At 44.6% G+C, this 546,189-nt stretch overlaps 1 protein-coding gene and 1 non-coding gene across 3 annotated transcripts; one reads left to right on the top strand and one right to left on the bottom strand.

Annotated features, from left to right (window-relative positions):
* Positions 1 to 120,222: 120,222 nt before the first annotated feature.
* LOC126213142 (neprilysin-2-like) lies at positions 120,223 to 440,001 on the top strand. 2 transcript variants are annotated; one of them, XM_049940759.1, is made up of 15 exons: positions 120,223 to 120,531; positions 231,740 to 231,873; positions 271,421 to 271,555; positions 291,874 to 292,122; positions 320,203 to 320,417; positions 324,865 to 325,041; positions 340,557 to 340,774; positions 353,340 to 353,498; positions 355,173 to 355,316; positions 360,994 to 361,090; positions 375,224 to 375,392; positions 382,431 to 382,549; positions 390,158 to 390,289; positions 398,307 to 398,488; positions 438,427 to 440,001. In XM_049940759.1, the coding sequence occupies exons 1-15, from the start codon at positions 120,500 to 120,502 to the stop codon at positions 438,587 to 438,589; spliced, it is 2,325 nt and encodes a 774-aa protein (XP_049796716.1). In that variant the 5' UTR covers positions 120,223 to 120,499; the 3' UTR covers positions 438,590 to 440,001. The 2 variants fall into 2 exon arrangements, with proteins under 2 accessions (XP_049796716.1, XP_049796717.1); XM_049940760.1 differs by lacking the exon at positions 271,421 to 271,555.
* Trnaa-cgc (transfer RNA alanine (anticodon CGC)) lies at positions 194,857 to 194,929 on the bottom strand. Its single transcript has one exon. It is a non-coding gene; the product is annotated as a tRNA-Ala (tRNA).
* Positions 440,002 to 546,189: the final 106,188 nt, after the last annotated feature.

Raw genomic sequence — 546,189 nt, 5'->3', positions numbered from 1 at the left:
TTTGTCTATGTTAAGGGTCAGTTGCCACTCCCTGCACCAAGTGCCTATCCGCTGCAGATCTTCCTGCATTTCGCTACAATATTCTAATGCTGCAACTTCTCTGTATACTACAGCATCATCCGCGAAAAGCCGCATGGAACTTCCGACACTATCTACTAGGTCATTTATATATATTGTGAAAAGCAATGGTCTCATAACACTCCCCTGTGGCACGCCAGAGGTTACTTTAACGTCTGTAGACGTCTCTCCATTGATAACAACATGCTGTGTTCTGTTTGCTAAAAACTCTTCAATCCAGCCACACAGTTGGTCTGATATTCCGTAGGCTCTTACTTTGTTTATCAGGCGACAGTGCGGAACTGTATCGAACGCCTTCCGGAAGTCAAGGAAAATAGCATCTACCTGGGAGCCTGTATCTAATATTTTCTGGGTCTCATGAACAAATAAAGCGAGCTGGGTCTCACACGATCGCTGTTTCCGGAATCCATGTTGATTCCTACAGAGTAGATTCTGGGTTTCCAAAAACGACATGATACTCGAGCCAAAAACATGTTCTAAAATTCTACAACAGATCGACGTCAGAGATATAGGTCTATAGTTCTGCGCATCTGCTCGACGACCCTTCTTGAAGACTGGGACTACCTGTGCTCTTTTCCAATCATTTGGAACCTTTCGTTCCTCTAGAGACTTGCGGTACACGGCTGTTAGAAGGGGGGCAAGTTCTTTCGCGTACTCTGTGTAGAAACGAAATGGTATCCCGTCAGGTCCAGTGGACTTTCCTCTGTTGAGTTATTCCAGTTGCTTTTCTATTCCTTGGACACTTATTTCGATGTCAGCCATTTTTTCGTTTGTGCGAGGATTTAGAGAAGGAACTGCAGTGCGGTCTTCCTCTGTGAAACAGCTTTGGAAAAAGGTGTTTAGTATTTCAGCTTTACGCGTGTCATCCTCTGTTTCAATGCCATCATCATCCCGGAGTGTCTGGATATGCTGTTTCGAGCCACTTACTGATTTAACGTAAGACCAGGACTTCCTAGGATTTTCTGTCAAGTCGGTACATAGAATTTTACTTTCGAATTCACTGAACGCTTCACGCATAGCCCTCCTTACGCTAACTTTGACATCGTTTAGGTTCTGTTTGTCTGAGAGGTTTTCGCTGCGTTTAAACTTGGAGTGAAGCTCTCTTTGCTTTCGCAGTAGCTTCCTAACTTTGTTGTTGAACCACGGTGGGTTTTTCCCGTCCCTCACAGTTTTACTCGGCACGTACCTGTCTAAAACGCATTTTACGATTGCCTTAAACTTTTTCCATAAACACTCAACATTGTCAGTGTCGGAACAGAAATTTTCGTTTTGATCTGTTAGGTAGTCTGAAATCTGCCTCCTATTACTCTTGCTAAACAGATAAACCTTCCTCCCTTTTTTTATATTCCTATTAACTTCCATATTCAGGGATGCTGCAACGGCCTTATGATCACTGATTCCCTGTTCTGCACTTACAGAGTCGAAAAGTTCGGGTCTGTTTGTTATCAGTAGGTCCAAGATGTTATCTCCACGAGTCGGTTCTCAGTTTAATTGCTCGAGGTAATTTACGGATAGTGCACTCAGTATAATGTCACTCGATGCTCTGTCCCTACCACCCGTCTTAAACATCTGAGTGTCCCAGTCTATGTCTGGTAAATTGAAATATCCACCTAAGACTATAATATGCTGAGAAAATTTAAGTGCAATGTATTCCAAATTTTCTCTCAGTTGTTCTGCCACTAATGCTGCTGAGTCGGGAGGTCGGTAAAAGGAGCCAATTATGAACCTAGCTCGGTTGTTGAGTGTAACCTCCACCCATAATAATTCACAGGAACTATCCACTTCTACTTCACTACAGGATAAACTACTACCAACAGCGACGAACACTCCACCACCGGTTGCATGCAATCTATCCTTTCTAAACACCGTCTGTGCCTTTGTAAAAATTTCGGCTGAATTTATCTCTGGCTTCAGCCAGCTTTCTGTTTCTATAACGATTTCAGCTTCGGTGCTTTCTATCAGCGTTTGAAGTTCCGGTACTTTACCAATGCAGCTTCGACGGTTTACAATTACAATACCGATTGCTGCTTGGTCCCCGCATGTCCTGACTTTGCCCCGCACCCTTTGAGGCTGTTGCCCTTTCTGTACTTGCCTGAGGCCATCTAAAAAACCGCCCAGTCCACGCCACACAACCCCTGCTACCCGTGTAGCCGCTTGATGCGTGTAGTGGACTCCTGACCTATCCAGCGGAACCCGAAACCCGACCACCCTATGGCACAAGTCGAGGAATCTGCAGCCCACACGGTCGCAGAACCGTCTCAGCCTCTGATTGAGACCCTCCACTCGGCAGACGTTACAAGAGAGGCGTTGTGCATCACGGACAGATTTACTATTGAAATTTCGGGACAGCACTTTTCAGGAGCAGTCGGACAACTTGTTACTTGCCCCACCTCCCCCCTCCTGACAACCATTCTTCCCACGCACTATTCACGAGTTGGACGGGTTTGGAGGGATCAGACAGTGGTACCGAAAGTACCCTCCACCAGACACCATTACGTGGCTTGCGGTGTGTGATGTAGATGTAGATATCTACGCATTACCGGCCATTAAAATTGCAATATGAAGAAAGATTAAAAATAACAACATTTGATTTGTTACTTACATATACACAATTAAAACTGTAGGTGATATGAGGGTATGTAGGGTGTGGGATGTGGCACGCAGAGTTGCCACCTCAGTGAGAGTCAACAGCTCTGACACGTCTGCGTGTCAAGTCGAAATAAGCTCGGCTGACGGACAGAGGTGTGGCTTCAACACCACGTGCGTGTTCATCAGCCACAGAGGACGCGCAGCAGTCGCTACAACAGTCTCTCGCCGACCTGTGAGGTCTGGGGAATGCGCTGACGAGGGCAACAGTCGAATAATTCCTACATCGACGTAGGTGAGGACTGCAGGAGCAACATGTGGTCTTGTGTTACTGTGTTGAAAGATTACAAAATGGAGAGCTCAAAGTTTCAGCGTTAACATGTCCTAAATGTAATACCTGCTGTCCAGATTACCTCCTACACTTGTGATCAAAAGTATCCGGACACCGCCAAAAACATACCTTTTTCATATTAGATGCACGATGTTGCCACCTACTGCCAGGTATTCCATATCAGCGACGTCAGTAGTCATTACAAATAGTGAGAGGGGAGAATGGGACGCTGCGAGGAACTCACGGACTTCGAACGTGGTCAAGTAGATGCGAGTCACTTGTGCCATACGTCTGTACGCAAGATTTCCACACTCCTAAACAGCCCTAGTCCACGGTTTCCGATGTGATAGTGAAGTGGAAACGCGTAGGAACACGTACAGCACAAAAGCGTACAGGCCGACCTCGTCTGTTGACTGACAGAGACCGCCAACGGTTGAAGATGGTCGTAATGTGTAATAGGCAGACATCTGTCCAGACCATCACACAGGAATTCCAAACTGCATCAGGATCCACTGCAAGTACTATGACAGTTAGGCGGGAGGTGAGAAAACTTGGATTTCATGGTCGAGTGGCTGCTCATAAGCCAGACATCAGGCCAGTAAATGACAAACGACACCTCTTCTAGTCTAAGGAGCGTAAACATTCGACAATTGAACAGTGTAAAAACGTTGTGTGGAGTGATGAATCACAGTACTCTATGTGGAGATCCGATGGCAGGGTGTGGGTATGGCGAATGCTCGGTGAAGGTAATCTGCCAGCATGTGTAGTGCCAACAGTAAAATTCGGAGGCGGTGATGTTACGGTGTGGTCGTGTTTATCATGGAGGGGGCTTGCACGCGTTGTTGTTTCACGTGGCACCTAAATTAATGTTTTAAGCAGCTTCTTGCTTCCCACTGTTGGAATCTTTCAACACGATCGAGCACCTGTTCACAATGCACGGCCTGTGGCGGACTGGTTACACGAGAATAAGATTGCTGCAATGCACAGAGTCCTGACCAGAATCCTACAGAACACCTTTGGGATGTTTTGGAACGCCGAGTTCGCACCAGGCCTCACCGACTGACATCGATACCTCTCCTCAGTGTGGCACTCCGTGATGAATGGGCTGCCATACCCTAAGAAACCTTCCAGTACCTTATTGAACATATGCCTGCGAGAGTGGAAGCTGTCATGAAGGATGTGGGCCAACACCATATGGATTTCCAGCGTTACCGATGGAGGGCGCCACGAACTTGTAAGTCATTTTCAGCCAAGCGTCCAGATACTTTTGATCACGTAGTGTATGTGAACCACATAACATCCTACGTGAACCGCATACCATCAGATCAGGTGTCGCGTCTGTATGATCACGGCAATCCGTCTGTTCTCGTTGATGTGTCCAAACGGGTAAATATCCATCGCGACACTGCGCACACATGTCGGACGCCTCTGAAGATAGCACCTTCGTGCGACTCCCGTGTGCAGAGATGACGTTGTCTGCAGCGCTGCTGGTGAGTCTTCCCCAGCTGCCGTGCCTGGGGTGGCTGACAGCCTGTGCTGCTACAGACGCCGACGCACTGTCCACGTCTGGCTATGGATACACGTGACAGGTCTGTACGATGCTGCACGGCCACGTGAACAGCACCTCCGTCCTCTCGGGCGCTAGTTGCGTAGGACTGTCGAGATCCTGAGATCTTGCGTGGCCACGACTCTGCCCGTGAGCTGCAGTCTGGTCGGGACACGACTTCCCTGCACTGTGGGACGTGGCGGCAGGCGTTGCTCATTCTTACACAAAGCACGTCACTATCAGCCACCACTGAAATACGAGCTACGAATCAAGAACGTGGTACACAAACTGTCCCTACGTAGAGAGTGTGGACTGCGTCACTTGCAATTACTTTGTGTGGTAGCGATGGAACGCCTAACCACCTGTACGTCCAGCGGTGTTGTACAAAAAATGGTTCAAATGGCTCTGAGCACTATGGGACTTAATTTCTAAGGTCATCAGTCCCCTAGAACTTAGAACTACTTGAACCTAACTAACCTAAGGACATCACAGACATCCATGCCCGAGGCAGGATTCGAACCTGCGACCGTAGCGGTCGCGCGGCTCCAGACTGAAGCGCCTGGAATCGCTTGGCGACTTTGGCCGGCAGGTGGTGTACACTTCACACGCGTGGGCTGAGATGTCAGCGGCGTGCTGCCACACTGGACGAGACTGAGGTGTGTGTCGCAGATGCCCCGCCACCTACAGGAGCCACACGGCGCCATCTGCGACGTTCTGTTACTCTGGGTACCACACAGATATAAGCCGGATATAAGAGCGATAGCGCACTAGTGCGGCCAGGGCCACAGCCAAACTTGCGGCTGGTCGGATGCGGCCACAGCTGGTCCCGGCGGAGGTTCGAGTCCTCCCTCGGGCATGGGTGTGTGTGTTAGGATAATTTAGTTTCAGTAGTGTGTAAGATTAGGGACTGATGACCTCAGCAGTTAAGTCCCATAAGATTTCACACACATTTGAACATTTTTTTTTTTTTCGGATGCGGCCAGTTTTACATGGGAGTGCACCGGGCAACGTGCACGTCGCGGACTGCGACCAGCCTCTGGCCAGAAACGATACAGGAATTGGGCTGGAAATCATTAAAAGAAAGGCGTTTTTCGTTGCGACGGTATCTTCTCACGAAATTCCAATCACCAACTTTCTCCTCCGAATGCGGAAATACACTCCTGGAAATGGAAAAAAGAACACATCGACACCGGTGTGTCAGACCCACCATACTTGCTCCGGACACTGCGAGAGGGCTGTACAAGCAATGATCACACGCACGGCACAGCGGACACACCAGGAACCGCAGTGTTGGCCGTCGAATGGCGCTAGCTGCGCAGCATTTGTGCACCGCCGCCGTCAGTGTCAGCCAGTTTGCCGTGGCATACGGAGCTCCATCGCAGTCTTTAACACTGGTAGCATGCCGCGACAGCGTGGACGTGAACCGTATGTGCAGTTGACGGACTTTGAGCGAGGGCGTATAGTGGGCATGCGGGAGGCCGGGTGGACGTACCGCCGAATTGCTCAACACGTGGGGCGTGAGGTCTCCACAGTACATCGATGTTGTCGCGTGGTCGACGGAAGGTGCACGTGCCCGTCGACCTGGGACCGGACCGCAGCGACGCACGGATGCACGCCAAGACCGTAGGATCCTACGCAGTGCCGTAGGGGACCGCACCGCCACTTCCCAGCAAATTAGGGACACTGTTGCTCCTGGGGTATCGGCGAGGACCATTCGCAACCGTCTCCATGAAGCTGGGCTACGGTCCCGCACACCGTTAGGCCGTCTTCCGCTCACGCCCCAACATCGTGCAGCCCGCCTCCAGTGGTGTCGCGACAGGCGTGAATGGAGGGACGAATGCAGACGTGTCGTCTTCAGCGATGAGAGTCGCTTCTGCCTTGGTGCCAATGATGGTCGTATGCGTGTTTGGCGCCGTGCAGGTGAGCGCCACAATCAGGATTGCATACGACCGAGGCACACAGGACCAACACCCGGCATCATGGTGTGGGGAGCGATCTCCTACACTGGCCGTACACCACTGGTGATCGTCGAGGGGACACTGAATAGTGCACGGTACATCCAAACCGTCATCGAACCCATCGTTCTACCATTCCTAGACCGGCAAGGGAACTTGCTGTTCCAACAGGACAATGCACGTCCGCATGTATCCCGTGCCACCCAACATGCTCTAGAAGGTGTAAGTCAACTACCCTGGCCAGCAAGATCTCCGGATCTGTCCCCCATTGAGCATGTTTGGGACTGGATGAAGCGTCGTCTCACGCGGTCTGCACGTCCAGCACGAACGCTGGTCCAACTGAGGCGCCAGGTGGAAATGGCATGGCAAACCGTTCCACAGGACTACATCCAGCATCTCTACGATCGTCTCCATGGGAGAATAGCAGCCTGCATTGCTGCGAAAGGTGGATATACACTGTACTAGTGGCGACATTGTGCATGCTCTGTTGCCTGTGTCTATGTGCCTGTGGTTCTGTCAGTGTGATCATGTGATGTATCTGACCCCAGGAATGTGTCAATAAAGTTTCCCCTTCCTGGGACAATGAATTCACGGTGTTCTTATTTCAATTTCCAGGAGTGCGGTTTGTTGGCACCGACCTACATAGGGAGGAACGATCACCACGATAAAATAAGGGAAATCAGAGCTCGATATAGGTGTTCGTTCTTGGAATAATAGAGAAATGTGAAGGTGGTTCGATGAACCCTCTGCCAGGCACCTGAATGTGATTTGCAGGCTGTCCACGTAGATGTAGATGTAGATGTCGTGTTCTCAGAATCGTTACGTTGCAATCTCTTTATAGCGATACTGCGAAACGGTGAATGCCTGGTCGAGAGAGCATTGTACCGAAATAATACACTTCTTGGTCTGTTTCAATCAGCTGTGGTGGAGCTAGGGGGAAGCAACAGGGTGTAGCTAGTGTGGGTCCCTGGCCACTCAGGGATCTGTGGCAATGAACAAGCCGATAGATTGGCTAGGATGGGGGCAAAAACTCCATTTATGGGACCGGAACCTGTCTTGACAATCAACGAGGCTACGATCAGATTAGAACTACGGAACTGGCTTAGGAAACAGCACGTAGGATATTGGACCGAGGTCCATAAACAAAAACATGGTAAGGTAATGGTGCCCAAGCCATGTTTTAAAAGAAGCTCTGTAATGCTGGGATTGAACAGGAAAGAGATCAAACTCATGACTGTAGTGATGACCGGCCTTGGGAACTTCGAAAAACACCTACACACAATGGGTATAATGGAAGAGGATCCTAAATGTAGGATCTGTGATGAGGGTGAAGAAACTGCATCACACCTAATCTTTGAATGCACGGCATTGGAGAGTAAAAGATACAGAATCTTCGGGACAACTAGACCTGAAGAAATTGTGTCTAACAAAAAACTGGTAGAGGGACTCCTTGCGCCATTTAAGGGCACTGGTTGGCTTTACTAGATATACAGGGAGCGATACCGCTCAATAAACCTAGTTTCGGTGCGGGCAGTGACGGGTCAGACCTAAGCTGTTTTAGCTCTCCTCTTAAAATCAATCAATCAATCTGTTTCATACAAACGGAAAGGAAAAAAGAAAACTGTCCGTGCGGCACGACACGTATCGTAGTCACTGTCGCCTTGATGCTGGTGTGAGAGACGCACGCTCAGCATAGCAGAATCGTTCCGCAGTCCTCAGCTTGTGCTAAGCCAATAAATGCTACAAACAAGGTTTAGCGAGAAAGGCACCGCCTTTCTTCCAAACGTTCCCACTTAAATGCACAAAAAAATTGCGATGCACTTTCGCACACGCGTTTCAAGCACTAACATTGTACGTCCAAAAATGGCCAAACTGATTTACGATGTTCGCCAGAACTGTTACTTCATTACTTATCACCTGAATAAACATCGTAGCTCTAGTTCCGCAACCCAGGAAGCAATAGCAACCTTCAGAATGTCACAAGTCATCTAAGGAATTCATTCACCGATGAAACGAATCGCAAGTTCTGTTACGACGTGTTTCGTTGGAGAATGGCAGCACAATCAGAATCGTAATGCTAGTTACGATGTTTATACAGGGAAAGTTTACTGTTTACTGGTGCGCGGAGTTCGGGTTATAATAGGTACCTGCTATAATAGGTACCTGGAATTAATTTTTTTTACTAATTACGTAATGAAGTCTAACATTTAAAATGCGGAACCTAATTCAAAATGCTCCTCACGTGTCACTGTTAGAGCGATGCTGCTCCAGTAATAAAACGAAGACCCATGGAAGGAAAAGGAATCCAACCTCATGTACAGTAAATAGACCACAGGAACATGTCCACAGAAGTTTGGCACACAATGACCGAAAGAGTGCTGAAATCTAAGCTAGATTAATGAAGCATGGATGCGATCCCAGCTTGTGCAGACTGAAATGTCATAAAAATGTAACCTATGGAAACAGACAGGATATTTTTGAGAACTTTCGGCAATTGGAAGATCGTAGAAGGCAGCGAGAATTCAGCTGTCGACATGTGAAACTGTAACAGAAAACAGATCCGAAATGTGACAGGCACAAGAAGAAAAATTTCAAGACTGTATTCAGCTGACGGGTGTAACATTAAGGTGTGTCAGAAAATGTTCCTTCATTAGCGTTCTTTTACAGATATGTGAGTGAGGACTACCGTGAAAAAACTGGGATATGTTCAAATTTTGTTACCTGGTATGAGAGGAAATCATTCGGGAAAGGGCAATATAACACAGCGTCGAATAAAGCATTCAGTGCGATAGCATGTAAATAGTTTTCCTTGTGTGCAATCAAATGACACAGGGAAAGAACCAAGCAGAGAATAGCCCGAAGCCGCACTCAGCATTGCAAAGATGCATAGATTGTACCGAGAATGAATCAACGAAGGTAAATATGTCTCCTTGAATCCGTGCCACATTAAACCAATACACGGATAAATTCAAACAAGAATAAAATTTCTGATTGTGTCAGTTCAAAAATGGTGAGTGTGAAGGACACAAAACAAGTTATTGTGGAGAAGAAAAACCAAAGTTTGCGGACAAATACGTCCCTCATTGTCATCGAACAAAGAAAAAGACAAACCTGTACCGCAAGACATGGGCAAGATGGGTCCCAAAGGAGTTGACGCGGCTACACAAGGAAACAAGGTTGACAGTGTGCACAGAACTAAAGGAACGTTATAGAATAGAAGGTGAGCATTCCGTCAACAAAAATTTAACTTGTGATGAAATTTGGGTTGACTATTATGATCCAGAATCAAAAAGACAAACATGGGGAGGAAGCACACCAAGTCACAAGTTAAGAAAAAATTCAAAACCCAAACATCAGCAGGGAAAGTCATGTTGACGGCTTTTTGGGATGGGGAAGGCCCAGTTTTTTGTGATTATCTCGAAGACCAGAGTACAATGAACAGTCAATATTACTCGGATTTGCTTTTTAAACAAGGTGAAGCCAGCCATGAGACAGAGACGTCTTGGATCTCAGAGGAAAGGTGTGATTCTCCAGCAAGACAACACACATCCTCATAGTGCTCAACTAACCCGTGAAACCATCGACAAAATGGGCTGGGAGGTAGTGCCTCATCTCCCTCACAGTCCTGATTTAGCATCCAGTGATTTCCACTTGCTTGGTGCACTGAAGTAGGTTGCTGTTGTTGTTGTGGTCTTCAGTCCTGAGACTGGTTTGATGCAGCTCTCCATGCTACTCTATCCTCTGCAAGCTTCTTCATCTCCCAGTACCTACTGAAACCTACATCCTTCTGAATCTGCTTGGTGTATTCATCTCTTGGTCTCCCTCTACGATTTTTACCCTCCACGCTGCCCTCCAGTACTAAATTGGTGATCCCTTGATGCCTCAGAACATGTCCTATCAACCGATCCCTTCTTCTAGTCAAGTTGTGCTACAAACTCCCCTTCTCCCCAATTCTATTCAATACCTCCTCAGCATTCTTCTGTAGCACCACACTTCGAAAGCTTCTATTCTCTTCTTGTCTAAACTATATATTGTCCACGTTTCACTTCCATACATGGCTACACTCCATACAAATACTTTCAGAAACGACTTCCTGACGCTTAAGTCTATACTCGATGTTAACAAACTTCTCTTTTTCAGAAACGTTTTCCTTGCCACTGCCAGTCTACATTTCATATCCTCTCTACTTCGACAATCATCAGTTATTTTGCTCCCCAAATAGCAAAACTCCTTTACTACTTTAAGTGTCTCATTTCCTAATCTAATTCCCTCAGCATCACCCGACTTAATTAGACTACATTCCATTATCCTCGTTTTGCTTTTGTTGATGTTCATCTTATATCCTCCTTTCAAGACACTGTCCATTCCGTTCAACTGCTCTTCCAAGTCCTTTGCTGTCTCTGACGGAATTACAATGTCATCGGCGAACCTCAAAGTTTTTATTTCTTCTCCATGGATTTTAATACCTACTCCGAACTGTTCTTTTGTTTCCTTTACTGCTTGCTCAATATACAGATTGAATAGCATCGGGGAGAGGCTACAACCCTGTCTCACTCCCTTCCCTACCACTGTTTCCCTTTCATGTCACCTCGACTCTTATAACTTCCATCTGCTTTCTGTACAAATTGTAAATAGCCTTTCGCTCCCTGTATTTTACCCCTGCCACCTCAGAATTTGATAGAGAGTATTCCAGTCAACGTTGTCAAAAGCTTTCTCTAAGTCTACAAATTCTAGAAACGTAGGTTTGCCTTTCCTTAATCTTTCTTGTAAGAGAAGTCGTAGGGTTAGTATTGCCTCACGTGTTCCAACATTTCTATGGAATCAAACTGATCTTCCCCGAGGTCGGCTTCCAGTTTTTCCATTCGTCTGTAAAGAATTAGCGTTAGTATTTTGCAGCTGTGACTTATTAAACTGATAGTTCGGCAATTTTCACATCTGTCAACACCTGCTTCCTTTGGGATTGGAATTATTATATTCTTCTAGAAGTCTGAGGGTATTCCGCCTGTCTCGTACATCTCGCTCACCAGATGGTAGAGTTTTGTCAGGACTGGCTCTCCCAAGGCTGTCAGTATTTCTAATGGAATGTTGTCTACTCCCGGGGCCGTGTTTCGACTGAGGTCTTTCAGTGAAGTAGGTATAACGTGGTAAAATGTTTCAGGGCAACGAGTATGTGAAAAGGTTTGTGGGAAATTGGTTCATACATCAAGATAAAGAGTTCTTTGTAGCCGGAACAAAGACGCCTTTAGCCTCTTGGAACAAGTGCATAAATGTTCAAGGGGATAATGTTGAAAAGTAGAAAAAGTATTTTTTTTGTTAAAATAAACGCTTTTTTCCTCCAGACCAACTTGTCTCTTTAATTATTGAATGACCCTCGTATGTCTTCGAAGATGCAGTGAAACTGAGATAAATTTGTACTGTTTATTTAATCTTGTTTTTCTGCTCCTGTAAAGCTGATAAAATGGCGCTACGATGGTAATACTTGGAGCCGTCGATATGACGTATACTGACCCGTTATGGTCGTAGCTGCGCGTTCCTCAACTCCGTCGCGTCCTGTTGTCAGTCAAGTTTGGTACGGACTCCAAACACTGGACCACTGCTCTAAAACAGGTCACACCTCGTTTCCTTCCTAAACTAATGCACTAAAATCTCCTAGACGCACCCGACCTATACAAGTCTCCCATTTAACTCACCTCCTGGCAGTTTCACGCCTTCCTGCATTTCACAGTGATATGTAGTATAGCCACCAGGTGTTTATACAACGTGGGTAGCTACAGAAGTTTGCCCCAAATTTAGCAGTCGAATAGTATCAAACTCTTTCTCTTACTTGCAGTCACTATTAGCTTGGTGCGTAAGTTCTTGGCGTTTTTGTTGTGTATGTCGATATTCCGGGTTCTATGGGTTTGTTTCTCGATTATTATTTTTTGTTTGTAGTTGAGTGTGGCTATTTGAGTTTACATAATTATCATTTTCTCATTTGGAGATAGTGAGTGAAGCTCTGAACGCTAGAAATGGAGTGCCAAGTGCAGAAATCGGAGCATATCTGAGCAGCAGAGACAGGTAGAAACATTTGCACCGTGTGTGGGGACAATGCTATTGGACAGAGCACTGCAAGAAAATGGCTTTCTCGATTTTGAGGAGGATCGTTTCGACGTTAATGACTCTTCACGTTCAAGAACACCTTCGGAGTTTCATGAAGATCGTTTAAATGCCTTAATACGCAATGATCAATGTCATTGCAAATGAGAGCTGGCAAATGTGGTGAACTGTGATTATTTCACCGTAGTGCGACAGTTGGGGAGCATTTAAAATCGAGTGTGTCGTTTAGAGCATGCTCTAAGCCAAAGGAACGAAAACTAGCGGGTGGGTCACATGTGTATCAAAATGGTTCAAATGGCTCTGAGCACTATGGGACTTAACATATGAGGTCATCAGTCCCCTAGAACTTAGAACTACTTAAACCTAACTAACCTAAGGACATCACACACATCCATGCCCGAGGCAGGATTCGAACCTGCGACCGTAGCGGTAGCGTAGGTCTAGACTGAAGCGCCTAGAACCGCTCGCCCACAGCGGCCGGCCATATGTTCACCTGTGCTTGCTCGTCATCAACTGATTCGTGAACAACTCCGACCATTCCTATCCTGTGTCGTTACTGGTGACGAGAAGTGGTGTCTTTATGCTAACATAAGGAAAAGAACGGAATAACTGAGCCCGAACAAAGCAGCAACTCCCCGTACAGAAACCTGCGCATCCACAAAAGGTAATGTTATCCCTCTGGTGGAACAGCAGCGGTGTGGTGTAGTTCATAGAGTAGAAATATCTCTGGAGTGAGCATTCAGAAGCGCAGAATTGATTTTGTGTTGTCAACATACGTTGCCACAATGGTCACGTGATCTCGGAACGCCGTAGATTTGTCCGACATTTGTCCTATAAATTTTGAATGTTGTCATATCGTTAGTAGAGACAGATTCCCTTCGTAAGTGCTGTGGATTTAGTATAGACGTTTGCAGGCACCATAGCAGTTTACGTCTGATATTTGAAATAAATTGGGCTCTTAGCTTTGAAGAGCAAAATGAACGAGCATGACGTCACAGAAACTTCACGTCAGCATGTATTTACAATGTCTTTCATGTCACATCTCAAGTCGCTTAACACAGTACTGAACGGCGAAATTGGGGTTTTGAGTCACCATCCCTAATATGCATAAAATGTTAACATATAGTATCAGAACTGTGCAGCTAACAGCGACAAAATTTGTCAATGGCCGAAGCAAACTTTATAACCTATGTTCTTGATCAATTATGTTTGGTAAATTACTGAGAAGTGAGACAACGTTTCAAAACATCGACAATTATTTGCTAGGGAAAATATGTACATTCATACACATCAAAGAAAGCTTCAAACGAATTAATAAAGCCTGTTATACTTATCCATTATGTTTTTTCTTACGTAATTAATAACGTCATAAACAACTGTATTTTACTCCTTCATTAAAACTGACTTTCTTGCTTAAAATGTCATATGGTGCAATTTGTTTCGTCTACTTATGTTCTTATACATATACATTGTGGGCGTCAGCGCCGTTGTGTTATGGTAAAACCTAAATAACTTTTCGCCTTCAGATATACGACCTCGGTTGTGTAAGAAAATGGAAAAAATATCCCATTCGTCATCGAACACCTCCAATTTGTCACTAAAACAAAGCGCTAATATAAAATAAACATTATGAAGATACAACAGTACAAAATCCACTATTATAAAGAGAATGAGCGCGGTGAAAATAGGTTAACTTAAGATGTTAACAGACTGGTACCGTCAAAATTTTCTTCCCGAGAAACCTTGACGTACCGTGAAATGACGTGACGTTCCGTTGACGACCTGTGCGAATGCCTCCATTCGAAAGGTATTGTAGAATGTTTTGGTGTTATGTGACGAGACGTGACGTTACCTGATGGCGGACCCGAATTGACGCTAAACATTCGACGTCGTCCCTAGATCACGTGACAATTGCAGTTTAATGTTGACAACATGCGCAGGACGCAATGCTCACTCCAGAGATATTTCTACTCTATGGTGTAGTTCGAATTGCTTCCTCAATGTTAACCATGCCGACATTTATTGCCCATGTAGTGTCCCTTTTGCAATATTCACCATTATCGAGGTGAAACAAATAAAAATGACTGTATGTGACTCAAAATGAACTGCAAACATCGATTTATCAGCGAAAGGTAATAACACTAAATGTAAAAATATGGATCGATAGATGCAGAGAAGATATTATTTTTATTGTATGAGATTATAATGTGTAAGTAATTAAAAAAAGTATTATTACCTTTGTAAGAGTATAAAACACAATGCAATGCTCATTCTTCTGTCTAGTCTGTTTTGTTCTGTTCGTTCTGGTGTTAGCTGGAATAAGGTACGCAAGCTATTGTGCTGCGCTAGCATTTGTTTCTGTCGTAACGTAATTGCAAATATTTAATGGTGTAAACCGTGTCCTAGTAAGAATATATTAGTATAAATTGATCTCCGTGTGTTATTTCAAGAACCTACGCCACACTTATCTTATGAAAAGAATATTTAGTGAAAATTATTTAGAATGTTTCCAGCTGCTGCGGAGCGAGTAACTGTGATCTCTGACTCTTAACAATTAGCCGCCATTATGCGGTACATTTAAAAAAATTTTTCACGGCAAAATGTCTGATAGCCGGAGCGGAAGAAATTATGTGAAAATATTCAGTGAGATTAATTGAAGGAATCCAGTGTAATAATTTTATTAAAACTTGTCTATTTTCTGTGATAGTAATAATTTCAGATCAGGGAACTGGAGCTGAGTAATACTACGCTATAGCATTTACAGTAATTTGTAGGGAGCCTGGCGCTCGATAAAACCAGATATAATACGTAATTGGCAATCTACGAAATTCATTATTTTGCTTACTATATCTCTTTTGTATTTTTTGAAAGCTAAACGTAAAAACTAACAAATTGAGTAGGTGAGTGTTTCCTCTAAATAAATAGTTACATTATTTTTTAAAGAGACATAATAAATGGGTGACGAGAAATGGTGTCTTTATGCTAACATGAGGAAAAGAACGGAATAACTCAGCCCGAACAAAGCAGCAACTTCCCGTACAGAAACCTGCGCATCCGCAAAAGATAATGTTATCCCTCTGGTGGAACGGCAGCGGTGTGGTGTAGTTCGAATTGCTTCCTCAATGTTAACCATCACTGCCGACATTTATTGCCCACTGAGACGTCTTGCACATGCGGTCCCAGGATATCTACCGCGAAGACTGCTTGAAAAAAAAGCTAAAATGTGTGTGAAATCTTATGGGACTTAGCTGCTAAGGTCATCAGTCCCTAAGCTTACACACTACTTAACCTAAATTATCCTAAGGACAAACACACACACCCATGCCCGAGGGAGGACTCGAACCTCCGCCGGGACCATTTCTGCTAGACTGACAGAAAAACTATACCGGAGTTGGTTTGCGAATCATTCCGCATCCACCTTGTTCTACTGATCTTGCGTCCTCAGATTTTCACCTCTTACGCTCTCTATCGAACAGCCTTCAAGGAACTTCTTTTTCGGATGAAAATCCGCTCCGAACATGGTTCGACGAATTACTCGCCTGAAAACCACGTGATTTCTACAGTCGCGAATCGGACAGCTACCCCAGCGTTGGCAGACTGTTGTGCCTAATAAAATAGAATATACACTGGAGAAACTTCATGGCAGATTAAAACTGTGTGCCAGACCGAGACTCGAACTCGGGACCTTTGCCTTTCGCGGGCAAGTGCTCGAACATTTTTTTTTTTTTTTTTAAATCTCATTTTGTTCGCTTTTGTTCGTTGCATCTGCTCCGGGCGGACGTCGTAAGACAGCCGTTTAGGTTCGTTGTTGACCGATTAGTTTTTTATTACAGAGGGCTGCTAACCTTCTGACCGAACACGCTGAGCTACCGTGCCGGCGTCCATCTGAGCTACCGAAGTACGACTCACGCCCGGTACTCACAGCTTTACTTCTGCCAGTATCTCGTCTCCTACCTTCCAAACTTTACAGAAGCTCATATCAGCGCACACTCCGCTGCAGAGTGAAAATCTCATTCTGGAAACATCCCCCAGGCTGTGGCTAAGCCATGTCCCCGCAGTATCCTTTCTTTCAGGAGTGCTAGTTCTGCAGGTTCGCAGGAGAGCTTCTGTAAAGTTTGGAAGGTAGGAGACGAGATACCGGCAGAAGTAAAGTTGTGAGTACCGGGCGTGAGTCGTGCTTCGGTAGCTCAGATGATAGAGCACTTGCCTGCGAAAGGCAAAGGTCCCGAGTTCGAGTCTCGGTCGGGCACGCAGTTTTAATCTGCCAGGAAGTTTCATATCAGCGCACACTCCGCTGCAGAGTGAAAATCTCATTCTGGATACACTGGAGAGCCAAAGAAACTGGTACACCTGCCTAATATCGTCTAGGGCCTCCTGGAGCATGCACAAGCGCCGCAACACTACGTGGCATGGACTCGACTAATGTCCGAAGCAGTGTTGGAGAGAACTGACACCATGAATCGTGCAGGACTGTCCATAAATACGTAAGAGTACGAGGGAGTGGAGATTTCTGAACAGCAGGTCGCAAGCCATCTCAGATATGCTCAATAATGTTCATGTCTGGGGAGTCTGGTGGGCAGCGGAAGTGTTTAAACAGAAGGGTGTGCATGGAGCCACTCTGACGTGTCACGTGTCGCATTGTCCTGCTGGAATTGCCCAAGTCCGTCGGAGTGCGCAATGGACACAAACGGGTCGTCAGGACATATCACATGGTCCCATATTACTCCAACTGCACACTCCCGACATCATTACAAAGCCTCCACCAGCTACAAAGGTCGCCTGCTGATATGCAGGGTCTTAGATTCTTGAAGTTGTCTCTATACCCGTACATGTCCATCCACCCTATGCAATTTGAAACGAGACTCGTTCGACCAGGCAACATGTTTCCAGTCATCAACAGTCTAATGACGGTGTTTACACGACCAGGCGAGGCGTAAACCTTTGTGTCGTGCAGTCATCAAGCGTAGACGAGTAGACCTTGTGCTCCGGAAGCCCATATCGATAATGCTGAATGGGTCGCACGCTGACACTTGTTGATGGCCCAGCATTGAAATCTGCAGCATTTTGGGAGATGTTACACTTCTGTCACGATGAACGATTCTCTTCAGTCGTCGTTGTTCCCGTTCTTGCAGGACCTTTTTCTGGCTGCAAACGTACACACCAGTCCCAGAGCTTACCCCACTGTCAGATGTTTTCTGGAAGTCCTGTCCTTTAGGGTGTTTATCTCCACCACCGATGCTTCTTGAATCCTCTCTAGAGTGTCGAACCGACGGCCTTTCAACTTAAGTTTCAGGTTTGGGAATAGCGCGAAGTTGTAAGGTGCCAAATCTGGCGAGTACGGTGGGTGGGGTACAACCACTGTGTTGTTTTTTGCCAAAAAGGTCCTGGCGAGCAAGGACGTGTGACAGGATGCGTTGTCGTGACACAGCAGCCAGTTGCCTTGATGCCAAAGTTCGGGCCGTCGTCGCCGAGCGTTTTCACGGAGCCGTCGCAAAACGTCACACTAGTATGCAGAATTCACTGTTTGGTTGGGTGGGACGAATTCTTTGCGCACAATTCGTTTGGTATCAAAGAAAACGATGATAACGCTCTTCACTTTGCTCTTCACCTGTCTCGCTTTTTTGGGTCTTGGAGAGCGCTGGCCAGTGTGGACGAACGGTTCTAGGCGCTTCAGTCCGGAACCGCGCGGCTGCTACGGTCGCAGGTTCGAATCCTTCCTCGGGCACGGATGTGTGTGATGTCCTTAGGTTAGGTTTAAGTAGTTCTAAGCTCTAGGGGAATGATGACCTCAGATGTTAAATCCCATAGTGCTCAGAGCCATTTGAACCAACTCGGAGAGCCCGGGCTTTTGCATTGGGACGATTGTTGCTTTATCTCTGGGTCATAACCATAAACCCAGCTCTCATCGCTGGTGATAACCCATGACATGAAGATCGAATCATCAGAGGCAGTCTGATGAAGGTCCGTGCCAACACACTATGCCTTCCAATCGGCAATCAAGATCCGTGGCACAAATTTTGCAGGGACACGATGAATACCCAATTGATCAGTCAACATTCGTTGACATATCCCATAACAAATGCCCACTTCATCCGCAAGGTCTCAAATGGTTCGACGTCGATCTGCAGGAACGAACTGTTGAAGTTTCAAAAAATGGCTCAAATGGCTCTGAGCACTATGGGACATCTGAGGTCATCAGTCCCCTAGAACTTAGAACTACTTAAACCTAACTAACCTAAGGACATCACACACATCCGTGCCCGAGGCAGGATTCGAACCTGCGTCTGAAGCGGTCGCGCGGTTCCAGACTGAAGCGCCTAGAACCGCTCGGCCACAACGGCCGACTGTTGAAGTTTGGCAACAGTGTCTGGCGTTGTGCGGCTAACGGGCCTTCCAGAGTGAGCATCATCTTCGTCGTCTGTACGATGGGACCTGAACCGGGCATGCCACTCAAACACACGCGTACGGATCACGCTCTGTCCCCCTAACACTTGTTGAATCATTGCAAGGATCTCCATAGCACTTTTCCCGAGATTCGCACAGAATTTGATACACATGCGCTGTTCTGTTCGCGGATCCATCGTAAAATCGCCACACACCAAACACAGAGTATTACGGAAATCACTGTGGACATTCAACACGTCCTCCCAGCCGAATGCCACTCTGCACACTGACTCATCAGATACGCAGCTGTCGCCACCTAGCGGTGCAAAGATCTACTACTCCTACTTTCCAGATGGCAGCACCAGTCCCGAAAATTTTGGATGCCACCTGGTAATGTAGGCATTTTACAAGTATGTCGTGGGAACATAAGAGAATGGTGCATCACCCGAATGGAATTCGTGAACAAAATCTCTGACAGGTGTTTCCTTTTGTTGAGGAGTTGGTTTACATTCTAATTTAGGATTTAGCTGTTCGATTTTCTGCTGAATATCTCGTCTGCCTGCCCCCTGCTCGTTTCCCCCCCCCCTCCACCTGCAACATGTGGTCGTGCATTATCCTGCTGAAATGCAGGGTTTCACAGGGATCGAATGAAGCGTAGAGCCACGGGTCGTAACACATCTGAAATGTAACGTCCACTGTTCAAAGTGCCGTCAATGCGAACATGAGGTGACCGGGACGTGTAACCAATGGCACCCCATACCATCACACCGGGTGATACGCCAGTATGGCGATGACGACGAATACACGCTTCCAATGTGCGTTCACCGTGACGTCGCCAAACACGGATGCGACCATCGTGATGCTGTAAACAGAAGCTGAATTCATCCGAAAAACAACACGTAACCGCAGCCCCGGTCTCCCAGCTGATAGTCCGTGCTGCTGCAAACGGCGTCGAACTGTTCGTGCAGATGGTTGTTGTCTTGCAAACGTCCCCATCTGTTGACTCAGGGATCGAGACGTGGCTGCACGATCCGTTACAGCCGTGCGGATAAGATGCCTGTCATGTCGACTGCTAGTGATATGAGGCCGTTGGGATCCAGCACGGCGTTCCGTATTACCCTCCTGAACCCACCGATTCCATATTCTGCTAACAGTCACTGGATCTTGACCAACGCGAGCAACAATGTCGCGATACGATAAACCGCAATCGCGATAGGCTACAATTCGACTTTTATCAAAGTCGGAAACATGATGGTACGCATTTCTCCTCCTTACACGAGGCATCACAACAACGTTTCACCAGGCAACTCCGGTCAACTGCTGTTTGTGTTTGAGAAATCGGTTGGAAACTTTCCTCATGTCACCACGTTGTAGGTGTCGCCACCGGTGCCAACCTTGTGTGAATGCTCTGAAAAGCTAATCATTTGTATGTCACAGCATCTTCTTCCTGTCGGTTAAATTTCGCGTCTGTAGCACGTCCACTTCGTGGTGTAGCAATTTTAATGGCCAGTAGTGCAATCTTGACCCGTGGTCTAGGGGTAGCGTCTTTGATTCATAAATTTTGATAAATAATCAGCATTGGCGGCCGAAGACTTCCGGCATAAGAAGTCAGCCTCATTCTGCCAACGGCCTTGTCAAAGAGGGCGGAGGAGCGGATAGAGGTTCAGGGCACTCTCTTGTCCTAGGGGTGGGAAATTGCCCCTAAAGGGGGAAGAATCAGCAATGATCAACGACATGAGGATGCAGAAGGCAATGGAAACCACTGCATTAAAGACACGTAAGGTGTATCCACAGGACATGTGGCCTGTAATTGAAGAAGTGTCATGATGATCTCTCCATTGGCAAAAGATTCCGGAATAGTCCCCCATTCGGATCTCCGGGAAGGGACTGCCAAGTGGAAGATTACCATGAGAAAAAGATTGAATAAACAATGAAAGGATAACGTTCTACGAGTCGGGGCGTGGAATGTCAGAAGCTTGAACGTGGTAGGGAAACTAGAAAATCTGAAAAGGGAAATGCAAAGGCTCAATCTAGATATAGTAGGGGTCAGTGAAGTGAAGTGGAGGAAGACAAGGATTTCTGGTCAGATGAGTATCGGGTAATATCAACAGCAGCAGAAAATGGTATAACAGGTGTAGGATTCGTTATGAATAGGAAGTTAGGGCAGAGGGTGTGTTACTGTGAACAGTTCAGTGACCGGGTTGTTCTAATCAGAATCGACAGCAGACCAACACCGACAACGATAGTTCAGATATACATGCCGACGTCGCAAGCTGAAGATGAACAGATAGAGAAAATGTATGAGGATATTGAAAGGGTAATGCAGTATGTAAAGGGTGACGAAAATCTAATAGTCATGGGCGACTGGAATGCAGTTGTAGGGGAAGGAGTAGAAGAAAAGGTTATGGAGAATATGGGCTTGGGACAATGAATGATAGAGGAGAAAGACTAATTGAGTTCTGTAACAAGTTTCAGCTAGTAATAGCGAATACCCTGTTCAAGAATCACAAGAGGAGGAGGTATACTTGGAAAAGGCCGGGGGATACGGGAAGATTTCAATTAGATTACATCATGGTCCGACAGAGATTCCGAAATCAGATACTGGATTGTGAGGCGTACCCAGGAGCAGATATAGACTCAGATCACAATATAGTAGTGATGAAGAGTAGGCTGAAGTTCAAGACATTAGTCAGGAAGAATCAATACGCAAAGAAGTGGGATACGGAAGTACTAAGGAATGACGAGATACGTTTGAAGTTCTCTAACGCTATAGATACAGCAATAAGGAATACCGCAGTAGGCAGTACAGTTGAAGAGGAACGGACGTCTCTAAAAAGGGCCATCACAGAAGTTGGGAAGGAAAACATAGGTACAAAGAAGGTAGCTGCGAAGAAACCATGGGTAACAGAAGCAATACTTCAGTTGATTGATGAAAGGAGGAAGTACAAACATGTTCCGGGAAAATCAGGAATACAGAAATACAAGTCGCTGAGGAATGAAATGAATAGGAAGTGCAGGGAAGCTAAGACGAAATGGCTGCAGGAAAAATGTGAAGACATCGAAAAAGATATGATTGTCGGAAGGACAGACTCAGCATACAGGAAAGTCAAAACAACCTTTGGTGACATTAAAAGTAACGGAAGTAACATTAAGAGTGCAACGGGAATTCCACTGTTAAATGCAGAGGAGAGAGCAGATAGGTGGAAAGAATACATTGAATGCCTCTATGAGGGTGAAGATTTGTCTGATGTGATAGACGAAGAAACAGGGGTCGATTTAGAAGAGATAGGGGATCCAGTATTAGAATCGGAATTTAAAAGAGCTTTGGAGGACTTACGGTCAAATAAGGCAGAAGGGATAGATAATATTCCATCAGAATTTCTAAAATCATTGGGGGAAGTGGCAACAAAACGACTATTCACGTTGGTGTGTAGAATATATGAGTCTGGCGACATACCATCTGACTTTCGGAAAAGCATCATCCACACAATTCCGAAGACGGCAAAAGCTGACAAGTGCGAGAATTATCGCACAATCATCTTAACAGCTCATGCAACGAAGCTGCTTACAAGAATAATATACAGAAGAATGGAAAAGAAAATTGAGAATGCGCTAGGTGACGATCAATTTGGCTTTAGGAAAAGTAAAGGGACGAGAGAGGCAATTCTGACGTTACGGCTAATAATGGAAGCAAGGCTAAAGAAAAATAAAGACACTTTCATAGGATTTGTCGACCTGGAAAAAGCGTTCGACAATATAAAATGGTGCAAGCTGTTCGAGATTCTGAAAAAAGTAGGAGTAAGCTATAGGGAGAGACGGGTCAAAATACAATATGTACAACAACCAAGAGGGAATAATAAGAGTGGACGGTCAAGAACGAAGTGCTCGTATTAAGAAGGGTGTAAGACAAGGCTGTAGCCTTTCGCCCCTACTCTTCAATCTGTACATCGAGGAAGCAATGATGGAAATAAAAGAAAGGTTCAGGAGTGGAGTTAAAATACAAGGTGAAAGGATATCAATGATACGACTCGCTGATGACATTGCTATCCTGAGTGAAAGTGAAGAAGAATTAAATGATCTGCTGAACGGAATGAACAGTCTAATGAGTACACAGTATGGTTTGAGAGTAAATCGGAGAAAGACGAAGGTAATGAGAAGTAGTAGAAATAAGAACAGCGAGAAACTTAACATCAGGATTGATGGTCACGAAGTCAATGAAGTTAAGGAATTCTGCTACCTAGGCAGTAAAATAACCAATGACGGACGGAGCAAGGAGGACATCAAAAGCAGACTCGCTATGGCAAAAAAGGCATTTCTGGCCAAGAGAAGTCTACTAATATCAAATACCGGCCTTAATTTGAGGAAGAAATTTCTGAGGATGTACGCCTGGAGTACAGCATTGTATGGTAGTGAAACATGGACTGTGGGAAAACCGGAACAGAAGAGAATCGAAGCATTTGAGGTGTGGTGCTATAGACGAATGTTGAAAATTAGGTGGACTGATAAGGTAAGGAATGAGGAGGTTCTACGCAGAATCGGAGAAGAAAGGAATATGTGGAAAACTCTGATAAGGAGAAGGGACAGGATGATAGGACATGTGCTAAGACATGAGGGAATGACTTCCATGGTACTAGAGGGAGCTGTAGAGGGCAAAAACTGTAGAGGAAGACAGAGATTGTAATACGTCAAGCAAATAATTGAGGACGTAGGTTGCAAGTGCTACTCTGAGATGAAGAAGTTAGCACAGGAAAGGACTTCGTGGCGGGCCGCATCAAACCAGTCAGTAGACTGATGACCAAAAAAAAAAAAAAAAAAAAAAAGTGTAATTTACTGTGTTTACCGTTAAGGTCGATGTTATAAAGCAATTCCAAGTTCTAACTGTCTATCCATCAGTCAGAGCCGACGGACACCTTTAATTTTCAGGAATGCGAAATGTCGGAATGCCTTCAGTATCCCTTTGCAGCTTGGCGCTTTGTGAGTGAACACTCGAAGCGTCGCTGAATGTGAACGCCAGTCACCAGAATGAAACCTGGTAGGTAGGTGATGAGGCACCGGTGCACGTAAAGCTGCGGGAACGAGTCGTGCGACGTGCTTGAATACCTAGGTTGAAAGAGCGGTTTCCCGCGAAAGGCAAAGTCCTAGATTTGAACCCCAGTCCGGGGCACACTTTTAATGCGGTACGAAGTTTCGAGCTCAGTTATTCAGTTCTGACGGCGTCTGTACAACCGGTCTCATTGGAATCCGAAAGTCAAGACGAATTCGGCTTGACATTTGACGGAAAACATAGAACAGGCGATACATTTTCAGTAAACAACGTAACAATCTTCTACGTTAAATTCAATTTTTTCATAATTTATAGATGGACTGTTGGAGCGTTACGCTTTAAACTTTATTTTTAATGTCTACGTTCGTATTTGAGATGTAACACTTTTAAGTTTGCGTCTCCAAAAGCCTTTGAGGCGAGTATTCCGAACATCAAATTCCAGAACCTGTAATGTTTCCGCATGTTTGTGGGTTTTGTTTCAAAATCAGAGACACCCGTTAATCTGTATCAGAGTCCAAGTCATTACAAACAGTACACAAGCCACACTTCTTCACAGACTGATTGTCACAGCCTTCGTGAAACCAGTTCTGGCAACTTACACACTGGTACCACTCCACTTGCCTTGCTCTTGGATCGTAGTAATCTTCTCCACAGTCTTTGCAGGTAGAAGATGGGCACATTTACGTTTGTTGGGATTCACTGTTACTCCACTGCACTCAGGCTGCAGCTCCTTGTTTTTGCTGTGTCTTCTTATTCTTCGAACAGGTTCCGACGTACTTGCTTGTTCATTCCTACTGCTGTCTGTGTTCATTGTGGAATTATTTCCGTCTTCGTTGGAACAGATGAGCTTCCGAGTGCTCAAAACTGCCGACGAATTCATCGGTTGTCCTTTTCCTCTGGCTATTAGGAGTTGACACCAGGTCATGAAAAGAAACATTGTGAATGTCGTTGCTCTCCAGGTCATTTTGAGATGTGCTTGCAGAACCTTGTTCGAGAGGAACTGGATTATCTGAGACAGTGTTTGGTGCAAAATCTTCCTTTGGTATGGCTTCCGGATTAAAAGGATGAATTCCGGTTGCCTTATAACCGGAAATAGCGTTGATTGGGACAGCCGTCTTCAACCAAGCCTCTGTCAATATTGTAGGAAGAATAGATCTTCGACACAGGGCGTCCAGGGTATCGCCGTCTAATGTTTTCTACAGTTTTGTTGCAATAAACTTTGAGTACTCGGAATAAAGTTTTATCCAGGGGTTGCAGCTCATGAGAGCAATGAGCAGGCAGACAGAGAATTTCGACGTTGGATCTTTCCGCTATATTAAAGACTATGGCTTTTGCGTCCATCCAGAATGAGCAGTGCTTTTCCTGGCACTCTGTGGCGCTTATAATGTTCCATGAATCTGCAGAATAAATCGACAGTGATGTAGCCTTTAGGTGTCATTTCAAATATCGAGCCTGGTGGCAACCCATCACCCCAAATATTCTTTCTGTTCTTTCACTTGTATAGAATCATGGGCGGGGGGGGGGGGGATGAACTTTGTTCCAGTGGCATTGACACAGGCCAAGACTGTCGCAGTTTCTCCCTTTTCCCCGTGTGTTGCCACGTGCACACTCTTTGAACCTTTGAAAGCTAAAATTTTCTCCTGTGGATTAAGAGTGAGTTGCAATCCTGTTTCATCCACATTGTAAATCAGCAGTGGTGTAGATGAAACATTCATGGCATCATAAACTTTTCCCAGAAGATCATAAAACTTGGATACTCTTTCAGCGTTAAAACGCATCAATGTTCCATAATTCAAACTTCCTCCATTTCAGGGTGGCGTGCACGAAATCCTTGAAACTAAAATTTCCGTGCACGGTCATTTCTAAACATGTTTGGGATATTTCTCTTCGCACGATATTGAAATACCATCGCCTGTAGTTTTTCTTTTGTAATCCCAAATCCCACAGACTGGAGTCTGATGCTGTGGGTAACAAGTTCATTTTCTGGATCCACTGAAAGAGTTGGGGGCTTGCCGAACATCTTACTTGGTGATCTGCTACCAGCACGTTTTACGTTGTCTTCAAGAGTTTTCCTCGGAATCCCATCGAATTTAGCGGCAGCATACGCAGATTGTCCATTGCGAACAGCTGTAGCAGCACTTTTTAAACCCTCTTCCTTCCATTTACCGTATAGACCCTTCGATTGTCTAACCATATTACCTGGGAAGTCAATAGAGAACGCCAATTTATCTATTCTTAAACAGGGTAACAGAATATGAAATGTGCATCAACTTCTAATTTCCCACAAAATTATTGTCAACATTAAAATTGATGAATATTAATAATTAATTAAGTGGTCAATTAAAGGAAAAATTCGCAAAATATAACGTAAGGTAGCTCTTCTACAATAGTCTCTTTTATTGTTCACGAGTCTAGTCTAATAAATGTTGATGAAATGCGTCAGACGAGAACGGGAGGGAAATTCGCCACACTAATAGAGAAATTCCCTCCAGAAGCATGCTTTATTACACAATAGTATATCACAGCATTGTTAAGCAATTTAAAATTAATTCTTTGTCGTTTCACTCGCAGCACGTATTTATACACTTTACCAGTCAACATAATAATTTATTTATACATCTCAAATGGTGGAGATGGAAAAAATGTCCCCTGTCTCAGTATTAGTCTTCTCAGGAAATGTGTTCCACTACTAATTGTGAGGACAATACGTAATTTTCCGTGCTACCACCAGATGGCAACATAGAATGGGCATGTTTAGAGAGCCTGTATATATACACTCCTGGAAATGGAAAAAAGAACACATTGACACTGGTGTGTCAGACCCACCATACTTGCTCCGGACACTGCGAGAGGGCTCTACAAGCAATGATCACACGCACGGCACAGCGGACACACCAGGAACCGCGGTGTTGGCCGTCGAATGGCGCTAGCTGCGCAGCATTTGTGCACCGCCGCCGTCAGTGTCAGCCAGTTTGCCGTGGCATACGGAGCTCCATCGCAGTCTTTAACACTGGTAGCATGCCGCGACAGCGTGGACGTGAACCGTATGTGCAGTTGACGGACTTTGAGCGAGGGCGTATAGTGGGCATGCGGGAGGCCGGGTGGACGTACCGCCGAATTGCTCAACACGTGGGGCGTGAGGTCTCCACAGTACTTCGATGTTGTCGCCAGTGGTCGGCGGAAGGTGCACGTGCCCGTCGACCTGGGACCGGACCGCAGCCACGCACGGATGCACGCCAAGACCGTAGGATCCTACGCAGTGCCGTAGGGGACCGCACCGCCACTTCCCAGCAAATTAGGGACACTGTTGCTCCTGGGGTATCGGCGAGGACCATTCGCAACCGTCTCCATGAAGCTGGGCTACGGTCCCGCACACCGTTAGGCCGTCTTCCGCTCACGCCCCAACATCGTGCAGCCCGCCTCCAGTGGTGTCGCGACAGGCGTGAATGGAGGGACGAATGGAGACGTGTCGTCTTCAGCGATGAGAGTCGCTTCTGCCTTGGTGCCAATGATGGTCGTATGCGTGTTTGGCGCCGTGCAGGTGAGCGCCACAATCAGGACTGCATACGACCGAGGCACACAGGGCCAACACCCGGCATCATGGTGTGGGGAACGATCTCCTACACTGGCCGTACACCACTGGTGATCGTCGAGGGGACACTGAATAGTGCACGGTACATCCAAACCGTCATCGAACCCATCGTTGTACCATTCCTATACCGGCAAGGGAACTTGCTGTTCCAACAGGACAATGCACGTCCGCATGTATCCCGTGCCACCCAACGTGCTCTAGAAGGTGTAAGTCAACTACCCTGGCCAGCAAGATCTCCGGATCTGTCCCCCATTGAGCATGTTTGGGACTGGATGAAGCGTCGTCTCACGCGGTCTGCACGTCCAGCACGAACGCTGGTCCAACTGAGGTGCCAGGTGGAAATGGCATGGCAAGCCGTTCCACAGGACTACATCCAGCATCTCTACGATCGTCTCCATGGGAGAATAGCAGCCTGCATTGCTGCGAAAGGTGGATATACACTGTACTAGTGCCTACATTGTGCATGCTCTGTTGCCTAGGTCTATGTGCCTGTGGTTCTGTCAGTGTGATCATGTGATGTATCTGACCCCAGGAATGTGTCAATAAAGTTTCCCCTTCCTGGGACAATGAATTCACGGTGTTCTTATTTCAATTTCGAGGAATATATATATATATATATATATATATATATATATATATAGAGAGAGAGAGAGAGAGAGAGAGAGAGAGAGAGAGAGAGAATGGCCATAGGTGAAGTTGCCTGTGATTGGTTGATTAGCTTTGGCGCCATTTTTCTGCAAAACGTCTCTCGCGCTTCCTATGTTCGCCGTGCTTTTCAGTTGAATTGAGGACTTTTCGAAACGATAAAAAGGTATTTGAATTATTGAGAGACTTGTTATGCGTTGTGCATGCATGTTCGATTTAGTTGTATAACGTTTTTAGTACGTAACTAGCATTTGCGATCTTAAATGCGAGTTGAAATAATCAAGTGTTTTGTGATGAAGTCGGTAGGCCTACATGTTTGAAGTAAACACGTTAGTAAATGTACAGTATTGTTTTTGACATCTGTAATTCGTTCTGTAGACGTTCGTAAACGATACCAGGTTGTGCTGCATTTGGTTGTTCCAATAGAGGCGAAGATGGATTTCGCATGTTAGGCATTTTTGGTTTCAGTATCATTGCCTGACTGTTGACGCAGGCAAGTTGTGAACACGTTTTCCGCAATTGTCGTGGTTGCTGAAACATTATTCGTAGTAAATAATTGTAGGTACTCTTGAAGACAGTTTTTAATGGGCCTACTTACTGTGGGGTAGAAGGTATATGGTAGTTTTCTTGTTATATTTGTTCGTTATTACAGTAGCCTACATTTAACATTACCTGATTTTTGTAATCATTTTCGTTTGTTATCTACGAGAGGTATTCAGTATATATATACAAGAAAGACGTAAGCAGTTGTTTACTTGTGGCATGCAAAAAGTTTGAAGACGTGCCAAGAAGTACTTCTCACACTTTTTGCATGTCACAAGTAAACAACTGCTTACGACTTTCATTCATCTGACGTAATACAGGTACGTTAAATCTTTAGCGTTATGCACTTCCGATACAAAACAAATGCTATACACTATATTTTTTTATTTACGTTACTTTTATTGCAATATGTCTAGTAAGCGAACTTTAAAGGAGATAAATGCAAGTAACGAATAATTTTTACAGCCACTCTATCAGATTTTCCTGTGCTGTACGTAGTAGGCTACTGTGAGTGTATTATAGCTGTAAAGAAAGGCATTTAACGAATGATTTTGCCATATTGTCTTGTGCTTTTGATTCGGTGTGTACCCCACTACTGGCCATTCAAAAGTCCCGCCCGCATTTTGGCAGAAAAATGACTGCCTTATCGTCAGGTTGGCCACTCTCTCCCTATACACGCCCTCTAGGCATGTTTTGAATCAGTTTTTGTCATGATCGTCAAGAGATGGCAGTGAGTGCTAACAGATCTGTCGCAATAGAAAGGCAAATACGGAGAACTTGCCTCCCTGGCGAACATTCCTCCTTTTATGTCCGCCTTGCTTCGACCATCAAGTGTTATTTTGCTTCCAAGGTAGCAGAATACCTTCACTTCGTCTTCTTCTTGGTCTCCTATTACGATGTTACAAATGGTTCAAATGGCTCTGAGCACTATGGGACTTAACATCTGAGGTCATCAGTCCCCTATAACTTAGAACTACTTAAACCTAACTAACCTAAGGACGTCACACACATCCATGCCCGAGGCAGGATTCGAACCTGCGACCGTAGCGGTCGCGCGGTTCCAGACTTACGATGCTACATTTACCATTCATTTCATTTCTGTTATTCTCGTTACTTTCGTCTTTCTTTGGTTTACTCTCAGTCAGTAGTGTCGGATCACTAGCCAAGTTATTGTATTCACCAGTTCCTTTACATTGCCCGAAGCTAGTGACGTCATCAGCGAAATTTATGATCGACTTCCTTACATTAAGTCCAGAATCTTTCTTTTATTTCCACCACTGTCTCTTCGGTGTATAGATTTAGCAGTAGAGGCGGAAGACTACATCTCTGCCTCATACCATTTCTGATCCGAGCACTTCATTCTTAGTATTCCGTTCGTATTGTTCCCTCTTTTTTATTTGCCATACTATATACTGAAGCGCCAAAGAAACTAGTATAGGCATGCGTATTCAAATAGAGAGATACGTAAAAAGGCAGACTACGGCACTGCGGTCGGGAAAGCCTATGTTGTTGTTGTTGTGGTCTTCAGTCCTGAGACTGGTTTGATGCATCTCTCCATGCTACTCTATCCTGTGCAAGCTTCTTCATCTCCCAGTACCTACTGCAACCTACATCCTTCTGAATCTGCTTAGTGTATGCATCTCTTGGTCTCCCCCTACGATTTTTACCCTCCACGCTGCCCTCCAATACTAAATTGGTGATCCCTTGATGCCTCAGAAGGCCTATATGAGACAACAAGTGTCTGGCGCAGTTGTTAGATCGGTTACAGCTGCTACTATGGCACGTTAACAAGATTTAAGTGACTTTCAACGTGGTCTTATAAACGAATTTTTCCGTACGATAGTTTCATCACCGCACCGTAAATATCAGGAATCCGATAAAACATCGAATCTCCGACACCGCTGCGGCTAGAAAAAGATACTGCAAGAACGGGACCAACGACGACTGAAGAGAATCGTTCAGCGTGACAGAAATGCAACCTTTCCACAAATAGCTGGAGATTTCAATAAGTGTCAGAGTGGGAATCATTCGACGAAACATCATGGATGTGGGCTTTCGGAGCCGAAGGCGCACTCATGTACTCTTGACGACTGCACGACACAAAGCTTTACGCCTCGAGTGGGGCCGTCAACACTGACATTGGACAGTTGATGACTGGTAACATGTTGCCTGGTCGGACGAGTCTCATTTCAAATTGTATCGAGCGGATGGACTTTTACGGGTATGGAGACAGCCTCACGAATCCATGGACCCTGCATGTCAGCAGGGACTGTTAAAGCTGGTAGAGACTCTGTAATGGTGTGGGGCATGTGCTGTTGGAGTGATATATGTAAGTAGGCTGTTTAGGTTTTTTTATTGGTAACGCCACCTCTGTATGAAAATCACTGGCTGTGCTGTGTGCAGTCTGTGGCTGCTTTGCATTGTTGTAATACTCGCCATTGTAGTGTTAGGCAGCTGGCTGTGAACAGCGCGTAGCGTTGCGCAGTTGGAGGTCAGCCGCCAGCAGTGGTGGATGTGGGGAGAGAGATGGCGGAGTTTTGAAATTTGTCATGAACTGCTATATATATTATGACTATTAAGGTAAATACAGTGTTTGTTCTCTATTAAAATCTTTCATTTGCTAACTATGCCTATCAGTAGTTAGTGCCTTCAGTAGTTTGAATCTTTTATTTAGCTGGCAGTAGTGGCGCTAGCTGTATTGCAGTAGCTTGAGTAGCGAAGATTTTTGTGAGGTAAGTGATTTGTGAAAGGTATAGTTTAATGTTAGTCAGGGCCATTCTTCTGTAGGGTTATTGAAAGTCAGATTGCGTTGCGCTAAAAAAAATACTGTGTGTCAGTATAAGCACAGTCTTGTATAATTGTTTAAAGGGGACGTTTCATATGTCGACCCTTAGCCGAGGATACCTCACTGGAATCTTCTGATTTTTTTTCTTGTAGTTTGTGTAATTAGTGTAGCTTTTGTTTATTGCTAGCGCATAATTGTAGAGAAAATCTCCTTTGTAGTTGCAGTATTTCATTGTTGTACAGTAAAACAGTTGTGGCATGCATGTAGATTTGCACCAAGTATTTCGCAGCTGCAATTAACTAGATATTATTTTCAGTGTTATGTTAATGTGTTCTCTTATTTTTGCTCTTCAAATTGTGTTTTTCTGTGTTGTCGTGTGAAATACTGTGACAATAATGGCGTGTGAAAAACGTAATACTAGGCTCCAAAGTAAACTGAGAAATGACAGTGAAAACGAAAGCAGTGTGTTAGCGCCACCGAGTAATGAATTAACTGATGTTCAAAGTAGTAATTTGGTAATTGTGCATAGGGAAATGGAGCGGGCGGCAAACAATGGCGTGGACAGTGAAACAATTAGTGAAGAGGGAAGCATTATCGATCGATCGGTCGGCAACAGCTCGCCTCAGGAATCAGGAATGACAGGACACAATTTTGCAAATATTGTAGACTCAGGTTTTGGGTTCTCACCGTTTTCTCAAATGAGTCAAGACACATTTTCCACTTGTCAAAATGTGAATGTTGCCGGTGCAAATTCACTGCCGAAAAGCACTGAGGAACATGTTCCAGACACCAGTGCATTGTTATTACAATTAATGCAACAAATGGGACAAAAGCTTGAAAAATTAGACACAATGGAACAAAATCAGAGACAAACACAGCAAAAGCTTCAAAAATTAGAAACAATGGAATAAAATCAGAGACAAACACAGCAAAAGCTTCAAAAGTTAGACACAATGGAAGAAAATCTTCAAAAGTTAGACACAATGGAACAACACCAGCGACAAACGCAGCTACAGTTAGACGCAATGGAACAAAAGCTTCAAAAGTTAGACTCAGTGGAAAATAAGCTTGAACAAACACATGAAGATTTAACTACCGAGTTACATAACATTGAATCGAAATGTCAAAAAGTCTGTAATGATGTAAAAACACAAATTTGTGAGCATTTTTAACCATTTTTTCGCGGCATGAAAATGCATTACAGAATCACGAAGCAGCCATAAAAGAACTGCAAATTATTGTTCATGAAAATCAGGAGACCTTGCAAGCTAAAATTGACTCAGTTGCATCTACCGATTCGGTTATGCAACTTGCAAAAAGTCAGGAAAACTTAAAGGACACAGTAGATACTCTGAAAATTGGTTCAGAAAGACACATGGAGGAAATTAGTTCATTATCAGAGAAAGTAGTTGAACTTTCGGATCAGCTAAATAATTTATCTACGAAGGTAGATGATAATCTGAACGACACAAAACCGGTAGTCTTTAATGACACAGAAGAGTATGAACAAATTAAGAAATTCAAGCAAAATCAGAATCAAATTAACACGCAACACAAAAGAGAAATCCGGGAAGTACAAGATCAGCTGACACAGATAATACAAGAATTACGTATTTCAGAGGACACTCGCGCCCCAATACGGGAAGAGGGACATAGAAATACGGAACAGCCACAAAATAATAACACAGGGCATTTCGGAAGTTATGAAAGAAATTGGCAATGTGCACCGAATTTTGAGATGGAACCGCCGACACGACGTAACAATGACCGATATGCTACTCGCCGACACGATGATTTTGACTATAAGCTGTTCATTACTACACGTAAATTCAAAACGTTTAAGAATTCTGCCAACGACATTCATCCACAAGCATGGCTCCATCAATTCTCTCATTGTTTTCCTCCCAACTGGTCATTAGAGCACAGATTAGAATTTATGTGTGGCTACTTAGAGAATGAACCAGCTGTAAGAATGCGATCGGTCATTCACGATTGCCACAGTGAAGGAGAATTTTACCATGCCTTCCTCTCAGCATATTGGTCTCAAGCCACACAAGACCGAGTAAAACATGGCATCATAATGATGAAACATTTCGAACAATCTGAATTCTCCAGTCTTGTGAAATATTTTGAAGACATGTTGCACAAGAATCAGTACCTGTCAAACCCATACAGCCCCTCAGAACTCATCCGCATTTGCTTAATCAAATTACCTGAACATTTACGACATATTATTTTAGCAGGACGTTGCAAAGAAGACATTGAGGCTTTTCAGGGACTGTTACAAGACCTGGAAATTGACACTGACAGTCGCGGAACGCGAAAACAGGAGCACAACAATTACAGGTCACATCCGTCACATTTCCGAGATGAAAGAAATAATAATTGGACGCGACAAGGCTATTCTCACAACACAAATCGTGACCAAAACAGACACCACCCGTATGACAACCGTTGGCAGAGTAGTAATAATTACAGGGAAAGATCACCTCTCTGCGGTAGTGACTATCACAGAGACAATCAGAGAAACAGACAATTTGGGAACCAAAATAATTATTATCAAGGGAGACAGAATAACTTTAGACGCAACGGTCCAGCGTGCAGTTACGATTCAGGGAGAAATTCTCCACCACTTAACCGACAAGAAAGAAACTACAGGAACTACCGACATGACGACAGACGATGTGATCGTAACGACAGACCTGAATTGCATCAGAACTGGCGGGATTTAAACAGGGCAGGGCCCTCTCGTCACGGTGAATTTGTAGAAGTTAGGTCTCCAAACCCCAATAGCGACGCGCACCAACAAAGAGACAATAGGCAATGACTCATACTGCTGGCAGCCACAAAACGTACGTATGAAACTAACGACGCAGCTGCCGTAGCTAGTAATTACGTAAAAATGGAACACGACGTAAAACATAACAACATTGCATATCCTGTGATTCACATTACAGTAAATGACGTAAAATTTACGGCAGTACTTGACTCTGGCAGTCCCATTTCAGTAATTAGTGAAACAGCCTTTATCAAATGCAACAAATCGAACGATTGCCCCACACTTCCGTTAGATAAGATTAAATTACAAGGTGCAATCTTTGGAAAAAGTGTAGATGTACGCCAACAAACCAACTTAGAATTCTTTTGTCAAAGCCACAGCTTCTCTATGAACTTTCTTATTGTTCCATTATTGTCGACGGAAATTATATTGGGAGCAGACTTTTTGAATGAATACAAAGCAATCTTAAACTTTCACGATGCTAAAATAAGTTTAGAGAAGTAAGGTAAGTCAATAGCTTTGAAATTTGAAGATTGGCTCTCAAACCATGACGAAGAAATTAATCGGCTTGACCTTCTGTTGGACAACAGTTCGGAATTTTCTACGGAACTAGACACTAACAATCACTCTGCAAGTACTGACAGGGATGATATCGACGGCATATTTGATACTAATGAGTTAATTCAGAATAAAATTCAAACAATTGAGAACTGTAATGACACTGATAGGCAGGACCTTTTTGAGATTTTACAAGAACACTCCACTGTTTTTACTCACAAAACAGGAACAATCAAGGGATTTCAATACCAATTTCGTGTTCGTGAGCATACTAAATTTTGTGTTAGACCATACGTAATTCCAGCACATTATAGGGACCGTGTTAGAACAGAAATACAATCTATGCTTAATGAGGGCATTATTGAGCCTGCAGTAAGCTCATACAATAATCCATTACATGTTGTTGAGAAAAAAAATGGATCGATCAGGCTTGTCTTAGATTCGAGACAAATCAATACTATCATCATTCCTGAAACAGACAGGCCGCAAACGTTGGAAGAACTACTTCAAAATTTTAATGGTGTAAAAGTGTTGTCTTCTATTGATCTCAGATCCAGCTTTTAACAGATCGAACTTCATCCAGAATGTAGAAAATACACAGCTTTCCTTTGTTTCGGCGTTTGTTATCAGTTTCGGAAACTTCCTTTTGGTTTGAACATTTCTTCGGCAGCATTTATTCGCGGGCTAAATTCCATATTACCTGAGTTCTTAAAAAGTCACATCACCTTATATGTGGACGATATTCTGATAGCAGAAGCCTCATGGGAACAACATAATCGCATCCTCAACAATTTGTTACGTATTTTTGCAGAATCTGGAATTACTGTTAACTTGGAAAAGTCTGAATTTGGTAGGACAAAGGTGAGGTTTTTGGGACATATTATTTCTTCTGAAGGCATTCAGCCAGATCCTGAAAAGTTAGAAGCAATCAGAGCCATTCCAGTTCCATCAAAAAAAAAAAAAAAACAAGTCCGCAGTTTTCTAGGTCTCGTAAATTTTTACCGTCGTTTTCTGAATATGCAAATTCTTGTTACACCAAAACTTTGTGCTCTCACTGGAAAAAATACTATTTGGAACTGGGACGAACAAGCACAGTTGGAATTCAATTCTTTGAAAGAATCGCTACTTAACGTGCCAATACTAGCTCATCCAGATCTGTCACAAGATTTCTGCCTTAGCACGGATTCTTCTAAAGTCGGTCTTGGTGCCCATTTATTTCAAGAAGCCATAGAAAATGACTCTACCGTTCAGAAAACCATTGCTTTTGCCAGCCGAGTGCTAACAAAATCTGAAAAAAATTATTCCGTTACTGAATTAGAAGCTTTAGCTATCGTTTGGGCATTTAACAAATTCCGTTTCTTTCTTTCTGGTAAGCACGTAAAAGTATACAGTGATCATCGTGCATTACAATTTCTTATGTCTTCAAAATTAAATCATGACAGGTTAAAACGTTGGGCATTGTTTCTGCAAGAATTCCGCTTCACAATAGTCTACATTCCGGGCAAGGAGAACATTGTTGCGGACGCACTGTCACGCGCACCGGCTGGGCTTGAGAAAAGTAACACAGAAGGCAACTTCAAAAAAAAAAAAAAAAATTCAGTATTCTTTACATTCAGAAAGCCGCCTTTGAAAACTTCATCACCACATCTTTAAAGGACAATGCTCATGAACAAGATAAAGATCCGATTTGGAAAGACATCAAGAGCAAATGGCATGAAAAGACACACACACAGATTCGGCATTATTACCTGGTTAGAAACAACATACTCTTCAAACGCTGCACTGTTGATGACAAGCTATGGGTACTTTGCATTCCAGACGATTTTGTTAATAAGCTCATTTGGTACATTCATTTCAGCTATGCACATTTTGGTCAACGAAAATGTTATCATATTCTTCGAACGACTTGTTATTTTAACAATATGGAAAAGAGAATTCGAAGAGTCTTGCTATTTGTAAACTTTGTCAAAAGGCGAAACCATCTACTGTCTCACATCGTGCTCCGTTGTTTCCTATTATTTCTTCTAAATTAAAAGAATTTGCTGCTGTTGATCTCTTGGGACCGCTTGTCAGAACATCTAATGGATTTTCGTACGTTCTAGTCGCTGTTGAACTTACTTCAAAATTTGTTTCTTTCACTCCGTTACGTAAAGCCACTGGACGGTCTGTATCCAACGCCTTTGTTAAAAATTTCTTACGTGAAGTTGGACACGTTAGTAAAGTCATTTCAGACAACGGACCGCAATTCAGATCTGCTGTTTGGTCACGCATACTTCGCAACCATAAAATCAAACCTGTTTTTATTTCATTGTACTCACCACATTGTAACCCCTCCGAACGGATTATGAAAGAAATCAATAAGCTTTGCAGACTTTATTGTCACAGAAAGCATCAGCATTGGGACAGATATTTACACTTATTTCAAAACGTGCTGAATGAAATGCCTCATGACTCCACTGCTTTACCACCTACTCTTGTACTGAAGAATGAAAAACCACCGAACAGAATCAGAGAGCTTGTACCTTTCCCGAATACACGTAAACTTCGACACAAAGACATAATTGATTTGGCTATTAAAAATATAAAATCTGCAGCAGACAAAAGGAGAAAACTACACGGTAAAGCAAATGTAAAGAAATTATATATTGGTCAGAAAGTTCTCATTAAAGCTCATTCATTGTCGCATAAGAAGAAACACTTGAGTCACAAATTCTTTCTAGTTTACAATGGACCTTACAGAATCCGACGTATACCACATGATAATTGCGTTGAAGTTGAAACTCTGCGTACTAGGAAGAGTAAAGGTTTACACCACATTTCACATGTAAAACCGTTTATTGAAAGATAATCTGCTTTTTAACTTTGTCTTTGCCATAAAACTTTTCACTTCACATTTCTAGTATGCTTTGTCAGACTTAAGAAACTGTTAACATGCAACAATGTTTGAAGTTAAATATCCAGTCTAGAACCTAGGGAACATTTTTAAACAGAAATTACGAATGCATTGTTATAGTGAACAGAAGACACAGTGTTGTATTTGTACATTCTTGCTTGTTAGTTGCACGATTACGTAACGACTATCAGGATTACATACTTAGGACACATACTGGTACTGCTAATGAGATTTTAATGCAACATTTTGGTTTACTTGAAAATACATTCTGGGTTTAAAGTACTTTCTGTGAGATACCAGACGACACAGTGGTTAGTTTATGTGACAACTACACGGTTTTATCACGACGCTACTAATGAGTGACAATTTACAATGTTGCTTTTGCGGTGTATCTGTTTTATATCTGCACAGTTTTTCTGAATTCTTCTGGAAAGTAAAACAGGTTTTAGTAGTAACTTTTGTAGTATAGCTACAATGAGACAGGGTTTTCCGTAGCACAACAATACGTTACAGTACAGTACTTTCTTCATCACAACAATAAGCGTAATAACTACGATATCTATATACAAAGCATTTCACTTTTGTTTATCATGAGGTAAGTACATTGACTTCTGCAGAACTTAGCTTTCGGAGGACGATAACTACGACACTTCCACAGAGATTATGTTGCAACAAGACGCACATTTAGCGCTACAGGACACGTATTTGAGTGATTGATTATGTACTTAAAATATTTATTTTTAAAGATATTTGGAGTACAATGATACAAAGGCTTTCCGTGATACATTTCATTCCATTGCTGTAATCTGTAACACCTGAGGGTATAATTACATTAATCCTCAGGGGGGTACATGCCTACTTTGTGCACCATGTGTTTGGCAAGCACAAGGAGCCCTTGCTAATATGGTATTTGCTTATACAACTTTACACATCGGTACCATATTTCTCTAACACAGAATTACACAGCTATCTGATTATTTGACAGAGAAACAAACATTCTTTTTACTACGTCAGTGACAGATGTTTACGCAATTACACAGTTGGATAACTTCACACTTATGAAACTGTATTTTGTCTGTACTTTGTAAACTGTTCATATTTTTTCGGAACCATTGTGATACTATGTGAGCTTTGAATGATGTATTTGGTATGGGATCATGATTTTTGAAGTACGTTTGAGGTAGATAACACTTTTGAAATGAGCAGAGAATTTTTTTTTTAGGTTTTAAAATATTCAGGAAGCTACGACGATTTTGAGATTTGGCTGAGGTTTTATGATGTTATGATGACGATGTGTATTACGCTGTTGCGGTATATTTATGATAAATAAGCTGATGCTATATGAGGAATTTGATTATGCTACCTATCTGTTATGATGAAATATTGTAGAAGTGTCGACGATATGTATATGTATAATAAGGTAAGGAATAATGAGTAGTGGTTAGGCACTCTGATTTGTGGAAAATGTTGTTGGAAACCAAGATCGTACTTTAAGAGTTATGAAATGTATGTAAATGCGTGCGTGTATTACAATGCCGACAAAAAAATTTTTTGGACACTGTTATATTCATAAGATATTGTTTCTACACATTTGTAACCAAATTCTCGACCTCTGCAATTTTTTTATATGAGACTGCCACTGTAGCGGAAACTGCTGTTGTAAATATTTCCGTACGAAAGTTAAGTGACCACCTGCACGTAATGCGTCGTGGGCACCCAGCTGTGGCAGACGCCTGGAGAAAAAGCCATTAGTGTGTGCCAGAGGCACAGGTAGAAAAAAAAAGGGAGGCCATTATCCTCACTATTGACGTTCCTTTGTAGAAAGCATCGCAAAAACGACACGGTCGAACTTGAAAACATATGATTACACTGTGGAGCTCTTAATTTATGATATTTACTGAAATGAAATGATGAGAAACATTTCACATCTATTGTCTTTCTAGTTGAAAGATTGTTTACTGCACTATGAAATGCCATATGGCTAGTGAGAGACGTTTCACGCCTTGCTTTGCCTATTTTGTTTAATATCTAGTTTCTAGCTGCACTGCAGCATTGGTTAAAATAAAATTTTGTAGATGTACTAATATAAATATTTTCTGTCTATAGATCGAGTAAATAATAATTTTTTCAAAAAAAATGAGGGAGCACAAAAAGACATTTACCTTCACAGGAACTGCAATCATAGTTTTCTTTTCAAGTACTTGGTAATTTCTTTTGTAGAATAAATTGTGATGCATCACTCTAGTGTTAAGATGTGACATAGGTATTAGACATGGCCATTTTTAGTGTAATACTTTTTCTGCTTGAACTTTGTCATATCATAGTTTTCTTTTCAAGTACTTGGTAATTTCTTTTGTAGAATAAATTGTGATGCATCACTCTAGTGTTAAGATGTGACATAGGTATTAGACATGGCCATTTTTAGTGTAATACTTTTTCTGCTTGAACTTTGTCATGTTTAGGTATAAGTTATGCTGTTTGCCAGGCATAGTGCTACTGAATTTTAATTTGTGTTACTCTTCTAAGCCAGTTTTACTACTGATTTATTTTTCTTGTTTGCTGCACATTGCCTTATATTAGTTGTAATATTGCAATTGCTTTGCTAATTTCTAAAATGCTGCTTCCTTTGCAAATCTGCACTTTTTTGTCATTGATGTTTGTGTTAATTGTTTTGTGCTGCTGCATTGCCTCGTTCCTTAGTTTAGCATCTGAGCTCAGTAGATTTAAGTTAGATAAGAGGGGGTAGACTATATAAGAGACTGCATTGCGATGAATTGGAAGAAATGCACTGAGAAGTTATACAAAAAAAGTACAGAAAGCAGGTATAGATAGGACTTTTTGGAAATAATGAAGAACGAAGGGAGATCTCTGAGAAGTAAAGAAAGTTTTGTTTGCAAAATACTGCAGTAAAACAAACCCTGTCCTTTCCTTGTGTTATCCCACTATGTGTTTGTGTACCCTTGGGTAGTTGTGTTTTTCCTGTCTTAATGTGTTAAGCTAATAGGAGCTATGTTGTAGAATTTTTCTGATAATGTGTTATTTTGTTTGTAAAGATGTTTAGACATTATTTGTTCTGTTTTGTTTTAATCCTCATGTGTAAAGTTGATGTTTCAAAAGTTATTCTGATCTTTTATGTATTTACTTATGTCATAATTCCTGTAACATTGATGTATATGTTTATTTCTATTCTGTTGTAAAACCTGTACTGCAAATGTTATCTGTATTGTTATGTTCTTTAATGATGTATTCTCATGTTATAATATTGTAATTGACACTAGTTCTTCAAATTAAGTATCATTTCACTGCACACGTTTCTGTTGGTCATTGTATATGGACAATATGTGAGAAGTAGGGACTGTTAGTGTTTGCACGTGTGTTAATAATTCAGCAAGGGACTGGATAACAGCATTGCTGGTTCTAAGGACAATTCCAAAAACTTTGTGAGTGCACAAGTGGTGGTTATGGACTTGCTATATTATCCGCAAGACTCTTCAATGGTGATTGTGCACCTGCACAGTCACAACAGATGGCTGCTGGCCATCTCTACAAGGACTGCAGTGGGTCTGCACTTCTGGTGGCCCACCAGTACCGTAATCTCTACAAGGACTACAGTGGGTCTGCATCTTTGATGACTCACCAGTACCATTATCTCTACGAGGACTACAGTGGGTCTGCGTCTTTGCTGACTCACCAGTACCATTATTTCTACAAGGACTGCAGTGGGTCTGCGCCTCTGGTGGCCCACCAATACCGTAATCTCTACCAGGACTACAGTGGGTCTGCTCTGTGATGACCTACCAAACGATATTCTTCAAAACTTCGATTGACTCCGCTGTGGGTTTGCTCTGTTGTGGCCCATTACCTGTCAGCATGTCAAGAGTCAGCACCGTCTTTCCGTTGGAAGGACAACACTACTTCTTCAAGACTGCATGGAAATCCACTACTTCTGTGTGTAATTTCTTTTACTAATGAGACTTTGTGGGAAAAAAAACTGTAATTACTATTATGATGAATGATCAGGACTATCTTTATGGACTGTGAGAAAATTTTAGCTTTTGACCAACATTGTATCAATAAGTGTGTGCAATTGATATCTTTGTTATTGTAATTATAAAATTTTTTTATCAAATCATTATTGGCCACTGTCCAAAACAATTTGTAAAATTTTTTGTGGGGAGCATGGGGGCTATGTAAGTAGGCTGTTTAGGTTTTTTTATTGGTAACGCCACCTCTGTATGAAAATCACTGGCTGTGCTGTGTGCAGTCTGTGGCTGCTTTGCATTGTTGTAATACTCGCCATTGTAGTGTTAGGCAGCTGGCTGTGAACAGCACGTAGCGTTGCGCAGTTGGAGGTGAGCCGCCAGCAGTGGTGGATGTGGGGAGAGAGATGGCGGAGTTTTGAAATTTGTCATGAACTGCTATATACAGGGTGATTCAAAAAGAATACCACAACTTTAAAAATGTGTATTTAATGAAAGAAACATAATATAACCTTCTGTTGTACATCATGACAAAGAGTATTTAAAAAGGTTTTTTTTCACTCAAAACCAAGTTCAGAGATGTTCAATATGGCCCCCTCCAGACACTCGAGCAATATCAACCCGATACTCCAACTCGTTCCACACTCTCTGTAGCATATCAGACGTAACAGTTTGGATAGCTGCTGTTATTTCTCGTTTCAAATCATCAATGGTGGCTGGGAGAGGTGGCCGAAACACCATATCCTTAACATACCCCCATAAGAAAAAATCGCAGGGGGTAAGATCAGGGCTTCTTGGAGGCCAGTGATGAAGTGCTCTGTCACGGGCTGCCTGGCGGCCGATCCATTGCCTCGGGTAGTTGACGTTCAGGTAGTTACGGACAGATAAGTTCCAATATGGTGGCGCTCCATCCTGCTGAAATATGAATTGTTGTGCTTCTTGTTCGAGCTGAGGGAACAGCCAATTCTCTAACATCTCCAGATACTGTAGTCCAGTTACTGCTTGCTGGATGCGTGCTACATTTTCATCACTCTTTCTCGGCCGTCCAGAACTTTTCCCTTTGCACAAACACCCATTCTCTGTAAACTGTTTATACCAACGTTTAATACACCACCTATCAGAAGGTTTAACACCATACTTAGAAATGCACGCTGAACAACTGTCGTCGATTCACTTCTGCCGTACTCAATAACACAAAAAGCTTTCTGTTGAGCGGTCGCCATCTTAGCATCAACTGACGCTGACGCCTAGTCAACAGCGCCTCAAGCGAACAAATGTACAACTAAATGAAACTTTATAGCTCCCTTAATTCGCCGACAGATAGTGCTTAGCTCTGCCTTTTGTCGTTGCAGAGTTTTAAATTCCTAAAGTTGTGGTATTCTTTTTGAATCACCCTGTATATTATGACTATTGAGGTAAATACATTGTTTGTTCTCTATTAAAATCTTTCATTTGCTAACTATGCCTATCAGTAGTTAGTGCCTTCAGTAGTTTGAATCTTTTATTTAGCTGGCAGTAGTGGCGCTAGCTGTATTGCAGTGGCTTGAGTAGCGAAGATTTTTGTGAGGTAAGTGATTTGTGAAAGGTATAGTCTAATGTTAGTCAGGGCCATTCTTCTGTAGGGTTATTGAAAGTCAGATTGCGTTGCGCTAAAAAAAATACTGTGTGTCAGTATAAGCACAGTCTTGTATAATTGTTTAAAGGGCACGTTTCACATGTTGCCTGGTCGGACGAGTCTCATTTCAAATTGTTAAAGCTGGTAGGGACTCTGTAATGGTGTGGGGCGTGTGCAGTTGGAGTGATATGGGACCCCTGATGCGTCTAGATACGACTCTGACAGGTCACACTTACGTAAGCATCCTGTCTGATCACCTGCATCCATTCAAGTCCACTGTGCATTCCGACGGACTCGGGCAATTCCAGCAGGACAATGCAATACTGCAAACGTCCAGAATTGCTGCAGAGTACTCCGCTGGCCACCAAAGTCCCCACACATGAACATTATAGAGCATATCTGGGATGCCTTGCAACGTGGTGTTCAGGAGAGAACTCCACCCCCTCATACTCTTTCGGATTTATGGACAGCCCTGCAGGATTCATGGTGTCAGTTCTCTCCAGCACTACTTCAAACATTATTCGAGTCCGTACCACGTCTTTTTGAGGCACTTCTGCATGCTTGCGGGGGCTCTACATGATACTAGGCAGGTGTACAGTTTCTTTGGCTGTTCAGTGTAAATAAATAAGCTTATTACTGCCAGAAATAAAAGTGGTTAGTTGGCAACATTTATTAAATATGATCACTTTTCCCTGTATCGATCCCCCCCCCCTCTCTCTCCCTCTGTGTGTGTGTGTATTTCTCTCTCTCTCTTTCTCTCTTTCTCTCTCTTCAGTGACTTAATTCATTTTCTTATTTCCTTAGTTGAACGGTTCCTGCGTTTCGTTTGAATTTTATTTTCTTTAAAACTGCGCCTCGTTTAGCGCTTTCAAACGCCTTTATTACACGTAAAAACATAGACCAACCGCCGTCTGAAATGCAAAGAATTTGTAGCGTCCACAAGGCGCAGGTAATGATTTCCATCTATGTTTATTTCTCTCTTTCTAGAAGGAAAAGATTGTAACTCGTCCGTACTTCAGATATTTGCTGTGTGAATCGATAACGGTAATGTGAACCACTTGACTTTTGACTTGTTTATACAGACTTGTTTATACAGTGGGACTCTACAAACCGCTTCAAAACACTTAACCGATAAGAAACCTAACTACGCAGTTCTTTTGCAGTCTTTCAGGCACTAAGAGATTTCAAATGATCCGGACGCTGGCGGACATAATTTTATGGCCTTCCACTTCTCTCTGGCAATTCCAACGGAATGGCAGAGCCACTTCTGCCTCAATACAGCAGAATTTCGTTTCCGTGCTGTGATATTCGCTATTTTTTGACTTCATTAAAACAGCAAATACGAGTAGTTAATACTTTCAGCCAGAAGGCAAATATTTGTTTATAAATAAGGATTAATGTATAATGAGGCGTCGTATGGCGACGGTGGAATGTTCTAAATAATGTAATTCGTCGTCTTTGGGCGGCAATATAAACAGAAAAATACGGATAGATATGCGATCCTTCACTATTTTGTTCGCTGGAGAACAAATGAAGCCTTGAGCGCTAAAGACTTGTACTGTTTTTCTCAAGTGAGACGGACGCAGATTTGTGGCAGTCTGATCTAATTTTTACTAAATGTATAAAAACGTGTTATGTCTAAGTTTGAGGGAAGTGTATAAAGAAGAACTGTTATAACTTATCGTGACGACGCACGAGCGACTCAAGAGGACAATGGCTATATAAAAGAGCGCTCAATGGACATGATACGGACATAAAAATCTACCGTCATTGTAGTACTAAGCTTAAGGTACGATATATGTTTTAGTTATAATAAATATTTGTTCTGGGAATACTGAATCATTTAGCAGTGTTCATTCCTATTATCTCCTCAGTATTAGTTTCATTTTAATTACGCATTTTGCTAATATTACAGACACCAAGATCAGCAGTCCAATGTGCGTGTTACATTGATAAAAAGAAAACTGTTTTATCGTCTTCTTGCATCAGTTTTAATATTGAATTTCCCTTTTGCGTGATGTTACAGTTGTTTTTGCGCCCTTAAGAACTTTCTGGTCCCTTAGGAAATTGTTTTGTCATCACAATAACTTCACAACCGGGTATGATCGTATCTACGATCATGAAGTAATTAGAAAGACGATAACGCAATTTCTTAATCAATAGCACGCTAGTTGTGACTGCCTCAAGCCACGCGAAACTGCAAGTAAAAAACTATTCACATCTCATAATGCAATATTTTATGACAATGGTCAATCCATGATTCTTACGCCAATTGTGATTGATAAAACAGTAAGCTAAATCTCAATTTCCAACTTTCCATTGAATAACAACATCACTTTTATTTTGTAACATCACAGTGCCTGTTACTAAGAAGGGCGTTGTGCTTTTCATCAAAGTGCCTCTTATTTTACTTATAATTCAGTACTCTTGCACTATTGCAGGTCTGTATGTGCTTCAGCCATGGTACTCGGCTGTATGAGTACTGGTAATATATGGGCGGATCTGTTCATTGACTACAATAACGATTTCCGCATGAAGGAAAAAGGAAACGAAAATTACAAAAAACGGCGCACGATGTGTTTTCGTAGACGGACTGTCGTGCATTCACGTAACATTGATGTTCTAATTATTCGTACCGACTGCGTTCACTGACCGCATATGTTCGTAATAAATACTCGTAGAACTACGTACAATAACTGTCTTCCAATATTTAACACCTGTTTGCACTCGCCTGACAATGAACTCTAAATTTTCCTTTCAGTCTCGGATGAAGCTTCAATGCAGAAACGTAAAGGCTACTGAAAAACGTTTGCAGAAGATACACCATGTGATCAAAAGTATCCGGACACTCCAAAAACAATGCGTTTTTTCATGTTAGGTGCATTGTGCTGCCGCCTGCTGCCAGGTTCTCCGTATCAGGGACCTCAGTAGTCATTAGACATCGTGAGGGAGCAGAATGGGGCGCTCTGCCGAACTCACGGTCTTCGAAAGTGGTCAGGTGATTGGGTGCCACTTGTCATACGTCTGTACGCGAGATTTCCACGCTCCTAAACATCTCTAGATCCACTATTTCCCATGTGGTAGTGAAGTGTAAATGTGAAGGGACACGCAAAGCACAAAAGCGTACAGGCCGACCTCTTCTGCTGACTGACAGAGACCGCCAACGGTTGAAGAGGATCGTAATGTGTAGTAGGCAGACATCTATCCAGACCATCACACAGGAATTCCAAACTGCATCAGGGTCCACTGCAAGTACTATGACAGTTAGACGGGGGGTGAGACCACTTGGATTTCATTGTCGAGCGGCTGCTCGTAAGCCACACATCACGCCTATAAATGACAAACGACACCTCTTCTAGTCTAAGGAGCGTAAACATTATACGATTGAACGGTGGAAAAACATTGTGTGGAGTGACGAATCACGGTACACAATGTGGCGATCCGATGGCAGGGTGTGCGTATGGCGAATGCCGGGTGAACGTCATCTGCCAGCGTGTGTAGTGCGAACAATAAAATTCGTAGCCGGTGGTGTTACGATGTGGTCGTGTTTTTCATGCAGGGGCCTTGCACCCCTTGTTGTTTTGCGTGGCACTATCAGAGCACAGGCTTACACTGATGTTTTGAGCACCTTCTTGTTTCCCACGCAATTCGGGGAAGGCGATTGCATCTTTGAACACGATCGAGAACATGTTCTTAATGCATGGTCTGTGGCGGAGTGGTTGCACGATAATAACATCCTTGTAATGGACTGGCCTGCACAGAGTCCTGGCCTGAATCCTATAGAACACCTTTGCGATGTCTTGGACGCCAACTTTTTTGCCAAGCCTCACCGGCCGACATCGACACTTCTGGTAAGTGCTGCACCCCGTGAAGAATGGGCTGCCAGTCCCCACGAAACCTTCCAGCACCAGACTGAACGTATACCTGCGTGAGTGGAAGCTGTCATCAAGGCTGAGGGGTGGGCCAACACCATGAACTCCAGCATTACCGATGGAGGGCGGCACGAACTTGTAATTCATTTTCAACCAAGTGTCCGGATACTTTTGATCACATAGCGTATTTCGTTGTTAAGTGCACTTGTGACGATAAAGCGATCTTTTTAGAGGGGAGACAAGCACGGCCGTTAGTGTAGGTCTTACGCTGCGCTAAAGACGAGGGGTCTCACTGGATAAGTGCAAGGGTGTGAATGCAAGGGTCTGCAGTTCCGTCCCGAGTCGGTCGTAACATCTTTTCTCTCTCGCTTGTCATTCCTTTCACCTCTTCAGTGTTTTGTTAATGTGGGGAAGACAGGTTGCTCCTCTGTGCTCAGCACACGTTGTCCTGTAGACGCGACCCTCCGCCTGTAGCTGTATATCTGGGAGAGTGGGGGCAGAAGGCGAGGCTGGCGCCCCGTAGTAGGGCCGTGCCCAGCAGGCGGAAGTTCCGCAGGGCTCAGAAGGGAACCTCCCCATCGCACCCCCCTCAGATTTAGTTTTAAGTTGGCACAGTGGATAGGCCTTGAAAAATTGAACACAGATCAGTCGAGAAAACAGGAAGAAGTTGTGTGGAACTAACAAAAAAATAAGCAAAATATACAAACTGAGTAGTCCATGCGCAAGATATGCAACATCAAGGACACTGTGAGCTCAGGAGCGCCGTGGTCCCGTGGTTAGCGTGAGCATCTGCGGAGCAAGAGGTCCTTGTTTCAAGACTTCCCTCGAGTGAAAAGTTTACTTTCTATATTTTCGCGAAGTTATGATCTGTCCGTTAGTTCATTGACGTCTCTGTTCACTGTAATAAGTTTAGTGTCTGTGTTTTGCGACCGCACCGCAAAACCGTGCGATTACTAGACGAAAGGACGTGCCTCTCCAATGGGAACGGAAATCATTTGATCGCAAGGTTATAGGTCAACCGATTCCTCCACAGGAAAACACGTCTGACATATTTTATACGACACTGGTGACGGCATGTGCGTCACATGACAGGAATATGTTGTCGACCCACCTGACTTGTACACTTGGCGAATGGGTAAAGACGTTCTTCTACCTTGCCCGATTTAGGTTTCCTTGTGGATGTGATAATCACTCCCAAAAAATGATGAAAACATAAGAGTTTGTCACATAAAGTGCAACAAATGAATGCAACAGTTTCACAGTTTTCCCTGTGCTCTGTCAAAACATATGTTTTTTAACGTTTTCAAATTTTTCCGTGTGTAGACCGTCAAATCCTGCATAAGTCCAAGCAAATCTGAACATGTCCTGGACATTTTGGAGAGCGAAGTTGATTATGTGTGAGTCCCTCAACTTTGATAACACTGGTCAACACTCATTTTCTTGCCAAGGATATTTGAGTGGCTTTAGGATGGGTTAGTGGTGCTGAGGACGAATATAGCAACCATTTATGCAGTCTGGCTCTAGGTTTTGAGATAATGCATGATTCATTTAAAAAATTAGAAAAAATTGCTAATACTGAACTCGAGCGCTACAAACTACAATGAAAAAATAATCTTTATAAATAGCTTCTATGAAAACCTGATAGGCATTTGTCCACGTATAAAACATAATTGAAAAGTTTCTCTATAAGTATATCATTTTCCGTCTATGACGAACCGCTTCCTGCACGCTTTCCTTTTATAGGTCTCTTCAGAACAGTCACGTTGCAGATTCCAGCAATAATCTGCCATCATATGCCTGTCCCATCTTCCTTTATATCTTTCCTCTATTCCTTTCATATCTTGATGGAACCGCTCTCCTTGTTCCTCACTGAAATCACCTAGATTACGAGAAATCGATCCAAGTGGCTGTGAAGAAAGTGCAATTTTATGCTCATGTTAGCTCCTAAGTTTTGAAAGTTAGTGAGCATGTTTTTGACCAGTTCCTCGTAATTGGGAGCTTTATGATTGCCCGAAAAACATTTTACAACAGCGACAAAACTGTTCCAGGCCGATGCTTCAGTGACAGTCATGACACTTGTAAAATTGGTATCGTTGATGAGCCTGCGAATTTGAGGACCATCAAATATTCCTGCCTTAAGTTTTTCACTACTGAGTCCAGGGATTACCTCGGCCAACAAATGAATGTCGAGTACCGCCGAATTCAAATCTGCACAACCCTCAATATCTTCAACACACGCACCGCACAACAGGACTGAACACATGCTGACAGTGTGATGTTTGCATGATGTAATCCTCAACCACACAGATGCACTCCCTGAGCACAATTGTTTAATAAAGATAGTACAATATCACTAATTAAAAAACAGGTAGCAAATACATTACACCATATATGGACCCTGCAGTCGATATTATCCACATGAAACTCTCATTTCCACAAATAACCTATATCTCAAAAACCAGAGCCAATTTGGAAATAGTACAAATATACTCGGAATGAGTATCATAACAATATCCCATTTTCGTTCAAACTTCCCTGGCAACGAAAAAAAAAATTTATTTTGTAGAGCTGTGTAATTGTCTGAAAATAAAAAATTTAACTTTTCACTCGAGGGAAGACTTGAACCAAGGACCTCTCGTTCTGCAGCTGCTCACGCTAACCACGGGACCACGGCGCTCCTGAGCTTACATTCTCCTTGATGTTGCCTATCTTGCGCATTGTCTACTCAGTTTGTATATTTTGCTTATTTTTTCATAGTTCCACACAACTTCTTCCTGTTTTCTCGACTGATCTGTGTTCAGTTTTTCAAGGCCTATCCACTGTGCCAACTTATAACTAAATCTGAGGGGGGTGCGATGGGGAGGTTCCCTTGTCAGAAGGGCTTTACGGCTGCTCACACTCACCGGTCTGTCAGCGAGGCCTTACAGCGGAGGCGTGTCCGGTTGGGTGCTCCTCCTGGAGAACCACTTACACGCTGGACGACGCGTCATTCTCCTATTTCCAGTGTTGCACTTTTCAGCTATCACGCATGTCTCTCAGTTCCCTTTGTGTGACATACAGAATGTAAAAGTGATACCATGCAGTAAAGAACAGAAATCTCAAATAACCTTTGGTGTTTACCAGTAGAACATTTAGGTGCACAAATCCTATTTTGCTTTTATTAAGAGATCGGCGTTACGTGATCTTCCACCGCTACACTGCCTAATTGTCTACTTAACTCTTCTTGGTCACCACGTAAGGTTCCCACCTCTATAGCTATGAATGTCAGTACCATCTTTGTGTACCATGCTGTAGCGTACAGTAACCTAAAATTATCTGTTTTTTTATGCTTGAAGAACATTGAAATATACAGGTTGTATCAAAAAGGATCATCCGATTTGGCACGTCTATACAGGGTGTTACAAAAAGGTACGGCCAAACTTTGAGGAAACATTCCTCACACACAAAGAAAGAAAATATGTTTTGTGGACATGTGTCCGGAAACGCTTACTTTCCATGTTAGAGCTCATTTTATTACTTCTCTTCAAATCACATTAATCATGGAATGGAAACACACAGCAACAGAACGTAGCAGTGTGAGTTCAAACACTTTGTTACAGGAAATGTTCAAAATGTCCTCCGTTAGCGAGGATACATGCATCCACCCTCCGTCGCACGGAATCCCTGATGCGCTGATGCAGCCCTGGAGAATGGCGTATTGTATCACAGCCGTCCACAATACAGGCACGAAGAGTCTCTACATTTGGTACCGGGGTTGCGTAGACAAGAGCTTTCAAATGGCCCCATAAATGAAAGTCAAGGGGGTTGAGGTCAGGAGAGCGTGGAGGCCATGGAATTGGTCCGCCTCTACCAATCCGTCGGTCACCGAATCTGTTGTTGAGAAGCGTACGAACACTTCGACTGAAATGTGCAGGAGCTCCATCGTGCACGAACCACATGTTGTGTCGTACTTGTAAAGGCACATGTTCTAGCAGCACAGGTAGAGTATCCCGTATGAAATGATGATAACGTGCTCCATTGAGCGTAGGTGGAAGAACGAAACTAATATGAGCTCTAACATGGAAATTATGCGTTTCCGGACACATGTCCACATAACATCTTTTCTTTATTTTTGTGGGGGGAATGTTTCCTGTAAGTTTGGCCGTACCTTTTTGTAACACCCTGTATTTCTGAAACTAATAAACATATGCACTGAATTTTGTTTTTTCATGAACGGGAAACTCAAAAAAGATTTTTTTTCACACCTTTTATAGGTGTTCACTACTCCCCCCTTGAGATACAAGGTGTATGTAAAGGGGGTACTGAAATTGCTTCCACACTGCAGCGAGCAAGTCTTGATTTACAGCTTCCACAGCTGCATTTTTGCGATGTCTCAGTTCATTCGTTGTTGTTGGTAAAGGAGGAACATAAACAGAGTCTTTCAGAAACGCCCACAAGAAATAATCACAGACAGTCAGGTCTGGTGACCTTGGAGGCCAGTAATGCGAGGCTGAATCATTTGGTCCAGTGCGATAGCTCCATCGTCCAGCAATCCTTTGATTTCAAAATTCCTGCACATTCAGATGCCAGTGTGGCGGTGCCCCATCCTGTTGTTGTATGAAGTCGTTCGAATCAGTCTCCAACTGTGGGAACGGAAAGTTCTCAAGCATATCGAGATATGTGCTTCCTGTAACAGTGTTCTCGGCAAAGAAAATAGATCACACACACCTTTCCTCGTGAAATTGCGCAACACACATTAAATTACGGAGAGTCCCTCTGATGTTGTAGGAGTGTGTGGTTGTTCTGTACCCCATATTCTCACTTTATGACGGTTCACCTTTCCATTTAAATGGAATGTTGCCTCGTCACTAAAGACTAAGCGTGGAAGAAAACTATCAGACTCCATCTCGCCAAGAACGAAATAATAGAACTCCACACGTTGTTGGTCACCTTCACGAAGAGCTTGCAGTAGCTGAATGTTGTACGGTTTCGTGTGTGAAGGTCGGCGCAACACACGCCAGACGGACATCGGGGTCATGTTGAGCTGTCGAGCTGCACGGCGAACGGGTTTCTGCGGACTCCTTGTGTAGACGCATTAGACGTCTGTTTCAGACACTCGGGGACGGCCCGACGATTTGACTTCACTGAAGCTAAAATCTTCTGGGTTATTAGGCCGCGTCATGTTTCTTCTAAAATGATCGACGTTTCGACCCTTCTGCTGGAATCTTCCTCAGGATCTTCTGGTGTCCACTACTGCAAGAACAGACAGAGACGAATGTCGAGTCCTCTTATAAAGGGGGAGTTTTCACGCGTTCGTGTTGGAGAAGTGATGGTATTGGTTGAAATTCATATGGCTACCTGTGGTGTGCGTACTGTAAGACCTTCGGTACACACACCATCAGATTATTTGACTTGTTGCTCTAACGAAGTAGGCGAGTGTCAGCTATGTGTCTCGTGGTCTTATCGTGGCGTTAGGTCAGACGATAGAAATGCCACTTGCATGCTTAAAGTAGCAGACCAACTTTACAGAACTTGATTAATTTTCACACACATTTATTAAAATAATAATAATCATAAACCTTACTTAACTTGATTCTGGATGCTATTTACAACTGACAATCTGAAGTTCCTTTGGTCTTGGCACGTTAATCTTATTCTCACATATCTCTGATACTTGACAAAGCGTCTATACATTTCTCTTCATTGCTATGTATAGGAATATGGTAATCTTATTAGGCGCAGACTGAAACTTGACTATAGACTGGTACAGACTAATGTAGACTAATGCAGACTAACGCAGACTGATGCAGACTGACTAATCGGTGGTCTGTACACTCGTTATAAAACCTCGAGCGTTCAGGTATCACTGCGCGAGTGTGATCCGCGAGGAGAAAAGGTTCTACATTAGCAGCAATCTCATTGGCTGCGTTACATATTAATACGCGGATCGACGGAAGCAGAATTTGGTCCGTCTCTAAGGCAGCGCCATCTCGTAGTGCGGAGACGGACGAGCGCTGCGCCTGCGCTGTTGTGCTTAGCGGGGCGCGCTCTAGTGGGAAAGTTGTGTACGCGCTGACTACGCAGAACTATGTACACAACACTACCATTGGTGGACCATAGTCATTGGACAGAAAGGCACTATTCCACACTTATGCCGGAGAAGGGTTATTGGTTGGAATGCCTGCTACCGCTATTGGTTGGTCGTCATCAGTGGCTAGATTCGAAACGCACAGAGCAAGAGAGGGGGGATGTTTACCCAAAATATTATTGTCAGCCGAGTTGACTTGCAGCGCGTTGTTTACACCGCGGCCACGTGTTTACTTCCTTGATGGCGGGGAGCCACGATGCCGGAAGCCTGTAGCCGTCCTCTCTATTGAAAGTAGATGCATTTCTAGAAATTTCAAGCGCTTCTTGGACCTTTCTTCTATAAACGTTTTTTCTTTTCTTTTTTTAGCCAGTACACATACGTTTTTAAAGTCGATGTCAGAGCCACAATTCTCATCTCTCTTGACTTCACACAAGCAACCCGTGCCGGCCGGTGTGGCCATGCGGTTCTAGGCGCTTCAGTCTGGAACCGCGTGACCGCTACAGTCGCAGGTTCGAATCCTGCCTCGGGCATGGATGTGTGTGATGTCCTTAGGTTAGTTACGTTTAATTAGTTCTAAGTTCTAGGCGACTGATGACCTCAGAAGTTAAGTCGCATAGTGCTCAGAGCCATTTGAACCAAGCAACCCGTTTCATGGAATTGTTCACGCCATCGCCTAATGCTCTGTGCTGTAGGAGGGTCCACACCGTGCCTAGTACGAAACTCATGCTGAACAGTTATTACTGACCCGCACTGCCTTCTGCTGTCCCGACACCATTTTTACTAGAACTGACGTGGGCACACAATGCCGCTACTTAGAGGGAACCATGTAAAACTCGAGAGTTTGATCTTTCCACAGTACGTTGTTCACGCACATATCTCAAATAACGAAACAGTTACGACTTTTTAAAAATTGGATGATTATTTTCCATACACCCTTTAAAATAAGGTCTATTTTGCTTCACTTTCCAGAATATCAGCGACACATGATCTTTCGATCAGACAAAAGCCCAACGTCACTGGCAATACTAGACATATCAACGCTGGACACGTTCCTTAGATGCAATGCTCTGTTATTGTGTGATCTAATTTGGCAGTTCGTGTACCCATCTGGGACTCATGTACAAGTTCAAACTTTCCGTTCCCTGAATACATATTATTTTCTTCTAAACAGGATTGGCTTCTCCAGAAGAAATCGCGACATTAAGGGGAGTTTTACTATCTTTTGGTTCAAAAAATACATTAATTGCATTTTTGGATCCATAAAAGTGTTTAGAATCCACTCCTGAAACGGTTTTTTTTCGAGTACGGAACGGAAATGTTTGTTATTCGCGGTTGAACAAACAAATGCACCTGCCTGAAATCGGCCTTTTTCACGCACCAGTTTTTTTTCTTTCGGAGGACGAGTTACTGTACCGGTCCTTGGGAGGAAACACGCAAAATACAAATGAAACTTTCAACGCGTGTGTTTGGAAGTTAGCACCCAAGCATTTACATTCTGGTGCGAAGACTGTGGAGATTGCGACTTTCCTGGCAGTGAGCAGCTTCGGCGAAGGGTATTCAGCAATTCTGAAGACCGTGACAGCGATGGACGTCACCCTGGGACGCAGATCGCCAAGCATTCGGACGACCACCGGATTCGAGCGGCCGAGAACCGCTTGTCACCGGCCGTACGAGCGGCTCTGGAGCAGCGCAGGATGGCCCTGATCGAGCAGAACGCCCTCTGTGAGGAAGAGGAACGACTAGTTTATGGACCCGGAATAGCAGATTGAACGTACGTTGCGTAATATTGCATTTATATGCAGTCAAAACTTCAAACGCATTTTTCTCGAAATGACTTTTTTTTTATCGCGCGGTATGGTAACTTCAAATCTACTGAACCGACTGGCATGATTCTTTGTTTTCGACGAAGCTAACTAGATTGTCTAGGGGTTGTACCACTTTTATTCTGATCCACCAACTATAAATATGTGTTAACTGTACACACTTTAGTTTATTAATGTCTTATATACCTATTATGTTTTACAATAGTTTAAATCTGAAGACGACGCTCGTAGTAGCGTCGAAACCTGGTCAATTTTGACTTAATATTTGTGACCCAGGGCTTATTTGTTCTAATATAGTTTGGGTGGATTTGGGACGTAACATTTCGTTGGAATGGTATTCCATTTTAGCAGTCTTCTCCCATCAGCTCTCCTTAACTCCAACTGTGAATCCTCGAAGTGGAACTTTAAAAAAAATCGTAAAAATATAAATTATATAGAAAACATACGCTATTTCAGCTGTAATTCTTTTAACCGATAATTTAGTTACCTCACACAACTTGGAATGTGTTGTTGGCTTCCATTTTATCTCTCCTACAGTTCTGTAACCATTTAGCTCTCTGTCTGTGGGAAATGTGAATAATCTGATCCCTTTAGACGAATTGCTGCTACAATTCGGTGCAGCATAGCAACCCATTTCTAAATACACACCCTCTCTGGCGACAAACGCTATACCCAGTACGAAAACAGTCCGCTGCAGTCGGGTAAAAGGCTAGACCCAAAATGGCCGCAATTGCAAAGGATCATGGTAGGGTGGCCACAGCTGTCCTATATAGACAATGTGACAGAGAAGGCAATGAGCGCACGTCACTGGCCAACTGTCTGATGTCAAGAGTAGCTGTTGTGGTTATCACACTGTCAACAGCATTCTTACGGTGTTGCTATCGAAGGGACTGAAGTGGACGGAATGTCTACAAAGACGATCCCCGTCAAACCAGTAAGGGGACACACTTTGTAGCAGTGTAGCGCATGCTCTTTAAAATATCTTCATTTGTTATTGTCATTTTCTGAGTCACCTACAGAAGCCATAGAATAAATATTGTGAGTTCTGGAAACGAAAGTCGAAAAATAAGGACATTTCATCTTGTGGCTATTAAGACTATCAAGGAAGAAGATAACATTTTCGCATTAGCTTTATTCATGAATATTAATATTTCTATACATACCTATGGTGTGCGTACTGTAAGACCTTTGGTACACACACCACCAGATTATTTGACTTGTGGCTCTAACGAAGTAGGCGAGTGTCAGCAATATGTCTCGTGGTCTTATCGTGGCGTGTTTATCTTCTGCCGTTAGGTCAGACGATAGAAATGCCACTTGCACGCTTAGAGTAGCAGATTGACGGTGACCAATTTTAAGCAGAACTTGATTAATTTTCACACACATTTATTAAAATAATAAAAAGGCATAGATATTACGTAACTTGATTCTGGATGCTGTTTACAATGGACAATCTGAAGTTCCTTTGGTCTTGGTACGCTAATCTTATTCTCACATATCTCTGATACTTGACTAAGTATCTGTTCATTTATCTTCATGGCTATGTACAGGAATATGATAATCTTATTAGGCGCAGACTGAAACTTGACTACAGACAATTGCAGACTAATGCAGACTGGTACAGACTGGTGCAGACTGACTCATCGAAGGTCTGTACACTCGTTATAATACCTCGAGCGTTCAGGTATCTACATCTACATCTACATGATTACTCTGCAATTCACATTTAAGTGCTTGGCAGAGGGTTCGTCGAACCACAATCATACTATCTCCCTACCATTCCATTCCCGAACAGCGCGCGGGAAAAACGAACACCTAAACCTTTCTTTTCGAGCTCTGATTTCTCTTATTTTATTTTGATGATCATTCCTACCTATGTAGGTTGGGCTCAACAAAATATTTTCGCATTCGGAAGAGAAAGTCGGTGACTGAAATTTCGTAAATAGATCTCGCCGCGACGAAAAACGTCTTTGCTTTAATGACTTCCATCACAACCCGCGTATCATATCTGCCACACTCTCTCCCCTACTACGCGATAATACAAAACGAGCTGCCCTTTTTTGCACCCTTTCGATGTCCTCGGTCAATCCCACCTGGTAAGGATCCCACACCGCGCAGCAATATTCTAACAGAGGATAAACGAGTGTAGTGTAAGCCGTCTCTTTAGTGGACTTGTTGCATCTTCTAAGTGTCCTGCCAATGAAACGCAACCTTTGGCTCGCCTTCCCCACAATATTATCTATGTGGTCTTCCCAACTGAAGTTGTTTCGTAATTTTTACACCCAGGTACTTAGTTGAATTGACAGCCTTGAGAATTGTACTATTTATCGAGTAGTCGAATTCCAACGGATTTCTTTTGGAACTCGTGTGGATCACCTCATACTTATCGTTATTTAGCGTCAACTGCCACCTGCCACACCATACATCGATCTTTTCTAAATCGCTTTGCAACTGATACTGGTCTTCGGATGACCTTACTAGACGGTAAATTACAGCATCATCTGCGAACAACCTAAGAGAACTGCTCAGATTGTCACCCAGGTCATTTATATAGATCAGGAACAGCAGAGGTCCCAGGACGCTTCCCTGGGGAGCACCTGATATCACTTCAGTTTTACTCGATGATTTGCCGTCTATTACTACGAACTGCGACCTTCCTGACAGGAAATCACGAATCCAGGCGCACAACTGAGACGATACCCCATAGGCCCGCAGCTTGATTAGAAGTCGCTTGTGAGGAACGGTGTCAAAAGCTTTCCGGAAATCTAGAAATACGGAATCAACTTGAGATCCCCTGTCGATAGCGGCCATTACTTCGTGCAAACAAAGAGCGAGCTGCGTTGCACAAGAACGATGTTTCCTGAAACCATGCTGATTACGTATCAATAGATCGTTCCCCTCGAGGTGATTCATTATGTTTGAATACAGTATATGCTCCAAAACCCTATTGCAAACCGACGTCAATGATATAGGTCTGTAGTTCGATGGATTACTCCTACTACCCTTCTTAAACACTGGTGCGATCTGCGCAATTTTCCAATCTGCAGGTACGGATCTATCGGTGAGCGAGCGGTTGTATATGATTGCTAAGTAGGGAGCTATTGTATCAGCGTAATCTGAAAGAAACCTAATCGGTATACAATCTGGACCTGAAGACTTGCCCGTATCAAGCGATTTGAGTTGCTTCGCAACCCCTAAGGTATCTACTTCTAAGAAACTCGTGCTAGCAGCTGTTCGTGTTTCAAATTCTGGAATATTCCATTCGTCTTCCCTGGTGAAGGAATTTCGGAAAACTGCGTTCAATAACTCCGCTTTAGCGGCACAATCGTCGGTAACAGTACCATCGGCACTGCGCAGCGAAGGTATTGACTGCGTCTTGCCGCTTGTGTACTTTACATACGACCAGAATTTCCTCGGATTTTCTACCAAATTTCGAGACAATGTTTCGTTGTGGAACCTATTAAAGGCATCTCGCATTGAAGTCCGTGCCAAATTTCGTGCGTCTGTAAATTTTAGCCAATCTTCGGGATTTCGCGTTCTTCTGAACTTCGCATGCTTTTTCCGTTGCCTCTGCAACAGCGTTCGGACCTGTTTTGTGTACCATGGGGGATCAGTTCCATCTCTTACCAATTTATGAGGTATGAATATCTCAATTGCTGTTGCTACTATACCTTTGAATTTGAGCCACATCTCGTCTACATTTGCATAGTCAATTCGGAAGGAATGGACATTGTCTCTTAGGAAGGCTTCAAGTGACACTTTATCCGCTTTTTTAAATAAAATTATTTTGCGTTTGTTTCTGGTGGATTTGGAAGAAACGGTATTGAGCCTAGCTATAACGACCTTGTATCAGTCATGATGCCCTCTATTAGCTTTGGATTGTTTGTGGCTAAGAGGTCAAGTGTGTTTTCGCAACTATTTACAATTCGCGTGGGTTCGTGGACTAACTGCTCGAAATAATTTTCGGAGAAAGCATTTAGGACAATCTCGGAAGATCTTTTCTGCCTACCACCGGTTTTGAACAAGTATTTTTGCCAACATATCGAGGGTAGGTTGAAGTCCCCACCAACTATAACCGTATGAGTGGGGTATTTATTTGTTACGAGACTCAAATTTTCTCTGAACTGTTCAGCAACTATATCATCGGAGTCTGGGGGTCGGTAGAAGGAGCCAATTATTAACTTAGTTCGGCTGTTAAGTATAACCTCCACCCATACCAATTCGCACGGAGTATCTGCTTCGACTTCACTACAAGATAAACCACTACTGACAGACACAAACACTTCACCACCAATTCTGCCTAATCTATCTTTCCTGAACACCGTCTGAGACTTCGTAAAAATTTCTGCAGAACTTATTTCAGGCTTTAGCCAGCTTTCTGTACCTATAACGATTTCTATTAGCGCTTGAAGCTCAGGGACTTTCCCAACACAACTACAACAATTTACAACTACAATTCCGACTGTTCCTTGATCCAAGCACGTCCTGTATTTGCCATGCACCCTTTGAGATTGCAGCCCACCCCGTACTTTCCCGAGGCCTTCTAACCTAAAAAACCGCCCAGTCCACGCCACACAGCCTCCGCTACCCGTGTAGCCGTCAGCTGAGTGTAGTGAACTCCTGACCTATTCAGCGGAACCCGAAACCCCACCACCCTATGGCGCAAGTCAAGGAATCTGCGGCCAACACGGTCGCAAAACCGTCTGAGCCTCTGATTCAGACCACCCGGCTCTGCACCAAAGGTCCGCAGTCGGTTCTGTCAACGATGCTGCAGATGGTGAGCTCTGCCTTCATTTCGTAAGCAAGACCGGCAGCCTTCACCAAATCAGATAGCCGCTGGAATCCAGAGAGAATTTCCTCAGATCCAAAGCGACACACGTCATTAGTGCCGACATGTGCCACCACCTGCAGCTGGCTGCACCCTGTGCTCTTCATGGCATCCGGAAGGACCCTTTCCACATCTGGAATGACTCCACCCGGAATGCACATGGAGTGCACACTGGATTTCTTCCACTCCTTAGCCGCCATATCCCTAACGGGCCCCATTACGTGCTTTACATTGGAGCTCCCAACTACCAATAAGCCCACCCTCTGCGATTGCCCGGACCTTTAAGGCTGAGAATCATCCTCTGAAACAGGGCAGGCAGCTGCATCTGGCTCAGCCAGAGACAGTACCTGAAACCTGTTTGTCAGACGCACCGGGGAGGCTTTCTGATCAGCCTCCGGGGACGTCTTTCGCTGCCTGCCACGCCTTTGAATGACCTCCCAATCAACCACAGGTGAGGGCTCAGCCCCACTGCGGACAGCAACCCGGGCAACCACAGCGGGAGACCGATCTGGGGACAGACGGGACGAGGTTGACTTCCCCATGATACCCAAGTCCAGCTCCCCACAGTGGTGCCCATTAGCAACAGCCTCAAGCTGCGCGACCGAAGTCAGCGCCGCCTGCAACTGTGAGCGAAGGGATGCCAACTCAGCCCTCATCCGAACACAGCAATCACAGTCCCTGTCCATTCTAATCGGTGTTGAACAAGTTACTGAAACACGAGTCCGTGCCTAGATAAGTGCGTGAGTGTGATCCGCGAGGAGAAAAGGTTCTACATTAGCAGCAATCTCTTTGGCTGCGTTACATATTAATACGCGGATTGGCAGAAGCAGAATTTGGTCCGTCTCTAAGACAGCGCCATCTCATAGTGCGGAGACGGACGAGCGCTGCGCCTGCGCTGTTGTGCTTAGCGGGGCGTGCTCTATTGGGAAAGTTGTGTACGCGCTGACTACGCGGAACTATGTACACAACAATACCCTACGACGGTTCACATAGAACAGGAGTGAGCCGTGCGTGGCTCTTGTTCCCGCCATCATATATTTTACACCCTGTTTTTACGTACTTGCACCTCACTACGTTAATTTAAATTACTACTGTCACTGAGTTGCTGCTTTGCCTGACGTGTGCAGCGCTAGCAGTGCGTATCGATGTATCCCCTGCCGTAGTGTCTTTGCTCGACTGCTATTACTTCCCGGTCGTTGTCGGTCGTAGGCCAGTTCGGATAGGGAGTTCGAGTCGTGAGTTCGGGTCTGCCAGTCAGTTGGAACTCGTCTGGAGCGGACCTGCCAGTCAGGGAGTTGCAGTGCGCCACTGGTGCAGTCGGGTTGGAGCAGCTGTAAGGTCTGCGTCGACAGGGCTCGCCCGACCATTGCCGGGCCACGGTCTTGGTGGATCGTCGGTCGGTCGTCCAACCGGACGACGGGTTTCGGCTCGCCGATCGTTCATGAGTCGGCTGTGTGTGTGTGTGTGTGCATCGACTCCCGATTTGTCTTCGTGCGTGCTTAGTTGCTGTTGTATCGTTGCGGTCTTCGTGCCAGACATGCCACAGATCACCATCCACCCTACTTTACAGAACGGACGAGCCTTCCTAGCCCACGGTCTGCGCCTAGTGGTACTCACTGTCCTTCCATAGATGCTCACGACAGTAGCACGTGAGCATTCGACCAGCTTCCCCGTATTCGAGATACTCGTTCACAGGCTGCGTAATAATAACCTGCTCTTTGGCAAAGGCGCTTATCTCAATGGATTTCCCCATTAGCAAGCCATATCTTCGCTGGGGCAATCTCCTTTCCGTGCCTGCTCCACTTACGTACATTTGTTAAGCGTCATGCGCCCACAACGCCATCAGGCGCCGTCCAACTTCGCCGTGGGCGGTTGTCATAATGCTTTGCCTTATCAGTGTATTGATAAATGTTGAGTATGCCTACATGGTACTTGTGAACGAGTTTTGCAACGGAAACGCTGCTTCTTCCTGTAAAGAATACAGTAGACGATTTAGCGTGTTCAGAGTACCAGATTTAAGTGTGTGTAGTCGCGTTTCCACTAAACTGCGCGACGTGACTTTTGCAGTGCCGAGCTGTGACATCTCACCCTAATGTGCAAATGAAGAATGTGTACACGAAACACACGACGTTGTTGAGCTGGTCCGCTGCAGTCTTTCAGCAAACACACGCGGAATTTCTACACTCCTCAATGTTGCACGTGCTCGATGATGGCTGATGCTGCGTATGCTCAGTCTCTGTGCTGATAATTTACAGCTGATTCAACTCCATCGAGAAGCAGATGGAGGCAGACGTTTGATTTTTGTGGTTGGAAATCGCAGTACAATGACTTTAATGCAATCTGCTTACGAAAGGACTTTCACTTCGGACTAATCAGTTAACACTCGTAACCCACATACGTGGTCCGACTAAAATCCTCGTGTCTTTGTGGAGAAACACTATTGAGCCGTGGTAAAAATTTGCTGTTTTGAAGAGCGCACCGCATCGCGTAGTGTGTAGCAGTCGCCCTCCGTTGCTGGCGGTGGCGCCGCTGTGGCAATCGCAGCTGTGGTGTCTCCCTCTGGTGGGAAAGGGGAAACGTTGCCTGTTCACCTGCATTTAAGGGGCGCTATGAGTGTAGCCATATATGGAAGTGAAACATGGACGATAACTAGTTTGGACAAGAAGAGAATAGAACCTTTCGAAATGTGGTGCTACAGAAGAATGCTGAAGATAAGGTGGGTAGATCACGTAACTAATGAAGAGGTACTGAATAGGATTGGGGAGAAGAGAAGTTTGTGGCACAACTTGACCAGAAGAAGGGATCGGTTGGTAGAACATGATTTGAGGCATCAAGGGATCACAAATTTAGCATTGGAGGGTAAAAATCGTAGAGGGAGACCAAGAGATGAATACACTAAGCAGATTCAGAACGATGTAGGTTGCAGTAGGTACTGGGAGATGAAGAAGCTTGCACAGGATAGAGTAGCATGGAGAGCTGCATCGAACCAGTCTCAGAACTGAAGACCACAACAACAACATGAGCTCGCTAGGCTCTCCAGATCATTGAGCGTCATGCACTCCGCCTCGCCATCCGTATACGCCTCCCGTCCCCCATGCGGATCCTCTATGATCTCATTCCTTTCCCCCATATGTTCCTCTTCCTCAAACATATCCGCATCCTCTACACCTCCCGCCGCCTTGATCCCCCTCACCCCCCGGGTTGCTCCTCTCCTCTCCCATCCCCGCCCCCTGCCACGTCTTCACTGTTGTGTCCCCCCTACCCTCCATCTCTACACCCTACATCTCCTTTCCCAAGGTGGCTTCCATCAACTCCCCCTCCCGGATGGTGCCCTCTCTCCCTCTATTTATCCCTCCTATCAACTCTGATCCTCACCCCCCTCCTTTCCTCCGTCCTTTCCCTGGGCTCCCTCTTCCTCCCCCCTTCCATCCTGTGTTTTCTCCCCACCTAACCTCTCCCTATCTCCTTTCTCCCCCTCCCCCCGAGTCCTTTAGTATTTCCCTCCTCTGCCTTCCCCACTCCCTGGCACGTCTACTCAGCACCCCCCTACCCCTCTTATGGATCCTCAGCTTCCATTGGCTCCTTTCCCCCCTCTCCCCCTTCACTTTTCCTCTCCTTCCCCACCTTTTATTTCCCCATCATCTGTCCTGTTTCCCCCCACCTGCTCTCGGCTGTGGTATGTCATATTTGTGCCAACTTTTTAGTGCAGTGTTTAAGTGAGTGTTCAATGTTGTGCGTCTTTCCACAATGTTGCGAACAGAAATCATGCTGTCGCTGGGTGTGCATTTTATATCTCTTGCGAACAGAAACCAGACTGTCGCCGTGTTTTTTAATTGTCTATTATTTTTCTGCTTCCTGTGTATTTTATTAGCATCATCAACCCTGTGTTTTATGATTTTAGTTCCAGAATTTTCTGCCATTTTACCTTTAAGTCACCGATTTTATCGCCAACTGTTATTTTTTATTATCTTCATCTTTTTAAAACAAATTCGGTTGGCTGAAGGGCGGCGTAATAAGCTGCGGAATCGAAACTCAATAAAGAAAAAAAAAAAACTCGCTAGGCGGCGAGTGCGGTCAGTTGGCCAGCCGGGTCAGTGTCGCGCAGTCAGTGTCTGTCTGTCGTCCGGAGTGCTGGTATATGTTAGGCCGCCAGTCTGCTCCAGTTGCTCAGGCAATGGTCATTGGCGGTTGGATCGATCGGCTGGTCGGTCGCGCACTGAGACACGAGATGACTTGTCCGTCTTGAGCGTCGGCGCATGTGAGGTCGCCACGTGAGTCCAGCAGGCCGCGCCGTATAGCGAGGGGTAGTTGCTTCGCGGCCGAGACGAGAGCAACAGGAGGCAACCAACGACATCGGTCTGGCCGGTGCGAGCTGCGACGCCGTGAGACGGGAGATCGGCGCGCCTTCCTGCGTACGTTGAAGCGGCTGGCAGCGGACGGTTCGGGAGAGCGTTTTGGGGGTGCTGCGCCAGGTCTTTTCGAGAAATCGCAGTTTATTAGAAGTTCAGTGATTCGTGACATGTTGTTTCATTTACTTGTTAAATTCTACTTGTTTTCATGGTCAGTCTCTCGTCCCCAGCTTGCTCGTCTGTCTCTCGTTCGCATTTGTTAGGCAGTTAGTGTCTGTCTGTCTGTCTGTCGGTCTGCCGTGCGTTAATAGCTGCCTCTGTCATGTTTGTCGGATTCGGTGTTAACGGATTTATTGCTTGAAGTGTAACCGCTGAATTCCTGAAATGTGTTTTGATCTTGCCTACTATCGTGAGACGCGGTATATGTGTAATGTAGAGCATGTTTATATATTTTATGTAAGACTGCATTTCATGGGTTTTTTATTTAAATGGTCATTTTAGTAAATAAATTTGTCACCTTCCCACCGTAAGAGCTTTTTTTTTTTAAAAAAAATCAAGTTGCACCTTCGATGGCAAGTTAATTTTCTTAATGTTAGTGTTTTGTAGCATTTCCATCCCTCCTACGGGGTGCACAGTTTATGTACCTGTGTGAGTTGTTGCCCGCATCTCGTGGTCGTGCGGTAGCGTTCTCGCTTCCCACGCCCGGGTTCCCGGGTTCGATTCCCGGCGGGGTCAGGGATTTTCTCTGCCTCGTGATGGCTGGGTGTTGTGTGCTGTCCTTAGGTTAGTTAGGTTTAAGTAGTTCTAAGTTCTAGGGGACTGATGACCATAGATGTTAAGTCCCATAGTGCTCAGAACCATTTTGTGTGAGTTGTTAAAATTTTTAGTTTAAAGTAATCTGGTGTGTTGCAGATTTGGACCAGGGTAGTCTTTCAGAGGTTGTTGTGAGCGGTCGTGACTACGGCCGTATCAAAAGGGAGCGGCAACGTTCACTGCCCGAAAGCTCATACTGTCAATATTTGTTCTTTCTGCCCCTGAATAAATTGTAACTTGATATTTGGATGGTGCTTTCTGGTTATAATTTTAAATCTGTTTAAAGAAAGGGCTTTTAGGAATAAAATTTCCTTTTGCTGAAATAAATTTAATTTGTTTTCATCAGTGACCCACTGGCAACTACATCCACGCTCACATTGTGTGATTAAATGCGTTAATGTTGTTGATAAATCGCTAGTAAATAAAGTAAATTCTTAAGAAAAGGTTTTGAAAGTAAAATCACGGTTCAACTATCAAGAAAGCTTTTGTGCACGTCTGTGGTGAGGTGAGGCAGTCGACCAGTTTAGTGGCCCAGCTCTGTTACCGCATCGTGTGACAGGCGCGCCGTTATCTGGACTTTCTTTAAAAGAGCTTCCAGCTTTACTGCAAGAGGTTCCTTTGGCTACGAGGATAGGTATTCTCTTCCAATGTGACGGAGGAGCCCTTGCACTTTCAGTGTATCAGGTAACACATCCTCTAAATGTGACATTACTCGGAAGGTGGATCGGCGGAAATGCTTACGTTTGTTCGACATCGTGACCTTGAAGACCGTACCTATGTACATTTCTGCCCCTGGGGGTGGTTGAAACACTAAAACAGAAGAGTGAACACAAGAGTCATCCTGGTCGTCTGGGTTATGAAATGTGCTGTCCCACATAAAAGAATGCCTAGAGGAGCTCAAAAGAGCTACACTCGCTAAATTGCGCTGAAGTCGGAGGTGGAATTTATGAACGTCGTCAGCCTTGACTAATACCTTCTGTGACAATTTGTTTGGGTTAGATTCTAATAACTGAACCTCTTTAACCAACAAAAATTGGACACGTGTCGTATGTAACCATTTATTCCAAAAAAAATCTATGATGCCACCTCCTAAGGATCTTGCTGTTCCTGCTGGAACACGCTTTACATATTACACGTAAAGTCGATGCGACTGTTCATTAGAAATACTGACGAGGAAATGAGCATTTTGGGGACGACATTCTGGGTGATACAGTTCATTCGCTCAGCTACGTTAATGTCTGCAGCTGTGTTTCGGCCCACACGGTGCAGTCAGAGGTCTAGAACCGTGACGCCACCGCCGGCTGTGGCTGTGGATCCGCTCAGGGTCTCTAAATATGGCAGCCGAGACTCTGATGTCGGAAAGTTAGCGCTACGTCGCTTGTGACCTCGACCTGACCCAGAGAAATAGAAAGGCATTTGTTGAGCAAACTGAGCCGTAGTAAAAATTGCTGTTTTGAAAAGCGCGCCGCAGCATGTGTTGCAGAGCAGTCGCCCTCCGTTTCTGGCGGTAGCGCCGCTGTGGCAATCGCACCTTTGGTGTCTCCCTCTGGTGGGAAAGGGGAAAGGTTGCCTGTTCACCTGCATTTAAGGGACGCTATGAGCTCGCTAGCCGGCGAGTGCGGTCAGTTAGCCAGCCGGGTCAATGTGGGGCAGTCAGTGTCTGTCGTCCGGAGTGCTAGTATGTGTTAGGCCGCCCGTCTGCTCGAGTTTGCTCAGGCAGTGGTCATTGGCGGTTGGATCGATCGGTTGGTCGGTCGCGCACTGGGACACGAGATGACTTGTCCGCCTTGAGCGTCGGCGCATGTGAGGTCGCCACGTGAGTCCAGTGGGCCGCGCCGTATAGCGAGGGGTAGTGGCTTCGCGGCCGACACGAGAGCAACAGGAGTCAAACCACGACATCGGTCTGGCCGGTGCGAGCTGCGACGCCGTGAGACGGGAGATCGGCGCGCCTTCCTGCGTCCGTTGAAGCGGCTGGCGGCGGACGGTTCGGGCGAGCGATTTGAGGGTGTTGCGCCAGGTCTTCTCGAGAAATCGCTGTTTATTAAAAGTTATCTGATTGGAGATAAGTTGTTTCACTTATTTGTTAAATTCTACTTGTTTTCTTGGTCAGCCTCTCGTCCCCAGCTTGCTCGCCTGTCTCTCGTCCGCATTTGTTAGGCTGTTAGTGTCTGTCTGTCTGTCTGCCGTACGTCAATAGCTGCCTCTGACATGTTTGTCGGATTCGGTGTTAACGAATTTATAGAATTAAGGTAAAGGCCGAATTCCTGAAATATGTTTTTATCTTGCCTGTCATCTCGCGAGGCGGTATAAGTGTAATGTGGAGCATGTTGTGCATTGTATGTAAGTCTGCATTTCATGGGTTTTATTTAAATAGTCATTTTTATAAAGTTGCCACCCTTCCACCGTAAGAGCCCTTTTAAAAACAAATTGCACTTTGGTGGAAAATAAGTTTTTAGTGTGAGTGTTTGTACCATTTCCATCCCTCTTACGGGGTGCATAGTTAATGTGTTTGTGTGAGTTGTAAATTATTTTAAAAGTATTCTGGTGTGTTGCAGATTTGCACCAGTGTAGTTTTTCAGAGGTCGTTGTGAGCGGTCGTGACTACGGCCATGTTGAAAGGGAGCGGAAGCTTCTGAGCCCGAAGGCTCCTACTGTAAAAAAAAAAAAAAAAAAAATATTCTTATTCTGCCTCTGAGTAATTGTAACTTGTTATTTCGAGGGTGGCTTTCTGCTTATAATTTTAAATGTTTTGAAAAGGCTTTTAGGTATAAAAGCCACATTTTTTAAATTGTAACTTGATATTTCCAGGGTGCTTTTCTGCTCATAAATTTTAAATCTGTTTCTGAAAAGGCTTTCATAAGTAAAATTTCTATGGGTTGAAATTTAATTTGTTAAAGGTGATTTTAATTTGTTTCCATCAGTTACTCCTTGGCAACTACTTCCACGCTCACATAGTGTGTTAATGTTCTTGATGAATCGCTAGTAAATAAAGTAAATTCCTGAAGAAGAAGTTTTGAAAAGTTAAATTCACGGTTCACGCGCATTTCACATAATACCTCAACGCGGGAATAAAAGTATTTCAGTGCACATTAAACGATTCAAACGTTGTCATACAGCAGCTAGCGAACCTGGCTGTGTTTCACAATTACTAAATATGTGTGGGAATAGAATATGTACTGTAATCTCCTTACCTGCCTTCTCTCTGTCCATCCCCTCCTTCCTCTCTGTGACCATCTCTTCCTGCTCCCCCCCCCCCCCCCCTCCCTCTCTCTCTCTGTCCGGCATCTTCTCTCCACCTGTATGTCGATATCCTCCACAAACACTGAACCTCCAAAGAAACTGGTATAGGCACGCGTATTCAGATGCAGGAAATGGTTCAAATGGCTCTGAGCCCTATGGGACTTAACATCAGAGGTCATCAGTGCCCTAGAACTTAGAACTAGTTAAACCTAAGTAACCTAAGGACATCACACACATCCATGCCCGAGGCAGGAGTCGAACCTGCGACCGTAGCAGTTGCGCGGTTCCAGACTGAAGCGCCTAGAACAGCTCGGCCACTCCGGCAGGCCGTTACATACTACACGTCGTAAACACGTTCCACTGTGTACAAGTACAAAAATGGTTCAAATGGCTCTGAGCACTATGGGACTCGACTGCTGAGGTCATTAGTCCCCTAGAACTTAGAACTAGTTAAACCTAACTAACCTAAGGACATCACAAACATCCATGCCCGAGGCAGGATTCGAACCTGCGACCGTAGCGGTCTTGCGGTTCCAGACTGCAGCGCCGTTAACCGCACGGCCACTTCGGCCGGCGTACAAGTACATAGAAAGCTAAACAGGAACAATGGATGTGCGACTAAAAGCTTGGGTAGTTTAATTTAATTGTTGTCAACGCGTACGTATGAAACCAGTGGGGATTAACCGGGGGGGAGGGGGGCGCAGGAGCATTGACTCTGTCAGCCTCTTCCTGTTCCTCTTCGGTAACGATTTGGGGAGGCAGCGGCCTCTCGGTTAGCGTATGGACGCAGTTCTAGGTCGCGGTGAATCTGTCAAGCAAAACTAGATCGAGCTAGAGACCGCCCGTCTAAATTTTTAAAATATTGTAAACACAGAGCGAAAATAGGCATCGTCACTAGCTTTTAGTTTAAATATGCAATAACCGGTGAAAAGGAGATGGCTCAAATGGCTCTGAGCACTATGGGACTTAACATCTTAGGTCATCAGTGCCCTAGAACTTAGAACTACTTAAACGTAACTAACCTAAGGACATCACACACATCCATGCCCGGGGCAGGATTCGAACCTGCGACCGTAGCAGTCGCGCGGTTCCGGACTGCGCGCCTAGGTGAAAAGGAGAAATATATGCAAATGCATATAATGTGGTCTCTAGTCATGGCAATAGTTCAGCAACTGACCAATGTTTTGGTTATAGCAGTGAGCTGTAATGAGTAACGTCACCACACTCAAAACCGAACATTACTGTTGTTAGTTGTGTGCACTGTACGTAAAGAGGTGGAGCTTGAGAATCCCGGGTACTTCTGGAGACTGTGAAGCTCTAATCCCCATCGCTGGCGGCAGGTGCATCTCAACAGCCGTGACCTGTTATTAGTGTGCCGATAGACCAGTCAGCACCTGCTACCTTCAGAACTGGAATTATTACATTCTTCCCCATGTCTGAGGGTTTCCCCCCATCTCATATATCTTGTTCACGGCACCGAAGTGCCTAGAACCGCTTGGCCACAACGGCCGGCCTCAGATGCAGAGATATATAAACAGGCAGAACACGGCACTGCGGCCGGCAACGCCTACGGAGGACAACAGGTGTCTGGCGCAGTTGTTAGATCAGTTACTGCTGATAGAATGGCAGGCTATCAAGATTTATGTGAGTTTGAACGTGCTGTTATAGTCGCCGCACGAGCGATGGGTTACAGCATCTCTGAGGTAGCAATGAAGGGGGGATTTTCCCGTAGGACTAGTTCACAGTGTACCGTGAATATCAGGAATCCGGTAAAACATCGAATCTCCGACATCGCTGCTGCCGCAAAAACATCCTGCAATAATGAGACCGACGGCGACTGAAGAGAACCGTGCAGCACGACAGAAGTGTAACCATTTCGCAAATTGGTGCAGATTTCTATGCTGGGTCATCAACAAGTGTCAGCGAGAGAACCATTCAACGAAGCATGGTCTTTCGGAGCCGAAGGCCCACTCGTGTACCCTTGATGACTGCACGACCCAAAGCTTTATGCCTCGCCTGGGCCTGTCAACACCGACATTGTACTGTTGATGACTGGAAACATATTGCGTGGTCGTTTCAAATTGTATCGAGCGGATGGAGGTGTAAGGGGATGGAGACAACCTCACGAATCCATGGATCCTTTACGTCAGCAGTGCACTGTTCAAGCTGATGGAGGCCGTGTAATGGTGGGGGGCATCTGGAACTGGAGTGATACGTCTAGATCCGACTCTGACAGGTGACACGTACGTAAGCCTCCTGTCTGATCACCTGAATCCGTTCACGTCCATTGTGCATTCCGATGGTCTGTTGTTGAGTGAGAGCACGTTCTGCCAAGGAAAAATGTAAACACTACGCAACAGAGACACCTCATGGACAAGTAAAGCAAACAAAAGCTGCATAATGACTTCCTAATAATCAGGCTCGTCCTCTTTATTTCCTGGCAGGAAATACAGACTGTACATACGAATAAACAGCACAGTAGGCGTAAACGTGTAGGCATGTTAGTTGTAAATAAGCTTGAAAACAGTATTGCTAGACGAACACATAGACAAGTTTACTTCCACATCTCATTACGCTAGGTTCTCCGACTCCCGATTCTCTACCTCAATTTGTTCAGTGGAGCATTCTCTATGTCCTATTACTTTTGCGCGCTGTTAGGGTAATACCGTTATTTATTCATATAGTATAACTAGCAGACCCGACAGACGTTGTCCTGCACTATATTTCAAGCGATTAGAATACCTGAAATATCAAAAGACACCGTATAAAAAAAGTAAAATGTCAAACTAACGAAACACACATAATATAATACACTCAAATTAAAATGTCGAAAAATAAACGAAATCCTATGCACGTAACTTATATCTGAATATAATACGCGCAATATTGCACGCAAAAATGCAACGCCACCTACCGTGCTGATTCAAGAATGTAAATTTTCCACGTCCCCACTTGAATGCATACACAAAAATTCATTCAACTCGATCCAGCCGTTTAGTTGCAATATAGATAAATAACCTAGATACCGACTGCAGTGCCATCTGCCGGGCTGATTTGTGAATCTACACTTCTGGAAATTGAAATAAGAACACCGTGAATTCATTGTCCCAGGAAGGGGAAACTTTATTGACACATTCCTGGGGTCAGATAAATCACATGATCACACTGACAGAACCACAGGCACATAGACACAGGCAACAGAGCATGCACAATGTCGGCACTAGTACAGTGTATATCCACCTTTCGCAGCAATGCAGGCTGCTATTCTCCCATGGAGACGATCGTAGAGATGCTGGATGTAGTCCTGTGGAACGGCTTGCCATGCCATTTCCACCTGGCGCCTCAGTTGGACCAGCGTTCGTGCCGGACATCCAGACCGCGTGAGACGACGCTTCATCCAGTCCCAAACATGCTCAATGGGGGACAGATCCGGAGATCTTGCTGGCCAGGGTAGTTGACTTACACCTTCTAGAGCACGTTGGGTGGCACGGGATACATGCGGACGTGCATCGTCCTGTTGGAACAGCAAGTTCCCTTGCCGGTCTAGGAATGGTAGAACGATGGGTTCGATGACGGTTTGGATGTACCGTGCACTATTCAGTGTCCCCTCGACGATCACCAGTGGTGTACGGCCAGTGTAGGAGATCGCTCCCCACACCATGATGCCGGGTGTTGGCCCTGTGTGCCTCGGTCGTATGCAGTCCTGATTGTGGCGCTCACCTGCACGGCGCCAAACACGCATACGACCATCATTGGCACCGAGGCAGAAGCGACTCTCATCGCTGAAGACGACACGTCTCCATTCGTCCCTCCATTCACGCCTGTCGCGACACCACTGTAGGCGGGCTGCACGATGTTGGGGCGTGAGCGGAAGACGGCCTAACGGTGTGCGGGACCGTAGCCCAGCTTCATGGAGACGGTTGCGAATGGTCCTCGCCGATACCCCAGGAGCAACAGTGTCCCTAATTTGCTGGGAAGTGGCGGTGCGGTCCCCTACGGCACTGCGTAGGATCCTACGGTCTCGGCGTGCATCCGTGCGTCGCTGCGGTCCGGTCCCAGGTCGACGGGCACGTGCACCTTCCGCCGACCACTGGCGACAACATCGATGTACTGTGGAGACCTCACGCCCCACGTGTTGAGCAATTCGGCGGTACGTCCACCCGGCCTCCCGCATGCCCACTATACGCCCTCGCTCAAAGTCCGTCAACTGCACATACGGTTCACGTCCACGCTGTCGCGGCATGCTACCAGTGTTAAAGACTGCGATGGAGCTCCGTATGCCACGGCAAACTGGCTGACACTGACGGCGGCGGTGCACAAATGCTGCGCAGCTAGCGCCATTCGACGGCCAACACCGCGGTTCCTGGTGTGTCCGCTGTGCCGTGCGTGTGATCATTGCTTGTACAGCCCTCTCGCAGTGTCCGGAGCAAGTATGGTGGGTCTGACACACCGGTGTCAATGTGTTCTTTTTTCCATTTCCAGGAGTGTAAACCATCCAGGGCGCCACCCAAATGCATACAAAAAAAATTCATTCAAATCGGTCCAGCCGTTTAGGAGGAATTCAGTGACATACACACGTACAGTAGAATTATACACATAAAGATATTAAAAATATGTACCCCATAGCCGTATGACCGTTCAGTAGAGTACTCTGAAAATTTCAGCACGGATGCGCAACAGGAATCAGGAGCTGCAGAGTGGGGGCTTCATGGGTGAGTGACGCTACCTCAGTAGTGTGTGGCAGGCTGCGAGTTTGGGCCGGATGGGAGGTGCGTTCAGATGGCTGAGGCGGATTAAGGCTGCCGCAAGCGCTAAGCAGGAGGTCGGGGTTCGAGTCCCGGTCTGGTGCAAGTTTCCACCTGTCACCACTGATTCATTTCAGGGTCCAAATGCGGCTAACGTCATTGAGACCTGAGAACATTGCGTCTACGTAGTAGTATGGATTACGTCTGTCATCGCCCGGTCGGGAAGCAAAGCGGTGGTGAAGCCTCAATTCCTCGATGTCTCTCTACCAGGGCAGTGCTGACAGCGGCTGATGTTATCGCTGGAGGTTTCAGATAGCGAGACAACACCTGCGTCAACTAGCTGGCTGTGTCTTTTTTGTCGAGACTCAGTGAAATCCCACTGTAAAGATAGAATTGCAGACCGTTATCTAATCTTCGGTCCGAAAGTAGAGTGCTTCATCACAGGGTTTCTCGCGGTTGCGCGATGCCGTGAGCCTTTCAGTCGTCCCCGCCTGTCGGGTGACTCCTTGAGCCTGTCAGCGCGGTAGCTGGGGTCCGAGTTTTTGTCAGCGAATTAAAAAGCGGACAACTTGAACCACAGCTGCAGCAGGAATGAAGCTGTCTGCTGCAACGTTGCTTTCTTTGGGCGCAAAATTGAAAATATAAAACAATACCCGAAAACCAATAAAAGTCCCAAAATCCAAGATACAAATTTCAAGTTCCACTGGAATAGCATCACTCGAATAGTAGCAAGTACACTACTGGCCATTAAAATTGTTACACCACGAAGGTGACGTGCTACAGACGCGAAATTTCACCGACAGGAAGAAGATGCTGTGATATGCATATGATTAGTTTTTCAGAGCATTCACACAAGGTTGGCGCCGGTGGCGACACCTACAACGTGCTGACATGAAAGTTTCCAAACCATTTCTCATACGCAAACAGCAGTTGACCGGCGTTACCTGGTGAAACGTCATTGTGATGCCTCGTGTAAGGAGGAGAAATGCGCACCATCACGTTTCCGACTTTGATAAAGGAGGTAGACAAAATACATTAAACAAAACTGTGGACTTTCAAAAACATTACAACTTGAATTTACCGTCTATCAGTGAAATGCTCTGAGCTATGTCAAATATAATTTTTTTGTGTGGCACACACAAACAGCATTTATTTGCTAAAACACTGATCAGCGGACACAAACGTTGAATATTGTGTTACCGAAGCACAAAACTACGAAAAGTGACTTGGCAGTGGAGGAGACAAAATATTGTCCACTGAAGATGCTTCAAAAGAGAGAAACGCATCTGGTCTAAATAAGTCGCTTATTACAGTTGCAGAAGAGGAATATATTTCAATACCATTCGTAAAACTGCGACTGTGGAACAAAACCAAGAAAGAGAACATGAGTACCTTTGTGTATGTGCCATACCTTTCATTGATTGAAGTGCTTTAAAATAAAGCCAAACGCGTCCGGTGTAAATAAAACTTTTATTACAGTCGCGAAAGACGCAATATTTCTCAATATTACATACGACACCTATGTCGTACTTAAATTAAACGAGATATTGTTATACAGTAAATTTTATATGAAATTTAGGTATCTTGTCCACATTTCATTCTCAACATTGTGGCAACTAAAATCGACCATACGGGAAGTATACACTATGGACTTAGAACTCTGAAAACTCTTCAAAATTTTGTGCAATGGTCTACTACATTTAATGCTGCATAATAACTGCGTTGAACATCGAAACAAAATTAAGTCATTTATGGGGGGAAGGTATCAGTCAAGAAGACGTGTAAAAATCAAATTTTTGGGCCAAATAGTTTTTGTGAAATCGAATGATAAGTGTGTCAAAGCAGTGGGAACACCATGTGTCTGCACAGGCGAGCAGTGCAGTGATGACAAAATCGCGCACAGCGCGGAATGCGGGGAGCACGTCTCTGTAGCAGCGAAAGGGTTAATGAAGAGACAATGCACTAGAAATTTCAAATAATTGCATTCATACGAATAAAATTCGTGAAGTAAGACACTTCGATATTGTTTTTAAATAAAGAAGATATTAAGCACCACAGAAGGTTTGAACTCTCTCACATTTCGCTTGCTAACCCAACGCCTTAGCTGTTACGCTAATTCAACTCGTCCTAGAATGCAACTCCATGAGGACTCTAACAACACGTCACGCAAAATACTGACAAACACTGTTGGTATGACTATAAATTACTCACACTTCGTCGAAGTACAATAGGAAATAAGCAATTACCGCTGTTCTTTATTGCGAAAAAGCGGTTCGTGAGAGTGATACAAATACCTTTCCTTGCTATCGCCTGAATTAGGAGTCTTATTGCTTGTTTGGTTTAATTAATTAATAGAATATGAAGCAACTGGTACAAAGAATGCTTTTTCCAAACTTTCTATAAAAGAAAGTCTGCTATCAAGACATTGCTTTTGTTCTATTACTTTATTTATAACTGAATGTTTCTAAAACTGAAGACACTCGTCCATGCTCTGCACTGCAGTCGAGATGTGGCAACGTCGTTCTCTGTTAATTGGCTGACTGTGTTTTGTGACGTCAGATGCGGAAAACGAACCTAAACTCGGCCGCCAACATAAATGACGCGCACTTTAGTATCTATGATTGTTTTAAAGGTATTAAAGTCTTAAGTTGTAAAGGTAATTTATGGAGACCCAGTATTTATTTGCAACACTAGATGTCTAACCTGGAGCCGGCCGAAGTGGCCGTGCGGTTAAAGGCGCTGCAGTCTAGAACCGCAAGACCGCTACGGTCGCAGGTTCGAATCCTGCCTCGGGCATGGATGTTTGTGATGTCCTTAGGTTAGTTAGGTTTAACTAGTTCTAAGTTCTAGGGGACTAATGACCTCCGCAGTTGAGTCCCATAGTGCTCAGAGCCATTTGAACCATTTTTTGTCTAACCTGGTCGATTTGATAACCCATTTGTCCACTGCTTCCGCTTCGTTTGGCTATGAAAATCGCACAAATATCCATTGTGTAACTGATAGGAAGTTATGTTTTCGTTTCACTCAAACATCTGATAACAAAAAAACTTGGTTTTTCCTCACTTTCCCTCTTTTCTACATCCACCGCTTATAATAACGAGTAACTGATTGCCTCCTCTGACTTTGTACCGTCAGCCAATATGACCTTGCTGTGATGGTACTACGAACAGCTGAAATCAAGGAGAAACGGCAGCCGTTACTTTTCACGACGGCATGCAGCTCTGCAGTATGGTTAAACGGCGATAGCATCTTCTTGGGTAAAATATTCCCAGGTAAAACAGTTTCAAATTCCGATCTCCGGGCAGGGACTACTCAGGAGGACGTTGCCATCAGGAAAAACCGATCTCAGAATCTATGTGTCTAGAATTATAGATCACTTAAGCGAGCAAGAGGGTTAGAAAATGTAAAATGTGGAGTGGGGAGTTTGAGGTAAGATATACGAGGGATTGGTGAAGCTCTATGGCAGGATGAACAGCACTTCTCGCCAGGTGAGTACAGGGTTATAAATAGACAATGATACCAGTATAGAGGCAATCCAGAATTAGGTCTAATAATGAAAATGAAAATAAAATATATAGGTAAACTACTACGAACAGCATAGTGAACGCATTATTGCAGCCAAGTTCGGAATAAAGCCAACACTTATCACTCCACCACAAGTTTAGTTTATATGCCAACTAGCTCCGCAGATGACGAAGAAACTGAAAAGATAAGAGAAGGAAAAATTTGTGATGGGGGACTGGAATTCATTTGTAGGAAAGGAAATGAAGGGAATGTAGTAGAGGAATGTGGACTGAGGGAAAGGAATGAAAGAGGAAGCCGCGTGGTAGAAATTTGCTCAGAGCAAAATTTACTCACTGCTGACCAGTTTTTGAAGAATTATGAAAGAAGGTTGTATACGTGGAAGAGACCTTGAGATACCGGAAGGTTTTGGATTCATTATGTAATGGTCAGACAGAGATTTCGCAACATGTTAAGCTGTAAGATACTTCCAAGGTCAGAGCTGGACTATGACCACAATTTATTGTTTATGAATAAAACAGATGGCATAGCAAAAAGGCAGAAAATTAAGGAGATAAGTTGAAATAATCATAAGTTGAGGCTGTCAGAGGGAGCATTAGGCAACGATTGATTGAAACAGGGGAAAGGAATACGGTAGAAGACAAATAGGTAGCTTTGAGAGCTGAACTAGTGAAGGCAGTAAGGAGCAGATCGGTAAAATGACCAGTACAAATCCTGGGCTATGACAGGAGATATTGAATTTAATTGATGAAAGGAGAAAATATAAAAACCAACAAATGATGTAGGCGAGATTGAAATAAAATGGCAATGGCCAAGCAGGGAAGGTTAGAGGACAAATGTAAGAATATGGAAGCATCTATAACCCTAGATGAGAGGTTGATACGCGTGCAAGAAAACTGAAGAGACCTATAGAGAAAAGAGAAGGAGCTGTATAAATACCGAGAGCTCAGACAGAAAACCAGTACTGAGCAAAGAATGGAAAGCTACAAGGCGCCTAGAACGTATAGAGGGTCTATACATGCATAATGAACATAAAGGCAATATTATATAAAGGGAAAAGGGAGTGGACGAAAATGAGGTGGGCGATTTCATACTACGAGATGAATTTGACTCAGCAATGAAAGACGTAAATCGAAATTAGGCTCCTGGAGTAGACGATGTTCCAACATTACTACAGATGTTCCATCTGGTGTGCAAGATGTGTGAGACATTGTTGAAGAAGAATATAATAATTCCAATTAGGGGCTGACAGGTGTCAATATTACCGAGCTGTCGGTTTAATAAGTGGTGTTCGCGAACTACTAAAACGAATCGGTTACACAAGAATTGAAAAACTAGTAGAACCTGACTTTGGGGAATATAATTGATATTTTTAAAAATATCGGGGATACGATATACCGATATTTAAAACGAACGAATATATCGGTCTTCGATTTATCAAAGAAGTGTATCGATATATCAACGGAAAAAATAACGACGCACCGGTCTATTAAAATATCGCCTTCACATTGTAAATATGTTACCGGTTAAGTATTGATTTATTACTAAAAGTTCTGTACATCAACGACCCAGCAGCCTGCCCGCTTCCACACGATGCCTTTTTTGTCTTCAAGGTTGCGCATGCGCATCAGTTAACGATAGCGCAAGTACGCATGCGGGTTGCTATCGGCCTTCGGTGGGAACCTTTGCGCTTTTTGGGAGACGACGGGTAGCCGTTGCCCATATGTATTTGCTTGTGTAGTGTGTTGAGGTTATGCTGTAGAGCCATTTATCCGCAGTAATGCTTGCTGACTCCAAAGGAAGCATGCTTAAGTTTGTAGATGATTACAGACAAAAATGTCGTGTGGAATGCCGCTTCGGAAGATTATTTGAATAAAAAATTGAAATGAGTTGCTCTGAGCGTCACGTGTTACATAAAAAGTCCCAATCATAGTACTGTAAGAATAAGATACTGTAAATTTCGAAGTAGGATAACTGAGAAGAATAAGCCAAAAAAACAAAAATGAAAAGTGTGTATGAAAACTGTGGACCAATATTCATGCTACGGCGACTTAAAAGCACAACAACTGAGGAGCCTGATAGGCCTATCTGAACAAAATAAGTGTTGCGGTATGTGTAGCACCTCAGCAAACCACTAAAAATAGAAATGAAGCACACTGATGTGGCAAAAAATACGAAATTGAAAAACACAACTTCCATTCAGGTCGACTTCCCAGTTTCTTTCATTTCTTCAGACGCCAGCGAACTGGCAGTCGAAGAGTCGAAACTGTGTGGCGGAGTTAAACGTTGCAGTTTTTGCCGATTACATCAGCATTTCCTCATACACGTCTCTGTCCACCGCAACGACCAGTCTTGTCTTTTAGATTTTTGGTCACAATTATCAGCAGCTGTGTATAAAGAATGCCGATATGAAGAAACAGCGTATTAGTTGCGTTATAAATGGTCTTTTAACGCAACTATGTTATTGTTTAATCCCAGAAATCTTATTACTCTCTTTTCAATCGCCCCCCCCCCCGCCTCCCTCATCCCCCCCCCTTTCTGTGCCACATATGCTTGCTTCACACCGTCAGAGAGAAAGCCTGGAGTGATGGAAGCTCAGAAACTAGTAAGACAGAGGGAGAGTAAACATACATTTTACTACAATTTTTAAAGAACAAATATTTATTGAAAATTGCGAAAAATATCGGCACCCGATATTCCATTTCGACATCGATATATCGTGGAATAAAATATTGCTGATTGTACGGAGTGTGTCAGAACTCTCCATTACACTGATTAAATATTGCGTTGAGTATCGAAAATAATACAGCCAACTTGAGGCTATTCTTTGCATTGTGTAAGATTCTGCGATTCTCTGTGGAAATAAATAAGCACTCAGATATCGATAGTAACAATCTCACGGCGAAACATGGGAGCGCGATTCTAAGCATTGTTGTGAGACGAGGTCTGTCTGCGAGAGTAAAATTTCAGTAGTGTTGGTCGAGAGCTCGGAGACAAAGGACGTGTCACGCTGCCCTCACGTCGGTGATGGAAGATTTTACCACACTCAAGGCCTGATTTCATTTATATGGCCAGGAGAGATTTAGATGGCTTAGCTACGCTTGAAAATGGAGTTCAAGGTAAAAGTCGCAAGCATAGCGCAAAGGGAATTGCAGGGTTAGGCTCGTGATTGCTAGTCCGCAACAACCCCATGTTTTGCTTGTCAGTTAAAGAGGCCTCCTTATCCTTCAAATAATAATAATCATTCTCTACATCTAATTCGGCAACGTCCTCGCCGCAGTGGATCCACCGGTTCCCGTGGGATCACCGAAGTTAAGCGCTGTCGGGCGTGGTCACCACTTGGATGGGTGACCATCCTGGCCGCCATGCGCCGTTGCCATTTTTCGGGGTGCACTCAACCTCGTGATGCCAATTGAGGATCTACTCGACCGAATACTAGCGGCTTCTGTCAAGAATACCATCTTACGACCGGGAGAGCGGTGTGCTGACCTCACGCCCCTCCTATCCACATCCTCCACTGAGGATGACACGGCGGTCGGATGGTCCCGGTAGGCCACTCGTGGCCTGAAGACGGAGTGAGTGCTACATCTAATTCATAAATATGCTGTGGTTACTAAATGTTAATGTAACTTCGAAATTGAAATACACTCCTGGAAATTGAAATAAGAACACCGTGAATTCATTGTCCCAGGAAGGGGAAACTTTATTGACACATTCCTGGGGTCAGATACATCACATGATCACACTGACAGAACCACAGGCACATAGACACAGGCAACAGAGCATGCACAATGTCGGCACTAGTACAGTGTATATCCACCTTTCGCAGCAATGCAGGCTGCTATTCTCCCATGGAGACGATCGTAGAAATGCTGGATGTAGTCCTGTGGAACGGCTTGCCATGCCATTTCCACCTGGCGCCTCAGTTGGACCAGCGTTCGTGCTGGACGTGCAGACCGCGTGAGACGACGCTTCATCCAGTCCCAAACATGCTCAATGGGGGACAGATCCGGAGATCTTGCTGGCCAGGGTAGTTGACTTACACCTTCTAGAGCACGTTGGGTGGCACGGGATACATGCGGATGTGCATTGTCCTGTTGGAACAGCAAGTTCCCTTGCCGGTCTAGGAATGGTAGAACGATGGGTTCGATGACGGTTTGGATGTACCGTGCACTATTCAGTGTCCCCTCGACGATCACCAGTGGTGTACGGCCAGTGTAGGAGATCGCTCCCCACACCATGATGCCGGGTTTTGGCCCTGTGTGCCTCGGTCGTATGCAGTCCTGATTGTGGCGCTCACCTGCACGGCGCCAAACACGCATACGACCATCATTGGCACCGAGGCAGAAGCGACTCTCATCGCTGAAGACGACACGTCTCCATTCGTCCCTCCATTCACGCCTGTCGCGACACCACTGGAGGCGGGCTGCACGATGTTGGGGCGTGAGCGGAAGACGGCCTAACGGTGTGCGGGACCGTAGCCCAGCTTCACGGAGACGGTTGCGAATGGTCCTCGCCGATACCCCAGGAGCAACAGTGTCCCTAATTTGCTGGGAAGTGGCGGTGCGGTCCCCTACGGCACTGCGTAGGATCCTACGGTCTTGGCGTGCATCCGTGCGTCGCTGCGGTCCGGTCCCAGGTCGACGGGCACGTGCACCTTCCGCCGACCACTGGCGACAACATCGATGTACTGTGGAGACCTCACGCCCCACGTGTTGAGCAATTCGGCGGTACGTCCACCCGGCCTCCCGCATGCCCACTATACGCCCTCGCTCAAAGTCCGTCAACTGCACATACGGTTCACGTCCACGCTGTCGCGGCATGCTACCAGTGTTAAAGACAGCGATGGAGCTCCGTATGCCACGGCAAACTGGCTCACACTGACGGCGGCGGTGCACAAATGCTGCGCAGCTAGCGCCATTCGACGGCCAACACCGCGGTTCCTGGTGTGTCCGCTGTGCCGTGCGTGTGATCATTGCTTGTACAGCCCTCTCGCAGTGTCCGGAGCAAGTGTGGTGGGTCTGACACACCGGTGTCAATGTGTTCTTTTTTCCATTTCCAGGAGTGTAATTTGTTAATCTGGCACTCAGCCATTATTGATACTTATAAGGTGACTGTCAGACATTTCATTACTAATACTTGTTAAACTAGTATTGGTCATGAAGATTTCTGAAGCTTTTAAGTAGACTTAATTTATGAAATCCATTCTTACAAGTTATTTAGTAGTTGACAAAACCAAAGCAAACTCCTTTTTATTAGATTCATTCTTAATAACAATGAGCTTTAACCGCTGCTGCTGCGAATTTCTGTAAACCACTTGGAAAAATGCAGTCATCTAACGAGGTGAGTGCAAAACTCAAGGCCAAATCAGAGACACTGACACACCACAACACGTTACGTACTCTAGTCCAGTAAATTCCGTTCCACAAGGGAGAGTCTGTACTAGTTGCATATTCAAATATGCAGTCACATAGCTTATTCAAATGTTAGTTTTAAGTTTGTCATGTAACGATATGTTGAAGGCTTAAATGACAGTGAAACTGACACTCATACTACATCCACACAGTGCTATTCAGGTTAGATTCCGATTGCTGATACCTCCAAATGCTTATCGAGTCTATTTTCACAGACGAACACACCCTTTATTTGTTGCAGGTACGTTACACGATATACATCTATATTTCTGGGAAGAATATCAACATATCGAAATATCGATATTTTATCAACAGTCCTACTTTGGGGCATTGTATTTGTATTGGAGGGAAGTAGAAGGTGGGGGGGGGGAGGCTAAGAACTGTAGACGGATACTAACAAGGGAACCTCCCCATCGCACCCCCCTCAGATTTAGTTATAAGTTGGCACAGTGGATAGGCCTTGAAAAACTCAACACATATCAATTGCGAAAACAGGAAGAAGTTGTGTGGAACTGTGGAAAAATAAGCAAAATATACAAACTGAGTAGTTCAATGGAAGATATGCAACATTAAGGACAGTGGGAACGCAGGAGTGCCGTGGTCTCGTGGTAACGTGAGCAGTTGTGAAACGGAAGGTCCTTGGTTCAAATCTTGCTTCAAGTGAAAATTTTAATTTGTTATTTTCAGTTTATGTGACAAACTCTTGTGTTTTCATCACTTTTTTGGGAGTGATTATCACATCCACAAGAAAACCTAAATCGGGCAAGGTAGAAGAATCTTTTTAGCCATTCGCCAAGTGTACGAGTCAGGCGGGTCCACAACATATTCCTGTCATGTGACGCACATGCCGTCACCAGTGTCGTAAAGAATATATCAGACGTGTTTTCCTGTGGAGGAATCGGTTGACCTATGACCTTGCGATCAAATGTTTTCTGTTCCCATTGGAGAGGCACGTCCTTTCGTCTACTAATCGCACGGTTTTGCGGTGCGGTCGCAAAACACAGACACTGAACTTATTACAGTGAACAGAGATGTCAATGAACGAACGGACAGATAATAACTATACAAAAATAAACAAAGTAAAATTTTCACTCGAGGGAAGACTTGAACCAAGGACCTTTCGTTCTGCAGCTGCTCACGCTACCACGGGACCACGGCGCTCCTAAGCTAACATTATCCATTATGATGCTTATGTAGCCCATGGACTACTCAGTTTGTATATTTTGCTTATTTTTTCACAGTTCCCCACAACTTCTTCCTGTTTTCTCAATTGATCTGTGTTTAGTTTATCAAGGCCTATCCACTGTGCCAACTTACAACTAAATCTGAGGGGGTTGCGATGGGGAGGTTCCCTTGTAAGGGCTGAACACTGTAAGCAGGTTCAAAAGGGTGTAGGTTGGAGTAGTTATCTGCAAACGAGGAAGCCGGTACAGGACAGAGTAGTGTAGGGAGCTGCATGAACCAGTCCTCTTACCGAAAACTACAACAACCCGCAGCAACAGTGGGGGCACTGGCCACCGCTCGGTGGTGGAAGAAATACGCAGAGACTTACCGAAGACGCCTCGCTCCGCTCCGCGCCGTAGCAGGCAGTACAGTGGCGGTCGCGAATGCTGCCTTTCCTCCTTACCGTGTCACCTCTGCTCCACGCCAGCAACGATAGCCTCTGCACACATCTGGCGTCCAAAGTATCATCGCGCAGCGCCTCACGCCACAGGCCAGTGATAACTGAGCTACTGCTCATTCTCAGCTCGCCGCGTCTGCCCGTCAGATTCCGTGGCGGCCTCGTATTGGCCCACCGCGAGTGCCCTTTCTGTCCCTTCCCTTGAGATACACTAAAACTAAACTCCTCCCGAACGGGCCACGAAGGCCCAAGGGTACCGACCGGCCGCCATGTCATCCTCAGCCCACAGGCGAATATGGAGGGGCGTGTGGTCAGCACACCGCTCTCCCGGCCGTACGTCAGAGACCGGAGCCGCTACTTCTAAATCGAGTAGCTCCTCAGTTTGCCTCTCAACGGCTGAGTGCACCCCGCTTGCCCACAGCTCTCGGCAGACCGGATGGTCACCCATCCGAGCGCTAGCCCAGCCCGACAGCGCTTAAGGGGCTCCGGAACGCCCTATACTTGCAATGTTAAAATAACGCTTATAAATTACATCTTTGCTCACAAAGTATTTGATGCAGGAAGTTGAACTTTTTACAGATTATTTATTGGAATATGGGCTACAACTTAACACAGGGATTTTACAAAATTTTACTTCAGTTATTAAAGATGATTTTTTTTCAATTGTAATGAAAATTCACAACATTTTTTGCCATTTTTTATTTATATATGCAAAAATATACAGTTTTTTTGGAAAAAGGCTGTGTTAAATTATGCAGAAGGTACTGTGTAACATTTACTGAAAGTTTGAAACAAATATGTTTGGAAGATCCTTAGAAAACATGTAATTAGTATGAGAAAATAAAAGTTTTGGGAATCGAGCGACAAAGATTGGATTAACTTTTTAGTGCATTCCAGGTCCATAGGATGGAATATCTTCATCCTCTGCAAACTCCTCCTCCAGCTTCCTCTTGTTCCTGCTCCTGTTTACTCTTGCTTGTATTTCTAGACTCTTTACAGCCCTGTCTGCAGCCCGAAGGCGTTCCTTGTCTAAAGCAAGCATCGCTCGTTGTTGTGTTCGTAGATTTTGCTACCATTTTCTTCAGTTGCAGTTACTGCAACACTGTTCCAAAAGGTGGTCATGTATGAACACTTATCACATTTCAGTTGTATTTCACTAGCAAGTCCTACATGCTTTATTATGGAGAGTTCCAGACCATCTTCACTGCAATGAATACATCTTACACAGTTTGAAAAAATTCCTTTGAGAACCGACATATTAAATATTGAACCAAGCTTCTTCTGTGAAGTATTTTCTTTCTCACTTTGACTGCTATGGGCAGGTGTACTTGAGAGGTTAGGTTCACTCACTTGGTTATCGTCCTTATTGTTTACAGTAATGACACATACCTTTGGCTTTCCAACATTTCTCCTTTTCTTAAAAGCCTTCAGAGCATTTCTAAGAACTTTACTTTTACTCATTATTATACTTCAACAAAACAGAGACTCAAGAACCAGAATTAATTACGAATATTTTCGAGATAACGACAGAGTAAATAAACATGAAACAATCGACAATCACACCAGCGATATATATTGAACCATCACAGGTTAGCCACAACACATACTTTATCTCACATCACTAAAATGTACCTGATGAACACGGACGTTAATAATAACACCATTTGACAGCAGTTTAACAGCGCCACAGTGGGTCACGCCCATGTAGAACACATTTCAAAAAAAAAAAAAATTAAAAATCGTTGTAGTCTTCGGAATTGAATAAATTATATATCTATTAAAAGGTAATAGTCTGCAGATTCAGAAAACGAAAAAAGTAAAAATTGAACTTTTCATGATTTGGAGCCTTTCCGGAGCCCCTTAACTGATCTGACAGGGAACCGCTGTTGCCACTGCGGCAAGACCATTGGCCCCTCAGATTCACACCCAGATAAAGAAAAGGAAGTTCACATGTTGCTTCAGGTATGCCATATAAGTGATGATCAGATATGAGGAGCTGCCAAACTGCGAGAATCGTGATATTACTTTGCACACACAGTTTCAAATGGTGTCAGATAATTTTTTATCAAATTAAGATCGATTGATTTAGAGGATCTGTCGAGGTGCGTTTGGCTGTCTGAGTGTTCGAAAACCCAGGAACGTGTCGGTGCAGTCCTGCGAAAGGGGTGTTACCATTTTTGCAGTGTCCACACCATGTTCATCGTGAAGGTTCAAAAGAAAGGGCAGCAGTTGGACGACGAGGATATTCAGTTAAATATCGATGTTCATGTTCTGGTAACCTGAATGAATGGGCTCAGGTGACGTTACGAGAAACACCGCTTGAACATCAGAGAACCCCTGCAGTCAGAAGTACGCCCTCCACACATAGCGGGCTGAAGGGCTCACTCCGCCGTCCGTGCACTCGACACTCCTCCCTCGACAAGAGGCACAGCCGTGACACGTGGGAGCGTATTACACGCCTCCAGCCACCCACAGGGCAGTTTCTGAGTTGTTTGGCTCACTGAAGGGTGCAGTATTGTCTGCTGCTGCGAGAAGTTCCCTTTCTCGAAGTACACGATTCCACATGCCCATTGCATGCATACCCTTCACTATATTCGCCCAGAAACTTCTTGATATGTCTGTGTATTCACTCACCCTTTCCCCCCCTGTTCTGCAGTATTGCTGAGCAGTGTGGGATCCGCATCAGGTGGGACTGGCGGATGATATCGAAAAAGTTCAAAGAAGAGCAACTCGTTTTGTATTATCGCGAAATAGGGGAGATAGTGCCACAGACATGATACGTGAATTGGAGTGGCCATCATTAAAACAAAGACGTTTTTCGTTGCGACTGGATCTTGTCACGAAATTTCATTCACCAGTTTTCTTCTCCGATTGCGAAAACATTTTGTTGGCACCCACCTACACAGAGAGAAATGATCATCACGATAAAATAACAGAAATCACGGTTCGCACAGGAGACAGTTCCAATGGGGTTCATTGCACCCTCTGCCAGGCACTTTATTGTGAATAGCAGAGTAATCACGTAGATGTAGATGTAGATGTTCCTGTAGGGTTTGAAATCAGACTGTCGCTGACGAGGTCTGTCACTCATCTTCGTTCCCTCTCAGTCAGGACGTTTTGACGGCCACAGCTCTTACGTCACATTACGCGGTTGCGATTGCTACGCCATTCCTTGTAGACGTGTGGACAGTCCACATTGCTACAACTACACTGGCGTCCAAAATGAAGGAAACAAACAGAAATTTTGCAAAGTTCCGTCTTTTTTTGGCACAAAGCAGCATAAACCGATGGTAGTAAAGTAGAAACAATGTAAGGAAATCAGAACGTAATGAACTGCAGCTTGCATGACGGTAGAAAAAAAAGTTGTTCGTTTTTTCCAACTTAGCGTGCTCAGTATGGGCTGAGACCACCTATGGTAACTGTACAGGCCCGACAACGATGGGACACGCTGTAAATGTCGTCACCAATCTCATGTTGAGACAATAATGACCATTCTCGCTGCAGAGCTGCTCGCAAGTTTCGGAGAGTGGTTGGTGGATACAGACGTGATGCAACCCACCTCCCTATCACATCCCAGACATGCTCTGTCGGGCTCCAATCGGAAGAGTGGGCAGACCACGCCATCAGTGCAAATTCTTCCATTTCCAAGGAAATATCAACCAGCCATGCTCTGAAAGGTCGAGTATTATCCTCCATCAGTACCAAGTCTCGGCCCAGAGCACCTTGCAGCAACCCCACACGAGATCCCAACATCTCTTCACAATACCTGGAAACTGTCGAACCCTGCCTATTGAACTGTACAAGTTGATGAGGAGGTGTTCAAGTAGTCAACATAGTCCCTGCTCACACAATTAGGAATCGTCCTCGATATTAGTCTTTTTCTGTAATGTTTCGATCCAGAAATGGTGCCCCACGTTCCCGCCAGATGCGAATCCGTCGAGAATCACTCTCCAGATCAAATCACGACTCAACTGTGAAAAGAACATTGGCTCACTGTTCGACCGTCCAGGTGACATGTTGACGACTCCACTCTACACATTCCCTTCTGTGGTCAGAGATACACGTACAAAGGTCTCTGACAATGAAGGCCACTCTGCAGAAGCGTTCTGTACACCGTTTTCCTCGATACAGCACGTCTAGAGGACGCTACGAGCTCAGATTCCACTTGCCGTGCGTTACTAAGGCAGTACCGTGGTGCCCTTACAGCCAAATAGCGGTTCTCTCTCGGTCGGCCCTGCTCTGGTCTTCAGGATACAGTCTCTATAAACTGTCGCCTCATCAGAAACAACAAAACGATTCACATTAAGCCATTCGACCACAACAGCTTGCAACTGTTCTGCTTCCATTCTTCTTCCTACGTCCCTCCACTGGAGAGAGTCTGGAAGCCTTCTTCATTGTGCCATACAGCGCAGTCTATGACTGTGTACACACTCGATTTTGGATTTGAGACAACCCTACCATCATTGCTGGCGCGGCTGTCTGTTGATCGGAATGCCATGTTCCGTGCAGAACACGATTATATGGAGATCTGTTGACAGTTTGTATGAGGATTGTACCGTGAATTAGACACAGGACGGGGAAATAGCGATTTGTTGCTTTAATTTCTGACACCAGCGTAGACATCTTCATTCACAGTGGGGTCAGAGGCACTGCCAACTTATCACGACTCCACATCCACCTGACCTACATTACTATGCCGGTTGGACACAAACGCCTGGCACCCACACACCTCGTCACTGCCATTGCTGACGTCGACGCCGGTGGCTGTCATGGCCACCTGCTGTATCAGTTAGGGAAGACCTGAGGACCCGAAAACGCGCTGTAACACCCAAGAGACCACCGCGTTACCGTTTCAATCTTCTCTTATATCTTAGAGTCCTCACAGACTTTCCTATGATTGCTGTGGTTGAGGTCTACAGTCTCAATACTGGTCTGATGCAGCTTTCTGCACTAGCCTAGACTGTCCAGGTCTCATATAACAACTGCCGACTCCATCCATTTGAAGCTGCTTGCTTTTTTCAAGCCTCTTCTTCCTCTACAGTTTTCTCCACCTCTCCTCCCACCCTGCCCCTCACATTTCCTTCCAGTATCACGTTGACTATTCCTCGATGCCTCAGGATGTGTCTTATCAAGCAATCCTCTGTTTGAGCCAAGTCGTGCCATGAGTTCTTTTTTAACCAGTTTTCTTTACTACTTACTGATTTCTTCTTCTTCTTCCGAATGGGTAAGCTAAGGACCACGATATTCATCTTTTCAGCCTGGAGAGGGACTTGATGTTTGCCCAGTAATCCCGCATTCTCTGGCTATGCTTCTCCTTTCTCTCCTTTGTCCAAAGGGCGTCGATGTTTTTACGGTGTGATCTCTCCTGAAACCTCTTTTCTTTTACTATCCTTCCTAGAAGTGTTCGGTTTCCAATGTCCCTTTCAGATCAGTTCTTGGATGTCTTTCTTGACTTCTATCAGCCATGGTGTCACGGTCTTTCTGCTCTTTCAGTTGTGGAGAAGTCGGTTAGTTAGTATTGTTTGGTCCCATCCTTGTGATATGTCCGTAGAAAGCGAGACGTGTCTTCCTGGCTACATCTGTGATTTTCTCAGTATGACTGTATAGCTCCTGGTTTGATTGTCTTCTACCCTCACCATTTGTTTTGACTGGCCCAGAATTTTTCTCAGAATCTTCCTCTCCTGAACCTCTAGTTTATCTGTCAAGCCTTTCCTGTTCAGATTCAAGCATCCTGAGGCATATAGGGCTCTAGAGCGGATAACTGTTTGGCATTGTTTTAGTTTCGAATTGCGAGATAGGCATTTCTTATTATAGATGTTCTTGGTTAATCCATATGCTAATTGTAACTTATTAATCCGAGTTATTCCTTCTGATAGATTAGGTTCGAACCATTCTCCTAGATACTTGAATCTGTCAACTTTCTCAATTTGACCTTGGTCCAGCTGTAGTTCACTGGGAGTATCACAGATGTTGGGGAGATATTTTGTCTTTTCTAGTAACAATTGGAGTCCTACCTTGGCAGCCTGGAGTTTGAGCATATTGAGCTGTTTTGCTGCTACTTCCACTGAGCTTGATATAAGTGCCAGATCTCTGCGAAAGTTAAAGTACCTTCCGTTTGTGTCCCAGATAAACACCGCTCAGTATATTTCGTATTTACATTTCTTTTCCCCACTCTCTGATCACCTTGTCCAGTGCACAGTTGAAGAGAAGAGGTGAAAGTCCGTCTCCCTGTCCAACTCCTGCCTTTATCTCAAAACTTCCTCATTTGTTATACAATCTAGCCATACGATCTTCAGCATTATATTATACCCTTTTAGGAAAATTGTGTTACTCGTGGTCAGCGAACGACATTGCATGAATCGGTATCGCATGTCTATTGAAATTTCAGTTGAAATTTGAGTTGTGTGCGAATTCTTGGAATGTTTTTGGCTGAAACCGTTCTAGCTGTACCCAAAAGACCTTTGCCCAGTGAATGTGCGTTGCCTCGAACTTATCTTTCGGCCATTTGATTGTACTTCACCAGATGTCTACTTTTCTAAAGGAGCATGACTTGCTGCCTGCTGTAGCTACAGACTGAGACATGATCTTCTTCCTGGTTTTTCGCACATTTAAACGTGCAGTCGATTTCAATCCCATATACAGGGTGGTCCATTGACAGTGACCGGGCCAGATATCTCACGAAATAGGCATCAAACGAAAAAACTACAAAGAACGAAACTCGTCTAGCTTGAAGGGGGAAACCAGATGGCGCTATGATCAGCCCGGTAGATGGCGCTTGTAATGGTACTTTGACTACCGCGCCTCCGCCAATACAAAGATATGATTTACGATCGCGCATGCGGAAGGGCGCTGCGCCAGCGACCGATTTTTATAAATAATTGTGATCTTTTTTTTTTTACTTTTGCGTAGGTGTTTGTTTTTAACAACTAATTGATTACTCTGTCTCTTGTCTTCATACGAAAGACGTGTATTTTTCGGCGCTGTGTTAAATATGCTTTTGGGTGGAAATTAAAATTATATTACGAAACGAAATTGTTTCAATAGTGATTCGAAATGGTTATCGCCGAATTTGTAAATTCATCCAGACAGTGACAACTTGAAGAAGTTTTCAACAGACGGAGAAAAGTGAAAGACGGGTCGTCCTAAAAATGGCTCTGAGCACTATGGGACTCAACTTCTTTGGTCATCAGTCCCCTAGAACTTAGAACTACTTAAACCTAACTAACCTAAGGACATCACACACATCCATGCCCGAGGCAGGATTCGAACCTGCGACCGTAGTGGCCTCGCGGTTCCAGACTGTAGCGCCTAGAAACGCACGGCCACTCCGGCCGGCACGGGTCGTCCTACAAGAGAATTAGGACAGCCATGAAGACTATATTGTAATTAGTACTGCGTTTCTAACAAGATTATAAGATAAATTTCAACTAGTTTCTGATGCTATTTCCGTACAGTCGCTTTTTGTAGTGTTGCCGACCCGGTCTGCCATGCACGGTGAAATTACAGCACGATCTCAATCAGTAATACGAAGTCCGCCTTATCCGTAACTTATTCCATCAAAATTCAAAACCCAATCAGATTTTCTATTTTATATTTTCACGGCAGACCCCGAGAAATTAGGAAACACTACACGCTGCCATAGTTCAAACGGATATCAACTGCAGACAAACTGCGCGAGAATCGGGAATCTCAAAAACGTCGGTGTTGAGAATGCTACATCAACATCGATTGCATCCGTACCATGTTTCTGTGCACCAGGAATTGCACGACGACGACTTTGAACGTCGTGTACAGTTCTGCCACTGGGCACAAGAGAAATTACGGGGCGTTGACAGACTTTTTCACGCGTTCTATTTAGCGTCATTCACCAACAGCGGTAACGTAAACCGGCATCATATGCACTATTGGGCAACGGAAAATCCACGATGGCTGCGCAAGTGGAACACCAGCGACCTTGGCGGATTAATGTATGGTGAGGCACTATGGGAGGAAGGATAATTGGCCCCCATTTTATCGATGGCAATCTAAATGGTGCAAATATGCTGATTTCCCATGTAATGTTGTACCGATGTTACTACAAGATGTTTCACTGCATGACAGAATGGCGATGTACTCCCAACATGATGGATGTCCAGCACATAGCTTGACATGGACAAGTGGAAAGGAGAGGAGGAGATGGATACAGAAAGGAAAGAGGGGGAGATATACAGGGAGAGGAGATGGGGATAGAGGAGGATGCAGAGGAATAGGAGGAGGAGAAAGAAGAGACAGGCACAGAGAGGTGGAGGATGTGAGAGACTCAGAGGGGTGGAAAGGAGATATAGGGGGTGAAGAAGATGGACAAAGTGGGGAGGTTAAGGAGACATGGTCAGTGAGTTGGGGAGGAGGAGATGGAGGAGGAAATTCACAGACAAAAAGAAGAAGAAATGGGGAGATAGAAGAGGAGATAGAGAGAAAGTCATGTATAGAGAGTGGAGGGAGCAGGTGAAAAACCGTCAGAGGGAGTGATGGTCGAGGACAGGGGGAACATGAGATAGACAAAGTCAGGGTGAAGGAGGAGCCAGACAGACAGAGGGGAAGGAGGAGAAGGGTAGAGAAAAGAAAGATGAGATAAGAGAGATGTGTAGATGAACATCCAGAAGGGGAGGAGAACAAGGACAGAGAGAGGGCCAGGAAGAGGTATACTGTGAGTGGGGAGTGGAGTAGGTAGACAGAGAAAGGAGATGTAGGAGATGGCCAGGGGGGTGGAAGGAGAAGATGGACAGAGAAGGAGGAGGAGGAGATGGATTAATGCAACATTGGAATCGACACATAGCCAGGCAGTGCTGGGTAGTTAGTTGGGTCACAAATAATATTGAAAAAATATATGCTTTTCTCAATGATCTAGCTAATAAATTATAATGATAAAGAATAGCATCTGGTATGTATGTATTTTTCCAATGTCTTTTTCTCTGCTATTTTACATGTCTCGTTTGGGTCTGCAAGGCAATGAAGGATGCCTACAATGATACAAGACACCAGACCACATCGAATGGTGGCTGTAGGGGAGGGGTCCGATGACATGTAGAACAGCTGAGTACACTGTCTGGCACTGTAACACACTCTTGTGTAACGTGGGAGAGTGGTGGCTGGCACACTAGCTCACTAAAGGCCCAGGTGTCTTTCATTTCACCTCCCATTTCTGTAATAATAGGTACACAAACGTCTGAAACATTTTAAAATGCTAAACGAACGTCTTGCAACGTTACCACACATATTTATGAACCATGAACAAAGTCATGCGCTGATGTAAATAGAAAGTTTCTAGTTCATGTCTGACATTAGTGATGGTTGAACCATTGTTTTGAAATACAAAACAGGTAGGATATCCTTCAATTTAACACACTGGATGCCCAGCAGTGCGATTTTCTTAATGTAATGTACACTCCTGGAAATTGAAATAAGGACACCGTGAATTCATTGTCCCAGGAAGGGAAAACTTTATTGACACATTCCTGGGGTCGGATACATCACATGATCACACTGACAGAACCACAGGCACATAGACACAGGCAACAGAGCATGCACAATGTCGGCACTAGTACAGTGTATATCCACCTTTCGCAGCAATGCAGGCTGCTATTCTCCCATGGAGACGATCGTAGAGATGCTGGATGTAGTCTTGTGGAACGGCTTGCCATGCCATTTCCACCTGGCGCCTCAGTTGGACCAGCGTTCGTGCTGGACGTGCAGACCGCGTGAGACGACGCTTCATCCAGTCCCAAACATGCTCAATGGGGGACAGATCCGGAGATCTTGCTGGCCAGGGTAGTTGACTTACACCTTCTAGAGCACGTTGGGTGGCACGGGATACATGCGGACGTGCATTGTCCTGTTGGAACAGCAAGTTCCCTTGCCGGTCTAGGAATGGTAGAACGATGGGTTCGATGACGGTTTGGATGTACCGTGCACTATTCAGTGTCCCCTCGACGATCACCAGTGGTGTACGGCCAGTGTAGGAGATCGCTCCCCACACCATGATGCCGGGTGTTGGCCCTGTGTGCCTCGGTCGTATGCAGTCCTGACTGTGGCGCTCACCTGCACGGCGCCAAACACGCATACGACCATCATTGGCACCGAGGCAGAATCGACTCTCATCGCTGAAGACGACACGTCTCCATTCGTCCCTCCATTCACGCCTGTCGCGACACCACTGGAGGCGGGCTGCACGATGTTGGGGCGTGAGCGGAAGACGGCCTAACGGTGTGCGGGACCGTAGCCCAGCTTCATGGAGACGGTTGCGAATGGTCCTCGCCGATACCCCAGGAGCAACAGTGTCCCTAATTTGCTGGGAAGTGGCGGTGCGGTCCCCTACGGCACTGCGTAGGATCCTACGGTCTTGGCGTGCATCCGTGTGTCGCTGCGGTCCGCCCCAGGTCGACGGGCACGTGCACCTTCCGCCGACCACTGGCGACAACATCGATGTACTGTGGAGACCTCACGCCCCACGTGTTGAGCAATTCGGCGGTACGTCCACCCGGCCTCCCGCATGCCCACTATACGCCCTCGCTCAAAGTCCGTCAACTGCACATACGGTTCACGTCCACGCTGTCGCGGCATGCTACCAGTGTTAAAGACTGCGATGGAGCTCCGTATGCCACGGCAAACTGGCTGACACTGCCGGCGGCGGTGCACAAATGCTGCGCAGCTAGCGCCATTCGACGGCCAACACCGCGGTTCCTGGTGTGTCCGCTGTGCCGTGCGTGTGATCATTGCTTGTACAGCCCTCTCGCAGTGTCCGGAGCAAGTATGGTGGGTCTGACACACCGGTGTCAATGTGTTCTTTTTTCCATTTCCAGGAGTGTATATATGAGTCAGAAATGACAGCTTTTTAATTTCCTGCCGTTTTTACACTGAAATGTCATAGTGATAGACTCAAATTACAATTCACAACATCTTACTGGCGCTGTGACCTTCCTCCATCTTGGATCTACCTTGTTTCATTATGACATTACGATGTCATGGTGTTGGCCACCTTGGATAAATCTGGCAATCATGAAGGCTGTCCTGCTATGCCCTAGCTTGTAGGATAACGCTCTAGTCCACATTTTTGTAATTCCTTGCCATATCTACTTCACCAAAGTGACAGAGATTGTCTGGTAGGTGAGAAAGGGTACGGTATAGGTGACCTTACAGGTAACAAGCAGCGGATCAGTCATAAATCATTGTCCCAGAACATACATTGCTCCAGTACTCACATTGTGCTATATATAAATTCCATTGCATGGAACCTCTCTTTTATTTTCTTTGTCAGTGTCCTGGTTCATGCATCATATAACTGTGCTTCATGCAAAACCGTCTTACAATAGTTTCTTTTTTAACTTTGCGTAGACTGTCACTTCCTACCTTTCAAATTTTCGCCTTGATTGTCAGCATTATGAAAACATTGTGAGTTTGCAACCTTGCGCCATGCCGTTCATTACCTAGATCTTTAGCATATAGTCAGCATCAGACACAAAATTGTTCGGATAAACCTTTGAAAATGCAGTGGCTCTGTGCAGTAATTCACAAGCAACAGACTACTGTAACCTATTCTATTACACTGCTACAATGTTTGCAATCTTAGTAACGTAGGTGTGATGGCAGACTGTAAATGATTTTTAAGGAACAGTGCAACGATTTTAGCAGGTCATTATTTCGTAGAGGAAATTATAAAGGATGTTTCGAATAAAACCAACTTTTCTGTAAAAACCTATTGACTAAATCCAGAAAACGGACACTGAGAGTCTAATCAGCCACACTTTCGTTGAATGTTTCGTTTACCTTGAGAATAATGAGAGGAACGTTATTCCACGTAGGAGACAAAACAGGGAATATTTTTCCCTAGTATATTTCTGAAATTAATGAATCAGTGTTGACATGGAGTACCCTCTGCCATTTAGTGTTCATTGCTCAGATGGGTTTCTCAACACTTCTGCGTCAATATTGATGCTCTGCAGAAGACAGAAGTACATGGCACTGTATACTCTCCATAGTCCCACACACTAAACTCTCTTCCTGTTCCATTTGTGTTCAAAGTAAGGAAAGACTGACTGCATAATTGCCTCTGCACACATTATAATTAGTCTAATCTTGCATTTTCATTCCCTTACACAGGTGCTTGTGGCCAGTGTGGCCGTGCGGTTCTAGGCGCTTCAGTCTGGAACCGCGTGATCGCTACGGTCGCAGGTTCGAATCCTGTCTGGGGCATGGATGTGTGTGACGTCCTTAGGTTAGTTAGGTTTAAGTAGTTCTAAGTTCTAGGGGACAGATGTTAAGTCCCATAGTGTTCAGAGCCATTTGAACCATTTTGAACAGGTGCTTGTAATGTATTCCTCCAGTAATACTAGTCTTGGAAGCCTTTTCGTGTACCTTCCCAGGACAGTTGGAATCTGACTTCGGGCATCTGCCTCTTCAGGTTTTTCAGCATTTCTGTTAACCTCTGTCGTGGGTCAAACAAATATGGGTGCATTTGTGCTGCCCTTCTTTCTATACATTTAATATGTTTAATGTACAAAATAGTATCTTCCCAGTATCCTGCCAGTGCTTGGAATTCTGCCACCTACTTTACTTCCAAATGAGCCTCTGTGATATTTTATTTCATATCGCACAAGCTGTTAAACTCAGATAATAGCACAAGTCCACTGCTTATAGTTGTGACTCACTAATATATAGAAATCATACGCTACTGTGTTTTAGTGTTTTGTGAATCTTACAGTATTATATTTCTGGAGATTAAAACAAGCATAAATCTTTTGCATTACTTTTAGGTCTTGTTGAAATATGAATATCTGAGCAGCTTTTTTAGCAGATAGCACTTCATTACAGATAACTGTCGTCTAAAAAATCTCTGCCATTACTGATATTGTGTATCAGGTCACTATTATACAACACACGTGCCCTCCCAGCTAGCCGCGCGGTCTAGCGCGCTGCTTCCCGAGTGGGTAGGCGTGCCGGTCCCCGGCACGAATAGGTCCGGTGAGCCGCCCAGTCTGTGGATGGTTTTTAGGCGGTTTTCCATCTGCCTCGGCAAATGCGGGCTTGTTCCCCTTGTTCCGCCTCAACTACACTGTGCCAGCGATTGCTGCGCAAACACTGTCTCCACGTACGTGTACACCGTCATTACCCTACCACGCAAACATTTGGGGTTACACTCGTCTGGTATGAGACGTTCCCGGGAGGGTCAACTGGGGGCCGAACCGCACAATAACCCTGGGTTCCTTGTGGGGCGGCGGTGGGGTGAGTGGACTGCTGTGGCCTGTTGTGGGGTTGTGAACCACTGAGGGCTACAGCGGGGCGAAGCTTCCCCTTAATACATACATACACAACACATATGGTAAGGGTACCAAAACACTTTAAGGAGGTACACCTGAAGTTACTGCTACTTCTGCCGATGACGCTCCATCCCAGATGAGATGCTGCTTCCTCTGTACTGATCGAATCACAAATCTCATTACGTATACCGTATGATCATGGCAACGAGTGGCAATGAGTCTAGTCTTTCTTGAAAGTCAAGAACTGCTGCATCCATGCGACTGCCTTTATGCATGACTTCCACTTGCCATGAGAAAAGTGCAAGTTTGATTTCACATGACATATATTTTCAAAATTCGTGCCAGTTGGCATAGAGGAGGCTATTATTCCGAGACACTTAGTCAGTGACTATACGAGGTGCATTCAAGTTCTAAGGCCTCCGATTTCTTTTCTCCAGACTGGAAAGAGATAGAAACGTGTGCATTGTTTTAAAATGAGGCCGCGTTCATTGTCAATACGTCCCACAGATGGCAGCACCGTACGGCAGATGGAATTTTACCGCCAGCGGTGAGAATGAGAACTGTTTTAAATACTTAAAATGGCGACGTTTTCCTTACTTGAACAGCGTGCAATCATTCGTTTTCTGAATTTGCGTGGTGTGAAACCAATTGAAATTCATCAACAGTTGAAGGAGACATGTGGTGATGGAGTTATGGATGTTTCGAAAGTGCGTTCGTGGGTGCGACAGTTTAATGAAGGCAGAACATCGTGTGACAACAAACCAAAACAACCTTGGGCTCGCACAAGCTGGTCTGACGACATGATCGAGAAAGTGGAGAGAATTGTTTTGGGGGATCGCCGAATGACTGTTGAACAGATCGCCTCCAGAGTTGGCATTTCTGTGGGTTCTGTGCACACAATCCTGCATGACGACCTGAAAATGCGGAAAGTGTCATCCAGGTGGGTGCCACGAATGCTGACGGACGACCACACGGCTGCCCGTGTGGCACGTTCCCGAGCAATGTTGACGCGCAACGACAGCACGAATGGGACTTTCTTTTCGTCGGTTGTGACAATGGATGAGACGTGGATGCCATTTTTCAATCCAGAAACAAAGCGCCAGTCAGCTCAATGGAAGCACACAGATTCACCGCCACCAAAAAAATTTCGGGTAACCGCTAGTGCTGAAAAAATGATAGTGTCCGTGTTCTGGGACAGCGAGGGCGTAATCCTTACCCATTGCGTTCCAAAGGGCACTACGGTAACAGGTGCATCCTACGAAAATGCTTTGAAGAACAAATTCCTTCCTGCACTGCAACAAAAACGTCCGGGAAGGGCTGCGCGTGTGCTGTTTCACCGAGACAACGCACCCGCACATCGAGCTAACGTTACGCAACAGTTTCTTCGTGATAACAACTTTGAAGTGATTCCCCATGCTCCCTACTCACCTGACCTGGCTCCTAGTGACTTTTGGCTTTTTCCAACAATGGAAGACACTCTCCGTGGCCGCACATTCACCAGCCGTGCTGCTGTTGCCTCAGCGATTTTCCAGTGGTCAAAACAGACTCGCCGGCCGCGGTGGTCTCGCAGTTCTAAGCGCGCAGTCCGGAACCGTGCGACTGCTACGGTCGCAGGTTCGAATCCTGCCTCGGGCATGGATGTGTGTGAAGTCCTTAGGTTACTTAGGTTTAAGTAGTTCTAAGTTCTAGGGGACTGATGACCACAGCAGTTGAGTCCCATAGTGCTCAGATCCATTTGAACCAAAACAGACTCCTAAAGAAGCCTTCGCCGCTGCCATGGAATCATGGCGTCAGCGTTGTGAAAAATGTGTACGTCTGCAGGGCGATTACGTCGAGAAGTAACGCCAGTTTCATCGATTTCGGGTGAGTAGTTAATTAGAAAAAAAATCGGAGGACTTAGAACTTGAATGCACCTCGTAAGAAAGCATTTCAAAATTATGTTTGCTGTCCTGGTTTCTTTGCTGGTTGGACCTTTGGTACACAAAGCAGTGGAGGTAAGAAGTGCCCAGTGCTGTACCAACTGTACATTTCACATACAAAATCAGAGTCACCTGCACCGAAACAACCTTGTAGTATCTTTTAAATGAAATCTTATCATCCAGGGTTCGTGTTCTGGCTGATGACTAAAACCGTGAAGGAATTCGTGATACAGTTTAATCAAGGTACTGAAGTACTCTATGTGATCAAAAGTATCCCGACACCTGGCTCAAAATGACTTACAAGTTCGTTTCGCCTTACATCGGTAATACTGGAACTCAGTATGGTGTGGTGCCCTCCCCCCCCCCCCCGGGCCTTGATGACAGCTTCTACTCTCGCAGACATCCAGTCAGGTGCTGGAAGGTTTCTTGGGGAATGGCAGCCCATTCTTCACGGAGTGCTGCACTGAGGAGAGGTATCGACGTCAGTCGCTGAGGCCTGGCACGAAGTCGGCATTCCAAAAAATTCCAAAGGTATTCTATAGGATTCAGGTCAGGACTCTGTGCAGGCCAGTCCATTACAGGGATGAACAGGTGCTCGATCATGTTGGAAGACACAATCGCCACCCGCGAATTGCTCTACAACAGTGGGAAGCAAGAAGATGCATAAAACATCAATGTAGTCCTGTGCTGTGGTAGTGCCACGCAAAACAACAAGTGGTGCAAGTCCCCTCCATGAAAAACAGGACCACGCCATAACACCACCTGGAATTCGCCATACCCACACCTGGCCATCGGACCGCCACATTGTGGGCCGTGATTCGTCACTCGACACAACGTTTTTCACTGTTCAATGGTCCAATGTTTACGCTCCTTATACGAAGCGTGGCGTCGTTTGGCATTTACCGGCGTGATGTGTGGCTTATGAGCGGCCGCAAGACCGTGAAATCTAAGTTTTCTCATCTCCCGCCTAACTGCCATAGTACTTGTAGTGAATCCTGATGCAGTTTGGAATTCCTGTGTGATGGTTTGGATAGATGTCTGCCTATTGCACATTACTACCCTCTTCAACAGTCGGCGGTCTCTGTCAGTCAACAGACGAGGTCGGCCTGAACACTTTTGTCCTGTACGTGTCCCTTCACGTTTCCACTCCACTATCACGTCGGAAACAGTGGACCTTGGGATGTTTAGGACTGTGGAAATCTCGCGTACAGACGTATGACACAAGTGACACCCAATCACCTGACCACGTTCGAAGTAGGTGCGTTCTGTGGAGCGCCCCATTCCGCTCTCTCACGATGTCTAATGACTACTGAGTGGTTCTGGGCGCTGCAGTCTGGAGCCGAGCGACCGCTACGGTCGTAGGTTCGAATCCTGCCTCGGGCATGAATGTCTGTGATGTCATTAGGTTAGTTAGGTTTAATTAGTTCTAAGTTATAGGCGACTGATGACCTCAGAGGTTAAGTCGCGTAGTGCTCAGAGCCAATAAATCTAATGACTACTGAGGTCGCTGATGTGGAGTACCTGGCAGTAGGTGGCAGCACAATGCACCTAATACGAAAAACGTATGTTTTTGTGGGTGTCCGGATACTTTTTATCACGTAGTGTATGAAAGATCCAGCACTCGCAGCAGTGTTTGGTTGCAAAAGGATGCGATAGCTTACGTTTCACAAAAAAAAGATTAGAAAAATTTTCCCGTTAACATTCAATGATAATCAGAGGAACTATAATTTCTGTGGATAAATATACGTGTATTATAACTAATTAACCTAACAATAAGCCACTTGTTAGCCTTTACTGTCAATTACAATTATTTACTTGATATTTTCTCGAAGCGAAGAATTTTATTTCTTGTACTACTATAATTTTCATTACTACCTCCCCTGTACGATCCTACATGATTTGTGTCCCATTCCTTGTGCAACTTTGTGAAATATTTGTTCTTTCGTACAATGCTATGTATTTATTTATTTAAAATAGCCGCGTTACCGGTTTCGGACATTAAAACTCTTCTTCAGGTGCCTAAATCACGTTACGGTAAATTTTACATTAGCTTTCACTTTTTGTTTACCCAAATAATGAAATTTCCTTGGGGTGATGGCGCCTATAACCAAAACAAGATATCAGACAACGTCTTCGTAACTGCAATTGAGCCTCACTACGATTTTAAAAGGTTTAAACAAACTATTAAAGTGAAGATCTTTTGGTTACATTATTTGGACAATTGTACTTTGTGACAAAGAGAATACGCATGATAATATTATGAAGAAATAAATTTTATTTTTTGCACGTACAGGGTTATGGTACCTTCTCCTTATATCATAGCTTGTGAATTAGGATGTGATTAATACTTGGTAGTCAGCAGTAATCCCCCAATTGACAGTTGAGACTGCTGAAAGAATTATTTTCTTATCTATTTTAGCAAACTGTGAAGTTGTTTCTGTCCATATGGTAATTTTATAACATATTATGAGCACCGTTGGTTCTTGTTCATAAGGACTGCTGTAGCATTAACATCTTGTGGGATGTATTTCATTTTGCTACGTGACTGTCCGTACAAATTCGTAACATTACCCAACAGATGTCCAGTTCCTGCAAGTCTTAGTTGGTCAGACTGCCAGCTGGGGCGAAGACCGCCATGTTGGCAGCAGCTTCTGTCAGGCCGGAGTTGCTGTGTGACGAGGTGTAGGGCGGTCCCTGCAGACGCTCTGACGCCATGCCACTGGGGCGAGGGAAACGTGCTGAAGGTCGTGGGAAATGTGAAAAATGGGGAAGAGTGGGAAAGGATCGATTTGAGGTTGCTGTTCAGTTCTATTTGATTATAATAAAATGATAATACCATTCCGTACGGTAGCACAGTGGTATGACTCAAATGTTCGAAGTAATGTCACATTGTAATTACTTAAACAAACCGATGCACCAGTGATCATAAGGCCGTTGCAGCATCCCTGATTATGGAAGTTAATAAGAATATAAAAAAGGGATGAAGGTTTATCTGTTTAGCAAGAGTAATAGAAGGCAGATTCCAGACCACCTAACAGACCAAAACGAAAATTTCTGTTCCGAAACTGACAATGTTGAGTGTTTATGGAATAAGTTCAAGACAATCGTAAAATGCGTTTTAGACAGGTACGTGCCGAGTAAAACTGTGAGGGACGGGAAAAACCCACCGTAGTTCAACAACAAAGTTAGGAAACCACTGCGAAAGCAAAGAGAGCTTCACTCCAAGTTTAAACGCAGCCAAAACCTCTCAGTCAAACAGGAGCTAAACAATGTCAGAGTTAGCGTAAGGAGGGCTATGCGTGAAGTGTTCAGTGAATTCGAAAGTAAAATTCTATGTACCGACTTGACAGAAAATCCTAGGAAGTTCTGGTCTTACGTTAAATCAGTAAGTGGCTCGAAACAGCATATCCAGACATTCCGGGATGATGATGGCATTGAAACAGAGGATGACACGCGTAAAGCTGAAATACTAAACACCTTTTTCCAAAGCTGTTTCACAGAGGAACACCGCACTGCAGTTCCTTCTCTAAATCCTCGCACAAACGAAAAAATGGCTGACATCGAAATAAGTGTCCAAGGAATAGAAAAGCACCTGGAATCACTCAACAGAGGAAAGTCCACTGGACCTGACGGGATACCAATTCGTTTCTACACAGAGTACGCGAAAGAACTTGCCCCCCTTCTAACAGCCGTGTACCGCAAGTCTCTAAAGGAACGGAGGGTTCCAAATGATTGGAAAAGAGCATAGGTAGTCCCAGTCTTCAAGAAGGGTCGTCGAGCAGATGCGCAAAACTATAGACCTATATCTCTGACGTCGATCTGTTGTAGAATTTTAGAACATGTTTTTCCTAGAGTATCATGTCATTTTTGGAAACCCAGAATCTACTCTGTAGGAATCAACATGGATTCCAGAAACAGCGATCGTGTGAGACCCAACTCGCTTTATTTGTTCATGAGTCCCAGAAAATATTAGATACAGGCTCCCAGGTAGATGCTATTTTCCTTGACTTCCGGAAGGCGTTCGATACAGTTCCGCACTGTCGCCTGATAAACAAAGTAAGAGCCTACGGAATATCAGACCAGCTGTGTGGCTGGATTGAAGAGTTTTTAGCAAACAGAACACAGCATGTTGTTATCAATGGAGAGACGTCTACAGACGTTAAAGTAACCTCTGGCGTGCCACAGGGGAGTGTTATGGGACCATTGCTTTTCACAATATATATAAATGACCTAGTAGATAGTGTCGGAAGTTCCATGCGGCTTTTCGTCGATGATGCTGTAGTATACAGAGAAGTTACAGCATTAGAAAATTGTAGCGAAATGCAGGAAGATCTGCAGCGGATAGGCACTTGGTGCGGGGAGTGGCAACTGACCCTTAACATAGACAAATGTAATGTATTGCGAATACATAGAAAGAAGGATCCTTTATTGTATGATTATATGATAGCGGAACAAACACTGGTAGCAGTTACTTCTGTAAAATATCTGGGAGTATGCATGCGGAACGATTTGAAGAGGAATGATCATACGAGGGTTGTTTTTTAAGTAAGGGCCGTTTTTATTTTTAAAAAAGGCACAAATACTTTTGTTAAAAAGCTTTTATTTTCTGATTCTACACACTTTTACCTATTTCTCTACATAGTTGTCTTGTTTATTTAAGCTCTTGTCATACCGTACAACTAAGTTTTTAATTCCCTGTTCAAAGAATTCCGCCGCCTGCTCCGACAGCCAAGAGTTCACGGCCGCTTTCACTTCATCGTCGTCATTGAAGCGCTGCCCGCCAAGATGGTGTTTCAAGTACCGCAAAAGGTGAAAATCGCTAGGAGCAAGGTCGGGGCTGTATGAGTGCACGGTCCAAAACTTCCCAGCCAGAAGAATCAATCAAATCCCGAGTCTTTTGAGAGGTGTGAGGCCTAGCGTTATCGTGCAGGAGTAAAACTCCTTTCGTCAACATGCCGCGCCTTTTGTTTTGAAATGCTCTGCGCAGCTTCTTTAGAGTTGCACAGTAGGCATCTGAGTTGATTGTCGTTCCTCGTGGCATAAAGTCAACTAGCAAAAACCGCGCCGGTCCCAGAACACACTTACCATAATCTTGCGCTTTGACAGCGTCTGTTTGGCTTTGACCTTGACGGGTGAGGTTGTGTGTCGCCATTCCATCGATTGTCGCATGCTTTCGGGAGTGATATGGGATACCCATGTTTCATCTCCAGTGACAATTCGACTCAATATGTCATCCCCTTCTTCCTCGTAACAAATCAAAAAGTCCAATGAAGTGGCAAATCCCTTTGTGGTCCTCTGTGAGGAGTCTGGGTACCCACCGAGAACACAGTTTCTTCAAGTTTAGGTTTTCAGACACAATTTTGTACAAAAACGATCTCGAAACTTGTGGAAATTCCAAAGAAAGAGTGGAAATTGTGAATCTTCTGTCCTCACGAATCTTTGTTTCGACTGCAGCCACGAAATCATCAGTGATCACAGAGGGCCGGCCTGAGCGTTCTTCGTCACGGACGTTTTGACGGCCATTTTTAAACTCTCTAACCCATTGACGCACTTTACCTTCACTCATTGCATTCGAGCCATAAACTTCTGTTAACTGGCGATGAATTTCTGCAGCTGATAGGCTTCTCGCGGTCAAAAAACGTATAACTGACCATATCTCACACGCGGCGGGCGATTCAATAATCGGAAACATTATAAAGTAGCACAGCCGTGCGTACACGTCAGCTACAGAGCTGCAACTTATCGTCTGTCTCACACGTTCACATCGGGCAGGTTGCATCCGAACAGTCAAAGGCAGCATAAACACGCTGCTCCAGTGTCTCCATATCTGGAATGAGCTCCGCATACACGATACTTTTGAGATGGCCCCATGACCAGGAATCGCAAGGGCTGGGATCCGGTGAACGAGCAGGCCACGCAACTGGACTCCCTCGACCGATTCATCGACCAGGGAAGACACGACTGAGATGCGTCCGAACCTTCGACCATAAATATAATAGACTGGCCCTGACGTCATTTTCGTGGCTCCAACATCTCTGGGCTGAAGTCACGTGAATGTTGGCAAAAGATGGTTGTTTCGTGTTGCGCTTATGGCTGTACTCAGAGTTTTGTCGGGGGAAATGGCATTACATTTCACGTGTGTTTCTATGATAGTGCAGATGCGTTTATTGAAATCTCCTGAAGTGACTTTTATATGTTTTTTTTTTACACTTGAAATAGTGAATCACGTAAATTAAAGTGCTGAAAGTGATGCCTGTAAAGTCAGACCCATATTACATTTTGGAAAGTATCTGTGATAATTCGGTTATAGAAGTAAGTGTAACTGTTTCTCGTTCCTACTCATAGGTTCCCTAAGGATGAAAACCGAAGCCAGCTTTGGATACAGGCCCTGAAACGGAAAAACTTTAAGCCATCTGCACATACGTGCCTTTTTGTATATACAAGTGAGATTATAATAAGGTAAGAGCACCTATAGTCGACACATGAAGAGAATTGTTTTCTACCTTCTAATACTATTAAATAAATGTAGGCTCCAAAATTATTTTCTGAAACTTCAAAGTGTCACATTTCATCTAAAATATCATTTTTTTTAAACTGATAGTTTAAACTTTCGTAAAAATAGTAGGAACTGAACCTTTCAAGTGCACCTAAAATTGATACTCTAAAATGGACCTGCTCCTAAAGTCGACAATTTTGGCACCTATAGTTGACATAATTCCCATATCCCATTTTCTTTTATAAGTGACTAGAGCTCAAAACGCGGCGAATCCAATATTTAAAGTTTTGACACGAGCGCACTCTTACTGTTTAAAAGAATTTTAACGACATTTTACTTTAATTGATAGTTTATAGTAATGTCGTCCCGCTACCAACCAGAGGGGCGTTCGATGTATTTGTTAGATTTTATAAATGGTACTGTGAACAAATCCAGGTCAATGTAGTTCTGACATAATTTTTCGCAAATAAAAAAGTAATTTTTGTTGGAAGCGTATGGCAGTCAATTGAGAAATGTGGGTAAAATACGATACAAACATAGGATGGCAGACCGCTGATTTGAAATCCCGCCACGTTTTGCCAACAGTCACGTGGTTTATGTTGGAGCCACACCAGCCCTATAGCTTCTGCACAGCAAGGCCAGTCTACTAGTATCTATGGTCGAAGGTCCGAACGTTAACGCCGAAATGGGCTGGAGCACCAGTGTGTAGCAGCGACATAACACTTCGAATCATCAATGGCACTTCTTCCAACAGAGTAAGTAAAGTCACCTGCAAGAAACGCCGAAAGTTCCGGCCCGTTAGGCGATGTTAAAGGAAGACTGGTCCCAAAATACGGTCGCCAATTATCCCGGCCCACACATTCCGGCTGCACCGATGCTGATGATTCGCTGTCAACATACCGTGCGAGTCCTGCATACTAACCCACAGATGGCTACTATGAAAGTTGAAGATACCACTCCGCGTAAAGACGGCCTCGCCTGTGAATAGGATGGATGACACAAATCCCGGAATCGTGTTTGCCTGGTAAAGAAACCAGTGCAAACTCTGTCGCTGGTTAAGTCCTGCACGCTCTGTGAGCGATGAGGAGAGAGAATGTTCCACACAGACGTCTGGCTTCCATTGTACTGGCAAAGCCAACTGCCCGGTACTGATTCGGCTGTCGCTTTCGACAGTGGTAATCACATTTTCCTTCAGGTCTGGTGTCCGAACATTTCGGGTATGTCCTTCGTGAGTTCCTGCTTCCTGAAACGACCCTGTCTCACAAGGGAACCTCCCCATCGCACCCCTCTCAGATTTAGTTATAAGTTGGCACAGTGGATAGGTCTTGAAAAACTGAACACAGATCAATCGAGAAAACAGGAAGAAGTTGTGTGGAACTATGAAAAAAATAAGCAAAATATACAAACTGAATAGTCGATCTGCAGGATAAGCAACATCAACGACACCCTGCGCTCAGGAGCGCCGTGGTCTTGTGGTTAGCGTGACCAGCTGCCGAGCGAGAGGTCCTTGGTTCAAGTCTTTCCTGGAGTGAAAATCTTACTTTGTTTATTTTCGCAAAGTAATGATCTGTCCGTTCGTTCATTTACCTCTCTGTTCACTGTAATAAGTTTAGTGTCTGTGTTTTGCGATCGCATCGCAAAACCGCGCGATTACTAGACGGAAGAACGTGCCTATCCAATGGGAACAGAAAACATTTGATCGTAACGTCATAGGTCAACCGATTCCTCCACAGGAAAACACGTCTGATATATTCTATACGACACGGCTGACGGCATGTGCGTCACATGACAGGAATATGTTGTCGACCCACCTAACTTGTACACTTGGCGAATGGGTAAAAAGATTCTTCTACCTTGCCCGATTTAGGTTTTCTTGTGGATGTGATAATCACTCCCAAAAAAATGATGAAAACATAAGAGTTTGTCACATAAACTGCAACAAATGAATGCAACAGTTTCACAGTCGCACAGTTTTCCCTGTATTCTGTCAAAACATCTTTTTAACGTTTTCAAATTTTTCCGTGTGTAGACCGCCAAATCCTGCATAAGTCCAAGCGAATCTGAACAGCTACTGGAATTTTGGAGTGCGAAGTTGATTTTGTGTGAGTCCCTGAACTTTGATAACTGTCTGAAAATAAAAAATTAAAATTTTAACTTCAGGGTAGACTTGAACCAAGGACCTCTACTTCCGCAGTTGCTCACGCTAACTACGGGACCACGGCGCTCCTAAGCGCTGAATCTCCTTGATGTTGCCTATCTTGCGCATGGACTACTCAGTTTGTATATTTTCCTTATTTTTTTCATAGTTCCTCACAACTCCTTCCTGTTTTCTCCATTGGTCTCTGTTCAGTTCTTCAAGGCCTATCCACTGTGCCAGCTTATAACTGAATGTGAGGGGGGTACGATGGGGAGGTTCCCTTGTCAGGAAAAAGGCGAAACACTGTTTGCATACATTGAATGCTGGAGTTGCTGTCGGCTGGGATAAGTCTCCTGGTATTACCTTGTTGCCCGCCGCTCGTTGCCATTTCCCTTCCAAATGGTTCAAATGGCTCTGACAAGGGAACCTCCCCATCGCACCCACCTCAGATTTAGTTATAAGTTGGTACAGTGGACAGGCCTTGAAAAACTGAACACAGGTCATTCGAGAAAACAGGAAGAAGTTGTGTGGAACTTTGGAAAAAATAAGCACAATATACAAACTGAGTAGTCCATGTACCAGATAGGCAACATCAAGGACAACTCGAGCTCACGAGCGCCGTGGTCCCACGGTTAGCGTGAGCGGTTGCGGAACGAGAGGTCGTTGGTTCAAGTCTTCCCTCGAGTGCAAAATTTAATTTTTTATTTTGAGACAATTATTATCTGTCCGTCCGTACGCTCGATGCGAGGTAACTGCGCCGTAGTATGGGGACGCTACACCGAAACAAACATCGAAACACACTTGTTTGGAAGTGATTATCACATCCACAAGAAAACCTAAATCGGGCAAGGTAGAAGAACCTTTTTACCCATTCGCCACGTGTACAAGTTAAGTGGGCCAGCCGACACGGCAGCTCAGCGTGTTCGGTCAGAGGGTTAGGTGCCCTCTGTAATAAAAAATACTGAGTTAATCGATCAACAACGAACCTCAATAAACGTCTTACGGCGTCCGCCCCGAGCAGATGAAAAAGAAAAATTCCGATCAAATGTTTTTGGTTCCCATTGGAGAGGCACGTCCTTTCGTCTACTAATCGCACGGTTTTGCGGTGTGGCCGCAAAACACAGACACTTTACTTGTTACAGTGAACAGAGACGTCAATGAACGAACGAACATATCATAACTTTGCGAAAATAAATAAACTCTTCGCTCAAGGGAAGACTTGAACCAAGGACCTCTCGTTCCACAGCTGCTCACCCTAACCACGGGACCACGGCGTTCCTGAGATCACACTCTCCTTGATGTTGCCTATATCGCGCATGGACTACACAGTTTGTATATTTTGCTTATTTTTTCATAGTTCCACACAACTTCTTCCTGTTTTCTCGATTGATCTGTGTTCAGTTTTTCAAGGCCTATCCACTGCGCCAACTTATAACTAAATCTGAGGGGGTTGCGATGGGGAGGTTCCCTTGTGAGCACTATGGGACTTAACATCTGAGGTCATCAGTCCCTTAGAACTTACAACTACTTAAACCTGACTAACCTAAGGACATCACACACAACCACGCTCGAGGCAGGATTCGAGCATGCGACCGTAGCAGCAGCGCGGTTGCGGACTGAAGCGCCTAGAACCGCTCCACCACAGCGGCCGGCCATTTGCCTTTCCGTAAGTAAACATCGTGTCGGCAAGCCCTCGATTTGTATATGATACCATTGTGTACAACGCTGTACCACATCCACTACAAGGTGAGTCAGCAAAAGGAGCGAATCGGACACAACATTACCAATTACTATGCCAGAGAGGGTGCTAGGGTATGCCGCATGGGGAACGGTACGACCCTCTAGGAGGAAACCATCCATACTGTAACAGTGACTGCACCGTACAGCAGTTCTAACATTCTGTGTGGTATCTGTTTGTTCTATGTCGTGTCTCCCTACCACATTCTCGCAACGACGCTCTGAGCGTGTTTTTTTAGGGAATTGACTAGTTTGAACCTGGGACCTGTTGCTGGTAAGTAGACGCCAGACCACACATGACATGTAGAGTTCAGAAGAGTTCAGTGAGACTAGCGATGATATAATCAAATACTTAATGATTTCAGCGTCAGCTCCACTGCACTCCCTGTAAAAGAATCTTAATACTAACTAAATTTAGTGGAAGGGGTTCAAGGCTTTCCTATTTTTAGTTAGCTGGTAAAATAACGTCGAAAAAGCAGTTAAGTTTACCATTGGAAATTTTATTCTACTCACAAAACATTGTATATAAACTGCACTATTGATAAAAGGAAATGTTTTAATACAGGATGGTAAAAACCAACTACGTTCAACAAAAATGTGAACGAATATTCCCTGAGTGGGTTTCCAAGTTCTACAATGGATCGAAGGAAGACCTATACCATATCACATCTACACTCCTGGAAATTGAAATAAGAACACCGTGAATTCATTGTCCCAGGAAGGGGAAACTTTATTGACACATTCCTGGGGTCAGATACATCACATGATCACACTGACAGAACCACAGGCACATAGACACAGGCAACAGAGCATGCACAATGTCGGCACTAGTACAGTGTATATCCACCTTTCGCAGCAATGCAGGCTGCTATTCTCCCATGGAGACGATCGTAGAGATGCTGGATGTAGTCCTGTGGAACGGCTTGCCATGCCATTTCCACCTGGCGCCTCAGTTGGACCAGCGTTCGTGCTGGACGTGCAGACCGCGTGAGACGACGCTTCATCCAGTCCCATACATGCTCAATGGGGGACAGATCCGAAGATCTTGCTGGCCAGGGTAGCTGACTTACACCTTCTAGAGCACGTTGGGTGGCACGGGATACATGCGGACGTGCATTGTCCTGTTGGAACAGCAAGTTCCCTTGCCGGTCTAAGAACTTACCACAAATTTCCAATTTACGACAGTGCTTTAAATTTTTAAGTTTGGTCAATAACTACACTAGAAACAAAATTTTTTGCCCCTGAAAGCTGTCAGATAGGCAACCTGCACTTCAGATTTGCGCTCGTGCCTCCGTTTTAGTGATTAGTAACTTACATTACATGTTTTTTTCCCCTTGATTAGACATAATACATTAGATGTAATCTATCTACATAAATGATCTTTTGGATAGGGTGGATAGCAATGTGCGGCTGTTTGCTGATGATACTCTGGTGTACAGGAAGGTGTCGTCGTTGAGTGACTGTAGGAGGATACAAGATGACTTGGACAGGATTTCTGATTGGTGTAAAGCATGGCAGTTAACTCTAAATATAGATAAATGTAAATTAATGCAGATGAGCAGGAAAAAGAATCCCGAAATGTTTGAATACTCCATTAGTAGTGTAGCGCTTGACACAGTCACGTCGATTAAATATTTGGGCGTAACATTGCAGAGCGATATGGAGTGGGACAAGCATGTAATGACAGTTGTGGGGAAGGCGGATAGTCGTCTTCGGTTCATTGGTAGAATTTTGGGAAGATGTGGTTCATCTGTAAAGGAGACCGCTTATTAAACACTAATACGACCTATTCTCGAGTACTGCTCGAGCGTTTGGGATCCCTATCAGGTCGGATTGAGGGCATAGAAGCAATTCAGAGGCGGGCTGCTAGATTTGTTACTGGTAGGTTTGATCATCACGCGAGTGTTACGGAAATGCTTCAGGAACTCGGGTGGGAGTCTCTAGAGGAAAGGGGGCGTTCTTTTCGTGAATCGCTACTGAGGAAATTTAGAGAACCAGCATTTGAGGCTGACTGCAGTACAATTTTACTGCCGCCAACTTACATTTCGCGGAAAGACCAGAAAGATAAGATAAGAGAGATTAGGGCTCGTACAGAGGCATATAGGCGGTCATTTTTCCCTCGTTCTGTTTGGGACTTGTAGCGTTGCTCTTGGGGGACGAAAAGAAAAAGAATTGTTATTTTATTTTATTATCTTTTTTTTTTTTTTTTTTTGAAAAATGTCGAAAAAGTGAATATTTTGGTGGGCCACTTGGCAACAGAATCAGGGATTGATTACACTATTATAATAGCATACGTTGACCATTAAATACCTGAATAAGAGCAGCATATTGATATATATATATATATTTGAGATTGCTCGGAAGAAACATTATCATTTCTGTGCATTTTTATAGTCGCGATGTAGTCATACCCGGATCAACACTAAGGGACCAGAAGATTTATAGACTTTAAAAGAAATGCAACACTACACAATTAAAAAAGAGTTGGTTCAGAAATAATAGGAAAACGATAATGTTCCTTCTGCCTCATGCTGCGTTCGGCCCATCAGCGTGATCGTAATTTCTGGTGATGAAGTAACACAAAATGATTAATATTCAACTTAATAAGGAGATGGAATTATCAAGGTTAATTTACGAAAATAAGCACACTTATCTTTAACACACGTTTTTTAATGCTACGTACCTTTTCATATTAAATTACAATAGATGACCATTGTGGTTAAATACTTTATACATAACAGTTAAAATGTCCTCTTGATGCTGTCTGTTCGTAATCAGTTACAAGAAACTACATGTTTTCTGATTGAAAAAAATAATGACAATTAGCATATTCACTCGATATTTTCACATAGAATATAAAATACAGTTGCGGAACGCAGCAAGTCCGCGTCCGCCTCTCATGGAATACAAACAGTAAAAGGTAAAAGGTGCCAAAAAACCTCATTTGTCTTGAAACAACAGAATTGTTTTTTATACCATTAATCGATACATGTACATAGATTTACTGGCACCGCGAAAGAACGGCAAAGATAAAGAATAATAGATTGTGTCGCTGCTATGCGATGGTTCATTTCTTTTACTTTACAATTGTTCAATAACTTTAGGCCATCAGGCGTTTACTATTGAGCGTATAATAATGTTTGTGAGGCGAAAATTACTAATATTACACTGCCTGCCATGAGGAGGGAAGGAATACCGAAGGTATTACTTTCATCCTCATGCCCATTGGAATATTTGTAATTTTCGGGTGTAACATACAGGTTATTTAAAAGCCTCATTTCATATTCATTCTATAATAAAATAATTAACGTTTCAATTTGTAATTACTGACGGTGGATCATTGTGAATTTGTTCTGTTTTTCTGTCAGTGTTTGCATGGATTCAGTCTTTTTTTTTTTTGATGATTCTTAAAATTAAGGCTATAAGTACACATATTTACAAAATTTATAAGGAAATAGAGTCACACTTCATTTTTCATCGTTGCAAAAGTAATTTGACTATCACAACTGGTACACAACTTTCTGTTTTGACTGTATTCATTATATTGTCATCGTCTTGTCGATTGATTGCCTTGTCCGTTGTCGCACTTAATTATACATTTATTTTCGTCGCACATACACTATTTATGATAGACTTGGATTGCAGAGCGGCCACTGGTGATGGCTTCGACAAGGAAGTCCATATCTTTCACTTTCAGGGCTCGAGTGTGGCTCTCCGAATTATTTCACATATGAAACAGATAAAATATCTTATATTAGAATAGCTTACAAAACTAATTTTATATACTTGTGGGATGGGATTTAGGAAGGATCGGATCCTTTGACGTATTTTCGTGTGCTTATTTTCATTCGTATCGTGACCTCTCGTTAAAGTTTACATTTCAACATTGTTTAGAGGTGACCTTGTGACTTGTCTCTGTGTACAATCAGTCTTTATACTAATTACGTTAACTTCTCTTTCTTAGAGTCTCTCGGAAGGTTTATGATACATACAAAATGTTTTTCAGTACTGGGTGTGAATGTTTTTGCTACAGAATGTAGCGCACAGCAACCGTGTTGGCGGTTGAACGTTTACATTATTTCGTCACGTGGTGGCTGTCCGCCTCCACTGTTGCGAGCAATCTTGAAATTCAGTCTGTGCGCGCGCATGTGACCGGAGCTTTCTTGCAGAGCGTTGATTTCGCGCTTGAGGTGCCGTGCGTCGCTTTTGTTCGGCGGATCGTGGCTTTGTGGTTTTTTAGATTGCTGGAGGGAGCTTCTGCCACCGAAACTGCCTCACATCACTTCCTGTCCACTATCCAGTTACGGATTCACAGGTAAGTGGTAGCTACCGCTGCAGCTGCATGTGTGGAATGACACTGATTATTACACACTGCACACATCAATGAATTTTTCACACATATGGTGCAGTAGAATACTGCCACTGAAAATCGTCGAACTTTAAAACTTCACTTGCACTGTGGTGAGCGTCTGCGTGAACGATGTATTAAAAGAAATTCTCGCTTCATAACATCACACGGTGTTTACAATTTGATTTACATACTAATATTTACAAGAGTTCATTTAAATCGAGAAATAATCTAATTGACCACTTTGAGTAAAAACAATTGTTTCTTAATTAGTCTTTTTTTTATTTATGCCTACGGTCACAGGTAGGCTATTATAAGCCCTTTTTCTTTGACCAAATTCATTCCAATCTCCTTTAGAAATTAATTTAATTCATAGTAATCTTTATCACGCTTGCTTATTCATTTTGTAGGCCCAATAAATTAGTGCTCATCTTATTTAGTGACTTGTGAGGGGAGCTTCATTTATGTCAAAGTTTTTTCTCGTATGTGCTTGTCTTTAAAGAAAGTTCGAGGACAGATTTGAGAATAGCAATTCCGCCTCGGGATTTCGTGTAGGAATACAAACAGTCGAAAAAGAAAAATGGGCAAAGCGGGCCTACTCGCGGATCGTCGACAGAATTTAAATTACTCCTCAACCAGGTCGAAAATTTAATTTACATTGCGCATTACAAAAGCAATATGCGCGTCGCGAACCTAATCATTTTTATATGTGGCGCCTCACTTCCTAAGCACACGTGCATCTTTACAAGTTGATCCTGAGGAGTGTATAGGATCAAGGATCTTAAAGGATTTGCACTTAGGAAAGGGATTCAATAATCACATAATCACAGAGAAAACAATAAATATTGCAATGCGCACTTGTTGTTTGCTGCTGTCGCGACCTGTGAAGCTTGGGCGAGATCCTTATTCTATTTGCTGCTAGCTTGTGAATTTGCAGTATCGCTAATGCTCAATAGTACCGTGAAGTTGGCATAATAAACCATGCTACTCATATGTTCTTTTACTCAGCTTGTTTATAGTCTGGACTCATCTTACTTTGCGTTATATAATAAACTTCCTTTTTAGTCCATCACGCTTTTACTTAAGGTTAACGTCAGGCCTTTTTTAGAACAATTGCACTGCGTTATCAATTTGTTCATGCTTAATCCTAGGTATTTGTTTACTTCAAAGAGATGTTATTTCATCGCTGGCACAGCACTGTGCCGGAAGTTACAAGTTAAATCTACCGACTGTTTTGCGCTAACAGGTGGTGCCTTATTTACGTCACATTTGAAAATAGGGAATAACCTCATGGAATCGAATCTTTTCTCACAACTTTCCTCTTTTGTCTGGACGTTTAAGTATTCCCTTTTAAAACAGGTCATTAACTTGTCCTCGATTAAATTTCACTTACTAATACTAAGCACATATAATCATCATTTTCATATTACTATTTAGTGAGAGAAGTGCATTATTCGCTCCTTCCTGCTCATTCTCAAATTACTGTTTAGCGAGAGAAGTGCATTATTCGCTCCTTCCTCTTTCCTCATTTTAGTACCTCGGGGCTAATTAATACCTCTCGAGTACATAATTTTTCTTACATACTAACTTATAACTAAAATTGAAAATCGCCTCTAGGACATGTCCTCCTGTTTGCATAAAGATTATTCATGTAAATACTTGTCTACAACTTATTCTGTATTTTATTTTCCAGACGCGTTGTTTTAATACATAGGTTCCCTTTTAGCACCGGTTAACGTCAGTAGTCAGTTCAGTTCCGTTCTTGTTACTCATTGGTTAATCCTGATCTCCAATACCTTAGAATTTTCTTACAGCTTAAATTAACTCAATTCCTGGCGTTATAAAATTTTCTTAAATCATGATGGTGGAACAATCCTTTGATTTTATTCGTGGCAGGGTCAGATAACAAATAGCTACCAATGTGTGGTTTCCTCATTATCACAAAGGGACCTTCATAAATGTGTTGCCACTTACGATTCTTCTTTAACAACAGGGATGGTTTAAAGTGAGTCCTGACTAATACCTTTTCTCCTTCTTTGAAATCTATAACTCTGTTTACCTTCTTATCAAATGCCTTTTTTCGGAGGTTAGCATACGTTGTCAATGATATGAGAGCTTACCTGATTTTTGCGTTTAGGTCCAATTCGTTGTCTTGTAACTTTGGAAGGGGGTCTATGCATTCAAACCTGCAGCATCCTCTAGGAGGCTCAAAGGTGCTGCTTTTAATTTTCCGCTCGACGCTTACTTTCCTGCTGATTTATATTTCTTATTCTTCCGTCTGGAACTGGTGTTGGTTTTGTGGTAGGAACTCGGTTGGGATTAGATCTTGTTGTCCTGGCGAATTTGCTTGCGCATAATAAATTTGCGTATTATGCGGGCGTTTAGGCTTCAGACTTCCCGAAGGTCCGTTCGCTTGTTGCGTGAAGTGTATATTTTGTGGCTGAAAGGTATTTTGCTGTGGCTTGTGTTGATTGTAACCGTTACTGAAAGGTGTACATTGGTCTCCACCTTGCTTATGCCATTTATTTCTTTTCCACTGACGATTTGAATCGTAAGACTGATCGTTTTGATAATTACCGTTGATCGGTTGCGTGTTTCCATATTGCGGGGGCTGTGTGTTATAATGTGACGAATTATGTATTGGATTGTATCTCTGGCCGTTATTGCACTTATTTTTGTATTTGCTGTTGGAGTACGTAGTGTGTTTATTTTTGAAACCGTTGTGGGGTTGGTACTGGCTGTCGCTGTGACGCGCTTTCGCTCGGCCACCATTGTTGCCTGCGTATTCTGTATTGTGCTGGCCGCCTGCACTGAAGTGAGCGTTGCCAACATCAACTCTAGCGTCCTCGTAAATCAGATCTAACGAGTCTAACACAGATAGGAAAGTGTCCGTATCGTCCTCAGACACGTTTACTAACTTTTCTCTGATCGCAATCGGTAGCTTAGTTTTTAGAATCATAATAACGTCTTTGGCGGTGATCGGCGAATCCCAGAACTTGATTTTCGCTAAATACTTTTCAAAATATCTTCTCAAACTACCGCGCTTACTGTTAAACACTTCGGCGTTGTAAACCACTTTTCTCAGGCGCTGCTGCACACCAGAACTCCAGAATTTAGCTAAAAACATCTGTTCAAACTCTTTGTAACTTTTACAAGAGTCGACCATTTCGGTTCCCCATAAGGCAGCATCGCCTACGATAAATCCACTAACGAATTGAATTCGCTGGCGGTCGCTCCAGCTATTCGGGAAAATTCCTGAAAAATTTCGGAGGAACACTATAGGATGAATTTCTCTTTTCTGTGGGTGAAAGGTCGGGAAAATACGATGTTTGATCACGCTTTCCTCCTGCATCAAACTGACAAAAGTGGGTGGGCTGGTACTCTGGTTAAATTGTGCTTCTATAGAACTATGAGTTTGAGCGTTATCAAATGGTGAACGGTAATGTACCTGCTGTTGTTCATTACTTCGTGGTGAATTATTCCAGTCTCCTGACACGGGAGGTGGGGAATTTTCAACTTGACATTTTAGTGTACGAACTTCATCAACTATCTGTTGACGCCATTCAGGTAAATCTTGAGCTAACGTTCGTCTTATCTGGCCTAATTCTGACATGACCGTGTCTCCTGTTTTTCCAGGGGCTGCCAATATTTCAAAGGTCACGTTTTTGACCGTTTCCCTGAGTTCGCTCTTGACCTTGTTTTCTATGAATCCGTCTTTGTTTTTAATCCACTCTTGGTAGTGGTCGGACAATGCTTCAGCATGTGCCTTAACAGTATTCTTTATTTGATCCTCTACATTAAGAGTCTCAATCTGTTTGGAAAGATCATCAACAACATTCTCGATCGTGTCACCTGCGGTTTTAACTCCTTTGACCTCATCAGAGATTGCAGTATAATCTTCTTTTAAGGTCGCAGCTTGTTTTTGATATTCCATCACTTTTGAATTTATTTCTCCTTTGGCTGCTTCGATTTTTTCATCTAACCGTTTTGAAATATCCTCTATTTTTGACTCTACTTGTGTGTCAATTTCTAGCCTCATGGTCGTGATCTGACTACTGATTTGGCTTTGGACATTACCCAACAGGGTATTTAAATCAGCTGTTATGTCTGCCTTTAGTTCGGCCTTTACCGAATTTAACCGTGTATTAAGGTCATTTATCTACGTTTGCAGATCTGTTTTTACTGAATTTATTTTTGTTTTTAGTGAATTTATGTCTGCTTTTACTGAGTTGCACAGATTTGTAAGGACCTGATTTTTATTATGCCGTCTTTCGACCTTCTCTTTTTCTTCGCGGGCCTTTTCATCTAATTTTTCCTGCTTTTCACGTTCCTGTCTTTGCGCTTCTCTCTGTCTTTGACTTTCGAACTTGCGTTCCATTATTGCTTCGATCATTGCGGCCAAGTCATTTTTTTTCAAAAGCGGGAATAGTTTGTACACTAGGACCGGCTTCTAAAACTTCGGTCGAGGCTGTTTCTGCCTCCGCTCGTGTACCTATCGCGCGTGATCGTAATGGATAGTGAGGTCCATTCGCATCACCGCTGTCGTCTGGTTTTGTTTGTGTCCGCTGTTTACCGTCAGCCATGTTCATGAATTATTTGTCAAACGTCAAAATGCTACAGATATTGTTTGTCACTGCCGTCAGTCGTTTGTCTGTGACGTAGTGCTATGGCTTACTGGGACCTAAGATGAAATTTTAACTCTGGGTAACAAGTGACGTTCATGTACGCCAAGAAGACAAGATGGTTCCTACTAATTACAAACAAATGAAATATCACACGTTTTACCAGTTTTGAGCGTAGTTATCCGCCATATCGTAATTTTTTTATGCACTGACAACAATGTTACACTTTCACTCAATTTAACTACATAAGAATGGACTATGGACAAATTGAAATAAAGCTGTTTCAAGGCAAGGAAAGACAGGTTTACGTTCTGATCAACTCGAAAGATGCTACGTCACTACGAAAGCTTGGCTACTGCGTATAAAAATTTGACTTACTATGGCTGTCTTGATGATGATATGGCTGGATACTCGCGTTTTTTGGTAATTTCATCAATCGTTCTTCTGAATTAATTAAAAGGTTTTCCCACTTCATTTCTCGGTTGAATTGCATCCACATGAAAAAATGAAACAATTATTAAAACAAGCACTGAAAAATTTTTTAAACACATACATGAAATGATTTTTGATCAAGTCCCTGTTCGGGCGCCAAGTGTAGCGTTGCTCTTGGGGGACGAAAAGAAAAAGAATTGTTATTTTATTTTATTATTATTAATTTTTTTTTGAAAAATGTCGAAAAAGTGAATATTTTGGTGGGCCACTTGGCAACAGAATCAGGGATTGATTACACTATTATAATAGCATACGTTGACCATTAAATACCTGAATAAGAGCAGCATATTGATATATATATATATATTTGAGATCGCTCGGAAGAAACATTATCATTTCTGTGCATTTTTATAGTCGCGATGTAGTCATACCCGGATCAACACTAAGGGACCAGAAGATTTATAGACTTTAAAAGAAATGCAACACTACACAATTAAAAAAGAGTTGGTTCAGAAATAATAGGAAAACGATAATGTTCCTTCTGCCTCATGCTGCGTTCGGCCCATCAGCGTGATCGTAATTTCTGGTGATGAAGTAACACAAAATGATTAATATTCAACTTAATAAGGAGATGGAATTATCAAGGTTAATTTACGAAAATAAGCACACTTATCTTTAACACACGTTTTTTAATGCTACGTACCTTTTCCTATTAAATTACAATAGATGACCATTGTGGTTAAATACTTTATACATAACAGTTAAAATGTCCTCTTGATGCTGTCTGTTCGTAATCAGTTACAAGAAACTACATGTTTTCTGATTGAAAAAAATAATGACAATTAGCATATTCACTCGATATTTTCACATAGAATATAAAATACAGTTGCGGAACGCAGCAAGTCCGCGTCCGCCTCTCATGGAATACAAACAGTAAAAGGTAAAAGGTGCCAAAAACCCTCATTTGTCTTGAAACAACAGAATTCTTTTTTATACCATTAATCGATACATGTACATAGATTTACTGGCACCGCGAAAGAACGGCAAAGATAAAGAATAATAGATTGTGTCGCTGCTATGCGATGGTTCATTTCTTTTACTTTACAATTGTTCAATAACTTTAGGCCATCAGGCGTTTACTATTGAGCGTATATTAATGTTTGTGAGGCGAAAATTACTAATATTACAGACTGGAACAGGGAGAGAAGATGCTAGTTGTGGTACGAGGTACCCTCCGCCACGCACCGTATGGTGGATTGCGGAGTATGTATGTAGATGTAGATGTAATTTAGATACAGATAGAAATGTTAATATTACGGAAGGAATTAGCCACGAGAAACGAATAAGCTATAAGTCCAGCCTGCAGGGATGAATTATTTTCCACCGCAAACACGGCGGTGAATTATGCCGAGAAAGACGCTAAACCGGCAGCACTTCCCCTCCGGCCCCCTCTCTTTGCCGCGCCGCTGCTGGTTGTCGGCTTCCGTCCCGAGAACTGCCTGGCGGCGCCTTTTCGTCTCAGTGTTGGACAGTCGCCGGCTGAAGCAACAGGCGGCGGGCGTTGTATATCGTCTTTGTTGACGCGTAGGCACGTCCCTGGCACTCGTATCGAAGAGCTTTGACGGTGACAATACGAATCGTTTGTTGCTGCTTCGCGCGTTCTGTAACTGACTTTCGAGCTTGTGAACCCGGAACTCGTCGGAAATATACTCTACGCTGACGAACTGAAATAATACACGGAAAGTGGAACATTTCCGTGATTATAATTACTCGGAGCTCGGAGGAGCTTCGATCTTTATTTCTCCAACGGCGATGTCTAACAACAGGATGCAGACCGTTGTAAAGTGAGTACTCTTCCGTTCCCTGTGATTTCTCTACTTCATCTACATCTATAGACATACTCTGTAAACCAATGCGAAGTGCATGGCAGAGGGTATATCCCACTGTAGCAGTGTATCTTTCTCCCTCTCCATTCACCTACGTATGCCGCGAAGAATAAATGCTTAAACGCCTCTGTGAGTGTTGTAATTAGTTTTTCTTCGCTACCCTGTAGGAGCGATAAGAAAAGAGCTGTAATCTCTATATATAAAAGGCAGTGTCCCGACTCATTTTTGCCCAGCCCAAACCAATAAGGATAGAAACTTAAAATTAGCAGATGGAGTTGATAATGTGGGCGTCGTTTGAGAAATGATTTTTCGAAACTCCACCCCCAAGGGGGTTGAAACAGAATATGAAAAACTTCCTGAAAACAAATCGCCATAGAGGCAACTTTGAAGTTAAACCTACGAAAATGTGGTTTCTTGGTCAGAAATCAAGCAATGCGTGTTTCAGAATTTTCATAAATTTAATCACTGCGAGGGTGAAATAGTGGGTGAAAGTTTAAAAAAATCACTATGAAAGTATTTTTAAAGCTAGATTTATAAAAAACTGATATTTGACTTCTTGGTAAGGAATTAAGAAATGTGTATTTTAGTGTTTTTCGAAACTCAATCCCTAAGTGGGTGTTTTATGAAATATTCTATAATGAAAGCATTTCCATGGGCTTCTTCGTTAGAAATAAAAGAAATGCTTCTTTCAATATTTTTGGAAATGAACCCGTAGGGGGGTGAAGTAGCGCATGAAAGCCATTATTAAAATTTTTCATTGAGCAAGCATTTTCGAAGATAAATCTATGAAATTGTGTATTTGCTTGCATTTTAGAAACGAAAAATACGCATCAATACCTTTTGTTGTTGTGGTCTTTAGTCCAGACCCGTTACACGCAGCTCTCCATGCTACCCTATCCTGCGCGAGCGTCTTCATCTCCGAGTAATTGCTGCAAGTTCCATCCCTCTGAATCTCCTTACTGTATTCATCTCTTGTTCTCCCTCTGTGGTTTTGACCGTCCAAGCTTGTCTCCAGTTCTAAATTGGTGATCCCTTGACGTTTAGCCGGCTGGGGTGGCCGAGCGGTTCTAGACGCTACAGTCTGGAACCGCGCGACCGCTACGGTCGCAGGTTCGAATCCTGCCTCGGGCATGGATGTGTGTGATGTCCTTAAGTTAGTTAGGTTTAAGTAGTTCTATGTTCTAGGGGAGAGATGACCTCAGAAGTTCCATAGTGCTCAGAGCCATTTGAACCATTTTTGAACCTTGACGTTTCGTAATGTCGCTTTGTCTAGTCACGTTATACCACAAATTTCTCTTCTCGTCAATTCTGTTCAGTACCTCCTCATTAGTTATGTGATCTACACATCTAATTTCAGCATTCTTCTGCAGCACCACATTTCGAAAGCTTTTATTCTCTTCTTGTCTAAACTATTTATCGTCCATGTTTCAGTTCTATACATGGCTACTCCATAAAAATACTTTCAAAAAGGACTTCCTGACACTTAATCTATACTCGATGTTAACAAATTTATCTTCTTCATAAACGCTTTCCTTGCCATTGCCTGTCTACATTTTGTATCCTCTCTACTTCGACCATCATCAGTTATTTTGCTTCTCAAATAGCAAAACTCAACCCCTAAGTCAGCGAAAAAAGGAAGGTGAAATGTTTTATGAACATTTTTCATTGTGAGAGCATTTTTAAAGCTATAGCTATGGCACAACTGGTGTTTCGCTTGTCAGTTAGAAATTTAAAAAATTATGTTTCACTGTTTTTGGAAATTCAAGCATGCGTCACTCGTGCCAATCAGCTGCTATGGCATAGATTTGGATATAAAAGTCTACAATGAATCGTGAATGCTCTTTACGGTGATGAACATCTTCAAATGTGGTACTTATTTTTAGCAAGAAAGATTATTGTACAACAGCACATTGAATAGAAGAAACATGACATTAAAAACATTTCACATTTAGCAATTATATACAAACGCTCGCTCACAGAAAGATCCGTACCTAAAGACTGGAAAATTGCTCAAGTCACACCAATACCCAAAAAGGGAAGTAGGAGTAATCCGCTGAATTACAGGCCCATGTCACTAACATCGATTTGCAGTGAGTTTTTGGAACATATACCGTATTCGATCATGATGAAGTGCCTCGAAAAAAACGATTTATTGACACATAGCACGGATTCAGAAAACATCGTTCTTGCGAAACACAACTGGCTCTTTATAGTCACGAAGTAATGAGTGCTATTGAAAGGGATGTCAGATTGATTCAATAGTTTTAGGTTTCCAGAAGGCTTTCGACACCGTTCTTCACAAGCGTCTTCTAATCAAACTGGGTGCCTATGGAATATCCCCTCAGTTGTGCGACTGGATTCGTGATTTCCTGTCAGAAAGGCCACAGTCCGTAGTAATAGACGGAAAGTCATCGAGTTAGACCGAAGTAATATCCCGCGTGTTATAAGCCCTCTATTGTGCCTGGTCTATATTAATGACATAGGAGACAATCTGAGTAGCCGTCTTAGATTGTTTTCAGAGGATGCTGTCATTTACCTGTCTTGTAAAGTCGTAAGATGACCAAAACGAATTAAAAAATGATTTAGATAAGATATCTGCATGGCGCGAAAAATGGCAACTGATCCTGAATAAAGAAAAGTGTGAAGTTATTCACATGAGTACTAAAAGAAATACGCTAAATTTCGATTATGCGATAAGTCACACAAACCTGAAAGCTATAAATTCAACTAAATACTTAGGGACTACAATTACCAATAACCTAAACTGGAGCGATCACATAGATAATGTTGTGGGTAGAGCAAATCAAACACTGCGATTTATAGGCGGAACACTTAGAAGGTGCGACAGGTCTACTAAAGAGACTGCTTACACCACGCTTGTCCGCCCTATTTTGGAGTATTGCTGTGCGGTGTGGGATCCGCACCAGGTGGGACTGACGGATGACATCGAAAAAGTCGGCGCGCGGGAAGAACGAGCACTTACATTTTTTTTGTGCGTGCCCTGATTTCTCTAATTTTAGCGGATGATCATTTCTCCCTATGTAGGTAGGTGCTAACAGAATGTTTTCGGGCCGGCCGAAGTGGCCGTGCGGTTAAAGGCGCTGCAGTCTGAAACCGCAAGACCGCTACGGTCGCAGGTTCGAATCCTGCCTCGGGCATGGATGTTTGTGATGTCCTTAGGTTAGTTAGGTTTAACTAGTTCTAAGTTCTAGGGGACTAATGACCTCAGCAGTTGAGTCCCATAGTGCTCAGAGCCATTTGAACCATTTGAATGTTTTCGCAATCGGAGGACAAAATTTGTGATTGAAATTTCATGGCAAGATCCCGTCGCAACGAAAAACGCCTTTGTTTTAATTATTGCCTCTCCAGTTCACGTATCATGCCTGTGGCACTATCTACCCTATTTCGCGACAATACTAAACCTGCTACCCTTCTTTGAACTTTCTCGATGTACTCCGTTAATCCTATCTGATGAGGATCCTAGACCGCGAAACAAGCGTAATGTAGGCAGTCTCTTTAATAGATCTGTTACATTTTATGCCAATAAAACGCACTCTTTGGTTCGCCTGCCTCATTAAATTTTCTACGTGTTCTTTTCAAAAATGGTTCAAATGGCTCTGAGCACTATGGGACTTAACATCTGAGGTCATCAGCCCCCTAGAACTTAGAACTACTTAAACCTAACTAACCTAAGGACATCACACACATCCATGCCCGAGGCAGGATTCGAACCTGCGACCGTAGCAGTCACGTGGTTCCAGACTGAAGCGCCTAGAACCGCTCGGTCACCGAGGCCGGCTGTTCTTTTCAATTCAAGTTGTTTGCAACTGTTATTCCTAGATATTTAGTCGAATTTATGACCTTTACATTTGACTGATCTATCGTGTAATCGAAGTTTAACGGAGTCCTTGTAGCGCTCATGTTTAGGATATCACACTTTTCATTTATTGTCAGTTGCCAATTTTAGCACCATACAGATATTTTTTCTAAATCGTTTTACAATTTGTTTTGATGTTCTGGTGATTTTACTAGACTATGAAGGACAGCATCACCTGCTAACAACCTAAGACGGCTGCTCAGATTGACTCCTAAATCGTTTATATAGATAAGGAGCAGCAGAGAGCTTATAACAGAACCTTGGGGAAAGCGAAAATCACTTCTGTTTTACTCGATGAAGTTCCGCCAATTACTACGAACTGTGACCTCTATGACATGAAATTACAAATCCAGTCACGTAACTGAGACGATATTCCATAAGCACGCAATTTCACTACGAGGCTCTGGTGTGCTACAGTGTCAAAAGCTTTCTGGCAATCTAGAAAAACGCCATCAATTTGAAATTCCTTATCGATAGCACTCAGGAGTTCTTGTGTGTTAAGAGCTAGTTGTGTTTCACAAGAATGGTGTTTTCTAAATTCGTGTTGACTGTGTGTCAATAGACGGTTCTCCTCGAGGTAATTCATGATGTTCGAACACAGTATATTTTCCAAAATCCTGCTACATACGAGGTGTGGCTAGAAAAAAACCGGACTAGTACTGGTGAAACAATAAAACGAATGCAATAAGGCTGAAAGTCGCGTGGCCTGTCACGTGACTCTCGCTCCGCCTACTGCTCGAGTTTCATCTGCCTCCTGCACTCAGTCTGCCCGTGGCGTCTGTTTTAAGTAGTTGACGTTTTGTCTGTGCGTCGGAAAATGTTGAGTGTACAGAAAGAACAGCGTGTTAACATCAAATTTTGTTTCAAACTAGGAAAATCTGCAAGTGAAACGTTTCTAATGTTACAACAATTGTACGGCAATGATTGTTTATCGCGAACACAAGTGTTTGAATGGTTTAAACGATTTAAAGATGGCCGCGAAGACACCAGTGATGACACTCGCACTGGCAGACCATTGTCAGCAAAAACTGATGCAAAGATTGAAAAAATCGATAAACTTGTTCGACAAGATCGCCGTTTAACAATCAGAGCAGTGTCTGAGTTAACAGGAGTTGACAAGGAAAGTGTTAGGCATATTCTTCATGAAAGTTTCAACATGAACAAAGTGTGTTCAAAAATGGTTCCAAAGTGTCTCACAATCAAACAGAAGGAACGCCAAAGAATGATTTGTTCTGACATCCTGGAAAACATTGAAAGTGATCCCACCTTTTTACAAAATGTTATTACTTGGCGATGAATCGTGGTTTTTTACTTACGATCCCGAAACTAAACGCCCATCGATGCATTGGAAAACTCCTGGTTCTCCACGACAAAAAAAAAAAGCACGAATGTCAAAATCGAAATTCAAGGCAATGATGATTGTTTTTTTTTTGACATCAAAGGGATTGTGCACATTGATTGGCTACCAGAGGGACAAACAGTGAATCAGCATTACTACATTAGCGTCCTGGCTACCCTACGTGAGCGAGTACGGAGAAAACGGAACGATTTGTGGAGAAAAAAGTCATGGATCCTTCACCAAGACAATGCCCCAGCTCACAGTGCGTTGTCAGTGAAGACGTTTTTGGCAAAACACAACTTTCCCATCTTAGATCATCCAACCTACTCACCTGATTTGGCCCCCTGTGACTTTTTCCTTTTCCCTAAAGTCAAGTCAGCTTTGAAAGGAACTAGATTTGAGACTGTTGAAGCAGTAAAAGAAAAAGCGACGGAAGTAATGTATGGACTTACCGAAAATGATCAGCAGCATTGCTATGAACAGTGGAAAATTCTTATGGAGCGGTGTGGAGACCGAGGAGGAGAGTACATTGAAGGAGATAACATGAAATTGTAAATAATTGTAAATAAATGTTTTTTCCAGCATCAGTCCGGTTTTTTTCTAGCCGCACCTCGTATCGACGTTAATGATATGCGCCTATGATTTAGTGCCTTATTCCTACTACCTTTCTTCAATATTGGTGTGATCCATGCAACTTTCCAGTCTTTGAATATGGATCCTTCATCGAGCGAGCGGTTGTATGTGACGTAAGTATGGAGCTATTGCATCAGCATACTCTGAAAGAAAGGCGGTATACAGTCTGGACCGGAAGACTTGCATTTATAAAGTGATTTAAGTTGCTTCACTACTCCGAGGATATCTACTTCTAACTTACTCATGTTGTCAGCTGTTCTTGATTCCAGTTCTGGAATATTTACTTCGTCCTCTTTGGTGACGGAATTTCGGAAGGCTATGTTTAGTAACTCTGCTTTGGCAGCTCTGTCGTCGATACTGTTTCCATTGCTATCGCGCAGAGAAGGCATCGATCGTGTCTTGCCGCTAGCATACTTTTCGTACAACAAGAATCTCTCTGAATATTCTGCCAGGTTCCGCGACAAAGCTTCGTTTTGCCGCGTGCCGCAATCGTGTCGTTGTAATTTCGACAACTGGTTAGGGAGCCATCAAACCGTTGCAACAAGATTGCGACTGTTGCGAAACATCGCAAGCGGCAGAGTTGAGAGAGTGAGAGATAAAAAAAAGAAATTAATGAAGAAATAAGAAAGGTACGGTCTACGTTTGTTTGCCGGTCACAGCTGCTAAGTTTCCTCCTAGCTGCGGTTCATTATGGCGCTGCGAAAAGTGAAGTCAAGTAAGTTGTTATTACCGACGGTTCCGCTCATTTTGTTAAACGGACAAGCCATTTGCCGTAAATGATGCTCCGTAATCGCCGAGAGACACTACGAAAAATTAAACAGGCGAAGCTGTTACTATGGACGGCTGTGCTCGTTTTCTTAAATATGCAAAAGCCATCAGCATAAATGAGCTTCGAAGTCGAGCAAAAAACAGCAAAGAAAAAAAGGTTGGATTGACATCATTTCTCGTGTAACGCGAGGAAAATCACAAGTGCTGAATGTCAGGTGGCGTCTTGGCAGGCGGTTTGGAAGGTCAGCGGTCACACGGCCTTCAGGAGACCCCGTGTACTGAAGCATCGCGGCTCTACTACAGTGTTCGCATTCGTAGCTTCAAAAATGGTTCAAATGGCTCTGAGCAGTATGGGACTTCTGAGGTCATCAGTCCCCTAGAACTTAGAACTACTTAAACCTAACCTAAGGACATCACACACATCCATGCCCGAGGCAGGATTCGAACCTGCGACCGTAGTGGTCGCGCGGTTCCCGACTGTAGCGCCTAGAACCGCTCGGCCAATCCGACCGGCTCGTAGCTTCTCAAACACAGGATACACCCAATGCGGTCGTTTGTCATCCCATTCACGTATTCGCCAACGATACTATTTTTTATTTGTTTTTATTTTTTACTCTTTTTTCTTTTTCTTTTTTTCTCTTTTTTGTTTTTTTTACATTTTTATTTTTCTTTTCTTTTTTATTTTTAACTTTTCTTTTTCTTTTCTTTTTTTTCTTTTTTTTTTTTTTTGGCCTCCTCATCGAGTGGGGGAAAATTACTGCGCCAGTCGATTTTGCTACGTTTTGTGCCTCCATTTCGTTTCGCTGCAAGCTTCGAGGCCCCCAGTGGCCGCGACACTCCGTTTCGCTTTTGTTAACCCCAGCGACAGCAGTGCCCCAAGCGGCCAGCGAGCTACACTTCTGAATACGATATCTGACGAATGCAGTTACTAACGTTTGTATTGATTTGTTCAAAAAATGTTCAAATTTGTGTGAAATCTTAAGGGACTTGACTGCTAAGGTCATCAGTCCCTAAGCTTACACACTACTTAACCTAAATTATCCTAAGGACAAACACACACACCCATGTCCGAGGGAGGACTCGAACCTCCGCCGGGATCAGCCGCACAGTACATGACTGTAGCGCCTTAGACCACTCGGCTAATCCCGCGTGGCTATTGATTTGTAATATACACTCCTGGAAATGGAAAAAAGAACACATTGACACCGGTGTGTCAGACCCACCATACTTGCTCCGGACACTGCGAGAGGGCTGTACAAGCAATGATCACACGCACGGCACAGCGGACACACCAGGAACCGCGGTGTTGGCCGTCGAATGGCGCTAGCTGCGCAGCATTTGTGCACCGCCGCCGTCAGTGTCAGCCAGTTTGCCGTGGCATACGGAGCTCCATCGCCGTCTTTAACACTGGTAGCATGCCGCGACAGCGTGGACGTGAACCGTATGTGCAGTTGACGGACTTTGAGCGAGGGCGTATAGTGGGCATGCGGGAGGCCGGGTGGACGTACCGCCGAATTGCTCAACACGTGGGGCGTGAGGTCTCCACAGTACATCGATGTTGTCGCCAGTGGTCGGCGGAAGGTGCACGTGCCCGTCGACCTGGGACCGGACCGCAGCGACGCACGGATGCACGCCAAGACCGTAGGATCCTACGCAGTGCCGTAGGGGACCGCACCGCCACTTCCCAGCAAATTAGGGACACTGTTGCTCCTGGGGTATCGGCGAGGACCATTCGCAACCGTCTCCATGAAGCTGGGCTACGGTCCCGCACACCGTTAGGCCGTCTTCCGCTCACGCCCCAACATCGTGCAGCCCGCCTCCAGTGGTGTCGCGACAGGCGTGAATGGAGGGACGAATGGAGACGTGTCGTCTTCAGCGATGAGAGTCGCTTCTGCCTCGGTGCCAATGATGGTCGTATGCGTGTTTGGCGCCGTGCAGGTGAGCGCCACAATCAGGACTGCATACGACCGAGGCACACAGGGCCAACACCCGGCATCATGGTGTGGGGAGCGATCTCCTACACTGGCCGTACACCACTGGTGATCGTCGAGGGGACACTGAATAGTGCACGGTACATCCAAACCGTCATCGAACCCATCGTTCTACCATTCCTAGACCGGCAAGGGAACTTGCTGTTCCAACAGGACAATGCACGTCCGCATGTATCCCGTGCCACCCAACGTGCTCTAGAAGGTGTAAGTCAACTACCCTGGCCAGCAAGATCTCCGGATCGGTCCCCCATTGAGCATGTTTGGGACTGGATGAAGCGTCGTCTCACGCGGTCTGCACGTCCAGCACGAACGCTGGTCCAACTGAGGCGCCAGGTGGAAATGGCATGGCAAGTCGTTCCACAGGACTACATCCAGCATCTCTACGATCGTCTCCATGGGAGAATAGCAGCCTGCATTGCTGCGAAAGGTGGATATACGCTGTACTAGTGCCGACATTGTGCATGCTCTGTTGCCTGTGTCTATGTGCCTGTGGTTCTGTCAGTGTGATCATGTGATGTATCTGACCCCAGGAATGTGTCAATAAAGTTTCCCCTTCCTGGGACAATGAATTCACGGTGTTCTTATTTCAATTTCGAGGATTGTAGTTTTTACGATAGGGAGTGTATGTAGTGCCATAAAATCGACATATTGTGGTTGTTAAGTTCCCTAAGGACCCAGGGACATACGATACACTTTGTGATCAAAAGTATGCGGACACCTGGCTGCAAATGACTTACAAGCTCGTGGCGCCCCCCGTCGGTAATGCTGGAGTCAGTATTGTGCTGGCCCACCCTTAGCCTTGATGACAGCTTCCACTCTCCTAGACATCCGTTCAATCTGGTGCTGGAAGGTTTCTTGGGGAATGGCAGCCCATTCTTCACGGAGTGCTGCAATGAGGAGAGGTACCGATGTCGGTCGGTGAGGCCTGGCACGAAGGCGGCGTTCCAAAACATCCCAAAGGTGTGTTGTAGGATTCAGGTCAGGACTCTATGCGGGCCAGTCTATTGAAGGAATGTTATTGTCGTGTAACCACTCCGCCACTGGCTGTGCATTATGAACAGGCGCTCGGTCGTGTTGAAAGGTGCAGTCGTCATCCCCGAATTGCTCTTCGACAGTGGGAAACCAGAAGGTGCTTAAAACATCAATGTAGGCCAGTGCTGTGACAGTGCCACGCAAAACAACAAGGGGTGCCAGCCCCCTCCATGAAAAACACGACCACACCGTAACACCACCGCCTCCGAATTCTACTGTTGGCACTACACACGCTGGCAGATGACGTTCACCAGGCATTCGCCATACCCACACCCCGCCATCTGATCGCCACATCGTGTACCGTGATTTGTCACTCCACACAACGTTTTTCCACTGTTCAATCGTCCAGTGTTTATGCACTTACCCCAAGCCAGGCGACGTTTGGCATTTACCGGCGTGATGTGTGGCTTATAAGCAGTCGCCCGACCATGAAATCCAAGTTTTCTCACCTCCCGCTTAACTGTCATAGTATTTGCAGTATATCCTGATGCAGTTTGGAATTTCTGTGTGATGGTCTGGATAGATGTCTGTCTATTACATATTACGACCCTCTTCAACTGTCGGTAGTCTCTGTCAGTAAACAGACGAGGTCTGCCTGTACGCTTTTCCACTTCACTATCACCTCGGAAACAGTGGACCTAGGGATGTATAGTGGTGTGGAAATCTCGCGTACTGACGTATGGCACAAGGGACACCCAATCACCTGATCACTTTCCAAGTCCGTGTGTTCTGCAGAGCGCCCCATTCTGCTCTCTCACGATGTCTAATGACTACTGAGGTCGCTGATATGGAGTACCTGGCAGTAGGTGGCAGCACAATGCACCTAATATAAAAAAAACGTATGTTTTTTGGGGGTATCGGAATACTTTTGATCACATAGTGTATATTACAGAACACTGTATTTACTATATTCTTGTAACGTACAGACATTTACTCAATAGTGCCGTTTTCTTTTACTAATAAAAAGTTGCTAGTAAACACCAGAAGACCTTACCTTTTACAAAAAGACGCCTTATATCTATCCAACAATGCCGAGTTTTTTTCGCTACACTTTCAGCCAAATCAGTGAATGCTGAACGCTGGAAACCTATACGGAATGTAATGTCTACATTATTTAACGTATCAAATAAGCCACCACAATTGTAGCCTAAAGGAAAACCTTACTGACGTGGTAATAAATCGGCAAAAGCAATAAAACTGTTTACCAACACAGGAGGAAACAATTCCACAATTGTTGCTAAATCTGAGCCAAAAGCGGCAAGAATATTCGACACATTCTCTTTTGAAGCAAAAGTAATTACATTTAGAAAAATATTCGTGTATTAGAAAGTCGAGCGAAGTATAAGAAAGGGTGAATCTTCGGAGTCGATAAAAAAATTGTATGTGTCAAGGAAAGTGTCTATGATAGTAATACCAGACAACAGAAACATTTGCGTCTTATGCACGAAGTGTGTTTGTATTCTATTGCTTTCAGCAGAATAAAGTGACATTTTCAAAAGTAGTGTGATTCGTCTGTTTCTACATATTTCACGATCAATATTGTATATTGGTAACTTACTAACGCATGGGACGGAAAAATATAACAAGTTTAATTCTGACCGTTATTTTACGCGAATAAAAATAAAACTTCAACCTCAAAAACTCTTCAAAACAAAAATGTTATCCCAAAATTTGACACTGCTAAAAAAAACCCTACTCTAACAAGCGAACTTGACAAAAAACAATCCAACAAGTGGCAAATCTTAAAAGAAAAGTTCATCGAAACAGCACAAATTTAACCCCGCTTCGAAAGTAACAAAAACACCCTGGGTGGAAAGCGGATTGTGAAACAGCAGTTAAGTCTAGGCGTGAGGCATTCAAACATTGGAATTGTAACAAAACTGGAAATACGTACAACACCGTTCTAAATATAAGAAAAGAAACATCTAAATTAATCCGACAGATTAAAAGAAACTACGAAAATACCCAAGTTTTACAAATTGAGAAAGATTTCCAAAATAACAATTCAAGAAACTTTTATAAAACATCAAAACAAAACCAACCGGTTACCAACATCAAAGTCTTTGCTTCAAAAATGAAAATGGCAGTTTGACTCTTAACAACCAGGAAAATTGTAAGGTACTTGCTAATTATTTTGAAAAACTGTTAACTGTCCTGAACGAGTGAATAAATTGCCACCACAGGAAACTGATAACACGAACCCTAACTCTACACAACCTGACGAAATAACTAGACAAATGAAGAGACATAAAAACAATAAAGCATCCGGAGAAGAGGGTATAATTGCAGAACTAATAAAATCAGCTTGCCCTAACAATATAAAAGAGATCACTCAACTAACAGGACATATCTGGAAAAATGAGAAAATACTTGAAGACTGGAAAATTTCCTTAATTCATCCATTCATTGCATGAAAAAGAGGATAGAACTGATGTCAATATCTGCTGAGGAATCTCTCTTCTCCCCCTCACATACAAAATTATCTTGAAATGTTTACGTGACCGAGCCCAAGAACAGTAAGTATCTAAAATTGGTGGATACCAAGTAGACTTTAGACCAAATAGATCCTGACCAGAACAAGTTCTTAATTTAAGCTTAATCCTCAGGCACCAAAGGATTTCTAGTAACGACATTGAGTATATATTTGCGGATTTTAAAAAGGTGTACGGCTCAGTTGATCGTGAATCTCTTTTCCAGATTTTAAAGGAACAAGGGCTAGATAACAGAACTCAAACACTGATTAAGGAAATGTTAACCGACATTAGCTCTGAAGTTTCATGGGAGAAATTTCTGAACCATTTTATATAAAGAGTGGTGTTAGACAAGGAGATGAACTGTCCCCATTACTGTTTAACTGTGTTTTGGAAAAGGTAGTTACAGAATACCGAAAGCAAAAGTCGATTGAAAATATAGATCAATCAATCAAGTAAGATAGAAGTAATATTAGAGTAGATTGCCTCACATTTGCAGCTCATCTAGAAATTTTAACTAGGGATATTACCACAGCTCAAAAATAAATTGAAATTCTCAAAGAAGTTGCGGAAAAAGTATTACCACTAATATCATTCGAAAAGAAGGAATATATACTATGCAACAAATGGAAAGCAAAGTTTTTGAACACAAAATATGGAAAAATAAAAAGGGTTTCTCCGTTTAGATACTTGGGAGGAATCATACAAGAAAACGGTCTGGAAAAAGCTACAAACGAATTTCGCTATCAAAAAATGGCAACTGCATTCCTATTAACACAAAATATTTATAATGAAAACTCACTTTGTTAACTTAGGCATTAAAGTACCATAATCCAATCTGAATGTCTTTATGGAGCAAAAATTTTAATTTTAAAGAGAAAGAAGGATATTGAAGAAATTCAGAAGAAATATTCGGCCCAAAAATTACCGATGGAGAAACTTATAAGCTGAGAAGTAATAAGGAAATAGAAGAATACGCGGCCATACATGGTTACACGAGTAAACGAAGACTTAAATTTTATGCGCATTAAAAGAATAAATTTTATGCGCGCATTAAAAGAATGGCACCCACTGGGTTGAGAAAACAAATATTAGAATTTACGAAAACAGAAGTAGGGACAAAACTGAGCCAATTAAATGGATCGCTGCGATTATGGAGGATCTTAAAGTAACCAGTGTAACTCAGACAGACGTTACAGACAGAAGAACATGCAGAAAAAAGATATTTGATTGGAAAGTTGGTCAGAGGGAAATTAGAAAAAGGACTGGAACACCGTAGTCTGATGAAAGAAGAGATTTCATTCTGAAAGGATGAAAAAATTTTGGGCACAAAGGAAGGCCAACCATCAAAGGCGACATTGAGTAATTGTACCTCGCGTGATTCTGATGGGCTCATACGATAATAATAATAATAACAACTATTTCGTTAATTAAGTAGAAAATAATCAAAAACAAACGTTATCCCTACAACGTTAGAGAGAAGCAAAAGTAAAAAAAGAAAAAAAAAATAGTTGGAGAAGGTGGGGTCAAGGGAAACGAATGAAAGAGGAAGGCGCCTGGCAGAACATTGCATAGAGTGTAATACGTGGCTGAAGGCACAGGAAGGTTTCAAATGGCTCTGAGCACTATGGGACTCAACTGCTGTGGTCCTAAGTCCCCTAGAACTTAGAACTACTTAAACCTAACTAACCTAAGGACATCACACACATCCATGCCCGAGGCAGGATTCGAACCTGCGACCGTAGCGGTCGTGCGGTTCCAGACTGTAGCGCCTTTAACCGCTCGGTCACTCCGGCCGGCACAGGACGGTTTCAAATTGATTGTGTAAAGGAAAGACAGACGTTTATTAAGCAAGGTTTTAAACTGTAAAACATTTCCAGGACAGAAGACGACAGTCTTCTTAATTTATTGGCTTCTGTCAGATTAAAACTAAAAAAATGTCACTAACAAGGGAACCTCCCCATCGCACCCCCCTCAGATTTAGTTATAAGTTGGCACAGTGGATAGGCCTTGAAAAACTGAACACAGATCAATCGAGAAAACAGGAAGAAGTTATGTGTAACTATGAAAAATAATCAAAATATACAAACTGAGTAGTCCATGTGCGAGATAAGCAGCTTTTAGAATAATGTGGGCTCAAGAGCGCCTTGGTCCCGTGGTTAGCGTGAGCAGCTGCGGAACGAGAGGTCCTTGGTTCATGTCTCCCATCGAGTGAAAATTTTTATTTTCAGACAATTATCAGAGTTCAGGCACTCAAACATAATCAACTTCGCTCTCCAAAATTCCAGGACATGTTCAGATTTCCTTGGACATAAACAGGATTTGACGGTCTACACACGGAAAAATTTGAAAACGTTAAAAACATATGTTTTGAGAGAGCACAGAGGAAACTGTGCGACTGTAAAACTGTTGCATTCATTTGTTGCAGTTTATGTGACACACTCTTATGTTTTCATCACGTTTTTTGGAGTGATTGTCACATCCACAAGAAAACCTAAATCGGGCAACGTAGAAGAATCTTTTTACCCATTCGCCAAGTGTGCAAGTTAGGTGGGTCGACAACATATTCCTGTCATGTGACGCACATGCCGTCACCAGTGTCGTATGGAATATATAAGACGTGTTATACTGGATCAAATGCTTTCGGTTCCCATTCGAGAGGCACGTCCATTCGTCTACCAATCGCACGGTTTTGCGGTGCGGTCGCAAAACACAGACACTAAACTTGTTACAGTGAACAGAGACGTCAATGAACGAACGGACAGATCATAACTTTGAAAAAATAAAGAAAGTAAACTTTTCGGTCGAGGGAAGACTTGAACCAAGGACCTCTCGCTCCGCAGCTGCTCACGCTGACCACGGGACCACGGCGCTCGTGTGGTTACAGCCTCCTTTATATTGCCTATGTTGCTGATGAACTACTCAGTTTGTATATTTTGTTTATTTTTTCATAGTTCCACACAACTTCTTCCTGTTTTCTCGATTGATCTGCGTTCAGTTTTTCAAGGCCTATCCACTGTGCCAAATTATAACTAAATCTGAGGGGGGTGCGATGGGGAGGTTCCCTTGTACGACACAAAATCAATGTGATGGGACATGGACACACTGAAGAGGTCAGAGGGTGTTGAGAGTTGCAGAGGGAGCATTAGGCAATGTTTCAATGAAACAAGGGAGAGTGATATAATAGAAGACGAAGGGTTAACTATGAGGCACGAAATAGGGAAGGCAGCAGACGAACAAAAAAGTAAAAAAGACAAAGTCCAACAGAAACTTTTGGATATCATAGGATGCATCCAGTTTGACTGACGAAAGGAGAAAAAATAAAAATTAACCAGAAGAAGCAGGCGAAAAAGAGGACAAAACATGAGATTGGCTAAGTGGGACTGGTTAGAGGACGAATGCAAATTTAGAGAAGCATGTACAACTACAAGAAAGATAGGTACCGCCTTTAGGAAACTGAGACAGACCTTCGGAGGGAAGAAAAGCAGCTGTGTGGATACTAAAAACTCAGATGCCAAACCAGTAGGCCACTGACGAACGAAGGGAAAACTTAAAAGTGGGAGGAATATATAAGTGTGTGCAAAAGAAAAAGAATTGAAGGCAGGGTAAGTACATGAAGATAATACAGGGGATATGATACAGGGGTAAAAATGTGAGTGAGCATTGACAGGCATAAGTCGAAACAAGGCACCTGCAGTACAGGGTTATTACAAATGATTGAAGCGATTTCACAGCTCTACAATAACTTTATTGTTTGAGATATTTTCACAATGCTTTGCACACACATACAAAAACTCAAAAAGTTTTTTTAGGCATTCACAAATGTTCGATATGTGCCCCTTTAGTGATTCGGCAGACATCAAACCGATAATCAAGTTCCTTCCACACTCGGCGCAGCATGTCCCCATCAATGAGTTCGAAACGGTAAGGCTTCTGCTTTAGCCTTTTCCGTAAGATTTTCCAAACCGTCGGCTGTGGTACGTTTAGCTCCCTGGTTTCCTTATTCGTCGACTTCGCGGGCTACGCGTGAAACTTGCCCGCACGCGTTCAACCGTTTCATCGCTCACTGCAGGCCGACCCGTTGATTTCCCCTTACAGAGGCATCCAGAAGCTTTAAACTGCGCATACCATCGCCGAATGGAGTTAGCAGTTGGTGGATCTTTGTTGAGCTTCGTCCTGAAGTGTCGTTGCACTGTTATGACTGACTGATGTGAGTGCATTTCAAGCACGACATACGCTTTCTCGTCTCCTGTCGCCATTTTGTCTCACTGCGCTCTCGAGCGCTTTGGCGGCAGAAACCTGAAGTGCGGCTTCAGCCGAACAATACTTTATGAGTTTTTCTACGTATCTGTAGTGTGTCGTGACCATATGTCAATGAATGGAGCTACAGTGAATTTATGAAATCGCTTCAATCATTTGTAATAGCCCTGTATATGACGTTCACTCAGAATTACTGTGGCCCTTGGGAGACCCATCCGCGACAAAATTTCTCCACATTGTCTGCGAGATACTAGTATATGAGACAGGCGAAATACCCTCAAACGCCAAGAAGAGCTTAAGAATTTCAATTTGAAATTAGGCAGGTGTGAAACGTACTGAACTGTAAAACGGTGACATGAATTATTTGGAGAAGATGGGGAAAACAGGCAGAAGCCGACTCAGGGGAGATCAGTTTTGGTCACAGAGAATACTGACCCTACGACATATTTTAGAAGATTGGTTAAATAATGGTAAACCAACGACTATACACTGCTGGCCATTAAAATTGCTACACCAAGAAGAAATACAGATGATAAACAGGTATTCATTGGTGAAATATATTATACTAGAACTGACATGTGATTACATTTTCACGCAATTTGGGTGCATAGATCCTGAGAAATCAGTACCCAGAACAACCACCTCTGGCCGTAATAACGGCCTTGATACGCCTGGGCATTGAGTCAAACAGAGCTTGGATGGCGTGTACAGGTACAGCTGCCCATGCAGCTTCAACACAATACCACCGTTCATCAAGAGTAGTGACTGGCGTATTCTGACGAGCCAGTTGCTTGGCCACCATTGACGAGACATTTTCGATTGGTGAGGGATCTGGAGAATGTGCTAGCCAGGGCAGCAGTAGAACATTTTATGTATCCAGAAAGGCCCGTACAGGACCTGCAACGTGCGGTCGTGCATTATCCTGCTGAAATGTAGGGTTTCGCAGGGATCGAATGTAACACATCTGAAATGTAACGTCTACTGTTCAAAGTGCAGTCAATGCGAAAAAGAGGTGACCAAGACGCGTAACGAATGGCACCTCATACCATCACGCCGGGTGATACGCCAGTATGGCGATGACGAATACACGCTTCCAATGTGCGTTCACCGCGATGTCGCCACACACGGATGCGACCATCGTGATGCTGTAAACAGAACCTGGATTCATCCGAAAAAATGACGTTTTGTCATTCGTGTACCCACGTTCGTCGTCGAGTACACCATCGCAGGCGCTCCTGTCTGTGATGCAGCTTCGAGAGTAACTGCAGCCACGGTCTCCGAGCTGTTTGTCCGTGATGCTGCAAACGTCGTCCAACTTTTCGTGCAGATGGTTGTCGTCTTGCAAACGTCCCCATCTGTTGACTCATGGATCGAGACGTGGCTGCACGATCCGCTACAGCTATGGGGATAAGATGCCTGTCGTCTCGACTGCTAGCGATACGAGGTCGTTGGGGTCCAGCACCGCGTTCCGTATTACCCTCCTGAACCCACCGATTCCATATTCTGCTACCAGTCATTGGATCTCGACCAACGCGAGCAGCAAAGTCGCGATACGAGAAACCGCAATCGCGACAGGCTACAATCTGATCTTTCTCAAAGTCGGAAACGTGATGGTACGCATTTCTCCTCCTTACACGAGGCATCACAGCAACGTTTTACCAGGCAAGGCCGGCAAACTGCTGTTTGTGTATGAGAAATCCCTTGGAAACTTTGCTCATGTCAGCACGTTGTAGGTGTCGCCACCGGCGCCAACCTTGTTTGAGTGCTCTGAAAAGCTAATCATTTGCATATCACACCATCTTCTTCCTGTCGGTTAAATTTCGCGTCTGTAGCACGTCATCTTCGTGGTGTAGAAATTTTAATGGCCAGTAGTGTAGCTTTCTGTAAATTTGTAGAACGATTGTTATGATGTAGACCGGAATGCACTCTTGGAAATTTTCTGCTGCGGTCACAGGTTCGAATCCCGCCTCGGGCATAGATGTGTGTGACGTCCTTAGGTGGCTTAGGTTACTTAGGTTTAAGTAGTTCAAAGTCTAGGGGACTGATGATCTCAGATGTTAAGTCCCATAGCTCTTAGAGCCATTTGAACCATTTTCTTGGAAATTTTAAAGACAACAGGGATAAAACAGAGGGAGCGAAAGGTTATCTGCAGTTTGTACAGAAAGCAGACTGGAGTTACGAGTCCAAGGAGATGAAATGCAACCTGTATTTGGGATTGGAGCGAGACCGAAACAAATCTCCCCCGAGGTCGACTTATACAAGTTTTTCCATTCCTCTCTGAATAATTCGTGACATAATTCTTGTTTTGGTTAAGCTCGAAGGCTGTATTGTGTGGAAATCCAAATCGTAAGTGCGTCGCAGGAGACGAAAAACATCAACTCCAGCAGGTGTGCGGATCCGGCGTGACGAATCAAATATATAGAAGGGAAAGGAGGAGGAGGGGGAGAAGTGAGGCGGCGGCTGCCGGCGTCCGGGGTTCAAGGCCTGTGGCTGACCTTTGCAGCAGCGGCGAAAACAGCGGCGCATTCCACCTCTGAAAGGGAATCATACAGCAGTAGTAGGCTTCTAAGGGACTCGAAGCACCCGTGCCGATCTCACTCGATTCCTCCAGATGCTAGTCTTGTGCTGCCTCTTGCCAGTTATTTATTCCCAATCTTTCGCATGTTGTTGTTGTTGTGGTCTTCAGTCCTGAGACTGGTTTGATGCAGCTCTCCATGCTACTCTATCCTGTGCAAGCTCCCTCATCTCCCAGTACTTACTGCAACCTACATCCTTCTGAATCTGCTTATTCATCTCTTGGTCTCCCTCTACGATTTTTACCCTCCACGCTGCCCTCCAATGCTAAATTTGTGTACCCTTGATGCCTCAGGACATGTCCTACCAACCGATCCCTTCTTCTAGTCAAGTTGTGCCACAAATTTCTCTTCTCGCCAATCCTATTCAATACTTCCTCATTAGTTACGTGATCTACCCACCTAATCTTCAACATTCTTCTGTAGCACCACATTTCGAAAGCTTCTATTCTCTTCTTGTCCAAACTATTTATCGTCCCTGTTTCACTTCCATACATGGCTACCCTCCATACAAATACTTTCAGAAACGACTTCCTGATACTTAAATCTATACTCGATGTTAACAAATTCCTCTTCTTCAGAAACGCTTTCCTTGCCATTACCAGTCTACATTTGATATCCTCTCTACTTCGACCATCATCATTTATTTTTCTCCCCAAATAGCAAAACTCCTTTACTACTTTAAGCGTCTCATTTCCTAATCTAATTCCCTCAGCATCACCCGACTTAATTCCACTACATTCCATTATCCTCGTTTTGATTTTGTTGATGTTCATCTTATACCCTCCTTTCAAGACACTGTCCATTCCGTTCAACTGCTCTTCCAAGTCCTTTGCTGTCTCTGACAGAATCTTTCGCATATGCAATCAATTTCATTGCCGCAAGTGCTCCCGGGTGTCCCCTCGGTCTTTTGCCATATGCCTTCTCCCTGAATATTCTTATTACAATTTGCTGGGCGCTGTGGCCGAGCGGTTCTAGCGCTTCAGTCCGGAACCGTGCTGCTGCTATGGTCGCAGGTTCGAATCCTGCCTAGGGCATGGATGTGTGTGATGTCCTGAGGTTAGTTAGCTTTAAGTAGTTCTAAGTCTAGGGGAATGATGACCTCAGATGTTAAGCCCCAAAGTGCTTAGAGCCATTTGGACCATTCTCAACACAATTTGGTCTTTTTTCATTCTCATCAAATGTCCAGGCCATTGCAGTCACCTAGCATTTATTGTGTTTACTATTGTTGGCTGCAGTGATAGCTAGTGTATTTCTGTGTTGTGTCTTCTCGTCCAGCATTGTGTTTCATTGTCATAATATCGACCAAAGATTTTTCTATAGACTTTATTCTCAAACACTTGTAAATGGTGGTGTTCTGTTTTCGTTAGGTTCCATGTTTCTGCCCCATAGATTAGAACTGGTCTGATGATTGTATTATATAACTTTATTCTAGTTTTTCTAGTCAGCAGTGTGGACCCTAGGAGATTTTGTATTGCATAATAGGCTCGGTTAGCATTTTGTAGTCTCGCTTTCATTTCTGCCAGTCTCTGATTTTATTCATCTATCACTGATCCCAGAAATTTAAACTGGTCAACACGCTCGAATTTGTGTTCACCAACTATTACATCTACATCTACATGGATACTCTGCAAATCACATTTAAGTGCCTGGCAGAGGGTTCATCGAACCACCTTCACAATTCTCTATTATTCCAATCTCGTATAGCGGGCGGAAAAAATGAACACCTATATCTTTCCCTACGAGCTCTGATTTTCCTTATTTTATCTCGGTGATCGTTCCTCCCTATGTAAGTCGGTGACAACAAAATATTTTCGCATTCGGAGGAGAAAGTTGGTGATTGGAATTTCGTGAGAAGATTCCGTGGCAACGAAAAACGCCTTTCTTTTAATGATGTACAGCCCAAATCGTGTATCATTTCTGTGACGCTCTCTCCCATATTTCGCGATAATACAAAACGTGCTGCCTTTCTTTGAACTTTTTCGATGTACTCCGTCAGTCCTATCTGGTAAGGATCCGATACCGCGCAGCAGTATTGTAAAAGAGGACGGACAAGCCTATTGTAGGCAGTCTCCTTAGTAGGTCTGTTACATTTTCTAAGTGTCCTGCCTTCGCCACAACATTTTCTATGTGTTCCTTCCAATTCAAGTCGTTCGTAATTGTAATTCCCAGGTATTTAGTCGAATTTACGGCTTTTAGATCAGACTGATTTATCGTGTAACCGAAGTTTAACGAGTACCTTTTAGCACTCGTGTTGATGACCTCAGACTTTTCGTTATTTAGGGTCAACTGCCACTTTTCGCACCATTCCGATATTTCTTCTTAATCGTTTTGTAGTTTGTTTTGGTCTTCTGATGACTTTATTAGTCGATAAACGACAGCGTCATCTGCAAACAACCGAAGACGGCAGCTCAGATTGTATCCCAAATCGTTTATATAGATACGGAACAGCAAAGGGACTATAAAACTACCTTGGGGAACGCCAGAAATCACTTCTGTTTCACTCGATGACTTTCCGTCAATTACTACGAACATCTCGCTGCCAGGAAATCACAGATCCAGTCACATAACTGAGACGATATTCCATAAGCACGCAATTTCACTACGAGCCGCTTCTGTGGTACAGTTTCAAAAGCCTTCTGGAAATCCAGAAATACGGAATCGGTCTGAAATCCCTTGTCACTAGCACTCAGCACTTCATGTGAATAAGGAGCTAGTTGTGTTTCAGAATAACGATGTTTCCTAATCCCATGTTGACTGTGTGTCAATAGGCCGTTTCCTTCGAAGTAATTCACAATGTTAGATGTGATTGGTTATCCCAATGATCACAACGTCTTTGAACTATCATATATTTCGTTTTCTCGTCGTTTACTTCAAGTCTTGATGCTGCTGTTTCAAGCTCCACAAATAATTGCCTAATCTCTAATTCATTGTTTCCAATGAGCACTATGTCATCTGCGTATGCTAACACGCTAATTTTACTTTCTTGGAGGATCCCAGCAAGTACCAGTTTGAGTTTGCTCACAACTCTTTCTAAAGCTGTATTGAAGAGAAGGGGGGAGATGAAGAGGTTGGCAGAGGAGAGGAATTCCTGGAAAAAAAGGACATAGTGGAATTACGGGCAAAAGTTTAAGCTGATCGTGAATAATCTCGCTCTGGGGAAGTGTGGGTTGGGGACAGAAAGACCCAGCATCGTTTAATAACAAAAAATCGGAAAATGCTGAGTAACCAGCTTTCTCGGTTCTACACAGGGCGAGGAATGCCGACAGGCAAACGTTACTGGAAATTTGGATGTCTGTAAAAAAGTATACAACAGGTTACACTCTAATACCTTAGTGAAAGATCATGTAAAGAACCCGAGAAAATTCTGGGCATACATAAGGTGGCCGAAGTGTTTTGCCTAGTCACTCGTTGAGTAGTCTGGCAATAGAAGACAGCGAAAGGAAAGCTGAAGTTTAAAATTTCGCGTTTAAGAAATCGATCAGGCACGAGGATCGTACAAACGGCCCACCAATTTGCCGTCGCGGAAAGTTCCCGCGTGGGGAGCGTATAGCAGACGTTGAGAAGCCACGGAAAGAGACGGAAACAAACAAGTCGTCATGTCCGGACGGAATTCCAGTTTTGTTTTACAGGGAGTACTCTACGATTTAGCTTGTATTTGTCGCTAGTCTCTCGTTCGGTGCAAGTCCCAAGCGACTGGGGAAAAAAAATCCGTAGGTGACGGTCACGCAATATTACAAGCCAAATATCCTTAACGTTGGTTTGCTGCAGTATTCCTGACCATGTTATAAGTTCGAACATAATAAATTTCCTCGACACAGAAAAGATGTTGTCCGCAAATGAGCACGGATTTAAAAAAGGAGGGAAACGTTACGTCTACAGGGGGGTTATTAGAGACGGAGAACAACTTCAGGATCAAAATGTCTTTGTCTAATGCCGAAAAAGCTGTTAATATGAATAACACCCAAGACTGGAGTGGTTTCTCGATTTGATTGCGCCTGTTTCGTCACTGTCTGCTAGATACAACGAAATAGCTCTTTCTAACACTGCAGCAATTGTAACGCACGCCAAAAAAGCGAGACTGTTTTGGCACAAATGGTCACTTTTGTGTACCTCATTTACATAAATAACACGACAGACTATAGTTCACGAAGTACCAACATGCCTATTATGCCTACCAGAAGGAAAAAGTTTTGTGATAGAAACAGTTTCACATTTCATTCATAGACTCCAGTTACTCAAGCGTGAGATCGAAAAGTAGAAGCACGAAATTTCTATATAACTTTGAAATAGTCATAGCCTTCCATATAAGTTGTATGATGTCTCCGTTTGTTCTCCTTCCTCGTTTTAACAAACAATCTTGTCAGCACTAATTCTGTAACTACTCGTGCCATTGTCTAAAGTTATTGTCCGGATAACTTCCTAGCCCTGCAACAATCACTTGTTCAGTTTTCCCGCGTTTATTCTCCGGTTAGGCGTTATCAAGTGATCGTACAATGCGTTTTCCCCATCATTCGGGGGATAAAACTTAATCGGCTGCTACCTGGGGACTGTACAACATACCATAAGTAGTGGAGAGTTCTGTCAAAAATTTTATCTCAGAATTTCGTTTATTTGCATACATTGAGACGATAAAATGTAATCTTTCTTACCTGCTGTTGCTGTTAGTCGCTTATTTCCACTCTGGTAGTCAGAATCTGTGGATTACGCTAATAATTATGACGATAATCATTCGCACACCCAGTCAACCACATAAACAGCGACTGGCATTCACCCGTTCAGGTTTATTCGGCTCAGCTCGTATAGCCCCGTCCCCTTTAATCTCTGGGAAAAGTTTTTATTTGTAGATTCGAAGGCGACTCCCCTGCCAGAGACATCACATACACTATGCACTCATTTAAAAATCAACTCATGATTCGTTCAGAAATTAACTTAGAATGTGCTCAGAAATGTTCAAAAATCGAGACGCGTTTCAGAATCATATGAATAATCGATAGACCAACGTGCGCTGGATACTAGGCAATTTCTACATCTACATCTACATGTATATCGATACTCTGCAAATCAAATTTTTTTAAGTGCCTGTCAGACGGTTCTTCAAACCACCTTCACAATTCTCTATTATTCCAATCTCGTATAGCGCGCGGAAAGAACGAACACCGATATCTTTCCATACGAGCTCCGATTTCCCTTATTTTATCGTGGTGTTCTTTCTCCCTATGTAGGTCGGTGTTAACAAAATGTTTTCGCATTCGAGCGTCAAAGCTGCTGATTGAAATTTCGTGAGATGATTCCGTCGCAACGAAAAACGCCTTTCTTTAAATGATGTCCAGCCCAAATTCTGTATCATTTCTGTGACACTCTCTGCCATATTTCGCGATAATACAAAACGTCCTGCCCTTCTTTGAACTTTTTCGATGTACTCCGTCAGTCCTGTCTGGTAAGGATCCCACACCGCGCAGCAGTATTCTAAAAGAGGACGGACAACCGTAGTGTAGGCAGTCTCCTTAGTAGATCTGTTACATTTCCTAAGTGTCCTGCCAACAAAACGCAGTCTTTGGCTAGCCTTCTCCACAACATTTTCTATGTGTTCCTTCCCATTTAAGTTGTTCGTAATTGTAATTCCCAGGTATTTAGTTGAATTTACGCCCTTTAGATTAGACTGATTTATCGTGTAACCGAAGTTTAACGAATTCCTTTTAGCACTCATGTGGGCGACTTCACACTTTTCGTTATTTGGAGTCAACTGCCAATTTTCGCACCATTCAGATATCTTTTCTAAATCGTTTTGCAATTTGTTTGGATCTTCTGATGACTTTATTAGTCGATAAACGACAGCGTTATCTGCAAACAACCGAAGACGGCTCCTCAGAATGTCTCCCAAATCGTTTATGTAGATAAGGAACAGCAAAGGGTCTATGACACTACCTTGAGGAACGCCAGAAATCACTTCTATTTTACTCGACGACTTTCCATCACTTACTACGTACTGTGACGTCTCTGACAGGAAATCACAAATCCAGTCACATAACTGAGACGATATTCCATAAGCACGCAATTTCACTACGAGCCGCTTGTGTGGTACAGTATCAGAAACGTTCCCGAAATCCAGATATAAGGAATCGATCTGAAATCCCTTGTCAGTAGCACTCAACACTTCATGCGAATAAAGAGCTAGTTGTATTTCACAAGAATGATGTTTTCTAAACCCATGTTGACTGTGTGTCAATAGATTGTTTTCTTCGAGGTAATTCGTGATGTTCGAAAACAAAATACTCGTATGTTCAAAAATGGTGGTGGTGGTGGTTAGTGTTTAACGTCCCGTCGACAACGAGGTCATTAGAGACGGAGCGCAAGCTCGGGTTAGGGAAGGATTGGGAAGGAAATCGGCCGTGCCCTTTCAAAGGAACCATCCCGGCATTTGCCTGAAACGATTTAGGGAAATCACGGAAAACCTAAATCAGGATGGCCGGAGACGGGATTGAACCGTCGTCCTCCCGAATGCGAGTCCAGTGTGCTAACCACTGCGCCACCTCGCTCGGTGTTCAAAAATGGTTCAAATGGCTCTGAGCGCTATGGGACCTAACTGCTGAGGTCATCAGTACCCTATAACGTAGAACTACTTAAACCTAAGGACATAACACACATGCATGCCCGAGGCAGGATTCGAACCTGCGACCGTAGCGGTCGCGCGGTTCCAGACTGAAGCGCCTAGAACTTTTCGGCCATCCAGCCGGCTACTCGTATGTTCCAAAATCCTGCTGCATATCGACGCTAACGATATGGGCTTGTAATTTAGTGGATTACTCCTACTACCTTTCTTGAATATTGGTGTGACGTATGCAACTTTCCAGTCTTTGGGTACGGGTCTTTCGTCGAGCGAACGGTTGTGTATGATTGTTAAGTACGGAGCTAATGCATCAGCATACTCCGAAAGGAACCTAATTGGTATACAGTCTGGACCAGAAGACTTGTTTTTATTAAGTGATTGAAGTTGCTTCACTACTTCGAGGATATTTACTTCTACGTTACTCACGTCGGCTGCTGTTCTTGATTGAAATTCTGAAATATTTACTTCGTCTTCTTTTGTCAAGGCATTTCGGAAGGCCGTGTTTAGTAGCTCTGCTTTGGCAGCACTGTCTTCGATAGTATCTCCAGTACTATCACGCAGAGAAGGCATTGATTGCTTTTTGCCGCTAACTTGCTTCACATACGACCAGAATGCCTTTGGATTTTCTGCCAGGTTTCGAGACGAAGTTTCGTTGTGGGAACTGTTATAAGCATCTCGCATTGAAGTCCGCGCTAAATTTAGAGCTTCTGTAAAAGATGCAAGTTTTTTTTCTTCATGAATTTGAATCAGGCGCTCCCTCAATTTGCCGCCCGGGGCAGATACGCTAGTTTGCCTCCTCCCCCAAGATCCGGTCCCGGTAGAACATCTTGGCCACTCTCGCACCAACGTCTTACAGTGGGAACACTCAGGGAGGTGAAACCGCCCCGTACGTGTTGGAGGACTTGCTCTCGTCCGTCTCGTCGCGAGGAGATAATTTTAACCAAGCTACGCATCGACTCTGTCTTTGCAGCCATCGTCATCCCTTAAGGAGCTCCGAAACTCCCTATACTTGCAATGTTAAAATAACGCTTATAAATTACATCTTTCCTCACAAAGTATTTGAGGTAGGAAGTTGAACTTTTTACAGATTATTTATTGGAATATGGGCTACAACTTAACACAGGGATTTTACAAAATTTTAGTTCAGTTATTAAAGATGATTTTTTTCAATTGTTATGAAAATTCACAACATTTTTTTTGCAATTTTTTATTTATATATTCAAAAATATACAGTTTTTTGGAAAAAGGCTGTGTTAAATTATGCAGAAGGTACTGTGTAACATTTACTGAAAGTTTGAAACAAATATGTTTGGAAGATCCTTAGAAAACATGTAATTAGTATGAGAAAATAAAAGTTTTGGGAATCGAGCGACAAAGATTGGATTAACTTTTCAGTGCATTCCAGGTCCATAGGATGGATTATCTTCAACCTCTGCAAACTCCTCCTCCAGCTTCCCCTTGTTCCTCCTCCTGTTTACTCTTGCTTGTATTTCTAGACTCTTTACAGCCCTGTCTGCAGCCCGAAGGCGTTCCTTGTCTAAAGCAAGCATCGCTCGTACCATGTTAGAACCTATCTTCATTTCCATATTTCTAAATACCTTTGGCTTTCCAACATTTCTTCTTTTCTTAAAAGCCTTCAGAGGATTTCTAATAACTTTACTTTTGCTCATTATTATACTTCAACAAAACAGAGACTCAAGAAACAGAATTAATTACGAATATTTTCGAGATAACGACAGAGTAAATAAACATGAAACACTCGACAATCACACCAGCGATATATATTGAACCATCACAGGTTAGCCACAACACATACTTTATCTCACATCACTAAAATGTACCTGATGAACACGGACGTTAATAATAACACCATTTGACAGCAGTTTAACAGCGCCACAGTGGGTCACGCCCATGTAGAACACATTTCAAAAAAAAATTAAAAATACTTGTAGTCTTCGGAATTGAATAAATTATATATCTATTAAAAGGTAATAGTCTGCAGATTCAGAAAACGCAAAAAAGTAAAAATTGAACTTTTCATGATTTTGAGTCTTTCCGGAGCCCCTTAAGTGGCAACACCTCACTACGTTACCCTCGCTGTAGAAAACTGTTGACCTCGCTCCGATTACTGTGTGTCTGCCACCTGAGCTGGCCGATGTTTTAGCAGATACAGCACAGGCTGTAGAGGGCATTCCAGTCTTTTCTCGCCCGTTGCAACATGGCGAGGGAGATTTAATCTCCGACCGTCGACACCGCTTGTACTGGAAGTGCAGAAAATAAGGAGTATCGTTATAATTGTTCATTTTATCTTCCTACTTTGCTTGTTGTCCGCCCCCGGTAGCTGAGTGGTCAGCGCGACAGAGTGTCAATCCTGAGGGCCCGGGTTCGATTCCCGGCTGGGTCGGAGATTTTCTCCGCTCAGGGACTGGGTGTTGTGTTGGCCTAATCATCATCATTTCATCCCCATCGACGCGAAATTCGCCGAAGTGGCGTCAAATCGAAAGACCTGCACCAGGCGAACGGTCTACCTGATGGGAGGCCCTAGTCACACGACATCTCGTTTCTCTTTGTTACACCCGCCAGGGTAGCCTAGAATGCTAATGCGCTGCTGCCTGGGGCGTATTGCGTGTCGTTAATATCGATCGGTGTGGTTGGTTCGTTTCGGTAGTGACGTCATTTTCGGTTCTTTATCGAAATATCCTATTCAGTAAGCTTCTGAAACCTGTAAACGAACAGTCCTCCCACCGATTTTACGACGAATGTACCGAGAGATTTTGGATTTCGGTCTTTCCCTGTCGTTCGGTGAGCTTTCGTTTATGTACACCTACACTCCTGGAAATGGAAAAAAGAACACATTGACACCGGTGTGTCAGACCCACCATACTTGCTCCGGACACTGCGAGAGGGCTGTACAAGCAATGATCACACGCACGGCACAGCGGACACGCCAGGAACCGCGGTGTTGGCCGTCGAATGGCGCTAGCTGTGCAGCATTTGTGCACCGCCGCCGTCAGTGTCAGCCAGTTTGCCGTGGCATACGGAGCTCCATCGCAGTCTTTAACACTGGTAGCATGCCGCGACAGCGTGGACGTGAACCGTATGTGCAGTTGACGGACTTTGAGCGAGGGCGTATAGTGGGCATGCGGGAGGCCGGGTGGACGTACCGCCGAATTGCTCAACACGTGGGGCGTGAGGTCTCCACAGTACGTCGATGTTGTCGCCAGTGGTCGGCGGAAGGTGCACGTGCCCGTCGACCTGGGACCCGACCGCAGCGACGCACGGATGCACGCCAAGACCGTAGGATCCTACGCAGTGCCGTAGGGGACCGCACCGCCACTTCCCAGCAAATTAGGGACACTGTTGCTCCTGGGGTATCGGCGAGGACCATTCGCAACCGTCTCCGTGAAGCTGGGCTACGGTCCCGCACACCGTTAGGCCGTCTTCCGCTCACGCCCCAACATCGTGCAGCCCGCCTCCAGTGGTGTCGCGACAGGCGTGAATGGAGGGACGAATGGAGACGTGTCGTCTTCAGCGATGAGAGTCGCTTCTGCCTTGGTGCCAATGATGGTCGTATGCGTGTTTGGCGCCGTGCAGGTGAGCGCCACAATCAGGACTGCATACGACCGAGGCACACAGGGCCAACACCCGGCATCATGGTGTGGGGAGCGATCTCCTACACTGGCCGTACACCACTGGTGATCGTCGAGGGGACACTGAATAGTGCACGGTACATCCAAACCGTCATCGAACCCATCGTTCTACCATTCCTAGACCGGCAAGGGAACTTGCTGTTCCAACAGGACAATGCACGTCCGCATGTATCCCGTGCCACCCAACGTGCTCTAGAAGGTGTAAGTCAACTACCCTGGCCAGCAAGATCTCCGGATCTGTCCCCCATTGAGCATGTTTGGGACTGGATGAAGCGTCGTCTCACGCGGTCTGCACGTCCAGCACGAACGCTGGTCCAACTGAGGCGCCAGGTGGAAATGGCATGGCAAGCCGTTCCACAGGACTACATCCAGCATCTCTACGATCGTCTCCATGGGAGAATAGCAGCCTCCATTGCTGCGAAAGGTGGATATACACTGTACTAGTGCCGATATTGTGCATGCTCTGTTGCCTGTGTCTATGTGCCTGTGGTTCTGTCAGTGTGATCATGTGATGTATCTGACCCCAGGAATGTGTCAATAAAGTTTCCCCTTCCTGGGACAATGAATTCACGGTGTTCTTATTTCAATTTCCAGGAGTGTATTTTCTTGTCAGAAATAATTCACCATTTTTTCCGAATATGTAGCGATTTCCGAGTATGCAGTCAGACAGGAATCTAACAGCAGAACTTTAATTACTTGGAATGTAACTAGCAGCAGTCATCTTCATAATCTTGCTTGTCACAAGTATTTATCTGTGATCGAATCCTCAACAACAGTAGACAGAGATGAAAGACATCCGCCGTAATATTTTTAGAGTGTACCACCATATACGAAACATTTTCATTCATGAGACGCATGTTATAAACTTCGACAAACTGCAGGAGCTCTCGAAAACGAGTTTCTTCAGTTTTATTTTTAAGACCGAAATCGTTGACTTATCATATAGGGAAATGGGCTACTAAATCATTTGGATCTCTAGGAGCGAGTTATAACGACATTCTCTTTATCTTGTTATTCTTTGAAACTCTCAATCAATTTTTCGGGTGTCTTTACAGATGTATCAGTGCAAAGCGGTAGTACACACTATACCTAACTCATTTTCCGAAACTTAAAATCCAAAACAGGATGTCAGTGTGAATGAAAATAAGAAGACATAATGTGGAATTTACGGCAATCTGCAGAATACAGTCAAAAACGCTATCGTAATTATGCGGTCAGGGAAACTGTAAATATTTCTATGCATTTCAGCTGACAAGGGAACCTCCCCATCGCACCTCCCTCAGATTTAGTTATAAGTTGCCACAGTGGATAGGCCTTGAAAAACTGAACACATATCAATCAAGAAAACAGGAAGAAGTTGTGTGGAACTATGAAAAAATAAGCAAAATATACAAACTGAGTAGTCTATGTCCAACATCTGCAACATCAAGGAGAATGAGAAATCAGGGGCGCCGTGGTCAGCGTGAGCAGCAGTGGAACGCGAGATCCTTGGTTCAAATCCTCCCTCGAGTGAAAATTATTATTTCTTTATTTTCGCAGTTATGATCTGTCCGTTCGTTCATTGACGTCTTTGTTACTGTAATAAGTTTAGTGTCTGTGTTTTGCGACCGCACCGCAAAACCGTGCGATTAGTAGACGAAAGGACGTGCCTCTCCAAAGGGAACCGAAAACATTTGTTCGCAAGGTCATAGCTCAACCGATTCCTCCACAGGAAAACACGCCTGATATATTCTATACGACACTGGTGACGGCATGTGCGTCACTTGACAGGAATATGTTGTCGACCCACCTAACTTGTACACTTGGCGAATGGGTAAAAAGATTCTTCTACCTTGCCCGATTTAGGTTTTCTTGTGGATGTGATAATCACTCCCAAAAAGGTGATAAAAACATGAGTTTGTCACATAAACTGCAACAAATGACTGCAACAGTCGCACAGTTTTCCCTGTGCTCTGTCAAAACATATGTTTTTAACGTTTTCAAATTTTTCCGTGTGTAGACCGTCAAATCCTGCATATGTCCAAGCAAATCTGAACACGTCCTGGAATTTTGGAGAGCGAAGTTGATTGTGTGTGTGTGTGTGTGCCTGAACTTTGATAATTGTCGGAAAATAAAAAATTAAAATCTTCACTCGGGGGAAGATTCGAACCAAGGACCTCTGGTTCCGCAGCTGCTCACGCTAACCACAGGACCACAGCACTACTACAATAGTAATGTCCTTAATATTATATATGTTGAGCATGGACTACTCATTTTGTATATTTTGCTTATTTTTTTCATGGTTCCACACAACTTCTTCCTGTTTTCTCGATTGATCTGTGTTCAGTTTTTCAAGGCCTATCCACTGTGCCAACTTATAACTAAGTCTGAGGGGGGTGCGATGGGGAGGTTCCCCTGTGAGAATCATGGAAATGGATATACTGCGCCTGATACTGTCAAGCAGGCGGCAACAGCCTGTGTCGTCTGCTAGCCGGTTTCTGTTCGTGGCGCTGTGCGCGCTGCAGTGCGCATGCGCGGACCTGCGGCCGCTTGCTTTTGATTGGCTTGCGCGACGCGAACCGACAACAGCGCTTCGGTTCTCTAGACCCGAACGGTATCGCTGCCGCAGGGACTCTAATTCGAGTACTAGACCGTTCGGTGCTCTTGAGTACCCAAACGATCGGCACTGTGGCGGAAACATACATAATAGGCACCATGGACTCGGATAGGCGGGCCGGCCAGGATCGACTCAGCCCGGCGGATTAACGATGAAGGGCCGGTCTGCTGGCCAGCCTGGATGTCTTTTTCAGGCTGTTTTCCACATCCCACTAGTTGAATACCGGGCTGGTCCCCACTTTCCACCTCAGTTACACGACTCGCAGACATTTGCAAACACGTTCGCACTCTTTCACGGCTTGCACTAGACGCAGACACCTGGGGTAGACTGATTCCCTCCCAGGGGGTTGGGGGTAGCGACAGGGAGGGCATCCAGCCACCCTCTGCCACTAACATCGCCAAAATCTGTAGCAACAGCCCAGGCCCAGCGGTAGCTGGAGCGGGATCCGTATACAACAACTTTGTTGCTTTTTAACAAATGTTCCAGGTTTACTGTCATTATTCACAGTAGTTTTAACTTTACCACTGATATGTGTCGACTAATTTCAGCACATCACAGCATGATTTGCATAAAAAATGGCCCATTTGAAGTCATGATCTGGGAGCTTATGACCTGAGATGTTCTGCTCGAAAAGCCAAATGAAATCAGCCTGGCATCTGCCCTATTTCTTTTCAGCCATCATTCTTCTGACTGAATTCCTCTCCTGTGCCAACTGTAGCGACCCTTTTTTCTATCCCGACTTCCGTATCTTGCATGAAAGTTGGAACGTTAATTTATCTATACATTGACTGGTATTGAGGGGTTTTGTTTTATCCTGGCTAGTTCTTAAATTAACCCCAGTGAGTCACTACACATATTGTCTTCCCAGTTCTGAAGGAAAAAACCATAAGTAAATTAATACTAGTGTTATCAATAGATTCTAGTTCACTTGTTTCAGTTACTAGTCTGTAGTTTATTCATGGTGAAAATCACGTAACCTAATTATTTATGAACCTAAATCGAAGTAAAGTTCAAGACGAATAGTCAGTTTCAAATTAACAATTTATTTTATTTAACAATAATTATTAATAAATCAGTTGATTCAAGGATCGCATTCAAACAGGTTCTTTGAATAAGTATCTAATCTGGAATCCCATCAATATCAGAGATACTAAACAATGTTCTGTCACTCTCGATAAAAAGATTGTTCCTGTTTAATATCCATAAACTGTCACGAACTATGATTACTAGTCGCGTGAAGTAAAGCTTTGCCACTATCACAATACAAAGTCCGAATCTGTCCAAAAATCGATAATTCCGTAAAATATTTAAATCTTCACACGAAGTGACGTTAAAGTCAGAGAGATTATTGATCACCTCCCCGTCCCTCTAATATGACAAAAGTTCTAATTCTGATCTGAAATTAATGCTTCCCAAAAAACAATCTCGTCGCGATTTATTCTTGCGCCCTGGTTTAATAAAGCTCCTATTGTTGCTTCCTAAAGCTGTACGTCGTAATTGCCTTCGAACAGATTAAAGGATAGACTGGAGTATCATAATTGCATTGTATGTCTATTTATACTTTAGTAAACGCTATCTTTGGTGTTCAAGACCTACGTTCTGTGACTATAATATTGATTTTCTCATATATAAGAATAACTAATAATTTAACCATTTCTATAGTTTTTCCTCCCTCCCATGCTTCCAAAATTTATGATTAAAATTCTTTTTTTTCTATTATTTTTCTACTATAGATTTCCCTCTATTTGTCTCTTATTTCTATTTCGTAAATTACTACTTGTGGAGGGGCTTGGGACATTTTCTGAATTTATATTTCGAGGGCATGGGAGCTAATTTGGGAGCTATTTTGGTTTATTAACACCGAGAGGCGTTGTAGGTGTTACACAACCTCTTCGTCTCAGAGTAGAACCCGCAACCCGCATCCTCAATTAGTTGCTGGATTCCAGTCTCTGTCTTCCTCTACAGTTTTGCCCTCTACAACTCCCTGTATTTCCGCTGAAGTCATTCCCTGATGTCTTAACAGATGTCCAATCATCCTGTGCCTTCTTCTTATCAGTATCTTCCACAAATTCCTTTCCTCTCCGATTCTGCACAGAGCCTCCTCATTCCTTACCTTATCAGACGAGCTAATTTTCAACATTCAGCTGTAGCACAACACCTCAAATGCTTCGATTCTCTTCTATTCAAGTTTTCCCACAGTACATGTTTCACCACCATGCAATGCTGTGCCCCAAACGTACATTCTCAGAAATTTCTTCCTCAAATTAAGGCCTATGTTTGATACTTGTAGCCTTCTCTTGACCAGGAATGCCTTTTTTGCTATTGCTAGTCTGCTGCTGATGTCCTCTTTGCTCCGTCTGTCGCTGGTTATTTTGCTGCCTAGGTAGTAGAATGCCTTAACTAAATCTACTTCGTGACCACCAATCCAAATGTTAAGTTTCTCGCTGTTCTCATTTCTGCTGCTTGTCATTACTTTCGTCTTTCTTTGATTTACTTGCAATCCATACTTTCCTAGAATTTGTTTAATGTGGTCTTTCCACTTTAACCTTAGCTTGCTCCATATTGCTACTCCTACTGCAACATCCCCGTTTTACTTAGCAATACGCTAGTGTTAACTTTCAGCAGGATTTATGACCGTGATGACTGGGTTGATGGGTTTGAAGCAATCAGACTATACAGGGTGTTACAAAAAGGTACAGCCAAACTTTCAGGAAACATTCCTCACACACAAATAAAGAAAAGATGTTATGTGGACATGTGTCCGGAAACGCTTAATTTCATTGTTAGAGCTCATTTTAGTTTCGTCAGTATGTACTGTACTTCCTCGATTCACCGCCAGGTGGCCCAATTGAAGGAAGGTAATGTTGACTTCGGTGCTTGTGTTGACATGCGACTCATTGCTCTACAGTACTAGCATCAAGCACATCAGTACGTAGCATCAACAGGTTAGTGTTCTTAACGAACGTGGTTCTGCAGTCAGTGCAATGTTTACAAATGCGGAGTTGGCAGATGCCCATTTGATGTATGGATTAGCACGGGGCAATAGCCGTGGTGCGGTACGAGACAGATTTCCAGAACGAAGGTGTCCCGACAGGAAGACGTTCGAAGCAATCGATCGGCGTCTTAGGGAGCACGGAACATTCCAGCCTATGACTCGCGACTGGGGAAGACCTAGAACGACGAGGACACCTGCAATGGGCGAGGCAATTCTTCGTGCAGTTGACGATAACCCTAATGTCAGCGTCAGAGAAGTTGCTGCTGTACAAGGTAACGTTGACCACGTCACTGCATGGAGAGTGCTACGGGAGAACCAGTTGTTTCCGTACCGTGTACAGCGTGTGCAGGCACTATCAGCAGCTGATTGGCCTCCACGGGTACACTTCTGCGAACGGTTCATCCGACAATGTGTCGATCCTCATTTCAGTGCAAATGTTCTCTTTACGGATGAGGCTTCATTGCAACGTGATCAAATTGTAAATTTTCACAATCAACATGTGTGGGCTGACGAGAATCCGCACGCAATTGTGTAATCACGTCATAAACACAGATTTTCTGTGAACGTTTTGGCAGGCATTGTTGGTGATGTCTCGATTGGGCCCCATGTTCTTCCACATACGCTCAATGGAGCACGTTATCATGATTTCATACGGGATACTCTACCTGTGCTACTAGAACATGTGCCTTTACAAGTACGACACAACATGTGGTTCGTGCACGATGGAGCTCCTGCACATTTCAGTCGAAGTGTTCGTACGCTTCTCAACAACAGATTCTGTGACCGACGGATTGGTAGAGGCGGACCAATTCCGTGGCCTCCACGCTCTCCTGACCTCAACCCTCTTGACTTTCATTTATGGGGGCATTTGAAAGCTCTCGTCTACGCAACCCCGGTACCAAATGTAGAGACTCTTCGTGCTCGTATTGTGGACGGCTGTGATACAATACGCCATTCTCCAGGGTTGCATCAGCGCATCAGGGATTCCATGCGACGGAGGGTGGATGTATGTATCCTCACAAACGGAGGACATTTTGAACATTTCCTGTAACAAAGTGTTTGAAGTCACGCTGGTACGTTCTGTTGCTGTGTGTTTCCATTCCATGATTAATGTGATTTGAAGTAATAAAATGATCTCTAACATGGAAAGTAAGCGTTTCCGGACACATGTCCACATAATATATTTTCTTTCTTTGTGTGTGAGGAATGTTTCCTGAAAGTTTGGCCGTACCTTTTTGTAACACCCTGTAGTTTTCGTCTCCAAAACACAACACAGAAGAGTAATTGGAAAGCTGTAGTTGAATTAGTTTAGCAGGTTTAATTTTTGTAGCCAATCCACACTGGACATACAATTTAGATAATAATTTTAAACTTCAGAAATTCATTACATGACACGAAACTTTCCAACATTTATTTCCGGTGACGACAGATTCGATAGGTCAATCACTAACAACTGTTTCTATACAGATCTGTACAGTGTAGTATTAAGAGACTAACAAACGGCTCACTAACAAATAACGTTCCCTAAGTAAGCTGTGTAGCCTTGAATGACTATCTCAACGATACGTACTCAAGCAAAGACCAAAAATACTTCTGGAGTATGGGGCGCTCTCATTGCTATTATACCTGATATCACTTATCTGGAACACTTTTAAAACAAAACTCTGATACACAAAATTCAACCTTGGTATCAAATTCTTATTCAAGAATGGTTTCAAAACCGATTAGAATAGAATGTTGGTAACGTTCTTAAACAAGTAAATTTTCAGTTCAGATTATGCATTCTAAGAGAGTCTTTCTTAAACTTGGCTAGTGTTATTGCTCACATTTTAAGCACTTCAGTTGATGAAACCCCCTGGCAGATTAAAACTGTGTGCCGGACCGAGACTCGAACTCTGGACCTTTGCCTTTCGCGGGCAAGTGCTCTACCAACTGAGCTACCCAAGTGCGACTCACAACCCGCCCTCACAGCTACAGTTTTGCCAGTATCTCGTCTCCTACCTTCCAAACTTCACAGAAGCTCTTCTGCGAACCTTGCAATATCCTGGAAGAAAGGATATCGCGGAGAAATGACTTAGCCACTGCCTGGGACCATGTCTGCGCAATATCCTCTCTTCCAGGAGTGCTAGTTCTGCAAGGTTTGCAGGAGAGCTTCTGTGATGATGTTTGGAAGGTAGGAGACGAGGTATTGGCAGAAGTAAAGCTGTGAGGACAGGGCGTGAGTCGTGCTTGGGTAGTTCAGTTGGTAGCCGGCACGGTAGCTCAGCGTGTTCGGTCAGAGAGCTGATTGGTCTCTGTAATAAAAAAACTGAGTGAAAGGATCATCAACGAACTTCGACGAGTCTCATGTGATGTCCGTTACGACCAAATACAACGAACATAATAAAAAAAAAAGTTGGTAGAGCACTTGCCCGCGAAAGGCAAAGGTCCTGATTTCGAGTCTCGGTCCAGCACACAGTTTTAATCTGCCAGGAAGTTTCATATCAGCACACACTCCGCTGCAGAGTGAAAACCTCATTCTACTTCACTTGTTATTATTACCAGTATTATTAAGAAACTGAAAGAGTACTTTTATAAATATTCGGTTTGTGCATAAGTTGGTAGTGTTCTCCATTATTTTAACAAGAACAACAGACACATAAAAGAGACTTTAGGCATCAGTTATATATTCTCCTTCACTGTTTACAACAGTCCGCCAACGCTGGGGTAACTTTTCGATTCTGCGACTGTAGAATTCACGTGGTTTTGTGGCGAAGAACTCCTCGAGCCATGAAACTAACCTGACAGATTAAAACTGTGTGCCTGACCGACACTCGAACTCGGGACCTTTACCTTTCGCGGGCAAGTGCTCTACCACCTGAACTACCCAAGCATGACTCACGACCCATCCTCACAGCTTCAATTCTTTGAGTGCCTCGTCTACTATCTTCCAAATATCACAGAAGCTCTTCTGCGAACGTTGCAGAACTAGCACTCCTGGAAGAAAGGATATTGCGGAGACATGGCTTAGCCACAGCCTAGGGGATTTTCACTCTGCAGCGCAGTGTGCGCTGATGTGAAACTTTCCTGACAGAACGCAGCATGCCATTCTCAATGAAGAGAAGTCTTCCGAAGTAAGAGTGATTTCAGGTGTGCCGCAGGGGAGTGTCGTAGGACCGTTGCTATTCACAATATACGTAAATGACCTTGTGGATGACATCGGGAGTTCACTGAGGCTTTTTGCGGATTTTGCTGTGGTATATCGAGAGGTTGTAACAATGGAAAATTATACTGAAATGCAGGAGGATCTGCAGCGAATTGACGCATGGTGCAGGGAATGGCAATTGAATCTCAATGTAGACAAGTGTAATGTGCTGCGAATACATAGAAAGAAAGATGCCTTATCATTTAGCTACAATATAGCAGGTCAGTAACTGGCAGCAGATAATTCCATAAATTATCTGGGAGTAGGCATTAGGAGTGATTTAAAATGCATATAAAGTTGATTGTCAGTAAAGCAGATGCCAGACTGAGATTCACTGGAAGAATCCGAAGGGAATGCAATCCGAAAACAAAGAAATTAGGTTACACTACACTTGTTCGCCCACTGCTCGAATACTGCTCAGCAGTGTGGGATCCGTACCAGATAGGGTTGATAGAAGAGATAAGATCCAACGGAGAGCAGCGCGCTTCGTTACAGGGTCATTTAGTAATCGCGAAAGCGTTACGGAGATGATAGATAAACTCCAGTGGAAGACTCTGCAGGAGAGACGCTCAGTAGCTCGGTACGGGCTTTTGTTGAAGTTTCCAGAACATACCTTCACCGAGGAGTCGAGCAGTATATTGCTCCCTCCTACGTATATCTCGCGAAGAGACCGTGAGGATAGAATCAGAGAGATTAGAGCCCACACAGAGGCATACCGACAATCCTTCTTTCCACGATCAATACGAGACTGGAATAGAAGGGAGAACGGATAGAGGTACTCAAGGTACCCTCCGCCACACACCGTCAGGTGGTTTGCGGAGTATCGATGTAGATGTAGAACTAGATGCAGATTAAAAGTGCGTGCCGGACCGAGACTCGAACTCCTCGAGCCATGTTCGGAGCGCATTTTCATCCCGAATAGAAGATCCTTGAAGGCTGTTAGGCAGAAAGAGGGAAAGGTGAAAATCTGAGGTGGCTCCTATACAGTGTTTTAAGTCAATCTACGAGGGCAGTTCAATAAGTAATGCAACACATTTTTTTTCTGAAACAGGGGTTGTTTTATTCAGCATTGAAATACACCAGGTTATTCCCCAATCTTTTAGCTACACAACACTATTTTTCAATGTAATCTCCATTCAATGCTACGGCCTTACGCCACCTTGAAATGAGGGCCTGTATGCCTGCACGGTACCATTCCACTGGTCGATGTCGGAGCCAACGTCGTACTGCATCAATAACTTCATCATCCGTGTAGCGCCTCCCACGGATTGCGTCCTTCATTGGGCCAAACATATGGAAATCTGACGGTGCGAGATCGGGGCTGTAGGGTGCATGAGGAAGAACAGTCCACTGAAGTTTTGTGAGCTCCTCTCGGGTGCGAAGACTTGTGTGAGGTCTTGCGTTCTCATGAAGAAGGAGAAGTTCGTTCAGATTTTTGTGCCTACGAACACGCTGAAGTCGTTTCTTCAATTTCTGAAGAGTAGCACAATACACTTCAGAGTTGATCGTTTGACCACGGGGAAGGTCATCGAACAGAATAACCCCTTCAGCGTCCCAGAAGACTGTAACCGTGACTTTACCGGCTGAGGGTATGGCTTTAAACTTTTTCTTGGTAGGGAGTGGGTGTGGCGCCACTCCATTGATTGCCGTTTTGTTTCAGGTTCGAAGTGATGAACCCATGTTTCATCGCCTGTAACAATCTTTGACAAGAAATTGTCACCCTCAGCCACATGAGGAGCAAGCAATTCCGCACAGATGGTTCTCCTTTGCTCTTTATGGTGTTCGGTTAGACAACGAGGGACCCAGCGGGAACAAACCTTTGAATATCCCAACTGGTGAACAATTGTGACAGCACTACCAACAGAGATGTCAAGTTGAGCACTGAGTTGTTTGACGGTGATCCGTCGATCATCTCGAACGAGTGTGTTCGCACGCTCCGCCATTGCAGGAGTCACAGCTGTGCACGGCCGGCCCGCACGCGGGAAATCAGACAGTCTCGCTTGACCTTGCGGCGATGATGACACACGCTTTGCCCAACGACTCACCGTGCTTTTGTCCACTGCCAGATCACCGTAGACATTCTGCAAGCGCCTATGAATATCTGAGATGCCCTGGTTTTCCGCCAAAAGAAACTCGATCACTGCCCGTTGTTTGCAACGCACATCCGTTACAGACGCCATTTTAACAGCTCCGTACAGCGCTGCCACCTGTCGGAAGTCAATGAAACTATACGAGACGAAGCGGGAATGTTTGAAAATATTCCACAAGAAATTTCCGGTTTTTTCAACCAAAATTGGCCGAGAAAAAAATGTGTTGCATTACTTATTGAACTGCCCTCGTAGAAGAATGCGGGCGGGCCAACTGTGGAGTAGCATCACTTCACGCAGTCTTCCTCGTCCTCGGACGGCGTCTGCGAGACGTCTCGGTTGTTGAGAGTAAATGTCAGTAGTGACGGTTACACTTCGGGGAAGTTGTTCCTAGTACACCAGCCCGTCACTGTTCCACCAGACGCACGACATTATCTTTTGTGTACGCGCTCAGGTCTTTGTATGGGGAGTTGCTGTTTTGTTTGAGCTCGACCATTCCTTTCTTTCCCTAATGTCAGCATGTTGTTGTGGTCTTCAGTCCTGAGACTGGTTTGATGCAGCTCTCCATGCTACTCTATCCTGTGCAAGCTTCTTCATCTCCCAGTACCTACTTACACCCACATCCTTCTGAATCTGCTTAGTGTATTCATCTCTTGGTCTCACTCTACGCTGCCCTCCAATGCTAAATCCCTTGATGCCTCAGAACATGTCCTACCAACCGGTCCCTTCTTTTTGTCAAGTTGTGCCACATACTCCTCCCCAATTCTGTTCAATACCTGCTAATTAGTTATGTGATCTATCCATCTAATCTTCAGCATTCTTCTGTAGCACCACATTTCGAAAGCTTCTCTTCTTGTCCAAACTATTCATCGTCCATGTTTCACTTCCATACAAGGCTACACTCCATACAAATACTTTCAGAAACAACTTCCTGACACTTAAATCTATACTCGATGTTAACAAATTTTTCTTCTTCAGAAACGCTTTCCTTGCCATTGCCAGTCTACATTTTATATCTTCTCTACTTCGACCATCATAAGTTATTTTGCTCCCAAAATAGCAAAACTCCTTTACTACTTTAAGTGTCTCATTTACTAATCTAATCCCCTCAGCATCACCCGACTTAATTCGACTACATTCCATTATACTCGTTTTGCTTTTGTTGGTGTTCATCTTATACCCTCCTTTCAAGACATTGTCCATTCCGTTCAACTGCTCTTCCAAGTCCTTTGGTGTCTCTGATAGAATTACAATGTCATCGGCGAACCTCAAAGTTTTTATTTCTTCTTCATGGATTTTAATACCTACTCCGAATTTTTCTTTTGTTTCCTTTACTGCTTGCTCAATATACAGATTGAATAGCATCGGGAAGAGGCTACAACCCTGTCTCACTCCTTTCCCAAACGGTGCTTCCCTTTCATTCCCCTCGACTATTATAACTGCCATCTGGTTTCTGTACAAATTGTAAATAGCCTTTCGCGCCCTGTATTTTACCCCTGCCACCTTTAGAATTTGAAAGAGAGTATTCCAGTCAACATTGTCAATAGGTCGTAAGGTCAGTATTGCCTCACGTGTTCCAGTATTTCTACGGAATCCAAACTGATCTTCCCCGAGGTCGGCTTCTACCAGTTTTTCCATTCGTCTGTAAAGAATTCGCGTTAATATTTTGCAGCTGTGACTTATTAAACTGATAGTTCGGTAATTTTCACATCTGTCAACACCTCCTTTCTTTGGGATTGGAATTATTATATTCTTCTTGAAGTCTGTGGGTATTTCGCCTGTCTCATACATCTTGCTCACCAGATTGTAGAGTTTTGTCAGGACTGGGTCTCCCGAGGCCATCAGTAGTTCTAATGGAATGTTGTCTACTCCCAGGGCGTTGTTTCGACTCAGTTCTTTCAGTGCTCTGTCAAACTCTTCACGCAGTATCCTATCTCCCATTTCATCTTCATCTACATCCTCTTCCATTTCCATAATATTGTCCTCAAGTACATCGCCCTTGTATAGACCCTCTATATACTCCTCCCACCTTTCTGCTTTCCCTTCTTTGCTTAGAACTTGGTTTGCATCTGAGCTCTTGATATTCATACAAGTGGTTCTCTGTTCTCCAAAGGTCTCTTTAATTTTCCTGTAGGCAGTGTCTATCTTACCCCTAGTGAGATAAGCCTCTACATCCTTACATTTGTCCTCTAGCCATTCCTGCTTAGCCATTCTGCACTTCCTGTCGATCTTATTTTTGAGATCAGCATAAAGACACCATTTCTCGTCCCCAGTAAAGATACGGGAGAGGAATGGTCTGTATTGTCCACGAGCCAATTTACGACTAGCAAGCAGAGATGCACATATGCTCGATCACCAGGCGGTAGCCGTACAACCGATTTTTTGAACCTTCTCCATTGCATACGAATGTCTTACGATTATGGAATGATCTCAGTTCATCACATTTGCCACTTCTCGAGCACACTGACGTGGATAATTGTGGATTAAAGCGTTTAAACGATCTTCGTCGAACCTCGAAGGTCTTCGTAAACGTGGAGAGTCACTAATGTGAACACGATCCTCTTTAAAACGAGAACAGCATCTTCTTGCCGTGCTCTGTCCAATGGCGTTACCCCCCCCCCCCCCCACACGGTGCATATTTCTGGCTGCCTCTGCTGCTGTCAACCCTCAAACTGACGCAAATGTTCCGATTTCTCCGCTTTGCACTCGATTTTGTAGCGTCCACAGCTCCACTCAGCATCTCCAAATTGTTACACTACTGGCCATTAAAATTGCTACACTACGAAGATGACGTGCTACAGAGGCGAAATTTAACCGACGGAAAGAAGATGCTGTGAAATGCAAATGATTAGCTTTTCAGAGCATTCACACAAGGTTGGCGCCGGTGACGACACCTACAACGTGCTGACATGAGCAAAGTTTCCGACCGATTTCTCATACACAAACAGCAGTTGACCGGTGTTGCCTGGTGAAACGTTGTTGTGATGCCTCGTGTAAAGAGGAGAAATGCGTGCCATCACGCTTCCGACTTTGATACAGGTTGGATTGTAGCCCATCGCGATTGCGGTTTATCGTATCGCGACATCGCTGCTCACGTTGGTCGAGATCCAATGACTGTTAGCAGAATATGGAATCGGTGGGTTCAGGAGGGTAATACGGAACGCCGTGCTGGATCCCAACGGCCTCGTATCACTAGCAGTCGAGATGACAGGCATCTTATCCGCACGGCTATAACGGATCGTGCAGCCACGTCTCGATCCATGAGTCAACAGATGGGGACGTTTACAAAATAACAACCATCTACACGAACAGTTCGACGACGTTTGCAGCAGCACGTAAAATCAGCTCGGAGACCACGGCTGCGGTTGCCTTTGACGCTGCATCACAGACAGGAGCGTCTGCGATGGTGTACTCGACGACGAACCTGGGTGCACGAATGACAAAACGTCATTTTTCGGATGAATCCGGGTTCTGTTTACAGCATCTTGATGGTCGCATCCGTGTTTCGCGACATCGCGGTGAACGCACATTGGAAGCGTGCATTCGTCATCGCCATACTGGCGTATCACCCGGCGTGATGGTATGGGGTGCCATAGGTTACACGCCTCGGTCACCTCTTGTTCGCATTGACGGCACTTTGAACAGTGGACGTGACATTTCAGATGTGTTACGATCCGTGGCTCTACCCTTCATTTGATCCTTGCGAAACTCTTCATTTCAGCAGGATAATGCACGATCGTATGTTGGAGGTCCTGTACGGGCCTTTCTGGATACAGAAAATGTTCGACTGCTGCCCTGGCCAGCATATTCTCCAGATCTCTCATCAACTGAAAACGTCTGGTCAATGGTGGCCGAGCAACTGGCTCGGCACAATACGCCAGTCACTACTCTTGATGAACTGTGGTATCGTCTTGAAGCTGCATGGGCAGCTGTACCTGTACACGCCATCCAAGCTCTGTTTGACTCAATGCCCAGGCGTATCAATGCCGTTATTACGACCAGAGGTGGTTGTTCTGTGCACTGATTTCTCAGGATCTATGCACCCAAACTGCGTGAAAATGTAATCATATGTCAGTTCTAGTATAATATATTTCGGCCTTTAATACCCATTTATCATCTGCATTTCTTCTTCGTGTAGCAATTTTAATGGCCAGTAGTGCGAATGACAAGATGTGCGCTGCGGCAGCAACAGTGAACTGTAAATAAAACAAAATGACGATCGATAAATAAAAACATAGCAACCGGAATAGGAACATGCAAAACAAAAACGCTACGAACTTACGCTGCAAATCTAATAGATTCAACATTATGCACACAGATAGTTTCGTGGATTAGGAATAGGATCCTAGGACAGATTACATGAATAGGACTTACATATTGTCACACACTGAAGTTGATTCCGCAAGTATATCAGATCTTCGTAGTTTTACAAATCCAACGCAACAGTACGTTGAAAGGAGGCTATGTGATGGTGTTGACCAGTAATCCTATTGCGTAAGTGTGTTTCAGCTTACGAACTGCTTTAGCGCTAATTCTTCCTTCCATACTCAAACGCGACAGAGCACTGTACAAACATTCCACGCTGCACCAAGCTGCTTATTGAGTCCATCCAAAACTTCTTTCCAATAAAACTGCAGATAACTCAGCATCGCTTCCACTGTTCTCCACGCGCGCTTATGCCTATCATATTGGCAAGAAAAAAGCTGCTCATTTTATGCAGATTTCACCGCCGAAAAGATAGCGTGCGGCTTATCTCCGCTATCGTGTCTTTTTAAACATCTTTGCTGTAAAAAAAAAGAAAAGATAAAAGATGCTCATTTGCAACAATACAACTAGCGTCTGTAATAGAGATGGGGAAAAGCGACCGGTTAAAACCGATACCGGTATTTTAGTTCTGAATAAACGGTATTTTTCGGTATTTGCTAGGTATCTGTTATATCAGATTTCCTTTTTTACCGACAAGCAGTTGTGAAACCGATGCATCAATCTGCCATAGCACAGGTCCTAAAATATTTAGTTTTAGATAAACAATGTACTTTTTTTTTTCAAGCAAACGACTTTTGTAGGGCGTTGTCTCGCTTCTGAAAGACAGATATCGTCTTTGAATGACGAAAGCAGTCGGCTTACGGATCGAAACATTATAGAACGAGTGTTTATGAACAGACTGCACAATAAATATTTGTCACCGGATTAATTCTTTATTGAAAGTTTGACTATTGTCGTGTTATTGTTAGTGGTAAAAGTAGTATTTTGTCCGCTATCTACATTGACCATTTGAATTCTTCGCGAGAGCATTTTTGGTTGTGTTAGCAACAAATCAATTGTAGTCCAACTCCTGTTAGAAAGTGGAGATATACGGGATGTTCAAAAAGTCTCTCCGCAGTGCCGTATGGTCGTTAGCCGCGCGTGCCGTATGATTGTTCGCCCGCCTGAGTTACTTCCCTTCAAGTGGACTCTCCCAACATCCCACTGTTTCGTTTATCTCAGCCAGCGTCAGTAGTAGAGATGGGCAAACTGAAACACGTAACTGTTTCGAAACAAATGAAACAGTACAATGTAATGTTCCGATACGCTGTTTCTCAACAGTGAAACAGTTTGTGTTTTGTAATCTAATAAACACATTTTATCATCTTGAATGTCTACTGTATAAGTATGTCCATATAAACACGAATGAGTTGCGAGAGCGCTAATCATGTCGCAGAAAGTATGAAACTATCACTTAGGCGTCTTGGCAGTTTCGTGTTTCCTGCAGCAAATCCGCTGCTTTCGTGTCGTGTGACTTTCATACTTTTCAATTGGCTGAGGACAGCCATAGCTGAAGACAGAAGAGCGACCACGAACTGAACTGGAGGTGGGAGCAAACTGCAGAAACAACGGATATGCTACTGGGATTCCCACATTCCGTTAGTATGGGTAATATACCCATCCTGCTAATTTACATGCACACAAAGGGAATCATTGTGGATGATAGGCACAGTGACTATAGACTCACAAATAACGCCAAATAATTCGAATAAATAACAAAATATAACAGAAAAATTTTTTGTCTGTCAAGGTGTTTCGAACCGTTACTATAAATTCACCATGCTTCCCAGCCCTTCCCGTTCACCATTACACTATCAGTGATATGTCAAACAGATTGCTTGCAATTATACCTACATCAAATTTATGTATATGTCTAATAACTGTCACTCTACGCCTTTTTTTATTCAAAATGTTGTAGGCTTACTTGCGTTTCTTAATATGATTACTGTACATGAACAGAGAAGAGTCTGTTATAAAAAAAGTGTAATTTAACTGAATGATTTTTACATATTTATTATTTTGAATGTGAATAGTATGCGTTGTTTTATTGTTTGGTTAGTGTTTATAAAGCAGATGTTACGCCATTTCGAAACAGGACAGTCAGCTAGAAACGAAGCTTTAAGCTTCATGCTATTGCTTGTCAAAAAGATTTCGACACTCTTGAAAGAGTTTCATGAAGTGGTTGTTGTGTTTCAGTACCTGTGCCGAGCCCGAATCTCGTCCGACACAGAGCGGAGTGAAACATCACTGTTTCGATACAATTAGTCCGTTCCAGGCACAGGTGGACTGAAACAGCCTTATTTCGAAACAACGATACAGTTTCTGTGTCTGGCTCGAGATCGAATCTGGTCCGAGACAGGGGCGGAACGAAACACCACTGTTTCGAAACAGTGAACCACAGCCGTTCCGAAACACTGAAACAGTTCCACGTATCGATACACTGTATCGAAACATAGAAACAGTGGCCAAGTCTAGTCAGTAGTATCTTTCGTGTGTGTCGTTACATGCTGACGTCAACGTTTAAGTTTAGTTCCTATATCCGTTTGTTTCGTTTTTGTCACTGTTAAAATGCTAACCGTTGAAGAACGTGTGTTTTTGGTCGAACAAGTGTTCAAAGCTGGCGATAAATACACAGTTTCAGTTCGTCGAACATTCAATTCAGTTTTCCCGGAGACAACACTCCCACATCGCGATACTGTGCGAGATTTGATTAACAAATTTCGAAGTACGGGTTCAGTGACAGATGCACCGAGAAGTAGTCGTCCTAGCGTTTTGTCTCAGGATCAACTACTCGATATTTCCGATAAAATGTCCACGAGTCCGAACACGTCAGTAAGAAAACTCGCCCAGGAAATCGAATTTCATTTCGGTTTATTCTCTGTGGCATACGGCACTGCGGAGAGACTTTTTAAACACCCCGTATATTTGACTATAATCGTCTTTTGCGTTCGAAATTGTCAAAGAAGAGTAACGCTAAAAAGTTTATTATTTGTCTGTCATTTCTGCGCAATAATAAAAGAGAAAGGGAGTTATGGCAAGAGTAATAATTTGAAAACGAATCATTCTTCATAATTTACGATAAAAGTAGAAAGTAGCTATCTGCTGGCTGTGTGTACACAATCTGCATTCACCGGCATGCAGCCCTTAGAAACGGACAACTTAAGACGATAAAACAGTTCTACAACCTGAGTTCCCACCCTTTGGCACTGACTATTCGTAATGCTCAAATAGTGGTATGACACTCTATTACAAAACGTCATTCTTAAGAGAGGCTTAAAAAATTAGAATCGGCAGGACTATTCAAACACACACTACTCCTAGAAAATAGCAGGGAGCGTTGAACGGGCTAAGTTATCTTTTATTTACCTTCATAGCTGATATTTTGTTTCCATGTATCTTGAAACGTATAACGGAAGGGCATGAGGGGGTTGTAGAATCTTTCAACCTCTGTGAAGCGTCTACATTTATCCCTGGAAAGAATAACGATAAAAATCGGAAAACCATTTCTATATTGTCTTATGAGACCAAGACCCTGCTGCGTTCGATTTTATATATATTTATATGCAGGGTGTTACAAAAAGGTACGGCCAAACTTTCAGGAAACATTCCTCACACACAAATAAAGAAAAGATGTTATGTGGACATGTGTCCGGAAACGCTTAATTTCCACGTTAGAGCTCATTTTAGTTTCGTCCACCTACGCTCAGTGGAGCACGTTATCATGATTTCATACGGAGTACTCTACCTGTGCTGCTAGAACATGTGCCTTTACAAGTACGACACAACATGTGTTTCATGCACGATGGAGCTCGTGCACATTTCAGTCGAAGTGTTCGTACGCTTCTCAACAACCGATTCGGTGACCGACGGATTGGTAGAGGCGGACCAATTCCGTGGCCTCCACGCTCTCCTGACCTCAACCCTCTTGACTTTCATTCATGGGGACATTTGAAAGCTCTTGTCTACGCAACCCCTGTACCAAATGTAGAGACTCTTCGTGCTCGTATTGTGGAGGGTTGTGATACAATACGCCATTCTCCAGGGCTGCATCGGCGCATCAGGGATTCCATGCGACGGAGGGTGGATGCACGTATCCTCGCTAACGGAGGACATTTTGAACATTTCCTGTAACAAAGTGTTTGAAGTCACGCTGGTACGTTCTGTTGCTATGTGTTTCCATTCCATGATTAATGTGATATGAAGCGAAGTAATAAAATGAGCTCTAACATGGGAAGTAAGCGTTTCCGGACACATGTCCACATAACATATTTTCTTTCTTTGTGTGTGAGTTTGGCACTTATTTTTTGATAGCGTCTATCGAGACGAATCCAGTGGTATGTGACAGTAAGGTCTTTGAAGATCAACGAAGGTCACAAAGGTGGTATGAACGTCCATTTACAGAAGGTGTTCGAAGTGTTGAACATGTGTATCAATGCAGTGCTGCAATCTTCTTATCATGGATTGAGTGGTATTCTTTATCACATAGGTAATTATCGAAGCACATGCTCTGACAATTCTCACTCGCATATGTTCAAGTGCACTTGGAACGGTCTTTATAAACAGTGTCTTTTACGGATCTGCACAAGAAAAAAACTCTTTTCTAGCCATCAGCGAAAAATGTGCCGAACACCCATCGTGTTGATAGCACATTCTGTTCCTTGTTCCTAAATGTGTTTCTTCCAATAACAGACCTAATGCTTCTTGCAGGAATGTGGTGTACTTCCTACCATTAAGATTTCCTTCATGAAATAGGGCCTGTAATTCTGTCCTCCAGAAGCCCACACCATACATTCACCGAAAACGGTTTAAGGTGTGCAACTTTCCGCAGCCAACATGGTTTTTCAGTTGCCCAATAATGCAACTTGTGTAAATTAACATTTCCATGGTTCGTGAATTTAGCCTCGTCAGTAAATAAAATCGAATTAATAAATGTGTCATCCCTCTGAATCTGAAGTTGAGCCCATTGGCAGAATTCAATGTGACGCATACAATCCGTGGCAACGGCCTTGCCGCAGTTGATACACCGGTTCCCGTGAGATCACATAAGTTAAGCGCTGTCGGGCGTGGCCGGCACTTGGATGGGTGACCATTCAGCTGCCATGCGCTGTTGCCATTTTTCGGGGCGCACTCAGCCTCGTGATGCCAATTGAGGAGCTACGCGACCGAATAGTAGCGGCTCCGGTCAGAGAAAGCCATCATAACGACCGGGAGATCGGTGTGCTGGCCACACGCCCCTCCTATCCACATCCTCAACTGAGGATGACACGACGGTCGGATGGTCCCGATGGGCCACTTGTGGCCTGAAGACGGAGTGCCAGTGCCATACAATCCGTACCAGTTAATTTTTGACGGACACTGATATGATAAGGATGATATTTATGGTGATGCAGAACACGAACAACACTACTCTGGCTCATGCCAGATTCCCTTGCGATTTGACGGGAACTAACACAAGGATCTCGAACTGCAGTGGCAAGAGTACCAACTTCCGTTTCCTCCTTAGCAACTTTCCTTTGCCGGATATATTTCCGATCCGTTAAAGATCCACTTGTTCTCAATTTATCATACCCATATTTAAATGTACGACGTGTAGGGCGAGTACGCTGAGGATATCTTCTAGCATACAAGTCTCTAGCTCTCACTGAATTTCGTTGGCATTCTCCGTAAATAAGAAGCATACCTACTTTTTCTTCGAAAGAATACAGCGTCACATTCGCTTGATTCGACGATACTAGTCTTACCGTTCCTATTAGTGTTGTATTCCGAAACCGTGGAATGGTGCTTACATGCCAATGGCACGTTAGATGGGTAAGCCCGCATCTCATTAAAAAAAAAAAAAAGTTGACCTTCATATCTCTGAAACAACCCCACCTAGCAACAAAGAACCAACGTCATATTATGGCCCCCGTTGTCCCATGCAACTTTTGTCCAACAAACTTTTCAGCACGTGTCATACTTTCTGACAAGGGAACCTCCCCATCGCTTATTTTTTTCATAGTTCCACAGAACTTCTTCCTGTTTTCTCGATTGATCTGTGTTCAGTTTTTCAAGGCCTATCCACTGTGCCAACTTATAACTAAAAGACGAACTATGGCTTGAGAAGAGAGAAACGTTGGACTTGGCCCGACATTGGGCTGAAAGGCTTCGAAACAAATCTCCGGACACGAAAAAGTAAAGTAAGTACCGTGACGATTAGTATCGTGATGATGATGATCATCACAATGGTGTTGATTGTGGTGATGGAGATTATTATCGTCGTAACGTTGACTAAGACGACGGCTCGGGAAGACGATGGCGGTGCTGTCGACTGAATACGGCGTGTACTCCACTGGGGTGCGACGGATCTCAGCCGTGCTCCTGCTCCGCTGAACGCGGACGAACTGAGCCGGCAATGGGTCTGCAATGATCGGCATATCGCGATAAAACCGCGTGAGACGCGCCGGCAATTCGTAAGGCTCGCAACACGCGGTTAGCGGACCTTCACCTCGCCACCAGAGAAATATCGTACGCCAACGCAGAATCGGCGGTCCACGGATGTTTTTTTGGAGCAGATGTTCCTCGATGCCGGAGAAATTTTTTTTTGTAGGAGCCGAGAACCTGGTGGTAGCGTCTTCCCGTTCAAGGTGATTCCAGCACGGCGCCGCAGTTGGGTTACAGTGGCTCTGAAACGCCAGCCGAACCTATGGTGAAGTATACTTTTGTAGAGAATCTCGAGCCAAATACGCAAGGGACGAGAGACATTCTCTTCCACTACGCCTCGACCTGTCGCTGCTGTAATATGCTTCTCGCAGTAACAGGTTTTCCCCCTGAGGTAATCACTCTGACCTTCTACGGGCGACTGACATTTTCGCGTGTGGCCGTAGGGCAAGTCTAAAAATTTCACAACCAATACACGTTTCTTTCAGGATTGTTACCAAAAGAACTCTGTGAATAACTTGTCACACATTTCAATTGCTTTTTGTTTTCATTCTGTTTTCTTTAAAGGATTTCGATTCACCTCCTACTCACAATTACAATTCTGGTCATGTATTGTTGTAAAGATGTTATGTTGTAATGATGTAATTTCACAAAAAAATGAAGCGCGTGCTTCCGGCGCTCATAATTTTTGAAGTCGGGATTGCGTTCGCGGTAACCTGACGAAAAAAAAAAAAAAAAGCAGTGTTCGTCGAACTGCGGCCAGCGGGTTGCGTCAAATATTCCTTCGGCTCGCAGCCCTATGTTATAATAATAACACTAGCAATTCCGGGGATGCTATGCAATTGCCAAACATGCACGGGAAAGGCAAATACATTGTAAATTCCTCCCCTCCCCTACTCCTCTCTGTACATCTCTTCCTCCCCCCTCTATATGTCCGTCTGAGTCTTCAGTAGAGTATACTGTAGAAATTTGAACTAAAGATTTTTTCGAGATGGTTTCGAGAGATGTATTCGTGTTTGTAACACTGTATATTACAAAAATGTATAAGCCTATATCCATCCGAATGTTCATTGGAGTACCGTGTAAAAATTGGAAGTATATCGTTCAAGAACTTTTAGAGTATTATGCTAACAACGCTTCCCATTCCGCCTATGTCCGTCCGAAAGTTAGTTGGATGACCGTGTAAAAATCTGAAGTTAAACCGCCAAGAACTTTTCGATATTTGCGGTAACTACGCTCCCGCACTACATTACATACATATGTATATATTATATATGTTACAAAAAAATATAACTTACGCCCATCCAAACGTTCGTTAGTTTGTTGTGTAAAATTTTGTAGTAAATCAGTCAAGAACGTTTCGAGATTTTCGGTAACAACGTTTAGCTGTTATATAGCCTCTGTGATGCTAGAACATGTGCCTTTACAAGTACGACACAACATGTGGTTCATGCACGATGGAGCTCCTGCACATTTCAGTCGAAGTGTTCGTACGCTTCTCAACAACAGATTCGGTGATCGATGGATTGGCAGAGGCGGACCAATTCCGTGGCCTCCACGCTCTCCTGACATCAACCCTCCTGACTTTCATTTATGGGGGCATTTGAAAGCTCTTGTCTACGTAACCCCGGTACCAAATGTAGAGACTCTTCGTGCTCGTATTGTGGAGGGCTGTGATACAATACGCCATTCTCCAGGGCTGCATCAGCGCATCAGGGATTCCATGCGACGGAGGGTGGATGCATGTTTCCTCGCTAACGGAGGACATTTTGAACATTTCCTGTAACAAAGTGTTTGAAGTCACGCTGGTACGTTCTGTTGCTGTGTGTTTCCATTCCATGATTAATGTGATATGAAGCGAAGTAATAAAATGAGCTCTAACATGGAAAGTAAGCGTTTCCGGACACATGTCCACATAACATATTTTCTTTCTTTGTGTGTGAGGAATGTTTCCTGAAAGTTTGGCCGTACCTTTTTGTAACACCCTGTATATAAACTGTCAAACTTTTTTTTTTGTTACGAAAACGAGTGACAGCAGAGATGTCTAACTGAACGTAATTTTTTATTATTTTCTTTTTCATACCAAACATACCATTACCATCCACATTTTCACGGAAAAAAGACACAAATCGGTCGAGCTGTTCTCAAGTGATGGTTTTTCACATCTGATTTCAATAACCGACTTTTCCAGTGGATTTTCCAAAAAATCTGTTTCGTACAAACCTTATCGTGACAATTGCGGAAGCAAGCAAGACAAAAATAAACCAAATCTGCCGAGCCGTTCTTAACTGAGGAATATTTCGATGATGTACTTACGTCGATTTGGGGCTATTCCATTCGATTTTCCACAAATTTGCTTTCATGCAAACCTTGTCCTGACAATAACGGACACAACAAAGAAACCTCAACCAAATCGGTGAAGCCGTTCTTTCGTAGTCACGGCGGTTGATTTTTATTTATATCGATGAATCTATCAACTAACAGCCTAATCCGAAAACGTCAACCAACGTTAAGAACTTCTCAACAACATAGTTTTGCGCGCCAGTAACAAGGAAATACACTTGCAGAGACAGTAATGTTTTAAGACGTTCTTTATTGAAACTGACGCTGATGTATTCGGCCGTGAGCTCAGTAAAGTTGTCCGCTTACGTCAGTAACTAGTGTGGTCGCTGCGGGATTGGAAGATGCGAAAGGATGGTGGGGATGGGGGAGATGTTTTATTGCTTGTCTTCCAGTACTGACAAATCGTGGGCGTGAGCGATTTGTAATGATCAGCTGCTATGGTGTGAATTTCAAACAGGAGCAACATGGATTCGTGAACGCGCAGTGTAGGACGTCATCAAGAAATGCGGAACTGTTTGTGGCAAAGAATGAGATTTTCACTCTGCAGCGGAGTGTGCGCTGATATGAAACTTCCTGGCAGATTGAAACTGTGTGCCCGACCGAGACTCGAACTCGGGACCTTTGCCTTTCGCGGGCAAGTGCTCTACCATCTGAGCTACCTAAGCACGACTCACGCCCGGTACTCACAGCTTTACTTCTGCCAGTACCTCGTCTCCTACCTTCCAAACTTTACAGAAGCTCTCCTGCGAACCTTGCAGAACTAGCACTCCTGAAAGAAAGGATATTGCGGAGACATGTCTTAGCCACAGCCTGTGGGATGTTTCCAGAATGAGATTTTCACTCTGCAGCGGAGTGTGCGCTGATATGAAACTTCCTGGCAGATTAAAACTGTGTACCCGACCGAGACTCGAACTCGGGACCTTTGCCTTTCGCGGGCAAGTGCTCTACCAACTGAGCTACCGAAGCACGACTCACGGCCGGTACCCACAGCTTTACTTCTGCCAGTACCTCGTCTCCTATCTTCCAAACTTTACAGAAGCTCTCCTGCGAACCTTGCAGAACTAGCACTCCTGAAAGAAAGGATACTGCGGAGACATGGCTTAGCCACAGCCTGTTGGATGTTTCCAGAATGAGATTTTGACTCTGCAGCGGAGTGTGCGCTGATATGAAACTTCCTGGCAGATTAAAACTGTGTGCCCGACCGAGACTCGAACTCGGGACCTTTGCCTTTCGCGGGCAAGTGCTGTACCATCTGAGCTACCGATGCACGACTCACTCCTGGTACCCTGCAAGGTTCGCAGGAGAGCTTCTGTAAAGTTTGGAAGGTAGGAGACGAGGTACTGGCAGAAGTAAAGCTGTGGGTACCGGGCGTGAGTCGTGCTTCGGTAGCTCAGTTGGTAGAGCACTTGCCCGCGAAAGGCAAAGGTCCCGAGTTCGAGTCTCGGTCGGGCACACAGTTTTAATCTGCCAGGAAGTTTCAAAGAATATAGTACTGAATTAAAAGAAAGCTACATTCAAAACATACGGGGTGAACATTAATGAAACCGATATAATGCAGGGGCGGATTCCTGACTCGAAATGGAGGAAGAAAGTTCCATACAAACATTTGTCCGGAAATGGACGGTGTGGGTGGAATGACAACAAACCGTCCCGGAACAGAGTACAGAGTTGCATCGGAACCATGTCACAACAGACGTTCCAAAGTGGCGTCCATGGGGCGTAGTACACGCGTTCACACGTCGCATCACGGACTGCCGCACTCTTTCGCGCGTTTCGGTTTCTCTCCGAATATCGACAGATGCGTCGTGAACACGCTGATGAAGGATCTTCACACCAGGAACTGGTTCAGCATACACAACGCTTTCCAGATGCTCCCACAGGTAAAAATCCCAGGGCGTTGAAGTCTGGTGGTCTAGCAGGGCACGCTACAGCCTTTCCCCGTACCAACCAACGTCCGGAGAAGATGTTGTTGAGGCGTCGGAGACGTGTAACGCGGAACTGGGGTGGTGCTCCGTCATGCAGAAACCGCGTAACCTCTCGTATTTCCAAAGGCACATTCTCAAGCAGCTCAGGCGCAGTATTCTGCAGGAAGTCCAGTTACGTTCGTCCATCGAGGTGTTCTGGAATAATAAGCATGTGTAATTGCGTAAGCTTCCGCGGCCAGATTCAGTCGACATAAAAGTTTTTTGGGTTTGGTACCGCGTCATAATGTAAAAACTACTGCTGCTATAGAAAAGCCAACGTCTAATTAGACCCAGAAGATGGCCGGTGGAATCGTAGCCGAAACGTTGGCTTTTCTATAGCAGCAGTAGTTTTTACATTATGACGCGGTTCCAAACCCAGAAACCTTTTTATGTCGAATAAGCATGTGGTCGCCAAGAATCGCTGCCCACACAGTGATGCTGAACCGATGAGGGTGAGACGCCTCAACCAAGAATTTTAGAACATGTTTTTTGCTCGAGTATCATGTCGTTTTTGCAAACCCAGAATCTACTCTGTAGGAATCAACATGGATTCCGGAAACAGCGATCGTGTGAGACCCAACTCGCTTTATTTGTTCATGAGACCCAGAAAATATTAGATACAGGCTCCCAGGTAGATGCTATTTTCCTTGACTTCCGGAAGGCGTTCGATACAGTTCCGCACTGTCGCCTGATAAAGTAAGAGCCTACGGAACATCAGACCAGCTGTGTGGCTGGATTGAAGAGTTTTTAGCAAACAGAACACAGCATGTTGTTATCAATGGAGAGACGTCTACAGACGTTAAAGTAACCTCTGGCGTGCCACAGGGGAGTGTTATGGGACCATTGCTTTTCACAATATATATAAATGACCTAGTAGATAGTGTCGGAAGTCCCGTGCGGCTTTTCGCGGATGATGCTGTAGTATACAGAGAAGTTGCAGCATTTGAAAATTGTAGCGAAATGCAGGAAGATCTGCAGCGGATAGGCACTTGGTGCAGGGAGTGGCAACTGACCCTTAACATAGACAAATGTAATGTATTGCGAATACTTAGAAAGAAGGATCCTTTATTGTATTGTAGCGGAACAAACACTGGTAGCAGTTACTTCTGTAAAATATCTGGGAGTATGCGTGCGGAACGATTTGAAGTGGAATGATCATATAAAATTAATTGTTGGTAAGGCGGGTACCAAGTTGAGATTCATTGGGAAAAATGAACTCCATCAACAAAGGGAGGTGGCTTACAAAACACTCGTTCGACCTATACTTGAGTATTGCTCATCAGTGTGGGATCCGTACCAGATCGGGTTGACGGAGGAAATATAGAAGATCCAAAGAAGAGCGGCGCGTTTCGTCACAGGGTTATTTGGTAAGCGTAATAGCGTTACTGAGATGTTTAGCAAACTCGAGTGGCAGACTCTGCAAGAGAGGCGCTCTGGATCGCGGTGTAGCTTGCTCGCCAGGTTTCGAGAGGGTGCGTTTCTGGATGAGGTATCGAATATATTGCTTCCCCCTACTTATACCTCCCGAGGAGATCACGAATGTAAAATTAGAGAGATTAGAGCGCGCACGGAGGCTTTCAGACAGTCGTTCTTCCCGCGAACCGTACGCGACTGGAACAGGAAAGGGAGGTAATGACAGTGGCACGTAAAGTGCCCTCCGCCACACACCGTTGGGTGGCTTGCGGAGTATAAATGTAGATGTAGATGTAGATTCTCCGAGAATTGTCTGCAGCCCACTGACGACGATTAAGCAGATTGATGGTGCCATTTCAGGTAAAGGTTGCCTTCGTTGGTAAAGAGGGCTGGTCACAGAAATCAAATAATTATGACGGTCTTGCGCAAGAACCATCGAAAAAATCCTTCCTGTAGAGAGAAATCCAATGCTCATATCCCTTGCAGTTGTAGCACGTGAAGGGGACAGTAGCGGTTGTCGTGGAGGACACACGTAATCGTACTTTGGCTTACACTGTATCGGTGGGCCGCTTGCCTGGAAGTTGTCCTAGGGCTCGTCTCATATCCTGCAGAACCCGATCCTCCAAATCTGGTGTACGCATAGTCCACCGCCTCTCTCGACGTCCGTCTGTCTCAAAGGACCACACAAACGCCCAAAAAGGGCTCCAAGTGTTGGCATCTGTGAGGGTGTTTGTTTTCGTATAGCTGTGCTGCCTCTCGACCGTTTCCATCTGCTTGGCCGCACACAAACACCGTCTCCGCTTCTCTCCGACAGCAACATCGGAGCAATCTGCTGCCTGCTGTACGCTGCGTCAATCACACAGCCTGCAACACACGGCACGTGGTCAGGAAACTGTCATCCGTCAGCGCCATTTCCGGACACGTGTTCGTAGGACCGCTGTTGCTCCATTTCCAGTCAGCTATCTGTCCTTGTAGTTTTTCGGTTTTGTTAATGCTCACCCTGTGTAGTCAACATTTAATGTCTGTTATTGCGTAATGTATTTAAATATAACAGGGTGTATACGACCCGGGACAACCGGGAGATCCGGGAAAAACCCGGGAATTTTTTCTTCCGAGAGAAAACCGGGAAAAACCCGGGATGTTTTTTAGAATTTCGGGATTTTTTTCATTGTTTTAGTTTTCAGTTAAATTTTTGTAACATTGACCGGTAAAGCCAATAACAAAGGATATTACTGTACTCGCTACTGCAGAATAATACTGCAGCAATAAAACTTGAAAGAGAGAAAAAAACGAAAACAAAGTTGCCAAGGAAAAGCGCCATATACAGCAACAAAACACAGTGCTCACACAAGCGTCTGCCAACAGCAAAATGTGTCAACGGCTTTAGGAAGACTATGCAATACTTCATAACAGCAAATTGCCCCCGATGAGCGTGACGTCACAACGGCTTACAGTAGATTCACTTGAGCAGTTGCGAGCGAGCTCATGCGCATGCGCAGTTGAGTCGCGTGTGAGTAGTACCTTCTGCTTTTTGGCTAGAACGCTACACTGGTAAGGGCCAGTTGCACAGTCCCCGGCTAGCAGCCGCAAAATTTCTACTGTGGGAGCCGGCCGGTGTGGCCGTGCGGTTCTAAGCGCGTCAGTTTGGAACCGCGTGACCGCTACGGTCGCAGGTTCGAATCCTGCCTCGGGCATGGATGTGTGTGCTGTCCTTAGGTTAGTTAGGTTTAACTAGTTCTAAGTTCTAGGGGACTGATGACCTCAGTAGTTAAGTCCCATAGTGCTCAGAGCCATTTGAACCATTTTTTTCTACTGTGGGAGCAGCGCGGAAAACACGTTGTACAAACACGTAACAACGCTTAACCGGAGAAAAAACGCGGGATAGCTGAAACGATGATTGTGGCAGGGTTAGTTAAGTTAACCGGAGTATAAGTTTTAACCCTGGCAGGAATCAACGCAGAATTAGTGATTACAAGATTGTTAGAACGAGGAAGGAGAAGAAACGGGGACATCACACAAATTATGGAAGAATATGACGACTCCAAATTTATACAATAATTTCGTACTACTGCTTCAGAAACTAGAGCGTAAGAATGAAATGTGAAACTATTTCTTAACATGAAACTTTTTGTTTGTAGTAGGCCTAACAGGCATTTGATATTGGTACTTCATGATTGTATTCTGTCGTGTTATAAAAATGATCATTTGTGCCAAAACAGTGTCGATTATTCGGTGTGTGTTACAATTGCTGCAATATTAGGCAGACCTATTTCGTGACAAAATACACGTTTAAATTGGTGAGAGATCTGGAGAATGTGCTGGCCAGGGCAGAAAGTCCTGTACATGACCTGCAACAAGTTGCTGCACATCAGACATCTTCCCAAAACGTGTTTGGTTCCCTGAGTTTCATTTTCTAAAGTGCGGGGACATTCTACACCCGTGTGTATAAGCATAACCATTCAAAAGACTGATAAGTTTTCCAGTTCTGAGGAAAAGTATACTCTCACTTAACATGGAGAAAGTGTATTTTCACCCGGGAGGAAATGTACTTTTAACCGGGAATTCCGGGAAAAATTCGGGAATTTTTTTTCCTCGTCCACGTATACACCCTGTATACGTACAATTACTGTTATTTGCCAATTAATCACCCACTCACACAGACAACACAGCACAGTACATGAGGTACGAGGAGCATTCAAGTTCTAAGGCCTCCGATTTTTTTCTCCGGACTGGAAAGAGATAGAAACATGCGCACTGTTTTAAAATGAGGCCGCGTTCATTGTCAATACGTACCAGAGATGGCAGCACCGTACGGCAGATGGAATTTTACTGCCAGCGGAGAGAATGAGAACTGTTCTAAATACTTAAAATGGCGACGTTTTCCTTACTTGAACAGCGTGCAATCATTCGTTTTCTGAATTTGCGCGGTGTGAAACCAATAGAAATTCATCGACAGTTGAAGGAGACATGTGGTGACGGAGTTATGGATGTGTCGAAAGTGCGTTCGTGGGTTGCGACAGTTTAATGAAGGCAGAACATCGTGTGACAACAAACCGAAACAACCTCGGGCTCGCACAAGCCGGTCTGACGACACGATCGAGAAAGTGGAGAGAATTGTTTTGGGGGATCGCCGAATGACTGTCGAACAGATCGCCTCCAGAGTTGGCATTTCTGTGGGTTCTGTGCACACAATCCTGCACGACGACCTGAAAATGCGAAAAGTGTCATCCAGGTGGGTGCCACGAATGCTGACGGACGACGACACGTCTGCCGGTGTGGCATGTTGCCGAGCAATGTTGACGCGCAACGACAGCACGAATGGGCCTTCTTTTCGTCGGTTGTGACAATGGATGAGACGTGGATGCCATATTTCAATCCAGAAACAAAGCGCCAGTCAGCTCAATGGAAGCACACAGATTCACCGCCACCAAAAAAATTTCGGGTAACCGCCAGTGCTGAAAAAATGATGGTGTCCATGTTATGGGACAGCGAGGGCGTAATCCTTACCCATTGCTTTCCAAAGGGCACTACGGTAACAGGTGCATCCTACGAAAATGTCTTGAAGAACAAATTCCTTCCTGCACTGCAACAAAAACGTCCGGGAAGGGCTGCACGTGTGCTGTTTCACTGAGACAACGCACCCGCACATCGAGCTAACGTTACGCAACAGTTTCTTCGTGATAACAACTTTGAAGTGATTCCTCGTGCTCCCTACTCACCTGACCTGGCTCCTAGTGACTTTTGGCTTTTTCCAACAATGAAAGACACTCTCCGTGGCCGCACATTCACCAGCCGTGCTGCTATTGCCTCAGCGATTTTCCAGTGGTCAAAACAGACTCCTAAAGAAGCCTTCGCCGCTGCCACGGAATAATGGCGTCAGCGTTGTGAAAAATGTGTACGTCTGCAGGGCGAATACGTCGAGAAGTAACGCCAGTTTCATCGATTTCGGGTGAGTAGTTAATTAGAAAAAAAAATCGGAGGCCTTAGAACTTGAATGCACCTCGTAATTACAGGTGTAGCAACTTTGGTCTCGCTGAGGTTCGCAACAATCTGAAACAGAGAACAGTCGACACGAAGTATTCCGAGTGGCGCCGAGTTTTAACGACCAGTACTTGGGACTCGGTGGCCCCTCTGTGGCGCCTCGACTGAGGGCTGATAACGAATTAATTTATCCAGGCTACCAAGTAGTGACAGAGCTCGTTACACGAGCGGCGTGAGCGGACGCCCCACAACGTCAGTGTCGGCCCTCGAGCAAATATGTCTGACGACCACCGCGGTAAGATCGAAATTAAATACTGGCGGTGTTTGACAACACGAGGAAGAAATAGTATTGGGACAGGCCGGCTTGGCTATTGCAGTCTGGTTGGCAGTTGTTTGCTGCACTTGACATACTTCGATGATCATCAATACTCACAGGACAGCATCGATGTTTTAGCATCGATACTGAAGCTTTTGGAACAATGTAGCATCGACATTAAAGAGAAAATATGGACATGGATGTTGTCAAAGGAAACGCGATACTGGTTACGCTGTCTTATATTTCTTTCGTCATTTAGACTAATCTTTTTCTGAACACGTCCCATAATGGCATTACTGGAACACTTTTAGGGCATTCCGCATATACAGGGTGTTTCAAAAATGACCGGTATATTTGAAACTGCAATAAAAACTAAACGAGCAGCGATAGAAATACACTGTTTGTTGCAATATGCTTGGGACAACAGTACATTTTCAGGCGGACAAACTTTCGAAATTACAGTAGTTACAATTTTCAACAACAGATGGCGATGCAAGTGATGTGAAAGATATAGAAGACAACGCAGTCTGTGGGTGCGCCATTCTGTACGTCGTCTTTCTGCTGTAAGTGTGTGCTGTTCACAACGTGCAAGTGTGCTGTAGACAACATGGTTTATTCCTTAGAACAGAGGATTTTTCTGGTGTTGGAATTCCACCGCCTAGAACACAGCGTTGTTGCAACAAGACGAAGTTTTCAACGGAGGTTTAATGTAACCAAAGGACCGAAAAGCGATACAATAAAGGATCTGTTTGAAAAATTTCAACGGACTGGGAACGTGACAGATGAACGTGCTGGAAAGGTAGGGCGACCGCGTACGGCAACCACAGAGGGCAACGCGCAGCTAGTGCAGCAGGTGATCCGACAGCGGCCTCGGGTTTCCGTTCGCCGTGTTGCAGCTGCGGTCCAAATGACGCCAACGTCCACGTATTGTCTCATGCGCCAGAGTTTACACCTCTATCCGTACAAAATTCAAACGCGGCAACCCCTCAGCGCCGCTACCATTGCTGCACGAGAGACATTCGCTAACGATATAGTGCACAGGATTGATGACGGCGATATGCATGTGGGCAGCATTTGGTTTACTGACGAAGCTTATTTTTACCTGGACGGCTTCGTCAATAAACAGAACTGGCGCATATGGGGAACCGAAAAGCCCCATGTTGCAGTCCCATCGTCCCTGCATCCTCAAAAAGTACTGGTCTGGGCCGCCATTTCTTCCAAAGGAATCATTGGCCCATTTTTCAGATCCGAAACGATTACTGCATTACGCTATCTGGACATTCTTCGTGAATTTGTGGCGGTACAAACTGCCTCAGACGACACTGCGAACACCTCGTGGTTTATGCAAGATGGTGTCCGGCCACATCGCACGGCCGACGTCTTTAATTTCCTGAATGAATATTTCGATGATCGTGTGATTGCTTTGGGCTATCCGAAACATACAGGAGGCGGCGTGGATTGGCCTCCCTATTCGCCAGACATGAACCCCTGTGACTTCTTTCTGTGGGGACACTTGAAAGACCAGGTGTACCGCCAGAATCCAGAAACAATTGAACAGCTGAATCAGTACATCTCATCTGCATGTGAAGCCATTCCGCCAGACACGTTGTCAAAGGTTTCGGGTAATTTCATTCAGAGACTACGCCATATTATTGCTACGCATGGTGGATATGTGGAAAATATCGTACTATAGAATTTCCCAGACCGCAGCGCCATCTGTTGTTGAAAATTGTAACTACTGTAATTTCGAAAGTTTGTCTGCCTGAAAATGTACTGTTGTCCCAAGCATATTGCAACAAACGGTGTATTTCTATCGCTGCTCGTTTAGTTTTTATTGCCGTTTCAAATATACCGGTCATTTTTGAAACACCCTGAAGCTACATGTATGTGTGTGTGGTGGGGGGGGGGGGGGAGAGGGGGGAGGAGGTGCATGCATTGGGGGAGGAACAATAAACCAATAAACAGGGTGTTTCAAAAGGAATATACGTATTTCGAATGCATGTATTTATTAAAGTTTAAGACATACGAATATGAAACTTTACACACATATTTATGAAGCTCTCGAGTTCAGATTACAGATGTTCAATATGTCCACCCATATACAGGGTGAATCACCTAACGTTACCGCTGGATATATATCGTAAACCACATCAAATACTGACGAACCGATTCCACAGACCGAACGTGAGGAGAGGGGCTAGTGTAATTGTTTAATACAAACCATACAAAAATGCACGGAAGTATGTTTTTTAACACAAACCTACGTTTTTTTAAATGGAACCCCCTTAGTTTTGCTAGCGCATCTGAACATATAAGCAAATACGTAATATGTTCAGTTTGTTGCATTGTAAAATGTTAATTACATCTGGAGATATTGTAACCTAAAGTTGACGCTTGAGTAGCACTCCTCCGCTGTTCGATCGTGTGTATCGGAGAGCACTGGAACATACATCGCGTTTCTACAGAATGATCTGCCTACGTTGCTCGAAAATGTCCCACTGGAAACGCGTCGACGTATGTGGTATCAGCATGATGGTGCACCTGCACATTCCGCAATTAACACTAGGCTGACCCCTGACAGGATGTTCGACGGGCGTTTCAATAGGACGTGGAGGACGCATAAATTGGCCAGCCCGTTCTCCTGATGTTACACCTCTGGACTTCTTTCTGTGGGGTACGTTAAAGGAGAACGTGTACCGTGATGTGCCTACAACCTCAGAGGATATGAAACAACGTATTGTGGCAGCCTGCGGCGACACTACACCAGATGTACTGCGGCGTGTACGACATTCATTACGCCAGAGATTGCAATTGTGTGCAGCAAATGATGGCCACCACATTGAACATCTATTGGCCTGACATGTCGGGACACACTCTATTCCACTCCGTAATTGAAAACGGAAACCACGTGTGTACGTGTACCTCACCCCTCATGGTAATGTACATGTGCGTCAGTGAAAAAGACCAATAAAAAGGTGTTAGCATGTGGACGTAATGTGCTGTTCCAGTCTCTTCTGTACCTAAGGTCCATCACCGTTCCCTTTGGATCCCTACGTAATTCGGTGCTCTCCGATACACACGATCGAACAGCGGAGGAGTGGTACTCAAGCGTCAACTTTAGGTTACAATATCTCCGGATGTAATTAACATTTTACAATGCAGCAAACGGCACATATTACGTATTTGTTTATATGTTCAGATGCGCTAACAAAACTAAGGGGGTTCCATTTAAAAAAACGTAGGTTTGTGTTAATAAACATACTTCCGTGCATTTTTGTATGGTTTGTATTAAGCAGTTACACTAGCCCCTCTCCTCACGTTCGGTCTGTGGAATCGGTTCGTCAGTATTTGATGTGGTTTACGAAATATATCCAGCGGTAACGTTAGGTGACTCACCCTGTATACTCAAATTCCTCCCATACTCTGGCAAGCATGTCTTTTGTCACTGATGTTACGACGGTACGGATCCGGTTCCTCAACTCTTCCAGGTTCTGTGGGAGTGATGGTACATAAACGTTGTCTTTAACGAAACCCCACAGGAAGAAGTCAGACGGTGTGAAATCCGGTGACCGTGGAGCCCAGCTGAGACACGGTAAGTCGTCAGCTCCTTGACGACCAATCCAGCGGTTCGGCAGAGTTTCATTCAGATATTGACGCACTGGGCGATTCCAGTTAGGGGGTGCTTCGTCTTTTTGAAAAATGAGGTTGTCTTCGTGTAGCCTCGGAAACAACGAGTTTTGTAATATAGCGAGATACTGCTGACCGTTAATCGTGTTTCCATCAAAGAAGAATGGGCCATAAACAGATGATCGGGAAATCGCACAAAACACGTTCCTTTTGGGCGAATCTCGTAAATGTTCAATGGCTGCATGTGGGTTCTCTACGCCCCAAATTGGAACGTTGTGTTTGTTTACCTGACGACCAGCATGGAAAGTCGCTTCATCACTGAACACGATGCTTTGTGCGGAAGTGTTATGATTGTCAATAGCATGAAGAATCTCGTTACAAAATGGCACACGTTTGCGTTTGTCATCACGACGCAGAGCTTGTAACAGTTGTGCCTTGCACGGTTTCATAAACAACCGACGTCTCACAACACGCCAAATTGTTGTTGTAGGCAGTTGTAACTTCCGAGTGGCACGAAGAGTTGATTTTGACTGACTACGTTGGAAAGCAGTTTGAATCCGTGCAACATTTTCTTCAGGAGCACGAGGGCGGCCAGGCCTCTTTCCTTTACACACACATCGTGTATCTAGAAACTGTCGGTACCATCTGCGAATGTTCCACCCATTCGGAGGATTAGTTTGGTACCTCAACCTGAAACGTCTTTGCACTGTAATCACTGAATTGCACTTCGCAAACGAGAGAACACAAAATGATTTCTGGTGCAGAGTAGCCATTTTAAACATATGACGGTTACCAAGCAAAACAGTAGTCAACTGACGTCCAGCGACTATTAATATAAACTATACTATGTATTAGTTACTCCAATAGCCGATCCGAGGCGTAGCCATCGACAGTTTGGACAAAATAATACTTTGTACTTTGTAATACGTAGGCATACCGGCATCCGTGGTCTAGACGTCCGCAACGACCAAACACAACGATCAATAATGAACAAAATGTAAAAAAAAAAGGGGGGTAGCGTCTTTGATTCATAATCAAAAACGTCTTCGGTCCCGGGTTCGATCCCCGCCACTGCCTAAATTTTGATAAATAACCATTGGCAGCCGAAGACTTCCGGCATAAGAAGTCAGCCTCATTCTGCCAACGGCCTTGTCAAAGAGGGCGGAGGAGCGTGTTGTGTCGGCAGACTTGCCAACACTACACACACTAATTGAAAGAGGCGGCCAAGATGCACGCGCTAACTCACGAAGGATGGAGTGAGGTCTGAAACAGCAGACTTAATGAATGCTATACAGAAAAGTACGTAGCTCCTTTGGTACTTATCTTTTAATCCATCCTTTGTATACATCGTTCTTGATGAGACATCTGGAGATTGTGGCGATACAAGGGAGACTCTTTAGATACAAGCTATCTAAGGCTAATGGCGCCTTGCTAGGTCGTAGACTTGGACTTAGCTGAAGGCTATTCTGTCTCTCGGCAAATGAGAGCAAAGGCTTCGTCAGTATAGTAGCTAGCAAGGTCGTCGTACAACTGGGGCGAGTTCTCGTACGTCTCTCGAGACCTGCCGTGTGGTGGCGCTCGGTCTGCGATCACACAGTGGCGACACGCGGGTCCGACATGTACTAATGGACCGCGGCCGATTTAAGCTACCACCTAGCAAGTGTCGTGTCTGGCAGTGACACCACAGAGCGGATAGAGGTTCAGGGCACTTTCTTGTCCTAAGGGTGGGAAATTGCCCCTAAAGGCGGAAGAATCAGCAATGATCAACGACATGAGGATGCAGAAGGCAATGGAAACCACTGCATTAAAGACATGTAACGTGTATCCACAGAACATATGGCCTGTAATTGAAGAAGTGTCATGATGATCTCTCCATTGGCAAAAGATTCCGGAATAGTCCCCCATTCGGATCTCCGGGAGGGGACTGCCAAGGGGGAGGTTACCATGAGAAACAGATTGAATAATCAACGAAAGGATAACGTTCTAAGAGTCGGGGCGTGGAATATCAGAAGCTTGAACGTGGTAGGGAAACTAGAAAATCTGAAAAGGGAAATGCAAAGGCTCGATATAGTAGGGGTCAGTGAAGTGGAAGGAAGACAAGGATTTCTGGTCAGATGAGTATCGGGTAATATCAACAGCAGCAGAAAATGGTATAACAGGTGTAGGATTCGTTATGAATAGGAAGGTAGGGCAGAGGGTGTGTTACTGTGAACAGTTCAGTGACCGGGTTGTTCGACAGCAGACCAACACCAACAACGATAGTTCAGGTATACATGCCGACGTCGCAAGCTGAAGATGAACAGATAGAGAAAGTGTATGAGGATATTGAAACGGTAATGCAGTATGTAAAGGGGGACGAAAATCTAATAGTCATGGGCGACTGGAATGCAGTTATAGGGGAAGGAGTAGAAGAAAAGGTTACAGGAGAATATGGGCTTGGGACAAGGAATGAAAGAGGAGAAAGACTAATTTTCTGTAACAAGTTTCAGCTAGTAATAGCGAATACCTTGTTCAATAATCACAAGAGGAGGAGGTATACTTGGAAAAGGCCGGGAGATACGGGAAGATTTCAATTAGATTACATCATGGTCAGACAGAGATTCCGAAATCAGATACTGGAATGTAAGGCGTACCCAGGAGCAGATATAGACTCAGACCACAATATAGTAGTGATGAAGAGTAGGCTGAAGTTCAAGACATTAGTCAGGAAGAATCAATACGCAAAGAAGTGGGATACGGAAGTACTAAGGAATGACGAGATACGTTTGAAGTTCTCTAACGCTATAGATACAGCAATAAGGAATAGCGCAGTAGGCAGTACAGTTGAAGAGGAATGGACATCTCTAAGTCGCTGAGGAATGAAATAAATAGGAAGTGGAGGGAAGCTAAGACGACATGGCTGCAGGAAAAATGTGAAGACATCGGAAAAGATATGATTGTCGGAAGGACAGACTCAGCATACAGGAAAGTCAAAACAACCTTTGGTGACATTAAAAGCAACGGTGGTAACATTAAGAGTGCAACGGGAATTACACTGTTAAATGCAGAGGAGAGAGCAGATAGGTGGAAAGAATACATTGAAAGCCTCTATGAGGGTGAAGATTTGTCTGATGTGATAGAAGAAGAAACAGGAGTCGATTTAGAAGAGATAGGGGATCCAGTATTAGAATAATTGAGGACGTAGGTTGCAAGTGCTACTCTGAGATGAAGAGGTTAGCACAGGAAAGGAATTCGTGGCGGGCCGCATCAAACCAGTCAGTAGACTGATGACAAAAAAAGTTCTGGAGGGATTGCAGGAGGGCTTCAGTAAACTTTAGAAGGTAGGAGACTAGGTAGTGGCGGAAGTGAAGCTGTGAGGACTGGGCGTGAGACATGCTTGGGTAGCTCAGATGGTAGAGCCCGTGAAAGGCAATGGTCCCAAGTTCGAGTCTCGGCCTGGCACACAGTTTTAATCTGCCAGGATTTCATATCAGCGCACACTCCGCTGCAGGGTGAAAATCTCATATTGGCTACTATTGTAGATAAGCGTTCATACTTCCGTTGTGTCAAGTAGCGTGCACCCGCATTGTTCCAGTATTTTTTAAATTGCTAAATATGATGCTTCGAATTATGTAAGTACATTTTACGTTTGTGGCACGAGAGATTGTACTTCATCCACGTAAATACAAGTAGGAGAGAGCGTTGTAGTTCGGAAAACTTTCACACGTTCTCCTGTGCCCAGCTCTGCAATAGAAGTTTAATATATTTTCTTATTCCATTTTGAAATGATAGCATTCACACTACGCTGAGCTGACAAAAGTCATTGGACAGTGATATGCACATGTACAGATGGCAGCAGATTTACTTCCACATAGCGTGAAAGGGCAGTGCATTGGCAGGTCTTCCATTTGTACGCATGTGATTCTTGTGAAAACACTTCCGACGCGATTACGACGCACGACGGGAGTTAACAGGGTCTGAACGCGGAATGGTAGTTCGAGACAGACGCACGGGACGTTCCATTTCGGAAATCGTTACGAAATTCAGTATTCCGAGTAGCACATCAGCAAGAGTGCGTCGAGAACACCGAATAACAGGCGTCACCTCTCACAGCGGAGAACGCAGTGGCCGGCGGCCATCACTTCACGACCGAGAGCAGCGTCGTTTGCGTAGAGCTGTCGGTGCTAACAGACAAGCAACACTGCGTGGAATAACCACAGAAATCAGCATGGGACGTACGACGAACCTGTTAGTTAGGACAGTGCGGCGAAATTCGGCGTGGCAGCAGGCATCCACCGCAAGTGCCTTTACCAACAGCACAACACCGCATACGGCGCCTCTCCTGGGCTCGCGACTGTATCGGTTTGACTCCATACGGTCAGATGAGTCTCAGTTTCAGTTGGCAAGAGCTGTTGATAGGGCACGAAGCTATGGACTCAAGTTGTCAACAAGGCACTGTGTAGAATTCTGGTGACTCCGTAGTGGTGCAGGCTGTGTTTGCATGGAATACACTGGACCCTCAGCTCCAACTGAACCGGTTGTTAACTGCGAATGCTTAAGAGGGGCGTTTGAAAAGTCCGTACAAAAATAAAAACTACTTACATGTTTGGAATAAACCTTTCTTATTTTTCAACAAACGTTTTAGACTTATACACTTTGTCCAACGCTGATATAATTTGTTTATCCCTTACGAATAACAGGAATTGTCCAAGTCTGCAAAATAGCTATTAGTTGCTGCAATCACCTCCTTGTTGAATAAAATCTTTGTCCCGCCATACATTTCTACAAATTGGGGAACAAATAGTAATCTGAGGCAACCAAGTCTGGAGAATAGGTGGATGTGAAACGAGTTGGAATCCTATTTCCATTAATTTTGCGACCACAACTGCTGAGGTGTGTGCTGGTGCATTGTCGTGATGGAAAAGGACTTTTTTGCGGTTCAATCGCCGGTGTTTTTCTTGCCACTCGGTTTTCAAACGGTCCAATAAGGATGAATAATGTACACCTTTAATAGTTTTACCCTTTTCCAGGTAGTCGATGAGGATTATCCCTTGCAAATCCCAAAAGACACTCGCCATAACCTTTCCGGCCGAAGGAATGGCTTGGTTCAAATGGCCCTGAGCACTATGGGACTCAACTACTGAGGTCATACTTAAACCTAACTAACCTAAGGACAACACACACATCCATGCCCGACGCAGGATTCGAACCTGCGACCGTAGCGGTCGCGCGGTTCCAGACTGTAGCGCCAGAACCGCTCGGCCACCAGCGGCCGGCCCGAAGGAATGGTCTTCGCCGTTTTTGGTGCAGATTATCTCTTGGTAACCCATTGTTTAGATCAGGGCTTCACAACATACGTGCTGTGAGCAGCAAGGCGCGAGCACGGAGCAGCGCGAGCACGCTACCCCCACTACCGGACCAGAGCGGAGAGTGGGGAGAGTCACGTGGGGCACACAACAGCTGCCGCCAGTCAATGTAAATCTGCGGCCACCTGCAGGGATATCACTCACGAATTATTACTGCGACAAATGAAACAAATAAAGGAGAATGTACACATGCCACATAATTTTATTAGCTTAGTGTATGCCTCTACATTCGCATTAATTTATGAACTGTCACACAATAAAAGGTGTCACTGAAGTGTGGGATTCTCGGTTAACTTGTACTTTTTGCCCTTTACAATTGCATCTATGTTCGGAGTAATTGTTCTTGTGCATTTTAGGTGCAGCGTGCAGTTTAAATTTCGATCAGACAATGCGTTTCTCCTTGTAGTGAAATGTTCAAAGCATTCAGATGGCTAGTTAAATGTGCTAAGAGCGCGAGATAACATTCAAACGTGCGCGCGCATTTCCGCTCCCTCCCCTCCCTCCCTACTCCGTGACCTTGCACCTGCTCGCGAGCACATGCCTGAGCAGACGCGAGTACTCGCGCTCAAAACCGGCCAGTTGTTAAGCCCTGGTTTAGATTGTTGTTCAGTCTCAGGAGTACAGTAATGTATCCATGTTTCATCCACAGTGACTAAACGACGCTACAAGTCCTGCAGATTCTTCCTGAACAGTTGCAAACCACGATTCCGTTTTTGGTCAAGCGCGAGGAATCGCGGAACCCATCTTGCGGATAGCTTTCTCATATCCAAATGATTATGCAAAATATTATGTACCCGTTCATTCGAGATGCCCACAGCACTAGCAATCTCACGCACCTTAATTCTTCTGTCATCCACTACCATTTCATGGAATTTTATCAATGATTTCTGGAGTCGTAACCTCCACAGGGCGTCCAGAAAGTTCAGCATCACTTGTGCCCATGTGGCCACTCCGAAAATTTTGAAACCACTTACAAACTGTTCTAATCAAAGGTGCAGAGTCACCATAATATTTATGAAGTTTCTCTTTAGTCCCCTTAGGCGTTTTACCTTTCATAAAGTAATGTTTAATCACCACACGAAATTCCTTTTCGTCCAGTTTTTGACAATCACTCGACTTCCTTGATACACACGAATGCTAAACACAAAGAAATAAAAAATGGTCCAAATGGCTCTGAGCACTATGGGACTTCACAGCTATGGTCATCAGTCCCCTAGAACTTAGAACTACTTAAACCTAACTAACCTAAGGACGACAGACAACGCCCAGTCATCACGAGGCAGAGAAAATCCCTGACCCCGCCGGGAATCGAACCCGGGACCCCGCACTCGGGAAGCGAGAACGCTACCGCGAGACCACGAGCTGCGGACACACAAAGAAATAGACCAATATGGCTGAAACTTGGTGTGCGTTCTTTCCAAAGATGCTACTAACTAAACATGACCTCGATACACGACGGTGGTGCCATCTCTCCGACTTTGCACGGACTTTTCAAACGCCCCTGGTATGTTCTGTTACATGGAGATTATTTGTTGCCAAACAACAATGGATTACAATGCTGCCACCAGGCCGCAGGTGTTTGCGAAATGAACATCTCCTCTACAAAAATCAACACGGATTCCGCAAACGGAGATCCTGCGAAACTCGGCTCGCTCTGTTCCTCCATGAGATCCTCAGCGCAGGGGACAACGGCGTTCGGGTTGATGCCGTGTTCCTTGGTTTCAGTCAGGCATTTGACACCGTCCCGCATTGCCTTTTAATGGAGAAAAAAAACACAGAAAAAACGAGCTTACGGAGTATCGGAGCAGACCTGCGATTGGATTGGTTCAAATGGTTCAAATGGTTCTGAGCACTATGGGACTTAACATCTACGGTCATCAATCCCTTAGAACTTAGAACTACTTAAACCTAACTAACCTAAGGACAGCACAAAACACCCAGCCATCACGAGGCAGAGAAAATCCCTGACCCCGCCGGGAATCGAACCCGGGCGTGGGAAGCGAGAACGCTACCGCACGACCACGAGATGCGGGCTGCGATTGGATTCAAGACTTTCTTGCAGACAGAACTCAGTACGTCACTCTTATCGGAACTAAATCGACAGATGTAGAGGTTATATCTCGAGTACCACAGGGAAGTGTGATAGGGCCGCTACTGTTCACATTATATATAAATTATCTAGTAGAGAGCGTCGGATGCTCTTTAAGGCAATTCGCAGATAATGCATTTGTTCATAGCAAAGGAGCAACGCCAGAAGATAGTAAAAATTTGCAGAACGACCTGCAGGGAATTGATGAATACTGCAGACTCTGGCAGTTTAAATAAATGTAACATATTGCGCATACATAGGAAAAGAAATCCACTACTGTACAGCTACACTATTGAAGACAAACAGCTGGAGACAGCGTCTGCCGTAAAATATCTAGGCGAAACTATCAAGAGCGACCTTAAAAATGGTTCAAATAGCTCTGAGCACTATGGGACTTAACATCTGAGGTCATCAGTCATCTAGACTTGTTGTTGTTGTTGTGGTCTTCAGTCCTGAGACTGGTTTGATGCAGCTCTCCATGCTACACTATCCTGTGCTAGCTTCTTCATCTACCAGTACCTACTGCAACCTACATCCTTCTGAATCTGTTTAGTGTATTCATCTCTTGGTCTCCCTCTACGGTTTTTACCCTCCACGCTGCCCACCAATGCTAAATTTGTGATCCCTTGATGCCTCAGAACATGTCCTACCAACCGGTCCCTTCTTTTTTTCAAGTTGTGCCACATGCTCCTCTTCTCCCCAATTCTATTCAATACCTCCTCATTAGTTATGTGAACTACCCATCTAATCTTCACCATTCTTCTGTAGCACCACATTTCGAAAGCTTCTATTCTCTTCTTGTCCATACTAGTTATCCTCTATGTTTCACTTCCATACATGGCTACACTCCATACAAATACTTTCAGAAACGACTTCCTGACACTTAAATCTGTACTCGATCTTAACAAATTTCTCTTCTTCAGAAACGCTTTCCTTACCATTGCCAGTCTACATTTTATATCTTCTCTACTTCGACCATCATCAGTTATTTTGCTCTCCAAATAGCAAAACTCCTTTACTGCTTTAAGTGTCTCATTTCCTAATCTAATTCCCTAAGCATCACCCGACTTAATTCGACTACATTCCATTATACTCGTTTTGCTTTTGTTGATGTTCATCTTATATCCTCCTTTCAAGACACTGTCCATTCCGTTCTACTTAAACCTAACTAACCTAAGGACATCACACACATCCATGCCCGACGCAGGATTCATACGTGCGACTGATAACCACAGCAGTTGAGTCCCATAGTGCTCAGAGCCATTTGAACCATTTATTTTGATATCCTCTGTTTCAAGGTACTCCTCCACGATGACAGCTCGGTGGGGCCGTGCATTATCATCCATCAGAAGGAAGGTGGGACCCACTGCACCCCTGAAAAGGCGTCTGGTGCAAAATGACGTCGCGACACATCTGACCTGTTAGTTTTTCTGTCAAAGACATGTAGGTGTGTACCTGCACCAATCATAATCCCACCCTACACCATCAAACCACGACTTCCATACAGGTCCCTTTCAAGGACATTAAGAGGTTCGTATCTGGTTCCTGGTTCACGCCAGATGAAAACCCGGCAAGAATCACTGTTCAGACTACACCTGGACTCGATCGTGAACATAACCTGGGACCACTGTTCCAGTGACCATGACTCTGTTATTGACACCGGGGCCCGCATCTCGTGGTCGTGCGGTAGCGTTCTCGCTTCCCACGCCCGGGTTCCCGGGTTCGATTCCCGGCGGGGTCAGGGATTTTCTCTGCCTCGTGATGGCTGGGTGTGGTGTGCTGTCCTTAGGTTAGTTAGGTTTAAGTAGTTCTAAGTTCTAGGGGACTTATGACCACAGCAGTTGAGTCCCATAGTGCTCAGAGCCATTTGAACCATTTTTGAACCATTTTTTTTTTACACCGGGCTTTACGGGCTCTCCTGTGACAAGGGGTCAGTGGAATGCACCTTGCTGGTCTCTGGGCGAATAAACCGTGTCTGTTCAGTTGTCTGTAGACTGTGTGTCTGGAGACAACTGTTCCAGTAGCTGCGGTAAGGTCCCGAGCGAGGCTACCTGCAGTACTCCGTGGCCGTCTGCGGGCACTGATGGTGAGATATCGGTCTTCTTGTGGTGTTGTACACTGTGGACGTCCCCTACTGTAGCGCCTGGACACGTTTCCTGTCTGCTGGAATCGTTGCCATAATCCTGAGATCACACTTTGTGGCACACGGAGGGCCCGTGCTACGACCTGCTGTGTTTGGTGGTGGTGGTGGTGGTGGTTAGTGTTTAACGTCCCGTCCACTACGAGGTCATTAGAGACGGAGCGCAAGCTCGGGTTAGGGAAGGATTGGGAAGGAAATCGGCCGTGCCCTTTCAAAGGAACCATCCTGGCATTTGCCTGAAACGATTTAGGGAAATCACGGAAAACCTAAATCAGGATGGCCGGAGACGGGATTGAACCGTCGTCCTCCCGAATGCGAGTCCAGTGTGCTAACCACTGCGCCACCTAGCTCGGTGCTGTGTTTGACCAGCCTCCAGTCGCCCTAGTATTCTATGCCTCATAACGTCATCAATGTGTGTTCTTTGAGCCATTTTCAACACACAGTCACCATTAGCACGTCTGAAAACGTCTGCTCGCTGCACCGTACTCTGAAATGCACCAACACCGCTCTGCGTATGTTAACTGCTGCCAGCGCCACCGAGCGACGACCGCAGGTCAAATGCACCGCACGGTCATACCCCGAGTTGATTTAAACCCGCAAACCGCCCACCAGAGCGTTGTTTCACCATGTATCAGCATCATCCTTAATTTATGCGCATGAGTGTGGATGTAGATGGATTTGAAAACGTTCTGGATACTTCGAGCGAATGATTTGACTACCTAGATTAAACGAATCCCATCGAACATTCGTGGGACATAATGGAGAGGTCACTTCTTGCACAAAATCCTTCACCGGCTACACTTTCGCAATTATGGACGGCTATAGAGACAACGCGGCTCAGTATTTCTGCAGGGACTTCCAAGGACTTGTTGAGTCTGTACCACGTCGAACTGATACACTACGGCGGGGAAAAAGAGATCCTATATCGGGAGGCATCCCATGCCTTTTATCACATTGTAAGCGCAATGCATTCTTTTACTGAAATTACAGAAATTACTGCGAAAAAGTGAGGTTTATCGAAATGTGACAAATTGTTCTAAGGTGCAGCATGGTCGCAAAGTTTCTATTCATATTTACTCGAGAAATTAATACTCTATACGTTATATTATGTCTGTTCAAACGGTTCAAATGGCTCTGAGCGCTATGGGACTTAACATCTGAGGTCATGAGTCCCCTAGAACTTGGAACTACTTAAAACTAGCTAACCTAAGGACATCACACACATCCATGCCCGAGGCAGGACTTGAACCTGCGACCGTAGCGGTCGCGCGGTTCCAGACTGAAGCGCCTAGAACCGCTCGGCCACATGGGCCAGCTATATTATGTCTTTACTGCATACTGATAGTGAGTGAAATCAAAGTAAGAAGTAGTATCATCAAAGACGTGTTACATCTCACAGACATTCTGAAGTAGAAGCTACTGGCAACTAAAACAAATTTGCCGTTTTTGAGAAACGGAAATTAGTCAAGACGTTAAATAAACTCAGATCATTTGCAAATATCACGTGTTTCACGGCAGAAAGTGTTTCCATTTCAAGCTAGAAGTTGGAGCAAGACTGGCCTACTCATCGACAAGTCGTGTAACTACTTCTAAAAAAAATACAGAAAGTTAAGTTACCATGAAACTCAGTAACTTAAGAGTTAACAGTATCTTCAAAATAGCTCTGGTATAGAGTCTACTGTACAGCAGCTAAAAATGTGTACATTGTAAGGCATCCCAGATATGCTCAATGATGTTCACGTCTGGGGTGTTTGGTGGCCAGCGAAAATGTTGAAACTCAGAATAGTGTTCCTGGAGCCAATCTGTAGCAATTCTGGACGTGTGGGGTGTCGCATTATCCTGCTGGAATTGCTCAACTCCGTCAGAATGCACGATGGACATCAATGGATGTAGGTTGTTGTTGTTTTTGGGGAAGGAGACCAGACAGCGAGGTGATCGGTCTCATCGGATTAGGGAAGGACGGGGAAGGAAGTCGGACGTGCCCTTTGAAAGGAACCATCCCGGCATTTGCCTGGAGCGATTTAGGGAAACCACGGAAAAACTAAATCAGGATGGCTGGACGCGGGATTGAACCGTCGTCCTCCCGAATGCGAGTCCATTGTCTAACCTCGCTCGGTGAATGTAGGTGATCAGACCAGATGCTTACGTACGTGTCACCTGTCAGAGTCATATCTAGACGTACAAGGGGTCCCATATCACTCCAACTGCACACGCCTCACACCATTACAGAGCCTCCACCACCTCGAACAGTCGCCTGCTGAGATACTGGGTCCATGGATTCGTGAGGTTGTCTCCGTACCCTAACACGTCCATCCGCTCAATTTGAAACTAGACTCGTCCGACTAAGCCCAATGTAGGTGTTGACAGGCCCGGGCGAGTCATAAAGCCTTGTGTCGTGCCGGCCGGAGTGGCCGGGCGGTTCCAGGCGCTACAGTCTGGAACCGCGCGACCGCTACGGTCGCAGGTTCGAATCCTGCCTCGGACATGGATGTGTATGATGTCCTTAGGTTAGTTAGGTTTAAGAACTTGTGAGTTCTAGGGGACTGATGACCTCAGCAGTTAACTCCCATAGTGCTGAGCGCCATTTGAACCATTTGAAGCTTGTGTCGTGCAGTCATCGAGGGTACACGAGTGGACCGTCGGCTCCGAAAGCCCATATCGATGATGTTGTCTCTTAGTTCATTTACATCTTGGTTGGGTTCTTGAAGCAGAACTATTCTGTCATCCACACACCGGTGATAATACAGAATTTTCTCCTTTATATAGGGGAATTTATCGAAAATTCTATTTCGATGTCATTAAGAAAAATTTCTGATAAGATGCTGCAGATCGCCAGAACGTCTTCCATCCGGTAAATTTATCCATTAGAGGTAAAGTACCCGAAATCAAGGTTACACTGCAACATGTCGTAACAGCTATACGATCTCACCTACTACCATAGTTTTACGCTTTAGTAGATTCTTACAAACGCTGTACAAAACACAATCTTATGCCTCACAACAACAAAACAGAAGAAATAGCTGGAAGTTGCTTTTCAAATTGTGCGCGAATTGCTAAGGGACCAAACTGCTGAGGTCCTCGATCCCTAGACTTACACGCTACTTAAACTACCTTACGCTAAGAACAACACACACACCCATGTCCGAGGGAGGACTCGAACCTCCGGCGGGAGCAGCCACGCAGTCCGTGACATAGCGCCTCAAACCGCGCGGCCACTCCGCTTTGGTTGCTTTTACTGGCTTCTAGTGCACCATCCTAAAATCGGTCACCAGCTTGAAACATCAACCTGAAACAACTTTAGTTCGTAAGTACACTATCCTCCAGGTGTTACCGGTACCTATGAAAGGGAATACAAGGTATGTCTAAGGTTTTTCAGATTCTTGTGTTCTGTCGGTTCCCGAAGTATTTTTTCATTTGTTATTTTGAAAGATAATTATTACAAATAAAAAGTACTTTCATTTTATCGCTTCCTGTTTTAGCATTTCAGATGAAAAAATTTTGGCTATTTGTGGGAAGGTCTTATGGGACCGAACTGCTGAGGTCATTGGTCCCTAAGCCTACACACTACTTAATCTAACTAACTTACGCTATGAACAACACACACAACCATTCACGAGGGAGGAGTCGAACGTCTAGGGTGTTCCATTGATAGTGACCGTTTCAAATATCTCACGAAATAGGCGTCAAACGAAAAAACTACAAAGTCCGAAAACCGTCTAGCGTGAAAGGGGAAACCAGATGGCACTAGATGGCGCTGCCATATGTCAAACGAATATCAACTTTTTTTTTTAAATAGGAACCCCCATTTGTATTACATATTCGTGTAGTACGTAAATAAATATGAATGTTTTAGTTGGACCACTTTTTTCGCTTTGTGATAGATGGTGCTGTAATAGTCACAAACCTGTAAGTACGTGGTATCACGTAACATTTCGCTAGTGCGGATGGTATTTGCTTCGTGATACATTACCCGTGCTAAAATGGACCGTTTACCAACTGCGGAAAACGTCGATATCGTGTTGATGTATCTCTATTGTGATCAAAATGTCCCACGGCCGTGTGCTATGTATGCTGCTCGGTATCCTGGACGACATCATCCAAGTGTCCGGACCGTTCGCCGGATAGTTACGTTATTTAAGGAAACAGGAAGTGTTCAGCCACATGTGAAACGTCAACCACGACCTATAACAAATCATGATGCCCAAGTAGGTGTTTTAGCTGCTGTCGCGGCTAATCCGCACATCAGTAGGAGACAAACTGCGCGAGAATCGGGAATCTCGAAAACGTCGGTGTTGAGAATGCTACATCAACATCGATTGCACCCGTACCATATTTCTATGCACCAAGAATTGCATGGCGACGACTTTGAACGTCGTATACAGTTCTGCCACTGGGCACAAGAGAAATTACGGGACGATGACAGATTTTTTGCACGCCTCCTATTTAGCGACGAAGCGTCATTCACCAACAGTGGTAACGTAAACCGGCATAATATGCACTATTTGGAAACGGAAAATCCACGATGACTGCGACAAGTGGAATATCAGTGACCTTGGCGGGTTAAATGTATGGTGCGGCATTATGGGAGGAAGAATAATTGGTCCCCATTTTATCGATGGCAATCTAAATGGTGCAATGTATGCTGATTTTCTAAGTAATGTTGTACCGATGTTACTACAAGACGTTTCACTGCATGACTGAATGGGGATGTACTTTCAACATGATGGATGTCCGGCACATAGTTCGCGTGCGGTTGAAGCGGTATTGAATGGCATATTTCATGACAGGTGGATTGGTCGTCGAAGCACCATACCGTGGCCCGCACGTTCGCCGGATCTGACGTCCCCGGATTTCTTTCTGTGGGGAAAGCTGAAGGAAATTTGCTATCGTGATCCACCGACAATGCCTGACAACATGCGTCAGCGCATTGTCAATCCATGTGCGAACATTACGGAAGGCGAACCACTCGTTGTTGAGAGGAATGTCGTTCGTTACACGTATTGCCAAATGCACTGAGGTTGACGGACATCATTATTGCATTAATGTGGTATTTACAAATATCACGCTATAACAGCATGCGTTTTCACAAATGATAAGTTCACAAACGTACATGTATCACACTGGAACAACCGAAATAAAATGTTGAAACGTACCTACGTTCTGTATTTTAATTTAAAAAACCTACCTGTTACCAGCTGTTCGTGTAAAATTGTGAGCCATATGTTTGTGACTATTACAGCGCCATCTATCACAAAGCGAAAAAGTGGTCCAACTGAAACATTCATATTTCTTTACGTACTACACGAATATGTAATAAAAATGGGGGTTCCTATTTTTAAAAACGCAGTTGATATCCGTTTGACCTATGGCAGCGCCATCTAGCGGGCCAACCACAGCGCCATCTGGTTTCCCCCTTCAAGCTAGACGATTTTCGTTGTTTGTAGTTTTTTCGTTTGATGCTTATTTCGTGAGATATTTGACCCGGTCACTATCAATGGACCATCCTAAAAAAATACCTTTCAAAATACATTATAAAGGTACATATTTAAAAATGCCATTACAAAATTGCATTCAAGACTACCGTTTTTAAAAGTATTTATATTAGGATAATACGGCAGGTATTATATTTTGGTTACTGATGTACAGTACTTCATCAAGTAGCTGGAACAACCGATCTATATTAAATTCTTTTTGTTCCTTTAATAAATTTTGCGGGTTCATCTTCTTTTCCACGAAAATTTCCAATTCTTCGCAAAACATTTAACAGAGGGTCTTTATCTGGACTGTGGATAATTTTTGTACTATCTTGAATCGCACTTAATGTATGTTTAGTTGTACAAATGATTTTTCACCCAATGCTGTACGATCTGAATTTAAACTGCAGTGTTCCTAAAACGTAAATGTGGTATGACTGAGGCCTGCCGGCCAGTGTGGCCGTGCGGTTAAAGGCGCTTCAGTCTGGAACCGCGTGACGGCTACGGTCGGAGGTTCGAATCCTGCCTCGGGCATGGATGTGTGTGATGTCCTTAGGTTAGTTAGGTTTAATTAGTTCTAAGTTCTACGCGACTGATGACCTCAGAAGTTAAGTCGCATAGTGCACAGAGCCATTTGAACCATTTGAACTGAGGCCTGCCGTCGGGTAGACCGTTCGCCAGATGGAAGTTTTTCAATTTGACGCCACTTCGGCGACTTGCGCGTCGATGGGGATCGAATGATGATGATGAGGACAACACGGCACCCAGTCCTCGAGCGGAGAAAATCGCCAACCCAGCCGGGAATCGAACCCGGGCTCTTGGGATTGGCGTTCTGTCGCGCTGAACACTCAGCTACCAGGGGCGGCCTGCAGTATTCCTTATAAGGTGTTATAAACGCTCTCCTAGTTTGGTCGATGTACATGCTCTGACAATTTTGGCAATAAGTTTGATACACTACTGAATTACTGTATTTGTCCTTATGTACGAGGGCGGTTCAGAAAGTAACCTCCGATTGGCCACAGTGCGGGTTGTGGGGGGAGTAGCGACGCCATCTGTGCGTTCACGCACTCAACAGGTCAGTCGGCATCAAGCCGTGGTCGAGTGAACGTCGTACCTGCGCTAGTTTAGTTTTTGTGGCAGTTTGAAATGTGTGCTGCAATAGAAAACCCCGCCAAATGTGAAGTGCGTGCTGTCATAAGGTTTTTTACAGCCAAAGGATATTCTGCAGCAGCTATTCATCGTGAGCTTTGTGCCGTGTACGGACCGAGAGTTATGAGTGAAGGAGTTGTCCGTGAATGGGTACGTTTATTTAAAAGTGGACGAGAAAACGTTCGTGATGAAGAGAGGAGTGGTAGACCATCATTGGTGACTGACGAACTCGTTCAGACAGTTGATGCAAAAGTTCGTGAAAATCGACGTTTCTCAATGTCGGAGTTGTCTACTGGTTTTCCACAGATTTCTAAGACTCTCTTGTACGAGATAGTGACAGCAAGATTGGGTTACCGTAAGTTATGTGCACGATGGGTGCCCAAAATTCTTACCGACCACCACAAAACTCAAAGAATGGCCTCTGCATTAGACTTTCTGTCACGTTATGAGGACGAAGGAGAACCATTGTTAAACAGAATCGTGACCGGTGACGAAACCTGGATTAAGTACGTGAACCCTGAGACAAAAGAACAATCAAAGATGTGGGCACATTCAAATTCGCCTACCAAACCCAGAAAAGCCTCGCAAGATTTTTCTGCCAGAAAACTGATGGCAACAGTGTTTTGGGATGCCAAAGGGGTGTTGTCGGCTGAATTCGTGGAACGTGGTACGACCATTAATCAAGACGTGTACTGTGAAACAATAAAAAAGTTACGACGGGCTATACAGAACAAACGCCGTGGTATGCTGACTTCCGGTATCGTTTTTTTTTTGCACGATAACGCCCGTCCTCACTCTGTTCGCAGAACAACGGCCCTTCTCGAGTCCTTCAAGTGGGACGTTATCAACCATCCACCTTACAGCCCAGACCTGGCGCCAAGTGATTATCACCTCTTCATGCATTTGAAGAAATGGCTCGGGTCACAGCGGTTTGATGACGACGAAGAGCTCAAAGATGCGGTCACAGGCTGGCTCCAGGCACAAGCGGGTGATTTTTATGCAGAAGGAATTTCAAAGCTTGTGAAGAGATACGATAAGTGCCTCAATCGCTATGGAGACTATGTAGAAAAATAGTGCAAAGATGTAGTTGTAAGATGTATATATTAAAATATTTTTATTTAACTTGGTGTATTTTTTTAAATCAACCGGAGGTTACTTTCTGAACGGCCCTCGTACATTCTCGTTGCGTGTCAGTGCGTCTCTGACGGAGTTGCTACTTCGAAATGATACTTTAACTTCTTGTCTTGGGAAACATCTGGCATTGCGGTCTGTTGTAGGACCTTTGTATATGAGTGTAATATAAATTTTCTTTTCTGCTGGCTTGCCTATACTATCGTTTTCCTTTCGTTTGATATTTTTCAGAATAGTGTGGTACAATTTCATTATCTCATGTTACTGGTAATTGCTCCGTAATGCCATCTTTTTCATGGTCTGTAATTCTGTAGCTCTGTTTTCATCTGTGAGTGGTTACTGTAACATTATGTGCAAAACTGAGTAGAAATATGCTTTCTTGTGCTGGATTGGATTATTTGAACTATTCCCGGCCCGCATCTCGTGGTCGTGCGGTAGCGTTCTCGCTTCCCACGCCCGGGTTCCCGGGTTCGATTCCCGGCGGGGTCAGGGATTTTCTCTGCCTCGTGATGGCTGGGTGTTGTGTGATGTCCTTAGGTTAGTTAGGTTTAAGTAGTTCTAAGTTCTAGGGGACTGATGACCATAGATGTTAAGTCCCATAGTGCTCAGAGCCATTTGAACTATTCCCAATTATTATACACGAATATGTTGGCTTCCTGTAAACTTTAAAAATATGTTTCCCATTCTATATACTAATTAACAAATCGAAAAAACTGATGCTACCATCTCGTTCATATTCAACTATGAACTAAATAACTTAATTGTTGGGTGCATTTGCTTGAGCTTGTCTCTCAGTTCATTTAAATCGTGGTTGGTTTCTTGAAGCAGAACTATTCTGGTGGTGGTGGTGATTAGTGTTTAACGTCCCGTCGACAACGAAGTCATTAGAGACGGAGCGCAAGCTCGGGTTAGGGAAGGAAATCGGCCGTGCCCTTTCAAAGGAACCATCCCGGCATTTGCCTGAAACGATTTAGGGAAATCACGGAAAACCTAAATCCGGATGGCCGGAGACGGGATTGAACCGTCGTCCTCCCGAATGCGAGTCCAGTGTGCTAACCACTGCGCCACCTCGCTCGGTAACTATTCTGTCATCCACACACCGGTGATAATACAGAATTTTCTGCTTTATATAGGGGAATTTATTTAAAATTCTATTTCGATGTCATTAAGAAAAATTTCTGGTAAGATGGTGCAGATCACCAGAACGTCTTCCATGCGGTAAATTTATCCAAGTACCTGAAATCAAGGCTACACTGCAAAATGTCGTAACAGCTATACGATCTCACCTACTACCATAGTTTTATGCTTTAGTAGATTACGTTTAGTTATTTTCAATTTTTCATAAATCGTTACGTTTGTAAACATTCACTGAAGCGCCAAAGAAACTGGTATATGCCTGTGTATATGTAAACAGGCAGAATATAGCGCTGTGGTCGACAGCGCCTACAAGACAACAAGTGTCTGGCGCAGTTGTTAGATCGGTTTCTACTGCTACAATGGCAGGTTATCCAGATTTACGTGAGTTTGAACGTCGTGTTATGGTCGGCATACCGCCTATGGGACACAGAATCTCACAGGTAGCGATGAAGTGGGGATTTTCCCGTACGACCATTTCACGAGTGTACTGTGAATATCAGGAATCTGGTAAAACATCAAATCTCCCACATCGCTGCGTCCAGAAAAAGATTCTGCAAGAACGGGAACCGAGACGACTAAAGAGAATCGCTCAGTGTGACAGAAATGCAACCATTGGAGAGTGCTGCATATTTCACTGTTGGGCCATCAACAAGTGTCAGCGTGCGAACTATTCAGCGAAACATCATCGATATGGTCTACCATCTGAGCTACCTAAGCACGACTCACGCCCGGTCCTCACAGCTTTACTTCTGGCAGTATCTCGTCTCCTACCTTCCAAACTTTACAGAAGCTCTCCTGCGAGGGTAGGAGACGAGATACTGGCAGAAGTAAGGCTGTGAGGACCGGGCGTGAGTCGTGCTTCGGTAGCTCAGATGGTAGAGCACTTGCCCGCGAAAGGCAAAGGTCCCGAGTTCGAGTGTCCGTCGGGCTCACAGTTTTAATCTGCCAGGAAGTTTCATATCAGCGCACACTCCGCTGCAGAGTGAAAATGTCATTCCAGCTTCTGTAAAGTTTGGAAGGTAGGAGACGAGATACTGGCAGAAATAAGGCTGTGAGGACCGGGCGTGAGTCGTGCTTCGGTAGCTCAGATGGTAGAGCACTTGCCCGCGAAAGGCAAAGGTCCCGAGCTCGAGTCTCGATCGGGCACACAGTTTTAATCTGCCAGGAAGTTTCATCATCGATATGGGCTTTCGGAGCCGACGGTCCACTCGTGTACCCTCGATGACTGCACGACACAAGGTTCAAATGGTTCAAATGGCTCTGAGCACTATGGGACTTAACTGCTGAGGTCAGCAGTCCCCTAGAACTTAGAACTACTTAAACCTAACTAACCTAGGGACATCACACACATCCATGCCCGAGGTAGGATTCGAACCTGCGACCGTAGCAGCAGCGCGGTTCCGGACTGAAACACCTAGAACCGCCCGGCCACAGCGGCCGCCCTTTTCAGTGTATTTACTACAATTTTAGCAAATTAGATGCTGTTTTTAACTCTCAAAGTTTTGTCAAATTTGTAGGTACTTCTAAGTTCCTCCCTGACTCCCTACTACGCTGCTGCCTGCTTGTCATCATCATCGATCCTGAAAAGCAAAATGTATAGGAATAAAAATTTGGCGTGAATACGATATTTGCACGAGGCAAAGAATGTTTTCGGCTCGCCAGTGTCCACGCCGTGGCCGCGAAGAGCAGACTTTTTTTCCCAGCAGGTCAGAGGCGGATGGTGTGGCGTGTAATCTAGTCGGAAGCTGACGTAACACTTGAGGAAGGGGAGGGGGGCGGGAGGAGGCACGGCTTCCTGCCAGGTTTCCCGCCGACCGCAAATCACGGCGCAGCTCGTCCTTGCTTTCGTGATACTGTAATTGCGTCCTTGCGTTGCGGCACGGCGGCGCTCGACAGCGGGAGCCAGACAACAGCCACGGTTTCGTGGCGTTCGAGTTCTTCACTCTTAGGATGAGCGCACAACGTCGAAACGTGTTTCACGTCTCCCGCGTAGGCTGTGGCCTAAGAAGGCTCCCGGAAGCGTCCACAAGATACTGCCGTACGTCAGTGTACATTCGTACCGGCACACAGACCATTGGCGCATTTATAAATGATTAAAGTTGTGGTTCTCTGTGACGTAGATGCTCGTCTTCAGTGTAGTTCCCAAGTCTGATAGCGTATACAAGTGGCGCGACTAGCTCGCCCTCTGTGGTCGCTTGTGAAGGACACGGAGATGCAGCGTACTCGTGTGAGACAGCGGTATCAGCACTTGACACAGTCTGAAAGGGACCTGATTGTGCGTCTCCATTTCGCCAGCTGGTCGAATGGTGCATTAACCAGTGGCGAATTCAGGTATGGCAGTAAAAATGGAAATGAGCATATGGCATTGTTGGCCAGGAGGCCCCATCTGGGGAAGTTCGGCCGCCAAGTGCAAGTCTTATTTGCACTTATGAGGATGAAATGATGATGCGGACAACACGACACCCAGTCCCCAGCCTGGGCAGGAATCGAACCCGGGCCCACTTGCATGGGAGGTGAGCGCGTTACCCACCAGCTGAGCAGGCGGACAGGTATGGCAGTGGCCGGGCTCGACGAATAATCCGTACCCAAAGACTGGAAAGCTGCACAGGTCACACCTGTATTCAAGAAAGGCAGTAGTAGTAAGCCACTAAATTACAGGCCCATATCATGAACGTCGGTATGCAGCAGTATTTTGGAACATACCGGGTGATTCAAAAAGAATACCACAACTTTAAAAATGTGTATTTAATGAAAGAAACATAATATAACCTTCTGTTGTACATCATTACAAAGAGTATTTAAAAAGGTTTTTTTTCACTCAAAAACAAGTTCAGGGATGTTCAATATGGCCCCCTCCAGACACTCGAGCAATATCAACCCGATACTCCAACTCGTTCCACACTCTCTGTAGCATACCACGCGTAACAGTTTGGATAGCTGCTGTTATTTCTCGTTTCAAATCATCAATGGTGGCTGGGAGAGGCGGCCGAAACACCATATCCTTAACATACCATAAGAAAAAATCGCAGGGGGTAAGATCAGGGCTTCTTGGAGGCCAGTGATGAAGTGCTCTGTCACGGGCTGCCTGGCGGCCGATCCATCGCCTCGGGTAGTTGACGTTCAGGTAGTTATGGACAGATAAGTGCCAATGTGGTGGCGCTCCATCCTGCTGAAATATGAATTGTTGTGCTTCTTGTTCGAGCTGAGGGAACAGCCAATTCTCTAACATCTCCAGATACTGTAGTCCAGTTACAGTAGCACCTTCGAAGAAAAAGGGGACCAAAAACTTTATTGGCTGAAATGGCACAGAAAACGTTCACCTTAGGCGAGTCACGTTCATACTGAGTTGTTTCCCGCGGATTCTCAGTGCCCCATATACAGACATTGTGACGGTTGACTTTCCCGTTAGTGTGGAAAGTTGCTACATCACTAAACACAATCTTTGAAACGAAAGATTCATCTGTTTCCATTTGAGGAAGGATAAAATCACAGAAATCGATTCTTTTAATCTTATCAGCTGCAGACAGTGCTTGAACCAATTTCAGACGATAAGGTTTCATAACTAACCTTTTTCGTAGGACTCTCCATACAGTCGATTGTGGAATTTGCAGCTCTCTGCTAGCTCTGCGAGTCGATTTTCCTGGGCTGCGAACAAATGCTTGCTGGATGCGTGCTACATTTTCATCACTCGTTCTCGGCCGTCCAGAACTTTTCCCTTTGCACAAACACCCATTCTCTGTAAACTGTTTATACCAACGTTTAATACATCACCTATCAGGAGGTTTAACACCATACTTCGTTCGAAATGCACGCTGAACAACTGTCGGCGATTCACTTCTGCCGTACTCAATAACACAAAAAGCTTTCTGTTGAGCGGTCGCCATCTTAGCATCAACTGACGCTGACGCCTAGTCAACAGCGCCTCAAGCGAACAAATGTACAACTAAATGAAACTTTATAGCTCCCTTAATTCGCCGACAGATAGTGCTTAGCTCTGCCTTTTGTCGTTGCAGAGTTTTAAATTCCTAAAGTTGTGCTATTCTTTTTGAATCACCCTGTATATTGCGTTCGAATATTACGAATTACCTCTAAGAGAACGATCTATTCACACACAGTCAACACGAATTTAGGAAACATTTGTCTTGTGAAACACGACTAGCTCTTTACTCACACAACGTGTCGAGTCCTATTGACAAGGCGTTAGAAATTGATACCGTACTTCTAGATTTCCAGAAGTCTTTTGACACTGTACCACACAAGCGGCTTGTAGTGAAATTCGTGCTTGTGGAATTTTGTCTCGCTTATGTGACTGGATTTGCGATTTCCTGTCAAATAGGTTACAGTACATAGTAATTGACGGAAAGTCATTGAGTAAAACAGAAGTGATTTCTGGTGTTCCCCAAGGTTATACGTCGTCTGCTGTTCCTTATTTATATCAGTGATATAGAAGACAATCTGTCCAGCCATCTTAGGCTGTTTTGCAGATGATTTTGTCGTTTATCGTCTAGTAAAGTCATCAGAACATAAAAAGAATTGCAGAAGGATTCAGAATAGATCCCTGTATCGCGCGAAAATTGGCAATGGACTCTAATTAACGAAAAGTGTGAGGTCATCCACATGAGTGCTAAAAGGAACCCTTAAACTTCGGTTACACGATAAATCAGTCAAATCTAAAGGCCGTAATTCAACTAGATACCTACAATTACATACACGTTAAGTTGGAAAGAACTCACAGAAAATGTTGTGGGGAAGGGGAACCAACGACTGCGTTTTATGAGCAGGACACTTAGAAAATGTAACAGATCTACTGAAGAGGCTGCCTACACTACGCTTGGCCAACCTCTTTTGGAGTACTGCTGCGCGGTGTGGGATCCTTACCAGATACTACTCACGGAGTACGCCGAGAATGTCCAAAGAAGAGCAGCACATTTTGTACTATCGAGAAATAGGGGACAGTGTCACGGACATGATACAGGGTTTGGGATGCACATCATTAAAGTAAAGGGGTTTCTAATGTTTTCTATTCCAGTCTTTTATCACAATATCAGTTCTTTAGATGATGACTGGTTTCAGTCGATGATGACCATCCTCAGATTTTTTCTACACCATGTCCTAAAGTGATAAGGCCATAATGGCATCGTCAAAACATATTAATATATGTGAGACCTGAGTTTCTCCTGGCGTATACAACTTTCAAATAACTTCCGGGAATTCAGCCAGGTAACACTTTCAGCGACCGCCGATATTTCGGCGGGAGAACACCCCGCCATTTTCAAGGCAAACTGCAACGGACAGGCGGCGTACATGCAAATTTAATACCTCGGTTTGACTTTGCCAGCTGAGCTGTCCCATCTTGAAGTTACATTTCGTAAATATGGTTATAGTGATAGACAGATTGAACGTGCGTTGCGCTATCGACCAACTGTACATCGGGTGATTGATGATAATTCTGAGTCAACACCTAAGTCTACTGCCTTTTTGCCTTACGTAGGAAACACGTCCAATAAGATCGGTCGAATTTTACGGAAATACGATGTGAAATGTGTTTTCCGACCTCCATCTAAAATTAGAGCACTTTTGAGTTCCGTTAAGGATGATCTTGGATTGCGTAAGGCGGGTGTATATCGTATTCCCTGTAGCTGCGGTATGGCATATATTGGTCAAACTATCAGGACCGTGGAGGACAGATGTACTGAGCATAAACGGCACACACGATTACAGCAGCCAAATAGATCTGCTATTGCCGAACATTGCTTGGATACTGGTCACCCCATGTTATATAATAACACCGAGATATTGGCATGCACGTCCAGCTATTGGGACAGTGTCATTAGGGAGGCAGTTGAGATTAAACTAGCGAGCAACCTCGTTAACAGGGATGGAGGTTTCTGTTTAAACTCTGTTTGGAATCCGGCTCTCTCCCTTGTCAAAAAACAGAGGAACAGAGTCAATGCTGCCTCACCTGTGAATTCATAGTCTCACTATCGATAGCTCTGACTTTGGTTATCTTTGGTGGCACTAGTGTTCAGTGTGTGTGTTATCTTTCCTGCTTCTGTCGCAGAACCGAGGTATTAAATTAAATTTGCATGTACGCCGCCTGTCCGTTGCACTTTGCCTTGAAAATGGCGGGGTGTTCTCCCGCCGAAATATCGGCGGTCGCTGAAAGTGTTACCTGGCTGAATTCCCGGAAGTTATTTGAAAACATATTAATATAGTCAGTGACGATGCTGTGCTGACTATATTTATATGTTTTGACGATGCCATTATGGCCTTATCACTTTAGGACATGGTGTACAAAAGATCTGCGGGTGCTCATCACGGACTGAAACCGATCATCGTCCACAGAACTGATATTGTGATCAAAGAGTAGAATAAAAAACATTTTACAGTATTGGATCACTGTTGGTATACGCGCAGCTGGTGAAAGGGGTTTCTCAAGAAATTGAAATCACCATATTTCTCCTCGGAATGCGAAAATATGTTGTTGACGCCTACCTACATAGGGAAGAACAATCGTTATAATCAAAAAAATGAAATGAGAGATCACACGGAAATGTATAGGTGTTCGTTTTTTCTGTGAGCTCTTAGAGAGTGGAATAATAGAGAAATATTGTGAAGGTGGTTCGATGAACCGTCTCCCAAACACTCACTGTAATCTGCGAAGTAGCGATGTAGAGACAGATGTAGATGTAGATCCACTAGCTCGTTGTTGTTGTTGTTGTTGTTGTTGTCCTCAGTCCTGAGACGGGTTTGATGCAGCTCTCCACACCACTCTATCCAGTGCAAGCATCTTCATCTCCCAGTACTTGCTGCCACCTACATCCTTCTGACTCTGCTTAGTGTGTTCATCTCTTGGTCTCCCTCTACGATTTTTACCCTCCACGCTGCCCTCCAGTGCTAAATTTGTGATCCCTTGATGCCTAAGAACATGTCCTACCAACTGGTCCCTTCTTCTCGTCAAGTTGTGTCACAACTCCTCTTCTCCCCAATCCTATTCAATACCTCCTCATTAGTTCTACCCATCTAATCTTCAGCATTCTTCTGTAGCACCACATTTCGAAAGCTTCTATTCTCTCCGCTACGGTCGCAGGTTCGAATCCTGCCTCGGGCATGGATGTGTGTGATGTCCTTAGGTTAGGTTTAAGTAGTTCTAAGTTCTAGGGGACTTATGACCACAGCAGTTGAGTCCCATAGTGCTCAGAGCCATTTGAACCATTTTTTTTCTATTCTCTTCTTGTCCAAACTATTTATCGTCCACGTTTCACGTCTATACATGGCTACACTCCATACAAATACTTTCAGAAACGACTTCCTGACACTTAAATCTATACTCGATGTTAACAAATTTCTCTTCTTCAGAAACGCTTTCCTTGCCATTGCCAGTCTACATTTTATATCCTCTCTACTTCGACCATCATCAGTTATTTTGCTCCCTAAATAGCAAAACTCCTTTGTTACTTTAAGTGTCTCATTTCCTAATCTAATTCCCTCAGCATCACCCAATTTAATTCGACTACATTCCATTATCCTCGTTTTGCTTTTGTTGATGTTCATCTTATATCCTCCTTTCAAGACACTGTCCATTCTGTTCAACTGCTCTTCCAAGTCCTTTGCTGTCTCTGACAGAATTACAATGTCATCAGCGAACCTCAACGTTTTTATTTCTTCTCCATGGACTTTAATACCTACTCCGAATTTTTCTTTTGTTTCCTTTACTGCTTGCTCAATATACAGATTGAATAACATCGGGGACAGGCTACAACCCTGTCTCACTCCCTTGCCAACCGCTGCTTCCCTTTCATGCCCCTCGACTCTTATAACTGCCATCTGGTTTCTGTACAAATTGTAAATAGCCTTTCGCCCCCTGTATTTTACCCCTGCCACCTTTAGAATTTGAAAGAGAGTACTCCAGTCAACATTGTCAAAAGCTTTCTCTAAGTCTACAAATGCTAGAAATGTAGGTTTGCCTTTCCTTAATCTATTTTCTAAGGTAAGTCGTAGGGTCAGTATTGCCTCGCGTGTTCCAACATTTCTGCGGAATCCAAACTGATCTTCGCCGAGGTCGGCTTCTACCAGTTTTTCCATTCGTCTGTAAAGAATTCGCGTTAGTATTTTGCAGCTGTGACTTATTAAACTGGTAGTTCGGTAATTTTCACATCTGTCAACACCTGCTTTCTTTGGGATTGGAATTATTATATTCTCCTTGAAGTCTGAGGGTATTTCGCCTGTCTCATACATCTTGCTCACCAGATGGTAGAGTTTTGTCAGGACTGGCTCTCCCAAGGCCGTCAGTAGTTCCAATGGGATGTTGTCTACTCCGGGGGCCTTGTTTCGACTCAGGTCTTTCAGTGCTCTGTCAAACTCTTCACGCAGTATCGTATCTCCCATTCATCTACACGCATTTCCATAATATTGTCCTCAAGTACATCGCCCTTGTATAGACCCTCTATGTACTCCTTCCACCTTTCTGCTTTCCGTTCTTTGCTTAGAACTGGGTTTCCATTTGAGCTCTTGATATTCACTAGCTCACTAGCTCATTAACAAAAACTGTATTCCGCAATGGCCCTGTAACACTCCCTTGGGAAAATTCCTCTATGTTTGTCCATCTTATTTCGTTAAGAACCTTCCGATGACAGCACCGTGAAAAGGCCACATGCTAGAAGTTTACACGTTATCAACAGACACAATCGTTGTAAAAGATGAAACTTAGCTATCAAACTGTCATCTGCCAAAGACATTTACATTGAAGAGCTAAAGAAACAGGCAGACCTGCCTAATATCGTGTAGGGCATACACGACATGGCATGCACTAGACTAATGTCTGAAGTAGTGCTGGAGACAGTTGATACCATGAATCCTGCAGACTGTCTATAAATCCGCAAGAGAACGAGGGGTTGGAGATCTCTTCTGAACAGTACGTTACAAGGCATCCCAGATATGCTCAATAATCTTCATATCTGGGAAGTTTGGTGGCCAGCGGAGTGTTTATGTTGGATCCTGCCTAGTCGTCGAGTATTCGGGTCAAGGAAACTTACTTTCTCGAATCGCTAGACAAACAATTCAAACGAATCGTATTAGTGAGTTTTATTAGGAAAAAAACAAGGCCAATATTTAACTTTGACAATAACATAGAAGTGTCGCAAGCAAAGGGCGCCATGCAAATAAGAAATCTCTTCAGTATATAAATTCCTAAGTCGCTGGTCGTGAAGCGCCTAATATTGATGCTGCTGTAGAAGTGTTCTCTTCACATAGAGGCGTTGTCGTCCTAGAGACGGGTAGGTCAGCGTGCAATTGGCTGGCGCCTTCTTCTCAGCCCTCTCTGTTCTCTAGTTTCCGGCTGGCGTTCTGGCTCTTGACCTTACGCCGTAACAGTTTAAACTCAGCAGAGTGCTCCTGGAGCCACTCTGTAGCAGTTCTGGACGTGTGGGGTGTAGCATTGTCCTGTTGGAATTGCCCGTTCATCGGAATGCACAGTGGATAAGAATGGATGTAGGTGATCAAGCAAGGTGCTTACGTACGTGTCGTTTCTAGACATATCAGAGCTCCCATATCACTCCAACTGCACATGTCGCACTCCATTACAGAGCCTCCAGCAGCCTCAACAGTCCCCAGGTGACATTCAGGGTCCACGGATTCGTGACGTTGTTTCCATACCCGTTGACGTCCACCTGCTCAATACTCTTTGGAACGAGACTCGTCCGGCCAGGCAACATGATTCCAGACATCAACAGTCCAATGTCATTGTTGAGGGACCCAGGCGAGGCATAAAGCTTTGTGTCGTGCAGTCATCGAGGGTACACGAGTACACGAGTGGACCTTGGGCTCAGAAAGCCCATATCGGTGATGTTTCGTTGAACGCTTCGCACGCTGACACTTGATGGCTCAGCATTGACATCTGCAGCAATTTGGGAAGGGTTGCACTTCTGTCACGTTGAACGACTCTCTTCAGTCGTCGCTGGTCCTGTTGTTGCAGGATCTTTTTCTGGTTGCAGTGACGTTGCAAATTTAATGTTTTACCGGATACTTGATATTCACGGTACACTCGTGAATGGTCGTACGGAATAATCCCCACTTCATCGCTACCTCGGAGATGCTGTGTCCAAAAAATGTTCAAATGTGTGTGAAATATTATGGGACTTAACTGTTAAGGTCATCAGTCACTAAGCTTACACACTACTTAACCTGAATTATCCTAAGGACAAACACACACATCCATGCCCGAGGGAGGACTCGAACCTCCACCAGGATCAGCCGCACATTCCATGACTGCAGCGCCTTTGAGCGCTCGGCTAATCCCGCGCGGCTGCAGATGCTGTGTCCCATCTCTCGTGCGCCCACTGTAACAGCACGTTCAAACTCACTTAAAACTTGATAAGGTGCCATTGCAGCAGCAGTAAGCGATCTAACAAGTGCGCCAGACACATGTTGTCTTATATAGGCGTTGCCGACCGCAGCGCCGCATTCTGCCTGTTTACATATCTCTGTATTGAGTACGCATGTCTATACCAGTTTCTCTGGAGCTTCAGTGTATATCGCTTCTGTAGAGCTAGTGTCCGTGTATCAACATGTTTCGGGGCTCCTTTTCTATTTGGGGCTTATTTTCTATTAAAATGGTCCGCGTGTTTATATATTTTGATGGCTTCTCTATACAGTCGTGGTTAATGTCTCCATGACACTATGGGGCTTAGCATCTGAGGTCATCAGTCGCCTAGAACTTAGAAATAATTAAACCTAACCAACCTAAGGACGTCACACACATCCATGCCCGAGGCAGGATTCGAACCAGCGACCGTAGCATTCGTGCGGTTCCGGACTGAAGCGCCTAGAATCGCTCGGCCACCGCGGCCGGCGCCGTGGTTAATAGTTCGCCATTTTAGATAAAATTTTTCGTCTAAAACGTTCACTTCACTGTTTCCCTTCTGAAGAGCATGCTCTGCGAAAGCCGAATTACCTGCTTTTCCTGACTGGAAGTGTTGCGTTCCCTCGTACACGTTTTCACGCTTCTCTTCTTGCGTGTACACTCATGCCGACAGAAGCGACCGCGCGAGGTGTCGCAATGGTTAGGCCACTGGACTCGCATTCGGGATGACGACGGTTGAAACCCGAGTCCTGCCATTCTGATTTAGGTTCTCCGTGATTTGCCTAAATCTCTTCACGCAAATGCCGGGATGGTTCCTTTGAAAGCGCACTGCCGACTTCCTTCCCCATCGCTCCCTAATCCGATGGCAGCGACGACTTCGCTGTTTGGTCCCCTTTCCCAAATCAACCAACAAAGACTTCTGTCACTGCACCTTTGCTGTGGTTGACGATCACAGTTGTTGCGTAACCGTCTGTCTGTACGCGTGACGCTCCAAAAAAATCTTTGTATTGCAACCTCCTGTCGGTCTCTGTCATAGCTAGGCTGCAGCTCATCGTGTGTGTTCCTTACCCAGTTAAAAATACGCCACGAGACTCGAAATACCGTTTCGTTGCTACTTGAAACGTTTACTTACTCGCACGTTCAGAGCCCAGATTTCCTGTTCAGCTTGGGCAGAACTGGCGGTTAACGTATTGCTCCGGTTTCTTATTCTCAGCAGGCTTCGTCAGCTGTGACAGGAAGTACCGAACACGTTTCTGTCACTTACTGCGTGAGTTCGCATTACTGATACTTCAGCACATTTTCTCATTGTATAGTGCAATCACCGTGCAGTGGGAAAGACGAAACTGTTGAGCTTTTTTTTTCGGAGCAGTGCCAGGAAATAAAGTAAGACATGATTTGTGCTGACGGGCTCATTCATTCGGGGTTTGTGCCCAAGAAGTGTTAAAAAAAATTACACCTAATGACATTCAGTAATGAAAGTAATTAGTAATGTAGTGGGTATGCGCCTATAGGACTGCAGATACTTTTAAAAATATCGGGAAACCGATACATCGATATATAAAAATGATATCAATACCGGCCCTTCATAAATCGCAAAAAATTATCAATATATTGAAGGAAAAAATATCGACATACCTATGTAAATATCGATTGCACGTTGTAAATATACCGCCGGTTTTAGAGCTGTGTATTTAATTACTGTTTTATTATTAGATATTTTTTACATCAACAAGCTAGCAGCATGCTTATCCCCCCTCAGAGCAAGAACTGAAAGGGATACGATGAACGTTCACACTTGCCGATAACCACTTTGGTAAGAATGATAACTGAATGTGGCACAGTAGTTGTCCCATGGGTGTGTTGTTCGGTTTCGTCACGTGTCGGTTTTCTCTGGAAAACTTAATGTCGACATCCCTGTTCTTTCATTTCTGCAAACGATATGCCTAGTAGTTGTAGTCTTAAAATTGCGTGGTGAGGCTAAACGTTGCAGTTTCTGTTGGTTGCGCCGAATACGTCAGCATTTAGCCGCACACGCCTCCACGCGCCGCAGAAACTATTTTTGAAGATGTGAAGATGTGAAGAAACAGCACACTAGTTACGTTAAAAATGGTGATTTACGCAGCTGATGTGCTACTGCTTCACATCGGAAATTTTGCTGTCCCATTCACACCTTTACCCTTCCCCCTCCCCCCTCCTCCCCTCCCGAGTGTAATCGGAGTTCTTCTTCTTTTGTGACATCTATAATTGCTTTCCAGAGAATTCACACAAGGTCGGATAGTAGCCTATCGCGATTGCGGTTTATCGTATCGCGACATTGCTGCTCGCGTTGGTCGAGATCCGATGACTGTTAGCAGAATATGGAATCGGTGGGTTCAGGAGGGTAATACGGAACGCCGTGCTGGATCCCAACGGCCTCGTATCACTAGCAGTCGAGGTGACAGGCATCTTATCCGCACGGTTGTAACGGATCGTGCAGCCACGTCTCGATCCCTGAGTCAACAGATGGGGACGTTTGCAAGACAACAACCATCTACACGAACACTTCGACGACGTTTGTAGCAGCATGGTGTATCAGCTCGGAGACCGTGGCTGCGGTTACCCTTGACGCTGCATCACAGACAGGAGCGCCTGCGATTGTGTACTCGACGACGAACCTGAGTGCACGAATGGCAAAACGCCATTTTTTCAGATGAATCCAGGTTCTGTTTAGAGCATCACGATGGTCGAATCCGTGTTTGGCGACATCGCGGTGAACGCACATTGGAAGCGTGTATTCGTCATCGCCGTAATGGCGAATCTCCCTGCGTGATGGTATGGGGTGCCATTGGTTGCACGTCTCGGCCACCTCTTGTTCGCATTGACGGCACTTTGAACAGTGGACGTTACATTTCAGATGTGTTACGACCCGTGGCTCTACCCTTCATTCGATCTCTGCGAAACCCTACATTTCAGCAGGATAATGCACGGCCGCACGTTGCAGGTCCTGTACGGGCCTTTCTGGATACAGAAAATGTTCGACTGCTACCCTGGCCAGCACATTCTCCAGATCTCTCACCAATCGGAAACGTCTGGTCAATGGTGGCCGAGTAACTGGTTTGTCACAATACGCCAGTCACTACTCTCGATGAACTGTGGTATCGTGTTGAAGCTGCACGGGCAGCTGTACCTGTACACGCCATCCGAGCTCTGTTTGACTCAATGCCCAGGCGTACCAAGGCCGGTATTACGGCCAGAGGTGGTTGTTCTGGGTACTGATTTCTCAGGACCTATGCACCGAAATTGCGTGAAAATGTAATCACATGTCAGTTCTAGTATAATATATTTGTCCAATGAATACCCCTTTATCATCTGCATTTCTTCTTGGTGTAGCAATTTTAATGGCCAGTAGCGTATATAATAAAATTATCGGCACTCGATATTGCCACCGATATCGATGTATCGATATATAGTGTAAGCCCATATCGCCAGTTTATAATGATATTTTTTGCAAGGAATATCGATATTTTATCAATGCCCCTAGCGTCTCAACTGTACTAAATACACTGGTGTCCAGAATTAAAGCAACAAACTATTGTTTCCCTGTCCTGTGTCTAATTCGCGATATGATCGTACAAACTGCAACACATGTCTGTACGATCGTGTTCCGCACAGAAGATGGCGCTCTATCAGCGGACAACCACGCCTGAGATGACGTCAGGGCACGTATCAAGCAGGGTAGTGTTTCCCGGGTAGCCCCACACCCACAGTCGCTGAGTACACAGTCACAGGCCGTACAGTATGGAACAGTGAAGACGCCTATCAGACTCTCTGCGGTGGAGGGACACAGGAAGAATATAAGCAGGATCATCACAAACTGATGTCGGCCCACGGCTTAAAATGAATAGTTGTGTTGCTTTTCGGATGTTGCGAGAGACCGAAACCGTATCCTGAAGACCAGGGCAGAGCCGAGCACGTGTGACTTCAGAAGAGAGGCCCGTGATTTGGCTGTTTGGGCACAACTGCCATCTGACCTCGTAGCATCCATCGGCCATGTTGTAACGAGACAAACGTTGTCCAGAAGGCTTCAGCACAGTGGCCTTTATTGATGAAGACCTGCTATGTGTGTACCTCTGACGCGTCTTCACAGAAGGAAACATCTAGAGCGCAGTCGTCGACATGCTACTTGTACGGTCGAACAGCGGCCAATGTTCTTCCCACAGATCACTCCCAATTCGGCCTGGAGAGTGATTCTCAGTGGACCAGCATCTGTAGAGAACGTGGAAGATTTTTGGACCCATACATTGTGGAAAGAGACCAGTATCGAGGAGGATCCCTAATCTACATCTACATCTACATGATTACTCTGCAATTCACATTTAAGTGCATGGCAGAGGATTCATCGAACCACAATCATACTATCTCCCTACCATTCCACTCCCGAACAGCGCGCGGGAAAAACGAACACCTAAACCTTTCTGTTCGAGCCCTGATTTCTCTTATTTTATTTTGATGATCATTCCTACCTATTTTGGGGAAGGAATAAGGTGTTTCATTACGATGCAACAGCGGAACTACATGGATTGTCTACACGTACGACCGTAGGCGGTGACAGTGGGCGATGTAAAATGTTGAGAGACAGTGACAGGGTCGACACCTGGAAAGCAAATACAATTATATACCATTTCTCACACTTTGCACCGGATCTAAATTGTCTGTATTACTTATTAAAATACTCGCAGCGTGCTTACTGGGGCTACTAACGAAAAAATATTTGAGGTAAGCGGCAGTCGTAAGAGCTACACAAGTGTGTGAGTTCGAGGTCATCGGTGACACCATGCATTACCTCCGGGATCACGTGATGGTGACATCTACATCTACATCTACATGACTACTCCGCAGTTCACATTTAAGTGCTTGGCAGAGGGTTCATCGAACGACAATCATACTATCTCCCTACCATTCCACTCCCGAACAGCGTGCGGGAAAAACGAACACCTAAATCTTTCTGTTCGAGCCCTGATTTCTCTTATTTTATTTTGATGATCATTCCTACCTATTCTGGGGAAGGAATAAGGTGTTTCATTACGATGCAACAGCGGAACTACATGCATTGTCTACACGTACGACCGTAGGCGGTGACAGTGGGCGATGTAAAATGTTGAGAGACAGTGACAGGGTCGATACCTGGAAAGCAAATACAATTATATACCATTTCTCACACTTTACACCGGATCTAAATTGTCTGTATTACTTATTAAAATAGACGCAGCGTGCTTACTGGGGCTACTAACGAAAAAATATTTGAGGTAAGCGGCAGTCGTAAGAGCTACACAAGTGTGTGAGTTCGAGGTCATCGGTGACACCATGCATTACCTCCGGGATCACGTGATGGTGACATCTACATCTACATCTACATGACTACTCCGCAGTTCACATTTAAGTGCTTGGCAGAGGGTTCATCGAACCACAATCATACTATCTCCCTACCATTCCACTCCCGAACAGCGTGCGGGAAAAACGAACACCTAAACCTTTCTGTTCGAGCCCTGATTTCTCTTATTTTATTTTGATGATCATTCCTACCTATTTTGGGGAAGGAATAAGGTGTTTCATTACGATGCAACAGCGGAACTACATGCATTGTCTACACGTACGACCGTAGGCGGTGACAGTGGGCGATGTAAAATGTTGAGAGACAGTGACAGGGTCGATACCTGGAAAGCAAATACAATTATATACCATTTCTCACACTTTACACCGGATCTAAATTGTCTGTATTACTTATTAAAATAGACGCAGCGTGCTTACTGGGGCTACTAACGAAAAAATATTTGAGGTAAGCGGCAGTCGTAAGAGCTACACAAGTGTGTGAGTTCGAGGTCATCGGTGACACCATGCATTACCTCCGGGATCACGTGATGGTGACATCTACATCTACATCTACATGACTACTCCGCAGTTCACATTTAAGTGCTTGGCAGAGGGTTCATCGAACCACAATCATACTATCTCCCTACCATTCCACTCCCGAACAGCGCGCGGGAAAAACGAACACCTAAACCTTTCTGTTCGAGCCCTGATTTCTCTTATTTTATTTTGATGATCATTCCTACCTATTTTGGGGAAGGAATAAGGTGTTTCATTACGATGCAACAGCGGAACTACATGCATTGTCTACACGTACGACCGTAGGCGGTGACAGTGGGCGATGTAAAATGTTGAGAGACAGTGACAGGGTCGACACCTGGAAAGCAAATACAATTATATACCATTTCTCACACTTTACACCGGATCTAAATTATCTGTATTACTTATTAAAATACTCGCAGCGTGCTTACTGGGGCTACTAACGAAAAAATATTTGAGGTAAGCGGCAGTCGTAAGAGCTACACAAGTGTGTGAGTTCGAGGTCATCGGTGACACCATGCATTACCTCCGGGATCACGTGATGGTGACATCTACATCTACATCTACATGACTACTCCGCAGTTCACATTTAAGTGCTTGGCAGAGGGTTCATCGAACCACAATCATACTATCTCCCTACCATTCCACTCCCGAACAGCGTGCGGGAAAAACGAACACCTAAATCTTTCTGTTCGAGCCCTGATTTCTCTTATTTTATTTTGATGATCATTCCTACCTATTCTGGGGAAGGAATAAGGTGTTTCATTACGATGCAACAGCGGAACTACATGCATTGTCTACACGTACGACCGTAGGCGGTGACAGTGGGCGATGTAAAATGTTGAGAGACAGTGACAGGGTCGATACCTGGAAAGCAAATACAATTATATACCATTTCTCACACTTTACACCGGATCTAAATTGTCTGTATTACTTATTAAAATAGACGCAGCGTGCTTACTGGGGCTACTAACGAAAAAATATTTGAGGTAAGCGGCAGTCGTAAGAGCTACACAAGTGTGTGAGTTCGAGGTCATCAGTGACACCATGCATTACCTCCGGGATCACGTGATGGTGACATCTACATCTACATGACTACTCCGCAGTTCACATTTAAGTGCTTGGCAGAGGGTTCATCGAACCACAATCATACTATCTCCCTACCATTCCACTCCCGAACAGCGTGCGGGAAAAACGAACACCTAAACCTTTCTGTTCGAGCCCTGATTTCTCTTATTTTATTTTGATGATCATTCCTACCTATTTTGGGGAAGGAATAAGGTGTTTCATTACGATGCAACAGCGGAACTACATGCATTGTCTACACGTACGACCGTAGGCGGTGACAGTGGGCGATGTAAAATGTTGAGAGACAGTGACAGGGTCGACACCTGGAAAGCAAATACAATTATATACCATTTCTCACACTTTACACCGGATCTAAATTGTCTGTATTACTTATTAAAATACTCGCAGCGTGCTTACTGGGGCTACTAACGAAAAAATATTTGAGGTAAGCGGCAGTCGTAAGAGCTACACAAGTGTGTGAGTTCGAGGTCATCGGTGACACCATGCATTACCTCCGGGATCACGTGATGGTGACATCTACATCTACATCTACATGACTACTCCGCAGTTCACATTTAAGTGCTTGGCAGAGGGTTCATCGAACCACAATCATACTATCTCCCTACCATTCCACTCCCGAACAGCGCGCGGGAAAAACGAACACCTAAATCTTTCTGTTCGAGCCCTGATTTCTCTTATTTTATTTTGATGATCATTCCTACCTATTTTGGGGAAGGAATAAGGTGTTTCATTACGATGCAACAGCGGAACTACATGCATTGTCTACACGTACGACCGTAGGCGGTGACAGTGGGCGATGTAAAATGTTGAGAGACAGTGACAGGGTCGACACCTGGAAAGCAAATACAATTATATACCATTTCTCACACTTTACACCGGATCTAAATTGTCTGTATTACTTATTAAAATACTCGCAGCGTGCTTACTGGGGCTACTAACGAAAAAATATTTGAGGTAAGCGGCAGTCGTAAGAGCTACACAAGTGTGTGAGTTCGAGGTCATCGGTGACACCATGCATTACCTCCGGGATCACGTGATGGTGACATCTACATCTACATCTACATGACTACTCTGCAGTTCACATTTAAGTGCTTGGCAGAGGGTTCATCGAACCACAATCATACTATCTCCCTACCATTCCACTCCCGAATAGCGCGCGGGAAAAACGAACACCTAAATCTTTCTGTTCGAGCCCTGATTTCTCTTATTTTATTTTGATGATCATTCCTACCTATTTTGGGGAAGGAATAAGGTGTTTCATTACGATGCAACAGCGGAACTACATGCATTGTCTACACGTACGACCGTAGGCGGTGACAGTGGGCGATGTAAAATGTTGAGAGACAGTGACAGGGTCGACACCTGGAAAGCAAATACAATTATATACCAATTCTCACACTTTACACCGGATCTAAATTGTCTGTATTACTTATTAAAATACTCGCAGCGTGCTTACTGGGGTTACTAACGAAAAAATATTTGAGGTAAGCGGCAGTCGTAAGAGCTACACAAGTGTGTGAGTTCGAGGTCATCGGTGACACCATGCATTACCTTCGGGATCACGTGATGGTGACATCTACATCTACATCTACATGACTACTCTGCAGTTCACATTTAAGTGCTTGGCAGAGGGTTCATCGAACCACAATCATACTATCTCCCTACCATTCCACTCCCGAACAGCGCGCGGGAAAAACGAACACCTAAATCTTTCTGTTCGAGCCCTGATTTCTCTTATTTTATTTTGATGATCATTCCTACCTATTTTGGGGAAGGAATAAGGTGTTTCATTACGATGCAACAGCGGAACTACATGCATTGTCTACACGTACGACCGTAGGCGGTGACAGTGGGCGATGTAAAATGTTGAGAGACAGTGACAGGGTCGACACCTGGAAAGCAAATACAATTATATACCATTTCTCACACTTTACACCGGATCTAAATTGTCTGTATTACTTATTAAAATACCCGCAGCGTGCTTACTGGGGTTACTAACGAAAAAATATTTGAGGTAAGCGGCAGTCGTAAGAGCTACACAAGTGTGTGAGTTCGAGGTCATCGGTGACACCATGCATTACCTCCGGGATCACGTGATGGTGACATCTACATCTACATCTACATGACTACTCCGCAGTTCACATTTAAGTGCTTGGCAGAGGGTTCATCGAACCACAATCATACTATCTCCCTACCATTCCTCTCCCGAACAGCGCGCGGGAAAAACGAACACCTAAATCTTTCTGTTCGAGCCCTGATTTCTCTTATTTTATTTTGATGATCATTCCTACCTATTTTGGGGAAGGAATAAGGTGTTTCATTACGATGCAACAGCGGAACTACATGCATTGTCTACACGTACGACCGTAGGCGGTGACAGTGGGCGATGTAAAATGTTGAGACACAGTGACAGGGTCGACACCTGGAAAGCAAATACAATTATATACCATTTCTCACACTTTACACCGGATCTAAATTGTCTGTATTACTTATTAAAATACTCGCAGCGTGCTTACTGGGGCTACTAACGAAAAAATATTTGAGGTAAGCGGCAGTCGTAAGAGCTACACAAGTGTGTGAGTTCGAGGTCATCGGTGACACCATGCATTACCTCCGGGATCACGTGATGGTGACATCTACATCTACATCTACATGACTACTCTGCAGTTCACATTTAAGTGCTTGGCAGAGGGTTCATCGAACCACAATCATACTATCTCCCTACCATTCCACTCCCGAACAGCGCGCGGGAAAAACGAACACCTAAATCTTTCTGTTCGAGCCCTGATTTCTCTTATTTTATTTTGATGATCATTCCTACCTATTTTGGGGAAGGAATAAGGTGTTTCATTACGATGCAACAGCGGAACTACATGCATTGTCTACACGTACGACCGTAGGCGGTGACAGTGGGCGATGTAAAATGTTGAGAGACAGTGACAGGGTCGACACCTGGAAAGCAAATACAATTATATACCATTTCTCACACTTTACACCGGATCTAAATTGTCTGTATTACTTATTAAAATACTCGCAGCGTGCTTACTGGGGCTACTAACGAAAAAATATTTGAGGTAAGCGGCAGTCGTAAGAGCTACACAAGTGTGTGAGTTCGAGGTCATCGGTGACACCATGCATTACCTCCGGGATCACGTGATGGTGACATCTACATCTACATGACTACTCCGCAGTTCACATTTAAGTGCTTGGCAGAGGGTTCATCGAACGACAATCATACTATCTCCCGACCATTCCACTCCCGAACAGCGCGCGGGAAAAACGAACACCTAAACCTTTCTGTTCGAGCCCTGATTTCTCTTATTTTATTTTGATGATCATTCCTACCTATTTTGGGGAAGGAATAAGGTGTTTCATTACGATGCAACAGCGGAACTACATGCATTGTCTACACGTACGACCGTAGGCGGTGACAGTGGGCGATGTAAAATGTTGAGAGACAGTGACAGGGTCGACACCTGGAAAGCAAATACAATTATATACCATTTCTCACACTTTACACCGGATCTAAATTGTCTGTATTACTTATTAAAATACTCGCAGCGTGCTTACTGGGGCTACTAACGAAAAAATATTTGAGGTAAGCGGCAGTCGTAAGAGCTACACAAGTGTGTGAGTTCGAGGTCATCGGTGACACCATGCATTACCTCCGGGATCACGTGATGGTGACATCTACATCTACATCTACATGACTACTCCGCAGTTCACATTTAAGTGCTTGGCAGAGGGTTCATCGAACCACAATCATACTATCTCCCGACCATTCCACTCCCGAACAGCGCGCGGGAAAAACGAACACCTAAACCTTCCTGTTCGAGCCCTGATTTCTCTTATTTTATTTTGATGATCATTCCTACCTATTTTGGGGAAGGAATAAGGTGTTTCATTACGATGCAACAGCGGAACTACATGCATTGTCTACACGTACGACCGTAGGCGGTGACAGTGGGCGATGTAAAATGTTGAGAGACAGTGACAGGGTCGACACCTGGAAAGCAAATACAATTATATACCATTTCTCACACTTTACACCGGATCTAAATTGTCTGTATTACTTATTAAAATACTCGCAGCGTGCTTACTGGGGCAACTAACGAAAAAATATTTGAGGTAAGCGGCAGTCGTAAGAGCTACACAAGTGTGTGAGTTCGAGGTCATCGGTGACACCATGCATTACCTCCGGGATCACGTGATGGTGACATCTACATCTACATGACTACTCCGCAGTTCACATTTAAGTGCTTGGCAGAGGGTTCATCGAACCACAATCATACTATCTCCCGACCATTCCACTCCCGAACAGCGCGCGGGAAAAACGAACACCTAAACCTTTCTGTTCGAGCCCTGATTTCTCTTATTTTATTTTGATGATCATTCCTACCTATTTTGGGGAAGGAATAAGGTGTTTCATTACGATGCAACAGCGGAACTACATGCATTGTCTACACGTACGACCGTAGGCGGTGACAGTGGGCGATGTAAAATGTTGAGAGACAGTGACAGGGTCGACACCTGGAAAGCAAATACAATTATATACCATTTCTCACACTTTACACCGGATCTAAATTGTCTGTATTACTTATTAAAATACTCGCAGCGTGCTTACTGGGGCTACTAACGAAAAAATATTTGAGGTAAGCGGCAGTCGTAAGAGCTACACAAGTGTGTGAGTTCGAGGTCATCGGTGACACCATGCATTACCTCCGGGATCACGTGATGGTGACATCTACATCTACATCTACATGACTACTCCGCAGTTCACACTTAAGTGCTTGGCAGAGGGTTCATCGAACCACAATCATACTATCTCCCGACCATTCCACTCCCGAACAGCGCGCGGGAAAAACGAACACCTAAACCTTTCTGTTCGAGCCCTGATTTCTCTTATTTTATTTTGATGATCATTCCTACCTATGTAGGTTGGGCTCAACAAAATATTTTCGCATTCGGAAGAGAAAGTTCGTGACTGAAATTTCGTAAATAGATCTCGCCGCGACGAAAAACGTCTTTTCTTTAACGAGTTCCATCCCAACTCGCGTATCATATCTGCCACACTCTCTCCCCTATTACGTGATAATGCAAAACGAGTTGCCCTTTTTTGCACCCTTTCGATGTCCTCCGTCAATCCCACCTGGTAAGGATCCCACACCGCGCAGCAATATTCTAACAGAGGACGCACGAGTGTAGTGTAAGCTGTCTCTTTAGTGGACTTGTTGCATCTACTAAGTGTCCTGCCAATGAAACACAACCTTTGGCTCGCCTTCCCCACAATATTATCTATGTGGTCTTTCCAACTGAAGTTGTTCCTAATTTTTACACCCAGGTACTTAGTTGAATTGACAGCCTTGAGAATTGTACTATTTATCGAGTAATCGAATTCCAACGGATTTCTTTTGGAACTCATGTGGATCACCTCACACTTTTCGTTATTTCGTTTCGTTATGGTGAGGGCAGGGATCGTATTGACCTGTTGAACACCTCTTCATGAAATTATACTGGTAAATCAGCAAGGTTTGAGTGCTGTCAGGTGTCGTGACAAGATCTTGGGACCTCGTGTAGTTGTTGCAACGTGCTGTGGGCCCAGACTTGGTATGATGGAGGAATAATTCTTGACCTGATAGCGCACAGGTGGTTGGTGTCTTTTTAGGAAATGGAAGATACTGCACCCATGGCGCGGCCTGCTCTCTCTGCGGATTTTAATCCCATAGAGTATGTCTGGGACGCACTGTGGAGACGGCTCGCATTACGTCAGCATCCACTAATCACTCTCCCACTTGCGAGCAGCTCTGCAGGAAGAATGGGCGTTACTGCCTCACTGTGGTATTGATGACATCATTCATAGCATGCTCCGTCGTTGTCAGGTCTGTATTGCTGACAGAGGTGGTCACAACCGATACTGAACACATTAAACAGTTGTCAGGGCCTGTGTGCAAATCCTTTAAGGGGCTCCGGAACGCCCTATACTTCCAATGCTAAAATAACGCTTTTAAATTACATCTTTCCTCACAAAGTATTTGAGGTAGGAAGTTGAACTTTTTACAGATTATTTTTTGGAATATGGGTTACAACATAACACAGGGATTTTACAAAATTTTTGTTCAGTTATTAAAGATGATTTTTTTCAATTGTAATGAAAATTCACATTTTCTTGCAATTTTTTATTTATATATTCAAAAATATACAGTTTTTTGGATAAAGGCTGTGTTAAATTATGCAGAAGGTACTGTGTAACATTTACTGAAAGTTTGAAACAAATATGTTTGGAAGATCCTTAGAAAACATGTAATCAGTATGAGAAAATAAAAGTTTTGGGAATCGAGCGACAAAGATTGGATTAACTTTTTAGTGCATTCCAGGTCCATAGGATGGATTATCTTCATCCTCTGCAAACTCCTCCTCCAGCTTCCTCTTGTTCCTCCTCCTGTTTACTCTTGCTTGTATTTCTAGACTCTTTACAGCCCTGTCTGCAGCCCGAAGGCGTTCCTTGTCTAAAGCAAGCATCGCTCGTACCATGTTAGAACCTATCTTCATTCCCATATTTCTAAATACCTTGCACCTTACAATGTTGCCATCATTGAAAGTCGCAACAGCATCATACACACCAAAGTGAAGTGTTTCTATTCCAACAAATACAGTCTTGGGGATTCTCGACCATATAACACTATTTACACTTTCATTGGGGTTTTGAGTTTTTCCGTGAATACACTTTTTCAACAGTTTAGGTGCTGCTAAGTCTCTGAAAATAGGTTTCATCACCTCCATTATTGCATGAGGCAGACTATGCTTATGAGTGTACACGTCACCAGTTAGCAATCATTTGTTATATTTACACCAACTGTCTTCTTCTTTGGGACACAAGCTATGTTGGGGATTTTCATCGTCTTTATTGTTTACAGTAATAACACATACCTTTGGCTTTCCAACATTTCTCCTTTTCTTAAAAGCCTTCAGAGGATTTTTAATAACTTTACTTTTACTCATTATTATACTTGAACAAAACAGAGACTCAAGAAACAGAATTAATTACGAATATTTTCGAGATAACGACAGAGTAAATAAACATGAAACAATCGACAATCACACCAGCGATATATATTGAACCATCACAGGTTAGCCACAACACATACTTTATCTCACATCACTAAAACGTACCTGATGAACACGGACGTTAATAATAACACCATTTGACAGCAGTTTAACAGCGCCACAGTGGGTCACGCCCATGTAGAACACATTTCAAAAAAAATTTAAAAATAGTTGTAGTCTTCGGAATTGAATAAATTATATATCTATTAAAAGGTAATAGTCTGCAGATTCAGAAAACGCAAAAAAGTAAAAATTGAACTTTTCATGATTTTGAGCCTTTCCGGAGCCCCTTAAGTTGGAAAAAAACGAAGAATATTTTTGTCTAACGTTATGCATGTTGCAGTTGATTATGTTCTGTATTATTTACATTCTTCCTACTGTGCTATCACCTGTTTATACTGTTTTGTGGCAAAATAAATGCAACATTGCCATATTCCTGTTTGTTGCTATAATTTTGGACACCAGTGTACATACAGCGATAAAATTTACTCGGTACTGCTACACCCCTGATGAGAACGAAAGCATCCAAGGAGATTATCCCATTGTCCATTATAATTATCCGGGCTGTTATGCCGTGGTCGGTTGATGAATTCTGTGTCAATTCCCAACGTTTCGTCCCCGTCTGCGGCAGACATCTTCAAGGGGGTCTGTAGCTCGATGGAAGGTCCAACACACCCGCTGGCTAGCTACTGACTGCCGCTAAATTCCGTGTCCGCGCGCTCCCGCGCCGAGGCGTGACGTCACGTGTTTCGAAAACGTCAGTGCAATTGGCCGCTGTCCGCTGCCGTTGCCATCACCCAGTAGTGGACGGGTGGTACACATCTTCTTCAACACCGACATCCATACACCGTTTAATTTCACACCCTCCTCCTTTCGATTGAAATTATTAGGGTGTTTGGCGATTTCGATTGCCTCCCTGTAGAGCCTTTCGTAATATCCGCTTGTGGCCGCTAGTACTTGCGTCTCCTCGAAACGAATTTAGTGGTTCCCTGGCTGGAAAGCATGCTCCGCAACAGCCGATCGTTCCGTTTCTCCTCTTCTACAATTGCCCCTGCGCTCTTCCAGACGTTTTGAAACAGTTCTTTCAGTGGTACCCACATAAACATGTCCACAGCTGCATGGGATCCTATACACTCCAGCTTTTTCCAATGGTTTGCGAGCGTCCTTGGCAGGCTTATGGTATTCCTGTATCTTCCTGGTGGGCTTATAAATTACGGTAATATTCCGCTTTGTCAAGATCCTCCTTATTATTTCCGTTTCATTTTTAACAAACGGCAGGAAAACCTTAGATTTTGCTGTAGCCCGTACGTCACTATGATTTCTGCGTGGCTGTCTCAACGCACGTTTTATTTCGGCGTTCTTCGTTAGTGCATTGTGGAGATGTTCCATCTCAGCGTCGAGCAACTCAGGTTCACAAATATTTCTAGCTCTGTCCGCTAACGTCTTGATAACACCCCGCTTCTGTTGTGGGTGGTGTTTCGAATCCCGGTGCAAATAACGGTCCGTGTGTGTGGGTTTGCGGTACACTGAGTGGCCCAAACTACCATTTTCGTTTCTAAAAACAAGCACATCGAGGAAATGTAATTTGTCGTCTACCTCCTCCTCCACTGTAAACTGAATTCTCGAGTTTATGCTGTTTAGATGTTCGTGGAACCGGCTTAGTTGCTCCCTGCCATGTCTCCACAGCACAAACGTGTCATCCACGTATCGGAACCATACATTTCGTTTTTTGCTGGCAGTACCTAAGGCCTGTTCTTCGAATTTCTCCATAAAGAAGTTTTCAATTACGGGACTTGGAGGGCTTCCCATAGCCACGCCATCCGTTTGCTCATAAAACTGTTCATTCCACTTGAAGTATGTGGTCGTCAAACAACACTTAAACAGTTCTGAAATATCGGCAGGAAAAATTCGATCCAGCTCTTCCAATACATCGTTAAGTGGAACCATGGTAAACAGCGATACCATATCGAAGCTAACCAATATGTCCCCGGCTGGACCACTATGCCATTCAATCTGCTGATGAACTGTGTCGAATTTTTTATGTAAGAGCCGGAACGGCCCACATGTGGTTTTAACAGCGTAGTCAAAAACTTGGCTAACGAGTAGGTGGGCGAACCAATGGCACTTAGTATCGGTCTTAACGGCACATTTTCTTTATGAATTTTGAAGCCTCAGTGGTAGCGCAACCGAATTGCACAGACCTTTCTGTACACTCTCTTCAATGGAAGACGTTTTTATTAACCGCGACCCAGTTCTAAGAACGTTGTTAGTGGGGTCCTTATTCAGCTTCCTATATGTTTGCGGATCTAGTAGATCAGTAATTTTACTCTGATAGTCGGCCACATCCACAATCACCGTTGCGCTTCCATTGTCAGCTGGGAGAATCAAAATACTATCGTCGTCATTCAGGAGTTTTAAAGCTCTTCTCTCACCCACAGTTACATTACTCTTCGGCGGTTTTGCATTGGCTAATATCCTAACTGTTCTAGAGATCCCCTTGAAGAAGGGGACGAAACGTTGGGAACTGACACAGAATTCATCAACCGACCACAGCATAACAGCCTGGATAATTATCTACATCTAGATCTACATCTACATTTATACTCCGCAAGCCACCCAACGGTGTGTGGCGGAGGGCACTTCACGTGCCACTGTCATTACCTCCTTTTCCTGTTCCAGTCGCGTATGGTTCGCGGGAAGAACGACTGTCTGAAAGCCTCCGTGCGCGCTCGAATCTCTCTAAATTTACATTCGTGATCTCCTCGGGAGGTATAAGTAGGGGGAAGCAATATATTCGATACCTCATCCAGAAACGCAACCTCTCGAAACCTGGCGAGCAAGCTACACCGCGATGCAGAGTCTGCCACTCGAGTTTGCTAAACATCGCCGTAACGCTATCACGCTTACCAAATAACCCTGTGACGAAACGCGCTGCTCTTCTTTGGATCTTGTCTATCTCCTCCGTCAACCCGATCTGGTACGGATCCCACACTGATGAGCAATGCTCAAGTATAGGTCGAACGAGTGTTTTGTAAGCCACCTCCTTTGTGGATGGACTACATTTTCTAAGGACTCTCCCAATGAATCTCAACCTGGTACCCGCCTTACCAACAATTAATTTTATATGATCATTCCACTTCAAATCGTTCCGCACGCATACTCCCAGATATTTTACAGAAGTAACTGCTACCAGTGTTTGTTCCGCTATCATATAATCATACAATAAAGGATCCTTCTTTCTATGTATTCGCAATACATTACATTTGTCTATGTTAAGGGTCAGTTGCCACTCCCTGCACCAAGTGCCAATCCGCTGCAGATCTTCCCCTGTGGCACGTCAGAGGTTACTTTAACGTCTGTAGACGTCTCTCCATTCATAACAACACGCTGTGTTCTGTTTGCTAAAAACTCTTCAATCCAGCCACACAGCTGGTCTGATATTCCGTAGGCTCTTACTTTGTTTATCAGGCGACAGTGCGGAACTGTATCGAACGCCTTCCGGAAGTCAAGGAAAATAGCATCTACCTGGGAGCCTGTATCTAATATTTTCTGGGTCTCACGAACAAATAAAGCGAGTTGGGCCTCACACGATCGCTGTTTCCGGAATCCATGTTGATTCCTACAGAGTAGATTCTGGGTTTCCAAAAACGACATGATACGCGAGCAATAATGGACGTGCCATTTCCGGCCGTGAAAGTCTACATTTTAGTGACTATCCCATTGTCATTTTCTGATTCCGTGATGAGCTAGGACCAGCAGTCGTGTCGTGTCGTATGGTGTCGTGTCGTGTCGCAGTGCTGACCGGATCCCTCTGCTCTGCCGTGTTGCAGGAACCCCACGTGGTGGGGTCGCCGCACCGCCATGGAGCGCGGGCTGACGCTGGTGGCGACGGTGGCGCTCCTGGTGGCCGGCGCGCTCGCCATCTCGCTGGGCGCCCTCGTCGCCAGGCAGCAGCACCAGTCCGGTATGGCCGCCAGAACAAAAGCCAAACAAACGTAAACAAACCTCTCGCTGCACTTCAGATGCTGCTGCTGCTTGCGGGGTGGGAGTCTGGCAGTGAAACCTGCGGCTAGAGTTCTTTGGAGTCACTTCCCACTCTGAGACTCCTCTGTGTCATTCAGGCCTTTACACAATCTATATTGTTTCGGATACATGGAATTTCACAAATGCAGCCCAATCTGCATCCACTGCTGCAGTGTTGGTTCAGAAGTTCATTACACATAAACGTCATGACAACATATAAATCCCATATAAATAGAGAAAAAAATAATTCCAGAACTGTGATTTCTTAGACTTTCCCGGCGATTTGATGACATCTCGTGGAAATTGGGTTTTCTGCCGGATATCAGCGTCTTCCAAACACGATATTTCGACTTCATTACTTGACGTCTTCATCAGGTGTCCCTGAGACTGTCTCAGAAAACACCTGATGAAGATGTCAAGTAATGATGTCGAAATATCGTGTTTGGAAGACGCTGATATCTGGCAAAAAAAAAACCGATTTCCACGAGATGTCAATTCCAGAACTGTTAAAAAGGTGAAGCCCCCTGTGACATTCTATGTGTTACGGAGTATAAATCTCATAGAAATAGAAAAAAAAATAATTCCAGAACTGTTAAAAAGGTGAAGCCCCCTGTGACATTCTATGTCTTACAGAGTATAAATCCCATATAAATAGAGAAAAAAATAATTCCAGAACTGTTAAAAAGGTGAAGCCCCCTGTGACATTCTATGTGCTACGGAGTATAAATCCCATATAAATAGAGAAAAAAATAATTCCAGAACTGTTAAATAGCTGAAGCCCCCTGTGACATTCTATGTGTTACGGAGTATAAATCCCATATAAATAGAGAAAATAATAATTCCAGAACTGTTAAAAAGGTGAAGCCCCCTGTGACATTCTATGTGTTACAGAGTATAAATCCCATATAAATAGAGAAAAAAATAATTCCAGAACTGTTAAAAAGGTGAAGCCCCCTGTGACATTCTATGTGTTATGGAGTATAAATCCCATATAAATAGAGAAAAAAATAATTCCAGAACTGTTAAATAGCTGAAGCCCCCTGTGACATTCTATGTGCTACGGAGTATAAATCCCATATAAATAGAGAAAATAATAATTCCAGAACTGTTAAAAAGGTGAAGCCCCCTGTGACATTCTATGTGTTATAGAGTACAAATCCCATATAAATAGAGAAAAAAATAATTCCAGAACTGTTAAAAAGGTGAAGCCCCCTGTGACATTCTATGTGTTATGGAGTATAAATCCCATATAAATAGAGAAAAAAATAATTCCAGAACTGTTAAATAGCTGAAGCCCCCTGTGACATTCTATGTGCTACGGAGTATAAATCCCATATAAATAGAGAAAATAATAATTCCAGAACTGTTAAAAAGGTGAAGCCCCCTGTGACATTCTATGTGTTACAGAGTATAAATCCCATATAAATAAAAAAATAATTCCAGAACTGTTAAAAAGGTGAAGCCGCCTGTGACATTCTCTGTGTTATGGAGTATAAATCCCATATAAATAGAGACAAAAATAATTCCAGAACTGTTAAATAGCTGAAGCCCCTTGTGACATTCTATGTGTTACGGGGTATAAATCCCATATAAATAGAGAAAATAATAATTCCAGAACTGTTAAAAAGGTGAAGCCCCCTGTGACATTCTATGTGTTACAGAGTATAAATCCCATATAAATAGAGAAAATAATAATTCCAGAACTGTTAAAAAGGTGAAGCCCCTGTGACATCCTATGTGTTACGGAGTATAAATCCCATATAAATAGAGAAAATAATAATTCCAGAACTGTTAAAAAGGTGAAGCCCCTGTGACATTCTATGTGTTACGGAGTGTGCTGCCTCCTATTGCTGCCTACTGGCACTCCCACGATCAGCGAAAGTGTGACGTCCTTTTTCTATGCCCTACCAGTATTCTTCACCTTTTCAAGATATGTGGAAGTGAGGCGACATGATGCTATCTGTTATTGGAGACCAAATTTGTTGATAATGTCTGCTCTTTGCAGTAATTTGAGTCTATATTCGGCGCTACACAAATCTTTTAAAGTGTCTTTCGTTAATAAGTTTCGATTCAAATTATTGCTATTGGGTACCTGCATTGTTTTCCCACCAAAGATGCTCATTAACAGTTACTAGACGACCAATCCGTGTTTCAGAATGAGTGGATGTCTTTGGGTAGCGTAGCACATGTGCACAAGGTAATTCCTTCAAAAGACGCAGCGTTTGAAGCTTACTGGCAGATTAAAACTGTGTGCCAGACTGAGAGTCGAACTCGGGACCTTCGCCGTTCGTGGAAGTACAGCTGTGAGGACAGGACAGGAGTCGTGCTTGGGTAGCTCAGTTGGTAGAGTGCTTGCCCGCGAAAGGCGAGGGTTTCGACCTCGAGTCTCAGTCTGGCACACAGTTTTAATCGTCCAGGAAGTTTCATGTCAGTGCACACAACATTGCAGAGTGGAAATTTCACTAAGGACACAGGGGTCATGTAACACACCATGATGTTTTGTCTATTGACAATTATTCAGTATTCGCTGGGAATAAACGATTATTATTATTATGATTATTATTGTAGTCCAGAGATAATCCAATACAGAGTTCACTTTTCACGACACTGTGTTCGAAATTGTACGGATCTATAGCTTGTCCTCAAGCAGGTTTTTATTAAAGCAGTTTCTTTGATATGGTTCACTCCTATGAGTCGTGACACTTTAGCTCGACAATTAATGTCCACACAGGGTGTATAGCTGAAAGTCAAGCTGCAGTGTGATGTCTAAATAATAGCAACAACTGAAGTTTTTAAATTTAAATTAATGATATCGATCATTTATCGATTAAGAAGTTCTATGGACGTTAGCGTTATCTCAGTTCTGTCAGTTTTCGTATTTTTAACAAAAAACTTAAACGAACAGAAATTTACTTTTAATTTGCCCGGCTTCCAATGAAGTGGACTGTTTGACGCAGTGGTGCACAAACTTAATGGAGGCGAATACTCGGTAATGAGATGTTAAAAGCTCGGACACTAAAATTTCGGACACAAAGACCAACATATGCTAAAGACTGCCAGAAGCTAAAAACGTTAACAATATTTTTATATTGTTAACGTTTTTAGCTTCTGGCAGTCTTTAGCATATGTTGGTCTTTGTGTCCGAAATTTTAGTGTCCGAGCTTTTAACATCTCATTACCGAGTATTCGCCTCCATTAAGTTTGTGCACCACTGCGTCAAACAGTCCACTTCATTGGAAGCCGGGCAAATTAAAAGTAAATTTCTGTTCGTTTAAGTTTTTTGTTAAAAATACGAAAACTGACAGAACTGAGATAACGCTAACGTCCATAGAACTTCTTAATCGATAAATGATCGATATCATTAATTTAAATTTAAAAACTTCGTTAACAATATGTGGTTAGGTTCCTATAGTGGTTGTGAAACAAAAGCGACGTTCGTTAGAAAAAAAAAATGGTTCAAATGGCTCTGAGCACTATGGGACTCAACTGCTGAGGTCATTAGTCCCCTAGAACTTAGAACTAGTTAAACCTAACTAACCGAAGGACATCACAAACATCCATGCCCGAGGCAGGATTCGAACCTGCGACCGTAGCGGCCTTGCGGTTCCAGACTGCAGCGCCTTTAACCGCACGGCCACTTCGGCCGGCGTTCGTTAGAAACTCTTTGAATGAAGCACGTTGCTGCTTTTCATATAACACTCCATTGCATTGGCTCTTATATTCGTTTATTTAATTTTCTCTGCTTTAAAAAGGGGAATTCATGATTTTTCTGTAAGAATATATGAAAAACGGAAAATGTTCATGGCCGGTTCGAATAAATTTTAGTTTCAAAAAAAAAAGTGCGGTTTCGGGTGGGGAGGAAGGTTTATCAGCGAAAATGTGCGCCCTTTATATTTCATGAAAGATTCGAGATATTGGAAGAGAATTTTGGGAATCGATAGTAGGCTGAAGGGCAATTTAATTTTGTTGTATGGGTAACTGTTGTATCAATCAAAGTATAGGGGGCAATACATTTTCCTAAACGTAATGATGTACTATATTAACACAGATTAAAACTGTGTGCCCGACCGAGACTCGAACTCGGGACCCTTGCCTTTCGCGGGTAAGTGCTCTATCAACTGAGCTACCGAAGCACGACTCCGCTGGAGAGTGAAAATCTCATTCTGGAAACATCCCCAGGCTGTGGCTAAGCCATGTCTCCACATATCCTTTCTTTCAGGAGTGCTACTTCTGCAAGGTTCGCAGGAGAGCTTCTGTAAAGTTTGGAAGGTAGGAGACGAGGTACTGGCAGAAGTAAAGCTGTGAGTACCGGGCGTGAGTCGTGCTTCGGTAGCTCAGTTGATAGAGCACTTGCCCGCGAAAGGCAAGGGTCCCGAGTTCGAGTCTCGGTCGGGCACACACTTTTAATCTGCCAGGAAGTTTCATATCAGCGCACACTCCGCTGCAGAGTGAAAATCTCATTCTGGAAACATCCCCCAGGCTGTGGCTAAGCCATGTCTCCACATATCCTTTCTTTCAGGAGTGCTACTTCTGCAAGGTTCGCAGGAGAGCTTCTGTAAAGTTTGGAAGGTAGGAGACGAGGTACTGGCAGAAGTAAAGCTGTGAGTACCGGGCGTGAGTCGTGCTTCGGTAGCTCAGTTGATAGAGCACTTGCCCGCGAAAGGCAAGGGTCCCGAGTTCGAGTCTCGGTCGGGCACACACTTTTAATCTGCCAGGAAGTTTCATATCAGCGCACACTCCGCTGCAGAGTGAAAATCTCATTCTATATTAACACAGTTCGAAAGCTGTTGAAAGGGTGAATACGTTGACATAGCGATTCTTAATAGCATCCAAATGGAAAGACGCAGCAGCAGGAATTGGCTGTGGCAGTATAAACGCCGCCGATTGGGACTCTCTTGCTAGGTTCTGTCATTGTATGATCTGTAAGACAGGACTACATAACTGAAAAAGTCACCTGTTGTGGTACTGGTGTGGAAGTTCAAGTCAGCCGGCCGCGGTGGTCTCGCGGTTCTAGGCGCGCAGTCCGGAACCGTGCGACTGCTACGGTCGCAGGTTCGAATCCTGCCTCGGGCATGGATGTGTGTGATGTCCTTAGGTTAGTTAGATTTAAGTAGTTCTAAGTTCTAGGCGACTGATAACCACAGCAGTTGAGTCCCATAGTGCTCAGAGCCATTTGAACCATTTGAAGTTCAAGTCAGCACGGGTTCACAAACCAGGTGCCTGTTGCAGAGGCCTATAAGCAGCATTTTCGTCGAGAAGACACTGTCAGAGGCCCCTCAGTTCATCTGGGTGCTCAGTTGCTCCACAGTTGTGCCAACATTCGCCTGTACACACGTCTGCAGCCATGGTTCACCCCTGCCTTCTACAGGGTGTTGCAAAAAGGTACGGCCAAACTTTCACGAAACATTCCTCACACACAAATAAAGAAAAGATGTTATGTGGACATGTGTCCGGAAACGCTTAAGTTCCATGTTAGAGCTCATTTTAGTATGTACTGTACTTCCTCGATTCACCGCCAGTTGGCCCAGTGGAAGGAAGGTAATGTTGACTTCAGTGCTTGTGCTGACATGCGACTCATTGCTCTACAGTACTAGCATCGAGCACATCAGTACGTAGCATCAACAGGTTAGTGTTCACCACGAACGTGGTTTTGCAGTCAGTGCAATGTTTACAAATGCGGAGTTGGCAGATGGCCATTTGATGTACGGATTAGGACGGGGCAATAGCCGTGGCGCGGTACGTTTGTATCGAGACAGATTTCCAGAACGAAGGTGTCCCGACAGGAAGACGTTCGAAGCAATTGATCGGCGTCTTAGGGAGCACGGGACATTCCAGCCTATGACTCGCGACTGGGGAAGACCTAGAACGACGAGGACACCTGCAATGGACGGGGCAATTCTTCGTGCAGTTGACGATAACCCTAATGTCTGCGTCAGAGAAGTTGCTGCTGTACAAGGTAACGTTGACCACGTCACTGCATGGAGAGTGCTACGCGAGAACCAGTTGTTTCCGTACCGTGTACAGCGTCTGCAGGCACTATCAGCAGCTGATTGGCCTCCACGGGTACACTTCTGCGAATGGTTCATCCGACAATGTGTCAATCCTCATTTCAGTGCAAATGTTCTCTTTACGGATGAGGCTTCATTCCAACGTGATCAAATTGTAAATTTTCACAATCAACATGTGTGGGCTGACGAGAATCCGCACGCAGTTGTGCAATCACGTCATCAACACAGATTTTCTGTGAACGTTTGGTCAGGCATTGTTGGTGATGTCCCGATTGGGCCCCATGTTCTTCCACCTAAGCTCAATGGAGCACGCTGGTAGAACATGTGCGTTTACAAGTACGACACAACATGTGGTTCGTGCACGATGGAGCTCCTGCACATTTCAGTCGAATCGGATCGCTAGAGGCGGACCAATTCCATGCCTCCCACGCTCTACTGACCTCAACCGTCTTGACTTTCATTTATGGGGGCATTTGAAAGCTCTTGTCTACGCAACCCCGGTACCAAATGTAGAGACTCTTCGTGCTCGTATTGTGGACGGCTGTGATACAATACGCCATTCTCCAGGGCTGCATCAGCGCATCAGGGATTCCGTGCGACGGAGGGTGGATGCACGTATCCTCGCTAACGGAGGACGTTTTGAACATTTCCTGTAACAAAATGTTTGAAGTCACGCTGGTACGTTCTGTTGCTGTGTGTTTCCATTCCACGATTGATGTGATTTGAAGAGAAGTAATAAAATGAGCTCTAACAAGGAAAGTAAGCGTTTCCGGACACATGTCCACATAACATATTTTCTTTCTTTGTGTGTGAGGAATGTTTCCTGAAAGTTTGGCCGTACCTTTTTGTAACACCCTGTATAGCCTTTGGTGCATCACAGTGCCTCGGCGCCAGTTTTGGATAGAGACATTTTGCCACACACGGCATGCTTGAACCACAGCAGCATGTAAACAATTTACTGAGTTCGCCGTTTCAGAAATGGTTCCACCTTTGGCGTAAAAGCCAATGATCGTGCCCTTTTGGACGTCAGATAAATCACTCTGTTTCCACATTACGACAACGACTGCACCGTTTGCAGATCTCGGTGGCACGCTTTCTATACCCTCTACTGCTACTGGTGCCACATGCCATCTGTGAGTGGTTCATTGCATGTTGACAGCGCACATAAGCGGCGGCGCAGCAATGTGACTGGACCATGTACACTATGTGATCAAAAGTATCCGGACACTCCCAAAAACATACATTTTTCATAGTAGGTGCACTGTGCTGCCAGGTACTCCATATCGGCGACCTGAGTAGTCACTAGACATCGTGAGAGAGTTGAATCGGGTGCTCTGCCGGACTTCGAACATAGTCGGGTGCTTGGGCGTCATTTCTGTCATACGTCTGTACGCGAGATTTCCACACACGTAAACATCCCTAGGTGCACTGTTTCCGATGTGATAGTGAAGTCCAAACGTGAGAGGACACGTACAGCACAAAAAGCGTACAGACCAACCTCGTCTGTTGACTGACAGAGACAGCCAACAGTTGAAGGCGTCGTAGTGTGTAATAGGCAGACATCTATCCAGACCATCGCACAGGAATCCCAAAGGGCATCAGGATCCACTGCAAGTACGCCCCACTTGGTGCAAGGAGCGTAAACTACTGGACGATTAAACAGTGGAAAAATGTTATGTGGAGTGACGAATCACAGTAGACAATGTGGCGATCCGATGGCAGGGTGTGGGTATGGCGAATGCCTGGTGAACCTCATATCACAGCGTGTGCATTGCCAACAGTAAAATTCGGAGGCGGTGGTGTTACGGTGTGGTCGTGTTTATCATGAAGGAGGCTTGCACCCCTTGTTGTTTTGTGTGGCACTATCACAGCTCAGGCCTACGTTGACGTTTTAAGCACCTTCTTACTTCCCACGGTTGAAGAGCAATTCGGGGATGGCGATTGCATCTTTCAACACTATCGAGCACCTGTTCTTAATGCACCGCCTGTGGCGGAGTGGTTACGCGACAGTAACATCCCTGTAATGGATTCGCCTGCACAGAATCCTGACGTGAATACTATAGAACACCTTTGGGATGCTTTGAAAAGTCGTCTTCTTGCCAAATCTTACCGATCGACAGCAATACTTTTGTGGCGGCCTTCGTAGCGACAATACTTTGCTGTAGAAACGGCCTACGAAGTCACCGCCACACTTTTAGTAGCGGGCCGACCGGTCCGCTGGAACAGTGAACAGAAAGATGAAAACCCAAACACTCGGATTAAATGAAAGTCGGTACTTATCTTTATTAACGACGATACAGAACACAGTGGTGAACATGGTCTACAGAAATCTGTCTAGTTCGAGTCGGAGCGGCTTGGTCAGCGTCGGCTGACGACAAACAACAACTCTGCTGCGATGAACACACAACTGACTAGCAGGTACACAATTCGGTGGCGAGTATACAACTGAGCGGCGAGTACAGAACTGTCCTAGCGCTCGCGACTCCAGCGCTTAAGAAGCCAGAAGCCAGCGGTGGCGCGCGCAGACTTGCGGCGATTTCCTGTATCGCTGGCGCTGCTTATGCGGACGGCGTCCGGACTTTGATGCTGCCAACCTTTTGGCAGCGGTCTCGGGTGGCATTACTGGCTAGGATATAACAAATACCTCTCCCCACTGCAGCACTCCGTGAAGAATGGGGCCGGCCGGAATGGCTGTGCGGTTCTAGGCGCTACAGTCTGGAACCGAGCGACCGCTACGGTCGCAGGTTCGAATCCTGCCTCGGGCATGGATGTGTGTGATGTCCTTAGGTTCGGTTTAATTAGTTCTAAGTTCTAGGGGACTGATGACATCAGAAGTTAAGTCGCATAGTTGTAGAATGAAGGCTTTCACGACCGGGTGACATGGCTGTTGATATACTTTCCGGGATGTGAGGTCGTGGTCCAAGAACTTTTCTGCTCCTTACGTTTCGTCCAGAACTGCGCTGGACTTCCTCAGAGGCGCTGCTGAAGATTGGGCTGCCATTCCCTTCCAGCACCTGATTGAACGTATGCCTGCGAGAGTGGAATCTGTCATCAAAGCTAAGGGTGGGCCAACACCATATTGAATTCTACCGTTACCGGTGGAGGGTGCCACGAAGTTGTAAGTCATTTTCAGGCAAATGTCCGGATACTCTAGATCACATAGTGTATATTACATGTGTATGAATTTATGAATGTGTACCTATATATAGCAGCGAGTGTGTGTGTCTGTATTTAAGTACCTGTAACTGTTGTGTTTGTGTGTGTGTGTGTGTGTGTGTGTGTGTGTGTGTGTGTGTCAGTTTTGTGGGGGCTCTTTTCTAAGAAATAAACGACTATTGAATTCCGAATACTACAGTTCCTATAATTTAAACTACCGCTAAATGGGGCTTATAATAAAAATCCACTGAGAAAATTAACTTACCAGGATGACCGCCACAGTCGTGGCCCCAGAATTCGCCACCGACCGCTGTTAAAAATTTTTTGCCGCTTCAGGCAGGACTAATGTTCAAAGAGTACCTAATGCCCAAGTAAAAATACAGAACTATGTCAATTCCAAGTAGCAATTAAAATACCTGCATGCTATGCAGAATGACTGAAAGAAAGATAATCCCACTTTCATTTCGTCATGTAAAGATAACAATCGCCTGCTGAGAATAAATCGGAATATACAGGGTGTTTCAAAAATGACCGGTATATTTGAAACGGCAATAAAAACTAAACGACCAGCGATAGAAATACACCGTTTGTTGCAATATGCTTGGGACAACAGTACATTTTCAGGCGGACAAACTTTCGAAGTTACAGTAGTTACAATTTTCAACAACAGATGGCGCTGCGGTCTGGGAAACTCTATAGTACGATATTTTCCACATATCCACCATGCGTAGCAATAATATGGCGTAGTCTCTGAATGAAATTACCCGAAACCTTTGACAACGTGTCTGGCGGAATGGCTTCACATGCAGATGAGATGTACTGATTCAGCTGTTCAATTGTTTCTGGATTCTGGCGGTACACCTGGTCTTTCAAGTGTCCCCACAGAAAGGAGTCACAGGGGTTCATGTCTGGCGAATAGGGAGGCCAATCCACGCCGCCTCCTGTATGTTTCGGATAGCCCAAAGCAATCACACGATCATCGAAATATTCATTCAGGAAATTAAAGACGTCGGCCGTGCGATGTGGTCGGGCACCATCTTGCATAAACCACGTGGTGTTCGCAGTGTCGTCTAAGGCAGTTTGTACCGCCACAAATTCACGAAGAATGTCCAGATAGCGAGATGCAGTAATCGTTTCGGATCTGAAAAATGGGCCAATGATTCCTTTGGAAGAAATGGCGGCCCAGACCAGTACTTTTTGAGGATGCAGGGACGATGGGACTGCAACATGGGGCTTTTCGGTTCCCCTTATGCGCCAGTTCTGTTTATTGACCAAGCGGTCCAGGTAAAAATAAGCTTCGTCAGTAAACCAAATGCTGCCCACATGCATATCGCCGTCATCAATCCTGTGCACTATATCGTTAGCGAATGTCTCTCGTGCAGCAATGGTAGCGGCGCTGAGGGGTTGCCGCGTTTGAATTTTGTACGGATAGAGGTGTAAACTCTGGCGCATGAGACGATACGTGGACGTTGGCGTCATTTGGACCGCAGCTGCAACACGGCGAACGGAAACCCGAGGCCGCTGTCGGATCACCTGCTGCACTAGCTGCGCGTTGCCCTCTGTGGTTGCCGTACGCAGTCGCCCTACCTTTCCAGCACGTTCATCCGTCACGTTCCCAGTCCGTTGAAATTTTTCAAACAGATCCTTTATTGTATCGCTTTTCGGTCCTTTGGTTACATTAAACCTCCGTTGAAAACTTCGTCTTGTTGCAACAACACTGTGTTCTAGGCGGTGGAATTCCAACACCAGAAAAATCCTCTGTTCTAAGGAATAAACCCTGTTGTCTGTAGCACACTTGCACGTTGTGAACAGCACATGCTTACAGCAGAAAGACGACGTACAGAATGGCGCACCCACAGACTGCGTTGTCTTCTATATCTTTCACATCACTTGCAGCGCCATCTGTTGTTGAAAATTGTAACTACTGTAATTTCGAAAGTTTGTGCGCCTGAAAATGTACTGTTGTCCCAAGCATATTGCAACAAACGGTGTATTTCTATCGCTGCTCGTTTAGTTTTTATTGCCGTTTCAAATATACCGGTCATTTTTGAAACACCCTGTATAATTGAAATGATATTAAGGAATTAAACTTTGTAACAGCCTTTTAAAATATTAATCAGTTTACTGCATTGGCCTAGTCCGGCACAGCTATAAACACATCAGTCAAATGGTTCAAATGGCTCTGAGCACTATGGGACTCAACATCTGAGGTCATCAGTGCCCTAAAACTTAGAACTAAACCTAACTAACCTAAGAACATCACACAAATCCCGGTCCGAGTCAGGATTCAAACCTACGACCGTTGTGGTCGCGCGGTTCCAGACTGAAGCGCCTAGAACCACTCGGCCACAGCGGCCGGCTAAACACATCAGTCGAAAACAGGTAGACTGCTAAGACTGGCTGATACAGTTGCATTGTTGGTTTCGGCCCTGCAACTGGGGTGTGTGGACCCTATGGCTTTTGGCCCCTGTTTGCAACCTTGACCGCATGCACATCAGCCTTACGAGTACTCCATTGCCAGGTACTCCAAGCTGGGTGTCGGCTCAGGCGTTATTTGCCAATTTCATGCAAATTTGTTTTTCATAAATCGTTAATCAGAGGGTTTTTCTCCAGCCGCCGGCCTTCTCTTATTACTCAGCAAGAATTTGAAATTAATATTTTCCCAGTTCATATTGGAAATTAATGGTTTAAAGACGAGTGAAAGAAACTTATTTAACTGGCCATTAAGGCGTGTGTTCACTAGCGACTAACTTCCATATGTAACTTCTGCAACTACTTGGTGAGGTGTTTGCATTGAAACAAAAACTAGCACGAGTTTACCACTGCAAGTCTCTTGGTCAAGTTAATTCCAATAACTTACTGCAAGTTCTTGCAGACCTGCCTGCGCTACAGATGCGTTGTGATATCGGCAACGGGAAATTCACGGTGTCGTGGTTGAAAACCGGATCAGCCGCCACCCTTGTGGTAGCATTATCGTTGAAGAAAAGTTGTGACGAAAATCGAAAAGTTAAGAAGAAAAGAAATGTGTGGGTGAAGATGTGGATAAAGAGGCGTAATTTTTGCCAAGTAACACTATTGAAGTGATTAAAATTGAAGGACATCACTCATATTAAAAACTTTATGATAATTTCGTATGCAATTTTCGAAACTCTCCTGTCTGTTTACAATAATACAGGGTGATTCAAAAAGAATACCACAACTTTAGGAATTTAAAACTCTGCAACGACAAAAGGCAGAGCTAAGCACTATCTGTCGGCGAATTAAGGGAGCTATAAAGTTTCATTTAGTTGTACATTTGTTCGCTTGAGGCGCTGTTGACTAGGCGTCAGCGTCAGTTGATGCTAAGATGGCGACCGCTCAACAGAAAGCTTTTTGTGTTATTGAGTACGGCAGAAGTGAATCGACGACAGTTGTTCAGCGTGCATTTCGAACGAAGTATGGTGTTAAACCTCCTGATAGGTGGTGTATTAAACGTTGGTATAAACAGTTTACAGAGAATGGGTGTGTGTGCAAAGGGAAAAGTTCTGGACGGCCGAGAACGAGTGATGAAAATGTAGCACGCATCCAGCAAGCATTTGTTCGCAGCCCAGGAAAATCGACTCGCAGAGCTAGCAGAGAGCTGCAAATTCCACAATCTGTCCGTAACTACCTGAACGTCAATACCCGAGGCGATGGATCGGCCGCCAGGCAGCCCGTGACAGAGCACTTCATCACTGGCCTCCAAGAAGCCCTGATCTTACCCCTGCGATTTTTTCTTATGGGGGTATGTTAAGGATATGGCGTTTCGGCCACCTCTCCCAGCCACCATTGATGGTTTGAAACGAGAAATAACAGCAGCTATCCAAACTGTTACGCCTGATATGCTACAGAGAGTGTGGAACCAGTTGGAGTATCGGGTTGATATTGCTCGAGTGTCTGGAGGGGGCCATATTGAACATCTCTGAACTTGTTTTTGAGTGAAAAAAAACCTTTTTAAATACTCTTTGTAATGATGTATAACAGAAGGTTATATCATGTTTTTTCATTAAATACACATTTTTAAAGTTGTGGTATTCTTTTTGAATCACCCTGTATATTCGAAACTGGGACACAACAATGCCGTAATCTCTGTCGCCAACAGATAAACATTCTTCGATTTTTGCAAACAATATTTATAACAAACATAATGCATTTAAGGTGAAAATATACTGTCCGAACAGGTCTTGGAGGCCCAACGGAAGCGACCGGCCGCCATGTCATCCTCAGCACTTAGGTGTCACTGGATGCGAATATGGAGGGGCATGTGGTCAGCACACCGCTCTCCCGGCCGTATGTCAGTTTTGGTGGCCGGAGCCGCTACTTCTCAATCAAGTACCTCCTCAGTTTGCCTCACAAGGGCTGAGTGCACACTGATTGGCAGACCGAATGGTCACCCATCCAAGTGCTAGCCCAACCCGACAGCGCTTAACTTTGGTAATCTGACGGGAACCGGTGTTGCCACTGAGGCAAGGCTGTTGGCTCATTCCTGCCTAGACTAAGAATGAAAAGGATTGGCTTAAACTGAAAGACATCTCTACTGCCATTTTACTCTCCCTTCTAGTGAAACAAAGCGATCGGTAATTTCGTGTCGCACTTCCTTGGCTGAGAGTGTCCAAGAATATATATTTATCGTTCCCCATAACACATTCGTCTGTCTTTGTGCCACTCTCCTTCATACAGATACTGAACACACAAAGCTTCCGTAAGTTTGAGAATAACTTCCAGCACTTGGCAAGTGCAACCAATACTTGCAGCAATATACGAGAAATTGTTTGCACTAACTTGCTGACTTGAGGAAGTCGATTTTCTGTTTTTTTTTTTCGATGTCAAATAACTTGCAGAAGTTGCTTCTTCAAGCGACATGTGAAAGTTTACTTGTTAATGGACACGCGTTTACACCTTTTGTGTGTGTGTGTGTGTGTGTGTGTGTGTGTGTGTGTGTGTGTGTGTGTGTGTGTGTGTGTGTGTGTGTGTGTGCGTATGTGTGTACGTACACTATGTGATCAAAAGTATCCGTACACCTGGCTGAAAATGAGTTACAAGTTCGTGGCGCCCTCCATCGGTAATGCTGGAATTCAGTGTGGTGTTGGCCCACCATTAGCCTTGATGACAGCTTCCACTCTCGCAAGCATACGTCCAATCAGGTGCTGGAAGGTTTCTTGGGGAATGGCAGCCCATTCTTCACGGAGTGCTGCACTGAGGAGAGGTATCGACGTCGGTCGGTGAGGCCTGGCACGAAGTCGGCATTCCAAAACATCCCAGTGGCGTTCTGTAGGATTCAGGTGAGGACTCTGTGCAGGCCAACCTATTACAGGGATTGATTGGCGACTCCATGGAGTGTTCTGTGCACCACGACCAGATAATAGATATAATTGGAAGGAGAAACAGCATTGGTCGTATTTTTTTTTTTTTTTTTATAATTGCAATATCGATTTTCGGTCACTTAGTGACCATCCTCAGTGCTGTAATATACAATATACAATTAAAATTGGTGAACTAGTTTATGTGATCGCTCTAAGCTTGTTGATACCAGTGCCTACCATTTTTAATTGTACAGGGTGATTCAAAAAGAATACCACAACTTTAAAAATGTGTATTTAATGAAAGAAACATAATATAACCTTCTGTTATACATCATTACAAAGAGTATTTAAAAAGGTTTTTTTTTCACTCAAAAACAAGTCAGAGATGTTCAATATGGCCCCCTCCAGACACACGAGCAATATCAACCCGATACTCCAACTCGTTCCACACTCTCTGTAGCATATCAGGCGTAACAGTTTGGATAGCTGCTGTTATTTCTCGTTTCAAATCATCAATGGTGGCTGGGAAAGGTGGCCGAAACACCATATCCTTAACATACCCCCATAAGAAAAAATCGCAGGGGGTAAGATCAGGGCTTCCTGGAGGCCAGTGATGAAGAGCTCTGTCACGGGCTGCCTGGCGGCCGATCCATCGCCTCGGGTAGTTGACGATAAGGTTTCATAACTAACCTTTTTCGTAGGACTCTCCATACAGTTGATTGTGGAATTTGCAGCTCTCTGCTAGCTCTGCGAGTCGATTTTCCTGGGCTGCGAACAAATGCTTGCTGGATACGTGCTACATTTTCATCACTCGTTCTCGGCCGTCCAGAACTTTTCCCTTTGCACACACACCCATTCTCTGTAAACTGTTTATACCAACGTTTAATACACCACCTATCAGGAGGTTTAACACCATACTTCGTTCGAAATGCACGCTGAACAACTGTCGTCGATTCACTTCTGCCGTACTCAATAACACAAAAAGCTTTCTGTTGAGCGGTCGCCATCTTAGCATCAACTGACACTGACGCCTAGTCAACAGCGCCTCAAGCGAACAAATGTACAACTAAATGAAACTTTATAGCTCCCTTAATTCGCCGAAAGATAGTGCTTAGCTCTGCCTTTTGTCGTTGCAGAGTTTTAAATTCCTAAAGTTGTGGTATTCTTTTTGAATCACCCTATATCATGCCGAAAGCGCACACGCACCCATGTACGCTATGTGATCAAAAACATCCGGGTATCCCCAGCAACATACGTTTTTCATATTAGGTGCGTTGAGTTGCCACTTACTGCCACGTACTCCATATTTCTACACTCCTCGCCTGTTGACTGACAGAGACCGTCAACAGTTGAGGAGGATCGTAATGTGTAATAGGCAGACATCTATCGAGACCATTACAAAAGAATTCCAAACTGCAACAGGATCCACTGCAAGTACTATGACAGTTAGGTGGGACGTGAGAAAACTTTGATTTTGTAATCCACACATCACGCCGGTAAATGCCAAACGACGCCTCACTTGCTGTAGGAGCGTAAACACGGGACGATCGAACAGTGGAAAACGTTGTGTGGAGCGACGGAGCACGATACTCAATGTGGCGATCCGATGGCAGGGTGTGGGTATGGCGAATGCCCGGTGAACGTCAGCTGCCAGCGTATGTAGTGCCGACAGTAAAATTCGGAGCCGGTGGTCGTGTTTTTCATTGAGGGTGCTTGCAGCCCTTGTTTTACGCTGCACTATCACAGCACAGGCCTACGTTGATGTTTTAAGCACCTTCTTACTTCCCACTGTTGAAGAACAATTCGGCGATAGCGACTGCGTCTTTCAACAGTAGCCAGCACCTGTTCTTAATGCACGTCCCGTGGCGGAGTGGTTGCGCGACAGTAACATCCCTGTAATATAATTGGAAGGAGAAACAGCATTGCTCGTATTTTTTTTATTATCCGCAAAATCGATTTTCGGTCACTTAGTGACCATCTTCAGTGCTGTAATATACAGGGTGATTCAAAAAGAATACCACAACTTTAGGAATTTAAAACTCTGCAACGACAAAAGGCAGAGCTAAGCACTATCTGTCGGCGAATTAAGGGAGCTATAAAGTTTCATTTAGTTGTACATTTGTTCGCTTGAGGCGCTGTTGACTAGGCGTCAGCGTCAGTTGATGCTAAGATGGCGACTGCTCAACAGAAAGCTTTTTGTGTTATTGAGTACGGCAGAAGTGAATCGACGACAGTTGTTCGGCGTGCATTTCGAACGAAGTATGGTGTTAAACCTCCTGATAGGTGGTGTATTAAACGTTGGTATAAACAGTTTACAGAGAATGGGTGTTTGTGCAAAGGGAAAAGTCCTGGACAGCCGAGAACGAGTGATGAAAATGTAGCACACATCCAGCAAGCATTTGTTCGCAGCCCAGGAAAATCGACTCGCAGAGCTAGCAGAGAGCTGCAAATTCCACAATCGACTGTATGGAGAGTCCTACGAAAAAGGTTAGTTATGAAACCTTATCGTCAACAACCCGAGGTGATGTATCGGCCGCCAGGCAGCCCGTGACAGAGCAATTCATCACTGGCCTCCAAGAAGCCCTGATCTTACCCCCTGCGATTTTTTCTTATGGGGGTATGTTAAGGATATGGTGTTTCGGCCACCTCTCCCAGCCACCATTGATGATTTGAAACGAGAAATAACAGCAGCTATCCAAACTGTTACGCCTGACATGCTACACAGAGTGTGGAACGAGTTGGAGTATCGTGTTGATATTGCTCGAGTGTCTGGAGGGGGCCATATTGAACATCTCTGAACTTGTTTTTGAGTGAAAGAAAACCTTTTCAAATACTCTTTGTAATGATGTATAACAGAAGGTTATATTATGTTTCTTTCATTAAATACAAATTTTTAAAGTTGTGGTATTCTTTTTGAATTACCCTCTATTATCATAGTACTAAATGTTATTTTGTGTGTAGAATTTTAACTGAGGAAATGTAAACAGTGTAGTGATGCAATTCACAAAAGATACACTTAACTCACAAGGCGTGGCCACGACGTTGGGATCACGGACTTACTTGAAACTTTGCACGCCTTTAGTAGGCCATGAGAACAACATAATATGCAAATAGAAAGGTGGACTACGCTGGCAATTCCGAGAAAATCACAAGAGAAGTTTTACGCGTCTGTTAACGTACGAAATGTACGAGGTGCATTCAAGTTCTGAGGCCTCCGATTTTTTTTCTTATCAACTACTCACCCGAAATCGATGAAACTGGCGTTACTTCTCGACGTAATCGCCCGGCAGACGTACACATTTTTCACAACGCTGACGCCATGATTCCATGGCAGCGGCGAAGGCTTCTTTAGGAGCCTGTTTTGACCACTGGAAAATCGCCGAGGCAACAGCAGCACGGCTGGTGAATGTGCGGCCACGGAGAGTGTCTTTCATTGTTGGAAAAAGCCAAAAGTCAGTAGGAGCCAGGTCAGGTGAGTAGGGCGCACGAGGAATCACTTCAAAGTTGTTATCACGAAGAAACTGTTGCGTAACGTTAGCTCGATGTGCGGGTGCATTGTCTCGGTGAAACAGCACACGCGCAGCCCTTCCCGGACGTTTTTGTTGCATTGCAGGAAGGAATTTGTTCTTCAAAACATTTTCGTAGGATGCACCTGTTACCGTAGTGCCCTTTGGAACGCAATGGGTAAGGATTACGCCCTCGCTGTCCCAGAACACGGACACCATCATTTTTTCAGCATTGGCGGTTACCCGAAATTTTTTTGGTGGCGGTGAATCTGTGTGCTTCCATTGAGCTGACTGGCGCTTTGTTTCTGGATTGAAAAATGGCATCCACGTCTCATCCATTGTCACAACCGACGAAAAGAAAGTCCCATTCGTGCTGTCGTTGCACTTCAACGTTGCTCGGCAACGTGCCACACGGGCAGCCGTGTGGTCGTCCGTCAGCATTCGTGGCACCCACCTGGATGACACTTTTCGCATTTTCAGGTCGTCATGCAGGATTGTGTGCACAGAACCCACAGAAATGCCAACTCTGGAGGCGATCTGTTCGACAGTCATTCGGCGATCCCCCAAAACAATTCTCTCCACTTTCTCGATCGTGTCGTCAGACCGGCTTGTGCGAGCCCGAGGTTGTTTCGGTTTGTTGTCACACGATGTTCTGCCTTTATTAAACTGTCGCACCCACGAACACACTTTCGACACATCCATAACTCCGTCACCACATGTCTCCTTCAACTGTCGATGAATTTCAGTTGGTTTCACACCAAGCAAATTCAGAAAACGAATGATTGCACGCTGTTCAAGTAAGGAAAACGTCGCCATTTTAAGTATTTAAAACAGTTCTCATTCTCGCCGCTGGCGGTAAAATTCCATCTGCCGTACGGTGCTGCCATCTCTGGGACGTATTGACAATAAACGCGGCCTCATTTTAAAACAATGCACATGTTTCTATCTCTTTCCAGTCCGGAGAAATAAAATCGGAGGCCTTAGAACTTGAATGCACCTCGTATCTGTGCTGAGATACGTGCCGGGAGAAGTAATGGTGGTCAAATGGATGCCCGCATGCTATCTTAGCGCGTTCGGCCAGAGAGTTAGCTGCCCACGATTACCTCGAGTGGGTGTCATGGGACATCCGCCCCGAAGAAATGCAACAAACAGAACGAGATTAAGAACAAAAAAAAAGTGAATAGCGCTCCTTGTTGCTAGAGGGCAGTGGACGAGACGACGGTGGAAGACGGCTATTTTTTGATGATGTTACTGGGTGTGTTAATATTTGTAAAGGAAAACAATATATTTGAACAATCGTGGTCAGAGAAACAGTTGTTGGGCAGCAGTATCTGTGTGTGCAGTGGCAGCACGATGGAGTCGTAGAATCTCTGACAGGCAGTAGAGGAAAGCGGGGATATGCAGCAGGCGGGGCTTTGTGGAGTGTACAGTGTAACGCATGTACGCAATTTTGGAAATATGTGAGTTGCAGCTTTATTACTAGCAGGATTGATGTCTCAGAAGAATGGCTGCGTAGCATACGGAGATAAAGGTTTGGAGATGAAGAAAACGGTATTATTTGAGGAGATAAAAAGTTTATTTTTACTTTTGTAGACTCGTGTTGTTGGTCCACTTCACCCTCGTAACAGTCGACTTTTTGATAATTACGCTATTGATTGATCTTCTGAGTTAATTTAATGTACCATCGTAGTTATTAGATTAAATTAATTTTCATATTAGAGTCTATAATTGTTTTCTTTGCGCCGGCCGCGGTGGTCTCGCGGTTCTAGGCGCGCAGTCCGGAACCGTGCGACTGCTACGGTCGCAGGTTCGAATCCTGCCTCGGGCATGGATGTTTGTGATGTCCTTAGGTTAGTTAGGTTTAAGTAGCTCTAAGTTCTAGGGGACTAATGACCACAGCAGTTGAGTCCCATAGTGCTCAGAGCCATTTTGTTTTCTTTGCTACATTACTTCCTAAGTGAAATTTCAGAACCTAAATGTTGAGTCGTGTCTTCTATTGATATTCGGTATGAAGACTATGAACGCAATTTCGCCTGATCAACTGTAGTTAGCTTTTAGCAGCATTTTTTGAGCTTTTGCGGAGTCTTGCTGTGTTGCTGTTTCTGCCAGTACTTCATTTTGCAGAATCACAATACGCGATTGTCTCGTTTCCTTTGAGCAATGTTGGTTCCGTCAGTTTCTTTATTTTACGAGGGCCATATATCAGTGCAGAAATTTTCGTGTGTTTGAGGTTACTTTCTTATACAGGTCGACATCACAATTTGGTTTTTTATACAGTTACGTTTTTGTACTTCAAACAGTTCGCACTGACCAAGTCTACTGTACGTGAAATTATTGGTTTGCTTATTTATTTTCTTACCAGCCAAATCGGTTATCACAGACGCAGGATTCTTTTCAGTTTGATGTAACTGACGTGCCTTTCAGCTCAGTAGCACATTTATCTTGTCAGTTCACTATCCAGGTTCGTTCAAATGGCCCTGGGCACTATGGGACTTAACATCCGAGGTCATCAGTCCCCTAAGAACTACTTAAACCTAACTAACCTAAGGACATCACACACATCCATGCCCGAGGCAGGATTCTAACCTGCGACCGTAGCGATCGCGCGGTTCCAGACTGAAGCGTCTAGAACCGATCGGCCACAGCGGCCGGCAATCCAGGTTTGTATTTACAATAACACACACACACACACACACACACACACACACACACACACACACACACACACACTCGCACAATCAAGCAAAGGCTACTAACTTAACAACAGTTTGAAGCCCGCTAGCACTAATATTTTAATCTGCATTTTTTTTCATTTCTGGTCGCATTATTTAACATATATGACGTTTTAGAAGTAATATGATGAAAAAACTGACGTGCGTATTCATGAACTTGTAGTGAATTTCATATTTTATTTTACTATTTACAATTTTTTAATCAAATTTTCAAGAACGAGGGACAGACTTGGAAAGCCAAAGTCAGAGTTCGATAAATGATGATGCGAATGACGTTATTCACAAACATAGTAAATCACAAAGTGCCAGACAACAAGAGTGATCTGCAGTTACTCGTCGGATTTGCTCTCGACATCACTCGCTGCAGGATGGTATCTGTCATACAGACATAGACAACATAAATTGAAACGGTGTCGACTGCATCGAATGAACGCAGTTTCGCCGCATTTGTCAGGGAATGTTCACAATTTCTAAGGGAAAACACACATCCTTGACATTTCGAAAAATTTCTCTTTCTTCCGATAGTGCAGATTAAAAATACACACCACTGGCCATTAAAATTGCTACACCAAGAAGAAATGCAGATGATAAATGGGTATTCATTCGACAAATATATTATACTAGAATTGACATGTGATTACATTTTCACGCAATTTGGGTGCACAGATCTTGAGAAATCAGTACCCAGAACCTCTGGCCGTAATAACGGCCTTGATACGCCTGGGCATTGAGTCAAACAGAGCTTGGATGGCGTGTACAGGTACAACTGCCCATGCAGCTTCAACACGATACCACAGTTCATCAAGAGTAGTGACTGGCGTATTGTGACGAGCCAGTTGCTCGGCCACCATTGACCAGACGTTTTCAATTGGTGAGAGATCTAGAGAATTTGCTGGCCAGGGCAGCAGTCAAACATTTTGTGTATACAGAAAGGCCCGTACAGGACCTGCAACATGCGGTCGTGCATTATCCTGCTGAAATGTAGGGTTTCGCAGGGATCGAATGAAGGGTAGAGTCACGGGTCGTAACACATCTGAAATGTAACGTCCAGTGTTCAAAGTGACACCAATGCGAACAAGAGGTGACTGAGACGTGTAACCAATGGCACCCTATACCATCACGCCGGGTGATACGCCAGTACGGCGATGACGAATACACGCTTCCAATGTGCGCTCACCGCGATGTCGCCAAACACGGATGCGACCATCGTGATGCTGTAAACAGAACCTGGATTCATCCGAAAAAATGACGTTTTGCTATTCGTGCACCCAGGTTCGTCGCCGTGTACACCATCGCAGGCGCTCCTGTCTGTGATGCAGCGTCAAGGGTAACCGCAGCCACGGTGTCCGAGCTGATAGTCCGTGCTGCTGCAAACTCGTCGAACTGTTCGTGCAGGTGGTTCTTGTCTTGCAAACGTCCCCATCTGTTGACTCAGGGATCGAGACGTGGCTGCACGATCCGTTACAGCCATGCGGATAAGATGCCTGTCATCTCGACTGCTAGTGATACGAGGCCGTCGGGATCCAGCACGGCGTTCCGTATTACCCTCCTGAACCCACCGATTCCATATTCTGCTAACAGTCATTGGATCTCGACCAACGCGAGTAGCAATGTCGCGATACGATAAAGCGCAATCTCGATATGCTAAAATCTGACCTTTATCAAAGTCGGAAACGTGATGGTACGCATTTCTCCTCCTTACACGAGGCATCACAAAAACGATTCACTAGGCAACGCCGGTCAACTGCTGTTTATCTATGAGAAATTGGTTGGAAACTTTCCTCATGTCAGCACGTTGTAGGTGTCGCCACCAGCTCCAACCTTGTGTGAACACTCTGAAAAGCTAATCATTTGCATATCACAGCATGGTTAAATTTCGCGTCTGTAGCACGTCATCTTCGTGGTGTAGCAATTTTAATGGCCAGTAGTGTAGTTCTTTCTGTTTAGTCCTGTCCGCTACTGTCCTCTAGCAGATGAAAATTGGAACTCCTTACTCGACTGAACACGCTTCAGATCCAGAATGAGATTTTCACTTCACAGCGGAGTGTGCGCTGACACGAAACTTCCTGGAAGATTAAAACTGTGTGCCCGACCGAGACTCGAACTCGGCACTTGCCCGCGAAAGGCATAGGTCCGGAGTTCGAGTCTCGGTCGGGCACACAGTTTTAATCTGCCAGGAAGTTTCACGCTTCAGATCGTCTGTCACTTCGCGCGCATGAGTCACTCTCCCGATAGACAGGGTCCCGGCAGGAGTGATATAAGGTCTGCATCTACAGGTCTGCACCTACATCCACATCACTGCCCTACAAGTCATTCTTAAGTGGTTGGCAGAGGGTTGTTCATCGAAACACTTTCTCTCTATTTCTGTACAGTTCCACTTTTGAATAGCACGCAGGATAAACGAACGCTTCAATCTTCCCGTGACAGCCCCCCAGTTTCACTTATTGTAATTACGATGTTCCTTTCTCTCTATGTACAGGCTGACAATTATTGAACTATATGAAAAAAACTTAAATTACTTACAAACTACGGCGTGTACACACTTTATTAAAAATGTAAATGTCGTTACAGATATTCGGATTTAGGTTATGACATGTTGGATATGCCTGCCATCATTGTGGATGATGTGGCGCAGAAGAATAGCGAAATTCTGCATGACCCGCTGAAGTGTCGGAACATCGATGATTACCTCCTGAATGGCTGTTGTCAGCTGAGCAATGGTGTCTGGGTTATTGCTGTACACCTTGTCTTTAATACAGCCCCACAGAAAGGAGTCACACAGATCCGAAGAACATCGAGCCCTATGCCAGCGGCCTCTGGGTGCCCCAGAGCCAGAACGTGGTTCCGAAAGTGCTCCTCCAGGACTCTCCTGCTTTGACGGGGTCGAGCTCCGTCTTGCATGAACCAAATCTTGTCGTAATCAGGGTCACTTTGGGTAACGAGGACGAAATCATCTTCCAAAACCTTGGTAGTCACTGTGCTAGAGATGGGCAAACTCGTTCATCCTTGGGAACTAGTTCACTGGTGATCGCTCTTTTTTTGGGAACCGTTCACTTTTACTCGGGTCATTTTTGCTTGGTATTTGGTCCTTATGAAAAATTGAAAATTAGTAGCATAGGTGACTGAAGACGGAGGGCGCCAAGAGGGAGCACTTGCCTTCCCCCTTCAGTACAGAGACTCTATTCATAACACAATTCTCACACACTTGTAATTTTCGTGATTCTGTAAAACCTCTCATTTAGCCAACTGTACCGTAATGTGGCTGACCACAGAGAAATAATATAAGGTGGCGCACGAAAAACCGGCCCCGAGTACAGACCAGTCGCCAATTACGTACGATTTGTTGACCGCCAGGAGCAGAATAGATAAACATGTTTTAATTAGACAGTGAAGAAATAACAAATGGTTTAAATGGTTCTGAGCACTATGGCACTTAACATCTGAGGTCATCAGTCCCCTAGAACTTAGAACTACTTAAACCTAACTAACCTAATGGACATCACACACATCCATGCCCGAGGCAGGATTCGAACCTGCGACCGCAGCGGTCGCGCGGTTGCAGACTGAAGCGCCTAGAACCGCTCGGCCACACTGGCCGGCAAATAACAAATAAGCTAATGCAAACAACGGCTTCGAAACAATAGATGACGATTGGTGAGTGACAGTGAGCAGTCCAGTACTCGGGGCCGATTTTTCGTGCGCCACCCTGTGCCACTGAAATAACATTGTAGAACTTATCGTACTTTGTTTACAAAATGTGACACCAGATACTCGGTTATGGGGGCCCGGGCTTCATTCGATTATCAGTCGGTCTGCCTTCCATAACAATGAACGTGCTCCTTTACGTTGGATCAAAAGAAGATGGAAAATGGCCACTCGTGTGTGCCGTGCCGACTTCCTTTGCATTAGTAATAACAAAAAAGTCTTGCCTTTTTACAAGTATTTCTTCGACTGTTTATGGAAATAGAGAAGTAAGCTGATATACCGTTTTGTTACCTGAAAAAATGTATGTATTAAATACCACGTAATTTTGTATGTAATTTACGTAATTGTATTTTAATTACTGGTCATGGACGCGGAATAGAATACGAAAAGAACCAGAAGTTCAAAAAAGGTTAGAAACAGATGTAGAATGGGCCTGCGCAGTGAACGAAACGAATGACAACTCGACACTGAAGTAACTAGGGGCAGTCGGCAGGGGAACTGCGACGAGCGGCCACGCGAAGAAGGACGAGTTCGGCCGAGCGAGACCGAGAACGAGACCGAGACCGAGATAGGCTGGAACGAGACCGGCCGACGTGCCGTTGCGGGAACGAGACCGACCGTGCCCCGTTCCCGCGAACTACAAGTAGAAAGCCGCGACCGAAGTGAACTGTGAAAGACTGTTCCTTAGAATTCGTTCCTCTCTCATTCCGTTCATCTTGGTGAACCGTTCCTTTGGACCCGTTAGTTCGCGAACGACCCATCTCTACACTGTGCCGTCGGCGACTGTCGCACCGAGTATTCCGTGACCGGACACTGCACACCACACTGTCACCTGTTGAGTGAGAAGAGACTTCTCGACCGCGAAATTCGGATTCTCAGTCCCCCAAATGCGCCAGTTTTCCTTACTGACGGAGCCGTCGAAATGAAAGCGGGCTTCGTCGCTAAACCGAACCGTACATGCGCATACGAACTCCTATCATGCCCCTCGGCCGACCGTACAGTTAGAACGTTCTAACGTAACAGTTCAGACGTTATGACGAGATAATTTCGTGTAGTTCAACAATTGTCACCCTGTATCACCGACATAGAGGTACCATCTGGCTGGCCTTTTACTGGCAGTGTGCAACGCCTGGTGTTCAAAGTTCTCCATAAACAAATTGGCAACAGCCGGATTAACAGGAGAGAAAACGTTGGAGAAAGTTTTGAACATCGACCACGGCCCTATAGCCCTGAGGTTTTGAGTGATGAAAGAGTTACTCATGAGACCTTAACTTTTCCAGGGCGGAGTGAATGTTCAAATAACTTACGGGTTTGCTGCCGGGTGGCGTCGTCGACCAACGCCGATATTTCGACAGGAGCACACCCTGCCGTTCTCAAGGCACAACTGCAAGGAGGAAGCAATGTGCAAGGGAATTTAATACCCCGGTTCACAGAGGAGAAACAAGGAAGATACCACACACAGAACAAGTAACCGCAGAGTCAACACACAATCAAGGACAACCAAAATCAGAAATATTGGTAGTGACTTTTAATCAACAGGTGAGGTAGCACCGATTCTGTCCCTCTCTTTTCTGATGAGGGACAGCATTTAAACAAAATCCACCATCTCTGTTTATAAGGTTGGTTGATAGTTTCATTTCAACAGCTTCCTTAATAACACTATCCCAATAGCTGGACGTGCAAGCCAGAATCTCCGTGTTGTTGTATTCCATAGGATGACCGTTGTCAAGGCAATGTTCTGCAATAGCGGATTTGCTCGGCTGTTGTAAGCGTGTGTGACGTTTATGTTCAATACACCGGTCATCCACAGTCCTGTGTTTTTTTAGGATATGTAGATGATACTTTTGTTCCCAGAATGAGATTTTCACTCTGCACCAGAGTGTGCGCTGATATGAAACTTCCTGGCAGATTAAAACTGTGTGCCCGACCGAGACTCGAACTCGGGACCCTTGCCTTTCGCGGGCAAGTGCTCTACCAACTGAGCTACCGAAGCACGACTCACGCCCCGTCCTCACAGCTTTACTTCTGCCAGTACCTCGTCTCCTACCTTCCAAACTTTACAGAAGCTCTCCTGCTGGCAGACGTAAAGCTGTGAGGACGGGGCGTGAGTCGTGCTTCGGTAGCTCGGTTGGTAGAGCACTTGCCCGCGAAAGGCAAAGGTCCCTAGTTCGAGTCTCGGTCGGGCACACAGTTTTAATCTGCCAGGAAGTTTCATATCAGCGCACACTCCGCTGCAGAGTGAAAATCTCATTCTGGAAACATCCCCCAGGCTGTGTCTAAGCCATGTCTCCGCAATATCCTTTCTTTCAGGAGTGCTAGTTCTGCAAGGTTCGCAGGAGAGCTTCTGTAAAGTTTGAAAGGTAGGAGACGAGATACTGGCAGAAGTAAAGGTGTGAGGACCGGGCGTGAGTCGTGCTTCGGTAGCTCAGTTGGTAGAGCACTTGTCCGCGAAAGGCAAAGGTCCCTAGTTCGAGTCTCGGTCGGGCACACACTTTTAATCTGCCAGGAAGTTTCATATCAGCGCACACTCCGCTGCAGAGTGAAAATCTCATTCTGGAAACATCCCCCAGGCTGTGTCTAAGCCATGTCTCCGCAATATCCTTTCTTTCAGGAGTGCTAGTTCTGCAAGGTTCGCAGGAGAGCTTCTGTAAAGTTTGAAAGGTAGGAGACGAGATACTGGCAGAAGTAAAGGTGTGAGGACCGGGCGTGAGTCGTGCTTCGGTAGCTCAGTTGGTAGAGCACTTGTCCGCGAAAGGCAAAGGTCCCTAGTTCGAGTCTCGGTCGGGCAGACAGTTTTAATCTGCCAGGAAGTTTCATATCAGCGCACACTCCGCTGCAGAGTGAAAATCTCATTCTGGAAACATCCCCCAGGCTGTGGCTAAGCCATGTCTCCGCAATATCCTTTGTTTCAGGAGTGCTAGTTCTGCAAGGTTCGCAGGAGAGCTTCTGTAAAGTTGGAAGGTAGGAGACGAGATACTGGCAGAAGTAAAGCTGTGAGGACCGGGCGTGAGTCGTGCTTCCGGTAGCTCAGATGGTAGAGCACTTGCCCGCGAAAGGCAAAGGTGCCGAGTTGGAGTCTCGGTCGGGCACACAGTTTTAATCTGCCAGGAAGTTTCGATACTTTTGTTGTTTGCGCTCATGCGAGTGAGAATTTAAACCGGTTTTTGGAATACCTCAATTCCATCCACCCGCATATTCAGTTCACTATGGAGGTGGAAAAGCATGGATGCCTTCCCTTCCTTGATGTGTTGGTCAGAAGGTAGACTGATGACACGTTGGGACATTCTGTTCATAGGAAGCCCACCCACACTGACTTGTATCTGCGAGCTGATAGTTGTCACCAGCCAGCTCAGCGTGAAGGAGTACTTCGCACCTTGGCTCATAGGGCCCCTGAAAGTTTGGCAGCTGAGCTATCAGCCTTCTGTGCAACGGCTGAGTGACGATAGGAACGAAATGGCACCTACGTCTACGGCCTTTTTGCGTTACGCAGGAAGCATTTCCAACAGAATTGGCCGTATTTTGCGGAAATACGACGTGAAATGTGTTTTTCGACCACCTTCTAAGATTAACGCCCTGTTGGCGTCCGTAAAAGATGGTCTTGGTTTGCGTAAGGCTGGTGTCTATCGTATTCCTTGCAGTCGTGGCACGTCATATATTGGTCACACAGTCAGGACTGTGGAAGACCGGTGTATTGAACATAAGTGTCACCCAGGCTTACAACAGCCGAGCAAATCCGCTATTGCAGAACATTGCCTTGATAACGGTCATCCTATGGAATACAACAACACAGAGATTCTGGCTTTCCAGCTATTGGGATAGTGTTATTAAGGAAGTTGTTGAAATCAAACTATCAAGCAACCTTATAAACAGAGATGGTGGATTGTGTTTGAATGCTGCTTGGAATCCGGCTCTGTCTCTCATCAAAAAACAGAGGGACAGAATCAGTGCTACCTCACCTGTTGATTAATAGTCACTACCTATATTTCTGATGTTGGTAATCTTTCGTTGTGTGTTGACTCTGCGGTTACTTGTTCTGTGTGTGGTATCTTCCTTGTTTCTCCTGTGTGAACCGGGGTACTAAATTCCCTTGCACATTGCTTCCTCCTTGCAGTTGTGCCTTGAGAACGGCAGGGTGAGCTGCTGTCGAAATATCGGCGGTGGTCGACGACGTCACCCGGCAGCAAACCCGTAAGTTATTTGAAGAGTTAATTGTGTTTCACTAGAAGGATATTTTCTTAATCCGTGTTGCCTGCGTGTCAGTAGATCATTTTCCTTGAGGTATTCCATAATGCTGAGACACGTCGAGAAAGTTCAGAGAAGGGCTGCACGTTTCGTACTGTCGAAAATAGAGAGAGAGAGACTGCCGCGGATACGATACAGGAACTGGCGTGTAGATCGTTAAATCATAAGCGTTTTTCGTCGCGGCGAGGTCTTTTCTCGAAATTTCAATCTCCAGCGTCCTCCTCCGAATGCGAAAAAAATTTTTCGCTCACCTGCATAGGGAGAAATCGTTATCGTTAAAAAACCACCTCCGTGCTGCTAACATCCAGCATCAGCTGAGACAGCCGCCTCTTCACCTCGACTGACCCGCCCAGTATTTTACGTTCTCACATCGCTTCGGAGACAAAAGGTTCTCGCAACCAGCTCTGGACTGCAGTCTGTAAAACCACGCCATCCGCCATGTTGCGCAAACGCAAACTACTGTTTTTCGGCCGCCTGTCTTTTCCTCGGCTCATACGTAACACGTGGAACACACAGTACCGACAACGCTCTTACGTACAAGCTTATACAGGCGTCAGCCTACGCTGAGCTAGCACGGCACACACATCATGACCAGCGTTAAGGGGCTCCGGAACGCCCCATACTTGCAATGTTAAAATAACGCTTATAAATTACATCTTTCCTCACAAAGTATTTGAGGTAGGAAGTTGAACTTTTTACAGATTATTTATTGGAATATGGGCTACAACTTAACACAGGGATTTTACAAAATTTTAGTTCAGTTATTAAAGATGATTTTTTTTTCAATTGTAATGAAAATTCACAACATTTTTTTTGCAATTTTTTATTTATATATTCAAAAATATAAAGTTTTTTGGAAAAAGGCTGTGTTAAATTATGCAGAAGGTACTGTGTAACATTTACTGAAAGTTTGAAACAAATATGTTTGGAAGATCCTTAGAAAACATGTAATTAGTATGAGAAAATAAAAGTTTTGGAAATCGAGCGACAAAGATTGGATTAACTTTTTAGTGCATTCCTGGTCCATAGGATGGGTTATCTTCATCCTCTGCAAACTCCTCCTCCAGCTTCCTCTTGTTCCTCCTCCTGTTTACTCTTGCTTGTATTTCTAGACTCTTTACAGCCCTGTCTGCAGCCCGAAGGCGTTCCTTGTCTAAAGCAAGCATCGCTCGTACCATGTTAGAACCTATCTTCATTCCCATATTTCTAAATACCTTGCACCTTACAATGTTGCCATCATTGAAAGTCGCAACAGCATCATACACACCAAAGTGAAGTGTTTCTATTCCAACAAATACAGTCTTGGGGATTCTCGACCATATAACACTATTTACACTTTCATTGGGGTTTTGAGTTTTTCCGTGAATATACTTTTTCAACAGTTCAGGTGCTGCTAAGTCTCTGAAAATAGGTTTTACCACCTCCATTATTGCATGAGGCAGACTATGCTTATGAGTGTACACTTCACCAGTTAGCAATCCTTTTTTATATTTACACCAACTGTCTTCTTCTTTGGAACACAAGCTATGTTGGGGATTTTCATCGTCTTTATTGTTTACAGTAATAACACATACCTTTGGCTTTCCAACATTTCTCCTTTTCTTAAAAGCCTTCAGAGGATTTCTAATAACTTTACTTTTACTCATTATTATACTTCAACAAAACAGAGACTCAAGAAACAGAATGAATTACGAATATTTTCGAGATAACGACAGAGTAAATAAACATGAAACAATCGACAATCACACCAGCGATATATATTGAACCATCACAGGTCAGCCACAACACATACTTTATCTCACATCACTAAAATGTACCTGATGAACACGGACGTTAATAATAACACCATTTGACAGCAGTTTAACAGCGCCACAGTGGGTCACGCCCATGTAGAACACATTTCAAAAAAAAAAATATAAAAATAGTTGTAGTCTTCGGAATTGAATAAATAATATATCTATTAAAAGGTAATAGTCTGCAGATTCAGAAAACGCAAAAAAGTAAAAATTGAACTTTTCATGATTTTGAGCCTTTCCGGAGCCCCTTAAGGGGCAATTCTATCGTCGGAAGCACAGAAAGACTTTTGCGGACGCCTACTGCAAAGTGGTTGGCGCGCCACCGAAGCTCCGGATTAAGTTAGACAAGAAGTTAAATAGAGCTCGAAAGAGGCCAGCCACAGGGGTGAAAGTCGGAGACGGTGTTTATCCTTGGTCGTTGAAGTCTGCATTTTCGCAGTTCGGGAAACCTCCAACTCCAAAGTCACCTCGTCATAATTCTCGAAACGCCTGTCACGTTGAGGTTTGTTTATCCGTTGAAAGTGAAAGAAGTCATTGTGTGCAAAGCCGGGAGAGTATAGGGTGCGAGGCAAAACATGGTATGCCAGAGATGCAGAACGTGTACATCGTATTTACATGACTACCCTGAACTGCATACCCAAGTGCCTGGCACATAATTCATCGAAACATTTAGCACTATCTGTTTACCACCCCGCGTGTGGTAAAGCTGAACACTTATGAATTTCCGTACGAGCTGTGATTTCTCTTACATTATGACGAACATATTTTCTCCCTGTGTGGGCTTCAGAAAATTTTCTTCGCATTCGAGGGGGTAGTTGCAATTTCGTGAAAAGATCTCGCCGCGACGAAAAACGTTTATGTTTTAATGATGTCCACCCCAAACCCCGTATCGTATAAGCGACACTCTCTCCCCTATTTCTCGATAATACGTACCGTGCTGCCCTTCCGTGAACTTCCTCAATGTACTCCGTCAGTCCTACCTGGTAAGACTCCCACACCGCGCAGCAGTATTCTAAAAGAGGACGGACAGGCGTAGTGTAGGCACTCTTTTTAGTACATCTGTTACACGTTCTAAGTGTTCCGGCAGTAAATCGCAGTCTTTGGTTTGCCTTCCCCCCAACATTTTCCTATTTCCTATTTAAGTTGTTCGTAATTGTAACATCTAGGTATTTTATTGAATTTACGGCCTTCAGGTTTGACTGATTTATCTCATAACCGAAGTTTAACGGATTGCTTTTAGCACTAATGTGGATGACCTGACACCTTTCGTTATTCAGTGTCAATTGTCAATTTTCGCACCTTATAGATATTTTTTCTAAATCGTTTTGCAAATTGTTTTGATGTTCTGTTCTGTTTAGGAGGCGATAAAGCACAGCATCAGATGCAAACAACGTAAGACAGTTGCTCACATTGTCTCCTAAATCGTTTATATAGATAAATATATGTACATATACATATGGTACTCTAATGACCCACCAGGTTAGTCGAGAGCGCTAATGTGTTCCTTCTAGGAATCGGGTAGGCGCGCCGGCCCCTTATCAAATCTGCCCAGCGGATTACCGACGAGCACCGGCGTGCCAGCCAGCCTCGATGTGGTTTTTAGGCGGTTTTCCACATCCCGCTAGGTGAATACCGGGCTGGTCCCCATGTTCCGCCTCAGTTACACTGCTTCCAGACATCTGAACACATTCGCACTATTTCATGGATTACACTAGGCGCAGACACTTGGGGTACACTAATTCCTGCCCACGGGCTACGGGGTGGTGACAGGAATGGCATCCGGCCATCCCTTAAAAGTAACATTCCACATCACAGTAACCAGCAGACCACGCAAGTCTGTATTCACGCTTGGATGTGTTTGGACATTTTTTTTTTTTTGGTCATTGGTCTACTGACTGGTTTGATGCGGCCTGCCACGAATTCCTTTCCTGTGCGAACCTCTTCATCTCAGAGTAGCACTTGCAACCTACGTCCTCAATTATTTGCTTGACGTATTCCAATCTCTGTCTTCCTCTACAGTTTTTGCCCTCTACAGCTCCCTCTAGTAAAATGGAAGTCATTCCCTCATGTCTTATCATCCCGTCCCTTCTCCTTATCAGTGTTTATATTCCTTTCCTCTCCGATTCTGCGTAGAACCTCCTCATTCCTTACCTTATCATTCGTCTATATCACCACATCTCAAATGCTTCGATTCTCCTCTGTTCCGGTTTTCCCACAGTCCATGTTTCACTACCATACAATGCCGTACTCCAGACGTACATCCTCAGAAATTTCTTCCTCAAATTAAGGCCGGTATTTGATATTAGTAGACTTCTGTTGGCCAGAAATGCCTTTTCTGCCATAGCGAGTCTGCTTTTGATGTCCTCCTTGCTCCGTCCGTCATTGGTTATTTTACTGCCTAGGTAGTGACCATCAATGCTGATGTTAAGTTTCTCGCTGTTCTCATTTCTACTACTTCTCATTACCTTCGTCTTTCTCCGATTTACTCTCAAACCATACTGTGTACTCATTAGACTGTTCATTCCGTTCAGCAGATCATTTAATTCTTCTTCACTTTCACTCAGGATAGCAATGTCATCAGCGAATCGTATCATTGATATCCTTTCACCTTGTATTTTAATTCCACTCCTGAAACTTTCTTTTATTTCCACCATTGCTTCCTCGATGTACAGATTGAAGAGTAGGGGCGAAAGGCTACAACCTTGTCTTACACCCTTCTTAATACGATCACTTCGTTCTTGATCGTCCCCTCTTATTATTCCCTCTTGGTTGTTGTACATATTGTATATGACCCGTCTCTCCCTATAGCTTACCCCCACTTTTTTCAGAATCTCGAACAGCTTGCACCATTTTATATTGTCGAACGCTTTTTCCAGGTCGACAAATCCTATGAGTGTCTTGATTTTTCTTTAGCCTTGCTTCCATTATTAGCCGTAACGCCAGAATTGCCTCTCTCGTCCCTTTATTTTTCCTAAAGCCAAACTGATCGTCACCTAGCGGATTCTCAATTTTCTTTTCCATTCTTCTGTATATTATTCTTGTAAGCAGCTTCGATGCATGAGCTGTTAAGCTGATTGTGCGATAATTCTCGCACTTGTCAGCTCTTGCCGTCTTCGGAATTGTGTGGATGATGCTTTTCCGAAAGTCAGATGGTATATTTGGACATATACAGGGTGAACATTAATAAAACCAACGAACTGCGGGGACGGATTCCAGACCAGAAATGGAGGAAAAAAGGTCCTGTGAATATTTGTCTGGAAACGCATTTTTGCCACGGTAGATGGCGCTGACAAATGACAGTTCATCTGACCACCTGCCACGTGTTGTTTGTATGTTGCAGGCTGGGTGATTGACAGCCATACTGTAAGCAGTAGAATGGTCTGGTATTCGTGTCGGGAAGAAGCCGAGATGGCCATTGTGTATGGCCACAGATCGAGAGGCAGGACGGCTATACTGAAACAAGTACCCTTACAGACACCAACCACATCACACGACCTTTCGAGCCCTTTTTGGGCGTCTGTGTTATCGCGGGAACTTTGAGACAGGCGAACGTACAGGGAGGCAGCGGACCGTGCGTGCACCAGATCTGGAGGACCGGGTTCTACAGGATACTGAGACGAACCCTAGAACAAGCTCCTGGAAAGTGGCCGGTGTAAGCCATGGCACGATTACGTGTGTCCTGCACGACAGCCGCTACTGTTCATATCGCCTGCAGTCAGTGCATGGATTATCAGCATCAGATTTCTTTCTACATGAAGGATTTTGTCGGTGGTTTATGCACCGGAACGTCACAATTATTGGATTCCCTTTATCAACCCTCTCTATTGACGAACCATTCTGCTGCTTGTAGTTCGCTGTGTCAGTCACACGGTCAGTGACACACAAGGGACAAACAGCACGCAGTCAGAGGAACTGTACCGCAAGACCGCTACGGTCGCAGGTTCGAATCCTGCCTCGGGCATGGATGTTTGTGATGTCCTTAGGTTAGTTAGGTTTAACTAGTTCTAAGTTCTATGGGACTAATGACCTCAGCAGTTGAGTCCCATAGTGCTCAGAGCCATTTGAACCATTTTGAACCATCAGAGGAACTGTCATCCGTCAGCGCAATCTAGTGCGGCAACGACCGAATTCTGGACATACGTTCATAAGACCTTTTTTTGCATTTCCAGCCATACGAGTCCGTCCCTGCACTTTGTCGCTGTTATTAATGATCACCCTGTATTTGTATATGGTGACAAAGAAGTTCTAATCAGTGGACCACACTTCAGCCTCTGCGGGTCTTCGTGGATTCGCTACAGTTTTACTGGAATTTGGACCTCTCTATGCACAGCATCATCAAGACCAATAGCATCGTGGAGTTCCGACGTCATCCACTCTGTCATTTACAATGAAGAACCAGAGAAACTGATACACCAGCCTAATATCGTGTTACGCCACTGCGAGCACACAGAATCGGCGCAACACGACGTGGGATGACTAATGTCTGGAGTAGTGCTGGAGGGAACTGACACCATGAATCGTGCAGGGCAGTCAATAAATCCCTAAGAATATGAGAGGGTGGAGATCTCTTCTGAAGAACACGTTGCAAGGTATCCCAGATGTGCCCGATCATGATCTTTTCTGCGGAGCTTGGTGGCAAGCGGAAGTGTTTAAACTCAGTAGACTGTTCCTGGAGCCACCCTGTCGCAATTCTGGACGTGTAGAGCGTCGCATTGTCGTGCTGGAATTGTCCAAGTCTGTGAGAATGCACAGTGGACACAAGTGGATGCAGGTGATCAGACAGGATGCTTACGTACGTGTCACCTGTCACAGTCGTATGTAGACGCATCAGTCGTCTCATATCACTCAAACTGCACACGTCCCACACCATTACTGAGCGTCCACCAGCTTGAACAGTCCCCTGCTGACATGCAGGGTCCACGGGTTCGTGAGGTTGCCTCCATAGCCGCCCGCACACGTCCATCCTCTCGATACAATTTGAAACAGTCACAATTTGTAACAGTCTTGAACAGTCCAATGCCAGTGTTGACAGGCACAGGTGAGGCGCCGGCCGGGGTGACCCAGCGGTTCCAGGCGCTACAGTCTGGAACCGCGCGACCGCTACGGTCGCAGGTTCGAATTCTGTCTCGGGGGTGGATGTGTCTGATGTCCTTAGGTTAGTTAGGTTTAATTAGTTCTAAGTTTTAGGGCACTCATGACCTCAGAAGTTAAGTCCCATAGTGCTCAGAGCCATTTGAACCAGGTGAGGCGTAAAGCTTTATTTGTAGCAGACATCGAGGGTATACGAGTGGGCCTTCGGCTCCGAAAGCCCATTTCGATTATGTTTCGTTAAATGATTCACATGCTGAGACTTGTTGATGGACTGGAATTCAAATTGGAAATTTGTGGTAAGATGTTATGGGACTAAACTGCTTGGGTCATCGGTCCCTAAGCTTAATCTAACTTAAAATAACTTGCCCTATGGACAACACACACACACAGCCATGCCCGAGGGAGGACTCGAACCTCCGATGGGGGGAGCTGTGCCCGGCATTCAAATCCGCAGTAATTTGTGGAAGGGTTGGACTTCTGTCCCTCTGAAGTATTCTGTGCACTCGATGTTGGTCCCTTCTTGAGGTATCTTTTTCCGGCAGCAGCAATGTCTGAGATTTGATGTCTTACCGGATTTCTGAGATTCACAGTACACTCATGAAATGGTTACACGGCAAAATTCCCACTTCACCGCTACCTTGGAGATGCTGTGTCCCATCGCTCGTGCGCCCACTGTAACACCACGTTCTAAGTCACTTAAATCTTGATAACCAGCCAATGTAGCAGCAGTAACAGATCTAACAACCGGGTCAGACACTTGTTGTCTTATATAGGCGTTGCCAACCACAGCACCGTATTCTGCCTGTTTCCATATCTCTGTATTTGAATACTGAATCGCGTTTTTACTCTCAAAATCTTTTCTTTATTTACTAGCTATTCATCAAGAACATTGACACATTTAATCACACTATGTGAGCGTGAAAGTAGTTGTTAGTGGGTAACTGATGAAAACAAATTTCTTTCAAGAAATGGAAATTTTATGTCTAAAAACCCTTTCCTTTTGTTTAAAAACAGATTTAAAAATTGAAATCAGAAAGTACCCTCTAAATATCAAGTTACAATTTATTCAAAGGCAGAAATAACTTTTTTTTTGTTGACAGTACGAGCTTTCGTGCAGAGAAGCTTGCCGCTCCCTTTTAACACGGCCGTAGTCACGACGGCTCACAACAACCTCTAAAAGACTACACTGGTGCAAATCTGCAACACACCAGATTACTTTAACCTAAAAATTTTAACAACACATAAACTATGCACCCCGTAGGAGGGATGGAAATGGTACAAAACACTCACATTAAAAAAAAAATTACTTGCCACCGAAAGTAGAACTTGTTTTCAAAAGAAAACTCGTACGGTGGAAGGGTGGGAACTTTATATACTAAAATGACCATTTAAATAAAAACCCATGAAATTCAGTCTTGCATAAAATGTACAAACATGCTCTACACTACACATATACCGCCTCTCAAGATGATAGGCAAGATAAAAACATATTTCAGGAATTCGCCCTTTACACCTAAAGCAATAAATTCGTTCGAATCCGACAAACATGACCGAGGCAGCTATTAACGTACGGCAGACAGACAGACAGAGAGACACTAACTGCCTATCAAATGCGGACGAGACGCAAACGAGCAAGCTGGGGACGAGAGACTTAACTTCTGATAAACTGCGGTGTCTGGCGAAGACCTGGCGCCTCACCCCGAAAACGCTCTCCCAAACGGTCCGCTGCCAGCCGCTTCGACAGACGCAGGAAGGCGCGCCGATCTCCCGTCTCACGGCGTCGCAGCTCGCGCCGGCCATCCGATGTCTTGGGGTTGACTCCTGTTGCTCTCGTGCCGGCCGCGAAGCCACTACCCCTCGCTATACGGCGCGGCCCACTGGACTCACGTGGCGACCTCACATGCGCCGACGTTCCAGGCGAAGTCATCTCGTGTCTGAGTGCGCGACCGACTAACCGATCGATCCTACAGCCAATGCCCATTGCCTGAGGAAACTCGAGCAGGCTGGCGGCCTAACACTCCGAACGACAGACAGACACTGACTTCCCGACATTCACCCGGCTGACCAACTGACCAGACTCGCCCCTATAGCGAGTTTTTTTCCCTTTATTGAGTTTCGATTCCCCCTAAAGGGGCAGCAGCTTATTACGCCGCTCTTCAGGCTACAGAATTTGTCTTAAAAAGATGAAGATAATAAAAAAAAATAACAGTTGGCGGTAAGATCGGTGACTTAAAGGTAAAATGGCAGAAAATTCTGGAGCTTAAAACATAAAACACAGGGTTGATGATGCGAATAAAATACACAGGAAAAGGAAAAAATAAAGAGACAGACAATTAAAAAACACGGCGACAGTCTGGGTTCTGTTCGCAAGAGATATAAAATGCACACCAGCCGGCCACGGTGGCCGAGCGGTTCTAGGCGCTCAGTCCGGAACCGCGCGACTGCTGCGGTCGCAGGTTCGAATCCTGCTACGGGCATGGATGTGTGTGATGTCCTTAGGTTCGTTAGGTTTAAGTAGTTCTAAGTTCTAGGGGACTGATGACCACAGATGTTAAGTCCCATAGTGCTCAGAGCCATTTGAACCATTTTGAAAATGCACACCCAGCGACAGCATGATGTCTGTTCGCAGCACTGTGGAAAGACGCACAACACTGAACACTCTCTGAAACACGGCACTAAAAAGTTGGCACAAATATGACAGACCACACCCGAGAGCAGGTGGGTGGAAACTGGTCAGATGATGGGGAAAAAAGGGGGGGGAAGGAGAGGAAAAGTGAAGGGGGAGGGGGGGATAGGAGCCAATGGAAGAGGAGGATCCATAAAAGGGGTGGGGGGTGCTGAGCAGACGTGCCAGGGAGCGGGGAAGGCAGAGGAGGGGAGTACAAAAGGACTCGGGGGGGGGGGGGAAGGAGATAGGGAGAGGGTAAGCGGGGAGAAAACACAGGATGGAAGGGGGAAGGAAGAGGGAGCCCAGGGAAAGGACGGAGGAAAGGAGGGGGGTGAGGAGCAGAGTTGATAGGAGGGATAAATGGAGGGAGAGAGGGCACCATCCGGGATGGGGAGTTGATGGAAGCCACCTTGGGGAAGGAGATGTAGGGTGTAGAGATGTAGGGAAGGGGCGATACAACAGGGAAGACGTGGCAGGGGGCGGGGATGGGAGAGGAGAGGAGCAACCAGGGGGTGAGGGGGTTCAAGGCGGCGGGAGGTGTAGAGGATGCGGATATGTTCGAGGAAGAGGAGCTGATGGGGGAAAGGAATGAGATCATAGAGGATCCGCGTGGGGGACGGGAGGCGTATACGGAAGGCGAGGCGGAGCGCATGACGCTCAAGCATCTGGAGGGACTTACAGAATTTGGGGGGGGGAAGGGGGCTATAGCGAGCTCATAGCGCCCCTTAAGTGCACGTGAACAGGCAACCTCTCCCCTTTCCCACCAGAGGGAGACACCAAAGCTGCGATTGCCACAGCGACGCCACCGCCAGAAACGGAGGGCGACTGCTTCACAGTACGTGCTGCGGCGCGCTCTTGAAAACAGCAAATTTTACCACGGCTGAAATACGCATGACTATACCAGTTTCCTTGGCGCTTTTTATGTCGTGTGAACAATAATGGTCCTCTAACACTCCCTGTGGGTATGCCCAGAGTTATTTTCACGTCTAAACATTCCCCTCTGTTAAGATTAAGTTCCTACATTCCATTTGCTTGGAACTCTTCGATTCGTTCAGAAGACTGGGCCCGAAATTCCGTACGTTCCAGTGCAATGCGGTGTTAACCCCTAGCTGTCCATCCTCCCTGTGAAACGAGGTTTTGTGTGGTCGCATAAGCCCTCCATATCTGCGACCTGCTGCAACTGCTGCCTGCGCCTACCTGCGCTACAGCTGACTGCTCGCTGTTTTGCTGATCGTTGGACGCTGTCTGTTTGTTGCCGAGCAGAGTCACCGAGGCCGGTGGCTGTCGAGTCCAGAGGGCAGACGACCTCGGGAGTCGGCCGGGCGCCGGTGACGACGCGGTCCAGCGGCGCCGACAGCTTCCAGGACGTCTGCCTCACGCCGGGGTGCGTGCGTGCAGGTCAGTACCGCCCGTGTCCCCTCCACTCACTGCCCTCGATTGGGAACGCACAGTAACACTGCGTGCCCAGCAGTAAGAGAACAACAGCAGCTGAAGGCTTCAGTGGTCTCGTGACGGCGTTGGCTCTGTGTATTGTGGGGAGAGGGAGCACGTGAGGCGGAGTGGCAGCGGAGCGAGGGGGGGGGGGGGGGGGCAAAACCAGACAACTACCTCGTCCACTTTGACCTCGAAGCGACCTTGCAGTACTACAAAATGACATCATAGATCATCTCGAACCCAGTACGTCACCTGACTTATTACTGACGTCATCAATCAATAAAATCAATCAGTCAATAATTTTGGATATACAGTAACCTCACATCTCCACTTCCCATCCCTCTTATCTCCAGCCGATCACAGTGCAGTATTAAAAATTAAACAACCAATGAAAAAAAGCCGAGATTGCCGAACCAACACAGTCGCGACAGTATGAAATTTCAGTTCCCTCTCCCTCTCCCCCTCCTCGAAAATGGTTCGAATGGCTCTGAGCACTATGGGACTTAACTTCTGAGGTCATCAGTCCCCTAGAACGAAGAACTACTTAAACCTAACTAACCTAAGGCCGAAACTTCCTGGCAGATTGAAACTGTGTGCCCGACCGTGACACCGAGCGAGGTGGCGCAGTGGTTAGACACTGGACTCGCATTCGGGAGGACGACGGTTCAATCCCGCGTCCGGTCATCCTGATTTAGGTTTTCCGTGATTTCCCTAAATCAGTCCAGGCAAATGCCGGGATGGTTCCTCTGAAAGGGCACGGCCGACTTCCTTCCCCATCCTTCCCTAATCCGCTGAGACCGATGACCACGCAGTCTAGTCTCCTTCCCCAAACCAACCAACCAACCGACCGTGACTCGAACTCGGGACCTTTAGCGGGCAAGTGCTCTACCAACTGAGCCACCGAAGCACGACTCACGCCCGGTACTCACAGCTTTACTTCCGCCAGTACCTCGTCTCCTACCTTCCAAACTTTACAGAAGCTCTCCTGCGAACCTTGCAGAACTAGCACACCTGAAAGAAAGGATATTGCGGAGACATGGCTTAGCCACAGCCTGGGGGATGTTTCCAGAATGAGATTTTCATTCTGCAGCGGAGTGTGCGCTGATGTGAAACTTCCTGGCAGACTAAAACTGTGTGCCCGACCGAGACTCGAACTCGGGACCTTTGCCTTTCGCGAGCTAGTGCTCTACCAACTGAGCTACCGAAGCACGACTCACGCCCGGTAGTTTTCATCTGCCAGGAAGTTTCATATCAGCGCACACTCCGCTGCAGAGTGAAAATCTCATTCTGGAAACATCCTCCAGGCTGTGGCTAAGCCATGTCTCCGCAATATCCTTTCTTTCAGGAGTGCTAGTTCTGCAAGGTTCGCAGGAGAGCTTCTGTAAAGTTTGGAAGGTAGGAGACGAGGTACTGGCGGAAGTAAAGCTGTGAGTACCGGGCGTGAGTCGTGGTTCGGTAGCTCAGTTGGTAGAGCACTTGCCCGCGAAAGGCAAAGGTCACGAGTTCGAGTCTCGGTCGGGCACACAGTTTTAATCTGGCAGGAAGTTTCATATCAGCGCACACTCCGCTGCAGAGTGAAAATCTCATTGTGGTAACCTAAGGACATAACACAGATCCATTCCCGAGCAGGATTCGAACCTGCGACCGTAACGGTCGTGCGTTTCCAGACTGTAGCGCCTAGAACCTCCCGGCCACTCCGGCCGACTCCCCCTCCTCCTTCACCCTTATCTCCCTCCAATCACATAACAGTATTAAAAATCCAAGATTTTGGAAACAGACCAGTCATGAGCTTTATACCCCCTAACCCCTCCTATTTACAACCAGTCAGTGCGTAGTCTTACAATGATGCATAAAAATTGTGTCAAATTACTTTATTTGTGATGTACACAACAAGTGAGACCGTTCCCCCTTCTCCCCCTCCTTATCTCCAACCAATCATAGAGAAGTATTAAACATGCACGATAATGGAAGGGGACCAGTCGTGCTTTATATACCATCTTCCTCCTCTTTCCACCTAATGAGAGAATAGTACTACAAAATGTTGCCAGACATAGCTGGCCGGTGTGGCCGAGCGGTTCTAAGCGCTACAGTCTGGAACGGCGCGACCGCTACGGTCGCAGGTTCGAATCCTTTCTCGGGCATGGATGTGTGTGAGGTCCTTGGGTTAGTTAGCTTTAAGTAGTTCTACGTTCTAGGGGACTGATGACCTCAGAAGTTAAGTCGCATAGTGCTCAGAGCCATTTGAACCATTTTTTTGTTGCCAGACATACGTTTCAAGTTGAGGCGGCATGATTTTTTTTTTCATGCCGCCTCAACGAGAAAGGCGAAAATATGCATTACATGGTGTTTCAAAATGAACATACCGGCTTTAACGCGTCATAGCATTTATTACTTTCAACTTACAATTGTAAATAATACACCAAATGAAAGAGCAGCTCAAACAGGGGAACAGTCCACTGGTATAGTGCCGGTTCATAGTGTCCAACGGGCACAATATTTCGGCGATCAGACGTGTCGCAACCGTCAGGTGCGCTGACGAACTGAGCTCCCGAGATAAATAAAATAAAGGATGGGGCCCCTCCACGCCCGCACCAACGTGGTGACCAAACCAAAAGTTCTACTGTCACCTCCGTAAACATGTTAGTTTTTGAATCAGGCGTCACAGGATGCAGGCTGTGATGTTATCCATGCGTCTGGGTAAGACTACTCATTAACATGGTCCATCAGGAGATAGAAGTGGTCGAAAACGATCGAAGGGTAGCGGTTTTAAGAGCAGAGGAAAAAAAAGTGCCAAGGCCAGCGCCAAGGGAAAAAAACCTCTGCGACAGTAGGACGGGTAGTAAGGGCAGTAGCGGCTTGCTAGCTGCGACAGAGCATGCAAGGTGAGGGGTGGTTAGCGTGAGGTATCGTGCATCGTTACCTATGTGCTGCGTGGTCGGTAGTGGGGTCAGTCCGGTGCTGCGGCGGGGCTCGCTTGTACTCTCCTGGGCCGGCCGCAGTGGCTTCCTCCCTGTAACATAAAAGTTCGGCACGGCAACGCATGCGTTGCAGTTAGGCCCTCTGCTGCACCTTGTCGTTAGTGACTTGGTGCAGCTTCATCAGGCCGGTGCAGAACGACGGCGATTGGCTACCGTCCAGCGTCCTCCTCTACTGCACAGCGCAGGACTTCTGCACGGCAGCTTCGAGCAGCTCCGCTTGTTCAGTGAGCTGCGCCGCTTCAGCGTCGGAGAAACGCAGGCCGTTCGCTCTCGCTGTCGCGATGAGGGTCGTCCCCGCGGTCGACGGCGTTGCCACCGGTTCCGCTGGGGCGGCGGTTGTCTTCTTTGCGCCTCTCACCTGCGGTGCTGCTGGAACAAAAGCTGGGATAGGCGCGCGAACGTCCTTCTGCGAGGTCGCAGGAGTGTTCGCAGGTACGACTGCGCTGAGGCCTTGGGCGAAGACTGCACGCAGTTGCCTCAAGGCCTCTTCCTTCTCTGCAGCCACGGCGGCTGCGAAGGCAGCCCTCTCCGCCGCCATGACGGCTTTGAGGGCTGCTGTGGCCTCCTTCACGGCGGTGCCGAGTTCGAGGTCACATCTCTTCGCAGGAAGGCGAGCTGCGTCCTGGCTGCCCGTTTCCGAGCGGCCGTCCCCGCCCCTGGCAGGTGGATCTGCTGCTGCGCCTTCCCTGAGCTGCACCGGGCTGCTCTGCGCCCTACGCCGTTTCCGGCGTCGTCTTCTCTTCTGCTGCTGCGTCGGTGCGGCCGCGGCCGCTTCGCCGCCCCCGGCACGGCTGCGGCTTGAGAAAGCCGCACAGCCGCGCCAACTGGCGACGTGCGGGCCGCCACACCGGACACAAGTCGGCAGAGCGTTGCTGCCGCGGTCGCAGGCGCGGCTGTCGTGCTCACCTGAGCACTTGACGCACCGCGCCGCGTTGCGGCAATACTTCGCAACATGGCCCCCGCCCTGGCACCTGAAGCACTGGGGCTGAGGATCCATGGCGGTCGGGAGAGCCTCCGTCGTAACCGGGAAGCCCAGCAACTTCCGCAAGTCGAAGATGTCACTCCCGCCGTCGACCGTTTGCACGGTCACGGCATAGAGCGGCGCCCTCTTCCTGTTGGTTCGGTTGTGCAACCTTGCGGCTGCACTACCAAACCCGGCTCGCAGCAGCCCTTCCCGGACCGCTGCCTCATCACAGCACCAAGGCAACCCCCTGAGGAGTGCCTTGGTCGTCTTCATCCTTCCTACGGAAGGTGCCTTCTCTCGCGCCGGCGGCGCGTCGACGATGTGGTCGGCCACTGCGACCTTGATCGCCCTGTGGTCGGCCACGTTTGCGACTCGAACGCAGATCAGCGAGTCTGTGTCGACAGACTCGTAGACCAGCTCGTTCCGAGCGCAGCTCGTCATGGTGTCGAACAGCGCTGTCCACCCGCCTTTGCACTTGACGTACAAAGGGGGGACAGGCCGCGACTCGTCTTCTCTGGAGTTCCTTGCACGGTCGGCAGACTCAGTGAGTTGCACAACCGAAGGACCCTTCGTAGCGGCAGGTTTCCCTTGCGCACGCTTCTTTCCCATGCTGCGAGGCGCGGAACACGACAATTTGCACGCGTCGTCAAAACAACGCACGACAATTTGCTCTCCGCAGCGCCCACAGCACAGAAAACCTCTTCACGAGCTCTCAACGGCCGAGTAAGCGAAGCGCGCAACACCAGCGATGCGCTCACCTCGCCAGCTCAGGCCGCCTTCCCTGAGCTCCCGAGGGCGGGCGGCCGATTTAAATCCCCTCACCCCGCGGGCCGCTCTCTTCGCCGTCCGCGCCCGCGCGCCGGCGGTCGCGAAGACGTGGCCGTCGGAATCTGTCGTAGCGTCGATGCGCACCTGACGATGGCGACATGTGTGATCGCCGTCAGTGGGAAGAGGAGTGGCTGGCAGTCGGTGAAAATAAACTGCGTCTGGTCAAGGCCACCACGCGGCCATGGCGTACGTCCTACCAGTCATGCAGGCGGGATGAGGTTCTCCTCACTCGCCTCCGCATCGGGCACAGTCCCTTCACGCATGGCTTTTTACTCCGGCGGGAGGACCCCCCAATCTGCAGTGCTTGTGGCGTCCAGATTACTGTCCGCCACATTTTACTTGACTGTCCTTTATTCTCTGACCAGAGGGCGGTGGTTTCCTTGCCACCGGATTTGCCGTCTATTTTGCAAGACGACGCAACGACTGTGGTTAAGGTCTTACGGTTTTGTGTCCAGTCCGATTTGTTGCCTCGGATTTTAGGGAGAGGATTTTAATGTGCTGCTGGGTGACCGGCTCACCTAGATTTTGGGTAAGATGTCCGCCAGTCACGATTACCTCCTTGTTTCCCTTCGGTTTCTGTCGTCCCTTCCGTGTGATTCCTTTCCTTTTTTAGTGCGTTCCTTCTCCTCTTGTTTCGCCTTTCTATGTGAGGATTTGGAACTGCATCAGGTCTGTGTCTTTTAGCCGTTCTCCTTGTTCGCTGTCCGTCTTAGTCCCTTCACTGCATGTGTTCCTGTTTTTATGCGTTTGGGCGCTGATGACCACGCTGTTTAGCGCCCGTAAACCTCAAACACACACACACACACACACACACACACACACGAAATATTGTGCCCGTTGGACACTATGAACCGGCAGTATACCCGTGGACTGTTCGAGCGACAAATACGCCGGGAGAAACTGAACAATCACATCAAACAGTTTTGTTTCTATACCTGGGCGGAATGGGAAGAGTGTGGAATGACAAAGAGTGACTGAAAAACGTGTCGAACGAGTGCGAGTCTTTCACGCTTAGCCCCAAGAAATATCACTGCGGAAAGTTTATGGGCCTTTCTTTTTCGGTGAATCAACTGTAACTGATGTTTCTTGTCTTGATGTGGTACAGGTATGACCCGTGCCCCAGTGGAAAGACGCTGAACAACACATCTTTATGTGGGAGCAAGGCGGTGAGCCGCCTCACTGGCGTAACTCAGCACGCGACTGGTCAAGGGGCTCCGGAACGCCCTATACTTGCAATGTTAAAATAACGCTTATAAATTACATCTTTGCTCACAAAGTATTTGAGGTAGGAAGTTGAACTTTTTACAGATTATTTATTGGAATATGGGCTACAACTTAACACAGGGATTTTACAAAATTTTAGTTCACTTATTGAAGATGATTTTTTTTTCAATTGTAATGAAAATTCACAACATTGTTTTGCAATTTTTTATTTATATATTCAAAAATATACAGTTTTTTGGAAAAAGGCTTTGTTAAATTATGCAGAAGGTACTGTGTAACATTTGCTGAAAGTTTGAAACAAATATGTTTGGAAGAACCGTAGAAAACATGTAATTAGTATGAGAAAATAAAAGTTTTGGGAATCGAGCGACAAAGATTGGATTAACTTTTTAGTGCATTCCAGGTCCATAGGATGGATTATCTTCATCCTCTGCAAACTCCTCCTCCAGCTTCCTCTTGTTCCTCCTCCTGTTTACTCTTGCTTGTATTTCTAGACTCTTTACAGCCCTGCCTGCAGCCCGAAGGCGTTCCTTGTCTAAAGCAAGCATCGCTCGTACCATGTTAGAACCTATCTTCATTCCCATATTTCTAAATACCTTTGGCTTTCCAACATTTCTCCTTTTCTTAAAAGCCTTCAGAGGATTTCTAATAACTTTACTTTTACTCATTATTATACTTCAACAAAACAGAGACTCAAGAAACAGAATTAATTACGAATATTTTCGAGATAACGACAGAGTAAATAAACATGAAACAATCGACAATCACACCAGCGATATATATTGAACCATCACAGGTTAGCCACAACACATACTTCATCTCACATCACTAAAATGTACCTGATGAACACGGACGTTAATAATAACACCATTTGACAGCAGTTTAACAGCACCACGGTGGGTCACGCCCATGTAGAACACATTTCAAAAAAAATTAAAAATAGTTGTAGTCTTCGGAATTGAATAAATTATATATCTATTAAAAGGTAATAGTCTGCAGATTCAGAAAACGCAAAAAAGTAAAAATTGAACTTTTCATGATTTTGAGCCTTTCCGGAGCCCCTTAAACGACATTGCATCCGACTGGTGGATTGGGCGCAAGGGGTCGCTAGACACAGCACTTTATGCGTCATCTCCACGTTCACACACGCTCTAACACCATCGTGCGTATGTGCCTCCGATACCAGCTGACCTACCCGACTTTAGAAACCGTGTTATTGCAACAGTTACTCCTGACACATTGATCAAGGTTTCGGAACAACTCGCCTATCCACTCGATGTGTGATCCGTGTTCACACTGGCAAGGGGAGGCCGCCAATTGTGAAATTCAGATTCGATTCATACTGCGCATAATAAAAGCTCATGGCCAGAGGTGTAATGTGGCAAAGCACCAAGATGCACTTCTCAGCCGTTGTCGAGAAAATCGACAGTTAAAAGAAACCGTTCCGGTGAAATACTCTCTTCGGCGCAGCGGTAAGCGCTCAGGTTCGTAATCCGAAGGTCGCCGCATCGAATCTCGCGCCATGAACCTTTTTTTTTGTTTTTTTACTCGGCAATAAAAAAAATGGCTCTCAGCACTATGGGACTTAACATCTATGGTCATCAGTCCCCTAGAACTTAGAACTACTTAAACCTAACTAACTTAGGGACATCACACAACACCCAGCCATCACGAGGCAGAGAAAATCCCTGACCCCGCCGGGAATCGAACCCGGGAACCCGGGCGTGGGAAGCGAGAACGCTACCGCACGACCACGAGATGCAGGCTCGGCAATCAGTTGCAACAATTATGCATATAATAAGTTGTTGAAAGTCGTTTGTCGTGGAAAAACTGGCGACTTCGAACATCATTATGTTTTCCGCAAACAAAGTTGTATTTCACAAATGTTATTAATTGTCTTGATAACGTTAACCACGTATAGTTAACGGAAGACGTAGAAACGATATTCCGAAACGAATACGTACAGCGTAAGTCAAACGTTCGAATTACAATAGAGACCCCACGAACACAAATTTGCTGTGGCAGGTATGAAATATAAACTCCGTTACTCGCTCGTTACACTTGAAGCACAGATGTTGAATGGGCCGAAACGAGCCACCGCATAACAGCGTAGTTGCCTGCTAACTTCGAAAGAAGGTAGATGCGGTCCCTAGCGCAACTTATGACATCGTCGAAAATCAGTGCGGACGTGAGAGCTTTGGTACACCCTGTTAAACAAACGGAAAAATGGAGGCGGTACAATTGGAGAGCGATCCGCCTTCTTCAACATGCATAAGCAATTCATTAATAGTTTATATATATATATATATATATATATATATATATATATATATATATATATATATATATATATATATATATATTACAAAAAACTAATAATAAAAAAGTGTTGCATGGCGCAAGATTCGATCCGGCGAACTTCGGATTACGAACACGAGCGCTTACCGCTTCGCCACGACGCGGTAGAAAATTATTAATCGTAGAGAGTATTTCACCACAACGGTTTCTTTTTACTGTCGATTTTCTCGACAACGGCTGAGAAGTGCATCTTGGTGCTTTGCCACATTACACCTCTGGCCATGAGCTTTTATTATGCGCAGTATGAATCGAATCTGAGTTTCACAATAGGCGGCCTCCCCTTGTGAATAACTGTGAGAAGAACTGTGTTGCTCTTTCATTTGGTGTATTATGTATAATTGTAAGGTGCATGTAATATGTGCTACAAAGCCTTAAAACCCGTATATTCATTTTGAAACACCCTGTACTTACGTAAAATGGAGCACACATACTAGATAGTATTCCACCTCCCTCTTCTCTCATCCAATCAGAGCCCAGTATTAACATGAAAGAGCCAACTGCAGTGAAGCTCCATCTGGACTTTGCTCAAAACTGTGCAAACTACCTGAATTACTAAAATATATATATATACTGGGTGAGTCACCTAACGTTACCGCTGGATATATTTCATAAACCACATCAAATACTGACGAACCGATTCCACAGACCGAACGTGAGGAGAGGGGCTAGTGTAATTGGTTAATACAAACCATACAAAAATGCACGGAAGTATGTTTTTTTAACACAAACCTACGTTTTTTTAAATGGAACCCCGTTAGTTTTGTTAGCACATATGAACATATAAACAAATACGTAATCAGTGCCGTTTGTTGCATTGTAAAATGTTAATTACATCCGGAGATATTGTAACCTGAAGTTGACGCTTGAGTACCACAAAATGGTTCAAATGGCTCTGAGCACTATGGGACTCAACTGCTGAGGTTATTAGTCCCCTAGAACTTAGAACTAGTTAAACCTAACTAACCTAAGGACATCACAAACATCCATGCCCGAGGCAGGATTCGAACCTGCGACCGTAGCGGTCTTGCGGTTCCAGACTGCAGCGCCTTTAACCGCACGGCCACTTCGGCCGGCTGAGTACCACACCTCCGCTGTTCGATCGTGTGTATCGGAGAGCACTGGAACATACATCGCGTTTCTACAGAATAATCTGCCAACGTTGCTCGAAAATGTGCCACTGGAAACGCGTCGACGTATGTGGTATCAGCATGATGGTGCACCTGCACATTCCGCAATTAACACTAGGCTGACCCTTGACAGGATGTTCGACGGGCGTTTCATAGGACGTGGAGGACGCATAAATTGGCCAGCCCGTTCTCCTGATCTTACACCTCTGGGCTTCTTTCTGTGGGGTACGTTAAAGGAGGATGTCTACCGTGATGTGCCTACAACCCCAGAGGATATGAAACAACGTATTGTGGCAGCCTGCGGCGACATTACACCAGATGTACTGCGGCGTGTACAACATTCATTACGCCAGAGATTGCAATTGTGTGCAGCAAATGATGGCCACCACATTGAACATCTATTGGCCTGACATGTCGGGACACACTCTATTGCACTCCTCATGGTAATGTACATGTGCGTCAGTGAAAAAGACCAATAAAAAGGTGTTAGCATGTGGACGTAATGTGCTGTTCCAGTCTCTTCTGTACCTAAGGTCCATCACCGTTCCCTTTGGATCCCTACGTAATTCGGTGCTCTCCGATACACACGATCGAACAGCGGAGGAGTGGTACTCAAGCGTCAACTTTAGGTTACAATATCTCCGGATGTAATTAATATTTTACAATGCAACAAACGGCACTGATTACGTATTTGTTTATATGTTCAGATGTGCTAACAAAACTAACGTGGTTCCATTTAAAAAACCGTAGGTTTGTTTTAAAAAACGTACTTCCGTGCATTTTTGTATGGTTTGTATTAAACAATTACACTAGCCCCTCTCCTCACGTTCGGTCTGTGGAATCGGTTCGTCAGTATTTGATGTGGTTTACGAAATATATCCAGCGGTAACGTTAGGTGACTCACCCTATATATACAGGGTGTTTCAAAAATGAACGGTATATTTGAAACGGCAATAAAAACTAAACGAGCAGCGATAGAAATACACCGTTTGTTGCAATATGCTTGGGACAACAGTACATTTTCAGGCGGACAAACTTTCGAAATTACAGTAGTTACAATTTTCAACATATATATATATATATATATATATATATATATATATATATATATATATATATATATAGCGCACACCTCCGTCTCCTCTCCACCAGTCACAGCCCAGCATTTTTACTAGAGTGTTGCTCCATGTGGGCTGTGGACGAAAGTAAAAAATTCCGAAAATGCTATCAGCCATGTGCGTTTTCAACTTCTCGCTGCGTAATGAATAATCCATTAAATTTCGGGCATGCAACCGCGCAAATAAAATTTCCTCCACTGATATTTCGGCCGCGTATCGTCCGGCCATCCTCAGAGTGAGTCACAAGACAGACGACAAGATGCCAAGCGCGGCCTTCTATGCTCCACCGCGGCGGTACTGCGCATGCGGGTCTCAGATGCTGGTCGGCGGCATAGACATACGCTTACACACGCGTCGCCTGTGACGAAGGCGTACACACATTCGATTCGCTTATCGATGTATGATCGGCGGCGGTGACACCATGACGACTTTCTGCAGTTTAATTACCCCAACAGCCGGATTCCACGCTTTGCCATTATATCTATTTATTACATTATTAGCTAATCTAATTTCTTTCTTGAAGACAGATACCCAAAAAGAAGAGGTGGATGTTAAAATCTTCACATGAATGTAATTCATGGAATGCCCTGTATCAGTACAATGTTCTGGCTGTGATAAGCGTGTGTATCTTCGATGTTCTACTCATCTCTCATGAACGGTGCGTGTTGTTTGACCTATGTACGACTTCTCACAATTTCCGGAAGGAATCTGATACACACCCGCTTTACGAAGCTGTAAATCGTCATTCACAGAGCCGAGTAAAGCTGCAATCTTCGTGGGGGCCGGAAGATCACCTTATCACAGTGTTTCTCAAGAATACCGCCTATCCTCGAGGAAAGAGCAGCCACATAGGGCAAAAACGCACTAGATCTGAAGGATTACCATCTTCTTCCCCATCACATACATGCTTTTTAGGTTTTGCATCGAATGCTCTACGAATTTCTTGCGGAGAAAATCCATTCGATTTAAAAATGCTCTTGAGGTATTTGAGCTCTTCTTGCAAATTGTCTTTATCGGATATATAGTGCGCCCGATGCACTAAGGTCTGTGAAGGGTGATGGCAGCTACTGGCATGAACATATAGATTTATCTGCGTTGCTTTCCGATATACGGCATGTCCTAATGTGCCATCACTTTTACGGCTAACGACAACATCCAAAAAGGGGAGGCAGCCGTCTTTTTCTATTTTCATAGTAAATTTAATGCCAACATGGATGGAATTCAAATGCTCAAGAAATCGATGTAATTCATCCATTCCATGGGGCCATACCACGAATGTGTCGTCCTCGTACCTCCAGAAGACCGTAGGTTTAAAACTTGCTGAGTCCATTACCTTGTCCTCGAAGTCTTCCATGAATAAATTAGCTACCAGAGGGGAGAGGGGGCTTCCCATGGCAACACCATCAATCTGTTCATAAAATTCACCATTAAATTGAAAATAAGATGATAAAAGCACATATATATGACGGTAGTATCTTTTCCCGAAAGAACAGTTACCGTGGATGACCATGCAGCTTTGCTAGAAATGAAATGATAATTAAATAGACACCCTAGCTGCAAGCAGGCGTTGATACACTTCATTGGGGACATGTTGAAAATGTGTGCCCCGACCGGGACTCGAACCCGTGATCTCCTGCTTACATGGCAGACGCTCTATCCATCTGAGCCACCGCGGGCACAGAGGATAGTGCGTCTGCAGGGACTTATCCCTTGCACGCTCCCCGTGAGATCCACATTCCCACTACGAATGTAGTGTTGTGGACATGTTGGGAATGTGGATCTCACGGGGAGCGTGCAAGGGATAAGTCCCTGCAGACGCACTATCCTCTGTGCCCGCGGTGGCTCAGATGGATAGAGCGTCTGCCATGTAAGCAGGAGATCACAGGTTCGAGTCCCGGTCGGGGCACACATTTTCAACATGTCCCCAATGAAGTGTATCAACGCCTGCTTGCAGCTAGGGTGTCTATTTAATTATCATTTCATAAAAGCTCATGTTCAATCTCTTATCGGCCAACATTTTGATAAGAACATTACGGCCTTATTTGAACATTTTAATGGATTGCTATCAGCTATGTTTTCATTACTAACGTCCAAAAAATTGCTTACGCATCGTCTCAGTAGTCACATCCTCCATCGCCGCATGTGTGACTATCAGCAGTACAATCAACCTGCTTTTCAGCCAGTAGACATTATTGACTAACTTAGCTAAACACAGAACAAGGTGACATATTTCCCATGAATTTAAAATTTTTTAAAATCCGATGTCAATGAAAGAACGTAAGAAATAATGCAGTTTCCATGAATGGTTTGGAAGCGGCGATAAAAATGTGAAGAGAGAGCACAGTTAAAAAACACTTGAGAAACTTTTGAAGAACACTAAACACTTGGAAAACACTGAACAGAAGAGACATTGACCGTTAAAAGCAGTGCACTGTGCACTTTCACCAAAACTGGAAAAGGACCTTCCATGGGATGGTAGATCGTTGATGAAATGTGGTTATGTAACAAGACGGAAAAGTGGTGGTGATGGGGACTGGTATGAGGTGGTGATGCGCTAGGTGTGGCTGTGGCGAACAAGGAGAGAGGGGCAGCTGGCGTTCGGATCTATAAATCTGAAAGAAGAGTGGGGTGGTGAGCGACAGAGAATGGCGAAAGGATGAGGTGTGGTGAGGCAACAGGACGATGCGGGAGCCCTCAGATAGTTGGATGGGGCAGGGTGGATCCAGAGTTGGTAGGTTGGGTATATGTCGGGGCAGAGTTCATCGCGTCGGAGACGGAGATGGTTGAAATTTTCGTTGGTTCAAATGGCTCTGAGCACTATGGGACTTAACATCTATGGGCATCAGTCGCCTAGAACTTAGAACTACTTAAACCTAACCTAAGGACAGAACACAACATCCAGCCATCACGAGGCAGAGAAAATCCCTGACCCCGGAAATTTCTTTGGGAGAGGACGACAGGGGAGGGGGGGGGGGGTGGAGGTGGAGGGGGGGGGGGATGAGCGGGATGTGTAGGTAGGCGAGCAGCAGCCCACTGGGACTGGAAAGCAGAGGGGACAGGTCGGGATTGCTGGAGTAGAGTTTACACACGGTGTAGGTTATTCGGAGTTGTTCGACGTGAGTGAGGAGAGGTAGGTGTTTTATGGGTTTGTAAAGAACCTTGTGAGGGAAGGTAAGCGGATGGCGAAAGCAAGTCTCAAAACATGGTGTTCAAGGATATGGAGGCACTTATAGAGTTTCGGTGGTGTCGAGATCCGTGCAGCATTTGTGTAGCAAAGGATGGGCCGAATGAAGGATTTGTACAGGGTGTTACAAAAAGTTACGGCCAAACTTTCAGGAAACATTCCTCACACACAAAGAAAGAAAATATGTTATGTGGACATGTGTCCGGAAACGCTTACTTTCCATGTTAGAGCTCATTTTATTACTTCTCTTCAAATCACATTAATCATGGAATGGAAACACACAGCAACAGAACGTACCAGCGTGACTTCAAACACTTTGTTACAGGAAATGTTCAAAATGTCCTCCGTTAGTCAGGATACATGCATCCACCCTCCGTCGCACGGAATCCCTGATGCGCTGATGCAGCCCTGGAGAATGGCGTATTGTATCACAGCCGTCCACAATACGAGCACGAAGAGTACATTTGGTACCGGGGTTGCGTAGACGAGAGCTTTCAAATGTCCCCGTAAATGAAAGTCAAGAGGGTTGAGGTCAGGAGAGCGTGGGAGCCACGGAATTGGTCCGCCTCTACCAATCCGTCGGTCACCGAATCTGTTGTTGAGAAGCGTACGAACACTTCGACTGATATGTGCAGGAGCTCCATCGTGCATGAACCACACGTTGTGTCGTACTTGTAAAGGCACACGTCCTAGCAGCATAGGTAGAGTATCGCGTATGAAATCATGATAACGTGCTCCATTGAGCGTAGGTGTAAGAACATACTGACGAAACTAAAATGAGCTCTAACATGGAAATTAAGCGTTTCCGGACACATGTCCACATAACATATTTTCTTTCTTTGTGTGTGAGGAATGTTTCCTGAAAGTTTGGCCGTACCTTTTTGTAACACCCTGTATATGTGAAGGACAGTGGACGGATGTAGTCACCACGTTCGGCCAATGAGTAGAGTTAATCTGCTGTGGCCTTCCTATTCAATAGTGAGTGCCGCTCGAAAGATCGGCCGAGGTAGTTAAGTCTGATAGTTAGCTGGATAGGGCGCTCAGAAATGGCGAGATACAAGTTGTGAAGTGGAAGGTGTTGGTGTTGCGTCCTATAATTATTCCCTGGGTTTTGGAGGGGTTAGTCTTAAGAAGCCTTTGGTTACACCAGGAGGTAAACTGGCTGAGGTGGAGGAATCGTTGGGGCTTCTGGAACATAGGGCAGAGTGTGTGGAATGTGGTATCATTAGCATACTGAAGAAGGTGGTTCACATCAGTAAGTTTCATTCGAAGTCAAATATCGTTCACTGTGGAGTGCTGGAACGAGTACATAAGTATTTTGTATAAATAATCAAAAACTAACATGTGTTTATCAAATATAAATAACAAATTAGGAATATGTAGTAGTCGAAAATGAATTTTACCTTAAATACTATTCGGTGAAAACGCGAAATATAAGTGACTGCTGTTTTATACCTTACTTTGTTACTGTCACAAAGAAATGGCCCTACTGTTAAAGAAACATCGGATGTTAGATCTCTGTACGACGGGTTGCTCTCACTGTCGGCGAAAGGTATGTGCACTGGTAAAAACGTTTAAAACACCATCTATGGAGCGCACTTCGATTAAGACACAACAGAGCATTGAAGTAATTCTTGTCCACATCTATGAAACGTCTGCAAAATACGTCGGCAGCATAAGAAGTGCGATGTTTACGTCAATTATCAGAATGTTCACATCTAGTTTTTTCGACATGTATCCGTGTATAAAACATGACTGTCAACTCTGAAGTATGTGTCGCGAGAGGCGAGAGTGAAGATAATGTGTTAGTAGGAAAATATAAACGACAACAGTTGTTGCAAATGATTGGGAACAAATTGAGGTTAAGTGCAAAACGTAGTACGTCTGAAATTAATTATTTTACTTCAATGGCTGTAAAGTGCCACAATACTCTAAAATGCGCGAGCAATGCAAGAAAATGTAATATTCATGTTGTAACAGTAACAACATACACAAAGTGGGTTCAGTATGACAATGTTTTCTGTGGCCACCTAACGTCTTCTCCATAACTACTGCAGGAGGGGAGCGAAGATAATCCATCACAAGAAAAAATACAGTCGATGGAAACTATTACACAAAGTGCTGCCGCATTGAGAACTATGGCTCGGAGGAACAAGTAATCAACTACATCTACATCTACATTTATACTCCGCAAGCCACCCAACGGTGTGTGGTGGAAGGCACTTTAGGTGCCACTGTCATTGCCTCCGTTTCCTGATCCAGTCTCGGGAAGAACGACTGCCGGAAAGCCTCCGTGCGCGCTCGAATCTCTCTAATTTTACATTCGTGATCTCCTCGGGAGGTATAAGTAGGGGGAAGCAATATATTTGATACCTCATCCAGAAACGCACCCTCTCGAAACCTGGCGAGCAAGCTACACCGCGATGCAGAGCGCCTCTCTTGCAGAGTCTGCCACTCGAGTTTGCTAAACATCTCCGTAACGCTATCACGCTTAGCAAATAAACCTGTGACGAAACGCGCCGCTCTTCTTTGGATCTTCTCTGTCTCCTCTGTCAACCCGACCTGGTACGGATCCCACACTGATGAGCAATACTCAAGTATAGGTCGAACGAGTATTTTGTAAGCCACCTCCTTTGTTGATGGACTACATTTTCTAAGGACTCTCCTAATGAATCTCAACCTGGCACCCGCCTTACCAACAATTAATTTTATATGATCATTCCACTTCAAATCGTTCCGTACGCATACTCCCAGATATTTTACAGAAGTAATTGCTACCAGTGTTTCTTCCGCTATCATATAATCGTACAATGAAGGATCCTTCGTTCTATGTATTCGCATTTCGGTGCAATTTTCTAATGCTGCAACTTCTCTGTATACTACAGCATCATCCCCGAAAAGCCGCATGGAACTTCCGACACTATCTACTAGGTCAACCTCCGACACTATCTACTAGCAACATCTACTAGCAACATCTCCAGCAACATCTAATAAAATTACTATAGTACACATGACACGCTTCTTAGGGAAGGAAGGAGGGAAAGAAGGTAGAAGGTGTTCGATTTTGGGGAAGGAATAAGGTGTTTCATTACGATGCATCACTTCGCAGCGGAACGACATGCATTGTCTACACGTACGACCACAGGCGGTGACAGTGGGAGATGTAAAATGTTGAGAGACAGTTACAGGGTCGACACCTGGAAAGCAAATACACTCCTGGAAATTGAAATAAGAACACCGTGAATTCATTGTCCCAGGAAGGGGAAACTTTATTGACACATTCCTGGGGTCAGATACATCACATGATCACACTGACAGAACCACAGGCACATAGACACAGGCAACAGAGCATGAACAATGTCGGCACTAGTACAGTGTATATCCACCTTTCGCAGCAATGCAGGCTGCTATTCTCCCATGGAGACGATCGTAGAGATGCTGGATGTAGTCCTGTGGAACGGCTTGCCATGCCATTTCCACCTGGCGCCTCAGTTGGACCAGCGTTCGTGCTGGACGTGCAGACCGCGTGAGACGACGCTTCATCCAGTCCCAAACATGCTCAATGGGGGACAGATCCGGAGATCTTGCTGGCCAGGGTAGTTGACTTACACCTTCTAGAGCACGTTGGGTGGCACGGGATACATGCGGACGTGCATTGTCCTGTTGGAACAGCAAGTTCCCTTGCCGGTCTAGGAATGGTACAACGATGGGTTCGATGACGGTTTGGATGTACCGTGCACTATTCAGTGTCCCCTCGACGATCACCAGTGGTGTACGGCCAGTGTAGGAGATCGCTCCCCACACCATGATGCCGGGTGTTGGCCCTGTGTGCCTCGGTCGTATGCAGTCCTGATTGTGGCGCTCACCTGCACAGCGCCAAACACGCATACGACCATCATTGGCACCAAGGCAGAAGCGACTCTCATCGCTGAAGACGACACGTCTCCATTCGTCGCTCCATTCACGCCTGTCGCGACACCACTGGAGTCGGGCTGCACGATGTTGGGGCGTGAGCGGAAGACGGCCTAACGGTGTGCGGGACCGTAGCCCAGCTTCACGGAGACGGTTGCGAATGGTCCTCGCCGACACCCCAGGAGCAACAGTGTCCCAATTTGCTGGGAAGTGGCGGTGCGGTCCCCTACGGCACTGCGTAGGATCCTACGGTCTTGGCGTGCATCCGTGCGTCGCTGCGGTCCGGTCCCAGGTCGACGGGCACGTGCACCTTCCGCCGACCACTGGCGACAACATCGATGTACTGTGGAGACCCCACGCCCCACGTGTTGAGCAATTCGGCGGTACGTCCACCCGGCCTCCCGCATGCCCACTATACGCCCTCGCTCAAAGTCCGTCAACTGCACATACGGTTCACGTCCACGCTGTCGCGGCATGCTACCAGTGTTAAAGACTGCGATGGAGCTCCGTATGCCACGGCAAACTGGCTGACACTGACGGCGGCGGTGCACAAATGCTGCGCAGCTAGCGCCATTCGACGGCCAACACCGCGGTTCCTGGTGTGTCCGCTGTGCCGTGCGTGTGATCATTGCTTGTACAGCCCTCTCGCAGTGTCCGGAGCAAGTATGGTGGGTCTGACACACCGGTGTCAATGTGTTCTTTTTTCCGTTTCCAGGAGTGTACAATTATATACCATTTCTCACACTTTACACCAGATCTAAATTGTCTGTACTACTTATTAAAATACTCGCAGCGTGCTTACTGGAGCTACTAACGAAAAAATATTTTGGGTAAGCGGCAGTCGTAAGAGCTACACAATTGCGTGAGTTCGAGGTCATCGGTGACACCTCCGGGATCACGTGATGGTGACATCTACACCTACATCTACATGACTACTCTGCAGTTCACATTTAAGTGCTTGGCAGAGGGTTCATCGAACCACAGTCATACTATCTCCCTACCATTCCACTCCCGAACAGCGCGCGGGAAAAACGAACACCTAAACCTTTCTGTTCGAGCTCTGATTTCTCTTATTTTATTTTGATGATCATTCCTACCTATGTAGGAGAAAGTTGGTGACTGAAATTTCGTAAATAGATCTCGCCGCGACGAAAAACGTCTTTGCTTTAATGACTTCCATTCCAACTCGCGTATCATATCTGCCACACTCTCTCCCCTATTACGTGATAATACAAAACGAGCTGCCCTTTCTTGCACCCTTTCGATGTCCTCCGTCAATCCCGAAGTGGTCACATTGAAGGTCATTTAAAGGTCAAAGTGGGCCAGGTAATCGGTAGACATACTGCTGAAAAATATCTACAGCTGTGTCAGTACAATGCAGGATGGGAATAAGAATGTATCACTAATTATTATAGCAATGTAAACGTGTTTGAGGGGCTCCGGAAAGGCTCAAAATCATGAAAAGTTCAATTTTTACTTTTTTGCGTTTTCTGAATCTGCGGACTATTACCTTTTAATAGATATATAATTTATTCAATTCCGAAGACTACAACTATTTTTAATTTTTTTTTTTTGAAATGTTTTCTACATGGGCGTGACCCACTGTGGCGCTGTTAAACTGCTGTCAAATGGTGTTATTATTAACGTCCGTGTTCATCAGGTACATTTTAGTGATGTGAGATAAAGTACGTGTTGTGGCTAACCTGTGATGGTTCAATATATATCGCTAGTGTGATTGTCGATTGTTTCATGTTTATTTACTCTGTCGTTATTTCGAAAATATTCGTAATTAATTCTGTTTCTTGAGTCTCTGTTTTGTTGAAGTATAATAATGCGTAAAAGTAAAGTTATTATAAATCCTCTGAAGGCTTTTAAGAAAAGGAGAAATGTTGGAAAGCCAAAAGTATTTAGAAATATGGGAATGAAGATAGGTTCTAACATGGTACGAACGATGCTTGCTTTAGAGAAGGAACGCCTTCGGGCTGCAGACAGGGCTGTAAAGAGTCTAGAAATACAAGCAAGAGTAAACAGGAGGAGGAACAAGAGGAAGCTGGAGGAGGAGTTTGCAGAGGATGAAGATAATCCATCCTATGGACCTGGAATGCACTAAAAAGTTAATCCAATCTTTGTCGCTCGATTCCCAAAACTTTTATTTTCTCATACTAATTACATGTTTTCTAAGGATCTTCCAAACATATTTGTTTCAAACTTTCAGTAAATGTTACACAGTACCTTCTGCATAATTTAACACAGCCTTTTTCCAAAAAAATGTATATTTTTGAATATATAAATAAAAAATTGCAAACAAATTTTGAGAATTTTCATTACAATTGAAAAAAAAATCATCTTTAATAACTGAACTAAAATTTTGTAAAATCCCTGTGTTAAGTTGTAGCCCATATTCCAAAAAAGTTCAACTTCCTACCTCAAATACTTTGTGGGAAAGATGTAATTTATAAGCGTTATTTTAACATTGCAAGTATAGGGCGTTCCGGAGCCCCTTAAGACTTCTACTGCTCCGATCAGTATTTCTCTCTAAAGCAATGCAAAGTCCGCGAGTGATTTGTGGTGCGGTGTGTGCCCGGACAGCATCCGAGGTGCTCGACAAAATGGACCCGTCGGCGGACCCCTGCGACGATTTCTACCAGTACGCGTGCGGCAACTACCTGCGGACCACCAACATCCCGGACGACAAGTCGAAGGTGAGCACCTTCTCGGCTCTCAACGACCGGCTGCTGGAGAAGCTGCGCGCCGCCATAGAGGAGGAGGACGCCCGAGAGGTCGTCCCCAGGAGCCTGCGGCTGGCCAGGAACCTCTACAGCGCCTGCATGAACAAGAGTGAGTACCCCACCAACAGATTATGAACAGAGTTTTCTGTTGCCAGAGTCCAAGCATCATGTTAATACTTTGCACTGGCTGCCCGGGTACGACAGTCACCTCCCATGTTTAAACATGAGTGAGCACTCGTCCCCACACTCCAGTTATCTGCTGCCGGACTTCGAGCAGAGAGCTTTGTCCAGAGGTTTATCACCTCGGAAAATCAAACTCTGACCACGAAACTTCGTGACGCTGCTAGTTATTCTCTACATATTCACCTCCTTCAGTGTCCGCCCCCGGTAGCTGAGTCGTCGGCGCGACAGAATGTCAGTCCTAAGGTCCCGGGTTCGATTCCCGGCTGGGTCGGAGATTTTTCCCCGCTCAGAGACTGGGTGTTGTTCTAATCATCATCATTTCATCCACATCGGAGTGCAAGTCGTCGAAGTGGCGTCAAATCGAAAGACTTGCACCCGGCGAACAGTCTACCCGACGGGAGGCCCTAGTCACACGAAATTTACATTTTTTACCTCCTTCAGTGTCTCCTTCAGTATGGCTGCCACGGGGGAGACATTCGTGATAAAAATCTGCATTTGGGGTCGAAAAGCAGGTCCTCTTTATCTTGGGAATCAATGCCACACAATGGTCTCCTCATTCGAGGAAGGAGGAAAAAACCATAGGGTTCGTCAGGAGAAAATAGGGTGTGAGGCAAAATTTGATATATAAAAAAAGCGGTATCTATGTCTGTGTCCTGTGCAAACTGAGCTGGCGTTTGTTTATGGACCGAGAACACACCTTTGACAGCTTCCTACATCATGACAGCCTTCTATAACTTCATAAGGGAATCCCCATACTATGCTCCTTTGTTACTTTGTCTCTTACCAGCGTAATCTACACTGAATAGCCAAAGGTACACCTGCGTAATATCATGCCGGCCGGGATGGCCGAGCGGTTCTAGGCGCTACAGTCTGGAACCGCGCGACCGCTACGATCGCAGGTATGAATCCTGCCTCGAGAATGGATGTGTGTGATGTCCTTAGGTTAGTTAGGTTTAAGTAGTTCTAAGCTCTAGGGGACTGATGACCACAGATGTTAAGTCCCATAGTGCTCAGAGCCATTTGAACCTAATATCTTCAACACCCCCTCCCCCTCGCCAGCAAGCAGAAAAGCCGCAACACGACGAGGCATGGACTCCACTAACGTATTAAGTAGTGCTGGAGGTAGCTGACACCACGAGTCCTGCAGGGCTGTCCATAAATCTGAAAGTACGAGGGAGTGGAGACCTCTTCTGAACAGCGTGTTGCAAGGCATCCCAGATATGCTCGTCTGGGGAGTTCAGTGGCCAGCAGAAGTGTCCCTGGAGCCACCCTGTAGCAATTCTGGACGAGTCTAGTGTCGCATTGTCCTGCTGAAATTTCCCAAGTCCGTCAGAATGCAAAATGGACACGAGTGGATGCAGGTGATCAGACAGGATGCTTACGTATGTGTCACCCGTCAGTGTCGTACCTAGACATATCCCATATCATTCTAACTGCACACATCCCACACCATTATGAAGACTCCACCAGCGTGAACAGTCATCTGCTGACATCCAGCATACACGAATTCGTGACGTTGTCTCCATACCTCTAGAAGTCCATCCACTTGATACAATTTGAAACGAGACTCGTCCGACCGGGCAACATGTTTCCAGTCGCCAACAGTCCAATATCAGTGTTGATGGGCCCAGGTGTCATGCAGTCATCGAGGGTACACGAATGGACCTTCGGCTCCGAAAGCCCATATCGATGATGTTTCGTTGAACACTTCACACGCTGTCACTTGTTGATGGCCCAGCAATGAAATCTGCAGCAATTTGCGGAAGGATTGCACTGCTGTCACGCTGAACGATTCTCTTCAGTCGTCATTGGTGCCATTCTTGGAGGATCTTTTTCCGGGCACACCAATATCAGAGATTTGATGTTTTACCAGATTCCTCATGTTCACGGTACACTCGTGAAATGGTCGTACAGGAAACTCCCCACTTCATCACTAACTCGTAGATACTGTGCCTCATTGCTCGTTCGCCGACTGTAACACCATGTTCAAACTCACTTAAATCTTGAAAACCTGCCATTGTAGATGGTGTGGTGCCACTCCATGGATTGCCATTCTGTTTCCTGTTCGAAGTGAAAAACCCACATTATGTCGCCTGTGAGGGTGTTTGACAAAAAAACACTCGAGCGGTCCCACACGGATGGTTCTTCATTGCTCTGCCTCCCATCAAGGGGGCGAGAATCCCAGTGAGTACAGACCTTCGAGTACCCCCCTGGTGGACGAGTGTGCCAGCACTACCGACAGCGGCCTTCAGTTGAGCAGCGAGATGTTTGATTGTGATCCGTCGATCACCTCGAATGAGAGTGTCCGCACGTTCCAACACTGCGTGAGTCACACCTGTGTGGGTCGGCTGGCATGCGGGAGATCCGGCAGGTTTGCACGACATCGTTGCGACGATGACAGTCGCCTCGCCCAACGACTCACCGTGCTTTTCTTCACTGCCAGATGTCTGCAGACGTAATGTGAGCACGTACGAATACATACAATGCTCTACTTTCCAGCAAAAGAAACACAGTGACAGCTCTCTGGTTGGAACGCACCTCCATTACAGACACCATTTTAAAGGCTACCAGGTATCGACCCACACAGAAACACCCATATTAGTACGTAGTGCAGCCTCCACAGGACGCAATGCAGGCGCTGACTCTGGCATCCAGTCGATCATATTGGGATATGTTATACCACGTCCGCTCGACCTGTTCACGCAGCTCTGTAAGAGTTGACAGTTGACCAGTCACTTCTTGACCCACTGTATCCCAACGTGCTCGATTGGAGACAAGTCTGGAGATGGTGCTGGCGAGGAAAGTTGCTGCATGTCCTGCAGAGCACGTTGAGTTCCACGAGTCCTGGGCGGGCGAGCATTATCCTGTTGGAACTACACATCATTTTCCTGTGGCAAGAACAGCAAAGGAACACGTCCAGCAACATTTTGCACGTACTGGGCACCGGTTACCGTCCCCTCCAGAAATACACCACTGGCCATTAAAATTGCTACACCAAGAAGAAATGCGGGTGATAAACAGGTATTCATTGGACAAATATATTATACTAGAACTAACATGATTACATTTTCATGCAATTTGGGTGCATAGATCCTGAGAAATGAGTACCCAGAACAACCACCTCTAGCAGTAATAACGGTCTTGTTACGCCTGGGCATTGAGTCAAACAGAGCTTGGCGTGTACAGGTACAGCTGCCCATGCAGCTTCAACATGATACCACAGTTAATTAGTGACTGGCGTATTGTGACCAGCCAGTTGCTCGGCCACCATTGACCAGACGTTTTCAATTGGTGAGAGATCTGGAGAATGTGCTGGCCAGGGCAGCAGTCAAACATTTTCTGTATCTAGAAAGGCCCGTACAGGACCTGCAACATGCGGTCGTGCATTATTTTACTGAAATGTAGGGTTTCGCAGGGATCGAATGGAGGGTAGAGTCACGGGTCGTAACACATCTGAAATGTAACGTCCACTGTTCAAAGTGCCGTCAATGCGAACAAGAGGTGACCGAGACGTGTAAGTAATGGCACCCCATACCATCACGCCAAGTGATACGCCAGTATGGCGATGACGAATACACGCTTCCAATGTGCGTTCACCGCGATGTCGCCAAACACGGATGCGACCATCATGATTCTGTAAACAGAACCTGGATTTATCAGAGAAAATGACGTTTTGCCATTCGTGCACCCAGGTTCGTCGTCGAGTACACCGTCGCAGGCGCTCCTGTCTGTTATGCAGCGACAAGGGTAACCTCAGCCACGGTCTCCGAGCTGATAGTCCGTGCTGCTGCAAACGTCGTCGAACTGTTCGTGCAGATAGTTGTTGTCTTGCAAACGTCCCCATCTGTTGACTCAGGGATCGAGACGTGGCTGCACGATCCGTTACAGCCGTGGGGATAAGATGCCCGTCATCTCGACTGCAAATGATACGAGGCCGTTGGGATCCAGCACGGCGTTCCGTATTACCCTCCTGAACCCACCGATTCCATATTCTGCTAACAGTCATTGGATCTCGACCAACGCGAGCATCAATGTCGCGATACGATAAACCGCAATCGCGATAGGCTACAATCCGACCTTTATCGAAGACGGAAACGTGATGGTACGCATTTCTCCTCCTTACACGGGCCATCACAACAACGTTTCACCAGGCAAGGCCGGTCAACTGCTGTTTGTATACGACAAATCGGTTGGAAACTTTCCTCATGTCAACACGTTGTAGGTGTCGCCATCGGCGCCAACCTTGTGTGAATGCTCTGAAAAGCTAATCATTTGCATATCAGAGCATCTTCTTCCTGTCGGTTGTATTTCGCGTCTGTAGCTCGTCATCTTCGTGGTGTAGCAATTTTAATGGCCAGTAGTGTACACTCTCCAGACCATAAGGCCTGGGGTTTGGCCAGTATTTCTCAGATGAATTCACTCCACGGGACAGCGTCAGACATGTCTACATCGTACATGCAAACTACCATCACTTGCATACAGCCAGAATCTGCTTTCATTGCTGAAGACCATGGTGCGCCATTCATTCTTCCAAGTGATCCTCTGACGGCACAAGTCTAGCTGTGTAAGTTGATGCTGTGGCGTGAGTGGAAGAAGAGCTAGAGCTGTGCGGGACTGTAGACCCACTGCTACGAGGGTCACTCCAAAAGAAATGGACACTACTTTTGTAAAAATACAGTTTTCATTCTGCATGTGTGAATGTTTTACAGTGTGTAGATACATCCTTCCCACTTGTTTTCCAACTTAGTTCAATCTGTTCCCGTGAGTGGCGCCATCACAGCATGTCTTCAAAATGGCTGCTACACTTGACGTTCGTCAGAAGCAATGTGCTGTCATACAATTCCTGTGCTGTAAAAACGAGACAGTGGGAAACATCCACAAGAGGTTGAAAGAGGTGTACGGAGATGCTGTTGTCGATCGCAGTAGTTAGTCGGTGGGCAAGCAGGTTACGTGATGAAAGAAGGCACGGCAATATTGAGGATTCTCCTCGCAGCGGCAGGCCTTGTACTGCACACACTCCAGACAGTGTGCAGAGAGTTAACGAATTGGTGACTGCTGACAGACGCATCGCAGTGAACGAATTGTCACGCTACGTTGGGATAGGGGAACGAAGTGTTCGCAAAATACTGAAAGTGTTGGCGTTAAAAAGGGTTTGTGGCAGGTGGGTTGCCAGGATGTTGACAGTGGCTCACAAAGAAACAAGAAAAACGGTAGGCAGCGAACTTTTGGAACAGTACCAGAATGGTGGAGATGAATTTCTTGGAAGAGTTGTGACAGGTGATGAAACATGGCTCCATCATTTTTCACCAGAGACGAAGAGGCAATCAATGGAGTGGCATCGTGCAAATTCACCCAAGAAAAAAAATTCAAAACCACACTTTCAGCTGGAAAAGTTATGGCTACGGTGTTTTTCGATTCCGAAGGACTCTTGCTTGTGGACATCGTGCCAAGTGGAATCACCATAAATTCTGATGCATATGTGGTGACACTGAAGAAATTTCAAGCTCGACTGCGGCCTGTTCGACCACATCGGCAAAAGCAGGATGTTTTGCTGTTGCACGACAATGCGCGGCCACATATCAGTCAAAAAACCAAGGAAACGATCACAAAACTTGGATGGATAACACTGGAACACCTGCCTTACAGTCCTGACCTGGCTCTTTGGGGAACTGAAAGACTCTCTTCACGGAACAAGGTTTGAAGATGATGACTCCCTTGTGCACGCTGCCAAACAGTGGTTCCAACAGGTTGGCCCAGAATTTTACCATGCGAGTATACAGGCGCTGGTTCCAAGATGACGTAAGGCAGTTGAGAGGGATGGAAATTATGTGGAGAAATTGAAATATAGTTCCTAAAGTATGTATCTACACACTGTAAAACTTTCAAACATGTAGAATAAAAGTTGGATTTAAAAAGAAAATAGTGTGCATTTCTTTTGGAGTGACCCTCGTAATAACCAGCCCGCAACAGTTCGTGTTCACACATCTGGGCTCTCAAGCCTTCTTATCTGTGCTCTGGTAGCTGTATATCTTGAAACTTCCCCTTTTAATAATTATGCAAGACTGTGCTTATACTGACACACAATATTTTGTTAGCGCAACGCAATCTGACTTTCAAAATTCCCTACAAAAGAATGTCCCTGACTAACATTAAACTATACCTTTCACAAATCACTTACCTCACAAAAATCTTCGCTGCTCAAGCTACTGCAATACAGCGAGCGCCACTACTGCCAGCTAAATAAAAGATTCAAACTATGGAAGGCACTAACTACTGATAGGGATAGTTAGCAAGTGAAAGATATTAATAGAGAACAAAGAATGTATTTACCTTGATATCATCATATATATAGCAGTTCATGACAAATTACAAAACTCCGCCATCTCTCTCCCCACATCCACCACTGCTGGCGGCTCACCTCCAACTGCCCAACGCTATGCGCTGTTCACAGCCAGCTGCCTAACACTACAATGGCGAGTATTACAACAATGCAAAGCAGCCACAGACTGCACACCGCACAGCCAGTGATTTTCTATACAGAGGTGGCGTTACCAATAAAAAAACCTAAACAGCCTACTTACATAGCCCCCATGCTCCCCACAAAAAATTTTACAAATTGGTTTGGGCAGTGCCCAAAACAGATTTGAAAAAAATTTTTCATAATTACAATAACAAAGAAATCAAATGCACACACTTATTGATACAATGTTGGTCAAAAGCTAAAATTTTCTCACAGTCCATAAAGACAGTCCTAATCGTTCATCACAGTAAAATATCAGTCTTTTTCTCAAAGTCTGAGCAGTAAAAGAAAATGCACACGGAAGTAGTGGATTTCCATGCAGTATTGAAGAAGTATTGTTGTCCTTCCAACGAAAAGACAGTGCTGACTCTACATGCAGACAGGTAATGGGCCACAACAGAGTAAACCCACAGCGGAGTCAGTCGAAATTTTGAAGAGTATTGGTGGGTAGGTCATCACAGAGCAGACCCACTGTAGTCCTGGTAGAGATTACGGTACTGGTGGGCCACCAGAGGCGCAGACCCACTGCAGTCCTTGTAGAGATAATGGTACTGGTGAGTCAGCAAAGACACAGACCCACTGAAGTCCTTGTAGAGATTATGGTACTGGTGGGCCACCAGAGGTGCAGACCCACTGCAGTCCTTGTAGAGATGGCCAGCAGCCATCTGTTGTGACTGTGCAGGTGCACAATCACCATTGAAGAGTCTTGCGGATAATATAGCAAGTCCATAACCACCACTTGTGCACTCACAAAGTTTTTGGAATTGTCCTTAGAACCAGCAATGCTGTTATCCAGTCCCTTGCTGAATTATTAACACACATGCAAACACTATCAGTCCCTACTTCTCACATATTGTCCATATACTATGACCAACAAAAACTTGTGCAGTGAAATGTAACTTACAAGTTGCTTAATTTGATGAACTGGTGTCAATTACAATTTTATAACATAAGAACACAATAACAAAGGTACAAAACACATCAGTAAAGAACATAACAATACAGATAACATTTGTGGTAATAGGGGCTTTACAAAAGAATAGAAATAGACATATACGTCAGTGTTACAGGAATTATGACATGAGTACATACATAAAAGATCAGAATAACTTTCGAAACATCAACTTCACACATGAGCATTGAAATAAAACAAAATAAATAATGTCTAAGCATATTTACAAGGTAAATAACATATTATTAATGCCAATTATATTTGAGGATAACAGTATTCCTCATCATAGTGAATGTAGCTTAGTATTAGAAGAAGAAAAAATTCTATGAAACTACACAGAGACAGGAAGAAAACAAATACACAAGGGTACACAAACACATAGTGGGATAACACAAAAGGAAAGGACAGGGTTTGTTTTACTGCAGTATTTTGCATGGAGATCTCCCTTCGTTCATCATTATTCCCAAAATTCCTATCTAAGCCTGTTTTCTGTATTCTGTTCACATCCTCTGTCAAAAATAGTTTTTCTCCACTGTACAGTATCCTTTTTTTTTGCCAAACCATTTTCTGATAGCTTCTCAATGCATTTCTTATAAATTCATCATAGTTAGTTTCTTATATAGTCTACCCCCTCTTAAGCTAACTTAAATCTACTGAGCTCAGATATATATACCAAGGGACGAGGCAATGCAGCATCACATAAAACAATTAATATAAACAGCAATGAAAAAAACGCAGATTTGCGAAGCAAGCAGCATTAAGAAATTAGCAAAGCAATTGTAATATTACAACTAATCTAAGGCAATGTGCAGCAAACAATAAAAATAAATCATTAGTAAAACTGGCTTAACAGAATAATACAAAGTCATATTCAATAACACTATGCCTGGCAAACAGCAGCAACTTACACCTAAACATGATATAGCTCAAGCAGAAAAAATATTACACTAAAAATGGCCATGTCTAATACCTATGTCACATCTTAACACTAGAGTGATGCATCACGAGAACTTACACTAGCAGATAAGTTACCAAATCGTAAAGAAATTGTTTATGCAATTCCTGTGAAGGGAAATGTCTTTTTATGCTCCCTCATTTTTTGGAAATATATCACAAAACTATTATTTACTGGATCTGGAGACAGAAAATATTTATATTAGTACATCTATAAAATTTTATTTTAACCAGTGCTGCAGTGCAGCTAGAAACTAGATATTAAACAAAATGAGTAAATAAATACATAAAGCAAGCCATATGGCATTTCTCTCAATTCTCGTAGATAGACACTTGTCCTAATCAGGTGTGCAGATGTAAGAATGTTTCCAAGCTATTATTAGCGTGTCGTATTTACGATGCTTTCTACAAACGAATGTCAATAGCGAGGATAATGGCCTCCCCCTTTTTTTTTTCTCTACCACCTGCACCACACACTAATGGCTTTTTCTCAAGGCGGCTGGCACACCTGGCCGCTTACAACGCATTACGTGCAGGTGGTCACTTAACTTTCGTACGGAAATATTTACGACACCAGTTTCCGCTACAGTGACAGTCTCATATAAAAATATTTCACAGGTCAAGAATTTGGGTTACAAATCTGTAGAAACAAAATCCTATAAATATAACAGCGTCCAAAAAATTTTCGCCAGCATTGTGATACATTCACGCATATACACACATTTCATAACTCTTAAAGTACGATTCTTAGTTTCCAACAACCTTTTTCACAAACCATAGTCCCTAACTTCTATTCATTATTCATATACATATAAACACGTAATCACATTCCTTATATAGCATCAGCTTATTGATCATAAACATACCGCAACAACATAATACACATAGTCGTCGTAAAAATAACATCATAACACCTCAGTCAACTCTCAAAATCGTCGTAGCTTCCTCCAATAATATCAAAACTTAAAAAAAATTCTCTGCTCATGTCAAAAGTGTCATCTACCTCAAATGTACTTTAAAATCATGCTCCCTTACCAAATATATCATTCAAAGCTCTCATAGTATCACAATGGTTCTGAAAAAATATGAACAGTTCACAAAGTACAAACAACATACAATTTCGTAAGTGTGAAGTTATCCAACTGTGTAATTGTGTAAACATCTGTCACTGACGTAGTAAAAAGAATGTTTATTTCTCTGTCAAATAATCAGATAGCTGTGTAATTTATGTGTTGGAGAAATATGGTACCGATGTGTAAAGTTGTATAAGCAAATACCATATTAGCTAGGGTTCCTTGTGGTTGCCACACACATGGTACACAAAGTAAGCGTGTACCCCCCTGAGGATTAATGTAATTATACCCTCAGGTGTTACAGATTACAGCAATGGAATGAAATGTATCACAGAAAACTTTCTTTGCAATTTAAAAATCTTTAAAAATAAATGTTTTAAGTACAAAATTAATCACTCAAATACGTGTCCTGTAGCGCTGAACTGTGTGTCATGTCGCAACATAATCTCTGTGGAAGTCTCGTAGTTATCGTCCTCCGAAAGCTAAGTTCTGCAGAAGTCAATGTACTTACCTCATGATAAACAAAAGTGAAATGCTTTGTGTATAGATATCGTAGTTATTACGCTTATTGTTGTGATGAAGAAAGTACTGTACTGTAACGTATTGTTGTGCCACGAAAAAGGCTGTCTCATTGTTGCTATACCACAAAAGTTAAATACTAAAACATGTTTCACTTTCCAGAAGAATTCAGAAAAATTGTGCAGATGTAAAACAGATACACTGCAAAAGCAACATTGTAAATTGTCACTCATTAGTAGCGTCGTGATAACATCGTGTAGCTGTCACATAAACTAACCACTGTGTCCTCTGGTATTTCACAGAAAGTACTTTAAATCCAGAATTTTTTTTTTAAGTAAACCAAAATGTTGCATGAAAATCTCATTAGCGTTGCCGGTATATGTTCTAAGTATGTGATCCTTATAGTCGTTACGTGATAGTGGAGCTAACAAGCAAGAATGTACACACACAATAACACTGTGACGCCGCTCTGTTCACTATAACAATGTATTCGTAGTTTCTGTTTCAATAAGTTCTCCTGGTTCTTGACTGGATATTTAACTTCAAACATTGTTGCATGTTAACAGATTCTAAATCTGACAAGCATACTAGTAATGTAAAGTGAAAAATTTTATGGCAAAGACTAAGTTAAAAAGCAGATTATCTCTCAATAAATGGTTTTACATGTGAAATATGGTGTAACCCTCTGCTCTTCCTAGTACGCAGAGTTTGAACTTGAATGCAATTATCATGCGGTATACGTCGGTAAAGAATACTGGAATTTTTCTCAAGGTTAGCGTCTATGTTATTTTTCTCTGAGCCAGCCGGCGCACGCGGCTGCCTGCAGTGCGAGTCATTGTCTGTTCCTTTGTTGGCGCGCGTCGTTATTGGGATTAGGAAACCTAACTTCTACACATTCACCGTGACGAGAGGGCCCTGCCCTGTTTAAATCCCGCCAGTTCTGATGCAATTCAGGTCTGTCGTTACGAATATATCGTCTGTCGTCATGTCGGTAGTTTCCATAATTTCTTTCTTGTCGGTCATGTGGTGGAGAATTTCTCCCTGAATCGTAACTGCGCGCTGAACTGTTGCGTCTGAAAGTATTCTGTCTCCCTTGATAATAATAGTTCTGGTTACCATATTGTCTGTTTCTATGATTGTCTCTGTCATATTCATTACTACAGAAATGCGATCTTTCCCTGTAATTATTACTACTCTGCCAACGGTTGTCATACGGGTGGTGTCTGTTTCGGTCACGATTTGTGTTGTGAGAATAGCCTTGTCGCGTCCAGTTATTATTTCTTTCATCGCGGAATTGCGACGGATGTGATCTGTAATTGTTGTGCTCGTGCGTTCCGCGATTGTCAGTGTCAATTTCCAGTTCTTGTAGGAGTCCTTGAAATGCTTCAATGTCGTCTTTGCAACGTCCTGCCAAAATAATATGTCGTAAATGTTCAGGCAGTTTGATTAAGCAAATGCGGATGAGTTCTGAGGGGCTGTATGGGTTTGAAAGATACTGATTCTTGTGTAACATGTCTTCAAAATATTTCACAAGACTGGAAAATTCAGATTGTTCGAAACGTTTCATCATTATGATGCTATGTTTTACTCGGTCTCGTGTGGCTTGAGACCAATATGCTGAGAGGAAGGCATGGTAAAACTCTCCTTCACTGTGGCAATCGTGAATGACCGACCGCATTCTTACAGCTGGTTCATTCTCTAAGTAGCCACACATAAATTCTAATTTGTGTTCTAATGACCAGTTGGGAGGAAAACAATGAGAGAATTGATGGAGCCATGCTTGTGGATGAATGTCGTTGGCAGAATTCTTAAATGTTTTGAATTTACGTGTAGTAATGAACAGCTTATAGTCAAAGTTATCATGTCGGCGAGTCGCATATCGGTCATTGTTACGTCGTTTCGGCGGTTCCACTTCAAAATTCGGTGCACCTTGCCAATTTCTTTCATAATTTCCGAAATGCGCTGTGTTATAATTTTGTGGCTGTTCCGTATTTCTATGTCCCTCTTCCTGTACTGGAGCGCGAGTGTCCTCTGAAATATGTAATTCTTGTATTACCTGCGTCAACTGATCTTGTACTTCCCGGATTTCTCTTTTGTACTGTGTATTGATTTGATTTTGATTTTGTTTGAATTTTCTAATTTGTTCATACTCTTCTGTGTCAGTGAAGGCTACAGGTCTTGTGTCATTCAGATCATCATCTACCTTTGTAGATAAGTTAGTGACCTGATCCGAAAGTTCGGCTACTTTCTCCGATAGTGAACACATTTCCTCAGTGTGTTTTTCTGAACCAAGTTTCAGAGTGTCCATTTGTGTTGAAATCGAATCTACTGTGTCCTTCAAGTTTTCCTGAGTTTTTGCAAGTTGCGTAACCGAATCGGTAGAGGCAACTGAGTCAAATTTAGCTTGCAAGGTCTCATGATTTTCATGAACAGTAGTTTGCAGTTCTTTTATGGCTGCTTCGTGATTCTGTAGTGCATTTTCATGACTCGAAAATTTGTGTTTTTACGTCACTACAGACTTTTTGACATTTCGATTCAATGTGATGTAACTCAGTAGTTAAATCCTCGCGTGTTTGTTCAAGAGTTTGCTCCAATGAGTCTAACTTTTGAAGATTTTGTTCCATTGCGTCTAACTTTTGAAGATTTTGTCCTATTTGTTTCTGATTTTGTTCAAGTGTTGTGTCTAACTTTTTAAGATTTTGTTCCACTGTGTCTAACTTTTGAAGATTTTGTTCCATTATGTCTAACTTTTGAAGCTTTTGTCCCATTTGTTGCATTAATTGTAATAACAGTGCACTGGTGTCTGAAACATGTTCCTCAGTGCTATTCGGCAGTGAAGTTGCACCGGCAACATTCACATTTTGACAAGCAGAAAATGTGTCTTGACTCATTTGAGAAAACGGTGAGGACCCAAAACCTGAGTCTACAATATTTGCGAGATTGTTTCCTGTCATTTCAGATTCCTGAGGCGAGCTGTTGCCGACCGATCGATCGATAATGCTTCCCTCTTCACTAATTGTTTCCCTGTCTACACCATTGTTTGCCGCCCGCTCCATTTCCCTATGCGCAATTACCAAATTACTACTTTGAACATTAGTTAATTCATTACTCTGCGGCGCTAACACACTGCTTTCGTTTTCACTGTCATTTCTCAATTTAGTTTGGAGCTTAGTATTACGTTTTTCACACGCCATTATTGTCACAGTATTTCACACGACAACACAGAAAAGCACAATTTGAAGAGCAAAAATAAGAAAACACATTAACATAACACTGAAAATAATATCTAGTTAATTGCAGCTGCGAAATACTTGGTGCAAATCTACATGCGTGCCACACCTGTTTTACTGTACAACAATGAAAGACTGCAACTACAAAGGAGATTCTCTCTACAATTACGCGCTAGCAATAAACAAAATCTACACTAATTACACAAACTACAAGAAAAAATCAGAAGATTCCAGTGAGGTATCCTAGGCTAAGGGTCGACATATGAAACGTCCCCTTTTAATAATTTTACAAGACTGTGCTTAAACTGACACACAATATTTTGTTAGCGCAACGCAATCTGACTTTCAAAATTCCCTACAAAAGAATGTCCCTGACTAACATTAAACTATACCTTTCACAAATCACTTACCTCACAAAAATCTTCGCTGCTCAAGCTACTGCAATACAGCGAGCGCCACTACTGCCAGCTAAATAAAAGATTCAAACTATGGAAGGCACTAACTACTGATAGGGATAGTTAGCAAGTGAAAGATATTAATAGAGAACAAAGAATGTATTTACCTTGATATCATCATATATATAGCAGTTCATGACAAATTACAAAACTCCGCCATCTCTCTCCCCACATCCACCACTGCTGGCGGCTCACCTCCAACTGCCCAACGCTATGCGCTGTTCACAGCCAGCTGCCTAACACTACAATGGCGAGTATTACAACAATGCAAAGCAGCCACAGACTGCACACCGCACAGCCAGTGATTTTCTATACAGAGGTGGCGTTACCAATAAAAAAACCTAAACAGCCTACTTACAATCTGTCACTGCTGTCTGTACAACATGACGACCCTGAGTGCCGTTTGTGCTACGTGGACGCCCAGACCGTCTTTTACAGGTGTTGTTGTTGTGGTCCTCAGTCCTGAGACTGGTTTGATGCAGCTCTCCATGCTACTCTATCCTGTGCAAGCTTCTTCATCTCCCAGTACCTACTGCAACCTACATCCTTCTGAATCTGCTTAGTGTATTCATCTCTTGGTCTCCCTCTACGATTTTTACCCTCCATGCTGCCCTCCAATGCTAAATTTGTGATCCCTTGATGCCTCAAAACATGTCCTACCAACTGATCCCTTCTTCTAGTCGAGTTGTGCCACAAACTTCTCTTCTCCCCAATCCTATTCAATACTCCTCATTAGTTACGTGATCTACCCACCTTATCTTCAGCATTCTTCTGTAGCACCACATTTCGAAAGCTTCTATTCTCTTCTTGTCCAAACTGGTTATCGTCCATGTTTCACTTCCATACATGGCTACACTCCATACAAATACTTTCAGAAACGACTTCCTGACACTTAAATCTATACTAGATGTTAACAAATTTCTCTTCTTCAGAAACGATTTCCTTGCCATTGCCAGTCTACATTTTATATCCTCTCTACTTCGACCATCATCAGTTATTTTACTCCCTAAATAGCAAAACTCCTTTACTACTTTAAGTGTCTCATTTCCTAATCTAATCCCCTCAGCATCACCCGATTTAACTTGACTACATTCCATTATCCTCGTTTTGCTTTTGTTGATGTTCATCTTATATCCTCCTTTCAAGACACTGTCCATTCCGTTCAACTGCTCTTCCAAGTCCTTTGCTGTCTCTGACAGAATTACAATGTCATCGGCGAACCTCAAAGTTTTTACTTCCTCTCCATGAATTTTAATACCTACTCCGAATTTTTCTTTTGTTTCCTTTACTGCTTGCTCAATATACAGATTGAATAACATCGGGGAGAGGCTACAACCCTGTCTCACTCCTTTCCCAACCACTGATTCCCTTTCATGCCCCTCGACTCTTATAACTGCCATCTGGTTTCTGTACAAATTGTAAATAGCCTTTCGCTCCTTGTATTTTACCCCTGCCACCTTCAGAATTTGAAAGAGAGTGTTCCAGTTAACGTTGTCAAAAGCTTTCTCTAAGTCTACAAATGCTAGAAACGTAGGTTTGCCTTTTCTTAATTTTTCTTCTAAAATAAGTCGTAAGGTCAGTATTGCCTCACGTGTTCCAACATTTCTACGGAATCCAAACTGATCTTCCCCGAGGTCCGCTTCTACCAGTTTTTCCATTCGTCTGTAAAGAATTCGCGTTAGTATTTTGCAGCTGTGACTTATTAAACTGATAGTTCGATAATTTTCACATCTGTCAACACCTGCTTTCTTTGGCAATGGAATTATTATATTATTCTTGAAGTCTGTGGGTATTTCGCCTGTCTCATACATCTTGCTCACCAGATGGTAGAGTTTTGTCATGACTGGCTCTCCCAAGGCCATCAGTAGTTCTAATGGAATGTTGTCTACTCCTGCGGCCTTGTTTCGACTCAGGTCTTTCAGTGCTCTGTCAAACTCTTCACGCAGTATCTTATCTCCCATTTCATCTTCATCTACATCGTCTTCCATTTCCATAATATTGTCCTCAAGTACATCGCCCTTGTATAGACCCTCTATATACTCCTTCCACCTTTCTGCTTTCCCTTCTTTGCTTAGAACTGGGTTTCCATCTGAGCTCTTGATGTTCATACAAGTGGTTCTCTTCTCTCCAAAGGTCTCTTTAATTTTCCTGTAGGCAGTATCTGTCTTACCCCAAGTGAGACAAGCCTCTACATCCTTACATTTGTCCTCTAGCCATGCCTGCTTAGCCATTTTGCACTTCCTGTCGATCTCATTTTTGAGACGTTTGTATTCCTTTTTGCCTGCTTCATTTACTGCATTTTTATATTTTCTCCTTTCATCAATTAAATTCAATATTTCTTCTGTTACCCAAGGATTTCTACTAGCCCTTGTCTTTTTACCTACTTGATCCTCTGCTGCCTTCACTACTTCATCCCTCAGAGCTACCCATTCTTCTTCTACTGTATTTCTTTCCCCCATTCCTGTCAATTGTTCCCTTATGCTCTCCCTGAAACTCTCTACAACCTCTGGTTCTTTCAGTTTATCCAGGTCCCATCTCCTTAAATTCCCACCTTTTTGCAGTTTCTTCAGTTTCAATCTGCAGTTCATAACCAATAGATTGTGGTCAGAATCCACATCTGCCCCTGGAAATGTCTTACAATTTAAAACCTGGTTCCTAAATCTCTGTCTTACCATTATATAATCTATCTGATACCTTTTAGTATCTCCAGGATTCTTCCAGGTATACAACCTTCTTTTATGATTCTTGAACCAAGTGTTACTTTTACCGGTGTGAGATTGTTATCGTGGGCACAGATACTAGCAATACTGTACTACTGACGCAGAATGTCTAATTCGTGTGGTGGTTCTCCAAAAGGACTATCCTACCACTTGGAAGACCACAGTTTGACCCCTTTCATATTCAGTCGGCTGTAGGAAGCATGAGTGCATCTCCGTGGTACGGTCATCTGCTTGCTTCACACGTCTGCACCGCACTCTTCTGGCTGTGAGCATTCCCTATTGAAGGGTAGTTGTAGATGGCGCTCTGGTAGCTATGCCTCTATACTATCCTCTGGCATATTATGTCATCAGTACATCTACCACTAACCAGGTGGGATATGCCATCTGCTATGAAAATCTATGTCATCTTCCCAGGTGTACTATCTTTTTTCCTAGAAGTGTACAAAGACTCCCAAGAGGCAGCTGAACAACCAAAGACATGGTCTTCCAGCTAATAATAGCGTATGATCATTTTCATTTCAGGTCTTAATTGCCATTTGAAACTGCATAGTACGAGTCTTCATTAGACAGGGGCTTACAGCGTTAGCTGTTAAACACTTGCAGGCCTGTTCACCTGCCATCTGAGCTGTGTGATACAGTTGAACCAAACGAACGAAACTGGCTGCCCATTCCATATTGCACCTGAATACCAGCGGCATACGCACACGTTACATTCTTCCACCTCGACACAGCATTTGGTCGCACTCCTGCCCGACCGTTCCAAGTTCTCCAATGCTGCACCATTCCCACTCACAGGCTCTGTCATGTCCTGTCCCATTATCCAATCCCTTCCAATAAAACCTGACAACCGAGCGAGGTGGCGCAGTGGTTAGCACACTGGACTCGCATTCGGGAGGACGACGGTTCAATCCCGCGTCCGGCCATCCTGATTTAGGTTTTCCGTGATTTCCCTAAGTGGCTCCAGGCAAATGCCGGGATGGTTCCTTTGAAAGGGCACGGTCGACTTCCTTCCCCATCCTTCCCTAACCCAATGAGACCGATGACCTCGCTGTTTGGTCTCTTCCCCCAAACAACCAAATAAAACCTGACAAATTCCTAAATACATCAGCTCTACAATTTAGGAGCTACTCGACCGAATAGTAGCGGCTTCGGTCAAGAATACCATCTTAACGACCGGGAGAGCGGTGTGCTGACCCCTGCCCCTCCTATCCGCATCCTCCGCTGAGGATGACACGGCGGTCGGATGGTCCCGGTAAGCCACTCGTGGCCTGAAGACGGAGTGAGTGCTACACCCATGTTCCAATTCTACTTTCATCCTCACGACCTCACGATCCCATTCTGTCGGTCTGCTTGGAGCTTATTTTGAAGCCTCTGAATATCTTACAATGTAAACTTTCACGGCCGGTATTGACTTCACTTAAAACTTCCGGGCTGATAGGTCGTGGTCGAAGTATAAAACTGTCTCCTAACGTTTCGTCTCCGACTGCGGGAGACATCATCGGAGGTAAAGCGGCGCTTTACCTCCGATGATGTCTCCCGCAGTCGGAGACGAAACGTTAGGAGACAGTTTTATACTTCGACCACGGCCTATCAGCCCGGAAGTTTTAAGTGAAGCCTCTGAATATCGTCTTCCAGCTAACCTATTGAAGAGCTGTTATCATCACACAACAGAGCATCAACGCCAGTCACGAGGACAAGTCAAAGAGTAGACATAATATATCCAAAATAAATTTTCAATCGGAAAAACAACATTGCAGGTGGCATCATATCTCTACATGTCTGGCAGACGCTATACTCTTGGTGCATCTCTTGACAGGCGTCCTAATTTCGTCTGAAAGAAGCTCTGCAGCCTCAGACACATCCATCTGTGTGCCGCCACCACAACCTCACGAACCCAACAAAAACTTGCAGATGCTCCAGCATTGGGTGTAAAATGTGACACTCACTTGGGTCAGTGCTTTCCGCTGGTTGCTCCGGAGTAAAACAACATATCTTATCGACTGTATTGTTTTCACAACTGTATGAGGGCAGGCGTTATCCTGAAGCAAAATCACACCTTTTGAAAGCTTCCCTATCCTCTTTCTCCTCTTCATTTTGATTTTGTGTTTCATAGCTCACAGTACATCCCAATTGCTGTCATTATTGACTGTTTCACCTTCGACCCGGCAGGGTAGCCGAGAGTGCTAACGCGCTGCTTCCTGGACTTGGGTAGGCACGCCGGCCCCGGATCGAATCCGCCCGGCGGATTAACGAAGGCCGGTGTGCTGGCCAGCCGGGATGTGGTTTTTAGGCGGTTTTCCACATCCCGCTGCGTGAATACCGGGCTGGTCCCCACGTTCCGCCTCAGTTACACTCGTTGCAGACATTTGCAACACGTCCGCACTATTTCACGACTTACACTCGACGCAGACAGTTGGGGTGCACTGATTCCGTCGTAGGGGTATGCGGTGGCGGCAAGAAGGGCATCCGGCCATTCCCAAAACTAACATTGCCAAATCCGTTGTAACAATGCCGACCCTGCGAGCGCTACGGGACTATGGCGTAAACGAAAGAAAAAGAAGAAGAAGAAAGAAGATTGACTGTTTCACCTTTAGGAGTGTAGCGAATGAGGAATGGACATTTTACACCCGAAATCACTATCATCTTAACTTTCCTGTATAAGCTTGGCTTTTGAACTTGTCTGCTCTGGGCAAAAGTGGATGTTGAAATACCAAGCTTCGCCAGAGACATTTCGGTCCATAATGATGGACCCATGTCTCACCAACAGTTACTGTACCACTGAGAACGTATTCCTCTTCCTCTTCAAAACCCCTTAAATGTGATTTAAACGTTTCGAAACATTGTTGTCTGTGTTTGTCTGTCAACTGATGTGGTACCCAACAAGCACCAACTTGGTAATAGTTTAGAAAATCTTGGGCGACTGCCAGAGTGGAACTGGTGGCGAACGTTCGAATTATGTCCAATAACACCGATTCTGGCTCCAAGACCACAAAGAATCGTTTCAGTACGCTGTGCCACGGGTCCTCTCCGTTTCCTAAATTGTTCAAATGTGTGTGAAATCTTATGGGACTTAACTGCTAAGGTCATCAGTCCCTAAGCTTACACACTACTTAACCTAAATTATCCTAAGGACAAACACACACACACCCATGCCCGAGGGAGGACTCGAACCTCCGCCGGGACCAGCCGCACAGTCCATGACTGCAGCGCCTTAGACCGATCGGCTAATCCCGCGCGGCTGTCCGTTTCCTAAGTGGATCACCTACCGAAACACTCGTTATCAAAAACAATTACATGTGCATGTTCAAAGCCAAGTATCCACTCACAATTTTTCGTTCACTAAGGCATCTATTGCCATACTACGAGTACAGGTAAATTGTGCGAATAATCTCGGCAGCTTTAGTCCCTCCGGAGGACAGAAGAGAACTCACTCCATCATTCCCTCCATGGAGATTATGGACGGCGGGACATTCGTAGTAAAATGCTTGGAAATCACTACGAATACAACTTGAGGTATCCATCGAATCAACACAACTAACACACGAGAACGACAGTCAACATGTCATGTTATTGTTGACAGCCTAAGGAGCTGGAAAGAAATTGCATTCACTTATTGGCTTGCCCTCATAGTTTTATCACTGCGACGTGAGATAACCTGTCTTCAGTAATATCACCGTTCATTTTTTCACCCTTATAGCTAGGTTTATGTGGTGTCACCGCCAGACACCACACTTGCTAGGTGGTAGCCTTTAAATCGGCCGCGGTCCATTAGTATACGTCGGACCCGCGTGTCGCCACTGTCAATGATTTCAGACCGAGCGCCGCCACACGGCAGGTCTAGAGAGACTTACGAGCACTCGTCCCAGTTGTACAGCCGACGTTCATAGCAGTGGTTCACTGACAATTACGCTCTCATTTGCCGAGACGATAATTAGCACAGCCTTCAGCTACGTCATTTGCTACGACCTAGCAAGGCGCCATTACCAGTTATATTGAGCTTATTATAAAACCTGTGCCGTCAAGAGCGATGTACACCAAATATGGATTAAAGTTAAGTATTCCAAGAATTATGTTCTTTTCTTATTAGATTCAACTCCTTTAATTGTTCCAGACCTCACGCCAGTCTGCGTGTAATTAAACGCGTGCATTTCGGCCTCCTCTAGCAACACAGCAGTTTAATTACTTAGAATTTAACAAAACTCCATAGATCACGACCTTTTGCATTCTCCTGCCAGCCCTCCACCTTTGGGGGAAATAAATAAGAATGAAGAAAAATCACCTACGTGCCACTTTGTTCTGACATATGGTGTCTCCCGCTTCTTGTGGCACCTAGAAGACGTTGAGAATAAGGCATACGAGAACAGCGTGCTTGTCTTTTTTTTAGAGGTGGCGTGTCCCCTACTCAGACAACCCACGTATAGCTTTATGTCTTTGCGAGAGTGAAAGCTGTTGTCTTGGGAGGGCAGAAGTACCCCTGTGTGTATGAAGTATGAGGATACCAGGATTCTAGCACAAACACCCAGATTTTGGGACAGTGTTATAAGAGAATCGATAGAAATTAAAATGGCTGACGATCTTATGAACCGTGACACAGGGTACCAGCTAAGCAGAGCCTGGGATCCGGCTCTGGAATTGTTAAAGAAGCAACGGGGCCAGCTGCAACACTGCACAAACAGAAGAACCAGAGACATGGAGATGGAAAACGAGCCCCTGGCGGACTGCCAGGAGCACCAGACCGAAGATGGAACACCCAGAAGTGGGACTGGTGGGCGCGGACCGCAGAGGGAACATCCAGAGCCGCAGTGGACGAAAAGCGGAGCGGCAACGCTCCAACAGGTCGTGGTGAGCGGGCGCGGACCGCAGGGGGAACGCTTGGTACCCCAGACCGTAGATGAAACCACCAGGAGCGGGGTTGGTGGGCGCGGACCGCAGAGGGAACACCTAGAACCGCAGCGGACGGAAAACGGAGCAGCAACGCTCCAGCAGGTCGCAGGGAATGGGCGCGGACCACAGAGGAAGCGCCTGCAGCCGTTGGTGCAGGGGGAAGGCCATAGGCATAAATACTGCACCAGGTCCACTCGAGGAGCAGTCTCAGGTCGCACCTGATGAAGGTTACGAGCTACGTGACCGAAATATCGTGCAAGTACGACGCTGATATCCGGCAGAACACCCGACAACCCAAGATGTCATTAGATCGCCGGGAAAGCCTGAAGAGTTACAACAAACACAGTGTCAAGTTGCGAAAGAGGACGGCCAGAACACATGTTTCCTGCCGAGAACCGAGATGAAACACAGCCGTGGAAACAGTACCGAACATAACGTGAACTCAGCGGTCACCTGAGACCTGTCAAAGAGAACGCCTTCGCCTTCCAATTTTCCTTAAATCTAGACTTTCATAGGAGACAATGACCATGATTTCTATGCCCTGAAATGTTGCTCCTTCGTCTCAAATCTGACCCACAAGTAAATGAGCGCTAGCTGACTGAAAATATTTAGCTTTCGAAGTGGCAAGGACTTAAGCGTAGCGAAATGAAATCAATAAAACCAGAGTTAACCAAGACGAAACTGAACTTAGAATCCTCACTATAGACCTTTGGCATTTAAAACTATGTATGTAAACAAATTGTGCGTTACAGATACAATTTGTGCAATGTGTTTCCCGTATCTGTACCTTACATCACATAATAAATAACCTGAAAAACCCTTAGCGAGAGTGCTAGTAGAAATTATCTCGATGTCTCTGAGTCCACTGGGAGGCGTCTCAAAATTCAACTGCGACACAATCTTGTCCGCATAGCTGAAAATTTTATTTAATAGATCTACGCTCTCCGCTACTTCATACCAGTTTTAAATACTATGAAAATAAATAAGGTATGTTTCGACAAAGTGTTCCTTGACTGAACACGTGTGGAGGTATGGGAGGAATTTGATCGAAGCCCAGGGGTGCTTGATAATGTGATAAGCTCATGAAGGTTCCAGTTATACTCAGACATAATACACAACTGGCCATTAAAATTGCTACACCACGAAGATGACGAGCTACAGACGCGAAATTTAACCGACAGGAAGAAGATGCTGTGATTTGCAAATGATTAGCTTCTCAGAGCATTCACACAAAGTTGGCGCCGGTGGCGACACCTACAACGTGCGGACACGAGGAGAGTTTCCAACCGATTTCTCATACACAAACAGCAGTTGACCGGCGTTGCCTGGTGAAACGTTTTGTGATCCCTCGTGTAAGGAGGAGAAATGCGTACCATCACGTTTCCGTCTTTGATAAAGGTCGGATTGTAGCCTATCGCTATTGCGGTTTATCGTATCGCGACATTGCTGCTCGCGTTGGTCGAGATCCAATGACTGTTAGCATAATATGGAATGGGTGGGTTCAGGAGGGTAATACGGAACGCCGTGCTGGATCCCAACGGCCTCATATCACTAGCAGTCGAGATGACAGGCATCTTACCCGCACGGCTGTAACGGATCGTTCAGCCACGTCACGATCCCCGAGTCAACAGATGGGGACGTTTGCAAGACAACAACCATCTGCACGAACAGTTCGACGACGTTAGCAGCAGCTCGGAGACCATGGCTGCGGTTACCCTTGACGCTGCATCACAGACAGGAGACCATGCGATGGTGTACTCGACGAGGAACCTGAGTGGACGAATGGCAAAACGTCATTTTTTCGGTTGAATCCAGGTTCTGTTTACAGCATCATGATGGTCGCATCCGAGTTTCGCGACATCGTGGTGAACGCACATTGGAAGCGTGCATTCGTCATCGCCATACTGGCGTATCACCCGGCGTGATGGTATGTGGTGTCGTTGGTTACACGTCTCGGTCACCTCTTGTTCGCACTGACGGCACTTTGAACAGTGGACGTTACATTTCAGATGTGTTACGACCCGTGGCTCTACCCTCCATTCGATCCCTGCGAAACCCTGCATTTTAGCAGGATAATACACGACCGCATGTTGCAGGTCGTGCACGGGCCTTTCTGGATACAGAAAATGTTCGACTGCTGCCCTGGACAGCACATTCTCCAGATCTCTCACCAACTGAAAACGTTGGTCAATGCTGGCCGAGCAACTGGGTTGTCACAATGCGCTAGTCACTACTCTTGATGAACTGTGGTATTGTGTTGAAGCTGCATGTGCAGCTGTACCTGTAAACGCCATCCAAGCTCTGTTTTACTCAATGCCCAGGCGTATCAAGGCAGTTATTACGGCCAGAGGTGGTTGTTCTGGGTACTGATTTCTGAGGATCTATGCACCCAAATTGCGTGAAAATGCAATTACATGTCAGTTATAGTATAATATATTTGTCCAGTGAAGGCCCGTTTATCATCTGCATTTCTTCTTGGGGTAGCAATTTTAATGGCCAGTAGTGTATATTTACCTAAATTTAACATGAGCAAATATATTTCTTGTGCAAATACAATTCAACGGACGTCCTTTACATTGCCACTGGAAGCTTTAGACAAAATATGTCAGTATTAATGACTGTAACATTACTTTACGAGTGGAAGAGCAATTCTCGAGCCACCTGAATCGTTGGATGAGTGGGTAAAGAGAGGGTACTGCTTCCCAAGCTTTCTAAAGCGAGCTGAAAGTGCAAAGAACGACCTAACATTTCCCACATTGAACATGACTTCAAACTGTATTCCAGACAGAAACTTAATACTCAGTGTGCTAAAAAACCTTTTAATGTGTTATCATGCAAATGCAGCACTAATCTGAAAAGGCAGCGACATGCTCGCCATAATCCAGAACAAAATTGGATGTCTGTGTCCATTTCACTATCACAAGACGAAGCGTCTACAATGCAAAGCGCACCGTCGTGGCAGCCGGAAGATGAGAGTTCTTTTGTATGCTGGAACGAGGTCTAGAGACCTAGTGGCCACCTCCAGTCAAAGCTCACACAAACAGTCAAGGCAAACCCTGCAGTTTCTACCCACCGATATACTAACACCAGCAGACACACGGGTGACTACAGATCTTTGAGGTAGGTAAGTGACTGTCGTGGACGTGAATGTATGTGCAGCGACAAAGCAGAAGCCTCTCAAAAGACTAGACCAAGTGGCCAAACAGCTGCGTGTTTGCCTTATAGACACCCACCAGGTCGCTTTGTTGCTGGTGATGACGCGTCTTCTGTCATCTAGGCACACTCTCGCCGTACTGTACCTACAATCTATGCACGTCGTGACCAGTAGAATGGAAGCTGAAGAAACGAATTAAAATGTGTACCTGTGTTTCCTTGCTTAGGAGGCAGGAATGCTAGCCGTTACACCACGCCAGAGAACTATAGCCAAGACCGCTGCACGGGCTAATCAAATACAGTGCCATCCCGAACACAAACTTCAATTCATATCTTCAGTTTATTTTGCCCTCTTACATCGCCACTATTGCCGAGGCTCTCCGGCATGGGAATAGCACCCCAGATTCCATCATTATAGAGAATCCAGAATGAGATTTTCACTCTGCAGCGGAGTGTGCGCTGATATGAAACTTCCTGGCAGATTAAAACTGTGTGCCCGACCGACACTCGAACTCGGGACCTTTGCCTTTCGCGGGCAAGTGCTCTACCATCTTAGCTACCGAAGCACGACTCACGCCAGGTACTCACAGCTTTACTTCTGCCAGTATCTCGTCTCCTACCTTCCAAACTTTACAGAAGTTCTCCTGCGAACCTTGCAGAACTAGCACTCCTGAGAGAAAGGACATTGCGGAGACATGGCTTAGCCACAGCCTGGGGGATGTTTCCAGAATGAGATTTTCACTCTGCAGCGGAGTGTGCGCTGATATGAAACTTCCTGGCAGATTAAAACTGTGTGCCCGACCGAGACTCGAACTCGGGACCTTTGCCTTTCTCGGGCAAGTGCTCTACCATCTGGAAGGTAGGAGACGAGATACTGGCAGAAGTAAAGCTGTGAGTAGCGGGCGTGAGTCGTGCTTCGGTAGCTCAGATGGTAGAGCACTTGCTCGCGAAAGGCAAAGGTCCCGAGTTCGAGTCTCGGTCGGGCACACAGTTTTAATCTGCCAGGAAGTTTCATCATAGATGATGGTGAAACTCAAATGTCTCGAGGAAAATATAATTATAAAATCTATAGATCACCTACAGGGACAGGATTTCCCCATTACATCCAACGCTGGGTTACTCTTACAATGCCAGAGAGCCTTGGCAATAGTGGCGAGCTAAGAAGAACAAGGTAAGCTCAGGACTGGAATTGAAGTTTGTGTTGGGGGGGGGGGGGGGGGGGCACTGGACTTGGTAGACGTGCAGCAATGTTGGCCATAGTGCTGCAGTGGTGTAATGGTTAGAAGTTGTACCTACTAAGCAAGGAGACCTGGGTTCACATCCCAGCTGTAGCACAAATAGTAACTCATTTCTTCAGCTTCCGTCATCATCATCATCATGGATAAAGGTGAAACTCAAATGTATCGAGGAAAATATAATTATAAGAAGTTTTTATTTCAGAAGATGGTTTAGTCTTTCGCAACGATTTCTTCACACCTCAAAGCTATTGTACCTTCACAACCTCTACCACTGTATATACTGAAGAAAGACTTGGTACAGTCAATATCTTGTGTACTGTACAACAATATTATGGGAAATTCTGAAGGAGGCAACTTTCAGAACATCTGACCTTGAGGTATTATCAGTAGTTATGGTCCCTTTAGGAAGATGCTCACAACCCACACACTCACAATAAGGATGAAATGTATATCCCCAGAAGCCTTGGGGCCACTTGGAACAGCTGATCTAGGTATCATGTCCTCCATGTATGAGTGCCACTTGCAACACCTCCTACAGATACAATGGCAGCCATCTTTGGAGTCGACATAGAAAACTTCTTCGACATGCCATTGTAACATCCCTCAACAGGCGTTTGAAACACTTCTATTAGATACCGTGGCACCTAACCTTAAAGTCCCTCGGAACACTTCTTCAAGATATCATGGAAACTATTCTAGATGGGCCAGTTGGAACATTTTCTCTAGATATCATGATAGCTGGCTTAGAGTGGGGAAGGGGCTCATGGAACACATTCTGCAGTCACCGTGGCAGGTATCCTTGGGAACTAGCTCGAACACTTCCACAATATACGACTACCGCCTCGCTAAACGGACACTTGTAACACTTCCTCCAGATATTATGGCAGACACCCTGAAATTATGAAACTTCCTGGCAGATTAAAACTGTGTGCCCGACCGACACTCGAACTCGGGACCTTTGCCTTTCGCGGGCAAGTGATCTACCATCTGAGCTACCGAAGCACGACTCACGCCCGGTACTCACAGCTTTACTTCTGCCAGTACCTCGTCTCCTACCTTCCAAACTTTACAGAAGCTCTCCTGCGAACCTTGCAGAACTAGCACTCCTGAGAGAAAGGATACTGCGGAGACATGGCTTAGCCACAGCCTGGGGGATGTTTCCAGAATGAGATTTTCACTCTGCAGCGGAGTGTGCGCTGATATGAAACTTCCTGGCAGGTTAAAACTGTGTGCCCGACCGACACTCGAACTCGGGACCTTTGCCTTTCGCGGGCAAGTGCTCTACCAACTGAGCTACCGAAGCACGACTCACGCCCGGTACTCACAGCTTCACTCCTTTCTTTCAGGAGTTCTAGTTCTGCAAGGTTCGCAGGAGAGCTTCTGTAAAGTTTGGTAGGTAGGAGACGAGGTACTGGCAGAAGTGAAGCTGTGAGTACCGGCCGTGAGTCGTGCTTCGGTAGCTCAGTTGGTAGAGCACTTGCCTGCGAAAGGCAAAGGTCCCGAGTTCGAGTCTCGGTCGGGCACACAGTTTTAATCAGCCAGGAAGTTTCATATCAGCGCACACTCCGCTGCAGAGTGAAAATCTCATTCTGGAAACCCTGAAATTAATTTGAACATCTCGTTTAGACATCATGAGAGCTGTCTTTTTGAGCCGGCCGGTGTGGCCGTGGGGTTCTAGGCGCTTCAGTCTGGAACCGCGTGACCGCTACGGTCGCAGGGTCGAATCCTGCCTCGGGCATGGATGTGTGTGATGTCCTTAGGTTTAAGTAGTTTTAAGTTGTAGGGGACTGATGACCACAGATGTTAAGTCCCACAGTGCTCAGAGCCATTTGAACCACTTTTTTGTCTTTTTGAGGCCACTTGGAACAGCTCTATAGCTGCCACGAAAACCACAACTAAGCTCACATAAATCACCACCTCTAGATATCACAGTAACCACTCTCTAGGAGAATGGTGTACATGTGGAATGCTTCCTATGGATACTATGGCAGTTTTCCTTGGGGGCCATTTGGAGTAACTCCTCTAGAGACGGTGGCAGAGGTCTTTGGGGGTCTCTCAAAATATCTGTTCATAACGTCGTAGCTGTAGTTATGGGAGCAGTTGCGATTCCTTTGTCGCTTTGGCAGCTGGGGAGGGAGGAGTTGTACAAGCCGAAACCCTGCTCTATTTACTACTCCCCATACGTATGAAGTTTCCTGGGTGATGGCCAGTAGCTGAGGCTCAGATGTGGGTTCTGAAACAGGAGAGCACCCCTGTGCAGCTCGTTAGGGCTCCAGTTAACTGACGAACCCCCTGTGGCCGCCCACAGCGCTGATCGAGTCCCGCGGGCTGGCGCCGCTCCAGAGGGTCCTGAAGGAGGACCTGGGAGGCTGGCCCGTCGTGGAGGGCGACTCCTGGGACGAGGCGGGCTTCGACTGGCGGCAGAGCGTCCACCGCTTCCGCAGGACCGGCTACGGCGCCGACTACCTCATCGAGTTCTCCGTGGTTACCGACTTCCGGAACTCCTCGCACCGCTCTATGTATGTAAGTAGCTCCGTGCATTGTAGTCCAGTGTGTCGCACTTGGAGATGGTTACGTGTCGTTCGGATGTCCGAGAACTGCCTATTAGATGATAAACGCGACGCATCGAAACCGAGTATGCACCATTTGGATTCAAGTCTCTAATCGTGTAAGTCATACGACCAAAGCTTATGTAGTGAATCGACGGTTCTGTCAATATCTTTTTGGTCTCCCAACAGGGCTGTGTTACAGAGCTACAAAACGCTGGATGTTCCTTGTGCAATATTGCAGGAGGACTCGGCAGGAATGTAGCCCCTCTAAGCAACTACTGTCAGTGGTGGTCATGAGAATGTACAGTCGCTAGAAGACTGAGCTGTCGATGGCCGCATGGCAGTACGGAGAGGGAAGACCGTAGTGTCCGGCATACAGCTCTGGCAGTCTGAGCGGCAGTTGGCACCACAGACACACTTTTTTTTTTTCACTAGCTGCTTATATTTTATGACCCACCGTCTAATTTCTTATGGTGGGTCGTATGTTGCCACTTAGCCGCTGTGACTGGGTCCGGGGTCCGGAGTGACTGAAAGTAACACCACACCGGCTCCCGTCCCCACTCACACCGTTGCCCGTGTCCTGCCACGTGGAGGCGGGCTCTGTTTAGATCCATTTGATATCTTTTTTTTTTGTGCAGCATTAGAAAAACTTATAACTAATACAAAATCAAGTAAGATATTAAAACGAAATTAAATATTTAGAAAGAAGGAAGGAAGAGAACTGAATAGAGGAGGGATAGGTATAATACAGGGTGATTCAAAAAGAATACCACAACTTTAGGAATTTAAAACTCTGCAACGACAAAAGGCAGAGCTAAGCACTATCTGTCGGCGAATTAAGGGAGCTATAAAGTTTCATTTAGTTGTACATTTGTTCGCTTGAGGCGCTGTTGACTAGGCGTCAGCGTCAGTTGATGCTAAGATGGCGACCGCTCAACAGAAAGCTTTTTGTGTTATTGAGTACGGCAGAAGTGAATCGACGACAGTTGTTCAGCGTGCATTTCGAACGAAGTATGGTGTTAAACCTCCTGATAGGTGGTGTATTAAACGTTGGTATAAACAGTTTACAGAGAATGGGTGTTTGTGCAAAGGGAAAAGTTCTGGACGGCCGAGAACGAGTGATGAAAATGTAGCACGCATCCAGCAAGCATTTGTTCGCAGCCCAGGAAAATCGACTCGCAGAGCTAGCAGAGAGCTGCAAATTCCACAATCAACTGTATGGAGAGTCCTACGAAAAAGGTTAGTTATGAAACCTTATCGTCAACTACCCGAGGCGATGGATCGGCCGCCAGGCAGCCCGTGACAGAGCACTTCATCACTGGCCTCCAAGAAGCCCTGATCTTACCCCCTGCGATTTTTTCTTTTGGGGGTATGTTAAGGATATGGTGTTTCGGCCACCTCTCCCAGCCACCATTGATGATTTGAAACGAGAAATAATAGCAGCTATCCAAACTGTTACGCCTGATATGCTACAGAGAGTGTGGAACGAGTTGAAGTATCGGGTTGATATTGCTCGAGTGTCTGGAGGGGGCCATATTGAAAATCTCTGAACTTGTTTTTGAGTGAAAAAAAAACCTTTTTAAATACTCCTTGTAATGATGTATAACAGAAGGTTATATTATGTTTCTTTCATTAAATACACATTTTTAAAGTTGTGGTATTCTTTTTGAATCACCCTGTATTGCCCGTCACCTGGTTGTGGGCGGCGGCCCGGGTCTTGGAATGACCCTCAAGACGCTGGCCGTCGCTCACCGTGCCTTTAACATCTACCACCCTAAAAACTACCTTAACCAGAAGAGATTAGGGTACGTTAAAGCTAGATACTAAGACTAAGACCTCCATGTCCAGCCTGCTAAACTATTTACAATATACAATAGAGAGGTAACTGATTTTGTGCTTGGCTCAAAGTTGCTAATGAAAGGGTACTTGTGGTAAAAGTAAAACCACAGAGACACAACGAACTGTTACAAATCGGTTATTTCAAAGTCGGCTCTGAGCCAGATGCCCTGTAGCGTGCAGTCCACTGATCCCAAACCACCGCCGTTTGCAACTTCAGTGGTTTCAAGCGAGAGATCGCTGGAGGACAGTGTGGAGGTGTGTCGTGTTTTATGATGAAATGTGGTTCTGTCTCGGTGCCAGTGATGGCCGTGTTTTGGTTAGGAGGAGGCCAGTTGGGGGTCTGCAACCAACCTGTCTGCATGCTGGACACATTGCACCTACACCTGGAGCTGTGGTCTGGAGTGTGATTTCGTATGTCAACACGAGCGTGCTCGTGGATATCCCACGCACTCTGGCTATGGAACAATTTGTCAGTGTGGTGCTTCGATCTGTTGTGCTGCCATTTATGGACTGTATTACAGTGGGTGTTTTCCAACAGGATAACGATCGCCCACATCCCACTGTTATAAACCAGCATGCTCTTCTGAGTGTAGAGATGTTGCCTTGGCCTGCTCAGTCAATAGATCTGTCTCCAGTCGAGCACGTATGGGACATCATGGGACGACAACTCAGATCACAACATCCCTCATAGATACCAATCGAAGACAGACATGTTAGGGTCCACAGTCAACAATGAAGCCCGGGGGTTTGCATTCTCTATGGAACGCTCTAATAATCCAACATAACTGTGAGAGAAAGGATTTTTAAGACTAATAACTTATTTGCAGTGGTGAACAAATAATATTTTTATAATAAATACAAAATTGATAGATCTATGAACAAATTAAAGATAATTAATTATAAGAAAAATCAAAGTTGGACAAAGATAATCTAAATACGGGGCTGAATCATAACCCCCTGCCATGCGTTTTGAGGCGCCATGTCACGGACTGCGTGGTCCCTCCCGTCGGAGGTTCGAGTCCTCCCTGTGGCATGCGCATGTGTGTTGCTCCAAGCATACATTAGTTTAAGTAGTGTGTAAGTCTAGGGACCAATGACCTCTGCAGTTTGGTCCCTTAGGAATTCACACACACACACACACACACACACACACACACACACACACACACACAACTCTCTATCCTTCTCTCTCTCCCTCCCCCCCCTCTCTCTCTCTCTCTCTGTCTCTTAGAGTACACACATCTGTGTGTGCAACCTACCCTCTTTTTTCTCACCTCCTTCACTCTTTCTCTCTCTCTCACTTGATTTCTTCTGTCTCTCCCCTTATCTTTCTTCCTCTCTAAGTCTTCCTCTCACTCTTTTATATAGTCACCTACTCTCTGACCTATATCTTACGTATTCCTTTCTCTCAATCCACCCACCCCTCTCTCTATCTAGTCCCTTTTTTTTGTTTGCCCACGCTGTATGTCTTATAGTTTCCATCTTTCTGTCTCACACATTCTATCCTTTAACTACCTAAATCTTTGTTTCACTTCCTTTTGTGTGTGTGTATTTTCCTCTCTCAACTCCCTCATCCACACGCCTTTACTCTCAGTCTCTTTTTTCCTTCTATCTCACCAGTTCTCTGTCTTTCTTTCTTTACACCTCCCTCTCTCCTTTTTATTTCCTCCCTCTGCATCTACTCCATACTTCATCACTATCTTTTCTTCACTCTCGTTTTCTCTCTTTCCTCCACTCATTTTCTCATTCTCATCCATTCTATCATTCACCATTCCTCTCTTTCTTTTCATCACTATTTCTCTCACCCTGTGTCTCTATCTATTTATTTCTCACACTGTGTCTGTTTCTTCTTTCTGCTTTCAGTCTGTTCCTGCACCTATGTACTTTCACTATTCCTCTTTGTATCTTTCTTTTTCTCTGTCCCTCCCTGTTTCATTCATTAACATTTTATCTCAGTCTCTCCCTCTGTCTGTCTCTTCCTATTCACACTGGACTCGCATTCGGGAGGACGACGGTTCAATCCCGTCTCCGGCCATCCTGATTTAGGTTTTCCGTGATTTCCCTAAATCGCTTCAGGCAAATGCCGGGATGGTTCCTTTAAAAGGGCACGGCCGATTTCCTTCCCCATCCTTCCCTCACCCGAGCTTGCGCTCCGTCTCTAATGACCTCGTTGTCGACGGGACGTTAAACACTAATATCCTCCTCCTCCTCCTCTTCCTATTAATATTATTTTTATTCTCTCTCTTCTTCCCTTCACCCTTCTTTGTTTCTTTCATTCGCATCGTTTATTTCGCTCTAATACTCTTCCTCTTTTCTTTTGTCTCACTCTGCCTCATCTTTCTCTCTCTCTCTCTCTCTCTCTGTCTCCTTCCCCCTGCTGTCTCTTTCTCCCCCCTCCTTACTCTCTCTCACATTTTTTGTGTCCTTCTCCCTGTTGAACTTCCTCTATATTTTTTGTCAGCATCTGTCTCTCTCTAGCACTTTCTGTCTCTCTCTAGCACTTTCACTACTCTATCATACTGTTCCTCTCTCTTCCTGCAGTTGTACTATGTGCTAATAACCCTTTCCTCGTGTTTCTGTAGGTAGACCAGGCATCATTGGGGCTTAGCCGCGAGTTCCTGGTGAAGGGCCCCTCGGACAAGCTGGTGGACGCCTACTACCAGTACCAAGTCGACCTGGCAGTTCTGCTGGGGGCTAACAGGACTCGTGCTCAACAAGAGCTCAGGCAGTCCCTCGAGTTCGAGATAGCTCTGGCCAACGTGAGTATACGACACAGTGGTGATACAGGGCATAATTTACTTCACTGTCATGCCACATATACAATAATCCTTCATCGGAATCTGGCCTCTAAGGGTTGGCATTAGTTTCAATATTACGATATCGTGAGTTAGAAACTCATGGTTACACGGTAAGTTGATCAAAATGGAATTATGAAACTAGCCATTCTTCATTTTAGCAAGACAGATACCACGATTCTAAATGCTGTGTATATGTTCTCTGGCATATCCACATATGAAATGCTGCAATCGAGAAAGGGATGTGAAGCTTTGAGGCATATTGCAGGTATTCACTCGCAGAAAGAACCGCATATATACGTAACTTAGAGCCATGGAACGTAATACTCCAGGGACAATGGTGTGCGATGGCAGCAAGAGGGAGGAAATTTCAGTGCTTGTCCGTGAGGAAAGGACTGAATAATCAGTGGAATGGAAACTGTATGATTCGAGGTATGACATTTGGCTGCAAAGACAGAATATCTGAAAAGGGAAATCTAATGGGTGAATCATGATATAGTAAGTGTAATTGCAGCGAAATCGGAAGAACATAAGGATTTCTGACCAAAAAAATATAGAGCAGCAGAAAATGGTACATCAGAAATAGGAATTGTTGTGCATAGGGAAGGAGGAAGAGCAGAGAGTTGCTGTGAACCGTTGAGTGGTAGGATTATCATCAGACTCGACAGCAAACAAACGCTACCAACAATATTTGAGGCACACGTGTCGACGTATAAAGCAAAAGATGAAGAGGTAAAGTATATGAGAACACGGGAAAGATAAATCAGAGTGGAAAGGTAGTCGAAATTCTGTTAAGGGGCTCCGGAAAGGCTCAAAATCATGAAAAGTTCAATTTTTACTTTTTTGCGTTTTCTGAATCTGCAAACTATTACCTTTTAATAGATATATAATTTATTCAATTCCGAAGACTACAACTATTTTTAATTTTTTTTTGAAATGTGTTCTACATGGGCGTGACCCACTGTGGCGCTGTTAAACTGCTGTCAAATGGTATTATTATTAACGTCCGTGTTCATCAGGTACATTTTAGTGATGTGAGATAAAGTATGTGTTGTGGCTAACCTGTGATGGTTCAATATATATCGCTGGTGTGATTGTCGATTGTTTCATGTTTATTTACTCTGTCGTTATCTCGAAAATATTCGTAATTAATTCTGTTTCTTGAGTCTCTGTTTTGTTGAAGTATAATAACGAATAAAAGTAAAGTTATTAGAAATCCTCTGAAGGCTTTTAAAAAAAGGAGAAATGTTGGAAAGCCAAAGGTATGTGTTATTACTGTAAACAATAAAGACGATGAAAATCCCCAACATAGCTTGTGTCCCAAAGAAGAAGACAGTTGGTGTAAATATAACAAAGGATTGCTAACTGGTGAAGTGTACACTCATAAGCATAGTCTGCCTCATGCAATAATGGAGGTGATAAAACCTATTTTCAGAGACTTAGCAGCACCTGAACTGTTGAAAAAGTGTATTCACGGAAAAACTCAAAACCCCAATGAAAGTGTAAATAGTGTTATATGGTCGAGAATCCCCAAGACTGTATTTGTGGGAATAGAAACACTTCACTTTGGTGTGTATGATGCTGTTGCGACTTTCAATGATGGCAACATTGTAAGGTGCAAGGTATTTAGAAATATGGGAATGAAGATAGGTTCTAACATGGTATGAGCGATGCTTGCTTTAGACAAGGAACGCCTTCGGGCTGCAGACAGGGCTGTAAAGAGTCTAGAAATACAAGCAAGAGTAAACAGGAGGAGGAACAAGAGGAAGCTGGAGGAGGAGTTTGCAGAGGATGAAGATGTTTTCTAAGGATCTCCCAAACATATTTGTTTCAAACTTTCAGTAAATGTTACACAGTACCTTCTGCATAATTTAACACAGCCTTTTTCCAAAAAACTGTATATTTTTGAATATATAAATAAAAAATTGCAAAAAAATGGTGAATTTTCATTACAATTGAAAAAAAATCATCTTTAATAACTGAACTAAAATTTTGTAAAATCCCTGCGTTAAGTTGTAGCCCATATTCCAATAAATAATCTGTAAAAAGTTCAACTTCCTACCTCAAATACTTTGTGAGGAAAGATGTAATTTATAAGCGTTATTTTAACATTGCAAGTATAGGGCGTTCCGGAGCCCCTTAACTATAAGGAATGGGAACGCTCCAGTACAGGAACGAGCTGAAGGCCGAGTTGTGGAAGAGTATGGGCTTGGTAGCAGAAGTGACAGACGGGATGGACTCCTTGGGATCTGCAGTAAATTTCAGCTGGTCGTAGCAGATATCGTTTTCATGACTCACAAGAGGAGGACAAATACTTGGGAAGTGCCTGGACTCGTGTAAAGCTAACAGCTGGATTACTTCATGGTGAGGCAGAGATTCTGGAATCAGATGCTGTACTGGGAGGCGTACTCAAGGGCGTATACAGACACAGATCGCAATGTAGTAGTGATAGAAAGTAGACTGAAGTTGACAGAAAATGTCTTAAGTACATAGAGGCTGCAGATACTGTGATCTACGTCTACATCTACATCTACATGGATACTCCGCAAATCATACTTAAGTGCCTGGCAGAGGGTTCATCGAACCACCTTCACAATGTTTCTCTCTCATTCCACTCTCTAACACCTCGTGGAAAAACGAACACCTATATCTTTCCGTGTGAGCTCTGATTTCTCTTATTTTACCATCGTGATCGTTTCTCCCTATGTATGTCCTCTTCAACAAAATATTTTCGCATTCGGAGGAGAAAGTTGGTGATTGAAATTACGTGAGAAGATCCCAATGCAACGATAAACACCTGAGCAGTCCTCTTAGGTTGTTCGCAGATGATGCTGTAATTTACCGTCTAGTAAGGTCATCCGAAGACCAGTATCAGTTGCAAAGCGATTTAGGAAAGATTGCTGTATGGTGTGGCAGGTGGCAGTTGACGCTAAATAACGAAAAGTGTGAGGTGATCCACATGAGTTCCAAAAGAAATCCGTTGGAATTCGAGTACTCGATAAATAGTACAATTCTCAAGGCTGTCAATTCAACTAAGTACCTGGGTGTTAATATCACGAACAACTTCAGTTGGAAAGACCACTTAGATAATATTGTCTGGAAGGCGAGCCAAAGGTTGCGTTTCATTGGCAGGACACTTAGAAGATGCAGCAAGTCCACTAAAGAGACAGCTTACACTACACTCGTTCGTCCTCTGTTAGAATATTGCTGCGCGGTGTGGGATCCTTACCAGGTGGGATTGACGGAGGACATCGAAAGGGTGCAAAAAAGGGCAGCTCGTTTTGTATTATCACGTAATAGGGGAGAGAGTGTGGCAGATATGATACGCGAGTTGGGATGGAACTCATTAAAGCAAAGACGTTTTTCGTCGCGGCGAGATCTATTTACGAAATTTCAGTCACCAACTTTCTCTTCCGAATGCGAAAATATTTTGTTGAGCCCAACCTACATAGGTAGGAATGATCATCAAAATAAAATAAGAGAAATCAGAGCTCGAACAGAAACGTTTAGGTGTTTGTTTTTCCCGCGCGCTGTTCGGGAGTGGAATGGTAGAGAGATAGTATGATTGTGGTTCGATGAACCCTCTGCCAAGCACTTAAATGTGAATTGCGGAGTAGTCATGTAGATGTAGATGTTTTAATGGTGTATGTCGCAAATTCTGTATCACGTTGATGACACTCTCTCTCGTGTTTCGCTATAATACAAAACGTGCTGCCCTTCTTTGAACTTTTTCGACGTACTCTGTCAGTACTATCTTGTAAGGATCGCACACCGCGCAGCAGTATCCTAAAAGAGGACAGGCAAGCGTGGTGTAGGCAGTCTCCTTAGTAGATCTGTTACATTTTCTAAGCGTTCTGCCAATAAAATGCAGTCTCTGGCTTGCCTTCCCCACAACATTTTCTATTCGTTCTTTCAAATTTATATTGTTCGTAACTGTAATTCCTAGCTACTTACAAGGGAACCTCCCCATCGCACCCCCCTCAGATTTAGTTATAAGTTGCCACAGTGGATAGGCCTTGAAAAACTGAACACAGATCAGTCGAGAAAACAGGAGGAAGTTGTGTGGAACTATGAGAAAATAAGCAAAATATACAAACTGGGTAGTCCATGCGCAAGATAGGCAACATCAAGGCCCGCCAGAACACAGGAGCGCTGTGGTCCCGTGGTTAGCGTGAGCAGCTGCGGAACAAGAGGTTATTGGTTCAAGTCTTCCTCCGAGCAAAAAGTTTAATTTTTTTATATTCAGTCAATTATCAAAGTTCAGGCACTAACAGATAATCAACTTCGCTCTCCAAAATTCCAGGACATGTTCACATTTGCTTGGACATATGCAGGATTTGACGGTCTACACACGGAAAAATTTGAAAACGTAAAAAACATGTTTTGACAGAGCACAGCGAAAAGTGTGCGAGTGTGAGACTTTCGGAATCATTTGTTGCAGTTTATGTGACAAACTCTTATGTTTTCATCACTTTTTTGGGAGTAATTATCACATCCACAAGGAAACCTAAATCGGGCAACGTAGAAGAATCTTTTTACCCATTCGCCAAGTGTACAAGTTAGGTGGGTCGACAACATATTCCTGTCATCTGACACACATGCCGTCACCAGTGTCGTATAGAATATATCAGACGTGTTTTCCTGTGGAGGAATCGGTTGACCTATGATCTTGCGATCAAAAATTTTCGGTTCCCATTGGAGAGGCACGTTCTTTCGTCTACTAATCGCACGGTTTTGCGGTGCGGCCGCAAAACGCAGACACTAAACTTATTACAGTGAACAGAGACGTCAATGAACGAATGGATAGATCATAACTTTGCTAAAATAAAGAAAAATTTTTCGCTTGAGGGGAGACTTGAACCAAGGACTTTTCGTTCCGCAGCTGCTCACACTAACCATGGGACCACGGCGCTCCTTATCTTTGGAGGTCCATGATGTTGCCTATCTTCGCGTGGACTACTCAGTTTGTATATTTTGCTTATTTTTTTATAGTTCGACACAACTTCTTCCTGTTTTCTCGATTGATCTGTGTTCGGTTTTTCAAGGCCTATCCACTGTGCCAACTTGTAACTAAATCTGAGGGGGGTGCGATGGGGAGGTTCCCTTGTTAGTTGAATTTCCGGCCTTTAGGTTTGATTGATTTACTGTGCAACGGGTGTTTAACGGATTGCTTTTGGCACTCATGTGGATGGCCTGACGGTTTTCATTATTTGGGGTCAATCGCCAATTTCCGCACTATACAGATATATTTTCTGAATCGTTTTGCAATTTGTTGTGATCTTCTGGCGACTTCACAAGACGATAGAGGCCAGCATCATCTGAAAACAACCTAAGATGGCTGTTTAGATTGGCTCCTACATCGTTTATATAGTTAATGAGCAGCAGACAGTCTACAACACTACCTCGTAGAACGCCAAAAATCACTTCTGTTTAACTCGATGACTTTCCATCAGTTATTACGAGCGGTGGCCTTTCTGACAGGAAATCACGAATTCAGTCACATAACTAACGAGATAATGCATTAGCACCCAATTTTACTACAAGCCATTTGTGTGGTACAGTTAAAAAGCCTTCTGGAAATCCAGAAATACGGAATCAATTCGAACTTCCTTATTGATAGCACTCAATACTGTGTGTAAAGAGCTAGTTGTGTTTCACAGGAACGATGTTTTCTAAATCCGTGTTGACTGTGTGTCAATACACCTTTCTCTTTGAGGTAATTCATAATGTTCCAACACAATATATGTTCCAAAATCCTGGTGCATATCGACATTGATGATATGGGCCTGTAATTTATTCGATTAATCCTACTACCTTCCTTGAATATTGGTGTGACCTGTGCAACTTTCTAGTATTTTGGTACGGATCTTCGTTTAGTATACTCTGAAAGGAACCTAATTGGTATACAGTCTGGACCAGAAGAGTGGCTTTTATTAAGTGATTTAAATTGCTTCACTACTCCGAGGATATCTACTTCTAAGTTACTCATGTTGGCAGCTGTTCTTGATTCGAATTCTGCTTCTGCTTCTTTGGTGAAGAAATATAGAAAGGCTTTGACTTTCAGCAACCCAAATTGATTGAAGGAGAAAAAGAGAATAAAAACTGAAGGAAAAATGAAGTACAAAAATGTTCACGAGCAGACATAATACAATAACATAAGCGATTTACCTGTAAAACCAATAGGAAGTGTAGGGCATGTAACAGGAAACGGTGCAGGAGACATGTGAAGAACTCGTGAAGGAAATGAACTTCAGAAGGACAGATTGAGATTGTTGAGAAGAAAAACCTTTAGTAACATTAAGAGTAATGGTATCTTCAACATTAAGGTTGGAAGAGGAATTTCAGTAGTGCGCTTAGAAGAGAGAACTGACAGGAAGAACGAGGAAGAACGAGTACACCGAACATTTGTATGATGAGGTAGTACAACAAGAAATGGGAATCGAATTGTAAGACATGGGAAGCCCAGTATTACAGCCGCAATTTGACACAGATTTGGAAAACTTGGCAGAAGATACGTGGGACGTTTCATAAACAACGCACACTATTAAAGTTACTTTCGTTGATATTTCCCTTTGAATAGCTCACAGGATACAAACTAACATAGGGCACTCTGAACAGTGTGTAGCAGCAGTTATCAGTAACGCACACACCAGTAATTACAGAAATCAAATTTCCGCCAAGCTCATAGTAATAACAGCTACACGCGACATCATTACTTAAACCAATACTGAAATGTTACTGCATGAAGTGCAGAGCTAAATTTGGACATGAGGGGCTTCTATCTTAACTGACATTTAAAAACGCAAATAAATACAAATGATATCATAAATACACATTTTATACTCCTCTACATACACCAGTTTTCCTTAGCAGCAGTAATAGTCCAATTATCTTTCAAATATTTGGAGGATATGATGGGGACCCATAAACTAGTATAGTGTCACCAGTCAAACTCTATGATTATTTCAGTAAAAAAGACTAATTCAAACAAAGCTAATTCTTCACTTCACTTGGAGTAGTTGATAATTTACTTTGCAAGACAAAAAATTCAACACTGAGCTCAGTTAACTTCGAAAAAGGAACCATTCATGATAGAAATCAAAACACCACTATTTTTAAAATGAGCTTAACTTATTTGTCTTTTTTACCACATGTGAAGCAGGTATTTTCGACAATCACATTTACACAATCTGGCATTGTATTCCTGCTAAACAATACCTTGCAATAAACTAAGAGTGCTTTAGAAAAATCCTATCTAACTTCACTTTTGTGGTTTTAACTTTAACTTTTGCTACTCATTTTACATTTGGCAAACACAAAGAACCACTTTAAACACTTGAATGCAAGAATTGTTAATTTAAAACGGGATATTCGGTTTTAGTAGCACTTAGGTAAGGACACTGCATAGGTTCCTGAGCAGGATAGAAAATCTGGTTCTGAACACAGATTTATAACATTATGATTATTATTAAAACCACACACAATTTAAGTGGTCCGTGCCCATATACATAGCTGCGTGTATGAAGTTAGTAAAGCAGTGGTGAAGTTTTGGTGGTAGATGACATGGCCGCTAACTGTACTCAGCCGGCCGCGGTGGTCTAGCGGTTCTAGGCGCTCAGTCCGGAACCGCGAGACTCCTACGGTCGCAGGTTCGAATCCTGCCTCGGGCATGGATGTGTGTGATGTCCTTACGTTAGTTAGGTTTAAGTAGTTCTAAGTTCTAGTGGACTGATGACCACAGATGTTAAGTCCCATAGTGCTCAGAGCCATTTGAACCATTTTTAACTGTACTCACGGCTCTTGATGTTCGAATGCTCAACAAAATTTCTTCTCGGCGTCGGATTTTCAACATATTAGAGCCATCCCTTTTTGCCGAGAATACCAAATAATAGCCAGATCCACATCCGAGGTAAAAATCCTTTACAAAGCAGCTTCCAATTGCCTCTCTTGGCAAAGTCGAAGTGCACCGTGCTACGGCTGGCCACTTACTGCGTACCGTTCACACCAAGGAGCCGCCCAGTTCGACCGCCAAAACCACCTTTTACATCGCGCCATGCCATTTCCGTTACGGAGGGACTTCCCTACATCTTTTATGTATTACAAATACAAGTGCCCTAAGCATGAACCAGCTTTCAACAAACATTGTCGTTTTTATAATCATACACATAGTATAATAATTTATCCTTCCAACAATTCATTTTGCTTTTTCCATATATACATTACAAAACTCTAATTTCCTGTCACAAATCAAGGACTTTAACTAACAAAGAATACACACTCCATAACCAGCTACACAGTTACATAATATCCTCCTTCTGATCGATATAGCCGGCCGGGGTGGCCGAGCGGTTCTAGGCGCTTCAGTCTGGAACCGCGTGACAGCTACGGTCACAGGTTCGAATCCTGCCTCGGGCATGGTTGTGTGCGATGTCCTTAGGTTAGTTAGGTTTAAGTAGTTTTAAGTTCTAGGGGACTGTTGACCTCAGAAGTTAAGTCCCATAGTGCTCACAGCCATTTTTTGATCGATATAAGTGTTACCATCTGTTGATGTTTCTTGGCATTCGGGGTCTTGGTTTATCATCCGTGCTCATACGACCCCATCGAAAGTGAGTAACTCAACTTGAAACCGTACTTCCGTCCAATGTTAACTCACCGCAAACTTCACTTAAGGCATTGTGGATTTTTGCGTGTAAAGTTTCGATCTTGATGTGCAATCTCTGGCCTTCAACAGTCACAGCACCCAAGACTCCTGCAGGATCCATTCCTACCTTTCGCCAATTTTATGTTACTGTGTTGTTGTTGTGGTCTTCAGTCCAGAGACTGGTTTGACGCAGCTCTCCATGCTACTCTATCCTGTGCAAGCTTCTTCATCTCCCAAGTAACTACTGCAGCCAACATCCTTCTGAATCTAGTTAGTCTATTCATCTCTTGGTCTCCCTCTACGACTTTTACCCTCCACACTGCCCTCCAATGCTAAATTGGTGATCACATGTTGCCTCAGAACATGTCCTACCAACCGATCCCTTCTTCTAGTCAAGTTGTGCCTCAAATTACTCTTCTCCCCAGTTCTATTCAATAACTTCTCATTAGTTATCTGATATACCCATCTAATCTTCAGCATTCTTCCGTGTTTCACTTCCATACGTGGCTGCACTCTATACAAGTACTTTCAGAAACGACTTCCTGACACTTGAATTCTATGCTCGATGTTAGCAAATTTCTCTTCTTCAGAAACGCTTTCCTCGCCATTGCCAGTCAACATTTTATATCCTCTCTACTTCGACAATCATCAGTTATTTTGCTCCCCAAATAGCAAAACTCATTTACTACTTTAAGCGTCTCATTTCCTAATCCAGTTCCCTCAGCATCACCCGATTTAATTCGACTACATTCCATTACCCTCGTTTTGCTTTTGTTGATGTTCATTTTATATCCTCCTTTCAAGACACTGTCCATTCCGTTCAACTGCTCTTCCAGGTCCTTTGCTGTCTCTGACAGAATTACAATGTCACCAGTGAACCTCAAAGTTTTTATTTCTTCTCCATCGATTTTAATTCCTACTCCGAATTTTTCTCTTGTTCCTTTTACTGCTAGCTCAATATAAAGATTGAATAACATCGGGGGTTAGAGTACACAGCGAAAAAACGAAGACGTGTGCTTCTTCCTCAAGCTCCCAACTACATCTAACGTAATTTTCATTCTTGTTGCATCAAACAGCCTACAGCAATACCAACCTGTGCATTATTTATGAAATGTCCCTCGTATACGCAACATTCCTTGGGAATTCCTAAAATCATTAGGAAAGCAGCAAACGGCTGTTCAGGCTGGTGTCTAGAACCTGTGAGAGTGGAGACTTACAACTGCATAGTCCAGTTTACGACGTAACTCTATAGAAAATTGAGCTTCCAACTTAAGTACTCCTAGACTGCACTTTTTGGACTTACGAAGCAATAACATGTTAATAAAACATCTTACCACTATGGTCATGACTAGAGACCGGATTTTATGCATCACAAAAACCTTAAATACGCATGCATATATGCATGAAAATGGATGAAAAGTGTCGAAATACGCAAGATCAGGTGATAAAAAAACATGGTAGTTACTGCGAGCATTATATTTCAAAGTCGAACCTGTGCATATCAGTTACGAGGAAGAGCGCCGGCCACGCGGAAAATCGGTTCATTTAGAACGCTGATATCATTTTCTGAATACTTTCTGGCAGAGGTTAGGAAGGGGGTCCTTCGGGGATTATTTTCGAAACATTTACAAAATGGGAACGCATACTATGTTTCAAGAATTGTTCCTTCTTTGCTGTTGCCGTCGGTAACAAGCGGATGTACAGGACCAACATCGATATATATCGCATGCAGAGGGGCGTAATATCTTATTTAAAAAACAACATGCAATCACGAATTTTTTTGAACAGCATTAACTTTTAATTAATTCCTCTGGACCAAAGCTTCATTTACAATTTATTTTACGTTTTTCTACAATTGTAAACACAAACGATCAAGTACTGTTCCAAATGTTCGGTAGTAAGATTGTTTCTTCTATCACTCAAAACATTTTTATAAGCAGAAAAGGACAGTTCTACACCAAGTGAGGTAACTGGGCAGTATTTGAACTGGAGGGCTATGTTGGCTCTTATTGTTTCTGATAAAAGTTCACCTGTCCCTTTAATAAACCGACCAATTTGGCACAAGGGTTCAAAGCCTGAGTTATTGTTCAAAATGTTTTCAAACGTTTCTGTATGATTTCTCGGGAATACCTAGAATAATGTTATACATTAACTGAATAGATTCATTCAACGCCAAACCTTTAGGTTCAAGATTATTAATACTTGCAAGTATATGGGAAAAATGAGTGCTAATCACAGCAATGTCTTTCTTAATAGTGGAATCATTAAAAGCTTCCTTGTGCTGCCAAACTGCCAAAGCCCCTGCACTATTGAAGTCGTTTGCTGCCCCTCTAATGGCCTCGAAATGTTACAACACAGCTTCGACCCACGTACCCCAACGAGTTACCACTGGTTCGGGAGGTAAAGGCACCTTTGGGAGTTTTTCTTTGTGGGTCTTGATGCGAGCATGAGCCTTTGGAAACACTTTATTTGTGGATGAAATCAGTTTGTTTACATTCACAAACGTGGAACGTACTTCTTTAACAAGGCGATGTACTCCATGAGCAGAGCACGTGAGATGAATCAAACTGGGATAAAATACTCGGAGGGCTTTTCCCGCTTTGATCATATAGGGAGCAGAATCTGAAATAAACACAAACGTCTTTTCATCTGCAGAAGATTCTGGAAATACTTGTCTAATGCTCTCATTCACAAATCTGGCGATTGTAGAAGTTGTTTGCAGGCCGCTAAGTAGGAAGAAGAAGGGTCTCCTTTTAAAGCACCAACAGTTAATTTTGCAATTTAACGCCCACATGTGTCTGCAGTTTCGTGAACTGAAGTCCAGATAATGCTGTTCGTTACGTATTTCTTCCAGTCGGTATGCAAGTTTTACGCAATGTTGATTCATCTCGTATATTTTGATCAAAGCAATATTTGCGCAGGAAGCCTTTTAGGATAGGGTTTGTAAGTTTGTGAAGAGGAATATTGCTTGGAATGAATGCTTCACACAGATCCATGTTAAACCGAACTTTTTGGATACTTTTCGAGCGGCCTGGCGCACAACGCGCTACAGACTACACGTCGTAAACATACTTTCAACTGTGCACAAGTAAATGGGAAGCTAAACTGGAACAATGGGCGTGCGACTAAAAGCTCGAGTAGTTTGGTGTAATCGTTGCCGACGCGTATGGCATAGGAGCATTGACTCTGTCTGCCTGTTCCTGTTCCCCTTCTGTGACGATTTGGCTAGGCAGGGGCCTCTCGGTTAGCGATTGGACGCAGTTTTAGGTCGCGGTCAATCTGTCAATCAAATCAAGATCGAGCTAGAGGCCGCCCGTCTAAATTTTTAAAATACTGTAAACACGGAGCGAAAATATGCATCGTCACTAGTTTTTAGTTAAAACATGCAATAACTGGTGAAAAGGAGAAGTACAGGGTGTTTCAAAAATGACCGGTATATTTGAAACGGCAATACAAACTAAACGAGCAGCGATAGAAATACACCGTTTGTTGCAATATGCTTGGGACAACAGTACATTTTCAGGCAGACAAACTTTCGAAATTACAGTAGTTACAATTGTCAACAACAGATGGCGCTGCGGTCTGGGAAACTCTATAGTACGATATTTTCCACATATCCACCATGCGTAGCAATAATATGGCGTAGTCTCTGAATGAAATTACCCGAAACCTTTGACAACGTGTCTGGCGGAATGGCTTCACATGCAGATGAGATGTACTGCTTCAGCTGTTCAATTGTTTCTGGATTCTAGCGGTACACCTGGTCTTTCAAGTGTCCCCACAGAAAGAAGTCACAGGGGTTCACGTCTGGCGAATAGGGAGGCCAATCCACGCCGCCTCCTGTATGTTTCGGATAGCCCAAAGCAATCACACGATCATCGAAATATTCATTCAGGAAATTAAAGACGTCGGCCGTGCGATGTGGCCGGGCACCATCTTGCATAAACCACGAGGTGTTCGCAGTGTCGTCTAAGGCAGTTTGTACCGCCACAAATTCACGAAGAATGTCCAGATAGCGTGATGCAGTAATCGTTTCGGATCTGAAAAATGGGCCAATGATTCCTTTGGAAGAAATGGCGGCCCAGACCAGTACTTTTTGAGGATGCAGGGACGATGGGACTGCAACATGGGGCTTTTCGGTTCCCCATATGCGCCAGTTCTGTTTATTGACGAAGCCGTCCAGGTAAAAATAAGCTTCGTCAGTAAACCAAATGCTGCCCACATGCATATCGCCGTCATCAATCCTGTGCACTATATCGTTAGCGAATGTCTCTCGTGCAGCAATGGTAGCGGCGCTGAGTGGTTCCCGCTTTTGAATTTTGTATGGATAGAGGTGTAAACTCTGGCGCATGAGACGATACGTGGACGTTGGCGTCATTTGGACCGCAGCTGCAACACGGCGAACGGAAACCCGAGGCCGCTGTCGGATCACCTGCTGCACTAGCTGCGCGTTGCCCTCTGTGGTTGCCGTACGCGGTCGCCCTACCTTTCCGGCACGTTCATCCGTCACGTTCCCAGTCCGTTGAAATTTTTCAAACAGATCCTTTATTGTATCGCTTTTCGGTCCTTTGGTTACATTAAACCTCCGTTGAAAACTTGGTCTTGTTGCAACAACACTGTGTTCTAGGCGGTGGAATTCCAACACCAGAAAAATCCTCTGTTCTAAGGAATAAACCATGTCGTCTACAGCACACTTGCACGTTGTGAACAGCACACGCTTACAGCAGAAAGACGACGTACAGAATGGCGCACCCACAGACTGCATTGTCTTCTATATCTTTCACATCACTTGCAGCGCCATCTGTTGTTGAAAATTGTAACTACTGTAATTTCGAAAGTTTGTCCGCCGGAAAATGTACTGTTGTCCCAAGCATATTGCAACAAACGGTGTATTTCTATCGCTGCTCGTTTAGTTTTTATTGCCGTTTCAAATATACCGGTCATTTTTGAAACACCCTGTATATGCAAATGCATATAATGTGGTCTCTAGTCATGACAATAGTTCAGCAACTGGCCTATGTTTTGGTTATAGCAGTGAGCTGTAATCAATAACGTCACCATACTCAAAACCAAAAATTACTGTTGTTAGTTGTGTGCACTGTACGTAAAGAGCTGGAGCTTGAGAATCCCGGGTACTACCGGAGACTGTGAAGCTCTAATCCCCATCGCCGGCGGCAGGTGCATCTCAACAGCTGTGACCTGTTATTAGTGTGCTGATAGACCAGTCAGCACCTGCTAGCTTCAGAACTGGAATTATTACATTCTTCCCCATGTCTGACGGTTTTCCCCCATCTTATATATCTTGTTTACGGGATGGAATAGTTTTCTCATGGCTGGCTGACCCAAGGATTTGCATAATTCTGAGAGATTGGTTCAAATGGCTCTGAGCACTATGGGACTTAACTGCTGAGGTCATCAGTCCCCTAGAACTTAGAATTACTTAAACCTAACTAACCTAAGGACATCACACACATCCATGCCCGAGCCAGGATTGGAACCTGCGACCGTAGCAGTCGCGCGGTTCCGGACTGAGCGCCTGAACCGCTAGACCACCGCGGCCGGCAATTCTGAGAGAATATCATCTGCTCAAGAGCTCTTGTTTCGACTAAAATCCTCCAGTGCGCAGTCAAATTATTCCCGCAGTATCGTATATCCCATGTCATCTTCACCTCTTCCTCTTCTTCAAGTTTATTTCCCTTATATTTCCCCTCTGTAAATTCCTCTCTTTCCTTCATACTGACTCTCCATCTTACCTCTTGATATTCATACAACTACTTTTCTTTTCTATTTAATCTCCCTACAGGCGGCATTTATCTTACCCGTAGCTATGAATGCTTCTGCAGCCTTGCATTTGACCTCCTGCCAATCCTGTATTTTAATCTAGTGAGGTAGTGCAGTGGTTAGATGAATGTTCAGACCCACATCCAGCCATCCTGATTTAGATTTTCCGTGCTTGCTTAAGACAAATGCTGCAATCAGTAATTTTTGAGAACATTCCTCTTGGAGCACAGCAGCTTTTTTCATTATTTAAAAACTAACATGAACAATTACAACCCACAAGAAACTTCTTTTCTTATGAAGTTACGAGTTTCGGTCTGTTTTAGATCAGATCTAACATAATAATGGCAGATGGTGGCTGTGAACAGAGCAGAAGCTATGACTCCACCAACGCTAACTGCTCGAGTTAGGTCTGGAGATGGTGTAAAACAGACCAAAGCCAGTAGCCTCGTAAAAAAAGACGTTCCTTGTGGGTGTGACTGTTCATGTTCATTTTTAAGAAAATGTCAGAATGGTTTATTTGAAATGGCATGGCCAATTTCCTTCCCTGTCCTTCACCAGTCTGAGCTCATGCTCTGTCTCTAATGCCCTCATTATCTATCGAGTATTAAACACTAATCTCCTCCTTGTCCTCCTCCTACTATATTTTAGATGCCTCTATTTCCTTTTCCTGTTAACACTTGCTGCATTTATTTATGTTTTCTCGTTTTTTTAAATCATTGTAGGCTCAATAATCTTAGCCAAGGGTGGGCCTGGCATATTAGCTTATTTGATCCTCTGCCACTTTCACTAGTTCATTTCTCAAAGCTACATGTGCAGTCTGTTGCAGTCCTTCCCTCCGTTTCAGTCAACCATCGCATAATGCTGCCTTCTGAATTCTTCACAGTGGTCATTTTCATTTATCCGGGCAGCATCTGCTTCGTATCCTATCTTTCTGTAATTTCTTTTAATCGGTAGTTCGCAACTAATTTCATATTGCAAATTCTGCAACTTTCTCAGTCCGACAGAGTGGTCCGGACACAAGGGCAGTGGTCCTGACAGGGTCGCCATCGGTCCACAGATCTCACTGCCCAAAGAGGAGCGGCGCAACTTGACGCAGCTGTACAACCCGTACACGGTGGAACAGCTGCAGCGCGAGTTCCCTCTCCTGTCGTGGCTGGAGTACCTGCAGGCGATGCTGCCGCCGCACGTCACTGTCTCCGACGATGACGTGGTGGTGGTGGTGGTGCCGTCCTACCTCGAGAGGCTCCGAGAACTGATCAGCCACACCCCCAAGAGGTAAGTTGTGGCCAGGAGGTCAGCATTCTGCCTGGGTTCTGCTTTTACGTCTCATACAGAGAGGTCCCCAGTGGTGGGACTGACTTTTTCCGCCCGTCTATACGGAGATGTAGCTTAAGATCTCGAGTATTGTACCCTGGCGCCATTCACGCTGGTAGGCCCTTGTCTGCGAGTAACAGACAACAAAAAAATTCGGAATTTTTGTGTCGCTCAATAGCGTTAAAAAAGTAGCATTAGATGGACTGGTTGTTTTGTGTAATTGATACGGTACAGCCTTCACAGGCAGAAGGTCATCATATTGCCTTCTTCATTTCCTCGTATTTTTCTTCCTATCGTTCTTTCGCTGCCTGAAATCTTCGTTCATATGATTTTAATTAATTTTATGTAAAATTTGGATTTAATTTCTTTCGTTTTATCATCATATCTTTTGGTCTTTGTCATTGCATTCATTATTTTTATTCCTCATTTTCTCTTATTTCTTTCGTTTCAATCTTCGTCTGATTTATTGCGGCCATTGTGTGAATTTAGGCTACATTTTAAATGTTTGTATGATGATTACCATGTAAACAAAACACATGTTTTGTAACGCAAAGGCCGGCTGGAGTGGCCGAGCGATTCTAGGCCCTACAGTTTGGAGCTGCGCGACCGCTACGGTCGCAGGTTCGAATCCTGCCTCGGGCATGGATGTGTGTGATGTCCTTAGGTTAGCTAGGCTTAAGTAGTTCTAAGTTCTAGGGGATTGATGACCTCAGAAGATAAGTCCTATAGTGCTCAGAGCCATTTGAACCATTTTGTAACGCAAAATACATTTTTTACACCATTGCACAGTTAGTATAAATAAACTATTTCGTCTTCTTTTTTTTAACCAGTAGATCGGTATTTCCAGATAACTGAATATTATAATAGATAAAAGTAATTACATTCACATTCACAAAAATTCCGAGTAGGAGAAGAATGACATAAAAAGAAAAATGGGAAGAAACGAAGAAGTTCATATGGTGATTAAAATTAAGTGACAGATGCAGAGAAAAAATTACATTCAAACCATTTAATTGAATAAAAAGAGTGATAAAAGTCATTTCAATAAGGATTTAAAAATACCGACGATCTTCTGCATGTGAACGCTACACCCTATCCATTATGCCCCACAACAAGCCCACAAAATGCTACTTTTTTAGTGCCATTGAGCATCATGAAAAATTTCGAAATCTTTTTTTCATCGACTACTCGCAAACGAAGGCCAACCAGCATGACTGGCTGCAGGGTGTGATACCTGAGATCTTAAGCTACATTACTGTATAGATGGTTTCAGAATGTCAGTCCCATCACTGGGGACCTCTAGTTGTGAGAGAGTACTCTGCAAGCCAGCGTACAGCGCGCTGTGGGTCCACTGCTCTTTATTGCCTTCTGTTAGGCAGCGAGGAACCCAGCAGGCACATACCTCTGAGTACCCCAACTGGCAGACGAGTGTGTCAGCACTGCCAACAGAGACTTCCAGTCGCGCAGCGAGGTGTGCGATTGTGATCTGTCGATCATCTCGAATGAGAGTGTCCGCGCGTTCCAACACTGCAGGAGTCACAGCTGTGTCCGGCCAATCGGCAAGCGGGAGATCGGACAGGTTTGCACGATCTTGTTGCGACAGTGACAGGAGCCTCGCCCAACGACTCACCGTGCTTTTGTTCACTGCAAGCTCTCCGTAAACGTTCAGCAAGCGCCTATGGATATCAGCTATGCTATGATTTTCCGTCGAAACAAACTGTCACATGTCTCGGCTAGAAATTCACCTCCACTACAGGCGCCACTTCGAAGCCTATATATAGTGGCACCACCTATCCGAATTTAATGAAATCATAGTGGCTGTGCTGTACCACAACAATTTCCGCATTTTTTCGACCGAAACTGGCCGAGAAAAAGAAAGCATTGCATTACTTATTGAACATCCGTCCTATTGTTTCACAGCCGCCGTAAAGTACCACTTCTTTTTTAACATCTTCCGATTTGGGGCGACACTCCCTGTTGCTCATGCGACTGCATATGCGAATTCTTCCATGGTGGGTCCTTTGTGACCTTCATTACAATAATAACTAGCACTTTCTTGGATTTTATTACTTTCATTCACCCTGACTATCCACTTCTTGTGTCTGCCCTCATCCAACTCAAGGAGTCGTCTACGATTTTCCTCGCTACATTTTGAAACAACCCAGTTTGTGGATACATAGATGGGCATCATCAGCACTAAATTTTTGGAAGGGAGGGGGGGGGGGGGGGAGGACTGTGACTCAGTAGACAGGGTGCAAGTCACAAGGGGGCTCTAAACGGGTGATCGCCTCGAAGAAAGGTGAAAAAATGGGGAATTAAAACCGCTTTCTGAAGCATTCTAGTACCATCAGACCATATGTTTTTGTGGCGCTTAAAACTCATAGTGGGTGTCAATTTAAGCTGAGATTAAAACGTATTTTGACATTACCCAGCACGCAAGTAGCAGACGAAGACATTTTTAAATGCTGTATTAGTTTCTTTATTAAAAACAGCTTAAGAATGTAAAATTAATCCAGCAGAAAAAAAATTATTTCCTAGTTCAAAGTGCACACCTATGCTTTTATAACATGCAGAATTCTGGGAACCTATTACTTTACAAGAGTCATCACCATTTTCTTGCAATGTGGGGTCAGACTTGTTACTATGGATTTGGTGATGTTAGTGTCGGAGGGTGGCTGGATGCCCTTCCTGTTGCCACCTCGTAGCCACAGGCCATTTAATTTGCAACAACCTTCGGTAGCACCACATCTCTAATGCACTCTTCAGTAACACCACATATCTAATGCACTCTTCCATAGCACCACATTCATAATGCACTCTTCCGTAGCACCACATCTCTAATGCACTCTTCCGTAGCACCACGTCTCTAATGCACTCTTCGGTGGCATCACTTTTCTAATGCACTCTTCGTTAGCACCACATCTCTAATGCACTTTGGTAGCACCACATCTCTAATGCACTCTTTGGTAGCACCGCATCTCTAATGCACTCTCCGGTAGCACCACATCTCTAATGCACTCTTCGGTAGCACCACATCTCTAAAGCACTCTTCGGTAGCACCACATCTCTAATGCATTCTTCGGTAGCACCACATCTCTAATGCGCTCTTCGGTAGCACCACATCTCTAATGCACTCTTCGGTAGCACCACATCTCTAAAGCACTCTTCGGTAGCACCACATCTCTAATGCACTCTTTGGTAGCACCACATGTCTAATGCACTCTTCCGTAGCACATCTCTAATGCACTCTTCCGTAGCACCACATCTCTAATGCATTCTTCGGTAGCACCACATCTCTAATGCGCTCTTCGGTAGCACCACATCTCTAATGCGCTCTTCGGTAGCACCACATCTCTAATGTGCTCTTCGGTAGCACCACATCTCTAATGCACTCTTCGGTAGCACCACATCTCTAAAGCACTCTTCGGTAGCACCACATCTCTAATCCACTCTTTGGTAGCACCACATCTCTAATGCACTCTTCGGTAGGACCACATCTCTAATGCACTCTTTGGTAGCACCACATGTCTAATGCACTCTTCTGTAGCACATCTCTAATGCACTCTTCTGTAGCACCACATCTCTAATGCACTCTTCGGTAGCACCACATCTCTAATGCACTCTTCGGTAGCACCACATCTCTAATGCACTCTTCGGCAGCACCACATCTCTAATGCACTCTTCGGTAGCACCACGTATCTAATGCTTCGAGTCTCTTCTGTCCCAGTTTTCCTACAGTCCATGTCTGACTACCGTACGATGCCGTGCTTCAAATGTAGTTAGAACTTTGAATGTAGGACTTGGAATATTGTGTTTTTAGTGAATAATATAAGTGGATTTGAGTTACTGGCATTTTAGTAAATCCTGAAAAAGATTAATTCTTACTGCAGAAGCGCTTTTATTATATGTAATTAGTTAAGCTTGGGTATACGCTGAAGCGCCAAAGAAACTGGTATAGGCATGCATATTCAAATAACGTGATATACCCTATGTGATCAAACGTACCCGGACACCCCCAAAAACATACGTTTTTCATGTTAGGTGCAGTGTGCTTGTACCTACTGCCAGGTTATATCAGCGACCTCAGTAGTCATTAGACATCGTGAGAGAGCTGAATGGGGCGCTCCACAGAACTCACAGAGTTCGAACATGGTCAGGTGATTGGGTGTCACTTGTGTCACACGTCTGTACGCGAGATTTCCACACTCCTAAACATCCCTAGGTCCACTGTTTCCGATGTGATAGTTAAGTGGATACGTGAAGGGACACTTACAGCACAAAAGCGTACAGGCCGACCTCGTCTGTTGTTTCACAATCGACCATCGAAGATGATCGTATTGTGTAGTAGCCAGACATCTAACCAGAGTATCACACATGGATTGCAAACTGTATCAGGATGACAGTTAGGGGGGAGGTGAGAAAACGTGGATTTCCTGGTCGAGTGGCTGCTCATAAGGCACACGTATAGAGCGTAAACACGGAACGATTGAACAGTGGGAAAACGTTGTGTGGAGTGACGTTGTGTGGCGATCCGATGGCAGGTTATGGCGAATGCCCGGTGAACGTCATCTGCCAGTGTAGTGCCAGCAGTAAAATTCAGAGGCGATGGTGTTCTGGTGTGATCGTGTTTTTCATGGAGGGAGCTGGCACCCCTTCTTGTTTGCTTTGTTATCAAAGCACAGGCCTACATTGATGTTTTAAGCACGTTCTTGCTTCTCACTATCGAAGAGCAAATCGGGAATGGTGACTGCAGTTTTCAAAACGATCGAGCACCATAATGCACGGCCTGTGGCGGACTGGCCTGCACAGAGTCCTGACCTGAATCCCATAGAACGCCTTTGGGATGTACTGGAACGCCGACTTCGTACTAGACCTCACCGACCGACATCGATACCTCTCCTCAGCGTGGCACTCGGTGAAGAATGGGCTGCCATTCCCCAAAAAACCTCCCAGCACCTGATTGAACGTATCCCTGCGAGAGTGGTTCAAAATGGCTCTGAGCACTATGGGACTTAACTTCTGAGGTCATCAAGCCGCTAGAACGTAGAACTACTTAAGCCTAACTAACCTAAGGACATCACACACATCTATGCCCGAGGCAGGATTCATACCTGCGATCATAGCAGCAGTGCGGTTTCAGATTGTAGCGCCTAGAACCGCTCGGCCACCCCGGCCGGCCCCTCCGAGAGTGGAAGCTGTCATCAAGGCTACAGGTGGGCCAACACCAGATTGAATTCCAGTATTACCGATGAAGGGCGCCACTAACTTGTAAGTCATTTTCAGCCAGGTGTTTGGATACTTTTGATCACGCAGTGTATAAACAGGCAGAATACGGTGATGCGGTCGACAACACCTATGTAAGACAAAAAGTGCCTTGCGCAGTTGATAGATGGGTTACTGCTGCTACAGTGGCAGGTTACCGAGATTTAAGTGATTTTTAACGTGGTGTTACAGTGGGCACACGAGCGATGGGACACTGCATCCCGAGGCAACAATGAAGTGGGATTTTCCCATATGACCATTTCCCGAGTGTACTGTGAATAACAGGTATTCGGAAAAATATCAAATCTCCTACATCGCTGCGGCCAGGGAAAGGTCCTGCAAGAACGGGACCAACGACGAGCGAAGAGAATCGCTCAATGTGACAGAAGTGCAACCCTTCCAGAAATTGTTGCAGATTTCAGTGCTTGGCCATCGACAAGTGTCAGCGTGCGAACTGTTCAATGAAACATGATCAATATGGACTTTCGGAGCAGAAGGCCCACTCGTGTATCCTCGATGACTGCACGACACAAAGCTTTACGCCTCACCTGGGCCCATCAACACCGACATTTGACGGTCGATGACTGGAAACGTGTTGCCTAGTCGGACGCGTCTCGTTCCAAATTGTGTCGAGCGGATGGATGTGTACGGGTATGGAGACAACCACATAAATCCATTGACCCTGAATTTCAGCAGGGGACTGTTCAAGCTGGTGGAGGCTCTGTAATGGTGTGGGGCGTGTGCAGGTGGAGGTCTCTGATATGTGTAGATACGACTCTGACAGCTGACACGTACGTAACCATCCTGTCTGATCACCTGCATCCATTCGTGTCCATTGTGCATTCTGACGGACTTGAGCAATTCCAGCAGGACAATGCGACACCCCACACGTCCAGAATTGCTACAGAGTGGCTCCAGGAACACTCTTCTGAATTTAAACGATTCTGCTGGTCACCAAACTCCCTAGACATGAACATTATTGAGCATATCTGAGACGCCTTGCAACGTGCTGTTCAGATGAGATCTCCACTCCCCTCGTACTCTTACGGATTTATGGACAGCTCTGCAGGATTCATGGTGTCAGTTCCCTCCAGCACTACTTCAGACGTTAGTCGAGTCCATGCCACGTCGTGTTGCGGCACTTGTGCAGGCTCGTGGGGGCCATACACGATATTAGGCAGGTGTGCCATTCATTTCATTTGCTGACATGAGACTCAAAAAATAAAAATTACTTTTCAAAAAGTATTAGAAGGGTGGGGACGTCCGCCTGTCTCTTCTCCCCTCCCCTCCCCCCCCCCGTCCCCCCATATGGTGACGGTCATGGATACATAAAATAGGAGACTGGTGTGCAATGCGGTATCTGCGTTATTTAACGTAGCAGGTAAACCAACACCAACAGAAGCTGAGAGGAAAACCACGCAAGCATGACAATAGGACGTTAAACATATTGATACTTATGCCGACACTTCTCTTTTTGTTTGCATATCATTAACTCTGCCTGTCATTCTATATATAATGATTATTATTGAGTTTATAACGGCAGACTAGGAAGGGAGTTACTTAGATAGCAGGAATTTATTTCACTCTTTTTATATGGCCTGCTGTGATAAAAGATCTTGGACACATCATCTTTTCTGACGAGTCAACTTTTCACTTACGTGTCGCGGTTAACACACATAACTGTAGTATTTGGGGCAGTGAAAATCCAGATCAAACATTGCGACATGTTCGTCATAGCTCTAAACTGAACATTTTTTGTGCATTGAGCAACAACAAAGTGTACGGCCCCTTTTTTTCCGCGAGAGATCCATCAGCGACATAGTGTACCTGGATATGTTACAACAATTTTTGATACCACAGATCGATGAGGATGACTGAGGACGAAATGTTTACTTCATGTAAGATGGTGCACCACGCCACTACCTGGCTGACGTCCAGGATTTTCTCAGTGACTGCTCTCCAGGACAATGGGTTGGTCGTGATGCGCCAACTGGATGGCCCCCACGTTTCCCACACCTGACACCATTCGGTTTTTTTGTGGGGATTCATCAAGGATATCGTGTTTGCACCTCCTGTACTGGATTCTCTACCAGAACGTGGAGCAAGAATATACGCCGGCACTGAGCAACTTTCACATCCAATGCTACAGCGAGTTTGGGAAGAAATTGACTTCCGATGGGATGTCGCAGGATAACCAACGGAAACCACCTACAACATCTTTAGCTTAAGGTAAGGAAACTTGATGTGTTTCCCTACAATAGAACACTAATCCCAGCGCTATACCTTCTTTCAATGAGTTTATATCAATTTTTAAGTTTTAAAGTTCTTTTTGAAACACCCTTTACAAATAATTCATCTACGCCTTCTTCACATTGTCCAAATTTTGGCACTTTAGGGTAGAAAACGAGAACTAGAATTTGGTCGTACCCAGAAGGTAGAAGTGGATGAAGTGACGTTAGAAGCTTTTAGAGCAGTGAATTTCGCAACTGTATGTGTTAGATACTGTACATTTTTTCCTCGATTTTCAAGCCAATTCACTTCGAATAAAACTCTCGACCTTTCGACAGCTGTCTCCGCCATCTCCATCAGGAGTAAAAAGTCACTACCAGGGCTGCCCGGCCGCGGTGGCCGTGCGGTTCTGGCGCTGCAGTCCGGAGCCGCGGGACTGCTACGGTCGCAGGTTCGAATCCTGCCTCGGGCATGGGTGTATGTGATGTCCTTAGGTTGGTTAGGTTTAAGTAGTTCTAAGTTCTAGGGGACTTATGACCTAAGATGTTGAGTCCCATAGTGCTCAGAGCCATTTGAACCATTTGAACCAGAGCTGCCACGGTGTTCCACCTAAGTTGACGCAGTGGTAGTGTTTGGGACCTCACTATTAGGGGCATTTTGTTGCGTGTGCAGGAAAGGGAGTTGCACAACTCGTAGTGCCGCTGCTTCGCTGCTGGGTCGAGTCACGTCAGCTGGCGTGGTGAGCCCGCGACGCACACTGCCGGGGAAAAAAAAAATAAGCCGCAGCGCCAAGAAGGCGTTGTTGGTAGCATCCCTAAGAGGATGCAAATCAGGTTTGGCTTAAATGCACCCTGAAGCGCTAGTGAGCGTGGAGTTGGACGTGGCGAGATGATGTTAGTGAAGAATGCCTTTAGGGTGACAAAGACCCCATTATCAACACCTCACTGAGTTGGAACGAGGTCGTGTAATAGGGCTACGAGAAGCTGGATGTATCCTGCCATATCTCAGAAACACTTGGCAGGAATATAGCCATTGTATATGACTGCTGCCAGCAGTGGTCAAGAGATTGTAGAGTCGCAAGAAGACCGGGCTGTGCATGGCCACGTGGCACTACCGAGAGGGAAGGCCATTGTGTACGCTGTAGGGCTCTGAAGCATCGTACTGCATCTACAGCAGCAATTTGAGGAGCAGTTGGCACCGCAGTGACACAGCGAACTGTTACTTCTACATCTACATCTACATCCATACTCCGCAAGCCACCTGACGGCGTGTGGCGGAGGGTACCTTGAGTACCTCTATCGGTTCTCCCTTCTATTCCAGTCTCGTATTGTTCGTGGAAAGAAGGATTGTCGGTATGCCTCTGTGTGGGCTCTAATCTCTCTGATTTTATCCTCGTGGTCTCTTCGGGAGATATACGTAGGAGGGAGCAATACGAGGTGTGGCTAGAAAAAAACCGGACTAGTACTGGTGAAACAATAAAACGAATGCAATAAGGCTGAAACTGGCGTGGCCTGTCACGTGACTCTCGCTCCGCCTACTGCTCGAGTTTCATCTGCCTCCTGCACTCAGTCTGCCCGTGGCGTCTGTTTTAAGTAGTTGACGTTTTGTCTGTGCGCCGGAAAATGTTGAGTGTACAGAAAGAACAGCGTGTTAACATCAAATTTTGTTTCAAACTAGGAAAATCTGCAAGTGAAACGTTTGTAATGTTACAACAAGTGTACGGCGATGATTGTTTATCGCGAACACAAGTGTTTGAGTGGTTTAAACGATTTAAAGATGGCCGCGAAGACACCAGTGATGACACTCGCACTGGTAGACCATTGTCGGCAAAAACTGATGCAAACATTGAAAAAATCGGTAAACTTGTTCGACAAGATCGCCGTTTAACAATCAGAGCAGTGTCTGAGTTAACAGGAGTTGACAAGGAAAGTGTTAGGCAGATTCTTCATGAAAGTTTCAACATGAACAAAGTGTGATCAAAAATGGTCCCAAAGTGTCTCACAATTGAACAGAAGGAACGCCGAAGAATGATTTGTTCTGACATCCTGGAAAACATTGAAAGTGATCCCACCTTCTTACAAAATGTTATTACTTGCGATAAATCGTGGTTTTTTACTTACGATCCCGAAACTAAACGCCAATCGATGCATTGGAAAACTCCTGGTTCTCCACGACAAAAAAAGCACGAATGTCAAAATCGAAATTCAAGGCAATGATGATTGTTTTTTTGACATCAAAGGGATTGTGCACATTGATTGGGTACCAGAGGGACAAACAGTGAATCAGCATTACTACATTAGCGTCCTGGCTACCCTACGTGGGCGAGTACGGAGAAAACGGAACGATTTGTGGAGAAAAAATTCACGGATCCTTCACCGAGACAACGCCCCAGCTCACAGTGCGTTGTCAGTGAAGACGTTTTTGGCAAAAGACAACATTCCCATCTTAGATCATCCACCCTACTCACCTGATTTGGCCCCCTGTGACTTTTTTCTTTTCCCTAAAGTCAAGTCAGCTTTGAAAGGAACTAGATTTGAGACTGTTGAAGCAGTAAAAGAGAAAGCGACGGAAGTAATGTATGGACTTACCGAAAATGATCTGCAGCATTACTATGAACAGTGGAAAATTCGTATGGAGCGGTACATTGAAGGAGATAACATGAAATTGTAAATAATTGTAAATAAATGTTTTTTCCAGCATCAGTCCGGTTTTTTTCTAGCCGCACCTCGTATACTGCTCGACTCTTCGGTGAAGGTATGTTCTCGAAACTTCGACAAAACCCCGTACCGAGCTACTGAGCGTCTCTCCTGCAGAGTCTTCCACTGGAGTTTATCTATCATCTCCGTAACGCTTTCGCAATTACTGAATAATCCTGTAACGAAGCGCGCTGCTCTCTGTTGGATCTTCTCTATGTCTTCTATCAACCCTATCTGGTACGGATCCCACACTGCTGAGCAGTATTCAAGCAGTGGGCCACCAAGCGTACTGTAACCTACTTCCTTTGTTTCCGGATTGCAAGGATATCGCCGAGCCATACGCTCTGTAGTATGCGTTCCACCGGCCCCAAACCACCGCCATTCGCGACTTGATTGGCTCATATTGGAGGGCAGGGTGGTGTGTTTCCTGATGAAGGCTGGTTCTGCCCCTGTGCCAGTGATGGTCGCGTGTTGTGTAGAAGGAGGTCAGTTGAGGGCTTGCAACCAACCTATCTGCATGCTAGACACGTTGGATCTACACCTGGATGTATGGCCTGGGGTATACTCTCGCGGTTATCCCACGCACCCTGACAGCAAATTTGTGCATCAGAGTGGCGATTCGGTCTGTTGTGGTGCCATTCGTGAACAGCACTCCAGGGGTGTTTTCCAACAGGATAACGCTTTCAGAAATACCGCTGTTGTAACCCAGCATGTTCTACAGAGTGTCGGCATGTTGCCTTGGCGTGCTGCCTCACAAAATCTGTCTCCAGTCGAGCACATATGGGACACCATGTGACGACAACTCCAGCAGCATCCACAAACAGCATTAACCATCCCTGTGTTGACTGACCAAGCGCAACAGGCATGGAACTCCATTCCACAGACTGACTTCCGGCACCAGCTCAACACAATGGATGTACGTTTACATCCTTGCATGCGCCATTCTGGCGGTTGCACTGGTTATTAATGAACCAGCATTTCACATTTGCAATGGCTTATCCCGTGCTTACATTAACCCGTGACTTTGCAGGGATAATATACATTACCTAGACAAATGTAGTCCTGAAATTTCATTACTCTGCAGTAATTATATTTCGATGCTGTGATTTTTTTCTGTCAAAGTGTTTGAAACTGACGCCCCACCTGCGTGCAGGCGAAAAACGGCGCCTCTCACAAGGGAACCTCCCCATCGCACCCCCCTCAGATTTAGCTATAAGTTGGAACAGTGGATAGGCCTTGAAAAACTGAACACAGATCAATCGAGAAAACAGGAAGAAGTTGTGTGGAACTATGAAAAAAATTAGCAAAATATACGAACTGAGTAGTCCACGTGCAACATATGCAAGTTAAAGGGTGACATGCAGCCAGGAGCGCCGTGGTCTTGTGGTTAGCGTGAGTAGCTGCGGAATAAGAGGTCCACGGTTCAAGTCCTCCCCCGAGTGAAAAATTTATTTATTTTCGCAAAGTTATGATCTGTCCGTTCGTTCATTGACGTCTCTGTTCACTGTAATAAGTTTAGTGTCTGTGTTTCGCGACCGCACCGCAAAACCGTGCGATTAGTAGACGAAAGGACGTGCCTCTCCAATGGGAACTGAAAACATTTCATCGCAAGGTCATCGATCAATCGATTCCTCCACAGGAAAACACGTCTGATATATTCTATACGACACTGGTGACGGCATGTGCGTCACATGACAGGAATATGTTGTCGACCCACGTAACTTGCACACTTGGCGAATGGGTAAAAAGATTCTTCTACCTTGCCCGATTTACGTTTTCTTGTGGATGTGATTATCACTCCCAAAAAAGTGATCGCATCGGACGGACAGATAATAATTGTCTGAAAACAAAAAATTAAAATGTTCAGCCGCGGGAAGACTTGAACCGTGGACCTCCTATTCCGCAGCTACTCACGCTAACCACAAGACCACGCGCTCCTGACTGCATGTTACCCTTTAAGTTACATATGTTGCACGTGGACTACTCAGTTCGTATATTTTGCTAATTTTTTTCATAGTTCTACACAACTTCTTCCTGTTTTCTCGATTGATCTGTGTTCAGTTTTTCAAGGCCTATCTACTCTGCCAACTTATAACTAAATCTGAGGGGGGTGCGATGGGGAGGTTCCCTTGTCAGTGGATTTTTACTCGTGATGATGGAGACAGCTGTCGAAGCTCAAGTGGTTTATTCGAAGTGATACGGTTCGAAAATCGAGAAGATTTTATTCAGGTAGGCCACTGCAAATGGTGCTGTGGATACGCATTAGGCCCCTGTCGTAGGGAGCCGGCGAGTTCCCCCCGGGGGGTGTGTGTGTGACTGAAGAACTGGGCGTTGTGCAGGGTGATGGGCAACTACGTGATGTGGCGGGCAGCCAGCGAGTCGGTGTCGTACATGACGGAGAAGCTGCGCAGCCGCCAACTCGAGTACAGCTCCGCCCTGTCCGGCAAGACAGCGCGGGAGCCCCGCTGGAAGGAGTGCCTCGGCATCGTCGCCGCTGGGTGAGTGCCACACTGCCACACACTGGCATCTCCCTCTGCTAGTTCTGTGGCGTATAACAGATCCCCCATCAGTAGATACACAAACTCACAACTCCCGTCTGTCTACCTTTCTTACCTGATATTTTTCCATCTAAGATTGCAGCTCCATAGCTGCATTTGTTGTTGTTGATGTACTTGTGGTCTTCAGTCCAAAGATTGCTTTGATGCATCTCTCCACACTAGGCTATCCTATGCATGCCTCTTCACGTCTGCATAGCTTTTTTTTCTGTATTCGAACCTCGGTCTCCCACTACAATTTTTATTAGCCCCGGCCCTAGCCCCACATTTTCCTTCACTATCAGGTTCACGACCCCACAATGCCTCGGGGTTTGCCCTATCAACTGATCCCTTCTTTTAGTCAGGCAGCCGGCCGCGGTGGCCGTGCGGTTCTAGGCGCTGCAGTGCGGAACCGCGTGACCGCTACGATCGCAGGTTCGAATCCTGCCTTGGGCATGGATGTGTGTGATGTCCTTAGGTTAGTTAGGTTTAAGTAGTTCTAAGTTCTAGGGGACTGATGACCTCAGATGTTAAGTCCCATAGTGCTCAGAGCCGTTCGAACCATTTTTTTAGTCAGGCTATCCCACTAACTTCCTTTTTACTGAGTTTTACATTTCAAATGCTTCTGTACACTTGTCATCTGAACCTGCTTGTCGTCCACATTTCTCTTCAGTGCAAATCTGCTCTCTGCCAAATACTTTCCAAAAATATTTCCTAAAACTTAAACGTACATTAGAAATTAATAAATGCCTCTTTTCAGAAATTCCTACTGCCAGTCTGCATCTTACACTCTCTCTACTCCATCCACCATCAGCGATTTTCCTTGCTAAGAGCCAAAACCCGTCTGCCGCTTTTAGTGCCTCATTTCCTATCTAATTCCCTGAGTATTACCTGACTTAGTTGGACTACATTCCGTTATCCTTGTTTCACTTTTGTCCATATTCATCTTTTAACATCTGTCGCTTCTGTTCCATTACTCTTACAAGTACTTCACCATTTCTGACAGAAACAATGCATCATCAGCAGCTGGCCCGGGCGGCCGAGCGATTCTAGGCGCTACAGTCTGGAACCGCGCGACCGCTACGGCCGCAGGTTCGAATCCTGCCTCGGGCATGGATGTGTGTGATGTCCTCAGGTTATTTATGTTTAAGTAGTTCTAAGTTCTAGGGGACTGATGACCTCAGAAGTTAAGTCCCATAGTGCTCAGAGCCATCTGAAGCCATCATCATCAGCAATCCTTATTTCTTTTCTCTCAGCTGTAATTTCCAAATTTTATCCTTGCTTTCTGGACGGAATCACAGTATCATTGGCAAAACTTAAAGTCTTCATTTTCTCTTCCTGAACCTTAATTCCCTTTCCAAATTTACCTACAGTTGTCTCTACTGCTGGTTCAGTGAACAGATCGAATCACATCTCACTCCCTTCTGAAATACTGTTTCCCTTTCATGTCCTTCAACTCTTACAATTGCAGTCTGGTTTGCATAAAGAACTCTGGGGATTTCTGAACAACACTATTCTGCTCAAACAAAATCCGCGTACGTATAGATATTCCACTGTAGCTTCCTCACATTGCTCCCACCTGGTGTCTGCGTGACGTTTAGACTGGCTAGTGTGAGAGTGACTTACCTCCTGTTGCAGCGTGGATCTCTCCGTGGGCTCCATATACGTGCGCAAGTACTTCGACGAGGAAGCTAAGAAGGCGGCACTCGAGATGGTGGACGACATCCGCCGGGAGTTCCTCCGTATCCTGCAGGAGGTGGACTGGATGGACGAGGCCACCAGGTACGTCTCGCCCTACGTGTCTGCAAGAAAGCCCCAGACAGCTTTAGCACTGTAGGGTCCCACTGTAAAATAACTACATAGACGAAAATGGAAAGTGTTACACCACAAAGAACCAATCCCATATTCAACGAACGTTGCAAAGACCTTCATCATACAGGGTGCACATTAATAAAACCGACCGGATTGCTGCCTGGAGATGGAGGAAGAAAGGTCCTACTAACAAGTGTGCCGAAATGCACCGTTGCCACGGTAGAGGGCACTGACGAATGACACCTCCCCTGACCGCGTGCCGTGTGTTTCTTGTGTGTTTTTGCAGGCTGTGTAAAGTCAGCAGCGGAATGGTCCGGTATTCGTGTCGGGAACAAGCCGAGGTGGTGTCTGTGTATGGAAACCATCGAGAGGCAGCACGGCTGTACCAAAACGAGTACCCTTACAGACACCAACCACATCACACAACATTTCGAGCCCCTTTTTGGGCGTCTGTGTGACGGTGGCTCCTTTCAGACAGACGAACGTGAAGCGAGGCGGCGGACTGTGCGTACACCGAATTTAGAACAGGGTATTGAGACAAAGCGTAGTACAAGCTCCAAGCAATTGGCCCACAACACGGTGGAAGTCAAAGTACGATTATGTGTATCTTGAGTGACAACTGCTACTATCCCTATCGCGTGCAGTGAGCAGAAGGATTATCAGCATCGGATTTCTCTCTACGGGAAGGATTTTGTCAATGGTTCGCCGGCCGGAGTGGCCGTGCGGTTCTAGGCACTACAGTCTGGAGCCGAGCGTCCACTACGGTCGCAGGCTCGAATCCTGCCTCGGGCATGGATGTGTGTGACGTCCTTAGGTTAGTTAGGTTTAATTAGTTCTAAGTTCTAGGCGACTGATGACCTCGGAAGTTAAGTCGCATAGTGCTCAGAGCCATTTGAACCATTTTTTTTTTTTTGTCGATGGTTCTTGCGACAGACTGCCACAATTGTGGGATTTCTGTCATCAGTCCTTTTTACCAGTGAAGCAACCTTTACCAGAAGTGGCATGATTTATCTGCATTCGGTCCCTCCCGCCAGAGGTTCGAGTCCTCCCTCGGGCATGGGTGTGTTGTTCTTAGCATAAGTTAGTTTAAGTTTACAATATTTGTGGCCTCTCTGTACAGCCTTTCGTGGTGTCCACTTGTGGCTGACTCGAGTGCTATCAAACTGCATGTGGTTGTCTCCCGGCTGCAGAAACAGCTGATCTGTCGCTCTCTCTTCTTCTAAAATTACTCTTGTGCTCTTCGAGTCATTTTTTGACAGTTATTTTTTGTAGTACCCACGTACACCTCCACACAGCTACACAGAATCCTATAAATACCAGCTTTTCGCAGCGTTTGGAAAATATCTTCTGCCGATTTTATATAATCTTGTATCTTCCGTGTGGGCGAGTAGATTATTGTGATGTTCCGCCTTGTCAGGATTTTTCCTATGCGGTCATTCACGCCATTAATAAAAGGTAGGAAAACTTTCGATTTTACCGGCGCTTGAGCATCGTTATGATTTCTACGCGGTGTTCTTAACCGGTTTTCGGCTCAGCGAACGGATAATCATTCTTGAACAATGCAGTGGTGAGATGTTTTAATTCTGCGGCAGGCAGCTCGTTTTTATGATGTCTCGCTTTTGTTGTGGGTGGTGGTTCGAATCCCGGTGTCGGTAACGGTCTGTGTGCGTGGGTTTTCGGTAAGTGTGGCCCAGGCTACCATCTTCTTTCCTGAAAAATAAAACATAACTCTTCTTGATGTTGCAGAGCTATTTAAATATTGCCTCACAACCACTTGTTTCCAACGGAACGACAAGTTCTGTGAACGGACGGATGGTGTCGCTATGGGGAGCCCCGTAAGCTCAGTTTAGCAAACGTCTTTATGGAGAAATTCGAGAAGCTGGTATTGGAAACTGCAAACGAGAAACAGAATATTTGCTTCCGGTACGTGGATGATACGTTTGTTCTGTGACGGCATGGCAGGGACGGACTGGATCGTTTTCATATACGTCTCAGCGGCACCAATTCAAAAATTCAGTTTAAGAAGGAGACAGGCGGAAGATTAAATTTTCTCGGTGTGCTAGTTTCCAAGAAAGAAGACGGTACCTCGGGCCACACGGTTTACCGAAACCTCACGCACACAGACCGTTACCAACACCGTGATTCGAACCACCAATCATAACAAAAGCGAGGCATCGTAAAAACGTTGGCGGATAGCGCAAGGAGAGTCTGCTAAAGACAGCTGTCTGGCGCAGAGTTAAAACATCTCACCAATGCATTGCTCAAGAATGGTTATTCCTTCGGCGAGGTGAGAAGAGCGTTAAGACCACCGCGTAGAAATCATAGTAATGCTCAAATGCCGGTGAAATCGAAAGTTTTCCTGCCACTAATGGACGTGACTGACGGCATAGGGAAACTCTTGAAAAAGCGGAGCATCGCGGTAATCTACAAACTCACCCTGAAAACAGATCACCTCAAATCAGCCAAGGATGCTCGCCATTGCTGGAAATAGCTGGAATTTATAGGATTCCGTGTAGTTGTGGGGAGGTGTAAGTGGGCGTGTGATGTGTTCAAAAATGGTTCTGAGCACTATGGGACTTAACATCTGAGGTCATCAGTCCCCTAGACTTAGAACTACTTACCTAAGGACATCACACACATCCATTCCCGAGGCAGGATTCGAACCTGTGATCGTAGCGGCAGCGCGGTTCCTGACTGAAGCGCCTAGAACCGCTCGGCCACATCGGCCAGCCTGTGTGATGTGTGTGAAATCTTAACTGCTAAGGTCATTAGTCCCTACAGCCGGCCGCGGTGGTCTCGCGGTTCTAGGCGCGCAGTCCGGAACCGTGCGACTACTACGGTCGCAGGTTCGAATCCTGCCTCGGGCATGGATGTGTGTGCTGTCCTTAGGTTAGTTAGGTTTAAGTAGTTCTAAGTTCTAGGGGACATAACCACAGCAGTTGAGTCCCATAGTGCTCAGAGCCCATAGTCCCTACGCTTACACACAAGTAAGGACAAACACACACACCCATGCCTGGGGGAGGACTCGAAGCTCCGGCGCGACCTGCCGCACAGTCCATGACTGCAGCGCCTCAGCGGGCCGGAGTGGCCGAGCGGTTCTAGGCGCTACAGTCTGGTACCGCGCGACCGCTACGGTCACAGGTTCGAATCCTGTCTCGGGCATGGATGTGTGTGATGTCTTTAAGTTAGTTTAAGTAGTTCTAAGTTCTAGGGGACTGATGACTTTAGAAGCTAAGTCCCACAGTGCTCAGAGCCATTTGAACCAGCCATTTTGCAGCGCCTTAAACCGCTCGGCTAATCCCGCGCGGCTTAAGTGGGTACTATAAGGGGTGTTTTAGAAGTATTGACCCTGGCTGTTGAGACACTTGTCCCACTGCGACACAAGGCGGTGAATGGCTGTCTCACAAAATTCCCGGGGCTGCGATGTGAACCAGTTCCGCACGTACAGCTGGACGTCATCGTCCGAGGTGAATTGTTTGCCCCTCAGAGCCTTTTTAAGGGGACCAAAAATGGCGTGATCGCGGGGAGACCTCCGAACTGTATGGAGGGTGGACGAGAATTTCCGATTTGAATTTCTGCAGGAGTGCCGCGACTGTGTTGGCCGTATGAGGCTTTGCATTGTCGTGGAGAAGAATGACCCCACGGGTGAGATTGCCTGGTCGTTTCGATTTGATCGCTTGGCGAAGGGTGGTCAAGGCATGCGAGTAACGGTGGACACTCAGTGTTGTGCCGTGCTGCAGGAAGTGAATCAGAAGCGGCATTTTTGGTCCTCTTAAAAAGGCTACCCGAGCAGTCTAAGGCGCTGCAGTCACGGTCTGTGCGTCTGGTCCCGGCGGAGGTTCGAGTCCTCCCTCGGGCATGGGTGTGTGTGTTTGTCCTTAGGATAATTTAGATTAAGTAATGGGTAACCTTAGGAACTGATGACCTTAGCAGTTAAGTCCCATAAGATTTCACACACTTTTTTTTTTTTTTTTTAAAGGCTCTGAGGGGCAAACGATTCATCTCGGACGACGACGTCCAGCGGTACGTGTGGAACTGGTTAACATCGCAGTCCCGGGAATTTTATGAGGCAGCCGTTCACTGCCTTGTGTCACAGTGGGAGAAGTGTCTCAACAGCCAGGGTCAGTGCTTCTAACATACATGCAGTGTCGGCTCGTTTCTTTTTGAACGCCCCTTATACAAAAATAATGGTCAAAACAGGCCTAGAAGAGCACGAGGGCAATTGCAGAAGAAGGGGCACTGTTAGATCAGATGCTGAGGAACAAGCTTTGCAGACAGACCATCACATTCATTTTGATAGGACTCAAGTAGAACCAGCACAATCGGATTCCACTGAAAGGCTGTACAGAGAGGCTATAGAGATTGCAAAACACCCCTCGAACTTCAGTACGAAGGAGGAGGGAATCAAATTGAATGAAATCTGGATTCTGGTGCCGAAGAAGACGTGTACCAGTGTTCCACTGTGGAGTGATAGCAGCAGCGGACGACGGCAGTGGACACGGCCAATGGCGCTCGCCAGTACAAAACACGTGACGTCACGCCACTGGACGGGAGCTCGCGGAAGCGGAATTTTGCTGTAGTTAGCAGCGAGACAGGGCGTGAATCGGACACTCAAAGAAGCTTGGAAATGCCCTCCGCAGATGGCAACGTAACGTTTTGTTTCGAAGGTGAAATCCATTCGACCATGGCATAATAGGCCCGCCTGGTTGGCCGTACGGTCTAACGCACGGCTTTCCGGGCGGGAAGGAGCGCCCGGTCCCCGGCACGAATCCGGATTTGTGTCGAGGTCCGGTGAGCCGGCCAGTCTGCGGATGGTTTTTAGGCGGTTTTCTATCTGCCTCGGCGAATGCGGGTTGGTTCCCTTTATTCCACCTCAGTTACACTATGTTAGCAATTGCTGCGCAAACAAGTTCTCCACGTACGTGTAGAGCACCATTACTCTACCACGCAAACACGGGGGCTACACTCGTCTGGTGTGAGACGTTCGCTGGGGGGGTCCACCGGGGGCCGAACCGCACAATAACCCTGGGTTCGGTGTGGGGCGGCGGAGGGGTGAAGTCCACTGCGGTAGTCGTCGTGGGTGGTGGTGTGGTTAGTGTTTAACGTCCCGTCGACAACGAGGTCATTAGAGACGGAGCGCAAGCTCGGGTTAGGGAAGGATCGGGAAGGAAATCGGCCGTGCCCTTTCAAAGGAACCATCCCGGCATTTGCCTGAAACGATTTAGGGAAATCACGGAAAACCTAAAACAGGATGGTTGGAGACGGGATTGAACCGTCGTCCTCCCGAATGCGAGTGCAGTGTGCTAACCACTGCGCCACCTCGCTCGGTGTCGTCGTGGGGTTGTGGACCACTGCGGCTGCGGCGGGGACGGAGCCTCTCCGTCGTTTCTAGGTCCCCGGTCAACATACAATACAATACAATGGCATAATAGCTCGGTATATTTCATTAATTGTGACGTTTCCGGCAGTGAATGTTTACATTTTACAACAAGTCTATGTATGTGCTTGTAGATATGTAGATACAAGTCCATTCTCTCACTTTCTTTGTGAGATGCTATAGTTGTTCATTTCTGTTGTCATTTACATGTACAAACACCTTACTGATCTGGACAGTATGTGACTTGATGTGTTGCGATGTGATGTGCAGGAAGAAGGCACTCGAGAAAGCCAAGTCCATGGTCGCCCACATCGCGTACCCTGACGAGTTGCTGGACGACGCCAAGCTCGACAAGTTCTACGAGAAGGTAAACCGTGCCAAATGCATCTGTAAACATTTACATTGCCTCTCAGTGGAACAGCAGGTCCAACTGACACATCATTGTGCTCTGTCTTCTGTAACCTTTCCGCCCATCTGCACAACCCAAGATGTTCAAAACACGAAGGTAAAGTGTCGAACAACTGGAATTCAATTTCACCTTTCATGGTTATACGAGGTGCATTGAAGTTCTAAGGCCTCCGATTTTTTTTTCTCCGGACTGGAAAGAGATAGAAACATGCACATTGTTTTAAAATGTCAATACGTCCCAGAGATGGCAGCACCGTACGGCAGATGGAATTTTACCGCCAGCGGTGAGAATGAGAACTGTTTTAAATACTTAAAATGGCGACGTTTTCCTTACTTGAACAGCGTGCAATCATTCGTTTTCTGAATTTGCGTGGTGTGGAACCAATTGAAATTTATCGACAGTTGAAGGAGACATGTGGTGATGGAGTTATGGATGTGTCGAAAGTGCGTTCGTGGGTGCGACAGTTTAATGAAGGCAGAACGTCGTGTGACAACAAACCGAAACAACCTTGGGCTCGCACAAGCCGGTCTGACGACACGATCGAGAAAGTGGAAAATATTGTTTTGGGGGATCGCCGAATGACTGTCAAACAGATCGCCTCCAGAGTTGGCATTTCTGTGGGTTCTGTGCACACAGTCCTGCACGACGACGTGAAAATGCGGAAAGTGTCATCAAGGTGGGTGCCACGAATGCTGACGGACGACCACACGGCTGCCCGTGTGGCATGTTGCCGAGCAATGTTGACGCGCAACGACAGCACGAATGGGCCTTCTTTTCGTCCGTTGTCACAATGGATGAGACGTGGATGCCATTTTTCAATCCAGAAACAAAGCACCTGTCAGCTCAATGGAAGCACGCAGATTCACCGCCACCAAAAAAATTTCGGGTAACTGCCAGTGCTGAAAAAATGATGGTGTCCATGTTCTGGGACAGCGAGGGCGTAATCCTTACCCATTGCGTTCCAAAGGGCACTACGGTAACAGGTGCATCCTACGAAAATGTTTTGAAGAACAAATTCCTTCCTGCACTGCAACAAAAACGTCCGGGAAGGGCTGCGCGTGTGCTGTTTCACCGAGACGACGCACCCGCACATCGAGCTAACGTTACGCAACAGTTTCTTCGTGATAACAACTTTGAAGTGATTCCTCGTGCTCCCTACTCACCTGACCTGGCTCCTAGTGACTTTTGGCTTTTTCCAACAATGAGAGACACTCTCCGTGGCCGCACATTCACCAGCCGTGCTGCTATTGCCTCAGCGATTTTCCAGTGGTCAAAACAGACTCCTAAAGAAGCCTTCGCCGCTGCCATGGAATCATGGCGTCAGCGTTGTGAAAAATGTGTACGTCTGCAGGGCGATTACGTCGAGATGTAACGCCAGTTTCATCGATTTCGGGTGAGTAAATTAGAAAAAAAAATCGGAGGCCTTAAAACTTGAAGGCACCTCGTACACTGAAGCGCCATAGAAACTAGTACAGACATGGGTATTCAAACACAGATATACGTAAACAGGCAGAATAAGCCGCTGCGGTCGGCAACGCCTATAGACAACAAGTATCTGGCACAGTTGTTGGATCGGTTTCTGCTGCTACAATGGCAGGTTAGCAAGATTTAAGAGAGTTTGAACGTGGTGTCATAGTCGGCGCACGAGCGATGGGACACAGCACCTCAGAGGTAGCGGGCATTTTCCAGTACGACTATTTCACGAGCAAACTGTGAATATCAGGAATCGGTAAAACATCAAATCTCCGACATCGCCGCGGCCGGAAAAAGATCTGCAAGAACGGGACCTACGACGACTGAAGAGAACCGTTCAACGTGTCAGAAGAGCCGCAAATTGCTGCAGACGTCATTGCTGGGCCATCAACAAGTGTCAGCGTTCGAACCATTCAAGGAAAAATCAACGATATGTGGTTTCGGAGTCGAAGGTCCACTCGTGTACCTTCGATGACTGCACGACACAAAGCTTTACGGCTCGCCTGGGCTCGTCAGCATCGACATTGGACTGACGATGACTGAAACATGTTGCCTGGGAATTTGGCCGGCCGCGGTGGCCGTACGGTTCTGGCGCTGCAGTCCGGAACCGCGGGACTGCTACGGTCGCAGGTTCGAATCCTGCCTCGGGCATTGGTGTGTGTGATGTCCTTAGGTTAGTTAGGTTTAAGTAGTTCTAAGTTCTAGGGGACTTACGACCTAAGATGTTGGGTCCCATAGCGGTCAGAGCCATTTGAACCATTTTGAGCCATGTTGCCTGGTCGGACGAGTCTCGTTTCGAATTGTATCGAGAGGATGGACGTGTGCGGGAATGGAGACAGCCTCACGAATCCAAGGTACCTGTATGTCAGCAGACGACTGTTCAAGTTGGTGGAGGCTCTGTAATAGTGTGGTGTGCAGTTGGAGTGATAGGGGGCACTTGATCCGTCTAGATACGACTCTGACAGATGATACGTCCGTAAGAATCCCGTCTGATCAGCTGCGTCCATTCATTATCCGTTGCGCATTTCGACGGACATGGGCAATTCCAGCAGGACAATGTGATAGCCCACACGTCCAGAATTGCTACAGAGTGGCTCCAGGAACACTCTTATGAGTTTAAACACTTCCGCTGGCCACCAAAGTCCACAGAAATGACCATTACTGAGCATATCGGGCGTGCCTTGCAACGTGCTGTTCAGAAGAGATCTCCACCCCCTCGTACTCTTAAGGATTTATGGACAGCCCTGCCGGATTCACGGTGTCAATTTCCCCAGCACTACTTCAGACGTTAGTCTAGCCCATGCCACGTCGTGTTGCGACACTTGTGCGTGGTCACGGAGGGCCTGCACGATATTAGGCAGGTGTAACAGTTTCTTTGCTCTTCAGTGTATATGTAGTATGAGGTGTGGCCAGAAGAAAACCGGACTAGTACTGGTGAAACAATAAAACGAATGCAATAAGGCTGAAAGTCGCGTGGCCTGTCACGTGACTCTCGCTCCGCCTACTGCTCGAGTTTCATCTGCCCCCTGCACTCAGTCTGCCCGTGGCGTCTGTTTTAAGTAGTTGACGTTTTGTCTGTGCGTCGGAAAATGTTGAGTGTACAGAAAGAACAGCGTGTTAACATCAAATTTTGTTTCAAACCAGGAAAATCTGCAAGTGAAACGTTTGTAATGTTACAACAAGTGTACGGCGATGATTGTTTATCGCGAACACAAGTGTTTGAGTGGTTTAAACGATTTAAAGATGGCCGCGAAGACACCAGTGATGACACTCGCACTGGCAGACCATTGTCAGCAAAAACTGATGCAAACATTGAAAAAATCGGTAAACTTGTTCGACAAGATCGCCGTTTAACAATCAGAGCAGTGTCTGAGTTAACAGGAGTTGACAAGGAAAGTGTTAGGCAGATTCTTCGTGAAAGTTTCAACATGAACAAAGTGTGTTCAAAAATGGTTCCAAAGTGTCTCACAATTGAACAGAAGGAACGCCGAAGAATGATTTGTTCTGACATCCTGGAAAACATTGAAAGTGATCCCACCTTCTTACAAAATGTTATTACTTGCGATGAATCGTGGTTTTTTACTTACGATCCCGAAACTAAACGCCAATCGATGCATTGGAAAACTCCTGGTTCTCCACGACAAAAAAAAGCACGAATGTCAAAATCGAAATTCAAGGCAATGATGATTTTTTTTTTGACATCAAAGGGATTGTGCACATTGATTGGGTACCAGAGGGACAAACAGTGAATCAGCATTACTACATTAGCGTCCTGGCTACCGTACGTGAGCGAGTACGGAGAAAACGGAACGATTTGTGGAGAAAAAATTCACGGATCGTTCACCGAGACAATGCCCCAGCTCACAGTGCGTTGTCAGTGAAGACGTTTTTGGCAAAACACAACATTCCCATCTTAGATCATCCACCCTACTCACCTGATTTGGCCCCCTGTGACTTTTTTCTTTTCCCTAAAGTCAAGTCAGCTTTGAAAGGAACCAGATTTGAGACTGTTGAAGCAGTAAAAGAAAAAGCGACGGAAGTAATGTATGGACTTACCGAAAATGATCTGCAGCATTGCTATGAACAGTGGAAAATTCGTATGGAGCGGTGTAGAGACCGAGGAGGAGAGTACATTGAAGGAGATAACATGAAATTGTAAATAATTGTAAATAAATGTTTTTCCCAGCATCAGTCCGGTTTTTTTCTAGCCGCACCTCGTATATTCAAAAAATAATGGAAATTTTTGTTTTCTGAAAAAAGTTCGAATTGCAGTACTTGTTATACATCTTTACAAGAGCCTTTCCTTCCAATCCCTGAAACACTTCTGGAACTCGAATTATAGACTAGCTTTTAGCTTTCTCAGCGATGCGTTTTTAATCTCATCTCTGTCCTGCAAAACGATAACCTTTCAAGGTTGCCTCTACTTTTGCGAACAGAAAAGTATCACACGGGGAATCTGGGCTATATGGAGGTGACACTGGGGCGTTATTGTATTGTTTTTGGCCAAAAACTCATGAACCAGTTACTCAGAGGGAGAAGTCCCAGGCCTTAGTCTTTCCCTGTGTATACAGCGTTCAAATAACTTACGGGAACACAGCCGTGTGTCGTTGTTGACAACCGCCGATGTTTCGACAGAAGCACTCCCTGCCATTTTCAAGGCATAGCTGCAGCAAGTAAGCGCTGTTCAAGCGAGTTCAAAACCTCGGTTTTCAGAGAAATTCCGTAATGGTAACTAACACCCACACATACACTGTAAACACTAACAACATCACAAAGACGACCCACCTCAGAAGTTATCGACACTGAAATTAATAATCAATGGTTCCCTGCGCTATAGCAACGGAAATACTATCGATGATAGTGCTACTGAAGCTGAGATACTAAACACAGCCTTCCGAAATTCCTGCACCATAGAAGACGACGTAAGTATTCCAGAATTCGAATCAAGAACAGTTGCCAACATGAGTAACTTAGAGGTACATATCCTCGGAGTAGTGAAACAACTTAAATCAATAAAAAGCAAGTCTTCTGGTCCATATTGTATACCAATTAGGTTCCATTCAGAGTAAGCTGATGCGAAAGCTACTTGCTTAACAATCATATGCAACCGTTCGCTCGACGAAGGATCCGTACCCAAAGACAGGAAAGTTGCACAGGTCACAGCAATATTCAAGAAAGGCAATAGGAGTAATCCACTAAATTACAGGCCCATACGATTGACGTCAATATGCAGCACGATCTTGGGATATGTATTGTCGTCGAACATTATGAATTACCTAGAAGCGAACGGTCTATTGACATAGTGTCAACACGGATTTATAAAAAAACATCGTTCTCGTAAAATACAACTAGCAATTTACTCATACGAAGTGTTGAGGGCTATTGACAAAAGATTCGAAATTCATTCCGTATTTCTACATTGCCAGAAGGCTTTTGACACGGTGCTTATGTGTAAGCAGCTTGTAGTGAAATTCCTTGCCGGCCGCTGGTGGCCGAGCGGTTCTGGCGCTACAGTCTGGAACCGCGCGACCGCTACGGCCGCAGGTTCGAATCCTGCCTCGGGCATGGATGTGTGTGTTGTCCTTAGGTTAGTTAGGTTTAAGTAGTTCTAAGTTCTAGGGGACTTATGACCTCAGCAGTTGAGTCCCATAGTGCTCAGAGCCATTTGAACCATTTTTTTGAAATTCCTTGCTTTTGCAAAATCGTCTCAGTTACGTGATTGGATTCGTTATTTCTTGTCAGACAGTTTGTAGAAATTTATGGAAAATCGTCGAGTAAAACAGAACTGATTTCTGGCGTTCCCCAAGGTAATGCTACAGGCCCTTTGCAGTTCCTTATCTATATAAACGAAGTGAAGTGGAAGGAAGACAAGGATTTCTGGTCAGATGAGTATCGGGTAATATCAACAGCAGCAAAAAATGGTATAACAGGTGTAGGATTCGTTATGAATAGGAAGGTAGGGCAGAGGGTGTGTTACTGTGAACAGTTCAGTGACCGGGCGGTTCTAATCAGAATCGACAGCAGACCAACACCGACAACGATAGTTCAGGTATACATGCTGACGTCGCAAGCTGAAGATGAACAGATAGAGAAAGTGTATGAGGACATTGAAAGGGTAATGCAGTATGTAAAGGGGGACGAAAATCTAATAGTCATGGGCGACTGGAATGCAGTTCTAGGGGAAGGAGTAGAAGAAAAGGTTACAGGAGAATATGGGCTTGGGACAAGGAATGAAAGAGGAGAAAGACTAATTGAGTTCTGTAACAAGTTTCAGCTAGTAATAGCGAATACCCTGTTCAAGAATCACGAGAGGAGGAGGTATACTTGGAATAGGCCGGGAGATACGGGAAGATTTCAATTAGATTACATCATGGTCAGACAGAGATTCCGAAATCAGATACTGGATTGTAAGGCGTACCCAGGAGCAGATATAGACTCAGATCACAATATAGTAGTGATGAAGAGTAGGCTGAAGTTCAAGACGTTAGTCAGGAAGAATCAATACGCAAAGAAGTGGGATACGGAAGTACTAAGGAATGACGAGATACGTTTGAAGTTCTCTAACGCTATAGATACAGCAATAAAGAATAGCGTAGTAGGCAGTACAGTTGAAGAGGAATGGACATCTCTAAAAGGGCCATCACAGGAGTTGGGAAGGAAAAAATAGGTACAAAGAAGGTAGCTGCGAAGAAACCATGGGTAACAGAAGAAATACTTCAGTTGATTGATGAAAGGAGGAAGTACAAACATGTTCCGGGAAAATCAGGAATACAGAAATACAAGTCGCTGAGGAATGAAATAAATAGGAAGCGCAGGGAAGCTAAGACGAAATGGCTACAGGAAAAATGTGAAGACATCGAAAAAGATATGATTGTCGGAAGGACAGACTCAGCATACAGAAAAGTCAAAACAACCTTTAGTGACATTAAAAGCAACGGTGGTAACATTAAGAGTGCAACGGGAATTCCACTGTTAAATGCAGAGGAGAGAGCACATTGGTGGAAAGAATACATTGAAAGCCTCTATGAGGGTGAAGATTTGTCTGATGTGATAGAAGAAGAAACAGGAGCCGATTTAGAAGAGATAGGGGATCCAGTATTAGAATCGGAATTTAAAAGAGCTTAGGACGACTTACGGTCAAATAAGGCAGAAGGGATAGATAACATTCCATCAGAATTTCTAAAATCATTGAGGGAAGTGGCAACAAAACGACTATTCACGTTGGTGTGTAGAATATATGAGTCTGGCGATATACCATCTGACTTTCGGAAAAGCATCATCCACACAATTCCGAAGACTGCAAGAGCTGACAAGTGCGAGAATTATCGCACAATCAGCTTAACAGCTCATGCATCGATGCTGCTTACAAGAATAATATACAGAAGAATGGAAAAGAAAATTGAGAATGCGCTAGGTGACGATCAGTTTGGCTTTAGGAAAAGTAAAGGGACGAGAGAGGCAATTCTGACGTTACGGCTAATAATGGAAGCAAGGCTAAAGAAAAATCAAGACACTTTCATAGGATTTGTCGACCTGGAAAAAGCGTTCGACAATATAAAATGTTGCAAGCTGTTCGAGATTCTGAAAAAAGTAGGGGTAAGCTATAGGGAGAGACGGGTCACATACAATATGTACAACAACCAAGAGGGAATAATAAGAGTGGACGATCAAGAACGAAGTGCTCGTATTAAGAAGGGTGTAAGACAAGGCTGTAGCCTTTCGACCCTACTCTTCAATCTGTACATCGAGGAAGCAATGATGGAAATAAAAGAAAGGTTCAGGAGTGGAATTAAAATACAAGGTGTAAGGATATCAATGATACGATTCGCTGATGACATTGCTATCCTGAGTGAAAGAAGAATTAAATGATCTGCTGAACGGAATGAACAGTCTAATGAGTACACAGTGTGGTTTGAGAGTAAATCGGAGAAAGACGAAGGTAATGAGAAGTAGTAGAAATGAGAACAGCGAGAAACTTAACATCAGGATTGATGGTCACGAAGTCAATGAAGTTAAGGAATTCTGCTACCTAGGCAGCAAAATAACCAATGACGGACGGAGCAAGGAGGACATCAAAAGCAGACTCGCTATGGCAAAAAAGGCATTTCTGGCCAAGAGAAGTCTACTAGTATCAAATACCGGCCTTAATTTGAGGAAGAAATTTCTGAGGATGTACGTCTGGAAAACAGCATTGTATGGTAGTGAAACATGGACTGTGGGAAAACCGGAAGAGAAGAGAATCGAAGCATTTGAGATGTGGTGGTATAGACGAATGTTGAAAATTAGGTGGACTGATAAGGTAAGGAATGAGGAGGTTCTACGCAGAATAGAAGAGGAGAGGAATATGTGGAAAACACTGCTAAGGAGAAGGGACAGGATGATAGGACATCTGCTAAGACACGAGGGAATGACTTCCATGGTACTAGAGGGAGCTGTAGAGGGCAAAAACTGTAGAGGAAGACAGAGATTGGAATACGTCAAGCAAATAATTGAGGACGTAGGTTGCAAGTGCTACTCTGAGATGAAGAGGTTAGCACAGGAAAGGAATTCGTGGCGGGCCGCATCAAACCAGTCAGTAGACTGATGACCAAAAAATAAAAAAATAAAAAAATAAACGATTAAACGATTTGGGAGACAATCTGAGCAGCCCAATTACGTTGTTTGCAGACGACGCTATCGTCAATCGTCTAGTAAAGTCATCGGAAGATCAAATCAAATTGCAAAACCATTTAGAAAAGATATCTGTATGGTACGAAAATTGGCAGTTGACTCTTAACAATGAGAAGTGGGATGTCGTCCACATGAGTGCTAAAAGGAGTCCGTGCTAAAAGGAATCAATTACTTCTAAAGCTCGTAAATGCAACTAAATACAATCACGAACAACTTAAATTGGAAAGATCACATCGAAAATGTTGTGCGGAAGACGAATCAAAGACTGCGATTTACTGGGAGAACACTTAGAAAATGCAACGGATCTACAGAAGAGACTGCCTACACTACGCTTGTCCGTCTTCTTTTGCAATACTGCTGCGCGATCTGGGATCCTTTACAAATAGGATTAACGGAATACACCGAGCAAGTTCGGAGAACGGCAGCACGTTTTGTATTATCGAGGAATGGGGGTGAGAGTGTCACGGACATGGTACAGGGTTCGTGGTGGACATCATTAAAACAAAGACACTCTCGTTGAGGCGCAATCTTCTCACGAAATTGCAATCACCAAGTTTCTCCTCCAGACGCGAAAATCTTTTGTTGACGGCGACTTACATAGGGGGAAACGATCATCATAATAAAATAATGTAATTCCGAACTCGTGCGGAAAGATGTAGGTGTTCGTTTTTTCCGTGCGCTGTTCGAGACTGGAATAATAGAGAGTTATTGTGAAGGTTGCTCGATGAACCCTCTGCCAGGCACAAGTGTGATTTTCAGAGTATCCAAGTAGATGTAGATGAGGATACCGACTTTGGATGACAACAAAATCAATTATTTTTCTGCGCTCATATCCTTTCTGATTGTCAACAGACAATTTTTTTTGTAAGTTGAATCACTCACTCCAACATCCCTCCATTCCACTGATTGAGTACCTTCATCTTCCTTTCTGTTACATCTAAAAATCCTGTATGTGTTGTCTTCACCCCACCCATTTCTTCTTTAGAGTCTATCTTCGGCTCAAAGATAGTAACTGTTCCTACACTTTCAAACAACACAAATTGAATAAAACACTGAATTTTAAAAATTGTTTTTTTCTATTTATCTTGATGTGTCCATATAATCGAACTCCAATTTGGAGGTTGATTATTGGTCATCCTATTATCGTCCACCAGTTTGTTATAGTTGAGTACCAGTCTGTCCATTTATTCTTACAATTCAGGTTTAATTTCATTGCATCTATTTTCCATGCAAATTCACATATTATTTGTCCTTCTTAATCTGCAAAACATAAATACACAACAGTATCCAAATCCTTGGCTTTTAAAATACACCGGAAAGAACACCCAAACTGAAATTACCTGCCCTCAGTTATTGAGGAAACTTATTAAAAAATTTTAAATTGAAAAATATCAATGAAATGCACTTTTTCTAGGAACTGAAACGCTTTTATAGTGCAACTAATAAATTTATCAAGAAAAAGTGATACAGTAGTAAACTGTATTTTTCTCTACAACTTCTTGTGGCTCCTCATAGAAAATGTGGCTTGCTAGAAAAATCATGACTCCCTGAAAGAATAATATTTTTTGTGTAGTTAGTATGATCCAGTTTTTTTGTCTTTGAGATAAGAAAGCTGTGTGGCTAAATTGTACTCATTGCACAATGATGAAATTACAGCTGTTTGCCAACAACAACCTCACCAATCTCTCACCAAACACATCCTTGAACTTTCTTGCATCAGATGCTTGCATCAGAAAACAACAGACTTCAGAATGCAAGTAATTCGTCCCAAAACATTTTAGGTCAAGAAGACCAGAGATATAACAGTTTGCAGCACAGCGATCTTACAGAATATCGATATTTGAGTCCACAAAATGGTTATTTCATTTACAAATATTTTCAAATTATTATCTAGAATAAATTATAGAAATAAGAATAATGATAAAAATAATCACTACTAATAAAAATCTTTCCAAAATTTAGAAAAATGTAGCTCCTATAAATGTGTATTTTTTGATCATATATTTATATGATAGAAAATGGATTTTTCTGATGATATATTTATATGATAGAAAATGGATAATACTTAATGAGCTGTTTACTAAAAAAAATGAGACGGAAATGTTTTTATAATTTCAGGAAAATGTCTGTGCATAGGGTTACCTAGTTACCTTAGTGTCCACATCGTCTGAGTGTTTGCAAGTATTGAGTATTGCAGTTGTTTGTATATATTATGTATTCTGGTTTGGGTGAAAATATGGTCATTGACCAGATCTCTCACACGTTTTATAAACGCATTCGGAGCTGACCACTTCCCAACTGGAGATCAAAATCATTTGTTTACTTAAAATAAGGTTTCAATACTACAGCACGCAATATCTCTACATTTTATTTCTGCCGAAAATGTGACCTGATTCAACACAGCCAAATATTTCATGTGAGCGTTGCAGGTGGAAATGTATGCTTCAGGCATACATTTTACAAGTCTTCTATCGACGTCTACCTTACGCAGAATTGCATAGCACAGTCAGAACTGAATTGAAAGCACCCTCCTTGACAGGAGCGAGGATTGCTACAAGTTTAATACTTGCTTAGACGTTGACAGTGAGTACTTGAATATTCATTATGGATGATACTATACATTTTAACTGTCACAAGAATCACCAACATTTTTGTGTAAAGTGATCACATATCAATCTGCGAAAAAATCACGGATAATTAATGAAGAATAACATCCGAAATGTTTCTAACATACTTTCACTATGTACGTTTTCACTGTGCACGTTCGTCCTTAGTCTGATACAACCCACTTATCTGAGACTATTCTGGAGTCCCTATTCTCTAAGACAACTCTTCATTATAAGGATGTGCTCTGGACAGCTAGAAGGACACAAGAAACGTGTTTGTTTCATGTGGGTGATCACAGTGGAGTAAGTTCCATCCAGGTCAGTTTACCCAAAGTTGTACAGCATTATAGTTTCCATATACCGCATTACTTGGCTGAAATGACAGTCTCCTAATAAACCAAAATCTTCTTTTAGATTTGGCATGTCCCAGCATAGGCCAAGCAGGCAAAAATATTACAGGTTATAAACATGTGGTTAACGTCAGCACAATCCGTATTTCATCATTCAAACCGCCATTGGAGAAAAATCCTGTTTGTAAACAAACAGTGTCCTCTGAGGCAGACGCATCCAAACCAAAACTTAGTTGGAACATAACCAAAAGAGTGGAAACACAAGTAGTCTTATGAAGGTGAACCTAAGCTGACATTTAGAATCACATACAAACTTTTTTTCAACTCTTTTCCATCTTAATATCGATCCACACATGGAACAGGCATGTTACAGCAAGGCTTGGTGTTCAGGTGCAGGAGAGCCTCTGATGGACATCATGCCTCAGTATCCAGCGTGCCTGCCGAAACCTTGTTAGCTGTGCCAGTCGCTGGAGTTTTCCCACACATTTCATAAGATCAGCTCTGACGACACATCCTCTGCCACCGACCACGTATTGTTGAAACTTTCCCATTTTGTTGTTCTAACGCCACGGCTCGACGTTTAATGCTATGCTATTGATATCTGGTTTTAAAGATCACATTTGGAAATCCTGTATTGAGAAAGTCATGGATTGAAGCTTTCTCCTAAATGTAGTTTTTGAACTTTCCTACTGAGGTAACAGTATTATAAATCATGGCAATGGACAGAGAAAGACTAACAAGCCTGCTACAGGTGTGTGTCCTGACATAAGCTGGACAACAGTATGGTTGCCACCCACTATTACAGCCTCATAACCCTCAGGTTATAAGAGTCGAGGGGCATGAAAGGGAAGCAGTGGTTGGGAATGGAGTGGGACAGGGTTGTAGCCTCTCCCCGATGTTATTAAATCTGTATATTGAGGAAGCAGTAATGGAAACAAAAGAAAAATTTGGAGTAGGTATTAAAATCCAGGGAGAAGAAATAAAAACTTTGAGGTTCGCCGATGACATTGTAATTCTGTCACAGACAGCAAAGGACTTGGAAGAGCAGTTGAATGGAATGGACAGTGTCTCGAAGGGAGGATATAAGATGAACATCAATAAAAGCAAAACGAGGATAATGGAATGTAGTCGAATTAAGTCGGGTGATGCTGAGGGAATTAGATTAGGAAATGAGACACTTAAAGTAGTAAAGGAGTTTTGCTATATGGGGAGCAAAATAACTGATGATGGTCGAAGTAGAGAGGATATAAAATGTAGACTGGCAATGGCAAGGAAATCGTTTCTGAAGAAGAGAAATTTGTTAACGTGGAGTATAGATTTAAGTGTCAGGAAGTCGTTTCTGAAAGTATTTGTATGCAATGTAGCCATGTATGGAAGTGAAACATGGACAATAAGTAGTTTGGACAAGAAGAGATTAGAAGCTTTCGAAATGTGGTGCTACAGAAGAATGTTGAAGATTAGGTGGGTAGATCACATAACTAATGAGGAGGTATTGAATAGGATTGGGGAGAAGAGAAGTTTGTGGCACAACTTGACTAGAAGAAGGGATCGGTTGGTAGGACATGTCCTGAGGCGTCAAGGGATCACAAATTTAGCATTGGAGGGCAGCGTGGAAGGTAAAAATCGTAGAGGGAGACCAAGGGATGAATACAGTAAGCAGATTCCGAAGGATGTAGGTTGCAGTAGGTACTGGGAGATGAAGGAGCTTGCACAGGATAGAGTAGCATGGAGAGCTGCATGAAGCCAGTCCCAGGACTGAAGACCCCAACAACAACACAACCATCAGGTCCTGAGTGTTTATCCAATATCTCCTCACATGGTTACACAGCACCAATCTTGGAGGAAGTGTAGTTCAAACTTTTCAGTTGGAAGACTTGTCAATTGAGAAAACACATTACAAAGATTCTATCTGGACACAATGGTTACCATAAGAAGAATTTTGGACTCAGCACTCTTAGGAAGTCCTAGCCTCCCTTTTATCAGGACATTACCCTCCTCAATTTCCCACATGGTTACACAGCACCAATCTCTGAAGAAGTGTAGTTCAAACTGTTCAGTCCACAGACTTGTCAATTGGGAAAACTCATTTCTGAGCCTGTGGCTGGACCATGGTTACCCTGGATTCACTAGAACGATTTTGGATTCAGCACTCCTATGAAGCCCCAGTCTATCTTTTATCAGTACCTTAAGTTCCTCCACCAGAGAAATTTGCCAGTTTCAACAGCAACCGTGTTCACGGCACATATACAGGGACTGCTATAGTGATGCCAGAGAACTAGTGTCTGGCCATTGTGGTTTCCCTATACATTCTAGAAATCTGAAACCGTGTCAGAAAGCTACTGTACACCACTGAAGGACTTCTTCCCACAGGGTTGCCAGTGAGTAGGCAGTCCCGTAACCTTCCCTCAATCACTACACGTACCTCCATCCTTGTAAGCTAGTGCTCTGTTGGTGGCTCGCCATGTGTTTCTCCCACGAATGTTCTTTTGTAGCTGGACATCAGCCCGGCCCTGTACCTGGAGAGCGTGCTCAACCTGTCCAGGTTCGCCGTCGACTACTCCTTCGGCCGGCTGCGGGAGCCCGTCAACAAGACTGAGTGGACCAGCCACAGCAATGTGGCCACCGTCAATGCATTCTACGACACCCTCGAGAACTCCATACGTGAGTACACTATACGATGGAGCCTCCAAAGTGGTGACCATTGTGTGCAAGTGTCAGGTTATCCAAAGGGCAGCTGTGGTGTGCATTGGACAATTCACTGTTCTCAGATAAAGCGCTATTGTCTTTAACTCACTACCGAAGTGCACGGCTGACGAAAGAGGGTCAGGGTATTCAATCTCTCATTTCTTTTCAACCAAACTAAGCAAAAGCAACTAGGAAGTGAGAACGAGAGACTACCAACGTGTGTGTGTGTGTGTTTGTGTGTGTGTGTTTTACATACACCATTTTTATCTAGCAGCCACCGCGAACTAAGACACAAAGGAATTGCAGACAATGGCTGCGAGTGGGCATTGATTTACGAGGGCAGTTCAATAAGTAATGCAACACATTTTTTTTCTCGGCCAATTTTGGTTGAAAAAACCGGAAATTTCTTGTGGAATATTTTCAAACATTCCCGCTTCGTCTCGTATAGTTTCATTGACTTCCGACAGGTGGCAGCGCTGTACGGAGCTGTTAAAATGGCGTCTGTAACGGATGTGCGTTGCAAACAACGGGCAGTGATCGAGTTTCTTTTGGCGGAAAACCAGGGCATCTCAGATATTCATAGGCGCTTGCAGAATGTCTACGGTGATCTGGCAGTGGACAAAAGCACGGTGAGTCGTTGGGCAAAGCGTGTGTCATCATCGCTGCAAGGTCAAGCGAGACTGTCTGATCTCCCGCGTGCAGGCCGGCCGTGCACAGCTGTGACTCCTGCAATGGCGGAGCGTGCGAACACACTCGTTCGAGATGATCGACGGATCACCGTCAAACAACTCAGTGCTCAACTTGACATCTCTGTTGGTAGTGCTGTCACAATTGTTCACCAGTTGGGATATTCAAAGGTTTGTTCCCGCTGGGTCCCTCGTTGTCTAACCGAACACCATAAAGAGCAAAGGAGAACCGTCTGTGCGGAATTGCTTGCTCGTCATGTGGCTAGGGTGACAATTTCTTGTCAAAGATTGTTACAGGCGATGAAACATGGGTTCATCACTTCGAACCTGAAACAAAACGGCAATCAATGGAGTGGCGCCACACCCACTCCCCTACCAAGAAAAAGTTTAAAGCCATACCCTCAGCCGGTAAAGTCACAGTTACAGTCTTCTGGGCCGCTGAAGGGGTTATTCTGTTCGATGTCCTTCCCCATGGTCAAACGATCAACTCTGAAGTGTATTGTGCTACTCTTCAGAGATTGAAGAAACGACTTCAGCGTGTTTGTAGGCACAAAAATCTGAACGAACTTCTCCTTCTTCATGACAACGCAAGACCTCACACAAGTCTTCGCACCCGAGAGGAGCTTACAAAACTTCAGTGGACTGTTCTTCCTCGTGCACCCTACAGCCCCGATCTCGCACCGTCGGATTTCCGTATGTTTGGCCCAATGAAGGACGCAATCCGTGGGAGGCACTACGCGGATGATGAAGAAGTTATTGATGCAGTACGACGTTGGCTCCGACATCGACCAGTGGAATGGTACCGTGCAGGCATACAGGCCCTCATTTCAAGGTGGCGTAAGGCTGTAGCATTGAATGGAGATTACGTTGAAAAATAGTGTTGTGTAGCTAAAAGATTGGGGAATAACCTGGTGTATTTCAATGCTGAATAAAACAACCCCTGTTTCAGAAAAAAAATGTGTTGCATTACTTATTGAACTGCCCTCGTATATCAATGGGCAAAGTTGAACATTTGTGCCAGGTTGGGATTCGAACGTGAGTCTTCTGCTTACTAGGCAGATGCTCTGACCACAAAGCCACTGCATGGGCTACCCTGGTACACCTCCTGCCAGACCCAAATTCTCCGCAGTGGTTAGCACACTGGACTCGCATTCGGGAGGACGACGGTTCAATCCCGTCTCCGGCCATCCTGATTTAGGTTTTCCGTGATTTCCCTAAATCGTTTCAGGCAAATGCCGGGATGGTTCCTTTGAAAGGGCACGGCCGATTTCCTTCCGAATCCTTCCCTAACCCGAGCTTGCGCTCCGTCTTTAATGACCTCGTTGTCGACGGGACGTTAAACACTAACCACCACCACCACCACCCAAATTCTCAACCTGTCCACACACCACTGACGTAGTGTCACTTGCCCATCATCCTCATTACCTGTGGCATTACTGTGATTCTCGAAGGAGTTTGCGATTGGTGTGCAGCTGTAGTGTAGAGACCATTGGCCTTCCTTAACTTTATATATGCAGGGTGAGTCAGGAGGACAGGTACACACTTTGAGACACGATAGTATTTGTGGTTCTGAACAAAAAATGTCATATGGACATACAGGGCTATTACAAATGATTGAAGCGATTTCATAAATTCACTGTAGCTCCATTCATTGACATATGGTCGCGACACACTACAGATACGTAGAAAAACTCATAAAGTTTTGTTCGGCTGAAGCCGCACTTCAGGTTTCTGCCGCCAGAGCGCTCGAGAGCGCAGTGAGACAAAATGGCGACAGGAGCCGAGAAAACGTATGTCGTGCTCGAAATGCACTCACATCAGTCAGTCATAACAGTGCAACGACACTTCAGGACGAAGTTCAACAAAGATCCACCAACTGCTAACTCCATTCGGCGATGGTATGCGCAGTTTAAAGCTTCTTGATGCCTCTGTAAGGGGAAATCAACGGGTCGGCCTGCAGTGAGCGAAGAAACGGTTGAACGCGTGCGGGCAACTTTCACGCGTAGCCCGCGGAAGTCGACGAATAAAGCAAGCAGGGAGCTAAACGTACCACAGCCGACGGTTTTGAAAATCTTACGGAAAAGGCTAAAGCAGAAGCCTTACCGTTTACAATTGCTACAAGCCCTGACACCCGAGCTTCCATGAGCTGTTGCAACCGCGCCGAAAATTCAAAGCGTTTGAATTTTCGGCGCGGTTGCAACAGCTCATGGAAGACGATGTGTTCAGTGCGAAACTTGTTTTCAGTGATGAAGCAACATTTTTTCTTAATGGTGAAGTGAACAGACACAATGTGCGAATCTGGGTGGTAGAGAATCCTCACGCATTCGTGCAGCAAATTCGCAATTCACCAAAAGTTAACGTGTTTTGTGCAATCTCACGGTTTAAAGTTTACGGCCCCTTTTTCTTCTGCGAAAAAAACGGTACAGGACACGTGTATCTGGACATACTGGAAAATTGGCTCATGCCACAACTGGAGACCGACAGCGCCGACTTCATCTTTCAACAGTATGGTGCTCCACCGCACTTCCATCACGATGTTCGGCATTTCTTAAACAGGAGATTGGAAAACCGATGGATCGGTCGTGGTGGAGATCACGATCAGCAATTCATGTCATGGCCTCCACGCTCTCCCGACTTAACCCCATGCGATTTCTTTCCGTGGGGTTATGTGAAAGATTCAGTGTTTAAACCTCCTCTACCAAGAAACGTGCCAGAACTGCCAGCTCGCATCAACGGTGCTTTCGAACTCATTGATGGGGACGTGCTGCGCCGAGTGTGGGAGGAACTTGATTATCGGCTTGATGTCTGCCGAATCACCATCGTCATCGTCATCACCCTTCATCTGACTCCCATTGCTGGAAATAGCTCTCCTACAGACTTCTCCACACATTCCAGCCTCCAGGTACATACATCCCTATCCCACCAGCATGTCCTGTGACGTCACCTGCCACCTCTCACAGCTCCTGGTCCCAGCAAGTAGCAGAGGATTCTCTCGCTCCGTCTGGCATACATTCCCCTAGCCACAAATCTCACCCACCTCCATCTCGATCCTACTATTAATGTTATCGTATCGCGTCTCCCACTCCCTGACCACGTATGTTTGTCTCCCTAGTAATTCCTGATGCATATCTCCTCATTGTTACCTGAGCTACAATCAGTTTTTGAATGATTTTGGCGCTGAAGGTCTGTGTCCCACAGCTGCAAGTCACATATGCTAGCACACACTGTATCATAGACATGCTATATGAGGGTAATGGGAGGTACTGTTTTGAAAACTCTATTTAATTCATCAAATATCACCAGGAAGAGGACATACAAACTAACAACCATCTAATAGGAGTTGATGAGTCCTCTTATTTAGGGACGAGAATAGTCAGGGGTACTATAGCTGAACTCAACAGGGTTTTCCAAACAGTACTTCCCATTGCTGTCGAATAGTACATCAACAATCAGCAGCTGCTAACGGGTGTCACTTACAGCAGTGGGACACGTTTAACACAGAAATCTTTCAAACATTTATTGTTGCTCAGCGTTCAGAGGAGAATTGGAAACCAGGAATTACTGCGGTGGAAGCAGAGGCAGATTTCTTTATTTATATATATGCTTTCCTTTCAGTCTGTTATCTAGATATAAGAGTAGACCAAATGTTGCACATGAACTAGCATGAATATAGCATTTAATATTTTAACATCTTTTCAAATTTGTTACTGTAACTAAGCATTATGGTGTTTAAGTAGGGTGGAAGATCTGCATAAAATATCTACATTGAAAAAAATCAATAATTTTTAAAAGAAAGTAAAAAACCATTCACTACACTTCAGCCAGCTGATACACATATATATCTTCATTCTGAATCCGAAAGGCACATGACACTGTTCCAGTGTACTATGAAGTGTCGTTCGATCACGTATTTTGTGATTTATAATTGTGGTATGTACTGCTATACAACGCTACACTACAGAGCACTATACGACATTATACTGTGGTACCTGGTACCTGAACCGAGCTGGGTTTCTCTCTTGTTTGGACGGCTAGCCCTCTGCACGCTGAACCGCAGGTCAGGATTCACAGGAGTTGGGCTGTAGAGGTGTAGAAATTGGGAGACGACTGTCAGGAAATCCTTCCTGATCCTCTCCAAGGATCATCTTCTCACTGTTTCCAGAAGACTGTTAGGTGCAAGGAAGCACAGCCTGCAGTCATTCATCCTGTTGGGCCCACTCGTAGCCGACGGAAAACATTTCGAAATTTCGCATGATGCTTTATGCTTCTAAAAATAGCTGCGATTTATGTACTGTTTGCGTAGCATGAGGGATAAGCTACTGACCTGTCATGGCAAAAGTTATAGGTTAGAATCCTGTCAGTACTTGCAGTTCTTTTATTCTTACATCTTTATCGAAAAGACTTTGAGCATTATTTTTGTTGAATTAATTGGTCTAAACGTATTTTTTTCTGTTCCTCTCTCACGCCATATTAACCATCGTATGAAATACATCATTTGCTCTCATTTTTCCTTCTATCAGTCTCTTTTGTCTTGGAATTCTTGTTTATGTGATTTTCATTATTGTTATGTCTTAACTTTGATTTAATTTCTTCCATTTTCCAGTCTTACATTTTCCTCAATGTTATTACATTCACTATTTTTATTTCTTATTTTGCTCGAATTTCATTTAACTTACATTCCTCGTTTTAGTTTAAATCATCATCAGCATTATTTTGTCCATAGTACAATAAGAATTAATGTTTTAAATATTTCTATAATGACTGCCGTTCAAAAATCTTGTAACGACAAATCCATTCTTAATGGCATTGCACTGTCAATATAAATATATTATTTCACCCTTTTTTTACCGACAGATAGGCATTTTGAATTGTTTAAACGTAATTGTATGTAAATAAAAATAATTAAATTCACATGCACAAAGATTGGAAAAAAAATTGCTGGTCAGCTAATTAACTGAGTAAAAATAGCGATCAGAGACATTTCTATAGAATTTTAAAACACCTTTTTGTGTGAGTAGTCAGTACTTTGGCCATTACGCTCCGCAGCCAGTATGTAAATTGTTACTATTTTTGAAGTAATAGAGCACCATACGAAATACTGAAATTTATTTCGTCGATTACGTGCAAACTAGATCGCACCTGCGAGAGTAGATGCAAGCTGCGGTACCTAGAACTTCTACCGTACAGGTGGTTTCAAAAAGGTCGAGCCCATGGTTTGGGATCTCTACTTGTTAGTCTGACAGGGCGCGGTCTGCGGAGAACGGATACAGACAGACGGGTCAGGGGACAAACTGGGGCTGGGGAGATACGATGTGGCGGCCGCAGTGATGGAGGAGGGGTCAGACGAGGCCAGGGGAATGGGGGCGAGCAAGTTCTCTGGTGGACTGTCAGAGGTTGCTGTAACACTCCATACTCCTTGTAATGCATTCCACTATCCAACCAGAGGCGTCTGTGACTTCACATTCACTGGTTTGGACGTCTTTTTGGAAATGTTATCCACTAAAAATTTCACAAACTGCAGCCTCATCACACGTTTAGTGTTCCTTACATACCATATAGCTTTGTTGCTAGGACGGGAGGACGGGACTTGAGAGTTGAACATTAGTGAGCAGCTACCATTACTGGTGGTGGAGACTCTGCGCACAGCAGCGGTATGTGTGGTATTGGGTGTCTACATCTACATCTACATTTGTACTCCGCAAGCCACCCAACGGTGTGTGGCGGAGGGCACTTTACGTGCCACTGTCATTACCTCCCTTTTCTGTTCCAGTCGCGTATGGTTCGCGGGAAGAACGACTGCCGGAAAGCCTCCGTGCGCGCTCGAATCTCTCTAATTTTACATTCGTGATCTCCTCGGGAGGTATAAGTAGGGGAAAGCAATATATTCGATACCTCATCCACAAACGCACCCTCTCGAAACCTGGCGAGCAAGCTACACCGCGATGCAGAGCGCCTCTCTTGCAGAGTCTGCCACTCGAGTTTGTTAAACATCTCCGTAGCGCTATCACGGTTACCAAATAACCCTGTGACGAAACGCGCCGCTCTTCTTTGGATCTTCTCTATCTCCTCCGTCAACCCGATCTGGTACGGATCCCACACTGATGAGCAATACTCAAGTATAGGTCGAACGAGTGTTTTGTAAGCCACCTCCTTTGTTGATGGACTACATTTTCTAAGGACTCACCCAACGAATCTCAACCTGGCACCCGCCTTACCAACAATTAATTTTATATGATCATTCCACTTCAAATCGTTCCGCACGCATACTCCCAGATATTTTACAGAAGTAACTGCTACCAGTGTGTGTGTGTGTGTGTGATTTCCACAGAGTTCCCAGCGGGCATCCTCCAGGGCGCCTTCTTCAGCGCTGACCGTCCCAAGTACATGAACTACGGCGCCATCGGCTTCGTCATCGGCCACGAGATCACGCACGGCTTCGACGACGAGGTACCTACTTTTCATATACGTACACTGACGGCAAAAAAATTGCAACACCATGAAGGAGTCGTGCGACATCAACGGAAGTTGGTAGGCAGTCACACAAGAGCTGCTTTAGTATCGCCATTGCGAGGATGAAAATCAGGTTTGCTTTAAATACATGCTGTAACAGTTGTGAGCACTAGTTACTTTGAGATTGGACGTGGTGAACTGATGTTAATTATCTGGTGTAACCGCCAGAATGATGAATGGAAGCATGCCGATGTGTATGCATTATGTTGTTCAGGTGCCAGGTGTCAGTATGAGACTGGAGTTGCATGCCTGTTGCACCTGATCGGTCAATACAGGGGCAGTTAATGCTGGTTGTGGATGACCCGGCAGCTGTCGCCCGATGATGTCCCATATGTGCTCGATTGGAGACACATCTGGTGAGTGAAGGGGCCACAGCAGCATGTCGACTCTCCGCACTGGATGTTGGTTTACAACAGTAGTATGTGGGCGAGCGTTATCTTGTTGGAAATCACCTATGGAATGCTGTTCACGTATGGCAGCACAACAGGTCGAGTCACCAGATTTTCGTACAGTTTTGCAGTCAGGGTGTGTCAGGTAACACAGAGTGCTCCTGCTCACACACGAAGTCGCACTCCAGACTGTAACTCCCAGTGTGGGTCCATTGTGTCTGGTACGCAGACAGGTCGGGTGCAGGTCCTTCAATTGCCTCCTTCTAACCGACACACAGCCATCTCTGGCATTCAACATCACAACAACCATGCAGGCTACTCTACGAGGTGTGGCTAGAAAAAAACCGGACTAGTACTGGTGAAACAATAAAACGAATGCAATAAGGCTGAAAGTCGCGTGGCCTGTCACGTGACTCTCGCTCCGCCTACTGCTCGAGTTTCATCTGCCTCCTGCACTCAGTCTGCCCGTGGCGTCTGTTTTAAGTAGTTGACGTTTTGTCTGTGCGTCGGAAAATGTTGAGTGTACAGAAAGAACAGCGTGTTAACATCAAATTTTGTTTCAAACTAGGAAAATCTGCAAGTGAAACGTTTGTAATGTTACAACAAGTGTACGGCGATGATTGTTTATCGCGAACACAAGTGTTTGGGTGGTTTAAACGATTTAAAGATGGCCGCGAAGACACCAGTGATGACACTCGCACTGGCAGACCATTGTCAGCAAAAACTGATGCAAACATTGAAAAAATCGGTAAACTTGTTCGACAAGATCGCCGTTTAACAATCAGAGCAGTGTCTGAGTTAACAGGAGTTGACAAGGAAAGTGTTGGGCAGATTCTTCATGAAAGTTTCAACATGAACAAAGTGTGTTCAAAAATGGTTCCAAAGTGTCTCACAATTGAACAGAAGGAACGCCGAAGAATGATTTGATCTGACATCCTGGAAAACACTGAAAGTGATCCCACCTTCTTACAAAATGTTATTACTTGCGATGAATCGTGGTTTTTTACTTACGATCCCGAAACTAAACGCCAATCGATGCATTGGAAAACTCCTGGTTCTCCACGACAAAAAAAAGCACGAATGTCAAAATCGAAATTCGAGTCAATGATGATTGTTTTTTTTGACATCAAAGGGATTGTGCACATTGATTGGGTACCAGAGGGACAAACAGTGAATCAGCATTACTACATTAGCGTCCTGGCTACCGTACGTGAGCGAGTACGGAGAAAACGGAACGATTTGTGGAGAAAAAATTCACGGATCCTTCACCGAGACAATGCCCCAGCTCACAGTGCGTTGTGAGTGAAGACGTTTTTGGCAAAACACAACATTCCCGTCTTAGATCATCCACCCTACTCACCTGATTTGGCCCCCTGTGACTTTTTTCTTGTCCCTAAAGTCAAGTCAGCTTTGAAAGGAACCAGATTTGAGACTGTTGAAGCAGTAAAAGAAAAAGCGACGGAAGTAATGTATGGACTTACCGAAAATGATCTGCAGCATTGCTATGAACAGTGGAAAATTCGTATGGAGCGGTGTAGAGACCGAGGAGGAGAGTACATTGAAGGAGATAACATGAAATTGTAAATAATTGTAAATAAATGTTTTTCCCAGCATCAGTCCGGTTTTTTTCTAGCCGCACCTCGTACAGTATTTTTTCGTCTCCCACTATTTTAAATTGGTATTTTTGATTTCAACTCATTTTAAAGAACGCAAGTGCCGTTCTTGGATGGTTTTTAATTTTCCGCCATTTTAAACTTTCGACAAGTGGTGCTGCATGGGGAATGTAGGTCTGGCAACTACGCAGGCTGCGCGAGTGAGCTGTGATGTTAGAGGGGTGGGGAGAAACGCTGTTTTATGCTTAGGGCAATTGACCTGGGACTACCATCTTGGATTACGTACTTACCATGTGGCCTACTTCCACAATACTGGATTGTGATGTCAGAGTGGAGAGGAGAGGGGGGGGGGGGGGATGAGAGTTTGGTGTGAAACCCGCCAGCATTGCATGACCCACTTAGAGAATGTGGGTCATGTGCGCTGCCTATCTGCTAGCACCTGCGTCAGCTCTGGCAATTTCCTAATACTATCTTTGACCGAGATTGCCCTCTTTGCCTGTCTATTCTGTTTGTGTCCTCCCTGCTTCATTCATTACGCATCATTTTGCTTCTAAGGTAGCAGAGTTCCTTCACTTAGTTTACTGCACGGTTCCGAATTTTGCTGTTTTTCGCCGATGTCATTTCAGCTCCTTCTTAAGTTTAATCTCATGTTCTGTTCTTAGTAGACCATCCACGCAGTTTGTCCATTTCTTCATTGCTATCACTGAGGATAGCAACATCATAAGCGAAAGTTTATCCATGCTTGAGGACCCATATTTTATTTCCGTCATTGCTTGTTCGGTTTTCACTGACCAGTACGGGAACAATACTGCATCTCTTTCTTACATCCTTCTAATCTGGGCATGTCGTTCTCGGTATTCCAGTTCTCAGCGTTTTCCTACGGTTTGCTCCTATTTTTCTCAGAATTTAGACCATGTAGCACCATCTTCCTTTTCTGTCTCGAGTCTCGCACTGTAAGGTGACTTGCAGACTGACTATGCAGATGTAGATGCAGATGTAGAGTCTCTATTGTTCTGTAACTGTATCTTCAATTGTTTCCCCTACCGCAACGTTTCAATATTCCACCTGTATTAGAATATAATTTCCTTTTAAATAGTTAACCAGTAAATACCCTCATATATTGTCTCTGTATCTTTGTCTTCTACTTGCGGCGTTTGGATTTATACCTGAATACCTGTTGTGGCGTTGGTTTGCTGTTGATTCGGATGAGAATAATCCGATCTCTGAATTGTTCGAAGTAACTTGCTCTCTCCTATTCAGAACGAATCCTACTGCTGTTATACTATTTTCGACTGTTGCTGAAATTACCTCCCACTCGCCTGATCACATATCCTGTTTCCATTTCACTTCACTGACTCACATTAGACATACACTCCTGGAAATGGAAAAAAAGAACACATTGACACCGGTGTGTCAGACCCACCATACTTGCTCCGGACACTGCGAGAGGGCTGTACAAGCAATGATCACACGCATGGCACAGCGGACACACCAGGAACCGCGGTGTTGGCCGTCGAATGGCGCTAGCTGCGCAGCATTTGTGCACCGCCGCCGTCAGTGTCAGCCAGTTTGCCGTGGCATACGGAGCTCCATCGCAGTCTTTAACACTGGTAGCATGCCGCGACAGCGTGGACGTGAACCGTATGTGCAGTTGACGGACTTTGAGCGAGGGCGTATAGTGGACATGCGGGAGGCCGGGTGGACGTACCGCCGAATTGCTCAACACGTGGGGCGTGAGGTCTCCACAGTACATCGATGTTGTCGCCAGTGGTCGGCGGAAGGTGCACGTGCCCGTCGACCTGGGACCGGACCGCAGCGACGCACGGATGCACGCCAAGACCGTAGGATCCTACGCAGTGCCGTAGGGGACCGCACCGCCACTTCCCAGCAAATTAGGGACACTGTTGCTCCTGGGGTATCGGCAAGGACCATTCGCAACCGTCTCCATGAAGCTGGGCTACGGTCCCGCACACCGTTAGGCCGTCTTCCGCTCACGCCCCAACATCGTGCAGCCCGCCTCCAGTGGTGTCGCGACAGACGTGAATGGAGGGACGAATGGAGACGTGTCGTCTTCAGCGATGAGAGTCGCTTCTGCCTTGGTGCCAATGATGGTCGTATGCGTGTTTGGCGCCGTGCAGGCGAGCGCCACAATCAGGACTGCATACGACCGAGGCACACAGGGCCAACACCCGGCATCATGGTGTGGGGAGCGATCTCCTACACTGGCCGTACACCACTGGTGATCGTCGAGGGGACACTGAATAGTGCACGGTACATCCAAACCGTCATCGAACCCATCGTTCTACCATTCCTAGACCGGCAAGGGAACTTGCTGTTCCAACAGGACAATGCACGTCCGCATGTATCCCGTGCCACCCAACGTGCTCTAGAAGGTGTAAGTCAACTACCCTGGCCAGCAAGATCTCCGGATCTGTCCCCCATTGAGCATGTTTGGGACTGGATGAAGCGTCGTCTCACGCGGTCTGCACGTCCAGCACGAACGCTGGTCCAACTGAGGCGCCAGGTGGAAATGGCATGGCAAGCCGTTCCACAGGACTACATGCAGCATCTCTACGATCGTCTCCATGGGAGAATAGCAGCCTGCATTGCTGCGAAAGGTGGATATACACTGTACTAGTGCCGACATTGTGCATGCTCTGTTGCCTGTGTCTATGTGCCTGTGGTTCTGTCAGTGTGATCATGTGATGTATCTGACCCCAGGAATGTGTCAATAAAGTTTCCCCTTCCTGGGACAATGAATTCACGGTGTTCTTATTTCAATTTCCAGGAGTGTAGATTAGTAAATGTGACTACATCTTAGGGCCAGGAGCGTGAAAGAACAGGTGGTCGATGAAGTGTAATAATATTCTACCAAGAGCCGCTATTGTGATAATGTTTGATTAGGCAACCAGACGCGACGTTCCGATCACGTCATCTTCAGGCCTGTCGCTTGAATGACACCAAGCATCACTTGTGCATGCGTAAGACAAGGCACCAACACCCGAAATTCGTGAGCCTGTGTGCTCCTCACACCTGCACATGGAGTTCGGTTATCTACAGAAGCAGATACGAATATTGGTGCCTCATCCTATACGTGCACGAGTGGTACTTGGTATCACTCGGGTCATAAACCTGATGATGACGTGCCTGGCAAGTCGAAACTCATTGTCTGAAATTGCCTGATATTCCATGCTCCGACACATAAAATGTTATCATTTCGTTGGTTAGTCAATATTTTTTCATGGCTAGCTCCCCTTGGACAGCTGCTTCCCTTAGATCCGAATGGGAAACTGTTCCGATCTCTTTAGCCAAAGCAGAAACTATCCTGACACTGGAATGAGATTTCCACTCTGCAGCGGAGTGTGTGCTGATAAGAAACTTCCTGTCATATTAAAACTGTGTGCTGTATTGGTCCTCGAACTCGGGACCTTTGCCTTTCGCGGGCAAGTGTTCTACTGAAACTTCCTGGCAGATTAAAACTGTGTGCCGGACCGAGACTCGAACTGGGGACCTTTGCCATTCGCGGGCAAGTGCTCTACCACTGAGCTACCGAACCGAAGCACGACTAACGACCGGTCCTCACAGCTTTACTTCTGCCAGTGCCTCGTCTCCTACCTTCCATACTTCACAGAAGCACTTCTGCGAGACTTCTATGCCATAAATCTTCTCCTGCCATTGAAAAGGTCCCAAGTTCGAGTCCAATTCCGGCACATAGGTTTAATCTGCCAGTCTGCCCTACACTTTTCAATTACAGGCTACATGTTCTGTAGATACTCATAAATTATCTTTAATGCAGTGCTTTCCATTGTCTCCTGCATCTTTATACCGTCGATCACCGCTGATTCTTCCATCTTTTAGGGGCAGTTTACAACCCCAAGGACAATAGATTGCCCTGAAACTCTGTTCGCTCTTCCACCCTCTCTGACAAAGTATATGGCAGAACGAGCGTGAGTGCTTATGCCAGAACCTTTCTCCTGCCATTGCTGATGATTTCAATTCAATGTTTATTCAGAGATCGAACCCAGGACCCAGCACATTTTGCTTACTGATTAAAGATGCTATTCCTAGACCACGGGGGTGACACTGAGATACATTGGAAGATGTACCCCATCCACAAAGGTGGCTAAGACAATCAACGTATGATTGGTGCTTGTCATTCTGGGACCATACCAGACAGGAGAAATAGAGGAAATGGGGAATATTCAAAGAAGAGCAGAGAATTTTGCTTAGGTCCGATTAAGAAGCAGGAGAGCAATGGAGATCGTCATCCAACTCCAGTGGCATATACTTGAGGAGTTGCTTTATCCACTTAAGTGTGCTTTACTTTTAAAATTCCGCAACCATACGTTCCTAGAATAGGCATCCTATGTATACGTAAAAGGGAGGCCACAAAGGTAAAACCAGAAAGATTCAAACTCATATGGAAGCCCACCATGTGCTGCTGCTGCTGTGGTCTTCAGTCCTGAGACTGGTTTGATGCAGCTCTCCATGCTACTCTATTCTGTGCAAGCTTCTTCATCTCCCAGTACCTACTGCAACCTACATCCTTCTGAATCTGCTTAGTGTATTCATCTCTTGGTCTCCCCCTACGATTTTTACCCTCCACGCTGCCCTCGAATACTAAATTGGTGATCCCTTGATGCCTCAGACCATGTCCTACCGACCGATCCCTTCTTCTGGTCAAGTTGTGCCACAAACTCCTCTTCTCCCCAATCCCATTCAGTACCTCCTCATTAGTTATGTGATCTACCCATCTAATCTTCAGCATTCTTCTGTAGCACCACATTTCGAAAGCTTCTATTCTCTTCTTGTCCAAACTATTTATCGTCCATGTTTTACTTCCATACATGGCTACACTCCATACAAATACTTTCAGAAACGACTTCCTGACACTTAAATCTATACTCGATGTTAACAAATTTCTCTTCTTCAGAAACGCTTTCCTTGCCATTGCCAGTCTACATTTTATATCCTCTCTACTTCGACCATCATCAGTTATTGTGCTCCCCAAATAGCAAAACTCCTTTACTACTTTAAGTGTCTCATTTCCTAATCTAATACCCTCAACATCACCCGACTTAATTCGACTACATTCCATTATCCTCGTTTTGCTTTTGTTGATGTTCATCTTATATCCTCCCTTCAAGACACCATCCATTCCGTTCAACTGCTCTTCCAAGTCCTTTGCTGTCTCTGACAGAATTACAATGTCATCGGCGAACCTCAAAGTTTTTATTTCTTCTCCATGGATTTTAATACCTACTCCGAATTTTTCTTTTGTTTCCTTTACTGCTTGCTCAATATACAGATTGAATAACATCGGGGAGAGGCTACAACCCTGTCTTACTCCCTTCCCAACCACTGCTTCCCTTTCATGTCCCTCGACTCTTATAACTGCCATCTGGTTTCTGTACAAATTGTAAATAGCCTTTCGCTCCCTGTATTTTACCCCTGACACCTTTAGAAAAGAGATGGTTAAAAATCTAGAGAAAAATTTATGTCATATGCAATTGTTACACAGCTTTTTTTTTAACACTCTTCAGGGTCGTCAGTTTGACAAGGACGGCAACCTGGTGGACTGGTGGGACCCTATGACCCACGACAGGTTCCTGGAGAAGGCAGAGTGCATCATCTCGCAGTACGGGAACTACACCGATGAGCAGACTGGCTTGCACGTGAGTATAGCTGCTTCTTTGTCCTCGTGGCTCCTTCTCTAAAAGTACTACTCTTTGTCCTAATTTTTTTTAAAAAAATCTACACACATCAAAAAACGTTTCGCATCTCCTCGGTTCCGAGAGTTCTGGAACATGTACAGAAAATTGGAATACAGATCAACATAAACATCATTTCCGCCCTTTTTATTGCTCATGAAAACCACACATTGCATGTTGTACTGCCATACAGCGAGACCTTGGATGGTGGTGGTCCAGATTGCGGTACACACCGGCACCTCTAATACCCAGCAGCACGTCCTCTTGCATTGATGCATGCCTGTATTAGTCGTGGCATACTATCCACAATTTCATCAATGCACTGTCCAGATTCAACGGCGATTTGGGGTAGATCCCTCACAGTGGTTGGTAGGTCATGTCGTCCATAAATTGCCCTTTTTAACCTATTCCAGCATGTTCGATAGGGTTCATGTCTGGAGAACACGCTGGCCACTGTAGTCGAGCGATGCCGTTAGCCTGAAGGAAGTCATTCACAAGATGTGCACTATGGGGCCGCGAATTGTCGTCTATGAAGACGAATGCCTCGGCAATATGCTGCTCCTACAGTTACACTATAGACCATTCACTTATCGTACAGCTGTTATGGCGCCTTCCATGGCCACCAGCAGCGTATGAAGGCACCTCATAATGCCATCCCAAAACAGCAGGGAACCTCCACCTTGCTGCACTAGCTTGACTGTGCATCTAACAAGGGAACCCCCCCATCGCACCCCCCTCAGATTTAGTTATAAGTTGGGACAGTGGATAGGCCTTGAAAAACTGAACACAGATCAATCGAGAAAACAGGAAGAAGTTGTGTGGAACTATGAAAAAAATAAGCAAAATATACAAACTGAGTAGTCCATGCGCAAGATAAGCAACATCATGGCTAATGTGAACATAGGAGCGTCGTAGTCCCGTGGTTAGCGTGAGCAGCTGCGGAACGACAGTTCCTTGGTTCAAGTCTTCCCTCGAGTGAAAAAACTTTTTTTTTAAGTTATGATCTGTCCGTTCGTTCATTGACGTCTCTGTTCACTGTAATAAGTTTAGCGTCCGTGTTTTGCGACCGCACCGCAAAACCGTGCGATAAGTAGACGAAAGGACGTGCCTCTCCAATGGGAACGGAAATCATTTGATCGCAAGGTCATAGGTCAACCGATTCCTCCACAGGAAAACACGTCTGATATATTCTATACGACAATGATGACGGCATGTGCGTCACATGACAGCAATATGTTGTCGACCCACCTACCTTGCACACTTGGCGAATGGGTAAAAAGAATCTTCTACCTTGCCCGATTTAGGTTTTCTTGTGAATGTGATAATCACTCCCAAAAAGTGATGAAAAGATAAGAGTTTGTCACATAAACTGCAACAAATGAATGCAACAGTTTCACAGTCGCACAGTTTTCCCTCTGCTCTGCCATAACATATATTTTTAACGTTTTGAAATTTTTCCGTGTGTAGAGCATCAAATCCTGCATATGTCCAAGGAAATCTGAACATGTCCTGGAATATTGGAGAGCGAATTTGATTATGTGTGAGTGCCTGAACTTTGATAATTGTCTGAAAATAAGAAGTTAAACGTTTCACTCGAGGGAAGACTTGAACCAAGGACCTCTCGTTCCTCAGCTGCTCACGCTAACCACGGGACCACGGCGCTCCTGTGTTCACACTCGCCATGATGTTGCCTATCTTGCACATGGACTACTCAGTTTGTATATTGTGCTTATTTTTTTCATAGTTCCACACAACTTCTTCCTGTTTTCTCGATTGATCTGTGTTCAGTTTTTCAAGACCTATCCACTGTGCCAACTTATAACTAAATCTGAGGGGGGTGCGATGGGGAGGTTCCCTTGTAAGGCATTCAGCCTGATCGGGTAGCTTCCAAACACGTCTCTGACGGTTGTCTGGTTGAAGGCATATGATACACTCATCGGCGAAGAGAACATGATGCCAGCCCCAAGTGGTCCATTCGGCATATTGTGGGGCCCATCTGTACCGCACTGCAAGGTGTTGTGGATGCAAAGATGTGCCTCGCCATGGACGTCAGGAGTGAAGTTGCGCACCATGCAGGCTGTTGCACACAGTTTGAGTCATAACACGACATCCTGTGGCTCCACGAAAAGCGTTATTCAGCATGGTGGCGTTGCTGTCAGGATACCTCCGATTCATAATCTGTCGACAGCGGTCATCCACTGCTGTAGTAGCCCTTGGGCGGCCTGAGCGAGGCATGTCATCCACTGCTCCTGTCTCTCTGTACTTCCTCCATTTCTAACATCGCTTTGATTCACTCTGAGACATCTGGACATTTCCCTTGTTGAAAGCATGGCACAAACTAGCAATGCGGATGCGATCGAACAGTGGTATTGACCGTCTAGGCGTGGTTGAACTGGAGACAACACAAACCGTGTACCTCCTTCCTGGTCGGCTGATCGGCTGTCGGACCCCCTCTGTCTAATAGGCGCTGGTCATGCATGGTTGTTTACATCTTTGGGCGGGTTTAGTGACATCTCTGAACAGTCAAAAAGACTGTGTTTGTGATATAATATCCACAGTCAATGTCTATCTTCAGGAGTTCTGGGAACTGGGGTGAGGCAAAACTTTTTTTGATGTATTACGTAAAAGTGTTAGCTTCCTCTGTTTCACTAATCACCATTTCGATGAAGATTCAAGCACATTTGACTAATCACTATTCTGATTAATGTACAGCTAATCTGAGAAAGACGACTTCCCCATTTGGCTAGTCATCACTCTCATGGTGATGCATCTCCTGTATTTGACTTATCATTTCAATGAAGTGATACAATCAACTTCCCCATTTAAACAGTCAGCAGTATGATGAAGATACACCTCATCTGACACATTTAACTGTGCTCATTTAGTGATCTCCATACAGATGTAGATGCATCCCATCTCTCACACCTGACTATCGGCCCAACGAAGATGCACCTTATACGCCACTTGTCACTGGCCCCATTGGAGTGGGGAAGCTTTTATCAGATGCAAATGACTTTCTCATTTTGGTAATCATTTTAGCGAAGGCATATTCCACCTCAACTGTTAAATTTGACTAATCAACATGAGTGTGTAACTTATTTGGCATATTTAAGTGACCCATTTGGTAATTAGTATTGAGGTGCTGGCACATCTTATTTGCCACGTTTGACTAGCACATTTAATAAATCACTGCACTGAACATGAATGTCACTGGCACATCTGACAACCGCATTTGAACAACCGTCATTTAGAGCAAACGGCATCTCATCCACCACACATCATTAACTTTCCTGATGCAAATGCATCTCGTCTGCTCATTGGTAGATCTCATTTTATCAGCATCCATGTGGTGAGTGTGACGACTGCGGTTCTACCCTGCCACTAAGTATCGCCAAAATACCCGAGAAGTACCGTGTTAACTAATGCTGTCCAAATCAAGCCGTATCTAAATAGACGTTTCTCCAAATTTTACTTCCCAACACAATATCTGACAGTGCATTTATCCCAGTTTAGCATAGAATAACGATATTAAATAAGATTTAAGGACATTGACAAAAAAATTTTTTCTAACATCAATAAACAAAAGAATACCAAAGTTGAGTGATGAACCCACAATTTTACACGACTCCCATTCAAAGTAATCACAACCCGTGTGGTTTGACAGCTACCCACCTTTGAATTACCCACTATAGAATGTTAGCACCAATAGCAAGCGAGCTTCACTGTCATTGGTCGACGTTTAAGAAATTAATGCGGCGCCCTTGTCCAAGTAGCAAAGCATTACAATACTTCAGGTAAATGCTACGGCACACGAATTTAGACAAATAGCCTCCAAAAGTTATGAAAAAAATACACATGCAGCGGCAGCGGATTTAAAATGTAAAAAAATAAAATGGAAATAATTAAAAGGGAAATAGCTACTGCTAATGAAAGTCAACAATATCTGCACAGAACACACCACTTCGTGGGGAACACTTTTATTCTAAAGAAGACAAATGTTACATGTATGTCAGCCAAAAGGAAATTAAAATTGTTTGCAATAATTTTGAGTCTTTGAGAGGAGAGCGCTGCTTTTAAATCTTATCTTGTGTGTTGTGACGATGGTCGCGATATCGACGGCAGCTGGCTGGTCCTGGTGAAACGCTGAGATCTGCTCCCACGGTCGTGTGATTGCAGCTGATGAATTTTTCTCGTAATCGGGCGGGCGGTGGTATTGATTAAGCTGCAAATCTGATTACAATGGCGTTTTGCAGACCACAGGTTGGTCGATGTAATTGTTGTTACAGATGTCCGTATGTGGACAGTATTAATGTTTCTGGCACACACAATTTAAGTTCACTTATGCCACACACAGTTTATAAAACTTGCCGATGGCGAATTCTATAGAAAGTCAATTCGTATTATGAGTGTCGCGATCGCGAAAAACCGTCGTGGGCGGGAATGTACTCACACACAATAGACAGTTCGCATAAGTTCATAACGACTGTTACTGATTATAGGCGTCCGACAGTTCATCGAAACGCGAATAAATACGTAAGTTCACAGTACTTGAGTGTACGAAAACACAGACAAAATACAAGTGCAGTTCAATTCACAGACACAAAGCTACAATACCGTGAATTCTCGGTTGCATTGTCATAGTTACTTCATCTCACGGCACAGTCTCAGTATTTACTTCGCCCAGTTTCTACACTCACTATTATCATATCACGACCTGGTATAAAACAGTCATTCAAAACGTACATCGCTTGCCACTAAACTCAATCTTCACCAGTTCGTAAAAGTCACAACTCCCACAGTAAAAGATGTGTCCTTCTCTCTAGCTACCCAACAACACAAACGCCTTTGTTGGATCGACTATCGATATTGCTCTCTCTCTCTCTCAATACTCTCGCCCACAGTTTATACAACATCAAAGTACATATATCTTTAAACAACTATTTTCTACCCAACTTATTGCTGTAAACGATAAACAAAGAAAAATTAAAGCTTTCCACAATCAATAAACTCTAAACCTATTTATCTACTTACAAAAAGGAAATAATTTCCAGTTACATATTACATCTAGAGAACAACTTTTATCTCTATATTGCAGGACAAAAGAAAAATGCGTTACAACATCAAAGATATATGAACAGACGGAAAAAAACAATATATATATATATATATATATATATATATATATATATATATATATATATATATATATATATATATCGCAAAATAAGATGTCTTCACATGAGGATGCACCTCTTTGTGTCTCATTGACTGTTCCATTTGATGAATCATTTCAGTGATGGCGGATATCATCTGAGATATTTGTCTGCACCATTTGACTAATCACGTTTTCAGTGAAGATGTATCTCTCCTGCTGCATTCAAATGCACCATTTGATTAATCACCATACTTGTGAAATTCATCAGATTAGAAACATTTCAATGCCTCCATTTGACTGATGTCCATTCTGGTGAAGGTGCACCTCATCTGAGGCATTTTACTTCAGAAGTTTCACGTGTCATGGCTACAATACATCCTGTGATACTGGAGCATTCAACAGAGCACCAGTCAGCATGTACAGGGTGTTTCAAAAATGACCGGTATATTTGAAACGGCAATGAAAACTAAATGAGCAGCGATAGAAATACACCGTTTGTTGCAATATGCTTGGGACAACAGTACATTTTCAGGCAGACAAACTTTCGAAATTACAGTAGTTACAATTGTCAACAACAGATGGCGCTGCGGTCTGGGAAACTCTATAGTACGATATCTTCCACATATCCACCATGCATAGCAATAATATGGCGTAGTCTCTGAATGAAATTACCCGAAACCTTTGACAACGTGTCTGGCGGAATGGCTTCACATGCAGATGAGATGTACTGATTCAGCTGTTCAATTGTTTCTGGATTCTGGCGGTACACCTGGTCTTTCAAGTGTCCCCACAGAAAGAAGTCACAGGGGTTCATGTCTGGCGAATAGGGAGGCCAATCCACGCCGCCTCCTGTATGTTTCGGATAGCCCAAAGCAATCACACGATCATCGAAATATTCATTCAGGAAATTAAAGACGTCGGCCGTGCGATGTGGCCGGGCACCATCTTGCATAAACCACGAGGTGTTCGCAGTGTCGTCTAAGGTAGTTTGTACCGCCACAAATTCACGAAGAATGTCCAGATAGCGTGATGCAGTAATCGTTTCTGATCTGAAAAATGGGCCAATGATTCCTTTGGAAGAAATGGCGGCCCAGACCAGTACTTTTTGAGGATGCAGGGACGATGGGACTGCAACATGGGGCTTTTCGGTTCCCCATATGCGCCAGTTCTGTTTATTGACGAAGCCGTCCAGGTAAAAATAAGCTTTGTCAGTAAACCAAATGCTGCCCACATGCATATCGCCGTCATCAATCCTATGCACTATATCGTTAGCGAATGTCTCTCGTGCAGCAATGGTAGCGGCGCTGAGGGGTTGCCGCGTTTGAATTTTGTACGGATAGAGGTGTAAACTCTGGCGCATGAGATGATACGTGGACGTTGGCGTCATTTGGACCGCAGCTGCAAGACGGCGAACGGAAACCCGAGGCCGCTGTCGGATCACCTGCTGCACTAGCTGCGTGTTGCCCTCTGTGGTTGCCGTACGCGGTCGCCCTACCTTTCCAGCACGTTCATCCGTCACGTTCCCAGTCCGTTGAAATTTTTCAAACAGATCCTTTATTGTATCTGTTGTGTCGGCAGACTTGCCAACACTACGCACACTAATTGAAAGAGGCGGCCAAGATGCACGCGCTAACTCACGAAGGATGGAGGGAGATCTGAAACAGGAGACTTAATGAATGCTATAAAGAAAAGTACATATCTTCTGCACTACTTAACTTTTAATCCTTCCTTTGTATACATCGTTCTTGATGAGACATCTGGAGATTGTGGCGATACAAGTGCGACTCTTTAGATACAAGCTACCTATGGCTAATGGCGCCTTGCTAGGTCGTAGACATGAACTTAGCTGAAGGCTATTCTACTGTCTCTCGGCAAATGAGAGCAAAGGCTTCGTCCGTATAGTCGCTAGCAACGTCGTCGTACAAATGGGGCGAGTTCTCGTACGTCTCTCGAGACCTGCCTTGTGGTGGCGCTAGGTCTGCGATCCTGACAGTGGCGACACGCGGGTCCGACATGTACTAATGGGCCGCGGCCGATTTAAGCTACCAGCTAGCAAGTGTGGTGTCTGGCAGTGACACCACAGTATCGCTTTTCGGTCCTTTGGTTACATTAAACCTCCGTTGAAAACTTCGTGCCGGCCGAAGTGTCCGTGCGGTTCTCGGCGCTGCAGTCTGGAACCGCAAGACCGCTACGGTCGCAGGTTCGAATCCTGCCTCGGGCATGGATGTTTGTGATGTCCTTAGGTTAGTTAGGTTTAACTAGTTCTAAGTTCTAGGGGACTAATGACCTCAGCAGTTGAGTCCCATAGTGCTCAGAGCCATTTGAACCATTTTTTTGAAAACTTCGTCTTGTTGCAACAACACTGTGTTCTAGGCGGTGGAATTCCAACACCAGAAAAATCCTCTGTTCTAAGGAATAAACCATGTTGTCTACAGCACACTTGCACATTGTGAACAGCACACGCTTACAGCAGAAAGACGACGTACAGAATGGCGGATCCACAGACTGCGTTGTCTTCTATATCTTTCACATCACTTGCAGCGCCATCTGTTGTTGAAAATTGTAACTACTGTAATTTCGAAAGTTTGTCCGCCTGAAAATGTACTGTTGTCCCAAGCATATTGCAACAAACGGTGTATTTCTATCGCTGCTCGTTTAGTTTTTATTGCCGTTTCAAATATACCGGTCATTTTTGAAACACCCTGTATGTAGACTGAAAGCATATAACGCATATGATCCTTTACTTGACGCTGTTCGTACAGTCAAGTGTATGGGTAACCGGCAGGGGGATACGAGTGTGGCTGACGGCGGCGTGCCGTGTTGCAGCTGAACGGGATCAACACGCAGGGGGAGAACACGGCGGACAACGGCGGCGTCAAGGAGGCGTACCGCGCCTACCTCGCCCTGCAGCGCCGCGCCGGCCAATCAGAGCCGCGGCTGCCCGCGCTGGCCGGCCTCTCCCCGCGGCAGATGTTCTGGGTGTCCGCCGCGCAGACCTGGTGCTTCAAGTCAGTAGCGGCGCTCTCTCTGTGTGTGCACTCTGTGGCCGGGCGGTTCTAGGCGCTACAGTCTGGCACCGCGCAACCGCTACGGTCGCACGTTCGAATCCTGCCTCGGGCATGCATGTGTGTCATGTCCTTAAGTTAATTAGGTTAAAGTAGTTCTAAGTTCTAGGGCACTGATGACCTCATCTACATCTGCATCTACATGGTTACTCTGCAATTCACATTTAAGTGCTTGGCAGAGGGTTCGTCGAACCACAATCATACTATCTCCCTACCATTCCACTCCCGAACAGCGCGCGGGAAAAACGAACACCTAAACCTTTCTGTTCGAGCTCTGATTTCTCTTATTTTATTTTGATGATCATTCCTACCTATGTACGTTGGGCTCAACAAAATATTTTCGCATTCGGAAGAGAAAGTTGGTGACTGAAATTTCGTAAATAGATCTCGCCGCGACGAAAAACGTCTTTGCTTTAATGACTTCCATCCCAGCTCGCGTATCATATCTGCCACACTCTCTCCCCTATTACATGATAATATAAAACGAGCTGCCCTTTTTTGCACCCTTTTGATGTCCTCCGTCAATCCCACCTGGTAAGGATCCCACACCGCGCAGCAATATTCTAACAGAGGACGAATGAGTGTAGTGTAAGCTGTCTCTTTAGTGGACTTGTTGCATCTTCTAAGTCTCCTGCCAATGAAACGCAACCTTTGGCTCGCCTTCCCCACAATATTATCTATGTGGTCTTTCCAACTGCGTAATTTTTACACCCAGGTACTTAGCTGAATTGACAGCCTTGAGAATTGCACTATTTATCGAGTAATCGAATTCCAACGGATTTCTTTTGGAACTCATGTGGATCACCTCACACTTTTCGTTATTTAGCGTCAACTGCCACCTGCCACACCATACAGCAATCTTTTCTAAATCGCTTTGCAACTGATACTGGTCTTCGGATGAACTTACTAACCAGTAAATTACAGCATCATCTGCGAACAACCTAAGAGAACTGCTCAGATTGTCACCGAGGTCATTTATATAGATCAGGAACAGCAGAGGTCCCAGGACGCTTCCCTGGGGAACACCTGATATCACTTTTACTCGATGATTTGCCGTATATTACTACGGACTGCGACCTTCCTGACAGGAAATCACGAATCCAGTCGCACAACTGAGACGATACCCCTAGGCCCGCAGCTTCACTAGAATTCGCTTGTGAGGAACGGTGTCAAAAGCTTTCCAGAAATCTAGAAATACGGAATCAACTTGAGATCCCCTGTCGATAGCGGCCATTACTTCGTGCAAATAAAGAGCTAGCTGCGTTGCACAAGAACGATGTTTTCTGAAACCATGCTGATTACGTATCAATAGATCGTTCCCTTCGAGGTGATTCATAATGTTTGAATACAGTGTATGCTCCAAAACCCTACTGCAAACCGACGTCAATGATATAGGTCTGTAGTTCGATGGATTACTCCTACTACCCTTCTTAAACACTGGTGCGACCTGCGCAATTTTCCAATCTGCAGGTACAGATCTATCGGTGAGCGAGCGGTTGTATATGTTTGCGAAGTAGGGAGCTATTGTATCAGCGTAATCTTAAAGGAACCTAATCGGTATACAATCTGGACCTGAAGACTTGCCCGTATCAAGCGACTGGAGTTGCTTCGCAACCCCTAAGGTATCTACTTTTAAGAAATTCATGCTAGCAGCTGTTCGTGTTTCAAATTCTGGAATAATCCATTCGTCATCCCTGGTGAAGGAATTTCGGAAAACTGCGTTCAATAACTCAGCTTTAGCGGCACAGTCGTCGGTAACAGTACCATCGGCACTGCGCAGCGAAGGTATTGACTGCGTCTTGCCGCTTGTGTACTTTACATACGACCAGAATTTCTTCGGATTTTCTACTAAATTTCGAGACAATGTTTCGTTGTGGAACCTATTAATGGCATCTCGCATTGAAGTCCTTGCCAAATTTCGCGCGTCTGTAAATTTTAGTCAATCTTCGGGATTTCGCGTTCTGCTGAACTTCGCATGCTTTTTTCGTTGCTTCTGCAACAGCGTTCTGACCTGTTTTGTGTACCATGGGGGATCAGTTCCATCTCTTACCAATTTATGAGCTATGAATCTCTCAATTGCTGTTGCTACTATACCTTTGAATTTGAGCCACATCTCGTCTACATTTGCATAGTTCGGAAGGAATGGAGATTGTCTCTTAGGAAGGCTTCTAGTGACACTTTATCCGCTTTTTTAAATAAAATTATTTTGCGTTTGTTTCTGGTGGATTTGGAAGAAACGGTATTGAGCCTAGCTACAACGACCTTGTGATCACTAATCCCTGTATCAGTCATGATGCTCTCTATCAGCTCTGGATTGTTTGTGGCTAAGAGATCAAGTGTGTTTTCGCAACCATTTACAATTTGCGTGGGTTCGTGGACTAACTGCTCGAAATAATTTTCGGAGAAAGCATTTAGGACAATCTCGGAAGATGTTTTCTGCCTACCACCGGTTTTGAACAAGTATTTTTGCCAACATATCGAGGGAAGGATGAAGAAGTCCCCACCAACTATAACCGTATGAGTGGGGTATTTATTTGTTACGAGACTCAAATTTTCTCTGAACTGTTCAGCAACTATATCATCGGAGTCTGGGGGTCAGTAGAAGGAGCCAATTATTAAGTTAGTTCGGCTGTTAAGTATAACCTCCACCCATACCAATTCGCACGGAGTATCTACTTCGACTTCACTACAAGATAAAACCACTACTGACAGACTCTGAAGTTAAGTCCCATAGTGCTCAGAGCCATTTTTTGCACTCTGTGTCCACGTCAGTGAGCCAGCACTGGCACTCTGTGGACGGGAGATGTGGAGGCTCTGTAAACGCTTGAAGTTTCTGGCTCCTGCAAACACGTGGTCGCGGGTGGAGAGTCGTGGACAGGTGTAGGAGTAACTCGGGGTATTCCCCAGGGGAGGTGTGCCGCGAACCTCGCTGTTCGTGCCGTGTGTTTATAACTTGGCAGACACTACTGACTGTAACCTCAAAATTTCACACATCTACAATGCAGTGGAAATAACCCGAGGCATCCCACAGGGCAGGTGTATTGCGATCAAAAAATGTTCAAATGTGTGTGAAATCTTATGGGACTTAAATGCTAAGGTCATCAGTCCTTAAGCTTACACACTACTTAACCCAAATTATCCTAAGGACAAACACACACACCCATGCCCGAGGGAGGACTCGGACCTCCACCGGGACCAGCCGCACAGTCCTCGATTGTAGCGCCTTAGACCGCTGTATTGCGATCCTCACTAGTCGTGTGTTAATAACAAATCAAACATTGTTGTTGTTGTTGTGGTCTTCAGCCCTGAGACTGGTTTCATGCAGCTCTCCGTGCTACTCTATCCTGTGCAAGCTTCTTCATCTCCCAGTACCTACTGCCACATCCTTCTGAATCTGCTTGGTGTATTCATCTCTTGGTCTCCCTCTACGATTTTTACCCTCCACGCTGCCCTCCAATACTAAATTGGTGATCCCTTGATGCCTCAGAACATGTCCTACCAACCGATCCCTTCTTCTAGTCAAGTTGTGCCACAAACTTCTCTTCTCCCCAATCCTATTCAACACCTCCGCATTAGTTATGTGATCTACCCATCTAATCTTCAGCATTCTTCTGTAGCACCATATTTCGAAAGCTTCTATTCTCTTCTTGTCTAAACTATTTATCGTCCATGTTTCACTTCCATACATGGCTACACTCCATACAAATACTTTCAGAAACGACTTCCTAACACTTAAATCAATACTCGATGTTAACAAATTTCTCTTCTTCAGAAACGCTTTCCTTGCCATTGCCAGTCTACATTTTATATCCTCTCTAGTTCGACCATCATCAGTTATTTTGCTCCCCAAATAGCAAAACTCATCTAATACTTTAAGTGTCTCATTTCCTAATCTAATACCCTCAACATCACCCGACTTAATTCGACTACATTCCATTATCCTCGTTTTGCTTTTGTTGATGTAATCAAACATTATTAATAGTAAACTCAAAATTTCGTAGACTGTGACACCATCTATAATGCAGTGTAACCGGAAACTCGAGCGGTTTTAGGCGCTTCAGTCTGGAACCACCGGACTGCTACGGTCGCAGGTTCGAATGCTGCCTCGGGCGTGGATGTGTGTGATGTCCTTAGGTTGGTTAGGTTTAAGTAGTTCTAAGTTCTAGGAGACTGATGACCTCAGATGTTGAGTCCCATTGTGCTCAGAGCCATTTGAACCATTTGGACCGGAAACTGTGTAAGCAACGTGTATCTACGTGCTATTGCGTTATTATTGGGTCGGCACCGACTCCGTGTAACTCACTTGGTTACTTCTTACTATTAAACTAAAGCGTAGGCAAACGGTCGCTGCTGACAGTCGTCGTGCGGCACCTGTGAATGAACCGCGTCAGACACCCGTGTACTTGTTGCGTTCTGTGTAAGTGGCATGCGGCGCCTTTGAGTCAACAAACCGTAGCACTCGGATCGGTGTCCGAATATTTAAATGAACCAGATTCAAATGGAAATGATTATTGATGGTGAAATTAACGTGAGAAGATTACGTTCGCCACCGACTCTATCTATCCATACAACTAATCAAAGATTTGGTCGAGTCAGAAAATGAATTAATTTAATCACAGACAAAAAACTCATAAAAATGCGTACGGTGTGATGTTGCTCATAGGGGATGCGATGTAATTAATAGTACTGCCCGTGCACTGTTCACGAGAATCAAACATTTAAAATACAACAGAAAGTGCATGAACACTGTGCATAAGATCAGCTCCCAGCAACACACCTGAAAATAAGACTTAAAAATGGTTCAAATGGCTCTGAGCACTATGGGAGTTAACATCTGAGGTCATCAGTCCCCTAGACCTTAGAACTACTTAAACCTAACTAACCTAAGGACATCACACACATCCATGCCCGAGGCAGGATTCGGACCTGCGACCGTAGCGGTCGCGCGTTTCTGGACTGAAGCGCCTAGAACCGCTTGGCCACCACGGCCGGCAATAAGACTTGATCTAAACTATTTGTTTTAAAGTAAAAGAGGAAACTAATCACTGGACCTGTTCATAAGGAAAGCCGTTGGATGTGCTAACGGGAAAGCTACGAGGTGATTGGCTTAGGTGCAAAACCGTAACCTCGGAATGCAAGAGAAAATTGCGGAAAAATCATTTATTCCTCAGACATGGATGTGAGGCACGTACACAATTCCTGATAACATTAATTCCTAAAAAATTAAAGAAAAGCAGCGATACATTCACCGTTATAATCTACACCTAAAATCATTGGTGTGAATCATTCATACAACTGCGGTTGCCTGTTAACTGATAGCAATGGCTCGTGAAGCGGTACACGTTTCGCAGGACACCCGCATGCCCACGTGGTTTGTGGAGACGCAATTTCTATGTATCGTGGCCAAATTGCAACAATATCACATCACGCAATCATGAACAGTTAAAATTCTTTAAAACACACATCAGATCGAACAGTTAGTGATGACGGCAACAGAACAAACTCTGATGTTCAACCACGGACGAAAGATACATCAAGCAAGGAAAATTTGCGAGAAGGCAAAGCTACGTATTAATATTTAGAAAAATAAAAGTGCATACAAAAAAATTTGTTCAAATGGCTCTGAGCACTATGGGACTTAACTTCTGAGGTCATCAGTCCCCTAGACCTTAGAACTACTTAAACCTAACTAACCTAAGGACATCACACACATCCATGCCCGAAGCAGGATTCGAACCTGCGACCGTAGCGGTCGCGCGGTTCCAGACTGTAGCGCGTAGAACCGCTTGGCCACTTTGGCCGACAAAAGCGTATACAGGCAAACATTCATACAGGAGCGAGGGCTCACGTCTTATAGATGCGACACCTTAGTGTGGCGCTCTTCCGGCGGATCCAAATCTGCTATAGTAATTTAGTAAAAGAAAAATCTGCCAACGGTTTGCATTCCTTGCTGTGACAAGGCAAAGCAATCTTTCAGAGTTGGAAAGCGAGACCAAAAGCTAACAGCTCTCCCTTCGCCAAGTAACGACGCGCCACGCGGTCAGTCTAACTCACCCTTCTCCAACTGGAGCACAGCTGTGGACGCTTCCCGTACCGGCGGCAGACTGCCTCCCTTTTTCTCCTCCAGCCTCTTCCACGCTCCGTGTGGCACAGAAAACCCAAAGATGCCATTTCCGCCACCAGCCTAACGCAGATGGATTTCTCACAAGTAGCGCAAACCTCTTTGCCTACTTGAGCACTACAAGAGTTGGCTGTTCTGTAGAACTGCTGCTGAATCTGTACGACTATCGCAGACTTTCTGCAGTAGACTACACCACCGTCTGGCAACGTGACACACAACGACGGTCATTAAATCAGTTATAAAAAAAAGAGAAACAAGGAAAAGAAAGAGAACTGCTAGTGAAAGTGGGCTACCAGACTAATGAAAGGTGGCTACAAGGACCTTTTAATTTGGAATATATATTCGTTTCTATTTTGACAAGATTCCAGCAGGCTGAAAAGCCTGGCTACTTGCTTTAAACGTTCAGAAATGTAGAATTGTACACTTCACAAAATAAAAAAAACACAACATAGTATCCTGTGACAAAAAATGTCAATTAGCCACAATAGCAATAAGTAAAGAACCATCTGTGGGTGATGAACCTAGGAACATGCACTAACCCCCCTCAAATTGCTCTTGTGTGGACACTGAACACAAGATTAGGCTAGTTACAGTGAGCTGAGAGGCGTTTAAACAGTCACTCATCCCACACTCCTTATGTGAACGGAATGGGAAGAAACCCTGATCCGTGGTACAGTTGTGGTGTATCCTCTGCCGTGAACTTCACAGTGGTTTGCGCCAAGGAGATGTACAATACAGGGTTACTCGTAAGTGCTTCCGAGGTTTCAGAAAACAACTGACGAAAACTACGAGATGTACTGAAAATGGACATTTATCGGTGCATGGGGTTTTTATCTCCCATTACATACACTCTACGTGGGTATCATTTATGATGCAACAAACTTCAGTATGTGGCTGCAATTAATTGAAGTTGCTGATACGAATTGCCTGGGAGAGCACTACAGCAGCCTGTTTTGGAGAGATCTTCATTTGGGCTGCCTGTCGGCAGGAGAAAATCGATTCAGTGTGACAGTACGAAGCGTATAATATGTGTATGGTACAGTCGTGGACAAAACGAGCGAGACCCCTCGCCTTTTCGTTATGCTGATCCGCACGGCTTTAAAGTCTGCTACACAGCATAACAGGCAAGGCGACGAAGTGCTACCAACATACTATGCGCAGGCGTGAAATTGACAAACTATCTGAACTTTTTTAGACTGTATTCCATAATTTCTAAGACTATATTAATGCTGATTAGTGTGTTAAATACAACACGTAAACATAAGACAGAACTGAAAGAAGAAACGCTAATTTGTATGAAACGGACGAATAAAAATGAATTTCAACTTATCCAGACAACAGACAAAGAACCCCAGACCGTTACGAATTAGCAAAATATTATCCGCATTCGGCCGCGAAACGGTCTGTGTCAACGTTCAGACCAGTCATACTGGATTACCATTGCTGACCTACCATGAAAGTGTGCAAATTTAGCAATGCGTGAAGATTCATAACGAAATTCACTTAAACATCATTCAGTGCCACACTTAAGTCAATTCCATTATTGACAGAAGCGGAAAAAGGAGGCAGTATCATGTATGAAATTCTACAAGAGTGTCATATTGACATGCACAGGGCGCCAGTACAGAATAAAGGTAGCGATAAAACGTATTGGGTGCGCGAGAATTTCTTAAAATTGCTTTACTGATATTCTACCTGCCTCCATAGAGATTAGAACCGAAAACAAACCAGACCTTCCTTTCACTATGCTAGCAGACAACCTAGGCAAACAGCCCTCTATTATTACCCCAGACATGAACAAGCAGGCAATTTCGAAATGAAAATCTGCAGTTTCTGTTGCATAGAGCTTTCTGGACTCAAAAACATGAATTTTCTTCCTTTATGTCACCGCTTATGTGACAATCATTCGGGATGTTTATCGAAATAACAAATTACTGTTATTAGAGAGTAAATTTTGTAGGATAATTCTGCACCACCCCAGGAAATAAACGGCTACATAGCTGCCAAACGTATTCTGCATTGTTTCGAATTCTCCACTAGACTCGCCACAGCCAGAAAACGTTCATTAGCAGAAGTGTTTCTTAAGCTAGCTAGCAATGAGAATGTTCGTACTTCTAAAACGCGGTGGCATTAATACTGGGATGTGAATTACCACGTGTATAGGCAAATACATTCTATTTGCATTCCTGTAAACGTGATTTGGATCGAAAACGTAGCTACGACTAATATGCTTATGTATCGACAGCAACTAGAACATTTCGAATAAAGAGTAGCGGGTGTTATTTATGCGGCCCTCATCTTCAGTGTTTTCGTTGTTAGGATTTCGTCACCTAAACCGGTAAAAACGGAACCCTACTAGTCTCACTTTCTTGACCGGCTATCGGTCTACCCAACCCTTAAAACCCGTTTACCTCCAGAACGGGTGGACATAATAAGCGGAAATGTATCGCACTTCTTGCTGTAACCGGTCCCATGCTGGTGTAAAAAAGTGAGCTTCTATGTCAACGCAATCAAAAGATACGACGGTTTATGTAAAGAAAATTTACGCGAAAGGTCAAAAAATGGCTTCAAGAACTATGCGACCTAACTGCTTAGGTCATCAGCCCCTAGACCTAGAACTACTTAAACCTAGCTAGCCTAAGGGCATCACAGACATCTATGCCCGAGGTAGAAATCCAACCTGCGACTGAAGCAGCCGTGCGGTTCGTCACTGAAGCGCCTGGAACCGCTCGGCCACCGCAACGCGGCGAAACCCTACTCACCTCATGTATAATGATAATATATACTGTCTAGTGAGGATAAACTGTATTCTCCAGCAACTCAGATCGTTTGATCACGGAACTTTTACGAAGCTACATTCAAACTTTGTCGAAGTCGTCTGCAATATCCATTACAAACACCCTAGGAACTTCGTATGCGATATCCACTTCTGAATACGCTGGCAGATAATGCAGTACTATAACAAGTAGGTGGGAACTTATTGTTATTGGTCCATGCATGACACTTTATTTCAATATCACTTTAACGCGCCTAGGTGTTCGTATATGGCTGAAATTAATGAACAAAAAGTAAATAAACAGTAAACAACTTCGATGTTCAGAGCAAGTGAAAGTCACATGTCGTAATTACAACATAATTTCGTTGTTACATCTACATGACTACATCAACAGGATTTCTTTGCAATCCGGACTTACGTGCCTGGCAGAAGGTTCGGATTATTTCTCTACCGTCCCACTCATTAACAGTGTGCGGGAAAAGGGACTACTTAAATCCTTTCTTGCGAGCCTTGAATTACATTATTACTATGGTTTCTTCTTGTGTAAGTACCCTAGGAAATAATGTTTTGGCATTCAGAACATATGGTGGTGATTGAAATTTCGTGAAAAGATCTCGTGGCAACGAAAAACGCATATGTTTTCATGAATGTTACCCCAACTCGATTATCAAATCTGGGATCCTCTCTCCCCTATTTCGTGACATTACAAAGCGTGCTACCGTTCCTTGGACGTTTTTGCGTGCACAGTCAATCACGTCTGTCAAGGATATTATAGCAGTGGACGGACAAACGTAGTGTAGGCAGTGTTTTCAGTTGGCCTGTTGCGTATTCTTAGTGTGCGGCCAATAAAACGCAGTCATTCGTTTGCCTTCCCCACAAAAGTATGTTTTCGATCTTTCCAGTTTAAGTTTTACTGGGTACTGAGATGAACTGACAGTGCTTCGACTTGTGTTTTGTCATGTAACCGAAAGTTAATTATTGTTATTGGACGCAGCTTTCGTGTTTAATGTATTCCTCAGTCAACAACAGTAGACTCCTCGTACACCACACATAACTGTTTCAAAGTATTAAATTGTTACTGATCTTACCATGTTGCAGTGGTCATCTTAACTTGCCGTTTTGAAAAAAAGGAAAATATTTTAGCGAAATGTAGCAACTAAGAAGCGGAGTATCCAAACAAACAAACGTTTCCGGTTTAAGTAGTTGCAGTAGGTCTACTACACAGTAACGTAAATTAGGAGCAAAGTCCATAAGTAGATCCTCATCAGGAAAACCAGCCCTCATAATGCAAAGTGCAACTACAACAAAGAAAGTTTCCAAACATGTCAATGAGTAGTCGAGGAAAGTGGACGCATTCTGTCTACTGAATCCCAACGCACGCAATTTACGAGGGGGCACGCCAAGTGTCAGACCCCGATCTTGCTTTTAACTACGCTCATTAAAAGAGGGGACAAAATAAGCTTAAACTCTACCGCTTCTGAGAAAACGACGGTCAAAGTGTTCAATGCGTTGTTGCTATAGTGTAGATACCGCTTAGCGGTTAAGGATTCAACTGAAGCGGTGGCTCTGCGGCTACCATAGCGACTTCGGAACTTTGCGCTGCGAGTTCGAAACCCGGTTTTTCCTTTTTTCCCCCCTCACTCTCTGAATTATCTACGAATGTTTATTCCAATTTATGATGAAACACTGTTGTCGTTATTCGTCAGTTAATTTACTGTGTAAGGAAATAAGTTAAAAAGGGAACACACAGTGCGTAGTGGGGCGATCACTCTGTTGTAGAAATAATTCAGAAGCCAAGATCGCTTAAATACTGTCTACTGGATAACCGGTTTCAACACACTAAAGGTGCCATTATCGGATCTAAATGTAGATTAACATTGATAAACCATTTGGATATAACGATACATGAGGCAGACGAGATGATTTTATATCAGCTTGTCTCATTCGTTTATTATTTTTTTAATTCATTAATTACACATAAAGTTAATTGTCGAGTAATGACAACATTATTTCAACATAAATTAGAAAAAAAACATTCGAAGATAATTCTGATAGAGAGGCAGGAACATAAAATAATTAAAAAACCCAATATGGTCTCGAACACGGGAATCAATGCTAAGAAGGAACGACGGTAGCCACTGAGCCACCGCTTCAATTGCGTTCTCGGCTGCAGAAGGTATCTACACTAGAGCAACAGCGCGTTGATAACTTTGGCCGTCGTTTTCTCGGAAACGGTCGAGTGTCTGCAGATAAGCCGAAACACAAGTTCGCTTATTTTGTCCTCTCCTTCACTGACAAGGGGAGGCCGCCAATTGTGAAATTCAGATTCGATTCATACTGCGCATAATAAAAGCTCATGGCCAGAGGTGTAATGTGGCAAAGCACCAAGATGCACTTCTCAGCCGTTGTCGAGAAAATCGACAGTGAGAAGAAACCGCTGCGGTGAAATACTCTCTACGATTAATAATTTTCTACAGCGTCGTGGCGCAGCGGTAAGCGCTCGAGTTCGTAATCCGAAGGTCGGCGGATCGAATCTCGCTCCATGCAACTTTTTTTTTTTTTAGTATTTGTTTTTTGTAATTCAAATGTGTGTATAAACACACACACACACACACACACACACACACATATATATATATATATATATATATATATATATATATATATATATATATATATATAATTCCCGGCAACACGTTGCAACAATTATGCATATAATAAGTTGTTGAAAGTCGTTTGTCGTGGAAAAACTGGCGACTTCGAACATCATTATGTTTTCCGCAAACAAATTTGATTTCACAAATGTTATTAATTGTCTTCATAATGTTAACCACGTATAGTTAGCGGAAGACGTAGAAACGATATTCCGAAACGAATGCGTATAGCGTAAGTCAAACGTTCGAATTAGAATAGAAACCCCACGAACACAAATTTGCTGTGGCAGGTATGAAATATAAACTCCGTTAATCGCTCGTTACACTTGAAGGACAGATGTTGAATGGGCCGAAACGAGCCGCCGCATAACAGCGTAGTTGCCTGCTAACTTCGAAAGAAGGTAGATGCGGTCCCTAGCACAACTTATAACACCGTCGAAAATCAGTGCGGACGTGAGAGCTTTGGTACACCCTGTTAAACAAACGGTAAAATGGAGGCGGTACAATTGGAGAGCGATCCGCCTTCACCAACATGCATAAGCAATTCATTAATAGTTTACATATATATATATATATATATATATATATATATATATATATATTTGAATTACAAAAAAATAATAATAATAAAAAAATGTTGCATGGCGTGAGATTCGATCCGGCGACCTTCGGATTACGAACTCGAGCGCTTACCGCTGCGCCACGACGCTGTAGAAAATCATTAATCGTAGAGAGTATTTCACCGCAACGGTTTCTTCTAACTGTCGATTTTCTCGGCAACAGCTGAGAAGTGCATCTTGGTGCTTTGCCACATTACACCTCTGGCCATGAGCTTTTATTATGCGCAGTATGAATCGAATCTGAATTTCACATTTGGCGGCCTCCCCTTGTGAGCAAAGTTTCGGGACAATCAGCCTATGACACTTGGCGAGTTCCCCTCGCTCGTCGAGTCGCTTCTTACGCCCGGCGAGAATTATGTATGCCTCCGAGTAAACTGCGCCACCTGGAAACACGGCGAGCGGGGATAAACACGTTTTCCTTCTTATAAGGCAACCCTCTACAGATAAAATTCATGAAGTGTTCTTCAGGTTGCCTCAGATATTTCAGAAATGTTTCTTGCGTCAGGCCTGCCGCATATGCAAAACGTAAACATTTCATTTCATGTAATATTTATCAGGATAAGACATGACAAGAGTGGACCAGTCCCTTCTGAGAAAAATTAGAGATTTTAAGTTGCTCCACTATGTAATGACACGGGCACGGGCTTGCGATCTGTCTTTTATGCCATCGATTTCCGTGTTACACATACTTGGCCACTGCGTTGCGGCTGCCATCGTGGAGGAGGCAGTCTGTTTCCTGCCAGCGCTGTTTCCGCAGCCAATATTAACCGCGACGAATCATTCAGTCAACGCTAAATGGCCCATCTGGCTGAGGCAGACAAGGGCGCTATAATAGAACTCCATGCAGAGGGATCCTCAAATGCCGACATAGCAAGAACTATGGGTCTTCACAAGTCGACGGTAGCCAGGTGGATCAGACGAAAGGAAGAGAGTGGTAACTTGAATGGGAGGCCTCATGGCCGTCGCCGCAAAACAACAGCAGCTCAGGATCAGCAGATACGCCGTTTCAGTGAGAACCACCCATTTGTCAACGCACGACAAATTCAGCAAACTTTGGGTCTCAATGTTAGCAGTAAGACCGTCACTCCTCGTGTAAGGGAAGGTGGACTGAGAGCAAGAAGCGCTGCTGTGAAAGAGACATTGACTGTTTCCCAAAGAGAAGCTTGCCTTGCTTTTGCTACTGAAAATGGCGACAAACCTCTCCAGTTTTGGAGGCGAGTGATTTTCACGCACCAAAAAGTTTTCTCTACGGCATCATCCGGAAAAGTACTAGTTTACCGGCCTAAATGTGCTAGGTATAATCGAAAATATATTTACAGTTGCCGAAGGAGTGGCAGGTTGTCGGTGCCGGCCGGTGTGGCCGTGCGGTTCGAGGCGCTTCAGTCTGGAACCGCGTGACCGCTACGGTCGCAGGTTCGAATCCTGCCTCGCGCATGGATGTGTGTGATGTCCTTAGGTTAGTTAGGTTTAAGTAGTTCTACGTTCTAGAGGACTGATGACCACAGATGTTAAGTCCCACAGTGCTCAGAGCCATTTGTAGTCGGTAACGGTATGGGCGTGGATATCGGCCGAAGGGTGTGGGCTCCTGTGGGAAGTGGAAGGAAGATTCGATGCGCGCAATTACATATCAATTCTGGAGAACGTGATGTTGCCTGCTGTGGCAGCAAGATTTGGCGATGATCAGATCATGTTCCAACAAGATCGCTCGTCTATTCATATGGCACGTGTGGTTAAGAGGCGGGTCGACGACCATAGTAATATTACTGTAACGGAATGGCCACCTAAAGGAGCTGACACGAATCCCATTGAGAATATCTGGGCAGAAATGGTCAGAGTAATACGAGAAAAGGGCAGTCACCGTCGACTCGCCGACAGCTTTCTGATGTGATTCATGACGCTTGGAATGAGTTACTTGAATCTCCTAGTTATGTGGCTCGAGTTGTGGGCTCAATGCCCAACAGACTTCGAGCTGTTGTGGAAGCCAAAGGAGGCTTCACCAATCAGCTGTTTCAAGCTTTGTTTCTTTCTTCTTCGTCTTTTTTTTTTTTTTTTTTTTACTTACAGACGTATATTTTATATAATTTCAAGGAAACGCAGTAAATGGAATGTGGACTGATTTTTGAGGCTTCATTTTGTGACGGCTAAACAGTGCTGCATCATGGGACCCGCTATTTGTCCACATGTGGCTGAACATCAGAGGTGTAAAAAATTTTGAGGTGCCGAAGTTCTCTGGAAGAATAACGTCTTTTAGACAAGGAGATGATTTTTAGTTCATTTCATTTTAACCATTCACACTATGATTTGACATTCTAATCTTTGATTTCATTTTATTATTATGTATCTTTTCTCCAGTGAAAGTCAACGGTAGTAAGTTTCAAGATATGAAGAATAACTGGAAGTTTCTAATTTGTGGAAAGCGTATTTAACAGTTAATATTTTCGACAAATCTGTAGTTATAGGACATATTAAGAAGCGAGTCAAAAATGGCATTGTGGAATGATCAGGTTGGTCTCTAAAGGGTAACGACGATAAAATAGCAAATATGAAACTATGGGTAACAACTATTGATGGTGAGGAGCCATAATCGATATGTCACTTTTCCGTAATTGTATTTCTGAAGTTTATCGTCAATCCTAGGGCTGACACCGATACTCTGTTTTACGTAAAGAATACAACCTTCAAAATTTATTTAGCAGCGCAGAATATTAAATCACAGTTTATAGATCAGGAACCTAATCCAACTGCCTTTAATTTTATTTTCACGGATGACATTGAGACAGTAAATAACAAGAGAAATAAGAAAACTCTCAGAATCAATATAGAGAATTCAAGTATCATGTGAATTCAAAAGTTTGCTATAATAGCGATTAATTGCTTTTTACAGACCCCTTCATGTCTACGTTTTCCGTCAGACAGACAATGTTTGAAACTAGGACTAACGAGGTAAACAATTTTTCCACAAATTGTCAAATTGGAAGTCGGAGAGCCAGTTACATAAATTACGATGACAACAAACGTTTTTCAAGTAAACTGATCACAGGAGGCATCCAACGCATTTATTGTGAGTTACATGCACAGTATGTAAACTGGCAACGCCACCAACACACAATACCACTAACAAGGGAACATCCCCATCGCACCGCCCTCAGATTTAGTTATAAGTTGATACAGGGGATAGGCCTTGAAAAACTGAACACAGATCAATCGAGAAAACAGGAAGAAGTTGTGTGGAAGTATGAAAAAAATAAGCAAAATATACAAACTGAGTAGTCCATGCGCAAGATAGGCAACATCAAGGATAGGGTGAGCTCAGGAGCGCCGTGATCCCGTGGTTAGCGCACGCAGCTGCGGAACGAGAGGTCCTTCCGTCAAATTTTCCCAGGAGTGAAAAGTTTAATTTTTATTTTCAGACAATTATTATCTGTCCGTCCGTCCGTCCGATGCGAGGTAACCGCGCCGTAGTATGATGACGCTACACCTAAAAAACATCGAAAGACATGACGTCAGTCGACTATAGCGCACGGAAGAGAGAGTATTCCTGCTAATGAGGCTCCCTGGCTGGCAGTTAACTGTTCGCTACTTTGGACGAGAGTGCATTAAATACGTGCGATGCATTGCGTGGGCAATATGAATCCAGCAAATATAGCTCGTGACTCCAATAACAATGTCAATGAATATTTTCCGAACTGTAAGGCATCGGAAAGTTCCTTAAGGGATCGAACGATTGTCGAACATTTGTATGATTATTTCCTACATTTGTTGAATAACAGTACGTGTGGTGATGATTGTCTGAAAATAAAAAAAAACAAACAACTAACCCGAGGGAAGACTTAAACCAACGACCTCTCGTTCTGCAGCTCCTCACGCTAACCACGCGACCACTGCGCTCCCGTGCTCAAGCTATCCTTGATGTTGCTTATCATGCACACGGACTACTCAGTTTGTTTGGTTTGAATATTTTTTTCATAGGTCCACACAACTTCTTCCTGTTTTTCGAATGATCTGTGTTCAGTTTTCAAGGCCTATCCACTGTGTCAACTTATAACTAAATCTGAGGAGGGTGCGATGGGGAGGTTCCCTTGTTAGCTATGAAACAACTGTAGCAAAACGGAGCATCCTCGTTATCCATGTGATGGATAAGACGACTAATTCGCAACATAAATGTCAATGTAAGCATCAGTTTCTGTTGGAACGTGCTTCCCGGACCAAATAACATACATTTCCTACGTCTTCAATGCGAATCATGTAGCAAATGTAATTTAAAGGACATAAAAATATCGAGTGAATTTACTAAAATAATTATGAACCACTTGAATTTGCATTCAACAGGCAATGTTCAGAAGTCTGGTGTAGGAGTACTGCATGCTCTAATTCGAAACAACAAAAATCAACAGAGTAACTATTATTGAACGTCATCAGGTCACTCATCGAGCATTCCTATGCAGTACTGTTACTGGTGACGTGTTATGATGCCTTTATCGTTAACTTCCTAAGAAGAAATGAAAGGCTGAGCCCCACCAAAAGACGTAAACTCGAGGAAAGAGTTGCGTGAACATATTATTTTACATCTGATAAATCCAAAAGTGTGTTTTGGGCTACGAATTCTGCCCCCAGGGTGTGTGCAACACAGCTGGAATTTGTTGCCAACAACTGAGACACCTTTCGGTCACAGTGTAAGAAAATCGAGCAACAAAACTACATCACCTGTGCTACTGCATGATAACGCACTATGTTGATTTGAGAAACAAAACTATCCAGGAGATTGATAGGAAAGTCGTCTCTCAGGCACATTTGTATTGATAGGGAAGTCCTCTCTCAAGCACTTGTCCCTCTCGTCATATATTTGTAAAATTTTACCTTTCCCACTCTAGATCGATCAACCGTCAAGGCAATTCATTTCTAGACGAAAATACTTTTAAAACTACTCTGGTTTATTGACATCGTTAGAACAAGTAGGTTTCTACAGGCGTAGAATTTGTAAACAACTTTAGCATTGTCATATCGTTTTAGATATCGTGAAAGAAAATTCTGCTGCTAATTAATTTCTCTTTGATAATTACTGTTGCGTTTAGTAAACTAATGGAAAATGCAATTAAAATATTCACTGTACTAATACAAACTAAAGTCAGCTTAATACAGAAACATCACGACGGCAGTCTATCTTAATAAAGCATTAAGTTTCTGTGAGACAATTGGGCTTATTTTAACACGAATTAGTAGGATATTACAGACTTTACACTTAGAAAAGATCTGTATTTATTTCATTTCCTGTACCATTCGTAAGTGTTATGAAAATGGGGCTTTTCATAGATAAAATTATGTATTCACAACAACAAAAAAATGTCGGCAGAAAACAAAAGTGGCATTATGAATCTGGCAGTACCGTAAGGTTTTCACTCTGACACTAAGAGTTACTGAAAGTAGCAAGAAGAATTTTGCTCGAGCGTTGTCTTACGATTCCCTTATTAAGTTTTTATCTGCCTGCTTGTAGCTGTGCTACAAAAGAATTAAAAATCTGGCTTTCAGCAAGTCTCGAAAGGCGAACAAAAGCAGCTTGCACCTGGTTACTAAGCATGTTGCCTGGGGACTGGTTTTTTCTTAAAGCGGGAAGACATCCTTTTGTGGTTCAATTGGCAAATGTCAGTCAGACGTGTGACGTTAGTCTAAGCGTTTCGGTGTGTTGAATTTGTTCCAATGATTTTTCTACACGTTTTTTCTGTCCCAAATAGAGTTGAAGTCTCCCATTAGCATTTTCACGTCATCTTGGTGAATTTTGCTCATGGTATTTTCGAGTGTGTTCCAGAATTTTTCAACATTGTCGATGTTTTTCTTATTTTCGATGTTGGTGGGTTCAAATGGTTCAAATGGCTCTGAGCACTATGGGACTTAACTGCTGTGGTCATCAGTCCCCTAGAAATTAGAACTAGTTAAACCTAACTAACCTAAGTACATCGCACACATCCATGCCCGAGGCAGGATGCGAACCTGCGACCGTAGCGGTCGCGCGGTTCCAGACTGTAGCGCCTAGAACCTCTCGAACACTCCGGCCGTCGATGTTGGTGGGGACACGTGCATTGATGAGTGTATATGTTTTACTGGGGCTCTGAATGACCATAGTCATAAGTCGCTTGTTGACGGGCCAGCCGCGGTAGCCGAGCGGTTCTTGGCTCTTCAGTCCGGAACTGCGCGACTGCTACGGTCGCAGGTTCGAATCCAGCCTTGGGCATGAATTTGTGTGATGTCCTTAGATTAGCTAGGTATAAGTAGTTCTAAGTTCTAGGAGACTGATGACCTCCACTGTTAAGTTCCATAGTGCTCAGAGCCATTGGAACCTTTTGATTGTCGATCGGTGTGATTTCTTTGACAGAGTTGATAGATCGGTGTTCGAGAAATGCAATGCCGAAGATTGGTACGCCTTTCGTTACCTTTTGTTGTATTCTGCTCTTGAAGATGCAATGGTTTCCCTAATGCACGGTTTCATTGTCAGTTAGTCGTGGTTCTTGAAGTGCAAGGATGAGAATTTTTTGTCGGTCCATTTCTTTTGTGAGATTATTTAGTTTTAGTGTTTGGATCAAGGTATCGATGTTTACTTTTAAATGCATGTTTTTTGCTTGTAGGGAAATTTACCAGAGATCTTCGATATTCTCTGTCGTGCTAACCTGGACTCCCCAGAATCCGAAAATCCAACTGCCGCCTGTCGACAGCCGGGTTGTGTACCACCTGGGATAAAGTTGACTTTGCTTGCATAGTTTACGTTTGCTTGTGTTTCATTGGTTGTGCTTGGGTGATACCAGGACCGGACAGGACCAGAGGGTGTTGAAGCCTTTGAAAGCAAATATTTTCAGCCAAGCTCATTGAGCTAACACGGTGACCAGAGTAACGGTGATTTTCACTCAGACGTGTCTGGATTTTGCGTTCAACGGATTGAGTAGCCGTTCAGGATTGTGTTAGTATTTGGTTCACCCCTAGTATTTGATTTCCTCGGTACCACCCATATGGGGGAGGGTTTCCACTATCCGCCACACGCGATTATTATTATTATTATTATTATTATTATTATTATTGTCATTATGTCTCAGCAAATCCCATATGGTGTATCTTCCCACCACTGAAATAGATGTGTATTGTTCGATTCAGTATTTCCATCACATAAATGTGGTTTATAATTACGTTACATTGCTACTAGTAGACATATTTCTCACTTTTTCTTAGACAGTTGCTACCTGTTACTCCATCATAGGAATTTATGTGCGAAGCATTGTTGAAATACAGACGTTCAAATTATCCGATTTCTGTAATTTCATTTCGATACCAGATCGTTCTAATCGGATTCAGCCAGGTAGTCTTAATGTGGATATCCGACCACGACTGTCATCATATGATAGACTGTGTAAACCACATTCTTTATCGGACTGTTGAATATAGATCACTTATCTATGACAGGACCTGAATTCTTAAACACTGTGGAAAATAATAATCCGATGTGCTTATTACAAATACGTTATTCCAATATAAATATGTGAACTAACGAGATAACAGTTTATTTACAGGAGCAGAACTAATGTTCAAATGTTCAAATGTGTGTGAAATCGTATGGGACTTAACTGCTAAGGTCATCAGTACCTAAGCTTACACACTACTTAACCTAAATCATCCTAAGGACAAACACACACACCCATGCCCGAGGGAGGACTCGAACCTCCGCCGGGATCAGCCACGCAGCTCATGACTGCAGCGCCCCTGACCGCTCGGCTAATCCCGCGCAGCTACTAAAAGTATACTCGTCCACAAAACCCATGTGGACAATTATCTGATAATCGGTCAAGCTTTGCTTTGTCGCAGCTCTTTAGGACAAAAGAATGGACAGCTCCCTGCTTTTTGCGTTTCCGATAGCGCCTACGATAAGAATCTGGTGTCATATTATGTTTCAGAGCCGTAAACTGTTTATTTTTTCACCTCATACTAAAACAAAAGCTATGATATGAGACGAGGAAATGACTTATATGCTTCTCAGGAACTTAAGTTTTTCGCGTTAATTTTCTCACTTCATTCTAAAACAAGGACGTTAATATGAGAAGAGGAAATGAAATATACGCTTCCAAGACATATTATTTCCTTGTGTGCTACTACTGCATACATGAAAGCCCTGCAGTTAATTTTTGTATGTTGGATAAATTTTGATATCACCTCACATTCCTTTGTGAGAAGGTTCCTATTTTCTTAGGATTCAAATAGCGTGGACATTTCATCACTGGTTAATATTCTCATGACTAATGACATGATACCCGTTGCAATTGCTCCATGGCACCTGTGAGTAGAGTCTCACGTTGGTTACTATAAGAACACGCAGGCAGTGATATCCGCTCACTGCAGTCAGAGCCAAGGTGATTTCTTTCTGTTTATGGCGAAGCGTCTGCTGCAGTGTCCACGCTCAGCCAACATAAACAAATCGCGGCGGCATTGGGCAGTGCTGATCGCTGCGCTTGTCGCAGGCCTCGACAACAAGAGCGCACTCTCTGCTAACGATACTATGGAGTTAATACATCTTACTTAACGTAATATGCAGGACGTGGGTTAGGTGAAAATTCAGTTTGTAACTTCCCATCGCATTAACATACTTTACAGTCATATTTGATGCCCGGTTGTCTGTCTGATGTTAATAGTATTGATTCAGATTGTGCATTAACACGAAAACTCACTCACACACACACACACACACACACACACACACACACACGCACACACTCATTGATTCCAGTGAGGGTGACAACTACTGTGTGTTGAACAACACATGCACCAGTCAGTTCCTCAGTTGGCGTCGAGTGGATGAGTTTTTTCAATTACCTTGCATTGCAAGAATTGTATGTAAGAGCCTGAAAGTAAATGGACTTGTATCCTAAAGAGCTGCGACAAAGCAAAGCTTGACCGATTATCAGATAATTGTCCACATGGGTTTTGTGGACGAGTATACTTTTAGTAGCCGCGCGGGATTAGCCGAGCGGTCAGGGGTGCTGCAGTCATGAGCTGCGTGGCTGATCCCGGCGGAGGTTCGAGTCCTCCCTCGGGCATGGGTGTGTGTGTTTGTCCTTAGGATGATTTAGGTTAAGTAGTGTGTAAGCTTAGGTACTGATGACCTTAGCAGTTAAGTCCCATACGATTTCACACACATTTGAACATTTGAACATTAGTTCTGCTCCTGTAAATAAACTGTTATCTCGTTAGTTCACATATTTATATTGGAATAACGTATTTGTAATAAGCACATCGGATTATTATTTTCCACAGTGTTTAAGAATTCAGGTCCTGTCATAGATAAGTGATCTATATTCAACAGTCCGATAAAGAATGTGGTTTACACAGTCTATCATATGATGACAGTCGTGGTCGGATATCCACATTAAGACTACCTGGCTGAATCCGATTAGAACGATCTGGTATCGAAATGAAATTACAGAAATCGGATAATTTGAACGTCTGTATTTCAACAATGCTTCGCACATAAATTCCTATGATGGAGTAACAGGTAGCAACTGTCTAAGAAAAAGTGAGAAATATGTCTACTAGTAGCAATGTAACGTAATTATAAACCACATTTATGTGATGGAAATACTGAATCGAACAATACACATCTATTTCAGTGGTGGGAAGATACACCATATGGGATTTGCTGAGACATAATGACAATAATAATAATAATAATAATAATAATAATAATAATAATCGCGTGTGGCGGATAGTGGAAACCCTCCCCCATATGGGTGGTACCGAGGAAATCAAATACTAGGGGTGAACCAAATACTAACACAATCCTGAACGGCTACTCAATCCGTTGAACGCAAAATCCAGACACGTCTGAGTGAAAATCACCGTTACTCTGGTCACCGTGTTAGCTCAATGAGCTTGGCTGAAAATATTTGCTTTCAAAGGCTTCAACACCCTCTGGTCCTGTCCGGTCATGGTATCACCCAAGCACAACCAATGAAACACAAGCAAACGTAAACTATGCAAGCAAAGTCAACTTTATCCCAGGTGGTACACAACCCGGCTGTCGACAGGCGGCAGTTGGATTTTCGGATTCTGGGGAGTCCAGGTTAGCACGACAGAGAATATCGAAGATCTCTGGTAAATTTCCCTACAAGCAAAAAACATGCATTTAAAAGTAAACATCGATACCTTGATCCAAACACGAAAACTAAATAATTTCACAAAAGAAATGGACCGACAAAAAATTCTCATCCTTGCACTTCAAGAACCACGACTAACTGACAATGAAACCGTGTATTAGGGAAACCATTGCATCTTCAAGAGCAGAATACAACAAAAGGTAACGAAAGGCGTACCAATCTTCGGCATTGCATTTCTCGAACACCAATCTATCAACTCTGTCAAAGAAATCACACCGATCGACAATCAAAAGGTTCCAATGGCTCTGAGCACTATGGAACTTAACAGTGGAGGTCATCAGTCTCCTAGAACTTAGAACTACTTATACCTAGCTAATCTAAGGACATCACACAAATTCATGCCCAAGGCTGGATTCGAACCTGCGACCGTAGCAGTCGCGCGGTTCCGGACTGAAGAGCCAAGAACCGCTCGGCCACCGCGGCTGGCCCGTCAACAAGCGACTTATGACTATGGTCATTCAGAGCCCCAGTAAAACATATACACTCATCAATGCACGTGTCCCCACCAACATCGACGGCCGGAGTGTTCGAGAGGTTCTAGGCGCTACAGTCTGGAACCGCGCGACCGCTACGGTCGCAGGTTCGCATCCTGCCTCGGGCATGGATGTGTGCGATGTACTTAGGTTAGTTAGGTTTAACTAGTTCTAAGTTCTAGGGGACTGATGACCACAGCAGTTAAGTCCCATAGTGCTCAGAGCCATTTGAACCATTTGAACCCACCAACATCGAAAATAAGAAAAACATCGACAATGTTGAAAAATTCTGGAACACACTCGAAAATACCATGAGCAAAATTCACCAAGATGACGTGAAAATACTAATGGGAGACTTCAACTCTATTTGGGACAGAAAAAACGTGTAGAAAAAGCATTGGAAGAAATTCAACACACCGAAACGCTTAGACTAACGTCACACGTCTGACTGACATTTGCCAATTGAACCACAAAAGGATGTCTTCCCGCTTTAAGAAAAAACCAGTCCTCAGGTAACATGCTTAGTAACCAGGTGCAAGCTGCTTTTGTTCGCCTTTCGAGACTTGCTGAAAGCCAGATTTTTAATTCTTTTGTAGCACAGCTACAAGCAGGCAGATAAAAACTTAATAAGGGAATCGTAAGACAACGCTCGAGCAAAATTCTTCTTGCTACTTTCAGTAACTCTTAGTGTCAGAGTGAAAACCTTACGGTACTGCCAGATTCATAATGCCACTTTTGTTTTCTGCCGACATTTTTTTGTTGTTGTGAATACATAATTTTATCTATGAAAAGCCCCATTTTCATAACACTTACGAATGGTACAGGAAATGAAATAAATACAGATCTTTTCTAAGTGTAAAGTCTGTAATATCCTACTAATTCGTGTTAAAATAAGCCCAATTGTCTCACAGAAACTTAATGCTTTATTAAGATAGACTGCCGTCGTGATGTTTCTGTATTAAGCTGACTTTAGTTTGTATTAGTACAGTGAATATTTTAATTGCATTTTCCATTAGTTTACTAAACGCAACAGTAATTATCAAAGAGAAATTAATTAGCAGCAGAATTTTCTTTCACGATATCTAAAACGATATGACAATGCTAAAGTTGTTTACAAATTCTACGCCTGTAGAAACCTACTTGTTCTAACGATGTCAATAAACCAGAGTAGTTTTAAAAGTATTTTCGTCTAGAAATGAATTGCCTTGACGGTTGATCGATCTAGAGTGGGAAAGGTAAAATTTTACAAATATATGACGAGAGGGACAAGTGCTTGAGAGAGGACTTCCCTATCAATACAAATGTGCCTGAGAGACGACTTTCCTATCAATCTCCTGGATAGTTTTGTTTCTCAAATCAACATAGTGCGTTATCATGCAGTAGCACAGGTGATGTAGTTTTGTTGCTCGATTTTCTTACACTGTGACCGAAAGGTGTCTCAGTTGTTGGCAACAAATTCCAGCTGTGTTGCACACACCCTGGGGGCAGAATTCGTAGCCCAAAACACACTTTTGGATTTATCAGATGTAAAATAATATGTTCACGCAACTCTTTCCTCGAGTTTACGTCTTTTGGTGGGGCTCAGCCTTTCATTTCTTCTTAGGAAGTTAACGATAAAGGCATCATAACACGTCACCAGTAACAGTACTGCATAGGAATGCTCGATGAGTGACCTGATGACGTTCAATAATAGTTACTCTGTTGATTTTTGTTGTTTCGAATTAGAGCATGCAGTACTCCTACACCAGACTTCTGAACATTGCCTGTTGAATGCAAATTCAAGTGGTTCATAATTATTTTAGTAAATTCACTCGATATTTTTATGTCCTTTAAATTACATTTGCTACATGATTCGCATTGAAGACGTAGGAAATGTATGTTATTTGGTCCGGGAAGCACGTTCCAACAGAAACTGATGCTTACATTGACATTTATGTTGCGAATTAGTCGTCTTATCCATCACATGGATAACGAGGATGCTCCGTTTTGCTACAGTTGTTTCATAGCTAACAAGGGAACCTCCCCATCGCACCCTCCTCAGATTTAGTTATAAGTTGACACAGTGGATAGGCCTTGAAAACTGAACACAGATCATTCGAAAAACAGGAAGAAGTTGTGTGGACCTATGAAAAAAATATTCAAACCAAACAAACTGAGTAGTCCGTGTGCATGATAAGCAACATCAAGGATAGCTTGAGCACGGGAGCGCAGTGGTCGCGTGGTTAGCGTGAGGAGCTGCAGAACGAGAGGTCGTTGGTTTAAGGCTTCCCTCGGGTTAGTTGTTTGATTTTTTTTATTTTCAGACAATCATCACCACACGTACTGTTATTCAACAAATGTAGGAAATAATCATACAAATGTTCGACAATCGTTCGATCCCTTAAGGAACTTTCCGATGCCTTACAGTTCGGAAAATATTCATTGACATTGTTATTGGAGTCACGAGCTATATTTGCTGGATTCATATTGCCCACGCAATGCATCGCACGTATTTAATGCACTCTCGTCCAAAGTAGCGAACAGTTAACTGCCAGCCAGGGAGCCTCATTAGCAGGAATACTCTCTCTTCCGTGCGCTATAGTCGACTGACGTCATGTCTTTCGATGTTTTTTAGGTGTAGCGTCATCATACTACGGCGCGGTTACCTCGCATCGGACGGACGGACGGACAGATAATAATTGTCTGAAAATAAAAATTAAACTTTTCACTCCTGGGAAAATTTGACGGAAGGACCTCTCGTTCCGCAGCTGCGTGCGCTAACCACGGGATCACGGCGCTCCTGAGCTCACCCTATCCTTGATGTTGCCTATCTTGCGCATGGACTACTCAGTTTGTATATTTTGCTTATTTTTTTCATACTTCCACACAACTTCTTCCTGTTTTCTCGATTGATCTGTGTTCAGTTTTTCAAGGCCTATCCCCTGTATCAACTTATAACTAAATCTGAGGGCGGTGCGATGGGGATGTTCCCTTGTTAGTGGTATTGTGTGTTGGTGGCGTTGCCAGTTTACATACTGTGCATGTAACTCACAATAAATGCGTTGGATTCCTCCTGTGATCAGTTTACTTGAAAAACGTTTGTTGTCATCGTAATTTGTGTAACTGTTTCTCCGACTTCCAATTTGACAATTTGTGGAAAAATTGTTTACCTTCTTAGTCCTAGTTTCAAACATTGTCTGATAGAAAATGTAGGCATGAAGGAGTCTGTAAAAGCAATTAATCGCTATTATAGCAAACTTTTGAATCCACTGGACACTTGAATTCTATATATTGATTCTGAGAGTTTTCTTATTTCTCTTGTTATTTACTGTCCCAAAGTCATCCGTGAGAATAAAATTAAAGACAGTTGGATTAGGTTCCTGATCTATAAACTGTGATTTAATATTCTGCGCTGCTAAATAAATTTTGAAGGTTGTATTCTTTACGTAAAACAGAGTATCGATGTCAGTCCTAGGATTGACGATAAACTTCAGAAATACAATTACGGAAAAGTGACATATCGATTACGGCTACTCACCATCAACAATAGTTGTTACCCATTGTTTAGTATTTGCTATTTTACCGTCGTTACCCTTTAGAGGCCAACCTGATCTTTCCACAGTGCCATTTTTACTTGCTTCTTAATATGTCCTATAACTACAGATTTGTTGAAAATATGAACTGTTAAATACGCTATTCCACAAATTAAAAACTTCCAGTTATTCTTCATATCTTGAAACTTACTACCGTTGACTTTCACTGAAGGAAAGATACGTAATAATAAAATGAAATCAAAGATTAGAATGTCGAAGCATAGTGTGAATGGTTAAAATGAAATGAACTAAAAATCATCTTCTTGTCTAAAACACTTTACTCTTCCAGAGAACTTCGGTACCTCTCAAAATTTTTTCAGCTCTGATGTTTAGCCACATGTGGAAAAATAGCGGGTCTCATGATGCAGCACTGTTTAGCCGTCACAAAATAAAGCCTCAAAAATCAGTAAATAAAACTATTCTTGTACAGTTGCTCCGAATCGCATATACCAACCGCCCTTTGCTGCGACAACTACTCAAAGTCTATTGGGTATTTGATTTTGTTCTGCTTTTTCGGGCCTCCTTACCTCTCCTTCTAGCCCAACCTTTGTTCTGCAATTACGTCTTCATCGGGGAGCTTCTCCTCAACATTTTTATTTTGTGCTGAACTGTTTTGTACCCTTCTTGCATACACACGTGTGTCACGTATTTTATAGAGACTGAATGAATATATAAGGTGAGTATTTCTTCTCTTATCAAATTAAATATTACATATCTTGCTGTGAATTAATTTGTTTGTCCCCATTCCACTTATTGCGTTTCCTTGAAATTATATAAAACATAAGTCTGTAAAAAAAAATCGCGTATAGCCTCCTTTGGCTTCCACAACAGCTGGAAGTCTGTTGGGCATTGAGCCCACAACTCGAGCCACAGAACTAGGAGATTCAAGTAACTCATTCCAAGCTTCATGAATTTGCTGATTTGTCGTGCGTTGACAAATGGGTGGTTCTCACTGAAACGGCGTATCTGCTGATCCTGAGCTTGCGTTGTTTTGCGGCGACGGCCATGAGGCCTCCCATTCAGGTTACCACTCTCGTCCTTTCGTCTGATCCACCTGGCTACCGTCGACTTGTGAAGACCCATAGTTCTTGCTATGTCGGCATTTGAAGATCCCTCTGCATGGAGTTCTATTGTAGCGCCCTTGTCTGCCTCAGCCAGATGGGCCGTTTAGCGTTGACTGAATGATTCGTCGCGGATAATATCGGCTGCGGAAACAGCGCTGGCAGGAAACAGACTGCCTCCTCCACGATGGCAGCCACAACGCAGTGGCCAAGTATGTGTAACACGGAAATCTATGGCATAAACGAGAGATCGCAAGCCCGTACCTGTGTCATTACGTAGTGGAGCAACTTAGAATCTCTAATTTTTCTCAGAAGGGACTGGTCCACTCTTGTCATGTCTTATCCTGATAAATATTACATGAAATGAAATGTTTACGTTTTGCATATGCGGCAGGCCTGAGGCAAGAAACATTTCTGAAATATCTGAGGCAACCTGAAGAACACTTCGTGAATATTATCTGTAGAAGGTTGCCTTATAAGAAGGAAAACGTGTTTATCCCCGCTCGCCGTGTTTCCAGGTGGCGCAGTTTACTCGGAGGCATACATAATTCTCGCCGGGCGTAAGAAGCGACTCGACGAGCGAGGGGAACTCGCCAAATGTCATAGGCTGATTGTCCCGAAACTTTGCTCAGTGAAGGAGAGGACAAAATAAGCGAACATGTGTTTCGGCTTATCTGCAGACACTCGACCGTTTCCGAGAAAACGACGGTCAAAGTTATCAACGCGCTGTTGCTCTAGTGTAGATACCTTCTGCAGCCGAGAACGCAATTGAAGCGGTGGCTACCGTCGTTCCTTCTTAACACTGATTCCCGTGTTCGATACCATATTGGGTTTTTTAATTATTTTATTTTCCTGCCTCTCTATCAGAATTATCTACGAATGTTTTTTTCTAAGTTATGTTGAAATAATGTTGTCATTATTCGCCAATTAACTTTATGTGTAATTAATGAATTAAAAAGTAATAAACGAATGAGACAAGCTGATCTAACATCATCTGGGCTGCCTCATGTATCGTTATAACCAAATATTTTATAAATGTTAATCTACATTCAGATCCGATGATGGCACCTTTAGTGTGTTGAAACCGGTTATCCAGTAAACAATATTTAAGCGATCTTGGCTTCTGAATTATTTCTACAACAGAGTGATCGCCCCACTACGCACTGTGTGTTCCCTTTTTAACTTATTTCTTTACACAGTAAATTAACTGACGAATAACGACAACAGTGTTTCAACATAAATTGGAATAAACATTCGTAGATAATTCAGAGAGTGAGGGGAAAAAAAAGGAAAAACCGGGTTTCGAACTCGCAGCGCAAAGTTCAGAAATCGCTATGGTAGCCGCAGAGCCACCGCTCCAGTTGAATGCTTACCCGCTAAGAGGTGTCTACACTATAGTAACAGCGCATTGAAAACTTTGACCGTCGTTTTCTCAGAAGCGGTAGAGTGTAAGCAGATAAGCCGAGACACGTGTTCGCTTATTTTGTCCCCGCTTTCACTGAGCGAAGTTTCAGCAAGATCGGGGTATTTCCTCGGGAACACAGGAAGAAACCATAGTAATAATGTAATTCAAGGCTCGCAAGAAAAGATTTAAGTGGTCCTTTTTCCCGCACACTGTTAATGAGTGGGACGGTAGAGAAATAACCCTAACCTTCTGCCAGGCACGTAAGTCCGGATTGCCAAGAAATCCTGTTGATGTAGTCATGTAGATGTAACGACGAAATTATGTTTTAATTACGACATGTGACTTTCATTTGATTTAAACATCGAAGTTGTTTGCTGTTTCAAAATGGTTCAAATGCCTCTGAGCACTATGGGACTCAACTGCTGTGGTCATAAGTCCCCTAGAACTTAGAACTACTTAAACCTAACTAACCTAAGGACATCACACACATCCATGCCCCAGGCAGGATTCGAACCAGCGACCGTAGCAGTCGCACGGTTCCGGACTGCGCGCCTAGAACCGCGAGACCACCGCGGCCGGCTCGTTTGTTGTTTATTTACTTTTTGTTCAATAGTTTCAGGCATATACAAACACCTAGGCGCGTTAAATTGATATTGAAATAAAGTGTCATGCGTGGACCAATAACAATAAATTCCCACCTACTTGTTATAGTACTGCAGTATCTGCCAGCGTATTCAGAAGTGGATATCGCATACGAAGTTCCTAGGGTGTTTGTAATGGATATTGCAGACGACTTCGACAAAGTTTGAATGTAGCTTCGTAAAAGTTCCGTGATCAAACGATCTGAGTTGCTGGCGAATACAGTTTATCCTCACTAGACAGTATATATTATCATTATACATGAGGTGAGTAGGGTTTCGCCGCGTTGCGGTGGCCGAGCGGTTCCAGGCGCTTCAGTGACGAACCGCACGGCTGCTTCAGTCGCAGGTTGGAATTCTACCTCGGGCATAGATGTCTGTGATGCCCTTAGGCTAGCTAGGTTTAAGTAGTTCTAGGTCTAGGGGCTGATGACCTAAGCAGTTAGGTCGCATAGTTCTTGAAGCCATTTTTTGACCTTTCGCGTAAATTTTCTTTACATAAACCGTCGTATCTTTTGATTGCGTTGACATAGAAGCTCACTTTTTTACACCAGCATGGGACCGGTTACAGCAAGAAGTGCGATACATTTCCGCTTATTATGTCCACCCGTTCTGGAGGTAAACGGGTTTTAAGGGTTGGGTAGACAGATAGACGGTCAAGAAAGTGAGACTAGTAGGGTTCCGTTTTTACCGGTTTAGGTGACGAAATCCTAACAACGAAAACACTGAAGATGAGGGCCGCATAAATAACACCCGCTACTCTTTATTCGAAATGTTCTAGTTGCTGTCGATACATAAGCATATTAGTCGTAGCTACGTTTTCGATCCAAATCACGTTTACAGGAATGCAAATAGAATGTATTTGCCTATACACGTGGTAATTCACATCCCAGTATTAATGCCACCGCGTTTTAGAAGTACGAACATTCTCATTGCTAGCTAGCTTAAGAAACACTTCTGCTAATGAACGTTTTCTGGCTGTGGCGAGTCTAGTGGAGAATTCGAAACAATGCAGAATACGTTTGGCAGCTATGTAGCCGTTTATTTCCTGGGGTGGTGCAGAATTATCCTACAAAATTTACTCTCTAATAACAGTAATTTGTTATTTCGATAAACATCCCGAATGATTGTCACATAAGCGGTGACATAAAGGAAGAAAATTCATGTTTTTGAGTCCAGAAAGCTCTATGCAACAGAAACTGCAGATTTTCATTTCGAAATTGCCTGCTTGTTCATGTCTGGGGTAATAATAGAGGGCTGTTTGCCTAGGTTGTCTGCTAGCATAGTGAAAGGAAGGTCTGGTTTGTTTTCGGTTCTAATCTCTATGGAGGCAGGTAGAATATCAGTAAAGCAATTTTAAGAAATTCTCGCGCACCCAATACGTTTTATCGCTACCTTTATTCTGTACTGGCGCCCTGTGCATGTCAATATGACACTCTTGTAGAATTTCATACATGATACTGCCTACTTTTTCCGCTTCTGTCAATAATGGAATTGACTTAAGCGTGGCACTGAATGATTTTTAACTGAATTTCGTTATGAATCTAAATTTGCACACTTTCATGGTAGGTCAGCAACGGTAATCCAGTATGACTGGTCTGAACGTTGACACAGACCGTTTCGCGGCCGAATGCGGATAATATTTTGCTACTTCGTAACGATCTTGGGTTCTTTGTCTTACTGAAACAGTTAAGTCATCTCGATAAGTTGAAATTCATTTTTATTTGTCCAGTTCATACCAATTAGCGTTTGTTCTTTCAGTTCTGTCTTATATTTACGTGTTGTATTTAACACACTAATCAGCATTAATATAGTCTTACAAATTATGGAATACAGTCTAAAAAAGTTCAGATAGTTTGTCAATTTCACGCCTGCGCATAGTATGTTGGTAGCACTTCGTCGCCTTGCCTGTTATGCTGTGTAGCAGACTTTAAAGCCGTGCGGATCAGCATAACGAAAAGGCGAGGGGTCTCGCTCGTTTTGTCCACGACTGTACATGTTCTCACGTGCCTGACCCCTAGTAAAACTATGCCACAGTGCATATTCTGAATCACAACTTGGAGACATGTACTGTCTAGTAACATGTTTCAGTTTTCCTTACGTTTTGTAATTTTCTCTCAGTCGCCTTCTGAGAACCTAGAGGTACTTAGGAATAACCGAATATACTGCAGTAGGGTGGTGGTAAATATTGTAAAGGAAGACAAAGAATCGCCCACAGTGAACCGACAGATGTGGACGTAGGCTGCGCTAGTTGTCCAGAGCTGCGGAGGCTTGCACAACATGGACTAATATGGAGAGCTGCATCAAACCAGTCTTCAGACTGAACACCAACACAATACATATATGTTTGTGTGGCTTATATGTGTTACAGTATGTATGTATGATTTTCTGCTGATATATCTGTGTTTTGTAATTCTGCACAGTTTGAATGTACGTTTGTGGAGTGTGCATCACAAGTCTGTGTCAGACAATTGTGCTTCTTTGAGCTGTTCAGTTCTGTGAAAGACCTGCATGCGTGAAAGTAGTCGCTTTACGTGCTGGGAGCAACTGCATTCGACTTTCCTCGCATTCATTCAGGCATGCCGTATTTCAATGCCCTAACCGTGCACTCTGCAGAAGGGGTGCAATCTACCCCTCACTTATTTGCTGATAGTCAGTCACTTCATAATAAAGTCTTTTAATAAGCTTCGAGAGGAATAAGATTTACAATAAAGGTTTTTAGTTACCTTCTTTTCACGTCTAGGGGTTGATTCTTGAAGCTGAATTTTTTCATATCATACACTCCTGGAAATGGAAAAAAGAACACATTGACACCGGTGTGTCAGACCCACCATACTTGCTCCGGACACTGCGAGAGGGCTGTACAAGCAATGATCACACGCACGGCACAGCGGACACACCAGGAACCGCGGCGTTGGCCGTCGAATGGCGCTAGCTGCGCAGCATTTGTGCACCGCCGCCGTCAGTGTCGGCCAGTTTGCCGTGGCATACGGAGCTCCATCGCAGTCTTTAACACTGGTAGCATGCCGCGACAGCGTGGACGTGAACCGTATGTGCAGTTGACGGACTTTGAGCGAGGGCGTATAGTGGGCATGCGGGAGGCCGGGTGGACGTACCGCCGAATTGCTCAACACGTGGGGCGTGAGGTCTCCACAGTACATCGATGTTGTCGCCAGTGGTCGGCGGAAGGTGCACGTGCCCGTCGACCTGGGACCGGACCGCAGCGACGCACGGATGCACGCCAAGACCGTAGGATCCTACGCAGTGCCGTAGGGGACCGCACCGCCACTTCCCAGCAAATTAGGGACACTGTTGCTCCTGGGGTATCGGCGAGGACCATTCGCAACCGTCTCCATGAAGCTGGGCTACGGTCCCGCACACCGTTAGGCCGTCTTCCGCTCACGCCCCAACATCGTGCAGCCCGCCTCCAGTGGTGTCGCGACACGCGTGAATGGAGGGACGAATGGAGACGTGTCGTCTTCAGCGATGAGAGTCGCTTCTGCCTTGGTGCCAATGATGGTCGTATGCGTGTTTGGCGCCGTGCAGGTGAGCGCCACAATCAGGACTGCATACGACCGAGGCACACAGGGCCAACACCCGGCATCATGGTGTGGGGAGCGATCTCCTACACTGGCCGTACACCACTGGTGATCGTCGAGGGGACACTGAATAGTGCACGGTACATCCAAACCGTCATCGAACCCATCGTTCTACCATTCCTAGACCGGCAAGGGAACTTGCTGTTCCAACAGGACAATGCACGTCCGCATGTATCCCGTGCCACCCAACGTGCTCTAGAAGGTGTAAGTCAGCTACCCTGGCCAGCAAGATCTCCGGATCTGTCCCCCATTGAGCATGTTTGGGACTGGATGAAGCGTCGTCTCACGCGGTCTGCACGTCCAGCACGAACGCTGGTCCAACTGAGGCGCCAGGTGGAAATGGCATGGCAAGCCGTTCCACAGGACTACATCCAGCATCTCTACGATCGTCTCCATGGGAGAATAGCAGGCTGCATTGCTGCGAAAGGTGGATATACACTGTACTAGTGCCGACATTGTGCATGCTCTGTTGCCTGTGTCTATGTGCCTGTGGTTCTGTCAGTGTGATCATGTGATGTATCTGACCCCAGGAATGTGTCAATAAAGTTTCCCCTTCCTGAGACAATGAATTCACGGTGTTCTTATTTCAATTTCCAGGAGTGTAGGTTCTGATGGTTCCAATTCACGTAATAACTTCTAAAGAATTGCCTGAATAGTTAATTTTGTTCTCTCACATTTTTCTATGTCGCACTGTCTTTACCATTTCCACTTCAAAGCAGAAAACTACATTGATATTCCCTCCCGAACAGCAAACCTGACCCTGCTCCACCGTGTCTCACCAACCTGAGTCGCACAGCAGCAAAAGGCAACTATAGCGCGTGCAAACTGCTGTGGCCGCTGTATGAGGTATGGGGAGGGCAGTGGCCAGTGGTGGGGGTTGTGAGCAGGCGCTGCAGGGGAAATTCCGAGCGCTGGAAGGGGCGCGCCATCCTAAACTGAAGCCTGCACTCACATTTCGTGTAAATATTAAGTGGGGCCCCTCCACCCCCACACATGCATGGTGACCATTCAGAAAGTGCAACTGTCAACTCTGCTTTCGTTAGTATCTAAAAAGAATTCCGCCGAAAATGCAGCGATCCATTTTCGCCTGGCTTGTTAACCATTTATAACTTTCTGAGAAGCATCAAGAGTAAAGCGTACACGTTTCTCTGGTTGCCATGCCAAAATTTGCTTCTTTTGCCAAAGCACAGCAGAGTTTACACTGTCTCGCCTCACTAAAATATTCTGGAAACAAAATTGCTAGAGAATTCTGAAACAGAAGTTTACTGAGGAACTAAGGAAAAGAAAAGTCAATAGCTCATGGAAAAGCGCATGCTCGATAAAAAGTGTAATGTCTTCACCTATGTTGTTCCAAAGCCCACAAAATTCCTCATTTCACCAGCAATTGATGACCCTTATTAATGACATTCTTTCACTACGATAGATAATGAAGTTTTGCATAATAACGATATGGTAAAATACTCTTCTTTTTGTCTGCTATCATTTGCCACAATCTCATTTCGATATCTCAAACCGCTAATTAAATATGAGAAACGTAGTGCGCATTTCACTCTGGCTTTATCGCTGGCGCAGTTGGATCGCAAATGAGTGCGCTATGTCCGACCAACTCTAAGGAAAAAAATCAATATTTTAATTTCGTAAACAACAACATTTTATGTACTACACACCACAGCGTGTCCTGCGCGAGCTGCAGTGTCTCACAGACTGACTGCTCGCGCTCGCACGCAAAAGTAACTGTCGTCCGCTACACGTACCCATTGGCTCACTGCCGCCACAGGAAGGCTCGTTTCTATTTATTCCCATTCAGTATGATATACCACACTACTACTAGACAATGTTTAGCCCAATTATGGAAGGCCTAAAATAGTTACTATTATAACTAAAGCTACTGTAATAGCTAAAGTTACCCTTAACACAATGCATCACACAGAGACGACTTTTGGTTAAGGGGCTCCGGAACGCCCTATACTTGCAATGTTAAAATAACGCTTATAAATTACATCTTTCCTCGCAAAGTATTTGAGGTAGGAAGTTGAACTTTTTACAGATTATTTATTGGAATATGGGCTACAACTTAACACAGGGATTTTACAAAATTTTAGTTCAGTTATTAAAGATGATTTTTTTTCAATTGTAATGAAAATTCACAACATTTTTTTGCAATTTTTTATTTATATATTCAAAAATATACAGTTTTTTGGAAAAAGGCTGTGTTAAATCATGCAGAAGGTACTGTGTAACATTTACTGAAAGTTTGAAACAAATATGTTTGGAAGATCCTTAGAAAACATGTAATTAGTATGAGAAAATAAAAGTTTTGGGAATCGAGCGACAAAGATTGGATTAACTTTTTAGTGCATTCCAGGTCCATAGGATGGATTATCTTCATCCTCTGCAAACTCCTCCTCCAGCTTCCTCTTGTTCCTCCTCCTGTTTACTCTTGCTTGTATTTCTAGACTCTTTACAGCCCTGTCTGCAGCCCGAAGGCGTTCCTTGTCTAAAGCGAGCATCGCTCGTTGTTGTGTTCGTAGATTTTGCTACCATTTTCTTCACTTGCAGTTACTGCAACACTGTTCCAAAAGGTGGTCATGTATGAACACTTATCACATTTCAGTTGTATTTCACTAGCAAGTCCTACGTGCTTTATTATGGAGAGTTCCAGACCAACTTCACTACAATGAATACATCTTACACAGTTTGAAAAAATTCCTTTGAGAACCGACATATCAAATATTTCATTCACATCCGATTCGCTCATAAAACATTCATAGTTTTCACTCATTGAACCGAGCTGCTTCTGTGAAGTATTTTCTTTCCCACTTTGACTGCTATGGGCAGGTGTACTTGAGAGGTTAGGTTCACTCACTCGGTTATCGTCTTTATTGTTTACAGTAATAACACATACCTTTGGCTTTCCAACATTTCTCCTTATCTTAAAAGCCTTCAGAGGATTTCTAATAACTTTACTTTTACTCATTATTATACTTCAACAAAACAGAGACTCAAGAAACAGAATTAATTACGAATATCTTCGAGATAACGACAGAGTAAATAAACATGAAACAATCGACAATCACACCAGCGATATATATTGAACCATCACAGGTTAGCCACAACACATACTTTATCTCACATCACTAAAATGTACCTGATGAACACGGACGTTAATAATAACACCATTTGACAGCAGTTTAACAGCGCCGCAGTGGGTCACGCCCATGTAGAACACATTTCAAAAAAAATTTAAAAATAGTTGTAGTCTTCGTAATTGAATAAATTATATATCTATTAAAAGGTAATAGTCTGCAGATTCAGAAAACGCAAAAAAGTAAAAATTGAACTTTTCATGATTTTGAGCCTTTCCGGACCCCCTTAAGACACAAACTATATGAAAAAATAATGAATGCATACCTCAGTGAGGCAACGAACTGACTGTAGTTTTTCACCACAGCTGACGTATGGTGTGCTTAACTATTTCACTATTTTCTTTGTCATCTAAAGAATCAGATGCTATCATGCAGGAATATATCTGTACAACAAAACTAAATTGATATGAGTCTAATTCTATCAGGTGGTGGGAATATATCAGAAGCAATACCAGGTTGTACACACACAGCTGTAACATTACACTCAAGTGCACCAGGCCGTGTGGCGTCTGCCCTGCATTCCCCTCAGTGCCTCATTCGACCACAGACTGCCCACTCCAAGCATTCGTGCTCAAACGAGCCACGCCTGAGCACAGCACGGAAGTAAACAAAGTCCCCAGTCTTCTAGTGTACATGTACTTTGGACAATGAGTTTGCATGATGGTATGTATTTTTACCAGTGTGTATGTGTGTTTGTGTGGTATGTATTTTTGTATCTATAAATATGTAAGCTTATGTGTGACTAAGGAATAGCGCAGTAGGCAGTACAGTTGAAGAGGAATGGACATCACTAAAAACGGCCATCACAGAAGTTGGGAAGGAAAACATAGGTACAAAGAAGGTAGCTGCGAAGAAACCATGGGTAACAGAAGGAATACTTCAGTTCATTGGTGAAAGGAGAAAGTACAAACATGTTCTAGGAAAATCAGGAGTACAGAAATAGAAGTCGCTGAGGAATGAAATAAATAGGAAGTGCAGGGAAGCTAAGACGAAATGGCTGCAGGAAAAATGTGAAGACATCGAAAAAGATACGATTGTCGGAAGGACACACTCAGCATACAGGAAAGTCAAAACAACCTTTGCTGACGAAACTTCCTGGCAGATTAAAACTGTGTGCCCGACCGAGACTCGAACTCGGGACCTTTGCCTTTCGCGGGCAAGTGCTCTACCAACTGAGCTACCGAAGCACGACTCACGCCCGGTACTCACAGCTTTACTTCTGCCAGTACCTCGTCTCCTACCTTCCAAACTTTACAGAAGCTCTCCTGCGAACCTTGCAGAACTAGCACTCCTGAAAGAAAGGATATTGCGGAGACATGGCTTAGCCACAGCCTGGAGGATGTTTCCAGAATGAGATTTTCACTCTGCAGCGGAGTGTGCGCTGATATGAAACTTCCTGGCAGATTAAAACTGTGTGCCCGACCGAGACTCGAACTCGGGACCTTTGCCTTTCGCTGTGAGTACCGGGCGTGAGTCGTGCTTCGGTAGCTCAGTTGGTAGAGCACTTGCCCGCGAAAGGCAAAGGTCCCGAGTTCGAGTCTCGGTCGGGCACACAGTTTTAATCTGCCAGGAAGTTTCATATCAGCCCACACTCCGCTGCAGAGTGAAAATCTCATTCTCAACCTCTGGTGACATTAAAAGCAACGGTGGTAACATTAAGAGTGCAACGGGAATTCCACTGTTAAATGCAGAGGAGAGAGCACATTGGTGGAAAGAATACATTGAAAGCCTCTATGAGGGTGAAGATTTGTCTGATGTGATAGAAGAAGAAACAGGAGTCGATTTAGAAGAGATAGGGGATTCAGTATTAGAATCGGAATTTAAAAGAGCTTTGGAGGACTTACAGTCAAATACGGCAGAAGGGATAGATAACATTCCATCAGAATTTCTAAAATCACTGGGGGAAGTGGCAACAAAACGACTATTCACGTTGGTGTGTAGAATATATGAGTCTGGCGATATACCATCTGACTTTCGGAAAAGCATCATCCACACAATTCCGAAGACGGCAAGAGCTGACAAGTGCGAGAATTATCGCACAATCAGCTTAACAGCTCATGCATCGAAGCTGCTTACAAGAATAATATACAGAAGAATGGAAAAGAAAATTGAGAATGCACTAGATGACGATCAGTTTGGCTTGAGGAAAAGTAAAGGGACGAGAGAGGCAATTCTGACGTTACGGCTAATAATGGAAGCAAAGCTAAAGAAAAATCAAGACACTTTCATAGGATTTGTCGACCTGGAAAAAGCGTTCGACAATATAAAATGGTGTAAGCTGTTCGAGATTCTGAAAAAAGTAGGGGTAAGCTATAGGGAGAGACGGGTCATATAGAATATGTACAACAACCAAGAGGGAATAATAGGAGTGGACGATCAAGAACGAAGTGCTCGTATTAAGAAGGGTGTAAGACAAGGCTGTAGCCTTTCGCCCCTACTCTTCAATCTGTACATCGAGGAAGCAATGATGGAAATAAAAGAAAGGTTCAGGAGTGGAATTAAAATACAAGGTGTAAGGATATCAATGATACGATTCGCTGATGACATTGCTATCCTGAGTGAAAGTGAAGAAGAATTAAATGATCTGCTGAACGGAATGAACAGTCTAATGAGTACACAATATGGTTTGAGAGTAAATCGGAGAAAGACGAAGGTAATGAGAAGTAGTAGAAATGAGAACAGCGAGAAACTTAACATCAGGATTGATGGTCACGAAGTCAATGAAGTTAAGGAATTCTGCTACCTAGGCAGTAAAATAACCAATGACGGACGGAGCAAGGAGGACATCAAAAGCAGACTCGCTATGGCAAAAAAGGCATTTCTGGCCAAGAGAAGTCTACTAATATCAAATACCGGCCTTAATTTGAGGAAGAAATTTCTGAGGATGCACGTCTGGAGTAGAGTTGTATGGTAGCGAAACATGGACTGTGGGAAAACCGGAAGAGAAGAGAATCGAAGCATTAGAGATGTGGTGCTATAGACGAATGTTGAAAATTAGGTGGACTGATAAGATAAGGAATGAGGAGGTTCTACGCAGAATCGGAGAGGAAAGGAATATGTGGAAAACACTGATAAGGAAAAGGGACAGGATGATAGGACATCTGCTAAGACATGAGGGAATGACTTCCATGGTACTAGAGGGAGCTGTAGAGGACAAAAACTGCAGAGGAAGACAGAGATTGGAATACATCAAGCAAATAATTGAGAACGTAGGTTGCAAGTGCTACTCTGAGATGAAGAGGTTAGCACAGGAAAGGAATTCGTGGCGGGCCGCATCAAACCAGTCTGTAGTCTGATGACCAAAAAAAAAAAAAAAGAAAGTGTGACTTTATGGCTGTGTGATGCTCGTATGTGTTATGTGCATATACCATCTATGTACTTGCTGACAAGTGAACGAGTTGTGTTCCTATGCAGTGTGATTATCTCATAAAAATATTTTTGTAGAAATAAATTTCATTTTTAAATACTTTTTGCAATCAAAGTTAAGATTAAATTCCTCTTATTTAATAAATTGCTATCATATTTTAGCTGAGTTTTAAATTGTCATGTGAAGAGTGATACTTACCCCATTTGGGGTAAGTAAACAACAAGAAAGGAAAATATGTGACGGTTTCCTCTCGATCCTGTTCTAGGTACCGCACTGAGGCGATGCGCCAGCTTATCACGACAGGAGTTCATTCCCCGGGCCGGTTCAGAGCACTGGGCTCGATCAGCAACCGGCCCGAGTTTGCCGAGGACTTCGAGTGTCCACTCGGCTCCCGCATGAATCCGGTGGAGAAGTGCCAGGTGTGGTAAAGGATCCGAGGGGGGACACCGAACAGCCGGGGCCTGTCGCCGACCTCTGAGTGCTTCTGCCAGCCACCGAGTGACACACTCGTGTAACTCTAAACCTCAAGAACAGAAGGGAAACTAATGAGGTCAGCGACTGGCCGATACACTAGCAGTGGAGCTCTGTTTCTGTGTAGCCATCACCGCTGGACCCTGACAACTAAATCATGAGGCAGCAGTCCTGGAAGAGACTGGCAGTCCCATCTGAAGAACATCAGAGGAAGACTGCTACAGATTCAAATCATCCTCGGTTGAGGTTTGCAGTTGGTTTTGGTAACTGGGTTGCCAGAACTCTGGATGGAAAAGTCATTGGGCAGAGATGTTGTATGCTCACTCTGGTGGAAAAGCTGATATCTCGTGGCTCTGAGCCACGATGGGATATGGCTTTAAGTTACGTTCCCAGTTTGTCGACTGCAGAGTGCGAGAGGTGACAGCTGACAGCTGCGAAGCTACACGCAGCCTGTTGGGCCCAGTACACACTTGCAATCTCGGAAAGTGTGGCTTGATGGTTGTGATTTCTGACATTTTGGACAAGGCATGTTACACCGTGATGTGCAAGTAAATAGATTAGCATGTGCCGCGAAAAATAGTGCTTCCATCAAGTACTATAAGCTGAATTTTTGCTAATTCTGCCACCATATTTAAATGCAGATCACACCTTAACGTCCCGAGTCCAAAATGTTGGATATCACAGCCACAACTGCACACTCAACCGCAGCAAGCCACAAACTGTGTACACTGCCGAACGGACTGCTGGGCAGCCTCTGTTGATGTGGCACTCCGCAGTCGACAAGCCAGGAGACTGGCTCGCAGCAGACTCCCACTGTGGCTCAGACTGAGAGATACTAGCTTCTCAGCCAGAGGCAGTGGACACCATCTCTGCCGAGCGACAAGTCGACCCACAGTGGTGCCAACCTAATTACCGAACCAGAATTGTGCCGTCCTTGGCACAGTGTGATTGTGGTATATCATAACAACCTGCACTTCTTTAGAATGGATAAACAAACCTGTGTGCAAAACCTGTTATTTTTATACTAAATGGTAATCAATAATTTTAGATATGAATTCCTTTCTTTCAAAAACTGTATATTCGTTCTGCTGCACAAAATCACAGGGAGCAAATCGTCACTCTTCACAACTGGTAAACTATGGGAAAAGGGGGAAATTTATTGGACAAAAAGTAATGATCTTTTCAGTGCTCAACCAATTTAGCAACTGTAACAAATAGTTTATGGAGCACAGATTTGTGCTGACTTGTTGGTAATTAGTAGGGTTCACTGCAATTCTAAGATACACTGAAAGGTCATGAAGAAAGAGCTAGTCAGATAGCATGGATTAATTAAGATGTGACAATAAATAACTGTTACAGGAAATTAAAACATCACATTACTGTCTTTGATGCTTGCTCCAATCACAACAAAACGAGGATATTACAGAAGATAGTGACCTCCATGCAACAGTCACCAGAAAAGCGACTGACTGCCAAGAAATTATTAAGTCTCATAAGCAGAACAGTTTAGTTAATAAGTATTGGAGAATATGTATGGACCATAGGGTTTTCAAACTGAAAACTAATTTCGATATAACATACCATACGAGCCGCAACACGATTTGTCTTTACAGTAGTCCATTACAGTATATGTTGGACGGAATTATCAGCAATGGGATCATTTCTATGTAATTGGTATTGTCACTGACGAAAATTGCTGTAAATAGTGCTTGAGGTTTCGAGAACGAAGCAGTAAAGTTTAGTTTCTTTGAAGGGTGCTATGAATATTTACTTAATTGCACGGCAGTGACGGCGCCCCTCATTCAGAAGCAGTGTCGAAGAAGTCGGTAAGTGTATTTAGCAACTCAGATTACACCTTAAAATAAGATACTCCTGTAGAAAGAACGGAATGTACTGATCATGTTGTAGATTGTTTAACGAGTATCTTCACTCAGTGTAAATCAGAAACACCTTCTACATACACTCATTTCGAATGGAGACATTACACACTCAATTAACATATGATGTAACCAGTCTACATATGTTTAGCATTGGATTGTAAAATTATACACTTGTGTATGAATTCCTTCTTTAAGACATTTGCACCATCCCGTCCATGAGAAGGCTACGATGAAGAAATTGTGCAGGCCCCAATGTGAATTGCATGGCCAAGGATAGCTGATACGAATACTAGACATTCCATGTGCTATTGCCTTTGTATATGGGGTGAGGGAAAATAATCTAATGGTACACCGTAGCATGTACTCTCATCTCTTTTTATCTTCTTCTTATGGAGTCTACATGAGATAAACATTGGAGGCAGCAGAACTACTGTACAAGTTTTGTCCAACACCAGGTCCCCAGATTTACCCAGTAGAGTTTTCCGATTACAGTTTACCTCCTCACGTAGCTCAGTAGCACTTTTGTATGGACTTTACTAGCCTGCTATGATTCTAGGAGCATGTCTACTGATTTTTTTCTTGGATTATGCTGCCATGTCTATTTAATAAGGATTCCAAAAACTGGAACAGTACCCTAGATCTGGTCGCACTAGCGTTTTGTATGTGATTTCTTTTACCAACGCACCACACTTCCCTAGAAACCTCACAGGGAATTGAACTGTCCTGTTCGCTTTCCCTGATGCTGATTCCATACAGCCACTCCTTTGTAATAACGCATCTTGCGAGTTAACAATGTTTTCCATAAATCTCAGACTGTGGCGGCGTCACACACAATTGAAATACTGAGAGTCGAGTAAACACATTTTTTCCTAATCAGCCAGCACAGCTACAGTTCATCCAGTGACATGCTCTCGCAGTTCCTTTGCTTTTCAACAATAAATCATCAACATGCAATCCAGCACCAGCAGGGTTGTCGAGAGTTGCAGGTACGTTGAAAAAATCTCAGACGGAAACGTCTGTTCCATAATGCAAAACCAAGATTAGATTAGATTAGATTAGATTAGTACTTGTTCCATAGATCATGAGTACGACACTTTGTAATGATGTGGAACATGTTAGGTTAATAAAAGGTGTCTATACAAGATATTACATTACACAAAATATTACATGACACTCAATATTTTTAATTTTTTTGTGGGGGTTGGGAAATTACCTACTTACTATACCCAAAAATTCATCTAATGAGTAGAAGGAGTTGCCATTAAGAAATTCTTTTAATTTCAAATGCTATATGGCTATCTGTCAGATTTTTGATGCTATTAGGTAAGTGACCAAAGAAATTTGTGACAGCATAATTTACCCCCTTCTGAGCCAAAGCTAGATTTAACCTTGAGTAGTGAAGATCATCCTTTCTCCTAGTGTTGTAGCCATGTACACTGCTATTACTTTTGAATTCGTTCTGATTGTTAATAACAAATCTCATAAGTGAATATATATATTGTGAAGCTACAGTGAAGATTTCTAGCTCTTTAAATAAGTGTCTGAAGGAGGATCTTGGATGAGCTCCAGCTATTATTCTGACTACAGGCTTTTGTACAATGAACACTCTTTTACTCAATGATGAGTTACCCCAGAATATGATGCCATACGAAAGCAGAGAATGAAAATAGGCGTGGTAAGCTAAATTACTCAGATGTACATCGCCAAAATTTGTAATGACCCTAATAGCATAAGCAGCTGAACTCAAACGTTTCAGTAGATACTCAGTGTGTTTTTTCCAGTTCATCCCTTCATCAATGCATGCACCTACAAAGATTCTACCTTAGCTACCAGTTTCTGATCGAAGTCTATATTTATTAATGGTGTCATTCCATTTACTGTGTGGAACTGAATATACTGTGTTTTGTCAAAGTTTAATGAGAGCCCATTTGCAGAGAACCACTTAATGATTTTCTGAAAAACATCATTTACAATTTCACCAGTTAATTCTTGTCTGTTGGGTGTGATAGCTATACTTGTATCATCGGCAAAAAGTAACAGCATTGCATCTTCGTGAATATAAAATGGCAAGTCATTAACATATATTAAGAACAGCAGTGGACCCAAGACAGATCCTTGCGGCACCCCATTCTTGATTGTTCCCCAGTTTGAGAAATCATCAGTTTTGTTTGCATATTATGTGCACTGTTTATTTCAACTTTCTGCACTCTTCCAGTTAGGTATGATTTAAACCATTTGAGCACTGTTCCATTCATACCAGCTTGAGCTTATCTAGAAGTATTCCATGATTTACACAATCCAAAGCCTTTGATAGATCACAAAAAATCCCAACGGGTGACTTGTGGTTACTCAGAGCATTTAATATTTCATTAGTGTAAGTATATATAGCATTTTCCGTTGAAAAACCCTTCTGGAAACCAAACTGACATTTTGTTAAAACTTTATTTTTACAAAGGTGTGAAGCTACTCTACAATACATTACTTTTTCAAGAATTTTGGATAAGGCAATCAGATTGTGCGGTAGTTGTTGACATCACAGACGTATCCCCTTTTTTATGCAGTGGTTTAACAATGGCATACTTCAATCTATCTGGGAAAATACCCTGTTTCAGAGAGCTATTACATATGTGGCTAAGTGAGGTGACATGGTGATTAGCACACTGGACGCGCATTCGGGAGGACGGCGGTTCAAGCCAGCGTTCGGCCATCCTGATTTGGGTTTTCAGTGATTTCCCAAACTCGCTTCAGGCAAGTGCTGTGATGGTTCCTCTGAAAAGCCAAAGCCGACTTCATTCCCCATCCTTCCCTAATCTGACGGGACCAATCACATCGCTGTTTGGACCTCTCCCACCAACCAACCAACCATAATGCAAACCTACAACCACCTGAGGGACACAAGCCTTATGGTACCACTTTGAAACACACATGACAAGGGTAATGTTTTAGTGGAGTTCTGTACCTGCTTTGTGACGTCACCCGCTGTCGGCGCAGAGACCAAAAGGAATACGGGCCCCACGACGAACTTGTGACATCACACCAGTAGGCTTGTTCGCCGAAGTTTGGAATTTAGTTCCTTACACGGCATTGGCTTCACTACTACTACTTTTTCTGACCTTTTTTGCTTTTCTCAACAAGGCTCCCACAAACTAAGATAAATTTGGACATCTCTGTACGTTATATTACAGATCTTTGTTTCAAGCATTTCATCATTCAATCACTTTCACCATGGAAGGTCATTACATGAGCATCGTGCATTACATGAGCATCATGCAGAATATCACACAGTTCTTCAGCATAAACATAGTATTTAATCTTACCTTCTTCAGTTACAGGTTGTATTAATTTGGTTACCCCATTTACTTCCATCACTTCATATCTCTTCAAAAAAAGTATAGCGATGTGATATCACACAGGCCAAATATTCCTCCATAATAGTAGATTCTGCATCGTTCTTGTGAAACACAACTAGTTGTTTACCCACACGAAGTGTTCAGTGCTGTTAACAAGGAATTTCAAATTGATTCCGTATTTCTAGATTTCCAGAAGGCCTTTGACACTGTGCCACACAAAACGCTTATAGTGAAATTGCGTGCTTTTGGAATATCATCTCAGTTATGTGGCTGCATTCGTGATTTTCTGTCAGAGAGGTCCCAGGGTAGCGTTATAGGCCCTCTGCCGTTCCTTATCTATAGAAACGATTTGGGAGACAATCTGAGCAGCCATCTTAGACTGTCGTTTATCAACTAGTAAAGTCATCAGAAGATCAAAACCAATTGCAAAACGATTTAAAAAAGATATCTAAATGGTGCGAAAATTGGCAATCAACGCTAAATAATGAAAAGTGTGAAGTCATTCACATTATTGCTAAAAGGGATCCGTTAAACTTCGGTTACACGAAAGACTACTTGCTCAATATACAGACTGAATAACATCGGGGAGAGGCTACAACCCTGTCTCACTCCCTTCCCAAGCACTGCTTCCCTTTCATGCCCCTCAACTCTGATAACTGCCATCTGGTTTCTGTACAAATTGTAAATAGCCTTTCGCTCCCTGTATTTTACCCCTGCCACCTTTAGAATTTGAAAGAGAGTATTCCAGTCAACATTGTCAAAAGCTTTCTCTAAGTCTACAAATGCTAGAGACGTAGGTTTGCCCTTCCTTAATCTAGCTTCTAAGATAAGTCAGTATTGCCTCATGTGTTCCAACATTTTTACGGAATCCAAACTGATCTTCCCCGAGGTCGGCTTCTTCCAGTTTTTCCATTCGTCTGTAAAGAATTCGCGGTAGTATTTTGCAGCCGTGACTTATTAAACTGATAGTTCGGTAATTTTCACATCTGTCAACACCTGCTTTCTTTGGGATTGGAATTATTATATTCTTCTTGAAGTCTGAGGGTATTTCGCCTGTTTCATACATCTTGCTCACCAGATGGTAGAGTTTTGTCAGGACTGGCTCTGGCCGTCAGTAGTTCTAATGGAATGTTGTCTACTCCGGGGGCCTTGTTTCGACTCAGGTCTTTCAGTGCTCTGTCAAACTCTTCACACAGTATCGTATCTCCCATTTCATCTTCATCTACATCCTCTTCGATTTCCATAATATTGTCCTCAAGTACATCGCCCTTGTATAGAACTCTATATACTCCTTCCACCTTTCTGCTTTCCCTTCTTTGCTTAGAACTGGGTTTCCATCTGAGCTCTTGATGTTCATACAAGTGGTTCTCTTATCTCCAAAGGTCTCTTTAATTTTCCTGTAGGCAGTATCTATCTTACCCCTAGTGATACTCGCTTCTACATCCTTAAATTTTCCTCTAGCCGTCCCTGCTCAGCAATTTTGCACTTCCTGTCGATCTCATTTTTGAGACGTTTGTATTCCTTTTTGCCTGATCTCAGTACACTGTAGCTAACCAGTTGCTCACCTCCACTACAGAACAGGCTTGTTGCAGCTAATACTACTACTCTGTCTGCAGCTTAACTTTTCAGATAGCACACTCAAGAAGAATGCCATCTCCTGTTTTGCGAAGAGGCTCCTCATATCCCACCAAATAAAATTCACTCCAATTATCGGTCCATTTCTTGATAAAGGCTCACCAAATACTGAAAGTTTCTGACAGACAGACAGACACACACACACACACACACACACGCACACACACACACACACACACACACACACACAGAATTGTTCAGATATAAAAAACACCAAACTGGCAATTCCGCCCATGTAAAAAATGTGTGTGTGTGTGTATGTGTGTGTGTGTGTGTGTCAGATTTGGTGGGCCTGATAGCAAATGCACATGTATCTAACATGTACTATCATACTCAAAACTACCCGAATGACCAGAATTGTGTTTCACTTGATTTGTATGCAATCCACATAACACAGATCCTCTGCTCCCTTTTCGGTACAGTCGTTTCTCTATACCTCATGGCCACTGCAGGAGAACACAAGAGACAACTGCTCTGTGTGACTGCCAGTTTAGATGAAAATTAATACTACGATAATGGAAATACCAGAACACATGGAATTGGAGATTGCAGAGCCATTACACTTGTAAACGCAAATTTATTACGATAATTAATTTTCACCTTGAAATTGTACGATGAAAATTTTGTTTCTGCAGTACACTCTCCAAATACAATCCATCAGCTATTATTCCTGTTAACAATAACATGAAATATCATAGCTATGGTTTCAGTCACAAGTGAGAAAGAGTGCTCATGTGTGAAATGACATGCCAGGGTTCGTGCCCAGACACGTGTCTCTTGTGAATTTGTTGAAGACTTTGTAGACATGAGGAAACAATGAAACGGGGGAAATATATCATATGACAAAGTTCTCTGTCGACCGGAGATTCGAACCCACGACTTAGACAGTTAAGTAAGCACAATCAAACATTAGAAATCGTCATTTTTAACCAGTAGCGAGATGATAAAGTGAAATGACAAGACGAAAATGTTTTGCTTTACCAGGATTCGAACCCTGCACGCCACTACATTCACTTCTTGTCACGTGTAAACGTTACATGTTGGCTTACTTCAACAGCAGCGAAATATTTACATGTCTGAATTCTAAATAACATGACGAAAATTTCTGTGCTGACTACGAATCAAACATTACACACTTCGTTGTTGGCTGTATACAAAGACACGTTGACTATCGAATTCTTTGTCACGAGGAGCTAGGAGCGGGATGAGCCTGACATGATATGACAAAAAGTTGAGTCTTGGGAGTCTAAATCAGTACCCATCATTATTGTTGACAAAGCCCAGAGAATCATTAATAATAATTTGTGACAAGTAGTTTCGTGCGCGCACGTTGGAACTTTTAATGACACGCCAGGATTCGAACCCAGACATGTGTCTTGTGAAGGTCTTGTGGACTTTGCAGACATGACGAAACAATGAAATGAAGGAAATGTATCATCTCAAAGGGATCAGACGTGACGAAAAGGGAGATTTGAATGCAGCACCAATATTTTCCATATCTCAAGCTCAAATACAGTAAGAGTCAAGTGCCCTGTGACCTTGCACGGCGATTGGCTCGCTGTTAAAAAAATACCGCGTGAGAAAGGTAACTGGTGAGAGTTTCGACCTGGCGTGACTTCCTCCTCTGTCAGGGCCCAACCTGTACCGACTCTCCTCCAGGTTACCAGAGGTGGGAGAGATGCTGCTTCTGCTTGATAAAAATGATTGCCTGACGTGAGAAACGAACACAGCTACATAGCTAGAATCGTGACTACGAAGGCTTTCCCGGCGTAATAATTGATAATATTCTTCTCGGGTATGCAGCCGGATCATGACGTCTTCAAGACACAATATTTCTGCAGTCCAACTGGCCGCCATCATCAGGTGAGAGCGCTGGTGCACAATCTCGCCGGAACTGACTTCCCAGCGCAAGCGGCAGCCCATATATAGGCCGCAGAAGACCCACAACGCGTGCGCGAGAAGGTGCCGTAGCTGCCCTCTAGTGCAGTAAACATGCCGCGCCGCCGGTGGTGGAAAGAGGCGAAATCGAGATATCGCTGTCAAAAATAAAAGAAATTTTAAAAAAATTCTATTCCGACGATTGAGACGCAGACCGTTGTTTTTTAATGTCAGATAACACCGGGTCCCAAGTCTTACTTAAAAGATAACCCTTGTCTCTATTAATAAGATTGTCAGATAAACGAATCTCTATGGATTCTTTTAAAACACAGTCCCAATAGCGAGATGCAGGGGCAACCATTTGTGTCGCATCATATTGCATTCTGTGTCACTCGGTGAGACAGTGCTCCGCCACTGCGGATTTCTCGGGTTGAAGCAGCCGTGTGTGCCGCTGATGCTCAACACATCGGTCCTGAATGGTCCGGATCGTCTGACCAATGTAAGCCTTCCTACAGTGGCAAGGGATCTTGTACACACCGGGCTTCCTCAAACCCAAGTCATCCTTAACAGAGCCAAGAAACGCTCTAAGCTTGGCCGGCGGACGAAAAATACTTTTGATGTGATATCTTTTTAGAATTCTTCCTATCTTCGAGGAAATGCTCCCAGCAAAAGGCAGAAAAGCCACCGATTTGCAGGTATCTTCTGGTGGCTCAGGCGATGGTCCAAACTGAAAAGCACGACGGATCTGTTTATCTGTATAGCTATTCTGCTTGAACACAACCTTAAGGTGGTCCAATTCTTGTGTCAAGCTTTCTCCATCTGAAATGGCATAAGCTCTCCTCGCCAACGTTCGCAGGACCCCCGTACGCTGGAACGATGGATGACAGCTAGAAGCATGCAGGTAACGGTCCGTGTGCGTAGGCTTTCGATAAACACTGTGTCCCAGTGTCCCATTATCCTTTCTGTACACCAGAACATCCAAAAACGGAAGCTTTCCATCACTTTCCACCTCCATGGTAAACTTGATGCTAGGATGCAGGGAATTAAAATGATCTAGGAGGCGGTCAAGAGCCTCTCTCCCATGAGGCCACACCATAAACGTGTCGTCAACGTACCTCCAGAAACAGGTTGGTTTTAAGGACGCCGTCTTCAGCGCCATGTCCTCCAAATCTTCCATAAAAAGGTTGGCGACTATTGGGGACAGTGGGCTCCCCATAGCCACTCCGTCAGTCTGTTCAAAATATTTGTCATTGAATAAAAAATACGTCGACGTCAGCACGTGGCGACAAAGCCTGGTTGTGTCCTCATCCAGTTTCTCACCAATTAATTGCAAGGATTCTTCCAGAGGAACCCGGGTAAAAAGCGACACGACATCAAAGCTCACAAGCAAATCGCAGGGACTAAGAGACAAGGACTTCAATCTCTGAATAAACACCATAGAATTGGGAATGTGATGTTCGCATTTACCGACGTGAGGGCCAAGAACAGATGCTAAATACTTGGCTAGATTGTAGGTAGGAGCACCCAAGTTACTCACGATCGGACGAAGCGGGACCCCTTTCTTATGAATCTTGGGTAGGCCGTATAGTCTCGGTGGCACGGCAGCACCAGGACGAAGTTTTTTGAGAACGTCGTCAGGTAAAGAACTCTTCTTCAACAGTGAAAGCGTCTTCCGTTTTATCCGTTCAGTTGGGTCGTCCTGCAATGTTCTGTATGCTGAGTCCTCAAGTAAGAGATCCATCTTTCCCAGATGGTCATCACGTGACAGAAGAACCGTTGCGTTGCCTTTGTCGGCTGGTAGAACTATCAGATCCTCGTCTTCTCTAATGGATCGGACGGCTGCCCTTTCGAGAGAGGAGATGTTACTCCGTGGAGGCGGCGCCCGCCGCAATGTATGTGAGACCTCTTGCCTAATCTCTTCAGCTTGGCCCTCCGAAAGGTTGGACACTGCTTGTTCGACTGCACAGATGAATTCCGTGATAGGGACATTCCTCGGTGTAGGGGCAAAATTCAGGCCTTTCTCCAACACTGACAGCGTAGCGTCGTCCAGTTCTTTACTCGTGAGGTTAATCACTGTCCGTCGACGGGTGTCGTCATCAGATATCATAGGTTGAGAACAAAGCCGTTGAAACTTAGAAGACTGTTTCCTGACGGCGCTCCTATGCGTCCAATCTGATAGTGCCCAAGAAGAACTATCCACCCATTCCCAGGATGCATCCGACAGCGATATCTCGATTTCGCCTCTTTCCACCACCGGCGGCGCGGCATGTTTACTGCACTAGAGGGCAGCTACGGCACCTTCTCGCGCACGCGTTGTGGGTCTTCTGCGGCCTATATATGGGCTGCCGCTTGCGCTGGGAAGTCAGCTCCGGCGAGATTGTGCACCAGCGCTCTCTCCTGATGATGGCGGCCAGTTGGACCGCAGAAATATTGTGTCTTGAAGACGTCATGATCCGGCTGCATACCCGAGAAGAATATTATCATAGCTAGAATCATTTGAACTTCTTTAACTAATAATTTTTACCACGAATTGAAATTCATGTAAGTGACGGCATTCGAACCCACTACGTGCAGACTAAAACTGACCGTCTTAACCACTTTTTTCAATTTTATTTTTTAACCACTACACCATCCTTTTCTCTACATGATATCTTCCGTGCCAAATCTTTATTTTTTTCATTTTTTAGGGCGTCAGTGTGAGGCAGGTGGCGATAAAGAGGGCAGGGTCAAGAACCCAGAGGCCCGTCCGCCATGCTGTCTCAGCTGTCTGCTTCCTTTGTGGTGTGCTGACTTTGTTTTCCCGGGAGGCGCTGGTCAGCACCAGTCAGGCAGGCGGGGGGGGGGGGGGGGGGGGGGGGGCGAGGAGGCCTGGCCGCGACTCCTCCCCCATACCTCTCACCGAGGCGATCCGTTATTTTCGTGTACGATTTTTTTTATTTTTAATGGTTCCTCCAGAAGACCATGGTTCAAATGGCTCTGAGCACTATGGGACTTAACATCTGAGGTCATCAGTCCCCTAGAACTTAGAACTACTTAAACCTACCTAATCTAAGGACATCACACACATCCATGTCCGAGACATGATTCGAACCTGCGACCGTAGCGGTCGCTCGGCTCCAGACTGTAGCGCCTAGAACCGCTCGGCCACACTGGCCGGCAGAAGACCATGTCCACACACAATCATCACAGCTGTGAACGACGGCTTGAAGTTCATGTTCGCGACACTTTCCTTTCCATTTTATTTCGCAGTATCTTCTCAGTCATCCAATGCATCAGTTCCCGAGGCCTGTTTGCGAAGTTGGTCTTCTGCTATCTCCGAGTACTCCACTCGCTGGAAGCTGCGTGGTGCGATTCCTGATACTTGGGGTGACGACGAATGTAACGCAGAACAGAAGAAATCGGGGCGGTCTCTTCTTCTGGTTAAAAGTAGTTGTGGCATACGGAAAAAAGTAAAATTAAATGTAGGAAAAAGATCCTTGTCTTCTGTCGTGAGGATAAACTTTTCCTCCGAGATTTCAACACAAAATAGGGTGCTTCTGACCTACGTATTTTAGAGGAGATTTCTATTACCTTAAAAATAAGTAAATAAATCAGTTAAAAATACCGTTTAAGACAAAAGTGCTACTACATAGAAACTGCGATGACATTCAAGATGATTAAGTTAAGATGTCCGTAATGGTTTTAGATCTGGAAGTCTCTAACTTGGAAACAGATGACGAGAGAAGCAGACAAAACGTTTATGGTTTTAGGGGGTATAGAACGTTCCCCGCACATAGCAGCCACGTCACCATTTAGCTGGCGAGCCACAGCCGCTACTACTGCCCTCTCACTGCGGTATTCTTCTTCAGTAGAGACACTTAGTAGCGTTAAATATCAGATTAGTTATACGTTCTGTGTGGAATGACCTCTCTCTAACCAAGTAATAAATTTGACGCCCCACTGTTTAGTCTTAAGTGACAATCAGTCACATTATATACCGGAAATGACAACGAAATATCAGATGAATTTAGCAGGACAAATCTGAACCACACCGGGAAGTAAATAGACGATCACGTAGTTGCCAAATGTATTCTGCGACACCGTCAATTCTGCATTACACTAGCGACACGGACAATACGTCTGCTCAGCTGATGCTCTGAGCTTTCTAGCACTTGGCGATCTCGCCTCGTGAAGACGCGGGGAAGCTGTCTGTTGCCGACTGGCTGGCAGCCGAAATACGTGAACCGTGTCCCAGAGTTTCGTTCGCGTTTCAATAACTTCTGTTTTGATCCAAAGCAATGTTTCGAATAATATCCACACCCACCGTCTGTAGATCTAATGTCGTAAACAAAGAGCAGAAGGAAACATTTGGATGGTCCTACTCTTCAGTAGCTATTGTATCTGTTTCTTTTTGTGTGTGTGTGTCTTACGTGTACTGCAGACAAGCAGCTCAGTCACCAAAAATGGTTCGTTTTTTTTATTGCCACCTGACACCGTTAACCTTATGACTAAATAACTTCCATATAATATTATTTACTTAAAGAAGTTTTCCTTAAGTATGCTTTCATTGGTATCATCCCCAATACATAATAACCTAAATGAGAATACAACGCAATACCAATTAGAAAACACAGACATCCGCCAAGATTTTTCGTAAAAAGCGAATAACAGTGTCGAATCAGAAAGGCAAACACTGAAAGAAAATGTTATCAATGACCAAAGAAAATGTACTCAAAATGGTGTGAAGAAAATGTAACAAGCGAGTGAGTGCAGTACAGGTTTGATAACGTTAGATGATGTGGGAGACTGCATTCCTGATGCGAACACATTTCTTTTATTTAGCTGTCGTGTTCAACAAACCAATGAAAAAAACGCAATGAGGTGTACATTGTACTAACACAAACGAACTGGAACTTACCACGATAACCTTACAGCAAAAGTCTTCTCCAATAAGACAAAGATCCAGTAACACAAACGTCCACATATCGCCATGAATTGGTCAGATATTGTGCGCTTCTTGCGCCAAAACAGGCTCTGACTGTGTGCAGCCCACAGTCCTAGTGAAGCTGCGTTGCAGGCCTACTGTGCAAGTATGGGAAAGTAGCAGTGTGGTCACACACATCACGAAATCAAGTTCACATATCATTCAGTGCCCCAATTAATCACTACTGTTTAAAAACAAGAAATTATCTCTGGAGAAGCAGAAAAACCAGCAATAACGAATTTTCAAATCGTTAAGTTTTCACTTTTAGATCTACAGTGTACTGAATCAAGGTAGGAACAAAACTTATGGAGCAGAAATTTTCTAATGACTTCTTTACTGCTTGTAGGTCTGCCTGAGGATATCTGTCTTGAGGTATCAGTGTGTAAATAAATGGGATACTGAAGTACTGAGGAATGGAATGGGAATTTTCACCTCTATGAGGCTCTAGATAATGCGATAATGAATACCGTAGCTGGAAGTTCAGGTGAACACCAGTTGATGTCTCTGAAAAGGCCAATAACCAAAGTTTGACAGACAAATGCAGCTACAAGTAGAATGAAGAACCCTTGGCAAATGAGAAAATATACTTGATCTGTTTGGCGAACAGAAAAAGGACGAGACAGTAATACAGCATTATGGATCAATAAGGAATGAAATCAATCGCAAATTTGAGGGGAGTAAAAGTAGAATGATTGGTGGAAGAATTAGAAAACATGAACACAGGAAGGGCAAATTCAGCATGCAACAACCTGCAGTGAAATTAAATGCACAGATGTCAACAAGAGTTCGAAAGGAATTCCACAGTTAAATGTGCAGGAGATAGTAGATGGCAGAACACCATTAAAGACCTCTATGAGTGTGAGGAAGTATCAGATGACGTGACAGAAGAAGACATGAAAGCTGATTTGGAAAACGTACACACAAACAAAGCAGAATGGTTAGTTAATGTTCCTTCGGAACTTACATGATCGTTGGGGAAGATGGCAATCAATGGAGTTTCCACTTTTGTCTGTGTAATCCATGAGATAGGAGTCGTAACAAGAGAGTGCCAGAAGAAGACCATCCAGACACTACAGAAGCGACTGAGGGCCAACAAGTGCGATAGCTGAACAGCTCATGAATTCAAATTATTGACAATAATAATAATAATAATAGCATACAGAAAGAGAGAAGACAAAGCTGAGGATCAGTTTGATGACGCTAAACATGGAGTAAACGATCCAGGTGGTACTCCGATTAAAGACTATGAAAGACAGTGGTGCAGGTCATCACCACATATTTTCAGACTGAACACTGCAAAATCGTTGGTGGAATTGAAGAAACCTCCAGGAATTTAATTAAAACTGAGGGTGAAAATGATTTTGTTAATGAAATTCAGTGGTAATATTTCTGTGTTCACTGAAGGTGAGAAAGAACCGTCAGACTTGGTGAATGTAATAAACAGTCGAATGAGCACTTAATTAGGACTAACAAACAGGAGAAAGAGGAAAGTATTGGCGAGTGGCAGAAAAAATATTGGTGGCAAAGTTTACATCAGAATTAAGGAACACGAAGTAGACGAATTGTAGTGAATCTACTACCTGTGAAGCCAATTTATGCTGAGGGACAAAGAGTGATTGTTATAAGGAGTAATGTAGCACAGAAAACAGGAGATTCTGCTCAAAACATAGTTACTGATACCAAAGATAGGCCTTCATTTGGGGAAGACATCTCTGAATGTATGTTTGGAGCACAGTACAGTATGAAAATGGATCATAGATTACGGTAAAAACAGGAGGGGAATCTGAGCATTCTAACTGCAATGCTATTCAAGGGTGTTCAAATTAGGCGAACATTTAACTGAGGACCTCTGGAACATCTCTGCAGGATAGGTGAGGATAGCGATATCTGGAAAAGCGTGACCACTACAAAGGTCAGTGTAATAGGTTATAAGTGAAGGCATCAGGGAATAACTACCATGGTACTAGAGATAGCTGTAGAGCGTAAAAACTGTAGGGCAAGACAGAGACAGGAATGCATACCACAAATGATTGTGGACTTTGGGTGCTCAAGGCACTAAATCTGTTGCTCAAACAGACAATTGTTATCTACAACAGGCGGAGTTTCTGCTTTGCACGTATGTGGTTACTGGGACTGGCTGTTAGGCAAACAACAGTGGTCCACACCCTGAGAAGCTGAGGCTCTGCTGACGTTTGCTTCTGTTTGGTGCTTGACTAGTATACACTCCTGGAAATGGAAAAAAGAACACATTGACACCGGTGTGTCAGACCCACCATACTTGCTCCGGACACTGCGAGAGGGCTGTACAAGCAATGATCACACGCACGGCACAGCGGACACACCAGGAACCGCGGTGTTGGCCGTCGAATGGCGCTAGCTGCGCAGCATTTGTGCACCGCCGCCGTCAGTGTCAGCCAGTTTGCCGTAGCATACGGAGCTCCATCGCAGTCTTTAACACTGGTAGCATGCCGCGACAGCGTGGACGTGAACCGTATGTGCAGTTGACGGACTTTGAGCGAGGGCGTATAGTGGGCATGCGGGAGGCCGGGTGGACGTACCGCCGAATTGCTCAACACGTGGGGCGTGAGGTCTCCACAGTACATCGATGTTGTCGCCAGTGGTCGGCGGAAGGTGCACGTGCCCGTCGACCTGGGACCGGACCGCAGCGACGCACGGATGCACGCCAAGACCGTAGGATCCTACGCAGTGCCGTAGGGGACCGCACCGCCACTTCCCAGCAAATTAGGGACACTGTTGCTCCTGGGGTATCGGCGAGGACCATTCGCAACCGTCTCCATGAAGCTGGGCTACGGTCCCGCTCACCGTTAGGCCGTCTTCCGCTCACGCCCCAACATCGTGCAGCCCGCCTCCAGTGGCGTCGCGACAGGCGTGAATGGAGGGACGAATGGAGACGTGTCGTCTTCAGCGATGAGAGTCGCTTCTGCCTCGGTGCCAATGATGGTCGTATGCGTGTTTGGCGCCGTGCAGGTGAGCGCCACAATCAGGACTGCATACGACCGAGGCACACAGGGCCAACACCCGGCATCACGGTGTGGGGAGCGATCTCCTACACTGGCCGTACACCACTGGTGATCGTCGAGGGGACACTGAATAGTGCACGGTACATCCAAACCGTCATCGAACCCATCGTTCTACCATTCCTAGACCGGCAAGGGAACTTGCTGTTCCAACAGAACAATGCACGTCCGCATGTATCCCGTGCCACCCGACGTGCTCTAGAAGGTGTAAGTCAACTACCCTGGCCAGCAAGATCTCCGGATCTGTCCCCCATTGAGCATGTTTGGGACTGGATGAAGCGTCGTCTCACGCGGTCTGCACGTCCAGCACGAACGCTGGTCCAACTGAGGCGCCAGGTGGAAATGGCATGGCAAGCCGTTCCACAGGACTACATCCAGCATCTCTACGATCGTCTCCATGGGAGAATAGCAGCCTGCATTGCTGCGAAAGGTGGATATACACTGTACTAGTGCCGACATTGTGCATGCTCTGTTGCCTGTGTCTATGTGCCTGTGGTTCTGTCAGTGTGATCATGTGATGTATCTGTCCCCAGGAATGTGTCAATAAAGTTTCCCCTTCCTGGGACAATGAATTCACGGTGTTCTTATTTCAATTTCCAGGAGTGTATTTCTTGATACTAGCAGAAATTTTATGGCAAATTATTAGGTTCTTTCTCCTCTCTCATTCCTGCCAAGCACCCCAAATGGTCTCATAAATGTGTGTGTGTCTGACCCCTATTACACTCTTCCAATGCACCTGGAGTATTGGACATTCATCTCTTTTGACATGGAGTGTTACGCATTCAGTGCAGTCATGCTATCTCCCTGACACTATATTTTCTGTGTATGACGTTACGCGAATTATTGCTGGCATTGGTTTGCTGATTTTGATGAAAATAAATAACTGAACTTTTGACAGTAACTCACTATTTTCCCTACAAACCTGTTTTTAATTAACCTGTCCCTCATGATACAACCTCCTAATCCTGTGGATAAATCTAGACAGGATTTACACTTGCTTTTCGATATTTATCTCTTATCTACCACATGCACACGCACCCATGTGGCTGTCGCAGAGGTGGTGGCGGTCGCAGAGGTGGTAACGGTCGCAGAGGTGGTGGCGGTCACAGAGGTGGTGGCGGTCGCAGAGGTGGTGGCGGTCGCAGAGGTGGTGGCGGTTGCAGAGGTGGTGGCGGTCTCAGAGGTGGTGGCGGTCGCAGAGGTGGTGGCGGTCGCAGAGGTGGTGGCGGTCGCAGAGGTTGTGGCGGTCGCAGAGGAGGTAACGGTCGCAGAGGTGGTGGCGGTCGCAGAGGTGGTGGCGGTCACAGAGGTGGTGGCGGTCGCAGAGGTGGTGGCGGTCGCAGAGGTGGTGGCGGTCGCAGAGGTGGTGGCGGTCGCAGAGGTGGTGGCGGTCGCAGAGGTGGTGGCGGTCGCAGAGGTGGTGGTGGTCGCAGAAGTGGTTGTGGCGGGAGAAGTGGTGGTGGCAATGTCGCCTGCCACAAGCATCACTACAGCGCTGTCCACCGTGCCCAGGGTCATGACCGCTGCCTCTGTGATGTCCTTAACTGCTTCCAGTGGATTCTGAAACGCAGCATCGCCGAGTAGCCCGTTCAGCTTACATGTGACAATTGATACTTCTACGAGCGACAGGCACACTGGTCTGCAGCGACAGTTGATGACTCTGAGTACTATGGGACTTAACATCTATAGGTCATCAGTCCCCTAGAACTTAGAACTACTTAAACCTAACTAACCTAAGGACACCTCATACATCCATGCCTGAGGCAGGATTCGAACCTGCGACCTTAGCAGTCCCTCGGTTCCGGATTGAAGTGCCTAGAACCGCAGGGCCACAGCGGCCGGCAGTGACAGTTGATAAATGTGGTGCATCATCAGTCAGTTCCGGCACTATCTCACCCTTTCTGTCAGATTGATGCCATTGGTAAATAAGTGCAAATCATTAATAATACTATTTTCAAGTGTTACCTTTTCTTTCAACACATTGTTTTTTTGGACAACAAGATCCAGGGGCGGCAGAGACCTCATTTCCATAATTTTTTCTGCAGCACAATGTTACTTGGTCTGGAAATCGTTCAAAATGGACATCTACCAAAGTAGTAGAGAAGTTGTAAAGAACTATAGTACTATTTTAGCCAACGAGATATTCTTTATTTCTCCTATTATTCAAGAAAATAACATTGTTTTATGACTGGGATCTAATATTTGTTATTTAAAAAAATGGCTCTGAGCACTATGGGACTTAATTTCTGAGGTCATCAGTCCCCTGGAACTTAGAACTACTTAAACCTAAGTAACCTAGGAACAGCACACACATGCATGCCAGAGGCAGGATTCGAACCTGCGACCGTCGCGGTCCTGCGGTTTCAGACTGTAGCGCCTAGAACCGTTCGGCCACTCCGGCCGACCTTTGTTACTTAATAAGCAGTCGTGCATATAACCTTGCAGGAGCTGTTTCACACAGGGGATCAACCTTCGACTAAAACCCAGAGAGTGTTTCTGGGAAACACTGCTTACGGGAAGCGAGCCTTCTCAGACTGTAACTCATTCTCAACATTTCTCAAATAGTTCAACAGGACAACATCCAACACCCACGCACACCACAATATGTCGCAGCCAGCCGTAGGGAATATCTCATCCCTTCAACTAACATGTGTACTATCATTTTGTAGCTGAAGTGACGGTACCACGGCGGTGCAGATGGTAGTGATAACAGTCAAAATCAAATTTCGCGTGGCTAGGGCCTCCTGTCAGATAGACCAGTCGCCTGGTGCAAGTCTTTTGAGTTGGCGCCACTTTGGGGACTTGCGCATTGATGGGAATGCGATGATGATGAAGGCAACACGACACCCCCGACCCATACGAAAATCGAACCTGGGCCCCTTGGCATGGCATTGCATCGCGCTGACCACTCAGCTATCGGGTCGGACACTTATAACAGATGATAACGTTCACTGATACGGTTTCTGAACTACAGAGTCGAATTATCACTAAAGAAGTTCTCAGTTCCTGCTTATATTGACTGTGCAGACTGTGTGCGTTAGATGCCCAGACTGGTCCTTTATATTAGACGGGAAATCACTATCTGTTTATTGGATTTACTTTGCTTCACTAGTAACAGCAGCTGGACGATCCGTTTCAAAACGGGAATTCGAAACAGTTCTGTAGAAGACGAGAATTAACGTATCGACAGTGTTTCTGCTGATCTTGTCGAAGGGAGAGCAATAGAACTGAAAGGCCGGCTATATACTGTCTCTCTCTTTCCTTGTGCCTCTGTCCCGCATTGTTATGGTTTGAAACTTCCTGGCAGATTAAAACTGTGTGCCGGACAGAGACTCGAACTCGGGACCTTTGCCTTTCGCGGGCAAGTGCTCTATCAACTGAGCTACACAAGCGCGACTCACGCCCCGTCCTCACAGCTTTCCTTCAGCCAGTACCTCGTCTCCTACCTTCCAAACTTTACAGAAGCTCTCCTGCGAACCCTGCAGAACTAGCACTCCTGAAAGAAAGGATATTGCGGAGACATGGCTTACCGCCAGCCTGGGGGATGTTTCCAGAATGAGATTGTTCTGGTTTGATTTGGCAAGGTTAATTTTAGGGGGGTGGCCGGATGCCCTTCCTGTAGCCACCCCAGTGGATGAGAGGATGAGAAACACAACACAACACGATGACGGGGATGAGGACAACACAACACCCAGTCCCTGCATGTACAGAAATCCCCGACCCAGCCGGGAATCGAACTCGAGCCCCTTGGCGCGATATTCCGTTGCGCTGACCACTCAACTACCGGGGCGGACACCAGCTATATTCTCTTTTGCCTTATACAGGGTGTTACAAAATGGTACGGCCAAGCTTTCAGGAATCATTCCTCACACACAAAGAAAGAAAATATGTTATGTGGACATGTGTCCGGAAACGCTTACTTTCCATGTTAGAGCTCATTTTATTACTTCTCTTCAAATCACATTAATCATGGAATGGAAACACACAGCAACAGAACGTACCAGCGTGACTTCAAACACTTTGTTACAGGAAATGTTCAAAATGTCCTCCGTTAGCGAGGATACACGCATCCACCCTCCGCCGCATGGAATCCCTGATGTGTATTGGTGTATTGTATCACAGCCGTCCACAATACGAGCACGAAGAGTCTCTACATTTGGTACCGGGGTTGCGTAGACGAGAGCTTTCAAATGCCCCCATAAATGAAAGTCAAGAGGGTTGACGTCAGGAGAGCGTGGAGGCCACGGAATTGGTCCGCCTCTACCAATGCGTCGGTCACCGACACTGTTGTTGAGAAGCGTACGAACACTTCGACTGAAATGTGCAGGAGCTCCATCGTGCATGAACCACATGTTGTGTCGTACTTGTAAAAGCACATGTTCTAGCAGCACAGGTAGAGTATGCCGTATGAAATCGTGATAACGTGCTCCATTGAGCGTAGGTGGAAGAACCTGGGGCCCAATCGAGACATCACGAACAATGCCTGCCCAAACGTTCACAGAAAATCTGTGTCGATGACGTGATTGCACAATTGCGTGCGGATTCTCTTCAGCCCACACATGTTGATTGTGAAAATTTACAATTTGATCACGTTGGAATGAAGCCTCGTCCGTAAAGAGAACATTTGCACTGAAATGAGGATTGACACATTGTCGGATGAACCATTCGCAGAAGTGTACCGGTGGAGGCCAATCAGCTGCTGATAGTGCCTGCACACGCTGTACACGGTACGGAAACAACTGGTTCTCCCGTAGCACTCTCCATACAGTGACGTGGTCAACGTTACCTTGTACAGCAGCAACTTCTCTGACGCTGACATTAGGGTTATCGTCAACTGCACAAAGATTTGCCTCGTTCATCGCAGGTGTCCTCGTCGTTCTAGGTCTTCCCCAGTCGCGAGTCATAGGCTGGAATGTTCCGTGCTCCCTAAGACGCCGATCAATTGCTTCGAACGTCTTCCTGTCGGGTCACCTTCGTTCTGGAAATCTGTCTCGATACAAACGTACCGCGCCACGGCATCTGCCAACTCCGCATTTGTAAACATTGCACTGACTGCAAAACCACGTTCGTGATGAACACTAACCTGTTGATGCTACGTACCGATGTGCTTGATGCTAGTACTGTAGAGCAATGAGTCGCATGTCAACACAAGCACCGAAGTCAACATTACCTTTTTTCAATTGGGCAACTGGCGGTGAATCGAGGAAGTACAGTACATACTGACGAAACTAAAATGGGCTCTAACATGGAAAGTAAGCGTTTCCGGGCACATGTCCACATAACATCTTTTCTTTATTTGTGTGTGAGGAATGTTTCCTGAAATTTTGGCCGTACCTTTTTGTAACACCCTGTATAAGTGGATGAGGAAAACTGTCCACGACTCCTGAAAGAAAAATTTTAATTTCAATCCAAAGAAAGAAGAATGACTTAAAAAGGGAAATATTACGGAACATTTAAGCTAGGCGTTCATCCAGCGGAAATAGTAACTTTATTTCTTCAGAAAGACGAAGCCACATTTTCAGAAACTCACTTTGGATCATAAAAAAAGGAAAAAAAGTATGGGACTGGTGTTGTTTACGCTGACCACACACAGCACCACGCCGCCATCATACTGCTCCAGCGACAGCCGAGTTCCTCCAGGCTGGACGACAACGGGCGCCACACGCACGCTGACGGACGTCGCCACTACTGGCCGCGCTCCCAACACAGTCCAAAGTGTTCATCCGCGGCTGTTTAAACACTGACGCTCGCGGAGAACTGCGGGGGTGGAGGTATGACCAAGACTGGAAGACTGCCGTCGAAGCCTCACAGAGGCAGCGTGGCCACGCCTGCACAGTATCATCAGTGAACAAGGAGCTATGAGGCCGACAATGAGCAGATTTGTTGAGTTAAATGAACAACTGTCAACTCGGCAGGGAATGGTAAGTAGTTTATGTTGGTAATTTTGCCAGCTTGACTACAGGAACACTGTAAATGAACATGTGTTAATTTTTACCCACTCAACTGTACGTCTCTGTGCTTTTAGTTTAGAACACCGACCTCGTAACCACCTCCTACAGCTGCAGGGGAAACGGAAGCTGAGGAGGAATGCTAATTCACTAATTTTCTGAGTCGTAACGGTCTAATGATAATAGACGAATGTGTCAACGGGAAAAGAACCAGAGAACACAGCAGCTGGAGTACGTCATTGAAATTATGAAAGGTGTCAGCTTCAGCTCTACAGCACAAATGAAGGAATGAGAGAGACGTGGAGATTGCCAAACAGTCATTGGACTGCACACTGCACACTATGTGTATAAACACACACACACACACACCTACACCTCAAGAGTTGCTTTAATCCTGTACACTTTTACTCCTCGTTTTCCACATTTACCCATGAGCAAAAAATTAGAAACATAGCAAATAGTTTGTATGTCAGTGTCAGATCACTCGTTCTTCGGGACAGTCCTATGGAACTCGCAAACTCGTGACTGATGAGAGTTTTCTGATTCAGTATCTCTCAGATTCCAGCGATGTGTTGTGCCGCCTCAGCAACAGTACTGTTGCAACGCAGGACCCAGTTCACCGACTGGACGTCAGAACGTGTGGATTTATGTACTGGAGTTACTATTAGCATCATTAGGATGGGACTTTGGCGTTTAATGCCCATTTCGCATACATTTCCAGTTCCAGATTGCTTGGTCTGGGGTATAAAGGGACTAGAACTACAGGGTCAGCAGTACCTTATCCCTGACGCAAGCAAGGCTCGAGGTACAAAAACACCCAACACCACACCTAAAAGGGAAACGAATGGAGCGAACACAAAACGGGGAAAACATACACTACAAGGTAAAGTGGAGGAAGGTGTTTAAACCATAGAGTATATGGTGTGGGCTCGCTGATAACAATAATAAAAGATCATGAGTCAGCCAGTCAGCAACGCATTAAAACGTCCACCCCAAAAAGACAAGGCGAGATGAACACATGTAGGGAAAAGACGACCACCAAGACAAGCAAATGCTAAGAAAGTGCGACAGAGTTGAAAATAAACTGAAACTGTATACTGGAGTAGACAGTAGACCTGCTTCAGAGGTGCTTTTGAGATTGTTAAGAGGCTGATGGTTGGTTGGTTGGTTTGGGGAAGGAGACCAGACAGCGTGGTCATCGGTCCCATCGGATTAGGGAAGGACGGGGAAGGAAGTCGGCCGTGCCCTTTCAGAGGAACCATCCCGGCATTTGCCTGGAGTGATTTAGGGAAATCACGGAAAACCTAAATCAGGATGGCCGGACGCGGGATTGAACCGTCGTCCTCCCGAATGCGAGTCCAGTGTCTAACCACTGCGCCACCTCGCTCGGTGAAGAGGCTGATGGAGCCAATAAAGAATACAGGTTACAACGTCACAACTCACTACTTCTACGTTTTTGGGAAATAGGCGGACGCACCTCAGGAAGATTACAAGCTTATCTCAGTTAGGACTTTCGAATCCTGCGGAGAACACACACCGCAAGAACTGAAGACGACAGAGGGCAGAGAGGTGTATTCCTCCAAGTTTGCATTCGCAGATTCATTGGCTAAGAAGTCTCCAGTAACAGTCGTCTCTAGCGTCACACAGGAAAAAGTGAAGAAAAATTTGTTGCGAAGAATAGAAGCTGGTGCAATCTGTAATTGCACTAAGGCAGGAGCGGATGCTGTAGACTGAATGCCCCGGACACAGTCTACAAACAGGGAGAGGAGCAGGTGGTTCTGCACTCTGCTTCGTATGGCTGCAGTCAACTCTCACACAAAGTTACAGAAGGACGTGCCTCAGCTGAGTGAAGGGAAATCGAAGGCCAGGGAACTACATCTGCATGAATTAGGATTGTAACTTTTGAAACCATATCTACAACAGCGATCCAGGGACTTGAAAGGAGTCCATTTGTCTATCATTTACGCTATAGGAGATGATATGCTTTAAGAACACAACTAACCAGGCAGCCGGAGCTGAGACTACAAAAACCGACCTAACGGTTGCGAGCTGTGGTTGCCAACTGTGCGAGAGAAATTAAGAATAAACCCTTTTGTGTGGACGGGAAAAGTGTCGTCTGGAAATGATTGTATTCTCTCTGGTTGAAGACAGTTTCTTTTTTTTTTTTTTTTTTTTTTTTTTTTTTTTTTTTTTTTTTTTTTTTTTTTTGGGTCATCAGTCTACTACTCACTGGTTTGATGCGGCCCGCCACGAATTCCTTTCCTGTGCTAACCTCTTCATCTCAGAGTAGCACTTGCAACCAACGTCCTCAATTGTTTGCTTGACGTATTCCAATCTCTGTCTTCCTCTACAGTTTTTGCCCTCTACAGCTCCCTCTAGTACCCTGGAAGTCATTCCCTCATGTCTTAGCAGGTGTCCTATCATCCTGTCCCTTCTCCTTATCAGTGTTTCCTACATATTCCTTTCCTCTCCGATTCTGCATAGAACCTCCTCATTCCTTACCTTATCAGTCCACCTAATTTTCAACATTCGTCTATAGCACCACATCTCAAATGCTGCGATTCTCTTCTGTTCCGGTTTTCCCACAGTCCATGTTTCACTACCATACAATGCTGTACTCCAGACGTACATCCTCAGAAATTTCTTGTTCAAATTAAGGCCGGTATTTGATATTAGTAGACTTCTCTTGGCCAGGAATGCCTTTTTTGCCATAGCGAGTCTGCTTTTGATGTCCTCCTTGCTCCGTCCGTCATTGGTTATTTTACTGCCTAGGTAGCAGAATTCCTTAACTTCATTGACTTCGTGACCATCAATCCTGATGTTAAGTTTCTCGCTGTTCTCATTTCTACTACTTCTCATTACCTTCGTCTTTCTCCGATTTACTCTCAAACCATACTGTGTACTCATTAGACTGTTCATTCCGTTCAGCAGATCATTTAATTTTTCTTCACTTTCACTCAGGATAGCAATGTCATCAGCGAATCGTATCATTTATATCCTTTCACCTTGCATTTTAATTCCACTCCTGAACCTTTCTTTTATTTCCATCATTGCTTCCTCGATGTACAGATCGAAGAGTAGGGGCGAAAGGCTACAGCCTTGTCTTACACCCTTCTTAATACGAGCACTTCGTTCTTGATCGTCCACTCTTATTATTCCCTCTTGGTTGTTGTACATATTGTATGTGAGCCGTCTCTCCCTATAGCTTACCCCTACTTTTTTCAGAATCTCGAACAGCTTGCACCATTTTATATTGTCGAACGCTTTTTCCAGGTCGACAAATCCTATGAAAGTGTCTTGATTTTTCTTTAGCCTTGCTTCCATTATTAGCCGTAACGTCAGAATTTCCTCTCTCGTCCCTTTACTTTTCCTAAAGCCAAACTGATCGTCACCTAGCGCATTCTCAATTTTCTTTTCCATTCTTCTGTATATTATTCTTGTAAGCAGCTTCGATGCATGAGCTGTTAAGCTGATTGTGCGATAATTTTCGCACTTGTCAGCTCTTGCCCTCTTCGGAATTGTGTGGATGATGCCTTTCCGAAAGTCAGATGGTATATCGCCAGACTCATATATTCTACACACCAACGTGAATAGTCGTTTTGTTGCCACTTCCCCCAGTGATTTTAGAAATTCTGATGGAATGTTATCTATGCCTTCTGCCGTATTTGACCGTAAGTCCTCCAAAGCTCTTTTAAATTCCGATTCTAATACTGGATCCCCTATCTCTTCTAAATCGACTCCTGTTTTATCTTCTATCACATCAGACAAATCTTCAGCTTCATAGAGGCTTTCCATGTATTCTTTCCACCTATCTGCTCTCTCCTCTAAATTTAACAGTGGAATTCCCGTTGCACTCTTAATGTTACCACCGTTGCTTTTAATGTCACCAAAGGTTGTTTTGACTTTCCTGTATGCTGAGTCTGTCCTTCCGACAACCATATCTTTTTCGATGTCTTCACATTTTTCCTGCAGCCATTTCGTCTTAGCTTCCCTGCACTTCCTATTTATTTCATTCCTCAGCGACTTGTATTTCTGTATTCTTGATTTTCCCGGAACATGTTTGTACTTCCTCCTTTCATCAATCAACTGAAGTATTTCTTCTGTTACCCATGGTTTCTTCGCAGCTACCTTCTTTGTACCTATGTTTTCCTTCGCAACTTCTGTGATGGCCCTTTTTAGAGATGTCCATTCCTCTTCAACTCTACTGCCTACTGCGCTATTCCTTATTGCTTAGAGAACTTCAAACGTATCTCGTCATTCCTTAGTACTTCCGTATCCCACTTCATTGCGTATTGATTCTTCCTGACTAATGTCTTGAACTTCAGCCTACTCTTCATCACTACTATATTGTGATCTGAGTCTATATCTGCTCCTGGGTACGCCTTACAATCCAGTATCTGATTTCGGAATCTCTGTCTGACCATGATGTAATCTAATTGAAATCTTCCCGTATCTCCCGGCCTTTTCCAAGTATACCTCCTCCTCTTGTGATTATTGAACAGGGTATTCGCTATTACTAGCTGAAACTTGTTACAGAACTCAATTAGTCTTTCTCCTCTTTCATTCCTTGTCCCAAGCCCATATTCTCCTGTAACCTTTTCTTCTACTCCTTCCCCTACAACTGCATTCCAGTCGCCAATGACTATTAGATTTTCGTCCCCCTTTACATACTGCATTACCCTTTCAATATCCTCATACACTTCGTCTAAGTTTTAAATGAACCATAACCTATAATTGTGCAAGTGTTTTTCCTTCTGTTTATGAAACTTTCCGTCGCTGGCAAAAATATATTACTCACTTATTCGACCAAATATGTATAGAAAATTTGGACAGCCGATATCTTCAAACAAGGAGTTTATGCTTCTAGTTTACACAAACTTTTATCGTCCAAGTTTTGACCACTGTTGACAAGAGAGAAATGTTGTACTAACTTACCCATTTTTTGAGCACCCTATATATTTCGAGCATTACGTTTTTAGTTATATTGTCACTGAGCACTTTCAAAGCGCGAAAAAATTTGACAGGGCGCAAAGGATGCTCCACTGAACAATTTGTGTGGTAGGGAACCTCGGGTCAGAGAAGCCAGCTTAGGGAGATAACAGGAATAAAATCACATTACTGAGTACTTTTTTGTTTACATTAGTTACAGTTGACTACAAATACCATCACCGACACAATGAACGTTCTGTTTGAGCTGTATCTTACAAAATGCGCTGGAACTGACGGCCATCGACCTCGCTGCACGCATGACATGGGCGAACAAGATTCTGACGCAGCCTGACAAATGTCCCCGGTGTGTTTCGAATGATAACAAAGGCAGCTACAATTGTGGCAACTAATTCCATCTCCGTTTCCACTTGGACCTCATACCCAAGTGACTTCAGATGTCCTGTAGTCTACCCCCTCCTTCCTAGTTGCAGCTGTTGTCCACAAAGTGCAAAGTCTTTTTTGAGGATTTGTGGAGAGCAAGACTGCAATAAACGCTGTAGTTTACTTATCTTTTCTTGTAGGGTTGGCTCCAGTTCTTCCTGTCTAGGGAAGAAACTGACATTTCAGGTCCTCATGGTTGAACTGAATTAAACAATTTTGAAGATTGTTGTTGCGGAATTTTTGCTTTTACGTTACGATATTTGGTCACATTTTAGTATATCACACAGTTTCCAGAATGAGATTTTCACTCTGCAGCGGAGTGTGCGCTGATATGAAACTTCCTGGCAGATTAAAACTGTGTGCCCGACCGAGACTCGAACTCGGGACCTTTGCCTTTCGCGGGCAAGTGCTCTACCATCTGAGCTACCGAAGCACGACTCACGCCCGGTCCTCACAGCTTTACTTCTGCCAGTATCTCGTCTCCTACCTTCCAACTTTACAGAAGCTCTCCTGCGAACCTTGCAGAACTAGCACTCCTGAAAGAAAGGATATTGCGGAGACATGGCTTAGCCACAGACTGGGGGATGTTTCCAGAATGAGATTTTCACTCTGCAGCGGAGTGTGCGCTGATATGAAACTTCCTGGCAGATTAAAACTGTGTGCCCGACCGAGACTCGAACTCGGGACCTTTGCCTTTCGCGGGCAAGTGCTCTACCATCTGAGCTACCGAAGCACGACTCACGCCCGGTCCTCACAGCTTTACTTCTGCCAGTATCTCGTCTCCTACCTTCCAACTTTACAGAAGCTCTCCTGCGAACCTTGCAGAACTAGCACTCCTGAAAGAAAGGATATTGCGGAGATATGGCTTAGCCACAGACTGGGGGATGTTTCCAGAATGAGATTTTCACTCTGCAGCGGAGTGTGCGCTGATATGAAACTTCCTGGCAGATTAAAACTGAGTGCCCGACCGAGACTCGAACTCGGGACCTTTGCCTTTCGCGGGCAAGTGCTCTACCATCTGAGCTACCCAAGCACGACCCACGCCCGGTACTCACAGCTTTACTTCTGCCAGCAGGAGTGCTAGTTCTGCAAGGTTCACCCGAGAGCTTCTGTAAAGTTTGGAAGGTAGGAGACGAGATACTGGCAGAAGTAAAGCTGTGAGGACCGGGCGTGACTCGTGCTTCGGTAGCTCAGATGGTAGAGCACTTGGCTGCGAAAGGCAAAGGTCCCGAGTTCGAGTCTTGGTCGGGCACACAGTTTTAATCTGCCAGGAAGTTTCATATCACAGAGTCTTTTAAATTTTCACGTTAACAATGTCGAAATTAAATTGTTTGCCCAAAACACAAAAGTACGTCCGATCACCTCAGACGAATGCTTACTAATCTCGTACTTCACTGTGCGGTAATAACACTTCACTTTGTTTTTAATCGGAAGGTGACCCCAACTCGTGAATTTTTCTTCCACCAGCCCTGCGAGCAGTACGAACTGGCACTTACAACACAGCACTCTGAGAAAGTGGCTGATTGTAACAGTGCTACCAACAGCTCTGTGTAAACATTTCCCACGTAGCGAATGAAACACTCACGTACCGCCCATCTGTTTGTGGAGCACTTGATGGCGCTTCGGCGACCTGTTCCCTGAGCCAATGCTGAAACTGCTCGCGCGCACTCAGACGAACTCTGAACCTCAACGCACGCAGTCGATGTCCACCCGGCCGAAGCAAGACGCCGAAACAGAAATGCAGCCAACATTTTAGCTGTGGGGACGGAAAAACCTTCATCTCACTAGGAGGTGACTTTGAAAGAACCGAGTCGCCGCTCCCTGTTTTATTGTTGGCGCTCTGCGTATCCACAGACCGTAACGCCCCTAATTACACTATGATATTTCTTTGACAGAGAAATATGATCAATTATTCGTCAAATTTCCTTGGCAAAGATCTATGACGTGGCTACCAAGTGCTGTTACACTGCTGTCATATTTTTCACCAGATTCAAGATGGCGGACGACAGCTTGTCATTACGCAATTCAGTTGCTAGTATCTTCTGGTAAACCTTCCGGGATGTAAGGTCGTGGTCCATGAAACTCTTCGGCTCCTAACGTTTCGTCCAGAGCTGCGCTGGACATCTTCAGAGGGGTGTTTCTCCTCCGGTGAGTCTTGCCGACTGACGGGTCGGACGTCTGAGAGCGACTTATATATCGTAGAAAGTGGGCGTGACCAGAGTTACACGTGATATGCAGAGATAATCTTTGTCAGAGATAAAACTTAACTATCGATCGTAATCTCGTCACGGATAAAACTGTCTAGCAATTCTGTAGTGCTACTGTACAAATATCACTAAGTTTCATGGTCTCTTCTTTCCGATTAAAATTATCCCTATGTTTATATACACTCCTGGAAATGGAAAAAAGAACACATTGACACCGGTGTGTCAGACCCACCATACTTGCTCCGGACACTGCGAGAGGGCTGTACAAGCAATGATCACACGCACGGCACAGCGGACACACCAGGAACCGCGGTGTTGGCCGTCGAATGGCGCTAGCTGCGCAGCATTTGTGCACCGCCGCCGTCAGTGTCAGCCAGTTTGCCGTAGCATACGGAGCTCCATCGCAGTCTTTAACACTGGTAGCATGCCGCGACAGCGTGGACGTGAACCGTATGTGCAGTTGACGGACTTTGAGCGAGGGCGTATAGTGGGCATGCGGGAGGCCGGGTGGACGTACCGCCGAATTGCTCAACACGTGGGGCGTGAGGGCTGTACAAGCAATGATCACACGCACGGCACAGCGGACACACCAGGAACCGCGGTGTTGGCCGTCGAATGGCGCTAGCTGCGCAGCATTTGTGCACCGCCGCCGTCAGTGTCAGCCAGTTTGCCGTAGCATACGGAGCTCCATCGCAGTCTTTAACACTGGTAGCATGCCGCGACAGCGTGGACGTGAACCGTATGTGCAGTTGACGGACTTTGAGCGAGGGCGTATAGTGGGAATGCGGGAGGCCGGGTGGACGTACCGCCGAATTGCTCAACACGTGGGGCGTGAGGTCTCCACAGTACATCGATGTTGTCGCCAGTGGTCGGCGGAAGGTGCACGTGCCCGTCGACCTGGGACCGGACCGCAGCGACGCACGGATGCACGCCAAGACCGTAGGATCCTACGCAGTGCCGTAGGGGACCGCACCGCCACTTCCCAGCAAATTAGGGACACTGTTGCTCCTGGGGTATCGGCGAGGACCATTCGCAACCGTCTCCACGAAGCTGGGCTACGGTCCCGCACACCGTTAGGCCGTCTTCCGCTCACGCCCCAACATCGTGCAGCCCGCCTCCAGTGGTGTCGCGACAGGCGTGAATGGAGGGACGAATGGAGACGTGTCGTCTTCAGCGATGAGAGTCGCTTCTGCCTCGGTGCCAATGATGGTCGTATGCGTGTTTGGCGCCGTGCAGGTGAGCGCCACAATCAGGACTGCATACGACCGAGGCACACAGGGCCAACACCCGGCATCATGGTGTGGGGAGCGATCTCCTACACTGGCCGTACACCACTGGTGATCGTCGAGGGGACACTGAATAGTGCACGGTACATCCAAACCGTCATCGAACCTATCGTTCTACCATTCCTGGACCGGCAAGGGAACTTGCTGTTCCAACAGGACAATGCACGTCCGCATGTATCCCGTCCCATCCAACGTGCTCTAGAAGGTGTAAGTCAACTACCCTGGCCAGCAAGATCTCCGGATCTGTCCCCCATTGAGCATGTTTGGGACTGGATGAAGCGTCGTCTCACGCGGCCTGCACGTCCAGCACGAACGCTGGTCCAACTGAGGCGCCAGGTGGAAATGGCATGGCAAGCCGTTCCACAGGACTACATCCAGCATCTCTACGATCGTCTCCATGGGAGAATAGCAGCCTGCACTGCTGCGAAAGGTGGATATACACTGTACTAGTGCCGACATTGTGCATGCTCTGTTGCCTGTGTCTATGTGCCTGTGGTTCTGTCAGTGTGATCATGTGATGTATCTGACCCCAGGAATGTGTCAATAAAGTTTCCCCTTCCTGGGACAATGAATTCACGGTGTTCTTATTTCAATTTCCAGGAGTGTATTTCAATTGCTTCTCTACAAAGCCGTGGGTAATAGGGATAATTTTAATCGGAAAGAAGAGACCATGAAACTCAGTGATATTTGGACAGTAGCACTACAGAATTGCTAGACAGTTTTATCCGTGACGAGATTAAGATCGATAGTTAAGTTTTATCTCTGACAAAGATTATCTCTGCATATCACGTGTAACTCTGGTCACGCCCACTTTCTACGATATATAAGTCGCTCTCAGACGTCCGACTCGTCAGTCGGCAAGACTCACCGGAGGAGAAACACCCCTCTGAAGATGTCCAGTGCAGCTCTGGACGAAACGTTAGGAGCTGAAGAGTTTCATGGACCACGACCTTACATCCCGGAAGGTTTACCAGAAGATATGTCATCTGGTCGTGAAAGCCTTCATACTATGATCAGTTGCTAGTACCACAAATGCGCTGTGTGTGTATTTGGAAGAAAAGCGGCGGGAAGAAAGGAGACATACTTGGTTTAAGCCCTAGATATTACGTCGTGATAGTGAAAGCACTCAGCAGGATTTGTTACTGGAACTGCAAGTGGAGATGTATAAATTACTTACGAATGGATGAGAGTGTATTTCAATATTTGCTCAGTACAATGCCTTCTCATATTACAAAACAGAGTACTCCCTTGAGAAATGCTATATGTGCAGAAGGCAGGCAAACCGCGACATTGCAATTTCTTGATACAGGAGAGAGCTACTCTAATTTACAGCACAGAACTCGAATATCACGTTGCACATTAACCAAAATAATTCCAGAAACGTGTCAAGTGATTTATAAAGCACTAGAGGCGGAATATGTCAAGATAAATAAATGTTTAGTGCACTATATGGGCAATAAAAACTATTTTTAATTTTGTACCATTTAAGTAATGGAGTTAGTGTTCCGACAACTACGAAACAGATGAAGTGCCTTTTAACTTGTGCAATCCAGAGTTCAAAAATAGACAAAGTAGGATGGAAAGTTAAGAAACAATTTTTTTTTTAATTTTAGAGTGTGACCACATCCTCTGTTCGGTCTTGCTGAAAAGCTGCTTAGGTGTTTCGAGATGTAGGCGTGGACGGCTGTAGCTGTGATTGCGGACACGAAGTCGCCTGCAGGTTATTCCACCTGCCCATCAACACACAATTAACAGCGTGCTCTGTGATGCTTGCTCACCCAGCACCCTAGTCGTAGCAAAATTATTAAAAAGAGTCACAAGAAAAAAGCAACTTTGAAGCCATGTTTACAAACACAATATGGAGACGACAAAGCACTGTAGCGACGCCAGCGCTCGAAGCGGTTACATTTCACACTACAGTGAACAGAAGACGAACGACGTTTATGATCAAATGTATGTCGAGGCCATAGATCATTTTGACGGCAGGCGAGGTTTGACAAAGTTCCCTATTACACAACCAAATTTCTTTGACGTACATATTTGACCATATCAATCTTGATAAAGAAATATGGTAGTGTAATACAGGCCTAAGGCTAAGCGCAAATTGAGAAGCGTATAGCACGTGTGACGTGACACTAGACTACAGCGCGGCAGGCACGTGCCGCACGGGTCGCGCGGGTGCAGCGGATATTGCGACGTGTACACCATACTTCGCACGCGCCGACTGGCGACGGTCTGCGTTGACTGAACCGAAGCGCGCGCAGCCTCTTATCTTTCTCAAACGATTTTACAGAAACTATTCTCTGAAAATATATGGTTTTTGCCTTACTTGTAGCGTTATATGTCAGCTTCGTGTCCATCACCTCGCTAATGACCATTCTTATTGTGATGTACACATTTCAGTGAGACACTACGCAAAACTCAAAAAGTTTGCAACGAAAATTAGGGGTCGCTATGATTTTGCGTTTGGTGCGTATTACACCATATGTTGCTGCGTATGAAATTTAGCTAACATGCCGAATTTTTGTTTAGACTTGGGAGGAGGTCTCTATCTGCCTCCGATCTCGAGAAAATGGATCCCATGTAGCGCGCTCACTTCCGATCCCACGCCCGTGAGAATGAAATACTCGCAGCATCTCTCGTATCTCCTAAACCGCTCGAGACATCGAAACGAAAGTTTGACGAATGATAGCACACAAGGAGGAGAGTGTTTTGCCAATTATTAAACACACGGAACTTTCTTATCTATGGCGATATATCACTACTTCTTTTTTTTTATTTATTTCACTCCAGTGACAAATTTTTTTTTTTAGAGTTATCGACAGCTAGCGAAACAAGAGCTTTCTAGTATGACAATAAACATGAAATTTCTTCTTTTTTGTTACTGCAAACCGATACTATGACGTTTTTCGTAAGCTATTGAGCTCTGTAATTGTCAATTACTTGTTTAATGAGGCCCTCCTTTTCGGAATTCTGTCTCAATAGCTGCTGTGAGATGAGTTTGGAAAATTACACTGTGACAAGAGAAGTACAATTAAACCAGTCACCAAGACAAATGTGGCCTTTACTCATAAATGGTGATGCTTCTTCGAATGCGAAAAGGTTAACAACTCACACAAAAACAGATTGCCAATTCTGTTGGAATTTTGGTGGAATCTCCGTAACCCATCGTATTTTTAACACTGAGCGACGGGAATGGAAACTTACCAAAGGATTTTATTCCTTCTCTTGATCCGAGCAGTATTAAAATAATGACGAGCGTTCCTTCAGGCGGAATGATGGGCACATGCCAGATACTGTTTACTCACCTAGGGCTTGCCAAACTGACAATGCGTGATCGCGAATAAAATAGTTGTTATTGAGAAAAATAAACAATTGATCTGTCGCACAACACAGTGGTTAGTGAATTGTCACCAGCGGAGGATAATGCGCGCGACAGGAATGCACAAGCTAGCCATGTGTGCCTTTTGAGATGGAGTTCGAAAAACATTGTCATGAAAGTAGATCTGCCTTTGTCAGCAGCACATTTCAACAAATTAAATATGTCTAATCATAACACTCTTTTAGGATATTCCTACTTTCGTAATAATACCGACCATTTTTTTCATTTGTGTAGCCTGTTGTTGTATAATTAGTTTATTAATGCCGATAATGTCCATGCAACAATTGAAATGCTTTTTCTCATCACGGCGAACCAATTAAAACATTGTTATTTGTGACTGCTTTTCGACTGTTTCTAGCTTGCAGTGGAAATATGTTGTTCACATGCATGTAGTACAGTGTGTCGTATTACATTATTACATACATATCAGAGCAATCACAGTGAAACTTCAATACTTCAGATCTTGGACGCTTTTTACCACAAGAACAAAGGGATCACACCTGTGGAGATTATCCCTTTCTAAATTTTTGTAACAGATCGTACAGATACGCTAGCTTACTAGGCAGCGAGAATATAACCTTTCCTTACTTTCCTGCCTTTATTCTTAATCACCTGATTTTATAATATTCCTTGCCTCCTTATTTACTACCCTCTGTCCCTTCTTGCGATCTGAAAACATCGGGGGGGGGGGGGGGGGGCATATGGTGCAATTCCAGCGGCCAATGGCTCATCAGTTACTGAAGTATACATTTTTCTTTACAGAAGAAAAACAGAACAAAACTATGCAGATATAAATAACAGGAAAGTATAACGTGCTAACGAAGAAAGCTGAGCGTTTAAATGGCGAAAAACGAAACACTACCCAAAGACAATAAAATTCAGTACACAGTAAGGCAAAATTTATCGAATGGGCAATACTACCACTGCTGATATGCGCCGTTCCGATGTGAGCATATCTCCGTGCTACTTTTCGGCTCCCCGCCTCAAATTTCCCACGGTGCTAGCGAGGCACGCGCGACGCGCGGCGCGAGAAACTGTGCCGCAACCACAACGCCGCGCGACCTGGCGCAGGCGCGAGTCGCGTCCCAGTCGCGTCGCGTCGCAGTTTGCGCGGTCCCATTTGAACCTGTGGAGTTACAAAAAGACGCGCTGCGCTGCGTCGCGCTATACGCGCTATACACGTCTCAATTTGCGCCTAGCCTAACCGATAGCCGGGTGTGGTCGATAAGAAGTGCACGCGTTGTCAACACGGCGAATGTGCTGCCCGTTGCGCAAAGATAGACACCTTCTTTAGGGAACATTTGGAGACAACTGGATCCGTCGTTCGGAAAATACAAAACACCTTTACATTTTCCAAGCGTAACACCACCTTATTTTCGTCTGCGCGGAAAATTAACAAGTCTACAGGGAGAAACAGGCGACTCGCGAAGACAACATACACCGTGTAACACGCGTCCACGCTAAATGAAGTCCAGGCCAAGTTCAGCACGCTGTGCTGAACGTCAGAAATCGCTTTCTGGCGTGTATCGGTCAGTACTCAGGGTCAACACACTGAGTGCTCGGCCAAGTTCCACGCATGTCAGTGCCATATCGTCTTTGAAGACTCTTTACAAAGCGACGGAAAATGAATACAATTCCATTAAAAAGTGGTCATTGCCATATTCAAGCAGCTACAAACGAAAGAGTCACTTTGAAACGTTAACATAGAACCTAATAAATTTTTCACGTAATAAATTCTGTAACCATAATGTGGACATGAAAGGGAAGCAATGGTTGGGAAGGGAGTGAGACAGGGTTGTAGCCTCTCCCCGATGTTATTCAATCTGTATACTGAGCAAGCAGTAAAAGAATCAAAAGAAAAATTCGGAGTAGGTATTAAAATTCATGGAGAAGAAATAAAAACTTTGAATTTGGCAGATGACATTGTAATTCTGTCAGAGACAGCAAAGGACTTGGAAGAGCAGTTGAGCAGGATGGACAGTGTCTTGAAAGGAGGATATAAGATGAATATCAACAAAAGGAAAACGAGAATAATGGAATTTAGTCGAATTAAGTCGGGTGGTGCTGAGGGAATTAGATTAGGATATGAGACACTTAAAGTAGTAAAGGAGTTTTGCTATTTAGGGAGTAAAATAACTGACGATGGTCGAAGTAGAGAGGATATAAAATGTAGACTGGCAATGGCAAGGAAAGCGTTTCTGAAGAAGAGAAATGTTGTGAATTGGCAGGAGGAAGCCGAAAGGCACGCGTTAAGCTCACGCAGACTGGCGTGAGGTCTGGAACACTTAAGGGAATTTTTAGTAGCAAATAAAGTAAGTAGTTGATGTAATACTTAACTTTAATCCATAATCGTAGAACATCAGTGTGACGGTACAGGCATCACAAGTTAAATATCAATTGATAATGGCGCCTTGCTAGGTCGTAGCAAACGACGTAGCTGAAGGCTATGCTAACTATCGTCTCGGCAAATGAGACCGTAATTTGTCAGTGAACCATGGCTAGCAACTGGGCGAGTGCTAGGACGTCTCTCTAGACCTACCGTGTGGTGGCGCTCGGTCTGCTATCACTGACAGTGGCGACACGCGGGTCCGACGTATACTAATGGACCGCGGTCGATTTAAAGGCTACCACCTAGCAAGTATGGTGTCTGGCGGTGACACCACAAGAAATTTGTTAACATCGAGTATAGATTTAAGTGTCAGGAATTCGTTTCTGAAAGTATTTGTATGGAGTGTATCCATGTATGGAAGTGAAACGTGGACGATAAATAGTTTGGACAAGAAGAGAATAGAAGCTTTCGAAATGTGGTGCTACAGAAGAATGCTGAAGATGGACGATAAATAGTTTGGACAAGAAGAGAATAGAAGCTTTCGAAATGTGATGCTACAGAAGAATGCTGAAGATTAGATGGGTAGATCACATAACTAATGAGGAAGTATTGAATAGGATTGGGGAGAAGAGAAGTTTGTGGCACAACTTGACTAGAAGAAGGGATCGGTTGGTAGGACATGTTCTGAGGCATCTAGGGATTACCAATTTAGTACTGGAGGGCAGCGTGGAGGGTAAAAATCGTAGAGGGAGACCAAGAGATGAATACACTAAGCAGATTCAGAAGGATGTAGGTTGCAGTAGGTACTGGGAGATGAAGGAGCTTGCACAGGATAGAGTAGCATGGAGAGCTGCATCAAACCAGTCTCAGGACTGAAGACCACAACAATAACAACAAGCCATAATGTAATTGGATCATTTCGGTCTTATGTACCTTTTATTTTATTAATGTTGTGACTTAATTTAAATGTCAAAGAATTGATTCTAACGAACTAGTTGGAGAAGACTGTAATTGTGATGTAGTGAAAACTGTGGCCCAGTCAGCGAAGTTTACTGTTGTACAGAGCCGCAGCATACGTCTGAAGTAAGGAGTGTTGCCGGGTGGAAGTAGTGGGGTGGAGCGGAGGGCAGAGCTGCCGGCGGCGGACACGTGGTGCGGGGGAGGCGACGCGGGGAGTCGACCCCAAGACCTGCGACACACGGCCGGGCGTACTGTGCGGTCGTAAGTGGGGACAGTACACCACCGTCTGGGGGCACTGACATTCAAAGACAGTAAATGGTTCAAATGGCTCTGAGCACTATGCGACTAAACTGCTGACGTTATCAGTTACCTAGAACGGAACTACTTAAACCTAACCAACCTAAGGACATCACACACATCCATGCCCGAGGCAGGATTCGAACCTGCGACCGTAGCGGTCGCGCGGTTCCAGACTGTAGCGCCTAGAACCGCTCGGCCACCGCGGCCGGCTCCAAGATAGTACTGTGGGCCCAAACTTGTTACGGGGAGCTACATTAAGGCACAGCCTGTTGCCACACGCTGTCGAAGAACAACGCCTTACGTCGCACCAGCAGCAACTCATTAAAGTAATAACCCACCAGTTAAATCTTTACCTTGTACAAGGCTTGCCAGCGTAGGAGTTTTTCTTAACTGAATAATAGTGTTCAGTGCAGCAAATGTTATAGCCTAATGAACTTTACCTCAATCATTTCCCCAACAGTGTCCCATCCTTTCACCATTACGACTCCGGGACCACCACCAGTGAAAATATAGTAAAATATTGGGCGTGGTAGCTTACTTAATTTCGGTAACTATGATAAACAAGAGCAATTTACAAAACAGGGTGCTACTCAAAACCGTCATTTAACATCAGTTAACTTTCTTGCTTGGCAGGGCAATTAGGTAAAGAATAATGACAACGTGTAAGAGCAAAAACATAATTTAAACGAATGCTCACAAAATATTACCACAGAATGATACATTTTACTTTTTTGTGTGCGCTGCATTTTCTACTCACATTTGCAAATTACGTCAACAGAATTTTTTGTTATTATTTTACACGTCTGCCGGCCGGAGTGGCCGAGCGGTTCTAGGTGCTACAGTTTGGAACCGCGTGACCGCTACGGTCGCAGGTTCGAATCCTGCCTCGGGCATGGATGTGTGTGATGTCCTTAGGTTAGTTAGGTTTAAGTAGTTCTAAGTTCTAGGGGACTGATGACCTCAGAAGTTCAGTCCCATAGTGCTCAGAGCCAGCTGAACCATTTTTTAGACGTCTAGTTCCCTAGTATTAAACTGATGAGCGAATCTCCAAGCACATGCATCGTGTCATTACATGAAATCGTTGTGACTTGGCAAGACAGCCAAGTCACTATGAGAGGAAGCCGAAAGGCACGCGCTGAAGCTCACGCAGCCTGGCGTGAGGTCTGGAACAGGACAATGTCTTGAGAATTGCAATAAAGTACGAAAATCTTGTAATACTTATCTTTAATCCACATTTGTAGAACATCGCTCTTGATGATACATGCTTCACAATATTAATTATCAAAGGCTATGGCGCCTTGCTAGGTAGTAGCAAATGACGTAGCTGAAGGCTATGTTAACTATCGTCTCGGCAAATGAGAGCGTAATTGTTAGTGTAGCATCGCTAGCAAAGTCGGTTGTACAACTGGGGCGAGTGCTAGGGAGTCTCTCTAGACTAGACCTGCCGTGTGGTGGCGCTCGGTCTGCTATCACTGACAGTGGCGACAAGCGGGTCCGACGTATACTAATGGAACGCGGCCGACTTACGGGCTACCACCTAGCAAGTGTGGTGTCTGGCGGTGACACCACAGAAATTACAGCGTAGGAGTAATAAGAGATGAAATAAAATGGTTATGAACCCCGAAAAAGACACGCCATAAGTTTGTGTAAACGCATTCAACAATATAATGCATGAATCAGCTGAATTTTTCAAGGAACTCTTCGACCGAATAGAAGGAATGACCCATGAGAAAACTCTTCAGTTTCAATTTGAAAGCGCGTGGGATACTGCCAAGACGTTTGAATTCTCGTGGCAGATCATTGAATATAGGGGCACTAGTATAATGCGCACCTTACTGCAACAAGAGTCAAGGAAGTGTTAAATTACTGCTTCTTCGATAGATAAAAGATTGTGAGCTTTCCACGAATAACTTACTATAACAGAAAACAAGTATTTCTGAACGTTTTCATTTCTGAAATCAGTACCACCTATCATTACAGTGAGTAACGTAAAGTTGTTCATTTCCATAGCAGTTTTCATCCCCTAACAAATATTTCTTTACAGCTAACAGAGGAGCAAAGTACCAATTTTCATGAATGTAGCTTTGAAAATTTTCTAATGTAGCGAAACATTTTCTTAAGAATTTTCATGCTCTGTTGGACTGCCTTCAGGGCTGGATTTTCAGAAACAATGAAACACGTATTTTTTTGTTTCCTGACAGAAACCAGATTGCAGTTTTCGCAGTTCTACCTTCAAAATTGCCTTAATAGCGACATTTTTCGAAACATCCTTCATCCCCGTTTCACCCTCTTAGGGTTGAAATTTCGGGCAATCCCTTCTTACACGCCGCCTGCAGTGTAAGACCCGCAAACCTCCTGGAGATTTCGAGTTGCTGCCCTTATCGGCCTGCGCTGCGCGATGATGGTTCAGACGTCAGGACATTGCCTTTCATACATCGAGATTAATAATTATTAAAAACACAGTAATTTTTGCTCAGTTCAGCTGCCCACCGTTCGTAAGTTATTTTCAATCTAAAATTATAGAAGATTCAGTTTATTTACTCCATATTTCACTGATTATTTCTTGTTTTTACTTTTCGTTCGATCGTTGCCATGTACAAGTAGTCGTGCAGTAACGATTCGTTTGTAATTGTATCTGGACCTTTTGGTATTTTCATTATTCATCGAAACATATGGCTTCCCCCAAGTAACAGCGAAAAGTAGGCGGACGCGTCATTTAAAAATCCTAATTAAGCGTAAGACCAGCTCCGCTATAACTTGCGTAGTTTAGCGAAAGCCGCGCCTCGATACATGTTCAGTCATTCCGCGCATATTTTGTACCGTTGTACAGTTGTACGACCGCTGTAAAGAACTGTAAGCGAAACGTATGTGGCATCTGAAGCAAATAAGATGTCTTTCCAGCATTTGCCAGGAGAACACTCGGGAAGTGACGGATTAATGATCTCCAGAACGTCGCCGCACCGCCGTGTTGTGTCGTGGTGCTGCAGTAACGTCAGACGGAGTGAGCCGCGGCAGCCCACAAGGAGCGGCAGAGCAGCCGGCTGTGCCGAGCAGCACACAAATCCGGCAATGTTAAAGCGGTAGCTAGCGCAAGAATGTAAAGCTGTGAAGAGAAGAGGTGAACCCGACACAGCACACGACACATGCTGTCTTACAGCGACTCGCATTCACAGTTCGTGCGGAAGTGTTCGCGGGTTCGATTCCCGGCCGAGTTAGTATTTCTTTCCCTCGGGGTCTGGCTGTTTGTGCCGTCCCCATCTATTCACCGCCGCGCAAATCGCCCAATTCGCGTGAAAGAGGACGGCTTTCTCCTACCGGCCGAGCAACCCGGGACAGGATCATCTCCCGGACCATTCACTTCATTTTCAGAGCTCTGCAGCTGAGTCGGTAAACACAGAACCCTTGTTTCACTACACCTATACCGGAACGAGACATCGTACGAAATGTGTTGTCAAACAATCCCACCATGTAAACAATTATACAGGGTGGTCCATTGATAGTGACCGGACCAAATATGTCACGAAATAAGCATCAAACGAAAAAACTATAAAGAACGAAACTCGTCTACCTTGAAGGGGAAACCAGATGGCGCTATGGTTGGCCCATTAGATGGCGCTGCCATAGGTTGAACGGATATCAACTGCGTTTTTTGTAATAGTAACCCCAATTTTACGCCGATGAGAGTATACCGGTACATTCGTAACGGCGCATTTCGTGTCCTTCATATCGTTTGAAAGCGACGTTCCACACTACAGTGGAAGTGTTCGTACGCTTCTCAACAACAGATTCGGTGACCGACGGATTGGTAGAGGCGGACCAATTCCATGGCCTCCACGCTCTCCTGACCTCAACCCTCTTGACTTTCATTTATGGAAGCATTTGAAAGCTCTTGTCTACGCAACCCCGGTACCAAATGTAGAGATTCTTCGTGCTTGTATTGTGGACGGCTGTGATGCAATACGCCATTCTCCAGGGCTGCATCAGCGCATCGGGGATTCCATGCGACGGAGGGTGGATGCATGTATCCTCGCTAACGGAGGACATTTTGAACATTTCCTGTAACAAAGTGTTTGAAGTCACGCTGGTACGTTCTGTTGCTGTGTGTTTTCATTCCATGATTAATGTGATTTGAAGAGAAATAATAAAATGAGCTCTAACATGAAAAGTAAGCGTTTCCGGACACATGTCCACATAACATCTTTTCTTTATTTGTGTGTGAGGAATGTTTCCTCAAAGTTTGGCCGTACCTTTTTGTAATACCCTGTATATATAGGGTGGTCCATTGATAGTGACTGAGCAAAATATGGCCCCAGTGTTACAATATGGCTCCAGTGTTTTCCGTATCAGTGTGGAACGTCGCTTTCAAAAGATATGAAGCACACGAAATGCCTCGATATGAATGCACCGGTATACTCTCATCTGCGTAATCGTAATTCGTTACATCACTCCGTATCAACATGTCTCGCTTACCAATCAAATCTAAACACGAAGTACTAAAAAGTAATATTGTGATGCAGAATGCAACAAAAGTGAGTTCCAACTTGCATCTCAAAAGCTCACGCCACTTTACGGTGTGTGGCGGAGGGTTCTTTGTTCAAAGAGGCCATTCTACGCTGCGCCTCGCGGCTGCGCCCTTCTGTCCCCCCCCCCCCTTCCGTCTACTATCCACAGCCTGGCGCGTGACGTCACCTCCAGCCGCTGCCGACCCTCCACTGGCGACAATGGGAACCTCCCCATCGCACCCTCCTCAGATTTAGTTATAATTTGGCACAGTGGATAGGCCTTGAAAAACTGAACACAGATCAATCGAGAAAACAGGAAGAAGTTGTGTCGAACTATGAAAAAATAAGCAAAATATACAAACTGAGTAGTCCATAGGCATCAACAGGAGCGCCGTGGTCCCGTGGTTAGCGTGAGCAGCTGCGGAACAAGAGGTCCTTAGTTCAAGTCTTCCCTCCAGCAAAAAGTTTAAATTTTTATTTTCAGACAATTATCAGAGTTCAGGCACTCACTCATAATCAACTTCTCTCTCCAAAATTCCAGGAAAGGTTCAGATTTGCTTGGACATATGTAGGATTTGACGGTCTGCACAGGGAAAAATTTGAAAACGTTAAAAACATATGTTTTGACAGAGCACAGAGAAAACTGTGCCACTGTGAAACTGTTGCATTCATTTGTTGCAGTTTATGTGACACACTCTTATGTTTTCATCACTTTTTTGGGAGTGATTATCACATCCACAAGAAAACCTAAATCGGGCAAGGTAGAAGAATCTTTTTACCCATTCGCCAAGTGTGCAAGTTAGGTGGGTCGACAACATATTCCTGTCATGTGACGCACATGCCGTCACCAGTGTCATATAGAATATATCAGCCGTGTTTTCCTGGATCAAATGTTTCCGGTTCCCATTGGAGTGGCTCGTCCTTTCGTCTACTAATCGCACGGTTTTGCGGTGCGGTCACAAAACACAGACACTTTTGTGGCGGTGTTCGTAGCGACAAACACTTCGCTGTAGAAACGGCTTACGAAGTCACCGCCACACTTTTAATAGCGGGCCGACCGGTCCGCTGGAACAGTGAACAGAAAGATGAAAACCCCAACACTCGGATTAAATAAAAGTCGGTACTTAGCTTTATTAACGAAGATACAGAAATTTGTCTAGTTCGAGTCGGAGCGGCTAGGTCAGCGTCGGCTGACGACAAACAACAACTCTGCCGTGATGAACACCCAACTGACTATGAAGTACACAATTCGGTGGCGTGTATACAACTGAGCGGCGAATCCAGAACTGTCCTAGCGCTCGCGACTCCAGCGCTTAAGAAGCCAGAAGCCAGCGGTGGCGCGCGCAGACTTACGGCGATTTCCTGTATCGCTGGCGCTGCTTAGGCGGACGGCGTCCGGACTTTGATGCTGCCAACCTTTTGGCAGCGGGCTCGGGTGGCATTACTGGCTAGGATATAACAGACACTAAACTTATTACAGTGAACAGAGACGTCAATGAACGAACGGACAGATCATAACTTTGCAAAAATAAAGTAAGAAAACTTTTCGCTCGAGGGTAGACTTCAACCAAGGACCTCTCGCTTCGCAGCTGCTCACGCTAACCACGGGACCACGGCGCTCCTGTGCCGAAATCATCGTTGATGTTGCCTATGTTGCGCATGGACTACTCAGTTTGTATATTTTGCTTATTTTTTCATAGTTCCACACAACTTCTTCCTGTTTTCTCGACTGATCTGTGTTCAGTTTTTCAAGGCCTATCCACTGTGCCAACTTATAAGTAAATCTGAGGGGGGTGCGATGGGGAGGTTCCCTTGTCAGCTATCCGCTTCCGTGCGGAGGACGCCCCCTTCCTGCTGACAGGGTGCAGTCTCGCACTGCCAACGCGTCTCCTCGAAGCGAAATCAGCGCGACGACCACGTACCACGTACCATGTACCACTCGAGGTAAGGCGGCTGGGAGCAGTCAGTGGTACCAGGAGTACCCTCTGCCACACACTGTGACGCGGCTTGCCGACTGCTGACTGAGATACACACGTAAGGGTCAAACTTGGAAGTTGCTGGAACTCCTACAGCGCCACGAGGTACAGTGGAGAGCTCTCAGTTCATTTCAGGTTGCAACCAGTATAAACCCCGCCCCACTCCCCGATTCAACTCCCATTTATAGTACTCCTGCAATCGTCAGATTACTTTACAAATGCGTCACTGTGTCGAGTATTTGACGTTATGCGAGATAAAGTTTTGAGAAGGTTTGAGATGAGGTTCAAACTTTGTTGCAAGGCGCCAAGTGCTGTCATTCTCAGACATACTGTGGGATATTTGGGCTTCACGAGATACGCTGAACGAGACAGATACGGAGTTTGCCATCGTAATACTTGTGACACTGTCTCAGGGCTTTAAATACAAGTTTATACCTTTTAACGGACGGTTTACGACAGAACTTTAAAATTCGCCCAAGAACAGCGTGAAATACTGAGAATCAAATTTTTGTTGCCCCCGGAAGTCGTTTGAGGCGGCTTAGTTAACGCCATAAGTTCATCTACGTGAATAACTACACTCCTGGAAATGGAAAAAAGAACACATTGACACCGGTGTGTCAGACCCACCATACTTGCTCCGGACACTGCGAGAGGGCTGTACAAGCAATGATCACACGCACGGCACAGCGGACACACCACGAACCGCGGTGTTGGCCGTCGAATGGCGCTAGCTGCGCAGCATTTGTGCACCGCCGCCGTCAGTGTCAGCCAGTTTGCCGTGGCATACGGAGCTCCATCGCAGTCTTTAACACTGGTAGCATGCCGCGACAGCGTGGACGTGAACCGTATGTGCAGTTGACGGACTTTGAGCGAGGGCGTATAGTGGACATGCGGGAGGCCGGGTAGACGTACCGCCGAATTGCTCAACACGTGGGGCGTGAGGTCTCCACAGTACATCGATGTTGTCGCCAGTGGTCGGCGGAAGGAGCACGTGCCCGTCGACCAGGGACCGGACCGCAGCGACGCACGGATGCACGCCGAGACCGTAGGATCCTACGCAGTGCCGTAGGGGACCGCACCGCCACTTCCCAGCAAATTAGGGACACTGTTGCTCCTGGGGTATCGGCGAGGACCATTCGCAACCGTCTCCGTGAAGCTGGGCTACGGTCCCGCACACCGTTAGGCCGTCTTCCGCTCACGCCCCAACATCGTGCAGCCCGCCTCCAGTGGTGTCGCGACAGGCGTGAATGGAGGGACGAATGGAGACGTGTCGTCTTCAGCGATGAGAGTCGCTTCTGCCTCGGTGCCAATGATGGTCGTATGCGTGTTTGGCGCCGTGCAGGTGAGCGCCACAATCAGGACTGCATACGACCGAGGCACACAGGGCCAACACCCGGCATCATGGTGTGGGGAGCGATCTCCTACACTGGCCGTACACCACTGGTGATCGTCGAGGGGACACTGAATAGTGCACGGTACATCCAAACCGTCATCGAACCCATCGTTCTACCATTCCTAGACCGGCAAGGGAACTTGCTGTTCCAACAGGACAATGCACGTCCGCATGTATCCCGTGCCACCCAACGTGCTCTAGAAGGTGTAAGTCAACTACCCTGGCCAGCAAGATCTCCGGATCTGTCCCCCATTGAGCATGTTTGGGACTGGATGAAGCGTCGTCTCACGCGGTCTGCACGTCCAGCACGAACGCTGGTCCAACTGAGGCGCCAGGTGGAAATGGCATGGCAAGCCGTTCCACAGGACTACATCCAGCATCTCTACGATCGTCTCCATGGGAGAATAGCAGCCTGCATTGCTGCGAAAGGTGGATATACACTGTACTAGTGCCGACATTGTGCATGCTCTGTTGCCTGTGTCTATGTGCCTGTGGTTCTGTCAGTGTGATCATGTGATGTATCTGACCCCAGGAATGTGTCAATAAAGTTTCCCCTTCCTGGGACAATGAATTCACGGTGTTCTTATTTCAATTTCCAGGAGTGTATTTGTAAGAGCCTTGTACACATGAAGTGGGCCGTTTCTAGTTTGCTGTAGATATGCCAATATGGACGAATTTTATTTAGTGAAGACCGAGTCCGAAGTATCCTACTTATTTCATCGGGAGTACTTTCAGTGAAAGTTTCTCTTCTAAACATGGAATAAAATTTCTAGAATGAAATTTCCGCCCTGCAGCTCGTGAAAGGCAAATGTCCCGAGTTCGAGTCTCGGCCCGGCACACAGTTTCAATCTGCCAGGAAGTTTCACGGATTAAAATTTGTTTCGCGAGAGGACATGTCTGAGGGAACAACTAATTTTCTTTCATTTCTCTTCGGTCACTTGGTAGCAAGCTGAATTTATTCTACGAAGATGAGCTGTGAACTGCATGGTGCTGCCTTTCGAGATGACTAGAACAACGAGAAAACTCATGACGTGTCACTGAGCACATTTGTTCGCAGCATGCAGTACACGTGAGGTGCCTAGCTGTTTCCACTGCACTGTGTGGAATACGAAGGTTCTGGTATAGTTCACTACCCTGCTGTCTTCGAGTTGATGTCCCCAGCGCAGAAAACAGCACGCAGGTCGTAGGTTCTGTATCTTGAGGCTGAAACTAAGTTTCAGCGAGGTTCTGTTCTGAAATAATGTATCACTTCTTTCGGATGCCACTCGTGTATTTTAACATAGCCACACGAGAAAACTACATGATCTTAATACAATACCTTCTGATACAGCAAAGTACATCGCCAAACACAATGTTGACGAGAATGCATCTTCACGCTATTTGTAGCACGTGTCTGTGCCTCATGACTACCGGAGTGAATTCTTCAATACTGAATACTGCCGGCCGAAGTGGCCGAGCGGTTCTAGGCGCTACAGTCTGGAACCGCGCGACCGCTAGGGCCGCAGGTTCGAATCCTGCCTCGGGCATGGATGTGTGTGCTGTTCTTAGGTTAGTTAGGTTTAAGTGGCTCTAAGTACTAGAGGACTGATGACCTCAGAAGTTAAATCCCATAGTGCTCAGAGCCATTTGAACCATTTTGAATACTGAATACTGGCGAACACATCTGCCACAGACAACATGACTGTACATCTCGACTGCCTAATCCAGAGTGAAGAACGGGAACTTAAATAAAAATTGGAAACACAAGCTACGACAGACAACATGTCTGTTCTTCTCGACTGCCTAATCCAGAGTGACGAACAGCCCGAAATACTTCGCGCGCCATACCAGAAAAGGCGTGACCCGAACGCTTTCGAAGTGCTTCGTCTGCAATTTCGTCACTCTTTTGTTTTTTATTTAAATGGTTTTTAATAATTCTAAAATGACTGATTGATAGTCAGCTGTTGAGAGATATTTATATTAAAAAGTGAAGTCATTCCAATGGGTAGTTTAACTAATCATAATAACTATACTTTAACGTTTTGGCGCCCTTGCTCCGAACACAGCAGCCAATCACAGAGCAGTAGCATTATGCAGGCGGTCTGTCTCACGGGAATGGTACCGAATCTATCATCTGTCACAGGTACCTCACACCACATATCGTCATTATATACTTCTTGCATCTCCACTGCTCTTGGAACAGCTTCTTGGGGCCTAATATGATGGCTGACTAAGCCAGAAATATTACAAAATCGGATACGATAGTCAAGCCTCCAGCAAATCGTAGGTTCAGAATGTATCCTTGAACACTTGAACTGCACTTCCAGCATTTACAAGTCCTTTTAACTCGAAATGGTCACCGCTTGTGTTTTCCATAGTTATTTGGATTTCAGTCTTAACAGAGAAGCTCATAGGTCGCAAGTACACAACGTAATTAACTCGTACGATCTGGCCACTCATTTTAGCGATTCAGTTGACTGTGTGCTGCCCTGGTATGTAAGCAAGAGCTTAAAATTTTTCTGTCTGCTCCCTTGTGCTGCGCCAAGTACGACAGCCGGAACGTTTATTTTGTAGCAGCAGTTTTTGCAGTAAACGGTAGTTATTTTTAACATTTCGTAACAAGACGCGTTATCTGTGCTGTGATTGCCTGAGGCGCCGGCCGCTGTGGCCGAGCGGTTCTAGGCGCTTCAGTCCGGAACCGCGCGACCGCTACGGTCGCAGGTTCGAATCCTGCCTCGGGCATGGATGTGTGTGATGTCCTTAGGTTAGTTAGCTGTAAGTAGTTCTAAGTTCTAGGGGACTGATGACCTCATATGTTAAGTCCCATAGTCCTCACAAGGGAACCTCCCCATCGCACCCCCCTCAGATTTAGTTATAAGTTGGCACAGTGCATAGGGCTTGAAAAACTGAACACGGATCAATTGAGAAAACAGGAAGAAGTTGTGTGGAACTGTGAAAAAATAAGCAAAATATACAAACTGAGTAGTTCATAGGAACATATGCAACATCAAGGACAATACGATCGCAGGAGCGCTATGGTCTCGTGGTAACGTGAGCAGCTGCGGAACGAAAGGTCCTTCGTTCAAATTTTCCATTGAGTGAAAATTTTTATTTTTTATTTTCAGTTTATGTGACAAACTCTTATGTTTTATCACTATTTTGGGAGTGATTATCACATCCACAAGAAAACCTAAATCGGGCAAGGTAGAAGAATCTTTTTACCCATTCGCCAAGTGTACAAGTTAGGTGGGTCGACAACATATTCCTGTCATGTGACGCACATGCCGTCACCATTGTCGTATAGAATATATCAGATGTGTTTTCCTGTGGAGGAATCGGTTGACCTATGACCTTGCGATCAAATGTTTTCGGTTCCCATTGGAGAGGTACGTCCTTCGTCTACTAATCGCACGGTTTTGCGATGCGGTCGCAAAACACAGACACTAAACGTATTACATTGAACAGAGACGTCAATGAACGAACGGACAGATAATAACTATGCGAGAATAAATAAAGTAAAATTTTCACACTTCAGGGAAGACTTGAACCAAGGACCTCTCGTTCTGCAGCTGCTCACGCTACCACGGGACCACGGCGCTCCTAAGCTCACATTGTGCATGATGTTGCCTATGTGTCCCATGGACTACTCAGTTTGTATATTTTGCTTATTTTTTCACAGTTCCAGACAACTTCTTCCTGTTTTCTCAATTGATCTGTTTTCAGTTTATCAAGGCCTATCCACTGTGCCAACTTATAACTAAATCTGAGGGGGGTGCGATGGGGAGGTTCGCTTGTAAGCTCTGATGACCTCAGATGTCAAGTCCCATAGTGCTCAGTGCCATGTGAACCATTTGGCTGAGGCAGAACAGAGCAGTCACCGTATTCGGTTTTATACTGTTGCCACATTTGCTGCCTTTGTATTGAAACTTAGGTCCAAAGAAAAAAAGTCCACGAAAAACTCAAGTTACCTGCGCGATTTCTTACAATACAACAGCGAAAAATATCGGTATACTAAAACGTCATCCCTGCAAGCTGCAGTTACTTTACGGTCATATACCGAGTTTAATTTCTGCCCATGCAGGCTAATTACACTACAGTCAACACTCTGGATCACCGCACAAAACGTTTGACGTCATAGTCCTTTTGTTTAGTCCTGTAGGAAATGCTTCATCCCAGAAAAGTTTCGATAGTCAAGTTTTGCATCAACTTATAAAAACTACGCCATTCGTTATGCAGACACTGGGTATTGCATTTCGTACAAATATTATCACACTTTTTTCAAGAGCTCCTCAGTTATGTGTGTGCTCTTGTTGGGACAGTATTTGACTGCCGTGTCGGCTGCAGAGTCCTGGCTACTGCACCGACGTAGGGAGTCGTGGCTTCTCTCCCAGCAGCAGCTCCTTCTCTACGCACGAACCCGCGCCTTGCTGTGGTGTGTCAGAATGTGGCGGTACCTGTTAGGCCACGCCCACACAGTACGGACCTACGTCTTCTCTTCGCATTTTTCAGTGTTATTCTCTATCGTTGTTGGTTTGAATATTTAGCTTTGCTGCCACTCGTTCTTAGCTGACGATAAACTGCTATAAACATAACAAAACCTCAAATGAAGACTTGGTCAATAAAAAAATAAAAATCACCTTCCTCATTCCCATTTCAGGTAAACAGAATTTTTCCCTAATTAATCTCGAGTCCCAAAGAAAAGAATAAAAAGAATTTGAAAGGCACCTACGTAGAAGAGATTACAAAGATAGTAGTAATTATCTTTCGGCCACATTAGGCAGCAACCGTCCATAGAAACAATTTTCATTTTTTAAGTCTATCTAGGAGGTAATGACCATTTTTTGATGTGACGAAGTAAAAAACGGAAACAATTAATTTGCACAGGCGATAGGTATAAAAAAATTTCAATACTAATTTTCATGACAGGAAAAGACAAAGAGTAACAGCTGTTTGAAACTGATAAATAACGAGACTCATATTATATCTGTGACTTGGCAGTTAACTTGTTTGCTTGGAGTTGGCAAAATGTACACGACAAAAGAAAGAAGGCGTCACACAATACAAATTGGCTTTGTGTATGCTCAGGAACTGTAATGATCAATAATTCAGAAAATGTATTTTCTGTAAAACACCAATGATGGCCGTGATGAATTAATGATTGAAACCGTAAGACAAATACAACAGCAAGCTACGCAATGACTAAGAATCTGAGAATTGTCAGTCAGATCAATCCCTGTTTTGTGTGTGTTCTCACAGTTTCATTAAAATTCTGAAAAGCATCACTTTTTTCGTGAAGCACGTTGCACTTCTGAGTTTCTGATGCATCAGGTGCCGACTTACATCCTGTCATCTACCATACAGCCACGTTTCATGGAATGTTGCCTAACGCAAAAATGCTGCATCTGAATCGATCATACTATGCCGCCCTAGTGTGGATAACTTTACGAATTCGTCTACTTTGGTGTACGCACCATAGAGCTTACATTCCACAGATGGGCCACTACCGGACTGTATCCTTTTTCTGGTCATAATACAGGGTGATACAAAAAGAATACCACAACTTTAAAAATGTGTATTTAATGAAAGAAACATAATATAACCTTCTGTTACACATCATTACAAAGAGTATTTAAAAAGGTTTTTTTTCACTCAAAAACAAGTTCAGAGATGTTCAATATGGCCCCCTCCAGACACTCGAGCAATATCAACCCGATACTCCAACTCGTTCCACACTCTCTGTAGCATATCAGGCGTAACAGTTTGGATAGCTGCTGTTATTTCTCGTTTCAAATCATCAATGGTGGCTCGGAGAGGTGGCCGAAACACCATATCCTTAACATACCCCCATAAGAAAAAATCGCAGGGGGTAAGATCAGGGCTTCTTGGAGGCCAGTGATGAAGTGCTCTGTCACGGGCTGCCTGGCGGCCGATCCGTCGCCTCGGGTAGTTGACGTTCAGGTAGTTACGGACAGATAAGTGCCGATGTGGTGGCGCTCCATCCTGCTGAAATATGAATTGTTGTGCTTCTTGTTCGAGCTGAGGGAACAGCCAATTCTCTAACATCTCCAGATACTGTAGTCCAGTTACAGTAGCACCTTCGAAGAAAAAGGGACCAAAAACTTTATTGGCTGAAATGGCACAGAAAACGTTCACCTTAGGCGAGTCACGTTCATACTGAGTTGTTTCCTGCGGATTCTCAGTGCCCCATATACAGACATTGTGACGGTTGACTTTCCCGTTAGTGTGGAAAGTTGCTTCATCACTAAACACAATCTTTGAAACGAAAGATTCATCTGTTTCCATTTGAGCAAGGATAAAATCACAGAAATCGATTCTTTTAATCTTATCAGCTGCAGACAGTGCTTGAACCAATTTCAGACGATAAGGTTTCATAACTAACCTTTTTCGTAGGACTCTCCATACAGTCGATTGTGGAATTTGCAGCTCTCTGCTAGCTCTGCGAGTCGATTTTCCTGGGCTGCGAACAAATGCTTGCTGGATGCGTGCTACATTTTCATCACTCGTTCTCGGCCGTCCAGAACTTTTCCCTTTGCACAAACACCCATTCTCTGTAAACTGTTTATACCAACGTTTAATACACCACCTATCAGGAGGTTTAACACCATACTTCGTTCAAAATGCACGCCGAACAACTGTCGTCGATTCACTTCTGCCGTACTCAATAACACAAAAAGTTTTCTGTTGAGCGGTCGCCATCTTAGCATCAATTGACGCTGACGCCTAGTCAACAGCGCCTCAAGCGAACAAATGTACAACTAAATGAAACTTTATAGCTCCCTTAATTCGCCGACAGATAGTGCTTAGCTCTGCCTTTTGTCGTTGCGGAGTTTTAAATTCCTAAAGTTGTGGTATTCTTTTTGAATCACCCTGTACATCCGCGTTGCTTTCTTGAAAGGATTGTAGGCGTATCTGCAGCCGCTCTGTCAGTTTACGACGCTTGCCCAGAAAGTAATTCACAGCATATTTTTTCTTCAACCATTGTTTACAGAACATAATGAGAACTGCTCATACGAAAGAATGGTGTTGTATCTACACACGCTACTTCTCCACGTAATCTCCATCCAGTTCTGTGACCTTCCTCCAGCGCGAAACGAGGGCGTGTATGCCCTGTCGGTACTGATCATTGTCCTGTGTGAATCACTTCCTCATCGTTCCCTAAATGTCTTCCACGAATGGCGTCCATTAAAGACCCAAACAAGTGCAAGTCTGAGGGCGCTAGATGAGGGCTGCAGGGTGGATGGCCTCCCCGACCGCTGCAAATCGCCCAACTGCATACTGATGGCTTCACCCCAGTGCCCAGCGACTAGCTGGACAGGGTTATTACAAATGATTGACGCGATTTCACAGCTCTACAATAACTTTATTATTTGAGATATTTTCACAATGCTTTGCACACACATACAAAAACTCAAAAAGTGTTTTTAGGCATTCACAAATGTTCGATATGTGCCCCTTTAGTGATTCGGCAGACATCAAGCCGATAATCAAGTTCCTCCCACACTCGGCGCAGCATGTCCCCGTCGACGAGTTCGAAAGCATCATTGATGCGGGCTCGCAGTTCTGGCACGTTTCTTGGTAGAGGAGGTTTCAACACTGAATCTTTCACATAACCCCACAGAAAGAAATCGCATGGGGTTAAGTCGGGAGAGCGTGGAGGCCGTGACACGAATTGCTGATCACGATCTCCACCACGACCGATCCGTCGGTTTTCCAGTCTCCTGTTTAAGAAATGCCGAACATCGTGATGGAAGTGCGGTGGAGCACCATCCTGTTGAAAAATGAAGTCGGCGCTGTCGGTCTCCAGTTGTGGCACGAGCCAATTTTCCAGCATGTCCAGATACACGTGTCCTGTAACGTTTTTTCACAGAAGAAAAAGGGGCTGTAAACTTTGCGAATTTGCTGCACGAATGCGTGAGGATTCTCTACCACCCAGATTCGCACATTGTGTCTGTTCACTTCACCATTAAGAAAAAATGTTGCTTCATCACTGAAAACAAGTTTCGCATTGAACGCATCCTCTTCCGTGAGCTGTTGCAACGGCGCCGAAAATTGAAAGCGTTTGACTTTGTCATCGGGTGTCAGAGCTTGTAGCAATTGTAAACGGTGAGGCTTCTGCTTTAGCCTTTTCCGTAAGATTTTCTAAACCGTCGGCTGTGGTACGTTTAGCTCCCTGCTTGCTTTATTCGTCGACTTCCGCGGGCTACGCGTGAAACTTGCCCGCACGCGTTCAACCGTTTCTTCGCTCACTGCATGCCGACCCGTCGATTTCCCCTTACAGAGGCATCCAGAAGCTTTAAACTGCGCATACCATCGCCGAATCGAGCTAGCAGTTGGTGGATCTTTGTTGAGCTTCGTCCTGAAGTGTCGTTGCACTGTTATGACTGACTGATGTGAGTGCATTTCAAGCAGGACATACGCTTTCTCGGCTCCTGTCGCCATTTTGTCTCACTGCGCTCTCGAGCGCTCTGGCGGCAGAAACCTGAAGTGCGGCTTCAGCCGAACAAAACTTTATGAGTTTTTCTACGTATCTGTAGTGTGTCGCGACCATATGTATAATGGAGCTACAGTGAATTTATGAAATCGCTTCAATCATTTGTAATAGCCCTGTACTTCTGTTGACATCAGATGCTCCATAATTGGCTTATAAATGAATGTGAGTGATTCAAACGATTAAAACTGTGAAAGCATCCCGGTACAAATACTCCACTGTGCGACGCCAAATCCCGGCCTGCTCTGGAGGCTGTGACGTCAGCCCGCGAGGCATCCTCGTGTTCCACTACGTCGTCTGGTGCCCCGTAGAGTTCACGGCTCACCGACGGTAATCACCTTCTGAACGAATACTGCGCCGGGAAACAAAACGTACGCATACGACGTCTTTGGGTCGCGTCGCCTAACACAAAGTTCGCCGGCCGAAGTGGCCGTGCGGTTAAAGGCGCTGCAGTCTGGAACCGCAAGACCGCTACGGTCGCGGTTCGAATCCTGCCTCGGGCATGGATGTTTGTGATGTCCTTAGGTTAGTTAGGTTTAACTAGTTCTAAGTTCTAGGGGACTAATGACCTCAGCAGTTGAGTCCCATACTGCTCAGAGCCATTTGAGCCAAAAACACAAAGTTCATCCACGTTCCTCGAGACTGAACTACATAATACGAGGTTATTAAATAAACAGCAGTGCGAGGGGCGTTTGAAAAGTCCGTGCAAAGTCCGACAGATAGCACCACCAGGGCGTATCGAAGTCATGTAGCATCTTTGGAAAGAGCGCACACCGAGTTTCAACCATATTGGTCTATTTCTTTCTGTTTGGCATTCGTGTGAATCGAGAAGTCATAAAAAGGACGAGAAAGAATTTCGTGTGGTGACTAAACATTACTTTATGAAAGGCAAAACACCTCAGGAGACTAAAGAGAAGCTTGATAAACATTACAATGACTCTGCACCGTCGATTAGAATAGTTTATATGTGGTTTCAAAATTTTCGGTGTGGCCGTTTGGGGACAAGCGATGCTGAACGTTCTGGACGCCCTGTGCAGGTTACGACTCCAGAAATCATTGATAAAATCCAGGATATGGTGATGGATGACAGAAGAGTTAAGGTGCGTGAGATTGCTAGTTCTGTGGGCATCTCGAACGAACCGGTACATAATATTTTGTATAAACATTTGGAGATGAGAAAGCTATCGGCAAGATGGGTTCCGCAATTGCTGACGATTAACCAAAAACGGAATCGTGTGAAATGTTGCAAGAATGGTTTGCAGCTGTTCAGGAAGAATGCGCCGGCAAGGGAGAATCTGCACCAAAAAAGGCGAGGACCAGTCCTTCGGCCGGAAAGGTTATCGCGACTGTCTTTTGGGATTCTCAGGAGATAATCCTCATCGAGTACCTGGAAAAGGGTAAAACTATTACAGGTGCATATTATTCATCGTTATTGGACCGTTCGAAAACCTAGCTGCAAGAAAAACGCCGGAGATTGGACTGCAAAAAATTCATTTTCCATCACGACAATGCACCAGCACACACCTCTGCAGTTGTGCTCGCAAAATTAATGGAAATAGGATTCCAACTCTTTTCACCTTCCCCCTGTTCTCCAGACTTGGCCTCCTCGGACTACTGTTTGTTCCCCAATTTGAAGAAATGGCTGGCGGAACAAAGATTTTATTCAAACGAGGGGGTGATTGCAGCAACTAATGGCTATTTTGCAGACTTGGACAATTCCTATTATTCGGAAGGGATCAACAAATTAGAACAGCGCTGGACGAAGTGTATAAGTCTAAAAGGAGTCTATGTCGAAAAGTAAGAAAGGTTTGCCCCAAACACATGAGTAGTTGCACGGACGATTCCAACGCCCCTCGTAGAAGTGACTTTGGCCTCCCGCAGTCCCACGAGTCAGTCAGCCAGCAGAAGAACGGCTGGCAGTCTCTTCTGGGGCGAGTGTTGTGTTGGTATCACTGCGCACTGGCAACGTCACGCGTGACGTCACTATGACGTGTACACGCTGCATCGAAGATTGCAGAGCACGCGCGTTGACTCCCGTGATCGTTCGAGACGCTAAACTGCTGTGGCCGTTTTTGCTCAAAAACTAAAGGAGCGGCTCATTGTATCCTCAACTGGCATATTCGCTGCATTTTCTTTGAAAATGTGAACCTACCAACTTTTTAAAAAAAGTGAGCTCACAATATTCTTCGTAAATAGCAATACAAAGCAGCAACTTTATAACGGCGCAGTCAGTTAAATGGAGTTATGCGGTGACGGAATCCACTTTAAACTCGATGCAAGTGGGGAATTCTCTTCAGAGATGATTCTGTTGTTAAAATTAAAGGCTGAAATGTTTAGTACCAAAGCGTATCCTTACTGTCAACTAATTACACAGATCATTGAAAATCTGCATCAGTGTGTGTCAAGTTGTCGCAGTACTGTCATTTATCAGTAAGGATTGCAGAATCTGACCTCCGAACACACTTTTGGGATTTTAAAACTCACCAGGGAAGGAGGATCATGCCAATGTGAATTACTTGACGCGAGACATTGGGCAGTCATTAGTCACATCTAACGCAAGATTTAACTTCTCATTTCGCTTCAGTGTACACGATAGGTGCAGTGTTTCTGCTGACAATAGGTGACCAAAGAGCTTTCTTCTCAAATACCAGTTTCAAGTAACTGTCCTGAGCTGACAATGTTTGCATATGGTTCTTTGCATCAGTAAAATGCAGGGTTTTGTTAGCCTCGCTCATCTGACATTTTCGAGACATTTTAAAAATGGCAACAGTAATTTCATTGCAGTTTCCGAATGATGAACACTGGATTGAAGAATTGTATTTTCGAGTGAAATGGGATGAAGATATTAAACTACCGGGAAAAACAATCTATGCCCTCTACGTCTGCGTTTCGTGTCTCAGGGCAAATTTTGATGGGTAATGTTAACAAAACTTTGCATTTTGCTGGTATGGTATGTGTAACTGGTCGACAACTTGGAGGATATGCTTTGGCGTTCGACATTTCAGTGTTTAACTTTTAACAGTAGTCATTTCTGGAGGTGATAAACCACACTGAGTAGTTTCTAATACGGAATTTCTGTCACCGCATAACTTGTGCTCCACTGTAAAGTTGCTCCTTTGTATCGATTGAGTCTTTGGTACAGTGTATACGCTTCAGTGACGTCACGTGTGACGTGACCGGTGTGCAGTAAGACTTAATCCGGTTTTCCTGGCGTCTGGACAGCTGCTCCAGTCCCACCGCCAGCAGGCGGTTCCAGAGCACGTTGACCTCGCTCGTAGAAGGTGGGCTTCGCGCTCCCGCTGCTGGAGATGTGGGGGGGGGGGGGGGGGGGAGGGGAAGGGGGAGGAAGGCCTCCCGCAGTGGATCAGGTCGTTGGCGTACGCGCTTTATAAACAGGCGAGCAGGTATCAAGGTCAGAAAACGAGAGCGCAGTATTCCGATTACGTGGGACAAATTTTGTGGCAAGAATATTGTCAGTCCGCCTGGAACAAAAGCAGAGAATCAAATTACATAAAACTTGCAGGTTGTGCGTAATATGAGGAGTGCAGCTATCATGCCAGGTTTTACAGTTCTATCAGAATTATTCACTGAAACTGGGCCAAAATTTTTGAAGTGTCACCGCTACTTTTCGTCACCCTTTATCTACTAGTCTCCCTATCTGGCCCGCAAATTAGTACGCCTTCCTTTGATTGGTCAGAGAACCTGCACAGGAAATTTGGACAATATCTGGCTTGGTCGAGTGGGGACCGGCAGACGACTAACCGTTTGATGATTCTGTGTGTGTGTGTGTGTGTGTGTGTGTGTGTGTGTACTTGCGTTGTCAGGAGGCCACATGAGAAACTTTTGAGATACGGAGTTCTTTTTTTCCTTTTAGCGATCATCTGCCATGTATTGATGACCACAGCAGTGTCCGAGGCGATTGTCCGTCTGTGAATGCCGCTGGCTCTTGTTTCCGAAGTCGATCCACTTTGCGGTAACTGTAAACAGTTCCATCCTGTCAATATATTGTTTAGAATTGTGTTCGTCACGCGGGATGAACCGATAAAATATATGTTTAGTGAATAGCTTCCGTTTTGTGGGCTTCGTTGTGAATATTAGTGAAACAATGGTGTGCTTCGGGGTCTTCTGTCCAGTTACCACCGAGTCAGCCGGGTTCTTCAGTTGCTGAAAATGTAAACAACAACTCGACGGAACAGCGGCAGGCTCACCACTAATCAGTCGCGCCGAGGAATCCCGCGAGATCGTGCGAGCGAGACGTGTTGTGAGCCAGTTCATCCCGGTTTGTCTGCCTCGTACTGTGTAACGAGCAGACCTCCGATTCTTTAAAGAATCCACTTTGCCCGTATAAAACGGATTGAAACTTCTCATTACATTGCAACTCACTTAATGTGTTAAGTATTCGGCGTTTAGCATGCTAGTTTAGAAGAGATTTGAAATCATGGTCAAAGTTTACTGGAGGTCGCCGAGTACTGCGAGACGCCGGGTGACACGGCCAGGGGGATTTGTTCTCCATTTGAAGCGAAGGCGAGTTTTTCGCGCATGTTTACGACATCGTACCTCGTCAGCAGTGACGTATGTGGATACTGTCTGCAAACTGTGTTGTCAAACAGAGTCGGTAGTAAACGAGTAACAAATTCAAAGCGTTAGGTCCGCTGATGACGTTTCACTGATCGAACGGCGGAAATGGAGTTAGCGATCAAGTTTTCTCCCTTCACAATTTCACGTGGATTGTGTGTGTGTGTGTGTCCGCGCAGGGGTGTCAGTGAGAAAAAAAAAAAAAAACTTCGTGAATATTTGGAGGAGGTACGCGGGTAAGTTTAGTTTCTTGGGTGTCGAAGAGTGACGTCACTCAGCCACGGAGAACGCAGCAGAGGCGGACACCGACAAAGTGTGGGCGCAACTGTAACTGAGACGTCTGTAAACATTCCTTGAAAGCCTCTTTCAGCGTCGCGATTAGCTCATGCTGTATGCGAAATGGACAAATATTTCCAGATGTTGGGGTATTTGTACACTCCTGGAAATGGAAAACAGAACACATTGACACCGGTGTGTCAGACCCACCATACTTGCTCCGGACACTGCGAGAGGGCTGTACAAGCAATGATCACACGCACGGCACAGCGGACACACCAGGAACCGCGGTGTTGGCCGTCGAATGGCGCTAGCTGCGCAGCATTTGTGCACCGCCGCCGTCAGTGTCAGCCAGTTTGCCGTGGCATACGGAGCTCCATCGCAGTCTTTAACACTGGTAGCATGCCGCGACAGCGTGGACGTGAACCGTATGTGCAGTTGACGGACTTTGAGCGAGGGCGTATAGTGGGCATGCGGGAGGCCGGGTGGACGTACCGCCGAATTGCTCAACACGTGGGGCGTGAGGTCTCCACAGTACATCGATGTTGTCGCCAGTGGTCGGCGGAAGGTGCACGTGCCCGTCGACCTGGGACCGGACCGCAGCGACGCACGGATGCACGCCGAGACCGTAGGATCCTACGCAGTGCCGTAGGGGACCGCACCGCCACTTCCCAGCAAATTAGGGACACTGTTGCTCCTGGGGTATCGGCGAGGACCATTCGCAACCGTCTCACACCGTTAGGCCGTCTTCCGCTCACGCCCCAACATCGTGCAGCCCGCCTCCAGTGGTGTCGCGACAGGCGTGAATGGAGGGACGAATGGAGACGTGTCGTCTTCAGCGATGAGAGTCGCTTCTGCCTCGGTGCCAATGATGGTCGTATGCGTGTTTGGCGCCGTGCAGGTGAGCGCCACAATCAGGACTGCATACGACCGAGGCACACAGGGCCAACACCCGGCATCATGGTGTGGGGAGCGATCTCCTACACTGGCCGTACACCACTGGTGATCGTCGAGGGGACACTGAATAGTGCACGGTACACCCAAATCGTCATCGAACCCATCGTTCTACCATTCCTAGACCGGCGAGGGAACTTGCTGTTCCAACAGGACAATGCACGTCCGCATGTATCCCGTGCCACCCAACGTGCTCTAGAAGGTGTAAGTCAACTACCCTGGCCAGCAAGATCTCCGGATCTGTCCCCCATCGAGCATGTTTGGGACTGGATGAAGCGTCGTCTCACGCGGTCTGCACGTCCAGCACGAACGCTGGTCCAACTGAGGCGCCAGGTGGAAATGGCATGGCAACCCGTTCCACAGGACTACATCCAGCATCTCTACGATTGTCTCCATGGGAGAATAGCAGCCTGCATTGCTGCGAAAGGTGGATATACACTGTACTAGTGCCGACATTGTGCATGCTCTGTTGCCTGTGTCTATGTGCCTGTGGTTCTGTCAGTGTGATCATGTGATGTATCTGACCCCAGGAATGTGTCAATAAAGTTTCCCCTTCCTGGGACAATGAATTCACGGTGTTCTTATTTCAATTTCCAGGAGTGTATTTAACAGTGAGCACTATTACAGCCCGTTTAAACTTGACGTTTGGCTCACCGGTGGGGACATGACGTCGTTCCCCCACCACGCCACCAGCAGTCCGCCTGGTACGGCGTCCCTGTTGACACGCCGTGGATAAACAGCGCCACGTGGTGTCGTGATTTAGAGGCACCTGCGCCCATCAGCCCTCGTAGTAAAGTGATTTTCTGGCGTTGGTGTGCTCTACAGTCGCCGAGAGTTGCGAACGAGTGTATCAGTGTTGGCGTTGCATCAATGATAACAAAATGGCTCTGAGCACTATGCGACTTCTGAGGTCATCAGTCGCCTAGAACTTAGAACTAATTAAACCTAACTAACCTAAGGAGATGACACACATCCATGCCCGAGGCAGGATTCGAACGTGCGACCGTAGCGGTCGCTCGGCTGCAGACTGTAGCGCCTAGAACCGCTCGGCCACTCCGGCCGGCTAATAACAACACTACAGGACGTCTGAACACGAGATTCGCAGTGACAGTGGTCGTCCTAGAGCACGGCCGTCAGCTGTGACTTCCATGTTCTGCTGCTGGCTACTCCTCAGAGTTCGACAAAGCAGTGGACAGCGCGCAGTACCGCTCGGTTGTGATGGATGAAGCTCCAACAGTGCACCGGAGGAAAGCGGCTAGTTTTCTCTGGCTACAAAGAAATGTCTATAAGCCACAGTTTACGTGTTGCAGTTACATGATATACACACTAAATAAAAGGAGTTTTTGTAGAGCCAACTACATTTCTATATAAAAAGCTCAATGCTTCAATAATGAACAATAAATAATGCTCTTGAACAGCTTAAATATAATTCTTATGATTTTGTAACTTTTGGTGACATTTGCTATTACTTGAATAAATTAAATACTGGAAAGCCACAGTGCCTTAGGCCTGTATTTATTTTCAAAATTATGCTCCCATTTATTCTTTCGCGATTTAACGTGAAGGTAATAGGACGACAAACTCTGCGGAATATAATGTTTACATATTGGGATCGATAGGAATGTTCTTATTAAAGACAGACAATAAGTAGAACTAACCTTGCTGTCAAGTGTAGAACGTATTGTGCGCTTCATTAAAGGCTACGTATCGTACCCTTCAGAACCCACATGCGATCTACCACTTTAAATCGAAAAACTCTATCTAACAATTTTATCAAACTGGTCTCTTGGTTTCTTACAAGGTCAACGAACTGTAGCTAAAATTTGTTAGCTACAAATGTTTGATGTAATTTACGGAATATTCCGTTCGTTCTTGGAGGAACATAGACATGTTAACACACAGTATTAATGTTCCACTATAACATTTATTTAATAGTTCGTTAAGAACCTGCAGCCGGCCGGGGTGGCCGAGCGGTTCTAGGCGCAACAGTCTGGAACCGCGCGACCCCTACCGTCGCAGGTTCGAATCCTGCCTCGGGCATGGATGTGTGTGATGTCCTTAGGTTAGTTAGGTTTAAGTGGTTCCAAGTTCTAGGGGACTGATGACCTTAGAAGTTAAGTCCCACAGTGCTCAGAGCCATTTGAACCATTTTTTAAGAACCTGCTTTCTGCTTTTTTGGTTTAAGAAGCCGAAAGCAGATTCATACCACACTATTAAATAAATATTATGGTGGACCATTAATAGTGTGTACTAAAGTATCACATGTGTTTAGCCCTTCGAGAAGAGAACATGAAACAAAGTTAATTCCTATCTCCCACGTCATTTACGTAGTCCCCACTAGAGTTCTCACAAGAGCCACTACCACACATCCACCCACACACACCCAGCCACTCGCCCACGTACCCCCCCCCCCCCCCCCCACACACACACACACATACATACGCTGAAGTGCCAAATAAACAGGCATGCGTATTCAAATACAGAGATACATAACACGCAGAATACGCCTGTATGAGACAACAAGTGTTTGGGGCAGTTGTTAGATCCGTTACTGCTGCTATAATGGGAGGTTATCAACATTTAAGTGAGTTTGAACGTGGTGGTATAGACGGCGCACGAGCGATGGGACACAGGATCTCTGAGGTGGCGATGAAGTGCGGATTTTCCATTACGGCAATTTCAGGAGTGTACAGTTAATATCAGGAATTCGGGAAAAAATCAAATCCCCGAAATCACTGCGGCCGGAAAAATATTCTGCAAGAACGGGACCAATGACGCCTGAAGAGAATCGTTCAATGTGACAGAAGTGCAACCCTTCCGGAAATTTCTGCAGATTTCGATGCTGGGCCACCAACGAGTATCATTGTGCGAACCATTCAACGAAACGTCATCGATACGAGCTTCCGGAGCCCATGGCCCATTCCTGTGCCGTTGATGACTGCACGGCACAGAGCTTTACGCCTCGCCTGGGGCCATCAACACTGACGTTCGACTGTTGATGACTGGAAACATGTTGCCTGGTCTGACGAGTCTCGTTTCAAATTGCATCGAGCGGATGGACGTGTAGGGGTATGGAGATAACCTCATGAATTCATGAACCCTGCATGTTAGCAGGGGACTGTTCAAGCTGGTGGAGGCTCTGTAATGGTGTGGGATGTCTTCAGTTGGAGTGATTTGGGACCCCTGATACGTCTACATACGAATTTCACGGATGAAACGTATGTAAGCGTCCTGTCTCATGACGTGCATGTATTGATGCCCATTTGCGTTCCGACGGACTTGGACAATTCCAGCAGGACACTGCGACACTGTACGCGTCCAGAATTGCTACAGAGTGGCTCCAGGAACACTCTCCTGAGTTTAAACACTTACGCTGGCCACCAAACTCCCCGGACATGAACATTATTGAGCATATCTGGGATGCCTTACGACGTGCTGTACAGAAGAGATCTCCACCCGCTCGTCCTCTTACGGATCTACGGACAGCCCTGCAGGATTCATGGTGACAGTTCCCTCCAGCATTACTTCAGACATTGTTCGAGTCCATGCCACGTCGTGTTGTGGCACTTCTGTGTGCTCATGGAGGCCCTACTCTGTATTAGGCAGGTTTACCAAAGTGTTTGGCTCTTCACTGTATTTATTTCATGATAGCATACAGCCTCTGAATGTCGCCTCGAGGAATTTCTTGCCATGCCTGAAACAGATGCTGCTTCTCTGAAATAAATTTATTCTAACGTTAATATACCGAAAGAAAATTAATTCAGAAAAACTTGTGGCTGGTTATAGTATTTCGTACTGTGTAATGTAAAAAACAGCTGCATTGTTCTCTAATCAATGTGGACGAAATACCGTGCCGTTTCAGCTGATGCAAGCCTCTGGCTGGAGGCTGCTGTGGATGTATACGCCTGCCCAGCGAAGTCCACATACGGTCTGTGGGGGACGAATCAGTGACGTTCCCAGTCCTCTCATCCGATCTCGGAATCTTAATTCACAGTAGCTAGGTAGCAACGGGGCTATTAATTACAGGCGGTTTAATCCTGTCTCGCAGATCAAAGCGAGGTTGGCGACCCTTGCGTCAGACTGACTTACATGTGTAGCAGTGAAGGCTGCTTCCACGAGTTGTGGTGGTGGTGGTGGTGGGGGGGGGGGGGGTCTGCAGAGACGGGCGTGTAGGGATGAGGGGGGGAGAGGGGAGGGGAGGGGAGGGCCGCCTATGTGACATCGTATTTCATATCCCACAAACGGTTAAACTGAGGCAACAGCACGAGTCGACTGTTAATAGTTGTGGCTCACTGATATAGAAATAATAGGACACTGTGCTTTAGTGTCTTGTGAAGTATTATACGAGGGCTACCCACAAAGTACATTACGTTTTCGTTTGTGTCCGTTAGGGGCGGGGCTAGCGCGGCCACCTTGGTGTCATGGCATTCCGCCGCTCAGTCGTCATCCTGCCGTGCTAGTGAGAGGTTCGTGCTGTACTCCGTCGAGTTACTGTGACAGTTTGAAATGTCAGCTTAATTGAAAATGCCGCGAAGTGTGAAGTGCGTGCTGTAATAAGGTTTCTGACGGCAAAAAACTGTACACCGATAGAAATCTATCGGCAGCTTTGTGAAGTGTATGGGGACAACATAATAACTGAAGGTGGAGTGCGTCAATGGGTCATAAAATTTAAAAATGGCCGAACTAACGTTCACGACGAAGAGCGAAGAAGACCCAGCATAGTGACTGCCGAACTTGTCGAAAAAGTCGATGCCGCGGTCCGTGAAGACCTTAATTTCACAATAACGGAACTCTCTATGAGTTTTCCACAAATTTCACGAAGTTTGTTGCACGAAATCATTACCGAAAAGGTCGGTTACCACAAGTTTTGTGCAAGATGGATACCAGTAATCTTGACAGAGATTCACAAAAATCAGCGACTGGCTGCAGCGTTAACGTTTTTGGACGCTTACGAGAAAGATGGCGACTCATTACTCGATCGCATCGTTACTGGTGACGAAACATGGGTTAAGCATGTGAACTGCGAGACAAAATTGCAGTCAATGCAGTGGGGGCACACGAATTCCCCCCAAAAACCCAAGAAATGCATGCAGACAATGTCGGCAAGGAAGGTGATGGCGACTGTCTTGTGGGACAGAAAAGGTGTGATTGTTGTGGATTTCCTGGAAAGAGGCACTACAATAAACTCTCAAAGGTATTGCCAAACTCTGCACAACCTCAGAAGAGCAATACAAAACAAGCGCAGGGGAAAGTTGGGCTCAAAGATCTTGCCGATTGACGACAACGCCCGGGCCCACACGGCAAATGCCACTCGTGGAGTTCTCGAATCTTTTAAGTGGGAGTTGTTTCCTCATCCGCCGTACAGTCCCGACCTGGCACCGAGCGACTTCCACTTATTCCCAGCAATGAAGAAGTGGTTGGCTATGCAGCGTTTTGATGACGGCGCACAGCTTCAAGAAGAGGTAACCACGTGGTTGAAGGCGCAGGCGGCCGAATTTTACGACGAAGGAATTTCCGAGCTCGTCCATCGCTAAGATAAGTGCCTTAATTTAAATGTCAACTATGTAGAAAAGTAGTATTTAAGTGTGGCTTTCATCTGTATATAATAAAAAAAAATTCCAATACTTTGTTTATTTTTAATTCCAAAACGTAATGTACTTTGTGGATAGCCCTCGTATTTCTGGACATTGAAACAAACATCAATGTTTGCACTACTTTTAGGTCTCGAGATATGAATATTTGCGCATCTTCTTAGGAGATAGCGCCTCATTACAGATAACTGTCGTCTACAGAATCTCTGACATTACTGATATTGTGTATCAAGTAAGTAACATACAACGTCTACAGTGAGGATAGCAAAACACTTCCATGAGGTACACCTGAAGTTACTGCTATTTCTGCCGATGTCTTTCTATCCCAGATTAGATGCTGCTTTCTGTATGCTGATCGAATCATACATCTCCTCAGGTATGCCATATGACCGTGGCAAAGAGTGGCAAAGACCCTCCCCTTTCTTAAAAGTCGAGAACTACTGCATCCACCCGGCTGCCTTTATGCACGGCTTTCACTTGTCATGAGAAAAGTGCAAGTTGGCTTTCACATGGTAGATAGTTTCAAAATTCGTGCTTCCTGGCATTGAGAAGGTTATTGGTTCGAGATACCCATTCAGCGACTGTAACAAAGCCTTTCAAATGTATATTTGCTGTCCTGGTTTGTTTGTTTGAAGTTTAGTACATAAAACAGCTGAGGTAATACACACCCAATACTGTCTTTGATACATACCAACTATACATTGAAACGTCCCCTTTTAACAATTTATACCTGACTGTGCTTAAACTGACACACAATATTTTTTAGCGCAACGCAATCTGACTTTCAGAATTCCCTACAAAAGAATGGCCCTGAGTAACATTAAACTATACCTTTCACAAATCACTAAATCACTTACCTCACAAAAATCTTCGTTACTCCCACTACTGCAATACAGTAAGCGCCACTACTGCCAGCTAAATAAAAGATTCAAACTATGGAAGGCACTAACTACTGATAGGGATAGTTAGCAAATGAAAGATATTAATAGAGAACAAACAATGTATTTACCTTGATATCATCATATATAAATATAGCAGTTCATGACAAATTTCAAAACTCCGCCACCTCTCTACCCACATCCACCACTGCTGGCGGCTCACCTCCAACTGCGCAACGCTACGCGCTGTTCACAGCCAGCTGCCTAACACTACAATGGCGAGTATTACAACAATGCAAAGCAGCCACAGACTGCACACAGCACAGCCAGTGATTTTCATACAGAGGTGGCGTTACCAATAAAAAGACCTAAACAGCCTACTTACATAGCCCCCATGCTACCCACAAAAAATTGTACAAATTTTTTTGGGCACTGGCCAATACATATTTGTTAAAATTTTTTTCATAATCGTAATTACAATAACAAAGAAATCAAATGCACACACTTACTGATACAATGTTGGTCAAAAGCTAAAATTTTCTCACAGTCCATAAAGATAGTCCTGATCATTCATCATAATAGTAATTACAGTTCTTTTTCTCAAAGTCTCATTAGTAAAAGAAATTGCACACAGAAGTAGTGGATTTCCATGCAGTCTTGAAGAAGTAGTGTTGTCCTTCCAACGGTAAGACAGTGCTGACTCTTGACATGCTGACAGGTAATGGCCCACAACAGAGTAAACCCACAGCGGAGTCAGTCGACGTTTTGAAGAATATTGGTAGTTAGGTCATCACAGAGCAGACCCACTGTAGTCCTGGTAGAGATTACGGTACTGGTGGGCCACCAGAGGCGCAGACCCACTGCAGTCCTGGTAGAGATTGTGGTATTGGTTGGCCACCAGAGGTGCAGACCCAGTGCAGTCCTTGTAGAGATGGCCAGCAGCCATCTGCTGCGACTGTGCAGGTGCACAATCACCATCGAAGAGTCTTGCGGATAATATAGCAAGTCCATAAACCACCACTTGTGCACTCACAAAGTTTTTGAAATGTCCTTAGAACCAGCAATGCTGTTATCCAGTCCCTTGCTGAATTATTAACACACGTGCAAACACTAACAGTCCCTACTTCTCACATATTGTCCATATACTATGACCAACAGAAACGTGTGCAGTGAAAAGTAACTTACAAGTTAATAATAAGATGAACTGGTGTCAATTACAATTTTATAACATAAGAATACAATAACAAAGGTACAAAATACATCATTAAAGAACATAACAATACAGATAACATTTGTAGTAAAACAGGTGTTATAAAAGAATAGAAATAGACATATACGTCAGTGTTACAGGAATTATGACATGAGTACATACATAAAAGATCAGAATAACTTTCTAAACATCAACTTCACACATGAGCATTAACACAAAACAATAAATAATGTCTAAACATCTTTACAAAGTAAATAACATATTATTAATGCAAATTGTATTTGAGGATAACAGTATGCCTCATCATAGTGAATGTAGCTTAGTATTAGAAGAGGAAAAAAGTCTATTAAACTACACAGAGACAGGAAGAAAACAAATACACAAGGGTACACAAACACATAGTGGGATAACACAAAAGGAAAGGACAGGGTTTGTTTCCCGTATAACATTTGGTACTGCAGTCCAACCCAAAACTTCATTCCATAGATCGTTCGTCTTATTTCAACCTTTGCTTCCACCAAAAAAATCCTATCCAAGCATGCTTTCTGTATTTATTTCACATATTTCTTACCTCATTATTTATTTCCAAGTAAATCCTACCTATATCTGTTGTCCCTAAACCCTACTTTCAAAATACCTTTTTTTTTTGCCAAACCATTTTCTTTAAGCTTCTCAATGCATTTCTTCCAATCCATCAGAGTTAGTTTCTTATATAGTCTACCCCCTCTTAAGCTAACTTAAATCTACTGAGCTCAGATGCTAAACTAAGGGACGAGGCAATGCAACAGCATAAAACAATTAACACAAACATCAATGACAAAAAATTTAAATAGGCAAAGCAATTGCAATATTACAACTAATATAAGGCAATGAGCAGCAAACCAGAAAAATAAATCTGGCTTAGCGGAGTAACACAAATTAAAATTCAGTAGCACTATGCCTGGCAACCAGCAGCAGCAAATATAAAAAAATATAAAAAATATAAAACTTATATCTATGCATGACAAAGCTCAAGCAGGAAAAATATTACAGTAAAAATGGCCATGTTTAATACCTATGTCACATCTTAACACTAAAGTGATGCATCACGAGAACTTACACTAGCAGATAAGTTACTAAATCGTAAAGAAATTATTTATGCAATTCCTGTGAAGGGAAATGTCTTTTTATGTGCCCTCGTTTTCTTGGAAGTAAATCATAAATTTCTTATTGACTGGATCTGTAGGCATAAAATAACTATATTAGTACATATATTAAATTTTATTTTAACCAATGCTGCAGTGCAGCTAGAAACTAGATATTAAAGAAAATGAGCAAATATGTACAAAGGACGGCATGAAACATCATTCATTAGCCATATGGCATTTCATAACGCAGTAAAATTCCCTCAATTCTAGAGAAAGACGCTTGTCATAATCAGGTGTGCAGATGTAAGCGTGTCGTGTTTGCGGTGCTTTCTACAAAGGTATGTCAAAAGCGAGGATAAAGGCCTCCCTTTTTTTTTTTTCTACCTGTGCTTCCGGAAAGGCACACCCTAATGGCTTGTTCTCCAGGTGTCTGACACAGCTGTGTGCCGACGATGCACGTGCAGGTGGTCACTTAACTTTCTTACGGAAATATTTACGACAGCAGTTTCTGCTAGAGTGACAGTCTCTTATAAAAAAAATTCACAGTTCGAGAACTTGCGTTGCAAATCTGTAGAAACAAAATCCTATAAATATAACAGCGTCCAAAAAATTTTCGCCAGCATTGTGATACCTTCACACATTTACACACATTTCATAACCTTAAAGTACGATTTCTCGGTTTCTAACAACCTTTTCCACAAATCAGAGTTCCTAAGCACTACTCATTATTCCTTACCTTATTATACATATACATATCGTCGACACTTCTACAATATTTCATCATAACCAATAAGTAGCATAATCAAATTCCTCATATAGCATCAGCTTATTGACCATAAACATACCTCAACAGCATAATACACATCATCGTCATAATAATATCATAACATCTCAGTCAATTCTCAAAATCGTCGTAGCTTCCTCCAATAATTTCAAAACCTAAGAAAAATTCTCTGCTCATTTCAATAGTGTCATCTACCTCAAACATAATTTAAAAATCATGATCCCATACCAAATACATCATTCAAAGCTCTCATAGTATCACAATGGTTCCAAAAAAATATGAACAGTTCACAAAGTACAGACAAAATACAATTTCGTAAGTGTGAAGTTATCCAACTGTGTAATTGCGTAAACATCTGTCACTGATGTAGTAAAAAAAATGTTTATCTCTCAGTTACATGATCAGATAGCTGTGTAATTTGTGTGTTAGAGAAATATGGTACCGATGTGTAAAGTTGTATATGCAAATACCATATTAGCTAGGGTTCCTTGTGGTTGCCACACACATGGTACACAAAGTAAGCGTGTACCCCCCTGAGGATTAATGTACTTTCCAGAATAAAACAGAAAACTGTGCAGATATAAAACAGAAACACTGCAAAAGCAACATTGCAAATTGTCACTCATTAGTAGCGTCGTGATAAAATCGTGTAGCTGTCACATAAACTAACCACTGTGTCGTCTGGTATCTCACAGAAAGTACTTTAAATCCAGAATGTATTTTCAAGTAAACCAAAATGTTGCATTAAAATCTCAAGTTAAAAAAGCACATTATCTCTCAATAAACGGTTTTACGTGTGAAATGTGGTGTAAAACTTTACTCTTCCTAGTACGCAGAGTTTCAACTTCAACGCAATTATCATGCGGTATATATCGGTAAAGAATGCTAAAATTTTTCTCAAGGCTAGCGTCTTATGTTATTTTTCTCGGAGCCAGCGAGCGCACGCGGCTCCCTGCGGTGTGAGTCATTGTCTGTTCCCTTGGCGCGCGTCATTATTGGAAATAGGAGACCTAACTTCTACAAATTCACCATGACGAGAGGGCCCTGCCCTGTTTAAATCCCGCCAGTTCTGATGCAATTCAGGTCTGTCGTTACGATCACATCGTCTGTCGTCATGTCGGTAGTACCTGTAGTTTCTTCCTTGTCCGTCACGTGGTGGAGAATTTCTCCCTGAATCGTAACTGTGCGCCGAACTGTTGCGTCTGAAGTTATTCTGTCTCCCTTGATAATAATTGTTTTGGTTCCCATATTGTCTGTTTCTATGGTAATCTCTGTCATATTCGTTACTACGGAAATGCGATCTTTCTCTGTAACTATTGTTACTCTGCCAGTGGTTGTCATATGGGTGGTGTCTGTTTTGTTCACGCTTTGCGTTGTAAGAATAGCCTTGTCGTGTCCATTTATTATTTCTGTCATCACGGAAATGTGGCGGATGTGACCTGTATTTGTTGTTTTCATGTTTTCGCGTTCCGCAATTGTCAGTGTCAATTTCTAATTCTTGTAAGAGTCCCTGAAAAGCCTCAATGTCGTCTTTGCAACGTCCTGCTAAAATAATATGTCGTAAATGTTCAGGAAATTTGAGTAAGCAAATGCGGATGAGTTCTGAGGGGCTGTATGGGTTTGAAAGATACTGATTCTTATGCAACATGTCTTCAAAATATTTGACAAGACTGGAAAATTCAGATTGTTCAAAGTGTTTCATCATTATGATGCTATGTTTTACTCGGTCTTGTGTGGCTTGAGACCAATATGCTGAGAGGAAGGCATGGTAAAACTCTCCTTCACTGTGACAATCGTGAATGACCGATCGCATTCTTACAGCTGGTTCATTCTCTAAATAGCCACACATAAATTCTAATCTGTGCTCTAATGACCAGTTGGGAGGAAAACAATGAGAGAATTGATGGAGCCACGCTTGTGGATGAATGTCGTTGCCAGAATTCTTAAATGTTTTGAATTTACGTGTAGTAATGAACAGCTTATAGTCAAAGTCATCATATCGGCGAGTCGCATATCGGTCATTGTTACGTCGTTTCGGCCGTTCCATCTCAAAATTCGGTGCACATTGCCAATTTCTTTCATAACTTCCGAAATGCCCTGTGTTATTATTTTGCGGCTTTTCCGTATTTCTAAGTCCCTCTTCCCGTATTGGGGCGCGAGTGTCCTCTGAAATACGTAATTCTTGTATTACCTGTGTCAGCTGATCTTGTACTTCCCGGATTTCTCTTTGGTGTTGATTGAGATTTTGTTTCAGTTTCCTAATTTGTTCGCTCTCTTCTGTGTCATTAAAGACTACCGGTTTTGTGTCATTCAGATTATCATCTACCTTTGTAGATAAATTAGTGAACTGATCCGAAAGTTCGGCTACTTTCTCCGATAGTGTACTTATTTCCTCAGTGTGTTTTTCTGAACCAAGTTTCAGAGTATCTACTGTGTCCTTTAAGTTTTCCTGAGTTTTTGCAAGTTGCATAACCGAATCGGTAGATGCAACTGAGTCAAATTTAGCTTGCAAGGTCTCATGATTTTCATGAACAATAGTTTGCAGTTCGTTTATGGCTGCTTCGTGATTCTGTAATGCATTTTCATGCCGCGAAAAAATAGGTTGAAAATGCTCACAAATTTGTGTTTTTATGTCGTTACAGACTTTTTGACATTTCGATTCGATTTTATGTAACTCAGTAGTTAAATCTTCACGTGTTTGTTCAAGAGTTTGTTCCAATGAGTCTAACTTTTGAAGATTTTGTTCCATTGTGTCTAACTTTTTAAGATTTTGTTCCACTGTGTCTAACTTTTGAAGATTTTGTTCCATTGTGTCTAACTTTTGTAGCTTTTGCTGTGTTTGACTCTGATTTTGTTCCATTTGTTTCTGATTTTGTTCAAGCGTTGTGTCTAACTTTTGTAGCCTTTGTCCCATTTGTTGCATTAACTGTAATAACAATGCACTGGTGTCTGAAACACGTTCCTCAGTGCTTTTCGGCAGTGAAGTTGCACCGGCAACATTCACATTTTGACAAGCAGAAAATGTGTCTTGACTTATTTGAGAAAACGGTGAGGACCCAAATCCTGAATCTACAGTATTTGCAAAATTGTGTCCTGTCATTTCGGATTCCTGAGGCGAGCTGTTGCCGACCGATCGATCGATAATGCTTCCCTCTTCACTAATTGTTTCACTGTCCACGCCATTGTTTGCCGCCCGCTCCATTTCCCTATGCACAATTACCAAATTACTACTTTGAACGTCTGTTAATTCATTACTCGGTGGCGCTAACACACTGCTTTCATTTTCACTGTCATTTCTCAGTTTACTTTGGAGCCTAGTATTACGTTTTTCACACGCCATTATTGTCACAGTATTTCACACGACAACACAGAAAAACACAATTTGAAGATAAAAAAATAAGAGAACACATTAACATAGCACTGAAAATAATATCTAGTTAATTGCAAGCGCAGCTGCGAAATACTTGGTGCAAATCTACATGCATGCCACAACTGTTTTACTGTACAACAATGAAAAACTACAACTACAATGGAAATTCTCTCTATAACTACGCGCTAGCAATAAACAAAAGCTACACTAATTACACAAACTACAAGAAAAAAATCAGAAGATTCCAGTGAGGTATCCTCGGCTAAGGGTCGACATATGAAACGTCCCCTTTGAAAAATTATACAGGACTGTGCTTAAACTGACACACAATATTTTTTAGCGCAACGCAATCTGACTTTCAGAATTCCCTACAAAAGAATGGCCCTGAGTAACATTAAACTATACCTTTCACAAATCACTAAATCACTTACCTCACAAAAATCTTCGCTACCCAAGCTACTGCAATACAGCAAGCGCCACTACTGCCAGCTAAATAAAAGATTCAAACTATGGAAGGCACTAACTACTGATAGGGATAGTTAGCAAATGAAAGATATTAATAGAGAACAAACAATGTATTTACCTTGATATCATCATATATAAATATAGCAGTTCATGACAAATTTCAAAACTCCGCCATCTCTCTACCCACATCCACCACTGCTGGCGGCTCACCTCCAACTGCGCAACGCTACGCGCTGTTCACAGCCAGCTGCCTAACACTACAATGGCGAGTATTACAACAATGCAAAACAGCCACAGACTGCACACAGCACAGCCAGTGATTTTCATACAGAGGTGGCGTTACCAATAAAAAAACCTAAACAGCTTACTTACAACATTCGTCATACAAAATCTGAGTCACTTTCGCTAAAACACATGTGAAATATCTCTTAACTGAAAACGTGTCGTCGTGGTTTGGTGCTCTGGCTGATGAGCTACTATGTGAAGGATATTTGAGATGCAGTTTTATCAGGGTACTGAAGTGTGAGAGAATCAGTGCTCGCAGTTTGTGTTTGCTTGCGTAGACGTGCGATGCACCAGCTTTCAGAAAAAAAATTCACAGATTTTTTTCACTTTAACATTCAATGAAAATCAGAGAAATATTTGTTGTCTTCTTGTTGTGTTTGTCACTAATGATCTTTCTCCTGCATGAGGTGCACATAGGTTATTTGGACAGTTATATTCTGTGACAAAAAGGAATACACATAACAATATTGTGAGGAAAGAAATTTTGTTTTTGTAGCTTCTGGTCACTTGTCCGTCTGTTTTGTAACAAACAGTGTGGATTTTTGGCACATATTCCATTGCCGACGGCGTCATTGTCTCAGATTTCTGTAGTCAGCAGTAATCCCCCAACTGAGGGTTGGGACTGCTGAATGTATTGTTTACTTATCCATTTTATCAATTTGTGAAATTGTTTCTATCCATATGGTGATTTTTATAACGTATTACATGCACAATCGGTTTTTATTCATAAGGAGTGCCGTAGTCTTAACATCTTGTGGGATGTATTTAATTTTGCTGGTAGATGCGCATACAGAATCGTAACATTACCCAACAGCTGTACATTTCCTGGAAGACAGTTGGTCAGACTGTCGGATGTGGCAGTGAGAAAAGACTGTTGGCAGCAGCTTCTGTGACTCCATAGTAGTTGTGTCACATGGTGCATGGTGGTCCCTGCAGATGCTCTGATGCTATGCCACTGCAGCGAAGGAAACGTACTGAAGATTGTAGGAAATGTCGAAAATGGGAATATTTATTGCGTCATCTTGGAACGTGGAGGAGAAGTTCCATGTTATCTGACAGATGTCAGTGTGTTTGGTACCAGCAGTGTCTTCAGCTGAGTGGGAAAGGAACGATTTGAGGTTGTCGTTCAATCCTCTTTAATTAAAATAAACTGATAATACGATTCCATAAGGTAGGACAATGGTATGACTCAAACATTGCAAGTAATGTCACATAGTACACTCCTGGAAATTGAAATAAGAACACCGTGAATTCATTGTCCCAGGAAGGGGAAACTTTATTGACACATTCCTGGGGTCAGATACATCACATGATCACACTGACAGAACCACAGGCACATAGACACAGGCAACAGAGCATGCACAATGTCGGCACTAGTACAGTGTATATCCACCTTTCGCAGCAATGCAGGCTGCTATTCTCCCATGGAGACGATCGTAGAGATGCTGGATGTAGTCCTGTGGAACGGCTTGCCATGCCATTTCCACCTGGCGCCTCAGTTGGACCAGCGTTCGTGCTGGACGTGCAGACCGCGTGAGACGACGCTTCATCCAGTCCCAAACATGCTCAATGGGGGACAGATCCGGAGATCTTGCTGGCCAGGGTAGTTGACTTACACCTTCTAGAGCACGTCGGGTGGCACGGGATACATGCGGACGTGCATTGTCCTGTTGGAACAGCAAGTTCCCTTGCCGGTCTAGGAATGGTAGAACGATGGGTTCGATGACGGTTTGGATGTACCGTGCACTATTCAGTGTCCCCTCGACGATCACCAGTGGTGTACGGCCAGTGTAGGAGATCGCTCCCCACACCGTGATGCCGGGTGTTGGCCCTGTGTGCCTCGGTCGTATGCAGTCCTGATTGTGGCGCTCACCTGCACGGCGCCAAAAACGCATACGACCGTCATTGGCACCGAGGCAGAAGCGACTCTCATCGCTGAAGACGACACGTCTCCATTCGTCCCTCCATTCACGCCTGTCGCGACACCACTGGAGGCGGGCTGCACGATGTTGGGGCGTGAGCGGAAGACGGCCTAACGGTGTGCGGGACCGTAGCCCAGCTTCATGGAGACGGTTGCGAATGGTCCTCGCCGATACCCCAGGAGCAACAGTGTCCCTAATTTGCTGGGAAGTGGCGGTGCGGTCCCCTACGGCACTGCGTAGGATCCTACGGTCTCGGCGTGCATCTGTGCGTCGCTGCGGTCTGGTCCCTGGTCGACGGGCACGTGCACCTTCCACCGACCACTGGCGACAACATCGATGTACTGTGGAGACCTCACGCCCCACGTGTTGAGCAATTCGGCGGTACGTCCACCCGGCCTCCCGCATGCCCACTATACGCCCTCGCTCAAAGTCCGTCAACTGCACTTACGGTTCACGTCCACGCTGTCGCGGCATGCTACCAGTGTTAAAGACTGCGATGGAGCTCCGTATGCCACGGCAAACTGGCTGACACTGACGGCGGCGGTGCACAAATGCTGCGCAGCTAGCGCCATTCGACGGCCAACACCGCGGTTCCTGGTGTGTCCGCTGTGCCGTGCGTGTGATCATTGCTTGTACAGCCCTCTCGCAGTGTCCGGAGCAAGTATGGTGGGTCTGACACACCGGTGTCAATGTGTTCTTTTTTCCATTTCCAGGAGTGTAGTTAATTTAACAAACTATTGCACTGTCTGCACTGAAGGCAATGAGGTAAATTTAGTCTGAGGTCAAAGCGGAAGATTCAAGTCGCAAGGTGCGAAATCCGGGCGGTAGGGCAGAGGAGAAAGAACAGCCCGATGACCTTTTGTGGGGTCTTCACTGGTGTACAGACGCCAGTGAGGCCTTACGTAGTCATGGAGAATAAGTTCGCTCGCAGTTTTGTGGCAATGAACACGCTCAAGCAGTTTCAATTTCGTGAGGGTAACAGAATACACTTCAGAGTTGATAGTCGCATCGTGGGGGAGTATATCAAGCAGAAAAACCCCTTCGGGGGCCATATCACAGTCGGCATGACTTTACCAGCTGGGGGGGGGGGGGGGGGATGGCTTTGAACTTTTTCTTCGAAGGAGAGCTGGTGTAGCGCCACTCATTGGACTGCCGCTTCGTTTGCAGGTCGGAGATATGAACGAATGTTTCACCGCCTCTGACGATGTTCGACGAGCAAGTGTCACGATCTGCCTCGTAACACGCAAGCAGTTCCGCACAGATTGTCCTACGTCGCTCTCTGTGGTCTTCTGCTAGGCGGCGGGGAACACAGTGGGAGCACGGCACTCAGCACCACAACTGGTGGAGTAGTGTGTCAGCGCTACCAACAGAGACGTCAGCTGAGCAGCGAGGTGTTTGAATGTGACCCGTCCATCACCTCAAACGAGAGTGTCCACACGTTCCAACACTGCAGGAGTCACAGCCGTGTGCGGTCGTCCGTCACGCGGAAGATGGGACAGGTCTGCGTGACCTGCTTGCGATAATGACAGACACCTCGCCCGGCGACTCAACGTACTTTTGTTCACTGCCGCATCTCCGTAGGCGTCCTGCAAGCGACTGTCAGTATCTGTGATGCTCTTATATTCCGCACGCCTCTCTGCTCGGGATGCACCTCCATTACAGACGCCTTTCTGTAGGTTGAGTACTGCACGGCCACACATCGCAACTTGAGAAATCCATGGGGGTAAAGCGGGAATGTTTCACGATGTCCCCCAACAAATACCGCATTTTTACAACCGAAACTGGCCGAGAAAAACTGTGTTGCATCCCTTACTGAACCCCCCTGGTGTTGTTCAGGGAAAAAGTATCCTATTTTGTGCATTTCTCATCAGACTACGCAGTTGAAACAAGCTGAATGGCCAAAAAGTACAATCGCTTCCATTCTACAGACAACGCTCAAGTACTGTGTGCCGGACCGAGACTGGAACCTTTGCCTTTCGCGGGCAAGTGCTCTACCAACTCAGCTATCCAAATATCACTCACGACCCGTCCTCACAGCTCTACTTCTGCCACTACCTCGTCTCCTACCTTCCAAACTTCAGAGAAGCTCTCCTGCGAACCTTGCAGAACTAGCACTCCTGGAAGAAAGGATATTGCGGATACACAGCTTAGCCATAGTCTGGGAGATGAAATTCTACCCTGCAGCGGAGTGTGCACTGATATGAAACTTGCTGGCAGACTAAAACAGTGTGCCGGACCGGGACTCAAACTCGGGACCTTTGCCTCTGGCGGGCAAGTGCTCTACCAAAGGCAACGGTCCCGAGCTCGAGTCTCGGTCCGTAAATCTGTAAATCCATACCGGTGCAAAATTTTGAGCTACTGATCACTAGGTTCAATTTGATAACACATATTTTACACTCCTGAATGCAGGAGGTGTTCACGAGCGTTGATTGGCGGATTGTGTAAGTCTACCTAAGTCTACCCACGAGCCACTCTCGTGATCCCGGCCCGTCGCATCTGCAGTAAACACTCGAGCCAGGCGATAAGCTGATACACGCTGCAGCGAGAGTGGGGCGCGGTGGCCTCACGAGAACGCAGCAGGTGTATAAGGGAGGGGCGGCCGGGCCGGGCCGTCTCTGGCCGCTCTGACGGCACGCTCCTTCCACTGGCCGCACCGCCTGACGTCGCTCCAGCCTCACTCCAGGGTGAGTAGCAGCGCTCCAGCATCTCTTTCTTCTGTTCATTCTCACCGCTCCCTGATGTAATGGGCAGCCACCGTATTCCTCCGTCACTCAGTTCGGCAGTTCCTCTCGTAAGTTTACTAAACTCAACTAAACTCCGCCCGAACAGGGCACGAAAGGCCCAGCGGCACCGACCGGCCGCCGCGCCATCCTCGGCTGACAGGCATCACTAAAGTGCGCGTCATTTATGTTGGCGGCCGAGTTTAGGTTCGTTCTGCGCATCTGACGTCACAAAACACAGTCAGCCAATGAACAGAGAACGACGTTGCCACATCTCGACTGCAGTGCAGAGCATCGACGAGTGTCTTCAGTTTTAGAAACGTTCAGTCATAAATAAAGTAATAGAACAAAAGCAATGTCTTCATAGCAGACATTCTTTTATAGAAAGTTTGGAAAAAGCATTCTTTGTACCAGTTGCTTCATATTCTATTAATTAATTAAACCAAACAAGCAATAAGCCTCCTAATTCAGGCGATAGCAAGGAAAGGTGTTTCTATCAATCTCACGAACCGCTTTTTCGCAGTAAAGAACAGCGGTAATTGTTTATTTCCTATTGTACTTCGACGAAGCGTGAGTAATTCTTAGTCATACCAACAGTGTTTGTCAGTATTTTGCGTGACGTGTTATAGTCCTCATGCCATTATGTTGTCAGACGAGGTGCGTTAGCGTAACAGTTAAGGTGTCGGGCTGATACGTGGAACGTTATGAGTTCAAACCCTGTGTGGTGCTTATTATTTTCATTATTTAAAAACAATATCGAAGTGCCTTACTTCGCGAATTATATTCGTTTGAATGCAATTTTTTGAAATTTCTAGTGCATTGTCTCTTCATTAACCCTTTCGCTGCTACAGACACGTCCTCCCCGCATTCCGAGCTGTGCGCGATTTTGTCATCACTGCACTGCTCGCCTGTGCAGACACATGGTGTTCTCACTGCTTTGACACGCTTATCATTCGATTTCACAAAAACTATTTGGCCCAAAAATTTGATTTTTTCACATCTTCTTGACTGATACCTTCCCCCCATAAACGACTTAATTTTGTTTCGATGTTCAACGCAGTTATTATGCAGCATTAAATGTAGTAAACCATTGCACGAAATTTTGAAGAATTTGCAGAGGTAGAAATCCATAGCGTATACTTCCCGTATGGTCGATTTTAGTTGCCACAATGTTGAGAATGAAATGTGGACAAGATACCTAAATTTTATATAAAATTTACTGTATAACAATATCTCATTTAATTTAAGTACGACATAGGTGTCGTATGTAATATTGAGAAATATTCCGTCTTTCGCGACAGTAATAAAAGTTTTATTTACACCAGACGCGTTTGGCTTTATTTTAAAGCACTTCAATCAATGAAAGGTATGGCACATACACAAAGGTACTCATGTTCTCTTTCTTGTTTTTGTTCCACAGTCGCAGTTTTACCAATGGTACTGAAATATATTCCTCTTCTGCAACTGTAATAAGGGACTTATTTAGACCAGACGCGTTTCTCTCTTTTGAAGCATCTTCAGTGGACAGTATTTTGTCTCCTCCATTGCCAAGTCACCTTTCGTAGTTTTGTGCTGCGGTAACACAATATTCAACGTTTGTGTTGGCAGATCATTGTTTTAGCAAATAAAGGCTGTTTGTGTGTGCCACACACAAAAATTATATTTGACATAGCTCAGAGCACTTCACTGATAGACGGTATATTCAAGTCCTAATGTTTTTGTAAGTCCACAGTTTTGTTTAATGTATTTTGTCTACCTCCTTTTGATTGATTGAAGTGCTTTAAAATAAAGCCAAACGTGCTCAGTGTGAATAAAACTTTTGTTACAGTCGCGAAAGACGCAATATTTCTCAATATTACATACGACACCTATGTGGTACTTATATGAGCTATTGTTATACAGTAAATTTTATATAAAATTTAGGTATCTTGTCCACATTTCACTCTCAGCATTGTGGCAACTAAAATCGACCATACGGAAAGTATACTCTATGGACTTTTACCTCTTCAAACTCTTCAAAATTTCGTGCAATGGTTTACTACATTTAATGCTGCACAGTAACTGCTTTGAACATCGAAACAAAATTAAGTCATTTATGGGGGGGGGGGGGGGGGGCGGGGGAATGTATCAGTCAAGAAGATGAGTATAAATCAAATTTTTGGGCCAAATAGTTTTTGTGAAATCTAATGATAAGTGTGTCAAAGCAGTGGGAACACCATGTGTCAGCACAGGCGAGCAGTGCAGTGATGACAAAATTGCGCACAGCGCGGAATGCGGGTAGCCCTTCTTTGTAGCAGCGAAAGGGTTAATGCGGCCGTGGTGGCTTTACTTCATAAACCGCACGCTCCCCCCTAAACGTAAGTTTGCCAACTATGCTATACTATGGCGCTGCTTCTATTGGCGCGTGCGTCGTGTGCAACTGGCAACGCAGCAATCTCCCGTGTCTGGGCGGGCACGCGCGAGCCGCCAAGATAAAAGAATTGAACCATAGATGCCGATGTGGAGGGACACGTGGTCAGCACACAGCTCTCCCGGCCGTCTGTCAGATTCCGAGACCGGAGCCTCTACTTCTCAGTCAAGTAGCTCCTCAGTTTGCCTCACAAGGGCTGAGTGCACCCCGCTTGCCAACGGCGCTCGGCAGACCGCATGGTCACCCATCCGAGTGCTAGCCCAGCCCGACAGCGCTTAACTTCGGTGACCTGACGGGAAGCGGTGCTACCACTGCGGGAAGGCCGTTGCCTCTTTAACTTTAGGCTCGTTTCAGTCTCTCTGTGACAGCTCTGCAACCTGCAAAGCAACATACTGCATGGCCATAATGCAGACGATGGCTGAGGAAGGTTAGCGTACAGGAATATGAAGCCATTTCGACTGTCTCAAGAAATATGTAAACGTTTTTTTTTAATTGCCGCTACCAGCCGCAAACTTTCTCAACTATTGTATTACTCATTTATTTAGCGACTTGTTTCGAGGGAATACCTCATCTTCACGCTAAATGACATTCCAAAAACAACTTCTGTCTGACAGAACTGTTTGTGATCGTGATTCCAAGTTACTGCTATGTTAGTGACAATTTGTGAACAGTGACCAAGAGAGCCACGGAAATGGAAACACTGCAACGCGTCACAACGAGACTGCCACGGCAGAAGAACAAAGTGAGTGGCTGTTAACAAAACATTTACGCACAAACATCAGTCCAGCTTCCAAAAGTTACAACGCCTGTTACTAAGTTTTCTCTTCTTCCACAGGATGACCACAGCATTTACGAAAAGACCATGTAACATCAATATGACCATATTGTAAAGTTGTTTTCGTAGTGCCATTCAGCGTGAAGATGAGGTATTTCCTCGAAACATGTCGCTAAATAAATGAGTAATACAATAGTTGAGAAAGTTTGTGACTGGTAGCGGTAATTAAAAAAAAATTCCTTTACGTAGGTTCGCATACATCATGACTCAGTTTCGTAGCAGCTGCAAATAACTAAATAAAAATATATATTTATATGTACGAGGGCCGTTCAGAAAGTAACCTCCGGTTGATTTAAAAAATTACACCAAGTTAAATAAAAATATTTTAATATATACATCTTACAACTACATCTTTGCACTATTTTTCTACATAGTCTCCATAGCGATTGAGGCACTTATCGTATCTCTTCACAAGCTTTGAAATTCCTTCTGCATAAAAATCACCCGCTTGTGCCTGGAGCCAGCCTGTGACCGCATCTTTGAGCTCTTCGTCGTCATCAAACCGCTGTGACCCGAGCCATTTCTTCAAATGCATGAAGATGTGATAATCACTTGGCGCCAGGTCTGGGCTGTAAGGTGGACGGTTGATAACGTCCCACTTGAAGGACTCGAGAAGGGCCGTTGTTCTGCGAGCAGAGTGAGGACGGGCGTTATCGTGCAAAAAAACGATACCGGAAGTCAGCATACCACGGCGTTTGTTCTGTATAGCCCGTCGTAACTTTTTTATTGTTTCACAGTACACGTCTTGATTAATGGTCGTACCACGTTCCATGAATTCAACCGACAACACCCCTTTCGCATCCCAAAACACCGTTGCCATCAGTTTTCTGGCAGAAAAATCTTGCGAGGCTTTTCTCGGTTTGGTAGGCGAATTTGAATGTGCCCACATCTTTGATTGTTCTTTTGTCTCAGGGTTCACGTACTTAATCCAGGTTTCGTCACCGGTCACGATTCTGTTTAACAATGGTTCTCCTTCGTCCTCATAACGTGACAGAAAGTCTAATGCAGAGGCCATTCTTTGAGTTTTGTGGTGGTCGGTAAGAATTTTGGGCACCCATCGTGCACAGAACTTACGGTAACCCAATCTTGCTGTCACTATCTCGTACAAGAGAGTCTTAGAAATCTGTGGAAAACCAGTAGACAACTCCGACATTGAGAAACGTCGATTTTCACGAACTTTTGCATCAACTGTCTGAACGAGTTCGTCAGTCACCAATGATGGTCTACCACTCCTCTCTTCATCACGAACGTTTTCTCGTCCACTTTTAAATAAACGTACCCATTCACGGACAACTCCTTCACTCATAACTCTCGGTCCGTACACGGCACAAAGCTCACGATGAATAGCTGCTGCAGAATATCCTTTGGCTGTAAAAAACCTTATGACAGCACGCACTTCACATTTGGCGGGGTTTTCTATTGCAGCACACATTTCAAACTGCCACAAAAACTAAATTGGAGCAGGTACGACGTTCACTCGACCACGGCTTGATGCCGACTGACCTGTTGAGTGCGTGAACGCACAGATGGCGTCGCTACTCCCCCCACAACCCGCACTGTGACCAATCGGAGGTTACTTTCTGAACCGCCCTCGTATATAAATATGATTATTTATATTATTTTGTTTTCATGTTGAACTGAATTGAGATGGATGGAAATATTTAAAAAATCAGTGAATATATTTGAACCATGATAAGGTGGCATTGGACATATACTTTGAGAATTTCGTCGCCGTAAGAAGGAGGTTCGTGGGCCACGTTATTTCTGAGCTAAAATGAGATAAATACTGAAAATACAGTTTACATAAAATGTTGAAATTTTAGGATCATGGATTAAACAAATAATGAAATCACAATAGCGTTAGTCATAAGTATAATTACTGAAGTGCATTATGCTACTTACATTGGGAATACAATATTAATCACTAGTGATATGTTGATTGCTGGCCGAGGTGGCCGAGCGGTTCTAGGCGCTACAGTCTGGACCCGCGCGACCGCTACGGTCGCAGGTTCGAATCCTGCCTCGGGCATGGGTGTGTGTGATGTCCTTAGGTTTAAGTAGTTCTAAGTTCTAGGGGACTGATGACCTTAGAAGTTAAGACCCATAATGCTCAGGGCCATTTGAAGCATTTGATATGTTGATTATCCGCACGTCGGTATCTCGTCCGTGCGCAGTGGAAATTCCCTTATATAATTACTAGTATGGCGCGAGTATGCGCCTTGCAGTACGCAGTGACTTTTTATAAAATTAAATAGTTTCAATTAGAGCGGCCAGTCTAACGCGCGAGGCTCTCCCTCGACTCCATTCCAGAACAGATAACAGATAGCAGAAGAAGTAATGAACAAAAGACTAGACATCCTTTCTGTGTCTCATCAGCGATCAGATGCGACCGCGCACAAGACAACTTGCATTGGCTTTCATGCTTTATTAAATAGGGTTCTCTGATTAAAAAAAATAGATTTACATGCTTTGACTAAAAATGTGCCTTTAAACAGCCTTATGCTTTTCTGCTCGTACCAGTGGTATTTCATCTGTTTTCTGTATCATCACTTGTTTCGGCTTCAGAAATTGACAAGCATTTGTCTCGTCTTAAAACAGAACTCAGTAACATTAACTGTTATAAAGTGTACGGTAGACATCAGGAGGCAAGAAGTTATTCAAAGGTGGGCTTCCTCAATCTGGAATTTCATTTGCCTAATCATTCACTGAAAATTTTCCTCTCCCGTGGGTAGCAGATCCATTTCAACGTAACGTGACCATATTGTGAACAGCCCTCTGTCTCGGTTACATAGGGACGAAAAACTATGTGTGGCCTCATGTTCTGCAGTTTACACACATTGTTGGAATTGTATTTCAATACTGTTCTCTCTACGCAACTGTGCATAAGTAACAGCCAAATGAAAACGAACTAATTATGTCACTGTATGAACAAATTACCGTAGGGCAGTAGCAGCTACAAGGGTAGCGTCTGCTCAAACAAACACGATCTTAGATTGAACCACAGCTTGTAAAAGCAGAAAAAAGCGTTAGGAAATGGGACATCTGAAAATTTGTAAGTACTTACTAGTTCAACGCCTTGAGGAAAATGTTTCTGTTTAATTGCAAAGCTATAAATTGGTGTAACAGCTGCTACTCACGACTCGCGTGTACATTATTTTATATAGAACAGACACCGGTGGGAAAAAAATTGCAGCATCAAAAAATAATGGAAGTAGAGCACGGAAATTTCTGGAATACATTTGTCTAGGTAACATATTTAAGCGATTAACATTGCATGTTAGCGCGAGATAATTCATCGCAAATGTGAAATGCTAGTACCGGTGTAACCGCCGGAATGTTATGCAAGCTTGCAAACGTGCATGCATTGTCAAATGTTTTTTTATTCCAGTCTTTGATCACAATATGAATTCTTTAGACGATGACCGGTTTCAGTCCGTAATGGCCATCCTCAGATCTATAATATACAAATATATACACCTAGTGAGCAGTGTGTCTTTCAACATAACACAGCAGTACATATCACAATATACTATCATACAACCAGCGAAATGTACAGAAAATACGGTAAAACGTACCTTTTTTACACCATTTCCTAAAGTGATAAGGCCATAATGGCATCGTCAAAACGTACAAATATAATCAGCACAGCATCGTCATATAGATCTAAAATAAAGCGTAGAATAGGCTGGATCGTACACACCGTCATTATTGCAACTGGCTGCTGAAGCACAGTAGCTACCAGAAACCTGTTTGCCTACATCCTCGCTGTATATCGCTACTGCCGGACTAGATGTAGTCATCATTTACGCAAAAAAAAAAACCTGATAAAAACACATAATGTAAAATACATGTAGCAGACTGTTAAAATTGATAACTATCATAGAAACCAATTGTGATACATTAAAAGACGAATACAGTTACCCATATAAAATTATTAAAAGGAAATATTTGAATTAGAATAGGACCGATCCTTTTTATGGTGAATTTACGGTCAACAGTTAATATACGTAATACATTGCCTGTAGCAACCTATAAATTGCCTATGAAAGATAAAATGTCTATATGACAGATGAAAAAAAAGGACGGATCAATGATCAGCACCCTCTGTTGGGTCGGCCGCCAGGATGTTATGTAGGCGCGTACTGATCTTAAGAACTTAACCACTAGAGGGCTTCACATACATCGTGACATGTCTCCCACATAAAACGTTTAAACAACATATAAGCAGCCAACAAATAAAATTATATAGTCTGGTTATACATTCAATGAGTAGGTAGGACATAATCAGTTACAGGATTAGTGCGGATAACGTATGGAATTTGGGAAAATGCCTACTGTTCTCGACATAAATCATCAAGTAAGGCTAGGTATAAATATGCGAGGCATTATGTGGTTATCGTAGTACATTATGAAACAAGGCAAAGAAGGCGCTGGGCACCCTAGTGGGCTCATGCTTTTTCGGCTTGTAAATGTCCAACAAGTCAAGAGCGCGACCCTTCTCTGCTCTGGGTAGAACACGCACACAACTGTCGATATTGCCTAGGGTGTGGCCGGTCTCTGACAAATGCATTCCCAATGCAGTTCTGTTATGTGCCTGCAACTGCTCCCTGAATCTAATTTTAGAAGAACGGCCAGTTTGACAGATGTGAAATTCGTCAGAACTACTACAAACGATGTTGTAAACCATGTGGCAGTTGGTGCATGCAGTGTGCTGTACAGGTGGCAGGCAGATGTCAGTCTGTGGGATGGAGTTCGACGCCTGTTTGTGGATGATGCTGGAGTGGTCGTCCAGTGATGTCCCACGTGTGCTCGACTGGAGACACCAGGTGTCCCGATGGAGCAGACCGAGGCGACGTACCGGTGCTGTGTGGGAGAGCGTTATCCTGTCGGAAAACACCTCCTAGAATGCCAACACAGCTGGTCGAATCACCATACGGACATACAAATTTGCAGTCAGAGTGCGTGGGATGAGGCGAGAGTGCTGTCGCTACAGTGATAAATCGCACCCCAGACCGCAACTCCAGGTGCAGAGCCAGCGCGTCCGGCACACACACGAGTTGGTCGCAGGCCCTCAACTGGCCCCACTGTAACCGACCGACACGAGGCGATCACTGGCACCGGAGCAGCACCAGCTATCATCAGAAAACATGACAGACCTCGAGCCTGCCCTCCAGTGAGCACTCGCTTGACACCACTGAAGTCGCAAATGGCGGTGTTATAAGATGTCGTGGTCTCCTGACCTTCATTGCTTACATATTCCGCCCTCACAATCACGTTCCGCACATCGAGACGCTTCATTCGAACCCAAACTCGATAAGATAAAGTCAATGTTGCATGAATTCATGTAAACGATATGCAATTGACAAGTGAGCGCACCGTGGTCGAAATACTCGAGGCTGGCGTACACACGTACATTCCAGATACGACAGTCACGAAAGCTTTTAGTGCGGGAGAGAGCCGCACAACGGGACGCCAGGCCCTTCAGAGGACGACCCCGCATATGTCGGCTGGTGACCGCCCGTAGCGGACAGTGTGCGCCCGAGTGAAAAGGGGGAACGATCACGTGTTTGGCTTAAAAGCAAATTCCGCTACATTGTGTGGGAGTGGCCAGCCTACGCATTCATTACACGTAGCAAGCAGTTTCAGAGATTTTCACAGGGAGACAGCAAACGCCAAACGCCAAAGCTACAAGCTTCCGGATTGGTCGCCTTAAACGAAACGTCTTTCTCCCGTTTTAGAAGAGCTATGCTGATTAGCAGACGATATTTCTGACGCCTTGAGCTCAAGGAATAATGGAAGAGACCGAAAGATATACCCCTCCACGTCTGGCGTGGAGTGGGGCCGTTCTGTTGTCGCTCTTGGAGGAACAAGTCTCTCCTCAGTACTTCACTGGGAGAGCACCTCCGTGGAGAGCGAATCGAAGTGCGACTCTATATTGAGTCCATGCGATTAAGTGTTGTTCACTGTGTTGGCTGACACACTTATTGTGCGGTGTGAACAGAGTTATAGTTAAACGCCTGCGAGCGAATTTTGAGTGGCATCGCGGTCGACTGGTTATCTGACCGGTGTACCATGCCAATAGTTAGACTAGGGGCGAATACGAATCCTTGACTTCATCAAGGCATAGGGAGAGTTTGATTGGCGAAGGTCAGTCCAGACAGAACAAGAGTTATCTTATTTGTCAGCAGCGAGCGGCGCAGAGAGCACATTCCGGGAAGAGATGGGCAACATATTACTACCGCCCACATATATCTCGCGTAATGATCACAACGAAAAGATCCGAGAAATTAGAGCAAATACGGAGGCTTACAAGCAGTCGTTCTTCCCACGCACAATTCGTGAATGGAACAGGGAAAGGGGGATCAGATAGTGGTACAATAAGTACCCTCCGCCACACACCGTAAGGTGGCTCGCGGAGTATAGATGTAGATGTAGATGTAGACAGCAGTCATCGCAGCTTACGGTATTGTGCGCTACAGCTGTTGCGAGCCCCATATTTCCTCCACAACAGTACACTTCACTGCATTTCACACGCGACAGCCTCGACCGTACCTAGCAACATTCTAAAGGATAGTTATTCAAGTTGAGTAGGCGCGGCTCTCAGCCATTCTGCAAAGGCAACAAGCATCTTAAACTCTGTGTAGAAATTTCATTAGCGAATCCTATCCTTGAAAGGTAACTTCACATTCCGAAAAGAACCAGGATATAAGTTGTTCAATTCATAACTAAAAGTGCCATTGTGATTTCTCAGAATTTTTGCAAAATAAATAATAACTTTCGTTAGTTTCGTGTTTTTCTTGCACTAAGTAGCACTAATCCAGAACCCAAGTATCCCACTAGTTACGTAAGAAATTTTGTGAATTTTTGTGTCATTTCCTTACAGTGGACGACTCCAGAAGATATTTATTGCTGAAAGTTTTTCAGGCATTTCTCTTTAGAACGTTAGGAGCGTCTGTCTGACTTCTGTAGTAGGGTGGGCGTGGAAATTGCATCTTGCAGGAGCCACATCTCAGGATCAATCCGTTGCGCACAAAAACAGAATAATAGATCAACCCCACAGGCTCAGGTGAGTGGAATACAAGCCCCTGGCTGACTTTCTCGCAGCTGCCCTTCAAGTATCCGATTTCTAACCGTTTCGTCACTGTGATGCCAACTGCGGCTCAGATTGTTGCTGCAGACACAGTACGATGGGCCAGAGCGATACTCGGAACACGGTGGTCTTCCCTCTCGGTTATACCAAGTAGTTGTCCGCAGCCCGGTCTCCTTGTGACCACACATTCTGCCGACAGTCGTGGACAGTGGCTACGTTCCTGCCAGGTCTTTCTGCGGTATCTTAGAAGGAACATCCAGCTACTCGTACGTGTATTACGCGACATCCTTCAAACTCAGCGAGATGTAGATAATGGCGTCTTCATCGCTTCAAAGTCAATAGCCACTGACATGAACTCTCCGTGTCCATCTCTAAAGATGACGAACGGTCACGCCCGTTACAAGGTGTGTTTAAAGCAAATCTGATTGCCAGCATTATAGTGGCGCCACTAGCACAGCTCTTATGCGACAGAAACGGAATTTCAATAGAAATCATATTTTCAGCCGGCCGCTGTGACCGAGCCGTTCTAGACGCTTCGGTCTCGAGCCGCGCGACCGCTACAGTCGCAGGTTCGAATCCTGCCTCGGGCTTGGATGTGTGTGATGTCCTTAGGTTTAAGTAGTTCTAAGTTCTAGGGGACTGATGACCTCAGATGTTAAGTTCCATAGTGCTCAGAGCCATTTGAACCATCGTATTTTCCGATGCAGAAAGACGCCTACCAACTTCCGTTTATGTCGCACAACTCCTTCTTCATGTTGCACCCGCGCGGGATTAGCAGAGCGGTCTGTGGCGTTGCTGTCATGGACTGTGCGGCTGGTCCCGGCGGAGGTTCGAGTCCTCCCTCGGGCATGGGTGTGTGTGTGTTTGTCCTTAGGATAATTTAGGTTAAGTAGTGTGTAAGCTTAGGGACTGATGACCTTAGCATTTAACTCCCATAAGATTTCGCACACATTTGAACATTTTTTTTTTCATGTTGCGGTTTTCTTCCATGTGTGCGTATGTTACTCAGTTCTGTGCAGCTATGTGTTACATTTAGTGTTCTCCTGCTAACAGAGAATGACAACCAATCGCACACCGAGACGTTCGAACAAAGAATCTTCCGGCGTTACTATAATATTGCTCGTATTGAGGTGTCAAAGCTGAGTGGAATATACGAGATAACGAAGGAGTGGCCGAGCGGTTCTAGGCGCTACAGTCTGGTACCGCGCGAGCGCTACGGTCGCAGGTTCGAATCCTGCCTCGCGCATGGATGTGTGTGATGTCCTTAGGTTGGGGTGATCGTGCGGTAGCGTTCTCGCTTCCCACGCCCGGGTTCCCGGGTTAGATTCCCGGCGGGGTCAGGGATTTTCTCTGCCTCGTGATGGCTGAGTGTTGTGTGCTGTCCTTAGGTTAGTTAGGTTTAAGTACACTCCTGGAAACGGAAAAAAGAACACATTGACACCGGTGTGTCAGACCCACCATACTTGCTCCGGACACTGCGAGAGGGCTGTACAAGCAATGATCACACGCACGGCACAGCGGACACACCAGGAACCGCGGTGTTGGCCGTCGAATGGCGCTAGCTGCGCAGCATTTGTGCACCGCCGCCGTCAGTGTCAGCCAGTTTGCCGTGGCATACGGAGCTCCATCGCAGTCTTTAACACTGGTAGCATGCCGCGACAGCGTGGACGTGAACCGTATGTGCAGTTGACGGACTTTGAGCGAGGGCGTATAGTGGACATGCGGGAGGCCGGGTGGACGTACCGCCGAATTGCTCAACACGTGGGGCGTGAGGTCTCCACAGTACATCGATGTTGTCGCCAGTGGTCGGCGGAAGGTGCACGTGCCCGTCGACCTGGGACCGGACCGCAGCGACGCACGGATGCACGCCAAGACCGTAGGATCCTACGCAGTGCCGTAGGGGACCGCACCGCCACTTCCCAGCAAATTAGGGACACTGTTGCTCCTGGGGTATCGGCGAGGACCATTCGCAACCGTCTCCGTGAAGCTGGGCTACGGTCCCGCACACCGTTAGGCCGTTATCCGCTCACGCCCCAACATCGTGCAGCCCGCCTCCAGTGGTGTCGCGACAGGCGTGAATGGAGGGACGAATGGAGACGTGTCGTCTTCAGCGATGAGAGTCGCTTCTGCCTCGGTGCCAATGATGGTCGTATACGTGTTTGGCGCCGTGCAGGTGAGCGCCACAATCAGGACTGCATACGACCGAGGCACACAGGGCCAACACCCGGCATCACGGTGTGGGGAGCGATCTCCTACACTGGCCGTACACCACTGGTGATCGTCGAGGGGACACTGAATAGTGCACGGTACATCCAAACCGTCATCGAACCCATCGTTCTACCATTCCTAGACCGGCAAGGGAACTTGCTGTTCCAACAGGACAATGCACGTCCGCATGTATCCCGTGCCACCCAACGTGCTCTAGAAGGTGTAAGTCAACTACCCTGGCCAGCAAGATCGCCGGATCTGTCCCCCATTGAGCATGTTTGGGACTGGATGAAGCGTCGTCTCACGTGGTCTGCACGTCCAGCACGAACGCTGGTCCAACTGAGGCGCCAGGTGGAAATGGCATGGCAAGCCGTTCCACAGGACTACATCCAGCATCTCTACGATCATGGGAGAATAGCAGCCTGCATTGCTGCGAAAGGTGAATATACACTGTACTAGTGCCGACATTGTGCATGCTCTGTTGCCTGTGTCTATGTGCCTGTGGTTCTGTCAGTGTGATTATGTGATGTATCTGACCCCAGGAATGTGTCAATAAAGTTTCCCCTTCCTGGGACAATGAATTCACGGTGTTCTTATTTCAATTTCCAGGAGTGTAGTTCTAAGTTCTAGGGGACTGATGACCATAGCTGTTAAGTCCCATAGTGCTCAGAGCCATTTGAACCATTTTTGAAATTGTGGTCATGTGCAAGACATGGAGGTGTTTTACCTTTAAGTGCCAGTGGTCTAACGCTAAGATATATAGAAATTTGTTATCTTAACATTTTTACTATAATGTAACATAGAAATCTGGAAAGTACGTGAGAAATCTGTAAAATGTGAAAGTGGCGTTTACTTAATATTTGTAAAGCTAGGTGCGTATATCTGTTGGCATTTTTGAATGCTCTTCGTCACAACAGCCGTATGGAAGAATGTAACGGCTGTGCGCGTTTACTTGTAACAGGCATTGTGCGGTGTCTATGAATTTTCTGAATTTTTGATGTTGTTCCTTTAATGAGGGCTGCGGTTTGGCAATGGTTTCTGGCAGCAATTATAGAGTGTTACAGTGTAGTGTAGAGTAAATTAATTACGACTTGTCGTTTCTTTAGAAGAAATGTATTTCGCAGTGAATCAGTGAGATACTTGCTGTGCTGGGTGTGAAAGGTTACAATCACTCTTGTCGACAAATCAAAACAGCTGGTAATGCTGAAAAAGACCGTATGAAGGTAAGCAGTTAGCTGATAGACAGTCTGGCCCACGATAATGAATACTGCATGGTCCAGAAACACACGTATCATAAATGTTTGCGTGACATGTGTGAGAAGCTCTTCAATGCTGATATACACAGAAGCGCCAAAGACACTGGTATAGTCATGCGCATTCAAATACAGAGATATGTAAACAGGCAGAATATGGCGCTGGGGTCGGCAACGGCAATATAAGGCAGCGAGTGTCTGACGCAGTTGTTAGATCGGTTACTGCTGCTACAGTGGCAGGTTATCAAGATTTAAGTAAGTTTGAACGTGGTGTTATAGTCGGCGCACGAGCGATGGGTCAGAGAATCTCCGAGGTAGCGATGAAGTCGGGATTTTCCCGTTCGACCATTTCACTAGTGTACCGTGAATATCAGCAATCCGCTAAAACATCAAATCTCTGACATCGCTGCGGCCGGAAAAAGACCCTACAAGAACGGGAGCAACGACGACTGAAGAGAATCGTCAAGCGTAACAGAAGTGCAACCATACTCCAGATTGCTGCATATTTCAACGCTGGGCCATCAACAAGTGTCAGCGTGCGAACCATTCAACGAAACATCATCGATATGGGGTTTCAGAACTCGTGTACCCTTGATGACTGCATGACCCAAAGCATTACGCCTCGCCTGGGCCTATCAGCACAGACATTGGGCTGTTGATGACTGGAAACGTGTAACCTCTTCGGACTAGTCTCGTTTCAAATTGTGTCGGGTGGATGGACGTGTATAGATATGGAGACACCCTCATTAATCCGTGGACTCGATATGTCAGCAGGGGACTGTTTGCGAAGGAATTTTACGAGCGTGCGTGCGATGCACCAATTGCGACGGATTATACGTTGCTGCTGCAATGCAATTTCTTTTATAATTTTTGTTCACCTCCCTCTTTACAGCGGTAGATCTTCGCACGCAAACTCCTGACTGCAGCTACTTACGAGATCACAGAAAAACAGTGTTGAGGAAACTGTAACGTCATAGCTATACGCGAGAGGCCGCTATAAGTAAAATTTGCTGAAAATTTTCTATGTACTTTTAAGAAATGATTCGGAAAGGGGATGTCACTCCTACTTTAAACATGAAGTTCGAATTTAAACCTTCAATAGATCTTTATTGCCGTTAAGCAAGATCATCAGCCCACATTTACGAAAATTACTAAATTTTCTGCTCACAGTTATCACCATATCTAAAACAGCCAGAACTTCTACCTTCCCAAATTCCGAAACCAATTACTTGTAACAAAGTCAATGATGGGCCAATTACTTCTGCACACGATATTCAGTGGTTGTCTTTAGTAAAAGTTTATGCTCGCCATAAAATACTCAGTAAGAATATACTCAGTACCGCCACTCTATATAATTCAAAGCTCACTCGCAATTTTCGTCGGAACGAATTATCACAACACTCTAAAGTTTTCATAAACAGTTTCTGGTCACTACCAGATACCATTTACAATGGATCATAACGCGGAAGTCATCCTAAGACTTCATCTTACACATAATGCGAAAAGTCACATCCAGCATAGCCGCCTCCAATCAAAGCTAGCTCGCGACTCCCCTCTCACTCTCCCACTACTCAAAGCTATATCTCCTCGCTAGGCGCCCAACCGTCTCGCTTCTCATTGGTTGTCAGCACTTACGACCAATGAGAACTCACTTCTAGGGCGCGGCTCACGCCAAAATCTAGCAAGCGCCAACCACTTCTCTAGGCTCATTGATGTCATCAAATCAAGTAGCTCAAAACTCTCTAATTAAATAAACAACACAAAATGAACTATAAGCTTTATTCTACATCTAGAAATTTATTATGTAGTCGCGAATGTTCTGGCTGTCTTATACATAAGCATACACACTTGGACATCCGACATCCACTAGTAGGGAAACCACTAGTGGATTCGTTCCCACGTTACAGAGTTGGAACACTTGCCAGTTCCTATAGAGAATTACATGAATGGTTTTTAATAATGCCGAACGTCCCACATACTCTCACGCACGCATTCTCATTCACACGCACCCTAACACACAATACACATATTTACTTAGAATTTTTGAAATTATTATTTTAGAAAGTTACAGAGGTTTTCTGAAACTAAAAACTTTCCAAATTTATATATGAACATTGAAAGTGTTATCAGATCATCGTACATAGTCACTGAAGTTGAACTATTACATCACTGTATTTATTTAAATTCTTGCCTGTCGGAAAATTACGTTTTCCTTTTGGAATTTTACTAACTTCCAAAATACAACTATTCTCAGACTTTGACATATTGTTTCTTTTCACAACAGAAGGATGTACATCAAAGATGACATTCCTCAGGTTATTCCTTTATTAGTTATTAATATTTTTAGTTTCGTATAATGTAAGTGGCCTGCCAGCGCTACTCCACTGCTTTCACACGCGCAGCTGCAACAGATGGTCGTGACGTCAGTCTGCAGGACACACTTCGTCCGTTACTGACCGTATAACACTCTACCAGCTTACATTGCAGCCCAAATACATTCTTTTAATAGACAAATGGGCGATCGCGCACTAGTTGCGACGCCACATGTTCAGGTTAGTGGTAGCTCTGTAATGGAGTGGGCGTGTGGAGTTTGAATGATATGGGACCCCTGATACAAGTCTGGCAGGTGACAGGTACGTAACCATCCTGTCTGATCGCCTGCATCCATTCGCGTCCATTGTGCATTTTGACGGACTTGGACAATTTCAGCAGAACAAGGCGACACCCCATACATCCAGAATTGCTACGTAGTGGCTCCAGGAACACTCCTCTTACGGATTTATGGACAGGCCAGCAGGATTCATGGTGTCACTTCCCTCCAGCACTACTTCAGACATTAGTCGAGTCCATGCGACCACTTCTGCGTGCTCAGGGGGCGCTACACGACATTAGGCAGCTGTACCAGTTTCGTTGCCTCTTCATTGTAGATCATCTAGACGTTACAGAACTTCATATATTTGAACATAAGTTGAGCTATGCATTACAGCAGATTACTGTTCCAAACCTGAACACGATCAGTCCCGTCCCGTCAGACATATTCACGTCAACCTTGAATGAGACACTGGGGATGTGTGGTACACAGCTTGAGTCAGTACATCTCACCCCACAAGAGCCAGAAATTTCTGAACACAATTAAGGGTAAGAGAAGTGCAGAAACCATCTGGTCATTCATTAACTCACCAGTAAGTGGCTGCAGCTCAATTAAACGGCTTTACAATGTACTGTCAACGATAGACAGCAGCAAGTTGATACGTTTACCAGTCCAGTCCCTTTGATACAAACACTACATCACTGACATCAGCACACTTACAAGTTACACATTCCTGAGCCTTTCTTTACAATAGCGTATTCCACCATATAAGCAGCAGCTCAGGGAAGCTATTTTGCCCACTCTCATACGAAAAATGGACAGGGAATGCTGGAGAGGTCTAGCTCATCTGCAACGTCAAAAGCGAGCAGTTTGTAGGAGAAACGTCTAGCTACCATACAACACGGCGAGGATCAATTTCTCTTCCAGCACTATACGATAGTGTGCAGTGATTTGCGAGGTTTCCATTCGTATACGTTTCTTGCGTTGGCTTTATTACTAACTAATATCGGTATTCGATGTGGTGTTAACGCAGTTTGTGGAAAATTCACACTCGCTGGGCATATCTGTACACTGCTTCGCTACTGATTCATAAGGCGCGCTGCGGAGGGACCGCATAGACTGACGGAGAAAATCTTGCAACACAAAGAAGCAGTTGCGCGACATAAACAAAAGTTGGCAGGCGTGTTTCTACGTCTGTGATATGATAACTTCGCGCAGGTCGCACGTGCACTTCACTATGGCTTTTAAATACACGCTGTAGTTGTCGTGAGCGGAAGTTACCTTTGAGGTTGGGCGTGGTGAGTTGATGTCGGTCACAGATGCCTTTACAGTGACAAAGGCAGCGTCATCAACACCTCACTGTACTTGAACGAGGTCGTGTAATAGGGGTACAAGGAGCTGGATGTTCCTTCCACGATGGTGCAGAACGACTTGGCAGGAGTGTAGCCACTGTGCAGGATTGCTGGCATCGGTGCTCACGTGGCTCTAACGAGAGGGAAGACCATCACGTCGGCGTATGGCTCTGCTGCATCGCACTGCATCTTGTAACGGGACATACTGCTCTAGCATTACTTTTCCTCAACAGCAGTTGTCGATACCAATATTGTTTTCTGAATTTTCGACTGGTCAATAGTATCTCAGTTGGTTTTCTGAAAACTTTCACATCATTTCGTGTACAGTATCCTATATTTTGTAACACCCCATCCGTCACTTATCTGGTTTTGGCGTGTGTTCACCCCAGGTAATTGACTAACAGATCAACAGAGAGTGCAAAACTGCCGCAATATCGGATAACGCAAAGAAAGTAATAAGGCCCTGTGACTCCTGATTGAACTGCGGTGGCAGTGTTGACATTAATTGATTCAGAATTGATCCATTTTAATTAAAAGGGGTGAACATTGATGGTATATTCAGCTATTGAACACCAGATGCAAATGTTGAACATAAAATTAATTAAGAAAGTGACTTGGCATTTCAACTACTTGATTGAAAACAGATGCAGTCGATTAGCACAAATTTATTTTAACTCACAGCCTTCAATCATCACATTACATGACTCTCAAACAGGCAGTGGTAATAAATTGCGTTTGCGTGGAGTAAAGCTCGATAAGTCAAAAGTAATTCCTATCGACTGACCCAGGCGTAATGTGAAGTGCGAGAAGAATTCTACAATACATGCCCGATGATACCCTCGTGGAGACTTTGCCAACGTGATCCAACAAATTAATCAGCGGCCAGAGCGGGTGCAATATCACCAAATTCAGCGTGGCTGGGCGTCGTCATTTTGCGGACGTTGGCCGACCTCGTGGTGCTGCAAGGCTGCGCTCGTCTATTCACTCCTAGCTATCTTGCTCAGTACATAGCTGAATGAAAACTTTCTATCTCCAAGCTCAATCGTTCCGTTTGCTAAGTCCTAAACTGCAGAGATCTTCACTATCTCTCTGGCAAGCTGAGTACAGAATGCCACGTCCGCACTCTAGGCTAGCTGGGAACGGAAGACCACTACGGAGACTTGTCCCAGTCCACTCTTCGCCTCGGTTTCCCCTCCAGCAAATGCAGCGCAAGTCGCGTTAATTATACGTCGCTTCCCAGTGCCGACCAATGCCTGCTCTGGGAAGTGAACAAATTCCCACAAAATTTCGCTTCTTCTCAACTTCTGCTATTTAGCTCCTCCCAGCCCACCCATCAAGGTTAGCGTCTGCACAAACACCAAGTTTTTCCGGAATTCTGACTCCCAGGAGAGTACTTCAAATTCCTCAGTCCTACGTTCCCATTAGAGGCTGGCGTATTTTATTCTGTCGCTCTTTACCTGATTTACTTCAGACTCTCTGGACCGTGAATTCAGCATGAAGTTGCTATAGTCATGGCCTCTGTTCACCACTCCACCGTAGCTGTGCGCAGCTTTCTTGCATGTTTCACTGAAAACGGGACGAAGGACATTTATCAACAGGTGTACAAGTTCTCCGTCTGTTTCCCGGTACACCAGCATGGAGTCGGGGTCAACCACCCACTCACTGTCACTCATCTTAACGCAGCTGGAGGCCGCACTCCGTTACCACTTTCTCAGAGCTTGAACCGCCCTAAGCTGCCTATTGTCGCTTCCCTTCGCCACTCCCCAGCCGGCCACGGTCGATTCTGAATACTTCCCTGGGATAAACTAGCCTCCAGTAAATCGACGCGTTTCTACAAAGTTTTCATGTCGTGTGAATTACTTTAAAAACATCACCCGACGTTATTCCAATACGTCCATACTATACCCTCTACAAGATGCATTGTGCCATGTCAGTCATTTTTGTTCAGCCCTACTGTTCGCTCAACGTGAGGTAGGTGATCATTAATGACTTCATGTAAGGGTTCTTGCCATCTTACAATTTCAAGCTAAAATTTATGAAACTGAATTACTTTATAAAGCGTTTTACTCTCGCCGTTATAATCGATAAGTACTAATTGTGAATGTACAGTTAAAAAATTTTTGTTAGGTACATTTGAAATTACGAACTATTGGCACACTTGAAAAAATGGCTCAAATGGCTCTGAGCACTATGGGACTTAACTTCTGAGGTCATCAGTCCCCTAGAACTACTTAAACCTAACTAACCTAAGGACATCACACACATCCATGCCCCAAGGAAGGATTCGAACGTGCGACCGTAGCGGTCGCGCGGCTCCAGACTGAAGCGCCTAGAACCGCTCGGCCACGCCAACCGGCCATGTAACGTAATTTCCTCGTCAACACGTGGGGAATGTGACCTGTAATTTGTGCTGCACATTTTTGTTACAATCTGTATACCTAGGACATTATGTAAGGGAAAATCGCTGCTTAGTGTTGCAATGTTACAGAAACAACCACGATGGAAGCAGTGAAGGAGACCACAACGGTGGACCTGGGTGCCCTTCTAGACGCCGGCGAAGGCGCTGTGGTGATCCTGACTGCCGGCGAGACACAGCTGGCAGTGCACAGGGCAGTCCTGGCAGCCAGAAGCCCCGTGTTCGACGCCATGTTCCGCCGCGGTACCAGGGAGTCCAGCAGTGGCCGAGTCGCCGTCACAGATGTGGAGGGCCCTGTACTGCGCCAGCTGGCGGCCTACATATACACCCTCGTGGCGCCAGAGCTGCCCAGCATGGCCTTCCAGATGCTGGCAGCTGCTGACAGATACGGCTTGGCAGACCTCAAGGCCGTGTGTGAGCAGCAAGTGGCCAGACAGCTGACGGTGGAGAATGCGGCGGCTGCAGCTGTTCTGACCGAGAGGTGCCGCTGCCCCGGGCTCAGGCAGGCCGCCGTCGCATTCGTGAAGGCCCACGCCAGCCAGGTGGTGACGACCCGGGGCTGGGCAGAGTGTGCGGTCAGCCACCCGCTCTCTGTTGTGGAGTTGACTCGACTGATTGTGGAGCCTCCTGCAGACACCAGGTATGCACGGGCAGGTGTTTGCCTCGTCTGCCTTTAAGTCGACAGTCCTCAGCACATTGTGATGTCCTTGCCACACGGTTTCCTTAGTGGTGTGTGTGCTGCCAAACATACCTCTGTTGTCGATTACAGAAGCCATGTGCAGGTATCTCTCAGTATTTGCTTCAACCAATCACATGACATTCACCAGTGTCTCTGAACTAAAGTATATTTAATCATCTTATGGTGTCTTGCATAAGGCAAAACTCCTCATGCAATGAAGTGCGTTTAAAAGCAGATAAATCTGTAGACCAAAGTCATAGAAGTGCAACTTTTCACAGCTCCATAACTTGTTTAGACTCTTAAGCAATGTATCCCTATTTTGTTGACAGATGTGAAAATTACCGAACAATCAGTTTAATGAGTCATGGCAGCATAATACTAACGCGAATTCTTTACAGACGAATGGAAAAACTAGTAGAAGCCGACCTTGGGGAAGATCAGTTTGGATTCTGTAGAAATATTGGAACACGTGAGGCAATACTGACCCTACGGCTCATCTTAGAAGCTAGATTAGGGAAAGGCAAACCTACGTTTCTAGCATTTGCAGACTTAGAGAAAGCTTTTGAGAATGTTGACTGGAATACTCTCTTTCAAATTCTGAAGGTGGCAGGGGTAAAATATAGGGAGCGAAAGGCTATTTACAATTTGTATAGAAACCAAATGGCAGTTATAAGAGTCGAGGGGCATGAAAGGGAAGCAGTGGTTGGGAAGGGAGTGAGACAGGGTTGTAGCCTCTCCCCGATGTTATTCAATCTGTATATTGGGCAAGCAGTGAAGGAAACAAAAGAAAAATTCGGAGTAGGTTTTAAAATCCACGGAGAAGAAATAAAAACTTTGAAGTTTGCCGATGACACTGCAATTCTGTCAGAGACAGCAAAGGACTTGGAAGAGCAGTTGAACGGAATGGACAGTGTCTTGAAAGGAGGATATAAGATGAACATCAACAAAAGCAAAACGACGATAATGGAATGTAGTCAAATTAAGTCGGGTGATGGTGAGGGAATTAGATTAGGAAATGAGACACTTAAAGTAGTAAAGGAGTTTTGCTATTTGGGGAGCAAAGTAACTGATGATGGTCGAAGTAGAGAGGATATAAAATGTAGACTGGCAATGGCAAGTAAAGCGTTTCTGAAGAAGAGAAATTTGTTAACATCGAGTATGGATTTAAGTGTCAGGAAGTCGTTTCTGAAAGTATTTGTATGGTGTGTAGCCATGTATGGAGTGAAACATGGACGATAAATAGTTTGAACAAGAAGATAATAGAAGCTTTCGAAATGTGGTGCTACAGAAGAATGCTGAAGATTAAATGGGTAGATCACATAACCAATGAGGAGGTGTTGAATAGGATTGGGGAGAAGAGAAGCTTGTGGCACAACTTGACTAGAAGAAGGGATCGGTTGGTAGGACATGTTCTGAGGCATCAAGGGATCACCAATTTAGTATTGGAGGGCAGCGTGGAGGGTAAAAATCGTAGAGGGAGACCAAGAGATGAATACACCAAGCAGATTCAGAAGGATGTAGGTTGCAGTAGGTACTGGGAGATGAAGAAGCTTGCACAGGATAGAGTAGCATGAAGAGCTGCCTCAAACCAGTCTCTGGACTGAAGACAACAACAAGAACATCCCTATTTTCTGTGGTCGGTTGAAATGGCTCTGAGCGCTATGGGACTTAACATCTATGGTCATCAGTCCCCTAGAACATAGAACTACGTAAACCTAACTAACCTAAGGACATCACACAACAGTGAGTCATCACGAGGTAGGGAAAATCCCCGACCTCGCCGGGAATCGAACCCGGGAACCCGGGCGCGGGAAGCGAGAACGTTACCACACGACCACGAGCTGCGGACTGTGGTCGGTTGTGTTTGATTGCAGGTGTACAACCAGATTTCATTTAGCTTTTGGCATACAATGTATCAGCAAAGGCCTCATTGACTGTGTACGCGACATGTGCCCTTTTTCAAAACCAAGAAGTGCTGCTCAGTCCACATTCAGACACAGCGATGTGTGTAGGTTGCGTCCAGAGCTTGAGAATGCTTGGCCCTTATAGGGCGCAGTCTGGTGGTCACTGTAGACATGTTCACACAAAGCAGAATTTAAAGTTGTTGGTGTCTCATCTGCGGCTGAGAGAGAGACAGGACTACTTATAAACGCCATCATGATGTATCGACAGAAGATGAAGACGAGGAGCACATATGTCACGTGTTACCAGCAGCAGTACGGTGCAGCACCATTGAAGGAGGGCAGCAACTGTTTAACATTCTCCATTTTTGACGTTGTCGTCCTGTATACACTCACCTGTGGTATGGAAAACCAGAAAGTCAGAGTAATCGCTATTCCATGTTAGTACTGCAGTGTTGCGTCCCAAAACATCTCAGAGGTATTCTGTGGGATTCAAATCAGCACTCTGTGCAGGCCAGTCAATTACAGGGATGTTACTATCGTGTAACCACTCCGCCACAGGCCGTGCATTATGAACAGGTGCTCGATCGTATTGAAAGATGCAGTCGCCATCCTCGAATTGCTCTTCAACAGTGCGTAGCAAGAAGGTCCTTAAAACATCAATGTAGGCCTGTTCTGTGATAGTGCCACACAAAACAACGAGGGGTGCAACGTCCCTCCATGAAAAACACGACCACACCGTAACACCACCGCCTCCGAATTTTACTGTTGGCACTACACACGCTGGCAGATGACGTAGGCCGGGCATTCGCCATACCCACACCTGGCCATCGGACCGCCACATTGTGTACCGTGATTCGTCGCTCCACACAACGTTTTTCCACTGTTCAGTCGTCCAATGTTGACGCTCCTTGCAACAAGCGAGGCGGCGCTTGGCATTTACCGGCCTGATGTGTGGCTTATGAGCAGCCGCTCGACCATGAAATCCGTTTTCTCTCCTCCCGCCTAACTGTCATAGTACTTGCGGTGGTCCGGATGCAGTTTCGAATTCCTGTGTAATGGTCTGGATAGATGTCTGCCTATTACACATTACGACCCTCTTCAACTGTCGGCAGTCTCTGTCAGTTAACAGAAGAGGTCGGCCTGTACGCTTTTGTGATGTAGGTGTCCCTTCACGTTTCCACTTCACTATCACATCGGAAACAGTGGACGTAGGGATGTTTAGGAGTGTGGAAATCTCGCATACAGACCTATGACAGATGTGACACCAAATCCCTCGACCAGTTCCGTGGAGTGCCCCATTCTGCTCTCTGAGCATGTCTAATGACTACTGAGGTGGCTGATGAGTTCCTGGCAGTAGGTGGCAGCACAATGCACCTAATACGAAAAACGTATGTTTTTGGGGGGTGTCCGGATACTTTTGATCACATAGTGTAGGTTCAGCTTACAAGAAATTTACTATGTTCCTTGAAGAAGGTTGTAGTTCTCATGCAGGCCATGTACGGATGATGTCCAGGAATTAATGTGTAGCCGGCCAAAGTGGCCGTGCGGTTAAAGGCGCTGCAGTCTGGAACCGCAAGACCGCTACGGTCGCAGGTTCGAATCCTGCCTTGGGCATGGATGTTTGTGATGTCCTTAGGTTAGTTAGGTTTAACTAGTTCTAAGTTCTCGGGGACTAATGACCTCAGCAGTTGAGTCCCATAGTGCTCAGAGCCATTTGAACCATTTTTTGAATTAATGTGTGGGAGGGTGCTGTTGCTTCGCCCTCACACATCTTTTGACCACCTCCAAAGACCACAAACCAATCTGCACAACCGCTTCTAGCAGTCTGACACGATTTTGTGCATTTATTTCAGATTTTTCTCTCCTTGCTGTTCAGTCATGCATCGGAGTATGTGCTGTACTACAGTACACTCCCAGCTACAAAGCAAAGAGAGGGGATTTTATTAGGGGTGCAGTTATGTTTCTTGGAGGAGCAGGGTCAAATCTGTACCTCCGGCTATTGCAGTAGCTGGTTCATCTGTAGCACATTCAACACTTATCACCACCTTCTACCCAATTTCGTTTACTGATTTTCCTTCCCCGCTGAGTTCAAAATCCGAGCGAGGTGGCACAGTTGTTAGCACACTGGACTCACATTCGGGAGAACGACGGTTCAAATCTGCACCTGGCCATTTTGGTTTTCTGTGATTTCCCTAAATCTGTTTAGAATAATGCCGGAATGCTTCCTTCGAAATGGCATGGCCAATTTCCTACCACATTCTAATCCAAGCTTGTACTCCGTCTCTAATGACCTCATTGCAGATGGGTCGCTAAACACTAAACTCCTGAGTTCAGAAGCTGCCGCTCCCTAGTTTACTCTCTGAGCCTCATACAGTTTGTAGCTAATGGATGAGCTGAAGATGCTTTGACCACCACCTGATAATCACAGTCCCACTGAAAGTGGACTTAACAGCTGTCGCTGTTGCAGTTTTTTTGTGTTCATTCTTGTTGTGCATTCAAAGTGTCGTGTTATGCTGGAAGACAGCCCGCCAGCAGTGCAGCCTCCAGTAAGCAGACCCCTGTGTGTACGCCCACCCACGCAGTGCCCCTCTCTGTGCAGCGCGCCGGCCGCCGCAGGGGGCGCGCCCGCCCCCGCCCCCGCCCCCGCCAGCCGCCGCCAGCCCCACAGCGACCACGGCCGGACGGCCGCCGCTGCCGCGACGCCTACACCTCCCCGGTACACTCCTCCACCTGATGATGACGACGCCTCTCGCTCGCGGTGAGTTCCGTCACTACATGCACAAAATTAAAACACTCACGGTACCTAATACTTCAACGAAATTTAACGTAAAAATTAGTGTTTGAAAGTGAAACATATCACCACTGCAGTCTTATCAGGAAATACCTTACACCACGCTCCATAAATGAAGGACCTTGCCATTGGTGGGGTGGCTTGCGTGCCTCAGCAATACACATACCCAGGTGCAAACCACAATGGAAAGGTACGTGTGTTGAGAGGCCAGATAAACGTGTGGTTCCTGAGAGGGGCAGCAGCCCTTTCGGTTGTGTGAGTGATCTGGCCTTCTAACATCAATCAAAACGGCCTTGCTGTGCTGTTTCTGTGAACGACTTCTAAAGTGCGCGTCATTTATGTTGGCGGCCGAGTTTAGGTTCGTTCTGCGCATCTGACGTCACAAAACACAGTCAGCCAATGAACAGAGAACGACGTTGCCACATCTCGACTGCAGTGCAGAGCATGGACGAGTGTCTTCAGTTTTAGAAACATTCAGTCATAAATAAAGTAATAGAACAAAAGCAATGTCTTGGTAGCAGACATTCTTTTATAGAAAGTTTGGAAAAAGCATTCTTTATACCAATTTCTTCATATTCTATGAATTAATTAAACCAAACAAGCAATAAGACTCCTAATTCAGGCGCTAGCAAGGAAAGGTGTTTGTATCACTCTGACGAACCGCTTTTTCGCAATAAAGAACAGCGGTAATTGTTTATTTCCTATTGTACTTCGACGAAGCGTGAGTAATTCATAGTCATACCAACAGTGTTTGTCAGTATTTTGCGTGACGTGTTATAGTCCTCATGACGTTATGTAGTCAGACGAGGTGCGTTAGCGTAACAGTTAAGGTGTCGGGCTGCTACGCAAAAAGGTTATGAGTTCAAACCTTGTGCAGTGCTTATTATTTTCATTATTTAAAAACAATATCGAAGTGTCTTACTTCGCGAATTACATTCGTTTGAATGCAATTTTTTGAAATTTCTAGTGCATTGTCTCTTCATTAACCCTTTCGCTGCTGCAGACACGTGCTCCCCGCATTCCGCGCTGTGCGCGATTTTGTCATCACTGCACTGCTCGCCTGTGCAGACACATGGTGTTCCCACTGCTTTGACACACTTATCATTCGATTTCACAAAAACTATTTGGCCCAAAAATTTGATTTTTACACATCTTCTTGACTGATACCTTCCCCCCATAAACGACTTAATTTTGTTTCGATGTTCAACGCAGTTATTATGCAGCATTAAATGTAGTAAACCATTGCACGAAATTTTGAAGAGTTTGAAGAGGTAAAAGTCCATAGATTATACTTTCCGTATGGTCGATTTTAGTTGCCACAATGTTGAGAGTGAAATGTGGACAAGATACCTAAATTTTATATAAAATTTACTGTATAACAATATCTCGTTTAATTTAAGTACGACATAGGTGTCGTATGTAATATTGAGAAATATTCCGTCTTTCGCGACAGTAATAAAAGTTTTATTTACACCGGACGTGTTTGGCTTTATTTTAAAGCACTTCAATCAATGAAAGGTATGGCACATACACAATGGTACTCATGTTCTCTTTCTTGTTTTTGTTCCACAGTCGCAGTTTTACCAATGGTACTGAAATATATTCCTCTTCTGCAACTGTAATAAGGGACTTATTTAGACCAGACGCGTTTCTCTCTTTTGAAGCATCTTCAGTGGACAGTATTTTGTCTCCTCCATTGCCAAGTCACTTTTCGTAGTTTTGTGCTGCGGTAACAAAATATTCAACGTTTGTGTTGGCAGATCAGTGTTTTAGCAAATAAAGGCTGTTTGTGTGTGCCACACACAAAAATTATATTTGACATAGCTCAAAGCACTTCACTGATAGACGGTATATTCAAGTCCTAATGTTTTTGTAAGTCCACAGTTTTGTTTAATGTATTTTGTCTACCTCCTTTTGATTGATTGAAGTGCTTTAAAATAAAGCCAAACGTGCTCAGTGTAAATAAAACTTTTGTTACAGTCGCGAAAGACGGAATATTTCTCAATATTACATACGACACCTATGTGATACTTAAATTAAATGAGATATTGTTATACAGTAAATTTTATATGAAATTTAGGTATCTTGTCCACATTTCATTCTCAACATTGTGGCAACTAAAATCGACCATACGGAAAGTATACTCTATGGACTTTTACCTCTGCAAACTCTTCAAAATTTCGTGCAATGGTTTACTATATTTAATGCTGCATAATAACTGCGTTGAACATCGAAACAAAATTAAGTCATTTATGGAGGGAAGGCATCAGTCAAGAAGATGTGTAGAAATCTAATTTTTGGGCCAAATAGTTTTTGTGTAATTATGATAAGTGTGTCAAAGCAGTGGGAACACCATGTGTCAGCACAGGCGAGCAGTGCAGTGATGACAAAATCGCGCACAGCGCGGAATGCAGGGAGCACGTCTCTGTAGCAGCGAAAGGTTTAATGCGGCCGTGGTGGCTTTATTTCATAAACTGCGCGCTCCCCCCTAAACGTAAGTTTGCGAACTATGCTATACTATGGCGCTGCTTCTATTGGCGCGTGCGTCGTGTGCAACTGGCAACGCAGCAATCTCCCGCGTCTGGGCGGGCATGCGCGAGCCGCCAAGATAAAAGAATTCAACTATAGCAATGGTAAACTACAGGCATAATTTTTCCCGAGGGCATGTACACTCAGGAGCCAAAGAAACTGGCACACCTGCCTAATATCGTGTAGGTCCACCTGAGCTTGTAGAAGTACTGCAGAACGATGTGTCGTGGTCTCGACTAATGCCCGAATTAGTGCTGGAGGGAACTGACACCATGAATCCTGCTGACCTCTCCATAAATCCGTAAGAGTACGAGGGGGTGGAGATCTCTTCTGAACAGTATGTTGCAAGGCATTCTAGATAAGCTCAATAATATTCGTTTCTGCAGAATTTGGTGGCCAGCGGAAGTATATAAACTCAGAAGAGCGTTCGTGGAGCCACTCTGTAGGAATTCTGCTCG

The sequence above is a fragment of the Schistocerca nitens genome, chromosome 11 (assembly GCF_023898315.1).
Source record: "Schistocerca nitens isolate TAMUIC-IGC-003100 chromosome 11, iqSchNite1.1, whole genome shotgun sequence".
Classification (NCBI taxonomy): Eukaryota; Metazoa; Arthropoda; class Insecta; order Orthoptera; family Acrididae; genus Schistocerca; species Schistocerca nitens.
The sequence above is the reverse complement of the archived record's forward strand: the minus strand, read 5'-3'. Positions and strand labels throughout refer to the sequence as shown.

What these genes read in the sequence shown, in the direction of transcription:
- LOC126213142 (XM_049940759.1), top strand. Translation starts at nt 120,500, where the DNA reads ATGTCTAACAACAGGATGCAGACCGTTGTAAA. An exon ending in CTCGGCATCGTCGCCGCTGG is followed by an intron (nt 353,499 to 355,172) that starts GTGAGTGCCACA and finishes CTCCTGTTGCAG; the next exon opens with CGTGGATCTCTCCGTGGGCT. An exon ending in TGGATGGACGAGGCCACCAG is followed by an intron (nt 355,317 to 360,993) that starts GTACGTCTCGCC and finishes TGTGATGTGCAG; the next exon opens with GAAGAAGGCACTCGAGAAAG.